Below are 576,716 nucleotides of genomic sequence, written 5' to 3' on the forward strand. Positions count from 1 at the left end.
AAAATACACCGCCAGATGAAGAATGAAACATATTCAACATTTCTTGGTTTGATTGGGCAGTAATTGTGCTTTAAATTATATTTTATATTTTATTACGTTACGTTTCTTATATGCTTAATGTCCTATTGTACTTTGAATATCTGGGAAGTAAAAGCTTACAAACTCTAATGTTAGCTTTCAAAATAGCGTTTTTAGTAGCCTGTTAGTTCTACATTTCAGATACCAAATATACATTTTGGAGACTAGTCTAGAGTGGATACGAGTAACTGACACCGAAGAAGACTGCAAGTGGTAGTCGAAATATGCGTATCTGTCAAAGATAAGCATTTAGGAGCGGAATTAAAAGGTACACGGTACTCCATCTACTTTTAAGTTTCTCTATGATAATATTAATAATTACAGAGACTTTCAGGGGGACTGTCTGAGGCCTTCCTTAGCTGAATGGTTAGAGTCCGTGGCTACAAAGCAAAGCCATGCTGAAGGTGTCTGAGTTTGATTCCCGGTCGGGCCAGGATCTTTTCATAAAGGAAATTTTCTTGATTTCGCTGGGCATACAATATCATCGTACCTGCCACACGAAATGCAAATGCGGAAATGGCAACTGTGACAAAGAAAGTTCTCAGTTAATAACTGTTGAAGTGCTCATGAGAACACCAAGATGAGAAGCAGAATACTTGCGATAATCGTACGTGGAGTTGCCAAGATAAACAAATTTAAATCGTTTAACAATACGTTAAACAAATGGTACCCATCATGCTTCATATTGTTTTCGGATACGGTAGAAACAATAGAAAGCCAATTTCGATATACGGATTTTTTCGATCTGATTTTATTCTAAAATTTCTACATAATTTTAATAATTTTAATAATAATAATAATAATATAATAGCAATAATAATAATAGTATATAATAATGTATATATAGTTATGTACAAATTGTTCTGATGTTTCCCTTCAATTATTCCTTCCCTAAATTGCATTCTTTATCTCGTAGTTTCCATAGGTTAGTATCGTCTAGTTTGAATTAAACCCCACCCCTTCCCCCTCCCATTCTATCGATTCCCCTGCATTTTAGCGCGCCTGACTGTCTCATAGCAGTGACCGTAGTTTACCGCGTTAGAACCGATCTCAATTCTCTTCAGCACAATTGCCTGAACTTAGCTAGGACCTTCATTTACCGCGAATCCGATCCCTCGTGATTCGATTTGTTGTTTGCTTTTTTCACTACAACACTAGGCGTAGTTTTTGCTGTTGTTTTGGGGGAAAGTACCTATCGCACCTAAGACCTACGGTGTATATATATATATAGTATTCTGATTTACAGCATTTATGTACTGCTTTGTTTCAATCATTAGGATTAATCGAGTAGCAATTGCGGCTCCTTGTTCCGGCATATCGCGGGCAGCGATAGTTTAGAACTATCATGGCCGCGAAATACAACCAGGTATTCCATTCTTGCGACTTGTTCTAATAGTACTTATCTATTTGTTTCGCTTAGCTTATCATGGTTCGACACCATGGTTTTTAGTTTTTCATTTAGACTTTTGTGTTGGGTGAGTGTTTGAGCCGATGCGAAAAATCACATTCGAATCATTGACTTTTTTCTCGATTCTTACATGCTATTAGTGTGTGTTTATTTGTTTCAATTTGTGTATGTGTGTGTAAATTGTTTAAATAGTGTTCTTTGTTGCTCGCTGTTCCTCTTGGTATTTGTCTTACGATCGAGCTGCACGCTCTATCACTTGCGTTGCAAAACCTTCTCCAATCTTTCTCTAGCTTTTCCCTAATATGATTCCGTTCATAATCTCCTTCCAATCTGGACAATGAGAATCCATGAGCTCAAAAGATGAGTTATTTTTCAGTTTTAAAGTTGTCAGTTTGTGATATGAAACCGTTTAGGAGAGTAGTAGTTCTAAACATAAATTTGATATAAGTTATTTCTAGAAATAATAACATATAGAAAAACAGATTTTTCTCGATTCAACATATAAATTTAACCAGGGCTAAGGACAAACATAAAACAAACGGAAAACGCAGAAATAAATGTTAACGAAAAGGAAAAATTAAACAAAAATGAACTTAATTGCAGCGAATGAGGGAAACCGTGTCGATTGACCTAGTCTCATAGATTGAGCATTTTTGTCACTTCTTTTTTTTAGTAGCGTTGAGTGTCATTTCATTTCTGGTTGTGCTACATGAATTTTCTGATGATGTTGTCGAATGGAATCTCCCCTAAAACCCTTAGCTACTATCGATATAATTTATAATCATAGATTAAGTTACCTAAAACTAAACAAAAACCTAAAGCTTTCAATTAAATATAGATCCCAATGGTGTCATTGGAAGCTACTAAAAATTAACAATAATAAGGTGCGATGCCCGCGAAGAGGCATTCGTGTGGTAAAGGAAATAATTTAAACAAGATTGGGTGTGATTGCGCTATCTGATTTTTTTCATTTATTTGCTTCATTCATTTACCTAATCTTTGATGTGAGTTTGGAAGCTTTTAGTGGACTTTTAGTTTCAGCTTGTCATCAAATTTATTGAACTAATTTAACTTATTCAAACGAGGGGGGACTTACAAGGTGAAAGACGCATTTTATAAATTTTATCGCGAATGGAATTTGGTGCTCAGCTTAGCGGAAAACATGGTTATACATAAGTTGTAGATTGACTCACCATTGGTTAGTAGCCTTAGTAGATGGTTCCCAATAGACGCACTAGTTGATGTTTTACGATAAAGCACTAGGAAATATGTTCTCTATGCAGGAGAGGAGGTATTCATTCGAATATGCTTGATTAACTGCTCGATTACAGCCATAAATAATCGAAATAATCGTTAATTTATTTTACCGAACTGTTCAACTGTTGTGATTTCACAAGAATCCGTAAAATAATTTAAGTGTGTATTCATCAAAAAGTTTATCCATACCCTGCTGCATATGCTGGCGAGGTGAATAAACAAGTTGACAAGCTTCTTCAAGATGATATTATAAGACCATCACGATCAGCCTGGACATCACCAGTGTGGATAGTCTCAAAATAAATCAGATGCTTCCGGAGAGAAAAAAAATCGAATGGTAGTGGCCTACCGTACGAGAAAACAATTTCAGACAGGTATCCAATGCCTGAAATAAATTACGTAATTGACCAACTAAAAGGTCTACAATATTTTATCACCCTGGGGATTTAGCCTCTGGTTTTCACCAGATAAAAATGAAGGAAACCGCATTCTCGATTAACAACGGCAAGTACGAATTCACTCGCAGGCCGTTTGGCCTTAAAAATGCTCCCGCAATTTTCCAGCGAGCAATCGATGACGTATTGAGGGAACATATTGGCAGAATAGGTTACGTTTATATTGATGACGTAATAATATTCGGAAAAACACTAATTTAAAGATACAACTAGACAAGTCAGAATTTCTCCATAAAGAGATTGAATTTCTTGGCTACGTTATTACTTCCGGTGGTATCGAGCCAAACATAAAGAAAATAGAGGCAATCGGAAAGTATCCAGAACCCTCAACTATCAAAGAGCTGAGATCATTTCAAGGAATTATGGGCTATTACAGACGGTTCGTAAAAGATTTTGCGAAAATCGCAAAACCCCTTACAAACATTCTGAGAGGTAAGGGATGTACTTCGAACAAAAAAAAAAATTGAACGAACTAGAAAACTCATGCTTTAGTATCTTGTCTTTCTCAGACATTTTAATTCACCCAGATTATAGTAAGCCATTTCTCCTTACAACAGACGCTTCTGACTACGCTATCGGAGCCGTCTTGTCGCAAGGCGAAACAGGTAAAGAAAAACCTATTCACTTTGCTTCGAGAACTCTTTCGAAATCAGAAGAAGGTTTCTCTGTTCCAGAAAAGGAAATGTTGGCTATCTACTGGGCTTTACAAACATTTAGGAACTATCTATATGGCACCAAATTTAAAATTCTCACCGATCACCAGCCTCTCACGTTTTCATTATCTGCAAAAAATACCAACGCAAAGCTGAAACGTTGGAAAGCGTACATGGAAGAGCATGACTATAGCATAGAATACAAACCTGGAAAGAGCAATGTAGTAGCCGATGCTCTCAGTCGTATAGTTTGTTCTATGGCCGGCACGCAACATTCAGCGGGGGATAGCGATTATTTTTACATCAAATCAACAGAATCACCTATTAATGTTTTTAGACATCAATTGATTTTGGAACAAGGACCTAGCAAGGTCACTACGGAAAAACCTTTCGAAAAATTTACCAGAATAACAGTATCTTTACCGGAAATTAATGAAGCTTCTCTTTTACAGGTACTAAAGAACCATCTTGATATAAGCAAAATAAACGGAATTTTAACGACAGAACAAATTATGGGTATACTACAAATTTTGAAAACCAAAAATCTTTAAAGGTCCGTTTTGCACAAAACACACTACAGAATATCCAACAGGAGGATGAACAATGGGAAGTCATTCGTAAAAAGCATCATCGCGCCCATAGAGGTGCAGAAGAAAATAAATTGCAGCTTTTAAGGAAGTTTTACTTTCCAAAACATTCTCAAAAATTGCACGATTTCGTTACGAATTGCCAACTCTGTCATGAAAACAAATACGACAGAAACTCTATTCATTTCCTCATTCAAAAAACTCCCATACCTATTCAAACATTTCAAATCGCTCACATTGACATACTTTTTATAGACAACCTCCAATATTTGACATATGTCGATAAATTTATGCTCAGGTTAATTTAATCGAGTCCAGAGCCGCTGTTGACCTCATTCCGGCAGTCAAAGAAGTGTTGTCAAAATTCAAATTCACAGAAACATTGGTAATGGACCAATAGAAGTCATTCATGACAGGAGAATTTATGAATTTTTACAACATGAATAAAATTACTCCCTATATCGTGGCTACGAGTTGAAGCGAAATGAATGGCATTGTAGAACGATTCCATTCAACCGTCTTGGAAAGCTATCGAATATCTAAAGCAGAAAACCCCGGAAAAAAGCCCGGAACAAATAATGGAGATTTCTGTCATAAAATATAACAACACCATACACTCTTCCACTAAATATACCCCATACGAGGTAGTAATCGCCAGTTCCAAAACTTCCCATATAATAGAGACAGTACACAAAAACCTACTCAGTTCGATTCTAACCACTGTTGAGAACAGAAGCATTACGCGATCGTGATCGACTGTCTTTGCATAAATCGAAAATATCGAAGTGAAGTGTCGTAGGGCAAACGCTCCCTTAGTGGAGGTAGCTCCAATAATGGAGGTAGTGTGTTTTGGCGTGTTTCGCGCTAATAAATGATTATGTGATATTTTTGTATTATGTACGATGCGAAAATGATACAAGTAATCGAATAATATTCATGAAATTTAACCGTAAAACTATTTAAAACAATTATTTTGCTTAATTTTTTTGCTCCTTTGCACCTATAGTGGTGCATCAGTACCCATAGTGGAGGGTCCCATAAGAAATCAATGGTTTGCGCCACTAAAGGAACCATCCTTAAAATATACCTCCACTAAAGGAACAGTGTTCCTATTATTGGTGCAAGGCTTTTTGCAGGGAAATTTCAAATGAATCGTGATTTTTATACATTTGAATGATAGAAGGATTTGAGATCTATCGAATGATACGTTAAAATCATATATTTCATGATCTTAACACCGTGTTTTAGCAGTTTTCCCTTAGGTGCACCACTAATGGTACACTTGCCCTATTACCACTCGAGTGCTCCAGTAAAATTTGACTCGTCAAAAACCGCTTCAGTGTAATAACCTCGGGTAAGACTCAACCAAAACTGCCAATTCACACGTAGCAAAACTACGTGATGGCGGTGGCTCCGCCGGGAAAGTGATGGCGATGGAAAGGAAGGATGAAGGTAAAGACTTCCATGGAGTTTCTCCCGGCCTAGTGGAGAAATTCATCCAAAGTTACTGTGGGGAAGTCCAAAGTGCTAAAAAACCCGTGACGGAAGATCCTCGTCACGGTGAAAAACGAAAGCCAGGCAAAAAATCTGGCCAAAATAGAAAAAATGACGAACGAAATAACGGTCAGTGTTTACGAATACAAAACACTTAATTCATGCAAAGTGGTAGTGTTTTGCCATGACGCAAAACGAGACAGCGATGACGACATACTGAAAACCGTTTCGCATCAAGGAATTACGGAGGTGCATCAAATTACGAAAGGTGAAAATAAAATCCCCACGGGGATATTTGTGCTGACAGTCAAGAACTCCAAACCGCCAAAAGAAGTGAAGTTAGGCTACACTATACTGGAAACTCGACCATGGTATCCAAATCCACTGAGGTGTTTAAAATGCCTCAAATTTGGTCACACTGGTAAGAACTGTACCAGTGAGAAAAAATGTAGCAAGTGCGGAGAATCTTTTCACGAAGAATGCGCCATTCTCCAAAGAATTTCCCACCCTGAAAAGAGAGAAAGCCATTACAAAAATCAAGGTCGATAAAAATATCTCCTTCTGGGAATCAAGGCAGATAGTAGAAAACGAGGGTAAATCCTCCTACTCAAATACTCTAAAAGCATCGTTAAACGAACAACATGATGAAAACATCAAAAAACTTACGGAGCAAAACAACAGGTACCTCGAAAAAATCAACCAACTTGAAGAAAAAACAATACTAGCAGAATCGATCAAAACGAACTCGGACACACAACTTGAATCCATGCTGAAACAGTACAAGGACGAAAGCGAGAAAAAGTTTGAAAAAATGGAAGAACAATACGAAGCCATGGAGAACAAATGCGATCAGCTAGTCTCAGCATATCATGAAGAAAAGCAAAGAAGGAAACGAGCAGAGAAAGATCTTGAAAAGCTCCAAGAAAATTACACGAAACTAGAAAACCTGCTGAAGCTATATGGACACAAACATACATCAAAGCACAGGAACCAAGAAAATTTACCCTCTCCGCCTAGAAAAAAGAAAGCTGACCACAAGATGAAACCTGCCAACGAAGTGGAGTACATCGATTCGGAATCAAAAAATTCTGATGAGCAGATTGACAATAACATGGACCAACAATCTTGAGAGCTGACCAAACCGAAACACAGAATACTTATAAAATCAACAACAACCACAACAACAGAAATACTACAATGCAACTGTAATGAAGTTAGAAGCCAATACGAGGACCTACAGCTATTAGTCAGCAAATTCAAACCGAAAATAATTACGCTACAGGAAACAAGAACCCACACCTCACAAAACTTCCGCCTCAATGGGTACGAAATTCTTTCCACCCACCGATCATCAGGCCAAGGTGGAACAGCTATAGCAATTCGAACAGGAATGAATTTCAAAAAAAAAAATACAAATAAACTCAACCCTTGAAGCGATAGCCGCTGAAGTAAACATACCACGTAAAACACAACACTCGACATACAAAACTTGCGTCAGCAGATCCACCAAATATATACAAGACCACCAGTACACTTCAATCAATCACTAGTAAACCTACTCGCCCCGAAGCCAACATGGGAAACAAGGACTCGAAGGATACAACCCAAAACGGAGATCACGACGTGACGATAATCCAAATACAGGAAGTCCATATCAGCATACTGGCAGACCACGACGCCAAGCTGACCCTCCTTATTATCAGGGTCGGAATACAACTCCTTGCATCGATACTGATGGTCATCAAGAAACAACTGAAGAAACAAGCCGCCAATGCAGCAAGGGAAAAATATTTACCTGTAATTTTCCAGAAAGAAAGCCAAAAATCTCTCTTGACACTTTGATTTCCAAATCACACTCTATGTGTCGCCCTTATTCTAGCACACGCTTGATATGTATATTTCGTGCTATTTGTGTTTGAACAGCCGACCCTGCCTTAAATTTCTTTATAATCAGATCACAAAAATAGTGACTTTAGTAAGCCTTTTCCTAAGAAGAGTGTCTTCTTGTTGCAAATAGTCACCCTCATTCTTGTTTACGGCGTATCCAACTTTCGATCGAATCCTATTCGTTCGTATCCGCGGCCCACTTGATTTTGCTGGCGTAAACGAGAATGCAAAACGGTTTTCGATCGAAAGAGCATTCGAACGTAAACAAGAATAGGGGTGAGTGACTTTTTAGTGATCAGGACGAAAAAAGTGACTCACTACTAGGCCTGTGAAAATGTTTGCAGCCTTTTTTTCAGTCAACTTGCCTGCAAGTTTATCAACTTGTATGCAACTTTTGTGGTAACTAGTTTTTAGGTCCTTAAGTATACACATCAACATAGTTTGTAATACTTTCAGGAGTACCTTCTTGTACTTTTTGATTATTTGAAAAAGTATTGTATTAAGTCATAAAAAAGAAACGACGAGTTTTGTATAAAAGCAGCAAGCATGTCCGAAAATTCGATTTAATATACATAAAACTTAGCAATTTCGATCAAATTACTGCCCTGCTACACCTACTTGTTTATGAACCACTTCTATTCTTGTTTACGTTCGAATGCACATTGTGTGTGTGTGTGTGTGTGTGTGTGTGTGTGTGTTTACAATCCACCGCCCACTGACCGGCAGTGCTTTTATGGAAGAAATTTGTGTGCACCTATTTATCGAGACACTTAGATGTCTATATAGATGCAGACAACTTTAGCCCTGGAGATGGAAGGTGATAGCTCTACTGCAATTCCAACGACCCATTTCTAGAATGGCTGTTCATACACACACATTCTGAGGTCGTTTTCATCACAGCAAGCCCCGCACGAAAGCACCCAGATATCAATTGGATATCTGAAATGATTTCATACTTCCCGAATCGAAAATTAGATTTTCGACCCTGGCACGTATTTAGTGGTTACAAACAGTCATATAATTTTGAACGATCTCACCAGTTTGTTGTTCTTTCCATTGCTGCTTTAAACCACTCATAAAACATCTATAAGCATTTTTTTTCACATCACAAGTAACTTTTTTCACATTGTTTTCCGAGTGGCATAGCACCATCAGTCGATTCAATTTTTCATCGGTCGAACTTTAAAATGACGCGTAATCGAAATAATTTTCTGCTGAATCAACACATTCTTCTCACAATTTAATACTTTTCTTCTTAATAGCTTCGGGTGGCATAGCACCACTCTTCGTTTTAATATTTTCACCGGCCGAATATATGAAGAATCAAGATGAAACGTGGCAGCAAATACAAAACACGTCATCCCGCGCGCACAGCCTGCTGCGATCTCTCGTTTACGTTCGAATGCACATTCGATCGAAAGTCGCTTCGCATTCCCATTTACGCCAGCAAAATCAAGTGGGCCATGGATTCGAACGAATAGGATTCGATCGAAAATTGGATTCGCCGTAAACGAGAATGAGGGTGCTTATACAACCGAACAAACATGCGTAGAACGGCAGATTATGTTTCATACAAAAGTTTAACTCCTACTGTACAAGCTCGGTTTTTTTTATTAAATAAGGAATAATAATAATAAAATTCAATAAAACCAATATTTTATAAATAAACCAATATTTTATAACTTTGACGACCTGTAGCACAAAATTGTGACGTGCTGAAACATTTCTGATGGCAACAAAGGATTCGGCAGCCAAAAGACTACTATTGTGATATCAGCACAAGCGTTTACCGTGTTCAGTGAAAAATATAATATATTACCGAAAAATCAGTATGTTTACCAAGAAATGCTGGAATCTCAGTATTTTTTGTGATTTACTGACCAAAACCGTAAAATAATTTACCGAACACCGATATCGTTTTTAAGTGTGTAGAGACACATATGGGTTTGTGGCGTGAGGTAAGAATTGTAGGTCTCGCAAAGCGAGGTGACAATTCTCGGCTCGAGTGAAGTGACTCTCAATTTGATTTACACGGCGAGTCACTTCACTCGAGTCGAGGATTGTCACCTCGCTATACGAGACCGACAATTGTCACCTCACGCCACTCGTAGAATAAACTCAATAATTTGATCTTTGAAACAAACGAAAAAGTTATATTGTTCCGCTGCGTTATCATTGAAGGGGCCCAAATAATCAACAAAATTAAGCCGAAGGTCGTGGATACAATTCCTGCCATTCGAGGATCTTTTCGGTTTGACAATTTTCTCGACTTCGTGCCTTGGGAAGTATTGTCGCACTTGTCACATGGTCTCTCAGATAATAACAATGGAAGAACTCATAAAAACACTAGGCTCAGAAGCAGTCTCTGTCCCAGTTGGAAGGTAACACTAGAAATAAGAAGAAGCCAACAATAAATCGGGAATTGATCCACCCAAACTTCGGATATGGAAAGATTGAACATGAATCTTGAAACATTGACCACGAAACCTCAAGTGAACGATATGTTAAGCAATTGTAATATGTGATAAGTACGCATATATAAAAAGGGTAAAAAGAATGAAAATCAATAATCGGAAAATTGAAGCTGTTCCTGTGAATCATGCTGCTCAAAAGTGGGCACCTGCATCAATAAAAAAAATCATTTCATCAGCACATCCCGCATAGACAGCACCAAATTCCGCAAAACAAACAACTGTTAAATTAGCCTAAATCCCCACCTTCTGCAATCTCAAAACCAAGAGTAAGTCGAAGAAAAAAAAAAATCCCCCGCGAAAATCTCTATCCAATGATCCTTTCTGCTAGTAGTTGCTAACACTTTAGTTATCATTCCATCGCGGCAATCACCGCCATTGGTCCGTCTGTCTGTCCTAGCGCTTCTTCAGATTCAAACTACCATTTCTACTCAAATCACAGCTTCTTCCGTTGCAAACAACTAAAACTAGTGTTTGACCGTCGTCCTTCTCCGGAAACCACCTTATTCCCCCATATACACACACCCACCCACTCCCCGGATTGGGCGACGGTGGGACGATACCCTCCCCTCCGGGGGATACGTTTTATTGTCAGTCACTGACGACGGCGGCGCCCGCGTCCAGCCTACGAGTTGTACCATTCTACCCTACTAGAAGGTGTATTAGGTAGTTGGTTTGTTGATTTGTTGGTTGTTGTTCTATCAGTCCTTTGGATTTTGCGCGCACAAACGAGCGCGTTAGGATGAGCCCCACCGACGACGACGAACTGTGGCCGGTCGGAGCAGTACCTTGATTGATTACGGTTTGCGGTCCTTTTTCGCGTGCTTAGTCAGCCTTTTACTTTGCTTCACGGAGTGGCGAATTACATCCGCCGCAGCTTCTGGATACCCGCCTGAACGTACTTGACCACATTGTACAACGAGCTGTGCAGCGTCATCGGGCCGTTTTCATGGTCCAGGTCGATGAAGAAGTCTGGAAAAGAAGGGTGAATGGGATGAAATGGGAGCGATTGGCTCTGACGGTCAGAGTCCTAACCTGTGTGGTTCCCCCGTATCACCAGGTTGTCTGCTTGTTCCCACAGATCCTGGCAGTTCAGCAGGTGGCTGCAGAGCGTTGCTTGCTTTTGGAATGCCATGTGTACCTGGATGGGGAAGGAAAAGAATCGACATGGTTAATTAAACTAGGGTTTCAATGCTAGTAATGGACCCCTTAGTAGCTGAAATTCATTCTAGATGCTTTTCCGCAATGATATCTCAGACGCATATACGTTTTGTGGAGTCTAACAACAAATTCAATGTCTTTACTTCATAGTTCGTCTATGAAACATACAAAATCATTCGATTTTTCCAGCGAAATATGCATTTGAAAAACTGTTGTCCGAATGCCTATTATGGACCCTCCCGGGGTCCATAATAGGATTGTTTACAAATTTGACGTTGCGTATTATGGACCCTCTATTTGATTCCCATGTAATCCGGCTCGCTGCCGACGAGCCTATTATGGACCCACCTGGAAATGCGTATTATGGACCCTCTTGTGTGGTTTCATTTACAAAACTGTTCAAATATCTGTATTTATGCGTCTCAAACCAAATATTTTGCCTGAAACTGCTGACTAACAATGTAATCGAAGTTCCCCCGGTGGATTTTCATAGGAATAAGGTTGCTTTGAGTGTTAATTTTATGTTTTTCTGTAGGGGGTCCATAATACGCAAAGGGTCCATAACCGGCATCGACTCCCTAGATTCTACGATACAGTGACCAGACGTCCCGCATTTTTAACATTTATCTCACGCTTTAAAGTGTTCCGCGAAGGGTACCGCATTTCAACCAAATCATGAAAATGTCACTTATATAAATGGAAACTTTGTAGTTATCGTTTTAAAGATGTATGTTTTGAGTTCATCTTCATTCTTCAGTTTGAAATAGTAATTATAATTTCATATATAGTTACCAAGCAGTTGATTTGGCAACAGAAGAGAAACAATCTTGTCGGGTGGTCCATGATCCCAAAATAAACCTTTGATCACGTCGTTTGCTCTTCAGGGGGCGAGCGATGCACGCTTGTTCGGCGTACAATGCGGTTATTGAATAATACCGAGATTCCGTTTAGGCGTAAATATGGGTCTACCACAAAAGGCCGAATCACAAAAGGCCGAATCACAGAAGGCCGAATCACAAAAGGCCGAATCACAGAAGGCCGAATCACAGAAGGCCGAATCACAGAAGGCCGAATCACAGAAGGCCGAATTACAAAAGGCCGAATCACAAAAGGCCGAATCACAAAAGGCCGAATCACAAAAGGCCGAATCACAAAAGGCCGAATCACAAAAGGCCGAATCACAAAAGGCCGAATCACAAAAGGCCGAATCACAAAAGGCCGAATCACAAAAGGCCGAATCACAAAAGGCCGAATCACAAAAGGCCGAATCACAGAAGGCCGAATCACAAAAGGCCGAATCACAAAAGGCCGAATCACAGAAGGCCGAATCACAAAAAGTCGAATCACGGAAGGCCGAAATTTTAAAACAAATTTTAGTGAGAGCCACAAACATTCAGCACATTTTTCTACAATATTATGAGCATTTTTATAGTAGGGTAAGACGGGACAAGATGCACAAGTAACATTACTAGCTGAATAACAGTTTGTCCAGCAAAAATATGGTTAGTGTTTTTTGGGTTTGTCAGCTGGTCTATTCTTAGCTCACACACCCAAAAAAAATTCTAGAATTGGAGCTGTTGTACTTTGTACAACATAAGTGTAGAAACCTCGCGAAAACTGGAAGGCTATACAGTGCCTGTTCGATTTTGGAAACATGCCAAAAAAATTCATGTTGCCTAAATTGAACCGTTCCAAAATTTAACGGTTGTTTTTATTGTATCTTTTATCACCGTAATAATGACCACGAATTAAATTTACCTATTTTGAATATGTTAAGATCTGTTAGGTAACTCCTATAGAACTCCCGAAGTACACTCTCTAAAAACTCTAGACTAAATTGTCATAAACATTTCTGTAAGATATTTCTTCATTAATTCCAAGCGCTTGACAGAAACTCCTCTACGAAGGAAAAATGAAGCGATTTTGAGGTTTTTCTGAGAAGTAAAACTTGAATTTAAAATTCACAGCACGAATCCTCAAACGAATCGAGTGAGAGTGCATTGAAATGCGAGGTTTTTTTATGGCACTCTTTCTTTCTTGCTACTATGCTCACACTTCAAAAGAACTCTTGAAAGACCAACCCGAACCGAACAGGCCCCGCGGAATTGTGATGGCACCTAGGATAGTAGTCTTTTTTTATACAATTTTCCTCCATTGTGTTTTTTGGCGCAAGTCCTATGCCCGGACACTTTTTGTTTTTTGGTAATATTTCAAAATCTACATTAGTTTTACCGTTAATTTTTGTACAGTATAAAAAAATCACATTCTTCTTCATTCTGGCGTTACGTCCCAACTGGGACAAAGCCTGCTTCTCAGATTAGTGTTCTTATGAGCACTTCCACAGTTATTAACTGAGAGATTTCTTTGCCGATTGACCATTTTTGCATATGTAGATCGTGTGGCAGGTACGAAGATACTCTATGCCCTGGGAATCGAGAAAATTTCCTTTACGAAAAGATCCTCGACCAGCGGGATTCGAACTCACGACCTTCAGCATGGTCATGCTGAATAGCTGCGCGTTTACCGCTACGGCTATCTGGGCCCCCATAAAATAATTCACATTATTTTAAGTAAAAACTCATATGAAAAAAAAATAATAAACTTTTATAATTCATTTTCATGGTTGATTATGGGTGATATGAATAAAAAACGTTGAACTTTAGTACATGTAGCATCTACTCAAAAATAAAATCCACAAAGTTTACTACACTTTTGGTATGAATAAAAACCTTTTCGAACATGTAGTACTTACTACTTTCGAATATGAGCAGTGACTGAAGCTGCACGTTAATAAATTTCCATTCAGAGTGCAGAATGATTCTGCACGTAAAGAACAATCTATTCAGAGTGACGCTTAAAATTAATACAATCATGCATATGAAGGAAATGCATAGAATCTAATCGATTACGTGACAATTTACACAAAATCATGAAGGTGCTGTAATTTGACAATATTTGTAGTGTAATTTTGCGATTAGTCTGGTATTCTCTTTATGTCTATGATTTTATGATGTGGTACATCAAAGAATTTTCTTGGTGGTTTTCGGTCTTCGCCAATGCCAGTGATTGATGATTTTTTAATATTAGCTTAACATCTATGAAGAGATCTTGAGATTACATTAGGAACCACATATTTTCTAGCACCAGTACTGAGATTCTGGTGAAATTGCGGTAGAGTGTTGATGCTCCCCGCGTGTTTTCTTAACAGCATGTTGAATTCCGGAAGTTCTAAGTGTTTCTGTGATATTCTCGTTATTTTGGTGGGGTTTCTGATAGTATCCTTGGAATTTATAGAACTTAGAATGTAGAAATTTTTATGGGAATTGTAGTGATTCCATTGGTAGTCGTTAGAATTCAATGAAGAACTCCCCTAAAACACCAGGGTTCCCTTTGAAATTATTAAAATTCTTATCGATTTCACAAAAAATCCCATTGAAATCTATAAAATATTTACCGACATTCAAAAGGTTTATATTGAAGCTTTGCTTTTAAATTCCAACGGAACCGGAGATCAACGGAATCTTAAAGGTTTTAATTGAATTATTTATTAACTATTGAATTACAAAGATTGATTTTCAGAATTACAAATATTTGCACAATAATTCGCAGGAATCAAACCGCAATCTCATAGATTCTTACAGATATACCGTCTCAAAGATACCCACAGAATTCCAAAAATTAATATCCGGAATCCCATTCCACCCCCAAATCTAGAGTTTTTACCAGATTTCTAATATTTCCGCAATATTCCTAGAATGGTATTTAAACTTCCAGAATTATCATAAAATATCCGACATCCCTATCGAAATCCCAAAGTTCCTACAGGAATTCTGAGAATCTGAGATGTCAGAATTTACACGTAAAATTCAGAATTACATTATAAATATCTGAATTCCTACCGACATCCTATAATTCCTAGAAAATAACCTCAGGATTCCTAAGCAAAACTCAAAATACCTTCCGAAATATCAAAACTCATATCGTTTTCCCATGATTTTTACTCAAAAGTAAATTATTCCATTCAATTTCGCAATCTCAAAGCATGTGTAGCAACCTCTGAAGCTAACTACCAGTAGCATTGTAGTAAATGCTACCTTTATTCATAGCAATGCATTGTTTGTAGTATGTTCGAAAGGTGTAGAAAGGAAAATGACACAAACAGGTTCCACTCGTGTTTCACATATAGCGTTTACTACCGAGAATGCAGTAAACTCAACTTTACTACATTTTATTCATACGGCCCATGTGTGCACTGAAATGTGTCCTCTATGCTCGGACACTATGATTTTCACCATGAAAGGTTTACACCGAACCCACAGAAAAGCCAAGGGGTGCTTCGTATGTCAGCACATGCCTTGTGGGTTCAATCTTTGCATGATGTACAGCGTATGAAGAATATTAGCGAGACCATAGGTCAGGTCCATAAACTCCTTCTTGATCAGCGCCATAGATCGATTCGCCATATGGCGCCGTCTATGTTGCAGCGGTTGCTCGGATGCAGATGAAAATGTCTTTGGGAATTCAACGCGTTTATAGTTCTTCACAATTTCTTTGTCAGCTCGTTAGGTACAGTCAATTCTCCCTTACTCGACATTCGTATCTCGATATCTAATTAGAGAACCACCTCCATGGTCCCTTGAATCGCATATTTGCACAGGTTTAGTATTTATTATGTAACTGTAATTCTGTAAATGTAATTTTCTAACAAATCTCTACTCATTAGATGGAAATTTGTTGCTGAAGTTCAAGATTTTCTAATCGTGGAACAGGTAGATATGAGGTTAGAGAATCGCCACTGAATGACACAGTGCAACTTTTCTGTTTCTCAGTGCATTTTCTCAATGACTACTTTTCACATATAGAACTGACTTATTAGTTCTTATTAGTTTGAATTCTGTGAAGAATTCAAAGAAAAAAAAATAGACAATTTCACAGCATTTTGATGTTTAACAAGGAATTTATAGAACAATACCACTGGCCGTTAAGTTTCGCAGTTTGCTCTAGTTTTAGTCAATTCTGTCCAAGTGAAGTGTTCCAAAAAAAGAATATCAATTTTGATCAAGTAATAAATCACTTGTTCGGAACGGTAACGGGGAACGAGGTTGTTGGAGGACTGTAAATCCGGCGACGGGAACGAATGCAGCGATCACGCACTGTGATCCTGCTACCATACGAATTCGGGAGGGAACACTGGTTCACTGTGGCATCTACGACGGAACGGACACTACCGGGATTACGACGGTCCCCCACTGTGACACTGCGGAACTTGAGAACGGACCAACTAAAACTCAGTGCTACGATTAACTACTTTTATTCTTAACTAATAACAAGTAGTCTGAACTCGATCGCTGTATTGCGAGAACTGAAGCTGGTTGGGTTTTTCTCGTCAAGCTGCACTGGAGCTTTTTCCATCGCATCAACCGAGGGGCGGTTGGATGGTGACAGAACACACTAATGAAGTTGATCTTGAAGCTTTCTCACAAAGTCGCATTCAATTTGTTGTGTACGTTTCCATAAATTTGAATTTTTTTCTGGACTTTTCACACTAAGCTCTTATGGTGAATTTCACCGTAATCTCAACAGCTGAACAGTTCGGAGAAATAAAACACCGTAATTCCGTCGAAATTTAACGGATTCCGGTGATTTTTCACCGAATACTGTAAAAATTTACCGTACTCCGTTAATTTATTTCACCGAACTGTTCAGCTGTTGAAATTTTACTGGAATCCGTAAAATTATTTAAGTGTGTTGTAAACAATTTAGTTCGAAAAGGGAGCGTTTGTCTTTTACGCAATAACCAGGAGAATTATTCCTGTTGGAATAGGTTGTTAACAAGTGTTTAAGTGCTCATAAGAACACTAAACTTATACTTTCATCGTATCTTTGCTTATTCAGTTGCGAGGTTTTTCCACCTGTGTTGTACAAAATACAACAGCGCGACTACTGAAGCACAGACAAACTGGCGTAACGCTTAGAACAAATCGAGATCAAAATCATAGTCGAGAGTACGTCCAATGTTAAAATCGGTGTGTAGTCAAACGCGAACAAAAATGATGCTATAGCGCTGTGGGTGGTAGATTAACCACCAACAATATATTTGAACCGACCGTTAAAAAGATGGTCAATGGACATTGATGAGTAGTGACGTCTGTCTGTCTGTGACTGAAGTATTGGATTGAGTTGAAAAAAGTTCCATTTAAAGAAAATTACAGGTGCCACACCCAAAATCACTAAGTACACGCTGCGAACTAGACTATCGAAGTTCATACATTTTCCCTTATGAAAGGTGGAACGATTATTGCGATACGAACGCTTTATGTATCGTTTTAGCATCACTCCACATCAAGGCGTTGATAGGCGCGTGGTGTACGCACGGCCCTGTCGATCGCAAGTTTCTTGGTTCTATTCCAGGTTGCCGCGGAACATTTTTTTTTGTTTTAAAATTTTGGTTTCATAAGGCAAAGCCGATTTATGTTCTTATGTATTTCGATAATCTATTTGCCTGAGTATATATTTCAGCTTGGCTTGGACTGACTACACATATCAATAGTTTCTATTCCATGATTGACCGAAGTCAGTGAAGATGCACAAAGAATCAACTGGAAGTTTGGCTGGAATTGGCCATAACATTCTTCAGTGCGCATAATGCAATGCTTTGATTTATCCAGGTCAATAACGGTGCCAATCTCCACAAAGGTTACTGGGAGGGATGTTTGTTAATGACAAGGATCGTTGGGTCACAGGATTCACTTCTATAAGCAACTAGACCATAATAAACATATATTTGTGAGATATAAACATGCCTTTAAATATAATATTTTCAATTGATATAAAAAAATTCCAAGTAGAAGAAAATAATGTAGACACTTGAAGTGACGAACCATTCAAAGTTTGTTGAGCATATAGCTAAACGCACCATTCATATTGCTGTCAGGACGAAAGCATATGTTATCATATTTTACTCATATGAAAAGAAAAAAACTCGATTGGCTGGACCACTCTTATTCCGACACTTACAGAGACAAACCATACAATGCTTGTAGAATAAAGTAAAACTTTTGCAAATCTACACTCATAGTGTCGAATCATTCAAAGTCTTTCTTTACTTTCAAAACAAAGATAAAAAGGGGTGTTTTTTAAAAAAAAAGTGGAAAATATAGATGGTTTGTACAACAGCGCGACGACTGAAGTGTTAAAGCGAAATGTTGTCCCGCGTTGGAGCAAAATGCATCTGGTCACTGTAATCTAATATTAAGAACTGCTACTGATAACTTACGTGCACTGGCATCAGCAAGCACGGCGAGGGGGAAGAACTGATGGACGAACCCGGAATGGGACCCGTTTGGCCGGTTTGACCCGAACAGTAACCGGAGCTCTGGAAGGAGGGCAATGGGAGAAAATTAAAACCCAAAATAGCATGTCGTCTTTCGGCTTAGCGAAACTAACCTGTGAACCTACCGACGTGGGCGACAGCGGCGATGGCGTGTTCCCGTTGACGATATCGGCCGAGACCGGCTGGTTCGGTTTCTGATTGTACTCCGTGATGGTTCGCTGCACGTCCTTGAAATCGTGCCGACGAATTTTGTACAATTTCAGATAGATCAACGATTGACACCGCAAGCTGTATGAATTACAGTGGAGTTATAAAAATGCTTTTTCATCTACAGAAGAAGCTGTCGAGCTAGATACTAACCTTAGAATCGCCACTTTACTGTGGATGTTGCCCTGCACGGTATGGTGCTGCTGCTGACTGCGAAACTTCGATGAAATGTACCTGTGGTAAGGAAAAGGAAACCGTCGTTCAGTAAAATAGTTCAAATCGTGAATGAAGGACTTAAGTGCTGTAAAAACCATCAATCTGCACCTTCGTAAACTACTAATTCTCAAACGGCACTTACTTGATCAAACTGAGCGTGTCCTTGTACATGGTGAAGGCCGCTTTCTCAGTGATCGGGTCTCGTTCCATCGTGTCGCCGGTGAGCAGAAAGAACAGCACCGCCTCCAGGTAGAGCATGGCTTGCGCCAGATGGTCCCCCTCACGGTCGGCGGCATGCTTCAGCCGTTTCGCCTCCGAGAGGTACCGGTTTTGGTCCCGAACCTCCAGTTCGTCCTCGTTGGAGCGTTCAAAGTACGATACGTAGATTTTCTTGATCACAGGTGCCGGCGGCGGTACAGTTCCGACGGATCCACTGCCCGCCGTTTCCGCCAAATTGGTTACACCGCCGGATTCTCCGACGGTTGATTTTGACGGGGCGGCAGTTGCACCGGAAGCAGCAACGGCAGGTGGCAGATTATGGGCTTGTTGTGGTTGTTGGTCCACCTCTAACCGGTCGTGATTGGTTGGAGGCATTTGGTCGAAGGCGTCAGTCTGAAGGGGGAGAAGATACCATGATAGAAAACGAGTTTTGCGATGGTTTAGATTTGAAAATTTTGAAACAACAAGAATGAATCATTCGTGAATTCCACAGGATCAGCTAACAATATCTTAAGGGTCCTACCGTATCTTTTATTTCGCTCGGTAGGAATAGTATTGTGAAGTCGGAGGGAAACACAGCGCGAAAAGAGACAAGCAATTGGATTTCCATTCAGTTGTACTTGGCATCGGAACGGTATCTCGCGGAATATCGAGATCCGCTACGGCCCCGAGAATCAACCGGATGGCGCGAGCAGTGACACTTTTGTTGCAACACAAGCTGCTTAAAGTAGTCGGCTCGTCGTTTATAGATGCGCACCATTTCGTGGGCTTGTTCGAGCTTTCTGCGAAGATGTTTGATTTCGTTCCGATGATCCGTAAAGTCCGGTTCCGAGCGCCCATCCGTTTCCTGATCAGAATGCAAATGTGAAATCTATAACCGAAAAACAAAAATCATGTGCGATTGATGCATTTGTGCTTGCGGATGTTAGAGACCGTTGGTTATGGTAGTTGAAATGAGTGGTTAGTTACGTTTACCCTGCGAAAGAAGCAGCCCGCGTATATGGAACATGTGTAATGTTTTAGGTGATGAAAACAGAATAGTATTAACCCTTTCTTTCCCACGACTCTGATCGATTATTTCTTTACAGGAGAAGCGTTTTGATAATAAATGCTTGAACAAACAATAGGGCTGGAGTTAATCTCAACTGATTGTTTCTTTGCGATGTCGCGCTACACTATAAGTTGTTCATCTGCAACAATCAAACAGCTCACCAACCCATCCCGAGGTGAATTGTGCTCAGTTATTGAGCAGGGTTGCCACATTAAAATCAGTATTTTTTCTTTGGTTTATCTGTATTTCTGTATCCTGGAGCAAAATATCTGTATTTTGGATCTGTATCCCTGAACATTTAAGTAACAATAAAAAATTCTAAGAAATATTAATCATTTGTAACTACAATGTAGAACTAACTGGCACATCTCAGTTTTAATTTTAAGGTTTTTAAAATGTATATTTCAAATTTTGTTTAAAAATCTGTATAAATCTATATAGTTTTGACAAAATTCTGTATACCGTGTACGCACCTAACTTTGCGCAGCTCCAAACTTAGCGCATTTTAAAAAAGCACGAAAAAATGATAATTAATCATTGATTTTTTTAACAATTCAGTTTCAGCAACATGTTCGTTTATGTGAAATAAGTATTTGACAAACATTTGTTTACTAAGAAACCCTCGTTAATGTTAGTAAATAAACAAAAAACCTTATCGTCATACGCATAAACGTGTACTTTTACACCGTCTTAGAACAAGCGCTAAGGAGTGGATCTGCAAAAAATCAACATTTTTATGAACAAAACTGTGTTTTGAAAAGTATATTTGCTGTGTATTTGCAAGAAAGGTAATATTCTAGTAATTCCATTTATTTTCCATATAATATGTTGATTTTTTTTTTTTGAAAAAAGCGATGCGCAATGTTAGGACCCATTTTTTACACGAGGGTCTTAATTTTTGCGCACTTCCAGCAATTCGGAATGGCACGTAAATACATGTACGTCCTTGCAAATGACAAAATTTGTCGATCTTTCCAGGAATGGTCACTCAATCCATAAGGCAGCGGCTACATGTAATATTCTTGAAAGTACCTTTTGTATGAAGCTGAAGGCAAGGTGTGCATTGAAAAATCTCGGAAAATCCACTGTATTAACACAGGAGAATATTACTGTAAACTTGGATAATTGATAGCGCAAAGGTTGGCTTCCCAGTTGAAGGACAATGATTCAAGCTCCAGTTGTCTAGCAAAAAGCGTTCAATTATGGAATATCCGTACTGGCGGCAAATAGAATAATTAATCGCGAGAGATCAACGATACATCCCTCAGTTTAAGAATTAAAAAAACAAGAGAATAAGTTATATAGAGCAACGTACGATAACAAATAGGCATAAGCTGCGGCTGTAAACTATATTGCTCAGATTGTAATCTTGTGAATATATGTATTACCTATAAAAAAATAAGAACAGAGTAAATTACTATTCGTGGGCACTCTATGTTTGAGGTGATTGAATAAATTAAATTGAAATTCACGTGAAAAACTCTTGATGAAACTCATATTAGATGTAACCTTTTTATTTAATACAAAACCAGTAAAAAAGTAAAATTATTTAGAGTAAACGAGCAATTTAAGGCATGCGCAAAGTTAGGCACATCATGCGCAAAGTTAGGAACAATTCAGATTTTGTGCGCAATGTTAGGCACAAGATGTTGCATCACCTTTTGCATTTTTTTTATTTTTTTGTGAATCATTTTTATTTTTTTTAAATCACGCGTTCTACTGAAGGGTTAAAAGCCTATCGTTGGCAGAAGTTTGAATAAAAAGATACATATTTTAGCTTTATTTGAAGCAAAAATACGATGATAATTTCTTAACTGCGCAAAGTTTGGTACGTACACGGTACATAATCTGTAAACCTTTTTTTCCAAAAAATCTGCTGTCTGTATATACATATTCTTGGTCACAAAATATTTGATAAAATCTTTAAAATACAGATAAATCTGTATAAATGTGACAATCCTGTAGTTGAGTTGTGAAGAAGGCGCACAAAAGTCTGTTGAGTTTGACGACTCCGCAGAAAGACAACAAAACTAATTTAATAGAAATGATTTGAAATTCTAATTAGTACATACATAAACAAAACGGAGAGAAAGTTTATGCTGATTGTGCAGTACAAAAAATATCATAGTTTAAGCCTAAGAAGTACTGGTTCAGAAAAGTATCATTACTTGCGCTTACATGCAGAAAGTATGCTGATACCTTTTCAGTAATGTCAATACAAAACCAAGTGATTTTCTTTAATTCGCAATCGTGAGGCGAATCAACCACTATCATCGATGCCCAGTACAAAATCACGACCTACTTAGCCTTGAAGCACGAGTATATTGTTGGTTCATGTTGGACTTAACAAATTTTATTTGAAATATCAAATAACTAGACATGCAGTTCAACAAGTATTGGATTACAGAAGACTTAATATTTTCAATTCTAACCCAGGTAACATTGGTAGCTGAATAACAGCTTATTCAGCTGAAAAGAGGCTGCATAAACAGCATTTTAGCTGAGTAGGGTAATATTCAGCTATCAATGTTGCTTGGGAATTTACTGCGAATACATATTAAATTATTACTTTTAGAGAATCAAAGTTCTCCGGAAATCAATCATTCGAACCAACCAAATCATCCCTATGTGGAGGAGGCTCATTCTACTTAAAATTGTCGTCCAATAATGGGGAGAAATTAAAATTGTTAGTTTCCATACATACATATTTTTATAATTATTATTTTCTAATTTTAATTGTTAATTATTGATACAATATAATTCAAGTATTTATCATCAAATAAAAAATTGATGTATTTGTTATTTAATTAGGATGTCCAAAATTTACCCTAATAAAGATTTTTAGATGTAATGCAATATTGATGTTACGAGTTGCTTCTACAGTGGAATCCGATGCTGTACAAAAATTGATTTGAATCATAATATTGTTATACGACTATTCTTGAAGAAATTGCTCAAGAACCCTTTGGGAAATTCCCCTGGGATTCTTCCAGTTTTATAGAACCCTTCCGGTATTACTTTCAGTATTCTCCTAGATATCCCTCTGTGATTCTTCTGAACATATTTTTGAGATTCTTGCTGAAATCTCTCTGTGATTTTTGCGTATATCTCCTCGGGATTTATTTTAAAATCCTGGAAAATAAAAAGTTAGATTTTTTTCGGAAATATTACGGAAATTACTACCGAAAATCCTGATGTAATACTGGATATTCTTCTCTTCCCAAGATTTTCTAGGGCTCTAATAGAAATTCTTCTGGAATTCCTCCGAACTCTGAGATTCTTCCGAAAAATTTTGTAGGATTATTCCGATAATACTCCTTGTATTTCTACGAGAATACCTCTGGATTCTAACGAAAATCATCTGAGACGTTTCCGGAAATCCTTTTGGAATACTTTTGGATATATTTCGAGGACACTTTAGAAAATCCTTCTGGAATTCTTCTGAAATGGTTCTGTATTTTTCTCGTCAATATCCTTATAATACTTCTGGGACTCTTCCGAAAATCCTGTTGGAATTCTTCCGAATGTCTTTGGATGAATCTTTCGGAAAACCTTATGGGATTTTTTCGGAAATCTTTCTGAAGATCCTCTGAATACTTTCTACTTTTTTTTAAGATTCTTCCGGAATTACTTCTAGGATGATTCTGGACATTTCTTCTGGATTTTTCAATAAATCTCCGTTTATTTATTCTATAGAGTATCTCTCTAGGACTCTTTCGGAAATTCTTCTGGAATCCTCCTGGATTTCTTCCCAAAAACTTCCTGGTAGGCTTCGAAATATCTTTCAAAGATTTTTTTTCCGGGAATTATGTCTGCTCTTCCGTAAAGCTTCTGAGATTCATCTGGAAATATCATATATCATCCAGATATCATTCAAGGATGCTAACGGAAGTTTTCCTGGGATTGTACCGTGTATCGTTCTGGTATTCTTCCTGAAATACAATTGGAATTCCTCAGACAATAATTCTAGGGCTATAACTATCCGGATTTTTTCTGAAAATACTGCTGGGATTTTTCATGGTATTGTAGAAGGATTTCCGGGAGAATCCTGGGATAATTTGCAAATGAATCACAGATAGATTTCTGAATGAATTTTGGGGGATTTCTGGAAGAATTACTTGAGGAATTCCGTAAAAATCTGGAAGAGTCCCATGGGTATTCGTAAAGCACTGGGCAAGCAAACGAAGCCAGCCAAAAAAACACTCCGAGCGCGCGGAAATGAATCGGACTGCCTCCGAAAGAATTACTGATGGATTTGTGGAAAAAGAGGGTTCAATAATTTCGGATGGATTTCCGTAAGAAATCCTGAGATATTTATGTAAGAAAATCCGAAAGATTTCTGGAAAAATCTTCAAAAGATAGTCAGAAGAATCCAAGATCTTTTAAAAGAATTTCATCCCTCAGGAAAGCAATCATTGAAACATTTTCGGCAGAATTCCAGGGAATTTCGAAAAAAAAACCGGATGGATTTCCATAAAAATCCAAGAGGCATTTCCGAGATAGTCCAAAAGAAGGGAGATTTTCGGGAGAACCACAAAGCGATCAGAGAGATAACTATAATAAATTTCCGAGAGACTTTTGGATGAATCCCAGAAGGGGTTTTCGGAAGAATCTCACAGGGATTCTAAGAAGACTATCTGAAAGAATGTCTGTAGTGTCATAAAAATGCAAGAATAATTGCAGAAGCATTTCCGGAATAATCCAAAAAAGTATTTTTGGACGGAACAGCTCGAGATAGCTTTATGAAAAAAAAACTACAGAGAGCTTTCCTTATTAATTTCAGAATTATTTCAAATAAAGGATTTCATGAGGATTACCGGAAGTGCTTCAGATAGATGTTTGGGAAATCTCAGAAAAATTTACGGAAGAATTGATGAGGGATTCCAGGAATAATCTCAGTGAGATTTTCCGAAGAATCTCAGGAGGATTTTCGAAAGAATCCCAGAGAGCTGTGGTATTTCTTGCAGAATTATAAAGTGATTCAATCTATAATCCTTGATGAACTTCCGAAATAATCCAAGAATGAATGAAAGAAGAATAGAAAATAGTAATTAATGCATAAACATTAGTTATTCTTTGTCTTTTTTTTTTTGTTAATTGAGACTTGAGTTGTTTTCATCCTCACTTATTACCGTCACGGTAACCGGCATGTCACGGTATACCCTGGAAGAAATGTCGTAAAGTTCCTAGATAAATCTTCATTTCTGGAGGAGCTTCATAAGGAAACTCTCGAAAGAATTTATTGAGGCGTTCTGCAAAAACTCCTGGAAAAAAAACTGAAGGAATTGGCTGAAAAATTCCTGGTATGGTACTAAGGAATTTTTCGATACAATATCTGGAGAAATTTATGCAGCAACTTATGGGTTAATTTTGAAAGGAAGCATGATGAATTAATGAAAGTTTGCGAAGAAACTTCTGGAGGAATTTTCAAAGGATTTCCTGAAGGTAATTCTGTAGGAATCAATCGGAGAAATCGATGGAATAATTACCGATAGAATCTTTACACGAAAGCTTAGTAGAATTTCTTAGGGTAATTTCGTAATAATGCATGTGAAATTACTTGAAATATTGGCGTTGGACTGCTGAAGTATTTTCTGATGGAAAATGTTTAGAAGAATTACACTAAGTATTCCTTGAGAAATCTCTAGGGAAATTTTAAAAAATCCTGCGGTTCTTCCTTTGTAAATCTGTGAAATTCCTGCATAGCGATTGCAAGAGCCATGTACTTATGATTTGAGAGAAGAATTCTTCCACGAGTTATCGAAATTTGATTTTTTTACTCAAATTACTTCCTCATTATCATCCATGATTTCTATATGGGGATTTCTCATATATTCCACGTAATAATTTTCGTAGGAATTTCTACAGTTCTTCCTTTGTCGCAAGGAACAATGGTCGTTTTAGTTGAAAAAGGTTTCACCCCGTAAGGCCGAAAACCCAACATAAAAAATAGGAGGCAACGTATGTCTAAAGTTAAAAAAAATCAAAAGACGGAAAAGATCGAAAAGCAAAAATGAAAAAGGTAGAAAGAATCTCAAAAGGTGGGAAACATTAGTAGGGGAAACAATGAAAAGGCGGAATGTACCGTAAGAAAGAAAGACTAGAAAAACAAGTATTGAAAGGCATAAAAAAGAAGAACAAAAGAAGAAAGGCATAATGCATTACAATACAGCTATGCGTACAATTAAATAAAATTCCAATATATTCTGGTTTTTTGGTATTTTACGGCTTTTGGTACAATCGTCCTTTTGATCTATTGCATCTGCTCTAATTCCGTGTGTTCCCCAATAGCATATATTTGAAAATTAGGGGAATTTGGGTATTTTCGGTCGTTTAGGCAAGTGCCACGCTTCTCTCGCAATTATCTGTGATATAGGAAGATTCAGGACTTTTACGACTTATATTCATTCTTCTTTTCGATCTTTTATGCATTTTGGTCTTTTCCATCACGTTTTTGTGATTAATATTTACATTATAAAAGCTGGTATGGTTAAGAACATGTTGTAGTAAAGCAATATACATTATGGAAAATGACAGAAACGGATCTCACTTACTCAGAACCGTTCAATTTACCGAGAAGGCTTTTTATCGCCGCTGTGTTTCCCAACATTCATCTAGTGTGTATTCCCAAAAAAAAACATTTGTAAAGCACCCACGCAGAAGGCTCCCCCAAAGATTACAAAGAACGACATACAAAAAAAGGCAAACTCACCTGAGCATTACTACCACCACCACCACCCTTATCCTTTTTCCGTCGCTTTTCCTTGTAGGAACTGCTGCTGGAACTGGATGTGCGTTTCCGTCGGTTACTGCTGCCTTCCGGTTGCTGCTGTGCCGAAGCGGACACCGAAGGCGGCTGCTGCTGCTGTTGAAGTTTCGATAGGGTAGCAGCCGATAGTTTGCTATCTTCGCCGCCCTCCGGGAACTCCTGCTTGATAAGGTTTTCGTGCTTGATGTTGAGAGGTTTACTGCTGTTGCCGCTGCCTGCGCTGCCAGCACTATAGAGTATTGCTGATTTGTCTTCCTTGATTGGATAGTTGGTGCTATTGCTACTACTACTAGTACTATTACTACTGGCTCCATATTGGAGCTTTTCACTTTTGGCGGGTAACTTATCGTCATACGTGAGGTGCTGCTTGGCAGATGAGGGTTGCTTTTGCGCGGATCCCGAGCCCGAAGAGGACAGAGACGACCCAGACAGGTTGTGATTGTTGTGATGGTGATGAGGTGGTAACGAGGGAGAGACAATGTCCCGATAATCCCGGGATCGTTCTCGAGATTGGTGTTCACTAGCGTTGCTGTTGCTCCGATGGCGACCATTCTCCAACAGCAGAGGATCGTTGGATACCTTCGGATCGACACCTTCGGTCAGTCTATACGAGCCGCTGCTACTGAGATTGGACGTGGATTTATCCTCGTTCAACCTTCGCTGGGCCTGCGTTTCGAAGCAGTGTCCAGCAATCGAGTTGCGACGCTTCTTGTTAATTTCATAAGGACTTTTGCTCTTGTGTCGAGCCGAGGCACTACGCTGGGCACTGTAGCTTTCGTTTGCTTTGGCCAGCTGTTGTTTGGCTGGCGGCGGCGGTGGTATCTTCAACAGACGACTCAGGTCGATCCGACAGATGAGGGAAATGTTGTTCAAGGCAGTATTGGCGGGTGATAAAAGCACTTTTTCCGTCACGGTGGCAGTGGCGGCGGGGGCGGTGACACTAGAGGATACCGACGAAGGAGTGGAACGGTTCTCGGTCGTGGCGAGCGGAACCAGAGGTGGTGTTGTGATTGTGCGAGACACTTCCGATGGGGGAGGCACGCTCAGAAGATGGCTTTTGGAGTTGGGAGTCGTGTTCACCGTGGTTTGGATGGAGGAAGCCTTGGAGTGATGAACCTCTTCAATTACTACCTGTCCCTTGCCTTTGCCACCCTTACCACCTTTGGCGCCACCTTCCTTGCTGATGGAGAACAGCTTCCGAAGACATTTCTTCTTTTGGTCACTCTTATTTTTGTTAATTTTCTGAAATGAACAGAGGTAGGATTAGCAAACAATGTGTTCAGCATCACCACACTGCGTGGGCAGAAAGAGACCCAATTTCACCAAACACAATTTTAGGAAGCAACTGGTTTAAATGATGTCTTAATGACGATTCAATTGATGATTTTGTCTTGTGCAGTCTTTGAAAAAAGTCCCATTTTGCTCATTTTTATACATTTTGGATCAATAAAGCATACTGCAAGCAAATGGATATTGAGCAGCCATATTGGATCAAGTTGTTTCTGTACACAAAAGCCCCATTCTAATCAATTTAAAATTAACTAGTTTAGCCCATATGACTAGATATCACGGAAAATTATGTTTTGTTCTATGTTCCTAATTCACCTTATGTTTTATACCAACATTTATTATTATAGTGTTTTACCAGAAGCAGTTAAGTTTTGCTCTTCTACTAGCTTATCTTTTAATAACGCTCCAAAAGCCATTAGGGATGTTGTTAATCTCAACTGGCCGTTTCTTTGATGAGTTGCGATGCGATGTCGCGCTACACTCAAAATAATCCAAACGTCAAGGCTACGTGAAAACATACGTAGTTTTTTTCCATCGCACTTTCAACGTAGCACTTACGTGAATCATAGGTAGCACAGAATGAACACTCGAGCTGATGAACTTTTCTCGATTCACGGGAATTCCACGTAGCCGCTAAGTATTTTGTGAGTACCTTTTACGGAGCGTTTTATTGGATTCTAAGCAGTTATACCATCAATTTTATGGAAACTATGAATAAAAGAAATGTTTTAATTAGATTCCTTTCATTGTACCTAAATGTTTTATTATTATTATTTGGAAATATATCTGAATGGAAGATTACACTAAATACAGGGGAAATGATTAACGTAGGCAAAATTTTGCCGAAATTCAAATGCTTATAACTTAATGAAAAATAGATGAAATTGAATGCGACCGTAAGCAATCGACGGCAAATTTGGTCTAATTTCAAGAACTTGCTAAGTCATGCGTATTGGTCACCGGACACCGGAAATATTTCTGCAATCAGATGCGCATTACCGGAGTCAGTTCGAGGAATCTTACATCGCTGATAAATGGAGATAAGCCAGCTGCAATTGGCGGTGAAAGTACGTTGCTCAGCCCTATTCGAAAGAAAACACAAATCAAAAAAGGTAAAACTTTATCTTAAACAATATTTACTCACCAAAATCTTGTGAACATTTTTTGTAATGTCGAGACTTGGCGTTTGCTTCCAACGATGTTACTCGTTTTGCACTGGTGACAGTTCAAAACAGAAACTGAACTGTCAACATTTGAGTTCATTTACGCCTACGTGTTTTTTCACGTAAGAGTGATGGACACTAACAGTAAATATTATTGAAAGAACATTCAATGTATATCTACGTCTGGGTGATTGTTACCGTTGTCCGGTAAATTATAGAAAAGTTCATTTTCAAACGATCTACGTGATTTTTCACGTAGCCTTGACGTGTGGATTTTTTTGAGTGTACACGATAAGATGTTCATCTGCAACAAGGTTCTATCCCGCTATGCCAAAGGCTTTAGGCTGAATGTCGTTAGGCCGAAAGCCATTAGGCCGAAAGGGTCGTTAGGCCGATAGTTTTAATAAAATGTAAGGTCGGATGGGTAAGGTCAGGAAAATTTGCATTACCTAGAAGCCGCCGAATGAATTTTCGGTTCGAATGGATTGTTATATCAGTTGCATTACCTAGATGCCCACAATATCCGCTGTGAAATATAACTAAAAAGAACAGCCTTTGATTAAAAGAAGAAAAAAAAACACTGATGAGTGTGTTAACCATTTGAAAAAGTAGTAAATGATCAATTGTTATTTCGTCCTAACAACCCTTTCGGCCTAACGATATTCGGCCTAACGATCTGCACTCATCTGGAAATACCACACTCAAAATAATCCAAACGTCATTGTTACGTGAAAACATACGTGGTTTTTTTCCATCGCACTTTCCACGTAGCTACTACGTGAATCATAGGTAGCCCAGAATGAACTTTTGAGCTTCGTCCATTCCACCGGTGCTACACGTAAGAGCTACGTGGATTTTCCGGTAGCCTTCACGAAGCGTTTCAATAGGATCTAGATGGTTTTGCATTAAATTTAACTGTAATAAAGACCAACCTTATTTCTAATAGGCTTTGGAAGAAAACTAATTCCCAATTGGAAAATATAAACAAACTTTGAAGATTGTGCTATTATTATATTCAATCTGAGCATTTTGAATCCTGTTTCCCAATTTTTGTGATTTTGGTGAGTGCTGTTGTAGCCTTCGCGTGCTATAATTTATAGAGGCTATAAATCAGGTATAAAATATGAAGTAATGCAGGGATTCTTTGGTATTCAAAGCATATTTACCTTGAAATCAATCTTGCATAGGGTTTAAGATTCAGCAGCTTCTGAAGTTCTTCAAAAATCAAGCGGGCGCCATCTTAGGATTTGAGCTCAACACCGAATGTACGTACAATATGCAGATGTCAAAATGAACTTAGGCATCTACGTGAATTTAACGTAAGTGCGATAGGTAACCGCAGTAACAATTACCGAGTCACTGTTTGGTGGTTATGAATGGCTTAGTGATCTTTATCTTGGTCAGGTGAAGTGAAAGTAAAATGAATTTGGAATGATCTACGTGATTTTTCACGTAGCAATGACGTTTGGATTATTTTGAGTGCATGTCATCCAGATTTCATTCAAGGAAGCTACCGGAAGTTTTCCTGAGATTTTACTGTGAAACGTTCTGGTATTCTTGCGGAAATAACATTGGGATTCTTCAGACAATAATGCTAGGACTCTTACGAATATCTTTCTAGAATTCTTCTAAAATCCTTCTGGGAGTTTGTTTGGGATTGTAGAAGACTTCCGGAAGAGTTCTGGGATAATTTGCGAAAGAATCACAGAGAGATTTCTGAATGAATTTTTGGGAGGATTTCTAGAAAAATTACTTATGTATTTCCGTAAAAATCTAAAAGAGTCTCATGAGGATTTATGTAAGAATGACAAATAGGTTTTTGGATGTATTTCATAGTGATATCAAAAAGAATCCCCGGAGTTATTTCGCAGGAATACCTGTATGACTTTCAGGAAATTCCCAGGGTTTTTGGAAGAATTTACTAAGCCATCCGGAAGAATTCCTGAAAATTTTCAGGAATGATTCCAGAACGATGTTTGAACTCCAGAAAGATTTACGGAAGAACCAACGGAATTTCCGGAACTATTTCAGAGTAACTTTTATAAGAGTACTAGATAGATTTCCGTAAGAATCTCAGTGATATTTTTGAAGAGTTCCGGAGGGTTGTCCGGAAGTTTCCTTAAAGGATTTCCATGTGAACTCAAGAGGGATTTTCTGAATATTTCAAGAAGAATGTTAGTAAATTTTTAAGGAAATTCTGGTAAAGATAAAGTTTTCGTTTTTTTTTTTTTTATTTATCGGTGAAATCACAAAAAATCAAGAACTTTTTCCGAAGAATCGCAAATTGCATCAGAATTCCAAACGGATATTCGAGAATTTCCCAGAACCATTTCTGGAAAAATTAAAACAGGATTTCCGAACAATTTTTAAGGAGTTGTCGGAAGAATCTCCGCGATTTTTTTTTGAAAAAATCGGGATGGATATCCATAAAAATTATAGTTAAATAAATCCCCGAGAGATATCTGGAAGAATTCCCGGACAGGATTTTTGGAAGCATTCCATAGGGATTTTCGGAAGAATCCCAAGAATTTGAAAGAAATAATCTGTCAACGAATGAATAAATTTTTAACTATAGCGTCAGACGGATTTCCGGGAGAATCCCAGAAGAATCGGAATAATCCTGAGATAATCTAAGAGGCATATCCAAAAGAGGCTCACGGACATTCACAAAACAATTACTAATGGTTTTTTGGAAAAAAATTCAGATGGTTTAATGAAATAATTTTGGATGGATTTCCGGAAGAAATCCTGAGAAATTTTTGTAGGGAACCCCGAAAGATGTCTGGAAATATCTTCAAAAGATATTCAGAATAATCCCAGATCTTTTTAAAGAATTCCATCCCTCTGGTAAGCAATCGTAGAAAAAAATTTGGGCAGAATTCCAGGGAAATTCAGCGGATGAAACCCGGAAGATGTCCATAAAAATCCAAGTGGAATTTTTGGGATAATCCAAGGGAAAGTCCCAGGAAGATTTTCGAAAGAATCACAGAGCGATCATAGAGATAACTACCATAAGTGCACCAGTATCCGCTCATGTTCCAGTAGCCCGCTCACACTGAAAAAAGATAAGTTTTAACAAAGTAATTTTAAAAAGTATAGCTGCTAGACGTTTCAAATCGACAAACTGAATCATACTGTGGGCAATCTTTTGTGTATTTACTCAATTTACCTTACTTTCCAAACTCGTGAGCGGGCTACTGGAACATGAGCGGGTACTGATGCGTTGACGGTATAACAATTTCAGAAGGATTTCCGAAAGTAACTATGAGGACTTTCTGAGAGATTTTTGGAAAAATCCCAGAAGGGGTTTTCTGAAAAATCCCACAGATTCTCTGAAAGGTTTTCTATAGTAGGGAGTCGGATCCTATTATTGGCACTTTCGTTTCACTTCGGCAGTGAGGTTTTTTGAAAGCTATTGAGCTCGTATTTGACCACAATATTCGTCGTATTGAAGTGCTTCTTACTGCAAAGTATCAGACAATTTCAGCCGAGAAAAACCCCCCATGCCAAACTGAATCGTGGAAGTGCCCAAGTAGCTCTGCACCCTATCATAAAGAAATTGCAAGAGGAATCCCAGAAGCATTTTCAGAATAATCCAAAAAGGATTTTTGGATGCAACAGCTCAAGATAGGTTTATGAAGCTACTAATGGATTTCCTGATAAATTTCAGAAGGATTTCGTATAAAGGATTCTATAAGGATTACCGGAAGAACTTCAGAGAGATGTGTGGGATAATCTCAGAGAAATTTACGGAAGAATTAATGAGGGATCCGGGAAGAATCTCAGTGAGATTTTCCAAAAAAAAACAGTAAAATTTCTTGAAGCTCTACACCCAGGTGTTGACGAAACCACATTGCCTCGTTATGGTTGATGAGACGTATGTAAAAGCAGCCTTCAGGCAGCTTCCGGGGCTCCAGTTTTTCACTGCTCATCATAAATTCCATGTCTCTCAGCACGTTAGAAAGCAGAAGATGTCAAATTTCCAAAAAATATATAAGATTTGGCAAGCAATTTGCTCGTGTGGAGAGCGGAGTACCCCATTCGTGAAAACTGGAATGGTCAATGGGCAGGTGTTTCTAAAGTAATGCTTCCAAAAACGTCTACTTCCTCTTCTGAGATCACACGATGGTCCTACAATTTTCTGGCCGGATCTGAGCTCGTGCTATCACTCGAAAGAGGTTTTGGAGTGGAACAAGGCTAAGGAGGTCAATTTCGTGCCGAAGCATCTCAAGCCCCCCGAACGTAGCGGAACTGCGGCCAATTGAAAAGTACTGGGCCATCATGAAGTAGGCACTACGGAAGCATCCTAAGGAAGTGAAATCGGAGGAAGATATTAGCATTAGCATTAAGCGCCGTTAAGGGACCAACGCCATTACGGCCCCAATTATGTATTATGGCAGTTGTGACTGTAACAGAAGAGTATTTCCCATCCAGTAGGAGCAATGCCTCTCGGTGGTGGCCAATAAATTAGTAGAAGTCACGTCGTAGTTCGTTCATTCGTCTGCCCCTTCGGGATCAAAAAGTTAATCACAACGTAGGGCCTGCCTGGTCAACCCTGGATGAAACACCCTTAGACGTAATCATCATCAACGATTGCCTTGATCAGCAGAAATTGAACGCGCGTAAACGATCTTGCCCTGGAAGATTTGAATCTCAGCTGCTCTTGGAGTGAGATTTTTTGATGACTGATAAATGAATATCATCAGTCTAAAGTTAATCTGAATGTACAATACGATGATGACACTTCATGAGTAAGGAATCAATCCTGGGATTGAATCCCTGGCAAAGTTATGTTCACTGAGATTGAAAAATCAGGATTCAAAACGATCCCACTAATGGGAATTTACTCAAAGCATGCTTGTTTAAATCCTGGAGTAGAAGGATGCTCTTTGAAGACTGTCATTTATCGCCTGGGACATGCTGGCTACAAAGACACTGTGTATTGATATATGGTTGACTATGGCCTGATTGTAGCTATTAAAAATATGTTATCAGAGGTGCCAGTGTAAAAATGATTGTGTTTCGCTTTCCCAAAAAAGATGAGCTGGATTTTTTTTTGTGCTATATGCACTGGCCCCTCCCCGAAGAAATACCGTAAGGTGGTTCCAGGGAGATAAGGGTCTGTGGCCAAGGGTAATGTCGATGCACTGTACATCACTTGAGCGATTCAAAAAGAATTGCTCAAGTACAGTGCATGGGCTGGTTTCAGCGGGTCGTCGTTGGTGCGTCATCCCCGCACTCCTTGAGTTACCTTCTCAGGGTGTCTATTTGCAGATTTCCCCCTTGTAAAACAACAAAAAAAGTCTAATGGGGTAAAATGTTGCAGTATCGTTAAAAAAAAACACAGACATAATATGATCCTGTGACCGCTCAATATCAATTTTACTATTAAAAATGCAAACTTTGGCAATACAAGAGCAGCAGTAATCAAAATATGCATCATTACCTTGAATTTATATGAAAAAATGATTGAAATAGAACAAAATGGGGCTAAATGAGGCACTTTCCACAGTCTACATAAGATGAGACCGTCACCAATCGATTTGTCGTGATTTTTTACATGGAATAATGTATATGACATCGTTTTAAACAAGTGGCTTCTCAAAGTTGCAGTTTCGTGTCCATTTTTGCCCACTATTGTGCAGTGTTGTGTTTCATACCTTCTCCTTCTTCACAGCACCATCGCTAGCACTGCCGGAATCGCTATCCGACCGAACTCCCCCATTGCCGTCGTCATCGTCGTCATCATCATCGTCATCGTCGTCGATCGAGGCCGAAGTCGAAGTGGACGTCTTCCTCGGTACCACCTTGGAAATGGAAGATGGCTGAAATGGAGGCGATATGATTGTGGTCCTTCTCTGAGGGGATATCAATCTGAAAGAAACGGAAAAGTGATTTAGTTTGAATCGGAAGTATTACGTAAGTTTTCAGATGAGCGCACCGGCGCCTGACGTACTCTGGGTTGCTGTCGGACGACAGATCGTCAACTTCTCCCGGTGGTTTAGGCGGAACTAACATGTTAGTTGCCCCCTTTGTGGGACTCGATCTGATTCCTTTGGAGCTTACGGATGTGTCATCCTTTCGGTCCCGCATCGGTTCCGCGTCCGAATCGTCTGTCGTCGTGAGCACTTCTCGGCTGGGTTTTGGGTTGGCCTTGGAGGGTCGTCTTCGAGACGTAGTTTTCTTGGCAGGCGTACTGGGAGCGTCTTTTTTACTCGGCGTGGAAGCAACCGTTTTGGTAGAGGAAATTGATAGTCTTCGTTTGCTGTTGTTGCTGGTAACAGAATCGGCGTCCGACTGCCTAGCGCTGGAAGAGCCCACAATTGAGGATCCTCCGGTAGTAGGTGGATTCTTCCTAGGCCGACCTCGTCCTTTGCTAACTTTGTCCTTTTCGAAGGACTGAGATCGACTTCTTTGGGAACTTCCGATTCCATCGTCGTCACTACTACTGGATTGCTGATCCCGTTCCCTGTCCTGGTAGGTTTTGTTAACTTTCCGCTTCCGTTTAATCTTCTGAGGCACTCGACCGACGCTACCACTTCCCGCACTGAGCAACCCAAGAGTGCTCTGCTGAACATTATTGTCATCGATATCGGATATACCCGATAAGGGTTGTATATTCTGAAGCTCTTTCACCTTCAATAGCGCACTGCTAACTTCGTTCTCATCCACGCTATCCACTTGGTCGTTGGAATCTTTCTCCGGACTCTTTTCCGGGCTCTTGGCCGGACTAGACAGATCCAGATCGTTCTTAATATCACCTAGTTTATTGAAATCTGGCAAACTTTCACCGTTCAATCCCGGCAGTGCAGAACTTGGCGTCGCCGTTGGAATTCCAGCACCGCTGGGCGAAGACGTACTATTCTCACTCGGATACGGTTCCTGCTTGACAAAAACCGTTTCGTTATTACTACTACTGTTGGACAAATGGTCCTCTTCCATTGGCGGTGGTTCATTCTTAATCATCAGGGGCGATCCAGGCATCAGCGGCGAACACGAATTGTCATTCTCGTTCAGGTTCTGATTGGATCCCACTGAATCGGGATTATTCGAACCACCACCGGGTTGCGAGCTGACACAACCCGCCTCACTTGGCAGGAAGTTCACCAACGACCAAGCGGCCGTCGGTCGCGGGGGAGTGCTGTTCCCCGACTCAGTTGCATTTGTTCCTCCTGATCCTCCTCCTCCTCCTCCCCCTCCCCCAGGTCCACCACCCGGCCCGGGTCCACTGTTACCAGAAATGGTAACACCGGCACCACTCACGGCGGACGTTTTATTGCCGACGTTCGAATCCTCGCTGGACGACTCGTCCGCGCTGTCATTCGATGAGGTATCAGTAGAGTTGCGTTTCTTCTTGTAGGCACCGTCGTCGCTGTCCGAGGCGTTCGGTTCATCCTCAATAGCACTGAAAGCATGGATTCGAATTTTAATGATTAAATTCTCCTACTTGCTTTTTTAGACGTTGTTCATTGTGTTCCGTTAGACCGTTATTACGAAAAAATGTCGATCAACCCTTTTTTTCTATCTTTAATTACGAGATTTTTAGCCCTGGGCTAGTACATCTCGGGACCAACTTCCCATCCGAAGGAAGTCGTCACTATAACTCTTGCGTCATGAGTGACTATCTCGTCGATGGAATTCGATCCAAGGTCCTTGGCGTGAGAAGCATGTATTCTAACTCCTACACCAGGTCACCCCACACTAAGTACAAGGCTTGATTCCTGAGGTCACCCTGCACCACAGGGCCATTTTTTACAAATCCCTAGAAAGAATTTGAAGAAACTTCGACTAGGCGTTGCATAGAAAGTGTTGTGTTTGGATGAGCATCTAATTCTTCCGAAAAAGGTGCGCTTTGCGAAAGAGGACCACCTGATTATTGAGTTGAAATCGAATTCAGGTTAACTTCTGTGTCCAAGAGTCCTCTCGTGGTGTAGGGGCAGGGATGGGAAATGTACTGTCGCAAACATTTACCACCTCGACATTCACATTTTTCCACACGACCATCAAAATCCAAAGCAAACCATGACCGTTCAAAACAAAAAAAAGTCACGGCTCTTCAAAACTGTAATCTTCTTCTTCCCAACCTTTTTTCAAACCCGAATGCGAAATGACTCGAGCACAGTGGTGACACGATTTTTCCGGTTTTTGGGGTTTTGCATTTTTGCTCGATAAAGGCAACATAAAATTGAACTTGTTTATATGTATTGCAACGGAATGATTGTGCTCTTGCTATTGACGCTAATAAATTTCAATTAGTTGAAAACACAAGCGAAGTATTAGCGATTGACTTATTTAACATTTATTTCGATCATTCACCTCGGGATGGTTGCCCGAAAACGGTCAGCGTGGAGAGACAAAAACATTCAAGCAGTGTGTGAACCGTCGGCAGCGCAACGCCTGATGGTATTGATGCTGCTGCTGCTTTGTGGTTTGGTTGACTGGTAGAATCGATGAACTGTTATAAATAGTGGTCACAGTTCCCAAGCCTGTGTAGGGGTAACGCGCCCTATCTAGTAAACAGGGAATCGTGAGTTCGATTCTCACCGAGAAGACGTGTAACTTTTTCGCAAATTACACACTAATTTAACCATTTAACTTAATTGCCAAGTATATGTAAGGCTTAGTTTTTCGATAGCGGCTTAAGTAAGTTTTTGTATGATTTTGGTTTAGTTTAAATGATGCTCTCTATGTTTAGTGGAATAAGAAACGAAAAACTAATTTCAATTCGATGTTGATGTGACATGACATGAACAAACATCGATAAAAGTAAAACGTTCTCTGCTAAATACTTGTAACGTAAGACGATGATGCGTACTTAAACTTAGCCCTCTCTTTGTCATGGTAGCTCCAAAGCTCCATTGAGTTTCGAAGAACTTGAGACAAACTGAATCAGATAAATACTAGGCAATAGTTGAAATTTAAACTGGGCCAGAGGCGCAGAAAGACCTCCAGGACAATTTTCTTCAACAATAACGGTCTAGCGGGGCACCGTGGTTATGGGACACTTACCTTATCGGTTTCAACAACGAAGGAATTGCACCCACTGAGCAACAGATCCGGATGTAATCGGTATAGAAAGAAACAAATTCAGAACAAGAGAAAAAATCAATTAGAACAACATCATCAATAAACCACCGCAAGGCAAACGCCGGTTGTTGACTTTTACTTATATGTAACGATAGAACTCACATGGCGCCTTGAAGGAGGAGGAAGTCTTCATCAGCACCGGGTTCGGCGCGTACTTGTGTTTGTTTTGGCTGTTCAGGTTGTAAGGCTCCAGTTCCTTCCGGGGCGTGGCACCGATCTCCGTCAGGGGCGTCCCAATGAACAATTTGACTTCGCTCAGGATTTGCTCCACGTTGCCGGACGTTTTCGAGGGCGTCGATGGTTCCGTCTGTGCAGGGGGGGGGGGGGGGAGAAAAAGAAAATGAGACGGTTGTTAGATGGTGTTCAAAGGATCAGTTGTTTTAGGGAAAAGCACTACTTTTCGACCTACAAGAATTCTGTGCCAATTTTCGGATTTCCATACAAAGTAGGCCGTATGGATAGGTCGAAAATTAGTGCTGGGTCGAAAATTGATGCTTTTCCCCTGCGTATTTGTTAGTTGAGGTCTATTTGCAGGCAGAAACTAGAAAATTCTTCGAACATCACACGGATTTCGTAAAATAATCATGCCGTTCCATTCGTAGTTGAAATAAGAGAAAGTTGCATGCTTTCAAAATACTAATAACAAATCTAATTTAATAGCTTGATGTTGATAAAACGGTCAAAAATGAACGTAAACTTGAACTTCGAATTTTGATATAGTGGCTTCCTCAGCCTTAACGCTCGCGGCTAGATAGCTGAAGGCGTCCGGATACGATTCCCGGATGGTCCAGGATATTTTCATGATGGAAACATTTGAACATTTGAAGATACTTGTTGATAATGGCAAAAAATTTAAACATGATCAAACATAACATTTATTGATTAAATGCTTTGTATTTTTAGGAATTTCTCACATAATCATTAGATTATTGTATGGGAAAAGACCCCTTTGGAGGACCTTTTAAGGTGAAACAGCTTGGAATCAAAATTGAATAATGTACCAAAACTTTAAAGGCACAAATCTCGCGAAAGAAGCATCAAACTACACTGCCATTTCTATTTTAGCTTTGTGCACTAGCAGAAAGCTTAAAATAAGAAGATTGACTTTGTATTCTCATTATTTCAGAAGTTTAGTGCCTTTGAAATCGTGAGTAGGGGCACAAGCCGGCCATTGTGCCTGCCATGTTTGGATTCCGAGATGTGTCACCTTAATTGAACCCATTGGAGAATTCATAAATATCATCGAAGAAGGTTTTAATTTTTTTTTGAGAAATATTAAAAAAAACAATAACTGTACTGCCCATAAATGCATGTCAGTCCCATGTTTGCTGGGTTTCCTATTCACATGGGACAATTATGCGTTTATGGGCAGTGTATTTATTTTAAGAAAAGTCTGTAAGATAACACAGCGTTACAAAAATGACATTTTTGCGTGTCTCAAGGATCAAATTATGTGTCTCGAGTAGATTTGGGGTTGCTGAATCTGATGCCATTTTCAGAAATGTTCCACCACGTGACAATTTTTAGCTACAGGTCGCCAAAGTTGTATAAAACACTGGATTTATTGATGTTTGCATAAAATTTAAAGTATAATTTATCAAACTTTTTTGTGATCTAATCCACTAAGCATGCTATTTTGCACTTAAACTTTCATGTTGGATAAAATTTGATTGAAATTACGCGATTAAATTGGGATTAAACCGATTTTTCCGACAAGCTTGCTGTCTCCACACAAAATTCGTCGTTTCTCTTATATGGGAAAATACAATACTTTTTTAAACCATCAAAAATAACTTTTCCGCATCGAAAGTATAATAAACTTTGTCGATATGTATTGTTATACACATAAAGTTTGAATTCTGTAACAAATTAAGCAAATAAATTGTCTTACAAGCTGGCAAACTTGCATGCAAGTTGGCTAAAATAGTCAATTTTTGCATTTTCATTGGCCAATATCTCAAAAACTAGACGTGCTATGATATTTTTGAAAGCGGCAGTGGATTCAGCAACCCTTAATTGAGTGAATAGTGATATTTTGGTGCTTGAGACAAAAACGTGTTCCGCAGTGTAATTCTTGAGAGAATTCTACAGAATTGCGAGCATAAATTACATCATGGAAATAAAAAACACTGTTTTAGGGATCTCTAGACTGCCCATAAAGTCATAACTGTCCTATATGGAAAAAGTGGGCATTGAGAAAATAACGCACAAAGTTTGAAGTTAGCCTTCTCATACAAATGATTTTAATTTTCTAGTATATTTCCGCATGCAATATTCATATAGCATAACCGCACAGATTACTCATTTTCCTTCTATTGATCAGCAAAAAATATAAACTTGAACATAGTTCTAGTTTTACAGTTGAGATTAGGGTTTAAAGCTCATAAAGAGACTATTATGCCTTTATTTTTCGATATGGGAATACACTACACTACGCCATTCTCAAATAAAGGGTTGCAATATTTATATGCATAGTAATGTATATATTGAAACATGAATGTTGCAATGAAAAAATATGTTGGTTCGAAAATTAATATGGGACAGTTATGCTTTCATGGGCAGTAGAGGTGTCTTAAGAAGAATTCTCGAAAACATGTTCAAGCAGACTGATCTGTGAATTTTGATTCTCTCTTTCCCACGACTTGAAGCAACTATTTCTTTATCAAAATAGCGTTTCGATGAAAGTGCTGAAATATAGAATGTTACATAAGGGATGTTTTTTCGAAATCGTTGTATTTTTAAGTTGTTATCAATTATCTCTCAAACTATCGTTTTGTGCTATCTAAAGTCGATCTAAGCACGTTTTGGACAATGATTAATTTTTTTCGCATTTTATCAATTTTTGTTTTTGATTTTTTTTAAATCCCTATCTTTTTTCATTTTTTTAAGCTTCTTCTGATTACCGATTTTCGACAATGATAAAAAAATAGGATTTTACGTTACTTTTAAGAATATGAAAAAAGTCTGGCACATATTTTGTTTTGCGTGTAACTAATGGAAAACAGTTTTAAAATTATTTTAAATCTACAGGGCTCCTCTTCTGTGATAGGGTGATTGTTGAAAAATATAAAACATACATATTTTTGTTTTACGCTATATTTCAAGCATGTGCTAGAATAAGCGTTTTATGACCTTTATTCGCAGAAGAGAGGATCGATGAAGAGAAATTGACCATGCGACTTATGCCCTTATTTTAGCACAAGCTTGATTTGTCCGTCTGCTATGTATCTGTAGGCCAGGGCTGCCATATAAAAAGATTTCTGTGTATTAAAACGATTTTATTTGAAACAGATTCAATTTACTTGTTTTAAATAATTATGTGTGTCGTGGCTAATCAGCCCAGTGTAAATTTAACAGTTACCAAAAAACTCGGCTGGTTAGCCGTAAAACACGAATCATAATTAATTATAACAACTATTTATCGAGCAACGGACTCATGTTCCGTAACCCGTCGTTTGAGAACGTCGCGATCCATTGGAAGCCCGCGCTATAGAAATCTCAGCCAGCATGTCGTTGGCGAGTGGTGTATGGTACTTCAATACCTAATAAATAAACCGCTCTCGGGCTAGGCATTGGTTATAAATAGAAAGCGTTGTGTTTGGATGGACATCTCATTCTTCCAAAAGAGGTGCGCTTTGCGAAAGAGGACCACGTGATTATTGAGCTGAAATCGAATACAGGTTAACTTCTGCGCCTATAAGTCATCTCGTTGCGTAGGGGTAACGCACCCTATCTAGAGAACAGAGAGTCGTGAGTTCGATTCTCACCGAGAACTTTTTCGCAAATTCCACATCAATTTGTCCATTATTTCCAATTGAAAAGTATATGTAATGTTTAGTTTCTCGGTAGTTGTTAAAGATTCCATTTGTATGAAACATATTTTGTATGGACACAGATTTTTTAACCTGGTGGATACAGATTTTTCATCAAATTATCTGGCAGGTCTGTTGTAGGCAATGTTTTACAAACAATAAGGTTTAAATTCTTCTATTTTTCTCCCAAATCGTGTTGAAGTTATCAACGTTGATTTGCAAAAGTAATTCATGCATGCCAGAGGTGCGTCCACGTTCGAAACCATGGGTAGGGCAAACGTTGGCAAAAATTGTGTGCACAGTGAAGCTAAGAAAAATTTCAATCCTGTGGAAGCTACTAGGCTTTGTTGTCGTTATCACAAGACTATGAAAGTTTTTCGTCTTTACAAGGCTGGTAGTGACTGAGTGCCTTAAAAATAGGAAATTAGAAACCTGAAAAAAGAGACCTGAAAGGAACCAACAAGCGGCCGAAAAGAGACCAATCAGGAACAGGAAGATAACATTTTGATTCTTCCTTGCATCAGAACAGACATTTGTTTAAGATCTAAGACTTTTTTGAGAATTCTTTGTGACATTACGACAAGTAGGGTAATTCGCCAATTGCTGAATGGCTAAAACTCTCGTTAATTGTTGAACATGCCATAAGGAATACAAGGAGTGTTCAACAACAGGCGAGATTTTCAGCCGTTGAACAATAGGCGAATTACTGTATGTATTTTTCATGATTTTTTCTTATAATTTCTTCAACAATTTTTTCATTCTGAATTCATCCTGAAAACTAATTCATTCCAGAAATTCCTAACTCCTCAAAGATTTTTTCCAGTGATTTATCCATCGATTTCCCTGGCACATACTTCAAGATTCCCGGTCAAAACGTCATCTAAAATTTAATCTTTGACTTCTCTACAAATGTCCAGGGATTTCCTGTGAAATTTTCATCCAGGATGAATATAAGATTTAAACTGGGGATTTTTCTTGAGATACCTACAGCAATTGCTTTAGAGATTCTTTCTAAGATTTCTACAGAATATCCTCCAGTAATTTCTTGAGAGTTTTTCAAGTAAGCTTGAAAGTTTTTTTTTTTCAAGAATTCTTTCAGGGAAATGATAAGATTTTTTTTGAAAAATGAATCTGTGAAGAATTTTTAAAGAAAATCCTGAAGTAACCTCTGATAAAGTTTGTGTAGGTCACCCTTATTGAACGAGGATCTCTGAAATAACTCCTGCACTCTTTAGAAAGTTTCAGAAGATTTCCTACATATTATGGAATTTCGGGAAATTTCTCGAAAAACATTAGACAGAATCTTCATATATATTTTTGTAGGAATAATCGGAGGAATTATTGGAAAAATTGCTGTGTGTAGTAACTGGTGTAAAAACTTAAATAAACTTGAGAATTGCTTTAGATTTTTTTTTGAGAAACTTTTAAAGAAATGTTTGGAAAAAATTGCAGAAGTATTACTCGGATGAAATGTTGGAGAAATTTCTAGAAAAAAGAAGATTTGTTCGAAGAAACCCTTAAGGAATTTTAGATTTCTGAGAGGAAACTTCGCCCACGTTCAGTAGCTTCGGAGTGCTCAAGGATTTCCTAGAGTAAATTCTGTAGAAATTCTTCTAAGCATCCTTCGAAAAATCGCTGGAACAGATAACAAATGGATAAACAGCAAAAAATCTGTGAATTTCTGAAGTTTTTTTTTTCTTTGTACCGAAGTGACCCGGCTAATCGCAAAAAGTTTTCAGTGGATTCTGAAATTCTGAACCAGCCAAGAACTTCTAGTTCTAGTGGGAGTTATATAGAAATTGCTCTGAATTTCTATAGAAATTCAGCAATGCTTCGATAGATTATATCAGGTTGAGTTGTGATGTTATTAGATTAATCCATCGTTGCGACTGGTGTCAGATTAATCCATTACTTCACCCAAAGATTTTCCAATAATCTTCTGATATTTCTCTATGGATGTTCTAGAAACTTCTTAAAAAAAATCCCGGGAATGCTCGCGGCAATTCGGCCCAGGACATATACAAGGTTGGCCGCACATATTTTTGAGAAGTAATTCATTGATTGGTTCAGAAATTTCATAGAGATTTGTTCCATTTCTAACAGTTGAAAAAGTTTCTAGTAGAATTATTACAAATAATTTCTCAGAATATTTACAATAGATAATATTCTCAATCGTTCTGCTCAGCGATCCAGAACTTTTGGGGGTTATGCCCAAACCATGTCACGCTTTACAATGGCATGAGAATACCATGTAATACCTTATCGTGGCTTCCATCTTCCATAAGAATAAATATAAATACAATATTGATGGAGTTTGTATGTATATTGAAAAGATAATAATAATTTATTCTTCAAGCAATCTGCTGATCATGTTTTTTATGATTCGTGGGGTGTTTTTGTGCGTTGTACATGTCCTAACCTGTCCAACCCACTTCCCACGCCACTGATGCAAGTATGTTCACTTAAAAAAGTCTATAGATGATTTCAAAAAAAAAAAATAGAATTATTTCTAGACGAATGCAACAATAATTCCTGTAGGGATTGCTAAAAATAGCGAAAAAAAGGAATATACATTATCTGAATAAATTTTTGGGATGGTTCTTGCAGAAATCCAATAGAAAAATTTAGATCAACTGAAATAGTGAAAATTTTGAAATAATTCAGAAAAAGATTATTTGAAGGGACATTTATTTTTCTTCCTGAAGAACCTATAAGAATTACAGGAGTAATCCTTGTAATGTTTCCTGAGGAATCGGCAGATCAATAAGTACAAAAACCGCTGTTATTGAATTGTCTATACAGCTGTCACGGGAATCCTCAAGCTGTTAGTGGTTTTTACAAAAACATGCTAAATTTCATCAATCTGTTAATGAAATTAGAAAATTATAGCGTAACTTAAGAGTAAGGTGAGTGCGCTAAAGTATGAAAGAATAACAAAACAAAAACTAACTACTCTAGGAGGCATTTTTGCGTTTGACACCTGAGGAGGGACCCGTCCGTTCAGCAGCTGCGAGGGTAACTTGTCGCCGATGGGTCCGGGACCGGTCGGGCGGCCATTCATCAGCGAGGAAGGCACCGAAGAAGGTGGTCCTTTCGAGTGCACCTAAAACAGAAAAACGAGGGAAAACGAAAGAGAAAACACTATTAAAAACGGTGTTGAAACGAAGAATCAAAAAACTAAATTACAAACTACAACAAATTAAAAAGTGGATTTGTTATTATGGTGCGAAACGTTTTGCTGGACCACTCTCGGTGGACGATGCAGGCGGTGTAGCCTCTCCCTTTTATTATCTGTTGTGAAATATAATATTTGCTCCCCATTCTTCACATGTTGCTGATCACCCGTAAAGCTCTAAATCGGTTTCGATTACGAAATATGACTTTCTTACTACATAGCAACGGCCTTGGCAAAAGAAGAGTGCTATCTTCCAGACGCGTGGCGATCGTTGCCGATTGAAATATAACCCAGTTCGAGTTTTTCACCAACGGTTTGACCGCCACCAACCACCCGGCGTAGCTTTTGACAAGCGACCAAAGAGCAAACATAGCAGCATGGTTTGAGCAGGGTGGGGGTTAACCCTCTAATACCCAAATTTTTATTTTCGATTTAAGTATTATTTTTCGTTATCTAAAATCGTTCTAAACACGTTTTGGGCATTTATTTATTTACATTCGCAAATTTTTAAATTTTGGTTTTTGATTTTTATAATTTTTATTTTTGAACATCCCTAGCTTTTTTCATTTTTTCTTGAAGCCTTTTCAGTTGTTGATTTTTGGCAATAATAAAAATTTAAATTGTTACGGTATTTTTAAAAATATTAAATTTTTAATTTTTTTTCGGAGCGTATTTTATTTTCCGTGTAACTAACGGAAAAACAGGTTTGAAATGATTTTAATACCACCAGGCTCTTCGTTTGTGATAGGTCAATCGTAGAAAAATGTAAAAGGTACGATTTTTTATATTACACGTTAAATGAAGCCCAGGCATTTGTAGGTTATATAAGAATGCAATTTTTCAAACAATTTCTAAAAATACAAAAAAGTTTCAAAAGTTATAAAAAACTTTTCTTATATGCGTGTTATGAGTCAAGGTATAAACCAAAAATAAAATCATTTTGATTTCCGAGCTACGACAAAATACACAAAATTCCAAAGTGTACCCCGTCTAAAGGCGGGGTTGGGTATTAGAGGGTTAATCTCATCTTTATGTTTTTAACCGGTGCCGCCCCTACTCAGTCAACGAGATACGGGAAGAATGCAAACGGTACACCGAAAAGATATTAAAATGGTTAGCTTGGATAATGGTTGGCATGAATACATAGATATTAGCCTATCTTATTACATGACAAATAGTGGAAGAATCGTCAAAGAAAAGAAAGATACTTTTACCGACTATTGTACAGAGTTGAAAAGAATGTCTTCTGTTTTTTTTTTCTAAAGCTTTTGCACAGAATTAAAAGACTACTGTAGCCCCTCGGTTATATTAGAGAGGATTTTTATCAAATGATTGATTGTTCTAGTCTGCCAAGCGATTTCGTCACATCGCATGGTCTATACATCGGACAGATACAAAAAAACTGATATGCTCTTAGCTATATTCAGGAAAGCATTTTGGTTTGTCAAATTCTATGAAAAACTACCCGATCAAATTTTGAATTTTTATATATTTTGCGAAAACGTAGAACTTATCTGTACAACGAATTTAGCTTGCTGACGTATTCAGCAATCATTTAGCAACTCAATTTCTCAACTTTCTAAGGGCGCCACCCACCAGGGACACGTTCAAAACAGAAAACGTCCTCGATAAAACTTTGGGATTTATTGGAAAGGAAAAATAAAAATCGAAACATCGACCCATGCACAGAATTCCTCTTCCCAGTGGCAGCATCCTTTGTCTCAGTACAAGACCTGGACCATCAACGGAGGTGGATGCTTTTTTTCTCTGACATCGACCGGAAGGGACAACGTATATAAGAGTGAGATACGAAAAAGGATTTCATTTTTTGTTTTTATGCCAAGCGTCGAGAAGCAATTCGGATGAGCACGATTGCAGATCCTTGGTTACCGTTCGCAATATTGAGGGGGAAAGGCGGATCGAGAAGGGATTTAGTGATGTGATAAGAAACGATGTTTTAAATAAAAATCGAGGATTATACAAATTTCTTGTCCGGTTGAGTAGATTTGTGAGAAATTTATGATATTACGTATCATAAAAGTTCTACTTGTACTACTTGTTACGTGCATAACAAGTACTTGTTCGACTATCTACAAGTATTACGATGAGTCATAAAGTCCAGAACATCAAGGGCGGTTTTTAATTTCAAAAGTGCGGGGCTGATTGTTTTTTATATGCCTAATGCTTAAAAAATGAGACCAAAAAGAGATCGAGCAGAAGCCAAAAAGAGAACGAATGTTAAACAGAAGAGGCCATACAGCAATAAGCAAACCAGAAACAATCAAAATAGGAATAGGATTTTTTTACATGAAGATATATAAACATTTCTCAAAAAACTAGAATTTGACTAGAATCTGACGGTTTGCCACCGTCAGAACCACCACACTTCTGTTGTGAACGAAGGGTTTTTCAACAGTGTTGTACAAAATACACAGCGCAACGACTGAAGTTTTAAAATAAAAGATCTATTCCGCTGAGACCTACAGTGTGTGCCGATAAAAAATGACTGATTTTTTATTTTCAAAAATATATATTTCAAAAAATTAAAAAAAAACATACATCGCTAAAAATTTGACAGTAAACGTAAAATTTACTGAACTTCCAAGAAAAAATGAGAACAGCAATAGCCCCTTTGGTCCCGAGACCTTCAAAACATGAACAAAAACGGAAATTATTGATTTTTTTATGTAAAAAAACATTTTTTGTAAGATTTTATATATTTTTTGAAAATTCAAGATCTTTAGCTTTCATGCTGTCCAAGAAAATTGAAAATCGGTCAAGCGGTTCAAAAGTTATGATTTTTTTAGAAATAAATTTTTTGCAAAATCGCGATTTTTCTGGTCACCCTATTTTGGAAATAGTCACCCTACTAAATAAAAAATCCAAAAACACGTGTATCCTTATTTCGGATATGGAAGAAAATAGCAAATTTTCACGGAATTCTATTACCCACTAGATCGGTTTTCATGGAATGGCTGTATAAGAGAATTAAGGTTTGCATTAGGATTTTTCCAAAAACCTCTGAAATATCTCCTAGCGTAAGCACACAAAAATTCGGTTGAAGGATTAGTGGAAACATATTTGGAGGAAGTCCTTTTTAAATGTATTCCTGAGCAAATTACTGAAGATAGTAACGTTGAAGTACTCGAGAATTTCCTGGAAATTTTTCAATATATTCTTTGAAAAATCACATGAGAAATATCTGAGAGTATCGGTAAAGTAGTTTCTAAAAGATTGTTTGGAGAGATCAATGTAGGAGTCCCTGAAAGTATTCCAGATGAAATCTCTGGAGAAACCACAAGGGTAATTCCTGAAGGTTTTTCTCGAGAAATCTGAGATGGAATTATTGAGGAATTAGTTGAATAAATCATTACAGTCTCTAAAGGTTTCTCTGGCGCCTACACAATTTTGAATCAGAGTTCACTGCAAGCAAAATAAGAAATAAATATATTTTAGAGACCGTTCATCAAAATTAGGGACTTTTTAGAGACTTGCATTAAAATAAAGACCAAGTCTCCAAAAAAAAGCCTACTATCAGCCCGAACATTGATAAATTGATTGTTTCGACATGTTACATTTAAAGTTGTTTGAATTACAGATTACTTTCATGTTTTGGGAAGTCAATAAATCTTCATACCCGAAAATATCCTCACTGAACAGATCAAGGAGCGTTTTTGACGCGAAAATCCTTTGTCACGAACATATTCTACCATGAATTATTTCCGAAATTTTTCCTGATTGTCATCGAAATTCCCTAACAATTCCAGGTTTTTCCAGGCAGTAGACACCCTGCCTTTAGAAATTACTCAACGGATTCCTCCAATGATTTCTTGAGTCCAGCAGAAATTATTTGAGAAATTTTCCTAGGGAGTTCTCGAAGATGATTATGTTGTAGGAATGTCGCCAAAAAACTGTCAAGAACACGTTTAAAGAAGTTATAGAAGAAATCCCTGGAAATTCAGGAAAGTATTGTTAAACAAATCCTCTAGAAATCTCTGATGAAACTTCTGTTAAAAATTCACAATGAACTCTTGTGACGATCTCTGAAAAACTTCCTAACTTCTGAGGAAGTCTTGGAGGTATTTCAAGATGAATTGCTTGGAAAAGTTTCGAGCAGTTTCTGAGATAAACAGTAGCTGAATTAATGAAGAAATGGTTGGAGAAATAACTGAAAAAATCACCATATCATATCTATCACTTTGAAGATTTTCAGCATTTTTTCTTTCTATACAAATTGTATATGAGCCACAAACAAACAAGCCAAACTTCTACGATTTATTGTTTTTTTCTTCAGTTAGATGGAAAAATCAACTAAAAACACCTACTAAAAATTTAAAACAGTAGAATTTTACAGTTATTTAATTCAAACTCGCAAAAAGGTCACTTACACCCATTTGCGTTTGGAACGCTCAATTGGAATTGGTGAAAAAGAGCACTGAAATCCTGGAATAAAATTTTGAAAAAACATTCATAGTTTACCCCACTGAAATTGTTAGGTATTTCGAATCAGATTTCAAGGATAGGGAAAATGTAACTTTAAACATCATTTTGGTTAATAAAAAAGAGATACTTTAGAGGCTCGCATTGAAATAGAGACCAAGCCTCTAAAAAGGGCCTGCTACCAGCCCTGTAGTGCTATGAAGTAGAAAAGGAGTTCAGTACCCGAGCAGGAAAGCATAACTAGCAACTATCTACAGCACAGATTCAGCGCAAAGCCATCTCCTAGAATAGCAACTGGAAAATTCGGTTGAAAGAATAATGGAAAAATATCTAGAGGAGATCCTAAGACAGTGTTTGTGAAAAAATTCAAAGTAATTGCTGAACAAATAACGATACAGTGCATGACAATTTTCTGGAGCCAATTTTGGAGAATTTTTTCAATATATCGATGGAAGAATATCTGAGAGAACTGATAGAGGAGATCCTTGTAGAATTACCTAGAAGAATTCAAGATGAAATTTTTGGAGAAACCACTAGGTTAATTCCTGAAACTTTTCAACGAGAAATCTGAGATGATTTTTTTGCCTTTTAGTTGCAAAATCTCGTAACAGTCTCTAAAGGTTGCTCTAGAGCCTACATAATTTTACATCAGAATTCATTGCAAGCAAGATATGGGAAAAGAATAAAACTTTAGAGACCATTTTGGTTAAAAAATAAAGACTTCAGAGACCCATTTTCAGAGACTTGCATTAAAATAAAGACCTAATCTTTAAAAAAAGAGCTGCTACCAGCGCTAAAATTGATAAATTGATTGTTTCGATGTATTAAATTGAAAATTGTTTATATTACAGATTACTTTCCCAAAATCAGTTTTCCAGTTTTTCAAATATCGAATAATTTTGAAAATCTTGCATGAAGGGTTGGCGAATCCATTACTGATCAAATATTATTCCTAAAATAAAATCATGTCTTGGGAAACCGAACAGCTCAAGAAGCGTTTCGATAGCGGCGCAGCCCAAATTTTTCGTTGGTTTCGACGTGAAAATCCTTTGTTATAAACATATTCTACCATGAGTTACCGCCTCAAAAAAAATCCCTGATTGTTAGCGAAATTCCCTGAGAATTCCAGGTTTTATCCATGTTTAACCAAATTCCCTGGCAATTGCAAGTTTTCCAGGTTTTTCCAGGTAGTAGACATCCTGTTTGATGGATTTCTTTGGGCAACTTCAATAGATGTCTGGAGATGATTCTATCCCATTACCCCGAATTCTCTTTCCTCGAATTTACAATTATCTTGACATGATAACATTGCAATACATTGATCACATTCCCCATGATTACTCAGAAATAAAAATAGTCACAGAATTACTAAAGTTTATGCATTAATGACTATTTTCTATCTGCCTCTCTTTTATTCTGTTGGGAATTTCTACACTAAATGTCATTTCGCCTGGGTTGAAGCTTAGCGATGCTTCAACCCAGGCGAATTGACAAATAGGAATAAAATTCCCTGCAGAATGAAAGAGAGGCAGATAGAAAATAGTCATAAATTACTAAAATTTAGTCATTCTGTGACTACCGTAAAATGGGGCGAATAGAAACATTCTCCGACATGTTTGAATGTGTACAACTTAAACCGTGTAGATAAAAAACATTTTTATTACTCTCAAATATGGGTCCCGTCTTCCTTAGTTGAGACCCCAATTGCCGTTAAAAAAAAAATTATTTCCTACAAATATTTTTGAAAATGTGGTATGTTTCTATTCACCCCGCAATGGGGCGAATAGAAACACTGTTCAGTAAATATCAATACTTTTTTCATTTAAATAGAAATATCATAAAAAAAAAACACCTAGTGAAGAAAAAAATTGAAATTATTAAAAACAATTTCAATTTTTGATCATGTTGCAAATTGTAAAAAATGGCGGAAGTTTCAAGCTATCAAAAATTGTTGAGATTTCACTATTTTCTTCTTATTTTGTTTAAGCAAAATGTAGCAAAATTTATGATTTGAAAATAGTCTGTCGATACTCTGTTACTATTGATTTAATAGAAAAAATATATTTCAGTAGGTTTTTTAAGTTTATCTTTACATAATAGACCTATTTCTACCTGTAGGTCACTTTGTTTCTATTCGCCCCACTTTTTCTATTCACCCCGTTTTACGGTACCCGTGTTTCTGAGTGATACTGAAATTCGGGGTAAAGTAATTCGGGCTTTCAGGTCGTTCGGGGATATGAAATTCGGGGCAACGGCATTAGGGTTAATGACATTCGAGGTAATGGGGTAAAATCATAGTTCAGGATAATTCTTCGTTATTAAGGATATTATTTTCAAGAACAATTATTTTCCGGGGTCCGTGGAATGTTATAAAAATCTTAAGGGGTCGCAGTTTCAAAAAGGTTGGGAACCACTGGTCTATAGATACCATATTTTGACACCATAATTAGCTATTGTTTAGCAGTCCAGCTATTGTCCTTGTCCACAACTAAATTTGATATTATTATGTTATTAAAAAAATTGTTTAAACATTTTCAAAAATATCTCAGTGAGGTATTGGAAAGCACTGCTTGACTGTAAAATTTCACATAACTATAGAAAAATTCATCTGTATTATCTAGGTATCTAGGGGCCCAGATAGCCGTAGCGGTAAACGCGCAGCTATTCAGCAAGACCAAGCTGAAGGTCGTGGGTTCGAATCCCACAAGCCGAGGATCTTTCCAGGTTGGAAATTTTCTCGACTTCCCAGGGCATAGAGCATCTTCGTACCTGCCACACGATATACGCATACAAAAATGGTCATTGGCATAGTAAGCTCTCAGTTATAACTGTGGAAGTGCTCATAAGAACACTAAGCTGAGAAGCAGGCTTTGTCCCAGTGGGGACGTAACGCCAAAAAGAAGAAGAAGAAGGTATTGCAATCCCTGATCGTAATTCTTGATTTGGTACTCTTAGAATATACATGAGATATTATTTGGCTCTTTAAAACCTCATCCAGGTGGAAAGGATTGGAAATTATCTGGTATGGAATACCTTAGTTTAGTATTCTAGAGCAATTTTCTTTTGCTTTGGTAATACAATGAACTTTTTTGATCCTAAATCTGTTCTTAAATAAATCGTTAGACGTTTTTTTTGCACAAAACTGCTAGAAGCAAAACCAGTGACGGACCAGCATATCTAGAATCTACAGTTAAGAAGGTGTAACAACGACCGAAAAAGGAAACTGTCAGAGCTACTCAAATAGGTTGGCGGATGATGTGTGGTTTTCGTGCTATTTGCAGCTCACCAACAAAGACGTGAAAAGGTATGATAAGGCACGGTTGGTTCCGTCGTCTAATTTTATCTCTATCAGCAGCAACAGCAGCCCAAACCGCAATTGGATGCGATGATGGAATTGGATTATCCGCTTGCTTTCGATTCCGGTGCGGGAATATGTTGGACTGGAAATAGAACTTTCTACGGAGTGTGCGATTGAGGAATATGCTCGATGGGTGTGCAAATAGGCTGAGCTCTCGAATGATTTGAGCAAACAGCCCCGTGCTCAGAAGTAGGTACCTTATAGGATTCAAGAGAATGTTGAGTTACAATTCATAGTCATGTAAAAGTTAGATGAAACATAAAAATAATATTGTACAAATTTATACATACAGATAGTAAACCTGCTATCAAAAGTTGCAGTGTTTGATTATCTTTCTGACTTTCCGACTCATAATCATTATCAAAGGAAAATTCCCATCAAAACTTTAAACGTCAGATGGGTTATATACTTATTCTACACCTCTGGGCAAACATTGTATACCATAGTTTTGGACGTATACCGCAATTTTGAACATGCGAGTATATAAACTAGGAAGAGATCGATTACACATTTTAACCCAACTTATCATTGATTGTACATTTCAATTAACTCGATAAGACTTGTCTAGACTACCTTTATATCCCTTCTACCATTTGTCCATTCGGTCAAATGCCTTTCGACCATATCTCACTAGACCCATGCAGACTCAAGCAAACGACGGAACTCACCTCATGCTTGGAGAAGGCTCCCGGACCGGCCCCGATGGCCGACGACGAACCGTAGTGTCGCCCGGACGACGAGCGCCCATTGTAGATCGGCCGATTATCCGTGGGTTTCACAAAGTTTGCATTGCTACTGCTGTTGCTACCCCCGGTACTATTTACACTGGCACCAACGGCGGCACTGTTGCTACTATTACTACTACTGCTATTGCTATTGGTTTTTGGCGGAAGCGTTCGATAGTACTGTTGCTGTTGTTGTTGTTGCGAGGTCATCGACACGGTCGACGGCGCCGGAAAGCTCACGTTACTTCCACCGGCCAGAAGGCTGATACTGTTGGTGAGGCTATTTGGCATCGGCATCGGAGGAGCGTTGGACCGCGGGGTGGCCGGACTGGCCGCGATTCCGACCACGTTGTCCAGAATGTGCTTCCGGGCGTACTCGAAGTTTCCGAGCTTCGATTGGATCTGCATGTCCATGTCGGATGGACTGAGCTGTTGTTGGGGGGCGAGGAGAAAGAGAGAAACCAGAGATTAGTATTGCAAAAAGAAAATAAGATACAAGTTGCAAGTTTATCGCCGCAATAATCTGAGTAAGTCATCTGGTTTCACAGCTGGGTAAGCACGCTTTCTGCTGAAAGTCAATACACAAGTGAACAAACACAGACACGCTCTTATACGGATACCTTCACATCTAACACATCAGCAGCAGCGGTAGCCCATAGTGTGTGGGAATTACTCGGGTTTTCAAGATCAATTAAATTTTCAATCATCCGCCACCAATGCACTAAGGACTGTTTTGCGAATGTAGCTGGCCAAAAGCTATTTTTTTAAATTCGCTCAGATTTTGAAATGATGACACCTAAACAGTTCTGGAATAATGACTTATACTCAGTTTTTCTGTACTCAAATCTATGTAAACACTGCCTCACCTCAAAACCAGGGTTTTAAAAAATAGAATTTGAAAAATAATAATCTGATTTTTTATCTGTAGTGCATTCATTAGATTCCAACTTTTTCCAAAAAGTTTCAGATGTTCAAAGACAAATGTAAGTAATCGAGAGATTTTTTGTTTTATTTATGAAACTGTAAGCTTTTGTAGTTGGTGTGTTCTGCAAATTTGTGTAACTTCCAAAAGTGAAAAACTTGCTAACCAACATCAATATATCGTTTTTGAATTGAATTAAAGAACCTCTTGATTACTTTTTTGTATATGTAGTTTTATGAGATGTGAATACCAAGAAAAAATATCTCTTTCCATGATTATTTGTTCACTTTTAATTGATTGCAAATCAATAAAATGACCAATTCGCTAGAGCCATTTCAGAGTTATGATGTTTCATTTAAATTTTGTAATCACTTTAGTCGAATTTTCGGAAATCTTACATATTATTGTTAGTTTATCATATTTTTAGTCGACTGATCTAATTTGCGTTGTTTTTCTAAAAAGTTAGAAATTTTTACCTTCTCGAAACGAAGACTGGTAAAATATTATTTTTTTATGGATTGCGATTAGAATAAAATATGAAAAATATAATTTCAATACCCTCAAATATCTCATAAGAATCGCTAATACTAAACAAACGGAAATAGCATTACCATTTTTGTTTTAAAATGACAAATCGGAGTGCCACCGATATCAAAATGAAGACTTCAATTTTTATTTGCCAACTACAAACCAAGAAAATACATAAGATCCCGAATTTTGAAAATATCCATAGCAACAATTGTCTATAGTTGGTGTGACGGAATTTATGAACGACCACTGTTGTCTATGAACATAAATGGGTGCCAAAACTGTCTCGAAATACTTTTAGCCAGCTAACTTACCCAAATACCTCTTAGTGCGATGTGTTGTTGCTGCTCTTATGCCGGTAGGTAACTACTGCCGTTGCCATATTTTATTGCATTATCATTTTTATATGGCCAATTATAATCGCTACATGTGTGTACTCTCTCGTAATAAATTGAATAGGGATGAGAGCGGCACGATGCAGAGGCAGAGCAGAGCGAACCGACGAACGAAACTGGGGTGACGAGGGGTTTACCCCAGGGCTGATTGCGACTGAGTATCTTTAAAAAATGAACTTTGGAGACCTCATTTTGAAAGATAAAACTGCTTTTGAAAATTCCGAAATCAATTCCGATTTAGTATTGACTCGTTTATTCAGCTTCATTGAATTCTGAGATGATTGTGACTTTCACTTTCATCGGAATACGATGGCGCAGAATGGGCCAAAAGCATGTTAAAGCGAACCATATGTGTCTCCTAAATCGATTCACTAGTTGCGAACAGTACATTGGACATCTTGCTTGTCGCAGGGTTGGTAGCGACTGAGTGCCTAAAATGCAAGAGCTTAAGAAATTACATGCCCGATAAAAGTTTGATCTGTGATAGACTTAAGTGGAAAATACTATTTTTTTGATAATTTACCTGAAGATTCCTCAGAGAATCCAAATATACAATTCTCAAAAGCCAATCCTAATAATTTCTTTGAGTGATTTTAGTTATTTATTTCAATTAGTTATGTTCGATTTGTCCAGAAGTTTCATCAACATGATTTTAGACATCTACTTTCCTTTAGATATTACTTAAAAGATACCTTTACAGGGCTGGTAGCTGTCAGACAGCAAAATAATAGTAACTTTAGTGACTAAAATGATCAAATCAACTAACTATAAGTGAAAATACGTTCTATGTGGATATTGACCAATCTACATATTCAGCCATTCCATGAACAACCGATCTAGTGGATCACCGAATTCCGTGAAAATTTGCTACTTTGTTCCTTATCCGAAACAAGGATACACGTGTTTTTGGATTTTTTTTTTATTAGGGTGACCATTTCCGAAATAGGGTGACCAAAAAACGCGACTTTGCAAAGTTCCTCCCACCGAGATTTCTCGATGGTTTTCAGTAGGATTTTTTCAGTAGGTGATTTTTTGTTAATTGATGAGGCATACCATGAACCCATCATCTACAGAATTTCATCTGAATCGAATAGGCGATAGCTAAGAAATTGCGGTGGGCGAAAAGTGAGTGGCAGCGTTTTATAGGAGACCTACCCGTATATTACTCATGACCAGGGGTTGAACTCTGAGAATATTGAGAGTATCTCTCACTTATCGCTCTCTGTATCAATCATAAGAGTCTGTTTATCGTCTGCTACAGTTCTGAATATAAGGGGGATAAGAGTGCATGATGAAGCCCATCTAAATAAGCCCTAAACCTGAAGGCACTATCGCTATAGATGTTCAGGGATTGTTTATCATTCCAGTCAAGTAAAACACCTATCTTCAATGGAAAAAAGCGAAAAAAAAATGGTTTCTATCATCTCTCTCTTTGGGGCTCTCCTTCGCTGCTGCTATTTATCAAGCTTGTTGCAACTAGCGAAAGATTGCCGATCAGACAGATGCGATGTTTTTCTTCGCTTGCTTTGATCGCGCTTCGAAATCAATTGAGAACGAATTCTGCAATGCTTGCTCATTACATTACCAAAAGTATCATTACGTTGCGTTGCGTGGTAACAGAGTATTTCGTAGATTGCATATTGAAAACTGTCATGTTTTTTACTTTACACCTCTTATTCCTACTGCTTATGGAAAATTATTTGGGAAGGAATAGCTGACCATTCGAAAGTCAGAGATGAAAAGACATGACAATTGCCATTGCCGGCCACACCCATATTATCCGTTACGAGGAAAGGAAAGGATAATGATGAGAAGTATGACATCTACTTGAAGAGAAGCCAGCGACTAACCGACGCCCTCATAGATGTCAAGGACTTGGATTATGGGAAGGGTAATAGTCTAGGATTCACTATAAGCGAGTGATGCGACCGGATTTAAAATCAGTGTATGTATAATTAAGTGTGTACAGATATTTCCACCTTGTGTCCTGTCCTAGCTAATCAGCTTTGGTTTAAACGCCATTACTTACTCTTTGGAACGAGAAGATAAATGGAGCCTACCATATGATACACAAATAACCTAGATTACATTGAAAATAAGCAGTTTAATTGGAACAAACTCACCAAATCCGTTCAGGAGATCCAATCGTTTTTCTTGGAAAATAAAATGCACATCCTTCACAATTAACAGCACGGATCCATAAACCATCCTTTACGACAAAAAATATGTGCACTAAGCAGCGCCTAAAACAGATATGCGTCACCATTTTTTTTTCTGAAACACATTTTCACAAACGAAAAAATAAACAGCTTTCCGGGAGGCGTAGTACCGGATCAAACACCAAGAATAAATCTATCACGCATAACGCCACAAAGGCGTCAAAGAATTTTGAATCCTCGTAAAACCAAACCAACAGAAAAACCGAAACGCAGCTGCCCGCGCACACGGCTTGCTGCGATGCTTCGACATTACGACAAGTATTATTGCTCGATTTACTGTATGTAAACTGTAAGTAGCTGATTCAGGCGTTTGCCCAAAGTTTCCTTCAGACTTTACTACGAAGATATCATCGACGGTTCATTGAAACTAGTCAAAAAGACCATCAGAAATGTCTTCAGGAAAATCATCCAAAGATTCTTCCACAAACTTTTCAAGAAAATCAAAAGTCCAGGAATCCATCCAGTGATACTTCTATCGATTTTGCAAGGATGTTATACAAGATATTCGGTTAAGACATCCTAATATTGACTCGCTTATTAAGCTGAGTTCTGAAATGTTTGTGACTTTCACTTGTTTAGTGTTCTTTAAAAATGACACGCTTCAAAAATTTCATTTAAAACTACTTTTTTTTGACCTAAAAGTGCTATCACGATGCATGGCCGATTGGTAGTAAACAAAATTACCTTTTTGAGACAAAATTTCATTAAATTAAAAATGGCATTTTTAAATCAACTTTAAATTTTGCAAATCTTGATGATAATAAATCTTCGAGCTGTTTAGTAGAATACCTATAAGTAGTTGAAAAACCCGAATTTAGTACTATACCATTTAATTCCACTAGTATCCTTTGACAGATACGCGTATTTTGACCTCAACTGTAAGGCCGTCTTCAGTGTCGTGTACTAGACTCGACTTGAAGAAAACCATCATATGCACACATTATATATTAACACTAGGTATAAACGTATTTCCCTACCCATTTTTAAAACTTAAAATTTATGAGCTTTACATTCCCTCCCTCTTTTGTTGAAACTTTAAATGCTGAAAGGTACATCACGAGAACGATCAGTAGGTACCAAGTTGAATAGCCATGTATTGCCGTTGCCGTTGTCTCTGTTCAGTAGCGTCGTAGGTACCTGTTTGCAAATTTCCAGACTCTCCGCCACATCCAGTTTCCAAGTAGAAGAAACGTTTCTCAAAATTTTGATATCGGCCGTCGTAATTGTATGTCCTTCTGAAAAGATATGTTCTGCCACCTTAGATTTGAAATCGTATGTCATCCCCTTGTCGATCGTCTTCTGAGCTTTTCCTATTTCCGCTAAGTGTTCCTTGAATCTAACCTCGAGAGATCGCTTTGTTTGACCAACGTAGACCTTGCTGCAGTGGGAGTAGCTGATTTTGTAAACACGATCGAATCCGAAATTCCTTAGCTTTGGGCGGAGCTGTTTGCTGATGTGTACGTCGTATGGGATGGAGACTCTCTTCATGGGTTCGGTGAAGGAACTCCGACAAACTACCGGGCCCCTGAGAAAGCATTATCTAGACAAATTGTTGGAAAAACTATTACACGCTATTTTGGACAATATTCAACCGAATTATTTGGAAGAATTTCTGTAAAACATCGGGAGGAATACCTGTAAAAATTTGTATGAAATAAATGGAGAAATTACTGGAACAATTTCAATAGCATTTCCTGATAGCAAGCCAAAATAAACTTTTTGAACAATTCTTTGAGAATTTACTCGTGAAACATCTTGAGAAATTTTTGAAAGATTTTAATGGAGTGCTGAGCAGTAGTTTTTTTTCGAAACATTTAATTGAAAATTATTCTATGAATATCTTCTATCATTAAGTAGAAATGGCTGCAGAAAAATTCTGAAAATTTTCTTGTAGCCAACCCGGAAGGAATTTGTCAAAACTTCATTAGAATCCATGGAAAACTATTTGACAATTGGTCGATGGAATCGCTACAATTTTATTGCAATCGACAGATCCTACAAATAAAATATCTCGCTGAGAAATTGCACCGTTATGGACTTTATTTATTTATTACGCAAAACATTGAAGCGTTACATTGAATGTAAAATTCACAAAAACTGTTGATCAGTTAAGAAGGTGTCAAAAATTGATTTGATTGAAATTTTAGAAAAACTTCTTTGAGTTTATTTTTTCTACCAAATGTCATTTAAGAATTACAAAAAATGAGTTTAGAGACAGGTTTACTTAAAAAGAGGCTTTAATGACCTTCTATTGAAAATAGAGGGTAGTTAGAATCATGCGTTACAGTAGGGACTAAATCTGGAAAATATGACCTACCAGCCCTGGGGCCTTCCTTAGCCGAGTGGTTAGAGTCCGCGGCTACAAAGCAAAGCCATGTTGAAGGTATCTGGGTTCGACTCCAGGTCGATCCAGGATCTTTTCGTAATGGAAATTTCCTTGACTTCCCTGGGCATAGAGTATCATCGTACAAGCCACACGATACACGAATGCGAAAATGGCAACTTTGGCAAAGAAAGCTCTCAGTTAATCACTGTGGAAGTGCTCACAAGAACACTAAGCAGAGAAGCTCTGTCCCAGTGAGGACGTAATGCCAAGAAGAAGAAGAACCTACCAAGCCCTATTATAGAAATTAGAACCAGTAAAGTTCAATGAAGTTCCAAACACTAATTGATCGAAAACTAGATTTGAAGTTTGCCTTCAAACATTGTCGACTCTACCAGGTGGAGTGAATTTTAGCAAAAATCAACTCGAATTAATTGCCATAAATTCATCGGTCTCCTTCAGAGCACACGGAAGCCACCCCATATAGAGATCGGATCCACCTCGGAGGTTGCTTTCAACATAGACCAGTTTGGCACACGAGAAAAACATGAAGCACAAGCGCAACCAACGCGGCTATAAGATAGCCGGCATCTGGGCTCTGGTAGTTTTTCTGGCTTTTCCAGAGTATAAAAGGAAGTGTTTGTGGCTGTTTTTTGTTCATATTGATCTAATAAAACTGTCAGTCGCATCGTTCGTGTGAAAGGATATAATAGCTAGAGGTGCATCATAATATCACATCAAAGCCACTAGCAGGCTTTGCTAGCTGCAAAGTAGCGACCTAGAATACCACGCGAGAGAAAAGATGAACGGACCAATTAGTTGTTGTGATTTTTGTTAGTTCCATTATAAGTGTCATTTCAAAAATTAAATTCATTTCTTTTATCTAGGTGTTCGGTGTTGGGCAACACTATCATCCTAATTTGGTAAAACTTAAGCATTTATTAACATTTTGTTAAAAACATATTACATTTCATTTGCCGTAGCAGTTCAGAATTTTCACAGGTAAGTTGATTAAACCTGCTTATAAGAGAAAAACACGTTTTCAAATAACTTAACCTGATCAATATATAACGCAATTATCGTGACAATAATATATTTTTGTCCAAAATTATTTTTATTCTTTTTTTTTTTTCAACATTTGTTTAACTCATACCTAGTAGGGAGAAAGCTTCAGTTTCATTTTCAAAATTTTATTTTGAATCTTCTACAGAGCTTTCTTCTTGGTATTACAACAGCTAGTCCATATTGGTACTGCATACAATATGGCCTTCATGAAGATTTATTTGAGTATCAAATGCTTGTTCTTAAGACAAAGTTTTTATTTTCTGTTGATAGGTGGATACAGACATTTCATATATTTGTTGCATATGGTTTGAATGCCCCAAAAATGCTTTTGAAAGATAAATTTTTACCTCGCATGAGCACCAGATACTTAACTTCATAGGACCAATTTAATGGAACCTCTGTTATCGTGACAACATGTCTACTTGAAGCTTAAGGTTTATGTGGGAACATAATAAGTTGAGTTTTGGAAGCATTAAGAGGAATCTTCCATTTTTGCAAGTATGAAGAAAAATATCAAAACTTTTATGCAATCTACTACAGATGACACACAGGCTTCGTCCTTTGGCGGAGAGGCCTGTGTGATTTGCTAACAAGATTTTTGACATCCCTGAGGTAACACAGGTAAGTCAGGTGTGAATTTAGATGGTTCGATGTTTTTTTTTCTGTGCAGGAATTAAGGAATAAAAAAAGTTAAAAACTACTCCAGAGATTCCTGCAAGAAGTCCTCAATAATTATTTAAAAAATTTCTCGAGGGAGCCCTTAAGAAGTAATGCATTTTTTATTCAGAGATTTATTTAGAAACTATTGAACATTATATCACTGAAACCAGAATACGCTGGCCCTCCGCCAGACCAGCTTTTTCCGTGCAGATAAAGTAATTTCCCAACTGTTGCCCTCGTAACATTCATAACCGTCCACTTGTAGTTCTTATTATTTCATACAAAAGACCATCATCACCGCCGCCGTCTTCGTGGCCATTGTCATCACCATCATCACCTTCTCAGTGTGCTCCATCCACCAAAGGACAGCTCAATCTGCTACACTTGGCCAAACCCCAACACACATACATACACCACACATATAAACGAACGACAAACAGCAGCAGCATCCTTTTCAACCGATTCTGTCCTTTCCCATTATCGTCGTCGATTCAATACGTCAGCAATTTGTGAACTGACCGTGCAATATTGTGTACTGTTTGAAGAGCTTTCCTCCCCACAGTACAATGGAATGGATGCTGCACCCTATTCGGTTCCCGATGGGGACATAACGGAAAGGGGGACGAACGGTCAGTGTCCTTTCTGGAGATTTCCCATTCAGAAACACACAACATCATGCTGTGATTGTAATTTACCTCTTGAAAGATGGAAATACGTTTGGAGGGGGTCACGTTCAGTTGAGGCACCTGTTCAGGCCCACCCCTAGCAAACAACAAAAGGAAGTTTTTGGATTCTCAACCGGGTCATGTTGTCCGAAGAAGCCGAACAATCGTAATTGAATACATATTGGTGAGCTCGTTTCATTTTGTTTTTATATTTCCTAATTTTCAAGTAAAAATATGTTTATGCATATTTGTTCCTTTGGTAGTTTTGGAACAGAAAACAAATCAAAATAAATGTGTAGTCTTCTTCTTCTTCTTATTGGTATTATATAAATTATATCAATTAAGAATGATAAGCTACTCTCTGGAAGTTTCTTGATGAGGATGTAGAAAACTTCATCATCGCCAGGAGCTTTCAAATTAAGTCGGATCAAGAGTTAAAGATCATCACCTATAATCACGGATTCGAATTTTATTTCACATTTTGGTATAGCAGTGTCCCTCGCTTCAACAGTAGAATTAGTTAAAGTTTCGAAAGCAATGTCAACATCAAGTTTTATTTGCAAAGAAATGCTAATATTAAGATTACTATCGATGTATGTTTCATATATATTCCAGTTGGCTCGAAAATAATTGAAAATTGAGCTGATAGCTTTATGTGTTTTTTGAAATGTAACAGGGACGTGATCAGAATCAAAATCAGCATGGGTAATCAGTTGGCTACAAAGATGAGAGTCGGTTACAACCAAATCAATCGTAGATGGGTTTCTAGAAGAGGAAAAACATGTAGGGCTATCAGGGTATTGAATTGAGAAATATCTTGAAGAGCAATCATCAAATAAAATTCTGCCGTTGGAATTACTTTGCAAATTATTCCATGGACTATGTTTGGCATTTAAGTCACCAATGACAATTTTTTTGTCTTGTTACGAGTCAATTTCCGCAAGTGAGTTTGATGCAATTTACTTGCTGTCCAGTGCATTGAAAATTCAAAAAGGCAGCTATGTTTACCAAGCTGTATGTCAGCAGAAACACCCAAAGTTTAAAAAAAAAAATGTTTTTAATGACAAAAAAAATGTTGATGTTTGAATAATGACAGCAACTCCACCACATGCTCCATCTTGTCGATCATTACGATAAACAAAAAACTTTGGATCTTATTTGATTTTGAATCCTGGATTCAAATAAGTTTCAGTAATAACTACGATATGTATGTTATTAGCTGTTAGAAAATTAAGAAAAATATTAGGCGATTCTAATGCAAGCATTCCAATATGAAACTATGTTTTTTTTTTCATTAATTTCATTTATTATTTCCAATAACTATTTCATTCGAAAGTACATAATTATTTTCTGAAAAGTATAATCGTGCCAAAATCCAGCAACATTTTGTTTAACTCTGACTTCAAAATTTATTGTTGGGCTTGAAACATGTAAGATTTATTTCAAATCAAGAAAGTTTTGAACGTCACATAATTTTGGATTTCACCGAACTCTAGTCACAAAGGTGTTTTTACACTAAACGAAATGAAAACTCACAAATCGCATTTACTCGCACAATCACTTTATTCTGAGCATAGACTCATAACAATAGCTCGGCTTCTGGTCTAGGCGACCGACGACCACGATGACGACGACGACGAATGGCAGTAAATTTTCCTACTCCTACACGTCCATTTAGCACGTAAATCCATCCGGGGGTCCGCATTGTTGATCCTTTTGTGCCCTTGGCCATTTCTTCGGAGAACTACCGGCAACGTGTCCTTACCTAACGTGCAACATGCATTCTCGGCGCGTACTCTTTCGCATACAGTGTTGGACGAAATATTTGCATCTTTTTCAATTTTCTGTAGAAAAAGTTCAACTTTAGAGGATTAGATCTGAACTGTTTATGAATCGATTGGAATGAAATTTACACAGTTCTTCAGACATAACTTGAGTGTCAACATTTATTTTAAAGTTATTTTTTTAATCACGAATTCAAAAGCAATAAAGTGACTTAAGTGATTTTTTTTGACAAATTTCAATAATTGACATTACCTGAAATAAACAAAAGAATAGTTTTATGGTATCTTCAGTAAAATTGAACATTTTTACCAGATAAACAAGTTTGTCGAATTCATTTTTTTTGTATTTCGAAATAAGTTGTTCATCTGCCTGTTTCTGTTCGGGATGAACAAATGCGACCAGCTTTCTGTGATTTTTTGTGGTATACTCGTGTCCTTTGTTTAGTGCATATCGTTCTACTCCATTACTATTGAGAAATAATGAAGTAGTCGTTTTTTATACAATTATCATACTTTAGAAAAAGATACCGCTTTATATACCTTTTGGAGAAAACAGTTTGTCACCATTAAACTCTCAAAAACGCGCCCCTTAATCAGGTTCAGCCATTTTGTTGGTTGAATGATATCGATTTTGAACATGCATCGGTACTCTAGTGTATCAAATTATTGCTTCTACTTATAAGGTTCAAAGTCGTAAGTTGTAAGCAAAGTTGTAACTGCGAACAGGCTCCATCGCATTAGACATTTTGATTCCTTGAAATAAGAAGCTTATTTTAGAAGGTAGGAGGTCTGCTATTCCACTGATTCGGAATCGTTTACCTCCTAGATATCTAAAAATAATCACTTGATTTCGAAAAGAACTTGTCTCATGAATTGAAACCATCCTCAGATACTGATTGAGTCATTTTTACACTTCGACCTCCTCATCATCTAGGACAAATAGGTCGGTACAATATGGTGGATCTTACCTCGTAACGTACCTCGAAAAGGTGATCTACCCGCGTTACGGCATGAAATTGTTCATACTTTTCAATCCAAATATTAATTTCAGTCAAGTTGTTATTACTTTTGAACTTGTGATTGCAAACATTACTCAAAAATATATGTTAAAATTCAAGATGTGTAAGATGTGCTGTGAAAATTTCATTATAAATTGTCTGAGATCTAACCCAGTGCCGTAAACACTCGACATATTTCGCGACGTTCAGCTTCCATGGTCAGAAGACAATTGATTTTTCTACACTCATTTGCTACCGTCACCTCTCACACACAGCACGACCGGTAGAATGACAATCGCGAACACAAAAACGGTGGAATGAATATCATTTGACATGATGACATTTTCATAAACAACTAGGCTAGTTCAACCTTGGTTGTTATGTCGAATATTACAAACAGTAAAACCACGACCATCGTGGTCAGCTGCATTCATTTGACATTTTTTCGTACGTTCGTTTGATCGGTCGTGTTATGAATGCTGAAGGCAAAGGCCGTAGAATGTCAGCGGAAACGTGTCGACTACCATGATTGCTAACAACACTGATCTAGCCTACCAAAATAGACAAATTTGTATTAAAAAACGAAAAAGTTACAAATGTATTGTCCAATACTGTACACTGTCATCGAGGTCGGTCGACGACAACCGGGACTACAAAGAATCGAGGCGGCGAACGCGGAGGAAGGGAATCCAGGACTCAATGGGCTGGGGCAAATAGTTCATTGGAATAAGTGTAGAGAATGGCTTGCGGTTCTGCCTGGGCTGCTGCAAGAGATCACCTTCTTCGGAAAGTAAGTTCACTCTTTCGCTTCGGTTCATCAGGTTCTTACTAAACTACTTGCAGTATGGCTATTGTCGTGGCGAAATTGAGAATAACAGTGCCTGGGAAAGGACGATGAAAGGACCCGACCTGGCATGTTGACTACTACTTATATGGGAGCGAAGGACTGACTGCAGCGGAATTAGCATTTGGTTCTGGTTCCACAAAGGAGGGTATTTACGTGCATCGAATGGAATGGTAAGTCCCCGTCGGCCAAGGTGCAGAAGGATTTTAAACTTTCTGTTTGGGATATACGATTCGATTTTCCTTAGTGAAGGTTCTATGTAACAATAAGAGATTTTCTACTTTCTAACTCTCTTCCGATTTTAACAGTGCTTTTGAGAAGTTTTTCACTATAGATTAAAATATAATGTCCTTGGCTAACGTTTCATACAAAAACAGTTATTGAATAAAGAGAAAGTAAACAAAGAGAGCCTCTGAATGTTGGATAGGTCATTTTGAAAAGTTACGCGAGATTTCCAATACAAAACGTAAATAAAAATAGCATTTTCAGACCGTTTTTTACTCAATTTATTTCACACGTGTATTACTTTTTTAATTTTCTTAAACGAAATTTTGGAAAGGACCTGTCATAGAAAAGGATTTTTATAATTTGAAAGTTTGTAACTCCAAAACGACATATTTCATTGAAATTTAGAACTAGATTTAAGCTTTCCCATGGAAAAATATAAAAAATCGAACGGTATGATTTGAAAAAATCGGCTCTATATAAAATCGAAAATAGATTTACCATGACTTTTCCTTCCACTGTATTTTTTGTAAGAGTAGGTGCTTGGAATTTACTAAAGACACTGACACGTTAATGCTTCCAATGGGCATTATGCCCTTTGAAGGAAGCACCACACTAAGGCAACGCCCAGTAGCACAGTCCGAAAACATTCCTCACGAAAAGTTTTCCGGCTTGCGGCGGGAATCGAACCCACACACTCTAGCACGATGCAGCTAAATGCCTGGTGACACTAACCGCACGGCTACGAAGCCCACAAAAAAAACTAAAACTTTTAAGTAGCCATCATTTCAATTAAATTCAACTTTTTTTGTTTTAATTTTAAGCCCTTTCTAAAACGTATTGTAAGACATTTATGAAAGTTTCATTCTATTTAGAAATGATAGCATAAAACGATTTGCGCTTAGAACTGGAAATGCTATCCAACTAACTTTCATCTAAAATACATTTTCAATTAGCAACTGCCAGCAGAAACGCAGCTCTGTTGAAATTCAATCATTCTGCAAGATTGATGGGTTCTAGAGCGCGCTTGGAAATTATGATTATGTTCGACATATTTTGTCAGATTTGAGGCACGATGCCAATTTAATTAACATAAATTGACAGACTAATTACTGTCAAGCAGCCACAATTACAGTTGGAATGTGAATTTATGTTACCTTCTGACTCCATCCTTTAAATCCTCACTGACAACAGCATATCCATAAGTTGTCAGCTTTAATCGATATCTGTTGCATTCTTTGCACATGAACACACATTGTTCCACTCCAAGTCCCATAGGAAACAAACCAACTCAACTCGGAAAGCATTTATTCGCCCTAGGATAGAATGTTTTATTGTAAAGGACCCTATAAAAGGGCGTAACTCTCTTTCCACCCGATTCCCACCAATCTACACAACGTTCGTCAATGTCCCTATTATGGATTCTATTCACAGTTCTCCCGTGCCAAGTGCCTCTTCTTACAGCGCCTTAAAAGACATTCCGGAACGAGCTCTTCGACGGCGACAACGACGACCATGTCCGGATCTGAACGGCATCTCCCCCCGTCAAGAACGCCCATCTTCGCTTCGGTTCTTATATGGTAGTGTTTCCTAACTGGTGGTAGCGGACCCTTCTATTACCTCTCAAATAAAATATTTTGTCACACTAATTTGAAAATTACGTCAAACTATTTTGAGAAATCTTTGGGAATTCTCGAAGAAATTTTTGGCCGACATGGATTCTATTCATCGACGAATTCAATACATGTTTCTTAATTCTTAAAGCCTTCAGCACATAGAACATAAATTGCTTGACGAATTTGAGAGGAAAAAAAATATCATCGTTTGCCATATTTTCAAAACCAGTTTTTTTTGCTATGCAATGATAAATTTTCATGAGGAGTTCTTTAAATTTGAACGAAAAAACTAGTTTTTAATTTTGATGATTGCTGATTATTGAATGATGAATTCTTGAACCTTAAGTCTTCTTTGAACTTTAACTATTTTCGAATTCTTGGCAGAACCCTCAAAAATATATGTGGCCACAGTTCGATTGATTATTGACACCGTTATATATCGATTGGTTTCTAGTTGAATCTTTTGTGAATTTGTTTTGGAATCCATACTAATTCTTGAGCAAACCTTATCGCAACGATCTTTTACTGTGAGTTTTTGTGGTAAAAGCGTTCAGGAAATTGGTTCTCCGAAATACACAATGATAATTCGAAAACTGTCTCAAATAACAGTTACTGAATTTCTAATAAACATTTTTCTGAAAATCATCCTTAAAATAATACAGTTATCAAAATCAAAATGTAAGATTTGTCTGAAGTTCAGTTACAAAAAAGTGATACTTTATACATAAATTTCAGACAAATCTTTTATTTTCACAAAACTTACATTTTAATTTTGACTACTGTTAGAGACAAATGTTGCTAGGGATCGCGAAACATTTTAAGAACTTTAAAAGGGATCGCAATGCTGAAAATACTGGGAACTACTGCTCTATGACATGGCAAGCAGAATTGCTGGCAAGTAGCAACTAAAAAGCAGCATCTTCCAGCGCTCACATAATGACTGCACTAGGATGGTAGTGTCCCATCAAGCATTATACGATGCGATGCGATGAGATTGCACATGAGGAGTAGTAATGTGTCACGAGTACTACAAATTTCCGAAGCCTTTTCACCACTGCACCACAACTGTATGTATTGAAGAAACGGAGAAAGTGGACGGAAACTAGGCGATGATCCCCGCCGTAAGGAACTGTTGACAAAAGAGGTGAAAAATTGTCGTACGCTTTCGGTTATGGGGTGGAGATCTTGTGAGCTTGAGCGCTGGCAATGATGGATGGAGTTGATAGCCGCCGATGATGCAGACGGCGATCAGGAAAATTGGAGAGCAAATGTGATAAAATATTAAACGTGAAGACACACTTGTTTGTCTGAGGGCATATCTTTTGATTAATTAAATCAACCGACTGGAACTTGAAGGTTCGCTCTCTTAACTCTTTTTCTATCTGACAATAGAAGCTTCCTTAGCTTATTTAGCAAATGCATAGCTATAATGCAAGGTCTGTACAATACAATTGGCAAGAAAAGTTTCTTGGTGACAACTTTGAACTATTGAAGCTTTTGGAAGTTCAAAAGCCTTTATAAGATATTTTAGAATATGACTGGTTATGCAGAGTGTCTTAAGGTGCAGGTGTCTGGTACAATTTTATGCCATTCGGGAAGTATTTCGTAACATCAATTCGATAAATCTAGTCATAAAATCAGAAAGTCTGCAAAGTTGCACTAACTCAATCGTAAATCTTCACAATATAAAAGAAGTCTATACTGCTTGTTACTGTCTTCAACACTTTCCTTAACCCTTTACAAGTAGTTTTCAAGACAAGTTGAACTCACAATATCCTTCTACTAAAACTTTTGGAGCGTATGATTACTTGAATTTTGTTGGTGCCACGTCTTTCAAGACATGACCTGCGCCACAATGTTACGTCAGCAAACTCGGTCCATGACAACTTGCCTTCAGTTTATCGGTCGTTCTATACGTCCAAGATCCTGTGCCATTTGGTTGAACCACCTTGCTTGTTGCGCTCCTCGTCGTCATGTACCGGCCACCGCCCAGGTAACCAAAAAGCATTCCAATAGGCCACGCAATAGACTTCTTACAGCATTTGATCTGCCTGTTGCCCTGTTCAAGCAGTTGGATTGCTTACCTGCCTTGAATCAGCATAAGGTTTGCCATTTAAAATCTTTTAGTTGTTAACAGGCATTTCCACTGCAAATGATATTTTCGTCATTCAGCAATAGAAATGCTCTTTTGTTGCTGTTCGAATGTAATGAAAAAGTGGCGCAGGTAGTATGTTACATGTTTGACATTATATTTCGTCTCGCTCACACCCGTGCCTTGTTTTGGCATTTGGTGGAGTCGATTACGGGTGAGGGAAAACATGTTTAAAGCAAAAAAATATCTATCGAGGCAGAAATCAGCTAGCCTGAAGGCGCCAATTTTTTTTTCAGGAGCTAGCTGGTACCACGATCAAAAATGTCGCTGGCTGATGTGGTATCTTCTTTCTGGCGTTACGTCCCAACTGGGACAGAGCCTGCTTCTCAGCTTAGTGTTCTTATGAGCACTTCTACGGTTATTAACTTAGAGTTTTCTGTGCCAATTGACCATTTTTGCATGTGTATATCGTGTGGCAGGTACAGAGCTGCCACATATACAGATTTATCTGTATTACACAGATTTTCTTATTCTGACACAGATTCAATTTGTATGGAACACAGATTTTTTTTCAACAATTTTTGTATGGACACAGATTTTTTTGTATGGGACACAGAATTTCTAACCTAATGGATACAGAATTTCTATCAAATCATCTGGCAGCTCTGGGCAGGTACGAAGATACCCTATGCCCTGGGAAACGAGAAAATTTCCTTTACGAAAAGATCCTCGACCGGTGGGATTCGAACCCACGACCCTCAGCTTGGTCTTGCTGAATGGCTGCGCGTTTACCGCTACGGCTATCTGGGCCCCTGGTATCTGCTATCTGGGCTGATGTGGTATTAGGGAATAAATATGATTTGACTTAATCTTGATTGTACCACTTGGAACTTGTTCCCGCATTAGCACCTAATAATCACAACATCGCATATCGAATATCAAAGATATTCGTTATCTGCTCAATAATTGAATGAACCTTTGGTCAGAACGTATCTTAATGAATGTCTAAAATCTGTGCTCGGAACTGCATCGTCTGTAGCATACATTGCAGCGTGAGACACTTCTATCAGCATCAGCAATCACCGGATCAGCAGTTCAATTCGCAATCAGCAATGAGAGGCAAAAAACATGCACCGCAACATTGAAAAGTATCCAATAAATTCCAACAACAACAACAGCGAGATGAGAGATACAAGGAGGAGGAGGTGGAAAACTTTTTTGTTTTGGTTTGCCCTTTCGGAGGCGTTACGCTTTTTTGACAGTAAAATGAAACGTTCCTGAAGGTATAGCACTGAAGCAGCCCGTTATTTCGCCAAAACCTGCTTTTGGGTAGCACACCATGCAGCTATACGGTCCATGAGCATCATATGGTCGGGGTTCTGCTAAACCGCACCAAGTGCCATTTTTTCCCTAATTGACTTTTTTACACCAGAGGACTCAAATAATCATTATCTTTCTACCATATAAATATCAAGTAATTTGAACAGTCCCTTGTAATCTTAGATCAAAAATTTTCTTTGGATGGACAAGAAAAACTGTAATTTTGTTCAGCCAGAGCGAACCATAAACCAACGCACGTCATCAGGGGAAATTCAATTTTCAGATATAAAGCTATATTTTTTCAACTTCCTTCTATATTTATACAATTTATCCATTCCAAGCAACTCATAGAAATAGAGGCCAGTGAAATTGGGCAGCAATTGATTGATTAAAATTAAATATTGCTCCGGTGGCGTTGATCTATTTTCTTTCAAATATTATCCAGCCACACCGCACTAAGTACTGTTTATCTGAAAATCACATTTTGACATGAAGTAAAGGCATTTACATGCAATAAATACTTGCATTAGCTTGTTATATAATATGTTTATCGAATCACACAGAAGCCGTTATAAAAAAAAAACGAATTAATTTTATCTGATACTGTGTAAACAACTCAGGTGGACTTGGTGCGCTTTAGTTGTTCTGAAAATGGCATTATCGCCATAAAAACCCGTCAGAAAAACTGCACATTACTTGATTCAAGTTTATCACCATTCCTTCAAGAAGTGAAGATGACCTAGTGGTAGCACACTAGATTACCACTCAGAAGGCAAGAGCTAGAATCCCGATGAAACTTTTTTTTCTGATGTTCTATCCGATGGTGATGGAAATCAAACAATTTTTAGATTCTGTGATTATTTTTATATTGCACAAAAACATCAGCAGGTCAATGTACATCTGAAAAGATGGTAATTCCTGGTGAACACTTCACGCATTGAATTTCGAACTTGATCAGCAAAGGTGCACCAAATGGGAGCAACTTGGTGCGCTTTGGCAGAGCGAATTCATGGTTTTCTTCGATCATTAGGACCTATGTATGAACACGTGAGAACCTTGATTCAATACATACGAACCCTTCCCATAAACACTTGTGACATGGATTCCAACATGCACGGTGATCATTTGTCTCCAATTTTACTTGTGTTGTTGAAAACTGTGAAACACATCCAGCCATACCGAACCAAGAACCATATTTTTCAATTTTTGTTCAGCCAGAGTGAACTGAGTGCTTCATATTGTTTAATGAAATCCAATTACATCGTTAATTTTTGATGATTTACTAGTATATTTAATCTCGGTGTACTTATTGAACACTGTTAATCGCATGTGAGCGATAAAAAAAATTAAAATTATCATCCGCGATAGACTAGTACATGAAGAAACTTTAAAGTAAAATATCTCGGAATAAAGATTTTGGCACTTGGTGCGGTTTAGCAGAACCCCGACCATATACACTGCCGTGTAGGCGTATATAATGCAGAATGGATGCTGTTTCAAGTGCTTATTGGGCGGCATCGTAGTGAACACCATTTCTGCGGGGTTGTTGTCTGGCATTCACACAACGTATCTTTCCAGCTTTGGCGAACTTCTGGACCTTAAGGACTGTTCATTTTATAAAATGGACACTTTGTTTATGCTATATCTTTTTTGTTTATTGATAAAATCGTAATCGGTTTTCTGTGCATCTTTCAACTATTATTCAAAAATGCTATGAAAATATAAGATCTTAGAAAATGCTTTTGGTTGAAGAACTAAATAGTTTTTCCAAAAACTCCTAAGAAAAGCTGTTCATCAAAGTTTAACATTATTTTTCGCAAAACAAAAATCCTAATTTTTATGAACAAATTGTATGTTTGTATCCTTTACTATTCCACTAAAGGTATACCTCAAAATAAAAATCAATTATCTCCCACCATTCTCTGACATTAGGTTACTTCAGTGATTTACATATTTATGGCCAAATTTGCGGATGCACCATCCTTTCACTCTCAGCAAAAGAGAAAAAAAAATAGTTTGGTTTACTAAAGAAACTATATTTGTAAAAACGAGAGCTAAATCGTGCGTTTAAAACACAGTCTTGTGTATAAATTTCACTGTTTATGATGGTTTTACTAAACAGTCTCATACTTTTAAAATCGTGTACGCATATTTATCGATCTACAGCAAATTGTAAATGGTTTTCTCAGAATATTTCAATTGGTAATCTCAGAATAACATATTATGAAAATAATATTTGGAAAATAAAATCGATTCTATTACAGCAGTGTTGCCAATTTTGATGATTGTCAATGTACTTTGAAAGTTCTTCTAAGAATAAAGCAATTGTGTTTATATTGCGCTTTGAATGAGGCGTGGGGACTGAATAAGTATCTCTATGAAGGCGTAAGTTATTTTTCACATTAATACTTTGTTAGGGCTTCCGTCAGGACGAACTTTTAATTAACAAAATCTACTCATATCAGTTCCCTTCATATTTAAAATAGTTTTCTCTAAAAAATATAAAGGAAACATGGTTTTATTATATCTGTATAATTGTTGTTCCAAATATAACTTGGTTTTTTCCATCAGGCTTCTGATTGATGATGCTTCCGAATGAAAATAAAAAATATAAGTTGTTGAATTTTCCAGCCAATTTCTAACAATCATTGATTTTGATAACGTAAAAAAAAACGACCGTTTCAATCGTTGTTCATTATTCGTGTGAAAATTAATTATTTTGGAGATGTTTTATTAGCACAACATTGTTCAATACTAGTCGAACGATGTGCAGAAACCCGATTGAAATTTCATTGATAAATTAGAAAGATACAGCATGTACAAGGTGTCCACTTTATAAAATGAACAGTCCTTAGGTAACGCAACCCTACGCTCGTGGTTCATTCTAATGCGTCGTTTTCACATACTCCGCCACATATCGTTCTAAGTACACATCCTTCAGGAACTCCTTTTCGAGCATTGTTCACGTCTCATGCCTGTAGAGGATTACCGGTCTTATCAACGTCTTGTACATGGTATACTTAGTACGAGGGTGTAGTTTACCAAACCGCAAGGTCTTGTGGAGTCTGTAGTAAACACAACTTCCGGCAATAATATGTCTTCAAATTTCTCTGCTGCAGTTGTTGCCAATGCTCCCAGATACACAAATTCATGCATCACATCAAACTTATCTCCACGGATCGTCACACTTCTGCCATTGTGAGCTCTTTTGCGCTTGGTTGCTCCAGCCAACAGCTACTTGGCCTTCCACGTATTCACCCTCAACACAACTTTCCTGCTTCACGTTTCAGCATGGTATACTGCTCAGCAACCACCTTGAACGTTCTTCCGACACGTCAGCGAAACAAACGAATTAGCTACATTCTTTCGGTAGCTTTTCTGAATCCTAGATCTTAACTATCAAACGGTGCAGTTAAGTAGCCAACATGTTCGGGTCCATTTCAATAGGTTTCTTTCCCACCTGTTTTGTTGCTCTAGAGCTTTTAGGAGCATCCTTAACGTCACATAATGTAGAAGTTCTCATGCCTCTCTCATCCACTGTACCAATGAAGCTATTTCTTGTGATGCCTTGTTGTACCGCCTTTGTACCATTCAGGTGTTCATCGTAGTGCTGCTTCCACTTTACAATCATCTCACATTTATCAGTCAAGATACCTCCATCCTTATCCAGGAACATTTCGACTCGAGGCACAAAGCCTTCGTGGGATGCATTGAGTTTCTTGTAGAATATACGCGTTTATTGAGAACGATACAGCTGTTCCATCTCTTCGCACTCCAATTCTTCCAGGTGGCGTTTTTTCAACCCGGAATAGATGGGTTTGCTGTCTATGCTTCTGTTTGCGTCGTTTCACATTTTGACGGGCACTAGACAACAGTATCATCTTGTGATGCACTCTACACGTCCAAAACCGTTTGACACTCCTCGTCTTACTAACGATTCCGTCAATCTCTTTCCACGAACCCAATGGTACCTTCTAATGCGTTGTTAATGGCAACTTTGACACTACTCCAGTTGTCCTCAAGATGGGCTTCAGTGAGCTCTCCTTCATCCGGCAAAGTTTCTTCGTAGTTGCGACGGGTAGCTTGAGTCATTCTTAATTGTACCGTGGTGCGCATCGGTATCGAATGTTGTTCACAACGGAGTCGTTGGCGCACTTTAAGCATCACAAAGTATAGCTCAGAATCGATGTTTGCGCCATGATAGGTCCTGATCCTGACGCCATGATAATATCCGCGAAGTATCAATCATCGAACAAAATGTAGTCGATTTGTGATTCAGTCCGTTGGAAGTACCTGGAGAATTTGTGGTTCAGTCTGTTGAAAGTACCGATATATAGGGCTGTGTTTAATACCTACTACGTATGGCTATGATATTGCAGGCAGCGAATCTACTACGGCAGTTTCAATTCGTAAGCTGGTAAGCGCAATAACACCACGATCTCCTAAAAGGCTGAAATAGCCGTAGTGGCAGACGCGCAATTGTTCTTGTTTGAGGGTCATCTGGAGGGAGGAGTCTCTGGAAGAGAAGCTTTCCAGCCTCTTGAAGAGAAGCTTTCCAGCCTCTGGAAGAGGAGCTTACCAGCCTCTGGAGGAGAAGCTTTCCAACCCTTAGAAAAGAAGCTTTCCAGCTTGTGGAAGAGAAACATACAATATTCTGGAAGAGAAACTTTCCACGCTCCGGAAGAGAAACTTTCCAACTTCTGGAAGAGATGCTTTCCAGCCTCTGGAAGAGAAGCATTCCAGCCTCTAGAATAGAAGCTTTCCAGCCTCTGGAAGTGAAGCTTTCCATATTCTGGAAGAGAAGCATATCAGCCTTTGGAAAAGAAGTTTTCCAACTTCTGGAAGAGATGCTTTCCAGCCTCTTGAATAGAAGCTTCGCCGCCTCTGAAAGAGAAGTTTGCCAGCCTGTGAAAGAGAAGCTTTTGAACCTCTATCAGAGAATCTTTCCAGTCTCTGGGAGAGAAGTTTTCTAGCTTCTGGAAGAGAAGCTTTCCAGCTCCTGGAATAGAAGCTTTCCAGCCTCTGGAAGAGAAGTTTTCTGACTTCTGGAAGAGATGCTTTCTAGCCTCTGGAAGAAAAGCTTTCCAGCCTCTGGAAGAAAAGCTTTCTAGCCTCTGGATGAGAAGCTTTCCAACCCTTAGTAGAAAAGCTTTTCAGACTCTGAAAGAAAAACATTCCAGCTTCTGGAAGAGAAGCTTACCATATTCTGGAAAAGAAGCGTTCTATTCTCGGGAAGAGATACTTTCCAGCCTCTGGAAGAGAAGCGTACCAGAGCCGAGAAGCATTTCAACCTCTATAAGAGAATCTTTCCAACCTCTGGAAAAAAAAGCATTCTAGCCTCTGAAAGAGAAAGTTTGCATGTTCTAGAAAAGAAGCAAGCCTCTGGACGATAATCTTCCCAGCCTATGAAAGAGAACTAACTGAGATGTACATATTTTTGTTTGGTATAGAAACAAATCTGCAGATCGCAGTAAGCAGCGCGCACGAACGGATGTGCTGAAATTTGAACTGCCAAGTTATTATCGGTTGAGGCAGTTTTTGAAAAATGTGTCTATAGCTGAAATAAGTCGGTTTATTCTGCACGCGTTCTGCTGAAGCTCAAGCAGAATAATCGTTTTGTTCGCGAAATTTTTTTCTCGGTTTAGTTTGCACGCTTTCTGCGTGCAATCGAGTTCGGGTTGCCTTGCCGGAGTGATATTTTGCCTGTGTGAAATGAGCATGCTGATTAAAGTAGCTTACAGCTGCTCAGTCAAGGATAGATAATCAATTTGGTGAGCTCATTTCATGCTTTTATTTTGAATAGTTAATGTATAATAAAACGTATTTTTATCATGATACCGGTGCAAAGGTGCCGTTATCAACTTGTCAATGTTTAGAGTTCTCGAAGATGGAAAGCTACTTCCAAGGGTTATGCTACTTTTCCCCGAATGTCGGTTCCCCAAATGTCGTTTCCCCGAACGCCAGTTCCCCGAATGCCAGTTTCCCCGAATAACCCAGTTCCCCGAAAAGTTTTTGGAACTCATCATTGTCATATCTTTATACATTTCAGGGTGGTGAACGTACTGGTCATCTGATATGCACCTTTTTTTAATTTGCGATTCTTACGAGTTTTACCGTCTTCAGCATTTTTGGCAAAATGTGTATAGCCGAGAATGACCAAGTACCTCCTTCTTTTGATTGCTTATCGTTCTTCCCAATTCCTGCCACTGTAAACTATTATAGCACCTATTTGAACTGCGCCACTTTTCGGGGAAACGGGTCATTCGGGGAAACGGGTCATTTGGAGAACTGGCGTTCGGGGAACCGACATTCGGAGAAAAATAGCACAATCACTTCCAAGGTATATCCCTTGGTTCCTTGTGCAACTTCGCTTACTGTGGTCAATCACAACAGTAGCAACTACAAATTGCATGGTCATCAATGCTTATGCTTAACCCTTCTATCGGAAGCTTAATTTTTTACCGCAATAAACATATTCAAACCTAGATAACTTTTTTTTTGTCGCTATTTTTGAACCACTTTTTCAAAAGTTCTCAAAAAATTCTGTTAGTTTAAGAGTCTATGTCGATATCTGTCATTGATGATCTGGTTTTAAAGATATTCTGATGTTCCTTGGGGGACCAACATTCTCCATATAAAATGTCTTTGGCGGCCATATTGTGTTACGTCAATTTATCAAAAAAATGTAGGCTACACAAAGCTAGGTGATAAGGAGCTACTCCGAAAAAATATCATAAAAATCGGATAAGTATTCTAGAAGATATCTGAAAATCACGATGTGATGTTTTTGAAAGTTTCTAAGATTTTTAGTTGGCCAACGTGGTACCAGACACATGAATGCACATTACTCATAGACGGCTGCACCAAATTGCTTTATTGTTTCACAACATACTCTCATTAATGTATTGTTTCGAAAAGTGAATATCCGAATACGATAAAAATTCTATAGCCTGAAATATTTACGTGTGTTATAGCTTTGCGTCTGTCCCCAAAGTAATTTCGGAATATCTCAGGATCCAGTTGACCAATGAAAAATATTGACACAGATTCTAAAACTAAAAGAGTTTTTTTGAGAACTTGTGTAATAATGGTTGTTCCACAAATAAGTTATCGTTTAAATATTTTTATTGCGGTAAAATATGAAGCTACCGGTAGAGGGGTTAAGAGGGCAAGATCCGTCATTGATTTCGGAATTTTCAAAAGCAGTTTCTTCGTTCAATATCAAGAAAATTTACATGAAAATGTGTTCACCGTATTTTATTCTTTTTTTTTTTCGATAGCGATAGGGGTAGAACTGGCACTTTTAATCTGCCCTAAGCTCCTTCCCAGCATTTGCTTTTATAAGCCTCTATTGCGTTCATCACACAGACGTTCCTAAGCAATGTTGCTCAAATGGTCACTGTGTACCCTAGCAGCAATCAGCCCTTACCGTAGTTTTGTAGTCTAGTAGTTCAGACTACTATCAAACTATGATAAGGCCTGAAATGCTACTAGAGTGGTTAAAGTGAAGAACGAAATAGTTTTATTAAAAGGTCCCCATTCCCCATTTTATTTTATTATTCACTGTCACATAATTGCCTCACTTTTGCTGTCGTCACCTTTGTTTTTGACAATAGCACTTCTATATCCGATTTTCATGTATGAACTTTCGTTATCACTTTCCACTATCACAGCTAAAAGTTTCACCAATATTACATCACGTCACTTTCATACCAATTTATTTTATTACCAATAATTGAAGGATGTTATTTTTTTTACTATTTAATTGAACTGTGAATTATACCAACGACCGTAACAAAAAAAAAAAAAAACTTCGATCACTTCTATTGTACTCGCTGTTATTATGAACACTGTCATTGTTAAAGTGTAAAGAACTAGGCAATAGTGTTGTTGTTTAAAGAAATAAGTGCATACTGTTATTATTATGTCTGTGGTATTAACGTAACCCTCACAATCACTTCAAATGCAATTTCAACAGTTTATCATCACAATGCAATTCATCAAGTATCATTATTACCCTCACAATCATTAATTTTATAACGACGAATGTCACACAGAAACTCACCGAATACTCACTTTTAAGTCACATAACAAAAAGTTGGATCATGCGTTAGCTTCGAAACCTATCCACCATTACCGATTAGTACAAAAGATGCTGCAATTCATCTAACAAACTGCAACAACAAGTAGTGGTGCATAAGTAACTACTGAGCCCTGGCGGTCCCTCCATTCGAAGAGTACCTGATAATATGCAGAAACATATTAACAGATCCTCAGCCTGCAAGCAGCCGTTTCATGATAAATCATGATCCGTTAGAGGTGTGCCAAAGTATTGGGAAGGTGATATTTTATACAAACGGATATTATTTTACGGTGCACCTTCACTTTGGCACCGTCAATCCCCATGATCCAGGCCAGGAGTGTTTACCGTATTTTATTCTCCAACCAAAACATAGTGAACACATTTTCATCGAATAATTTTTAGATTTGTACAGAAAAACTGCTTTTGAAGTTTCGATGATGACGATGATTACGATGACGGAGCGTTGAGCGTTAATACAGCTTTTAAGCCTTACAAGAGGCCTTCCTTAGCCGAGCGGTTAGAGTCCGCGGCTACAAAGCAAAGCCATGCTGAAGGTGTCTGGGTTCGATTCCCGGTCGGTCTAGGAACTTTTCGTAAGGGAAATTTCCTTGACTTCCATAGACATAGAGTATTATCGTACGTGCCACACGATATACGAATGCGAAAAATGGCAACTTTGGCAAAGAAAGCTCTCAATTTAAAACTGTGGAAGTGCTCTAGGAACACTAAGCTGAGAAGCAGGCTCTGTCCCAGTGAGGACGTCATGACAAGAATAAGAAGAAGAAGGTTCACCATTATTGAGTTCTACCTTATCATCCGTCTTTTGCCACTCGTGCACGCATACAATTTCATATCCCCTGTTGATAATAGCCCGAAACCATCCTTTCTCTGTCGAAACGAAGATAGAGACGAATTCAATTTCCAGAACGGACATCTGCTTGCATGATGCACTACTTATGAACGCACGGAACAAAGATGACTCTCTCGTTCTGACTGGCAAGAAGCGAAGGACGAACAACAGGTGTTTTGTGTGGCGAGTTAGATCAGCAGAAGGGTTCAAACCGATGGCAGATGTTTGAACTTTGAAAGCACTTGTCAGTTCACAAAAAAAAACGAGTCATGATTCGAAAAGTTTGCTATTCCGATAAGATTTTCCTGTGTCAAGTTGGATGTCGGGCAAACAAAAAAAAAGTGAATCGAAACTACGAAACCAGAAAGTGCAAAATCGATTTGCTGCATAAATCACGTGTTGCCTGTCGTCCTTGCAAGATTTATATCGTCCATGGTGTTTGCTGCTGCTCAGAGTGGAAAGTGTACGTACGTACATATACAGTATTGGACAATAATTTTGTAAAATAATCAACTTTGATAGTCCTACACTTTTTATATTAAATTTAGGGGACTTTGATAGGCTAGATCTCAGTTATTTATGGATCGATTAGAATAAAATTTCCACATCACGTTTTATATAACTTGAATTTCATATGTTTTTGAGTATTATTTGTAATCACGAGTTCAAATATAATAACAATTAGAATAAAATGAAATTTTGAACAACAAATATGTAGAATTTATTTCCAGATTTAGAATTTCTAAACAAAAACGTCTTTAGCAAACATGTTCATTTCACACAACTTTACTGGAGGTATATTACATGAAGTAATTCCTTCGTTTTTTTAAAGTTTAATTATTAAAATTTTTCAAAAACCGCTTTAGTCATATATTTTTGAAACTCGTAATAGAAAAAATATTCAAAAATATAGGTATGTTGAATTTTTTTGAAAACTATAGAAACTCAGATCTAACCCTTCAAAGTTTACTATTTTGTATGAAAAATCTAAAAAGTTGCAAAAGTATTATCCAATACTGTAGCAGCTTCGGAGGCACCATCAAACGATTGAGATTGTCGAGTCGTGGGGTACACAAAGACAACCGGACATAAAAACATCAACAGCTAGTCCCAGCTAGCAGCAGTAGGATAAATGAATTGCACCGAACAGAAGACGAACGATGACGATTCGGTTCGGTTAGGTCGGTGCTCTTCGAGCATGATGAAGACAAACACACCAATATACGAAGGCGAACGATTCACCTTTTTTTGTGGGGAGGCAAACAAATTAATCAAATGATTCCACAGATAGTAAATTATGCTCGTGCTTGGAGTCGTGGCTTTGGCAGCACTTGTTCGACGAAGATTAGATGAATCTATTAGTTAGACAGCATATGGCTGGCTATCATTGTAGCATATCGTTCAATATCTTTATATGTTTATAAACAATATTATCATTGTTCTAAAGTGATTTTTTTTACTGAGTCGATTATCCAAACGGTTTAGATAGACGTCCATTTAATCAAAATAAACCATAACCGTTCGGTTAGACAAAGTGCCCTCTGTAGTTTGGCTTGAGCTTGATTGGCCGTCCGTGGTTGTTACTCCAGTATCGCCAGATCACCTGCACTTACACAAGGAAACAATCAGATGATTGCTTGGTACTAACAGACACCCTCAGTGTATAATGGCTGGTGATCTTCTATTTTTAGGCAACAATGGCGCCTGCCACGTCAGAATACAGACCAATGAGGGAAAGGAGGAGGAATTGATGATGCATTAAACTGGCAGCTACAGTAGACTGGATATACCCCTAAATCTACGCCAGTTCATGCGGGAAGTAGGGGTGGTAATTTTATGGCAGAGAGGCTTGATGTTTGGTTAGCAGACTGCCTACATATCAGGCGTAAGGAAAGACGTGCTATAGTGAAGAATGGAAGCGTAGGGAAACGGTTTTTTGTCCGTCTCTGGTTCTAGCAAATGCTATGAACTGTGCAAACGTCAAAAGTGACAAAGCAGTTTTCGTCGTTAAAATCGAAAAATCGATAAAAATAAAAACACGGCTGTTTTATTTTCAAAATAAAAAGGCTACATGTTTTTATTTTTATCGATTTGTTGATTTCAAGGGCGAAAACTGCTTTTTCATTTTTGACATTTGCTTCATTTTTACTTGCACCTTAAAAGAGGACGATAGAAGCAAGCGGAAGATACAACTACCAAGTACGAGGAAAGGGAGCGGTAGCCATTGGACCACCAATCCCGTCTACGAACAGCTCATTCAAAACATACTTAGAAAAGTCGAATCATTAATTGAACCATCAAGATTTTAGAGACACGTCAACGGCAGTTGGACATTATAAATGTTCATAGATATCTGGAAAATGTTTATGAAAACGAGCATCCAAAGTAGGAGCTATTGACCGGTTAAATTTGAAACATTGAACTTGAAGCTATCAGGAATTCGAATCAGAACGGTAGTCCTACATACAGCTACGATCTGTCCCTTATAATTGACAAATTGCAAAAGTTACACACTGGTAAACTCGATTTCCTCCTACTAAAAATCATAATTCACCATAAACGAACGTACGTACGAAACCCCGACCAAGGCACAGAGAGAAACAGCGTAAACCGCATAACATTATTACACGATAATGATAACGCTGCTGCTCACTGACTGGTTCGGTTTACTCTTTGTTGGTGTGTCGGTGGAGTCCGATATCGAGATGCCGTTAAATCGTTGAATAGTAAGTATAGAAGGTTACCGACCGACGACCGTCTATGGATCGGGAAGGACGGAACACACAGAAAAACCGCAAAAAAGAGGTACAGTACATAAACAGCGTAATCGACGACGACGACAACCACTACTCGACATTGGAGGGTTTGACGTTTTTTTTTTTTATCTAGTTCATTTATTTGTGGCTCAATCGCGTTTAACGCTTTACGGAGCCGAAATTCATCTTTTGTATTTTTTACAATGTATTGACTTTTTGAGTGCCAAAATTAGTACGGGATGGTGCCAGGGTACTCGTGGCAACTCGAGGTTAGTGGTCACAATTGTTGAAGGAAGGACATGGTAAGGATTGGGTTTAGGGTTCTCTGCAGCTCATCCGGGAGGTATATCGTAACTTTCGTCTCATGGCGTTGGTACCAATTTCTTGTCGGTATTCGTCTGCCGGATGGCCAGGATCCTCAATCCAACACAAAGGGGACAACACAGAGAAAAAAAAAACTGGGGAAGAAAATACAAGAGAATTAAACTTTTATACCACACAAGCGAAGGAAATCGTAAATTGCGACCATATACATGTAATCACGGGTTCCCAACACATCTCTAACTGAAACATAGGGTTGTCTACCTCGGGCCGCGAGGGTATCCAAAAGTTGCGCTCTGGAGGCGTCCATATCCGGGCACTGCCAAACTACGTGATCGATGTCATCATAACCGGAACCACACCTATTACAAATATTGCTCACCGCGAGGTTAATCCTGTGCAAATGTGCATCTAGCGAGTAATGGTTGGACATAAGTCTTGACATCACGCGAATGAAATCTCGACTTACCTCCAAACCTTTCCACCACGCTCGCAAGGAAACTCTAGGAATTATGGAATGTAACCACCGTCCCAGTTGGCCATTTAGCCAATCGCTTTGCCAACCGCGAAGAGAACTTTGACGTACTAAATGAAAAAATTCATCGTGTGAAATTCGTCTATCATAAATCTCACCTTCCTCAGCGCCCACCTTTGCGAGAGAGTCCGCCTTCTCATTGCCATAAATTAGGCAATGTGAGGGGACCCATACAAAGGTAATCTTATGTGATCTTTCGACCAGTGCACACATCTGCTCTCTTATTTTTGTAAGAAAGTAAGATGCATGCTTAACAGGTTTCATCGATCGGAGTGCCTCAATAGAACTGAGACTATCCGAGAAGATGAAGAAGTGGTCTGCGGGCATGTTTGAGATCATCCCCAAAGCGAAGTTGATTGCTGCCAGCTCAGCAACATAAACCGTGCAAGGTTCCTGAAGTTTTCGGAAGGCGGAATAGTTTTCATTGAAGACACCGAAGCCAGTGGATCCATTTATACGGGACCCGTCAGTGAAATATCTCCTGTAGGAATCGACATTCTGGTACTTTGCGTTAAAAACACGTGGGATAGTTATACATCGAAGTTGATCTGGAATTCCATGAATAGCTTGTTTCATGGACAGATCATATTCAACAGAGGAACTGTCATTGGTGAAGCGTACACGTGGAGGGTTATAACATGGAAGGCTAATGTCAGATGACATGTAGTAGAGATAAACTCTCATGAATTTCGACTGAGTATTCAGTTTGAGCATTTCTTCGAAGTTTTCGATAACGAGTGTGTTGCTCACTCCACACTTAATAAGTATTCTTAGCGAGAGCTCCCAGAATCGGTTCTGTAGCGGTAAAACCCCTGCCAGAACCTCTAGGCTCGCATTATGTGTTGAGTGCATACACCCTAAGGCGATACGCAAACAACGATATTGAATTCGTTCCAATTTAATCAGGTGGCAGTTTGCTGCTGAGAGAAAACAGAAAGAGCCATACTCTAGAACAGATAGAATGGTTGTTTTATAGAGTTTTATGAGGTCTTCCGGGTGAGCACCCCACCATGTTCCGGTAATTGTTCGTAGAAAATTGATCCTTTGTTGGCATTTTTCCGTTAAATATCTAATATGGGTTCGCCAAGTGCCTTTTGAATCAAACCAGACCCCAAGGTATTTTGAAGTCAAAGACTGATCGATGTCTGTTCCCAATAGCTTAAGCTTTAGTTGGGCTGGATTCCGCTTCCTTGAAAATACGACCAGTTGAGTTTTTTGCGGAGCAAACTCGATCCCTAAATTTCTAGCCCATGTGGATAGATTATCAAGGGAATTTTGCAATGGTCTTTGCAAGATTTCCGCTCGTGGGCCCTTCATAGAGACCACAGCATCATCTGCAAGTTGTCTAAGCGTGCATGGTTCTTCCAAACAGTTGTCAATATCTTTAACATAAAAATTATAAAGCAAGGGACTTAGACATGAGCCTTGGGGCAGACCCATATAGCTAATTCTGGAAGTTGTCAGTTGACCGAGAGTGAAGCTCATGTGTTTTTCTGACAACAGATTGTACAAAAAATTATTCAATATTCCAGGTAGTCCACTATTGTGCAAGTTTTCTGACAATATTTCTATGGAAACTGAATCAAAAGCGCCCTTGATATCCAAGAAAACTGAAGCCAATTGCTCCTTGTCCGCAAAGGCTAGTTGAATATCTGATGAAAGCAACGCTAGACAATCGTTTGTTCCTTTACCCTTGCGAAAGCCAAATTGAGTACTGGAAAGCATATTGTTTGATTCGACCCAGTGGTCAAGTCGCAAAAGGATCATTTTTTCTAACAATTTCCTTAAACATGATAACATAGCAATCGGGCGGTATGAATTGTGATCGGACGCTGGTTTCCCAGGCTTTTGAATAGCTATTACTTTGACCTGTCTCCATTCAAGTGGAACAATGTTATGCTCTATGAATGAGTTGAACAGGTCAAGCAACCGTCTTTTAGCGATATCAGGGAGATTTTTAAGAAGATTAAACTTAATCATATCGCGTCCCGGAGAGGAATTGTTTGATGAAAGAAGAGCCATAGAAAAATCCAGCATAGTGAATGGTCTGTCCAACGCATCGTCACTCTGGGTTTCCCAGAATGGCGGTTGAGCTGGAACTGAGTCTGGACAGACCTTTTTTGCGAAGTTGAATATCCAACGATTATTCGTCACTCTCATTTGAGGATGAGCGGTTTCGCATGTTGCGAGCCACTCTCCAAAGCGTCGTCATTGAAGTTTCTCGTGAGAGACCATCGATGAAACGTCGCCAATAGCTACGCTTCTTCGCTTTTACAAGATTCTTCAGTCTTTTTTCGAGCTTCGAGTACTCTAAATAAAGTTCTGAGGTACCATATCTGCGAAAAGTTTTAAAGGCATTAGATTTTTCTCGATGCAACAGAGTGCATTCATCATCCCAACCAGGTGTGGCTGGTCGTCTTTTGAAGGATGCACTTGGAACTCGTTGCTTTTGGGATTCTAATGCACTTTTATAAATCAATTCTGTTAGGAATCGATACTCGTCCAACGGAGGGAGAGTGTTGAATGATTCGATACCAAAAGTTACCGCTGATGCAAATTTTTGCCAATCGATATTCCTAGTGAGGTCAAAAGGAACCTGAATTGACTGTTCTGACCTTTCACAATTATTTCTGATAGAGGTTATTATGGGCAAGTGATCACTACCATGGGGATCATCGATCACCTTCCACATGCAATCGAATGATAGTGAACTTGATCCCAAAGACAGGTCAAGACGGCTTTCTTTGCCGTCGGATGAAATACGTGTCACTTCACCTGTGTTTAAAATATTCAAGTTGAAATCGTCGCATAAGTCATAGAAAATAGCCGCTCTATAATCGTCATAAGATTCGCCCCATCCAGTACCATGGGAGTTCATATCACCCAGTATTAAAACCGGGAATGAGAGCATAGAGACTGCATTCCAAAGATGACGGCGGTTTATTGAAACTCTTGGAGGAATATAAACAGAAGCTACGCAAAGATCTTTACCCTTTACGTTTATTTGGCAAGCAACGATTTCTATGCCTGGATGAGTCGGGATGGGGATTCTGTAGAATGAATGGCACTTTTTGATCCCTAAAAGCACACCCCCGTAATTATCATCTCGATCCTGGCGTATAATGTTAAAATCGTAGAAGTTAAGATCATCTTCAGAAGAAAGCCATGTTTCACAGAGTGCAAATATATCACAATCGGAATTGTGAAGTAAAAACTTAAATGTGTCTAATTTAGGTTTTAGACTATGACAGTTCCACTGTAGCACAGTGATCATATCTTGTACCTCACTTGATGAATTAGCCATCGAAAGATATGATCGAAGCTAGGAGGGGCCATGAAATAGTCAATTCCTTGAGATACTCTTCTATTGCGGGGAGAAAAAGGTCGAGTATGCCTCTGAATGAGTCTGAAACTCCGAGAGCATTACATATGCGATCCACAAGGGCCGTAAAAGTTATCAGACCTCGCTTGGCCCTGGGGGTTTTTGAGGAAGAGCGAGGAGCTTCAGTAGCATTTCTTTTGCTTTCTTGTCTAGAGCTTCTTTTCGAAGTGTATTTTATCTGTGGAGGCGGGGGCGGCAGATCTTTGCTGCAGCACGGAACGGAAGCATCAAAGACCTGTTTCTTCGGGATTTTCAAATTTGCCCCACCACCTTTGGAATTAGGCAAACTTCTGAGGGAAGATTTTAATACCTTACGGCGCAATCCCGGAGAAGATGGAGACTTTCTTTTACCGGGTGCGTGTACCTCCGAAGAATCTCCCCCATCGGTTTCGTCGTCGTTCGCTTCATCGGAAGACAACTCTTGAAAAGAGTTACCAACTGGGATGGCTGATGAAGACTCTTTTGCAGGCGGATTTAGAGCTTTCACCATCTCCGCATACGTCTTCTTGGAGCGCTTCACAATTGAGCGACTCTCATTTCGAATGCGTCTTTTGTATGCCGGGCATTTCTGCAAGTCATGCAGATCCTTGCTACAGTAGCTGCATTTTTCAGCTTCCTGTGTGCAGGCATCTTCTAAATGAGCTTGGTTGCATTTGCCACAACGGGGCTTGTTTTTTTTTTTTTTTTTTTTTTTTTTTTTTTTTTTTTTTTTTTTTTTTTTTTTTTTTTTTTTTTTTTTTTTTTTTTTTTTTTTTTTTTTGTGGTATTCAGTTGGAGCTGCCTGACAGCTTAACTTGTCAAGGCTGAACCCTCGGTCTGGCTTTTGCCAAGTTTCCCCTCTACCAGGACCAATACTCAGACGGACTAGGCAATGGCGCCCACATGAACACTGTTTTTTTATTAGTATTGTGACGTGGTAGTTTTTGAAAAGTACCCATATTCCCTTGCTTCTGAGAAAAGAAAGCATTGTGAAAATCAGCAGCTCCATCAGAATTTGTTTGAAATAGTAGTGTAGTAGTGTCATTACTAATACTGTCTAGTCGAAATGGTTTTGAATAATTTGTCATTCAAGTGCTACTCTGATTACTCCTGTCTTTTACGTAAGAGTAGAGTCTTAAATGTCAATTGTCGTCAAGTCTCAACAAAATTAGACTGTTTAGTAGTAGTTCAAGTTAATTTCATTGTTGTTGTTAAAAGTATTTATTGGTCATTACGTTCATATATCCTTGAAAAAAAGTCGCTTTCCTTGTCTGTTTAACAACTTTTCGAAACTAGCAAGTGTACCCTAATGATCGATCTCAGCGTCTTATTTTCCATAGTAATTTTTATAGTGAATATTGAAGAGTAAAGTTACCTTAGGCTTTTACTACAGTCTCCTACAAGATTCACTTTTCGGTGGCAAATGCAATGCTTCACAACGCCTACTTTCTACTTATAAATTTTGCGAAAATGAAGCTGGAATTAGATTATTTATACCGCTGTTACAAAAGAGGTATTTCTTATTATGGCAATGTAAAAACCATATCAAAATAAGATTGTCGCCACTTATTTCTACTCAGTGAATCTACTAGTCATTTTCCTTAGAATTCCTAAGTACAGGTAGGACTCGTTTATCCGGAGTGTCGATTTTTTTTTTCACTCCGGATAATCGAATCCTCCGGATAATCGAATCACAAAGAAAAAAAATTATATCTTTGATAAAAGAACTTAAATGTTATCTGTTTTCGTTATTTTATTTATATGATGCGGTGACGTAGCCAGAATTTTTTTTTCTAGGAACAGTAGGGGTCTTTACAAGAAAACAAAAATTTTGACCGGCATACGCAAAAAATCACTTTTTTGAACACCCTTTTTCTTTAATACATTCTTAACTGCAAAACCATTCATATTGTATATTGCAATATTGAATTATCTCAGATTTGTGCATAAAAATTGAAAAACAAGAACATCAAAAAACGAATTCCGGATAATCGAGTCTAAAATTCCGGATAATCGAATCCCGGATAATCGAGTCCCCGGATAATCGAGTCTCCGGATAATCGAGTCCGACCTGTATTCTCTACGTCGTATATGATAACGATGTATCTAGCTAGCTAATAGTAAGAGTGGCTACGGATCATTCTGGTTAGCAAAAGGCAAACTGAACGTCACCAATAGTATTAATGTCCACTTCGAATAGATTAATTATTTGAAATGGGCATCAATTCTATCAATGACGCAGAATGTCCGTTGGATCACATCCGAGATATTATTGCGTCTATGCCATATGAATTATGACGCGGCTTTAAGCAAAAAATGCCAAAATGTGATACCACCACTACAGGTTACGCCTTTGGTTTCCATCATATGGGCTAATGGATTATGCCCTCCCATCGCGGCAAGGTCGCATAACCAAGGGGAAGGACATTTGCCACAACGGGGCTTGTTGTCGCAAAAGCTAGCACTGTGGCCAAGCTGCTTGCAGTTGGTACAATTGAATACCTTCGGCACGTAAAGACGCACTGGGTAAAAAACACTATCAATGCAAACAAATTTCGGGAGGACGGAACCAGGAAAAGTCACTCGAAACGAGGCGGACGGCGAAAAAACTTTCTTATTTCCTTCCATGGAAACTGATTGCAACTGTTTGCAATCCAGTATAGCCACATCAGGAATTGACCGGTTCTCAAAAACGCCTTTGCCAGTCTTTATGTCTTCACATGTCAGACTCGCGTCGATGATTTTCCCTTCCACCTCGACTTCTCGTGCAGGAATGTAGATAAAGTATTCCACAGTAAAAGCCTCATGCTGAGCAATTTCGTTCGCTGCTTTGTAACTAGGTGCAGTTACACGCAGCTTGGATTGCTTCACTTGGTGAATAACGGTCCCAGGATATTTACGCGTCAGCTCTCTGGAAATCGAGAGCACATTCAAAATCTTATTTTTGCGCCGGAAATAGACAACCCAAGGCCCAGCCGAAGACGGTTGATAAAACCGCGTTCGAGCAACGAGATCTTTAGGAGGCGTATCGCCTCCATCCGATTCGTCCATGCGGGAAAAATCCAACCGCAACCGAATCAACAAAAATTAAAAAAAAATGCGGAGAAAAAAAAAATGAGCAGAAAAACTAATCAATTAGTGAGCTATTTTGTACACACCTCCCCTATAAGGGCAAAAAAAAATAAAAATAATTAAAAAAAAAAAAAAAAACTTTCGAAGAGAAAAAAAAAAGTCAGTGGACTATTTTGTACACACTTCCCCTAACAGAGCCAGCAAAATAGCTCCGGGAGAGAGACAGAGGCGAAGCGAAAAACAACTTTGAACTCAACACTGTTTGTTCTGGGAGATGCGAAAGCAGTTCAATAGAGTATGGATAGGTATAGAAATTTGCTACTTATCCGTTCCCGTTCGATGACCGCAAAGCAGCTAGCCTTCCACGTCGTAGGTAGGCAAAAAATCGTATCGCCGTCTTCGCTGTTGATTTGCACGGGGGGAACCAATCACCGGGGGATGAAGGTGACAATGTTTTATTGTGGCACGATACCAGTTGACCCTTGTCAATCTGGTTCGCTTCCTTCACGATGCGCGGTTTAAAGCACTACGGTACAATACTGCACTGGTAAAAACCACACGGGCGGTGGAAGAAAAAACCAAAACACTACCGACTGCCAAAAACTGAACTGGCTTGTTCAAGCGCACAGCAAGGAATGAGGGTTTGACGTTTAACGGGTGGTACATTATTGGTTATGTGCACATATGGTGGTCGTCGTCGTCATTGCTGGCTGGGTCCTTCAAACAGCTGATTGAGGAGCCCCGTTGGCTTGTCTCGTGTTGACGATGTTCGACATACAAATAATCACATAGTTAGGATATCTTTAGAAGTCGAATACTGTAGTGATGATGAATGGAAAATTCAAAATACTTCTTTACAGGTTGGGCAAAGTTGATTCTAAGTGTCAGGAATTGCAGAATTTGCTATCATTTGATGAAAAAGCACTGCCAGGAAGTGCACATAGAATACTGAGAAGCATGCTCTGTCCCAGTGGGTTCGTAATGCCAAGAAGAAGCAGAGAGTATAGACTATAAAAACTTAAAAAAAATGAAATTTACGTCATATGTGCCCGACATTCTAAAGCAAGTAAAACTACGTAAATTTAAGTTACAGATGGCGTAATAATCCGTCACATTGAACTGAATATTGTTCGTATCACAACAATTTTCGGTTACATCGGACGTAATTTTACAAGAACGTCATGTTTTTTAATTTAATTAACATCAAATATATGTCATTTCATGTTTCACATCGAGTATTTTGATTACCGTGAAATTTACGTTGTATGTAATATCAGTTTTTTCTTACTGTATAGAGTTAAGGGATACTCAGAGGAGATAGAGTGAAATGAAAAAACAGTTACAAATTTCCGACTTTGCAACGCTAACCCAGTCCATTTTGTTTGCGAATTCTGGTGAAACCCTTCAACACTCCTCAACTCATCAGTTCATTTTTATACCGCCTATCAATTACCATCCAAGTGTCATCACTTAGGCTTATTTCCCTTTTTTTTTTCTTCCCCCGACTGCGGCAATAAATCATAATACTCACCGACAGCCATCGACGTTAAAGTAAATACACGCGCAATACATCCAGAGCAGTTGCAAATAAATCATGATACCTTACTTCATTTAAATCAGATTTGCACACCGAGAGCGCATCAACAGGTTGCGATATACGCGGTGCATCGTTGATATGAAATATTAAATAAATTTTAATTTTATTTCATTTAACCCAACCGCGCGCCCCAATTCACCACGTGACTGTGTGACATTTCGCCCACAAGGATTCCGCAGGGATAGGGCGAGGCGCAACCACCCACCGGTCTGATGTCCCTGTAGGACTTGTTATGTTTACCGAACAGCGTATCCTTTTGCGCGCTACAATCGGACAGCTTAACCCGGTCTGAATCACATAACAAGATTGCGGCGCATTTCTATCAACAGTGGTTAAAAAGAACAGAAACTGATATAAATTTGTTATCAAAACGGCTTTGTTCTAAACTTGATATATGTTTCGCAACATATTTATGACAACATTTGTTATATTTTTGACATTTCATTTGCAGGGCTAGTAGCGGTGATACTGCAAAATAATAGTGACTTTAGTTACTAAAAACAACAAAAAAGTGACAAGAGAGTGACTTCTTAACTATAAACATTAGTTCAAAACATGTGTTCGGAAACAATAATATGGTCCTATACTCATTATCAGGAATATGTATTACCAAATAAATACATTATGTACAATATCTATATAAATAAAAATGGAATGGTGTTTGTATGTCACGAAATGGCTCACGAACGGGTTAATGGATTTGAATGATGCTTTTATTGTTGTATTCGTAAAGGGCTCTGACGCCTTCCTTCTGAGAAAAGTTTGGAAAATCTCCGAAATAGTCAAAAAACGAGAGAAAACCAGTTTATCATTTTGTATGGAAATTTCAAATGCCTACTTGATGACAAGTAGAAGTTTGCCGGGCACAAGTTTAAAATAAATTTTGCTTTGGTAATATAAAAAATTTCAGTAATTTCCTTCAACGGATAAAAATCTTTTCGTCGAATAACGAAAAATGTGAAACATCGCTAGAGGCGGAGTGAGCCCCAATCCTTTCAGGACGACGATTTATGCCAGTCACGATGCCATATGACGAATTCCATCCAGTCGAAAAAAATAAAAATCGTGCTCGATAGCCTTCGATTTGGATTAAATTTTGCACATGCTTTTGGTATGATAGAATAAGTGTTTTTCATAGAAAAATCGATCATTTTGGCTTAGAAATAACCTTTGAAAATGACGTATAATTTTTTGCATGCAATTTGTTTGAAAAATCCAACTCCGAAAATGTTGATTTTAGAGAAAAATGATCTATGAAGAAGTTGAAGTGAACCATTTGAGCTACAAGGAAAAAAATATACACTGAAAAAGTATTTTTCTTATTTTCATGAAAAATTCAAAAATAAACCCAGTTTTTAATATATTTTAAATGTTTACCATAGAATCTTGATAGGAAACATATGTTTCATGATGGAGAAATTTGTAACAAAAAAGTTTTTCTAAGAACAACTTTAGGTCGATTTCCAAAAATTTTGATTTTTGTGAAAGTAAATACGTTCTGATGATATAAAGAGAATCTTATAGTCATACTAAACCATAATAATTATCATGATCACTTCTCTAGAAGTAGCCATTTTCGAATTATATCAAGTTTGATGCAAAAAAAATAATAAAATAGGCAATTTTCATTAGTTATTCGCGATTCTACATCAAGAAAAAAGAGTAATTAGAGATAAATATGGCCTAGATATTGTTCTAGATGGAGAATTGCGAATAACTAATGAAAATGGCACATTTTATTATTTAAACAATCATTTTTTGCATTGAACTTGATATAATTAAAAAATGGAAACTTCTAGAGAGGTGATCATGATAATCATTATAGTTTAGAATGATTTCAAGATTCTTATTGTTTAAATCTCGTTAATAAAGATAGAAAAAAATTCTTATTGTTTATTATTTATTTTTTTACTGTGTATTTTTCTTGTAGTCCAAATGGTTCACTACAACTTCTTCATAGACCATTTTTCTCTGAAATAAACAGTTTCGGAGTTAGTAGTTTCCAAAAATATTGAATGTAAAAACTTATAGGCCATTTTCAAAAGTTGTTCTTGAGTCAAAACGATCTATTTTTCTATGGAAAACACTTATTCTACCATAACGAAAACATGTGCAAAATTTACTACAAATTGAAGAACTACAAATTGAAGATCTCAGAAGAAAGAAATACGTGAACAAATGTGTGGCAAAATTGCCAATTGTTAATTGTTAAAGCAAACTTATCCGTCAAAAATTCTTTTTTTTTTCATATGCTCTACGCATTTTCAGATAAATTACAGGAAGTGTGCAAGAGTAAATTAATTTAATTTTTTGACGGTTTCCCTAAAATATTTCTCGTTGGAAAGATTCTTGTGGAATTCCTTAAATATTCTACAATTCAAAAGAAGAAGTACTGAATTACGTGCATACCGTACCATAAAAATAAGGAACTGTTAGAAAATCTAGATCAGTACTAGAAGTACCCAACACAATCATATAGAGCAATTCTCGCTGAAACCAGGCCGCCATCGGCACCCATTGTTAGAATTCCAATTTTAAGTCACTGATCGCTAGTTTTCGATAAAACTTAAGGGTGGTCCTTTCGGTTTTCTCAAATTGGTGGACCCCTCGTACACCAGCCAGCTAAACAGTTCACAAAAAAGCCCATTTTTTTATAAATATTGGGTATTTCTTCACGTGATATGCCTCATATTTCGCTTGGAAGCAACAAACTTAGTGGCATAGTATAGAGAAAGGATAAAGCTTTCATTTGAAGTTGAAAAAATGGCCGACAAATTTTGAATTTGGCCGCCATCTTGAATTTTGTTAGAAAAATCGTTTTTTCACTATTAGCGCACCGCTCGTTCTGAATTCTGAGATCACCATCAGAGAGCTGAGGAAAAATTGCGTAAGATAGGCTACAGAAACTAGGTGAGCAATGGTATTTACCCTATGAAATGAACGATTTTCTAAACCATATTCTACGATTTTGACGTATATGGTGAGTGCTATCAATGCAAACATTATTATTTGTACAACAAAGAAACAAGTTATCAATCGTTGGTGTTTCATTCGAGTCGAGTGAAGAATAAGAGTATTATTTTGAGTGATAAAATCTGGCGGCTATCTTGGATTTTGACGCTATCTTGATTTTAAGTAGTAGAAAGAAATTTTTCACCTTGTTAGCACTCAACATGTTGAATTTTAATGCTACCGTTACACTTACTCTCTTTCTTGTTCTTCATTTTCCTGACCTTACCGCCAAAATTTTTTCAACTTCAAATGAAAGCTATATCCTTTCTCTATACGATGCCACTAAGTTTGCTATGTGTTTCAAGCGAAATATGAGGCATATCACGTGAAGAAATACACAATATTTATCAAAAAATAGTCTTTTTCGCAAACTGTTTAGCTAGCTGGCGTACGAGGGGTCCACCAATTGGAGAAAACCGAAAGGACCACCCTTAAGTTTTATCGAAAACTAGCGATCAGTGACATAAAATTGAAATTCTAACGATGGGTGCCGATGGCGGCCTGGTTTCAGCGAGAACTGCTCATAGCTAAAAATTAACAATTAATATTTATTTTAAATTGATTTCGAATACTTTTACTAATTCACCTGGCGCATTTGTTGAAAATTATAGTAAAATTAATGAATACATTCAATTTCTGTACGTGTTTCTTGGGAAACTACTAAGTTTAATTCCTGAACAAAAAATCTGACAAATTAAATGAATAACTTTTATTTCGAGGCTTCTTCCTTGAAAGACTTTGGTTTAGATTCCATGAAAAGGTAAGTTAGGAATTGTTTTCTTTCACGAAGAGGTTTGTAAACCCCTTCGTCAGTAAATTCAGCCGATAATAGAATTTCACAAGGACTGTTATCACAAATTCCTTTTACCAACCAATAAGTGGAAATGCTGTAGGAAATACCTGCGTATTATTCACCTCAATTCTTCCAGAAAGTACGCAATGAATCTCTTCTTGAATCGATAGTTTGATGATCAAAGCGAAAAATGTATTTCGTAAAACTTCAATGTTTTGCTATCTTAGTTTTGAGTGGCTGTTCCAGATTATCTTTGCTCTATCATCGAATCACGAAAATAGTGACTTTAGTAATCATTTTTTGATAAAAGTGAATTTAGTGAATTTTTGTTGCAAATAGTGACTTTTCAGTGACCTGATCGAAAATAGTGACCAAGCCACTAAAATGTGACGCGCTACCAGCCCTGCGTTTGGCAGTTTGTTGTAAATAACTTCCGAAGTTAAGAGGGAAATAACCATCATCTTTTTTCAAATTTTCAAAATTGAAGCAGTGCTCAACAGAATCATCTATCACTGCATTGCAATTGCCATCTGTAATGCAATGATAGATTTTCATGAGGATTCCATCGAATTTGAACGAAAAAACTGGTTTTTCATTCTTGATGGTTGCTAATGATTGAATGATGGATTCTTGAGCCTTAAGAACAGTAACATAATTTGCAGGACTGGTATCGTCTGAATACCTTTTACATAGGGACTTTAGAGACCATATGCTTGACAATTGAGGCCAAAAAAGGCGACCAGGAACAAATAAGGGACGGGAACCAAAAACGATAATACAGTATACAAAAAAACACTCCAATCAGGAATCAGAATAGAAAAGTTTCAATGATAATTTTTAGAAAATCCACAAAACTGGATTTTTTTAAGAAACCAAGAAATTGGTCCAGCGACATTATTTTCATCAGGAATTGCTCCAAAAATTCTTTCACAAACTTCCCAAGAAAACCCTGAAATTCCCCGAATTCTTTGAGAAATTAAAGAAATTACCCAGGATTTTTCCAAGAGATTTTTTGATTTCCATTTTTGTTAACAAGATTTTGAACTACTAACGGGACATGTTATATTACAACTGTTAATATAAAACAATCATCTCAGGGCATCATTTTTTGTTTCGTCCGTCTGGTCGGGTCTCCTGTGTAGGTGTGGGTGGGGTTTCAGCGGGGGTAATATTTATGGCTAAACCAGCCACAAGGCTTCGCCGTTACCGCATATGTTAGTATGGTACCGATACATTGTGCACAATGGCGCGCAAAAATCCAATTTTTACGCTTCTCTAGAGGAAACGCGGTTAGAGAAAGAAAGTTTTGGATAAATCCAACCTTTTTTTGAGTCACGTTTCCCAGTGAGATTGTGCAGTCAATTCTGAAACGCAGAATGTGGTCAAGCCTGGGGAAGCTTCTGGGAAGCAATCAATTTAATGGATCTTGCGTTGAATATGCATGGAAAGTTGCCCCGAGGGCGATTCAATGCAAACACTTCGTTGACCGAAGCATACGAGCTGTCTCCTTTGAGTGCGACCGATGAGAGTGAGTGAATTGTGTGTTCTATGTAGATATGTGTGTACTGTCGTCCCACTGGTCTGATGGTAGAGGATGGACAGTTAATTTAACATTAAAACTTTTACGATACGAATACTTTGGTACAATATCAAGCTCAATTAAACACGTCTTCTCAGAAAATCACAAATTTCTCTATCCTGAAAATGGGATTTGCAGTAGTTTAAAGTTTAAAAAGAAATTATCTAATTTGTGCAATTTTGAGAAGATGTTGATTTGTTGAGCTTTATGTGAAAACAACCTTTTTCATTCTTGTAAGTAACTTTACTCTGTGCTTTTTGGCATTTGGCGTCATTTCATGTCTTCTTATGGTAGTGGCTACGATTAGGATAGGTAAAATCAACCTCTAGCCCAAAAGATCAGAAACGGTCAATATTTACACACTCATGTGAAGCCTAACTGGTTTAAGTTCAAGACCATCACTTACGTAATGAGAAGTTCTATCTAGGTAACTATATGGACCCAGTTTTTTCTTTTATGAGCAAACATTAAATGAAAAAATCTCGTGTCTACCTTGTGCATTATAACTTTTAACAACGCTTTGCACGAACAGAATCAGTGACGTGTTAGCGAAATTACATGCATCAGATTGGGAATCCTTATCTGACTTTGTGATTTAGGGATCACCAGTCAACTAACTGAATTTTCTACCAAATCTAAACCAATCTGGACAAAATTCCATGCATCGATATTCTAAGTGCACAGAATACCGAATCTCGGCTAATTTTAACCGATATCTGCACCAAAGACGGAATAAAAGCATAGTAGTCGAACTCAGAATGGGTACGATAGTACAAATATCCCAAATGACGATTGAACTTGACTTGATTGAAAACCGTATTATATTGTCAGTGAACCACTACAAAATCAAAATACCATAACTATAACCTGTTGTCATACTCAGTCGCAATCAAGTGCCATTTAAACCAATATCGATGAATTCTCCTTTACCGGTTGTTCACACTGAACTGCTGCAGCACCTATCAGAACATTGAAACAGGTGACGAAGAAGGCTTTCATAATACTATAATACAGCTACCAAGGCAGCTACTGTATCGTATCTGGCACTCATAACGAAAGGCTAAAAATATCTACTCCTGAGGCTCGACTAAAAGGTCTACTATTTATAGTACGCTCCCTCCACTACTAATGCAACTCGGAACTTGTAGGTGGTTTCAGATAACGTCTTATCTCGGTTTAGTTGTTGCTCTACGAATCAATGCGAAGAAATCCATAGCTTGGTTGCTATCAGAGCCTCGCTCATTGCTGGTGGTTGATATGACATCTCAATACTGATAACACACGCGTTCCGATCCACCTCGCTTGTCGAAAATATTGCTGGAAAATCAAATTTGGATACCTTTACTCTCAAGCCATTCTCTGTTCCGATTGACAGACAGTCAGTGTCGGAGCCGAGTACCTGCACAATTCAAATCGAGTTAGCCCCTAATGAAGCGAAATCAATCACGTTCTGTTTGCGTATCAATCGGATCTGTTTTCTCGCAATTTCCAATCATGATCCGTGTCAAAATCATTACCGAATCGTAACACGAGTGTGCGGCCTTTCGCGAGATTTGTTGATTATAGGCAATCAATGCACAGATGAGTCGAACAATCCTGCAGCTATCATACATGTTATCAATACAGTTTATTACTAGTAGAGTGTAACATTGTTTCAATATTGAATCGATAATTTACATCAGCAAACAGCACAATTCGCAATTGAGTTACGTGGCACGTAGCGTCTACACGGAGGAAATTTCGACTTAAACTGGCGTTTCCCTGCCCCAGGGCTGATTGCGAATGAGTGTCTAGACTTCAGAGACTACATGCCTAAAATATGTCATGTAAACTTCAATTATATGTCATGTAATCTAGCAGGATCCTGAGTGATTACATGACATATAACACATTTTTACATGATTTCAAACTGAAATTTACATGACATCATGTTTACATCGCATAAATGAAGTTTACATGACGTGTAATTTTCATTATTTTTAACTGTGTTGACTGAAACGAAATAAAAAAAACAATAGGGGCCAAGAATAATTATAAGGATTTCTGCCATAATTCGGCAGAAATCTTTAAAATATTATTTTCAAGATTTTTTTTGGGAATTCCTTGCAAAATTTCGACATGTATTATCCATGATGTTCTACATAAATTTCAAAAAAAAAGTAATTCAGGTATTTCCTCCATCAGGTATTATTACTAAAATTTCTTCAGTAGATGTTGAACTTGTTGTTGTTGAACTTCTCTAGGTATTCTTCCAATGTTTACATTCAGAATAACTCCATGAATCACATTGGAAATTTTTCTAAGGATACCTTCAGAAATTGCAACCGAAATTTTTCCAGAGAGATTTATTCAAAAGTTTATCTAAAAATTTTTCTATAAATTTCACAAAGGTGTCCTGGGGAATTCATACTAGAACTTCTGGAATTCATCCTAGGACTCGTTTCAAGATATTAGTTTAGAACTTTTTCAAGAAGTCAACCATTAATTTTCCTAAGGATATCTTTGGAAATTACTCCAGGGATTCCACATTCAATTTCTTAGGATTTTTTCGGTTATTCAAATTCGTCTGAGGATACCTTAAAAAAAACTTCAGAGATTCTTCCCAAGATTTCTTCAGGAATTGTTCAACAGATTTTCCAGAAATTTTCAAAAGTACTTAAGAACTTCTCATCCGGAATGTTTGAATACAAGAAAATCCTAAAGTAATCACAGGCACTTCGTGGTGAAATACATGACTAGATTATGCAGGAAAGAACTTTCACAAATATTCTTGAAGGAGCCTCCGGATCTTCTGAATGATTCTCCAGAAAGATTGATAGAATAATTATTGTAAAAATTAATCAACAAAACCCTATCCTGTTCCTGTAGTATTTTCCGGAGGAATCCTTTTAAAAACTTCGGACGGATTTCTTAGAAATAATTTGTTGCATTTATCAGAGGAATTACAAGCAAATTTTTATAGAAACTACATCAGCAATTCATGGTCGAATTCATCGAAGAATTCGAGGAAAAGTTTTTAATATATTTCGTGAAATACCGTTTTGTTTCGAATTGCCTGGACGCTTCGCATCCCGAGCACCGGCATCAAGCCAACCAAAAATTACTATTTCATCAACTTTTTTCAATGCAGCACATAGAAGACAGTTTCGAAGAGTTCGGCAATTCGAAGCAGCACGGTAACCTCTAGAGGAATTCATAGAGCAATTTTTGTGAGGACCCACGGAGTCATTCTTTAAGAAATCCTTACGAACATGGCTAAAAGAACTACTCCTTGAGTAAATCCTTGATAGATTCAAAAGTTCTCGTAGAATTACCTGACATAAATCTTAAACGAAATTCTCGACTTCAGTGACCAAAACGGTCAAAATACTGACCAATGAGTGAACTAAAAGTGACTTCAAAGTATTAGTCATAAAACTGACAAAAACTGAGAATACAAACTCCATTAACGGTTCCGGGTCATTAGGGAAAATGTACCAGTTATGGCCGTATTGGTTTCCTATTTGGCCATATAAAAAATGAAAAACTTTCACATTTTTAATAGTTTTTTAATGCTTTAATATCAAGATATATCCTACAATTACTGCTAGAAAACACAAAACCATTCAAATTGTCATGTATGGCGAATTCGGGAATCGCTATGGCCATAACAGGTACACTGGAACCCCAAGAATTTGAATAACGACTGTAGCAAGAAAACGAAAAAAAGTGACTTTAGACCATTTCGCTAGGAAAAGCGACTTTGAAGACCTTCCATTAAAAATAGAGAATTTTTAGAGACTTGCATTAAAATGGCGACCAAGTCTCCAAAAAGAGATTTGCTACCAGCCCTGTTCCCCCCTCGGTTGGATTGGACATGTGTCGTCGCTGTCGTCGAGGGGGGCAAGCCAATTTTGGGCAATTATTCGCTACGCACACCTGATGATGGTTTGTGTTGCGGCTGCTGTTTGAATCTTGGAGAGGACGGGTCGAAGTGGCAGCAGCTTGGCAACCAACCATCACCAGATTCGTGGTTTCGACTGTGTGTTCTGCAATCTGGCGTCGTCGGTCGGTCGGTATTAATTTATGTAAGTGGAATTTATACGTCGTTTTTTTTTTCTGGTGGTTTGTTCGGCGAAGCATTTCTGTGCACATATACTCAGGTATATTACACGTTGTATGCGTTTTCACGGATGAATTGGACAAACTTGGCCACGAGAGCTTTACGATGTTGCGGCTGTCTCATCACTTCCGATTTTCTGAATCTGGCATGTTCAACTGTCGATTGTTGTAATTGTTGAAATATATGTTCGGAATAGGTATATGAAATATGGTTTTGTTTCTCTCATTCGAAATGATTGCTTCATTCAGGGAATGATTGTTGATTCAATGTTGAATCATATTGAATCTCTGTCAAACAGGCTGTTTCTCTGTTGTTCAATGAGCATTTTCACAGTTATTAACTGAGAACTTTCTATGCCATAGTTGTGACAGGTACGATGATACTCTATGCTCAGAGAAGTCAAGGAAATCGCCTTCACAAAAAGATCCTAGATCGACAGGGAATCGAACGCAGACACCTTCAGCATGGCTTTTCTTCGTAGCCGTGGACCCTAACCACTCGGCTAAAGAAGGCCCCTAACAGGCTGTTTATTATTTCGAATATTTTTGAATCCAAACGAACTAAACGCAGTGAAAGGATCATTCGGTTGCACAATCAAGTATGTCAAAACTTGGTATTCAATACCTAATTCGGCTAATCATCAATTCGAACAAGCGATATTATGCCAAATGTCCAAACGGGGCAACATCATTTTCAGATTTCAAATATTAACCTGTTCTATTTTGTGACAGAACTATCTTTTTGAAATATTGAATTCATTAGGTTTAAAAAAACAAATTCCAAATATTTGCCTCAAACAGAATTTGATACGGTTGGGGCAAATGTTGACTTATAAGCAGTGAATCAAATTATCATCAGAATAGACGAAAAACAAACAACAAAGCAAGCTCGCTCACAAGCGTTTGTCACAACTGTTGCGGATAAGCACACAATAAAAAGCAGAATTGTCATGACAATCACAGAGCGCAATATTGTTGCAACCTTTTCAACTCGCGATTAATCAGTAATTTTAAACACAAAACCAAATTTGTTTTATGGATGCTGTTTGATAATGTGTCAATGTTTACCAACACGGAGAAAGTTCTCGAAAATTACAATGCGAAGCCCAGAAAATCGCCGCGCACGTGGTGATCGATCTTTGTCATATTCTGTTCAGGTGATGACAAACTCATGTTGCGGAATAAAATTGTTGCAACAAGAATAGGAGGTGACAATGTCTTTGTTGCTGCGTGTTGGGTGACAATTTATTCACTGCTTATAAGCGGTTTCTTCACCACCGCTTAGGTCTTCGGCTCTTAGGTAAATAGTTGATTAGATCTTCCCGAAAAACTATAATTAGTAAGGCGACATAGAGTCGATAAATAGGATACTAAACAAACGTTTAGGCAAACAAGCTGGTTGGTAGCTACTAAGCATCTAAAACTGTAGTAACCTTATTTCTAGAAAAGAGACTACCAGGAGTTAAAAACAGACTAACAAATTTCTTTGAACATAACTTCGTGATGTTACGCCAAATTTAACTCTACGTATTTCATGGAAGAGTTGCTAATAGATTTCGTGAAGAAGAATTCATTAAACATTTCAAAGGTACAATACCTATGGAAAAAACTCTTGAAGGAATTTTGAAGAAAGGCTGGACGGCTGGATCCTTGAAATAATCTTGTATGATTCCCTGTTATAAAGGTCAGACAATTAGTTTCACCTTTGAATATAACTTGTGGCCCAGATATCCGTAGCGGTAAACGCAAAGCTATTTAGCAAGACCAAGTTAAGGGTCGTTGGCTCGAATCAAATTAGGGCGAATGGTACATGATCGATTGCTCTTCATCGATACTCTCTTATGTTAATAAAGGTGACAAGATGCGAGTTCGTTGGCATGTTCGATGAAGAGGAATCGATCACGTTACATTCGCCCTTATTGTTGCACACGCTTGAACTAAATCACTACCACGCCTAGAGCTTCCTTCCTTCAATAGTTTCAGGGCACTTTAGTAACATACTTTACTCTGCCATATAACGATAACGTAAAATTGAATTTGAAAGTTTTTTTGTCCTTAATAAGTTTGCTAATTTTTAAACATGTTTTCTTCTGTTCAATTGATTAAATAAATCCCAAATTGACCTGAGCAAAAAGCCATATCGCTATTTGAGTAGCTATTCAGCAAGACCATGCTGAGGGTAGCGGGTTCAAATAATGTTGGTCGAAGATCCTCCCGAATTAAAAATTTTCTCATTTTCGTAGCGCATAGAGTAGCTTTGTGCTTGTCATACGTGTATAAAGTTGTCAACTAATAACAAATGAAAGCTCCAGTTGATCACTGTGCAAGTGCTCACAGATATGCATTGTGAAACAAGCTGTTACCCAGTTGGAACGTAAGATAAGAAAGAAAGTAAAAGAAGAATAAGAGTATCACACTCACACACTAAACGAAACGACAGCTCTGTGCTCCGTAACAAAACGCAATAAGTAAAAGTTTCTGTAATTACGTTGCTGGTTGACTGAAGCCGGCACATCGCTAATAAAAGTACATACATACTTAGATACTACTAAGGTACCTAACCTACGTATATATTTTTGGGTTCCCCAGTTGTGGATCCGAAAAGCACCATCTTTTGGGCTCCGGAACAGTGCCCAAGTAGCAAGCAACCAACAAACGCTCTGTAAACTGTATGCGCGCTTCGTGCTGTGTACGACAAAAGTTTTCGCACTCGTTGCCCAACCTGGCCTTAGAGTTTTGGAAGCGCGAGCCCGATCAGTGGATGACGACAAAATTGTGTCTCAATTACATCATTTATCAGTTATTTGTAACAATTTTTATTTCATTTTTTGTTAATATTCTTCTGAGTTGGAATGAGAATCATAACACAATTGAAATAAAACCTGTTGTAACAAAAAAGTTTGTTACAAATTGTTTTGATCATAAACACAATTATAACACATTTGGTTATAATGAACCATAGAGCATTTCATTGAACAGGTGCAGCGACCATTTGTGAATTGTGACGCCTATGTTAAGTTGAACAATCAATATTAAATTGTGCTCAAGTACTTACTATTTAAACTTTCTCCCGTATATCTAATCTTTGAAATATGGACACTCATATAAGATACTCATCGTCGTACTTCATTGATCATCTTCTTCTTCTTGTTGCGTTACTTCCCAACTGCTGCTCAGCTTAGTGTTCTTATGAGCACTTCCGCAGTTGTTATCTGAGAGCTTTCTTTGCCAATTCATAATGTTTGCATATGTATATCGTATGCAAGCATGAAGATATTATAATATTTTTAAAGTCGAGTAAAGTCGAGTGGGATTCGAACCCACGACCCGCAGCAAGAACAACTGCGCGTTTACCACAACGGCTATGTGGATCCATGATTCCCCTTCATCAGTTAAAATGTTATTCTAAACATAGCTCATTTTGTTGAAAGTAGAGAGTGTTATAATTTTTGTTAAAAACTAACGAGCCAAAGTTAATCATTTCGTTAGAAACAATTCTTTAGTAACACAATGCGTTATGATTCTGTTGCCTTTCGCTAATCGGGAAGCTATACTACATAGACATCAAAACAGCTGCTGCCGCGCTCTGCGGCTGACATGCTGCAAAAGTTATTGATAAAAGTAAACTGTAAGCTTTCAAATTTGATGAAAAATGTTTCCCATTCTACAGTGGGGCATCGCAGGTACCTTCGTCGTCGGCTCGCCAGTTTTGTGCGTTTCCTTCATTAGCATTTAGACCAAATGATAGAAGTTCAGAAAAAGCGGTTTGTTTTCCGCAATCATCGGAAAAATTATGCAACCCCAATTGAATGTCAACTATTCCATATTGTCTGTATTTTCGAAGGCGATAATCAACCACCGAAGCCCACTTCGAGCAACGAAGCACCAGCTTATGTTGCACTTAATTCGCACAATTACCAGCGATTATCTCTCGCGGAAAGCAGCGTATAATTTGAAAACACTTGCCGTCGCCAAAAAAAAGCAAACACAGTTGAAGCAATCGAGTTTTTGCGATGGGGTAGATTTTCCTGTCGATGGGATGGGTCAGTGAGAGAGTATTTTTTTTTTCAATCTTGAACTGCAATTTTTCGTCTGTCAGTTGCGATGGGTTTTTAGTCTTGAAAGTTCAAACTTCAGTACTCGTTTTCTCGCAACGTACTATATCGTCGACACTGTGTAATAACTTTTTATTTAGATGGAAAGTACATGAGTAATACTCATTGAGTACTCCCAAATCGTTTTACAATTTAGTTTGGTATGATTTGTTCTATTAAGTGTGGCAAATCTTGAAAAAGGCAAGTGTACTATTAAAAAAAATGTGTTTCAGTGATGTTAGTAATTTGTATACTGCGTATAGACTGACAAAAGATTTAATCAGCTGTGAAACCTTTTAACTTACTAGTGTAGCCGTACATTATGCAGTATTCGATTTGATCACAGAAACATACCTGAAAGTAGAGAAAAAACAAAAGTTAGTTGAAATACATTTAAGAAATACTTAAACAATTTGAAAAATATTAGAAAAAGCATTCTATATTAAATAACTAAGAAAGCATTATGTTTTAAACTATTCAATGTCGAGATATACCTGTCAAGGTGATTGAAAATAACATTATCGCTCCAAACCGCTCATCCGATTCTAGTTCAGACTATAAAGTCCTCCAAAAATTTCAGCTTATTTGGATGAAAACTGAGACTGCACAAGCTCTTCAAAGTTTGTATCCTGGTTTGAACATGATGTCAATAAATGCTAAAAGGTTTTTCTTCCCCTAAAAGTTTGTTTTGATTGTTTACTAAATGTTTCAATAGTTCAAATTTTTTAAATTATAAAATTTCACTATAAAATACCTTGCCATTATGTAGGTGTTCATAATATTGAAACATTTTGTATAGAAAATAAATAAAAGTACAGTCAGTGATGAAAGTTAGTTATAAAATCCCGTTTATCCTTACAAAATGTATTTGGGGCTCTGTACTTCCTCTTCTGGTAGCCTGAATTGGCTGACATTTGAATGACGGAACACAAAAAAAACTTAGAATGTTGTGCGTCGTGAGTTCATTATATTGCATTAAATTTTCAACGAGTTTTTTTTAAATTAATTAAATTCAGTAGCCCTTGAGCTATCTACCAACCAGCTCCTTAGTTATCTACCAACCAAAAGTTTCATGCTTACTAGCGCCACCTGGTGGCAAAACTGTGAATCAACTAGTTAAAACAATGGTACTGAAGCTGCTGAACAACTTTGCCGAAGACGCCATCCTTCTAAATGGTTAGGATCCTGAAATATCCGTAAAACAAAAGGTTCATGCTCACTAAAGTCCCTGGTGACAAAATCTCGATTTTTTTGGCTTTAATATTGAAAGATCTGAACAACTTTTCCGAAGACGCTATCTTTCAAAGTGGTCAGGCTTCTGAGATATCTGCAAAACAAAACTTTGATGCTCACTACCATCGTCTGAAGGCAAAATTTTGAATGACAAGCTCCTGAGATACACAGAAAGAAAAATCTATGTAAATTTCAGCATAAAATCATGCACATGAAGGGAATGTCAAAAATGTCGCAAGTTTACACGTCACATCGTGTAAAATTACAATTACATCATGTAATTTTCCGCTATGCATTGTGTAATCTAGCATGGACTCTAACCGATTACGCGACAATTGGCATTACTTCACATGATGTTGATGTAAATTCACACTATGTGTCATGTAAATTTGCAACAAATCTGGCATTCCTTTTATGTGCACGATTTTACGCTGAAATTTACATGAATTTTTCTTTCTGTGTACCTGCAAAACAAAAGTACAAATGTCATACCTACTAGTGCCATCTAGCGGTCAAATTCCGAATTATCCGCTATCCACCTCCAGAACAACTTTACTGAAGACTCCAAGTTTCAAAATTATTTGAGTTTTGAGATATACCAATTCCAAATTTTGGTTTACTCGAACCGTATATAGTCCGTTCATTTTTGACTTCCTATGTACATTTGTCGATCGATTTTACCGGGCCATACTAACACAAACTGTCGAATATTGTTCATAAGAAGATTCTTGAGGAATACATTTTGGTTTGTTATCGACAGATATCTTTGTTGTAGAATGATCTCACATAATTCACAATATTTCAGTCAATTTGGCCAACTACAAGCTGAAATACAGAGCTCCAAATTTGAGCATTTTTTATGGAAAAAAGGTATTGGAATACTAACTTTTGTCACTAACGTTATATACCAAAAGCGCTTTGACTTTGCACAATCTTGGATGAAAGTGAATAATTGAATAGAAATAAATATATTTGGAACGGAATTTTCAACAATATCACAATAACAATATCTGTTAATCAGATTACCAGGGCTGGTAGCGACTAATTTAAATAAAATAAAATCTGTAGAAACCAAACAAGAACCAGAAGTATATAAAATTTGATTCAACAAAACGAAAAGAAACAAACGGAACCAAAGATAAGTTGTCATAAAAATTTATTAGAATCCCAAACCAAGCATTTCATCTATTTCATTAAACACTGAAGGATGTTTGTATGTCACGAGTTGGCTTGAGAACGGGTCAATCGATTTGAACAACTCTTTCACTCAAGGGCTTCAACCGGGAAATGCAAATTTGACTCATTTAGAGAATTTTTAAATCCTACTGTACGACCTACTTGGCAGTACAACGTTTGCCGGGAAAACTAGGTTAAGGGTTGCTTAAGAGACAATTTTGAAAAGCACAAATTTTCGACCTACAACAATGGTGGCAATTTTCAAACAAATAAGGCCTAATCATACGAATGGTTCGAAAATTATTGCTCCTCCCTTACTGAACGTATTACGTTATGTTTCATGTCTTTTTACAAGAATTTCAAGAGAAACTAATTTAGGTATTTGCCCAAAGTTTACTTCACATATTTATCCGAAGATTCCTTCGGGAGTGTTTATTTAGTGGTTCTTTTACGAACTTCCCAACAAATTTCTTCCAGGATTTTTTAAACAAATTTGGAACAGAAATATTACCGAGGATAACCTCAGAAGTTACTCAAAAGATTTCATCTCTGGACGACTTCAAGGAACCCACCAATAATTTCTCCAAAGGTGTTTCCAGATATTTCTACAACAATTTACCCAGGATATATTCAGGGATGTCTCTATGAAATTCCACAGGAACAAATAGCGTATTAATTTGCACGACACCATTATACCATGAATAAACAAAGGAACGAATTTTGCAATTAATTGCCAACGTTTGTTTTTCACGCTAATCCAGTTAGGATGAAATGCTTTAATTGCATTAAAATAATGACGACAATTGACTGACACTTAAACGACTCCGGTGAAAGTAAATAATGTCCACAATGCATTAGTGATTTCAGCTACCTATTCAAAATCACGTCCATCATTCTGCTTGTCCCAAAAATTTCACCAATTAAATCCAATTATTTCTACACGGCTCTATGTCTCCGGTTTCGCTTCGACCTGGCTACTTGTTGATTAGCGTTTTATTTTCCTTGTGCCAACTCGCAATCGGCAAACACGTAGCTAGTTGATACAACCTTGACACACAATCCATTACTGGGTTCTCAGACGAGAAGCCGTCCGTGCACTGTGCTGATGGTAGTAATATACCAGCATTTTTTTTTTTTATTACTAGAGAACAAAAAAAACAAACGAGTTCAAAGCCGATGGAATGGGGACAGACTGACATAATTAATCGAAAGCTCAACGATGGCACTATGGGCAGTTTCCATATAGTATGGTGGCCAACATTATTTTTGTCGTCTTATGTCATGTTTAGGAGTTTCGGGTACAAGTTTTCGCGACAGCATTCTAAATAGGGCTTATGAACAGTTTTGTAACTTATGATGCACATAGGCCACTTGTACAATTGAAGTCTCAAAACCAGTAGAAATGTTAGTTATGACGATATTAATCATTTTGTCAAACTCAAATACCCCCTTAAACAATCTTAAGCTTTTAATAATTTCATCTAAAGTTTTAATACAAAATTGTTGTAAATAATAAAAAAAATCATTAACCCTCTAATACCCAGCTCCGGCTTTAGACGGGGTACCATTTGGAATTTTGTGTACCTATTTTTTCTGAGCTCAGAAACCAAAATGATTTTATTTTTGGCTTAAACCTTGGGCCATAATACTCATATTAGGATAGTTTTATACGACTTTGCCTAGGTCAAATTTATCATGTAATACAAAATTGTGTGCATTTTATAATTTTCTACAATCAATCTATCACAGAAGAAGAGCCTGGTGAAATTGAAACAATTTCAAATCGAATTTTCCTTTAGCAACACGGAAAATAAAATGTTTTCCAGAAAGAAAAATAGAAAAAAATGAAAAAGGACAGGGATGTTCAAAACTAAAAATTAGGAACATCAAAATGTTAAGATCGACTTTAGATAGCAAAAAATTATACTTAGAATGAAAATAAAAATGTGGGTATCAGAGGGTTAAGCCCGAAATGGAAAAAAGTACTAGCATTGTAATAGAATTTAAGCCTAGGACAATTTGGGACAAAAAGTATGTAATGTGTAATGTTTCGATTAAAAAAAAAAAAAAAAAAAAAAAAAAAAACAAATATATTATTTGAGTGTCGTTTTAGTGTCGCACTACAATAAAAAATATTATTTCTTTTTCTTTTTTTTTTGTAAAATAGCTTACTTCAAAGCTTTTGAACAGTGTATAAATATCTGTCTAAAATATGACGATGATCCAGTATATTTCACCCAACAAATACCTGGTGTTTGCATTGAAATATTTATTTCTTAAAAACTCTACCTTGTGCATGGAAAGGTGTTTTTATGTTACGAAATGGTTTGAGAACCGGCTGTTACAAACAGCGAAAGACACCGTTCTTTCAGCAGGGCAATAATGTTGAACACACTAGTATCTATTGCCACATGCTATAAAGCTAAAATTATTTATTAATACACTTAATTACAATTATAAATTACATCACTACTTACAGCTTCGGTGTTTTCGTCCCAGAACAAATTGGTTCTTTTGCTGTTGTTTGTGATCAAGCGATCAACAACAGCGCAGAGCCGAAAACACCGAAGATTGACAATCGTACGTAGTCCGACAAATGCCCAGGGGTTCGTATCACCATTCTCACGTAACAACCGGCTATCCCGTTTTTGAAATTCTTCCGTAGTTTTATTTTTGAAGTGTGCTGATGGTTTTGTGTATATAAAAACACAGGATATTGAATGGGATAGTCGAAAAAACGGGAGTAAATTGAACTGTCATTTTATACGGGACGTTTCACGGCGATTTTTAACAGCCTACTTGATGACGAGACAAAGTTTGCCGGGACTACTAGTGTATCAACAAAACTACAAAAGATATTACTCTTATATTGCAGAGATATCCTAATAGAATTGTTGTTTTACGGAACGATGGACAACAATCATCAGAACGAGTCATTTTATCGATTTTTGGGCACCTAGTTCCCCATAGTGCGTTGAGCACGTGCAGTAGCAGTGCCCCTTGTTGCTGAAGACTGATGGATCCACCACCGGAAAGAGGGGAAAACTTAATACCGGCTGCTCTTCCAGTAACGTTGTCGACAGTGTCCGTCGCCGGTTTGATGTAATGCACAACCCGACTAGACGGACGAAACAATATTCTATATCAAAATGGATATCTCTGATATGAATTTTGATATTACTAGTCGTCAAAGCACATGTACAGTTAGTAATAAAAATAACAAAACAATCTAGCAAAATTTCCACACATAAAACAAGAATATAACAAATTCTGTTTCGAGGATGTTTGAAAATAATAAATTTATAACAAATTATGTTACTGCTCATAACTTTGTCCAATATTTGCAACAAACGTTCAAAGGCAATGCCAAACATATTACAAATCTGTTTCAAACATGTAGCAAAAACCCGAACAAGATAAGAAGTCCTCCTGATAGAAAAATAATACCAACCTCTGCAGGGCTGGTAGGGACTGAGTGTCATAAAAATAGGAACTTATAGGATAGACCTAGGCCTCACATGAATCTGAAGAAAAGATATATAATTCGGTTAGACTAGGGTTTTTGTACCGGGAGTACCGGTACCGAAAGTACCGGTACTACCGACCAATTTTTGGTACCGAAATACCGGTACTGGAAAGCATTGAGTACCGGTATTTTCGGTACTGATGAAAAATCTAATAATCTTTTGAATCAATATTTTTTTCACAATAAATGGTTGACGACGAGCTTCTCAGGTCGATCAAGGCACGTATTATATGAAGGCTTATTCTAAGAATCATTAGCGTTTAGGATGTTCTTTTTATACATAGAAACTTTAGAAGCATGCTCATTGTTAATATCTTGTTAAAAACATGTTTTGAAACATTTGAAAAACACTAAGGGCTTCACCCTTAACTTATTGAACGGAAATTATTCAGCAGATCCTTTGGTTACCAACAGGATTATCGAATGATTGATTATCGAAATACAAATGATGAAGGTACTGATGATGAATATCAAGCTTTCTGACAATTAATTACAAACATCTCAGAATATTGAAACATTTGAAGGTGCTTCAGTGATAGCACAAGGGTTGATAGAAATTGTTCGGAATAATTCGTATATTACGAGTCTATTCAAAGCGAAATATTTGTTGATACTTCACGATGCATGGGCAAAAATTCTATCAAGATCCAAATGGCTTTTTCCGTGTCTAAAAGTTTTATTTTTTTGCAAAATTTAGCACATTTAAGGCAGTTAAAGATTAAACTTTGAACATATTTTGTATTTTAAAATCAATGAAAAGCAAAGTGATATCACGAAAATAGCTAATAAATAATTCATTTTGAACGATTCTTGGCGCAATATATAAAGTACAAAATAGATCTGAAACTTTTTCGCATTTCCTATAAAATGGTCAACTGTGGATGATTAAAGAATATATTTGAATGAATTCAATACATATTTTCGAGTAGGTATTTCATAAGTTATAAAGTTAGAACGGTTTACTCATTATTATTTTAAGACAATATTTTGCTAGTATTATTATTCCCTGGCCACGATCACAGGGTTTGACGGTGCCAAAGTAGAAGGTGCACCATAATAATACCCGTCTGTGAAACATATCACCTTCCCAATACTTTGGCACACCTCCAACGGTTCATGATTTATCATGAAACGGCTGCATTCAGGCGGAGGATCTGTTAATATGTTTCGGCATATTATCAGGTCCTCTTCGAACGGAGGGACCGCCAGGGCTCATTAGTTACTTATAAACCAGTGCTGTTTGTTGATGTTTCAGTTCGTTTACACGAGCTGTAGCATCCTTTGTACTAATCAGCAATGGTGGTTAAGTTTCGAAGCCAACGTGTGATCAATCGTTTTATAATGCAACAAAGGAATGGGTGTTTGGTGGAACTGTGCGTTACACTCGTCGTTATTAAATTTAGTGATTGTGAAGGTGCTAATAGTGATTTTATAATAAAATTTATGGTGATGAAAATTTGAAAATGAAAGTGTAAGTGATTCTGATAGTTTTGTAAAAATATAATAATAATGATGTGAACTCTACTAATTTAATAATGGCCATAATACATTGTGCAATCATTTTTTTGAATATAAACTTAATTGCCTAGTTCTTCAAACGTGCATGATAAAAGTGTTAATGTAATGACAGCGAGTGCAGAAGAATGGATCGAAGTGATTTTTTTTTTTTAATGTAACTTTCTTGATCATAGTGATAAATCGTAGTTTGAATAGTAATGACTCTACAGCAACAAAAATAATGATACATTTAAATTGAATATCTTTAAATTACTTAGTAATGCTAACAGATGGTAATGCTAACAGATTTATATGAAAATGGTGTGATGTGAAAAGTGATATAATAGAAAGTATATCTGAAGTGTATTACGAAAGTTGATGAGTGATAATCGGTGATATACGTGATAGTGTCGAAAATAAAAGTGACGATAGTGAGTGATGAAATGAAATGGGGAATGAGGACCTTTTAATAAAACTATTTCGTTCTTCACTTTAACCACTCTAGTAGCATTTCAGGCCTTATCATAGTTTGATAGTAGTCTGAACTACTAGACTGCAAAACTACGGCAAGGGCTGATTGCTGCTAGCGTACACAGTGACCATTTGAGCAACATTGCTTAGGAACGTCTGTGTGATGAACGCAATAGAGGCTTATAAAAGCAAATGCTGGGAAGGAGCTTAGGGCAGATTAAGAGTGCCAGTACTACCCCTATCGCTACCGACAAAAAAAAAAAAAAAAAAATATTTTGCTAGTATTATTATTCATAAAAATAAAGAGTAAGCATCAGCAAACTTGTGTTTATTGACGAACTTGAAAAAAATGCAAACTTTTTATCCAATTACACAATGTTTATATTTATTGAAAAAAAATCTACCAGTACCGGTATTTTACCGGTACTACCGGTACTGAGAGTTACAGTACCGTAGAACCGGTACTCGTCAAAAGGGGTCGGTACTAGGAACCCTAGGTTAGACAGACTTTTTGTTTGCAACAAGTATTATTTGTAAAATTATGACAAATATTATTCTATTTTTTCCATAAATTTCAACAGAAACTGATTTAGGCATATTTTTGTAGTATAGTTCTGCTGTTACGCCGAAAAGCTCTTCAAGAATTCATATTGATTGTTAGATGGAATGTTATGGTAATCCTTCATGAATTTCGTTAAAATACTTTTAAGAACCTATTTTTTTTTTATTTAACTTCAGAAGTTACTTCAGAGATGTTACCATTTTTTTCCTGCAAAGATTTTCTACTAGTTTCTCAAGAAAAATAGAAGGCTTATGAAGGCTTATTTTGTCTAAGATGTTCGATTAGGACATTTTCCTGAATTCAACCAACATTTTTTCCAGCGTTGCCTCCACTGATTTCTTAAGATTTCCTACGAAATTGTCGTTCAAGATTTCCTTAAGATTTTAACCAGAAATTTCCCTAAGTACACCTTCAGAAGTTACTCCTGAGATTCCTTTCAATATTCTTTCAGGAATTTCTTCAGAAATTTTTTGAGAAATTTGCCAAAAAAGTACTCATGGAATTTATCCAGAAAAGTCTCCAAGGAATTGCCAATGCTTTCTAATGGGAAGTTGTTGATGAAATTCCTAAAAAAAATCCGGAAGGCATTCTCCGATGAAACTTCTGAAGAAATTCCAGATGAACCTTGAAAGCATCTTTTAAAAAATGCCTTAAATCCCGAAGAAGACATAGTAGATTTTCTAGATTAATTTCTGTGTGTGTGTGTGTGTGTGTGTGTGTGTGTGTGTGTGTATACAATCCACCTCCCACTGACCGGCAGTGCTTTTATGGAAGAAAATTGTATGCATGTATTTATTGATACCCTTCGATATCTTTATATCTGCAGACAATTTTAGCCCAGGAGATGAAAGGTGATAGCTCTACTGAAATTCCAACGACCCATTTCAAGAATGGCAGTAAATACACACACATTCTGAGGTCATTTTCATATACAGTAAGCCCCGCATAAAAACACCCATATATCAAATGGATATCTGAAATGTTTTTATACTTCCCGAATCGAAAATTAAATTTTCGACCCTGGCACGTATTTAGTTTCATAGGGTAATAGGTGAGTAAATAATAATAAAGAATGAATTTACCAGGATGTAACGCTGTTTCTCCTGTCGCAGCACTGTGCTTACCGCAAAATACTACACACTTTCACTACACTACACACGTAACATGATCGATTCTGACCGCATCACCTGCCCCGGCAGGAGCAAGCGTCACGGTCAAAGGATCACACACTACTAAATAAGCCCGCGAATCACGCCACTCTTCTCCCCCCAACTGCACTGCGCGCTTAACACGTTAAATCCTGCTTGACCGCTTCACCCGCCCCCGCAGGAGCAAGCGTCACGGTCAAAGGATCACAGACTACTAAATAAGCCCGCGAATCACGCCACTCTTCTTCCCCCCAACTGCACTGCGCGCTTAACACGTTTAATCCTGCTTGACCGCTTCACCCGCCCCCGCAGGAGCAAGCGTCACGGTCAAAGGATCACACACTACTCTAGATTTTCTAGATTAATTTCTAAGACAAAAAATAAACAATCGGATCCCTGGATCCTGGGGATTTTTTGGAAGGAATTGCAGTCCCAAAATAAATTTGTATAGAATTGATCGGTATAAATGCTGTCATATTTTCTAATGTGAAACATTAAATAAAATTGGAAGGATCCATGGAGATTTAATTTGGAAAATACTCAAGTAATGTTTGGAAGAATTGCAAGAGTAATGCATGGACAAAATGTTGGCGAAATTCCTAGAAAAAAATATGAAGGAACATAATGAGGAATCTGTGATCGTATTTATTCAGACATTCCTGGGACAAGACGTTAATGATTTCGAGAAAAAAAATATGAAAAATCTAGGAATTCTTGTTCGGTTTCTTGAAAAAATCCCCTAAAAAAATTTCTATTAAAAGTCTTGAATGAACCTTTAACAATTAAGAGAAAATATAGACTATCCATCAAAGATAGATACTTTTTAGAGACCTGCTACCAGCCCTTCTCTGCTATTTTCAACTGCTGTTGCTAGAAACGTGTTATAATCTTGTTATGTGATTCTGGTCGGGAAACTCTCGCACTGCTGCAGCTCAAGGTGGTAAGATTTAAAAGCTTTTAGAAATTAAACTGTCGGGTTGTCGTGAGTTGTAGCCAGTGTGCAACGATGCGACGACAGCAATAACGACGTCGACGATGCAAAGATGTCCTTCTGTAGAAGCTTGTCGGTATACAACTTCGGACAGCGCTGGGGATTTTTTTTTATTATCGTACAAATTGGGCCGAAGGGTCTCAGATTTTCATGAAACTTTTTCCACAGGCAGGGCTCATGGATATATGAATAAAAAAAAATTGAGAAAAATTCAGGGTTGCCTATTTTTCCGGAAAACTCAGGTGGAAATTTTTTGTTTTCCCTTGACACTACTTACTTTGAAAAATCATAACCCAAGAACGAAGCATCGTAGAAACAAAGTTTTTATATGAAAATTTAAGCAAATTTTCTCAAAAATCCAAAAAAAAAATATGAACTGGAAAAAGTTCAAAAAAATATTTTCGAGAAGGGAATTTAATAAGCTTTAATCACTGAAAATTTTGGAATGCACTTTTTTTCGTTTTTGAGTTATGGCCAATTTTGTGAAAAATGTCCAGATGTGCCATATAAGACTTTTCTTTGAAAAATCATAACTCAAGAACAAAACATTGTAGAAACAAAGTTTTTATATGATAATTTAAGCAAATTTTCTCAGAAATCAAAAAAAAAATATGAACTGGAAAAAGTTTTCCACAAAATTTTCCACCGTTATGGAAATTCATAAAGAAAAGCTGGAAAATCTATGCCCGAACTCGCGGAAAATTTTTATTAAAATATTTTTGAGAAGGAAACTTTATAAACTTCAATTCTAGTAACTTTAAGGATGTAGTAATTTTTAGGCTGATACAAATATTAAATTTCTTTTATGTCCGAGACCACTTGGAAGGTACGAGGGGGGTGGGATAAAAATAAATAAGGAACAAAAAAATAAAAATGAAAAAAAAAGTTATTTTTACGAATTTTTATTTTTAACGATAATTGTTAAACTTTTTTCAAACGTCCTCTGGATCATTATTTTACTTGTTTTTTGCTTTAAAAATTGAAAAAACCTAACTGATGTCAAAAAAATGATAAATCTTTTTTTTCTCCCCTTCAAAATTTTCGGATTTTTGAAGGGAGGGGGGGTGACATAAAAGAAAATTAATATTTGTATCAGCCTTATGGTCAATTTTGTGAAGAATGACCATATTAGCCTTTTCTTTGAAAACCCATATTTCAATCGAAGCATCAGAAAAACAAGTTTTTTTTTATCAAAGCAATTGCAAATTTTCTAAAAGATCTGAAAGAAACGATTTGGGATTGGTTTTAATGAAGTATAAGTCGGATTGGATTATATTTTTCAGTAAACATTACACCGTTAAGCAAAGCTGAAAAAACTGTTTCTTTTCCATTCCAAGGGATTCTTTCTTTTCTATGGAACAAATAAGATTCTTTTTATATTTTTCTTCAATTTTATTTATTCAATTATTCAGTACATAACTTACATTTTATCTTAAAACTATCTATTTTTTCAACCGGGAAGATTGCCTTTGGTTGCTACCACCAGAAGATTTTCGTTTCTTTGTAGTATTAAGAACAAAGCATGCTGTATTTTCTTGGTTTTCATGTGCATCTGAGAATTCACTCGCAAAAATGCTTCGTTCGTCTTTTGGAATAAATGAATGATATTTTTTTGTTCCAGGAATTGGAACAAGGTTAGAAAATCTCTCCTGAAGTAATTTTTCAGCCTCTGAATAGTCATTTTCAGTTGCATAGATGAATTCCCAATCTTTTTTAAATTGGTCTTTCACCTTTTGCGACACAGCCCAGTCAAAAAATTGTTTGTCGTTATTAATTTCCGCTGACTTTCTAATACTAGCATCTCTAGCCATTCGCTTAATATTGCCACCAATACCATCACATGGACCTTTTCCATGTGAGGTTGGGAAAAAGTGCCATTCTGCTCTAATTTTAAAATCATGGTCGCATACATTTTTTGAAATTTGATTTATTTTCGTACTGCTCTCCGCAACCATCAGAAAGATAAATGATTTTTTCAAGCTCAGGAAATTTATTTTTCAATCTTGAAATTAGTTTTGTTTGAAAAGCATAAACTGATGTCGTGTTATGCTTTTTTATGTCAGCAATTACAACAAAATTTAAGACTTTGATCGAAGATTTGTCTTTGTAATAAATTACAAATTGATGTATTGTTACTTGAGGTCGTACAAAATAATGGCTTTGAATGGAATCTTGTATCACGCACGAATAATTTTCCGCGAAATCCATCTGGCACATTATTTCTTTGTTTTCAACTAGTGATTCCTTTTTAGCTCTTATAAATTTATTTTGTTTATCTACTTTGAATTGATGCACAAGAAACTTCTCTGTGAGATTTTTCAAGTTTTCTATAAAATCATTTGCATTTTCCTCTTTGTTGATAATTTCACAACGAGGAGAAATACTCCAAAAACAATACTTAACTTCTTCAACGTTGTTTTCATCTAAGCGATTGGCAACAAAATCTAATTTCTTTAATTTACAATCCTCACAGGATTTCAAGTAACAATCATCTGTACTATCTGGACATATCATTTGACTAGTCAAAAAGGTGTTAAGTTTTTTTTTCTGTATTATGAACTTCAAAGCAATTAGTTTTTTTCAATGCATCAACCATGAATTTCATATTCTCATGTATCATGCAAACACAAACATTCATGGCCGATGAATCCTTTGTATAAACACATTGTTTCGGTTTAAGTTTCCAGAACGATGTGAATGAGACAGATTCCTGTTCACTCTTACAGGTTTCCAAATATTGTTTATATAAAGTATCGAAAGGGTCAAGCAAAAGGCGTTTTTGAACATTTTGGCGCACTCCATTGGGTAACTTAATAGATATGGTATCTTTCAAGCCAGGAAATGGCCGACTGATATCATCCCTTATGTAAAAATTTGAAACTATGTCTTGGTCATCTGATCCATGCGAGGGTCGTCCTACTTTTGAAAGTGGTTGAATCCCTAAATTGTATTTTTTTTTTTTGATTCAGTTATAACGTGTTGAGTTTTCAGATAGCCAAGCGGCGCTGAAAGCTTTAAAATCATTCACAAGCCAATCAAAACTGGTATGGGAATGCATAACACTGCTAAGGCAATTGTCCGTTAAGAACCAGGTTAATTTATACTGGGTACCAGGCCATTGTGGAATTGAAGGTAATGAAAAAGCGGATTTACTTGCAAGGAGAGGGTCAAGTGTCTAGTTCATAGGATCAGAACCCTTCTGCGGTGTATCCAAATGTTTAATACAAATGGAATTGAAACAATGGGAGGATCAAATGATACAGTCAAACTGGATTGCAACAGAAACCTTAAGGCAATTAAAACTGTTCATAACTCCAAATAAAAACGTTACGGAAAAACTTTAAGGTTTAAACAAAAAATCTTTAAGCATACTTATTGGACTTCTCACAGGACATTGTCCGACAAGATATCATTTGAATAAAATCAATCGATGTCAAACTGGTGTCTGTCTGTTTTGTGACTGTGAAATAGAGACCTCACAACATTTGCTATGTGACTGTCCAGCGTTATATGTACGTAGAAGACAATATTTCAATAAGGGCATTTTAAGCCCTTTTGAAATTTGGTTAGAAAATCCCAATCTGGTTATTGGTTTCATTCTAAGAATCATACCGGATTGGAGTACTTCGCATCATCAGTCAACGGCATTTACCCCAAATGGTAATTCGTCGTCCTGAAAGAATGCAAATTAAACAGGGGTATACCACAATAGATCAAATTCATGGTCGCAGTGGTTTAAATCCCAACACAGAAAAAAAACGTGTTGAGACACGTCAAAATGAGCTTTAACTTTGGCATATGACCAATTCCTAGGAAGTAATTTTAGAAGTTCAATTTGCTTGTCAGGTTCGGCTTTTGTAACAGCTGAGTTCAAATTTAATAAAACGGAATTAAAATCCTCTGTAACATCGACAATATTAGGCGGAAACCAAGTCTTTTTTTACTCCAAATTTGATTGAACATTTCGTCCATAGAAGCATTGCGATAGTTACTACTAGAAGCATCCAAACGTGAAGATTTTACTTGAAAAGAAATTTCCAAGAATTTAGCAAGCTCTTGAATTTTTTGTACATTATTTATAGAACCAACTGACTCACCCGAGGAAGGAGTTTCCTTTGGCGACGCCAACGAAGATAGTGGTGAAACTTGTTCCTCAAACGCCATTGCTTCTGGAAGATCCGTTACGAGAGCCTTCTGGTCACCGGTAATGGAGCACTTCACGCAAATTTTAATCTTTTCCGTAATCCACCGAACTCCATTCGAATGAAGCTTACTGATGAGGCCTTGGCTGATCGATCGTAGATTTGTCCTTACTGATTTGTGGCCGTCCAGTCCGAAGGGGTTACAGCATAAAGAGTTTTTTTTTTTTTTTTTTTTTTTTATGTTGCTAGCCGTACAGTGAATACTGTTCAAAGCTCTAAACTAGACTTTAGATAGTAAAGAGGACGTAATCCTTCTGAAGCAGTTCACCAGACGTGCACGGAAAGATGGCTTCCAAGAAGACACTGTTGCGATCTGTCTCAGAAGGTTACGGTAGAAGGTGGGAAACGTTCTTTTCACACTATCACTTCACTTGATAACTATAAGATTACTTCATAGCACTATTCACTGGTATTGATATCACCATCTTCATTATCAACAGAATTTCAACTAACAACGTCACCATTATCCATATTAATTTTATTATTAACATCACATCTATAACCCAGCCACAACACAATACTACTGCTTCATCAAGTTTAAAGTATAAAACTTCTCATTAAAAATAATCACTGTGAGCAATTCTCGCTGAAACCAGGCCGCCATCGGCACCCATCGTTAGAATTCCAATTTTATGTCACTGATCGCTAGCTTTCGATAAAACTTAAGGGTGGTCCTTTTTGTTTTCTCAAATTGGTGGACCCCTCGTACGCCAGCTAGCTAAACAGTTTGCAAAAAAGCCCATTTTTTGATAAATCTTGGGTATTTCTTCACGTGATATGTCTTATATTTCCCTTGGAACACATACCAAACATAATGGCATCGTATAGAGAAAGGATATAGCTTTCATTTGAAGTTAAAAAAAATCCGGCGGCCATTTTGAATTTGGCCGCCATCTTGAATTTTATTAGAAAAATCGTTTTTTCACCATTAGCGCACCCCTCGTTTTGAATTCTGAGATCACCATCAGAAAGCTGAGGAAAAATTGCGTAAGATAGGCTACAGAAACTAGGTGTGCAATGGTATTTATTCTATGAAATGAACGATTTTCTAAAACATGTTGCACGATTTTGACGTATATGGCGAGTGCAATCAATGCAAACATCATTTTTTGTACAACAAAGATACAAGTTTTCAATAGTTGGTGTATTTTTCGAGTCAGATGAAGAATAGGAGTATTATTTAGAGTGATAAAATCTGGCGGCCATCTTGGATTTTGACGCCATCTTGATTTTGACTAGTAGAATGAATTTTTCACCTTGATAGCACTCAGCATGTCTAATTTAGAGGTTACCAATAAAAACAAGGTTACGTATACTCTTCTTCTTATTATTCTTCATTTTCCTGACGTTACGTCCCTAGTGGAACCGAGCCTGATACTCAGCTTTGTTAGTTATAAATACAGGTTATTAAATAGGAATTTTCTGTTATAATACGATTTTTAATAACAGAATAATTCTCGACATATCTTTGAATTCAGTTATTATGAATAAATAAATTTAATGAATAAAAACCGTCCAAAAACATTGATTGAAATAAACAAATATTTTTTTTTACCATATGCTTTTTTTTGTCATCGAATGAAGTTTATAAATTGTTGCGACATTAGTAAGTTTTGTGGTAATATCTGTAGTTTTAACGTAAAACATTTCCGAAAGTGCATTAATTTAGAATGGAAATCTTAAATTTTTTTTTTTTTTTGTCTTTATTTAAGAGGCTTTCAGCCGAACGCTGGTTCACCTCTGTAATCTTCTTAAATTTTTAAGCAAAAAAATCCTTGATTTTCTGAATCATAAAGTATTGTTTTCACTAACACCCAACATGCATGTGAAAAATAGCGAAATTGAAAGGTGAGAAGCAGGCTTTGTTCTAATGTGGACGTAATGCCGAAACGCAGGTGAATCATTTTGAGTTTGGAAAATCTGGTGGCCATCTTGGATTTCGACGCCATCTTAGTTTTTAGCAGTAGAATGATTTTTTACCATCTCAGCGCTCTTCATGTTTAATTAATTAAAGATCTCCGTTAAAAAACAAACAGATTCTTTATTTCTTATCTTATTTTAGCTGTTCAACAGATTGTTCATTTCTTTCAATGGTTTTAGACCAAATAAATGAAAGAATTAATGCTATTTTTCAACTCGCAGATATGCAGAACAATCATTCAGGTGGCAAATAAGCGTTAAAAAAAATCTACTTGTTAATTTATTTTTGAAGCTTAGGGGCTGGCTCTATTCCAGTAGGTACGTAACGTCAGGAAAAAAAAGAACAAGAAGAATAGTAAGTGCAACGGTGGCATTAAAATTCAACATGTTGAGTGTTATCAAGGTGAAAACTCATTCTACTACTTAAAACCAAGATGGCGTCAAAATCCAAGATGGCCGCCAGATTTTTTCACTCAAAATAATACTCCTATTCTTCATCTGACTCGAAAAATACACCAACTATTGAAAACTTGTATCTTTGTTGTACAAAAAATGATGTTTGCATTGATTGCACTCGCCATATACGTCAAAATCGTGGAACATGTTTTAGAAAATCGTTCATTTCATAGGGTAAATACCATTGCACACCTTGTTTCTGTAGCCTATCTTACGCAATTTTTCCTCAGCTTTCTGATGGTGATCTCAGAATTCAAAACGAGCGGTGCGCTAATGGTGAAAAAACGATTTTTCTAACAAAATTCAAGATGGCGGCCAAATTCAAAATGGCCGCCGGATTTTTTTTAACTTCAAATGAAAGCTATATCCTTTCTCTATACGATGCCATTAAGTTTGGTATGTGTTCCAAGGGAAATATGAGACATATCACGTGAAGAAATACCCAAGATTTATCAAAAAATGGGCTTTTTTGCAAACTGTTTAGCTAGCTGGCGTACGAGGGGTCCACCAATTTGAGAAAACAAAAAGGACCACCCTTAAGTTTTATCGAAAGCTAGCGATCAGTGACATAAAATTGGAACTCTAACGATGGGTGCCGATGGCGGCCTGGTTTCAGCGAGAATTGCTCTGTAATAAATAAATCACATCAACACCAATATCATTATCTTCATTAAAATAAAAGTAGGATTCTCGTTTCTTATATCACTAATATTCAAAATATCACAAACTATCATCACTCTAATTATCACAACCTTAGTAGCTTACTACCATTAACCACACAAAATTATTCGACACAATAACGTCATCTCACTATATTATCACATTATCACTATTTTGTTAGTAACATGATCAAAACCAGCTACGGAATTATTCATATATCTTCTTAAGGTGATCCCGCCGAGGGCTGAAGGCCGTATAATAATGAGAACAATGTCCTGCAACAATGAAGCGCATCGCACAGCAATCACAAGTACAGACTATACTATAATCACTTACACTTACAAAAATTCAACCTCAGCGAATAAACTGTTTCTATTTTTTACCGCGCTGATAATATGTCATTACTAGGATCTGTTATAAGAAAAAAATTGTTCTTTACGTTGTTTGAAAACTCTAACCGACACTATCAGATTATTAAAATTGTAGTAATCTCTGATAATTTGGTATTATAAATAATATGTGAATATAATATGTGCTTACCTTTTCAGTGTTGGGGGTGTTAGTGATTAGTTCGTACTCACATATATCCTAGTATTTTTCTCATGAGTTACTATTCCTATTCACGGTTACGGGTACCTATAAATAGAGATAGCGATTAGTCACACGTTTTTTTAGTCTGACGGCATATTTATAGTATATTCAATACTATAATGAAAACTTTAATCCTGAAATGACGCTTGTTGACGAGAAGAGAATGATATAATTAGTAAATTAGTAAACAGTGGTATTATTAGTAAAAGAAACGGGTTTGATAAGATTCTGTTGTATCCTTGTACGTCGATGCGTGTTCCTGTTCAGCACGATTTCTTCAATGTTAGGAGGTTTTGATTAAACTGTTACCGGATGAGTGTCTGGAAGCATAAATAAAAAAAACGTATAGAAAAAACAAACAAGGACCGCTTCATCATAGACCACGTAAAGTATCGGTTCTCGGTGATGCTAATCAATAGTGTTCATTAGAAAACACTCTTGATTATTATCACCATTGGCACCACTAGTGTGCATCTTTCTCTTCAGAGTAAAGATACATTTAAGCCCCGAGACCTGACAGCAGTCAAGCTGATCACAAGGTTGTGCCTTTGCCCAACCTTGTGATTGTGGGTTACAGCATAAAGAGTTGTATTCGTAATATTGAACTTTGTCCATTTCAACAGCTTCGGGAAAACTTTTTTCACTTTACAAAAAATAATAACGAGGAATATACAGCTGATAGACAACACTTGCACTTTCTCACTGCTCTTTGTTAGTTTTTGGTAAACTTATGATTCTCAAGCCATTTCAACGTTTTAAACTTGAATTGGTAAATACCTATTTGTCATATTGTCTACCCATTTATTTAACTGTCAATTTTGTAGTTACCTAACAGCAAATAATTGCCTACATTCTGATTGAAGAAAACTTTGTTTCTATGTAGTTTCGTTCTTAAGAAATTTTGTTTATGAACTTATAAATTTGTAAATATATGGTTCAAACAGCTCATCCTAGCAATATTTGATAATGTTTTAGGAACGAAAAATGAGCGTATTGAAAAATATTGTAGGATTGGACCTTATAGATCGCTCTTTTCAAATATACTTTGTTTGAAAGCTGGAATAGCTAATCGGGTTTTCATTATTTGTTTTCATAAACAGTGAAAAATGTCCTGGGAAACTGATTCCATTTCAAAAATTTCATATTTTTGAGATAATTTGAATCCGGTTCGACAAGTCATGATGAGCCTTGAGTCATGATTTTTAAACGAAAAGGCATGAATGGCAAATCTTTGCATTTTTTACAAAATTGACCATAGATCAGGAACTAAAGAAAAGTACATCCTAAAAATTACCAGAATTGAAGTTTATAAAGTTTCTTTCTTAAAAATATTTTATTAAAAAATTTCCGCGAGTTCGGGCATAGATTTTCCAGCTTTTTTTTATGAATTTCTTCAACGGTGGAAAATTTTGTGGAAAACTTTTTCCAGTTCATTTTTTTTTATTTCTGAGAAAATTTGCTTAATATTTCATATAAAAACTTTGTTTCTAAAATGTTTCGTTCTTGAGTTATGATTTTTCAAAGAAAAGACTTATATGGCACATCTGGACATTTTTCACAAAATTGGCCATAACTCAAAAACGAAAAAAAAAGTGCATTCCAAAAATTTCAGTGATTAAAGCTTATAAAATTACCTTCTCGAAAATTTTTTTTTGAAAATTTTACACGAGTTCGGGCATAGTTTTTCCGGCTTTTCTTTACAAATTTTCCCAACGGTGGAAAATTTTGTGGAAAACTTTTTCCAGTTCATATTTTTTTTTGGATTTTTGAGAAAATTTGCTTAAATTTTCATATAAAAACTTTGTTTCTACGATGCTTCGTTCTTGGGTTATGATTTTTCAAAGTAAGTAGTGTCAAGGGAAAACAAAAAATTTCCACCTGAGTTTTCCGGAAAAATAGGCGACCATGAATTTTTCTCAATTTTTTTTTATTCATATATCCATGAGCCCTGCCTGTGGAAAAAGTTTCATGAAAATCTGAGACCCTTCGGCCCAAACCCGTACGGTAAAAAAAAAATCCCCCGGTGTGAACGGTTCGGAAATGTCCGAATATTGCATCACTAATCCGAGGGCATTAATTACAGTAAAACAGAAATACTGGACAGCGTTATTGGCTTTTCACGATCCATTCGATATTGTTGTTGTCGTAGTAATCAGACTTGTTCAATGCACAAGTAGTATCAAGAAGGGCCAACAATAACACGACGCTCAATCAGGAATGGTGATATAATCGGGTCAGGAGCGTGAACAGTAGCCGATGTCTTGGTGGGCTCGTTTCATGCTATTTTTATTTTATTCAATGAGTTCATTAGTGACTGGAGGTCGGTTGGATCGAATCTGTACCAGTTGGGAGGCAACGACAGGAAAAGGAAGATTCAAAAATACGGCGTTCTGATCTACTGTTTGTAATCTCTGAACTTTGGGTGAGAATGTTTCGAATTTTGAAACCTTATAAATTCATTACGATGCTCATGGTTGGTAACAATCGAAAAATGAAAAATAGAAACTATCTGCGGAGGATCTCATAACAACACTAAGCTGAAAAGCAGGCTTTGTCCCAGTTGCGACGTAACGCCACCTTAGGTATCAGGCATATTATTGCATGAAATATCTTCCTAACCTAACTACGCCAATGCCCCTTTCCCGCCCCTAACCCGAGGCACATACACATGGAAAATCAAGTTCAAACGCCTCACAGTGAATCCAAAGTGGTGAATTCATTAGAGTAGCTTCGAGGAGTTATTTAACCGGTAGCAAACAGGACTAGGTACCCCCACTCCACTCTACGGTATGCTCAGCAAATGGTGCTAACAACCATGGCTGATGCTCTCCTGTACGGATTCGACAATACCAACATATATGAACGTGTGTTTGCTTTTGTGAACTTTGTCACGTCTGGCCAGACAATTTCGGAAACCGTCAACAACACCGGCGAGCTGGATGTCCAGACCAGAGACCCTGTCTGCTTTCTCTACTCCAGCGTGTATGCTAATCCGTCCCGAAAATGCAAACAAGCTCACCAACAGGGCTTAGAGCTAACCTTTCGATATGTGTCCTGACTGGCTCTACCGGTAACTACCAAGCCGTAGCCTACAGTATTGGACAATCCATTTGCCTTTTTTCGATTTTCCATACGAAATTATAAAATTTGTTGCGCTAGATCTCAGTTATTTATGGACCGATTTGAAGGAAATTTTTAAGCACATCAAATATAACATGAATTACAACATATATTTTTCAGTCATTTTTCCTGTCAAGATAAATAACTGTTTGAATTAAGTGAAGTTTTTACCATAAATTCTAAAAGCTCTACACAAAAATTGAATTCAGCAAACTTCTTCGACTCGAAATAATCCACATACAGTTTTTTTTTTGTACGGAAAATCGAAAAAGTAGCAACTGTATTGTCAAATACTGTCGCTGATGACAGTGCGGACAAGGTCGTTTGTTCCGTCCATTCTCGGCTGCGCCTTTGTTGGTTTGTCATCATCGTGTTTAAGCCAACCTACCGGCCGGCATCATCATCGTAGTCGTCGACACCGTTGTTTAACCCATCTACCGGCAGGATTATTTTATAGTATACTTAAATCCATTTCAAACTTTTGTTTTTCGATATAACTTTTCAACCTTTTAAACAAAATTTACCAAAAGCACTTCTATTTCAAGAATTTATGTCGATCTTGACCATTGGTCATCTGGTTCCGAAAATATTCCGTAACTCATTGTGGGACCGACGATACGTTGTCATAACCCACATAAATAGCTCAGGGTACAGAATTCTTCTCCTGTCAGGTTAGTTGCTTCTTAAAACCAAACTTTTTGTGAGAGTCTGTTGTGAAAATTATGGAGTAAACTGGTGCAACCGTTTTTAGGTTATGAGAATGTATTGGCCGTATGAAGAAATTTTATACTTTTCAAAATTTCTGGTGACAACTCATCCGATTTGTATGATTTTTTAAGAGAAGCTTCTTTTTTTACCTGGCATTGTATAGCCTTTTTTATTTTTTGATAAATTTTCAAAAAAAAACTAAATGGCGATCAAAGAACATGGAAATATTGCAATTTTAGGGATAACTTTCCGTTCTACGGTTGAACAGAAAGCTACCGCAGCAATTATATTACTGATTTGCACAAAGCATCATCGATCGGCTGCGATGATACCTTGGAAACCACGCTAATGACTGTTCTTTTTTGCTGTTTTCAAAGCTTTGCACTCTACTAGCACACTTCGATTAGATGGATCCGTTCAATGATACAATGATTTTCAAGCCTGCGGTAGAACTTTGACAGCTGCGGTAGAACTTGGCGGCTACCGCAGAACGGAACATTTTCGAAAGAACCGTAATACATGTAAAGCACCCAAGGAACATCGGAATATCTTTAAAACTAAGGGACCAGCTTTAATGATCAATATCAACACAAATTTCAAAACTATAAGAGGGTTTAGAGAACTTTGAAAGAATTTATGATTTGCAGACTTTAATCCTTAATTTAAACAGTCTTTTTCTACTATGCCGAAACGTCGAATAGTAGAAAAAGACTGTTTTAATTAAGGATTAAATACTGCAAGCCATAAATTCCTTCAATAATCAAGTTACAGTCGATCTGTTACTAATGTTTTAGAGAACTTTTGAAAATAAATGTACAAAAAAATATCGGAAAACAAGAATGTTTTGCCATTTACATATTTTTTTATAGATAAAAACGATACTGGCTATACATAGGTTAATAGGATGACATTGGGGGCAGGGCAGCCAAGGAAGACAAGATAATGACTCAGCACAAAATCACGGGAAAACAAAAGTCATCTAAAGACAAAAGAGGCCTCGGCGGTCCCGTCAGACAGTGAAGGTTCGCGCAACCATAGTTAATCATCTGGGGGGCTGGGGCAATACTGACTTCGTCACGGGACGTTTAGCGGAGATTTGCGAGGCTGGACACTGCATGGCATTAATGGGCAACTCATTTCATTTTACATTCCCATAAAATTCCAATTTGACGTCTTGCAGTGGCTTCAGATAAAACTGCGCTTAACCATACTTTCACAAACAGTGTTGCCATTCATCTTTTTTTGTACTTTATAAATCTTTGATTTGTAGTTCACACCCTGTTGTGGTTCCGATTTAATTTGATAAACATAACTCGCGAATGCCTTTATCCCGAATTCCATATCCCTGAATGACCCATTACCCCGAATCACAATATCAAGGGGCAATTTCATTCAAAGTATTTGTGCATACGGGGTAGTGACATTCGGGGTAATGGATTTCGGGGTAATTGGTTAGAATCCTTCAAGTTTCTCTGTTCAAGTTAACATTATGTTGTGGGTTTAATTTATTAAGATTTATTTGAATATAATGGAACAGTTTTGTCATCTAACGACAGAAATGTGTATAATTTATAATAGCCTCACTAAGGTGAATCGCAAGTCAGTCCTATCTGTATAAAGTTGGCATTGAGAAAATGGGCTATGAAGTTTCCAAACTCGTTTTCCATACGAATATTAAAAAAAATTCAGCGGATTGGAACATGTTTAAATCTTAATGAAACTTTCACGATTATCCCTGCACTACGATATATATCCGAGAAAAATATAAAGATGATCAAAACACGATTCTGTTTTGTGTTACACGGAAATCTGTAGTGGTTCATTATGGGACAATTTGACTTGCTGGCTTTCCTATTTTTTCCAAACAAATCATATTAACTTATTAGTGCAGCTGAAAGTGCATTGGAATATATGTTGAAAACTGAACTTAACTCAATTTTGGCGGAAATGCAGATGGGATTCACGGCAGTTGAGAAGCTCTTCAAATCTTTCTACAACTTGGCAGAACATCATGACCGTCTAATTTGATAATTCGCCTTGATTTTGATTATTTTTTAAACCGGTCGTTAATCTGATTTTCGGCCAAAAAGGGGTCTAAAACGAATCACAGTGAAAAGATCGATCGTAAAAAGACTTTGAAATGTTACACAATCGAATCGTTGTAGTAATAGTAGTTTACGGAACAAGTTGCAGAATGATGATTTTCACAGCACGAGTCGTAAATTTATAATTGCGACGAATGCTATAAAAATCGAGTTCTGCATCGAGTTATGTACAACATTTTTTGCTATTTCGTAGAAGACTACTTGAGGGTATCAGAAATTATATCGGAATGCATTCACCATTATTATACAATTTCTGAAAAATTGTTGTGTTATGATTCATTACGCAACTCAAAACAGTTTCGTAATGAGAAAGCGTTGCGTAATGAACCATCACAGCACTGGTTTCAGTTGCGTAATGACTGTTCCCGCACTGCATAGTTCAGTGCAGGAAAGTAGGCTGTTTCATGACAGATTGGCGTGATGAAAAACAGCCTATTACGATGAGAAATTGCAAAAAAGCTATTTAACAGACCATGCTGAGGATCGTGGAGTCGAATCCCTCCACCGATCGAGAATCTTTCCGCATTGCAAAAATGGTCAGTTTGCAAAAAAAAGCGTTTGGTCAATAACTGTGTATAAAGCTGAGAAGTAGGCTCTGTCTTGACATGTAACGCCCGAAAGAAGAATAAGAGTACTTTCATTAGCGGAGGGATTCCTTTCTTCAATTTTCATATAATAAAAGCTGAGTTTCATCTTCCGGACGAAATGACGAACGCAACATGTACAGTGGTTCACAAGATGAACATAAAAAATGTTGTTAACGCGGGAATGACATAATTTAATGTACTTTTCACTTTTACACTTTTCAGCATTCGTCCCAGCCAGAGATTTCTATACATCATCTCCGGAAGGCGTTTCCGACGGTAGGTGCTGCAGCTAAACGATATCATGTCGCAAAGCTAGAGAGCATTACACACAGTCAGTGTCCTCACAGGAAAAGAAAAAAAGAACGCAAGAATAAAATAAAAGTTAGTAACTTAAAATTCTTTGCGCTCATTCCATGCCGCTCTTCGTTTTATGTGCGGCCATAATTTATGAGCGCTAATGCCGAAGGTGAGACCGGTCGACCGCTTCATTTTCTCTTTCTGGAGTTTCGTCCCTAACGGGACGGAGCCTTTTTCTCAGATAAGTGTTTTTATAAGCACTTTCACAGTTATTAAATGAGAGCTTTCTTTCCAGTTCCCCTTTTTTTGCATGTGTGTGGCAGGTACAGTATTGGACAAAACATTTGCAACTTTTTCGATTTTCCATACAAAATGACCAACTTTGGTAAGCTAGATCTCAGTTATTTACGGACCGATTCGAATGAAACTTTCACAGAACATCAGATATAACTTGAATTTTAACATATATTTTTGAATAATTTTTCCAATCACGAGTTTATAAGTAATAACGGTTTGACTGAAGAGTAATTTTCGACGAAAAATTCAAAACTTTTTATCTCAAAATCTGCTAGCCCTACACAAAAACTGTCTTCAGCAAACTTATTCATCTCGTCAAAATCTACAACTTTGCTGAAGATACCATGAAGCTATTCCTTCAATATGTTCAGTTATGTCAATTATAAAAAATCGTCAAAAAATTCACTTTAGTCAAACCGTTACTGCTTTTCAACTTGTGCTTGGAAAAATCACTCAAAAATATATGTTAAAATTCAAGTTATGTCTGATATTCTGTGAAAATTTCATTCAAATCGGTCCATAAATAACTGAGATATAGTTTATCAAAGTTGGTCATTTTGTATGGAAAATCGAAAAAGTTGCAAATGTTTTGTCCAATACTGTATGTCGTGAATATTTCCTTTACGAAAAGAAACTCAACCGGTGGGATTCGAACCCACGACGCACAGTTTTGTCTTGTTGAATAGCTGCACGTTTACCGCTACGACTATCTGGGCACCCGTTGGTGGCTGCTGTTACACTTCGGGAAACGCTAGGATGCTACACACTACCAACAAACTCCTTCCGGAGGAGCGTTGAGCTTTTCCCGCCTTCCTTTTTCCTCCTCGGATAGGGGCACCGAATATTACAGTTACTGCAATTACCGCTTGGTAGTATTATGAAAGTTGAGTGCTGCACTACATCGTTTAGCATAGTTGCTTTTCGCTATTGGTGTGGTTCCGTTGGGGACAGTGTGGAAACATTTGGAGCGGATGTTTGAATGTGGTAGGTTTAGGACTTTTGGACTCACGTCGGGCCAGGGAATACTTGGCTTGGCTTTGAGTTGAATATGCTTTTTTTGGAAATGTTTGTAGGATTGCGCCAAAGCGTGTTGAAAGAATAAGTTTGTTTCGTTTTTATTTTAAATGGACTATACTTCTTAGGACAGCATGTTGTATTTTCGGCAGCTTTATTCTCTTCGTCATGTGGCTTTTCGAAATTTGCAAAAAATCAAAATTTGCTTTTTTTATTCCCATGGAACTTTTAAAAAATGTCATGACCGATTAAACTGCTTCACATTACTTAATGCTATTGTAAGCAACGGTAGAGTTATCCCCCTTCATCTGCAAGTTGTACCCATGAAATCAAGATATCTATAGAAGTACTAGTACAGTGCCTCTTCAGTGCAGAAGTATATTGATCCGGCTAACCGAGCCACTACATCGCTTGACTGCATCACAACAAAGCGCGCAAAAGTTTCATTTGTTTTCGCTTGGTTGTTTCATGAATTGAAAATTTTATTTCTTGCACCGCTTGGTCAGAGCCATTGCGATGAGACCCGACCCCCCGGTCCCCGATCGGAAAGGCATAACAGAAAAAAATCTAAATAATATCAAACATTTGTTATTTATATCAACTTTAGATATTTTGCACAATATTGACCGAAGTGCACTTCAAAATTATATTAGAATTATATTTTTTATGGGGAATGAATGCAACGTAATTCCATATCTAAATAACTTCTTCTTCTTGGCATTAACGTCCCCACTGGGACAGAGCCTGCGTCTCAGGTTAGTGTTCTTATGAGCACTTCTACAGTTATTAACTGAGAGCTTTCTATGCCAAAGTTGCCATTTTCGCATTCGTATATCGTGTGGCAGGTACGATGATACTCTATGCCCAGGGAAGTCAAGGAAATTTCCATTACGAAAAGATCCTGGACCGACCGGGAATTGAACCCAGACACCTTCAGCATGGCTTTGCTTTGTAGCCGCGGACTCTAACCACTCGGCTAAGGAAGGCCCCTAACGTGTTATCTAAATAACATATTCTATAATTTGTAACAACATTTGTTATAATTGTCAATTCATCTCAATATATTATATATGATATTGTTACAATTTAGGTAAAACTTTACCAGAGCATGTTATAACTGTGATATGATTTCACAAATTTTGATTGCATTTTTTTTAATTAAATCGGTTGTAGGTTATAGCACATTCTATAGTTTATTTTTTTATATTTTCTAATCGATATCTCTGCTTGTCATGATTGTGATATGATCGGGTCATTGCAGACGTCGTCGTTTTAGTTGTAGTCTTAGTCTTTGTTGTCGTCTTCGTTTTCATAGTCCATAGCTTTCCACTCTCAACTGCGATATAAGTTGGGAAAATTGTGTAGACTACAGTTGAGTGGCGGGCGTTCCAGTCGGAGTCAGGTAAGAACGCTAGCCATCCAATGCAATGCTATGAGTCCGGTAGTTGGTTGGATGGTTTAGCCCCTCTCTATCTTGGTCAAACGGTGCAATGGGACTCAGGGAAGCTTCTGAGAATTTTCAACCGTGTTAGAATCGCTGACTGAAGAGCATGAGCTGGAATATAACTGTGAAATACAATGCTTCAGCATTTTTAGATGATTAGAAGTAGTTTCATTTTTTTCGATAAATTGGAAATCGAGAAACTTTCGTTTTGTTAAGCGGATATTGCAAACCATCGGTGGAAGTGGCGTTAGTTTTTGTTTATTTATTCAAATAACGCTAAACAGCGCCAGTTGGATGAATCTATTTTTAATTATCGACTGTATCGTCACTTGAGAACGGGTAAAAATGTACAGGTTTATTGTCAGTGTGTATTTACCTTTGTCTACGCTACTTCTATAGCTAGCCATCGTCAGCTTGCACGATTGACAATTCAGTGACACAGTGACTGACTTGCCGATTAAAATTGAAATATAAATTATTCAATCTATCAAAAAACTATATTATTGAAAGCAGCATTGATACGATATATTTTGTACAAGTAAACAAGGAAATGAAATATAAATGAAAACCACAAATTTAACAAGGATGGTTAGGATTAGTGGGTTAAATGAAAAAAATAAAATGCTTATAGCACCCTTCCATGTCAAATACGGCATGAACAAATAATGCCAACCTATAGTACTTCGGAAAAGGTCACCGAGAAAAACATTTTCCGATGACTTTTTCCACGAGGAAGAATGATATTAGCAATATTCAAATGTCAAAGTCACGTGAAATTCATGACATTTAACAGCCCTGGTTAGGATACATAACGCTTCAATACATTTTCAAATTGTTTGGACTGATTTTTCATCGGAACTTCCCAACCTACATTTTCGCAAGATCCAGCTAATTTGTTCGCTTCGCGGATGGTATGGATATTATCGGCAGAACATTTGAAACGATGACAGACCTGTGAACATGATTTAGTGTTACCGTCCTTATTTTGGGCATAGTCAAATAATATTGATTTAGGCAACCGAAATCTTCCTTAAGGCCAAAAATATTAAGATTTAGAAATGGATCAAGCGACATGAAGGTACATTTTCATGTTATAAAATATGGCCTTCACATAACTTTGTTGTTTTTCAACCATTTGTAAATCTTTATATTATGAAAACTTTGTAGAGCATCTAATATGTCTGAACCTACTAGTTATCTTTTTTGCCTTATTGAACCAATTTCACAATGCTTGAAAATAATAATGCAAAAATTAATAAAACAAAGCTCGTCAAATTCAATTAGACCGCCGGCAACCCGCACATTTTTGTTATCTCCCGCATCAATCGCAAAATCCACACCCGGGTTATTGATTCGCTGATTGTTTCCATTCCGCGACGCTATTATTATCGCGAACGTAATCCATCTCGCACACTCGGTTCGTCTCTGTTTCCGCATCCGTAGTTTGGCGGTATGCTTTCGTTCCCATAGGCCACAACATCGAAGTTTGCCTATTTTTTGCAAACATTTGAATATTTCTGCCTAAAGAATGCATGCCAACGGGCATACGTACATACGTAGGGGTTTCATTGTTTGCGTTTATCCCCTATAGTTGCGCACAATACATACATTGTTTTCGGGGGAGGACTACGTCCGCTTTAATTGACAACGTAACGAATTTTCGTGCGATTTTGAAAGCTTTTTTTACGTGATAACACAGTTGTCTACTGATGTTTTTTTTTCGGAATATATAGCAAGAAGTATTGACGCGTATGATTGTTTAAAGTATCGAAATATTGAAGGAAGAACAAGGTTTTCTATTTTCCAACAAATTTTCAAATCGGCTTTGTTATATACTGTATTAATATGAGCTAATTGCTGTATTACCAAGAATAGAGATTGAATTTTGAGAAAATTGAGATTATCTCTCACTTATCGCTATCTGAAACAATCATGATCATCATGCACATCATTCTGTTTTTCTGAGATTCTGTTTATGATCTTCTGACACAGCTCTGATTATAGGTATCAGGGGGAAAACAGTGCATGATAAAACCCATCTGAAAAATCTTCAAACCAGGGGGATGCTATCGGATGTTTTGGTATTGTTTGTCACGCCTGGACAATCAAACACCTATCTACAATGGTAAATAAACGATATAAATCATTTTTATCATCTCTCTTTTAGGGGCTCTCGTTCGCTGCTCTTATTTATCACGTTTATTATAACTTGCGATATATTGCTGATCATGGGCCGATACAGATGTGATGGTTTTCTTTACTTGCTTTGGTTTTGCTTCAAAATCGAATGAGAACGAATCCTGTAATGCCGGACCAAGAAGAAAGCTGTACAGAAGATTTGAGTAAAATTCTGAAGCTAAATATATGCAATTTACCTTGATATAAGCACGTTATTCAACAATAAACGGTTTTATGACCAAAAACTATTCTTATAATGCTGTACAAATTCAAAAATGAGTTCGTTGGTTCACACTCAAGCTTACACAACATTTTGGCACTTAATGTTTACATGCAGGCTTAGCACTAGCGGATTGTTTATTTCCGACATTTTCAACAGTATTGCATACACCTTCAAAAACAGTGAATATTTCTATGCAAAACTGATTCAAATAAAAATGAAATAGTTTTAAATCCTCATTAGACATCTATAAACAAGAAAACATGGAATGTCTGAGATGCCAACGAAGTATTAAGCGTCATTGAAATGAAATGCCACCGACTTGGTCAAATTCACCCCTGTGATCAATTTGCCCCCGGATTACGGTACCAAAACAACTAACAAGAACTCGGATATAAGAATAACATCAGAAAATCTTACGAGACATTTCTCAAATTTTGATTGAATAAATGAACTTTTACGTTGAAATATTTGATTTTAGAAAATCTTTTCTTATCTATCCAGCACAGTCCCTACTTTTGTGTTTTGTTGGAACTTAACTAGTAATGAATATTTTTTTCAAAATCCTTCGATGTGGTGAGTTCAAATACATTGTATCTAAGACGTTCCACAAGATTTTTTGTTTAAAATTTTATTTGGTTTTCCTAGAAGACATTTGACAAAATGGAAAAATTTTTAAAAATATCTAGTTTTTCTCTCCACATACGATAACTTCACGAAATCATAGCTTTTCAGGTATTTTCAATATAAACTATTTAAAATTTACTTATATCAAATGTCTATAGTTTTGGATAGGCAACAAAAATTTTAAATTTTTATATGTTTTATTGGATACACACGGACTTCGTTCAAAAATCGATCACAGCTGAAATCGGATTTCTAGTTTCTATTCATATTTCATACATTAAGTTTAGAATTTGAAATAATATAAGCGACAGTCTGATTATTTATCATAGCGGCAATGATAAATATATTTTGTCAGATGTTTATTTTACGTACTTTATGACCCGGCAGTCGGTCAGAAATAACGCGATTTGTGAAAAACTGGTAATAAGAGCTTCCAGAAATGTAACACTATCAGGTTGCGAAAATAACGCTCAAAATTCGAAATCTACTCCTCATAATTAAAAGAATAAAATGTGTGAAAATCAGATTTTTAGTCTCTAAGCATTAGTCTCAAAATGGTAGTATGGCAAAGTCGTACCCATACTTTCTGGGAAGAAGTTATCTTAAAGATTGCATCAGGAATTACTCCAAAACAGAGCTTTGAACAACAATAAAATTCATACTACAGTAGCCAACCAAAACAAATCACAGTCAGCGAAGTCAGTGAAACGCCTATCGCTGCTGTAGGAAAAATGCCTTGAATATAGCAAAACACCCGTTCCTAAGGGCTTTAGAAAAATGCTCTATTTTCCTCTATAATTACCGCATTTTAAGCCTTCGATAACACTAATGATTTAGAAAATTCATGCATCCAACATAAGCTACTTGAAAAGATTCACGTTATTAGGCTACTGTAGTTAGAAGAGCCACGTGAGTTTCGCCTACTACTATTGCCATTTCCAGCATTGCTCCACAGATTCGTTCAGATTTTTTTCAAGAAAGTCCTAAGTCCACCAGGATATTATCCAATGATGCTGTCATCGTTTTTTTAAGACTATCGATTATAACATCTTTCATAAGTAAACCATTATCTGACGAGGTTAGTGGTCTAATGGCTACCACTTCTGCCTCATAAACAGAAGGCCAATGGTTCAATCCCAGCCTCGTCCCTTTCCTCGTACTTTGTAGTTGTATCTTTCATTTGCTTCTATCTTTCACAGTTGATCTATCACAGTTCATAGCATTTGCTAGAACCCGAGACGGACAAAAAAAAAACGCTTCTATGCGCTTCCATTCTTCCGTCATTATAGCACGCCTTTCCTTACGCCTGACCCACAGGCAATCTGCTAACCAAACAGCAATCATCTCTGCTACAAAAATTACCATCCCTACACCCTTTCCGTATGAATTGGCATAGACGCAGTGGTAAATAGGGTTTACTGTGGGTGCCATTTTAATGCATCATCTATTGCCCTCTCCCTTCAATTCATTGGTCTGCATTCTGACGTGGCAGGCGCCATTGTTGCCTAAAAATAAAACTACCGGCCTTCAATTCAACCTACCAAGGATGTCTCCAAGAAAATGTCAGGGATTTTTTCAGAAATTTTTAGGGCTTTTGATTATATCCTGGAGATATTTTAGCAGAAAGCCCTAAAGTAACATCTGATGAAACTTGATTAAGTTCTAAAGTAATCCTTGATAAACTCCCATGAGGTTCTCAAAATAATATCCTGTACTTCTAAGGAAATCTTACATGATTTCCTATACAAATTGCTAAGATAATTGAAAAAATAATCAATCAAATCTCTGGATAATATCCTGCCGGAATTCATTCAAAATATCGGACGAAATTCCCGAAGAAATTAGTGTAGAAATGAACGGAGAAACTACTGAAATGACTACTGTAGTATTAGCTAGTGTAAAACTGTCAAAGAACCCTTGAAGACTTCATCCGAGAAATTACTCGAACCTTTGATAACTATTTTTGGAAGTATTCCAGATAATAATAACTGGGGAAATCGGTGGAAGAATTGAATATAAGCATAAGCATTAGAGTGATGCAAATTTTGAAATGTTTGCTCCCCTATGCTTAAACGATTTTAATTATGGTAAATAGCATCCTCCCAAAGTTTGAAGTGATTCGGAAGAAATTTGACTGTGCACACGCCATTTGAAGTTTATATGGAGATTACTATGGAAAACGCCAATCTTTTGTGTTCAGCTCTCTATCTCTTCGTCATAATATTTTATGGAAAAGTGAACAAATTCTTCTAATGTGAAATCCTCCCAGCTACAACTTTGCCGCAGACCACTTTTTGATTGAACGTCAGGATAAATTGTTGTTTATCATCATAAAGTTGGTTTGCATGTAACATGCTTCACCAACTGTACGGCAGGCAACAGTGGTGCTCCTGGCGGGAAGAATAGATCAAAGTAATCTAGGCTACTATGTTCTAACAGCAAAAAAGCAGTGTTGCTCTGAATGTAATTGAATGATCATCTCAGCATGATTTAGACTTTAATATCAATAATAACAAATTATCCTTATGTCCCATCGAAATGTGGTCTTCGGCAAAGTTGTAGCTGGAAAGTTTTCACATGAGATGAGTGTGTTCACTTTTCCATAGATTATTATGACGAGCAGCTAAAGGACTGAACACAAAAGGTTTGCCTCTCCCATAGTAATTTCCATATAAACTTCAAATAGCGTGTGCACAACCAAATTTCTTCCGAATCACTTCAAATTTTGGGAGGATCATTTTCATCATAATTGACATCGTTTAAGCATAGGGGAGCAAAAATTTCAAAATTTGCATCAGTCTAATAAGCATTGATGACCGTAAAATTCGTAGTTGCTGCTCTGCGATTGACCGGAGATGCAGCTTCGCAGCTATACATTTTCAATGTATAATTTCGAGAACTTCAAATATAATAACGTCAATACCGACGCCGGCCACGTCCTTGCGGTCATCGAGGAAGGAAAGGAATATTAGTGTGACGTCCATTGCTACTAGAGACCGCGACCACCTCTGCATCTCTATGGTTTTCACAGGAAGTAGATTTGTTAGTGAGAGGGTTCAATCAAAAGCTACATGATCAGGATTCATCTTGGTAAGTGATGCGATTCATGTAGCCTCAATTTAACTCAAGAGCGGTCGCACATTTAGCTATCGCCAGCTTGCTTGAGCTGTGTATGAAAAGTGAGCTTTCTTCAATACACGCATACCATCGGTTAAAAAGTTATCGATCATTGCGTCGACTTTTTTCAACGTCGATCTATCCATAGGAATATCTCTTGGAAATTACCGGAAGCTTTGGAAGAAATTCCTCTAAGCATCTCTTGAAACACCACTGGAAGAATTGGCTAAAAATCACTTGAAAATTTTCCGGAAAGAAAATCTGACAGAGTCTCTGAAAGTATGCCAGACTAAATATTTAAAGAAATCACTAGTAGAATTCTTGAATCTTATCTTCGAGGAAATAAAAAAAAAAGGTATGTGAAATGATTACGTAATACAATGACAATGCCGAACTAATACAGTAATTTCATCGATTTTCTGGCGCACAAGGTGGAGTCTTATGATACTATTGGCGTGTGTTGTTTTCAAGCGAACTGATCAAGAGGTTGGAGGTTTGCTTTTTTAGGTTTTGATCTGCATTTTTGGTAATGTAAACTTTTTATCACTTTAATGTTTATTCCTAGCAGGAACTAGAAATACTTCATAGTCCAAAGCTCATCACACATTTCTTATGTGACAAACAAAACTGAGTGATCTATGAGTATTGTTAGCGTTTAATTGAAAAAAAAAACAACAAATCTTGGAAAAGCTTCTAAAATGGTTTGCAACTTGTAGCAAATTCGTTGATACTTTCTTCTTCTGTGACTATTATTTGACCCTTATTCAATTTGGATTGAAAGAGATGCTCTTTCTTGAATTTTCAAAGACTTCCTCAGGACGTATAGCAATATCGAATAAGATTAGTTTATTTGACATTATTGTCCACTGGTTGGATTTTTTACAGCATGAGTTGTCTGAAGGGCAAATGCCGTCTTTCATAAGAACTTCTCACTAGTCTTGGAGATTACTAATGCTAGATACAAAGATACGAAATCGTCAACGTTCTTGATCGGTTAGTATAGTCTTTAAAAATTGTGTATCTCTCTCGTAAAGGAGAAAACCAGACAATTGCATTTGCGAATTTCGTCAAATTCACTGTTTGCGATTTAAGAATTCTCCGTGTTGGCCGACAAGTTTGAACAGCAGTAGTGTTCTGTTATAAGTTGGATTGTGCAATACCAAGCTACCCTTATAATTTTGCTTTCAAATATACCACTAGCCTCATTACTTCAAACATCCATTATACCAAGAATGATCAAGTACACTGACGAAGCGGTTTGAAGGGGGCGTCTACGAGTGCAGTTCCACCAGGACCCAAGTTAACAAGGATGGCGCCACTGACTGGCCTGCAAGGCCAGCTCTGCATGCTGAACGACGCGATGGTCGGTCATCCTAGGCCTTCGGTCCGAGGAAAATCCCTTTTCCCAGTCGCCATAAAATATCCCCAGCAAGCCCGGAAGGTGATGCTTACAATTTACAGCACTGTTACATTACGTCGCAATGGGCGGTTGACTTCACCGGGTACCGGCGGCTAACTAAAGGCTAACACCATCGTTCTGCTGCATTGAGGAAGGGCCTTCCCGGGAACAAAACTTCTTGCACCGGTGTTAACTTTGTTATGCTTTTCCGAAACTAACAAGGGCGCTACAACATGCGCAAGTGTCGTTCCCGTTACGACACCGCACCGCACCAGAGACAGCACAGGGCAAGTTTTAAAATTAAATAAATATTATTTTTCTACCACTTTCGGTCCAACAATGGTGCATCAGTTACGGCGAATGGGATGATCCCACAAAGGCGACAAAACCGCTTCGGATAGTCCGTTTCTTCTGCTTGGCATTACGTTCACACTATGATAAAGACTACTCATCAGCTCAAGGTTCTGAGAGCAATTCCAGAGTTATTACTGAGAGCTTTCGTTGCTTAAGTTGCTATTTTTTGTATTGGTATATCCTGTGGCAGGCATGATGATGTCTATGTCCAGGAATACATTACGAATAGATCTTGGACCGACCGGGAATCGAACCCAGCCACCTTCAGCATGGCTTTGCTTTCAAGTCGCGGACTTTACCACTAACACTAAAAAAGGTACCGTCTGTCCGGCTGGTAAAGATGCGTTTTATGGCTGGCTGCTAGATGCATTGTAGTTGCAGCTCTCTCTACGTGCTCTGATTAATGGACACGAGATAAATTTTTATGGGATTTTTATGTCTTTGCGGACGAGGATAGAATACCAGGAAAGAATGTTCTCATTCAGTAGTGGCTACTCACTTTTGCGGCACTCAACCTATCATTAAATCGAGCAGGATTGGCTTACCTGGAATAGAAGGAAACGAGAGTATGGTTAGCAAAGTGACATTAAACAGTAATCAGATTCTAGGGAACATTTGTAACTAATCATTGGTCCCGTCGTCGTCGTCAATCATGGTGGTAATGATGACGAGTCGCGGCCACAGATAGGCGACAACATCGCTAATGATGATGCTGGAGCAGTGCATCTCCTATTACGAAATGCGTCCACCGAGGACCCGAGAACCGAGGTTGACATCAATCAGAAGTGAGTGGATATGTAATCAACATGTACCATGTTTACACTTTGATATGTCATAAATTGAAAACGCTGTAACTGAGGATTGATATATTTAGTCGCCTTCGCTGGCCAGGTCTAGGTTGTAATTACTGTGTGTGAGAGACACGAGAATTTCCTTTGATTCAATGATGAACTTAGGTTACGAAGCTTTTGTCCACCATGATGAGGCGGGCTTTGATTAATTGTCGAGTGAATAGGGCGACACTGCAGATGCTAATAGTAAATAGCTCACAATGATTTTAGCTACCTATACATAGATCAATCGAATATTTTTACACATTATGGTGATAGATCTTGGAATTTCCTTGATTCGTGTTCCTAAGGAACAAGACATTTCCTTAGAAAGATAGTTAACATGTAAACATGTGAAGAGGAGTAAGCTCTACAAGTTAAAGGAGAAAGTATTCAATAATTGGTCAAAGCGCGTTTGCAATGGGTAAGCAGAAGAAGATCTACAAAGTATACATTAATATTTCAGCCAAAATTATTAGTTTTCATTAAAAAAAATATTGCTTTTACATCGATACATGTTACTTACATGTTATTTTTACGATCTGGCCCAAAGTGCATTGGTTTTCGATTTTCAAAAAAATAACGTAATATTTAAATTTTGTTAAATGATCTTCTTTTGAGTTATTATAAAAACTCTAACTTAAGCATCGATTTCCTCCGTTTAAAAATTTTGTTATATATAGTGCATTCAAATGTTGGTCTAACATTTCTCTCTCCTTCTAAAGAATCCTTAGCCAGTCACACTAATGTCAGTCATATACAAAATTCATAGGTCACGTTTCGTCCCTTACATTAATCGTCACCCTCAAAAGTGCATTGGTTTTCGATTTTCAAAAAAATAACGTAATATTTAAATTTTGTTAAATGATCTTCTTTTGAGTTATTATAAAAACTCTAACTTAAGCATCGATTTCCTCCGTTTAAAAATTTTGTTATATATAGTGCATTCAAATGTTGGTCTAACATTTCTTCTTCTTCTTCTTTCTGGCGTTACGTCCCTACTGGGACAGAGCCTGCTTCTCAGCTTAGTGTTCTTATGAGCACTTCCACAGTTATCAACTGAGAGCTTACTATGCCAATGACCATTTTTGCATGCGTATATCGTGTGGCAGGTACGAAGATACTTTATGCCCTGGGAAGTCGAGAAAATTTCCAACCCGAAAAGATCCTCGACCGGTGGGATTCGAACCCACGACCCTCAGCTTGGTCTTGCTGAATAGCTGCGCGTTTACCGCTACGGCTATCTGGGCCCCTTTTCTAACATTTCTCTCTCCTTCTAAAGAATCCTTAGCCAGTCACACTAATGTCAGTCATATACAAAATTCATAGGTCACGTTTCGTCCCTTACATTAATCGTCACCCTCAAAAAAGACTCGATCCAGGTCATAAATTCGTGATTCTTCTCAACAAGCGAGCAACGAGCAATGACTTGTCACTTGTAGTGCGCTGATAGCAAATTGAATGATTCATCAGTTTCCTTCCAGTGTCGCCCCATGTCTTGAAATTCCACTTCTCATAAGCACTTGCCTCCAATCGAGAAGCACCGAGGTGATGATGAACAACATACACAAATAAGTGTCGAAAAAATTCGATCCGCCGTTCGCCATCGGTATAAATCAATAACGAAACAGTAACTTCCAAAATCGACTAAACAAAACCAGCGACGAAATAGTAGCACATTTAGGACATCGCTCCCTTCTCTGGCTCTGTGGTACCGGTTAGTCTCAAATTCCATGTACTACCACTTGCAGCAAGACACCTTCATCCATCACCACCCCTACCGAGGAAAATCATCATCGAAACCCGCAGAAGCACAACGGGGAAGAAGTTTTTTCCTCCTGTGATAGGGACGTGAACGTGACTCCACCGCTATCGTTTACGGACATCAAACTCAACCTTCCCACCGTTATCCAGCCGGCCGGACGACGCGCAAGGACGAAGAAAAAGTGGGTGGCAACGGGCGGAAGCTCCTCTCCTTTCGCAGCTTTGCGTCTGCCGAGCTTTTCCTTCCCCGTTTCCGCACCATCCAGGAACATCATAGCGATGGTGAGCGATGTGAGCAAATTTATGTTTTATGGCAATATTCGTCGTATCCGTAAAACGACTGGGGCGAACAACGAGCGACGTCCAGTACCGGTGGACACGACGCCCCCCTGATCCGACGCGCCTTGCCATGTCGAATGCTTCATCCTATAACCCGGGTGCGTTGATCTAAACTTCCGAGCTGACTCGACCCATTCTCATTATCAGCGGAACGATGCGATGCACAATGGTCCGTATCGCCCATTCAGCAGGAAACAAACTTTAGCAGGAAACGCGGTTTCTCACGCTTAAAAAACCGCTAGAAAATCCGATCAGACATCTCTCAGAAGTAATTTTTATGGATTTGGGGATTCCTCGTGATGTACGTAGTATTATTCTGACAGTGAGTATTTTTCCTTTTTCTTTTTTGTTTCCTAAAAAAATATCTAAATATCGGTCAGGTTTGCTCAAAGTTTCCTTCAGGTATTACTATATATATATGACTTGAAAAATCTCATTTTTTATGGAACACCCGTTAGTTAGAGGAATCCACCACTAATTTCTCTGTGTCTCCATAAATTACTCCAGATCAAAAGGATTTCTTAGGAGTTCTGTAAATTTCGTTCAGAAGATCTTTAAGCTTTCAACTAGAAGAATCTTATCATGAATTACACCTGAGATTCCTCCTATGGAAATCGTCTACTGTACATTCTCAAAGAACTCTTCAAAGAATTTCTCCAAAAACTCTTACAGGAGTTTTTCCATGAAATTGTCAAGATCGATTCAGGGACAATATGTCGAAAGACAAAGACGTTGAATCCCAATACGCCAAAAGGGACAAAAAGTTGAATTATTTTTTCTTTCGGAAGAGAAACGAGTTCACCAATTGCTAATCCATCTTTGACGGAGCAGTCACAAACCAATTTCAACTGCGCCAACTCAAAACGCACAAGCTGATGTACAACACTGGTAATATAGCGTTAGCGTTAGCGTTAGCGTAGTTACGGTATACTTCGTAGATTGGATACTAGCAACATTCATGTTTCTTTTTAATAATCTCATCCTGACTACTTTCAAGAACAAGGCAGGGGAGTATACCTTGTTCAAATCATAAACAAGAATACTAAAAGCATGAATATCGCTATTCCCGGCCACGCCCATCTTTACCGTAACTTGGGATAGGGAAAGGAAATGTTGATGTAGCACTTACTTAATGAGAGGCCACCGAGTCAGCGACACCCTCATAAGTGCTACGGAGTTGGAGGTTGGGGAAGGTATATTGTCAGGATTCGCCTAGAAAGCTGGCGATAGACCATAAATATTTGTTGTTTAAGCGTTTTCAAATTAATCTTTTGAATGCCGGCAATCAAAAGAGAAAACAATAGCTTATTTATAGTATAAATAGTATTTCGCGAAATGCTTGTCGATTGTGCAGTAATATTTTTGCTCAATAACCAGTCAAAAGCAAAACCGATCCCTCCAGGGTCATCGGATTGTAAAAAAAATCTCCGGCGACAAAAACACGCGCGAAACCGTGAGCAAAATCTATCTGACGACGCAAAACCGAACTGTCCTGCTTGGGCTTCACGAAGCACTACCCAGCAAGACGCTCCAAAACAGAAAAAAAAATCTCCGGCGACGAAAACATGCGCGAAACCGTGAGCCAAATCTATCGGACGATGCAAAACCGAACTGTCCTGCCTGGGCTTCACGAAGCACTACCCAGCAAGACGCTCCAAAACAGGAAAAAAAAAACAATAACAAAAAAAAACTCTAGCGACGAAAACACGCGCGAAACCGTGAGCTAAATCTATCGGACGAAGCAAAACCGAACTGTTCTGCTTGGGCTTTACGAAGCACTCGATGTACAACACTGGTAATATACATGATAAACTTCTGCAAAAGAGAACTCTGAAAAAATCATTCAAAGAACTTCTGGGCCTTTGAGCTATATTATGTGCTACAGGAATTTCTGAAAGAGTCGCTGAAAAATCTCGGGCAGAATGTTTGGAGAAATTAAGATAGAAATAATAGGAGGAATTACAGGAATAATTGCGGTTGGACTTTTGAAGATTCTATAGACGATTTTCTTGTTAAATCTTTGGAAGTGATTGTAGGAGTAATCCCTGGATGAAATGTGAGTCTCTGGAGAAAATTTCCAAAGAAACTCACTAGAAATACCTACAATTTATTGTGAAATTGAGAATTTCTTATTCTGACAGATTTTGCGAATTTCTGGAATATATAGAGGAATTGAAGGATGAATCCTAATGAAAATGGTTGCCAGAATTACCGAAAAAGCTTCAGCTTTGGAAAAAACTTTTATGAATTTTTTCGGGAAAAATCCCGTATTAATATTGGTCTTTCCCGTTTCGGTGGCCATCCTGGGCAGTCTCTAAAAAACCGGCAACCAGCTCCATCATTACTTAGTGAGATTACTCCATGACGTATTGATGTTTTCAGATTTCATAGTTTTTCACCTTGCATTGGCTGTTAAAAGAACTGGTTCATTCCAGCTGAGAAGATACAGTGAGAGGAAAGTGGGCATATTAGGAGACCTGACGATAACTTTTAAATAATAAGAATAGAAACAAGCAATGATCAGCAAAAATGTGTATAGTTATAATATATAGGGGAACTTACGTATTATCGGCCGATTTGTTCTCTTCGTCATGGGGGGTTCGATCGACCAAAACTTCTGAAATTCGGTAGTAAGATGCACTTATTATATAGTGAAAGTATTGGTGCATAATTTGAGCCCAATATGTTTTAGAAAACCACCCTGAAAGATCGCAGTAGGCGTTGCCCGCGAACGGTCGTGTTTTGTTTTGCTCCACGCGTTTTTTTCGTGCTCTCGTTTTTTTCCGCGATGTTGCCGGTGAATTGGCTGGTGCTACGCCATCGAGATTTCAATTCGGAAGTGAATATTGGAAAAACGTCGATATTAAACAGTGATTAAAGTTTCAGACGCGTTTAGTGTGATATTCTTTGGCTGGTTCTAATTGGTTTTGATAAGATTTGTGCGCCCACGTGATATTTTTTTTTTTTTTTTGGAGCTGCGCTTGTTTTCCGGCCGACGCTACTACGACACCCGGACGAATGGTTCCGAGAGTATAAAAAAAATGTTTTTGTGAATATGCTAAGTGGTTACGTTATACAAAAGATTTTAAAGTAAGAATTAGAAATGATAGTGATAAAACATGCACGCAATGTGATCTAGCAATGACAAATGGCATGCGTCATATGGAGAAGCAATTGGATGGAGAAGAATAAGAAGAAGGAAATTGATTGCTGGTTGGATTAACAACGCCGCCTTAGATGGATTTTGGTGAGATTGTTCTGATTACATATTTATTTGTACCTAAACATCAAATACGTGCCAGTTTCAAAGTAAAAATCTTTGAAACAGGAAGTGTGTATGTATTATCGTTATCCATTTGATAACGGTAATGCATACATGCGGGGCTTGTTGTTAGTGAAAGTGACTTCTGAATGGACGTGTCTCTCCAGCCATTCTGAAATGGGTCACCGGATCTGCAATAGAGCTATCACCTTCTAGCTCCCGGACTGAAGCTTTTTGCAAAAATGTACATTTTTGCTAAAAACTTTTTTCCATAATACCACTGCCGGACAGTGGGGGTTAGATGGATCACACACACACACACACACAATATGTTTTAGAAAACCACCCTAGACGAAGAGAACAAAGCTGCCGAAAATACAACAAGTCACCCTATTTATACTTTCAGATGTCAATGAATTTTTTTTGATGTGTTGACCTTGACTAAGTAAGCCACTTTTTGCGTACTAAGTTTTTTGAAAGCGACAAACTTTTTCACCCAATATTTTTAAAATCAATGTAATCGAAAAATGACAACTGTTACGAAAAAAAAGTCGAATGTTTATAGATAATTGTTTAAATCTAGGATATGAATAAAAATGGAATGGTGTTTGTATGTCTCTAAGTAGCTTGAGAACGAGACAACGAACTACCTTCTTCCTTCAAAGATAGGTTCTTGAAGTGTACCGACGAGTTCGTGCGTAAAAAAAGTTCCGGAAAGTTTTTAGAATAGTGGAAAAAAACGGAAGAAAATAATCTGACATTTTGTATTGGAGATTGCATGGCATTATTCAACAGCCCACTTGATTGCAAGACGAAGTTTGCCCAGACCGCTAGTTTTTGAATAAAAATACTGAAAAAATATCATTCGAGGCCAACAATGAAGAAAAAAGATTTTCAAAACTTAAAATCGATTATGTTTACTTCAATTCAAATATGAAATATCACGTGTTTTTCTCTCACATACTAGGCAAAACAATAAAGGAATAATATTTTTGATAATGTCTCCATCCATTTTATTGTTTTCTAAACGAGTGCTACTAACTCCGAATATAATGTGGCGATAAAGGCGTCATGAGCTCTTTCTATATGTAATTCTCGATGATTTAGAGTAAACTGATTAGACAAAATTGACACGCATATTGTACTTCATGGAATTCTGATTGTGAGATGATTGCTACTTTCACTTGTTTGGTTTTGTTTGAAAATTACACGCTAAAAATGTAATTTGTTAGAACAATATTTTTTTCCATAAAAGTGCCCATCTCGCGATGGTTGGTAGTAAACAATGATATATCTTGAGAAAAAAAAATCCTTTTAAAAACTTAACACTTTTATTTTCTACACCTCGGTAAATTTTTTACCGAGAATCGTCAAATTATTACCGAGATATCAGCTGTTGGGTTCTCGGCAAATACGTTTAAGTGTGTAGATTTACTTTAAATTTTCAAAAATCATATATATTTTTCAGTGTAGGGCACAAATGAGACCTTTTTATATGAAATTCTTGATAATTTAAAATCAACTGATAAAACCAAATAGACTAGCTTATTGAGCTTAATTGATTTCTAAGATAATTGTGAATTTCACTTGTATAATTGTGTTTGAAAATAACGCGCTATTTTTTTTTTAATTTCAGCCAAGAAAAAGTATTTTTTACAAAAACTGTTTTCATTGAAAGTGTTCATCTCGCGGACGGTTGGTAGTAAACATAACTACAGTTGTGTGTTGAGTAGATGGGCAAAACGGCTCATTTCGGTTAACGCATCCGATCCGAATCACTTATTTTAGTGAACCGGATCTTTTGAATGGTTCAGTGGCTCAGCGGCTCGCAAGAGAAGAGCGAGCTGAATCGAGCGAACGAAAAATGAGCGGTTCACTCACTGTTCCGCGACATACGTCGTTGCTTTCGTATCTTTCGCTTTCTCATTCTTCGTACATTCTACAGAAACTCCTCTATTCCCCTACCCGAACCAAAAGGAAGAAGCAAAATGTCAAGTATGCACTTTTCTCTCTTTCTTATATTTGTCTGTTTGCAAGTGGGCGGGGCAAATTTGTCTGTCTATGCTGAGAGCACGGAGCAACAAAAATCTTTGCTTATCTGTGGCGTGGCGCGCAAAACGAGGCACGTGTCAAGCATTATAATGAAGCCGAAAAACGAACGAAGGAGAATAGGGGAAAATAATCGGTTCGTTCTTCTTTCGTGTCACTTTTAGTCTGATCCGTGCTGATCAAATGAACCGACTCTCACCAAAAAAAGAGCCACGGATCACTCGTTCTTTCAATTCAAATTTGATTTTTTTTAAATACCGGTTCAAAATGTAGGCACCTGGTGAAATCGCTCAAAAAATAGTAGTTTTATTTGTATTTTTTTGTTCAACAACAATTTAGTAGAAAAATGGGTTGCCTATACATTTATAGCTTGGGATGAAAATGTTGAAACGAATGAAATGTAATGAAAAAATAAAAATTCAAAATAATGCAGATACTTGAAATATCAAAACTACTATTATTTTGAGCGATTTCAACAGGTGCCTCATTTTTTAGCCGATACTGTGAACATTGTAAAAATAATGAATAAAAAATTTGTGATAATGAAATTGATGATATTTGTAGTCCTCCGCTAAAATGTCATGCCGATTGTTCATAGGGAAACGGAGTTACAGCATGTCAAACTTGAGCATTTTGTATGAAAATCAGTTTTCACTACTATTATTCTCAACACAACTGTACCTACCTTGAGATAAAATTCCATTAAAATATAAAATGACCACTTATTTTAAATTAAATATTTTAAGTTTAAATTTTGAAAGTCTTCTTATTTTCAGTGTAGGCCATAAACAAAAATTTCCATTGAAATATGAGAGGCGCAAAAAGCGTCATACGTCTACAATCAACGAGATCAGAGACAAAAGGTTTTTTCTTCTAACATTGTCGATTCGGACCATTGTGCGATGGTGGACACAATCGGCGACGGCTGAAACAGCACGTGGCAGCCATATATTTTTGTTGTTGTTGGGCGTCACAACCGGGGGCGTAGATGACTACGCAAGTCACGGTGCACCATTTATAAAAATAAAGTTGGAAATTGATTTTTTTTTTCAACTCAAATGGCGTTGATCGCTCGTAACACCTGTTCTGAAAAAAGCGCAATCCTTGCGCTCCTGGAGCCGCTCATGGTGAACTCACACATTGCCAAGGGTATGGTAGGGAAATCACCGGGTGTGGGTTTGGTTCACGTTGGACGAGAGACGAATAATTCTCCATTGCTCCTATAACCAAAGCTCTACATGCGAATGGTTTATGACCATCCATTTGAACTTGCCTTTGCAATGAGCGTGAAAAAAGCTGCCTGTACGGAGCTTCTGGTGGTGGAAATACGTAACCAGAACCTAGCCGATTTTGCTTTCGTGTCCTGTTCAGCAAAGTCCGCTCCTACTTCCCCACTCATTTCCTGTTCTCCATCTTTCGTTGGTCCAAACTCCGGAAGAAACCTAATTGGTCGGGCTCCTAAGTGCATAAAAGTTTCCTCTTCGCCGTCCCGCTCCACCATCGGAGACAATTTAAATAGAGTAAATTAGCTGATCAAATTGGTGGATGATGTCGCGGCGGTTGGTCGAAAACCCGGGAGATATCGATTTCCTTGCTGCTGTGAGTTCGCGCCCCGGGAAGATCCAAATGGATGCCGTATTACTTGCATTTTCCCCGGCACACCATAGACGACGATGTCGTCGTTCGAGCGTTTGTCATAAATATTATTGAGTCATAAAAGTGAACCCGATCCGAACACGTGCAAGCGTTCCGAGGAAGCAACCATTCGGCTTCAGAATAGTCTGCGGAAAGTTCGATGTGATAGGTTTAGCTTATGACGGTTAAACGAGATCCTAAATGGTTTGATGGCATGACTGAGAGCATTTTAGAGGAAATGGTTCGAACTTTCCGGAAAATAGAAACTTCTTAGGGTTAACTAATTTACTATTTATGGAAATTTGTAAAGAAAAAAAATCATTTTGCTAAATGTTAGGGCTTGAAGCGTACGTGATGGACTCATCTTTCAGAACACATTTTAACGTAATGTAATCATGTGTCATTCAGTCATAATGTTAATTACGTCCGCAGTGATTTTCATTATTTTAAGAGTGTATTGTATAATAAACGCAAATATTCCATGATTAGATTGATGGAAAGTACTTCTCGGACATCAGAAACTATCGTACACTCCACATCGATCCGGATCGTTTCCTTGTTATGGTTAAAGCGTGCCAAAGACTATCCGTTGTGAATAACACACGATACCGACGCCTGCTATCGAATTGGAACGACTCAGATTGCCTGATTCAATGCAGGAGAAACGTTAAAGCAGTGAAGGGAACTCTTCAAAAAGTGAAACGATACAATCGAGGAGTTAAAAACCCCATCCTTCCCGAGATGATAATTACCACTTTGAAGAGTTGTAATGTGAAGAAATGGAGCAGCTGTGTCGCTCTAAAAAACTCTATGAGAAATTCAACAACGCGTGTAATAAGGTCATCGAAAGGTGAAATCAGCACTATGATGAACACCTGAATGGCGTGCAGGTAGAACACCAAGGTGCAGTGCTACATCATTACGGAGAATGAAAAGAAAGAAACAGCTTGAGAACATTAAGGAAGCATGATCATGATTGACCACCCGCAGTTGCTACTCCGTTATTGCAAGAACAGCAGTACTTACACAGGGAATTAACATACGCTACTCAGGATCAGTAGCAATCTTCAAGTACTGGTGCTCTCATTATTATAACAATTAATAATGACACCGACTGCGCCTGAATGCAGGTCAATTTGGGGATGGGAAGAAAATGTTGACGTGTCTCTTTATGGAAGCCGAAGAGTCCGCTGCACTTCCACGAGAAAAAGCAGGGAGTTTAGATATGAAAAATGGTTGTTTGTTTACAGAATTCGCCTTGGTAAACGATATATTATATTCGAAATGACTAAATGAGAATGAGCATTAGACTGATGCAAATTTGGAAGTTTTTGCTCCCCTATGCTTAAACGGGGTCAATTATGATGAAAATCATTCTCCCAAAATTTGAAGTGATTTGGAAGAAATTTGGTTGTGCACACGCCATTTGAAGTTTATATGGAAATTACTATGGAAAAGCCAAACCTTTTGTGTTCAGTCCTCTATCTGCTCGTCATTATAATATATGAAAAAGCAAACACACTCTTCCCATGTAAAATCTTCCCAGCTACAACTTTGCCGAAATCCACATTTTGTTGGGACGTAAGGATAATTTGTTATTCTTGATTCCAAAGTCTAAACCATGCTGAGATGATCATTCAATTACTTTCAGAGCAACACTGCTTTTTTTGCTGTAGAACATAGTAGCCTGGATTACTTTGATCTATTCTTCCCGCCAGAAGCACCACTGTTGCCTGCCGAATAGTTGGTGAAGCTTACTGAAGGCAAACCCACTTTATGATGATGAATAACAATTTTTCCTGACGTCCAATCAAAATGTCGTCTTCGGCAAAGTTGTAGCTGGAAAAATTTCACATGAGAAGAGTGTGTTCACTTTTCTATAAAATATTATAACAAAGAGATAGAGGGCTTAACACAAAAGGTTGGCGATTTCCATAGTAATCTCCATATAAACTTCAAATGGCGTGTGCACAGTCAAATTTCTTTCAAATCATTTAAAATTTTGGGAGGATGCTTTTTACCATAATTTAAATCGTTTAAGCATAGGGGAGCAAGAATTTCGAAATTTGCATCACTCTAATGAGCATAGATAACCGATACTTTTTCGCAATAGAAAAAAAAATCGACAACGATTGATCCTAGTTCCTACAAGAATTATGTGTGTATTTATTGGCTCATAATAGTTATTATCGATTACTTCTGATAGTGCATGTCTCAGAATCCTCACTATTTTTGACTACATGATGTCCTAACGTGATGTGAATTTTATGTACTAAAGCCATAACGAAAACAAGAAACAAAGTCTACAAAGCGTACACACTTCGTTGACATCACAGGCTCATGATTTGAAAAAGTATTGTCATTATTGCTAATTACATCCCATCATGTTCATTTGCAAGTTTTGTTTTTCTTCAGCGAAAATCCGATGGAACCACACGACACGATACAAGACTTGATCCCATGCCAAAAGCTATCTTGATGATTGATAGCAGTTTCTGTTTGCTCTCTCTCTATCTCACCACCCATCATCGATTGTGTCCCACACGAAAGATGCCATTTAATTGCATCTCTGTCTTCATCTTTCTCTCACACTTTGGCATACACGCGCCACTCAACGACACTCGGTGACTGATCCATTTTTGGATTTTTGGCACACGCGAATCTTTTGGCCTCGTCCCGCCTCGAATACAAATGGCTGGGGCGATAAGATTTCCAGTTCGGTCTCGTCCGTATTCCCACCCACAAATAGAACTGCGACTGACTGACCCATCCTTGGTATTTCTTTTTTTTTTCGGGATGGTTCTGGCCATCCGGAGTTTGTAAAATTCCATGCCGAGCACATACACAACACACGATATACGGCTCGTTCAAAATCCGGAAAATGGAAAATTCTGAACAGCAGCAACCACTACGGGTGCAATAGGGTGCGGCTTATTTCAAGAAAATTTTCAGAACCAAAAGTTGATGTGCTCTTCTGAATGTGAATCACAATAAAAGAGAAACCTCAAAGTTACAAAAAAAATATTAAGAGGTGAGGAGGTGACGCAAGCGACTTGAAGGAGAATTTTCAAGTTGGAAAATATGACCTTCAGTGAATTTTACATAACTTTGTTATCTTTCAACCAATTTTTAACCTTATAGAATACCAAATTTGTTGCAAACTTTAACTAGTAATGACCGATAGTAGCTTTTTTTTAAATTTTTTCCTCATTTACCTGAAAAGTTGAAATTTGTGTCACTATAAAGTCATAAACATTCGACCGATATCATATTTCTTTACTTGCTCTTGGAGATAATTTGATTGTTTTTGAACATGGCGAATAGATTATATAATTTACAAACGTTTTGGTCTCGTTATTTGTCAAAAACTAACATTCAAATTCAGATTGATCTTTTTTTTTTTGCCCTCAATTACGTTATTAAAGTTATTAGTTTATAAAACATGTATTATACATACGAGTTGAATAATGAAAATAGTTTTTATCACTGCTAGAACTTTTTACACGATTGAACAAGGTTAATTACAAAGTTCGCCCTTAATAATAATAATAACTGACAATAGGATGAAAAGACGGATCTATCCCGTTAGTCCAAATGTCGAATTGTGCTACTTTTCCTCGAATGACCCGTTTCCCCGGAAGCCATTTTCCCGAAAAGAAATACATTTCCAAAAGATACAATAATAGTCTTCAGTGACAGGGAGCTGAACTATAAAGCACGATAAGCAATCAACAGAAGGGTATATTTGATCAATCTCGACTAAACACATTTTGACAAAAATGCAGTAACATTCCAAAGAACCGCCAATCAAATAAAGAAGGGTGCATATTCGATGACCGTTTCGTTCACCACCTTGAAATACAAAAAAAAGTTATTAGAATTTGGTTTGCGAAGAACTTTTCGGGGAACTGGAATATTCGGGGAAATGAGATATTCGTGGAGCTGGCATTCAGGGAAATAGCGTTCAGGGAAACGTTATTTGGGGAACCGACAATCGGGGAAACGTTACACAACCTGTTCTAATGAATCGTAAGATCGAATGGGCAACTGAGAATGGTAGGTCAGGATAATTTGCATTAACTAGAAGCGGCCGAATGAATTGTTCGTAGATAGATCATGATAATTTACATTACCTAGAAGCCCATTACATTACCTAGAAGATATCCGCAGTGAAATATGACTAGAAAGAACAGGACAAAAAAACACTGATGAATGTGTTAGCCATTTGAAACAGTAGTAAAATGTTATTTCGGCATAACGACCCATTTGGCCTAAAGACTCTTTCTGCCTAACGGCATTCGGCCTAACGACCTGCTCCCGAAAAAGCCGGGGCTGGTAGCTCTTTCCCTGAGAAAAAAGATCAAACAGGAACTATGAAAAAACATTTCGCTCGGAATATTTCTAAAACTTTTTTGGGAATTGCTTGTGTTATTGTTTGTTCGCATTATTGTATATATATTTTCATGATTTTTCTCTAGGAATTTCATCAGAAACTTATTCTGGTATGTGGCCAAAATTAGCTTCAGATATATTTCCGAAGATTTCATCAGGAGTTCATTTAGTGATTGTATTACGAACATTCTAAGGAACTCCTCCAATAAATTTGTTTTAGATACCTCCATAATTCAACCTGTATTTTTCTGAGAATGACAACAAAGATACCTTAGTTTCTATTAGAAATTTCTCAAAATTACTTTCAGATTTTTTTTTTCAAGAAGGTTTTAAGTCATGCAGGAGTTATGCTGTGTTTAGAACATCTTCAATGATTCAGTCAGTGATTTACTCTATTGACTACTTTTAAGACTCCTTCAGAAAATCGTTCAGAAGATCTTTGAGACATTTTCAGTCTCATTCAGAAATTCTTCGAGAAATTCCCCAAGAAAGTTTTCTTTTAGGGTGGGTAATGTTACAAAAACATTTCAAAAATAATTGCACACATTTTTCAAAAAAACGGTAGCAGAAGTATGTATTGGACAAAACATTTGCAACTTTTTTGATTATCCATAAAAGGCAACTTTAGTGAGTGGTTTATGATCTAATTTGAATGAAATTTTTTACAGTTCTTCAAACATATCTTTAATTGCAACATATACCTATACTTGAGTGATTTTTTCAAGAGTTCAAAAGCAACGGGTTAATTTTTGGTTTGACCAAATTGTTTTTTTTTTCCAATTTCAAAATTTATATGAAGAAAAATGGAATGATTTTAGTATGTCACGAGTTAGCTTGAAAACGGTTCAATGTATTAACCATGTTTTTTTTTCACTGTTACATTCGGCCAGGGCTCCGACGAGTTCGTGTGAAGTAATAGATTGGAAAGATTTCGGGAAAAGCAAAAAAACGATACAAAACAAAACTACCATTTAGTATGGGCGATCGCACAAAGAAAAACAAATCCGTTCTCGTATCCGTGAACAGAATACGTGAACTCGTCAACAATCAAAAATACACCATGAACTAGATCATGTTTACGTGAACAATGATGGTAGTTCATGCTGTATTTTTGACAGTTCACGTTTTCCAGAACTCTTTTTTTAACGTGCATGATGTTTTTCCTACTTGACTACAAGATCTACTAGTTTTTAATAATTGACACATTAAAAAAATAAATAAATAAAGGAAGTTGTAGATTTAGACGAGAAAAACAAGTTTTCTAAAACAGTTTTTGTATCCGGGTTCCATATTTTTAGATAAATCGTTTATAATTCATCGTTAAAAATTTTACATTGGTCATTAAATTTGTTATTACAGCCATTCCATGAAAACCCGATCTAGTGGGTCACCGAATTCCATGAAAATTTGCTATTTTGTTCCTAATCCGAAATAAGGATACACGTGTTTTTGTTTTTGATTAGGGTGACCATTTCCGAAATAGGGTGACCAGAAAAATCGCGATTTTGCAAAAAAAATATTAAAAAAAAATTATAACTTTTGAAACGTTCGACCGATTTTCAATATTTTTGGACAAAATGAAAGCTAAAGATTTTGACTTTTCAGGAAACATATAATATTTCACAAAAATTGTTTTTTTCACATGAAAAAAATCAATAATTTCCGTTTTTTCGTGTTTTGATGGCCTCGAGACCAAAGGGGCTATTATTGTTCACATTTTTTTCTTGAAAGTTCAGAACATTTTACGTTTACTGTCAAATTTTCAGCGATGTGTGTTGTTTAGTTTTTGAGATATATTTTTTTGAAAATCAAAAATCAGTCATTTTTCATCGGCACACACTGTAGGTCTCAGTGCATTAGATTTTTAATTAAAAAAAAAAACAAAACTTTCGAACAGCTCAACCGATTTCCAATTTTTTTTAATGGAATGACAGCTTAAGATTTCGACTTTTTAGACAAAATTGAAAAATCTGAAAAAATACTTAGCTTAGCTTAGCTTAGACTGACTACACATATCAATGGTTGCTATTCCGTGATTGACCGAAGTCAGTGAAAATGCACAAAGAATCAACTAGATCAGTGATTCCCAAAGTGGGCGAATTCGCCCCCCTGGGGGCGATTTTCGGGTTCAGGGGGGCGAAAATTTGCAAAATGGAATTTGGGGGGCGAAAAAAACTAGAAAGGGGGCGAAAGAGTGAGGAATTGAAAACAACGTTTTATAAAATTTGGAGATTTAATTGAGGGTTATACTCTAATAATCTGAATAGTAGTTGATTGCACATCAAACTTTTCTTTCTATTTGTACCTCTTAACAGACTCATTTGATAATAACGATGGCGAACAATGTCAATGACGAAATATGTTAGATAAGTATTGAGTTTTTTAAAGCTTTTGTGACCACCACCATGAATTATGAATCGGCAACTTAAATTTTCCTAAAAGATAATGAATTCAGATCTACGCTATTTATTTGTGGTTACAGATAACATTAAAGTGTTTTTAAAGTTAACAGTAGGTGAAAATTATTAGAAATTGGTTCAAAAATCTAAAAGAAATAATTCGATTTTTTTTGTAAAGAAACTTTCGAGTTGGACAGTTGATGTTAAAGTCAGGATTTTTATATAAAATACTTGTCCACGTTACACACAGTGAAATAGATAATAAAAACATTTTTGGAATTTCAAAGGTTTTTTGTTTTCTAAGTTATGGCATTTTAAAATTGACAAACATTTATATCTGAAAAATCATGAAAAATATTTCAGTGATTTAAAAAAAAAAAGATAATACAACAGAAAATAACTTCCAATCAATCAAATTAATAAGTTCCAAAACGAAGAAAGTGAGCCAACTCCATTTAATGTAGTGCAATCTGGTCCAGTAGTCTGTAATACACTTAGATTAGTATACAAGTACAACATTATAATAATTTTTAAAGTTAATAAAATATGGTAGAAAGACTTGTTGATACAAGAATAACAAAGAATATGAAGGTAATCGTTTGACTTTTTTTAATGTATAACATGCTTTAAATCCGCATATGTTCAACATATTACACTAGTATACTTGATTGCTTAACCAATATTATATACACTTATGGTAATAGATTGGTCAAAAGTTTAGCAACGTAAAACGTGTAAATATAATATATAATAAATATTTCAAAAACATATCAAGGGGGGCGATTTCAAAAATAGATTGTACCTAAGGGGGCGAAAGTCAAAAAAGTTTGGGAAACACTGAACTAGAAGTTCGGCTGGGATTGGCCATAATCTTCTTCAGTGTGCATAATTCAGTGCCTCTATTTATACAGGGTCAATAACGGCGCCGGCCACGTCCTTGCAGTCAGGTGGGATTGGGGGAAGGAATGTTAGTGTGTAACCTTTGCTTTTTGGAGACCGTGTTTGCCTCTGCATCTCCACAAGGTTACTGGGAGGGATGTTTGTTAATGGGGAGGATCGTTGGGTCATAGGATTCACTTTGATAAGCGATTAGACCATGATAAACAATGATTTGTGAGATATATACATGCTTATACGTAAATATAATATTTTCATTTGATATGAACAATTTCTATGTAGAGGAAAATTATGCCGACACTTGAGGTGACGAACCATTCAAAGTTTGTTGAACAAATACCTAAATGTAACATTCCTACAGATGTCAGGACGAAAGCATGTGTTATTATATTTTACTCATTTGAAAAGAAACAAAAAACTCGATTGGTTGGGACATCATAGAACACTCTTATTCTTATGCCGACACTTACAGTGGCGAACCATCCAAAGTTTGTTGAATAAAGTGAACCTTTCGCAAGTCTACACTTGTAGTGTCGAACCATTCAAAGTTTTTTTAATTACAAAAATAAAGGTATATAAGAGGTGTTCTAAAAAAAAAATGTTAAACATAAATAAATCATGAATCAGAGTTTGTGTCGACACTCACAGTGACGAACCATCCATAGTTTGATGAAAAATCATATTTACATCCCACCATTGTAACGATTGAATGTGCAGTCATACATATTTTATAGATTAGAAATAGTAGCATGAAACGAGCTCACCAATTGATCCGTTATCCTTGACTGAGCAGCCACAATCCACTTTCGGCTTCACTCGTTTGCTCGGTTATAAAAAAGCACTCAGGAAAAAAAAAATAAGCGCGCGACCCAAAAAGAATAAAAAAAAAACTGTTCGGGCTTTCTTGACGCACTGCCCAAGAGCAAGCGTCAAGGTCGAAGGATAAAACAGAACTAACCGATCGCGGCACTTTTTCAGTTACTCCAACCGAACTCACCGATCACGCCACTTTTTCACTTACTAGACCAACGCGCGACATGTTTGATCCTGCCCTCGTCGCTTGCCCCGGGAAAAGCAAGTGTCAAGGTCGAAAGATCAAACAGAACTCCAAAATTGAAAAATCTGAAAAAAATACATGAAAAAATAATCGCGATTTTTCTGGTCACCCTATTTCGGAAATGTTAAAAAAATCCAAAAACACGTGTATCTTTATTTTGGATTAGGAACAAAATAGCAAATTTTCACGGAGTTCGGTGACCCACTAGATCGGTTTTTCATGGAATGGCTGAATATATAGTTAATCAGCCATTCAATGAAAACCGATCTAGTGGATCACCGAATTCCGTGAAAATTGGCTACAGTGAAACCTCCATGAGTCGATATTGAAGGGACCATCGACTCATGGAAATATCGAGCAATGGAACAGCAATCATTTGGAAAGCTGCTTCTAGGGACCATCATAGTAACCATGAAATTTTGTTTTTAGTATAGTTCCATGAGTCGATATCGAGTCATGGAACATCGACTCATGGAGGTATCACTGTATTTTGTTCCTTATCCGAAAAAAGGATACACGTTTTTTTAGATTTTTTTTATTAGGGTGACCATTTCCAAAATAGGGTGACCAGGAAAATCGCGATTTTGCATTTTTTTTTTTAAACAAAACATTTGAACCGCTTGACCGATTTTCAATTTTCTTGGACGAAATGGAAGCTAAAGATTTTGACTTTTCAAGAAAAATATAAAATTTCACAAAAAAATGTTTTTTTTTTTAAATTAAAAATTAATAATTGGGTTGTACCCAAACTTTTGCACGATACACCATACTGAGGGGTGAACCCAAACTTTTGCATGATGACTTTCATTGATTTTGAATAGTTTTCAGGTGTTTCCGCAAAAATTTCGTGAGCGCTCTTCAGAGAATATAAGATTACGATTCTAATGACACCTAGTTTTGAAATTTTGGTCGATCCAATGCTGAGGAATATACAAATCTTTTTTCAGTGCGTTTTTGATAAATGTCACAACTTTAAGAAAAATTTAGTATACAAAATTCAAAAAATGTTTTTGGAAAAATACATACGAAGTAAGAATAACTTTTTGCCTTTCGAATGCGGCTTGAAAAAATTCAATTGGACGTGTAATCGCAGAGATATGGACTGAACACTTTTGTATGTTTTTTTAGGGGGTGAACCCAAACTTATGCACGGGAGTGTAACTTCAAATTAGATTTGTGAAGAATATTATATATCAAATCATGGAATTTATATTTTTCTTCTGTAAATGGCAATATTTTGATTTTAGATATTTTGAAAACGAACAATTTAGGATGAATATTATATTCCACAGAGTTTTAGATTTCATCTAAGTCGACCAACTTGCAGAAGCATACATTCCTCCAAATATTCACATTTCAAAAATAATTAGATTCGAAAATTTTGAAATGTTTTTTTTTATAATCTCAAATTTTTTTATAGAACTCAATTAATTTCTCACTGATCAAAGTTCAAATTGAAACGCAGTCTAAATCTCAGATCAATCGGATTGCTATAATCTGTGATATATGTCTCGGAACTTGAGCAATTTGTATGAGAATTGGCCTTTATTCTTGCCATTACTGTATGTGATTTGAATTCAAAAGAGCATACGCACTTAACTTAAAAAAAAAACTTATAAAAAATATACTTCACCCTAATGTGCAACTGTCGATGCTATTAGTATTCCAGTCTCAACCCGTTCGAGGGGGCTTGGGGTTGAAGTGAGTGCCGGCCACACGAGTGCTGTAAAAACACAAACACATTTCGATCCAGTGGCGTAGAGCGGTGCCTGTAGTAATAATAATAATGATGCTAAAAAAAATGAACAAAATCAAAAACAAAAATTGAACATGCAAAACAAAGCATTGCCCAAAACGTGATTAGATCTACTTTATTGACCCAAAATCAAGTTAGAATCGAAAACAGAAAAGGGTATATTAGGGGGTTAATTTTTCCAAATATGGTTAATCTATCAGGATCTCAATTTGGAAGTTAGGATGTTCCTGAAAAAATAATGCATATTTGGAAAACTTTTAACAAAACTCGATATTTGGATCTAATCAAGAACTACTTACACCCACGTTCCTGCGTCTTCCACAAGAAATGTCCGAACGTTGTGGACCTCCAAATGGTGTCGCAGACGATGTAGGAATCATGCGAAAAATGGAAAACCACGTAAATTATCCCTCCCACCACTTGCACACTTTCCTCGTCATGACTACGTCTACGATTCGCATCCAAAGAACCGCTTCTGAATCCTAAAGCATACAAAACATGAATCGTGCCAGCTAGGACCAAAAAAAAATTATGGCGATAGCCGGATGAAGAACAATAAAAATTCCGTTAGCAAAATTCTGCGATGGCATGTTGTAGTAGCAGGGATCCGTCGTCGTTTCGTGCGTGGTTCAGAGGAAAAACGCTAATTCTTTCCCCCCGAGTTATGGCCATTACGGTTCAACCCGGACGACTAAGACGGGCAGGGCCCAGATAGCCGTAGTAGTAATCGTGCAGCTCTGTTCAGCAAGACTTGAGCTGAGGATCGTGGGTTTGAATCCTACTTTTCACGACTTCCCAGAGCATAGAGTATCTTCGTACCTGCCACACGATACACATATGCATAAAGGGTTAATTGACAAAGAAAGCTCTCAGTTAATAACAGTGGAAGTGCAAGAACGCTATACTGAAGACAGGCTCTGTCCCAATAGGGACGTAATGCCAGAAATAAGAAGAAGAACGAAGGGCAGGCAGGGATTTTAAAACCGATGGGGGTGACCTCGCAAAACTGGTGGTGGAGGAGAGACGATGATGTGAAGGAGTGAGGGATATTAATTTATTTCCACATCCTAGAACGAGGATTTTCGCATTCGTATATCGTGTGGCAAGTACGATGGTACTCTATGCGCAGCGCAGGTATGTTAAGAAAATTTCCATTACGAAAAAATCCTGGACCGACCGGGGATCGAACCCAGGCACCTTCAGCATTACTTTGCGGACTCTTACCACTCGGCTAAGGAAGGCCCCAAGAACTACGAAATCAATCAATAGAGGTCAATATGATATTACATTGAACATTTGGATTTTGATGGTTTAAGAAACTATGCAAAAACAAGGAGTGTCGTCGAATTGCTAACAACAATCTTACTATGTTAATAAATACATAACATACAGATATCGCTCCAGTAACCGCAATGTTCCCAAGAACCAAACGGAAAGAATAAGCTCAAAACAGCGAAAGAGAGCAACGATACACATATCAAAAGAAAGAGAAAATTACTGGAAAAGCCAACTCGCTGTAATGTCATTAGAGACTTGCCAATCCGTGGTTAACCAGCCTGACTTGGTCGCTCCAGAATCACCGAGTGATTCCAGTAAGGACCTCTTCTCATTGCCGGTAGGTAGCCAGTGGATCCTGATACGGAACAGAACAGCAGAGGGGAATTCAATTTTACCGACCGCACTAAAAGCTTTCGATAAGAACATCCTGCTTATAGGGATCTCCCCTTCTCTTCCGCGCGCGTCTAGGTCCATCAGAGTAGCGTGCCTTATCACAATGCCGTTTCGTTCCGGGAAGGATCAACGACATCGTTGTTCTTTGGTGTGTCTATTTTGGGCGCTCTGGTCGGAAGGCTCCTAGCAGTGCACTGTGGTTCAAGAAGTAGATTTACGCGGGAAGAAGAATTTGGAACTTTGGACAAAAATTGTCTTCTACAAAGTTGTAGGCCTTTTGGTTGGTGTTATTCAAAATTAACATGGTCACATTTTCACAAAAATGAGAGCGCCAATTTTTTTATTTGTATAAATTGTTGAAAATGTTTTAAATCGATCAGCTGTGAGCTACAGCAAAGTTGATTGAAATTTGAGGTTCTATGATCCAAATCTTTCATCTACTTTAGTTCTAAATAACACCAAATAAAGGACCTAATTATTACAAACAACTTTGTAGAAGACAGTTTTTGTTTAAATTTTCATTTTAAAACTCTATTAGCATCTTCCACGTATTTCTGCTTTCTGGACCACTGTCCATTTTTCTGGAATCGGTTTTCGGCGCTATTGTATGGAGGGGGGTGAGGACTTCATGTTGTAATGGGCGATTCGTTCGTTCGCGTTTTTCCAGCCAGCCACCAAACGACGATGTTTCACGATATACTCTTTGGCTTTGGCTCTTCCGTTCGGAAAGCGTTGGTTGGCTGCCAGGCTGCTGTTGGGCCACTCATGGTTACGATGTTTATTTTGATCAACGTCGCAGTGGAAGTTTTTATGTGTCTCGTGTGAATCACGTGTTTCGGGAGATTTTCCGTCCCGGAAAATGGGATGTCGTGATGGTAGCCCGTATCCTAGTTTCAGGGCTGGTAGTAACTGAGTGTTTTGAAAATAGAAACTTTAGAGCCTGAAAAAAGAAAAAGAGTTCAAACAAGGACGAAAAGACGACCAAACAGGAACTAAGGAAACAAAAATAAACCAAACAGAGATAAGATCCAAAAAGAGACCAAACAGGAGCAATAAGGAGACAAAACAGTAACTACGAAAACAAATCAGAAATCGAACTAGGAGACAGAGATTGGATGTCCGAAATGACACAAAACAGAGACAAAACAGAGACCAAACAGTAACTAAAAAAACAAAAATAAATCAAACAGGAGAGATGATAATATTCCTCTTCCTCGAGCAATGTGAAAAAATAGAAGGTTGCATTGCAACAGTGACCAAGTCTTTAAAAAGAGACCTGCTACCAACCCTGGAGTTTCCACATTCAGAAAGTGAATAGCTCATGTAATTTGTACATCAGTCATGATCATGTCGTACTTCAAACTATCATAACCTACAAATATTGTTTGACCGGCTCCAAGCCGCACAATACATTCATTTGGCAAGAGTAAAACCACTTTCATCTGCTCCTGTACTATTACACTGCCTCAACCCACCTCGATTCCTTTTTCCCGGGGAGTCACCCATTTCATAAATGGAACGCAAACCATTCTTTCATCCTCCAGTATTGTCTGTATCTACAATCATTGTTAGTATGCTGGAGATGCGCACTCCCAGTCCCCACCTCTAACACAGACAAGCAACAACTTTTTGATGGATCTAAGAACAAAACATTGGAAAAGTTTTTCATCTGTTCCGATTTCTCCTGTCGTATAAATCCTTCTGGCAGCAGCACAACGGGGATGAAATAGGGGGTCTCTGTTTGTTGGAGCACCTAGACCAATGCTCTGTTACTGTGCACCATATATTCTACAACAGCCAGAGATTGCACTGCAAATTCCTTTTATATCGAATATTTTAAAATGTGAAATGCGCATACATCTCGGTTCACACTCCCAGATAGCAGGGGTCTGGAACGCTCCAGAAAAGATGTGTAACAACATGAAGCGGTGTATATTTCTCGATCATCAAAGACGACGAGCTTCTTTTATGCAGCAACTTGCTCTTACAGTTATTTGAAATATTTCTGCTCATTCGCAGCAACGGTTTATTTGGTTTTGAATATGAAATTTCTATCATAGAGCATTTATTGTTAGATGGTGAATACTGATCTGAAGATTCAATCGTTTTAGAAAGTGTTTGATTTGGGTTTTCTAAATCCACTCAAAATGCAATGCAACTCGAATCTAAATCCTTGAATTCTAATTCAATCCAAAACCCGAATTCAAACCCATGACTCTGCATTGGTTTTGAATTGAATTGGAATTGGATTGGGATTGGATTTGGATTTGAATTGGGTTTTGATTAGATTGAATTTTGATTGGATTTGGATTGTGATTGGATAGGATTTGGATTCGATTTGACTTGATTTGGATTGGATTTGGATTTGGATTGGATTTGGATTGGATTTGGATTGGTTTTGGATTGGTTTTGGATTGGTTTTGGATTGAATTTGGATTGGATTTGGATTGGATTTGATTGATTGAATTGGATTTGAATTGGATTTGAATTGGATTGGATTGGATTGGATGGATTTGGATTGGATTTGGATTGGATTTGGATTGGATTTGGATTGGATTTGGATTGGATTTGGATTGGATTTGGATTGGATTTGGATTGGATTTGGATTGGATTTGGATTGGATTTGGATTGGATTTGGATTGGATTTGGATTGGATTTGGATTGGATTTGGATTGGATTTGGATTGGATTTGGATTGGATTTGATTGGATTTGGATTGGATTTGGATTGGATTTGAATTGGATTTGGATTGGATTGGATTGATTGGATTGGATTTGGATTGGAATTTGGATTGGATTTGGATTGGATTTGGATTGGATTTGGATTGGATTTGGATTGGATTTGGATTGGATTTGGATTGGATTGGATTTGGATTGGATTTGGATTGGATTTGGATTGGATTGGATTGGATTTGGATTGGATTTGGATTGGATTTGGATTGGATTTGGATTTGGATTGGATTTGGATTGGATTTGGATTGGATTTGGATTGGATTTGGATTGGATTTGGATTGGATTGGGATTTGGATTGGATTTGGATTGGATTTGGATTGGATTTGGATTGGATTTGGATTGGATTTGGATTGGATTTGGATTGGATTTGGATTGGATTTGGATTGGATTTGGATTGGATTTGGATGGATTTGGATTGGATTTGGATTGGATTTGGATTGGATTTGGATTGGATTTGGATTGGATTTGGATTGGATTTGGATTGGATTTGGATTGGATTTGGATTGGATTGGATTGGATTTGGATTGGATTTGGATTGGATTTGGATTGGATTTGGATTGGATTTGGATTGGATTTGGATTGGATTTGGATTGGATTTGGATTGGATTTGGATTGGATTTGGATTGGATTTGGATTGGATTGGATTGGATTGGATGGATTTGGATTGGATTGGATTGGATTTGGATTGGATTTGGATTGGATTGGATTGGATTTGGATTGGATTTGGATTGGATTTGGATTGGATTTGGATTGGATTTTGGATTGGATTTGGATTGGATTGATTGGATTTGGATTGGATTTGATTGGATTTGGATTGGATTTGGATTGGATTTGGATTGGATTTGGATTGGATTTTGGATTGGATTTGGATTGGATTGGATTGGATGTTGGATTGATTTGGATTGATTTGGATTTGGTTTAGATTTGGATTTGGATTTGATTTGATTGGATTTGGATTGGATTTGGATTTGAAATTGGATTTAGATTGGATTTGGATTGGATTTGCATTGGATTTGGATTGGATTTGGATGGATTTGGATTGGATTTGGATTGGATTTGGATTGGATTTGGATTGGATTTGGATTGGATTTGGATTGGATTTGGATTAGATTTTTGATTTGATTTGATTTGGATTGGATTTTTGATTGAATTTGGATTGGATTTTGAATGGAAATGTATTGGATTAATTTGGATTGTTTTTTAATTGGATCTGTATTTTGATTGGATTTGAATTGGGTTTGGAATAAACGTATTACACTGAAGACATTATTACAGTGATACCTCCATGAGTCGATGTTCCATGACTCGATATCGACTCATGGAATCATACTAAAAACATAATTTCATGGTTACTATGATGGTCCCTAGAAGCAGCCTTCCAATGGATTGCTGTTCCATGACTCGATATTTCTATGAGTCGATGGTCCCTTCAATATCGACTCATGGAGGATTCACTGTACTATGTTTGGTCCTTAAAAAATCATCAAACTTGAAGTTAATTGATTACAGCTCCTTTGCCCAAGAAGTCTTCTTCGAAGACATCAAACGCACAAAACTAATTTTTCAGCGGTAAAATAATTTGGATCACGCTTCTGCTGTGCCTCATCCGTGACTCGAGCAGCGAAAAGTGTAAACTTTGCGCTGCAGTATGCTCAACACGGGGGGCCAATCAACGCTGTATCTTAATTGGCATGACAATCTGCCGACGAGAGATCCAGTATAACCTAACCACCTGTCTGTCCGTCAGTGCAGCAAAGGCATAAAGCGACGACGCGAAGGTCGTGGAAATTATATTAGCGATTCAGCTACAGTTCCATCGCTGCCCTATACCTTCTAACAAGCATGCCATTTCTTATCACCTCGTTGCCAAGAGTAAGCGATGATGACGAAAAATAAAAATAAAAACAAGAAGTTTTTAATTAAAGTCTCTTTCCAAACGGTGAACAATTACCTCGGCAATCCCATTGGCCACCATCTTGGCAGCGCCTTATCGACGTGTACAGTACGTCCCAAAAAAAAATGCGGAAAATGTTATTTCAATTGCTTTAGTATTACTGTAGTACATTCCAACATAATTTCGCTATATAGGAAAATTTTTGTCATTTTTTTACTACCGCAAATGAAGTTCTAGAGCAAAAATAGTTCGAAGGTTTTGTTCTCTAAATGTCAGAAAAAGCGTTTGATCGTCGCATACTTTGGTGATAAACTTTCCACCTTCGGAAATCATACTTAAGGCTAAGTATCTCGTCATTCGATTTGGCAACAATGATGACTTTTCAGCTTGCATTTCAAAGTGATAAAACTCAGCCTTGATAGATTATATTGACTTGAAAAGGTATCACTGTACGCGCTAACATGCATAAAGTATGCTGATACTTTTTCCAGCTTTGTCTGTGCAGAACCAACTGATTTTCTTTGATTCGAAATCGTGAGATGAATTAGCAACAATCATCAACCACGCGTACAAATTTTAATGACGGCCTACTTTGCCTTAATAGTTGAAAACATTAGTTTGTTTGGTATCAGAGGATGGAGAAGGCAATGTCGTATATAACAGGTCCGGCTCTTAGTCTGTGTTTGCTTGTATTAGTCACGGAAAAGATGAACACAAAACGATCACCTGCTGGTGACGGCAAGCCTACCAAATATTTTGTTCGCAGCTCGCCAAACATGACGTCATCTTCGGCAACTTCGTGAACTTTCGGCTCGCCGAAGTTGGTATTGCACAACTACCACTTCAAAACGAAAGTTATTACAAATACTGTTTGATGCTTCGATCGAATCTATTACAAAATGTCAAAAGACAAAAGATCGAAAGGACAAGGTCGAAGGACAAAAAAGAAGGGACAAAAAGTCGAAAGTCTTTTTTCAAAGAAGGAAACATTTTCCACCATTTCCATCAAACAAATCGCTTTCGACTTTTTGTCCTTTCGATCTTTTATCTTTTGACCTTTTTCCTTTCGACGTTTTGTCTTTCGACCTTTTGTCCATAAACCGTTTTACATGGTCGCAATAAAATATTTTACTATGGTCATGGGTTTTGAGAGCATTTGAGTCTTACGAATTTGATGCGCCATTATTTTTTGTTAAAGTTAATTGAAAATTATTACTTTTTGAAAGAGAGAAGTTTGTCCCTTTGGTTAGAGACAACTATGATCATTACTGGCTCATAGGGTTTTAGTAAAACAGAGCCGCTCATCACACTTACATGAAGGTTCAACCACGGCCACCCAGAATGGGCCGTTCATTCCAAAATACATTTAAGTCTCCAGCGCTCCAAATGTAAATATATTCTATCATTTGGTATGGGCGAATGTCCGAAATAAGTTGTATAAGCTTTCATCACAAAGATTTGAACTCGATGGCTGCATGATTAAATTTGAATATATGTTTCTAATAACTCTCCAGTAAGAATAAAGCAACAGATAAAAATCATGCCCAAAGCAAAAAAAAAGTCTAAATAGATTAAACAATACAAATTATGAATAACATTCCTGTTTCGTTTTAATTTTCCATATGAAAACTACCTTATGACGATTTTCGCATTTTTTTCATGGGCCATACTGTAGTCATCAGTATGCGTAGCTGTTGCTAAAGAGAAAAATGAAAATGCGTACTACTTTTCATACCCTAATTGGGATATAACCTTTACAGCTCAGTGTTCTAAGAGTATTTTCGTTATTATTAATTTCATGAAGAGCTTTCTTCTTCAATTGTTGTATTTGAATATCGGGGTCAATTGGGAATGGAAAGAAATAGAAAAATGTTGTTCGCTTTATGGAAGCCGGTGAGTCCTCTGCATTTCCATGAAAAAATAAGCGACGTAGATATCATGATTATCTTCTCAACACTCTTTCTGTTCTATGATGAACAATTCTATTAGTGTTCTATGATGAATAATTCCACAGTTAGTAACTGAGAGCTTTCTTTGTCAATTGACCGTTCTTGAATACGTATATTTCGTGTGGCGAACACGACAATACTTAATGCCCAAAGCAGTGAGGCAAGTTTTCATAACAAAAAGTTCCTGTACAGCCCGGGATTCGAACTTAGGCACTTTGCCCAGATACAAGGTTTTTAAGCAGTAATTAGATAAAACGGGTTGAAAGAGTAAAATGATCGTAAGATAATAATCACTCTGGTCTTTGATGATAAATCCTCTACAAGTTTCTTAATAAACTACTAAAAGAATTACTTAAGGGATTTCCTCAATAATTCTTCAAAGACATTTTCAGGGGATAATTGAGGCTAAAAATTGCTCAATAAAATTTTCCAGGGAAACCTTAACAAATTCCTTCAGAATCTTATCAACGAATTCTTATGGTATTAAATAAGGCCCAGGTAACCATAAGCCGTATATCGGGCCCAATCCCCCATATACGGCTAATATAGTGCTATTTAACGGCTTATTAGCATTATATCAGCCGTAAATCATCATTTTGGCCCAATATACGACTTACTGGTTACCTGGAGGCATTCTCTAGAGATTTTTCTGTGAATTGCTTAAAACTTATCTCATTGATTATTTAAGTTATTTTTCGGACGAGTCTTCAAGGCGTATAGAAGTTGGAACTTCATTAATTCTTCCAGGTATCAGGAATTCCAAAAACAAATTATTTCAAAATATGATTGATCAAGTTTCTTCAGTAATCCGTTTCGGCCCATGTTACAAAAATGAGCACGATAACGCCGAATAATGCAGTGATGTAATGTTATTAGAATTCGAAAAATCATGTAATACCGAGTTACTATAATGGATTGTGTTTCCCCGAATGTCATTTCCCCTAATGCCAGTTCCCCGAATGATCCATTCCCCTAAAAAGTGATGTAGGTCGAAAAAGTGTAAGAACAGTTTTTAGTGACAGGGTGCTTAGTTGAGCAGTTCTAGTTAGAAAGAACGATAAGAAATCAAAAGAAGAAGATATTTGGCCAATCTCGATCAAACACGTTTTGCTAAAAATGCAAAACGACATCCGGGGAACCGACATTCGGAGAAAAATAGCACAACCACTATAATGCAGATACGGGCATCTCTAAAAAAATGTCAACAGCTTTTAAACATTCAAGTTAAAAAACAACCTGTGTTTGGAAATGTGAAAAATCTTTGCTGCGAAAATAGCAGTTTAAATGCCAATTATCAATGCAAATACCCTCAACTCTAAATTGGAAAAATGAGCCCATTTCTTCTGTCAGCACAATAATCCTTAATCCTTAATCGGTTAAACCAGTAACCGTACAGTATAATTATAGTAGCTATAGTGACTAAACCCCAGGAAGTTCAATTTCCTTTTCTCATATTCTATTTTTAAATCAAAAGCAATGGTGAAGGTTTTGAAAAAAAGTATTGCTTTTTGAGTTCCAGCCATCCATTTATACAAAATAACTTAAAAATGACTCGTTATCAGATCTTCTAACGGCATTTTGTTTTATTGTTTTAGTCTTTTGATCCATTTCATCCTAACGACCCTTTCGGTCTTATAGCCCTCTTGAAAACAAACAGCTCAAAGATATTTAAACCTAACAGCTTCAGGCTGATATCACTTTCAGCCTAACGGACTTATTATCCATAGCGTAAAATTTAAAATATCTTTCACAGTGACTGCTCTTTCATCTTGATGTTTTTTTTGGGCTTAACTACATTCATTCGACATAGCTAACCCCTTAGGCTTGATAGGATTTAATGTTAATGTGTTACAAAATATGTTAAAACTTTTGATATTGTGCAATGGAAACATTTAGTTATTTCAACTCCTGCATCAAATTTATAGCAACTGATAAAAAAAATAAGAACTAAATAGCACATCGAGTTTAATGTAATCCTGTTGATTTCTGCTTATTGCTTTTTCAAACCGACGTAAATCACTTTTAAACGGTTTTAAGAAAATTAATTGAGAAGAACGGAAACCTTTGTTTTAAAATAAATCCCCTTTTCAAAATTAAGGCATTTTCTTTAATTTTCCCACAAACATTTAATTACAAAATAAAACACTATATCATTCAATTACTTATGAAGCTCTTGTCCAAGTATAAGAATGACTCAAGAAGTGTTATGCTTTTGAAAGTCCAGAAAGTGGAATCTGAAGAATTTTTCTCGCGGAATACGATGGATCGATAATGTAAGTTCGCTTACTACTCGGAGATAAGACTGTTTGAATACTTTTTCGAGAATTGGGACAAAAAACACTGACCGGGGACTGCAATGTCCGCGTGTGAACTTTGTTAGCCTCCACCTAGTCATGACGACGATGCAGGACTAGTAGAGACAAAGTACCTTTACACTTTAGTTGATGTCTCTTGAGAAAAAGACCAAAAGACTATAGCTATGTAAAGTAATAACAGGAGGAATATCTGAAGGATTTTTTAGGAAATTCCCAAAGGAATTACCCAACGAAGTTCTCAAAGAATTAATCTAGGATGTTTCCAGGGATGTCTCCAGGGAATCGTCAAGAGCAATTTTTGAACCATTTTATCTAAAAATCCCAGAGAAAACTGAAATTATCTCTGAATTTAGGTGAAACAGTTTGGGATCTAATTTCTAGGATTGCACTAAAACTTCAAAGGCACTAATCTCGCGGAGGAAGCATCCAACAACAGTGCACTTTTTATTTTGCCTTTGTGCGCTAGCAGAAAGCTTAAAATAAGAAGGGGATCGATTCTGCTTTTCGTAGAATTTTGAGCAGAAAAACCTACTGTGTTATCCAAGGGTGTTTAGTTCAAACGCGCTTCCTTTCGTTTTTCGATTGTCTAAAAATACAGTACCACCGGGGTTTTTTTTTATACGCATTTTGTTATTATGACCCTGGAGGGATCGGTTTTGCTTTTTACTGGCTATTGAGCAAAAATAATACTGCACAATCGACAAGCATTTCGCGAAATACTATTTATACTATAAATAAACTATTGTTTTCTCTTTTAATTGCCGACATTCAAAAGATTAAATTGAAAACACTTAAACAACAAATAAACATTTCCAGCTTTCTAGGCGAATCCTGACAATATACCTTCCCCAACCTCCAACTCCGTAGCACTTATGAGGGTGACGCTGAGTCGGTGGCCTCTCATTAAGTAAGTGCTACATCAACATTTCCTTCCCCTATACCAAGTTACGGTAAAGATGGGCGTGGCCGGGAATAGTGATATTCATGCTTTTAGTATTCTTGTTCATGATTTGAACAAGGTATACTCCCCTGCCTTGTTCCTGAAAGTAGTCAGGATGAGATTATTAAAAAGAAACATGAATGTTGCTAGTATCCAATCTACGAAGTATACCGTAACTACGCTAACGCTAACGCTAGCAGAAAGCTTAAAATAAGACGATCAGGAACGTTTACCAACTATTTCCCCAGTGAGGTGACTTTGAAAACGCGAGTAGGGTATCAAGTCGACCATTGAGACGGCCATCTTTGGATTTCGAGGTGTTTCACATTAAGTCCTATACATCAGTTATTGATGAAACCTTTTCTAATTTTTAATTAATTGTTTAAGAAATCCCAGAAAAAAAACACGGAAAGTATTGCTAAAACAAGTACAATAGTATTTTTTAACAAAACTTATGTAGGAATTTTCGATGAAAAACTCACTTACTTCTGAGGCATTCTTGGCGATTTCTCTAGATGATTTGCTAGCATCATTATTGAAACAAATAATGAATTGACCCTTGAATAAAATTCTGCATGATTTACTGGAGACATTCCTTGAATAACATTAAACAGAATCCCTACGAGAAAATAGATTTGTTTTCACTAGAATTCTTACCGTCGAAAAACACGAAATTTACAAAGTTTCCAACTCGTCATCAACAGAGTCAGTGAGAGAGCCAGGTATGCAAATTTTTGGCAGGTCGACTGGAAATATAGCGACCATCAAGATGAGAAATTACCACAGGTCGGGGGCACGCTCGATTCCATCGAAACTGAACTTTTCGCACAGGGATGGGATTCGACAAATTTATGTATTCATAACTTTGCGCTTAGAAGTTTTGCGCATTCGAGCGGAATTCACTCGGACTGAATGAATGAAGCATTGGGACAACAACCTGGGGTCCTACGGGGTGTACGTCAAGCTTTTTAATGATGGGGAGGATCCTCGTCCATCCCGACGTTGCTATAAGAGCGGCGACAATATGAGAAATCCACGCGCGGGGGAGTGATAATTTTCACATGCAAATAGAATCATACTTGTGGGGATGAATATTTATCATGCCATCTCGGAGTGCACTCTGGTGGCTGCTGCTGCTGCGGTTGTCAACTCCGTTCGTCGCATGAGCCGGCTGTCAGGTTTGAGAGCACTGGCTCTGGCTGCTGCTGCTGCTGCTGCTAGGGGAGTTTGAGGCAAATAAGCTACTTTTTACCATAATAAGCAAGCGTTTTTACTCTTTGAGTTCAACGATGAGTTCCCTTAGGAGTCTGAGTATAAGCTTGAGTTTGATTGGCCGCCCGTGGTTGCCACTCCAATATCGCCAAATCAGCTGCACTTACACAAGGAATCAACCAGATGACTGTTGGGACTAACAGACACCCTCAGTGTAAAAGTGCTGGTGATCTTCTATTTTAGGCAACAATGGCGCCTGTCACGTCAGTATGCAGGCCAATGAGGAAAAGGGGAGGAATTAATGTTGAATTTTCAAAACTAGTTCATAGTAGACCGGATATACCCCTGCCCCTACGCCAGTTCATGCGGGAAGGTATAGGGGTAAGGAATTTTTTGAAGAAAGGCTTGCCTTTGATTTGCGAATGCCTATGGTGTACGGGGAGCATAATTTTCTCAAAATTTGAGTTAAAATCTAGGAACGTGGTGAAAACTATAAAGAAAAAACGAAATAATTTGTTTTTTGGACATCAATATGAAAAGAAAGAAAATTTTGACGTAAGCTCAAGCGTTTGGTATAAAAATTGAGATAGAACTTCAGGACCCAATTTTGTCCAAAACTTGCCCCAATTTGCGCTACTGCTATACTGCTGCACTTCTTGCACTACTGCGGTGGAGTGTGATGGATGGTTGGAAAAGCTCTGTAGGAGGACGGATGACTTCTGCCTGCCGGTCCATGGTCCGGTCCGCGGAGCTTGGAGGCGCATATTGCAGGGCATGCCAGTGACAAATGTCTGAAATATTTGCTACAACAAAGCAAAGCGAATACCGATTCGGGCCGGCGGAAAGGTGACAACTTGTCGCGCTCCTGGCAGGGATATAAATTGGAATGCGCGTCTTCCGGAAAATGGGTAACAGAATGATTCACGAGATGGTGGTTTTACCATTTATTCATTCTTCTTTAAATAAGTGTACATTCAAAATAAGTTTTCCAATTCACAGATTTCTCCCGGATGCTTAAAAATTTAAAAAATCATCTGGTCATAGCTGACTTTTGGAAAACTTATATCTGGTGACAGAAACGATATCTCGCCAAGCCTGTTCTCCTATGAATCCTGTCAAAATATTTGACATACATCTAAGATGCATCTTCTTAGAAATCCATGGATGGTTTTCCGTCAAGAACTGAACAAAACACTGCTCAACAAATCTTAAAGGACCTCGGATTTACTCATCCAATGAAGCCATGATCTCATTAAGGATCTGACAAAAAATTCACTGAGAATGACTGGAAGAATTTGCTATGAGTCTGCAGAAATCCATACAAAGCCTCCTCAGGGACCTGATAAGGACCTTATCATATATCGAGGACTACTCAAGCTGGTAACCCAGACAATTAGAATGTACGTATAATAAAATCACCATTCGCGCTATACGATGCTTATATGTGCCAATTTTCCGTATAAGGTGTCGTCAGAAGGCCTTATACGTACAAAAGGTACAAGTAGGCGATATAAGTGCATATTTTATATGATGAAAATTGGCGTGCAATGCGAGTGTAAGACTCGCGTTGTACGCCACTTATGACTCTTTAAGGTGGATCATTATGGACCACCCAAAAATGCAAAATAAATCCTTTCGTAAAGATTTACTTCGAAATTAATAATTCAAAGGCTCACTTCAGCGCCACTTGCATCCAGAGGTGGAGGCGAGAGCTTCGATAACTGGGTTACGCATGACAAAGCAAACACTAATTATCATAATTAGTTGGTTGGAAATTTCACCGCGGTGCCCTTACAATCCCGGCACAGGCAGGTCTCAAAGGCACGATGCGCGCATTGTCCGGCACGGTATTATCTTTTGTCGAAAAAAGGAGATCCAAGGACGAATGGGTGTGGTGGGAGGAACGAACACAGGGTGGTAAAGTGGCAGCGAATAATAAATGCTTGGTCGGCGGCAGTGGAATTTGAGTTTTGCATGCCTGCTGTTCGGACGAACTGGTATCCGAGTAAAGTTAAATAACGTTCGCATAACGTAGGTACCAATAACTGGGGTTATCATCATGAGTATATTTTTTAATTTGTTTGTGACTGCTGAGGAAAACTCTTATCAACGAATTTTAAGATGTCAGATCGAGGATCCAGACCAGAATCACATTTTTATATTATTGTTTTATTTTGTGCAAATTTTGTAAGAGTTTTTGTTATTTTGACTACTAACGGCACATTTTTTATAAAACTGGTGATATGAAAAAAAAACATGAGAGAAATACATTCTGTTACAATCTTATTTCTTCTGTATGATCTACCATCACTTCTGGAATATAAAATGAGAGAATTTTGAAAATCCGACAGCCTGTTCTTGAGCCAATTTATGACATACAAACACCATTCCATTTCTATTAATGTAGATAGATTGACAACATAATGAGATATCAATGGGAGAAATTGAAGCTTGTTATCAACCTGTTTCAAATGAAAACACAATGAGATCTTTTGATGAATTAAATCCTTCTTATCGGATAACTAGACGTGTTATCGTTTTGTTATTCAGCTTCACTCGGGTACTCAGTTCGGTCACCACACCGCATTGGCTCCGAACGTGGCAGTAGTAGTGGTTGAGTGGAGTGGAAAATGAGCCGGTGTGTGATGATGGTTTTACGATTTCACGATGAGCGATTGTAAACAATAGGCTCCACTGGAACAGAACTTCAGGGCAATGAGAGGAAAATGGGTCTACCGTCAAGGTGGGTGGGGGTTTTTTGGGTGATGCTGCGGTTCGCGGAATTCTAGATTTGATTGCGTTTTTGTCGTGATGGTAATAATGGTCTGCGGCGGTTCCGGGGGATTTGTGATGCAGAAGTGGCTTCTTAAGACAGATATTATAAGTTGCCATAAACGTGGTGAGATGAATTAGCGTTGGGCAAATGTACGTTGTCGAAAATTGAGCGCCTTGGGAAACCCGGAAAATATAGCGGATATTTTCAATTAATTGCAACAGGAAATAGATGTGAAGAAGATCACCTCTAGAGGCACGTTTCCCTGCATTTTAAAAATTAAGATAGGGAAATAGACAGGGATGTGTTGTATCTATCAAGTGAGTGGAACTTTTTGCAGCACTATCTCACGAAAGTATACACTACGGCGATTCATATTTCAAAAATGTTTGAAAGTTCAGTCTCCCATATGCTCCCTACCATGGTGATTTAAAGGTGGCCCAAAAACAATATAGGCTTATAAGGAAATTACTATGGAGAAATTTTGAGAAATGTTCCAAACACGCTTGTACTGTAATGTAAGTAGAAACTGTGTTTGGAACATTTCTCAAAATTTCTCCACAGTTATTTCCATATAAACCTACATTGTCTTTGGGCCACCTTCAAATCACCACCTAGAAAGCTGCAAATTTCACAGAACTTTATTTTCATGGAAGGGATGGTAAGAAACATACGGGAAATTGGATTCCCAAACATTTTTAAATTTTGAACCGCCCTAGTATACACCTGTACCAGCTTTATCTTGAAACTCAAAGCCACAATATGTGGTAGTTTAGCGATACTATTTGATATACAGTTAAATCTCCATTTATGGTTACTATGATGGTCGATAGTCCCTTCAATATCGACTCATGGAGATATTCTTTTAAAAACACCTTCACTGTAGTTCTCTTCAGATATCCGGATGTTCATTCTTCCCGTGAAGGGAATCGCGCGGAAAATTTCCTGTAAGGAAAGTTCCAAGGAATTGTGAAAACACTTGGAAAAGGACAACCCGAGCAGGTGAAAAAAGCTCGGAAATAGCTAATTTTGATATGGACATCTAAAAGTGATATTAACTTGATAGATATAAGAGATAAAAGATCTGAAAATGATATCTAAAATTTACTCCTAGAATATCATTAGCATATCATATTTAGCTTTTGTAAGATCTAACCAATATCAGCGAGCTATTCATTTGATCTGCAAACATCAAATTTTGATATGGCTTAGAAGTTCCAGGAATAAAATTTAGATATTATCTTCAGATCTTTTATCTCTTATGTCAATCAAATCAAAATCTCGATTTGATGGTCAGATCTTCGCTTCTGCTCGGGAATTTTGTCCAACCAGTAGCGCAACCAGGATTTGGCTCTAGCGGGGGTTTTGTGAACATGAAGATAATGTGTTTTTGGGAAAATGAAACGAATGTAAAAAAACTCGAAGAGAAAAATTGCAAAATATTGCTAGATTAACATTAAACAAAACTTAACACCATTTGCAAAATTAGGCTATTCTCTTGTACCTCGAACATACATTTTTAAATAGAGTTACAACGCTACTCAAAGGGAATCTGTTTTATCTAGTGAAAGTTTTCCGAAGTACTTTTGTTAGTCACGGAAAAACCTTCGGGTTCCAAAGAACATTTCGTTCTTTACAAATATTATCTTAGATTCTACTTTTTAAATAGGGATGACAAAACTGGATTAAAATATTCTTATATCATTCAGATCTTCATTTTTCGTAGCTTGTTCTGAAGTTTTTCCAGGCTACATTTGGAGGCACGCACATACATTGGCTTTGAAAATCACCCTTCGTTTGTTCTGTTCCTTACATACGTTTTCAAGTTTTTCAACGAACAGAATGATCTTTCAGCGCAAGTCGCAGTAAACGCATTGCGACTATCATTAGCAGTTTGCCGAAGGTAAAATAGCATTGCAGATATTGAAGCATTTCCAGATTGCAGACGAAAATTTGTGATTTTTCAGCAACGGAACCATGAAGAGGAAAATAACCATCATCGTTTTACAAATATTCAAAACCAGTTTTTTTGCTCAAAATTTATGCGATGCTCAAGAAAATCTATCATTACATTACACTTGCTATCTGGATTGCAATGATAGATTTTCATGAAGATTTCTTTAAATTTGAACGAAAAAACTGCTTTTTCGTTTTTGATGATTGCTGATGATTGAATGATGGATTCTTGAGCCTTTCCTAGGATTTTTATTTGTAATCATTATAAACTAATGAATTGCTTATCCGGAAATTCACGTGCTCTCTGGAAGTCATAAAATTCGGCTAAATGCTGAGCCAACTGATTTTTTTTTTCAAGATCGAATTTTGATGAAAAATGCATATTTTAAATCGGTTTCGTTATGTTTGTTTGACAAACTTCTCTTCAAAAGCCTGTAGCTTATTTATCAGAAAAAGCGAGAAAATTTAGTCCTCCTCGAAGGTCTTCAAATAAGAAAGCCACAACTTAGAACAATATAATTGTTAACACAACTTACTGCTCCAGTTTTGTGGATTTTAGTATTAAATTTCAAAAATATATTTGATAATTCTTATGAAAAAAAAATCTGCTCTGGGGGGGGGGGTGGCCACCCCCCCCCCCCCTTGGTTGCGCCACTGTGTCCAACACATAGTTCGTAGCCAGAGTGTCTACTCGTTTACCGGAATGAAATTCCCTGATATTTCCAGGGTTTTTACAGATCTTAAGAAATAATTCCAGGCTCAAGAAAAACTCTTAAATACTAATGATTATCGAATTATAAATTTGGAATGAATTTGAATTCTTTCTATCAATAAGTCTTAAATGGCTTCAAAACATTTGAACAAAAAACAAAGATTTCTTTAGTTCTTCAGTGGTTATTTCCAAAGCAATTCTCCCTACAATTTCATTTTAGAAGCCTCAAGAATACAATATGGATTTTTCGAAGGAGAACAACAGAAAACACCTAAGAGATTTCATTAGGAATTCCTCCAAAGATTATCCAACAAAGTCTTAAGTCGTCCAGACTTTTATGCAGTGATTCTTTCATCGCTTCCTTTTGGACACTCAAAAATATCCGTTTAAATCCGTCTAAAACAGTATCTTCTCTAGAAAGCACCTCTGGGTCTTTCTTAGAATCCCCTACAACATTGTTTTGCAGGATATCCTTGACATTTCAACTTGAAATTTCTCTATGGATACTTTCTCGAACCCCTTTACTTTCGAATGGTGCGTGAAGATTTCGATTCCGAAACATGAATAATTTTAAATAAATAGAAATGTGTGTACTTTACATGATTTTTATTCCGGACGCTTTCTTACTTTCGCCTCATATTCCGGACACTTCGATTCGAATTACGGACAGGTCGAACAAATCCTAAATTGAAAAGTCGAATCATCAAATGAAATCGTTAAACCACTAGAAAGGCGCCTAAGGCCGATGACATATTGTACTCTTGTTGTATCTGTTCTTGTGAATACTTATAAGTTACGGTCGGAAGAGTATAAGAGAGTAACAAGCCACTAAGACCCACCTATTTGTCCTAGATGATGAGGAGGTCGAAGTGGAAAAATGGCTCAATCAGCAACTGAGGTTGGTTTCAACTCATGAGACAATTTCTTTCCGAGTTCAAGAGTTTATCTTTCGATATCTAGGAGGGAAACGATTCCGAATCAGTGGAGTAGCAGACCTCTTAACTTCTAAAATAAGCTTTTTGTTTCAAGGAATCTAAATGTCTAATGCGATGAAACCTGTTCACAGTTTCAAAAAACGACTTTGAATCTTATAAGTAGAAGCAATAATTTGATACGCTAGAGTACCGATGCATGGTCAAAATCAGTATCATTCAACCAGCTTAGTGGCCGAACCTGATTAAGGGGCGCGCTTTTGAGAGTTTAATGGTGACAAACTGTTTTCCCCAAAAGGTATAAATAGCGGTATCTTTTTCTAAAGAGGCTCTATGCAAAATGGTAAAGAATGATATTTGTATAAAAAACGACTACTTCATTATTTCTCAATAGTAATGGAGTAGAACGACATGCACTAAACAAAGGACACGGGTATACCACAAAAGATCAAAGAAAACTGGTCGCAGTGGTTCATCCCGAACAGAAACAGAAAGGCCGATGACATACCGAAAGAGAAGAGAAGTGAAGTGAAGTGTTGGCGAAAAGAGAAGAGAAGAGGTAAAAATGGTATGGCATATTGGGAGAGGTTTCGAAAGAGTTTCAATGCGCTCCGTGTTTTCATTGATTTTGTGCTTCGGCAGCAGCATGCTGCCCGCGACCAGAGAGAGAGCGCGCACGGCTGCTTTATTCGGTTTCTTCTCCTTTCCCATGTCCCATTCGCATCAACAGAGGCCTGTAAAGGCAACTCTGTAGAATGTAGCAAGTTTGTTAAAATCATTTCTCATCAAGCAGGAAGACTGCTTCTCGATGGCGTGCGAAGAAAACCATTTAAATCACTAAGCATGTTTATTTTTCGTCATCATCCGCACTCAAGTCCGCTAGAAATTACAATGTAGGGCCGATACAACTTGGATGAAACAAGCAGAAATAGCAATCATAGGCTATCATTCAGAGTATATACCATGACCCCACAGTTATGGATCAAATAGTGTGGAGTCCAACCTATAAAATTCAATAAAACTACATGGTAAACGTAATTTAAAATCACGAATTGAATCGTTTCAAATTGGATCTTCATATAGTAAACTGTTTTGAATGTAATATTTACATAGGATTGCATAAAAATTAAAAATTGTATCGGTTTCTGAAAACCATATTATGGATCAATTTTCATATTATGGATCAAATTGTGACATATTACGGATCAGTGTGCAAAATCAAGAGATTTTCAACTCAATGCATCTGTTTTGCTTGATTTGGCGAAAGTTAACAATGTGTCACATATTACTGCAAAAAAATAGCAGTATTAGTGCTGGAAACAAGGGTAAAATGCCCTTTTTTGTGATACTGCATTGTAGTAACTGAGACATGAACTGTTTTCGCTCCATACCAAGTTTTCCACCCATTTTTGTCTGCTAAAAAACGAAATTGACAAACCTTGATGTTTTATTAGTTTTATCCTTAGTGCTTTTGTCTAAAAATGTCGAATCCAATGCTTAAAATGGCAGAAATCTACATTCTTTGGATGTGATCCATAACCGTGGTAAACAATCATTTCCTGGTCCATATTACGGATCACTAGTTAGAAGTGCTAATATTTGGTATTTAGAATCAACAATCAAGAAAAATGTTTTCCAATTATGAATTCATACTGAATCGAAGCGAACAAGCATGTTTTATGCTATAACATTTGAATTTTACTACCTGTGGGAGCTTTTGAATGCTGACGGCACTTCTTACAGAAAACGACCATATAATGATAGCTGTGTGGTACCAACTAAACATTTGTCAAATACACCGTTATTTAGTGGTTGAATGTTGTGCTTAACATTAAAAATGGTAGAAGACAAATAGTATAACATGGGAAAAATATGTTTTACGTCAACGTTTATGTTTAAGGCAAGTTATTCGATGTTGAACGCCAAAGTGATCCGTCACTGTGGGTGATTCGTAACTGTGTGGGCATGGTACAACATAAAAATTGGAAAAAATATAACAGAATAAATAAGTTGTTGTTAATCTGATTGAATACACGATTGACTACATTAATTAAATAACCAATGAATAGATTTTCGTGACATAGTTTTTAAATATGAATCACTATCACATATTATCAAAACAACTACTAAAAAGTTAAATTAATTAATTCAAGAGAACAAAAATAAATCAAAACATATATGGTACTGGTTGTGTATAATGATGATAGCTATCAAGCCGACTGGTATATATATGGAACATAAATTGACTCTAATCTGTTTACATTTCTTTCGAACAAAACTTGATATAAACAATACTCTTGAAACTTTAACGAATTCCATTGTTGAAGCCAGGAGCATTGCAGTTCCAAAATGTGAAGAAAAATTTGAATACGTGATTATAGACTATGATGATAAACCGTCTTAAAAAACGTGAGGAGAAGGCAATTTCAACGCACTCGCGATACTGCTATGAAAATTATATGGCCGGATTTGCAGGAAGGAATCAAGAAACGTTTTTCTCAATTAAGAAACAAAAATTTTTGAAAATAAAATTTCTCAATTGTACCTTGGCTCTAAGCCCTTTTGGAAATTATCTAAAATTTTGAAAAAAAAACCTCAGAAGCCAATACCGGCATTGGAAGAAGAAAACATTATTATTATTAACTTTATTTACGAGACTTTCAGCCCGTGACGAAGAAAACAAATTACTACTAACTAATTGCGAAAAAGCTCAAAAACTTGCTGTGCGCGCACAATTTTAATTAAGGACTTACTAATCCAATAGAAAATCAAGTTCTTCAAAATAGACTTCGAAAATATTCTCAATCAAGAGAAGGTTTTGGAAAATTCCTGGGATACTGATATGGAAGAACTATTATTTTAAAATTCCAAAATATTAAAGCTCCTGGCGATGATGGAATTTTTTACATCCTCATCAAGAAAATTCCCGAAAGTAGCTTATCATTCTTAGTTGATATTTTTAACAAATGTTTTCAATTAGCATATTTTCCTGACAAATGAAAAAATGCTAGGGTTGTACCAATTTAAAAATAAGACACAAATCTTGCAGAAGCTTCTAGCTATCGTCCAATCAGTTTGCTTTCCTTCATCAGTAAACATTTTGAAAAAGTCATTTTGAACAGAATGATGGCCCACATCAACGAATTTTTTGCCAATGAACAGTTTGGATTCCACCATGGACATTCGACCACTCATAAACTTTTACGTGTAACAAATTTGATTCATTCCAACAAATCTTAAGGCTATTCTACTGGTCTTGCTTATCTAGGTATAGAAAAAGCATTCGACAGTGTTTGGTACTGAAGGCTTGATCGTAAAATTAAAAAAAAAAAATCCAACATACATTGTTAGAATAATTCAAAGTTATCTGTCAAACCGTACACTTAAGGTTAATTATCAGAACTCCAGGTCTGAAAGACTTCCTGTAAGATCTGGTGTTCTCCAAGGCAGCATTTTGGGACCAATATTATACAATATTTTCACATCTGACTTACCTGAGTTAACTCAGGGATGTCAAAAATCTTTGTTTGCGGATGACACAGGCCTCTCCGCCAAAAGACGAAGCCTGCGTGTCATCTGTAGTCGATTGCAAAAAAGTTTGGATATTTTTTCTTCATACTTGCAAAAATGGGAAATTTCTCCTAATGCTTCCAAAACTCAACTAATAATATTCCCACATAAACCAAAAGCTCTTTATTTAAAACCTTCAAGTAGACATGTTGTCACGATGAGAGGGGTTCCAATAAATTGGTCAGATGAAGTTGGGTATCTAGGGCTCATGCTAGATAAGAATTTAACTTTCAAAAATCACATTGAGGGCATTCAAGTCAAATGTAACAAATATGTAAAATGTCTCTATCCCATTATTAATAGAAAATCAAAACTTTGTCTTAAGAACAAGCTTTTGATATGCAAACAAATTTTCAGGCCAACCATGTTGTATGCTGTACCAATATGGACTAGCTGTTATAATTGTAACCAGGAAAAAAGATATTCAGAGAATTCAAAATAAAATATTGAACATGATTCTGAAGCTTCCTCCCTTGTACATATAGTACTAATGAGTTACATAAAATATCCAGTGTTGAAATATTGGAACAAATGTCAAATAAAATAATTAATAATTTCAGGCAAAAAAGTTACAATCTTCTATTGCCACGATTAATGCATTATATATTAAGGTTAAGTTAAGTTAAGTAAATTGAAAACATGTTTTTTTTTCTTCTATAAGCAGGTGAAATCAACTCACCTGTAAAAATCTGAACTGCTACGGCAAATGAAATGTAATATGTTGTTAATAAAATGTTAATAAAATCTTAAATTTGTTTTACCAAGTAAGGATGATAGTGTTGTCTAATAACACAGAACACACAGAAGAAATGAATGTAATGTTTGAAATGATACTTATAAAGAAATTAAAAAAATGTTTTCTATCAAGCCTACCGAATAGATTTTCAAAAATGGTTATAATTTTCGAGAATTTTGAAATTGAATGCCTTTTTCCACACAAAATTAAATTATTAAATTTCTGCTGTTATGAACGAATAATTTCTTTAAATTCACTTAACACTTCGGTCGTCGCGATGTTGTATGTTGCACAACACTTTTGAAAAAAAAACTCGCTTTTCGTCCTCAACAGCAGTGTGGTGGTTTTGACGGTGGTGAACCGCGCGACGACTGGAAGTTTAAACAATACACTAGTTATAGATATAATATCATGTTGGTATCTATGGAATGAAATAGTATGTTAGTTGCATACCTTTTCTTCGAGTACTGTAAATGTTTTATGGGAATCTTTTCTAAGCTTGAATCATCGATATTACAAACAAGATCACGAATGGTTCCAATTGCAGTTAATTTTTAAGTAAATATTGATTTTCCGAACGGGTAAGATCAAATTTGAGAGCAATTTCCCGCTTTATTAAAGTAAAAGCTATGGTTTTAATGATTGATAACAAATCGACTCTTTTATTTATAAGTCAAGGAACATTGTACACAACCAGAAAACCATGGTTTTCTTTTTTTTTTCTACGGAATGGCCGAGTGATAATTTTGAGTTGGGGAATTTTATTGTATAAGATCAGTTCAGTGGTACAAAGCACACATTTTTTTTTCAAATATAAAAAAGAACTTTTTTTTGTGTTTGTTAATTTAGTTTACTCCCAACTGTTTTCATCAGTTCGAAATTCACGCGCAATATTAGTGCTGCCAATAATAGTTCAAATTATCTTCAAGCGTTTTCGCGCGTCGAAGCACCACACGAACTGCTTTCACGCTTGACCACACTTTCCATCCCTCTTCGCATCGCTTCAGTATGCCAGGTAAGCGCGATTTTCATACAACATGCATGGAGAGACCTTCAACGCGTCGCTCCTCTTTCACATCCTCGCTTTCTGTCTGTACTAAGTAATATAGTTTGAGATTTTATCAAACATGCCTTGTCGATTTTTTATATACCGCATTGACAAGTGATCCACAAGGAGCAAGTTTGTTTTACGTAAGCCATAGTGTTGCACAAAATATCTAGATATTTCAAAATTTTTTATTGAACTGGTGCTTGATATTGAATCGTAATCAAGAACTCTAGGAAGATTTCTTGTTTCTTGAGGCGTTTTACAAACAGTTACTTATCCGATCGAATTGCCCGGAACCCATAATGGCGTTGTTTTGTTTCACATTGGGCTGGATAGGTTATTTGGGAGGTGAGGTTGGGACGGAGAATTTTGCTTTTACCTTGAATTTCAATTTTCGATGGAAAATCCATCTGAATATTTTTTTTTTTCAAATTCAGATGTCAGTATTATCATTCTGTACTTCTGTTTATTTGCTGTAAAATCATCTAACAGCAAACAATCTGCTCTTCAAATCAGCAAAATGGAGTCACATAAAGCCAAGAGTACTCTGAAAATTACACAAGAGTGAATGTTCAAACTGATGAAAGTTTAAATCAAAGCCTGAGCTTACATGATCAACTGATCATATTCTTCGACATCTTTTTATCTCGATTTATGAGGAAAATGTATACAGGAAACAAGACAAATAGAAATAAGGAATAGATGATTGACGAATTATAATTATTCATGATTGTAATAAAATTGTTGAAAAATCTAAATATTTAAAAGAGAGATTAGTGCTGAACAAGCAAAATATTAGTCACCCCTGTTCTTGTTTATATTCAAATGCCATTTCGATCGAAAACAGTTTTTCATTTTCGCCAACAATACCAAGTAGGGATTCTTCCACCACATTTAATGATAAAAGATGTTTTGAAGTAGTTATCAACTGGAGAAAGCAATAAAATAATATAGAAAACAAAAATACTGATTACTGTGATGCATCAAAACCCGGACACCTAAGATGATACACATATTCAAATGCTTGCATACGATTGGTTAATCGTTATTTTATTATGTATTACTTTGAGATGATAGCTTTTAGGTTAGAACTTGATAATTTTCACCAAATTTACAATGAATTGAATGAAAATTGAGTTAATTCTGGATCATGTCGTATCCATAAATCCGGACACATGAATCAAAATCCGGACATCGATGCATCAAATTCCGGACATTCAAAAAATCGCAGTAGTTCTTTAAAAAAATAAAAATCATTAAACCTTGATATCACGATACAAAGATTCATGGATTTGTAAAATTAATGTTGTTCTTCTGTTGGATTATACAGAAACATCATAAAACGTAGGTTTTGAAGTCTTCAAAAAATACTTGTGATATGTGCATCGTTCCCCCAATAATTATACATAATTTACAAACATTTTCAGTTAATACTATTTAAAATCACAACGGTACAACATTCAACGAGTTTTCCAGGTTTTCGAACAATTATGATGTTGTATTTCTTTTTGAACTTTGAAAAATTGTATGCTAACACACTGTGTCAGGATTCGAAACCACACATATAAGTATCCGGACAGTCTTCTTCTGGCAAAGAATTACATGCATTTCATAAATTTCTTCGAAACTATTGACTTTACCGAGAACAAAACACAAACAAATCATTACAGAACATGAATCACATATGATAAGCACGGAACAAACGCGTGATGAATCGCCGAAACGCGATGGCGCATTGAGTAGAATTTCTTTGGTTATCGTTAATTTTGAAAGCAAACGCGTCCTAGCGGAACCGACTTTTGTTTTTGTCTTTAATTATGTTTTACAAGGCTAACTTGATGTCAATTCATGTTACAATGGTCAACAATGGTTAACATTAATAGTAGGAATAATATTCTCACACTAGGAAGGATATTTAACATTGAAATGATTGAATTTCACCAGAGTGTCCGGATATTGGTCCTGTCCGGATTTTGATTTATCACGGTAACAGTTTATCAATAAATCAGTTGTAATTATGATAAGTTACTAAACTTAATTCATTTAATTATAAAATTCCCTATTTGTGGATTTAATTTACTAGCAAACGTTCTGATCCGTGCTCCATTTACGCCAAAAACGAGCGCAGTCATATCATATTTCTCTAGCGTTCACTAGCGTTCTTGCGCGTCGAAGCAGCAAATGATTTCCACAGATCTCTTTGAACCTCTTTGCTTCGCCTTCAGTATACCAGGTAAGCGCGTTTCCCATATAGTTTGCATTGAGAGAGCTTTGACTCTTTTCTCTTCTCTCCTTTTATCCCTTCTCTACTCCTGCAATATGTCATCGCCCTAAGGAAGTTGGGCATTGTACATTTGATTAGATATATAGATATCTGATATGTCCATAGGGAAAATGCTCATTAAAACGAGCCTTGAAAGTGAGAACTTTTAAACGGCTAAAATTGAAGCATTTCGTGTGAAATGTTTCCCATACAAAGTAGAATGTCCGGAATTTGAAGCTGTCCGTAATATGAATCAAAACGGTAGCGAACACTGCCATAAACCGGAAGGTTTTACCCAACAGTTGGAAAAGTTTTACTCATATATTTGGCCGATCTTCTTCATACAAACTTCAAACTTGTTTACCCCTTTTAGAGTTGACGGATTCCACTCAAACTTTTACAGTAGCGTCTGGGGTGAACACATTTAGGGAGTGTAACTTATAAGTTTTGTTGTTTGATCATTATGGGTTACCCTACTTAACAGTGTTGCAGGGTTTCTTTCTCGTGTGCTGATCCACTGCAAACTTTTGCCTCGACCGATCTTTTTCTGTTTTTCTCTAATGTTTAATGCTTTTAATAACTGCTTCCACGGATTTAGTTGCCAGCTTGTCTTGAATATTCTAGTTTCCTGGTATAAAACTAGAGCACAGAAAAGTGAATTCTAATAAATAAACCATCGAATTCCAAAAAACGCTTTGAAGTGTAACCTTTACAAATTGCCCCTTATAAAGCATCAGCATGTATTCTCACGTATTCTTCATTATACAAGTCGAATTACGTATGTTATGCAATCAATCAATAAGGATACATTCGTTTTGACCTGATAATCTGCCAATGATGGTATGAAAGTAATAAACATCAACCCAACAAAATGCTACATGATTCATGTTGTGTGCAGACCACAATAGATAGACATATCAGGTGCTGTAATGTGACATTGTTTACGTGATATAACCGTTGTAACGAAACCACCTTCATCGATCAAATTCGGAAATTAGCTCATCGTTACTAAAACAAAAGCCAGCCTCAAATGAAATAAAGCTCCATTGCAAAAGTCACGAATCACAACATGGACATCATCAAGTTGAACCCATTTTCCCATGCATATGTTCTTCCCAAATTTCGTGCCAATACTCCGTACAACCCGGCAAGCAAACCAAACAGCCAGTCATCCCTTACCACGCGCAGCTTCCAACTTCCTTTTTCCGCTCGGTCAGACGAACCCCGCCATGGAGGCAAGCCTCCACGCGAGCTGGGTATGGTTGCCTTAATACAGGGTATCCCAACCGATCTTTCAATTCTTGTCAAAACCTGTGTAATGATTCTCGAGGAAATTTTCATCAAACCACTGATATCTCTTAAAAATTTCTGGTAGGAGTTGGAATTTTTTTCTCCTGACCTGCAAAATTTTTTGTTGGATTGGTATAGAATCTGTTTTTGAAAAGTCGTCACGGACTTTAGGAAAGATATTTGGTAGACTTTTGCTTGCATTCTAAGTGAGTTCAGAGGATCGTTGCATAATACATTGCATGATCTGTAGATGATTACAGGCCTTTCTTTTGGGATATGCTCAGTGCTGGGAATGGTAATAGTAGTAGGCGAAAATCACGTGGCTCTCCCAGTACAGTAGTTCAAAAACGTGAATCTCATAAAGTAGCCTATGTTGGGTGCACGAATTTTCTAAATCATGAGTGTCATTGAAGGCTCAAAATGCGGGAAATGCAGCGGGAAATGAAACATTTTTCTACAGTAATGCTGGGTTGCCCTTAGCAACGGGTGTTTTGCTATTTTCAAGGCTTTTGCCTACAGCAACAACGATGGGCGTGAGTTTCACTGGCTTCGCTGACTGTGATTGGCTTTGCTTGGCTACTGTAGAGTGAATTTCAGATTTTTTCCCAACCCTGGATATGCTTGCCAACGATATCTGTTGATGCATTATAAGATTTTCCATAAACTTTTATTTAGATAACATTCATTTGAGGGTCCCGTGGGATGTCTGTAGAACTTCTGCACAATCAAAAAGGTTGGACATCACTGTCCTAATAGAAGGACTAACGAATACCCAAACCCAAAAACTGGAGAGCAAGCGAGTGAGTGAGTGAGTGAGTGAATCCGAGCATATTGCTGTTTTGGCTTTGATTGCTATGTGCTGCTGCTAGTGCCAAAAGCGTTTGCATGGGATGAAACGTGAAGCCAGCAGCTGGATCTGAAATACTGCCAGAGCAATACATATTTGTGGATGAGTTCATACCGACCGGCGGGAACAGCAGAGCGCAGACGATATCGTATGAAAATGATTGCGGCAGGAGAAAGAGTTGTCAGATGGTGGTTTCTATTGTTCCGTTGGAGTTTACCACAGCCCTTCGCGCTTCCTCTTCCGTCTGGATCGAAAACACATTTTTGTGCACATCCACTTCGCCATATGGAGTTTACGTCTGTCAGTTTAATATTCCTTTACTAACTAGAGGAGGACCCCGTTTACGGATCGCTGCCTGCGTGTAATTTTCCAACGAAAAGCATCGTCCTCCTAGTGCACATAGGAGTTAGTGGGCCAAATTCCTGGTTATCAGGCGAATTTTGATTGGAGATTTTGGAGGTGTTGATAAATGATTGATGTTGCTAAAAATCTTGATGTAATCCCTGAACAAATGCTGAACAAGACTTTGAAAAATGCTGAAGAAATCACACAAATCCGAAGACATTTCTGATCGAATAATCGTGTTCAACTCCTGTTAAAAAAGATCTTTACTTGAAACCTTCAATTAGACATGTTGTCACGTTGAGAGGGGTTCCAATAAATTGGTCAGATGAAGTTAAGTATCTAGGGCTCATGCTAGATAAAAATTGACTTTAAATATTCACATTGAGGGCATTTAAGACATATGTAACAAATATCCTTTTGATCTTCAAAAAAAATTTCAGGCCAGCCATGCTGTATACTGTACCAATATGGACTAGCTGTTGTAATACCAGAAAGAAAGCTCTGCAGAGGATTCAAAAAATTTTTTGAAGAGGATTCTGAAGCTTTCTTCCTGGTATAGTACTAATAAGTTACAAAGAATATCCAATGTTGAAACATTGGAACAAATGTCAAGTAAAATAATTAATAATTTTAGACAAAAATCGTTGCAATCTTCTATAGCCACGATTAATGCGTTATATATTTAGGTTAAGTTTGGTTAATCAAATTGAGAGCGTTATTTTTCTCTTATAAGCAGGTGAAATCAACTCACCTGTAAAAAATCTGAACTGCCACGGCAAATGCAATGTAAGTTGTTAACATTGTTGAAATGTGGTTAACAAAATTTCAATAAAAGCTTGGAATGATACAAATAAAGACGGTTAGTTTGGAATTCGGTAAATTATTTCCAAATGGCAATGGATTATTTTTTGCTTTTACAGTCTATACCTAAATGTAGAACCGTCTAATTTAGCCATGAAATAGGTCCTGTTACTCCTATGTGAACCGCCGGCAGTGGCAAGGACCTGCCACGGTGCAGTAGTTCCGAACGATATCTCGGAATCCTGATGGGATTCCCTGTTGTTTTCCGATTATTTGCTATCCATTCATTCGTGTTCTGTTTGGAGCGTAGATACAACACATGTAGAACGGCACGGTTTTCGTCGGGAATGCATGATAAGTGTCACGTATAGGTAGATAGATACGATACAAAGCACACAACAATTCAGAAATTCAGATACCGCACAGAGAACGAGACGAGTGTCACGGCACCAGAGTATATCGTTAGAGCGTGAATCCGTGGGACAGCTACACAACAGTGTCAGCGAAAAACTTCGGTTGCCTCCTCGGTTTCGTTATCGGACGTGTTGTACCCGAGAACGACAAGAGATTACAATATATTGTAAACCGGTTCGCTTCGTTCGCACTAATCTCTTCCGTAAACACGGAACAAGGCGGGCACACTACGTCCTCCTTAGCCCTCAATTTGTTTGTGCCTTCATGTAGTCGAACTGCAGCGGAAACACATTCCAAGAAGTTCCTCCTGAGCACGATGGTCGTACAAGCAAGGCATGGAGGGGCAGAAGATTTCGTTGGAAGAAAACTTTCCGCGCGAAAAAGTGCTGAATCAGTAAGTGGTGTGTTTGGCGGAAGAGAATTTCAGTTTTCACTTGTCAACTGCTGCAAAAAAATGGGAAGTGAAATTTTTCAAGGAAATCGATACGTCGGTAGTCTATCAATAGCAAATAGTATATAATGAACGGAGACATTCCAAGAACATCTTAAATTACAGTTTGCTTGTTGCGTCATATGTCTATGTTTGCTTATAAAATGTGGATTTATCAAAATTGTATTCTGCAACTGTGTGCAAAAATATACAAAGTTTCAGAAAACTTTGGGTTGTTGAAAACATTGAAATGAATTCGATGCTTTATTCAAATTTTCCCAGCATCGAAAAACTAAGGGACTGTTCCAAGTTCTCCGATGCTAGTCAGGAAGCAAAGGGTTTCGCCAATCGCAGTCAGTATATTTGGTGTATTTGAGCAGGAGATCTTAAGCTTCATTAGCGAAATCAATGTTTCATTTCAAACTACGAAGCAAACATACAATACTATTTAAAACTCGTGACGGGTCTGGTGGAAGATCTTTTCGGAATAATAATTTCCTTCACATCCCAGAACATAGAGTATCTTTGAGCTTGTTGCGATAAACATATCTGAAATCAATAAATTGGCAAAGAAAGTTCGCAGTTATTAATAAATGAAACGCTTATAGAATATTTCTTTGCAGATCAAGCGCTGTCCTAATTTGGACGTAACATTTGATGAAATAATATAATATAAAAGAAGGGAAAATTTATTTGCAAACTATTGAAAGCTCTAATCCAAAGATCTATTACCGCAGCATAAAGCAAAAAAAGCCTATATACGAGAGCAGATTATTTTTCGTTTAAAATATTTAAGGCTCTAACGCAAGAAACAAAATTCTCACATTATAACTCAAATGAACAACACATTTTTGAAAGAAAATATTTGTGGCAAAATTTTGGAACGAATCAATATAAATTTTGATTTTGGAAGTGTACATCAAAAACACTGTCTATTATCAAAAGAAGGGAAATATTGTGATCGAAATAATATTTTTTCCAGCATATCTCGAAAGAAAATCATGTGTTTGCAAAAAAAATATGTTGAATATTGGCAGGTTCTAAAGTAATTATCATTCTAACAGCACGACTTGCAAGAATTGATAAAACAGTAAAATATAAAAATGGTTAACATTTAGCTTAACACTGAATAATAAAATTTAAAACAGTATGAATATTAAGAACAGCCTATTTCTGAAACAAGGCAAAATTTATGGTTGAACCAATAGAAGATTGGACGCCAAAAATTATTGCGGCATAATAAAACGAAAAGACATCAAAAATTACGTTGAGAATCATCGAAGTGATTGTGCTACTTATCCGAATGTCGTTTCTCCGAAGGTCGGTTCCCAGAATGCCAGTTCCCCGAATGCCATTTCCCCGAATGACCCTTTTCCCCGAATGATCCGATTCCCCGAAAAGCGGAGCAGTTTAAATAGATGTTATAATAGTCTTCAGTGGCTGGATGGTGAACGAGAAAGAACGATAAGCTATCATAAGAAGGAGATATTCTGTCATTCTCAGCTGTTGGCAAAAATGCTGAGGACGGTAAAACTCGAAAGAACTGCAATTAAATAAAAAAGGGTACATATCAGATGACCAGTTCATTCACCACCCTGCAACGTATAAAGTTACGACAATTAAGAAAGCCAAAAACTTTTCGGGGAAGTGGACTATTCGGGGTAGCGGGTTATTCGGAGAACTGGCGTTCGGGGTAACGATATTCGTGGAAAAGTAGCACAACCCATCGAAGTAACTGCAGTAATCGATTTATTTTTTCGCTGATAACTCGAGCAGATCAATGTTATCGATTGTCACCCTTTTGTCAAAGAAATATCAAATAAATATAGTTCCAAAGAACAACAAGAGAAGGTGAAATTTATTTAAATTTGAAATCAACAATTTTTATACCTATAATTATCGTTCCATCATATTGAGAAATAAAATAAAATGTTTGAAAGAAGGGTAAATTTGTGAAAAAATGTATTCCAATAGCGGAGCTCAAAAGAAGAATTAATATTAGAAAGAAGGGTAATTTCTGGATAAATAATAAAATACTATTGGCAATACCTTTCCTAATATGCTTTACTTTATTCAAGAGCATATGATTGTTGACATTTTGTATCAGTTGACTCCACAACAAGCCTGTTATCACCAGAAAGAGTCAATAGAAATGTAAAAACGAATGTCATCTTAAGAAATTCTTGATTTCAGACTCATCATGCCAAACGACTATTAACGACCCCTAAAATGGGATTTAGATTTATGGACATAAGAAACGTACTCGTGCCATTAAAACTGACAGTTTTGCTGGTGATTTTATTCACATATAACTCCGAAGATCTTTCCAGGAGTATGATTTGTGGTTTTCCACGAACTCTCTAATTTTTCCAAGGATTTCGGTTTAGACCCCGTCATGAATTCGATCTGGATTTTTTTTCTAAGGATCAGGAGTCCCTCCAAAATCGTTTCATGTTTTGAAGAATATTGATTTGGAACATATTCAAGAATTCAAACCTCCATTCCTCAAAGTTTTCCAATTCCTCAAAGTTTTCCAATGAAGTCTTTAAAGATTTTTTCCAATCATTCATCAAGGGATGTCTCTAGGAAAATATCAAGGAAATTGATCAGATTTTTCATTTTAGATTTTTTTTTAGAAATTCACTAGCAATGCCAAAAGAAACATTTTGGATTTATCTCTGTTAAAACTTGTGTAAATAAGTGCTTAGTATGGCTTGATGAATTTCAGTGTTGGAGCGCTTTCTAGGATTTTCTTAGCAAATTGCTAATATAAGGTACACCGGGGCAAGTTGAAACGAGTGGGGCAAGGTGAAATGCAAAGTTTTGAACATGATGCCAATAAAAGTTATCAGTTTTTTCTTCCCTAAAAGTTTGCATCAATTGTCAACTTTATGTTTCTGTTACTGAATTTTTGATCATTATAAAAAATCGCGATGATACCTTGCTATTTTATCTTACCCCAGCCGTTTCAACTTGCCCCGGTGTACCTCAATTGAAAAAAATAAACATTCAAATCTCTGAATAAAGTCTTACAAGACTTTTTGGAGAAATTCGTAAAGAAAATAATTGTAATAGTTATTATAGTATCAACTGGTGTAGAACTTCGAATGAAGTTGTAAAGAATCAATTGAGACTTGGAAAGTTTATTTAAAAAAATATTCGGAATGTTTGAAACACAGGAATAATATTCTAATGAAATTACGGAGAAATGCCGAGAGAATTTCTGAAGAATTTCCAAGTCAAATTTATTGAGAAATTCTTGAAAAAGTTTTAAGTAGATTTTATCAAACAATTCCTGGATTTTTGTAGCAATTGCTGAGAGTAATTGTGCATAAATTTTTAAAAAGCGTTCTTATGAAAATGCCTAGAATAAATGAAAAAATGGTGTAGGAATTATTGTAAGGTTTCTTACAAAAATGTGAAAGGATTTTTCCAAAAACTCTGGAATAAACCTTTGTAGAAGAGCTCCTGTAGGATCTGTGGGACATTTTGTGGAAGTAACAACTGTAGAAATCGGTGAAAGAATTGGTGAGATAAAATCCGGAGGAAATCGTGGGATAATTGCTAGGATTTTTTTTCAGAATAATCTCTGTAAAAAATACTGCAGGTTTTTTTTTACTCTGGAAAAAACTTTTGTTGAAGCGGTGGAGTGCTCTAGGATTTTCTGGACCAAATTCTGAAGAAGTTTTTATAAGCATCCACTAAAAAACGCTGGTAGCATTCCTAGAAGTAGTCCGTAAGAAATTACTGGAAAAATTACTAGAATTCCTCGAGATCTGAGAAAAATATCATTAAGAACTTGTGGAATAAAATTACACTCTGAAGGTTTCTCTAGAATATCTAGAATTTTGCATCAGGATTCACTGCAAGAAGATTAAAAATGTGACTTAGCGACCATTTTGATTAAATTAGGGACTTTAGAGACCTTAACAAAAAATAGACTTGCATTAAAATAGTGACCACGGCTATAAAAAAAATCTGCTAACCTCTGCTATACTATTTTTGTACCTTCGTATTTTTCTTTCTTTTTTCCTACAAAGTTCATTATTTTTGTATAACAAACGAAAAAAAATAGAATGTTTTCAACTATTTTTCATATGCTCATCAAAGACATTCAACTGGAACTGTACTTGCCTTTACCAACTTGGCAATCTTAAGTTCTGCTTCCTTGTCTAAACATGTTTAATCTATATAAATAAAAATTGGTGTTTGTATGTCACGAAATGACTAACGAACGGGTCAACGGATTTCGATGATTCTTCATCCGTTTTGTTCGTCAAGGGTTCCGACGTGTTTGTGTTTATAAAAATCCCAGGATATTCACCGGGAAAGTCGGGAAAACGAAAGTGAACGGAGCTACCATTTTGTATGAGACGATCCATAGCGTTTTTCAACAGCCTACTTGATGGCAAGACGAAGTTTGCCGGGACCACTAGTGCTGAATAAATAAAAATCGTTAAAAGGACTAAACATGTTAAGTCGCGTTTTGACAGCGGCGAAGCCGAAATTTTTTTGATTAAAACGACTTTGTTCTTAAAAATTGCCTGGATGGATCATGTAGTGGAGTTGGTATCATCACTCTTAAGTTATAAAACATTATTTTTTATCGTCATTCAAATCCAAAGTTTTTGAAACTTTTGGCATTTCTGTTAAAACCCGGATTGTAAAATTTACCTTCATATGTAGATTTTCGATTCACTGAGCAGTAAAATTATCTTCAAGAATCGAACTGACGTTCAGAAATTGATTCGTAATAAGTCTATTGTTTGTCATAGGAGACTTCAATTTAAGGCGAATCATCACTCTTGGAACAATTCTCAAACCAATGTCAACGATACAATGCACTTCATGGCATTTCTAAATTCATTAACGAATCCTACCTTCCTTATCTAGTCAGTTTTAAGGTGAATATGAATCGAAGCCAAAAATCAAATTTTCAAAAACACAAATCTGGGGAACCGAACGACCGTTTGAGCTGAAAACTTAATCGATTGGTCACTAGCTGGTGGTGACAAATCGATTAAGTTTTCAGCTTAAAAGGATGCTTGGTTCTCCAGATTTGTGCTCTTGAAAATTTGAGGTTTGACTTCACTTTATCTTCGCCTTAAGCGTATTGGTAAAATATTGGCATATGTTAATAATAGTTTGATTCAGTTTTACAAAACTAGTCTATTAACGAGTGAAGCCAAAATATGAAACGTATTCTATGATCTAAACCGCACACGATAAACTTTCTTCTCCGATAGTTCTTCATTACAATACGATCAACCACAAGACTTCTTCTAATGAACTCTGCTAACCGATATATCCCTATCCGTCTCACAAACTTCCTCGGCTTCCTACAGAAAGTAGCAAACTTTCAAATTCAAATATAATTCCCGCCACTTTCCTGGCCTGGTCGTCTTGAAACTTTCATCAAACAACTATAATCACTCTATTCCTGTGACCAACTGCAGCACGTTCGCTGCAGAGCGCCACTGCCTCCGGACACTGACTTCCATCAATCGATAAATCCGACAATGTCACCCGCATATCCTTCGTGTCGATTCCGTTGGCGCTGAAGAACAGTGGTCTGGATTTAAAAAATCATGGCAAAATTATGCATTCTCATTATTTGAAAAGTTTTGATCATGACAAGTGTTGTGGAACATGTTTCAGGGTTGCAGACTCGGACTGTTTTGGGCATAGTCGCCAATTTTAGTTTTCATACCTAAAAATTCAACAAAATTGCTGTTTTCCAAACTGTTTGAGGCATTCAACTTCTTCCTGTTGTTAGACATACCTACTATCAGTTGTTAATTCAATGGAATTAACGACAGATAAAAAAAATAAAAAAAAAAAAAAAAATTTGCATCCGGGTAAATTCGAATCTAGGTAAATATGAGTTACCAGCCAATAAAACATGATGATGATATTAATTACTTTCATCTATTGTAGCAAGGCATCTACCTATAGCACTGGAATAATCTGAAAAGCGATTGGATCAAGATTGTGCTGTTATTTGTTTGCAGTCAGTCTCCTGTATGGAGGGCCAAACACGGATGGGCGAATCCGCAAGATATTTGCACGAAACCTTATGCTGAAAACTAAATTTGCACGAGTTATAAGTTTTTTTTACATGTGCTACTATTTTGGATCAAAACACGAAGAAAAACAATTTTCTTTTAAAATTAACTGCCTGATATTGTAGTACATCAATGTTTGACTCTGTTTCTCAATTAAAATTTGTTTGGAAATTGGGTTTTTGCCAGCTTTTGAGAAAACTGGACCTCTGTATGACGACTCGATGGAGCGCAATACCTCTAACCCTACGTAAAGTACACACCATCTATTCAAGTTGCGCTGCATGTAATCTTTCCCCCTTCAAACCCCCCTCAAACAAGTCGAAGAAAAATAACTATCAAAAGATGCAAGAAACATGAATCCACCCTAGAATCCACCTCACCCCCCTTAGGGAAAACTACTGCAACTACCGCCATCCGAGCGGATCCAACAAGTGGGTTTCATACTTTCTTCTGGATGTTCTTGCTGTGTACTGTAGTGACAGTGGAAGGATGCGAAGCTCTAAGGGCAAAGGAAGGGAGCAGTCACTCGAGCCGAACGATGAACAAAACTCTTGCATTTGGTAATTTCCTTCGCTTTTGCTTGGTCGTGCCACTTCTTTTGGATCCATGTCGTCGTCTTCGCCGTCATCGTTAGAAGTTGTGCATTTTTACGGGGTATGCGATGTAGATAAAGGTGGAATCGATCCATCGACGATGACACCAGGAACTATTTCCTTCCTCAACTCGAAAAATACGTACAATTGAACTAAGACTTGTTAGTTGTTAAATATTTTATCATTATTGGTGGATGAATACTATTTCATTATTTCCGACGTTTCGGTAATTGGAAATCTGCCTCCTAGCGCGATTTAAGTAACAGTTCTTTCGTTTTCAAAAGGTTTGCGCTCAGTTGTCCTATTTCTGTTCTGGAAAGGACAGAAAAAGACTTGAAAGGTGAAAGCAGCACTACAACGAACACCTGATTGACGCGAAGAGCACAGATAATGAAAGTCAAAACAGTGAAGATATTCATCGAGAAATTTTGTCAGGTATTCAATGGAGTTCTTAAAATTGCTACACTCGAAATTCTTCAAGGGATTAGCTCAGAAATAGTATTAAGAATTGTTCAAAAATCGCTTCAATCAATCATCCAAGGAATGGATACCAAAATTCTCTCAACATTAGGGCTTTTTCAACAAAAAATAAGGATATCTTGAGGAGTTCTTCCATGAATTAGTTTCAAATATACCCAGGACCGCATTTACGGGGGAAAGGGGAGGTGTCCATGGCACCCGGGAACCCACATTTTAGAGGGCCTCTAATTTTCGACAACCATATTTATAATTAAACTTTTACGAATAATTATAATCAATGCAATAGTACATACTTTTTGGAATCCTATCATGTGATTTGAAAGATTAATGTGTTTACAACTCAAACAAAATTACTGAAACAAAAAAAAAGAGATGGTCTGAAAATCTTCTAAATTTTGATGGAATTTTGATAATTTCACGAGAAATGAGAAGATTGAGAAAGGTTAAGAAACGATTTGGATAAACAAGTAGAGTATCATCCTTTCGCTTTAATCCCTAATAATTTTCTAATGAGACTTTTTCCACTGTAACGAAAGCTTTCCATACAGAAAACAGAAATACAAAACGTAACCTTATAGGAGTCAGAAGATAAGATTTGATTCTTCATCATAGAAACAGGCTAGACATTTCTCTCTTTTTTGCGATTCATCGTAGCCTGATTCTATGATGAAGCATCAGTATCTTATCTTCTGATTTCATTTTTGGTCTTTTTTTGATTCCTATCTGGTCTCTTCTTTTTGTTCTATTTTTTTTTCAAGCAAGAGATCTCTGAAGTTCCCCGATAGAGTCATTTCAAAATACATATTTAATTAATTAAGTCCTGTTACTTGATCTGCAGACATTACGACAGTATAACTGCTTGTATTGTACTGCTTACTATTGTATGTATTTCTTTAGGAATTCCGTGAGAATTTAGATATTTTCCTAGATTCATAGATTATTTCGAAGATTTCTCCATGAGTTCCATAAACGAATATTTCTTGTTGAATTCCTCCAATATATTTTTTTCCCAATATCTCAAGAGAATACATAAACTGATTTTTTTTTTCAAGGATAACCATAGAAATTACCTTAAAGATTCTAAAAAAAATCTTTTAAATATTTTTCAAGGAACTCCTAAGATCTAACGGATTTAATTCTTCCATATATTTCTTTAGTAAGTATATCCTTCAAAAATTTACATTTATATTATAGAGTAACAACTGGAGCGTTCGGTTGAAGGATTAATGGAAAAATACCTGATAGAACTATATTTTTTGAAAAAAAAAAACGGATCCCTGAGGAAATTACTGAAATTTATTTTAATTTCTCTTAAAGATTTTTTTTAACTATTCCAGAAAATATTTTTCATGAATGTTTCGAGTGTTTTTCTAGAAATTCCTAAAAGGATAGCTGATTTTCTCTAGGAATTACACCAAAAACCAATTAAATAGTTTTTTCAGTAGTTTCCTCAAAATTAACCTAAAGTTCTTCAAGAATTCTCTAGCGATTTCATCGAAAATCTTCCTATGAATCGTCCCAAGATTTTTTTTTGATGGCTAAATTTCTTTGACTAAACTTCTCTAAATTATTTTAGTTTTTTTTAAGCAAATGTAAAAAAAACATCCTGAAGATTCATCAAAGACTCATATAGAATCTTCTGAAGAAATCGCTTTTTGTATGATTTAAAGATTCTACAATAAGTTGCCTTAGAAATTACTATTAGATTTACTTTATTATATTTTTTTTTTCAAACTTCCTCAAAGAATCGTTTTAAGATTTTTTTTCTGAAATTTCTAAATATTCCCATGAGATTTTCTGACAGATTCCACGCACCGATTTTTCTAAAGAAATGTCCTAAGAAATAACTAAAGAGATTATTTCAGATATTTTTCTGCCGGGAAGCAAAAATTTGATATAGACTTTCATCAGACTTTTGCGAAAAAGTTTGTGGTAGAAACTTCTCTAAAGAGTTTTTTAAAGAAACTTCTCTTAAATATCAACATTAATTCCTGTAGGAATCCCTTCAATACCACCATGGATCACTGCAAAATGTCATCTATCAATGCTTTTCTTAAGAATTACTCGAACACTTCTATAACTGAGTCTGCAAGAATTTCTTATAGAATTATTCTTAGGATTTCTCTAACGTTATCTTCAGGAATTTCCTTAAAAATACGAACAAGAAGAAGAGTGTCCCCAATAATTTTCTTAGAAATCCTGGTTAATCTTTCGAGAATTTTTTAGCAGTGTTGCTGAAATAATTTCTAGAGAGATTCTGGGCGTAATTCCTGAAGAAATTCAATCCTGAATATCTAGAAAAAATTAAGAGTTTCTAGAGAAATCAATAATGGAACTTATACAAAGTAAAATCTTAGGAAAAAAAATCTTGGAAAATAAATGTAATAACTCGTTCTTTTAAAGCAAAAAAAAATCGTCGGAATTTCGTAGAAGATATTCCAGATTAAATCTAAAAGAAGTATTGGAAGGATTCTGGTGAGAAGTGAGACATCGCACATATATACGTTAAACATAAGGACGTTTTGCGTGAGGATGTTAGGCATAATGGACATTTGATTTAATGAGAATGATATGCCTTCTTTGAAAACGTCCGTCATGTCAAACATTCGTATGCGAAACGTCCTTTTGTAAAACGATGTTATGCAAAATGGGCTACCTCTTCTTGTAAGACTCCATCAAAAATCTTCAATGACATTGTGTGGAAAATTATATTTTTTCTCGCAAGTGTTAAATTAAAAATTAAATCTGAAAGAAATGGATTCACTTCTCCTAATCCAAACTGTCCCGAATTGAAACGCAGCCAAGAAACTTAGCTATAATGCGATTTTCAGGAAGAGGGAGGTGGATGGCCTTCACATTCTGTTCACTTATATCCGACATTTCAATCAATGGAATTTCCTTCCCTTAGGTAAACTTATTAAGGCTCAAAGAGTTGCAGCGAAAAACGCGCAGCTATTCAGCAAGATGGCATGGGTTCGAATCTCGGTCTGTTCGAGGTTGTTTAGGGACTTGATTTTTTTGGATTTCACAAGGTATACATTATCTTCATGTTTGCACAAAACGACACACAAATACAAAAGTGGCCCAATGACAAAGAAAGCTCTTAGCAAACAACTGCGGAGGTGCCAGTTTAGACGTAATTCTAAAACAAAAAAAGAACGAACTTGTGCTCTCTTCTATGTGTGAAAACTTTCCATTCGACTGCCCTATCTTCATTTTTAGTAAGTACTTAAGTCTCTGAAGATGACAGAGGTACTACGACGAACATCTCAACGGTGCGATGTGCGCAGGCAGCGAATGAGGTTGTAGGGCTACTATTCAACAGTTCCAGAACAATTCAGCTAAGGACGGTATCGAAGATTATTTCAACTAAATGTATTCGGAAAAGCTGAGCATTGTGCATCACTTCAGTTTTCAAAAGTGCGGCAAATGATTTTTGCAGTATTCTGCAGTACCAGAACAGTAAAAGTCCCAAACTGTAGCTTCTTACAGTAGATAAAAGTAGAATTAAGTTGAATAGTAGAAAAAAGTAGAAAAATTGTGTCATTCACGATACGCTGCAAAACGCGGTTGATGTTTCTCCCATAATTCGCTCGAAAACAGAAAAGTAATGTTAATAAAATTTCAATGAATTTCCAAGACTGTACTTTTTCAAGGATAACTAAAATTCTTATTTCAGCTTCAACGACCATTTGAAAATGTTACAAAAAACGTCAAAACTTACCACTTTGACGGGAGCGGCGAATATCGGTAGTGCTGGTTCGACGTCACGTTCGGCTTGCATTTGCCGTTCTCGTGCCTGCTTGTCGCGTTCTCTGCGGTCCATTCTGCTATCTTGCTCATCGTGCCTGTAAGAAGAACAAAACGGAAAACTGTGAGCACTCTTGTTACGAAACTGGTGTGCGAAAAAAAACCTGTCATTCTAGAGAGATTCCCATTACGAATTGTGTTGCGCCAATATTCAACTATCCTGTATTCCCATTCGACATTTGATTGGTCCCACATGAGCATCAATCATTCACAATTGCTTCATTCTTCGTTCCCCCAACCGAACCCCGAGGCATAAGTTATGCATTAGCTAGCGATAGCTAACTTCGTAACAACTGGTTACAACGCTGCAAAAATTACCCATTTTCCATATTGCAAAGCATTACGGGGTGCTCCAGAAGAGTAGAACCTCTAATGATATGCTATTGACGTTAACAGAGGGCAAACATCTGCAGCTCAACGGCGGCGGTGGACTTGTTTGTGATACACATATTGTAGGAACCCACAGGTTGCAATTTTTGTAAAGGCTCAATCAACGTTCTTGCGAGGTTGTCCTGAACGCCGCCCGCGGCAACAAACACTGTAGCAAACTCCCACCCTCTGCGGCAATCAGCTAAAGCGCAACAGTCCATCTAAGTCTTCTACCCTCATCTACCATCACCGTTGCGTTCTGCGCCTTCATGCAGTCGATCGGGTTTTAGATGTTTGTGTTACCCGAGCGATGTAAATTGATATCCATTACGATTGCGATTGTTGCTAGCACTGCTGGCCGCTTCGCTGGACGGCTGACAGTGACGGACGGCCAAGGCAGTTCCGAGTTCGACGAGAAACCAGAGTGGTAACCAAATTCGATAGCTAGTGACCATAAACAAAAAGTTGCTTAAATAAAATTGTTCAGAGTAAAAATCGAATAAATCAACTAAATAAGAGTGACACGAATTTTAAGTTAAATATCTCACCAATTTTTCAAAAATCTTTGCAATCAAGTTCGTAAAAGTACCGATGGAGCTATGAGAGGTGGAAGCAGCACTACGACGAACAGCACAGACAATTTAGTTCTCAAAACAGTACCGAGAGGACCTTGAAAGGTGAAAACAGCACTACGTCGAACATTACATACAATAAGCTTTCAAAACAAGGGAATGCGCGTAAATGTGCGTAAATAGAGCGGATGATGATATTCAACAAAATCTCACTTTTAAATAAGTTAGAAACATTGTTTTCTAAACATAATAGGTTGAGTATTTGTCATCACATAGTTGAATCTTTTCTTGTAGACTCCAATAATTATATTCCTCCAGGAATTCCCCAAGTAAGTAAGAGACATCGTCCATGAATATTTCGATTGAATACTATTTGAATTCTTTCAGAAATTACTCCGAACAAATTGCACAGGAATTCTCTAGGGATGTCTTTGAAATTTGTATTCAGCAACACTTCCTGAAAATCCACAAATATTTTTTGTGGTGAATCATCCAATTTTTTTCACCATTGTCACAGAAATTCATCAAAGAAATACTTCAAGAAAGCTTTCAGAATATCTTTCAACGATTCCTATAGGAAGCAACAGATAATTTTTCCAGAAATTACTGAATAATTTGAAGATTTTTTATTCTAGTTGAAATGTTGCGTCTCTGGTGTTTTCATTCGGATAAATTTATGAAGGATGAAGGATCCCAGAAGTTTTTTTTTATTCCTAAAGGAAACAGCAGAAGAAAATTTTACGGGAGCATCTCAGAAACCGTTTTTGGAAATAATTATTTGATAGATTCTATAAATAATTATTTGATAGATTCTATAAATAATCTTTGGAGGATTTCTTTAGTGAATCTCTGGAGGAATGCTTGAAGGAATGTATGAAATAATGTCTGTGTAAAATTTATGGAAATAGTAGAAAATCATTAAAAAAAATAATGATGACAATGATGAATTTCTGGAATTTGAGGCAAATACTTGACGGAATTTCAAGAAGAGTCATTGAAGGAATTTCAACGGCCCGTAGGACGTCGGATTTCTCCTAGGCACAATATTTAGATTGTTAGGTCAACCGAAGCTTTGGGCGTAGAAATTCATTCCGATTGGTACGAGGATCGAAAGACGAACAAATTTTCCTGGTGTTAACTTTAAATCGTCGAAAGCGTTTAAGTGAAAAGGAATTTTTGGATAAGCCCGTCACTAAATTCCAGAAAAATATACAAAGGAATTCACCAAGGTTCAGGAAAAATCCTAATTTTTTGTGAGGATTTCTGATAAAAAAATTAGAAATTCTTGCAAAAGTTCTTAAGTTCAAAAGTTCAAAAAATACTCGAATAAAATCTATCACGTAAAGATCTCACCGGCTTTTCCTCGTGTACGGTACAATCATTTCGTCGATTCACCATCAAAACCGTGGATGAACTCAACAATTAATTAACCCACATGTTCGCTGCACACCCATTCATCAACAGACCGACGAAATAATATTGGGATTATGCACTAAACCCAAAGTACCTAAAATGGCAATCAAATCAGATGATCCATTTATCGTATTTATCACTAGAACGTTCTCATGGATTTTTGACCAAAAATTAAGTGTCATTAAGTTTAAGGGGAAAATAACTCTCATTGCTATGTGCAAATTAAATGATTTTAGTTGGTGAGCTCGTTTTATTATTTTTCATTTAAATATACAGGGCCGGTTGCAGGTTTTTTAGAGAGTTGGTAACTATTTTTGCAACGATTGAGCATCGCGAAGTTCCGCCTATAGCTTTTTCTGCAGACATTTTCATATGGATTCTTTCAAGAATTGGTCCACGGGGTCTTACAAGTTTTCCAGAGATTTTCCAGGTCTTGTTGGAACTCGTCCGCGAATCACTCAATAAATTCGACCAAAAAATCCGCATGAAGTTCCTCTACAAATTTCACTAGGAATTCCATCCAAGATTCCATCGAAAAATGATTCCTGGGTTCATCTAAATATTGCTCATGTAATCTTATTTTCGGTTCTACATCTGCAAAGAACTACTTCAAGGATCCCGTTCGATGTATTTCAAGCAGTTCCTTCAGCAAATTCTGCTCTTAAACATTAGTGTAACTTGTAAATTACCTAACGCTTTTTTAAATCCCAAGGTAAATAAAGGTAAAAATTTAAATTTCACAACTTTTGTATGTAAAGGACTTGTATTATAGAAGGAGTGATGATCATGTGAAGAAATATGAGTGATTTTCTGGCAAAATCGGTAAAAAACCGTTTGGAATTTGAGACAAAACGGTATAAGTATCTTGGAAAACATATGCCAAAAATGACATTAAGAATCCATAAGGTAATTCGTCATTGATATCGCAAGAAGTTAGCCATAATTGATCTCGTCAAAGATCTTTTCGTAATGGAAATTGCCTTGACTTCCCTGGGTATAGAGAGTATTATCGTACTTGCCACACGATATACGGTTGCGAAAATGGCTACTTTGACAAAGAACGTTTTTAGTTAATAACTGTGGAAGTGCTCATAAGAACACTTACCTGAGAAGCAGGCTCTGTTCCAGTGAGACGTAATGGCAAGTAGAAGTAGAAGAGTCTGTCATAAGTTATGTATCGTTCGTAAATTTTCATTGTCCTAAAATGTTAATGAATTTACCCAATAATCAGATAATTATCCATCTCCACTCGGGTTAACGCTGATATCAGTAGGTACCTATATTTCGTGCTCCACTAACCCCTTACCCACTGCAACGTACACAGTGAAGGAGCTTACCCCATCTAGCGAAGAGAACGCGCAACTAAATGGTGCATAAAATATAAATCAAAAGACGAAGGCTGTCTCATCCACTACTAGAGTACTGTGTTTGTGTTCAGAACTGAAGTCTCAAACCCGGCTGAAGGTTTTCCGATTGTATGTACCCTCGGTGTAACCTCTCCTTATTAGAGTAAGTGCAGCACCACTCCGACAATTTTCTAGTGCTTCTTCTTTTTGGCGTTACGTCTGCACTGGAACAAAGCCTGTTTCTCAGCATAGTGTTCTTATGAGCACTTCCACAGTTATTAACTGAGAGCTTTCTTTACCGATTGATCATTTTTGAAAGTGTACAGTGTACGTACGAAGATAATTTATGTCCAAGAAAGTCGACCCAAAGCTTCTCCACCAGTAGGATTCGAACCCACGACCCCCAGCTTGGTCTTGCTGAAAAGCTGCGCGTTTACCGCTTCCGCTATCAGGTCCCCCGAATTCTAGTACCTAGTCAATAGATGTGAACTGCGCTTGCATTGTTCGCCGTCGGCTGCGGCAAATTGGCTTGCGGTGACCTCTGACAGTGTATGCTGCGCTCAATAACTTTTTTGTTGGACTTTTTTGTCTGTACCTACTACACATTACCCTTGCGAGCTTCCACTTCCCAATCAGTCAGTATCCGTCGATGGTGTCCTAGTTCGAAGCGACAGTGTGCCGGTGGCAATGGTCATAAATTTATGCATAATTGATTTCCCAGGTTGCTTCCCGTATCTTTCCGAAGCCAGGCGACACTGTTGGTTGAACAGCTATCGTCCAGAAGAGGGCAAAAGAACGATGGAGGACTCTGTGTAGTGGGTGAGTGGCTCCGGCTGTTTGAATATTGAATGCAGGTATTCTCCGCCAACCTTACCACACCGGCAAGGAACAGCCATAACCCGGGTAGAGGTGAATAACAAAATAATGGTAAAATAAGAACAAATTTTGCAATCATATCTACTTTAACCTTTATTATGTTATTAATATATGACATTAAATATCTCATCAATAGCAAAACATACAATCATAGCAAAATTTATCATTGATATGTTATTCTTGAAAGTCATGTAATAACTAATCAATATCAAAATATAGGGGGAGATCCCCCAGTACAGGACACTTAAGCCACTAAATTCATAATTCGAAAAATATTGATTTTATGGGCTCGTGTTGCCCATTCATGATAAATATTATCATTTTTATAGTGTACAAAAATAAATTTGAAAATATAAATATGAATTTTGACATTGCATTTTGATGATGTATTTTAGTACCAAATTGATCGATCTTGAAAGGGTGCACCCAATACCGGACACGATCTAGAAATGCCTCGAATTCTGTAAATTTGAACATCATTGAATGTGTACACTGTAGGAATATTTTTTAATTACTAATTCAATGCCTTTGCAACATTTACAAGAATAATTTGAGTTTTTCTTAGTTTGCAAGATGCCTATCAAAAAACTCTTTCATATATGATGAAAAAAAGGTCATTTTACGATGTTGTTCTGAATGTTCATTCTTCTTAATTTTATTACAGATTTGATACCATGATCGACGGAACCCATGAAAGATGAAAGTATTTTGAGACACTGATGCAATAGTTACAAAGATATCATATAACAAATCAAGCTGTCCGAAACTGAGAGACAGGAGGTGCTTAACCAAAATTATAATTTGTCCATATTTAGTTCAATGATGGTACAAAATACATTCATATTATCAAATTAGGATTATGTTCGATCATACTTGCGGAATCCAAAGTATTTTTTCATATTCAAAATAATTACTAAATAGGCCCAAAACTAAGAGGATACGTCAATTTTTGAAAGATTTTTAAACTTTTCTACTTTTTTTAAAAGGCTTGCATATTTCAAGGATGTGTTATTCTAAGCAAACATTAGTCTACATAATAGCTTTCTTTTCTACTAATAGACCATCTTGATTGGACCATGATTTCTTAATGTTCCGACTTTGTCCGGTATTGGGTGCTGTCCGGCACTGGGGGATCTCCCCCTACTATCATGGTAAAATTTGTTATTTGTGCAAAAAATACTAAAAAAACATTAAATATCTAAAGAATAACAAACATCGCCATCACAGTAAAATATGTCATTATTTTGATATTTGAAAACTTTATTTAAATAATTCATGAGAACAAACCAATATCAAATTTTACCATAATAGCTTATTTTACTTTTCGTATGATATTCATTGAAGAGTTTTTTAGCAGGAAAGCAAAATGTTCATTTTTCAATCATGCTGAATTAAGATATTAAAGTCAAAGAACTAAAATTACCATTATATTGATCTACTTGTGAATAGCTTATTTAGTTATTATTTTGTTATCAATATCTAAATAATAACATATTTTGTTATTTACGGTTGCCTATATGTTTGCTATTATTTTGTTATTACAATGGCAAAATATGTTATTATTTAGTTTTTATGCCATACAAACCTAGTTATTATTTTTGTTATTTTATCTCTTATTTCAAACAAACAAAGAACAAATTTTGCTATTCAAACATTCTATTTTAATAGTAAATTTTGTTATTCTTTTGCTATTTACCTCTACCCGGGAAGCAACTACCTATGGTGAAGTTAGGTGTTCCCTTTTCGTTCCCTGTAGTTCGTCGTTGCTTTTATCTAGCAGCCTGACTGGCATACAAATATTTCCTTCCTACCACTTGCAAGTTTGCTTCGATTCTTTCTGGTATGAGGCAGCGGCAGGTGACAGTGAAACGCGCAACCACTTCGCTTGAAGAAGAGACATTTCCCAGCAAGGTGCTTCAACGTAAGGAAGTAGTTCTGGCTGAAGTAAATCAGTGTAGGAGATGGATGATTTGATCGGATGTAAATTAAGATCGCTTGAAGTTGTCAAGTAATTCCATGAATTGATTGATTCAATATGTATCACGTGTTTGGCAATACTGACGCCTGATATTTTAATCGATTTTAGTTGCGAATTTTTGCAACTAGCTGTACAGCTCGAGTATTTTTTTGTTTGAATTCATTAGAACAGAACGCAGACAAACGTAGCGGAACGTCAATAATCTCCCAGTTTCACCAGCGTAAATCCATCCGCGATGGATTTGAACCCTACATGTTAACTGGTTCTACCCCCATCCTTGCCGTCTCGCCTAAGCCGTTTATAAAGATATACAATCCAGGCGCGATGCATAACATCGAAATCAATCAAAAACCCATCGGCTGCGCCCCTTCCCACCCGGGTCCAAATTGAGAGGGGTGCGCATTTTGCGTATCTGTATTGGTGATTCGTCTAGGTATGGCCCCAGCTTGGCAGCGCAGATAGCTATATGTGTACTCAAAGCGTAGATATAGCGGCGACCAAAGTGCACGAACCGGAACATAAACACAGCAGCAGCGGGTAGTCGCGGTTTTGCTGCTTAGCGCTTCATAAACGTTATGCCGCGCGCGTCCACCATCTGAATACACCTTGATTGCCCAACCCTTACTTCTCCTCCTCCCGGCCATCGTAATCCGTTCAGTTCAGAAAATTCAGTTGTTTGCTAACTAACAAGCGTGAAACGCTCCGCTATATATTCATCGACTCGGACTATACGGCCGACGCACTGTGTTTTAAGTCATAGATTCTAGGGTCGAAAAACGAATCGAAACCTAAAAACCATTGCTTTTTATTTGGTATCTTGAAAAAGGTTTATTGATATACAGAGATCAGTTATACATTTATTATATTTTGAATCACGATCGAAGCAAGCGAAGAAAAGCATCACCTCTGTATTGGTCCATGATCAGCAATCTTTCGCAAGTTGTAACAGGCTTGATAAATAACGGCAGCGAGCGAAAACCCCAAAGAAGAGAGAGAGCGATGATAAAACCCATTTCTCTCGCTGTTCCCCTGGTTTGGAGCTTGATTTGATGGGTTTTATCATGCACTGTCAGCCCTTTGATCTAATCAGAGCTGTAGCAGAAGACGAGAAACAGACGCTCATGATGTGCTGTGGATCATGATTGTTACAGAGAGCGATAAGTGAGAGCTACTCTCAATTTACTCACCATTCAATCCCTGCGTTGGAAAATATTATAAACAACGAGTTGATATGAATAAAAGTTGCACTTACTACAAGCTAGTGGTAGTTAGCTTCAGAGGATGCAACTCTTGCTTTGAGAATGTCGGAGTCGTGTGGAATAATTTACATTTGAATATAAATTATGGAAATGCGATGTGAGTTTTGAGAATTGAAAAGGTATTTTAACAAGATATCCATAGAGAATGCTTAGACTCCAGTGAGACAATGTGGATTTTTGTAAGAATAAGCTATTTTTGTGGAAATTCTGGCATCATAATAATTTTTGTATAATATTTTATGTGAATTCTAGCGTTTTGGTTTGAGGATATTTACTTGTTGGATTCCGGGGAAATCTTGTGTAATTTTTTGGGAATCTCCGATATAAATCTTCGACATTTCGTAAAATATAATCAACATTTCAATAGGATCATTGCCTTCTGTTATAAATATTTGCAATTCTGATGACAATCTTGGAATTCTTGTACGAACCTTTTCAACTTCGATAATCTTTGGGATTCAGAGAATCTTTTAAATACTAGAATGAGTATTCAAGATTTTGATGGGAATCTTTGGATTATCAGTAGGAATATTTTGAGTTCCAGTCAGAATCCTGCAGATTCAGTGGGGATCTTCACGGAATTCCAACGATTACCATCAGGAGTTACTACAATTCCCATAAAAATCTGAACATTCCAGGAATATCACCAAATTGTCAGGATGTTCACCAGCACCTCAAAGCTTCTCACAAACATTCGAAAAATTCTCGTTGAAAGATAAGGAAATACAAGAGTTCTACAAAATAAAACAGGAATTTTACTAAAATCTTAAGTTTTTTTACACCAAAATTATAGAAAATACCACTGAATTCCTAAGGATTCCGACCGGAAACTAAGGGTTCCTACCACAATTCCAAGGAATCATACCAAAATCCAAAGCTATTTTCGTTTGAGTTAGAAAACATTTGGGGCTTAAAGCTGAAATATTAAATACTGATTACATTTTAGCATTTTTGAAACAATTACAAAAAAAAATGTTCTTCGATCCCTATTTGATGAAGTTTCAAAGAGTTTGACAATTTTTTGACAGCCTAGATAAAGTGGAACTTGAAAAGCATTTTTACAAATTGGGTCCCTTTTTTGAAATCAAAATAAAGAAAATCCATGTATAATATTAAACGCCTAGAGATATGTAACTTTAGATGTACTTAACGTTATTTAATAGTTAATGTACTTAACGTAACGTAATAATTAATATTATTAAGAAGTATTAAGAAGTATTAATAGGTATTAAGAATATGATTGATGTTGAATACCGGCATGTCGTAACATGAGAATTAATCGATAGCTTTTCTGAAATATGTATATATAAATATATATATACACTTATGATGGTGCAAATAGTTGCTTATGATGAAAAGAAGGAAGAATCTCTTGTGAAGTCTTTCAAACCATATTTCCCTGTACGTCTTATATTAAAAAGCCCTTTTTATCCGTCAAGCTGAAAATCAAATCTTTACATCAGTAAGCAGTATCTCTCATACATAATGGAGCAGCTTTTAATGAATGAAATTGTTATTGTATAGTGTGCTCTTCTTCCTTATAGTTCTACGCTCCCTCCACTGTCTGTTCAATTCATATCGATAAAAATATAAATGTTGCTGTTGATCATTTTCCAGCCCGAGAAATCGATTTTTTTTAACCGCAATGAATTCATTTGTACCTAGCACAATAACACTGCGGAACACGGTTTTGTCTCAAGCACCAAAATACCGCTATTGACTTAAGTAAAGATTGCTGAATCCATTGCCATTTTCAGAAATATCATTACACGTCTAGATTTTGAGATATTAGCTGATGAAAATGCTAAATTTAACTATTTCAGCCAACTTGCATGCAAGTTGGCCAGCTTGTATGGCGATTTATTTGCTTAATTTGCCTCAGAACTGAAACTTTATGTGTATAACAATACTTATAAACAAAGTTCATAATACTTCCGATGTTAAAAAGTTATTTTTTGATGGTTTAGAAAAAAATTGTATTTTGCCATAGAAGAGAAAGGAAGTATTTTGTATGGAGACTGCAAGCATGTTGAAAAAGTCGATTTATTCTAAATTTTATCGTGAAATTTCAACCAAAATATATCTGAAATGAAAGCGAAAGTCCTATTTTGCATGCTTGGTGGATTGGATCCCAAAATTTTTTGATAAATCATTGTTTATTTTTTATGTAAACATCAATAAAACCAGTGTTTTATGCAACTTTGACGACCTGTAGCTAAAAATTGTGACGTGCTGGAAATTTCTCAGAACGGCATCAGATTCAGCAGCCCAAATTCTACTAGAGACACATAATTTGATCCTTGAGGCACGCAAAAATGTCATTTTTGTTACGCTGTGTAATTGGAATTAGAAAAGCACTACCCAAAATGGTTGAATATCCATAGCTTGTGAGATTATAGTCAAGGAATTTCATCAAAGATCCAGATAAAACTACGACGATTTCTTCAGATTAGATAGATGGGTAGATATTTTAATTTGAGAGATTTACGTTTTTCTCCAGGAGTTCATTTAGTGATTATTTCCCATAAAATCACTTCATGAATTTTCATAAGGAATTCATCCAAAGATTTTGTTTTGTGTATCTTAAAATACAACCTAGATTTTTCCGAAAATAACCACAGAAATTACCTCAAAGATTCCATCAGGAATTACTTCATATATAATTTCAGATATTTTTCAAGAAAACCTCTAGTCCTCAAGGATTTTTTACTCAGTGATTCCCATCGGTTTCCTAGAACATCCTCCAAAGCTCCTGTTTTAAATATGTTGCAATATTCAACCTGAAATATCTCCAGGGATTTCTCAGGATTTCTTACATAATTTTCCTTCCGAATTTATTTAAGATTTTGACTAGGAATTTCTCTAAGAATATCTTCAAAAATTACTCCCGAGATTGCTCCAAAGATTTCTTTGGAAATTCCAGTAAGAGCGAATTCCAGTAAGAGTAACTCCTCCAGTAACTTTATGAGATTTTTCAAGGAAGTCTTCACATATTTTTCCAAACACTCTTCCAAGAGTTTTTCATGACGAATTTCTAAATCAAATCTCAGAGTAACCTCTAAAAACATTTGTGTGAATTCTTCAGTCATTCTTGATAAATAAGGATTTTTAGAGAAACTCTTGACAAAACTTTAGATTAATTGCTCAGATTATAGAAAAAAAAAAACAAATCAATAATGATATCTGTGAAGCAACTCCTTGAAAAAACAAAATCTCTAAGAAATTTGTAGGAATGGTCGAGATTCATTGAGGATGATTAGAACAACTGCAGTAATCCTTGGATGAAATTCCAAGGAAATTCCAAAAATATGAAATTCCAGAGGAAATTCCAAAAATAAATTCTAGAGAAACTGAATCACGAAATACAGGTCGAATATGAACTGTTCCTAATATATTTACTAAATAATTACTCGAAGATTTTTTGTAAAAAATCCTTGGAGTGAATGTCATAGACAAAATGGCGTAGAAATTCTTTTACAAAATCCATGAACTTATATCATTAAAAGCTTATGAATTGACCTCTGTGGGCTTCTTGGAAGATATTTTGTGGAAATCCTTGGATGATCTGATACAGTTACAGCTGGATAATTCGATTGAAGAGTTGGTGAAAACATATCTCGAGGAAGTCCTAGAATAGTTTTTGGAAAAATTTTCAAAGTAATTCCCGAGTAAATGACTAGAGGTAGCGACGTTGAAGTGCTAAAGGGTGTCCTGAAGCAAACTCTGGAGACATTTCCTTAAGTATCTTTTGAAAAATTGCAAGAAGAATTGGCAGAGAAATTTTTTGAACAATTTCTGGAGAGGATCCTGTATTAGTCCCTGAAAGTATTCCAGATGAAATATCTGGAGAAAACACAAGGAAAATTCTTGAAACTTTTTTTCTAGAAATATGTTAAGAATTTCTGGAAGAATTAGTATAATAGTCTCGTAATAGGCTCTGAAAGCTTCCCGAGGCCTTGTAGAATTTTGCATCAGAATTCACTGCAAGCAAAATAGGGAAAGGAGATCCTTTAGAGATCATTTGGTTAAAAAAAATAGAGATTTGCTTAAAAATATAAACCAAGTCTCTAAAAAGAAACCTGCTACCAGCTCTAGATATGTGAATCCTTTAAGTTCCATACCCGAGAAGATCCTCACTGAATAGCTTAAGTAAGGTTATAATAGCGGCGCAGACGGATTTTTTTATTGAAGAGTTTTTGGGTAAACAATGGTAATCTCTAGATTTTGACGTAAAAATCCTATGTAGTGAACATATTCTACCATAATTACTGCCTCAAAATATGTCGCCTACTTGTAATTCAAATTACCAGAGAATTCCAGGGTTTTTCCAGGTTGAATAAAATTTCCTGACAATTCCAGGTTTTTCCAGGTAGCAGACACCCTGGTCCAACTAATCCCAAGTAGCAACCGTTGGTTCCTTGTGCAAGTATAGTTGTTCTCGCAAAAAATGGACCCACAGTATCATGCTCAAGCTCATGCTCAGTGAGATATAAAATATATTTTTATAAAAAAAATTGAGATTTTATGTCTTTAACAAAGTTATAGAATAAGTAATTGCAAACAATATTGTAAACAGTGTGTCAATGACAAGGAATTTGTAAATATTTGTGGTACTGAACTATGGAGCGTTTACGCTTTAACATTTTTTGCTCATATTTATAGTAATATTTTTTAGCGTTTTCAAAACAGTTTATTAGAATCATAGAATACACTTTATTTTCGAACACAAAATAGTTCAATAGTTATCCCTCTAATACCCAACCCAGCCTTTAGACGGGGTACACTTTGGAATTTTGTGTATTTTTTCGTAGCTCGGAAATCAAAATGATTTAATTTTTGGCTATAACCTTGACTCATAACATGCATACACTGCGGCTAATTTCTATAGCCGCACCTTTTTTTCGTACCCCTTGCGATGCCTATGGTGTAATCAAAGTCCTTAACGGCGTGTGTCTACTAGTGTGAGTGAAACATTTGTTTTCCATATGTTGTGTTGATCATGTGCTCGATGTATACGTTGAATACTAGTGTTTTCAATAATTTGGCCGTCTATATTCTATAGCCGCGCGTGGAGTTTTCTTCGTTCAGTTAGATTTTTTCTAAACAAACTCGATCCGATTGTTCAAAAATGCCGAAAGGAAGTGTTTTGAGTGAGAAAGAAAAGGGAATGATTGAAGCTTTCAATCGGGAAGGTGTTTCATATCGTGAAATTGGAAGGAGACTCGGAAGATCAGATAAAGTGGTGCGAAATTATTTGAAGGATCCGGAAAAATACGCAACAACTAAACGTAAGCCGAAAAAGTCGAAGCTGACGTCTAGGGATAGACGAAGTATTGTGAAACTGGCGTCTAATTCCACCATATCACTGTCTAAAATTAAATCTACCTTGAATCTTCCTGTTTGCAAGGAAACAGTTCGTAAAGTTTTGCATACCAGTCCCGATATAATTCGGGCAAAAATGAGTAAGGCACCAAATCTAACACCAATGCACAAGGAAAAACGTCTGGAGTTTGCCAAACTCAACATGGCACGGCAATGGGACACGGTAAAAACATTTGAATTTTTTATTTCTTGAACAGATTGATGTAATTATATTTTGATCAACTGATAATCATTTTGTAATTTGTTTTTCAACTGTAGGTGATCTTTTCTGATGAAAAGAAGTTCAACTTGGATGGTCCCGATGGATTTACTGGTTATTGGCGAGATTTGCGGAAGGAACCACAGTACTTTTCCAGACGTAATTTTGGAGGAGGATCTCTGATGGTTTGGCTCGGCTTTTGTGCTACCGGAAAATTGAATTTAGCATTCACATCTTGTAAGATGAACTCGGCCGATTACATGGAAGTACTGAACAGCTGTTTGCTCCCGTTCAAGGCAAAGTACCGTCGCAAAAAGTTCGTGTTTCAGCAAGATAATGCTAGTATTCACACTAGTTCGGCTACAAAAGCCTGGTTTGACAGCCGGAAAATCGAATTATTGTGGTGGCCAGCTCGTAGCCCGGACCTTAATCCAGTTGAAAATATCTGGGGAATCCTGGTTCGACGGATCTATGCAGACGGGAAGCAGTACAATAGCGTTGCAGAGCTCAAAGTGGCAGTTTCGGAGGCGTGGGAGAATTTTGAAATGGGAATTATAAAGAACTTGGTCGGAAGTATGCCCAACAGGATTTTCCAGGTTATCGAGCGTGCTGGAGGGCCAACCGACTATTGAAGTGCTGGAAACATTCCGATTTTAACCTGTATCCATATAAGAAACAGGTGCGGCTATAGGAAATAGCCTCTAAGTTTAATATTTTTTTGCCATAAGTGGTACTATAATGACATAATTTGAATTTTGTTATGATTTTTTTTGTTGAATACATTTATTTCTAAACATGCTACAGTATGATGTTTCATTTTATATCCAGTTCATGAGTTACGCCGAAAATGAGTGTGCGGCTATAGAAAGTAGTCGCAGTGTATAAAGAAAGTTCTTAATGACTTTTGAAACTTTTTTGTATTTTAGAAAATTGTTTGAAAAATTGTATTCCTATATAACCTACAAATGCCCGGGGTTCATTTAACGTGTAATATAAAAAATCGAACCTTTTATATTTTTCTACGATCAACCTATCACAGAAGAAGAGCTTGGTGATATTAAAATAATTTCAAACATGTTTTTTCCGTTAATTACACGGAAAATAAAAATAATCCCAGAAAAAAATATAAAATTTAATATTTTAAAAAGTACCGTGAAAACTTAAATTTTTATTATTGCCAAAAATCAGTACCCAGAAAAGGCTTCAAGAAAAAATGAAAAAGGATGGGGATGTTCAAAAATAAAGATTATAAAAATCAAAAACCAAAATTAACAAATTTGCGAATAAAAATAAATTATTGCACAAAACGTGTTTAGAACGATTTTAGATAACAAAAAATGTTATTTAGATCGAAATAAGAGTATTATATATGAATTTATGATAAATTTTGAGTCCACTTTCCATGGATCCATTCTACACAAAATGATGCAGCTAGTTTTGCGACTTCCAGTTCTAACTTTGTTCCATAGCCCACAAATTTAGTAAACAAAGGGTTTTTGCAGTGTTTGTTGAAGGCACAAAATCTCTAACTTAATTTAAAACAAAAATCAATTTTAAATGGATTGATAATCAAGCTCACAATATAACAAGAAGCGTTTTTTTACTCCTTATGTTTTCTTTGAAAGGCACTCTGTGCTCATGGCCGCCACAGTGCCGGAGACATAGTTCTTCTTTATCGATACAGATTCTATTTTTAACTATTCTATATTTACATCACTCTCTTCTACTATTTTACTCTCACACTGAGCATTTAGGAGAGTGCTCTGCTGTTGGTCCAATCAATTTCCATATAATCCATAGTCCATTGCTCTTGCGGTGGTTCATTTTGCCGTGTTCCTGAGTCGTTTGAGGCTAGCCGCCATCGAAGAGGGTCAGTTTGTCTCAGTCACCATCTGATACTGACTGAGGATGGATGTGCTCCCCAAAGCACGGTCCTCCGTGCGGCGTCTTCTGGTGGCTGGACGGTTTTTTTTTGTGAAGGAGCTGGGGAAAAGCGTTTTTTTATATCAAGAAATTTATTCCAAAACAATAAATATCAAAAAGCAGTAGTTTTAAGTTATTCTATTTTGATCATGAAATCGATGAAATAAAACACAGTGCGACGATTTGTTCATTCGTCCGTCCACTAGCAGCAGCAGCGGTAGCACTTAAAGCCAGCGTATAGGTTTAGGAAGGTGGTGGGTAGTACCGGCAATAGTGCACCCGAGTGCGAGGTCTAGGGAAGTATTTTACCGGGAATTACAGCAAAAAAAAAACCAACACCGAGGCAAACAAGATCAATCAAGCTGCCGGGATTCAAGTTTGAACTGACCAACGACCGGCTCTGGCCCACCGAGAGCTACTATAGCTCTTGTTGTGTACTCACGACGAACGAGTTGTTGTTTTCAATGTCGTTCACGGAGTTTAGGGTTGCGAGAGTGGCGTGGTTCTCTAGTAAGGGGAAGCATTTGATAACATAATCTAATAAACTGATTCCGGAACTCGATTTCAGCTGATGAAAGCGAACCGAAAAATGAATGTTTCCGTTGATTTTAGTATTTTTTCGGTACTTGGAACTGATTCTACATGAGAATTGGGTAGAATTTGTTTGTATGAAGTTAGTAAATTACTTGGTGTTAAAAAGTTTTACCCAAGCTTTCATTTGATTGATTTATTCTACATCAAAACGTATTAGGATTGTACAATGTCACATAAAACACCTTGGACTTTTGTGTGTTTTAGACATTTTGAAGTTTTTTGACTGCCAAAATTGATACAAACATTGATACATTGATACCAAAAATGATTGCTGCTGTTCCAACTCTTATTGTACATACTCAAAAAAAAAAACACTAATGTCTGCCGTGAAGCGACTCTAAGTTAAAGCATAATAAAAAAAAGTCTGATGAACGGAAGTTTGGACAATTTTTACGAGCTGAGAGAACCAAATTCATTCATTGCCTAGAACTAATAACCATTTGGTCAAAACCCCAAACACAGACAGAATCGTCATCAATTAAACATTAAGTCATGAAACATCTTCATCGTTTGTCCGTTCGATGGTCTCTAAACGAAAAACCGTCTATGATCATGTGTCTCGGAATTAACAGTTAATATAAACGACCGCAATAAAATGAAACATTCGTCTTTGATCGTTTCCACCACCCACACAAAACCGGTCGAAGTCGTCGTCGTCCAGCTCTAGGACAGCGAACCAATCGCGTTTTCGTCTTTTTCCGTCCACCGAAAAAAAACGAAAACTGCTAACCGACTATGTAAATAGTATGTCCCGTCCGCCCCATTCCCGAATCCGTGCTCCGTACCCGTCACTCGAACGACCTTGTTTCCCAGTGAATGTCCTCTGTGGCGCACACCTCCCTCCGAATCCCATGCATAATTTAGACGCAATTGGTTCGGTGGTACGTTTACCTCAATCGTATGCCATCGTAGTCGTCGTCGCATACAGGAGTAATTTGGTTCAATCTTATGCCCTATTGTTGACTAAAAATTATTATAGCTCAATTAGGATTAATTTTGAGCCGTTACATGACACCTACCCACATTTAAAAAAGAATTGTTTCGAAGAGCATAACATTTTAGACAAACAGGCTTTGATTTAATTTTAACTTTTGCAGTACTGAATGCCGATATCAAAGTTTCAGTATTCTGTTACTTTGATGAAATTTTCAGGAAAATTCAGTAGGTTCAACAACCCTAGGGTATTTATAAATTGAAATGATGGGGAGATGCAAAAAGGTTTATAAAAATTTTGAAGAACAATTGTTAATTGATCTATTTAGGACAATATATCACCTGTTGCATTTGGATACTATTACATGCAAATGCAAATAATGGTATTTTTAAGACAGTTCTCAGGTCAATATAGGAAAGTGTTTGTGAAATAGAAAGCTGAGAAACAGGTTCTATTTGGTTGAGACGTAACGCCAGAAAAAGAGGAAGGATGGTGTCAATTCACTTCTGGGTAAAAAATCATGAAAATCAAGCCTTCTTACAACAACGGCAGAAAAAGTTCCAAAATTGGCCACAAGGCCCTATCGGCATCTGTCACCAAGTTCCGAAAATAGTCAAAACCATTTTATAATTTCTGACACGACATTCTATCACTTCTGGGTAAAAATCATGAATTTTGAATCGTCGAAATGTATCAGTGCATGATATTCTGGAAGTGTCCCTTTCAGGTCCCTACCGGAATCGATATACGGTGACCATGTTCCCGAAATGACCACAATAGTGACCAAAAAGAAACATGGCACCTACCAAATAGCAGTCAGACAGCAACATAATAGTGACTTTAGTGACCAAAATGATCCAAATAGTGACCAAGAAGCGATCTAGAAGTGTCTTCAAAACTAGAAGTATTAGTCTTAAAAAATACGTTGTACATCGATATTTAGGAATGCACATATTGGGTAAATTTAGAATGTATAGAACAGCAGTAATTATTGGAAATGTTTGTCCAGGATAAGACATGATTGTTAAAAAGATGGTGCATTTCAGATTTAACTTCTTTCTAAAAAAGGATGAATTTCAGAAAATTCTGAAAAAACAAGCCAAAAAAATACAAACTCAGGTATAATTTGTGGCAGAATTTCTGTAAAACTAAAACCCTTTCTTCTAAATAAACACTTATTACACTAATATCTACATTTGAACTGAACGTTCCAATAAATAAATTTCTGAAAACAATCATATCGTAAAACTCGTGAGGCTACGGGTTTTATCTGTTCTACGACCCTGAAAATGATCAATTTTGCATACCGTACACCCCTGCTAATTTGAACGGTACCTCATGCAAACCATCGGGGTTTGTTTTGAATCTGAACTTAAAAACTTAAAACCGTGTTTCTGGTTAGCCTTTTGGCTGTTTTGTTTGTATTCAGCGTTTCGTTTCACAACGTTCCATTTGATTTCATGAGTTAAATGACTTTTTAACCATTTTTTTAAAAGTGATCAGTTCAAAAGTGGTCAAATCAAGGGGGGTATCCGGTACTAAGTTTATGAAAAAGAGTCGACCAAAGTCGAGTAAAAACAATAACAAGGGTTAATGAATGGAAAAATGTATAGTTTATTGATTGGAATGTGTAATGTAATTCCTCAAAGGATTTCTAGGGAAATTAGTACTTACATATGAAGTTCTGGACGAGTTTTTGACAAACTCTTTGATTTTTTTTGGTTGTTTTCCAAACCGGCTCTGGATGTAATCTTCCAAAGGAGTTTGAGGATCTTTCAAAAAGCAGATTTAACATTCCTCCTATAAATGCTGATTACTACAGAAGGTTTGCTAGTAATTTATACAGTAAGTGTGTCGGGTATTGGTCCTGATTTTCGCTTAAGTTTATTAAAATAGTTTGATCGGCAAATTAAGTTTAAATTCGCTTTCTTCTGGAAAAAATCTCCAGAGGAATTCCTGGACGAAATCCCCGGAGATAATCGTGGTGCAAATCTCCAGAGAAGGATTTTATAAAGAAAATCCTCGGAGGAATTCCTGGAAAAAATCTGCGGAGAAGTTGATGGTAGGTATCCCGGAGGATTCCTTAAAGTCCCCTGAGCAATCTCTGGATGAAATTCATTGAGGAATTCCTGAAGAAAATCTCCGGTGGAGTTCCTGAAGGAAGTTCTCGGAAAAAATCTCCAGAGATATTCCTGGTGCAAATCCCCAGAGAAACTCCGAGAGGATATCCTAGAGAAAATCCCCGAAGGAATTTCGAGAGAAAATGCCTGGAGGATTTTCATAATGAAATCCTCAGTGAAATTCCTGGAAGGAAGTCTTGGAGTAAAACCCCGAAAGAATTCATGAAGCAAATCTCTGAAGAAATTTCTTGAGGAATTCCTGGAGCAAACCCCCGCAGGAATTTCTAAAGGAATTCCTGGCGGAAATCCTTAAGGGATTATCTGAAGGTAATCCCCGGAGGAATTTCTGGACGAAATCCACGGAGAAATTTCTGATGGAAATGCCCAATGATTCCTGAAGGCAATCCTCGTAGGTATTCTTGTAGTAAATTCCCGGATGTATTCATGAACGAACTCCCCGTAGGAAATCCAAGGGGGAATTGCTGGTTGGAGAATGCATGGAGTAGTTCCTGGTGTAAATTTTGTTGGACTCATCGGATCAACGAACGAATTTCTGGAGGACTCTGTTGAAGGACTTCGTTGAGGAATCTTCTCGTAGAAATTCTTGGTGAAATCTTTGGACGAATTCCTGCAGGAATTCCTAAAGGATTTCCCGGAGAAACATCATGATGTTCGCTTTCCTTCTTAAATCATTCAACTTTTGCACCCTCAGTTCCTAGACTACACAACTATTTCAGGGACAAAAATCCGAACTTGTAAAAAAAAAACAGATTTTGGAACAGCTCAAATATAGATTCAAATCCGACCAAAAATGGACCAGGCAGGCAGTTAGCCTGTTCCAAAAAAATAGACCAGAAAATAAAATTGGAATTGCGACAACGGTGCAAGCTTCATTTTTTACTATGGTCCACAAATTTGGACCAAACTTATGGTTTGGAACACCGGTGAAGTTGCCCTAAGTTTTGTCAAAATCTCCTACATAAATTTTCTCAGAAAAATTTTGACATTTTTCATGGGAAATGTCTACGAAAAAATTACCTGAATTCATCCGGAAAGCTAGCCTGTTTTTCTTGCCACTTTGATTTCCAAATCACACTATATTTGTTACAAATACCTTTTTCTTGTTGATGGAGTTTGAAAAGCTCAACCAGTCTTAAATTTTATTTTCATCAGATAACGAAATTAGGGACTTTAGTGACCATTTTTCTGAAAAAAAGTGACTTTAGTGACATTTTGTTGGAAATAGTGACTTTTATGTGACCACACAGCTAAAATTATGTTGTAAATTTAAGTTTGTTTTCATGCACATATTTGGAGCATCAAAATAAACCTAAATTCCAACGGCCAATCAATTATTTTTCAATTGAATTCACTTCACATTTCGATCAACAATTTTTAGTTGAAAATTGAATGTATATTAATTTAAATTTACATGATGCTTTAATAACAAACGAATTTGATTTAATTTTACAGTGAATTTCAGTTTACATCACATTGAAAATTAAATATTTTTTTCTGTGCAGGTCGAACAATGTGATCAAGCCACTAAGAAGTGACTTGCTACCAGCCCTACAAATAGATCAATTTCCTTTGAGTTTTTAATGTTATTGATGAGGTTTCTTGCATTTTCCTCATAATTTCCATTTCGAAATATCTAATAAATTTGGACCTAAATCCGGAATCACCGACTAATACGCTTTTTTAATGCATGAACGAAATCTCATTTGTGATTTGTCCTGAAAATCTCATCAAAATTTATCGAAAGATGGCGAAACTAGAGAATTTAGTAACTTTGATGTCGACACCCAGTACTGTAAAGGTTGATGACTAATCGTTAAAATACTGTCTCAAATTATAAATATAGTTTTGTTTGGAACAAATTGCCATGAGCCAATGGACATCAAAGTGCTAAACAATTGAAGAGAATCAAAACTTTTATTACTTCTTGGAAATTAAGCTCAAACTGGTATGGAGACTTATCTTTCATTTAGGATGAACACAAATATTTAGTCTGCTACTGCTACTAGAGTGAGTTTTCAATGATTCTGGTAGCGACTTAAGAGAGGCTCATCCCTTAAACAGAGGCACAACCAACAACCAAAACGAGACCTAACAGGATTGAAGAAAGCCAAGATTTACCAATAATTTTTCTGCACATGCTTCTACAAAAAATCTCAAGAATATCATAAGTTCGCCAGTGATTTTTGTTTCGATTTCCCTACACACTAAACTCATTCATCAATATTTGGCTGAATTTTTCTGACCTGAAGGTATCTACTAAACAAATGGCTGAAAATTTCAGTAAAACATCACCAATGATCAACAGAATGGTGTGTAGAATTACGTTTTCGTATATAAATTGCATAACAAATTCAATATTTTCTTCAGATTGTTGCTCAGGATTTCTTTGAAACTTAAACCAGAAATTTATCTAAGAATATCTTCAGGAATTGCTCCAAAATTTTTCAAGGGAGCTATCGGATAATTTATCTAGATTTTTTCTAGAGTTTTCATGGGCATTTTTTTGGAAAATACTGGAAAATGTCTGAAAACTCCGGATAAAATTCTTGTTGGGTTTCCTGGAAGAATTCCTAAGCAAATTTCTCAAAAATAAACCTTAGAAGACTTCTTTGAAAGACCTCCTGTAGAAATTGTTGGAATATCTAATACAGCAAGCAGCATCTCTTGAAAAATCGCTAGTATGAATTTCTGGACGAATTCCTCGGAGAATTGGTGGGGAAACTGTAAAAAAAATGATGGAGGTATGTCTGGAGGATTCCTTGAATCTATTCCATTAACTAAACGAATTCCTGAAGTTTTTTCTCGAGCAATAAGAGTAGAAATTTCTGAAGAACCTGTGAAATAATCACGTGAGTCTTTGAAGATTTCTTTGGGGTCGCTAGAATTTTGCACCAGGAAGAAAAAGAAAATGAAATAATGACATCCTGAAAAATCGATGCTTAGTATAACGGAAATTCATATTTTTAGTTTTTACTTTACAAAAAAGAAGAAATCATCCCAGGATCATGTTTTTCAGCATGTGTCAAAATTACACACCTGGAGCAAACTAGTGGAATTAAATGGTGTAGTACTAAATTCCGTTTTTCATTTACCTGCAGAAACAAATTTTCAACGATTTAACAAAATTCATAATAGAAAAATAATAGTTACAAACATATAATGAAAAGAGAAAATAATCATTGAAAAATCCACATTTTTGCAATCTTATCACATTTTTTTTAAATGTTTTTTTACCGTCTCCACAAAGTAGTGCGGCATACTATTGAGTATGCTTTTTAAAAAGCAGATTCGGTATTCTCAATTTTCAAATTATGGCCAAAAATTTGTTCTGATAACTCCTCTGTGCATTGTCGTTGTCGCCGCCGTGGTTGGCGTCTTCCAATATGAGTATGGTCAACACACGCGATTGGGGTCAGATAAGTTAATCTACTCAGTGTCACCACTCTTCTTGTTGTCGCTCGCCAACCAAGCAACCGTCACGCACCGATATGACGAACTGTCCGTCCTTCCGTCGTCAATTTTGTTCGATGTTCCTTTCCTGCTGCCGCCATCATCATTGGTCGTCGGTGTCCCTACAGTATTAGATAATACATTTGCATTTTTTGTCGATTTTCCACAACAAATTACCAATTTTCAAAAAGCATCAGTATTGTAATAATCCAAAGAAAGCGAGAGAGGAGAGATTCTCTCATTGTTACATAGGTCCTTTAGTACAGTTCAAAAGCAATAACGGATTGACTAAAGTAAATTTGTTGACCAATTTTAGTAATTGACATAGCTAAAAAAATTGAAGAAGTAGCTTCACTGTGTCTGCATATAGTTTTTGTGTAGAGATTTCATATTTTAAGTATATTGTCAATAAGTAAGGTAAGCATAGCATAGCATAGCATAGACTGACTGTACATGTCAATGGTTGCTACTCCGTGATTGATCGGAACTGGTAAGAATTGCACTACGATCCAAATGAATAAGGGATGGGAGTTTCCGCTTACTCTCTAAGTGCAATTTTAGCAGATCTAATATTATTGATCAATAACGGCGCCGGCCAAGTCCTTACAGTCAGTTGGGATGGGGAAGGAATGTTAGGGTGTAATGATTGTTGCTTCTAGAGACCGAGAATACCTCTGCATCTCCACAATCACCACGGGAAGGGTGTTTATTAGTGAGGGAGGAAAAGATCTGGGAGTCACCTCTGGTCGGTGATGCGATCCATGGACAAGGGGGAAATATACGACTTATATTTAAAGCTAGTTTTGTATTTTTGTCTCGAGAAGTTTTTGGTAGAAGCTTTAAAAAATAGGTCAACATCTATAATGTCGAACAATTCAAAAGATGTTTTTATTAATGTCGAAAACTGAAAATTACATGTATATATTTTAAATTATATGAAACAGGAATAATGCCGACACTTGTAGTGACGAACCATACATAGTTTGTTTGAAAATGACATATGAGTATTACTGTGCATTTTGTCTCGATATGGTAGAAGTTTTAAAAAATACGTCAACATTCACAATGTCGAACAATTCAAAAGATAATTTTTAATAATGTCAAAAAGAGAAAAATATATGTATATTGAAATTGTATAAGAAAATAGCATAATGCCGACACTTATAGTGACGAACCATACAAAGTTTGTTTTAATATTACATAAAAGTTACGCTTTCAAGAAAAAATGTGTTATCATAAGCATGAAACGAACTCACCAGTTGGTAATCCATTCTCGACTGAACACAAAACTGACACTGACAGCAAAACTTCTTGGCGTTCCTAAAACAAACCGTCTTGCTTGGGCCTTCCCAAATACCTACCCAGCAAGACGCTCCAGAAAAGGGAAAAAAAAATTCTCCGGAGACGAAAACACGCGCGAAACCGTGAGCAAAATCTATCGGACGACGCAAAACCGAACTGTCCTGCTTGGGCTTCACGAAGCACTACCCAGCAAGACGCTCCAAACAGGAAAAAAAAATCTCCGGCGACGAAAACGCGCGAAATTGTGAGCAAAATCTAACGGACGACGCAAAACCTATATTGTCAATAAGTAAGGTAAATCATAAAAACATTTTTCGTCAAAAAAATCAAAATATCACTTTAGTCAAATTGTTACTATCTTTGAATTCGTGAATAGAAAAAAATACTCAAAAATATATGTTGAAACTTAAGTTATGTCTGACGTGCGGTGAAAATTTCTTTCAAATTGATCCATAAATAACTGAGAACTCAAAAATTAACTATTTTGTATGTGAAATCGAAAACGTTGCAAATTTTTGTCCAATACTGTATGAGCAAGTTACTCGGCAGCGCTTTTACGATGAATGTGCGCGCATGATATTTAGTCGGGTGTCCACCAGTGCGCTTGGTTTTTGTACTAAACAATGTTTTGTTCGGCACGTTGCCGTTCGTTTCGACCATTTGTTATCTCTGTACGTGTGCGAACTCCCGAAGTCTAGCGTGCGAAGGACGGATGGGGATGGGTTCGACGAGTAGAGAGAGTTATTTGTGGTTTATTTATATTTATGTTCTGGTTCACTGTAAAATGGAAGTTGGAACGAACAGTGGTCAGGTTGTCCATGGGCTGGTAGGGGTGGAAATATTTTTATTTTTTCGACGTGAAAAGTTGATGAATTCCGATTGAAGTCGAAGTTGTATCCACAAAGCTTGGATGGTTTGCGATGCTCAAATTCCAGGTTTTATTGTGGTTTTATTGAAGTTTTCTACATCAAACACATGTCCCATTCCACCCTTAGTTCATATTCTTCGTTTAGTACCTTTTCGGCGAAATTAAAACAGCAAAACCAGTAGTATCAGAAATGACATTTACCGAGATTTAATTGCTTGGAAAAAGGATGACAACAGATTTTGCAGAACTTCGGTTGTTCCAATTTCGTTGAAATGTTACCGAAATCGACCACCACATACAGTATTGGATATTACATTTGTAACTTTTTCGATTTTCCATACAATATGATCATTTTTTGTATGCTAGATCTCAGTGATTTATAAACCGATTTGGTTGAAATTTCCACTGCACACATATTTAACACATATTTTTGAGCAATTTTTCAAAACACGAATTCAAAAGCTTAAACGATTTGACTGTGAAATTTTGAATTTGTTCGATGTGAAGAACTCACACAATCAATCTGTTAATGGGTTTTTGAACTAACGAAAAAAAAAAAAATAAAAAAAAATGGTATTGGAACACAGTACAGTTGATTCTGCATATGTCGATATTGTATATGTTGAATTGCGATGTTTATAAAATAAGTGTGAAATTTGTTCTGTTTGTATCTCGATGGTCTCATCAATATCGAGAATTGTATTCTGCTACGGTCGCCATATCTTTCAGTATCATGGTCGCCAAGTTAAATTAGAATACAATAAGATTGTTCATATCACAGTCTACAATGGATGGTTTGATTATTCTGAGCATTTCGAGAAGAATTTTTATTCGCGACTAGTGGTCCCGGCAAACTTCGTCTTGCCATCAAGTAGGCTGTTGAAAAACGCTATGGATTGTCCCATACAGAATGACAGTTCCGATCACGCTCGTTTTTCGGACTTTCCCGATGAAAATCTTGGGATTTTTATACACACAAACACGTCGGAACACTTGACGAACAAAACGGAAAAATAATCATTCAAATCTGTTGACCCGTTCGGAAGCCATTTCGTGACATACAAACAACTTTCCATTTTTATTAATATAGATAGATGATCTGACACACTTTCGTTAACATTCCCCGACAGCTACCAATACATCTATGTTGCCAATTTATCGAGAAATATCAACATAAAATTTTCAATGGAACGTTGTACTCAAATCGTACAAGCTTCACCCGGTCAACTATTCTGCACAACTTATCTAGAGATTCACAGCACACCTGCTAATTTATTTACGACTGCTCCGCCGATCCTCATTTATGACTTCATATGTTTCGTTTTGGCATTGTTCCGGTACCACGAAGCATACCTATGCAAACAATTGCTGTTGCATTTCCGAACGCACACACACGCAAACCCAACACATTATGCATACATATGACGCACATCTGCACAATCATTGCGAGACAGCGACATCGACATTGTCGCTTTCATATCTTTCTACCTACTACACACAGTATTGGACAATACATTTGCAACTTTGAATATTTTTCATGCAACTTTGCTAGATCTCAGTGAATAGATGGAATTTTCATATCTCTACAGACATAGCTTGAATTTAAACATATATTTTTGACTTATATTTCTAATCACAGGTTCAAAAGTAATAACCGTTTGACTAAAGTATTTTTTTACGAAAAACGATTTATCTGAAAATATAAAATCTTCTCACAAAAACTGTCTTTGTCAAACTTATTTATCAAATTTAACCGTACAACATTGTTGAAGGTATAATGAAACCATCCCTTAAATTTTGTGATTTATGCCAATTTTACTTTTGATCTCGCGATTGAAAAAATCACTCATTGATATATGTTGAAATTCAGGTAACTGTTATAATTGTGGAAATTATATTCGAATCGGTCCATAAATAACTCAGGTCTAGCCCCGCAAAGACCATTTCGCATAAAAATCTAAACAATTGCTAGAATATTATCCAATACTGTAAATGTGCTCCATCGATTGCTGTTGGCTTAGCACTGCTCGGTATCCACAGGATATTCTGGTTGGAACTGACAGGGTCTTCCTCTGGTCCATTCCAGCTTGCCCCTTCCGTTCCGTTCGGCACATATTATATAATTAATTTCTGTCTCTGTCATTTCCCATGGCAGCAGTGCTTACGGTTTTACGATAGCACCATCAGCTCCACACCATCCATTCTCTGTCGGTTAGAACATCTGTCTCTGCAAGGCAGCTTCCATCCTCACTGAGTTTTGCCAGGCGAACCTCTCCGTACCCATAATCATCCATAATATATGAATTGCTTATTTTAATTTGTATACTCTCGATGTTTTGTGGATCCTCGTATGCACAAATACAGAGCTCCCCTCAATCTCGCCTCCTAGTGCCTTCCATTTTCTTAATGCCAATCAAAGTCTGCGCTCGTTTTATACGAGCACCCTCTTTCTTCTTATAGGGGTCCCCTAATGGACAATCAAAAAACGTGCAGGAATCCTCATTCCGGGGAAAAAATGGGGCTCATCCCCTGAATTCCATCCTCATCTTCAAATTGACGATAAGAGATGCAGTAAAATGAGGAGGTATGTACAGTATGAGAAATTCTTCCAGCAGTCTGTCAGGGGATATGGACCCCGAACTCTGAATTTTGTCACACAGGACTTCGTGTTGAAACCCTTTCCCCTACCTAATACGGCGCAAAAAAGTGCGGTTTTGATCCCTATTGTTGGATTCTTACCATCCATGCTTCCAGGGGTGGTAGCCACTAAGCGTCTGTCAAACAGGGTCCATAAGCTCTTAATTAAGAATCCTCAGATAATAGAGATTTTTTGGTGATTGTATTTTTCATTTTCTTCAAACATTCCATCAGCCTAAAATTCAGATACTTGTTCAAAGTATTTCGGAGATCTCTTCGGATGTTGATCCAGTGATTCTTTCACGGTTTTTTTTTTCTAGAATTTGAATCAGGATAACATTCAATATTTATCTAGTATATCGGCAGATATTTGTTCAGATGTTCGTTCAGAAATCCCTCTAAAGAATCTTCCAGAAATTTCTAAACGAAATGTTAAACCCCCAGTGGATGGAATCCTAATATATACTTCAAATTTTATGTTGAACGCTTATTCTATCAGGAGTCTCTTAACAGAATCGTTCAGATGGTTCACGAAGAAGTCATAAAAGATGTTATTTAGAATTTTATCAGGATAATCAATTTAAATTCTTTAGGAAACTTCCAAGGAAATTTTTCTGAATTTTTGAGAGTCTGATATGTGGTTTGGGAGGTTTTTCCTAAAAAAAATCTTAAGGTTTTAATGAGACTCCTGATGAAATACATGGTAAACATTCAAATACAGGAAAATAAATTCTACAAAGATACTTAGAAGAACCTCAGGACCTTTGAGAAAGTTAGTAGGTTGTAGCTAGAAATCCTTTATAAGAGAGATTCGCGGAAGCTGACGTTTCTGTCAAAGTGTGAGCCAATCGAGCAGCGAGAGCTGTCAAAGTGTGAGCCAAACGAACATGCGTTATGTTTGTTTTGAAATTTTCTTGAGGAGTGATGTAATCCGCTTGAAATTATTTCGGTAAAAGTAATTTTGCATGAAGCAAAAAAATGAAATGTTTTACTTTTTTGAATTTTTGTCAATGCGATTTTTAGTTTTTGATTTTTTCGGCTGTTTATTAGTTTTGATATGTAGCTCAAAGATCTATAACGAAACAAAATACACTTGCAGCAATGAGGAAGTCATGCCCGTGTTACAATATTATTCTCGACGCCGAGCAAAATCAGCACTGCTGGTCTGTTGCCAAATCATTCCATTTTACTTCCGCTTATCTCTCTATAAAGGATCACTAGTTGTAGCATTTCTAGCATAGTATAGACCTGAGGGGTGCGGTCTCGAACGTTTTGGTCATTCAATTTGAACACAATTTTTCCTACCAGTGCTAACCGTTGTTTGTTAGGTTGTCTCGCAGAAAACCATTTTCAAGATGCACACTTAAAATATTTCACACAAAGCTTCTGCAATTTGATGCAGGTAAGGCGGCATCCACAAATTACGTAACGCTCGAAGGAGGGGAGGGGGTAGGCTCGAGCGTTACGACTCATGCACATTTTTTAAAAATTTCCATACAAAAAGCGTTACGGATGGGGGGAGGGGCTCGAAAATTTTCAATTTAGGCGTTACGTAATAAAAGAATGCCGCCTAATAAGTCCAATTAATTAGCTGAATCCGATAGTTTCTGACGGTATGTTAGTTAAAAATATAATTTACAAAAGTTCTGAAAAACTTGCGCAACAAAAAGACCAAGTAAATGTTTTTTAACAGTTGATAGTTTTTTTTGTCACATAAAATGCATACCAGATTTTTAGCGTGACGAAGTAGTGGCTACACATTCCTAGGCATACTCGGATCATTTTGATGAAAATTTTAGCTTGAGAGTAGCCTGGCTGCTTGTTGATATCCAGTTCGCACCCCCTAGGTATAGACTGACTGTACATGCCAATGGTTGCTATTCCGTGATTGATCGGAACTGATAAGAATTTCACTTCAATCCAAATGAATACGGGATGGGACGAATAATCTCGAAGAACACATTTTAGTAGTTCTCATATTATTGATGTATAAAGACACTGGCCAAGCCCTTACAGTCAGTTGGGATGGGTAAGGAATGTTAATGTGCAGTGATTGTTGCTGCTAGAGACCGAGAATACCTCTGCATCTCCACGATCATCACGGGAAGAGTGTTGATCAATGAAGGAGGAAAAAGATCTTATAGTGATGCGATCCATGGATTGGGAGGAAAAGTACGACTCTTACTTAATACTAGGTGATGTATTTGTCATGATCTTCCCCAAACATTTCATCAGAATAAAATCCAAATAATTATTCACATTTACTATCAGGTATTACTCCGAGGAGTTTTTAATTCTTCCAGATATTTCATCAGGATCTCATCGAAAAATTCTCCCAGAAACTTTCCCAAGAAATGTTCGGACGTAGCGGAATTTGTCCTAGTATTTCTTCTGCAATGTTCGGTGAGCACTCATTCAAGAGTTCCACCAGAAGTTTTTCTAAGGATGTCTTCAGAAACTATACAGAGATTCTTCCGGTGATTTCGTAGAAATTCATTTAAGATATTCGTTTAGAATTTCCTTAAATAATTACTCCAAATGTTTTACCAGCAATCTCTCAATAGAATCGTTCAGAAGTGTACCAAAGAAGTCCTCAAATAATTGATGAATGAATTGAATATTTTTTGTGATAAAAATTGAAGCTGCCGTTAGAGGAGTTAATATTGGCATTCACCCAAAGATTCCTTCCGGTCTTCGACGATTTCTTTGGAATATATCCTTTACGAATTCAACCGAAAGGAATCCGCAAGGTTTGATTCAAAATTTATCCCAGAAATTTCTCAAGGAAATCTTCAGTTGTATAGAAATTTATCTACGCTATTTCCAGAGATTTCCTTCCAAATTGTTATTCAGAGATTTTTCAAGGATTCTACTATCCTCCTAAGAACCCCTTCAAAAGATTCTTCCGAAATGTTTCTATAGTTTTTTTTATGGTATACTTGTTCATATGGAGTTCGTACAGTGCATTTTTTACGTTTTTTTGTGATTGCCTTTAAAGCTATCATTGAGAAATTCTTGAAGATTTTGATCATGAATTTATCTAAGATAATCAGAAACTACTATAGGGCTCTTGAAATTCTTTCAGAAATTTTTCAAAGAAGTCCTCTAGGATTTTATCCAGAAATTCTTCTTGAAATAGCTTCTGGCATTGTCTAGGAAACTTCCCCGAAATATATTCAGAAATTATTGGGAGCAGGGACGAAAAATATCATGCTCACTATACTAGATCCACCATCAAAGTAATCGCACCACCACCAATATGATAGTCCGAATGCAGATGACACAAAAGTAGATGAAGAAGAAAAACAGCAATGTCCGTTTGTCGTTGGGGCTTTTGATCTTCCCTAGCAGAATGTCAGATTCAAATAACTGAGGATCAATGAAATTCATGTAATTAAAAAATATGCTGTGATACGAGAAATGAACGATCCAATGCACTGAATCGATAATATTGACGTCGCTTTGTGCGAAAATACAATTTCCCTGAGCAAAATGCAAGGAAAGTAAAGCTGGCTCCAATAAACTTCATCATTTTGTTTGCGAGTTTCACAGCCGATTGAGAATCAGCAGGTTAAAAGGAAACTGGTAATCTTATGGCATGCGTTTTGCCGTTCTTTGTTGTGGTGTAAAATCAACGATAATTAGACCCAGAGTGTAGTGATATAGGTGTGGGTAGATTGATAATTTCATCCCTGATTGGGAGAATAACTGAAATAAAAAACTTTTGGGAGTATTTCAAATGGAAAACCTTAAATAATCTCTAATAATGTTGATTATAAGTATCTGACGAACTCTGGTGGACTAAGGAACTTATGGAACCATAGAGTATGTACCTAAAAATAGTGGAAAATCCATGGAAAAGTGTTTGGAGCAATTGCCAGAACGAGTCATTGAAGTGATAACTATCTCTGGAAAAATTCTTCAAGAATTTCTCGATAGTTTCCTTGTGTAATCCAAGAATTGCAGACAATGCTGAACTTAAATTAATCACGGGTTTTCCACTGCACAGATACGTCACAATGTGACCGCCAGAAATCCATAAATTTCTAAAAGATATTCAAGTCTAACAACTGGAACAATCAGTAGAAGAAATATTGGAAGAAAAGCTGAAAGAAAATTCTAGGAAAATTTGAGAAATAGTGAAAATTACTGAGGGTATCTGTTTAATTTCTGAAGGATTTCCCAAAGCAAATTTTGAATGAATTTATTTAGCCCCCCTTATGAAACGACTGGAGCAGTTTTAGGACAAATACCCTGAAGAATTTCTGGATGAATCTTTAGGGTAATTTCTGGACGGAACTCTGGATACGTCTATGAATATATCCCGCAGCGAAGTACTGGCAATCAAAACGTGATGTTGACTTGATTGGAATAAGAGATAAAAAATCTGAAGATAATATCAACATTTTGTTCCTAGTACTTATGGATTACATCAAAATTTATAAATGAATAGCAACGCAATGAATAGCACGCAGCTTTTTGTCAGATCTTACAAAAGCTAAATATGATATTCCAATGTTGTTCTAGGAGTATCAAGATCTATCACGATCTATTAGGTTTAGCTATCCATGTCAAAATTTGCTATTACTTAGCTTTTTTCGCCTGCTCGGGATTTCCGAAAAAAAATATTTGGACAATTTCTGAAGTTTTCCCAAAACTATATGTGAAGGAATTCATGTCTGAAAAGGATCTCTGGAATCCAAAGACACAAAGTGACTTTAGAGACCATTTTGTTTAAATAGGAAAAATAATGACTGTCTCTAGAAAAGACCTGCTACCAGCCCTGTTGCTTCTGAAAGCCAATGAGCATCTTCGGCGAAGCGGGAAGCAATATGCAGTGCAGATACCCTTCAAGGGGAAGACCGGAGGTAACCCGAACTGAAGAGGGCTCCGGGGAGCCTGTTGAGGTTAAATATTTATCCATCCCCGGCCCAGGATAACTTTCGCAACAATCAAACATTGCATGCTCTGTGTATGATTTGGTATCTGTGCGAAAGGGACGGATGTCCGAGGGGAGCTTTTTGCACTGTCTCTTTCGGTTGGAAATGAATAGAGCCAAGCCAAAGGACACGTGTATTGGACGGTTCAGTCAGGAGCATTGCTAAATAGGACAAATGCTGGGATGCATAATTTACCATGGATGTTTCGGGGCGAGCATTGCTGGAGAATGTCAGTTGTCTCTTGCTTCGGATGGTTTTGTGGTGTTTATGACGTTTGCTACGACGAAACAATCTTTTCCATTAGTTGGAAGTTTTGATGGTGTGGGAAATGTTTCAAGCCTTCTGCCGTCTAAGTAGTGGCTTATGCTTCCCAAGCAGAAGGTCGTGGTTTCAACCACAGGCCCGTCCCTTTCTCATATTTGTAACATTCTTCCTAAAAGCTGTATTTCTCTATCCCCCTGAATCATCCTTCATAATGATATCGAAACATCATCAATTCCATCTATCGCCAACCAATCGATTAAGTTTTCAGCTTGAACGAATGTCTGTTCCCCACATTTGTGCTCTTAAAGATTCTGAAGATTGTTTTCGATTCATCTTTACTTTTAGAAAAAGCTTTCAATTCTCTTGATGCCTCCTTCTAGGCATAACAGGGTAACAGTTTTTGGTTTGAAGGTTTGGCAAGAAAATTTTAAGAAAATATTATGTTCAACATGGAACGATAGTGGATTGAGATCGTAACTTGTAACTTAAGTCTTTGATAATTACCCTTTTTGCTACGCTACATAGACTGTTTATCGCCAGTGACTAAATGATGTAAACTACGTTGAACTAAATTTTCCCGGTCTATGATTTCATTACACTACTGTCGTCGTCATCGCCAGTAGCAGTAATTATTACACTACCATTAAATTTTACTGCTCGAATCAATTGGGTGCAACTACTTTGCGACGATTCGAACTCGTCGATTGTTGGCCACACGGTTTGCGATAGTCAATCTGTAGTAGCGTAACTACTGTGCGTCAAACCACACAGCTACTGCACTGTATTAGACTATCAGACCTTGGACCACTATTAGTGTGGTGATGCTCTCGATGTTGACGTCGTCTTCATTTGATTCGACTGATGGCGGCCAATGACGACAATGATTATGATGATGATGATGGCGTTATAACGAGATGTGTACAACAACGTTGTTGTACGGACGCGAGTTTCTCTGAGGGATTGTTCATAAACCACGTGGATGAAGTTTTGGACAACTTATGCATATTTCCACTATCCCAGACTATGATCTGAAGTTTTTAGCAAATTTGTATACAGCCTGGCTTCAATAACGTTGTCTATGAAAGATCCCTAGCCTGAATCGAAGCGAATAGTTTAGATTGTATTTGTTCGAACGGATACACAGGCAATGGTCAGACACGAATGCCATGACAAATGGTAAAGTGTCTTAAATAAAACATAATAATAACAGGCAATGGTCGATCAGAATTTTATGTCAGTCAGTACCAATGCGGAATGGTTACTAGTAATACGACAAACGGAGGCATCCCATGAGGAACGGCGAATTGATGTTACTGCAGAGTGTTAATTTGGTGTATTAATTCATTGGAACTCATGGCAATCGTCAATAGTTCAAGCAAGCAGTAGGTAGCGACGATTAGTTTCAGTACTGTAGCAGTATACCAAAGGAATACACGGCTATAGTCCACAGTTCATTAGGAAGTCATACAATGAGTTGAAGTGTTACGAGCACAAAAAAATCTAGTTCGTTTATTCTCAGTTTTTCTTATAAAAAGAGCATAAACTAACTGAATACTACTTTGTGTAAACTTCCACTGACAACTATAGAGTGTCCCAGAAAGTATGGGCACGACTGTGATAACAAATATCACAATGTTTTTTCAAACATTTCAAATGCTGCTTGTGAAAATTTTGTTTGATAACATAACCTTTCAAATTAAAATTTTTGACATTAGAAAATCAATTCTTATCTAGCCAGTACAGATCCTACTTATGTGTTTTGTAGGAACTTAACTATTAATAAATGTTTTTTTTTTATCAAAATCCTTCGATGTGGTCAGTTCAAGTACATTGTATCCAAGATGATCCACAAGAATTTCTGTTTAAATTTTGTTTCGGCTTTGCTAGGAAACATTTCACAAAATAGTAAAATTAAAAAAAAACGCTAGTTTTTCTCTCCACTTTACAGGTATTTTCAATATAAATAAAAATTCATTTCATATTTACTTATGTCAAATATCAATACTTTTGGATAGGCAACAAAAAATACTGGATATTTACATGTTTTAGGGGATATACAAGGACTTGGTTTAGACCCATTTAAAAACGACCACAGCTGAAATCGATTTTTTGGTTTCTATTCATATTTCATAACTTTATAATTTACTATAAAATAAGTGATGATCTATTCATTTATCGTATCGGCAATGATCAATATTTTTTCAGATTTTTATTGTACGTACTTTACCACAACCTAGCACAAATTTTGAACAACAAAGTCGCTTAGAAATAACGCGATTTGTACAAAATTGATGAGAGGAGTTTCCAGCAATGTTACACCATTCAGAAACAAGTAGCGAAAAAACACACTCAAAATTCAAAATCTGCTCTTAATAAGTGCGAGTATTAAGTGTATGAAAATCCGATGTTTATCTGTAATAATCTCGAAATGGCAGTATGGTAAAGTCGTTCCCATACTTTCTGGGACACCCTATACTATGTTGACGTCTACGCGCGGTTGGAGTTAACTGTCAATACGTCAACCGAATTCGTCTCATGTTTGCCAGGTTTGCGACAGTACAGCTCTATAAAATAGCGAGCAATTCAAACAGTCGAGAAGATTTATGCATCCATGCAAATTGGATAAAGAGCCTCAACCGAAAGAGATGTTCATCTCTGGTGCCAGTAGCAGGATCAAGAGCACGAGACCCAACCAAGCGAGAATAGTATTTTAATTAATTTGTGTCATTTTCTTTGCTACAGTGCTCACGCGTGAATCTCGTTCTAATTTTTCGTTTCATGCTTTATGCTTGTGGAAGATATACAGAAGTAGAATTTGTTGGCAATTGTGAACTATTCTTTTAATGAGAACAATTGAACAGCATTTGAGATATATTCCTTATCTTTGATAAAAAAGAAGGCTGCTTGAACAACGACAAATACCCTGAAAGTAAAACATACGAGCTTCTCCAAATTATTTCTACAATTATCAGCTTACTTTTTTCATTGGAAGGGTCAGTGTACCAATAACCGCATAGCTCAAAAAACTAAAAATAAAGCCATTCATACTTTATATGAAAGCTTTATATCTTGGTTTTGTGCAGAGTTATATTTTACATTTACTATCGCTTGTGCCATTATAGGAACATATCTACCTATAGTACCACTATTTCTAATATCTGTTACTATAGTAGCACTAGCTTTACGGCGTAGCAAATTCGCATTTTTACAAAACTTTTTACATTTTTCCTTTAAATAGTGGATCAAATCCTTTAAAGAGTGGATTCAGACATCATGTATACGCGCTTCATATCAAGAGCTTGAGATCAGCTTGCCATGAGCGCGCAAAAATAATCGCGCGCTTGAGCACGTGCTATGGTGAGACACATTTTTTCAGATCTCGTGTAGCAATGTACTAGCTCAAACGATCACATCTGCACTGGCTCATGCGCCGTCTCATGAGAAAATCTCAATGTGACAGTGCATTTGAGCCTCACAGGCGAAGGTTTCAGAAGCAAGGAAAAGGGATTAAACCATGGATTAAACTGCCCGTAGGCAGTTTGAAAGGACTGACACGGTTCAACGCGGATGAGGTTTAGCATTCGAATTGAAAAACTTGTACTGGCCCCCGAAGAATCATAGGCATAGACCGGAGCCGTATGCTTCCGTGGGGCTATTGTACTAGGCAAACATAACTGCATAAAAGTACTCCTAGTAAGCGCATGTGACGAGCCTCACGAGATGTCTCATGAGACTCGCTGACTAAGATATATTTATACGATAAGATATACGTATCCGCATCTCGTGTCTCACATAATCTGTGAGCTGCGATATGAAACATCGCATGGCACACTAGCTCATTTGGGTATACATGAGAAACACGACACTCTGCAGTGGATTGATGTAATTCATGAATTATTTTGTTTAACAAAAATAGTTAGTTGTCCTGCTATAGGAACAATAGGTTAACTATAGGTGCAAGAGAGCTTACATTTTAAGCAAAACTTTTTTTTTAACAATATGGAGGTGTGCATCAGTGGTACTTAGATAAGATCCTGACCTCCATGTTAAAAAATATTTTGCAACGATTTATAGCAAAAACGGCCGCCAAAAGCCACTAGTGCGGCTATAGGGGACTGTCTACTAAGGGAACACCGACTCTAATGAGATTTTAAACCTTTAGATATCATGCAGTTTTTCGTTCTACAAACTGGTCAACTGATAAACTTAGCCCAACAGATGCATTTTGGACCATTATGGTCCTCCCGGAAGGGGACACCGGTGAATCCGGATCTACATCTACTACAGTGGTCACCAAACTGCGGCCCTCGAGAAGGTTTGGTGCGGCCCGCGAATGGATTTTGATTATTAATGTGATGCGGCCCGCATGTTATAATTTTTATTCATGCTGATGTTTAATCCTTTACTCTTGCAACTTTGCTCCTGGAAAGTCTGTCATTGAAATCATGTAAAATGTGTCTGCGTTCATCAATCTTCCTGGCATAGGAATATGGAATAATAGGAATTTGCTTTGACTCATTCGAAGGTTCAAAGTTTCTGAAAACCCCGATTTTTTAGAATTTTAAAAGGAAGGCTGAAAGCCTGCAATAAATCTTCAAATCTCTAAAAATATCTCTGCTGTACATATTTCAGTTTTTTGAACCAGTATCTTCGTCTTGCAGAGGTGTCCCCTGAAAGGTGATATTTTTACAAAGATTTTTTTTAGTTTGACTTCAAAAATGTCTCCTATTTCTGTAAAACTTTGAAGATTATGTTATTTGAAATATTTGAATATGGATTGCTTTTTGAATGGTTGAGGAGCCCAAATGCAAAGAGATGTACAATATTGGACAATACATTTGCAACTTTTTCGACCTTCCATAAAAAAATGGTCAACTTTTGTGGGATAAATCTCAGTTATTTATAGTCCGATATGTATAACATTTACACAGCATTTCTGAAATTGCTTAGGTGTAAACATTTTCAAAATATCAAAAATCAAGAGATTAAAAATAATATTAATCCAATGGAGTGAATTTGCGAAAATAATTTAAACGATTTATCTCGAAATATAAGAGACCTATGCATGTGTCTTCAACATAATTGTCAATTTCAATTAAATGTACAACTTTGATTGATACAAATTTGATTGAAGATACTATCAATATGTTCCATTTTTTTTTTGGTTTGTGTAAATTTTGAAATTTGTCGAAGAATTTACCGTTACTGTTTTTAACTCGTAAAAGTAAAAAATGTAACGAATACATAGTAAAATTCAAGTTATGTTAAAATTTAATAAAAATCGATCCTTTAAAAATATTAGATAAAACCTCTAGAGTAGACTATTTTGCATTATTAATCGAAAATTTGAAAACACATTGTCCACAATAGTGTAAGTGAAATGTTGATCGAATTTTAGTAAAGTGTAATAATAAAGCTAGGTTCCTAGCTTTTAAAAAGTATTTCAAGGAGAGAATTTCCGTCATGAATTATTTTATATTAGCTATCATAATAAATCGAAAACTTGGCATTGTTTCTCGTTTACTTATATCTTTGCTTTCAAACCCCTACTGCTTTGATCGTAAAGTTCCCAGAAATGTATAATCCGTTTGCATAGAAATAGTGATTTTTGCAATCCCATTGAAAGCTGCTAAAATTAATCCTCATAAATCTTGCGGCCCGCGACTTATTTTGAAATCGTTGAGATGGCCCTTGTAATCGGTTAGGCTGAGGACCACTGATCAGTCGTACATGGATCATTGTATGTTTTCTAAGCCGAACTATAGAAGCCGAACTATACCACAGCAAAGAAGATGTTTTTAATGCAGTTTATATCTTCAACATATATCAAAATGATAAAAAAAAAATCATCCTGGCTTACAATTACCTGTCTGGTCCTGTGCGGCTATGAATACAGATCTTTTAGAAGTGCTTATATAAATGGCTATATATTGATCATAAGTCATCTGAATACAGTTATCCAAAAAGCATTCGGCACCTGTCGAATATCTTCTTTTGGAAGAGCACGAGTCAATAGGAAGCACCGTAATCCGGGTAACATTGATCAGCGGGGTAACTTTGATCGCAATGACCCTCCTTGTAAAAAGTTCGAATCAACATTTATCGATGAAATATTTTCAATGCATGAATGGTGATTCTCCCCCTTCTATTCATGAGCTAATAAACGTTGAGGTTTTTGCGAAAATTGAGTTGTGCTAATGAGTAAATTTTTCAACTTTTGGAAACATTAATTTTCATGATCATGGATGACACGATTAAAGAAACATGTCTCACATGAGTTCTGAAAACGATATGAGCAAAAGAAATGCGATTGTTACTGAAAATGACATCTCCGAAAACGATTCCGTTGTCAAAACTTTTATGAATATGTTTAGTTATGCATAATTCACAAATTACTATAAAGACTGCAGAATTTCCTTAGGAAATTGCCTACCTTTAGGCGTATTCCACAATTCAAGATGTTTTTAATTTTGAAATAACTCAAGAAGTAATTGACTTGTAAGAGTTTGGCCTTCATATTCGGCTTCAGGGACCATGATTTTAGTAAGTAATGATATTTTTAATATTACCAAACGTCATTGTCATAAGTGATCAATGTTACCCCATATCAGCTAAATTAAAAAATCATTTAAAACATTTTTTTAAACATACTTCAAAGTTTCGGAAAACAAAATACGGTATATATACACGGGCAATGAGTGTCAGTACTTGTTTTTAAAATATAAAACTTGCAAGAATCACTAGTTGCGATAAACCCTCAGATATATTGAAGAGAATCTACGATTCTGGAAGATATTATGGAAGGCAATTTTGAGGTTCTGGCTGAAATCCCTGATTTCAATGAAAATTCACCGGGGATTTCGGTTAGGTTTGCTGGAACTCTGGTTGACATTTTATGATTCTGTTGGTGGGAGTTCATATATCCTGAAAGGAATTCTGAGATTTCGTTGTGTGGGGATTCCCAGATGTTGGAAGGATTGTGGGAGGATTTCTGCAAATCATGTAGGAATTGACAGGGCCACCAATAAGTTTTATTTAATTGCGTTAAAATGGAGGGATATGGAGCATGCGTTACAAAACAACTTGATATTTATTTCAAGTTGCCTAGACCTTGATTTTGACAAAGAACAACCACATCTGTCAAGGATCTTGCATTTTGAATCATCCTAGGAATGCTTTAGAGATTACTACAAGTATCCTTCAAGAATGATCCAAGCAATCCACCAAAAGCCTAACAAGGAAATATAACGCACTTCAGGGAAATTACCGGGCAACTGTTGAAAAGAGAGAAATATGCCAAAAGAATTCTATAAATTATTTCGTTAGAAAAATGAGAGTCTGAACGAGTTTTTCAAACTCCAGATATCTAGCAAGTATCTTGCCGAAACATAGTATCTTGTGTAGAATGCGTTAAAGTCTCGAAAAAAAAACCGGCCAAGAAGCCCATCAAGATTTTTTATTTAAATACACATCTATTTTGTATGATTTTTATATATAACAACTATACTTACAAAATGGGACATTGGGATATTGATTATTACCTGCAATGAGATAGGAAAATAATATAATTAGTATGGATTTTTGAATATTCAAATTTTACTATGAAACGCTATTTTATTCAACATGTTAAATACAGAGAACAATCAATAGAAGACAAGCTTTCGTTACTTGTCGTTACAATGAGCGAAGGAAGACTTCTGGTTACCGTTACGTGACAAAGCTACACTATTGAAAATATGAAAAGTCCACACCTAAGAAGAAAATGCGTTTGCCAGACGAGTAGAGGAGATATTTATTTATGACAAAACCTTTTTTTATTCGTTTGTTTGTTAGTGAATTTTAATAATAAAAGGTTAACTTTCTTAGAGATACAACTGTTATGTTGATGTTTGAGGTTATGGCTGTCAGTCTTAATTAAAACTCGAAAACGGATTTTCGCTTACACCCGACGTTTCGGACACATGTATTGTGTCTTTTTCAAGGGATTAGCTATATTCCGTTTTTTTGTGGACAAACTATAAAACGGAACACAGCTAATGCCTTGAAAAAGGCACAATACATGTGTCCGAAACGTCGAATGTAAGCGAAAATACGTTTTTGAGTTTTATTTAAGACTGAAAGCCATAACCTCAAACATAAAAGGTTAAGGTTAGAAAGGATTTAGTTGTTAGACAGCAGTTGTTATTAAAAAGTCGAATATACCTCTGCATATTTACAGAAGCATTGGACAATAGTTTTAGTAGGTGATGGATGACTGGGAGACCACTTGTGGTAAATGGCTTTACGGCTCATACAAAAATTTTAATTTTTTTTTTTAAAAAGCGTTACAGAGGGGGGGATCTGGTCAAAAATTTCCAATTTTAGCGTTACGTAATAAATGGACGCTGCCTAATGTCACGAGAGTTATGTAATGGAACTTTCCTTGATTTTCCAGAGCATATAGAATCATCGCACCTGCAACGCAATATACAAATGCAAAAATGGTGAAATCGACTAAACAAGTTTTTTTTCAGTGAGAACGTGATGACAAGAAGAAAGAAGAATTATCGCTCATTAATACGAATGTCATATCCTTGATAACAAAACGTGTGTAGAGACAGAAGATTAATAAAAAAAAAAATTAGAAAGGGGCAGGCCTGGCTCTGAAACATAACCTCCTGATTCAGAAACTAAAATGATGGCCACGTACTAAAACCATTATCGGAATGATCGAAAACACTTCTTATCGGCTTCGTGAACAAGTTTAAAATTAACACTCGAATCCTTGTTACGCGGACAGCAGTTCTACAATTCCTTGAATCTTCCGCAATCTATTAAAAACACCAAATTATGGCACTAAATAATACAGCTTAACTTTTACTGCCAGAATGAATAACGGTGAAGTGAACGTCCTAACAATCTTACCATTTTTAAAAAACAAATGCACTGACAAATACAAGGCATATTCTACACATCAAACTCTGATTGATTGAAGTACCAAGTTTCAGAAGAACTGTAGAAAACTGTGTCAATCAGACAAATATAATTTCTCGAACAAAAGACGCGATTGCTTTAATCTAATTGATATACAGTTGTGTTCAGAATAATAGTAGTGAAAGTCGATTTTCATACAAAATGCTCAACTTTGGCATGCTGTAACTCTGTTTCCATATGAGCAATCGGCATGAAATTTTGGCAGTGAACTACAAATATGCTCAATTTCATTATCACAAAATTTGAAAATTTTCACACTACCGGGCAAAAAGTTAAGCACCAGGTGAAATCGCTCAAAATAATAGTAGTTTTTCTTTTGTAAATTTTTGTTCAGCAACAATTTAGTAAAAAATTGTATTGTCTATATATTTAAAGCTAGGGTGGAAATGGTTGAAACGATGTGTAAAGAAAAATTCGTAACCTCAAAATACAGCAGATATTAAAATTATTAAAACTACTATTATTTTGAGCGATTTCACCTAGTGCTTAACTTTTGAGCCGGCAGTGTGAAAATTTTCAAATTTTGTGATAATGAAATTGGCATATTTGTAGTTCACTGCCAAAATTTCATGCCGATTGCTCATATGGAAACAAAGTTACAGCATGCCAAAGTTGAGCATTTTGTATGAAAATCGGCTTTCACTACTATTATTCTGAACACAACTGTAGTTAAGAATATTACCTTAAATTACAAAACTTAATCAAGTTAGTACTAGCCACCTTCTGACTACACCTATAAAACCACGAACAAACAAGTAAAGCTTCCAGTACACCCCCGCCGACAAACTGACTTTAATCACCCACATTACTTCGCCATTATGACATTGATTGGAGGCCTGTTGCTTCATTCCGTACGTTTTTTTTTTTCTCTTCTCATCAACATGACTTTGATCGTTCAACCGAACAGAGCCAGCAGCAAAACAGGTAAGAAAATGATGAAGCAAGAAAGAGACCACATTTATCAATGCAGACGACAGTGATGGCTACCACCCACGCTAAGGATCACTCTCACAAAGGCTCGATAGATTCGTTGAACGATTTGTGTCTTGAAAAGTTTTTGAACTTTTGAATACGTGTATGATATTTTATTTTTAATATCAATTTTAAGGATTTATTTTCCTAGCAATGTTATGTGAATGTTGAAGAAGTAGCACAATGAGAGACATTCTAAATCAAATAAACTTTAATTATCTAATAAACTCAAACGCTGACAAATGTCAAGGACTGGAATACATTTGCAATTCTTCTTCTTCTCTTTTATCTGGCATTACGACCCAACTAAGACATGACCTGCTTCTCAGTTTCACGTTCTCATGAGAACTTCCACAGTCATTAACTGAAAGCATTCTTTGCCAAATAACCATTTCTGCATTCGAATATCGTGTGGCATGTACGATAATACTCTATGTCGTGGAAAGTCCAACCCAAAAAGATCCTCAACCGGTAGGATTCGAACCCACGACTCTCAGCTTGGTCTTGCTGAATAGCTGCGCGTTTACCGCAACGGCTATCTGGGCCCCCGCAAATTACAGTGAATTAATTTCCGAAAACACAAGCTACCAACTTCGCTGAAATGACACAGTCACACATTGGGGTTTCTTGGAATTGTCCTACTTTTAATTCTCTCACGTCGACTTGCTCGTCGGAAACTTCTTAACTGCTTGTGTCGGGTCTACTCGTGTCGCGGCTCTCACTCGGCGGGCGATGGAATTTGATGACGTAAAACTGAGATTTCTCCGCGTTTTTTTTTCTGCCGGAATCGCCTTTCACTGGAACCGGGTGTTTACCTTGCTCTAGCGCAGTCATAGCTTATATTTGTGTCTGGAAATTTGTGCCGGTCGTCATGATGATGGTAGTTTGCAAATGATTCATGGTTTTACCATTTTCGTTTAGCAGTCGACAATGATCTAAATAGCAATACTATCACCTCATAAAAACAAAAAATTGATACATTCGATTACCCAAGCTCATTTTTCTCTGAAATAGATCAGAAAATTCAAAGAGACTGTTTCTGCCGGAATAGTTTTTTGTCGTGATTATACATAAATATTGGATAAATAGTGGATTTTTTCCTTCCTTCTGAGGTATTGAGAAAAAAAATGCGTTAAAGATTCGGAAATTGCGATCACAATGAATTTATTTTATGAAAATTTGTCACCGTGGTGGCACAATTATGATTAACCTGTTACCAAAAAACACGTTTATGGTAAAGTGGTAATTAGTATTTATTTTTGATATTTTGAAACCAATTTTTGACAGAACTTCAGGATTGGTTACCTGGTTCCGAAGTTATTCCGGAATCAAGTGATGTGCATGGCTAAAAATAATATTGTCACTCCATCCAATGCTGGCCTCTCTGCCATAGGACACGAATACTTCCATCTGTTCGGGCTATTAAGCCTAGGTTTAAGCGCCATTGTACGCAATGTCTTTCGTATAGACAAAGTATTGCACAAAATAACAAGGAATCAAACTGTTTCAGATTATGATAGAAATGGTGGGATCAAATTTCCCGGTGAAACATATGACATTATTACTGAACGTCAAGTGAGATCAAGCTCACCTAAATGTCACCCTATTTAGAGATTCATCAAAATTATTATGAAGTCGGCCTTCCTTAGCCGAGTGGTAAGGGTCCGCAGCTACAAAGCAAAGCCATGCTGAAGGTGTCTGGGTTCGAATCCCGGTCGGTCCAGGATCTTTTCGTAATAGAAATTTCCTTGACTTCCCTGGGCATAGAGTATAATCGTACCTGCCTCACGACATACGAATGCGAAAATGGCTACTTTGGCAAAGAAAGCTCTCAGTTAATAACTGTGGAAGTGCTCATAGGAACACTAAGCTGAGAAGCAGGCTTTGTCCCAGTGAGGACGTTAATGCCAAGAAGAAGAAGAACATCAATGAACTTGTAAAACCTTTACATCACGGAAACGATTAGTAGGTATCAATTTGAAAAGCCATGTATTACCGTTGCCTTGGTCTCTGTTGAGTATTTAAATCATGAATTTAAACCCCAGACCTTTCATATACTTGTATCTATATCTTTTCTTGATCTGTTCATGAAATTTCCTAAAAAAAACTCATAAAAATGCTGCTAATTATGACACACTGAACTTATGTGCACCTTAACGAATGTCTAAATAAAAAATGACATTTGATGTGCTTTTGTCCTTGTTTTTCGTTCAGTGTAAGTGTTGTATATCAGCAATTCATGAAAGGATATTAGTTATTAGCTTTCGGTTTTCCGACATTTATAAAAATAGAACGCTGCCATTTTCTCCAAAACAGGTAATACATTGATCGTTGTCTTTGATGTTAATACTTATTTTCAGTTTCAAAAATAATCTGCCAAACATATTGAAAAAGTTTCGAATTATTCGTATCCAATAGCTTCTTTTCATGTTCGTGCTATTCGTTCACTAACCGATCGCAAACAAATTCAATGAAGCACATGATTACAACCACCAAAAAAATATCCTAAAAACACACCAAAAAGAAACCGAAGCTCAACCACAGAAGCACCAAGGCAGCCCCAGCAGCTTGAGAAAAATGCAAATATTGTTGTTTTCTTTGGATGAGAGTCGAAAAACAATTCCTCCTCGTCTGCACATGCCTTCCTTCGCGTTGGTATGGTCGTGTGTCGTCAATTGCCCATGTGTAACGGACCAAGTAACGAATGGTGACGGACCAATGGTGAGGCAAATCTAGAGTAAGTATTCAAACAGACTTATTTCTGAAAATTGATTAAACTTTGATTATCGATTATTATTGATCGTATTCCGCCGACAAAATTCTACATATTCCACTTAGAACCGACACGGTTTTCACTTTTTTAACGTTTTATTTCCGGATTTACAAAACGTCGTAAGTGAGATTGTCAAGCTAAGGGAGAAGCAAAGCGACGTAAGTACGAATCAAAACAAAACACTTCTTTTGTTGATTCTACACTGGTTAAAGAACGTCGTAATCAAATTTTTGTGTAATTAGAAATGGAATAATAGAACATCCACATGTTGGTACGCGAGCATGCAAAGTTTACTCAAAAAAATGTTAAAAAGAGCATTTACATGTACTCTAAAACCGTTTCAGAAGAAAAGTATTGATTCTTCTAAATTGTTTAAACCATATAAATGTTATATACACCCTTTTGAAAAAGTAATCGAGAAATGCCGATGCAGCTGATCTTTCCGTCCTCCAGCATGAACCACACCCTTCGTTACGTCTATCGGTCGTTCGGTTGTGCAAAATAGAAACAACCGAATAACAACAACAAAAAAAACAACAACTCACTGCAAATCTCGTCCGCTGAATGATTACTGACTGAGAGCGAGCGAGAGGGAGTGTGTGTGTGACAGAGAGGGAGAGCTCGAAATCGCAAGGGGCAATTTGAGTGAGTGACGCAAACTTGCACGCTGCAAATTGCTATGGCGAGTAGCGTATAGAGACACCAACGGTAACGAGGAGAAATGTGCCGCGATTTATGTAGCTTTGTTATTCGTATGGTGTTGCTTCTAGAAGTCTCATCAAGTATTGGAACAACGAACGAGCGACCGTTCCAACGAGTGCCGAAGCGATTGAAAGTTAACAGTAGTGAAGTCGGTAGATGCCAATAATCGGAAATGACTCGCTCAATCAAGGTCCAATCGGTAACGAATCTCGTGGAGTGGTTTTTATTCGTTTTACTTAAGGAGACACAGTTGCCAAATCTGTGCAGGTTGATCGATTACTGCGCACGAAACAGATATCGCAGTACTGACGCCTGCTATCTGTGAGGAAATTTATGATTCACGATGACCAATTTTGATCATTTCTTATTTACATAAATTTGTTAATGTTTGTTTATTTATTTGATGTGCTCAAGCTTCATATGATATAACAGAGCCGCAGTCATCGGACCTTTTCATAAAATTTAAATCTAAAGAAAATTTTCATGTACAATTCGACACTGTACTACTGGTACATAAGTCTAGATTAATCCTTCTTTGAATGCTTATAATCGTAGCCGATTTCCAGACTTCTCCATGTATGTTTTGCTTTGAAAATGAAGCAATAAATACGAAGAATCGTAGATTTTATACAGACAAGTTTTATAACACAAGCAACGACCTAACGTTGACAGAACACTGATGAGTCAAAAACAAGCATTGCAGAATTCGTTCTCAATTGAATTCGAAGCACGATCAAGCGAAGAAAAACATCGTATCGGTTCATGATAGGCAATGTTTCACGTGTTGTAACAAGCTTGATAAATAGCAGCAGCGAAGGAACGCCCCAAAGAAAGAGCGATATTAAAACTTATTTTTCTCGCTTATTTACCACTGTACGTAAGTGTTTTACTTTACTGGCATGATAAACAATCCCCAAAGATGATCAACAAGCTCTCATGATGTGTTGCGGATCATGATTGTTAGAGAGTAAGAGATACTCTCAATTTTCTCAGAATTCAACTCCTGGTCAAATATTAAACTGTATTAGAGTGATTGTCCTCTAAACGACATTTCATGTTCTCGGAGCTTCAGCTCCATTAACTATTCGTTCAGTGAAACTGAAAAAGCTTTTCCCGCATTTGCTCTGTGAAATACGATTCTCTTTGAGTTGTTAGTCGAAACGTACCTTGATCTGGGTTCTTTCGCATTGCTTGATTCCGGGTAAAGAGAAAGCGGGTTGACAATACTCTGGACTACTCAGTGCACTTCGGGTTTTCCACACGATATACAAATGCAAAAATGGTCAACTGACAATGAGAGCTTTTACTTCATAATTGTGGAAAAAGGAATCCTTGTAGGATTTCAACGATGTTTCAATTATTTTGGTTTTGGCTTACTTTCAGATAATCATTCTTGCATTCCTTCAGAAATTCTCACAGAATTTACTTCCAAAATTGCTTCACGATGTCTTTGATTATTAATTTGATAGATTTAATCAAACATTTTTAGTGTTTTTTCATGAATAACACAGCGTAACAAAAATGACCTTTTTGCGTGTCTCAAGGATCAAATTTTGTGTCTCTAGTAGATTTTGGGTCGCTGAATCTGATGCCGTTCTCAGAAATGTCCCTGCACGTCACAATTTTTAGCTACAGGTCGCCAAAGTTGTATAAACACTAGTTTAATTGATGTTTACATGAAATTTAAAATATGATTCATCAAACTTTTTTGTGATCTAATCCAGCAAGCATGCAAAATAAGACTTCAACTTTCATTTCAGATAAAATTTCATTGAAATTGAACGTTAAAATTTAGGTTAAATCGATTTTTTCAACATGCTTGCAATCTCCATACTAAACTCTCCGTTTCTCTTATATGGCAAAATACAATACTTTTCTAAAACACCAAAAAATAACTTTTAAACATCGATAGTATTATGAACTGTGCTAATAAGTATTGTTATACATATAAAGTTTGAAATTTGTAACAAATTAAGCAAATAAATTGCCTTACAAGTTGGCAAACTTGCATGCAAGTTGGCTAATATAGTCAAATTTTGCATTTTGAACAACCAATATCTTAAAAACTAGACGTGCTATGATATTTTTGAAAACGATAATGGATTCAACAACCCTTAATCGACTAAATAGCGGTATTTTGATGCTTGAGACAAAAACGTGTTCCGCAGTGTAATTTCTGGCATTAATTGACAATTGCTTTCAACAATTTATCAGAATAATGCATGTGTAACCTCCAAAAAATCTTTCAAAACGAATTTCCTTAAAATTCTTTCAAAAATTGTGTCAGAAATTTCTTTGGAAGGAAGATTCAGAGAAGTCCGCATGCTTATTTGTTTACATTAGTGACTAAAATGATCGTAATAGTGTCCAAAAAGTAACCCCAAAATAAATAAAAAAAATACCTAGAAACGAGAGCACGCTGTTTATAATTAATATACATACTTTGTGCAGTTTTGATTGTGGAAAACTGTAATGATTTAGAATATGTTTTAACAATTTTCTGCACAGAAGAACACCTCATGGTTTTAATGGCTCCTTAGACATCAAGTCACTCTATTCTATTGCAATAGATATAAAACATTATGCCAAGAAAAGTGTGCATAAAAACTGTGCACAATAGAGATCTCATTCCTTATCTTTCGATTAAAAGTTAGGCCTACGCTACAGTATTTAATGAAGATTAAAAAATCTTAGTTAGAAAAGAATGTCTGCAAATTCTTAATCCATTAACCCTTTCAATTCTACATTTTCATGAGAAAAAAATGTGGATTAACCTACTGGTGAAATTGTGTGTAATAATAACTGAGTGTACCTACATTTTATCTGCAATTTTTTTAACCCAAATTTTTATTTTCGATCTAATTATCATTTTTTTGCTATCTAAAATCGATCTAAGCATGTTATGGGCAATCAGCTATTTTTATCGGCAAATTATTTTTTTATTATTCTAATTTTTGTTTTTGTACATCCCTATCCTTTTTCATATTTTCTAGAAGCCTCTTCTAGTTACCGATTTTCAAAAATAATAAAAATTAGAGGTTTACGGTACTTTTGGAAACATGAAACTTGATTTTTTTCTGGAGTATATTTTATTTATCGTGTAGCTACGAAAAAAACAGGGTTGAAATTAATTCAATTCCACCAGGCTTTTTTTGTGATAGGGTGATTGTAGAAAAATATAAGATGTACACATTTTTGTATTACACGAAATTCGAGCTAGAAAAAATACACAAAATTTTAAAAGGTACCCTGTCTAAATTTGAATTTGGGTATTAGAAATGGCAAGCTAAGTTGTGACAATTTATTGAATTTTCTCAGATGACATAGAGGTGCGAAAGAGATTCCTGAGAAAAAAAAAAACTTTTTACGGACTTTTTAAACAGAAACCTGAAGCAGTTTGAGGGAAAGTTTTCAACGAAAATTGTGCATCAATCTTTGGTGGAATTCATAGAAAAATCATGGACTGAAATCTTTAAGTCGAGTTTTTATTAGAATTCAGAATTTAAAAATATGGAAAAATAAGAAAAGGAATTCTTGAAGAAATGTCTGAAATTTCTGAAAAACTTTCCAACGGAAATGCTGAACGAATTTTTAACTAGATACTCAGAGAAAACATAGACGTAACACTCTAATTATTTTCATCGAACAGCAGAATAGCGCCCAGTTCTAATATTTGGTAGTTGGCCGACGGGCCACTCGTGGCGCTCGCATCGCTTTTGTTCGAGTTTGACGTTTGCTCACTACCGCCACCTAGTTCGCGCTTGGCCAAATGAAGTATTTTTAGCATTGGGCGTAAAGGTTCACGTGACTATGCTTTAAATTGATGATTGTTCTAGCTGTTACGTCTGTTAATCTGTGGATAAAATGTGGACATAATTCATAATTCTTAGTAGTTACTGGCTAATTTCTTGAATGATTTCCATATCAAGTGCTGGATCTTGTGAAGCAGATTTGTTTAGATTCTTTCAGAAGGTAAGACGAAAAAATTTCTTCTGGTTTACTGTCGAAGAGTGCTAGCAATCCATTTAGGAGGTATGTCAAAATACGTGTAGGATTTTGACCAATCATTAATGTTTTCCATGCAAAATGGCCAAGTTTGGAAACTTGGATCTTGACTCCTAGAGCTCCGATTGACCTGAAATTTCTACCGCCACTAGGAAAGAACTTGAAATTTATGGTAAAATTATCTATTTTTCCTCGCTGGTCAGTGTAAGTGTGGGTTTCTTTGCCGTGAAGCTAGCAACTTTATTTATTGAAGTATATTATGATTACCACAGAGTATCGCTGCCTTTCCAGGAATTGCGTTACATTCTTCCAACTTTCCGGAAATCTGGAGGAATTCTAAGTTATTTATATATGAGCAAAAATTTCTAAAAGAGTCCATGAGAAAACACGCAGAGGAACCCTTGGAAAATTCCTGAAAGAAATCATGGAAAAATTCGTAAAAAAACTGTTGGAGATTTTTTTTAATTTAGAACATTTCTAGGTGGAATGTTCTTCGTAGGACTTGAAGATGATACTAATATATTTTTGAAGACATTTTTTATGGAGGGGTTTTCCCTATGAGATCTTCCAGAATTTCGATCAAATCAACTTGAATGATATATTTGCGATGTTCTTCAATCCATTTCATGGTTTCAATCTTTGTGGAAATTCCCGGACCATCAAGAAGACCTCGTGTTTAATGGATGTACCCTAGACCTACATCTTTTCCTGTTCTACAACTTCCTGTTTATTATTTTTCACATTTATGAAGTGAATACGGTATCTACAATTGCTGTTTTGCTATTGTTATTGTTTGCTCAACATAGTCTATAATACATCTGACAATTGCACCCAAAGCCCTCCCTCTGCCTAGTAATCAAACAATGTCGGCCCGACGTCGGAAAATCGCACAAATTGTGTATTGCAAACCGCAGCACAAATAGTTTCCAATAAAACGGAACCTATTGAATAGGGTTGCAACGCAAAAATCTGGCTCCAATCACAGAACGATATCGTTTCCAGTAATTGAGCATTAATTATTCACCACCACAAGTACTACCACTGCGCCTGAAAAGTGGCCCCCACAAAAATTCCAACATCAATGTTTGCCCAGAAATCCCACATTCCACTTGTAGCCCGGACCGGAGCTTCGGTATAAACAGCAAAAACAGCAGCATCAAGGGGCCCAGTGGAAAAGTTTTCCAATTGATCCTTCATTTACCGCATCACTCCATCAAATCAACTTCCGGCCCTCCTGATGCCGTTTCAGAGAGATGTAGGAAGCGTAAATCTTATCGGGGTCGGAATATTTATTCCCATTAGGGCGGTACGAATAACGAAAAAGTGTGACAATCCAATTTCCCATCATCTTCCTTATGATTATTATTATGAAAAAAAAGTTCTGTGCGAATTCCAGCATTTTCGGTGACCTGAAGACGATTTAGGTTTATAAGAAAATGACTATGAAGAAATTTTGGAAAATGATTTCAACATATTAGTATTTCAATATGATCACAAATTTATTATCTCAAAGTGAAAACTTGTCCTTCAAACCATAATAAACAAAGTTGCTGAAAAAAGTAATTAAATTTGAAGAAAGAAGAGAGAGATTTCAATCAATTTGTTTTCTATTTTAGTTCTATGTTCAAATATAATCAGCTAAAACTTATGTAAAAATTGAAAACAAAATAAGCTCAAAACACTTTGTTTCTTTAACAATCCCCTTCAGTGAAGCTTGAGTAATAAGTTTCAATAATGCAAACTAGCAACACCACGGATATGATTTCTACCAGTCTTAGAAGTATTGTTTCAAGTTTCTTCATGTAAATTCTCATATGAACCTTCAACGTCTTTGGGCACCCTTCAAATCCTTACTAAAACGGCTGAACATTTTACAGAGCACTATTTCCATCATAAGGATTGTAAGAAAGATGTGGGACATTAAATTTTAAAACTTTTTTGCTATTTGAACCACCCTAATCCCCACTCGATCCCACACCCACTCATTCACAAGCTGAACGAAGAAGATACGTCGAGATAAATAGGTTTACTTTTCCTGTTTTCTCGAATGCCACTTTTCGGTTGCTGGTCTCTTGGCTATTGACTACAATGTACCTGCGGTGATATTAATCGATACAGAGCAGGCCAAGGAAGCTTTTGCCACAGAAAAGTCGAAGCCCGAAGAGCAGCGTGAAGGGACCTGAAACTTTGTATATCTCTATCGTTGGGTCGTTTCTTATCGCAGTCTTTTGGATGGAGGAAGAAGCTTCGTTGTCGTTCACTAACTACCCCTTCGTCGAACGCGATAAAACTATACGGGAAAAGATGCGATATAAGAAGAAACTGTTTGCTTGGTGTACAGAGGGAAACAGTGGTTCCCAATTGATTGAATGAAGTAGCTTTAAAAATCCAACACAATTTTTCTATTTGAAAGGAACAACCTTTCTAAGGAATTTGCTCTAACAGAAAATAATATTTGAGAACCACTACACGAAAGGGATGTGGCAAGTAACGAAGTTCCGAGACCGAGATAAAACTGCTTTACATACCGTATAGTAAACTCGGTGGGCTCGGCTTTGGTTCAGTCTGTCTGTCTGCTCTGCTAAGCCGAATCACTCGATTGGAGGAGTAAAGTTCGTGTATTCATCTGTCGGAGAACCCAGGAATGAAAGGAAACGGGGTGGCTCGTCCTTTTTGCGGAATTAATACTGTGTTCAGCAATGAATAAATTAGCATTCGAAATTGATGCGTCGTTCCGCTTCCGATGTATTGAATAACGATGTGAAATGGCAGACCGACCCCCGGTCCTGGTCCCGGTGCAAGGTTGTGGCAAAGGGGCCTGTCGGAGCTGTCGCCTCTCGTTTGTTTCCGGTAGAGCTTTGTCCGGTGTGTGTGTGTGTGTGTGTGTGTGTGGGATAAGTGGGTTGATTTTTATTTTTTGTATTCGAGTTAGGGGTCGTGTTTTATCTACATTCGGTCGACAAGGTTGAAAAAAAAACAGGACGATGGTTAAATGGACGGGTTTTTGGTATGATTATTCACACATTGATAATGGAACAATCAATTGATTACTTGTGTAGAACATTTTAGAAGTCTTCTTTATGCTATGTTTCTGCGTACATAGAGAGAAGCTGTAAATATCAGACATAACTACAGAATCAATTTCAGAAACAATTCAGGAGGACATTTCAAACGAAGTTTATCATACAAATAATGAGTTTCAAGCAGTAAGTTCTGAAAGAATTGAAAAATACTTCCATAGAAAGAGTTCAATACAGTCACTGGAAAAATTAATCCCAGGATGTACTGATAGAAGAAACTATTGCATTACGGAAGGAGATGTCCTTGAAGATTGTATAACGAATCTCTAAAATAATCTGAATTAATATCCTGTGCAAATAATGTTCATGGTGGTTTAAATTATCGAGTTCTCAATATAAAAATTGTCTCATTTATAGTTTTCACTGGAAAAAGATTTTCAAAGTCGAATTAAAATGATATGACCATTTTTTATTTCTTTGGTGAAAAAAGCTTTTTTTTTTCAAAAAAATTTCTTGTCTTCAATGAAATTTTTAGCGTGTCATTTTTCAAACAAAACAAGTGAATATCACAATTACTTCAGAGTTATCGACTTTGAGTTTTGAAAATCTTTTTTTAGTGCAAGCCACAAATGACATTTTCCAGTAATTTTATTCAAAAATTTAGACAATTACTTCAAAGTGATCCAGCACTTTTCTGTAAGAGTTGAAATTTTTCGATTACATTGTTTTCAAAAAAAAAAATCGGTATAAAAGGTTTGGCCCTTTTCAAATGATAGTTCAGAAAAATTTTGGAAGGTCAAGGTCTACACATCCAGAAAATTTTATTGAAATCAGAGAGGGTGCTGCCAGCTCGGAATACGATTTAGTGTGAAATGTGTGAGTGTGAGTCTATATCACAACGAACCGTTGGTTGTGAGACGAATCAAAAATTATTGTGACTGATATAAAAATGGGTACAACTGATATAGGCGACGGAAAGCGATAATTTTTTTGCATTTTTTCCAATCAAAATCTTATTTCACAACGCAAAAGCCGTCTTGGAAAAGAACTGATTAGCATTGGTTTGTATCGGCATCATTCATTGCAAAATTTGGAAAATAACAGGCTCTCACTGATCAAAGCTTAATACGACGGGAATTAGAACAACACTTTACGTAGACTTACGGGCAAATAGGGACAAGTTGGTAAACATCTAGAAAAATAACAAAATATTTTTTAAAACCCTATAAAATTGAACAATAAACGCTAATCCATATTTTGACAAATAGTTAAACTTATGTAACACCGATTGTGTAAATTTAATTCAGCAAGAGCTCTAGCTATCTTTACAGCAAAGAATCTTTGAATCTATGATCGCTGACAATTACACAAAATGATAGTCATTCACCTACGGATGGGACAAACTTCTCTATCATACCATGCCATTATGTAAGCGACACCAGAAATGCAACAAAGACCAAATTGATTTTGGAATCAATTACCGCCATGCTCAACAACACAAAGATCTTTCAACGGTATTTACCCCATATCCCTCCCCAAAATTTTCCACCTGTCTTCACCACCAATGATGATGCTCTGCCTCCTTTTTGTATTAATTAAATTTCTCCCTTTAATCGACTACATGCCGATAAGGGTATTTCGTTGCACAACAGCAACAGCAACAGCACTGTGCTACCTTATGCTTAGCCGTACCCAGTTCCCTCCGAAATGACTCCCCCAAACCCGGCACTGGAAAAGCTCATTTAAATACAGAACGACCACCGACGACAACCGGGACTACGATGAAAGCTACGACCTAACCTCTCTACGAGGACTTTGCCATGCGACTTGGGACGCCGGAAAGCAGTTCATACACAGGCAAAAATAAATTAAATTCGACCGACGTACCAAAAACTTGACGTAGTTGCAATCGATCACATTTTTTTTTATTGTCCGTTTGATACGTAAACAGAGCCAGTCGATAAGTATGGCAAGGAATCCTATTCTACCAGCAATCCAAAACTTGAAAATTCCAAATTGAACACTCTTTCCTTGAAGTGGTGAGATGACCTTGAGGCAACGGTCATGGCTCTCACTCTCCAGACCAGAGTTCGGATCTCACACAAATTTTTACTTTTTTTTGTTTTTTTCAGGCGTTGCAGAATTCGCTCTCATTTGAGAATGAAGCACGATCAAAGCAAGCAAAGAAAAACATCCCATCTGTTGCGGTCCACGATCGTCATTGTATCGCAAGGTGTAACAAGTCTGATAAATGGAAGCAGCGAGCGAGAGCCCCAACGAGAGAGCGATGATAAAATCCATTTTTCTCGCTTGTTTACCGTTGGGGATAGGTGTTTTTTTTACTGGCACGATAAACAATCCACGAACTTCGAATAACAACAGTGTCCCCCAGGCTTGGAGTATGTTTTGAGGGGTTTTATCATGCACTACTATCCCCCCAATCTGATCAAACTTGTAGCAGTATACGATAAACAGTCTCTCATAATGTGCAGCATGTTATGATAGTTACAGAGAGTGATACGTGAGAGATTCTCTCAATTTTCTCAGGATTCAATCCCTGTTGCTAGATCGTTTGTCGTTTAAAAAATGTGAATGTTCGCCTTAATAGCGACGAGACTGATGTACAAATAAAATTACGTAATATCACAACTTATTTTTTGCTGTGTGCCTAAACATAGCCGAACTACACAAACACGCACCATAACCGGCCAGGGAGAATCGAATTTTCCCAGAAGCAGAGAGATAGGAAGTATTTCGCTTGATTCAGCAAAATGGATTAACCTCTATAGCATCGAACCGAAACCGGAGAAGACTCCGAACCTTTCGCAACCGCAGGGCTGATAGCGAAAAGTGGTGACTAAAATTGAGAAAATAGTGATCAAATAGTGACAAAGATTCTCAAAAAGATGACTAAAAGTAACTTAAATATAAAAACCCTACTGTTTAATTTTGATTCAACCACGCTATGAAATAGAGACTTCAAAGTGATTGATTTAAAAAAAAGTGATAAAAAATCCCTAAAAGTGATCAGCCCTGCAACCCGACGGGGTTGGCATCGAGTAGCAGCAAAGGCTACCGGAAGCATCAGGGAGGTGGAGCTGCTGTGGGAGCTTCCAGCGAGGAGCGGAGGGTTTGACGTATTCAAGGAGGAAACCGGAAAAAGAAAATCGCAAAGGGAATGTCGAAATCCTTAGTGGAAAACAAGTCAACTGTGAGGGAAATTGAATTTTAAATATTGCTAGCCGTCCCATCCGCAAGGCTGCAGGCTGTTGCTCTCTCCCGCATTTGGCGTATAGTTCAACTCGCGTACAAAGTGACTGTGTGGATTTAGCTTTTCCGATGGGCTGTGAGAGTGGGGAAGGTTAGAAGTCCTTCTTTGGATGATGAGAATCTTCTTCGGAAGGATGAAGGGTCGGGGAGGGCGATCAAGTTTTTTATGGCACTTTAGGCTGATTCAACGTTTTGCGGAATTTCAAGTCTAATCAGTGTTATTGCTGCCTCCTTCCGATCGGGAAGTCAATGCCGATGATGTAAGACGGTGAGGTTCTCGAGTTGTTCTATTTTTACAAGGAAGAAAGTAATCCTTGGAAGAAAATACATAACATGCAGATCAATCACTTATTTCAATAATAATGATAGAAATAACTTCCAAAAAAATAGGTAAAAAGTACTCCAGATATTCCACCATATATTCCTCCGAAATTTTCTTGTTGTTTTAATTCTTTTGGCGGTTCCTCGTATATCCGTCATCAGAAATCAATTGAGGCCAAAATTTACCGAAGTTATTATTCCAAAGAATTATTCAGTGATTCTTTAGCGAAAGTTTTTTACAGAAAGTTCTACAGAGATTCCACTAAACATTCTTCCAGGATTTTTTCAATAAAATCCTCGGGCATCCAACTCAAATTTTTCCCAAGTTTTTTTCTATAAGATATCTCTTGAGTTGCCTATATCGTATTTCTCAAGGAACCTCTATTGCATTGTAAAATACTTGACGAATTACTGTAAGGATTATGAACAAACTTTTGGACTTTTCTCTAAGGATACTCACAGGAATTATTTAGAATCTTTGGAATTCCTCCCAAGAAAACCCTAAACTTTCAAAGAATTTATCTAGCATTTCTTCATCGATTTCCTTAGGACATCTCTCAAGATGCAATCAGTAATTTTTCCTAACATTCCTCCATGGATTTATAGGACATCTCACAGAATTGTCGTTAAGGATGTCTTGAAGATTTCAATGAGAATGACTCTTAGGATATCATTAAGAAATAATCTGGGGATTTCTCGTGAGATTCTTTCAAGAATCTTCTATAAATTAAATACTGGAGAAATTCGTAGATAAATGGGGGGAGGGTGATTTGATTACTTTAATTGGAATCCCAGGTCAAATTTATAGCGGAATTCCTGGAAGAGTTCCTGAAAGATTTTCTCGAAAAATCTTTGGAGGAAATTTCTACAAGCAACTGTGGATTAAATTAAAGAAATCTATATTAAAATGTCTGGAAGAATAATTGAAAAAAAAAAACAGCCAAGCAATTCCAAGGGTTTCTTCGAAAAAACTTTTGTTAATTTTCTTAAATAAAATAAAAAATATCTGGGAGAAATCCGGAATTTTCAGAATAATTCATAAGAAAATTACTGCACGTATTAACGCTAGAGTGCTCAAGAATTTCATACAGTATCTCTTGAAAGATCGTTGAAAGAATTTCTGGCAAAATTGGTGGAGTGATTTGAAGAGAAATTCTTGGCGGAATCCCTGCAGGAGTCCTTGAAAGTATTTCAGAGGAAAAACTCTTAAGAAATCACTAGAGGAATTCCTGAAACTTTTATTCGAGGAATCTGAGAAGAAATTGTTGAAGAACCTGTGGAATGGTCGTGTAATACTACCTGAAGGTGTCTCTGAAGCCTTAAGATCTTTGCGCCAGGATCCAATGCAGTATGAGAAAAAAAGTGACTCTAGTGATCATTTTGGTTGAAATAGAGACTTTAAAGACCTGTCATTGAAAATTGAGACTTTTTAGATATTGGCATTCCAAAAAGGGTTGTGCTACTTTTCCCCGAATATCGGTTCCCCGAACGCCAGTTCCCCGAATATCCCATTTCTCCGAATGGACCACTTCCCCGAAAAGTTTTTGGCACTCGTATTTGACATAACTGTATACATTTCAAGGGGGTGAATGTATTGGTCATCTGATATGCACCCTTCTTTATTTGGTTGGCGGTTCTTACGAGGTAAAACTCGTCCTCAGCATTTTTGGCATACACATGAGAACGACTAAATATCTCCTTCTTTTGATTGCTTACCATTCTTTATAATTCACCATCCTGCCACTGAAAACTAGTATTGCACCTATTTGAACGGCTACACTTTTCGGGGAAACGGGTCATTCGGGAAAATGGCATTCGGGAAAACGAGGCATTCGGAGAACTGGCGTTCGGGGAACCGACATTTGGGGAAAAGTAGCACAATCTTCGAAAAGTGGTCAAGTCTATAAAAAAATACTTGCTACCAGCTCTGCAAAGCCGAACAGTTTATTTGTTCATATGAGTCATAAGTCATATAATGATAAAAACACCGAATACAAATATCTTTGAACTTGATTTTGAAGCGTCTAACGAGTTATTGAATGTAGAATCAATAACATATGCAAAACCAGTGACAAATTTTGTTTAATACATTTACAGCTCTTAAAATGTCTCTTGTCACACATTTTTTTTTAAATTTTTGCTTCAAACATGAATTGAAGCTATACATTGAATACTAAAGATTAAACTGAAATTTATACTGAAAACAATCTTTGGTGACTCTCTGGTTTAGTTTTCTTTATCTCAATATTTCATGAGCTCTGGAAAACATATTTCTTAAAGAATGTATAACAAATATCCTGTCCATGAATGGCATAAATTAATTGAAGATTTTGAAGTAGAGATACAAGCTAAACGAATTTCTTGAAACATTTCTTAACAAATCTGTGAAATAAATCGAAGGTTTATTGGTTGTATGCCAAATTGTTGCGAAAATCTTGAACGAATTATACTGAAAAAAATCCTGACGGAATTCTAAATCTAACAAAAAAATATAAATTCATGCTAAATTTGTGGCAGAATTTCTGTTAAGAAGAGTTTATTTTCTTCCAAAATAAACAACACAATTGATTATTGACGAACACGAGACAAACGGGCCCAGATAGCCGTAGCGGTAAACGCGCAGCTATTCAGCAAGACCAAGCTGAGGGTTGTGGGTTCGAATCCCACCGGTCGAGGATCTTTTCGGGTTGGAAATTTTCTCGACTTCCCAGGGCATAGAGTATCTTCGTACCTGCCACACGATATACACATGCAAAAAATGGTCATTGGCATAGTAAGCTCTCAGTTAATAACTGTGGAAGTGCTCATAAGAACACTAAGCTGAGAAGCAGGCTCTGTCCTGGTAGGGACGTAACGCCAGAAAGAAGAAGAAGACGAGACAAACGAGAATGTTGGGCATAAGGAATTAAAAAAAATTCCATGCGTTCTCAAAATATCTATATTTCAACTGACCGTTTCAATAAATGAATTATTGAAAAGAATGATAGAACTCAATGGCGACTCGTAGCCTCACTTTTTATCTGATATACAACCCTGAAAATGACTAATTTTGCATACATAGATTATTACGCAAACAGTAGACGATTGAAATCACATATTTGTTGCTTAATTTCATGAACAGGGAGATTTAATGTTAAGGAGCAAGCATTCATTATAGAAACGTGTTTTTTGTATAGAAATAGTTGACCAAACAGCTAAAAAAATGTTGTAAACTTAAGTTTATTTTCATGCACATATTTGGAGCATCAAAAAAAAACCTAAATTTCAACGACCATTATTTTTCCATCGAATTCACTTTGAATTTACACGATCATGTAATAATCAAGCATTTTTAGTTGAAAATTGGATGTATATTCATTTAAGTTTACATGATGCTGTAACAACACACGAATTTGATTTATTTTTACAGTTATATAGTTATATAGTTATTATAGTTTATTTGTTGGAATTTCATAAGTAATTTCTGAAATTACTTATATCAAAAGTAGCACTTCTCGTTCTTGGACGTTCTAGACGAGTTTCTGACAAACCCTTTTTTTTTTGTTATCCTAATGCTTGTCTTCCGGAGGAGTTTTGATTATGTTTTTTCAGAAGGTAGAATCTGTAGATTACTGAAAAAAGTACACTAGTAATTTATCCCGCAGGCTTGTTAGATATTGATTTTTATTAAAATATTTCAGTCAAAAATTCATCCCAAATTCACTTTTCAAGTTATGCCAGAATCTTGTCCAAAACTGGTCCCAGACAATTTTCACATTTTCCGTTGGAAATTCCTACGGAATATTCATCTAAATTCTTCCAGAATGTTAGCCAGATGTAACAATTTTACTTGAGTGAATAATCTCGAAACTGAAAGAGATATGTGTGTTATTTATAGGGGTTTCAAAAATAGTTTTATGAAATGTGATTTTGATTAATAAGATTTAAGTATGAGGATACAATCTTAAATTAGGATTACAAATTGTAGTTGCAAATATCATTCGTTTTTTTTTTCGAATTGTTATTGATTTGTCAGTTAAGCCCTAATCAATAATCTCTCTCGATATAGATCTTGGCATCGTAACTTACGATCCGTAAGTTGTCCACTATTACTATAAACAACAGTTCGCAACTAATCACAACTGATTCTCGTCTGAAGACATTTTATGGCAATGCACATGAGCACAAACCAAGTGAGGCGTTAAAAGAGAAGCGCCATCCCGTAGTAGCAGTAGCAGTCCGTGTGTCGTGTGATCATTTAAGCACAAAATGTGTGCATTCACAAACCATTCACACAGAAGTAACATGTTCATTTCACTCTCCCTCTATCTAATACACTCGTTTCTGCCAGCCAAATGACAGACACTTGAAGATCGCACTGCTGACGCGGCGCTCTCGGTGGTTGATGTTCACTTTCATTTTTGTTTCTTTTGCACCCGCCCGCATCCGCGGGTGGATCGGGTGAAACAATTTCACCAAGACAATGATACCTTTGGCACGGTTGATGCCAGTAACTGATCCCATATGGGCCGATGTGTTGCCGCACGTCCGACGCCACCAGCGCATAGTGTAAGCGCCCATTGGTCAACATTTGAAAAAATCTCGTCTTATTATTTATTCATGGGTCAATTATGAACTTGAGAATGCAGAGGTATACAGTCAGTTGGGATTGGGAAAGAATGTTAGTGTGTAATGATTGTTGCTTTTTAAGACCGAGAATACCTCTGCATCTCTACAATCACCACAAGAAGGGTGTTGATTAGTGACGACTAAATTTCCATTACGAGAAGATCCTGGACCAACCGGGAATCGAACCCAGACACCTTCAGCATGGCTTTGCGTTGCAGCCACGGACTCTAACCACTCGGCTAAGGAAGGCCCCAAAGTTATACTTAACGTTTATTTATTTCAGTTAGAGCGCAGAGAAAATAAAATTAGTTCTGGTACAACAGCAACTCTAGTAAAGTCGACATGACGTCCAAATGTTAGAGTTGGATGATATGCTAATTTTCTTGTATTTATTATTGGACTAAAAAATTGTCAAAATAAAAACAAATCAGGCGTCCAAACGCAAAGGATGACATTTTGGTCCGTTTTAAGCTCCCGTGTGTTTCTTCACCAGACATTCTATAAAATGATTTATGACCACTTCTTAGAACAAATGGAGTCACTGTGCAGTGCAGTGGTCGGTCGATCGGTCCATTATGGAGCACAATGGAATGCGCTCAGTGGCGGCGGCCGTCAGTCAGTTAGCCAGCCAGTCGCGGGGCAAAATTATTTTATTGCTTGTGAAATAGCGCCCGGCTGCTGCTTCTGCTGGGGACTTACTGCGGTCAAAAAAGAAAGAAAGAGGGGTTGAAATGGCGGAAGCTGGTCGGAATCGCAACTGGAAAATCTTCACAGTAGTGAGGGCGTAAAATTGTCTGCTAAGTTGTTCTTTGGTCGACTGGTCAATGAAGCGTTTAATTTACGGGCACTTTCCGAGAATTGTAGTCATATTTTGCATGGGTCGGTGATTACTTAGCTTTAATGCAATAAAGGACAAAATTATCCATGAGTGACAAAGTTTTCCTCTGGTAAAATAATTAAGAATTCAATTGTTATTTGTCATTACACACACTAATGCGCCTTTAGAGTAACATATTATCTCCGGTATCAAACTATGTTTCTCCTCCGGAATCCGGTTACTTGAAATGATTCGAGCATAAATGTTAGACTCTAGTCTTTTCTTTGAACACTTCAACGGATCATGAAAGAATCGGTCATAAAGAGAAATTGAAGAAAAATTATCGATTTTGAACGGGAGAGCGAAACATAGATGTTTTTCATGCTGCCACTACTGCTTAAACGGAATAAGTAAACCATAAGTATAAGTACCAAACCATAAGTATCACTTATTCACTTATTATTGTTTTGAGCTGTACTGGTATTCAATTTTATCTAATGTTCCATATATAATACAACATTATTAGTAAGCTGGCAACACTGCATATGTAAAATCAAAGAAAGTTGAATATATCAAATCTCATGCAAAACAACCAATTTAAATCTCCACATACGTTAAATGCTATTCTATACAACATATAACGATGCTAAAACTTTTTTTTAACTATCAAAATAGCTTAAATAAAACCAAAAGTAATTGAATATCTCAAACCTATAGGAAGACGGCAACTTTCATTGCTTAGAACAAATGGAGTGAATGTCAATTGCCAATCATTTTTTCTTGTAAGATAGATTTTTTTCTGCTAACCATTTCTCGTAAAATCTCAAGTATATTAGCTCTTTTTACTGTATGTGTTTTTATGATATTCTCCAGAAATTTCATCAGAAATTGATACAGGTATTTGCCCCCAAAACTTTCTTCAGATATTACGCTTAAAGATTTCTTCAGAAATTTATTTAGTGATGTTTTCCTAAGAAACTCCTCCAAGAATTTCTCCAGAAATTTTGTTTCTTTTTAATGCCGTCAAGGATAAGTGATTTTATAAAGACAACCACAGAAATAAAAACACAGAAATATTACAACGGTTTGCTTACGATTTCCTTCAAGATTCGCGTTCAGAATATCTTGCAGAATAAACCAAATATTTTCTCCAAAGATTTCTTAGATGCGACACCTGGATTCTTGCTAGTTTCCTTTTCCTCTTATATGATCTATGTATTGTCAGAAAATTGGTGCAATTCAATGAAAATTGAAAAGGAGGGGGAAATAAGATGTGCACATAAGGTTTGGAAGTCACCGTACAATAATTATTCCTGGAAACACTGTTTGGTGAACTAATCAGGGGCTGGACCGTTTTGGCTCCAAATTCAAATGTGTATTGTCGAGTCTTTGTCTCAGGTATTACCTACAAAATTGTTATTTATGATTTCTTTTAAATTTCAACTAAAACTTTTTCTAAGGATACCTTCAGGAATTACTCAAGAGATTCTTTCTACGATACCTTCAGTAATTCATTGAGAAATTTCCCAAGGAAACCTTCGCAGATTTCTTCCATTCATTCTTTCAGGGATATCTCCGTTAGGTATTTATTTCAAAGTTGATCTTTGATAGAGTTCTTGGGCTCTTTGATGAAGTTTTAGTATGTGATATTTTATAAATTGCTAAAATAATTCAATCGAATCCCTGAATAGGATCCTACAGGATTTTTTGAGGGAATTCTTGAAAAACAGCGGACGAAATCCCTGATGGAATTTGTATAGGAAGGATCGGAGGAATTATTGTGGACTGGTGTGAAACCTAAAATAAACATTTGGAATAACTATACACGAGTAATCTTCGGAAGAAATGTTTGGGGAAATTCGTTGAGCAATTTATTGAGGAAATCCGAAGGTTTTATCTATTAAGGATTTCCTGGAAGAGTTTTGATTTCCTCTCGATGAATTTTTGGACCAATTTCTGGGAGTAGCCGTGGGTGAATTTGGGAAAGAAGGAATTCGTAAATGTACTTATCAGAATTCTTAAATTGTTTTGTGGATATTGTTGATTTTTTTATAATAATCTTTGGAAGGTCTCCTAGAGTAACAACTTAAGAAATCGGTGGAAGAATTAGTGGAAAAATATTTGGAGTAAATCCTAGGATGGTCTCTAGTAATTCCTCAAACCCCTCTAGAAGTCCCTGGGTCCCTGAAGTATTCCAGAAAAAATCTCTCGAGCAATCACCTGAAGCTGTTCTACGAGAAATCTGAGAATAAATTCTTGAAGAACCAGTGGAATAGTCTTTGAAGATTTCTCTGGAGTCTGTAGAAATTTGCATCAAGATTCACTACAAGTAGAATATACTTCAAAAACCTGCCACTATCCACTAAAAATATAAACTTTTTAGAGACTTCAATTAAATCAAATACCATGTCTCTAGAAAGAGACATGTTCAAATCTACCTGTACAGTGTTGCCAGTCACTATTTTGACATTAGAGAGCATCCATTTATTACCTAACGCTAAAATTGTCAATTTTCGACCCCCTCCCCCCTCCGTAACGTTTTTTGTATGAAAAATGTATAATTTTTGTATGAGCCGTAACGCTTGAGAACACTCCCCCCTCCCCCTAGAGCGTGACGTAAATTGTGGACAGCGCCTTACACCCTAGGAATGCGTTAGACAACCTCCCCCATAAGAAACACTCCCACAAAATCTTTGTATTTTTAACTTTCTATGAAATTAACCCTGCTTCATATATCTTTTAGTTTTTGCAAAAATTCGAATTTGCCGTCTTGCAAATGTGTCAGATCGAATTGGGTTAATTACGTTAAACTCGTCAATTAGGTTTTTCTGTACGCTGTACAATTTTGATTTAGTTGTTGTTTTCCATTTCACTTTCATCGTAGGTATATTCACGTTTGTTATCTAAAATTTGTTACAATTTACTGACTTTCATTTGAATATAGTGGAACAATGGAAATATGTATAATTTATTTCAGCATTAAAAAGATCTTTAGGTTTCTCCACAACTTTGCGGCACATCATGTCCGTCAAATTAGATACCTTGTAGATATTAACTACGTATTAAAACAATCAATGATCTGAATTTCGACCATAAAAAGAGGATGAAAAGTGTAAAAATCTACAGAAGAGTCGATGCAGGCGGAACATAATCCTCGAATGCAGCTTATTAAGCAATACCTACCCCTACCACTCCTACACAATTACATCCCAACTGTAATCTATATCTCATCCTTCAAATCCATCCACCCCCAAGTAAATCCCTCTCAGTATCCCATGCCACCTACCTTGGTTTCTGCGATTTTTTCATATCCAAATCACCCCCTCCGCTCCCCGCCGACAGCAGCGACGAGGAGGACAAGGATGACAGCGACGAGGAAGATAACAACCCCGATCCCGCTGAGGCCGAACTTAGTCCTGCGAATCCAAATCCGCCCGCTGCAGAAGCCGCCAGCGAGCTGAATGAATGCAGATTCCGGCTGCTGCTGCTGCTACTGCTACTCTTTTTGTGGCCGCTACTTTTCATTGCTCATCTTGCACTACATATTACGATGGCGGAAAGTGAGCCTTCCCGTACTTGATTACCAACATGCTTTTTTCTTTTTGCTACCTTCACTATTTCACTCTTTCTCCTTATTCACTATATATATGCACTTGCACTTACACTAGGGCTGCATCTGCACAGCACAGCTTGTTTCCCACTGGAAGTTTGATTGTTTGCTCTGTAACTTAACAAAACTTGCAGTGGATCTTCTGCGCGCCAACCACCTATCTATGTATCCTATCTATATACGCTTCACCGACAAGGGATTACGAACCCCTTCGTCCGGGTCGATATTTCCCAACGACCGAGGGAATTGAAGAACCAGTTTGGCATAAATTTCCCGGTGCACACAATTTATCTTCTTCTTTTTCTTCGTATTCTTCACTGCCCAAACAGATTGCCACGTGATTCCCTCACTCACTACCCGGGGTAAAATCTGATCTAGTTTCGAAACTAATAAAACTGCCCGTGAACGAAAAATAAAACACAAATAATCACAACTGCAAGCACGTTTCACCCGCGCCCCCGCCGCAGCACAGGTAGGAGTAATTGTCGCAGAACGATGGCGCTACCAATTGTTGCCGCACTGTGGATAGTGATTGCTGTAGCTCGCTGTCGTGGTGAGTCGTTGGTGCGCTGGTTTGCGTTGTTCCACTACTAGTACTAGCACCCGAACTGTCGTACAAGACGGGTGCATCTTGTTGCATCTTGTGGAGCGCGCGAAAAGTCGCGGCAGGGTTAAATGTGGGCAGCAGACAGCACTGACTGGGGTTGCACTCTCTGAAATGGAAAGAAAGAAGTGAAAATAACGAGGTGAGAAGTGAGTACGTCCTAGTTTGTGCACAGTGCGTAGGTGATGGTGCTGATGTTGATGACGATAGCCAAGTGTTCGTTTTCGAGGGCTTTTGAGCGACAAGTGTGCGGCGTCGTCGCCACCGCCGCCGCCGGAACAGTTGGGATTGGGGTATTAGGGCAGCTCAAAAAAGTTTGAAAAATGAAAACATTTAGATGATTCTTTGTTCTGCCCGCTTCCTGCTGACGAGATTTCCGAGACTGAACGAACAATATTTCCAGAGATGTCATCAATTCAAATGAACATTCAGGCGTGTGTGACTGATTTGGATCTGCCGAAGAGATTCACCAGCAGTTCTTACGGGAATGTTGCCGAAGAGAATGGGGCTGCCGACAATAGTCACACTGACAAGAGATGTTCGCAGCGTTGTAAAAACGTACCCAAAAGCTTTTTGAAAAGTCTGTCGGTGTGAATCGATAGAGGATTGAGCAACGCATGAATGCAAATAGACAAACACGGAATTTGTGTGCTAATGTTCGACAAAATTACATAAGAAGCGCGGCATCGGCTTAGACTGCCGAGAATACGAGAATGAATAAGTTTATGTTTGCATTGCAGTACTTACGGGTTTGAAAAATATTTCAGAATTTCCCCATAGTGATTTCGAGTTAACCATTTCACATTTCACAGAACACTGGTTTGAACCGCCCTAATGGGTCATAGATGTGGAAAAATCATCGCTTAGTTGAGTGGCGGCAGAAGTACCTACTTTTCCGGAACGAGACTGATCTCTGAATAATAGCATAACAGGGGACGGGTAATTTCATCCTTCCTCAATAGCAGTTTGCGAATGGTTACATTACAATAGGAAACCTCGGATTTTAAGGTGCTTTCCCGTTGATGATTTTATCAGGAATGAATCAAACTTTAGGAACTCCATTTGGGTGAATACAACTTTAGGATTATCTTTAAGTCTCTTATATCTAACCCCGCCTTCAAACGGAGTACCATTTAAATTTTTTGTAGCTCTGCATTATATCACTTTATTTTAAACTAAAAGATAGGGCCTAGGAGAGAGAACCCGATTTGATTTTCTGAATGCAATTAATCAATAACCACTCCATACGTGCCTCTAGGGATTCATTCATAAATCAAACGAAGGAGTCCTTAACCCTCTAATACCCAACCCCGCCTTTAGACGGGGTACACTTTGGAATTTTGTGTATTTTTTCGTAGCTCGGAAAACAAAATTATTTTATTTTTGGCTTAAACCTTGACTCATAACACGCATATAAGAAAAGTTTTTTATGACTTTTGAAACTTCGTTGTATTTTTGAAAATTGTTTGAAAAATTGTATTCTTATATAACCTATAAATGCCCGTGGCTAATTTAACGTTTAATATTAAAAATCATACCTTAATATTTTTCTACGATCGACCTATCACAAAAGAAGAGTCTGGTGGTATCAAAATAATTTCAAACCTGTTTTTTTCCGTTAGTTACACGGAAAATAAAATACGCTCCGAAAAAAATTGAAAATTTAATATTTTTAAAAGTACCGCAAAAATTTAAATTTTTATTATTGCCAAAAATCAACAACCAGAAAAGGCTTCAAGAAAAAATGAAAAAAGCTAGGGATGTTCAAAAATAAAAATTATAAAAATCAAAAACCAAAATTCAATAATTCTCGAATAAAAATAAATAATTGCCCAGAACGTGTTAAGAACGATTTTAGATAACGAAAAATAATATTTAAATCGAAAATAAAAATTTGGGTATTAGAGGGTTAAAGAATTCAAAGAAATATTTGTAGAATTTCTTCACTGCCCATAAGTGCAAAACCGTCACATTTGACATTTATGACAAATTGGAGTTTATACCATGGAGAGTCATCAAATGACAAATACTTACTGATTGACTGATTGATTGACTGATCGATTGATGATTAAGTTGATCGAAAGATTTCTCCAGGAATTCTGCCTAAGATTCCTTTTCCACCCCCACCATGTGTTCACCCTTTTCCAAGGAAGTCTGTGGTTGATTTCCCATGTATTCATGTTAGAATGTTCAAAGTTTTTCTTGAATTATTTAAGGGTTTCATCTGTTTTTTTTTCGAACAATAATCATACAAGAATTTCTACAGGGATTCCTGCAAAAAAAGGTTATTTTAGCTATTATTTATCGCATCTGTAATCACGCTGTTGTATTTTGTACAACTAGCAAAATCTCACTTTTCGTACACAACAGCAGCGTTGTGATTTTGACTATGAAAAACTGCGTGACAACTGTAATACAGTACATAATTTAAAGATTTCTTTAAAGATTCTTCCATATACTCTATCAAGGTTTTCTTCAGGATTTTCAATTTATTATTACATGATTTTATTCTAGACTTTATTAAAATAAAGGAGGAAAAGACTTTATTAAAATAATGCAGGAATTCTTTAAACAAATTTGACAGATATTCCTCTAAAGCAAACTTCAGGTAACTTGCCATACATTTGTCTCAGTGTCTTGCTCACAGTTTTTTTTTTTAATATCTCCATAATGTTCTTCCATTCTTTTTCTTGGGATTACGTCCCCAATGGAACAAAGCCTGTTTCTCAGCTCAGTGTTCTAAGTACAATTCTACAGTTTTTAATTGAGATAGTGTTTTGTCGAAGTTGACATTTTCGCATTCTTATATCGTGTGGCAATCTATGTTCAGGGATGTCTGGGAAATTTATATTACATTGGACTAACAAAGAATTTAACCTATACTAGAATTAACCAGCATTTACCTTGTCGCCGTGGACGTTACCACTAGACCTCACCGTAAGTGCCTTGCATGGAAACTTCTTCAAAAATTCCCACATAAATTTCACCAGCAATCTCTCCTAACCTTCAGGAATTCGTTCTGGGACTTTACTAGGAATCTTAGTAAAAATACATACGGGAATTCTCAGAGTACTAACGAATTTCTTAAAGGTTTATTACTGATAAGGTTACAATAGAATTTTGTACATCTTTTACGTTCGCAGTAAATAAAACTTCAACGATATTTCTCGTAGCTGTGATGCATAACTGTGAAGCATATATAATATTGAGAAATTCCAGTAAAATTCTACCAAACTTCTAACATAATTTGCACAACCTAAAGCTTAAGTGATAAACTTCGGTAATGTACTATAGCATGAACGTGGATGTTTACCAGTGTCGGAAGTATAATATTAGTTATAAATTTGTATAACATAAAAAACCTTCATCGTCTTTAGACCACCTTTGATTTTTTACCAAAATGTCTATAAATTTGACCCCCTCCCTCCCTTCGTAACGCTTTTTGTATGAAAAATTCCAAATGTTTGTATGAGCCGTAACGCTTGAGCCTACTCCCCATTCCCCCTAGAGTGTTACGTAATTTGTGGATGCCGCCATATATGTTTGAGAATCTTGGTGAGAACTTCTAGACTAGATGAATCGTTGGACGAATTACTTTGCTTCATTCATCCTGGAGGAAACATTTTTATATTTTTCTCGAGGAATTCATGTTCAATATTTACTGAAGAAAGCGGTGGAGCATTTCTAATACAATACCTGAAGGTATTCAAGGACATTTATCTGGAGGAATTTTGGAGAATCTTTGCAGCAATTTCTATGGAAAATTCTGATGTATTTTTTCTTTCTGAAGGTTTTCTGGATGAAATGACAGATAAAAATTCTGTAGTATTTTCTGAATTTTGCACTCCACGAAACCCATCAAAAAATTAAAGAAATTCCAGATGTCTGCTTCTAGTGTTTCTCTAAGTAAAAGCTTATCAGTGGTTTATCTGACAGATTATACAGTCGAGTCATCATATTTATATAACTCGATATCTCTACTAGTCGATGTCACGTGAGAGGTAAATTTCTCTCCATAACTCGATATCTATTTGAAAATGCTTCTTATTTGGGGAAATTTGGTTTAATTCTAATCTGGATGTCATTAAGTACTTGCAATTTGTAATAAGAATTGATAAACATGAAATAAAAAAAAATACTCTCACCAAATATAACGTGATTTCGAAAAAAAGTTTTCAAACAATAGTTTGTAAAATACTATGAACTAAATAATATTGCTCTTTTACAGAAGTGATCATACATATAAGGGGCTCTCCATTAATCACGAGGACAGTTTTTTGGGATTAGAGACCACCCCCCTCCCCCATCGTGCTCATTTGTCCATACAAAAATTTTGAAATTTGTATGAACCGTGGTCTTTGATCAGACGCACCCCCCCCCCCTCCCTCCCTCCATGAATGATCACGTATATCAGTGGTCACCAAACTGCAGCCAGCGGGCCGCATGCGGCCCTCGAGAGCGTTTTGTGCGGCCCGCGAACAAATTTGGGTAGCAATGTGAAGTGGCCCGCAAGTAGTGAATTATTTATGACAACGGTTAAATTCTTATGTTCATGCAATCGACTGCTAAAATTACGGGCCATTCGTTTGCTTTTCTACATGGCCAACAATTGATTAACGAGCAGGAAATAATGAGGAATGGACTGTGTTTATTTGCTCATGAATAGCTTGAATTTTGTATAACATCCCAAGATTCCTCAAATCTTATAGTTATTTCGAGTCAAAAAAATGTATCGGCAGACTAAGGGCCTCAAACTTACAAAAATTTCTTCACTTCCCAGTAACGTTCAGCGTTTATGGCTTTACAATGTATCCTAGTATTCAAAAAAAGACAGGACACCTCAGAAATTTCTCATAAATGTATTAGGTAGGTTTTGAATTTTGGCTTGTTTGAAAATATTTAAAGATTTACAAAATTGAAGTTATTATTGAAATTTATGTGAATTAAGATATTTCATGTCATCGACTTTTCCTGAAATTCCACAAATCTTCCTGTTTATTAAAACAGAAAAGTCGTTCAAATGAATCCTCACCAGTGTTGGCAATCGTGATGAAATAAATAAAACATTATCATCCAGAATAATCACTCCTACTTTTGTTCGGTCGAAAACCTTTTTTCATTCCCGATTACGCCAGAAAAATAAAATGGGCCATGGAATCGAACGAATAGGATTCAATCTAAAGTTGGATCCGCCGCAAATAAGAATAAGGGTGTTCAACTCTGCCCGAATGGTCGGTGTTTCATCATCGACGAAAGTTTTCATGACTAACTTCAATCCAAAATAGTTAATAACAATGTTAGTTCCTTCTAATACCCTTTCATAAAGAAGGAGGCGTTTGTTGTATATTCGCTAGCTACGCACCAAATAACGAATTGCATGACAGAATTGCTTGTATTGGCAATTGAACCCGCTTTCCTCATTGTTCTACAATAGCCCTGTTAGTAAACGCGTGGACTTGACAATTCAGAGATCGCTTGTCGATTCCGTATGCGTTTTTTTGTACTTTATTTTTTTTTTCAACAAAGCTTGTAATCTGTCGACAACAAGAATGATATTTTTGTTAGCAAAGAGCTCCCGAACGAAGATTCTACCATAGCGAAGGAAGCTTATTTGTTCGTCATGACGCAAAGCCTATGTGACGGATCACTGCAGCAAATAGTGATCCAACGCTTGAATGACTAAGACGATTCTTTCTTCAGCTTCGTCGCCGACTTTTTCCATTTGACGGCAAATATTGTCTACCCTGATCCTCACATAACTTGCGGCCCGTGTCATGTTTTGAAACCATTGAAGTGGCCCGTCCAAGCAGTTAGGCTGAGGACCACTGACGTATATGGTATATGGACGACCCCTATGTATTGGAAATACAAGAAATTGTCCCTTCGATTTTGTGATTTTTTGTGTTGAAATATTCTATAAGTCGATGGTCCCTTGAATATCGAGTTATGGAGAGTCGACTGTATATCAAAAAAATCTTCAGAAATCCCACTCTTTTCTTCTATATTTGGCACTTTGATTCCCAGGCAAAAAAATATATTTACGAAAACGAAGGTCTGTGAAACAGTGTATTGTTTCTTGTGTTGAAAACATACTGTTGTGTAATTTTTATAGAGTTAAAGACAACTTCGTTATATATGTTGATGAAAAAAAAGGTAAAGAAATCTTTTTTTGCAATGTTGATTCCTCAGTGCCCCTGCTTCTATCAGCAATCTTCCTTACTCACCTGCCCTCATATCCTTCAGGAAAGTTAAGTTGATACTAGTGTATGAAAACACATCGAATAAATGTTTCTAGAACTCTTGCATTATGTTTGTAGAGGTTAGTTATTGAACAATGACGAAATTTATGCACAAACTTCTGGTAGTTTACCAATATTATGACTTAAAAAATTTCCAACTCTCCTTTGTGCCTTCAAGAGGATGTAAATCGCCAAACTTTGCCAAAGGACCTATGTAACAATGATATATTCTCTCCGCTCTCGCTTATACTGCAATACTTAAAGCTTCTGGGAAGTCTTTCATTATAGATCGAAAGGCAACGTCTTTGACTAGCATTGCATACAAAAAACGCAAAATAAAAGATAAATGTGACTCTGTTATTGATTTAAGAGAAAGTAAACAATGGACCCTCTAAATGTTAGATAGGTCTTTTTGTAAAGTTACGCGAGAACTGTTTCCTCAAACCCCATTTAGATTCATAATATTCTTCTTCGAATTCGGAATAGATTTTCAAATATTATTTTTCAATCATATACCTATATGATCATTTTTTCAAGCACTATCAACACCGTTGACCAGCCGCAAGTCAACTTTATTGGTGTTTGCTCCCAAAGTGACAGGATCACACAAATTTATTTTTTAGGTGGCATCTCGCTCGATGCTTCTTTTTTCGGTTCTCTTCGTACCCTCGCCGTAAACACAAACGTCAGTCACCCGTAGCTCCTTCATGTGACCTGCTGATGATGCTCGAACTCTGAAGCCGAGACCACGCCGTCATCATTACTGGTCTAATGAGTAAGCGCAAGCAAACAGGTCAAAATGGGAAATAATATAAACGAACAAGACGTGCTCAAGTTGGAAATGAGTAGATGTCCCCGAAAAAAAAAACAGAACCCAACGACGGAGGATGCAAATTGAAAACTGAGTACATATCATAGATAGATAAGAATCCCGGGTGGCCGTGGCACTGATGGCGGTTGTCGTTCCGTTGTTGGCTCCGGCTGTTCATGCCCGGAATAAAAATTGGAACTTGCTGGTCTTGGCCCTTTCAACGAAGAAAGCAGCAAAACCTCAAGCACAAGCATGGCAAGTGTGTGGTGTGGCGGTGCGGAAGCAAATAAATGAAAATCAACATCACCTTTCACGATCCAACCCTCGTTCTATCTGGAGCACCTTTCCCGGAAAAACCGCTCAAAATATGTAAGCCAAAGATATAAGTAGCAGCAGTATGCGCTTGGAAGAAAAGAAAAAAAGACAAAATACGGATCCTGACTGCTGCGGTAAACTAGAGTGAAAAGTTAAGGCAAGGAGTAAATGGAGAAGTGAAACAGAAACAGTTCTCAGGAATCGTAAAGAGAATAAGAAGACACATGGACATGACCATTCTTTAATTCCAGATAAGGTTCAAGAATCTTACAAAGGCTGTACTTGGTGCAACGAATGGCACATTGCAAAACTAGGTAGAGATCATCATACCTAATCCAATAATGGAATCTCAGTTTCAGATTACAACTGTAAGATAAACAAATTCTTCCTATAAGTGAATTAATCATTTTTTTCGCAAATTCACCTTCCAGCCGGCACACCGAGAGACGAAGTACTTGGAAACAAATGGAAAATGAAGTGCAATGAAACGTGAACTGATGATGGCGAAATTTTATCGCTACCAGGCAGAAGCACCAGCAGCAGCAGAAGCCAAGCAAGTGCAAATATTTATCCGAGAGAATGCCGATGCCGAAAGGGTATTGCACCGCGGAGCGGCGGGCAGTCAGTCAATCTTACATGCCGGCGTCGTCGAGGACGAGTCTTCCGATCGTGGTAAAAGTTTGCCATAACCAACGCTGGAAGAAGCCGACGACCGAGGGTAAAGGCGTTAATCAGGTCCCGCAATCGGTGCCGAAAACGGAGCGATTTTGCGATGCAGATACCCGACGGTTGAGCGCAGGGCAACGATTGATGCAATCACCCTTACTCAAGTGGAATGAAAATGAGATGTGCTGTGTGCAGTGTGCAACTGGAGAGTGGAGATTCTTCAAGTTCGACAAAACTCTTGACAGAGCAGTCGCAGCTGCAGGGCTGGTAACAGGTCTTTTTTTTAGATACATGGTCTCTTATTCAATGCAAGTCTCTAAAAATATTATATTTTTACGGAAAGGTCTCTAATGTCTCTATTTAACTAAAATGGTCTCTAAAGTCTCCCTTTTTAACTTATTCTGCTTACAGCGAAGTCTGCTGATGAATTCTAGAGGTTCCAAACAAACCTTCAGAGGCTATTACGCGACTATTTCACAAGTTCTTTAGATATCTCTTTCCAGATTCCTCGAGGCAATGCTTCAGGATTTTTTTTCTTTCCTACATAAAATTCTCCTCAGAAGCCCAACGCATCCCGAGATGTGCAGGGATTAGGATGGGAGCATCTTGACGGACGAGCGTGAGGTGATCGAAAGGTTGAAGCAGTACTTCGACGAACACTTGAATGGCCCTGAGAGCACAGGCAATGAAGGTCGAGACAACGGAGGAAATGTCTTCTTCAGCACTGCGGACGATGGAAACCAACCAGCCCCCACTTTAAGGGAGGTTAAGGATGCCATTCACCAGCTAAAGCTGTTGGTAATGATGGTATCGGAGCTGAACCCATAAAGATGGGCCCGAAGTGGCTGGCCATTTGTCTACACCGGAGCAGTGGAAAGAAGGGGTACTAAGCCCCAACTACAAGAAAGGCGACAAGTTAGATTGTGAAAACTTTAAAATATATTTAAAATATTCTTAGAAAAAAATTAACTAGTAATAAGTATTCTCTGAGGAATAAAACCCTTATTTTCTGAGTTCTGTTAGGGTTTTGTTTCTTTAGTCTCCATTCGATTTCTTTTCGGTCTCTTTTTGGCCTTTGTTTGGATTAATTTCAGGCAATAGGACTCTGAAGTGCCCATTTTTAAGTCACTTAGTCGCTACCAGCCCTGCAGCGGACGGTAGGACAAAGCGCGGTTCGACGCAGTCGGCACGGGAGTGAAATTAAAAGCGAAGAGATTTCAATTTGGCGTAATGAACTGGGATTGCGGTGATGTAACCGGTCGGGTGTATGTACCGACCGGGAATGTTGAGGGGAAGCACGGTGTGGGATGAGAGGTATATGCCTTTCTTCCATCCGCGGCCGCAGAACGGAATTCTAGATTAACATTCGAAAACACGGTATGTCGCAAATGAAACAAAACGCAATTTTCCCAGAAAGTTGAGCTAATTCAAAATTCAAAAAAGGTTAAAAACTTAAGCTCTTCTATCTTTCTTACCAACCTTACAACAAAAATAGCGTTCTGTGAAATTTTCAGCTCTTTCGGTGGTGATTAAAAGGCAATGTAGATTTATATGGAAATTACTATGGAGAATTTTTTTAAAATGTTCCTAACACGTTAGTACTGTAATATGTGTACAAACTTGTCATTCCATAGTGAAAACTCATTTTTGAAGCCATATTCAATGAATATTCGAAAAGTGCAATTCAATCCGAAGGATGGCAGAAGAGGTATTCATAAATTGGTTTGCTATAATTTAGCTACATATACGGTTATAGCCCGGCAAACATCTGCAAAAATCGCACAAAATATTAGTTCAAGAAGGGTTTTCTACTTCAGCAGCTTCCTTCATTATAGTTTAAATAATGAATTTTGAGTATGGGATTATAAATGTGTATATACGTTACAGTACTAACGAGTTTAGAACATTTTTAATATTCCTCCAGAGTAATTTCCATATGGGACCTTCCTTATCCGAGTATTTAGAGTGCACGGCCATAAAGCAAATCCATGCTGAAGGTTTCTGGATGGTGGTAGGTCATTTGGCATAAAGTCGTTTGGCATAAAGCCGTTTGGCATAAAGTCGTTTGGCATAATGGTCATTTGGCATAAAGTCGTTTGGCATAACGGTCGTTTGGCATAATGAGAATTTCTTAAGATGACATTCGTTTTTACGTTTCTATTGAATCTTTCTGATGACATCAGGCTTATTTTGAAGCCGATTAATACAATACGACACTTTATTCAACAATCATTTGCTCTTGTAAGAGACGAACCAGCCAAGGGCTGAAAGTCTCGTTAATAAAGACAATTCATTCATTCATTCATTTGCTCTTCAACTCAAAGCATATTAGGAAACTAAAGCATATTAGGAATGTTATTGCCAATAATGTTTTATTATTTGTCCAGAAATTACTCTTCTTTCAAATATTATTCTTTTGAGTTTCGCTATTGGAATATATTTTTGCACTGAAATTTTTGATATATTTAGCACAAATTTACCCTTTTTTTAAACGTTCTATGTTATTTATTCAAAATATGATGTAACCATAATTGAAGGTACAAATACTGTTGATTTAAAATTTAAATAAATATCACCTTCTTTTATACGTAGGCTGTTTTTTTGGAGCTATATTTTTTTAAATATTTTTTGTCTCCAACTGACAAAAGCGCGGCAATCGATAGCATTGATCAGCTCGTTTGCCGAAAAATACGCACTAAATTTTCATCAAAAAATTGCCCAAAACTGGGTTTATTGAAATATACCCGAAAATAGTAGTTTTTTGCAGAACTAAGTTAAAATGTGAAATTTTGGTGAACTTTTTCGCACGATCAGACAAATTTTGCTAAATTTGACGATAGTATGGTGATTTCGGGCAATTTGCAATTTTTTTTCGTGAGTTTATACATGAGTCGAACTTTTGCCCCGCTGATTCGAACTTTTGCCCCACTATGTGCCAAAAATCGTTTCCAGGCATTTATGCAAAAACTAATACACCTAAAAGCATCCTTATGATAGGTCTAGAAACGCCCTTACATAAAATATTGAAAAATATGTTATCTTCATTTGGTGCCATACATCGAAATGTTGACCAAAAATAACAATATTCACGTCGAAAAACAACAAATAGCCATAACTTTCCGAATCTCAATCGATTTTTATGATATTTGGAGTGGAAGCCTCTTATTTGAATAGCATTTGAACCACCATGACATTTATAAATTTTGTTTTGAATTGTGCTAGAAATCTTAAAAATAAACTCTTGCCCCACTCTACTGTACTGCAGTTACTTCGATGGATTGTGCTATTTTTCCCCGAATGTCGTTTCCCCGAACGTCAGTTCCCCAAATACCCCGTAGTCCACTTCAACGAAATGTTTTTAGCACTCATAATTGTCGTAACTTTATACATTTCAGGGTGGGGAACGAACTGGCCATTTCATATGCGCCCTTCTTTATTTAATTGGCGGTTCTTTCGAGTTTTACCATTCTCTGCATTTTTGCCAACATGTGTAGAACCGAGAATGACAGAATACCTCCTTATTTTGGTTGCTTATCGTCCTTTCTCATTCACTATCCAGCCGCTGAAGATTATTATAGCACCCATTCAAACTGCTCCACTTTTCGGGGAAATCGGTCATTCGGGGGAATGGCATTCGGGGAAAAAGGTCATTCAAGGAACTGGCATTCGGGGAACCGACTTTCAGAGAAACGACATTTGGGGAAAAGTAGCACAATCACTTCGATGATTCTGAACGCAATCTTTTCGTTCTTTTATGAAGCAATAATTTTTGGCGTCTAATCTTCTATTGGTTTAATCATAAATTTTGCCTTCTTTTCAAAATAGGCTGTTCTTTATATTTATACTGTTTTAAATATTATTATTTAGTAAAGCTAAATGTAAACCATTTTTATATTTCGCCGTTCTATAAATTCTTGCAAGACGTGCTGTTATGATGAAAATTACTTTAGAAGCTTTCAATATTCAACATATTTTATTTTTGGAAACGCATGATCCCCTTTCGAGATATGCTGGAAAAATATAATTTCTATCACAAAGTTTCCCTTCTTTCGATAATAGACAGTGTTTTTGATGTACAATTCCAATATTAAAAAATATATAGAATCGTTGAAAAGCTTTGAAATTTTAAACGAAAAATAATCTGCTCTTGTATACAGGCCATTTTTGCATTATGCTGCATTAATAGATCTTTGGATTAGAGTTCTCAATATTTTGCAAATTAATTTTCCCTTCATTTGTCAACAATTTTTTGACATTCATAGCTTGGAAAATCCCTGAACGAACACCACGCTTGTTAAGAACCTTCCAAAAATTTTTGCTATGGGCTCGGTAGTGTTGATCTCGGTGAAAGATTCAAAAATGCCGATATTCATTCTAAGTCAATCATTATGTCAAACGGCCATTATGCCAAATGACCATTATGCCAAACGGTCATTATGCCAAATGACTTTATGCCAAACGGCTTTATGCCAAACGACCTTATGCCAAACGACTTTATGCCAAACGGGGTACAATCTTTCTGGATTTGATTCCTGATCGGTCCCGGGTCTATTCGTAATGGGGATTTCCTTCACTTCCCTGGGCATAGAGTATCATCTGGCGGGTATGATACGATATACGAATGCGAAAATGGCAACTTTGGCTAAGAAAGCTCCAAATTATAATAACTGTGGAAGTGGTCATAGAACACTAAACTGAGAACCAGGCTCTGTCCCAGTGAGGACGTAATGCCAATAAGAAAAAATTCTATAAAAACCTACATTGTCTTTGGGCCACCTTTAAATGATTACCGTATAAGCTGAAAAGTTCACAGAACACAATTTTTAACGCAAGAATGGTAAGGAAGACATAGGAAATTGGTTTTTCAAACTATTTTGAAATTTGGAACCGCCCTAATGTTACAATTGAGGCATATCAACGGATATATGACCAGTTATTGTCATATGATTGTTAATTTGCCTCAATTATAACATGTGTGCTCTTTGGGCTTTGTATGAGTTGCTATGAAAACTAGGGAGCGTGCCATTTGGGATAAAGCCATTTGACATAAAGTCGTTTGGCATAAGGTAATTTAGCATAATCAGAATGATATCCTTTCTTTCAAAAGAAGCCTATTCTCCACGTTATGTCAAATGATCATTATGTCAAATGATCGTCATGCCAAATATCCTTATGCTCAATGACTTTATGCCATGCTAACTTCAACATCGATTTTCGTCATTCGTAAATTTTGTTATACAGAATGTTATCAAACGTTGTTCTAGATTTAGTATGAAACTACGAGCGGCAAAGCAAAGGACGTCGGCGATGAGAATATGAACGAACAACGATGGGAACTATTTGGGAGAAATTCAGAAGAAGGTATTGCTGTTCGAGTTTGAATCGGTGTTCCATTTTGGTGCCAAGAACTGCGCGCGGAGCCGATGAGTGAGCGCGCACCTATTACTATATTCAAAAGTATCCCCAATGGAAGTTTGGTCGGCGCGTAAACCGTACCAAAGCGAAAAAGGAAGTTCTGCTTCGTCGTTGATGGATGATGATGAAGTATGGGAAAAGTTTTATGAGCTGTTTGATGCTGGAAGCGTATTACATATGGGTGACGCGATGAACAGGAACGGCGGAGGAAAATTTCGCTGCTACTGTTTTACAGCTTTGATTGCACCATATCATCATAGTCGTCAAGAGACTAAAGTTTGATTGGCTTGTCAGCGAATTGCACATGTGTGCATAAGCAGAAGAGCCGATGGAAGATTGTTATGCGGAGTAGCTACCACTTCTTGCTGTTTGCATAGCATCGCTTGGAATAAAGGTGATTAAATCTGATTCATGCTTTTATTTAATATGAATTTTGTAATGAGAATATGAAACGGTGCCAAATAATAGGCGACGGTGGGGAGTTGATGACCATCTCAATAACGCCAATGCCATGAATGAAATAAAGTATACGTCTACTGTCTTATTTTTGCGTCTTCATACTCTCCTACAGAAAATTGTTAAATCAGCATGTTTTTGTACGACTCGGACGGAAGTCAAGTATCATCACTTACATTGCGAACAGCAAATTCAACATGTTAACCCTCTAATACCCAACGGGGTACACTTAGGAATTTTGTGTATTTCTTCGTGGCTCGGAAATCAAAATAATTTTATTTTTGGCTTAAACCTTGACTCATAACACGCATAAAAGAAGTTTTTTTATGACTTTTGAAATTTTTTTTTTTTTTTACTATCAACCTATCACAGTAGAACGGTGGTATTAGCATAATTTCAAACTTGTTTTTCCGTTAATTACACGGAAAACAAAAAAAAAATATTTCCAGAAAACATGAATTTTCATTATTGCCAAAAATCAATAACTAGAAGAGACTTCAAGAAAAAATGAAAAAGGATAGGGATTTAAAAATAAAAATTATAAAAATCATAAATCCAAAATTCATAGATTTGCGGATAAAAACAAAAGATTGTCCAAACGTGTTTAGAATGATTTTAGATAACTAAAAATATTTAGATCGAAAATAAAAATTTGGGTTTTAGAGGGTTAAACATCTACCACCAAGGAAGATACATCCCTTAAGGAAGACACACCCACGAAACGCACAAGACAAACAATGGGCATTATCCGACTTATGTGCTGAGTCCGTGCCGCCAGCACATAATACATTTATCCGGTAATTATGTGCGGCATTACATCTTGATGGACTGCTTTCACCAGCCAGGTCATTTTTCATGCTCCCCATATCGTTCTGCTGCCTTCGTCCGCCCGGAAATCAATCTTGGAGGAAGAGCATATCTAATCTCAAATTACATTAACCATGGCCGACCGAAGGGAGACAAGGTTATCAGATACGGATCCGATAGCATCGAGATACTCTACAAAACGAACTTCGATTGACTCAGTAAAAAATACGCAACCCGAGAGTCTCGAATCCTTTAAATAATTATCGGGGACTCATGGGGGATAAATCACTTCCACAGCGATGGCGCTTTCTGCCTAGCAAAAAAACCCGGAATCGTGAATGAGTTAAATGGTGGCGTCAAAGTCGATATTGGAATCCATTAATCAAGGAATAAATCATTCCGACGGCTACCGTCATCGTTGAAGTTAGGCGAGCGTCCAATTGTGACGACAATGACTGTATAAGGGCAGCCGGCAAAAAGCAGATGACAAATGAAATCCCTGTAAAAGGAGTAAGTGCGTGCCTTTTTGCAGGAGGTCGATGTCAACTTACTGTTCTAATATTGAAGCGTCAAAAAAAAACAACTCTACCAGTGAAACAGATTATTTCTAATGGATGACTGGAACTCATTCAATGTTACATTTATATGGCCCATTGAAACTTATGCATACAAAACTGCCACATATGGTAACTCTGTCGCAACTAGTAGTGAATAAGTGTCTTAAAAATAAGAACTTTAGAGAAATTATGCTTGACAAAACAAACCAAATAGAAACTTTACGAAATCAAAAAAAGACCGAACAAGAACCTAGAAAATAAAAAAAACGAACTCAATCAGTAGATAGGAGTTTTCATAAGAATTTAACAGAAAATTAAAACAGGCATTTGACTAAGGATATCCAAGAGAGTTTTTTTTTTCATTCCTTGTGACATTACGAGAAGTATTAATTATCGTAGCCGTAGGTATTCTCAGGTAAAAGTGCATCAGTTCTGGCATTGCGATCAATACCCCTTACACACAGCTTTAGCATAAAAGAAGAACATCTAGCTGATGGGATCAAGCGTTGTTTTTCGGGTATCTACCTCTACCAATTCCTTGGAAAACGTTTATATGTCAAATTATGATAATTGACCATAAATTTCCGGAGCAAAAAACAAGCAGGGAAGCGGAAGAGGCGAAACCCTTAACGTTTCGCTCACACGCCTGAATGTTTTGAGCATCCAGTGGGGAAGAACTTCGACACACCACCCGACCGGATGGCAGCAAGAAAGCAAGCACGGGCTCGGCTCAAGCCGTAGGCTATGCCTACTTCAACGAACGTGTTTCATCTTTGCTGCCTGGATTGGGCGTCTGCCTGCTTATATCTGCTTGTTTGAGTTGTCTGTCTACCCAATGACAGTGTTGTCACAGGAGCGGGAGGGCCGCTTAGCGTTTATGAATCACCAATTGTATTCGGGTTTAGCTTTTTTTCTCTGTGTGTAATGAGGATTTTGTGCGGGTGATGAAGTTAACTAAATCACCTATTGACACAGGGTGGGTGTCAATGATTACATGAATATTACGCAGGTAGATAACATCAAAGCAATTTTAGAAGCTTTTTTATGTCGATATTTTGTAAACAAATATGACTACTAACACTTATAGTAAGAACAAACGTCACACTACCTGAGTGTTATAAGTCATTTAACGGTGAAGTTCTCTTTTTCAATCCTCGAGAAAATTAGAAAACAACGGTACAATAACTGTCAAATTTGACAGGGACTTGTCCTGTTGTTTTATAATTTTCCATAGAAGAGAGAAAATAGTAACTGTGAGTAGATAGAATATGATTAACCCTGTAGGTAGCGAATTCTAAGAACAGGCGAAAATACTATAAGAGTTTCAAAGGCTTCATCTAAGAACATAACCAAACATTTTTTAAGGGTATTCTGAAAAATTCTTCATCAACTTCTCGTGACATTGCTAAAGGTATTACACTAAGCATTTTTTTAATGTTTCTCCTAAATAAATTTTCCTCAGCATATTTTCAAGTATTCAGCCAAGAATTTTTCAAAAGGATACCTCCAAAAAACTTCTCCAGAGGGCCTCCATGGATTTCTTCAGGCATTTCTCCAAAAAATCAAGGAAGTCTTCAGTGTTCCACGAATTTATTCATTTTCTGTTATACTTCTTAATACTTTAATTCCAAGCATTTCGTTTAAAAACATTTTTTAAGAATGCTATGAATTTTATGAATTCTTCCAACATTTTGTTCATTATTTGTTTAATATTTCAACCAGAAATTTCTCTCTTACTTCTCTGATTTCTTCAACTATTTAAGACTTCTCCGGGAATTTCTCCAAATTTTTTTCTAAGAATTTAACAATATTTTCATGTAGATAAAGATATATCCAGAATTAACAACACATTTTTTCCAGGGATTTAATGAGAACATGCTCCAGAAACTAATCCAAAAAATCTCGATGTATCGTTTGTATAAAATCAAATCGTTTCCGAACATGACGCATATTCCGAGCAGTGGCGCTTTTAATTATTAAAACTAATATTTTGAATATTGCAAATATGGAGGGCTTGAATTATAAAAGAATTAATCATCTTGTGCAGAAATTTCAAAGATTTATTTGAAAAATCAATGTTCGAAGTCGAGTGTTCGGAATATGAGTCTTGTTCAAAATTTGAGACAAAACGATACTTTTTCAATATATATATATAATTTTTTTTTTTTTTAATTACCCCGTTAATTTGTCCAGTGTATTTATACTGAATTCCTTACGATTTCATGCATTTTTTTTTCAGTGTTTCTTGACTTCAACTAGAAAATCTTCTGATCATACTCTAGGAATTACTCCATTGACTACTTCTGGAATTCCTCCAAGAATTTACAAGGAATTCATTGAGAAATTAAGATCATACCAAAAAGTTCACCGAAATCAGAAGCGACTCGTAATCTCACTTTTCACCTGTTCTACGAATCTAAAAATGGCTAATTCGGCAAATTTAGAGTATAAAGCACACTGTTAATGGTTTGAATCTTCTTTCCTAACAAAGCTCTGCTTATTAAATGCAAATTTGTTACTTTAGGTCAAGAATTTGTAACCGTGGAACAGGTAGATTTGAGGTTAGGGAATCGTCACCGACCAAAATACAAAAGGTATGAAGCTGATCATGATATAAGGGAAAAAATGTGCCCGAAGTATATTGCACAAATCGTTGCACGCTTGACATAACCTCAAAATTTCATATAAAAATGCGAAAAAAAATCCTGCGGTGAACATCAAAGAGCAAGCCAGTTAATTGGTCCAGGCGAGGGAGTGACAGAAGTAGATCCCAATTTATAGACGCCTTGTGAAAATTGTGAAAGCAACAAAAACTGATCCCAGGAGGAATTATTTGTAAAGTTTCTTTATTCTATTTTGACTCTTTGATTTCGAGATCAGTAAAAAATGTTTGTCTTTAAAATAACCAAAATCTTTAAAGCGTCACAGTCTTCCTCACGCATCACAGTTTGAAAAGATAACCTAAAATATTATTAATGTTTTATCACCATCACTCCAAAAAACGGCTTTACTGACCATTTTTGTGAAAACGTCTAAATTATTAAACAAGGTAACAAAAAAGTTATTCGCAATCAAACCAGTATTTGTTGAAAGATCTCTCGGTGGAAACCGCATTAAATTTTGAAGGAACCTGAGAAAGTAAAAGAAAATCTTTAAAAGAGACTGCAGGTTAAACCCCAAGGTGAAATGCTGGAGAAATTTTCAAAGTATATACAGAAAAATATACTTCATGGGGAATCTTTCTCTTTCCAGGTATTATGTCCCAATTAGAAACAGTGCCTGCTTCTCAGCATATTAAGGACTGTTCATTTAAGAAAGTGGACACCTAAATATTAGCATTTTGGTGTAAAAATTCCATAAATACAAATAAAATTTTGTTTCAGTGTGATCTCAAGTGTTTATTTTGACAGCAGACAAAAGTTGACATAAAAAAATTATAAATTCTAAACGATGGGTCGAATTGACATGGCGACTCTCAATTTTTTTCTGCACAAATGGTGTATAGAAAAACTGCCGAGATTTGGCTTAAATCGCGAAGTGTCCAAATTGAATTTTTTCAACGCTGTGGCCAAAACAGATATTCCTGACGACGTACGATACATCCCAACAGAAAAATTTGGGAAAAATGATCTGGTATGGCAAGCAATTTGCTCCTGCGGTATGAAAGTACTACATATTTCACGACGGGTTCAATCAACGGCGAAAATTACAGAACTGAATGCATTAAAAAATGGCTTCTGCCCATCTACTGAAAGCATACCATGCCTCCATTGTTTTTGCCAGACCTAGCATTGGCTCACTATGCTTCAGCTACTTTGGAGATGCTCAAGGAATAAGTCGAATTTGTAGAAAAATGATCGAATCCATCAAATTGCTCAGAACTACGCCTCATTGAAACATATTGGGCAATAATCAAACGGCATCTTAAGAAGGATGGAAGAGAAGCAAGCTCCATCGATTTTTTTCAAGAAAATGTGGTCAGCAGTTCAAAAAGCAGTTCGAAAAGTTCCGAAAAAAGTTGTGCAGAATTTTATGGGAGGTATCAAAAGAAAAGTAAGAGCATTCTCCAGCAATCCTCAATAAATGTTCAAATTTATGTGAATTCGATCGAAATTACGTTGATTTCCATATATTTTAGGTAAACTCATGAATTTGTTCGAAAATAAACAGTTTACTGTAAAAAACACGTGTCCACTTTCTTAAATGAACAGTCCTTATTCCAAGAGTACTTTCCCAGATATTGACTGAGAGCTTTAGCAATTATACTCTAAGTAACAACTGGGAAACCCGGTGGAAATGTTACTGAAAGAAAAACTGGCAGAAATGTCTCGAGAATCCCTGGGAAAAGTTTTGGAGCAATACCTGTGGAAATTATTGGAGATATCAGCAAAGGTCTGCTGAACGATTTTCTGGAAAAATTAGTTTCTGAATTACTGGAAGAAATCTTTCTAAGAATATTTGGACGAGTCCCTGAATATATTTCTTATGAAATCACTACAGAACGCTCAAAGCTCTTTCTTTAGAAATCTGTGAATGAATTACTAAAGGACCTTTAGAAATCTATAGGAACTTCTAGAACTTCAAGGATTTACACCAAGTTGCATGCAGAAATTCCTTTATAATAACTCAAAGGATTTTTCTGACAAGTGCCATGATTGTAGAATTCCTCTGGGATTTGGCGTAGTAGTAGTAGGAGGTAGTAGTAGTTACCAGGCATTTCAGTATTTGATCTCATTTGATTTCGAACAACTGCTTACGAGAGCCCCAAGGAGAGAGCGATGATAAACCCCATTTTGCTCGTTCATTTTACCGTTGGGGGTGGGTGTTTTATTTCACTGGCATGACAAATAATCCCCTAAAATCTGATAGCAATAGTGTCCCCCATGTTTAGAGCTAGTTTATCTAGGTTTTATCATTCAAAATTAGCCACCCATTTCAATCATTGCTGTAGCAGTAGATGAACAGGCTCTCATGATGTGCTGCGAATCATGATTAGCACAGAGAGCGATAAGTGAGAGATACTCTCATTTTTTTCAGAATTCGATCTTTGGTAGTTAAGGTAGTTCTGAAAAAAATCTCCGAAAATTCTAGCGGAATTTTCTTTAGCTACCCTTGCTACCAAAAATTACGTAAGGAGTTCATTTAATGTTTTTAAAATAATTGTTGCATTTACTTTTTCCAGGGATTTCTCTGTAGTTCTGAAAAAAATCTCCGAAAATTCTAGCGGAATTTTCTTTAGCTACCCTTGCTACCAAAAATTACGTAAGGAGTTCATTTAATGTTTTTAAAATAATTGTTGCATTTACTTTTTCCAGGGATTTCTCTGCAAATTTGAATAAATAAAACAATATTATTAAACTTATCAGTTTCCCTTTGGAATCCCGATAATGATACCAGAAGTTTATAAAGAAATTTCTCTAGATATTTTGATAAGGATTCTCCAAAAAATCGTAAAAATTGTAGGAAAAATAGTTTTGTTTGACTAAACAATATCAGACGACATTTTTTTTATGGTATTCAGTTGGAGCTGCCTGGGGGCGGTCCATTAATTACGTAAGACTTTTTTGGCAGTTTTTAGACCCTCCCTCCCCCCATAGTAAGATTTTTTGTATGAAAACTAAAAATTATTTATATGGCGCGTAAGAAATATCAAACCCCCCCTCCCACCATAATCCCTTACATAATTAATGGACAGCCCCCTGACAGCTTAACTTGTCAAGGCTGAACCCTCGGTCTGGCTTTTGCCAAGTTTTCCCTCTACCAGGACCAATACTCAGACGGACTAGGCAATGGTGCCCACATGAACACTGCTTTTTTATTAGTATTGTGACGTGGTAGTTTTTGAAAAGTACCCATATTCCCTTGCTTCTGAGAAAAGGAAGCATTGTGAAAATCAGCAGCTCCATCAGAATTTGTTTGAAATAGTAGCGTAGTAGTGTCATTACTAATACTGTCTAGTCGAAATGGTTTAGAATAATTTGTCATTCAAGGGCTATTCTGATTACTCCTGTCTTCCACGTAAGATTAGAATCTTAAATGTCAATTGTCGTCAAGTCTTAACAAAATTAGGCTGTTTAGTAGTAGTTCTAGTTAATTTCATTTTTTGTAGTTAAAAGTATTTATTGGTCATTACGTTTATATATCCTTAAAGGTGGAGACGAACCAGCCACAGGCTGAAAGTCTCGATAATAAAGATAATAATAATAATAATAATATCCTTAAAGAAAAAAGTCGCTTTCTTTGTCTGTTCAGCAATTTTTCGAAACTAACAAGTGTGCCCTAATCGATCTCAGCGTCTTACTTTCCATAGTCATTTTTATAGTGAATATTGAAGAGTAAAGTTACCTTAGGCTTCTATTACAGTCTCCTACAAGATTCACTTTTCGGTGGCAAATGCAATGCTTCACAACGCCTACTTTCTACTTGTAAATTTTGCGAAAATGAAGCTGGAATTAGATTATTTATACCGCTGTTACAAAAGAGGTATTTCTTATTATGGCAATGTAAAAACCATATTAAAATAAGATTGTCGCCACTTATTTCTACTCAATGAATCTACTAGTCATTTTTCTAAGAGTTCCTAAGTATTCCCTACGTCGTATATGATAACGATGTGTCTAGCTAGCTAATAGTAAGAGTGGCTACGGATCATTCTGGTTAGCAAAAGGCAAACTGAACGTCACCAATAGTATTAATGTCCACTTCGAATAGATTAATTATTTGAAATGTGCATCAATTCTATCAATGACGCAGTATGTCCGTTGGATCACATCCGACATATTATTGCGTCTATACCATATGAATTATGACGCGGCTTTAAGCAAAAATGCCAAAATGTGATACCACCACTACAGGTTACGCCTTTGGTTTCCATCATATGGGCTAATGAATTATGCCCTATATCGCGGCAAGGTCGCATAACCAAGGGGAGGGACTAAAGAATATCAGACGACAATTGCATCGAAAATTGTAAAATCAATTTTCGTAAGGCGAAGTAGCCCGTCATTCGTTTTGGCAGCAGAGATGACTATGCTGTGTGCACTTTCAAAGTGATAAAACTCATTCTTGATAGTTTATATTGATTTGAAAAAGTATCACTGTACGCGCCAACATACATAAAGTATGCTGATACTTTTTCAGCTGTGTTAGTGCAAAACCAACTGATTTTCTTTGATTCGAAATCGTGTGATGAATTAGCAACAATCATCAACGATGCGTACAAATTTCAATGACGGCCTACTTTGCCTTAATAAGAAACTAAAGGAGCCTCCCATGGAAAATACAGAATTTTTATAAAATTACAATGAGATAGTATGTATGATTAATAACTACTTGGGCACTTCTATGATTCACTTTAGTATCTTGGTCGAATCGTCTGAAACTTTGCAATGAATAGCACTTCAAAATGTGACCAAATATAAGTTCGGTAAAGTAAAAAGAGAAACTCCGCTGTCGAAGTGAATCAAAAGTGCCAAGAATCGGTTCCGGCTAGATGTAAATTTGAGTTTGTATGAAAAAGTGGACATTTGCGTATGGATTTTAACGCAAAACTGGAGTGAGCTTTCCGGCGTTATGTAATTTGAGTGCGATCTCATATTATTGCATATTATTGAATCGAATACAACATACCAAAATCACCCCTGACGTCAAATCAAACGTAATGGCTGCACACTGCAACCGAACCATACCAATATTTATAATGAATACCCTGTGGATCCCAATTCCAAGCCATGGAGCGAACGGGTGAGGGCAGGTCACTCTCCTCTCTACGGAACAGACTCGAACTAGACCGGCAACTACGGCAGACCCAAGAAGACAAGGGGTAAGCCGAAGGGGAAATTAGCGTTTTATTTCACCATTCGCTTCTCGTCTTCAGATGTGTTTTTGCTTACCTTTTTTTCACTCTCCACTGTTGCGCCTCCAATTTGGTTCTCCGTCGTCTTTGTCGTTGTCGTCGTGGGTCGATTCGAACCACGAAACTGTTAAATAAGAACAACAACAACAACAATAATGTGTGTGACGATTTGTTATTACTCTGCGCTCGTCGTTCGTTCCACTGCTTTGTGTTTTTCAATGTACTTGAGTAAGTTTCTTCTTCATCGTCGCCGTCTCACGCATACTTCTGTGATTCCACAGATGGAAAAATGTCTGTATGGGTACAAGTAAGCGGCAGATATAGATACTTCCAACAATCACCAAATGGAGAAAATGCGAGAGCTTACTCAAAACATTAGTCACGAATCGTGCGAATCAATTGCCGTAAATTTCACTACTTTTCTTTGATTTTACAGAATTATTCTTCGTTTTCTTCCAAACACACCAATGTTCTTCGCTTACTGATTTCTTTGTATTCTATAAAGCACAAAAACAAGCACACACTATTGCAGCTCTAGGGCGCTTCTCCTATCTTGGCCACTAGATACGCGTGAATAATTCATCGAAACTCAATGTTACACCTAATTGCCACTGTGTGACGCCAAATCAACCTCAATATCATAAGATAGCTTATTTTTCCCACTAAATACAGGTATTAGCTAATATACATACGAGATTTTCACCTCAATTGAAACAGATATGCACAGAGGAGCGCAGCAAAAAAAAAACTTTCTACTTTTGAGACTGATTTTGCCGACTGCTGGCTGCTCTTATCTGGTTTGTTCATTTCACGGGTCCATTCGCACACACGATGAAGGTGGTTTCTTTTCGCCGTCGTGCGGCGTTTATTTGGCGATGATGATGATTAATTCACGGTCACGCGGCCGTCCGAAAGCACCGCGCGCATTGCCGACAGGACTTGACGCATTCGGAAGAACCGCCGAACTGCACAACCGACCGATTAACAAGGAGAGGGGTCCCAATATCAAGTTGACTTCATTCCTAAAATGCTGCCTCTGACTTTTTGCTTTTAATGGGTGTATTTTCCCTCGCAGAGTAGTTCTTGGTTGGCTAAGTTGGTTGTTTCCGTCGTTACATCTGTCGCTGGAAGGGACACTCTTCTTGGTGTTCTTCCACGGTTTTGCTTGAGAACGCGCGCACGATCACTCCTCCCGGTGCTTCTCGGTTTTTTCCTTGTTCACATTACACATTCGGCACTTCGGCAGTAGATGAGCTGTCTACGCTTTTTTTTTCTGGACATGGAAATACAAAGAATCGGAAAGAGAGAAAAAGGGGTCAGTCAGTGATGGAAGATTAATACGCTGTTAGTTCATGCGATTTTGGATGTGATTATAGGCGGGAACGAGATTAGCGTTGATTCTTCTACTGTGATGATTTAACCCCACTCAGTTATTAATAAAGTCTAATTATTAAGGCTTTAATTAGTAAATAGGGTAGGTGCATCGGTGTTGGCCACTTTAAAGAATTTCATTCGAAGAATAATCCCAGAAATTAATCCAAATGTTCCGCCAGAAATTTCTTCAATAATTTCTCCAAAGATTCTTTCACATATTTTCAAGGAAGCTAATTTCTCCAGAAGTTCATCCAATTATGCTTCCATTGAGTTCCTCAGGATTGTTCAGGATTTCTGTAAGATTTCAACCAGGACATTTTTTAAGTATTCCTTTTGCAATTGCTTCAACAGATATTTCTCCTAATATTCCTTAAGGAAGTATTCTAAAATTTCCAAGGAAGTTTTTAACTACAGTGGAATTCTCAGATTCTGGCATGCTCCATTTTGAGTAGAGGATCTTGTCCGGGATTTACCTGGACTAAATTTCCGGGATTTCCTTTCCGAAAATCCGGGTTCCCGAGATGTTTGTCGAAAATCCAGGGAATTCCCGAAATTTTAATGGAAGCACTTTTCGCCTTGAGAAAGTCACTATATTTTTAGATCGCACACTTTTAAACGATAGTTAAGGGGTGCCTACTCCCGTTCCTTACCCGAAGCAGCAATTTGAAACATCTATTTTGTTCAAACACTATATTTATGCATTCATTATAAGTTGAGAACTACTTTGCCCAAGTTTTTGTAATTAGGAGATGACTAGTTGAATGGTATCTTGAAAGAGTTGCAGAGACCTTTGCATCTTCTGTAATTAATCATGGAGAGTTGGGTTTTATCGTGTGAAAGTAGTGGCCATATGACTAGAAATGTATATACACACTCAATCTGTTCGGTAAAAATAACTGGGTTTTTGAACTATTGAAAAAGTGAGTAAAGTAAAATAAATGTCAGAAATCGAAAAACAGAGATTTTTCACTGAAATTTTGCAGAGAGCTTTCTTTTTATATCATACATCGATAAAAAATAAAACATGGTGAAATTTGCTTTTCAATTACGCGTGGCGACAGTTTTCATTTTACTGACTTTTTCGGTAGTTCCAAAACCCAGTAAAATTTTACCCAGTAATTTAATCTAAGTGTGCAAACAATCTCGTACAGTGTATAGTGTGATGACTGTTATCAAGTTTAAATAAGAACACCTACAATAGATTAAAAGTGTTTCTTTGATATATTTTCTCATAGTAGTTTTTTTTTGCTTACGAAGACTATAGTAATAGATGGCTGATAGCAAAAAGGGTGCTGGATAATCAATAACATGACAACTAGTAATGTTTCAGTTTTTGTCATAGTTTCATAAGTTACATGAAATCAATAATTGGCCTATAAAATTGCTTCAAACCCCATAATGTTTTTGAGGCAAGCATACGGAAAAATTCTCAAACATAGTGCGTTATTTCTATTACATATTGCGGTAGCGTGTAAAACTCAGGATGGGGTATAGCTAATGTAATAGTCATGTATATGTTGAATCAAGTGAAATTTATTTGAATAATGCCATGTGTGTCGTGAAAATTCCATAAAAAGAAAATGACAACTTCCTTGAAACATTTGATTATGCTGACCTATTATTGCGGTAGTACTAAAAACCTGTTTATTGCGGCACGCCTCTCCATAAGAAATGCTCGTAATACTGCAATAATAAGAAAGACAAGTTGTAAATACCTCAATAACAGGTTGTGCGTCCAATACATCATATATATGAGCTTGCTATACTACCAATGTTTACAAGGTCGACGTAAGCGTCATTGACAATTTCAGCATTGTAACTAAATTATTTAACGTATGATTGTAAACAATATTATTTGATATATAGGTATAGGGCGTTTGTTCAATCCGAAATTTAAATATTTGCGTGGAAAATGTTTAAAGCATTCGTTATTTGCTATTCAAATGACAAAAATGTGTCGGAAATGTCAGAGGCGCTTACGTCATTCTTGCGCCTATATAGAAAAGTGTGGAAATGTAATATATTTTATTTTCATACAAATTGACAAGATTATGTTATATACAGTCAACCCTCCATGAGTCGATATTGAAGGGACCATCGACTCATGGAAATATCGAGTCATGGAACAGCAATGCTATGGAAAGCTGTTTGAGGGGACCATCATAGTAACCATGAAATTTGATTTTTAGTATGGTTCCATGAGTCGATATCGAGTAATGGAACATCGACTCATGGAGGTTTAACTGTATATGAGTATAAATTATATGAGTATAAATATATTTTCCTAAACCTCAAAGCATTTTCAAACCAGTATGATCATTCAAAGCTTTAAAATTGTATACTTCTGTAACGCCCCGACCGTTTAACGCTTATTTCAAACCAATTTTGTGGAATCCCGAGATTTTTTCCAGTCTGGGGAACAAGACCCTCTAATTTTGGCAACGATGATCCATTTTTGGTAACTTTTTTGATTACACTGCGGAACAAAAGTTATTTTATGATGATTTCAAAAAGGAGACGACAAAAATGTTGAAAAACTCGATTTAATCTTGATTTTATCGTGCAATTTCAACCAAATTTTATCTCAAACGAAAGTTGAAGTGCTATTTACATGCTTGGTGGTTTAGATCAATTAAAAGTTTTGCAAATCATACTTCAAATTTCATATAAACATCAATTAAAACAGTGTTTTATACAACTTAAGCGACCTATAGCTAGAAATTGTGACGTGCTGAAACATTTCTGAGGACGGCATCAGATAGAGCAACCCCAAATCTACTAGAGACACATAATTTGATCCTTGAGACCCGCAAAAATTTCTGTTTTGTTACGCTGTGTTATCAATAAAATTTATATATTTTATAATGAACATCATTGTGTTTTTGTTATAATTATTTAAACAGCAGCTCAGCTTCACACCTAACGTGTTTCAGAGCCTCATCATCGCCGTTAGTCTCCAAACCCTTTTTTGCAACATCCATGCTAAGTGACTAGCCGAATTAAGTAAAGTAAAGTAATCAAAGGTAAAGGGAGTCTATAGAAGATTTTTACAAATGATTGAAATGAATATGTGGACAGGCGTCGCAAGGGAGCGACAAAATTGAACCAAACTACAGTGTTTGTAACTGAATCATAAGCCATTAGTAAGTGTATTCCGACTGTTTCAACTCATTTGGAATCATTCTGGCCGATTCCGGATTCCCTGGAATCGGATCCTGCGGCATCCGTTGGGGACCAAAATTTGATTGTTTGCAAAATAAGGCCATCCACAAGTACTTCCGGGATATCCTAGAGCCGATTCCGGGACCCTGTAAAAGGACATCGATCCGATGATTTCAAACTCTCTCATGCGACACATCAAGCTTCAAGATTTTTCGCTGAATGTCAAGCATTGCAGAATTCGCTCTCATTTGAGTCACGATCAAAGCAAGCAAAGAAAAACATCCCATCTGTTGCGGTCCACGATCGTCGAAGAAAAAATTGTAAATGATTGTAAATTGTAAATGATTGTAAATTGTAAATGATTGTAAATTGTAAATGATTGAAATTTTATCTCCGACACGAATGCACCAAACGGTGTAAAGTGTCGTTAATAAAAAAAAAAAATAGATCGTCATTCTATCGCAAGGTGTAACAACTCTGATAAATGGAAGCAGCGAGCGAGAGCCCCAAAGAGAGAGCGATGATAAAATTCATTTTTCTCGCTTGTTTACCGTTGGGGATAGGTGTCTTTCTTTACTGGCACGATAAACAATCCACGAACTTCCAATAGCAATAGTGTCCCCCAGGCTTGGAGCATGTTTAGAGGGGTTTTATCATGCACTACTATCCCCCCAATCTGATCAAACTTGTAGCAGTATACGATAAACAGTCTCTCATAATGTGCAGCATGTTATGATAGTTACAGAGAGCGATACGTGAGCGATTCTCTCAAATTTCTCAGGATTCAATCCCTGCTGAATGTATAAAATGATGCATACTCAATAATTCATTGCAACATAGGCACAATTACACGCGGATGTTCTACACTTTTTTTTCTCGGAATCAAATTCGAGGCTTGGTTGTTGCTCATGACGCTGATGGTGAAGTAAATTCCGGACTCGTTCTTCATCTGTGAAACAGGAGCTCTCAAAGTGTCTTGATACAAAGGAATAGTTTCCCAACTGAACTGCGTTGTATTTGTAGAAGAAAGAATGATCCATAAAAAAAAACTTTCCGCGATCTAGGTAATTTTCTTGCCATTTTTTTTTTGTAAATTGGAAATATTATTGTAGCATTATGAGTGACACCAATGGATTAAAATGCCTACTGTAGTCATTATGTATTCTGAACAACAATATAAATATCGAAAATTTAATTCATCCAGAAATAGCTGAAGTTCTATTTATCCTGTCAATCAGGATTCCATATACAACGAGTCAAAATACTATTGTGGTATTTTTTACATTACCGCTTCAATATCATCTTTCCATTTTCTAATGGATGGTAAATGATTAGCAACTATACTGCCCATAACTGCATATTTGTAACATTCGACAAAAGTAGGCAATGAGTAAATTCTTTAAATTAATGGCTGCTAGGGCACGTCAGGAGTTAATCATCAATATTAACCTCCTTTTCCCGAGCAGCCTAGATAGCCGCGTAGTGTCGGTAGCGGTTGTTTCAACTGGCTAAGAATTAACACTACGGACTGCCTGTTCCGGTGGTAAAAGTCCACCTCACAGGTGACCCCTAATTTATGGTGTGATGCGTACCGTGCCTAGGAATGAATGGTTAGGGGGGTCTAAATAAAACCTAAACGCAAACGGAGCCTGTGGGGTACCAGGGCGCCCTCCACAGTATTGAGTCCTTCCTGTGCTACCCGGAGCAATGGTGCAGGTGACCTTGTGTTTCTCCGAGATAATCGGCTGCCCTTCTTCAGCCTCTATCCTGAGGCTTAATAAGGGTGGGATTATGAATATGTTGACATTTAATTTAAATTATCACCTATATGGATTCGCATTATGCGTTTTACACAGTGTATTCTGTGCTCTTCCGCCTTTGGCGACTTTAAATAGATACCGATCTGGTTTTTTCGTTGCTGGTCTTTTTCGTGCTGAGATTGCAAAAAGCTTAATCCTGCCTAGTTTGGGTAGTGGCTACGGTTAGGTTAGCTCAGATCAATCTTCAGCATAAAAGAACAGCAACGATCAATCTTTGCAGACTCATGCAAAATGGTGCAGCCCAAGTGGCGCTAGTTCAAGAACCCTACTTTCGTAGAGGAAACTTCTATCTAGGTAACCTTGTGGACCCAGTTTTTGCTACTTTCAGCAAACTTGAAATGGCAAACTCGCGCTCCATGCCCCGCGCATGCGTGCTCGTTAATAAAGCAATCGTTGCTACACTCATTTCTGAGTTGACGACCAGAGATGTATGTGCTGTCACAATTGATGTTTCTGTTGGTGACCTCAACAGGAAATACGTCTATTGTTCGGTATATTTACCACATGATGAACCATCCCCAACGGATGACTTCAAACGAGTTGTCGTACACTGCGTAACAAAAGGCCTTCCGCTGATTGTAGGCAGTGATGCCAATGCTCATCACATCATCTGGGGCAGCTCAGATATCAATTTGAGAGGCTCCAGTCTGATGGAATACTTAAGTAGTACAGACCTTGGATTACTTAACATAGGCAATCGCCCAACCTTCATGGTTTCTAATAGAGAAGAAGTGTTAGACATAACGCTCTGCTCGAATAGAATCAGTCACGAGTTGACGAATTGGCATGTATCAGATGAGGAATCATTATCTGATCATCGCTACATCTTCTTTGAACATTCAAATGTAACTGCGCAGACTTTGCGTTTTAGGAATCCCCGATCAACAAACTGGGAACTCTATATTGAATTGGTTGCGACCAAATTTCATGGATATTCTCCATCCATTGAAAATCCGAGTGATCTGGATGATGCCGTTGATACTACAACATCCTACATTATGGAAGCTTTTGAAGAAGCATGTCCTCTGCGGTCTGTAAAGACTACAAGAGGGACCCCATGGTGGAATTCCGATCTGACTAGACTCAGGAAACAATGTAGAAGGAGTTGGAACAGACGCCGTTCAGCTGGATCAGAGTCGTTCAAGTCGGCTCGCAAGGCTTACAAGAAGGCTCTTCGTTCTGCTGAACGATCCGGCTGGAAAAACCTTTGTACAAATGTTTCCAGTTTGAGTGAAGTCAGTCGGCTGAACAAAATCCTTGCAAAATCTAAGGATTTCCAAGTGAACGAAATTCGCTTACCTAATGGTGATTTTACTTCTTCCGATGAAGAAGTTTTAGAATGTTTATTCAATACACACTTCCCCGGATGTGTGGACATAGCATCTACGGATGAACCAAATGTCTTTTCATGTAGTTACGAGTCTCTGGCCTCGGCTCGCAGTATCGTAACTACTGAATCGATTCAATGGGCACTTAATAGTTTTGCTCCTTTCAAATCTCCAGGAGCGGATGGGATTTATCCTGTTCTGCTCCAAAAGGGGTTTGAGTTTATCAAACATGTTTTGAAAAAGCTACTTGTAAGCAGTTTTGCTACCGGGTATATTCCCAAATCCTGGCGTGATATTACTGTAAAGTTTATCCCGAAAGGAGGACGTGCGTCGTATGAAGAAGCGAAGAGTTTTAGACCAATCAGTCTGACCTCTTTTCTTCTGAAATGTCTGGAACGCATTATCGATCATCACATCCGTGATGTTTATTTGGCAAACATGCCTCTTCATGTGAATCAACATGCTTACCAATCTGGAAAGTCCACTGTGACTCTTTTACACAAAGTTGTATACGATATCGAGAAAGCATTCGCTCAGAAGCAATCCTGCTTGGGTGTTTTCTTGGATATTGAGGGTGCCTTTGATAACGTGTCTTTCGATGCCATATTGGAAGCAGCACGAAACCATGGGCTACCTACAATGATTACCAATTGGATTCATCAAATGCTCAAAAACCGACATCTCTTCTCGACATTGCGTCAAGCAGCGATTCGAAAATTGAGTATTTGCGGATGCCCCCAAGGGGGAGTCTTGTCACCACTTTTGTGGAATCTCGTAGCAGATACGCTATTGAGGCAACTCAATAATAGCGGTTTTCCAACATATGGATTTGCCGACGACTATCTAGCTCTGATAGTTGGTATGTGCATAAGCACCCTATTCGACCTGATGCAAAGTGCTCTTCAGGTAGTCGAGAGTTGGTGTCGCCAATATGGCCTTTCGGTTAACCCGAATAAAACATCTATTGTTCTATTTACGGAAAGACGAAACCGCGATGGAATTCGACCTTTACGTCTTTTTGGCACTGAGATTAATGTGACTGATCAAGTAAAGTATGTCGGAGTCATTCTAGATTCCAAACTTTCATGGACACCTCACATTGATTTCAGAGTCAAAAAAGCTTGCATGGCCTTCGGTCAATGCCGGCGAACCTTTGGTAAAACTTGGGGCCTCAAACCCAAATATATCAAATGGATTTACACAACAGTTGTTCGACCAATATTGGCATATGGATGTCTTGTGTGGTGGCAAAAGGGCGAAGTGAGAATAATCCAATCAAAATTGGGCCATCTCCAAAGGATGTGCTTGATGGCGATGTCTGGTGCGTTCTCTACAACTCCCACAGCAGCGCTCGAGGCCCTTTTCGACGTTGCGCCACTACACATATATCTTAAACAAGAAGCACTTTCTTGCTCTTACCGTTTATGGGTACTGGATCTACTGGAGAAAAATCCAGTGAATCGTAGATCTACACACACTTCGTTGTTTCCACTTTTGGTGAATTGGGACAAAATTGTCCTTGCTCCAAGTGATCTCACAATTGCTTGTCACTTTCCTTACAGGACATTTATCACACAATTCCCTTCACGGGAAGAGTGGACGTCTGGCTATTTGGAAAGAAGTATATCAAACAATATAGTATGTTACACTGATGGCTCCCTTCTTGAAGGTAGAGCTGGTGCAGGAGTATATTCTCGTGAGCTAAGGCTGAATCAGTTTTACTCACTTGGTAGAAACTGCACCGTTTTTCAGGCGGAAATATTTGCTCTTATGTGTGGAGTGCAATCAGCACTTCAACAGCGCGTAATGGGTAAAGTCATATACTTCTGTTCAGATAGTCAAGCTGCTATAAAAGCTCTCGCTTCGGCCAACTCAAGGTCGAAGCTTGTTATCGCATGTCGAACTCAAATTGAGGAACTGAATTCAGTCAACTCTGTAAACCTTGTATGGGTACCTGGCCACTCTTCCATCGTTGGAAATGAATTGGCTGATGAGCTAGCTCGCGATGGAGCATCGCATGACTTCATTGGCCCTGAGCCGGCTATTCCAATTTCTAAGTGCTGGGTGAAGCTTCAGATAAACTCTTGGGCGGCAACTCAGCACAAGCAATATTGGAATAGTTTGGAGTCATGTCGTCAAACAAAATTGTACATTACTGAGCCATCTCCAAGGGTGGCGAAGTATTTAACAAATCTGTCAAAGCAGAATTGCAGTCTCTTGGTCAGAGCGTTGACAGGCCACTGCCGACTCAACTATCACATGGCAAATATTCAGCGTGCTGACTCATTTGTGTGTGATAGTTGTGACTCCGATTATGGAACTTCGTATCACCTGATATGTAACTGTCCAGTTTTTGCGCAAATGCGATTCCAATTACTTGGTAAACACTTATTAAGTGAAACTGAATTCAGAAGCCTGAATCTTCAGGACATTCTGTTATTCTTAACCCGCTGTGGTAATGAGCTATAGGCTCTCTTTACGCTCATGCGTTTTGCAGTGCCCTTTTTAGGGCGCTGTTCGAACCCATTGTGGTATGGAGCTACATGCTCTCATTTCGCTTATGCGATCTTCCCTCTTCAAGGGACCCCACTCCTATTTCCTCCCATCTTTCCCTTCCCTTTCCTCTCCCATCGGGTAGATGATGAAATAGGCTCAAATATGGCGATGGCACAAATCTCCCAACTGGTGGGGAACGTGCCTTTGGAGCCGGCCTTCTGATACCTGATACTGCCCATAACTGCATATTTGTAACATTCGACAAAAGTAGGCAATGAGTAAATGGAATACCAAGTGTGAATTTTATGGCAGTATGGGAGGAAACTAAAATTTCTAAAAATTACCAGGAACTCAAAAGTGCTTATTTGAGACTGAAATTGTGTACAACTCATATCATGTAGTAGGTTAATAGTCAGAAAATAATTCTGATAGAAATTTCATTGCTACTGCATTACAAGGCTCAATTATAATCTCAATGTTACTGTTATGCGGTTATAATTACCAATGTGACAAAACTTGGTATTTTTTTCGAATTTTCTAGAACAATCTCACAGATTTCAGTAAGTTGATCGAAAGTATTTATCATTTGATGACTCTCCACGGTATTAACTTCAATTTGTCAAAAATGTCGAATGTGACTGTTATGCAGTTATGGGCAGTATAGTGGCTTTTATAATGCCATGAATGACTACTTTTTAATATGGAAAAATATGACATGCAGTGCTCAGAAGCATCCATGAAGTTGCTCTAATGTGGCCTTCCTGACTGATTTTTACCTTTGCTTGCATCGCTAGCGAAGAGTTTGATATGAATTTAAAATTTTCAGCATAGATTAGACAGATATACTACCCAGCTTTCATTTGAGACTAATTTTGTTCATATCGGTCTACTCTTGCGAACGCACCAACCATTTATGTCGAAAAAGAGCCAAAAAGGTTGGGCAGGCCTGTTATAAAGCAATCTCACAAAGCTGATTTCTAATCAAATTAAAGCTATGATATATGCATTGGCGTAAATACGGGGGGGGGGGGGTCTAGGGGGGGCTTAGGCCCCTCTAGAAAAGTTCAAACCCCTCCTAGAAAATTTTAACTCTCATGCTAAGTATACGCTTTTCTTAAGGGATTTTTTCGATCAGAAGGGTCAGGCCTCCTCTAGATTTGAGTTCAAGTTACGCTAATGGATATATGAATATAATGCATTCGAAAATGATGCAAACTAAGTAACTTCTTGCAACAAAGAGTCGTCTACAAGTACTTCCGGGATGCTCTGGAGCCAATTCCGGGACCCTGAACAAGGATACCATGCGACACATAAATCTTCAAGCTTTTTTGCTTGAAAACTGTAAAAATTACCGAAAAGTCCGTAGTCCAAAAACCCAGTAAAGTTTTACCAGAGTCGGTAATCTAAATTAGCTGTGTATGCATCATATTATACTCCCAGCGAAAAACAAACTCGACGACTGATGTCTCCCATGAAAGGGATTGCAATCATAGCATTGATGTCCTTTTGCAGGGTCCAATCAGCTCCAGAACATCCAGACATCCAGGAAGTAATTTAAAATTACCCTTGTTTGTTAGCAGGGGTGAATAAAAACGCTCGAGTTTCGTATTAACTTTTGAACATGTATACGCTTTGAAGGTTTGGACAATAATGAGCTTTAGTACAAAAGAGAGCAGTATTTATAGCAAAATTGGTAGCTATAATCCTAATGAAGAAAATTTAAAGATTGATGTGTCGTATGATATTGATTGCTATCATCGGATCGATCTTTTTCTCCAGGGTCGGGAATCGACTCTAGAACATTCCGGAAGTACTTGTAATTGTTCATATGTTACAATGAATTATATTGAGTGTGTATACTCCCAGCGAAAAATCTTGAAGATTAGTGTATCGCGTGATAGGGGTTTCAAATCATTGGTTTAATGCCGAAACATTTAGGTATTACTTAAGGAATTACCTCAGGGATTGTTACAGGAATTCGTCAAGGCATTTCTCCAGTAGTTCCTCCAGCAATTGCTTTACGGATTCCATGGAAAATTCTTTTGAAGTTGTCTCTTGACATTTCTCACGGGATTCCTCCAACAACCCTGGAACAGTGGAACATCTATGAGGGTTTCCTCACGAACACCTTAATGGTTTCCCGCAAGAATACTTTCAGAAAATCTATAAAATTACTTTCATTACTTGCTCCAGGATTATTCCATGACTATCTCTAAGGATTCAGCAAGAGCTATTCAGAACGTCACAAGTGATTTCGCTTGGAATTTCATTAGGGATTTACAGTATTACCATTTTTAACTTCGACGAATTTCTCCCAGAATACCTACATGGTTCCCAAAGGGATTCTTCGAGGAATACCATAAAAAATTTCTACAGCAGTTCCTCCAAGACTGTCTTTAAATAGTCGTTCAGGAATTCCACCAGGGCTTATTCCAAGAATTTCATTAGGTTTATGTAACAAACTTTTTCAGAGGTTTTCATCAAATTATTAATTCATGAATTGCATCACATGTATCTACCAATTAATCTGAAGGACAACATGGAATTTCTCCTGCAATTAAAAATTCCATCCAAGATTTCTTGAAAACTTTTCCCGTGATAACAACAGGATATATTGTTCCAGGGATACCTTGGTGAATTACTTCAGTTATCTCTTGAATTTCTCCTGGAAAGGTTTTTAAAATTTTGCAGAAATTATTCCCAAAATCTTAAAATAAAATCTTCCAGGGATTACTCTACTAATGTTTTGTTAGGAACTTATATAGGAATTTCTCCAAGGATTTAAAGTAGAGCCACTCTATTAATTCCTCCAGAGATTAATCCTTACTTCTTCTTCTTGTCATTACGTCCTCACTGGGACAGAGCCTGCTTCTCACCTTAGTGTTCTTATAAGCACTTCCACAGTTATTAACTGAGAGCTTTCTTTGCTAAAGTTGCCATTTTCGCATTCGTATATCGCGTGGCAGGTACTCTATGCCCAGGGAAGTCAAGGAAATTTCCATTACGAAAAGATCCTGGACTGACCGGGAATTGGACCCAGACACCTTCAGCATGGCTTTGCTTTGAAGCCGCGGACTCTAACCACTCGGCTAAGGAAGGCCCTTACTTCCCCTAGAAATTGTTTTGATAAGTTTCTCTATACAATCAAGGATTCCTCCTGGAAGAAAAGATTAAAAAAAATAAAACAATGTTTTTTTTTTAATTTAATTTAAGCCTTTTCAGTGTTTTAAAACGATTTTCAAGGTATTTCTCTAGCGATTATACTAATATCATTTGTCTTCAGGGAAACAACGACTGTATCCTCATCGAGTTGTATTAGTTGCATTACTCATTAAGAAAATCGTCCAAGGAAATTCTTCAGAGATCGTTCCTGAATTTCTTTCCAGCGAATTATCCATGAATTCTCTTGAAGACATGTCTGAGCAATAAATCACGATTGTTTTACTAATTCTTTCATCAAAGTTGTCGACAATTCTGAAAGAAAGAAAATTCGCCTAAATAGTGCACTGTTTTTGGGTGCTTTTTACGCGAGATTTGTGCCTTTGAAGTTCTTAGAAGTTGATTCCAAACTGTTTCACCTTAAGTAATACATGCAGCCAATTTTCGCGTTTTCTCTGCACTTTCCAAATGCATTATCCCTTTCGGGACGGACGATATTTCGCATTTATGATCAAATTTCTCTTGCTGAGTCCTAACGCTCCAGACTGAATTGTACTATTTGTGAAATGTTAGTGTGACTCATTGGTTATGGAGAATTGCAGATGGAAAGAAAGTAAATACAGTACCAGAATAACGGCCTAAATGTAAACAAATTGAGTTTTATTCATCTAACAATTTATTTGATAAATTACAATCATATAATGCACACCTGTTCCTTAACAATAACGTTTTTCACGAAATAAATGAATAAAACATAAAGGCGCATTTGATATTCTCTTTCGATGCGAACTTCGATGTCAATTTTCCCCATCTTCCCCCCTGCGGTAACCGGGCGCATTTGAGATTGAGTGTGGCAGAAGGGCGATAGTGATGAAGGATCGTTTGAAGGAGCGTAGCGAAACGGCGAAGCTGATGATAGTCAAACCAGAAGGACGAGGTCAAAAGGCGCAATCGCTGCTGTCAAACTGAAAGAGACGAAAAATCTAGGGGCACAACAGCTCTACATTTTGATGAATGGCGCATTTAGTATTTTTATTTATTTTAACATGATGTTCATAAAATGAACATAATTTAAATGTTTTGTTACAAAATTAATATCGTAATGGATCCTACGAAAATGCATCATGCAATTAAATCGATCGGAAACATAATATAAAATTGAACTTCAACCCGATTTTACTGAGAATGTATTAGTTTTCATATTCGCCCTAATTCTGACTCTGTATTGAAGTATTTGTGAATCTGACTCTGAATGAGCCGTTTCAAAAAGATATGTCTAGTAGTGTGGGACAGAATTTAGATTCTCGCTCTAATCCACTTTTTGAATTGCATTTGCAGGGTGTCCATTCAAAATTAGTTTTTAAATTACCGAATTTTTCCCGGAAGCTCAGAATATTAAAAAGTATAACAAATTGATCCAGCGATTTGTAGGTTTTTTTTTCATGCAAAATGAACAAATTTGAAAGACTTTTTCATGAATTAATAAATTTATAATACTGTGAGACCAAAAAGGTTTGAATTTCAAAAAAGTTTTGCTCAACACGATTTATAATATTTGTTGCAGTATCTAAAAGACCATCCACCCCCTAGAATTAGAAGGAAGTTCAAAAAGAGTTTAGAATTATATAAACAAATTTCAGCTCTGCTTATTTCCACAAAATTTGTATATTTTAACTTAGACTATATTTTTACAAAAGGGTAAAGTTCAATAACCATCTATCTAAGAATGTCTTCGGAATGATACATAATACATAACCCATGGCTGGTTTCTGGAGAAATTTTGTATCTGGTGAATATCATGTTGGATCCAAGGAGAGTTTGTTTTTAACAGAAACGATATCTCCAAACATGTATTCTCCTATGAAGCTGACTGACCATGCATCCAAGATTACATCTTCCAAGCAAAGATTTAGCGTTGGATTTTTTGAATCAACTTCCAAGAAACTGGGAATGTTTATGATGATTGGAAGAATTTGTTGTAAATTGCAGAAATCCACACAAAATTTCATCATGGGCCTCAAGGACTAGTCAAACTAGTAATACAGAAACCGAATCATCAATAAACCCAGAAACTCATAAAACAATTAAGCCATCTAGGATTTCTGTAGATTTCCAAAGAAATATGCAAAATATATTATTTGGCTTAGCTTTTTTCCAGTCTCGACGAATCTACTAAGAATTTCAAGCATTATTAGCCAAGGACTTTTTCTAGAATCTACTAAACACCTTATTAGAAATCTACTAATAACCATTTTAGTGATCTTAAAAAAAAAACTTTCAGGAAACTTATCAATGATCAGTTCGATTCCCGTTATCATTCCAGCTAAGATCTCAATAAAAATTTGTTATGAATCTAAACGGAAATCTAACAAGCATTCCGCAAAGAACTTTATCAGGAATCCTTTAATACCCTTTTAGAATTGTGTCAAGGATTTGGAACGTTAACTATCTCCACAGAAACTCATCAAAAGTCATGATGCAAAGAAACATTTTCTAGCTTCGCCCATAGAAATTGAAATAAAACGGTAGTCTGATGCTTGAAATACATACAGTTAACTCTCCCTTACTCGATATTGAAGGGACCATCGAGTAAGGGAGGTATCGAGATACAGAACACATATTTTTCAAATTTTAAACTTTTTATTATTTTGACAAAATACATTCAGAATAGTTATTTTAACATGAAAAACAATACAATTTTTCCACATTTACCTATGCGACACTTTTTAACCGATCTGCAAAAATTAAAAATTTTAGCACCCAGAAATTGGCAGTAAATTTTAATTTTACTGTCAATTTAACCATAATAATCGAATTCATGAAATTTATTATCGTTTGGAGGACATTTGAAACTTTTCATTAAAATATCGAGTTAGAGAGGTAAACTTACTTGGGAAACTCAAACAGATAGCATCGAGTTAGGGAACATCGAGTTAGAGAGGTATCGACTTACAGAGGTATCAAAGCATGCTAGATTGAAGGGACCGCGCATTCCATCGAGTTAGGGGAAATATCGAGATACAGAATATCGAGTAAGGGAGAGATGACTGTATTTTCCAGGTGTGTTCTCCAGATTTCCGGGTATTTCCCGTATTTTTCCCGATCATTTCAAGCATAATTCTTCATTCCGACGTAACTGCAAAAATAAACAAATCGAGATTTGCTTTGCATGGGCTTGACAAACGCATAATCTACATATTGAGTCCAAAAAAGTAATCCTAAAACATTTTTTTGATTTTTTGAAATAAATTTCAATTCTGCCCTATGTGCACTTTACTCAGTGTTTTTAATTTGGCTACATACACCCTACCATTGCAAAGCGACTCAACTGTCAACATTTTTCATGCTAGCACATACACCGTACATATGCTCATAGCAAAGCGACCTATATGCAGAATCAAAACATAAAATTTTAATCAGCAGATACGTCATACTGTTTTCGAATTACTAAACATGTTGGAAATCGAGAGATTCGGATTTTCACAGCTGCAGTAAGCTGACGGGTCGGCAAACTGATGTGGAACATCATCAGTATTCGGTTTTAGACAAATTTCTCACCAAATTTTTCACAAGAACTGTTCTCCATTTACTTTTGTTACTCACGGCTCCGTCCGGTGCTCCTGTTAGTCGAGTTGAAATTGGAAACATTCAATATTCGTGTAGTTGAACGTAGAAACTGACGAATAGAACAAACTTTATTATGTTTTATGGGAATTTGCAAACCGGTGTATGTGCAACTTCAAAACAATACTGGTGTATATGACGTGACGCATGTGATAAATGAACTGTCAAACCGACGCATCAAGCAAGGTGTATGTATCAAGCAAGGTATGATATCGACGAATCATCATGGTGTATGTGAGCAGCACAAAGCAAAAGGGTTTATTCGATAATTTCACCAGTTTTTCAATCTAATTCAAAACAAATCGGAATTGTTTAATAGTGGTTAGAAACGGTGTTCTTTTTTTCAACTTATAGAAGACACAGCAATAGAAAAAATGCAAAACATTTTAAACAGGATTTAAAATGCTTTACAATATATTGCATCGCATTTTTCTCGAATCCTTCCAAATGTTAGATACGCCGATTTGAAAAATTAGGCTTGATTTGTAATTCTCGGGTTTTTTCCCGCTTTTTCCGGATTTCCCGGATGGATGGATTTGGATCCCATAATAACTGTGCAAAATTTCAGCTCGATCGGTGAAACTATATTTTAGCGCCATCCGTTCAAAGTGTGTCTGGGATTTACTATGGGAAAACTTACTTTTGCAAAGAAAAATAGCCAGAGGTCGCCCATTGTCCTCTATAAAAATTCTGAACACAGACTTCGATAGGATTTTACGATGAAGCATATTGCCGAAGACCGCGAAACAATCCGACACTTGTGAAAAACTTTTGAGACCTTCTACAGAAAACACGAATTTTTAGAATTTTACAGGTTTTGCTGCTGAAGTTTATGAAGAGATTTTTTCAGGGATCTCATGAAGCATGTTTCAGAAATTCTTATAGGGATATTTCCACGGATCCTCAAGAAATTATTCCATTTAAACGAATGTAGGGCAACAAATTTAATCACCGGAAAATTCTAAAAATATTATAATTGAAAAGTGTGGTATTTAATGACGCCAACGACGCCGCCGCCGATTAAAAATAATTCTGAGCACAGGTCTACTCAATATACAATGTATTATACATCAGTTGTAAATTCTTTAAGATCGATGTCGATGTGAAATTGGTTTCAGGGAATCCGGAACCGACCAGAATAATTGCAATTGAGTTGAAAGAATCGGAATATACTAATGGTTTATGATTCAGTTGCAAACATTGAAGATCCGTGCAAAATAATTATGGAATTGTCTCAATTGACCATCAGACAGGTCCCATGGGGCCCAGATAGCCGTAGCGGTAAACGCACAGCTACTCAGCAAGACCAAGCTGAGAGTCGTGGGTTCGAATCCCACCGGTCGAGGATCTTTTCGGGTTGGCAATTTTCTCGACTTCCCTGGGCATAGAGTATCATCGTACCTGCCACACGATATACGCATGCAAAAATGGTCAATCGTCATAGAAAGCTCTCAGTTAATAACTGTGGAAGTGCTCATAAGAACACTAAGCTGATGAGTAGCCTGTGTTCCAGTTGGGATGCAACGCCAAAAAGAAGAAGAAGAAGAACTTACTTAATGGAAAGCGTTTTTCAACTCACCTGTAGAAATTCTAAACTACTACGGCAAATGAAATAAAATATGATGTTCTCAAAATGTTATTAAACGTTTAATTTAGTTTTACCAAATTAGGATGCTAGTGTTACCCAACACAGAATACCTAGATAGATATAAGAAATTAATGTATTTTTTCCAGTATCATTTTAAACATATGATACAGGCAAAACTAAGTACCATTTTGACGAAAAACGCATTAGATTTTATATATGAAATTCACTTCAATAGAGATCTGTATTTGTTTGGGCAAGTGTGCCACCTGTTTATAAATAGAAAACGCATTAAAGTAAATCTTATGAAAACCCGGAAACAGCATTCCAATTTTGTGAATTTCAAAATACCTAATTCAAAATATATATAATCAAGTTTTTGCCGTTGTTTGGTGCTTATCAAGTAGGTATTACATTACATAAGCCGTAATTTAAAATAGACCAATCGTATAGAAAATGGAGGTACAATTTCAGTAATCGATTTTTTTTAGATATTGTCGAATTGACAAGGTGGTTCCACAGGAATGATCCCCCAGTGCCAATCTTGACGAGATTAGATTACAACAGGGAGATGATTAATCACGCATTTGCTTGTCAATCGCAGGAATTCATGTTCCCCAAAACATCCGATGAAACAATCGCGATTGTTTTTGTTTCCACTTCCAAAAAGTCCAAAACAATCCACACTTTGGAATTCTGTCTTTTTCCGATTGGTGTGAAATGCTACACACACAAACACCACCTTTCGCTTCCTCGCTCACTCCCTTCGTACGTGACGATTAAAAAATACACCTTACCCTGACTGAACGTTTTTTATAGGTTCCGGAAAGCGGTTTCGGCTGTCACCGAACGGAACAAAAACGTCCTAAGAAAACGGAACTACCGTCTTTAACAGTGGTACTCCACTTGCACCAGTGTCATTAATTTTGACACCGTCTTGCACATCAGAACATTCCTTTCAGCACTTGAATGTTTGTGTGTGCCGATTTTAATTCGCGACGATTTTCACTAGAAAATAAAAATCCGGCCACTCTCTCAAGGCCTGCTTCGTCCGTCGCAACCCATTTAGCACCCTTTTCGTTGCCGGACTCTCGGATTGATCATCCGTCTGTGATGTGCACTTCTTCTTCTTCTCACTCGCGCCCCCTTGTTCTTCTATTTGGGGGGGGTCATTCGTTTGTTCACTCACTCGCCAAAAAAAATATATCACTCTGCTGTCTTCTCCCCCATCGTCAGCAAAAATCTCTAATCGAAACACTTTCCCACTAGGAATTCGCCAATGGCCACATCCGGTTCCGCTTCCCGGGGGTCGATATTCACGAAACTAACAGTCGCTTCGGCAGCAACTGGCCGGATTGCACCCGTACAAACCGTAAAATTGGCGCTCCCGGAGCTTCTTCTAGTAGAAAATTCCATTCACAGTCGCACCGATCGAAAATGTACAACACGCAAAGATCGCCATTTTATTTTCTTATTTTTTTTTTGTTTCTTGCGCTCTCCTCTCCCTCTGGCCCGTTTTTGTCCATCTCCTCGCACTCGCACGAACACCGCTTTTCTAATGGGGGGCCTTCTTTACCCCTGCGCTCCGCCCTTCGGACCCACAAGCGAACTGTCAACGCGAGCAGCGCGGATGGCGTTTGTGTTTGGAACATGTGGGACGTCTTGTAAAATGACAGTTATTGATGCGTTTGACATATCAGACGTTAGAGTCCACACGGAATTACTAAAGAGACTGAAATACAAAGAGACAAAGAGCGTTTAAACACAGTCTGAGCGAGAGGAGACAGCTGGCTTAGATTGCGAGCTACCAAAAGTTCAGCCCGCATACCCGTGAACTATACCTCTACTGTTTCCTGTACTATTCACAACCATATGCGACAATACCATAACAGTTTCATTTTACATTAATATTAACAATAAACCCACCGTACCGGGAACGGTTTTGACTAGTAATCCTTTATAAGAGAGATTCGCGGAAGCTGACATTTCTGTCAAAGTGTGAGCCAATCGAGCAGCGAGAGCTGTCAAATTGTGAGCCAAACGAACATGCGTTATGTTTGTTTTGAGCTTTTCTTGAAGAGTAATATAATCCGCTTGAAAATATTTCGGTAAAAGTAATTGTGCATGAAGCAAAAAAATTAAATATTTTTCTTTTTTAATTTTTTGTCAATACGATTTTTAGTTGTTGATTTTTGCGGCTGTTTATTAGTTTGGATATGTACCTCAAAGATCTATAACGAAACAAAATACACTTTTTAGCAATGAGGAAGTCATGTCTGTGTTACAATATTATTCTCGACGCCGACCAGCACTGCTGGTCTGTTGCCAAATCATTCCATTTTACTTCCGCTTATCTCTCTATAAAGGATCACTAGTTTTGACCGTTCTGTAGTGACTAGACCTTTTTAAGTAGCCGAATTCAGACACTTTCCCGATCACGCTTCCCTTAGAATTTCAATCGAGTTAGACTAAATAATTAACACTTTCTTCATCATTATAAGAGCACGTTTATTCTTCCCAAAACACATCAACAAACTGATTCCTCTTTTTCTTTCGTAAACCTATGCCTACTATGATCTGCATTGATTTCATTTTCAGTACTAGTTAAACAGTTCGTTGGTTCACGAACATATTTTGTTTTAACTATACTCTGCTGCTAACCTCTCATAATCCCTACACGTTCCATAAATTGTATTTTGGAAAATAACTATGTGGGGAATAGGCGGTTAAGTTATGTAACCATAAAAAAGCTCTGATTTTTTCGAACAATATTTTTCGTTTACAATTTACAAAACAGTTGACATACTTGTAGTATTAGTAAGTAATTAAATAAAATATATACATTTGTATATCTATTACATGTAATGCATCGTAAAAATTACAAACTGCTTAAACTTGTCGCAAAAAAAGAAGAACCAACGTTACATATTATAACCGCTAGGGAATTTCCATCAGTGTAATTGGCTTGTTTAGGGGTATCCTGTTTTTTACATATTCTGATTCTACGTTACAAACTGAGTCAGAATCCAAAGTTTCATAATTTTCCGTGCCCTGGAACTATTTTTAAAATACGTTTGAATTTAGTATGGAAATCGCGTTTGAATCACCCCTCGGCAAATTTTACTTCGGGACGAGCTGTCATTATGTAAATTGAAATGTCATTGAGTCGACGTAATGAAATCTTTTTTAATCATTTGTTATATCAAAATAAAGATATTGAAGCGCAATAAAATCGTGTTACACTTAGAAAAATGTGCTTTTTCGATCAAGCTACAAAGAACTGTGAATTGCTCATCACTAAACAACCCAATTGTAATTGCCAAACCCAAGTTTTGCGACGGCAGAGGCGTTGAGCTGAATGGATGCAGAAGAGAAATACGTCAGTGCGCATCGTACCTTCGTGCTGTGCGTACACGAATTCTCTCTGCTCTTGGAAGTTTTCTTAAAAACTACCTAAAGCAATAAAACAGTACTTTTCAGTGCTACAAAAACAGTACTTTTCAGTGCTACAAAAACAGTACTTTTCAGTGCTAAAATTAAAAACGGTACTTTTCAGTGCTACTAAAACAGTACTTTTCAGTACTATTTTTTCTACTATTGATCCCTTTACGATCCTTGTTTGGACCCGTGCCTTCGATTTTTCGTTGGACCCGTTGGCGAAAGCTAGCGGTGGTAATCCTTCTTGGACACCGTCTTGGGAAAAAACCTTTCGAAGGTCACGTCTTCTTTCGTTTATTAATTAAACATGGTATCAACAACAAACAAAATGAAGGGTGAATCTCTGAATTCACTACTTCCTTCCAAAAAAGTGGGTTTTAAAACTGTCATTACACGTGGCAAGAATGGAAGAAAGGACGCTTCCCTGGAATGCGAACTTTCTTCCAAGGGTGAAATGAATAATTGTATCGAAATGAGCAATCAGTTCGATGCTCTAGACAAATTTTCCGAACACCAAATCGAAGCAGCCTCTAGTCCAGGCTCTTTGATTCAAGTGAGGAAGCAAAGAGTGCCGCCTATCGTGGTCAGTTGTTCCGAATTTGGGGGATTTAGGCAGAAGATCTTGAACTCCATTAGGGGAATCAAGGTTTCCTTCCAAATCGCAAAGAAAGAAGACTGTCGCGTTTTGCCGGAAACTCTTAAAGATCGTGAGCTTCTTCTCAGACATCTTGAAGAGAAGAAGCACAAATTTTTTACTTATGACGACAAAACTGAACGTTTGTTCAAAGTTGTCTTGAAAGGTCTCTCAAGTGACTATAAATCACCTGAAGAGATCAAAAATGGAATAAATGATTTACTTGGATTTTCCCCAGTCCAAGTAATCATTATGAAAAAGAGAACCCAATCTGGCATTGTTCGGAAAGGGCTTTCTCAAGAATTTTATTTAGTTCACTTTAACAAAAAAGAACTAAATAATATTAAAGCTTTAGAAAAAGCAAAACTTTTGTTTGATGTCCGTGTGACATGGGAACATTTCCAGAAACCTGGAGGAAATTACCAGAACCCCACTCAGTGCCGTCGGTGGCAAAAGTGGGGTCATGGTACAAAAAATTGTCGCATGGATGCTAAATGCATGATTTGCGGAGGTTCTTCTCACGCCAAAGACGTCTGTCCAGTGAAGGAAGATACCACCAAATTAATATGTTGTAATTGCGGGGCTAACCATAAGTCCAATTTTTGGAATTGTCCTTCACGCAAAAAGGCAGGGGGTGGGAAACTCGGCACATTGTGCCCGGCACAGTATTCGGCACAGTTCAGCACATCTGGGCACCCTTCTAATCGACAGTTTATTTTTCTTTCCGCTGATTGGATTTGACAGCTGAAACTTTGTTTTTACTAACCACATCAAATGGTCGTGCGGCTCAACCAGATTGTTGTTATCCCGAATTTGTTTGGTAAGTACAAAATGAAGAATACGGTGCAGGAGACCTTTCTGTGCCACCGTCCGACGATGGCCAATCTAATGAATGCGTCTCTGCTATGCAGGTATACATAATCGCACCTCGTGGTAACCCGCTCAAACATATCCACGACGGGAACCGAAACATCGTGATCACCGAGATTCCAAACGGAGGTACATATTTCAAAGTGGTCCTACCCAACATCTTGTCGGATTTGATTGTGACCAACTACTGAAGAGGACCTGGAAGAGGAACAAGTTTCGAAATCTCTGCCAAGGAATGCTGGGAATATACCTGATCGAAATGGTCAAGTGGTACTCGCATGGAATCCAGTACATGGCCGTAAAAGGCAAACATCAAAAAGATTAAAGATAGATCGTTGACATCAACTCTTCGAGACTGAAGCGGGAAGGTAAATTGATCACCCTTGGCAGAGATTCCGACCAAGGTAGGACAGCTGAAGAAAATGAAGAGGAACCTGTGAAGGATTTCAATGATGAAAATAAAACTAAAAATAAAGATGAATAATTTATAAACTATGTGTCTTGGTTTGCTTCCAATATAGCTTCTTTATTACTTTGCAACCAATAGCAAGTCATTGGCGTACCATCGATAATATGAGTCTGCATTGACACTGTACTGAAGGTAGTTTCCAGTGAGAAGTATCATCAGCCCCGTCTCCCATGGATTCCAAATGCTTTCCGGTCGCTCCACATCGCACGTATCTTCTCCCTCTCCGGAAAGTCTGCTAAATTGGTTCTGGCAGCACGATTCCTGGCTAAACTGCCCCAACTCCTTGGCATTGTTGATCAGAACCACAGCGGAAATGTGAAGACCACCTTGGCTGCGCAGTTGGAATATATTCTCCCGCAAAGACAGGTGCGGCGCCAGAGCAAGAGCGTAATGAGAAGCAGGATGCTTTCGCACTACAAAATCAATGTCCACCTTTAAACGAATAAATTGCAGAACACCCACGGATTCGCCTAGCTTGAAACTGCACCCGATTACGTGCGTTTCGTTCAATCGCCGCTGATCGGGGTGTACAAAGTAACATGTTGACCTTGAGTCGTTGAGAATGCACTGCAAGTATGGATGGAGAATTTGAGTCATTCCAGTTTCTCTCCTGGGGGATAAGCCGAAAGAGACTTACCATTATCTGATCCTAACAACACTACCAGCAGCACAACAAACGCCCCTCGAAGTTCGTATTTTCACCATCACGGTCATCCACTAAATTTCGGAAACTGTTTAGAAAACTCCGCTATCTTTCATCGGATCCTTAGCGCCCTGGTGGGTATCCAATATTACGATCATTATCCGTTTGATTTCTTTACCGCTGGACTGCAAAATTATATGAATGTAATATTTATTAAAGGGTTCATTCACATATTTCATAACGCTGAAAATGGCAATTTTTGACACCCATCCACCCGCTCGTAACGCTTTTTGTATGAATATTCTACAAATTTTGTATGAGCCATAACACCAGCAGAACACCCACCCTCCCATCAGCGTTATGAAATTTGTGAACAAGCCCAAAGGCTAATTTTACTTAAAACTTACCATAATTATGCTCATAAATCTTAATAGCGGCCTTCGTCATTCAAAAATTTTAGATTTGATGCTGTTCAATCGAATTCGATCAATCGGTGATATTGAAAATAAACAAAAACAATCTGCCATAGAACGAACAGAGTTGCCAGTTATTGCAGTGCAGTGAACAAATATGACATATCGATACGGTCGCTCACTTTCGGCACAGTCGGCACAAATCGGCACAATTTTAGGTGAGCCGAGTTTCCCACCCCCTGGGTCAGATGAAGTTAAGTATCTAGGGCTCATGCTAGATAAGAATTTAACTTTCAAAAATCACATTGAGGGCATTCAAGCCAAATGTAATAAATATGTAAAATGTCTCTATCCCCTTATTAATAGAAAATCAAAACTTTATCTTAAGAACAAGCTGTTGATATTCAAACAAATATGGACTAGCTGTTGTAATACCAGGAAGAAAGCTCTGCAGAGAATTCAAAATAAAATTTTGAAAATGATTCTGAAGCTTCCTCCCTGGTATAATACCAATGAGTTACATAGAATATCCAATGTTGAAACATTGGAACAAATGTCAAATACAATCATTAATAATTTCAGGCAAAAATCGTTACAATCTTCTATTGCCACGATTAATGCGTTATATGTTTAGGTTAAGTTAGGTTAAGTATATTAAAAACTTTTTTTTTTCTCTTATAAGCAGGTGAAATCAACTCACCTGTAAAAAAACTGAACTGCTACGGCAAATGAAATGTAATATGTTGTTAACAAAATGTTAATAAAATCTTAAATTTGTTTTACCAAATTAGGATGATAGTGTTGTCAAATAACACAGAACACCTAGATATAAGAAATGAATGTAATGTTTAGAATGATACTAATAAAGAAATAAAAAAAAAAAAAAAAAAAAAAAAAGGGAAATACGTCGATTGAGTCGTAGCCGCTGATGCTGAATGGAACGAAGCGAAGCGAAGGAAGAAAAGAGAGAGGATGTTTTTCGGTGTCGGAGTCGGTATCGGTGCGCATCCTCCTCAGTTCTAGAACGATTTTTGACACGGACGGTTCAGTTGGTGCGTGTTCGACGCGGTTTTGTTCAGTTTATGAAAATGGTGAAAAAAGAAAAGAAAGTAACGGTTGGTGATGCCATTGAAGAATAAATTGTTTTTTTTTTGTGTGAAAGAATACGACAATACTATCCAGTTATTACCTAATTCACAATAAAAGAAAAGGTCCAAAAATAGTTGAACTATAAAATTACAAAGAGGACAAATAATGTTTGTAGAATTGTTGATTTACGGTGCAGTATGGTATTCTAATCCTATATTGTACAGTTCTTTTCTTTTATTAGAAACAAAAAAAAAACAATAGACCATTTCCGTGAAATTTTTTTAATTGCTCATAAGCTTTCTTTTAATTTACTGAACAAACTTTCCCAAGGAACCCATATGTTTTCAAGCCTCTAACTATTCAAAAACAACGAAAAACTGGCGGCACACTAGTTCACCCCACGGTCCCCTACAATTTATATCTCTCCGAAGGTTTTGGGAACCCCTTTTTCTCCTATGAATTTATCTCCACGTTGTAATGAATATTGATCAGCTGTTCCTCCGCCGTCACCACTTTGTTGCCTGGTGACGGAGAATTTGCTATCTCTGTTGCTCTCTCATCATATTCAATTGACGGACCTGCTCTTTGACATTTCGTGCAGGAATTGTTTTCATTTTTATATGGAGTTGACCTTCACTGCAGGACTCGTTGACATTATTTGTATTTTGCTACTAAAAGAAAACAAATACTAGCTACTTAAAATAATCCTTTAACCTTCTTCCAAACGTCCACGCCGTCCCTGCCCACCCCAACACTTCGGAGGTGCCCAGCAGGGATGCGTTATTGCGTCCATCTTGGTCCATCCTCGCGCTCTTATATGCATTCCTTCTTCGTCGTTGCCGTTTAATTCTTCAAGCTCACATCTCCTCCTTTCAGCGCTAGACCGAGTCGCTGTTAAAACCTTGCCCGCACGTAAACTGCGCTGGAATCGTGGGAACCGTAGCCGAGGCGTTTCGCGTGCTTGTACACCTCGTTGGAGGCGGCCGTGATGGGCAGGGGGTGCTCCAGACCTTCGGCCATGTTCAGCGCCAGCTTGAGGTCCTTCTGCATGTGCTTCAGTTCCTGCTGGGGCGGGAATTCGCCCTTGATGATTGCATTTCCCTTCTGCATGACCAGCTCTGACGACATGCTTGTCAGTTCCAGCACTTCCAGGACATCCTTCTGTTGAAGACCCGCTTGATCGGCCAGCGCCAGCCCCTCGGCAATACCGGCCAGCATCACGCCGGAGATCATCTGCAGGACCAGATTCATCTTGGTGGCATTGCCCACGTCGCCCATGTAGAACGAGTTGCGCGAAATGGCTTCAAAGCAGGTCTGGCATTCCTCGAACAGCAACCGTTCGCCGGCGGCCAGAATTATTAACGTTCCTTCCTCCGCTTGGTTCTTGGATCCCTGAATTTGTGCTTCTAGATATCGTCCTCCGAGTCCGAGGAACCCAAACTTCAGATTCGAGGCCTGAATTTTGCGCGACAGAATTAGTTTAAAATATTTACAGTTAACTCTCCCTTACTCGATATTCCGTATCTCAATATTGAGTTAGCTGGCCGACTTGCACGACGAGAGCAGCTTCTCTTTGAACTGCTGGTATGGCTTGATTTGTGTTTCCTCGATCCATGCATAGTTGTTGGAACCTAGGTTGGAACCAAAGAAGATAATGCATCGAACGGGAATGTTTTTCTTGACGGTAATACGGCGGAGCTCTGCCGGGGGCTCCGAGATACGACCTGACCAGGGCGAGAAGCCTTTGATTTGATGATTCCGGTGAGGGTTTGAGCACGGAGTTTGAGGCCATAAATACCTAGCAGTTTTATCAAGCAAACGAAAATTGTTGATCACTTTTTAAATGTGCGAGCGAGCCAATTTTGTTGTGAGCTGGGATTTGACATTTCATTATGTCACAAACTGCATTGGGGTGTTATTGGACATTGTGGAAAAATCTCCACTTTGTATACCCATAGGGTTGAAACAACTGTGCCGCACGACGATTTTCAGCTCAAAATGTGGTGAATTCTCAAGTTTTTAAAAAATTGTAAGAAAATCAGGACTGCATATAAATAAAATCTAAAAGCGTCAATAATCATTAAAAATTACCGTCTTTCGAAGAAAAATATAAAAATTGGGGGTAAGTTCTGACGGAAATGGTCTATTTTTGTTTTCAAATGTTGGTTTCAAAAGGCAAAGTTATGAATAGACCATTTCCGTCAGATCTATCCCCCAGTTTTTGTATTTTTCTTCGAAAGACAATCATGTTTAATTAATATTAACGCTTTCAGATTTTGTTTATATGCACTCCTGATTTTCTTACAAATATTTGAAAACATGGATACTCACCACATTTTGAAAAATAATTCGAGATGCGGCATACCCAACTAACATTTAGTGCAAATGTAAACATTCTCTAGGCCCTCTTTATACGGCTTTATGCTGAGTAAAGGCGCTGTACATACGAATGAAAGCTTCTATGCGATCCTTTTACCAACAAATCTGGCGAATCTACTCAGCTACTTTTAAGCTGTATTGGCAGCTCTTATTCATATCGGTCATTGCTCTATCTCGACAGTTATACGACAAGTAGCTGTGTAACATCTTCGGAAGGCGCTTTCTCAAGCATTTCGCAACTGTTGAATAATTATTATACAGCTTCGCTGTATTATCGATTAAATATTATTTTCAAGCTGTTTCACAGCTTCCGGAATTCATATCATAAGTATCTGAATTTAATGTTCCCAACGTTACCTGCCACCACTTGGAATCGAACTCACGATCTCTGCATCCACAAGTCTCGACGCTGTCCTTGTTGCCACAACAGTCTATATCGAAAGGCAAAGAAAACACATCGTTTTGTTCTACATCGAAAACGGTTCACACAATATTTTATAATGATCGTAAAAGATGCCATAGCCACGCTTACACCACTTCATCAGGCTGTAAAAGGGTGCGAAACGTCAAACGCAATGTTTACATCCAACAAGCTGAGTAAGATGCGCCACAAGTTGTTGTTTTACAGCATACTGCTGTATGCTCGCTGTATAACTAACGACAAAGCGCTTCTTAAATATATATTGAGCAGCACAACAAATCATATTGTATAGAAGCAGCCGGATTGATGATGGCGAGTTTTATTCCACATCATTAGGTTCCTATCTTTTACGGTGTTGAGTTACAGCTTAGTGAAAGCAGTAAAAGCGATATCTGACGAAATTTATTCAGTTAAGATTTGTTGCTGCAAAACGTTTGCGTTACAGCTGTATTAACGCTAATCGTTCTATTTTTGACAGCTTTCATTTTTTGCTGTGTTCGCTGCTTCAATTCAACTGTTATATAGCTCAAAGCAAATAATCTTGGCTTATAGCGCTAAAATTGTTAGTTGGGTAGTTTGTTCAACCAACCGCCAACGAAACTAACCTGAAATTACTCAAACAAACGATTTTGAACCAGGTTGAAACTTGCGCAACCCGTTCTGAATCACAGTTTCAACCCCAACCCGATTCAGGCCTTCCTTTAGGGAAATATATTTTCCTCCACAGATTCAAAATTCAAACATCAACATCCACCCAACAGTTACGGTACTGCTAGTTCTATTAGAGACTATTTTTTACTTTTCATGCCGACAAATGCCAAGACTAAAGTGTATTCACTCGATTCTGTTTTCGCAAGGGGAATGCGTACCGTGCAAAAGTTTTCAGTTCAAATTTTCGAAAACCGTGTAAAAAGTAACATAATTTCTCGAAGTTTCATGCAAACATAAGGTTTTGGTGATAAAAAATGTATAGAAACTTTTTTTTCCACGGCCGTGTAAAAAAAAATCCGTGCAAAAACAGAATCGGGTGTACTGATAACTTTACTGTTGGTATTAAATTGTTGGTTCCGTGTGTGCTTTATATTGCGTTTCTTTTGAAAATTTTCCGTTCTGCGGTAGCCGCCAAGTTCTACCGCAGGTGTCAAAGTTCTACCGCAGACTTGAGAATCATTGCATCATTGAACGAAACCATCTAATCAAAGTATGCTAGTAGAGTCCACAGCTTTGAAAAACAGCCGAAAACAACAATCATCAGCATGGTTTCCAAGGTATCATAGCAGCCGATCGATGATGCTTTGTGAAAATCAGTAATGTGACAGCTGCGGTAGCTTTCTGCTCAACCGCAGAACGGAAAGTTATCTCTGAAATTGCAATATTTCATTCGTCTGATTGTACCCAGCCGCTCAGACGAATCAACTGTCACCACAAATCGATATTTTCAGTACCGGGGACCACTGCTCCCCACCGCGCGCGACGACACATCGAAAATCATAACAACCGAAGTCCGCCATTTTTTATTATCCCTCTGTTCGGTCGTTTAGCTTTTCATTCCGTAAGCGCGTCGTTCACTGTGTGGCTTCTTTTCCCAGTTTATCGCCAGGGAAAAAACGCAAATTTCGGCACAAAAACGTAGCGGTTCCCCGTGGGAACCAGCCAGAAGTGAAGATTATCCGATCGAGCGGAGAAAGGAAGTGAAAATTCCGTGAAGTGGAACCGATTGACAGTGATTGGAAGCAAAAACCGGACACGGCGAATTTTAGCGCGGCTGGATCTCCCGGACGGTGTTTTCTTATCGAAAGTTTTATTTTCGTAGCGGTCACTTGAGGGCGTAGGAATTGCCAACGGCAGCAAATTGCCACCACTGGGAAGTGTTTCGTCGTGTTATCAAATCAGGAGAAGCATCAGCTATTTTCATCAATAACTTTTGGGCGGAAAATCAAGGAAGCGTCACCCGGGAAGGAAAATGACCGATAGCAAAGGTTATGCTGTTAACGATCTGGTCTGGTAAGTTCCGAGAAAGGGGGGGGGGAGATGGTTCCGGTCGTGGGAGGGATGTTTGTTACCTGGGCAATTTCGGGATTGGAAATAACACTGGAGGGGATGCTCATCCGTAGGTTGCGGTGTAGGAAAAAAGAAGCGGGAGAAGTCTTAGGTGAACCTAACCTCAATTTCGATAGCTACTTTTAGGCGGAAGATATCGGATTTAGCTTCTTCCTATGCATCCTTAGACATTGGAAGATTCCGTTTTGAGTCGTTAAGGTAAAGAGAAGTAGACGGTGGTCGGGTCGAATACGACAATCCAAAGAAAAAAAAGACGGCGGTCGTCAATATCAATAATATCTATGTAAATGAGCCGTATACATTTCGACATCAGTAATGAATGACGTCACAAGTGTTTGTTTTTGTTGCTTGATGCTCGGAAGTAGTATTACCTATTATGATGCAGATCCTTCTGTATGGCTTTTCGTCCTTATGGCTTAATTGCCAGCTCTTAAGAAGGCGTTCAATTAAGCTTTCCTTCCCATTCCTCAGCATTTGCAAGGACGTGGCCAGAACAGCTCTCTAGAGTGTTAGGAGGATGATGTTTCAATCTCGTATAAGAAGCAGGGATTAGTCACAGTTAGGTGCTTTTCTTAGCCTAGTGGTAAGATCCGCGACTACAAAGCAATGCTATGCCGAAAGTCTCAGGGTTCGATTTCCATGTCGGTCCAATATCTTCGTTATTCCAACTCCTTATGATCAATCGCTATAACTTTTTTTGTTATCCAATATTTTTGCACCATTTCTTCACAATTTCTCAAAAAAAACTTCTATTTTGGAATCTGCGTCGATATTGATCATTAGTCACTTGGTTTTGAAGATTTTTCGATGTTCCTTGAGGGACCATAGTTCCCCATATACCTACAATTTATTTGGTCGTCATTTTGTGCTTTGTTAATTTATCAAAAAAAAAAAAAAAAAAAAAAATATGGGCTATACATTATTGGGTAATAAAAAGCTTCCCTGTAGGAATTCCTAGAAGAAGATTTTTTGGAGGTCCAGAACGAATATCTGGAGAAATTTCAAGAGGATTACCTGCACAAAAAAACTAAGGTTCATCAATAATTCATGCTGCCATTTTCCTGGGGGTATCCCTGGGAGAATTTATGAAAGGAATCTTGAGGAATCCCTATAGGAATTCATGAAGTTATTGTAGAATCCCTAGATAAATCTCTGGATCTATGGAAGAATTCCTGATAAAATTCCTGGAGCGATCCCTGGAAGAAATTTCATAAATAATTCCTAGAGGAATCTCAAGAGAACTACCTGAGAAATTTCTGGAGTGATTTCCGAGAAATATCAGAAGTAATCCTCGAAGAAAGCCTTGAAGATATCTCTGCAAAAAATCCTGTACAAATTTTCCTAGAGACGAATTCCATGCAGAATGAGTCGAAAAAAATAAAAATCGTGCTCGATAGTCTTCGATTTGGATTAAATTTTGCACATGCTTTTGGTATGGTAGAATAAGTGTTTTCCATAGAAAAATTGATCATTTTGACTCAAGTGGAACTTTTGAAAATGGCCTATGAATTTTTGTATGCAACTTATTTGAAAAATTCTAACTCCGAAACTGTTTATTTTAGAGAAAAATGTTCTATGAAGAAGTTGTAGTGAACCGTTTGGACTATACACGGAGAAATATTTTTACCTAATTTTTTAGTTTACTTTACCCAAAATTAAGTATATCGATTATAGTTTCAACCCAAAATCTCTCGGTTTTCTCTTTCTCCCACACGAATGTTGTCAAAAATAGAGAGAGCTGCATCTACCCAATGGGGGTACTTTGGCCCAATAAGCCAAATTTGGGTAAATGCAACTTTTCTTATGTTTGGGTCGAAAGAACTCAATTTTGCGTTAAATCAACCCAAAATTGAGTATATTTTTCTAATGGAATTAAAGCCAAACTACCTAGTGGGGACCTTGGAAATTTAGCCACAATTGAGTTATTGGGCTCAACAACGGAATTGCGTTGAAACAACCCAAAATTGAGTTGAATTCCGTCTCCGTGTAAGAAAAAAATATACACTGAAAAAATATTTTATTAATTTTCATAAAAAAATTTAAAAAAAAACTTAAATTTTAAATTACACAAAAACCCCATTTTTAATATTTTTTAAATTTTCACCATATAATCTTGATAGTAAAAAGAGTTTTGGGACAAAGTTTCATGATGGAAAAATTTTTAATAAAAAAGTTTTTCTAAGAACAACTTTTGGACGATTTTCAAAATTTTGATTTTTTGTCAAAATAAATACGTTCTGATGATCCAGTAAGCATCTTGAAATGATTCTAAGCCAAAATGATTATATAAATAATTTCTCTAGAAGTAGCCATTTTTGAATTATTTCGAGTTTAATGCAAAAAATATTATTTAAATATTAAAATAGGCCATTTTCATTAGTTATTCGTGATTCTCCATCAAGGAAAATAAGTAAATGTAAAGAAATATGGTCTTTACTCTCGAAAACGAATTATTATTAATGGAGAAACGCGAATAACTAATGAAAATGGCCTATTTTAATATTTAAACAATATTTTTTGCATTAAACTCGAAATAATTCAAAAATGGCTACTTCTAGAGAAATTATTTATATAATCATTTTGGCTTAGAATCATTTCAAGATGCTTACTGTATCATCAGAACGTATTTATTTTGACAAAAAATCAAAATTTTGAAAATCGTCCAAAAGTTGTTCTTAGAAAAACTTTTTTATTAAAAATTTCTCCATCATGAAACTTTGTCCCAAACCTGTTTTTACTATCAAGATTATATGGTGAAAATTTGAAAAATATTAAAAATGGGGTTTTTGTGTAATTTAAAATTCAAGTTTAATATTTCAATTTTGTATGAAAATAAATGAAATATTTTTCCAGTGTATATTTTTTTCTTATAGTCCAAACGGTTCACTACAACTTCTTCATAGAACATTTTTCTCTAAAATCAACAGTTTCGGAGTTAGAATTTTTCAAATAAGTTGCATGCAAACATTTATAGGCCATTTTCAAAAGTTACGCTTGAGTCAAAATGATCAATTTTTCTATGGAAAACACTTATTCTACCATACCAAAAACATGTGCAAAATTTAATCCAAATCGAAGATGGTCGAGTTCTGTGACTGACCGATTTGACATGGAATCCGTCTAGAGTCTCTGGAATAATTTGCAAAACTATATCAGGAGACATCGCTTGAAGAATCTTTGTAGGAATCTCCGGATGAGTCCTTGAAATAATCTCTACAATAAATGAACCTGACGTATCCTTAGAGAAATTTCTGGAGAAAAACCGGTAAAAATTTCACTGGAGGAATCACTGTAGGCTATTCTATTTGGAAGGTAGGTGTTGTATTTGAAAAAAAAGCATTTTTCAAGGCTTGAAAAATACGTGATTTCTTATCACGATTATTGTTAGCAGACGCGACCACCAAGATTTTTGTACACAATTATGCGAAAAACTAAATTTCAGTTTCCTATTCTATTCTAAGCGCTTGCACATATTGAAAAGCATCCTGGAAATACCGAAATTTCTTCCAGTATTTTCTTGTCAGCATTTCAATGATTTGATATGATTTTAAAATGGCCAGGTCCACTGTGCAGTCTTGGGGTTTGAAGGTATTTCAAAAATTCAGAGCGATCGGATTATTCACGAATGCTAGACGAAAAAAAAACAAGTATTTATCGAGCAACGGACTCATGTTCCGTAACCGGTCGTTTGAGAACGTCGCGACCCATTGGAAGCCCACACAATAGAAACCTCAGCCAGTACAGTTGCTGGCTAGTGTTGTGTGCTATTTCATTACCTAAAAAATAATGCGCTCTCGGGCTAGTCATTGGATATAAATAGAAAGCGTTGTGTTTGGATGGGCATCTAATTCTTCCGAAAGAGGTGCACTTTGCGAAAAAAGGACCACGTGATTATTGAGCTGAAATCGAATTCAGGTTAATTTCTGCGTTTGTGAGTCCTCTCATGGCGTAGGGGTAACGCGCCCGCAAATCTTCATATCAATTTGTCCATCTAATCCAATTGCAAATTATATGTAATGTTTAGCTTTTCGGTAGTTGTTAAACTTCCACTCGGCTGGTTAGCCGTAAACCACGATTCATAATTAAAAAAAAAGTATGAGGTATTTAGATTTTCTCGGCCAGATTTTTGTCAAGTTCTCGACAATATTCTTGGCAGAATTTTTGATAGGTTGCTTGGAAGAGGCAATTTTAGATTTATGTCAAACATTTTAACCAGTTACATAAGCAAACAATAAATTGTTCTTGGAGATGTCGTTCTTGTTAAAAACATCTCTCCTTGGAGCCAACATAAATTTCATATAACATATCTTCATAACATATCTAATGCATACCTTGGAAGACAATATTAGGCATTTACCTTTTTGTGCAAATATAAGACCAAACTTGTATCACAGCCTAATCCCTCTCAACTTCCTTTAAATTATAGGAAGTGGACGATAGGTTAGATGTTTCAACAAATAGTTTCCATTTTTTGTCCACAACTTTTTCGAAGTTCAAACCGTTTTTAACTCACACTGTTTTATAAATAAAAGCAAAAATAGTTAATAAATAAGCAAGATCAAGTCCTTCAACTTTGACCATTTTGTATAAAAACAAACAAAAATATCAAGTTGCAGGATTATTTTCATCCAGTCTAATTTGTAGCATATTTAAAATTACTATTTCTAACCCATCCGCTTTTTGACTAGCTTTATACAGTCAACTCTCCATAACTCGGGACCATCGAATTAGGGAGGTATCGAGTTACAGAACACAAAACTAGTTCAACTGCAATCCAAAGAATGCTCAGAATTAATTAAACATCATAAAATTAAACATGAAATTTGAATGTGCATAACATCAAAGTAAAATGTCCATAAAATCGAGGGTCCACTAAAACAAGGTCTGTATTCGCAACAAAAAGTCACTAAAAAAAAGTAACTTTTTCACAAAAATGGTCACCAAAGTCACTGTTTCCTCAATCAATGTTGACTCAGACTTCTTTGAGCAATGACTGGAAGAATATGTTGAAAAGGAGGAAGGAATCTCTGGAGCAATTCATGAAGGAATCCTTAGATAAGTTTTAAAATCTGAAAATTTTATAGGAAATCCCAGCTGAAAATATTTGGTTGAATTCTTGTAGATGTCCTAACTGAAAAATCTTCGAAACAATCCTAATAGATGAATTCTGGGAGGAAAGAAGACTTATTTGACAAACTTCTTGTAGAACTTTTACATGAATTCCTCAACGAACCTGTGACGAAATATCCAGAGGGATCTCTTTAGTAATTACTGGAGAAATTCTTGGAAAAAATCCTGGTTTGATTGTTGGATAATTCTCTATTTATCATCAACTAATTGATCCATTACTTCACCACCTTCCTTCGCAGGGCCAAGATGAAAGGCTTCTCGCCCTGGCCAGGTCGTATCTCGGAGCCCCCGGCAGAGCTTCGCCGTATTACCGTCAAGAAAAACATTCCCGTTCGATGCATTTTCTTCTTTGGTTCCAACAACTAGTAAGTATCCTTTGGACTTTCGTTCCACTGTAGACTACAACTTTATTCCGCTTTCTCCTCACAGTGCATGGATCGAGGAAACACAAATCAAGCCATACCAGGAGTTCAAAGAGAAGCTGCTCTCGTCGTGCAAGTCGGCCGGCTTCAAGGAGGCCGTCCAGCAGATCGAAGAGTTCATCGCCTCGCCGGAAAACTTCCAGCATCTGTTCGCCTCGGAGCAGGACAACCGCCCCGATCCGGACGTCGAGTTCAACAAACTGCGCGAAGGTGGCACCGAAAGCGGCGAGGAAACGACCGTCAACAACACGTCCACCCCGGCAGCGCTGGAATCGGTCGAAACGACACCCGTAACGGCCAAGAAATCCGCCGCCAAAAAGAAAGTACGTGCTTCACTGCCCATCAAGTTGCATGTGGATAAGGTTGTTGTTTTCCGATCTGTTGTATATTCTAGCGTGATATTTGAAGAGGGCCTAACTTTAAAATGCAAAGAAACTCGTTTATTCACTTTTCTTATCAATGCCTACGTAAATTATCTTTGCACATTCTCATGAATATTAGGCTCACATTTTTATGGATGATTTCGAGACGGTAAATCATAAAAGGGCCTATCTGATCACGGTTAATGCCATCAAATTTCCATCAATCATTCTTTTTCCCTTATTTCTATATCTATTTCACAATAAATCTACATTTTGACACATTTCATGTGTAACCTAAAAACTTTACGCACATCCGTTTTTGGCCCTTCATACAGGAAACTGACTGATCACAAACAACAGTACAGTCTTGATCAAATCGCTTTTCAGATTATTCCACTGCTATATGCAGATGCCTGGCTAAAACAGATGGCAGTACCTCATCATCATTATTTGATACCTTTGCACGTGGGTTTCGCAATGTTTACGTTTTGTAATTGGGCCCTTTTCCATGTCCTGAGAAAACTGCTCTTATCCTCCGTTACTAATAAAAGATTTTCGCTTCCATTAGGCTGCTTCCACAACCAAAGCCCGCGCGATAGGCAACAAAGCGAAAGCGGCAGCGGCCCTGAACGACACTTCATCGCCCAAACGCAAACGGAAAATCCTCAACGATACCGCCGGCGATGTGTCCTCACTTGATCTCGACACTTTCTCCCCGGTGCGGCGCAATGTACCTGTATCACATCTGTTGAACCGACCAACGGTTGCCCGCCCGGCAACGCCGGAAATCGATATGACCAGCGTGTCGAACGCGCTCCAGTCGCGCAACATTCAGGCCTCGAATCTGAAGTTCGGCTTCCTCGGACTCGGCATCATGGGCTGCGGCATGGTCAAGAATCTACTCAATTCCGGCCACTCGGTCGTGGTTTGGAACCGGACGGCCACCAAGTGTCGGAAGTTCCAGGAAGCGGGCGCCGAAGTCGCCGACACCCCGTCGGACGTGATCGAAATGACCGATGTGACGTTCTCGTGCGTTGCCGATCCCCAGGTTGCCAAAGAGGTATGTCCCGGAGGCGTTGGATCCCGTTGTTGTTTACTCATAATGTCGTCCGTTTTCTTTTTGTTCTAGTTGGTATTCGGAAATTGTGGCGTCATGTCGGCCAATCTGGTCGGCAAAGGCTACGTTGAGATGACCGGCGTCGATCCCGAAACGTCACATGACATTGCAGAGCAAATTATCGCCAAGGGAGGACGATATCTAGAAGCACAAGTAAGATCTTAAACCTAAATCTTAGTTTGGCAGCATAAATCTCAATCAACCACCTCGCTCAACAGATTCAGGGATCCAAGAACCAAGCGGAAGAGGGAACGTTAATAATTCTGGCCGCCGGCGAACGGTTGCTGTTCGAGGAATGCCAGACCTGCTTCGAGGCCATCTCGCGCAACTCGTTCTACATGGGCGACGTGGGCAATGCCACCAAGATGAATCTGGTCCTGCAGATGATCTCCGGCGTGATGCTGGCCGGTATTGCCGAAGGGCTGGCGCTGGGTAAGATGAACGTGTTGAGTAGGTTTGACCAGATGTTCTCATTATGTGTTTTTGTAGCCGATCGAGCGGGTCTTCAACAGAAGGATGTCCTGGAAGTGCTGGAACTGACAAGCATGTCGTCAGAGCTGGTCATGCAGAAGGGAAATGGTAAGTTGATGGAATTAGCTATCTATACTAGACACATATGAGCGAAATTTTGAAACGTCTGCTCTGCAGTATCGATTTCTGCAGATTTACAGTGAATTCTTTCAATCATTCTTGACAAATTAGGAAGATCTTTAAAGGATAACCGAATATATTAATGAATGTTTGCCCTTTACTGGCATAAACCAGATTTGCTGGTATGTCTGAAACATAGTATTTGGAAACTTGCAATCAGAAGACACAGTGTGTTTGTTTGACAAATTGAGACATGAATTTGCGAAAAAATACGCGTTCTAGTGAGACTCGAACTCACGGAGTACTTGGATTCAGTTTGGCTTTCTATTCCGCAGAATCATAAGGTGTTCTGTAGCTTAGTTGGTTAAAGCGCCGGTCTAGCGTACACGGAGTCGTGAGTTCGAGTCTCACTAGAACGCGTATTTTTTCGCAAATTCATGTCTCAATTTGTCAAACAAACACACTGGGTGATATGAATAAAAAACTTTGAACTTTACTACATGTAGCATCTACTCAAAAACAAATCCACAAAGTTTACTACACTTTTGGTATGAATAAAAAACTTTTCGAACATGTAGTACTTACTACTTTCGAACATGAGCAGTGACTGAAGCTGCACGTTAAGAAATTTCCATTCAGAGTGCAGAGTGATTCTGCACGTAAAGAACAGTCTATTCAGAGTGACGCCTAAAATGAATACAATCATGCATATGAAGAAAATGCATGGAATCTAATCGATTACGCGACAATTTGCACAAATCATGAAGGTGCTGTTATTTGACAAAATTTGTAGTGTAATTTTGCGATTAGTCTGGTATTCTCTTTATGTCTATGATTTTATGATGATGGTACATCAAAGAATTTTTTGGGTTTTCGGCCTTCGCCAACGCCAGTGATTGATGATTTTTTAAATACTAGCACATCTATGACGAGATCTTGAGATTACAGCTATCAAATTTGGAATCACATATTTTCTAGCACCAGTACTGAGATTCTGGTGAAATTGCGGTAGAATTTTGATGCTCCCTGTGTGTTTTCTTAACAGCATGTTGAATTCCGGAAGTTCTAAGTGTTTCTGCGATATTCTCGTTATTTTGGTGGGGTTTCTGATAGTATCCTTGGAATGTCTAGAACTTAGAATGTCGAGATTTTTATGGGAATTGTAGTGATTCCATTGGTAGTCGTTAGAATTCAATGAGGATCTCCCCTAAAACACCAGGGCTCCCTTTGAAATTATCAAAATTCTTGTCGATTTTACAAAATATCCCATTGAAATCTATAAAATATTTACCGACATTCAAATCGTTTATATTAAAGCTTTGCTTTGAAATTTCAACGGAACTGGACATCAACGGAATCTTAAAGGTTTTTACAATAATTACGAAGATTGATTTTCAGAATTACAAATATTCACACAATAATTCGCAGTAACCCCACCGCAATCTCATAGATTCTTACAGAAATACCGTCTCAAAGATACCCACAGAATTCCAAGAGATTAATATTCGGAGTCCCATTCCCACCCCAATTCTAGAGTTTTTACCAGATTCCTAATATTTCCGCAATATTCCTAGAATGGTATTTAAACTTCCAGAATTATCATAAAAAATCCGACATCCCTATCGGAATCCCAAAGTTCTTACAGAAATTCCGGAATTCAAAAGGAAATCTGAGATGTCAGAGTTTACAAGTAAAATTCCAAATTACATTATAAATATCTGAATTCCTACCGACATCCTAAAATTCCTAGAAAATAACATAATTATCGTAATGCCAGAATTCACACGGATATTACACATTGCTACTGCCGGTAATCTTACCGGAATCTCAGCATTGGCGGGGCGAATGTTTTCGTAACCTCAGAATTCCTAAGCAAAACTCAAAATACTTTCCGAAATATCAAAACTCATATCGTTTTCCCATGATTTTTACTCAAAAGTAAATTATTCCATTCAATTCCGCAATCTCAAAGCATGTGTAGCAACCTCTGAAGCTAACTACCAGTAGCTTTGTAGTAAATGCTACCTTTATTCATAGCAATGCGTTGTTTGTAGTATGTTCGAAAGGTGTAGAAAGGAAAATGACACAAACATGTTCCACTCGTGTTCCACATATAGCGTTTACTACCGAGAATGTAGTAAACTCAACTTTACTACATTTTATTCATACGGCCCACTGTGTCTTCTGATTGCAAGTTTCCAAATACTATAACCGAATATGTTTGATATATTGTATGGAAGATGCTTCTTCGAATCTATGTCAATTGTATGAAAATCGCTAGAAATTTCTTCGAAGCCTTCCATCTTAGTGGAGTACGAATCAATTCTAGAGTCAAGTATTTAAAAAAATCTGAATATTGGGTGATATGAATAAAAAACGTTGAACTTTACTACATGTAGCATCTACTCAAAAACAAAATCCACAAAGTTTACTACACTTTGGTATGAATAAAAAACTTTTCGAACATGAGCAGTGACTGAAGCTGCACGTTAAGAAATTTCCATTCAGAGTGCAGAATGTTTCTGCACGTAAAGAACAATCTATTCAGAGTGACGGCTAAAATTAATACAATCATGCATATGAAGAAAATGCATGGAATCTAATCGATTACGCGACAATTGTAATTGTAATTGCTCAATCCACACCCTGGCAGACAATTATCCGCCCATCTAGACACGGGCTGGGTGAGGACCTACCAAGCCTCCCCCGTTAACATGTCCTATACCGTTTAGCACACCGGGATCTTCCACAAGCAGGCGCCGGAATTAAAGCAGTCCCACAAGCTTCAGATACATTAAATAGATATAGTCCCTCTGGCACTAAACCGAATGGCGCCCTCCGCTTCACCACTAGTACTGCTTCCCCACACGCCAAGCACAATATCGAAAGTAGCGCGTTGTATCGCAAATACAGTACACCACCTCCGACACTATGCCAAATGTACAGGAAAAACAGCACCAGTAAGAAAGCGGAAGGCGCACCACTCGGTTCAGTGCCAGAAGGACTATAAGTATAACGAAGAAGAAATGAAAAGATAGTAGAGTTGGTTCGGTTATTTGATTGCTGAAACGAAAAAACAGAAAAAATAGAAACAAAGTGTTAACATTAAAACGGGGTTTTATAATTGATAAATGTATCGATAGTTTCTCATCTGTTACGTTTCCTTATCGTAGCGCTGTCGATTTTTTCCATCTCCAGGGTATTCGTCTCCGCTCGAGCAATGAGGACCATGATGAAATGAGAATATAAAAATGTGAGCATTAGTGTTGATCTAGAAATAGATTAATTTAAACTGCTTTTCATGTGCTATGTAACTTGTAAACTCCTACTCAATTATGTTTTATTGGCCTACACGTTTTATTTAGACACAATTTTTATTTAGAAAACTATTTGGATCCGAGATTTTAGGTGCAGATTGAGCATGTTTGATAAAACAAGCATCCTGTTTTCAGTTAAAGAATGTTCAAGAAGTTGATGATTCTGTTATTTATACTGGCTACATACAAGAATTCACTATTGATGTAATATATGGATATTGAAAGTTCCAACGCGCGATTATAATACTTCAGTTTTCGTGCTGTTGTATTGGTGTAAGTAGTGGGAAACCAATCAGTTTGGTGATTCTAACGGTAACAAATAGCAAGACGAAAGGAAAGTTGATAATCTATCATCATTATGATTTCAGTCCTAATTTCATGATCCGTTTAATAAATTCCGCGTATGATTCGGCAATTTTAACAATTTATACATGTGTAGGGGAATGTGGGGCAAGATGAGCACCCGGGGCAAGATGGGCACCCCTAGTTTGTGTCGTTCCTACCGATTTTTTTTCAATACATTATTTGGGGTTCTGATGAATATAATTAAAGTGATATGATGGCCACAAATTTCAGCTAAAAAATCAACAGCACAACGTAAATATTGTCCAAAATACATAGAAGTCCAAAAATTTACCTTTTCATATAAGATTTGTTAATTTAAAAGTGATATTTTTGTTGCGTAAACAAATTAATTCATTCATTTGTGACCGTATAGTTATAGAATAATCTTCTGTTGATAATCAGGAGCAAAACTTTTTATCAAATTTAAAAAATATTTCAATTGTTTTGATTATATTAATAAATTTACACCCTTGGGGCAAGATGAGCACCATGTTCAAAATTAAGTAAAAGTGTGAAATTATAGAACCACATTTAGCTGTGGGCTTGACTTACGGTATCTTCTTTGCACAAAACAATTTTTCTGAAAAATATACAAACGAACAACAAATTTAATCGTTTTTTTGAAGTAAAATCTTAGCAATTTATGAAAAGTTATTTATTTTCTGATAAAAGTTTTGAAAAATAAGCTAGTTGAAGATAAATATTATCAGATATTAAAGAAAATATCTCGGGATATTGCAAACATTGAAAAATAACAGTTTTCTTTAGTAAACTGCATCTTTTTATGGGGGTGCCCATCTTGCCCCGCAGTTTTTTTGACCGATGATAAAAAGCTATTTTTTAACGTGTTATTTGGAAAACTATTTATCACTTTTTAAAACTTTTAATGGTTGGAGGTCAAAGTAATAATGTAAAATCCTTATGGTTACCAATTTTACCAAAATAATAACGTTTAAGTAGGCTTAAATCGCGCTTATCCTTAGGGTGCTCATCTTGCCCCGCCTGACCCTATTCGAAGAAAACAGACTACGAGCATTTATTACCTGTTGCAAGGTTCCTAAGTGATCAGATATTTATCATTTTCTACAGCCTAATTTAATAATACCTACATTGGGTTGTAACAAAAATTTGATCTTGGGATGTTGATTTGCCTCCTAATCATAGTTTCGACAATAGTCACATGCTTACTATCCCTTATGGCAGTGTTGTTGATTCTATTGTCTATCGCTCATCAGTTTCGCGCCACCCGGCAGGGACTTGGTCCTATGTACCCAATACTCTGCTGTGTCTTAACTTCACGCAATACATTCTGTAGATGTGTGATACAGTTTGCGGAATATTATGATTTATCACTTCGTTCAGATGGAAAATTCTGTTATGGTACCATATTCACATATCAGATAACTCCCACCTGGAACGATGTAATACATCGGAGACATGTAGATTCAGATGTATGTATACGATCTATGCCTAGTTCGGCTCTGATCGACAGGCAATCAGTGTATTCAGTTTTTCAACTAGCTTGAAGCGATGAACGTTTCAAGACAAGCTCTCCACTATATCTGCTAGCAATCACCGGTCGTCGATAGACATTTCGGTTCTTTTCTGCTAAAGATAGATCCGATTGTATGCCAAAGACTATGGCTCATGCTTTTCAATACAGCTGGAAAAACAAGAACTACACCCAGCACCAAATAGTACGTAACTATGAGGCGGACCGGAAGGTTTGATGAGCAATCCCCACCATGGAATCTAATCGATTACGCGACAATTTGCACAAAATCATGAAGGTGCTGTAATTTGACAAGATTTGTAGTGTAATTTTGCGATTAGTCTGGTACTCTCTTTATGTCTATGATTTTATGATGATGGTACATCAAAGAATTTTCTGAATGGTTTTCGGTCTTCGCCAACGCCAGTGATTGATGATTTTTTTTTAAATATTAGCTTAACATCTATGAAGAGATCTTAAGACTACAGCTATCAAATTATGAATCACTTTTTTTTCCAGCACCAGTACTGAGATTCTGCTAAAATTGCGGTAGAATTTTGATGCTCCCCGTGTGTTTTCTTAACAGCATGTTGAATTCCGAAAGTTCTAAGTGTTTATGTGATATTCTCGTTATTTTGGTGGGGTTTCTGATAGTATCCTTGGAATTTCTAGACCTTAGAATGTAGAGATTTTTATGGGAATTGTAGTGATTCAATAGGGTCCTAAAGCCCTGTCCCAATTTTAGTGCCAAACGCTTATGTTTAGGCCAATAACACATGTTTACTCAATTTTCTAATGTTTTCCTTTAGTTTGAGTTCAAAAAACATTGTTTTATGTTATTTTTGGATTTTGTCACACCCCTTGGCTTAAACTCAAATTATGGGTGTATTTTGTTTTCCGTGTCCCTTTCGAAATGTAAGATAGGAACAACCCCATGGGTTGCAGTGTTAAAACTAAAACCCCTGTGGTGTTTTTGTCGACTAACCGAACGTCAAACATGATCAAAAGTGTCAAGGTTCATTTATGGACCCAATTTTTAAATTAAAGTTTAAACATAATATAGCCGTATAGTTATTTGAGCGGGAAAAAATTGCTAAAGTAATTGCAATAACATGCTCTTTCGTGTTATTGAACAAAAACAAGATTTCATTAAACATTTTAGGACCCAATTGGTAGTCGTTAGAATTCAATGAGGATCTCTCCTAAAACTCCAGGGTTCTCTTTGAAATTTTTAAAATTCTTATCGATTTCCCAAAAAATCCCATTGAAATCTATAAAATATGTACCGACATTCAAAAGGTTTATGTTCTTACAGAAATACCGTCTCAAAGATACCCACAGAATTCCAAGAGATTAATATTCGGAATCCCATTCCCACCCCAATTCTAGAGTTTTTACCAAATTCCTAATATTCCCGCAATATTCCTAGAATGGTATTTAAACCTCAAGAATTATCATAAAAAATCCAACATCCCTATCGGAATCTCAAAGTTCGTACAGGAATTCCGGAATTCAAAAGGAAATCTGAGATGTCAGAATTTACACGTAAAATTCAGAATTACATTATCTGAATTCCTACCGACATCCTAAAATTCCTAGAAAATAACATAATTATCGTAATGGCAGAATTCACACGGATATTACAAATTTGCCACTGCCGGTAATCTTACCGGAATCTCAGCATTGGCGGGGCGAATGTTTTCGTAACCTCAGAATTCCTAAGCAAAACTCAAAATACCTTCCGAAATATCAAAACTCATATCGTTTTCCCATGATTTGTACTCAAAAGTAAATTATTCCATTCAATTCCGCAATCTCAAAGCATGTGTAGCAACCTCTGAAGCTAACTACCAGTAGCTTTGTAGTAAATGCTACCTTTCTTCATAGCAATGCGTTGTTTGTACACTGAACGGAATCTCCCGCCATGAATTGAATGATTTGCAATTCACTTGACTGCAAATCTTCATAATCCTTATTTTGAATGATTTTTAGAGGGTATGATGCATCCACCGACTACTGAACTAAAATCATCCAATGTTTTGATGGTTTTTAGTGCGCATCCGTATGACATTAAGCAAATAATTGAATTACGTAAGAACAAATGAAAAACATGTAATTTATGACGGGTTTTCTTTTCTTCGATGCCCCAAATCAAAAATCATTCAATTACAGTCCAAAATGTCATCTGGAAAGTGAATGATCCTAGATTTCAAATCATCCTTGTCAATCTTATAAAAAAACATGGCAGAGACAACGAGGTTTAGAGTTTCTTCGTGGTGTTTAAAGGTAATTTTTCATTCTATGATGTAATTATCGAGAAGCAACTATAACTGTGGTGTCTGTTAATTACTTTTGAAGGGATCAAGAACTATTCATCGCACGAGTCATCGCGTGTACCAAAGGAGCAGTCACTTCATGTCAACCAGGTATGTTAGAGGCATCCAAAATACCTCCTGGTTGTGATTATGAAGATCCAAGTATGGTGTGTCATCTTCAGAAAGGACTATATGGATTGAAGCAAGCTTCAAATTTTTGGAACAAGAAGCTCGATTCAGTTTTACGAAAACTTGGATTCAAACCCTCTGAAAGCGATCCGTGTTTGTATTCGAAGCACAACGATGATGGTACGATGTCTTTCATTGCTGTATATGTGGGTGACCTAATTATTGTTTGCAAGTCCGAGAAGGAGCATGAGGCCATTTTCAAGAAACTGAATAGTCACTTCAAAGTAACATCATTGGGAGATATAACACATTTTCTTGGCATCCATGTAATACGTTCGCAAGATCGTGTGTCATTGAACCAGAAGGCGTACAACCAAAAACTTTCGACAAGATTTGAACTACAAAATGCAAAATCTTCGAAGATTACACTTGATCCCGGCTATATACAGGCAAAACAGGAGGAAACAGAAAGATTACCAAACAATCATCAGTTCACCAGTCTGATCCGAAGATTGCTGTACATAGCCATGAATACCAGACCAGATATAGCTGTGGCAATCATAGGCTATTATTGGGCATCGATTCATCACAACTACACGGAAACAAATTCCGCGCTAAAACGACAAATTAGTGAACTCGTGCATGGACCAATGCACGAGTTTACTATTTGACGCTTGAGCGGTGCCGTGCTATTTACGTGACCATGGTAACGAGTGAATACGGCACCGCTAAAACGTCAAACCGATGCACGAGTTCATTATCTGAGGTTTGAGCGGTGCCGTGTAATTTATGTGACCATGGCAACGAGTGACCAATGGACCAATGCACGTGTTCACTAATTTGACGTTTGAGCGGTGCCGAATTCACTCGTTGACATGGTCACGTGAATAACACGGCACCGCTCAAACATCAAATTAGTGAACCCGTGCATAGGTCCATTGGTCCATCAGCAATGCGTCAAATTAGTGTCACCAACTGTCACTGGAAACCAACACATTCGAAAAGTAGAACGGGAAAAAGCGTCGAAATTCAAGTAAATGTATTTTGTATTTCTTTCACTACTGGACTGCGAAGTGCGGTCTAATAAGTGCGAAAGTGTAAATGAAAGTGCGGGATTGCAGTCTTCAGAGCACTTATTCTTTGATTTGTGAAGAACAAGTCCCCCGAAGACGTCTACCCGATTTGATAAAATTGCGCACTTTATTACTGTTTCCGCACTTGTAAAAACTTCTGCGATAGTCCAATGGTGAAAAAAATGCGCAATAATTAAAATTTCTATGTGTTTTTCGATGATTTCACATTTTAAAAAGTAGAGTACCTAAATATAGTTGTAAGTTGGCGAACTGCTATTGATTTTTTGTATTCATTGGCCCATGGACCTATACACGGATTCTCTATTTGACGTTTTAGCGGTGCCGTGTTATTTATGTGACCAGTGAATTCGGCACCGCTCAAACGTCAGATTAGTGAACTCGTGCATCGGTCCATACGGTAACGCTCAAACGCCAAATTAGTGAACTCGTGCATTGGTCCATGTCATGTATGGGTATAAATAGAGTGGAGCTAAATAAGGTTATTCATTCGTTGTTTGAACAGTTAACAAGTTGTTTCAATTCGATCTACGACATCTTAACTTATCAAGCGTTATGTATCCTAAAGGGGTCATTACAAAATGACATCCATCATTTGGGAGAGGGGGGTCTACGAAAGTGTGACAGTACATGTATAAGGTATATTTGAATCTTCCAAAAGTAAGAAATCACAAGGCGTATATCTGATCATCACGCTATGTTTAGATTGATAGTAAAGTCAGCCTTTCTGGCCAGAACTAAGACGTTATGCTCATCAATCAAAGACCATTCCTTACCATCTGATTTTGCTCATCTCTTCTGTTTCTCTCCTCGTAGCAATCATCAAGGGTGAATTCCCGCCCCAGCAGGCACTGAAGCACATGCAGAAGGACCTCAAGCTGGCGCTGAACATGGCCGAAGGTCTGGAGCAGCCCCTGCCCATCACGGCCGCCTCCAACGAGGTGTACAAGCACGCGAAACGCCTCGGCTACGGTTCCCACGATTCCAGCGCAGTTTACGTGCGGGCAAGGTTTTAACAGCGACTCGGTCTAGCGCTGAAAGGAGGAGATGTGAGCTTGAAGAGTTGAACGGCGACGATGAAGAAGGAATGCATATAACAGCGTGGGGATGGACCAAGATGGATGGAATAACGCATCCCTGTTGGGCACCCCCGAAATGTTGGGGTGTGTAGGGACGGCGTGGACGTTTGAAAAAAGGTTGAAGGATTATTTTTAGTAGCTATTTTTTTGTTTTCTTTTAGTAGCAAAAACGAATCCCTTTTCAGGAGGTTTAAACGTGACTACGCAAGTAGATGGTGAATAAGAAGAAATCTGGTAATTTATATTTTACCTGTTTAAGCAATAAGACTACAATTTCGGAAAGTAAACTGATAAATTCTATGGTAAAAAAACACATTTCTTTTGATGTAAATGATTTTTGTGCACCTCCCATGCGAAGAAAATAGATCCCGCACTAAATAGCCAGCAGCAGCACATTTGACTGTACTATTTCCCCAAAAAAAAAGCAACACAAAAACCGTGGGAATTATGTGCAAACCTCGATTTCCTTGAGTCAGGAAGGAAACAAGTCGCCTCTATTAAAAAAAACTACTTTTGCCTATATTATAGTTTTACATTGTAAGTTTTATTAATGAAAGAATAAGATGCACGAAAAAAAAGAAGAGGGTGGATTATAATTTTCTGTTTCGTAGTTGATTTATTTTATAACGAAATTAAAGTGGATCATTTACAACAGTTCATTAGGGGGGATAATCCGAATCGAATCCGGTTGGGGGGTTCGCCATTAAGAGGCCGGACGAGAAAAGTATCTATAGAGAACGAACAGAATATTTGTCGTACGCCCACTTACGCACTGGAAGAAAAAAAAAACGAACAGATATATTTTATTTTTATTGTTTCCTAAGTTTGACTAGCTTTTCCAAATCATCAATACCAGACAAGAGCATAGAAATAAAAAACAAACAAATCATAATGGATTTCTATTTTCGTGAAACAAGTGGATCGTAAAATAAATGAAAAGTGTTTAAAACAATCAGTTTGGAATTGTTCTTGTGACAAAAACGTATCCTATAACTCCAATGTAAACTTTGTAGTCTGTTTCATGGCTCTGAATATCTTGAAAGTGTAATGGAATGTTAAGGTTTTCAACCGTTTCGAGTTCTAGAAATCGGCAATCATTGCGTTTCAATATCCAACGCCTGTCCGCAGATGGTGTAGCAGCGGACTACCATCAAAAGCTCGACGAGCGGATTGGTGAAATCAACGAGAGTATGAGCCTCGCAGCTATTCAGCATGACCATGCTGAGGGTCGTGGGTTCGAATCCCGCTGATCGAGGATCTTTTCGTAAAGGAAATTTTCTCGATTCCCAGGGCATAGAGTATCTTCGTACCTGCCACACGATATACATATGCAAAAATAATCAATCGGCAAAGAAAGCTCTCAGTTAATAACTGTGGAAGTGCTCATAAGAACACTAATCTGAGAAGCAGGCTTTGTCCCAGTTGGGACGTAACGCCAGAAAGAAGAAGAAGATAAGCCTCAGCGATCTGTGGGAGTCAGCGCACGGAGTGGTGAGCACAGTAGCGCAAGGAGTGGTAGGTACTACTCAACGAAGACCAAGGAACGGTTGGTTCGACGAAGAGTGCCCGAGAATGACGGACGAGAAGAACGTGGCTAGACGCCGGATGCTGGTATCTGGTACCCGTCAGAGCAGAGAACGATTCAAAGAAGCGAGAGGAGCCGAACAACGGATCCTTCGCAGAAAGAAAAAGGAGCATGAAGAAAAACCAAATGTAAAACTATGATTTCCAACACTTTTTCACTATGATAATCCTTATACATTGAACTATTGGAAGACAATGTTGCATGACGCAAAAACATCAAAGTAAACGTTCACGAACAGCAAAAAGGAATCGGTTGGTCAAAATGATTCGATACATAGGAACGTCCCTAGAATACCAAGCTGGTTTACGAGAAGGTCGATCAACGACGGATCAAATGTTTACCCTGCGTCAGATCCCAGCTAAATTCCGGGAGTACAATTTGCAGACTCATCATCAGTTTGTAGATTTTAAAGCAGCTTATGATTCAGTGAAGAGAAACGAGTTGTAGCAAATAATCACCCCTATTCTTGTTTACGTTCGAATACTCTTTCGATCGAAAACCGTTTTGCATTCTCGTTTACGCCAGCCGTGGATTCGAACGAACAGGATTCGATCGATAGTTTGATACGCCGTAAACAAGAATGAGGGTGAATGTCCGAACATGGCTTTCCGGCGAAGCTAATTAGACTGATTCGTGCAACGCTTGATGGATCGAAATCATGTGTGCGAGTGGTGGACGAGATTTCGTCATCGTTCGTAACCTTGGATGGATTGAAACAGGGTGATGCTCTTTCTAACTTGCTGTTTAACTTAGCGCTCGAAGGTGCTATCAGGAGAGCCGGTGTGCAGAGAAGCGGTACCATTATCACACGTTCTCATATGCTTCTTGGCTTTGCGTACGATATCGACATCATCGGGATTGACCGTCGGGCAGTTGAAGAGGTGTTCGTGCCTTTCAAGAGGGAGACAGCGAGGATTGGGCTCACGATTAACACCACAAAAACGAAGTACATGATAGCTGGTGGTCAACGTGGGTCCGGACGTGTTAGTGGTAGCGAAATGGTGCTAGGTGGTGAAAAGTTTGAAGTGGTGGAAGAATTTGTGTATCTTGGAACACTAGTGACGTGCGATAATGATGTTACTCGCGAGGTAAAAAGACGTATTGCAGCTGCGAGTCGGGATTTCTAAGGGCTCCGTAACCAGCTGATGTCACGTAGCCTACAAACGAAAACAAAACTCGCGTTATACAAGACACAGATCCTTCCGGTTGTCCTATATAGCCATGAATCATGGACATGAAAGGAAGTCGACCAGATAGCTTTCGAGGTGTTTGAGCGTATTGTGCTGCGAATAACACTCGACGATAAATTAGAAAGCGGCATCTGGCGGCGTTGCATGAATCACGAGTTGTACGGCCGCGCACTCGAGTTTTGCTATGTAGATCAAATTGCTGCACTAAAAGATTATTCTCGAAGTCATTCTCATTGTTGAAAAAAAAAAAAAAGTAAGAGGTTGTTTCCGAGATACGACCGCCAAGTTGACGTTGGATAACGTTAGCTTCTTCTATTTCCTGATTTAGGACCGTCACGAACTTATGAAAGATTTACCTAGAAATCTAAAAATCTAATCAATTTTCAAACTATTTGTTGCATGTCAATTCTGATCTATTATGGATATTGAGTGTTATTATTTGGTTGGTTCGGTTAACACTTCAACACCGATAGAACCGGTCGATGGAAGAAGAAGCATGGGCGGTAACTTTTGCTCTCCAAATAAACAGAGAAAGAGTTTTGGGTGATCTGTTTGTAGTATGAAAATGATGTCCGTAATAGGGAATGCATCACCAAACTCGCAACTAATCAATGATCATGACTGCGATAATTGACAAGAAAATTATGAATGAAATGGATCACTTGGGAAATGCGACCGTTCCTTATGAATAATCCCAAAGATAATCATATTCTTTAGTCCTTACATTTAATAGATGGAAATAATATCCTTAGGGGCCATCCATTTATTACATAAAGGTTCATGGGGGGAGGGGGTTTCAGATTTCTCACGCGCCATACAATTTATATTTTAATTTATTTTTATTTCTATACAAAAATCAAAGGGGGCTGTGTAACAGCCTCAAATTGCCGTATTGTCAATTAATCAATTATTGTATGATGGAATGAGATGAATTAAGAGATTATAGCAAGTATGTGGTAAACACATTAGGGAATATTATACAAATAACTCTTTAAAACACATTTGTTGGCTCTGAAAAGGGCCGATTGAATTGTTGAATTTGCGTAACACGGACACATTTTGACGGCGCACTGGTTTCAATCCTCCTCGCCCGATGAGATTTGCGATGCGCATGACGATGTGCGCATCAACAAGCGGCTTTGGTCGATTTTCTTCAGCCATCTCGTACAACAGCTTGCCTCTGGTAGCGAGGAGCTGAGCAGGTTTGGAGAAGCTCTTACCAGCTCGAAAGCGAAAACAGAATGAAACCAGATTCAACGAAGGAGGGATGCTTTGTACCCTTAGAATAGCAGATGATGCTCCTCCTTTCATATTCTTCGTTTTCTTATCTGGGAAATAGGCTATATGAAACTGATGTCTGGGTAAGGGATGTACAGATTAGCATTATGCTGTTATTGCAACCCGACGGCACTGCAGCAGCATCCTCGGAAACAGCTCCAAATTGCCGTATTGTCAATTATTCGTAATAAATCAATTATTGTACGATGCTATGAGATGAATTAAGAGATTATAGCAAGTATGTGGTAAACACATTAGGGAATATTATACAAATAACTCTTTAAAACACATTTGTTGGCTCCGGAAAGGGCCGATTGAATTGTTGAATTTGCGTAACACGGACACATTTTGGCGGCTTTGGTCGATTTTCTTCAGCCATCTCGAACAAATTAAAGAATATTACACAATCAACTCTTTAAAACACATTTGTTGGCTCTGAAAAGTGCCGATTGAATTGTTGAATTTGCGTAACACAGACACACTTTGACGGCGCATTGGTTGCAATCCTCCTCGCCCGATGAGATTTGCGGTGCGGATGACGATGTGCGCTTCAACAAGCGGCTTTGGTCGATTTTCTTCAGCCATCTCGTACAAATTAGGGAATATTACACGGACGGTGACGGCTGTGCCGCTCGATCTAATGAACCAGAATGACCACGCTAGCTTCCCGCATGGCAATGACAGCGGAGCACTGGCTGGTAGCGACGATTTCTGGCCGAAAACGATTATGCTGGCTGGTGCACTCAAATGAGCGGCTTCAGTTGCTGCGGCTCCGAAATGCGTGGTTCTTCGGTTCTAATGCGTGTTGTATTCGCGTCCTATTGAAAACTGAACTGAGGACGCGAATGACTCTCGAAATTTGCTTGCCGACCGTGTTCACAGTCTGACGGCAAAAAGAAAAATGAGGGAAGAAGCAGGGTGCGGTGCGCTTTTATAGTGGGAAGCGGGACCGAAAAATGTGCTTGAACGTGATTGGTTAGATAAGAGAGGGGTCAACGTTTTACGATATTTCAATAGTTTGTTGCTAATAATCAATAGTGTCCTCCATTTGAATCGACGCGTAGATAAATTTCCAATCGATTCATGGATAAATATTGAAAATCTATCGATAAATGACTGAGTTATTAGCGGTCAAAACCTGACCATTTTTCGTTACATGCTCAACTTTTCGTTTTTCTGAATTGTACCCCCATATGTTGCCGTAAGACGTTATCCAACGTCAAAACTCAAAACCATATTTAACCATCCAGTCGTCGCGTGGTTCGTCACCGTCAGGAAAACCACGTTTCTGTTGTGAGTGAAAAGCGAGTTTTTTTCACCAGTGTTGTACATAATACAACTGCGCGACGACTGAAGTGTTAAGAAACACGCTAATTTATTGTTATCTTATTTCGTTTACTATGCAAAACATAAAACACTTAAATTCTTCAACTTAATTTTAGGGGGCAACGTGGCGTAGTTGGCTTTATAAGCGGATGATCATGGGTTTGATTCCCGGCCCCCTCGACAAAAATCTTCGTCAGTCCGCTCAAGTACAGCACGAGCCCATCCGTTCAACATCACGGTCGTCTGAAAGCGGACTGATACCTGACCCTTCTCTGAGCGAACGCTCAACTGCACCCGGATTTAATAACAATCGACAAAAAAACGGTAATGAACAAATGGACCACTCTTAGGACTGAGAAACCATCCCTGCGTGCTCTTCCATCTACCTGCGAAAAGAAGAGAACGCAAAGAGACAGCGTTATTGCATCAGATCCAAAAATAGATTAGGTAATAGAATAGTGTTAATCTAGGCGTTGAGCTGTAGTACAATATTTCAGTCGATCCTCGCTCAAGTGATGCCCAATGATGAACTACCAAATAGAATATAAGTAAATAGAGAATTAAAAAATTCTCAACTTTGTTTATCGAAAAATATCTTCTCAAAAAATATTTTAAAATTTACCCTTGAGCCAAATCTTGGTTGCGCTACTGTTACGTTTACATCTTCAAAAAATCTTTGTGAGGTGTTCTAGAGTAACAACTGTTGAATTCGGATGAATTGAAAAAATAACTATACTCCTAGCCTTTGGAAAAATAGGGATAATCCGAGAGGAAATTACTGGAGGTAATACCGTTGTTGGATTGCTCAATGGATTCACTAGAGAAAATCTTCTAAAAGCGTCCTTTCAAAAATCGATGGAAGAATTTCTAGGGGAATTGATAGAGAAATATCTATAAGAATTTCTAGAGAGATCCCTGTCCCTGAAATCGCTTGACAAATCACTAGAAGATTTCTTGAAGTTTTTCCTTGAGACATCCCAAGTAACATTTTAAGTTTTTTTTTTCATTTACTAGGGGCCTTCCTTAGCCGAGTGGTTAGAGTCCGCGGCTACAAAGCAAAGCCATGCTGAAGGTGTCTGGGTTCGATTCCCGGTCGGTCCATGATTTTTTCGTCATGGAAATTTCCTTGACTTCCCTGGGCATGGAGTATCATCGTACCTGCCACACGATATACGAATGCAAAAATGGCATTTTTAGGAAAAGAAAGCTCTCAGTTAATAACTGTGGAAAAGCTCATTGAACACTAAGCTGAGAAGCAGGCTCTGTCACATGGGTTTATTCTACGAATGGCGTGAGATGAGAATTGTTGGTCTCGTATAGCGAGGTGACAATTCTCAACTCGAGTGAAGTGACTCGCGGTGTAAATCAAATGGAGAGTCACTTCACTCGAGGCGAGAATTGTCACCTCGTTATGCGACACCGACAATTCTCACCTCACGCCACTCGTAGAATAAACCCAACACTGAGGACGTATGCCAAGAAGAAGTAGAAGGTGCATAATGGCCTCAGGATTCGAGCCTTGTACTCAGGTTTGATGGACTTTTTTTATAACAACGGCCTGGCGGGGACGTGAAGAGACTTCACTCTGTATAATATGCACGACAATGCACACTGGTCCAGGAAGCAAATTTAGGCGGACATGAGGTTTTCGTCAAGATTTATTGATTTTAGAGCCATAGCTTCTTCTGAGAATATGTTCAGAATTGTCAGTACTACAAAATGTACGGATCAAAAAATTTTTTACGGTGATCGCAAAAGTGACGTATACGCCAACTTTTTTTTATTTGAACGAATCGTAAGTTGGTATGTTCAGCAAAGTTGTAGCAAATAATCATAGAAACAACTTTGCCGAACAAACTTTTTCTTGGTTTTGCTTAAGAGCCGAAATAATGAAGTATTTTTACTAAAAAATCGTTTTTTGCTCGTAAGTGTTTTATTTTTTAGATTTATTGGCCTACTATGTTCTACAAAGTTTTTATACTTATCATTTTCTACAACTTTGCTGAACATACCAAAGTTGTATTTCTTATGGTTTTCATGTTATTTGAGTTTTTCATCTTAAAATTAGCTATTTTGTATGCCTTGTATCTCAACTATAAGCACCTCAAAAAAATATGTCTTTCCACCAAATGATTTTTCAGTCTTTCTAGTACATTTGAGCAAAATTTGGAGAAGATGATATTTTTCTATCTCGTTTAAAATCGATTTTACTAATAGACGATATGAGATAAATCCATATTTATTGAATACTAGTGGTCCCGGCAAACTTCGTCTTGCCATCAAGTAGGCTATTGAAAAACGCTATGAATCGTCCCATACAAAATGAAAGTTTCGTGCATTCTCGTTTTTCCGACCTTCCCGGTGAATATCCTAGGATTTGTATACACACAAACACGTCGGAACCCGTGCCAAACAAAACGGAGAAAGAGTCATTCAGATCCGCTGACCCGTTCGTAAGTCATTTCATGACATACAAACACCATTCCATTTTTATTTATATAGATTCATACATGTTCAACTCACAAAAGTCATGGCTACCTAAGCACATCAAACCAAAGGTAACACGTGTATTTATGTAGAAAGATAAAGTACATCGTTTTTCAGTTGTTTTAGACTAACTTGGAAGCTTCTGCAAGAAATTCATCGTCTTTTCCTCTACCAGAATTTAATCTATTCCTAAGCAAGATCATCCGGTTGGAAGTCAACATAAGCCGAATAAAATACATATACAAAATTCACAGTCCGATTGAATTCTGTGGCATGATTTTCCCAGAATCTACTGATAGATTTATTCCGCATTTCATATGCTTCTTCGGCGGCATGCCGGACAACATCGCTCCATGCGAAAGTAGTTTTTGCACCATTGGAGAGAGTACGTATCAATCGTGGAACTGGTGATACTAACAAATGCCTCCGCGTTAATCTCCCGATTAAAGTTGGCTACTTTTAAAATGATTGTGATCCGTAAAATGAGGTGTTTGTCAAGTCCCATTGTTTCTGCTACTGTATTGCGCATTTTTTTCACCAGTGGACTATTGCAGAAGTTTTTAACAAGTGCGAAAACGCTAACAAAAGTGCGCAATTGAATCAAATCGGGAAGGTGCCTTCGGGGGACTTATTCTTCGTAATTCGAAAAATAAGTGCTCCGAAGACACCAAGAGTCAATGCAATCCTGCACTTTTATTCACACTTTCGCACTTATGAGGCCGCACTTCGCAGTCCAGTAGTTAAAGAAATACACAATATCTACTTCCCGTAAAAAGCGGCGTGTCGTGTTAAGACCATTTGAGTTCCTACCAGCTGGAAGAGGTTCGTTCAGTCTTAGCCCCAACCCTTTTTTGAGGGGTTTTCGTGGCGATCCTTTAGAATGCTGTTACACTTACTGATACGCCTACAACTATTGCACGCAAGTGGTGTTGTCCGGCATGCCGCATTACCAAAGAAAAACATGAAACATGGAATCCATCAGAATATTCTGGGAAAATCATGCCACAGAATTCAATCGGACTGTGAATTTTGTATATGTATTTTATACGGCTTATGTTGACTTCCAACCGGATGATCTTGCTTAGGAATAGATTAAATACTGGTAGAGGAAAAGACGATAAATTTCATGCAGAAGCTTCCAAGTTAGTCGAAATCAACTGAAAAACGATGTACTTTATCTTTCCACATAAATACACGTGTTACCTTTGGTTTGATGTGCTTAAGTAGCCATGACTTTTGTGAGTTGAACATGTATGAATATTCAATAAATATGGATTTATCTCATATCGTCTATTAGTAAAATCGATTTTTAACGAGATAGAATAATATCATCTTCTCCAAATTTTGCTCACATGTACTCGAAAGACTGCAAAATCATTTGGTGGAAAGACATATACTTTTTGAGGTGCTCATAGTTGAGATAGAAGGCATACAAAGTAGCTAATTTTAAGATAAAAACTCAAATAACATGAAAACCATAAGAAATACAACTTTGATAAATATGAAAACTTTGTAGAACATAGTAGGCCAATAAAACTAAAAAATAAAACACTTACGAGCAAAAAACGATTTTTTAGTAAAAAATACTTCATTATTTCGGCTCTTAAGCAAAACCGAGAAAAAGTTTGTTCGGCAAAGTTGTTTCTATGATTATTTGCTACAACTTTGCTGAACATACCAACTTACGATTCGTTAAAATAAAAAAAAAGTTGGCGTATACGTCACTTTTGCGATCACCGTAAAAAAATTTTTGATCCGTACATTTTGTAGTACTGAAAATTCTGAACATATTCTCAGAAGAAACTATGGCTCTAAAATCAATAAATCTTGACGAAAACCTCATGTCCGCCTAAATTAGCTTCCTGGACCAGTGTGCAATGGCCTCACGCTATGACAAAATAGGTATGATCTCATCTAAATCTAGTGTATATGTTCCGTTCACCGAGTCAAAGGCTGGCTTCTCCAGGTACCTCCTTCGAAAAACTGATAGATGAATTATATGTATGTGATATTTTGACTAAATAAGCGCGTGAACGTGTCCGATTTTGCATTTTTATCACATCTCTTGCAAAAATAAAGGTGATTAATCTTTTTTATTATGTTAAAAAATACAACATAAATAACTTTTACCTTCGAAGGTGCTTCACAAGTTGCTAAAACAGATTACGTAGTGTTCCAACTCGACGGAGCCGGCACCGTTGAGTTGTGCCTTATACTTGGTTCCTATGATCTAAATCTAAACAACGAACTGAAATGGTTTTTAAGGAAAGGACAGATGATATTAGTGTTCGTATAAAAGTGGATTTTTGGTGACTAAGTCCCGCTTAATGCGCTAAATACTGTTGGAAGGAAGTGTCTACACTTCCTCCATTTGAAGTTCAATGTCATCGTCATCGTCTTTGCTCATCAAGGTTTTTCGACTTTCGTCCTTCTCCCGGCTGCTGCCCCCTGTTTTGCTAGCCAGATTAACTACGGGGTTCAGAGAGTACAGATATATCGCGTAGGACACAACGAATATCGCCAGAGCGGTGTTCACGTAGATGGGTATCGAGAACAGGAGATAGCTGAGCAGGGCAGTGAACATCAGTTCCAACGCACTGGCGAACGTTTTAAGGATCGAGTTCATGTACTTCAGGAAGAAGCTGGTGATTATGCCAATGGCTGCATTGTTGATCATGATCACGAGCACTTCGAAGCGGAACACCTCCAGTAGGTGCTCCTTGGTGACTACAGCGGCCAGTTCTCCGCGGAACATCAATATCAATAGATTGCAAACGATCGAGTCCAAATACATGAACACGTTTTGGACGTAGATATTGATGTCAGATCCTTTGCCCTTCAGCAGGTATTCGTTGTAGACTCCAGCGAGACAGGAACAAACTGTCTGTACCAAAATCAGAATGGCGCTGAAGCTGAGATCAAATCCGGATATGTTCTTCCCTCGAAAGGTACCGTCGATTGACTGCTTATCCACGTCTTCGGTGGCCGTTGGCGAAATAGAAAAGTTCCATTGCTTCAGCATACATCCAACCGTTAGCAAGCACAGTGAGAACCATTGCTTCCGACTTAGAGATTTCTTGAAGATCACCTGGAACAGCACTCCGGTTATGACGACGCGGAGCTGTAGGAGCAGATAGTACGTCGTCGGGTCGAAGGTGGACAGATTCACGAAAGCTAGGTTGTTGTACAGACAGTACAGGAATGCCGGCACAAAGTACAGTAGTAGAACATCGCGGCCCTCGATGACCTTCACCACCAGCGATTTGATTGAATGCCTGGAAGAATATGAACATTCATTGAAACTTGTCTAACTATTCAAAATTTACTATCTATACTTACTCTCGACAGTAAAGCACTGTGGAAATAACTAGCTTCAGCACTTCGGTCAACAGCACAACCAGTACTGTGTTGTAGCTGTAGCTGTTATCAGCCCGTTGGGAAGCAGTCACAAGAATTCCTACGGATAAGACATGGACATAACATTGAGTTCAATCGCCCACTAAAGAAAGATCTCGTTTAACTTACCCTGCCCCACGAACAGCGACATATAGGTGATGAAAATAAAAACGCTCTTCTTGCTGGGAAACAGCTCCCCCCAATTTATCCGCGAGTTCGTCATCTTTGTCGGATGTATTTCTCTTCCAATGCTTCGTCTATATTTAAACTAGGTCTTGATAAACGCTTCTCTCGCCAGTCGCAATCAGGAAGCGAGTATCAAAAGCAATAACGAGTGATGTCTTTGCTTCATACGGTTTGACGATGCTGATGTAGATCAGTTTCTGGATTCCGCTTCTCAAACATGTTCCTTCTGAGAATCCCGCGAATTACGAGGCAATTTGTGGCTGCGTTGTAATCTTATCTTCCGCTATCTGCACTTCCTGAGATGATCAACACTGGCGTTTCGCCCAAAGAATCATTAGCATAAATCGCACTAAATTGGATCCTCTATCACAGCATATTGGTCGAAGCTACTAAAAACGGCCACAACGCAGGATCTGCAACGAATAATGATCAACAATATTTGAGCAAAGCTATTGAAAAACAGATTATTGAACTCGTCCTACATTTTCTTTTGGGATCAGCCAGCGTATCTTCTTCTTCTTCTTCTTCTGTTTGAGCTGTCATCAAACAGCTCGGTAGGGAGGGCTGAGTGGCAGAGACTATATTGCCCTGTTATTGATTTTATCGTCACATGGACAGTTCGTTGGGAGCTAGCATTTAACAGTTCATGCGTTTCACATTAATAATTATTTTGCTTCAGGTTATTATAAATCTAATTTGATTTCTTTCAAGAATTTCACTACCTCTTTAAATGTTGCAATATTTTTAGATTTGAACAGATCAAGCAAAGATCTATATTTACATTCAAAGGAATATTTTGATCGGATTCTTCCAAATCTACTACAGACTAATATGACGTGCTCTGCTGTTTCAGGCTCTTGACAAATTTCACAGTTTGAATCATCAGCTAATTTCATCTTAAACAGCCAAAACTTCGAGTAGTCGTGACCAGAAAGTAATCTATTCATCAGCCTTATCTCGGTTGCAGACAGATCCACACCAAAGAACCACGGTTCTTTTCCGATTGAATTTTGGAAATTATAGAACTTAATCCCTTTCCCTTCAACCTCAGCATAATCGCGATACCACAGGTTTACATTTGTCAATTTATTGTTTTTGAGAATCATAAATGCGTCTTTAATCAATATAACGTTGGACATGGTCATAGTTCCCGTTGTAGCTTTTTTCGCTAAAGCATCAGCTATTTCATTTCCACTAATGTCCACATGGCTGGGTATCCATTGTATGGTAACCCCCCATTGTGCAATTTTATACAGCATATCGTTTAATAATTTTGCATTTTTAGTCTGCTTACACGCCGTGCTTAATATCGTACATGCTGATTTAGAATCTGTGTATATTATAGCGTTACTTATGTTGTTTTCTCTCACACTATTAAGAGCAATATCTATTGCAATTAATTCTGCCGTAGTAATACACGTTTCTTTTTGTAGCTTAAATGATTGTCTCGTCTTAAGGTATTCGTTAAACACTCCTATACCACACACGTTGCCGATCTTAGATGCATCTGTGAATATTCTTGCCTTGTCTTTATATTTGCCATTCATCATACATAGCGAAGCCTGCTTTAGTTGAATTGGGTTTAAATTTGATTTTTTAACAGTTATTAGCTTTATATCAGATTCTATAACTAAATTTAGTGGTTTCTGTGTTAATATTTCTAAGGGGGATATACTATTGATAAGTTCTCTATTTTCAAAGTAAACAGTTTCTAAATAAGATAATTTTTCTGTGGATGTTGTCTCAAAATCTATTGATTTAAGTTGTTCGCAGATAATATTATTGCAGTGAAAGTTCCTGGCTATTTCTTTTGCTGTACAATAGCTATGGCGTATTTCTACTGGTTCTTGGCCTGATAATGCTATTAAGGTATTTATAGGAGTTGAACGTGTACAACCGGTTATCCTTCTAAGAGCAGCGTTTGTAGCAGTTTGCAAATATTTTTTGTTGCTTTTTTTTTGAATTATTGAAAACTGAGGCACCATATTCAGCAGTACTTCTTATTAAGGCTTGGTATATATTTATTAATGTTTGCGGATGGCTACCCTTCTTAATGCCACTAATAACTTTAATCATATTAATTCTTTCATTTATATTATTTTTAATTTGTTTAATGTGGGCACCAAAACTAAGAAACCTGTCTAATGTTATCCCTAGGTAAGTGTGATGTCGTTCCGTTTCAATTAATTGATCATTTATTTTTATGTTTAGGGTCTTATTACTGTTTTGAAATAGTATTGCTTTCGTCTTTTCAGGGTTCACCGTAAATTTTAGTTTTTCCATTTCGGTATTCAACGTATCTACAGCTACTTGTGCCTTTTCATTTAATTCATTTAGACATTTTGCTTTTATAATAAGTCCAAAATCATCGGCAAATTGTACTAATACTATGTCATTATTTGATATTTGGTGAAGCTGTGAGGTGTAAATGTTAAATAATGTTGGCGATAATACATCCCCTTGAGGTAAACCGTTTGACACAATTCTTTCTAAAGTTTCACTTTTAGTTTTAAAAATTATTTTTCTATTCTTCAAAAAGTTTGTTACCCAGTTTACTATTTCGAATGGTATTGAGTATGTATTCATAATTTGTTCTAATATGCGTGTATCTATTTTGTTAAATGCATTAGAGAGATCCAGAAATATTACTGCTGTTAGGAATCCTTCCCGTTTATTATTTTTAACTGTATTTATTACGAAGTTTGTACAAGTGATAGTAGAATTATTCTTCCTAAAACCGAAAGAGGTGTTAGGAATTATTTTATTGGTTTCTGCAAATTGTTGAAGTTTATCCAAAACGGCTGAATTTATTATTTTAGTTATTGTAGGTACTAGCGATATTGGACGTTTTCCGTCTATGTTACACTGGTCTTTACCAGTTTTGGGTATAGCTACTACTTTTATCGTTTTAAGTGAAAGTGGAAGTGTGCAGTTTTTCCAGTTTTTATTTATTTCTCTGATGATTATTAATTTTGAATCTATGCTTAGTGCACGGAGCATGTCATATGAGATTTTGTCTTCCCCTGGAGAGGATTTTGGATTTTTGCTTGCGAGTATGCTATTGAACTTTGTCAAATCCATCAAATTATAGTCTACACTACCATAATATCCTTCTACTGATACAAAGTTGCTTTTTCCGAAGTGTTTATCCAAGAACTGATTTGCTAGATTTTTGTCTTCTACTATTATGTTATTATTTATTTTTTTCTTATTTTTCCCAGTTAATTTATTAATTTTGTTCCAGAGTTGGGAAGAATTTAGTGATGGGTCAATGCCAGCTACAAATTCCATAAATTTATTACATTTTTCCTCTTTCTTGGTTTTATCAAAAATTGCTTGTGCTTTCTTGAATTTAAGGAGATTTTCAAGCGATGATTGTTTATTATAGTCTGCTCTACTTTGATTTTTGTTCTTCCATGCCTCTTCAACTCTCTCCGACCACCAAAATTTTGGACAGTGTTTGTTTTTAGTTTTACTATTTTTATATATTTGTTCTACTTTATGTTGAAAATCATTTAAATCTGTGATACCTGTTAAATCTAGTTCACTGATTTTTTGTTTTATTTTCTTGTGATTGTAAATGTATTTTTTTTTTTCAATATGTTTATCTGTTGTAAGTGCTATTTCTATTGCTATATGATGACTTCCAATGTTATAATTCAAAGTTTGCCATGAAATGTTGTTGTAGAGATCTGGAGAGCTAAGAGAAATGTCTATAGATGTAGGTTTTTTGTTTAGTTCTATTGGAAAGTATGTTTTTGATCCATCGTTAAGAAGAATCACATTATATTCATTAATTTTGTCCATTATAATTTCCCCTTTACTATCACTGTAATTATTACCCCAGGCGAAATGGTGCCCATTTACATCACCCCCAATTATAACCTTTTTGAATTGTTTTATTGTTTCAAATATTTTAGTTAGATCTTCTTCTAAGTTTTGGTTTGTTATGGAAGGAGCTATGTATATGGAAGCTATGACCATGTCCAGACGTATTATTTTTATTCCTACTACCTGTGTTTCTCTTGACAAAAGCGGGAACTCTATAATAGAGTATCCCCAATCCTGTCTCAAATAAATCCCAGTCCCTCCGTAGTTATCTTCTCTAGACTTGAAAAACTTGTGATATCGCGATATGTTGTACTTACTGGATTGTTCCTGGTTTGAATCTGTCCACGTCTCCGATAATAAGGCCGCCGAATAGTCCCCTCCAATCAGCGACCTCTGAAGTTCCTCTTTGTGTTTCGATAAGCTTTGTATATTTATCTGTAGCAATCTGAAAGAAGCCATTTTAAAGGAAAGAAAGAGAATAATTAGAATATTGCATTATCTAGCTTGAAATGTTGTTTGGAAATTTGTTTTATGCTTTCGTGTAAATCTTGAGGTAGATCGTTCTTCTGTACTAGATCGGTGTAGAAATTCATTAATGCTCCGCGCATGTTCCGTTCTGCTGTTTCGTTTGCTGCCTGCTTAGCTTCTTCGGCTATCTTTTCCCATCGCTCTTTGTCGGTTACGGCGTATTTGTTGTTCAATGCTGTTCCTTGTTCAGATGACATCTCCATTCGGTGTTCTTGGAGAATACGGTTGCGTTCTTTTTCGATTCTCACTCGTTTCTCGTTCGCAATTTCGGCTTGCTGTACTGTTCCTTGTGGCTTCGGTGCTTGCGGCTCTGCTCTTCGTTTGGGTAGTGCTCCTGTGTTCTGCGTTGTCTTTTTCGTGTATTTCCCTGCTGTCATCTTCGCAAAAGTCTCCGTTGGTGTTGGGTATTCTGCGGCATCTGCCAGCAGATCATACATGTTGCTATCCAGGCGAGGTTTCAACATCTCTCGAGCTTCGATGTAGGTTAGGTTACGTTTTGCCATCAACCCTTTGATTCGTTCTTGTTTCTCTCTTTCCGGACAGTTTTTGTCCGTGGTGCTGTGCGAGGATTTGCAGTAAAAGCATTTGGTTGGATTTTTGCATACTGTGTAGTTGTCATCGTCCTCATCGTGTATCTCCGAGCATCTTGAACATCGTCGTCGTCCTTTGCAGTTTTCAGTTTTGTGGTTGAAGCGATGACATTTGCCACAAAACAACACCCTTTGTATGTATGGTCGTACTCGATTCGTACAACAGAAAAGTTTTACCTTTTCCGGTAGCCGACTGGCTCTGAAGGTTACACTTACTCTGTTTGATGGTCTCGCTCTTCCATCAACGAATCTGTTGAGGCGGTAAACGTCGATCACCTGGCATTCGCTCTCAATCTCCATCATGATTTCCTCTTCGGTGATGTCGGTTGGGATTCCGACCAGCACTCCTCTCACGCTGATGAGATGGCGGGGTACGTAGGCTTTGTATCCTTTTTCCTTCAAGCGTTCATCTCCGACAAACAGGTTGGCTTTGATGTAGCTGTTGAAGAATGCTACGATTTTGTTACGTCCAAGATATCGTAGATCCGTCACATGGTTTCGGTACTTTTCCAACTTCCTTATCATCGATCCTACTGCAAACTTGTTGATGCGTCCCTCTCCTGTGCTTTCAACGAAAACACGATATGGTGCCTCGTCGCGAATCGTGTACAGATATGATTCCTGTTCCGGTACTTTCTGCGTATTTTTCATGTCCTTTGCCGCTTCGTCCGCCATTTTTGATTCCCCACGTGCTCCTGGGTCCGGCGGTTCTGAGCCGCCGCCACCTTCCGCCATTTTGTATCCTTCTGCTGCCTTCAAGAAAAACTGGTTTTTCGCAAAACTCTTGTTTATTTCAACTTTTTCACTGTTGTTTTCAACTACTACACCGCGTTTCTTTTTCACAAACAAAACCTCCTTTTTTCACCGTCGCTCAAAAAACCCGGAAATTTCACTTTAGCTACACTCCGATTATAGGACCGTTCGCCTTGGCGTTAACTTTCCGAATGAGCCAGCGTATCACCCAGAAACTCGTTGCAAACAAAATAAACAGTCCGGCTCGGTTCGTGTCAGGTTGACTGAGGGGAAGGAATGTGATCAAAATTGACTAATCCTAGACAAACATTTAAAAAGGGCCCAAGGTATATTTCTTAATCAAATTACTGACATTAAACATTAGCAGCCTACACGCTAAGAAAATAAAATACCACGCTAAGAAAATAAAATACTGGATAAGTTAAATACCATTCTAAAACCATATTTGGTCTATTCACTCATTGGAATGAATATAAAAGCAATATGCATTGCTAGTATAAACGCTCATTATATTTGAGCATGCTTATATCAAGAATAATCCTTCTGGCTGATAAAGATGAAAAAAACTATGAATTTGATAAAAACTGTTTTTATATCATTTTGGAAATATGAAAACAAAATAACAAAAATGAAAGTGAAAGAAAACGATAATTTTATTCATAATTATGATGTAAAGCACCTCTTGCTGACACGAACATTTAATTATTACACATTGAACTATGCCAGTGAAGGCGTTAAGGACGACCCAACTTGTTCCACTCGTCTACTCTTGCTCAATAAAGTAGTTCGGTAGTTCCGCACCATTCTTATTATCTGCTTAATTCTGCCAGGCAAAATCCTGTCGGCAACGTTTCCGCTGGTGGTGTCCGTCGTTGCACTCCAGATCCAATAGCCGGAACTTTTGGGTAGAATTCTGAATGAACAAAAATGTTTCCTAATGATGCAATTACGGAGCCGCTGAATCAAAGAACTTACCTATAGCAACACATGCTAGTTCCATATGAACAATTTATTATACTTTTCACTTTTTTAAGGGAAACAATTATTAATTTAGTAACGCACGATCACCTGGCTTGAGGACAAGCGAAAACAAAATGTCTGAATCGAATTGGGCGATGTCGGTTATTTCATTAAGTCCCCAGACTAAAATTAGCCGCATAATACGCATTGAAAATAATAAATTATCAAAATGTTTACAAATGCATAAAAGATATTACTGCAAAGCATATCCTTTATTCGTTACAATGAATAAAGATGTGTAAAGATTATAAAGTAATATATATTACACTAATTAGCATTTTCCATTTTATCCGTGTGGATAAGTTAAATACCATTCTAAAACCATATTTGGTCTATTCACTCATTGGAATGAATATAAAAGCAATATGCATTGCTAGTATAAACGCTCATTATATTTGAGCATGCTTATATCAAGAATAATCCTTCTGGCTGATAAAGATGAAAAAAACTATGAATTTGATAAAAACTGTTTTTATATCATTTTGGAAATATGAAAACAAAATAACAAAAATGAAAGTGAAAGAAAACGATAATTTTATTCATAATTATGATGTAAAGCACCTCTTGCTGACACGAACATTTAATTATTACACATTGAACTATGCCAGTGAAGGCGTTAAGGACGACCCAACTTGTTCCACTCGTCTACTCTTGCTCAATAAAGTAGTTCGGTAGTTCCGCACCATTCTTATTATCTGCTTAATTCTGCCAGGCAAAATCCTGTCGGCAACGTTTCCGCTGGTGGTGTCCGTCGTTGCACTCCAGATCCAATAGCCGGAACTTTTGGGTAGAATTCTGAATGAACAAAAATGTTTCCTAATGATGCAATTACGGAGCCGCTGAATCAAAGAACTTACCTATAGCAACACATGCTAGTTCCATATGAACAATTTATTATACTTTTCACTTTTTTAAGGGAAACAATTATTAATTTAGTAACGCACGATCACCTGGCTTGAGGACAAGCGAAAACAAAATGTCTGAATCGAATTGGGCGATGTCGGTTATTTCATTAAGTCCCCAGACTAAAATTAGCCGCATAATACGCATTGAAAATAATAAATTATCAAAATGTTTACAAATGCATAAAAGATATTACTGCAAAGCATATCCTTTATTCGTTACAATGAATAAAGATGTGTAAAGATTATAAAGTAATATATATTACACTAATTAGCATTTTCCATTTTATCCGTGTGGATAAGTTAAATACCATTCTAAAACCATATTTGGTCTATTCACTCATTGGAATGAATATAAAAGCAATATGCATTGCTAGTATAAACGCTCATTATATTTGAGCATGCTTATATCAAGAATAATCCTTCTGGCTGATAAAGATGAAAAAAACTATGAATTTGATAAAAACTGTTTTTATATCATTTTGGAAATATGAAAACAAAATAACAAAAATGAAAGTGAAAGAAAACGATAATTTTATTCATAATTATGATGTAAAGCACCTCTTGCTGACACGAACATTTAATTATTACACATTGAACTATGCCAGTGAAGGCGTTAAGGACGACCCAACTTGTTCCACTCGTCTACTCTTGCTCAATAAAGTAGTTCGGTAGTTCCGCACCATTCTTATTATCTGCTTAATTCTGCCAGGCAAAATCCTGTCGGCAACGTTTCCGCTGGTGGTGTCCGTCGTTGCACTCCAGATCCAATGGCCGGAACTTTTGGGTAGAATTCTGAATGAACAAAAATGTTTCCTAATGATGCAATTACGAAGCCGCTGAATCAAAGAACTTACCTATAGCAACACATGCTAGTTCCATATGAACAATTTATTATACTTTTCACTTTTTTAAGGGAAACAATTATTAATTTAGTAACGCACGATCACCTGGCTTGAGGACAAGCGAAAACAAAATGTCTGAATCGAATTGGGCGATGTCGGTTATTTCATTAAGTCCCCAGACTAAAATTAGCCGCATAATACGCATTGAAAATAATAAATTATCAAAATGTTTACAAATGCATAAAAGATATTACTGCAAAGCATATCCTTTATTCGTTACAATGAATAAAGATGTGTAAAGATTATAAAGTAATATATATTACACTAATTAGCATTTTCCATTTTATCCGTGTACTCTGACCTGAGAGAGACTCGCGAAGAGGAAAAATATCAACGTCATATGCAGCCCAGATTCCCCTCTCACGAAACGTCAAATGCAGCCCACCGTTTTTAGGGCTGAAAAAGTGAAAAGTATTGTGTTCAAAGTAAACTGTTATTAAAAATCTCAGACGGCGGAGCAGTTTTTTCCAAAGTTACAGATAAATCTAAGCAGAAGCTTAATTATTTCTAATGTCTGCTACATTTGCTGGCGTAAAATTTCACTCAAACGGCTATTTATGATTCGATGTCATGCAAGCTCAATCATTTTTTGCTGAGAGGTTCATGTGAGGTTTCGAACAGCATGCGCATAATTAGTATAAACCAGGGGGTGGGAAACTCGACACACTGTGCCCGGCACAGTATTCGGCACAGTTCAGCACATCTGGGCACCCTTCTAATCGACAGTTTGTTTTTCTTTCCGCTGATTGGATTTGACAGCTGAAACTTTGTTTTTACTAATCACATCAAATGGTCGTGCGGCTCAACCAGATTGTTGTTATCCCGAATTTGTTTGGTAAGTACAAAATGAAGAATACGGTGCAGGAGACCTTTCTGTGCCACCGTCCGACGATGGCCAATCTAATGAATGCGTCTCTGCTATGCAGGTATACATAATCGCACCTCGTGGTAACCCGCACAAACGTATCCACGACGGGAACCGAAACATCGTGATCACCGAGATTCCAAACGGAGGTACATATTTCAAAGTGGTCCTACCCAACATCTTGTCGGATTTGATTGTGACCAACTACTGAAGAGGACCTGGAAGAGGAACAAGTTTCGAAATCTCTGCCAAGGAATGCTGGGAATATACCTGATCGAAATGGTCAAGTGGTACTCGCATGGAATCCAGTACATGGCCGTAAAAGGCAAACATCAAAAAGATTAAAGATAGATCGTTGACATCAACTCTTCGAGACTGAAGCGGGAAGGTAAATTGATCACCCTTGGCAGAGATTCCGACCAAGGTAAGACAGCTGAAGAAAATGAAGAGGAACCTGTGAAGGATTTCAATGATGAAAAAAAAAACTAAAAATAAAGATGAATAATTTATAAACTATGTGTCTTGGTTTGCTTCCAATATAGCTTCTTTATTACTTTGCAACCAATAGCAAGTCATTGGCGTACCATCGATAATATGAGTCTGCATTGACACTGTACTGAAGGTAGTTTCCAGTGAGAAGCAGTGCTGGGAATGGTAATAGTAGTAGGCTTGAATTTTCGCGAAAATCACGTGGCTCTCCCAGTACAGTAGTTCAAAAACGTGAATCTCATCAAGTAGCCTATGTTGGGTGCACGAATTTTCTAAATCATGAGTGTCATTGAAGGCTCTAAATGCGGGAAATAGAACATTTTTCTACAGTAATTCAGGGTTGCCCTTAGCAACGGGTGTTTTGCTATTTTCAAGGCATTTTGCCTACAGCAGCGATGGGCGTGAGTTTCACTGGCTTCGCTGACTGTGATTGGCTTTGCTTGGCTACTGTAGAGTGAATTTCAGATTTTTTCCCAACCCTGGTGAGAAGTATCATCAGCCCCGTCTCCCATGGATTCCAAATGCTTTCCGGTCGCTCCACATCGCACGTATCTTCTCCCTCTCCGGAAAGTCTGCTAAATTGGTTCTGGCAGCACGATTCCTGGCTAAACTGCCCCAACTCCTTGGCATTGTTGATCAGAACCACAGCGGAAATGTGAAGACCACCTTGGCTGCGCAGTTGGAATATATTCTCCCGCAAAGACAGGTGCGGCGCCAGAGCTAGAGCGTGATGAGAAGCAGGATGCTTTCGCACTACAAAATCAATGTTCACCTTTAAACGAATAAATTGCAGAACACCCACGGATTCGCCTAGCTTGAAACTGCACCCGATTACGTGCGTTCCGTTCAATCGCCGCTGATCGGGGTGTACAAAGTAACATGTTGGCCTTGAGTCGTTGAGAATGCACTGCAAGTATGGATGGAGAATTTGAGTCAAAGACAAATTAAAGACCTCGATGTCCCTTGCAGTTGCCCAAAAATTTATGGCTCATAAGGTAATCTAGAATGCCGTGAAAAGTGTACTGCGATCTGTCAAACTTGGGTACCTTTTGTACTACCGAGGGACGAAATGCAGTACTAGAAGTGGTACACAATCTGAGCCCGAGTGTGACGGACCTGTTTGAGTCATTCCAGTTTCTCTCCTGGAGGATAAGCCGAAAGAGACTTACCATTATCTGATCCTAACAACACTACCAGCAGCACAACAAACGCCCCTCGAAGTTCGTATTTTCACCATCACGGTCATCCACTACATTTCGGAAACTGTTTAGAAAACTCCGCTATCATTCATCGGATCCTTAGCGCCCTGGTGGGCATCCAATATTACGATCATTATCCGTTTGATTTCTTTACCGTTGGACTGCAAAATTATATGAATGTAATATTTATTAAAGGGTTCATTCACATATTTCATAACGCTGAAAATGGCAATTTTTGACACCCACCCACCCGCTCGTAACGCTTTTTGTATGAATATTCTACAAATTTTGTATGAGCCATAACACCAGCAGAACACCCACCCTCCCATCAGCGTTATGAAATTTGTGAACAAGCCCAAAGGCTAATTTTACTTAAAACTTACCATAATTATGCTCATAAATCTTAATAGCGGCCTCCGTCATTCAAAAATTTTAGATTTGATGCTGTTCAATCGAATTCGATCAATCGGTGATATTGAAAATAAACAAAAACAATCTGTCATAGAACGAACAGAGTTGCCAGTTATTGCAGTGCAACCAGACAAATATGACATATCGATACGGTCGCTCACTTTCGGCACAGTCGGCACAAATCGGCACAATTTTAGGTGAGCCGAGTTTCCCACCCTCTGGATACCCGGATAAAAAATACAATACAAAAACAATATAGCGTATTGCAACAGTACCATTCAATATATTGGAAATACAATACAGTATATTGTACAATGACAATACAATTACAGTACAATATATTGTTTTGAACAGTTCACTGTATTGAGATTTTGGCAATATAATGTATGGGTGGTTAAGTATCGTAACAATACAAATATAGATATTTTCTCATACAAACATTTTGAAAATACAATACGATATATTGTTCATGTATCGTCTTGATTAGCAATTCGTGTATTGTTGTACAATACAAAAACAATTCAACGAATTGTATCATGATTGCATTCGTCGTTACAGCTAATGTCAAGTGACTTCTAAAAAACTACTTATTTTTACTTTTTGAATATTTTTCACCCAACATTTCTTGCTTTCTGAACTTGTTTTGTTTATTTCTTTCAGCAAAGCTACATAGAAAAAAGCAACAGTTGTTTTACTCGAAAATAGAAATTTGACCAAAATTGTAAGGTATAAAACCAATTATAAACAATACAATGTTCTGTTACAATATATTATATTGTTTTTGAATTGTTTATCCAAACAAGAATAATATTGCTTCGACATTCAATTACAATACGCTGTATTGTATCCAATACGTTATATTGTACATTAATGGTTTATTCCATTCACTGAATGATACGTTTTTATCCGGGTACATTTGACAGAAACAATTTACAACAATCTGATTTCTTTCTGGAGGGGGTTGATTCTGTGCATGCTTCCCCTGTTTAATATATATCTGTTTCATATCCCTCACTTCCCGACATTAAAGTTTTGACAGTTACACACACTGCAGTTTTACAACGTACTGTTGATGGTTCCGTTCGCGTTCGCAATCAGCTTGTCTTGGGTGATTTTGCAAAATTTTTGTGATTTTTCATTGAAATATCGTTTTTTTGGTGAAGAAATTTACTGGAAGTAAGAGGTAATTATTCTCCTTTCCATTACCACCATATTTTTATGATAACAAAAGTTGAAACAATCTTCGTTGTATCAAAAATAGTTCCATCTCCTGCTGCACCCATCAAAACAAAGAGCGATGGTCAAGATTGAGGATTTTAAACTGTCCAGCGAGCTGGCCGGCCACAAACTGGATGTTCGCTCGGTGGCCGAAGGTAAAGGCTTCATCGTTTCCGGTTCCCGAGATAAAACGGCCAAAGTGTGGACCCTGCTGGATGGCCATTACACCGAAACGGAAACACTGACCCATCACACAAATTACATTGGGGCCGTTTTGGTAGTCGAGGAAAAAGACTGGATTTGCACGGCAAGCAACGACGGAACGATTTGCGTGTACAAGTATCCGTCCGGGATTGAACCGTTGGTGGTGCTCAAAGGCCACACGTCGACGGTTTGTGCGCTTGCCAAAGGAAACGCGCCGAATGTGTTGATCTCCGGAAGTTGGGACAAGAGCGCCAAGATTTGGACCGATGTCGGATCTTCGCTGAGCAGTTTGACTTTGGTGGGACACGAAGCTGCCGTGTGGGCCGTAGCTCGATTATCTTCGGGGAAGTATGTCACGGGATCGGCGGATAAGTCTATCTTCGTGTGGAACGAGAAAGGCGAGAAGCTGGTGGTCTTGAAGGGCCATAAGGATTGCGTCAGAGGCTTGTGTCCTTTGCCTGGGGGTGGATTCTTGAGTTGTTCTAACGATGCCACTATCCGACATTGGAATGATATGAACGACTGTGTGAAGGAATTCCACGGCCATACCAATTACATCTACAGCATATCGAGAAGCGATTTCTGGGGAGATGACGTGTTCTTCACCGGAGGAGAGGACAGCTCGATTCGAATGTGGAGCTTGAAGGAAGGGGCTTTGGGTGAAGCGTTGCAATTGCCAGCCCAATCCGTATGGTCCGTGACGGCCCTTAGGAATGGCGACATTGTGGCTGGATCTAGTGACGCAATGGTGCGAGTTTTCACTTCCTGTAAGGACCGAGAAGCTTCCCAAGACATGCAGGATGCTTTCAAGCTGAGTGTAGAAGTAAGAGTCCAGGAATCTTCCAAACAGCTTGGCGGTATGAACGTGAATGACCTTCCCGGGCCGGAATCGTTACTCTCGGAGGGTCGAGATGGCCAAACGCGAATCGTACGCCACGCTGATGGGAAAATTTTGTGCTATCAATGGAGCAACAATAAATGGGAATGCGTTGGGGATGTAATGGGAGCTACTGGAGGCGAAACAGGGAAAAGGCTCTACGAAGGACGTGAATACGATTATGTGTTCTCCGTGAACCTTTCGGATGATGCACCCAATCTGCAGTTGCCGTACAACAGAGGCGAAGATCCGTGGTTCGTTGCTCAGCGGTTCATCCACAAGCATAGTCTCCCGCAAGCTTATCTGGACCAGGTGGCCAATTTCATCATCAAGAACTCGGATAATGCTCCGGTTCAGCAGTCGGCTGCCTCCAACAGCATGTACGATCCGTTCACGGGAGGAGCTCGCTATGTTCCGGGATCTGGATCCAGCTATCAACCTACGGTGGCCAATACGGATCCCTTCACAGGGGGTTCCAGCTACACTACCCAAACGCCAAATGCTGGAGTGGCAAACAACGGCACTGCCGGAGCGGGAAATGCTGATCCCTTTACGGGCGGCTCCAGCTACTCTACCGGTTCCACCGAAGTTAAGAAGACCAACACGCACTTTCCCAACAGGCATTTTGTAACGATGGAAAGTGCTGACCTTTCGAAGGTGTTGGTGAAATTGAAGTAAGTATAAACTTCTTTTAGGGAATTTTATCCGGGGGGACTTGTTCTAACCCTATTTCTCTGCATGCTGGCCAAAGAGGATCCCACCAATTTAAGTTACCCAAAATGCTTTTCCTCTTGTTTTGATATAGATCTAATAAAAGGCTCAAAATAATGGTGGCTCATTCCACCCCGTATGGTCATACTGCCCCCATCAACCCTATTCTAGTGACCAGCTTTCAATAATTTGTATTCTCTCGATATGTGCCGATGGGGATCAAGTTTCAGCGAGAATAACTCTATTGCTTCTTAAGACATGTGATTAAATAAACCAATGAAGGAAGCAGGCCATTTGGCATAATTATGCCTTAAGGCCGTTTGGCATAATATCATTTGGCATAACCGAATTATATCCCTTCTTCATGATTCATGTTCTTCATGAAAACATATTATGGCAAATGACCATAATGGTCGTTATGCCAAGCGACGTTATTCCAAGTGACCTTATGCCAAACGACCCAGAAATTTGTTCAGTTAGAGTTACAGCTGCTTCGAGAAAAGGGAATCATGCCTTCCCAGTCTCCCCTAACGTTTTCAATATTGCTAATTACTGTATGCAACCCATTTTCAGAGAATTCAATGGAAAAATCGAAGACAAGAGCCTGCAAATGTCTGACGACACTTTGGACGACATAATTCGATATGTCGGGGAATTGAGCACAATGTCGGAACAAAACTCGGTTTGTCTGACTGCCCTCAAGTATCTCTACAACTGGCCAACGGAGAATCTCTTCCCCGTGTTGGACATCACCCGATTGGTCGTGCGGGATCCCAAGGCTTGCCAGGAACTGTTCGAGGGTGACTTCATGAAGACCTTGCTTCAACACATCAATCATCTTCCGGCGAATCAAATGATGGGAACGCGTTGTTTCGTCAATATGATCTCCCACCCGGTCGGACGGAACATCGTTACGGAGAACATCCGACCAATCGTCGAGAAGCTGTCACCGATCAAGAAGGGCAGCGCCAACCTGCAGATCGCACTGGCCAGTTTCTACTTGAACCTTTCGATGACTCAACTGGATAAGCCTTCGTTGGATTTCTGCAAGGTGTTCTCGGATGCGGTGAGCGAATTCCTGGACTGGGCCACCGATTACGAGGCCACATACCGTGGCTATCAGGCGTTGGGCAATTTGATGTCCACCCCGCAAGGCACGCTGGTTGTGAACCATTTACGAAGCAATAGTGAACTGATCGACAAGATTCTGGTTAGCATTAGCAACGAGGTGAATGGGTTCGCGAAGCTGAACGAGTGTGCCAGCTATCTGTACGAGATGCTGGCATAGGTGGATGGGCTACTAAGGTTGGAGGACATTCTAGGATCGTAACCTATAATACTTTTGAAACTAGCTTTTTTTTTTTTGAAATGTAAAACATTTAGTTTAATCTCACGATTGAAAATAAAATGCGCTTTGAAGTGTTTGACCTGATCCTTGTTTCCTCACTTTTTTGCGGTATAAAATACCGTATTTCTAGACCAAAATAAAAAAAAAATACTTTTAATAAAAAGATCTAGTATAGTATTGGCTCTTTGGTGAAGTCCACCAAAAGTGTTTAGGTTTGAAACACTTCTGACTCACATCACCAATAGCATCACTAGTGTGCATCTCTCTCTGAAAAAGTAAAGGTACATGTAAGCCCCAGGACATGAATACAATCAAGCTGATCACAAAGAAGTGCATTTGCCCAGGGAAAATATGCCGAAGAATCATTCCGGTAGGGTCGGTGTTCCCTTAGTGGACAGTCCCCTCACGCAGAGAAAATAATTTTAATATCAAATATATTCTGTATCATTACAACAATATATCTGTATTATTTGCCGGCTTATAATTGGCTTTTATTGTTTCAATAACAACTCCTAATTTATTTCAAAAATAAAAATGGTTGAATTTGACAGCTGCGTTAAACGGGATACAACAAAATATTTTTTTGTTTCAACTATTTTTTCTTTTGAAACAACAAACTTTTGCATTGAAATAAAACCTTCCATTTTTTAAATTAAATTACACTGTTTTTTTGATGTGACAATGTTCTTGTTTGAAATAAAAACACTGTTTTGTTGGTCCCAGTCCCTTTATTATTAATTTTTTTTTAGGAATTAAACAATAAACAACGAAAACAAAACGTCTACTTTACTTTTATTTTGTGAAAGTAGAAGTATTGGAACATGTACCAAAATCCATTTAACTGGAGAATGTTCTTTATCCGCTTCGCGACAAAGTGACGGGATGAAATAACCGGCTCGTGTAAGAGTTGACTGCAATACTGGAGAATGCATTAGTGGAATTAAAATTTTAGAAAAGATGGTTAATACTCACCAGAAATAAATTTGATTCTGGTTTTCCTTACTCCAAAACTGATACAAAAATCTATGACCTGAACTTCTCGCACGAACATTTTAACAACGCCATGTACTTCAATTTAATATAATGTATCGGAAACATTCGCTTTTTGACCGGTTCTACTAAGCAACAAAATGGCGAGACAGTTTTTATGCTACGTGCATAATTATTAGCATCAATAATGATGTAAATTGAAACAAATAAACTTTCATTTGACGTAAAGTTTTTCTTTTGTTGTTTCAAAAATAAATCTAGTTAAAAATGTACTCAGTAAATCCAACAATACTGTTGCTTTATTCTGATAAAAATGATTGTTGTTCCAACGCATTTTTTGTATAACAACAAATTCAACAAGTTTATTGAGAACAACAAAGTTATTTATTGTTTTGAATAGCTGGTATTTCTCTGCGTGATATAGTCGCACTAGTGGCCTTTTACGCTACACTCAAAAAAATCCACACGTCAAGGCTACGTGAAAACATACGTGGTTTTTTCCATCGTACTTTTCACGTAGCAGCTACGTGAATCATAAGTGGCACTGAATGAACTCACGAGCTAATGAACTTTTTTCGATCCACCGGAATTTCACGTAGCAGTTATTAGGGATGTGCGTACCTTTTACAGAGCGTTTCATTGGATTCTAAACATTTTTTCCAGTATGTTTTACGGGAACTTCAGATAGGAAAGACATATATTTCAGGTTCTTTTTCTCTGTTCTAATGTTTTTTTTTAATTGTAGGAAAGGAATTAAAATAAAACTAACAAGCAATTACATTTAAACATTCATTCAACCACAAATAAAAAAACACTTAAGCTCCACATTGAGAAAACTGGCGGATTTCTCCTGCCATCGTGGTTTCATTCTGGTTCCAACCCGTTTGTAGGCCACTAGATCCGCTTCCAACGTTGAGTCCGGTGCATGGATTTGCAACAAATAGATCTTTGCGTGTCGACGATACTGCCTTTCGTCCGAAACGGGATACTTTGCAGGTGATTCACTTTTTGATGCCGTTAAAAGCACTGCACTCTCCACTCAGCTATATTAGAAGAAACAAAAAACAAATCAATAAAGAATTAAAGTTTATTTAAACAAAGTTTACTTACCATCATCTTTTAAATATTGTATGCGGTTTTGAAGGTCTTGGAGTCAAACTTGCAATTTTTCCCAACGACCGGCCATTTTTAAACCCACCATAACAAAGAATGAACTAGAAGTTGAACTTCAAACTCAAAATTTCGGTTCATTCACCCGTACGGTCTTTTCACGTAAGAGTGATGTTGTCCAACAGTAAATGTTATTAAGGGTTCATTTCATACATATTTACGTCTAGGTGGTTGTTACCGTCGTTAGATAAACTGGAGAAATTCATCTTTTTGGAATCTACGTGATTTTCCACGTAGCCTTGACGTGTGGATTATTTTGAGTGTATAAACCTTTTCAAAACATTTTTTGACATGAAGGTCAGGAGCTATTTGTCTAAGTACCATTGATACACAGCTTGATTTTGTTCAAAAAATGATCAAAATAATTAGTTTTGCTTGAAATTTGAGCTCCTTTGCGCCTATTGTTCCCGAAATCGGCAACAAACCGCTCAAGCTCAAATGGTTTAATCAAGGCTGGTAGCGAGTCACTTTTTAGTGACTTGGTCACTTATTTTAAGCCAGTCACTTTTAAGTCTCTTTTTTGAAGCCATTTCTACTAAAGTCACTTTTTTCGTCAAAAAGTCACTTTTCTCAACTATTTTGAGCTAAATTTTCGAGAGAAAATTACGAATCGGCTTTCTTTCTATTTAGGCTAAGTTTTAATTTATTTTCCTGTCAGTTCAAAACTTTAGTTCATGGTTTTCTTGTGAAAAAGCTTATTTTTCATAGAACTCCACGTAATTTATAAGAGTATCTAAGTTATCATTAGTATGGTGTTAGTTCATTGTTGTAAAACTAAAGGTTGAAATGTTAAGTATTCTTTTTAAAAATCTCTGAAAAACTCTTGTTGTGTATTATTAGATATTTGTCTTCTATTATCGAACACTATACTTTAAAATATGTATCCAAATTATTCTCTTTTTCTTTGAAATTCGTCTTTTTTTACCAAACCATATTATCTTTTAAAAATTTTACAAAATCAATTATATAGGTATTTTTTATTTTATTTTATTTTATTTTATTGATGTACAAGGGGGTCAGGGGCCAAGTCTCCAGCATAAGATTGAAAACTCACACCGTCCATAATACACCGGGGGGTTTTGGAGTTTGGGAAGTAGGCAACGCAACATCTTTGACCAGAAGGTTCTTTAAGTTTTGCTTCTACTCTTGACTTCCAATACACGTATGAATGATGCAAGGTCAAAAGAACATGAATCAGTCATACATATAGCGGTAGTGAAGTGTTTTGCCTAAGGATATGGGAAAGGAGGGATTTTGGGTGGTGTTTTGTAAATAGCTCTGTGGAACAAGTTTGTTATTAGTTTAAAATTTAGTTAATCTGATTCACCTTGCAATCAGTAATAAGAATATTTACAAAAACATGATACTTAACTTTTCTCGGCCAATACGCCGCCATGTCTTTCCTCTCCAATAGATTTTTCCTCGTTGTAATGGCGGGTTAGATATGAAAACAAGGATAAAGAGAGAAGAAAAGTTAGTGATTGTTACATGCTTTATTGCTGTATTGGCCTACAATGAAATCATAGAAAATTCGCTCTTTGGATTCCCATGATAACAATCCCCATGCAGCTTACGAGAAACTCCATGGCAATGATCACTGTACGCCATGTGCGGCATTCAGGACATCGCAAAAATACTGAGGACGAACAACAAAAAATGAATCCAAAAGAGCGAAAACCTCAATGTTTCAACGTAGGACAATTCAGCTTTAATGCATGTGAGAAATTCTTGGTGATATTCTCACAACGGCCATTCAGAATGGTTCGACGGATGTAGATAAAAGATCATTATGATAAAATTAACGCGACGACATGTTAGTGAACTCAGAACGATTATTGTATTTGCAACTGTTAATTTCGATAGTTAAACTTAGGGTCGGTTATGGTATATAACTTTTAAGATAAGCAGGAGTAAAGCACGAACGCGAAGTAATGACCTAGCATCCCATCTTCAAGTGCTCCCCACAAGCACAACACTTCATTCTGGCACTTTAGAACGTCCATGTTGTAACTTGTTCACACAAGAAATCTGCCTCGACCGAGTTGGCAGAACGCGCCCATACCCCTTTCTGAACCAAAGGACAGGGGGTACAAAATCAATTATATAGGTATTTAACACTAAAACACAAAACAAAGAATAATTATTTAATGTTCTATTTGGGATTAGAAACTTATCCATACTTCTAGGAAAGTCTTTATTTACAAACCAAACCTTTGAAACTGGCCGGATAGACCTTCGGTAGAGTATAAGCATTTTTCTTCCTCTGTTTTTCTTATGCATGTATTTAAGCATCTTTCAGGAAAGTATATTATCAATTCTTTCTAGGAATAAATTTTGAAAGAACCTCTTTCGAAGCTGTTTGAGAATGGATTAATACATAATACACAAATGCTTCTGAGAATTTATCGTTTTCATTGAATCGCTCATGAAATCATGCATGTTTTCTTCAAAGAAATGTGGGGAGTCGGATCTTATTCTTGGTACTTTTGATTCACTTCGGCGGGAGGTTTTTAGAATGCCACGTAGTTTATGTTTGACAATAATATGCGCGGTATTAAAGTATTTTTAATTATATAGTTTATGACAATTCGACCAACTATAACCACCAATACCAAGTGAATAATGAACGTGTCTTAGTATTTTTAATTAAAATATCAGAAGCTTTGTGCTAATAACTTTTTTTAAAGGCATAACCCAGATTAACGCCCTATCAAACCTATCGTCTTTATGCTAAATGTCATTTCGGCCAAACGTACCTCCCATCAAACATGCTGATGGAAAATTTCAATTTCGCTCGGCGTTCGTAGGACGCATCTATGATACATTGGTCTTAAGAATCATAGTCGATCTTTTATCATCGTTTTTATTGAAATATTGATTGATGGCCAAATATTATATTTTCCGTAATCTTGATCTAGTTACACAAAATAAAGCTAATAGAAAGTATCCTCACGCGCATTTTATATTTGATCCAACTTCATCTATGCGCTTATATTTTTTCTAAACAAAATCTTAAATTATTATAGACTTGGAGTAATGAAAAAAATTGAGATCTATACAGTTTACAATGAATTCAATTTTAGCGGTTTTCAAAGAAGTCATTTTTTGGGAGTATGAATGTAAATGTAAAATGACAAAAAATTTGATTTCACAAATAGGTATGCCAAGTTGTTTTTAAAATTTATATTATTAAATAAAATATGTTGGTGATATAAAAGACACAAACGGTGATCTTCTTCTAAACATCTTTCTTAAATTTTGAAAAGTTTGGAAATCTGCTAAAAAAGGATTATTTGTGTAAATGCTAATTTCTCTTTTTAAACAAATTGGTGTCAATGTCTTGAAATTTTGGAAATAACCAAATTTGGTATCTACTCTACTAGACCTACTACCTACAGTAGATCATATTGGGTATTCCCTTCTTCATCGTAAAACAGTGTAATATAACTGAAAAAAAAAATTACGTTTTGATTCTCAAGTCACTTTTGATCACTTTTTCGAGAATCGGAAGTCACTATATAGTCACTTATTTCTCAAATTTGGTCACTAAAATAACTTTTTTCGGCATCACTTTTTGCTACCAGCCCTGGGTTTAATGCGATGTGAAACATTTCCTATTGGATCATATAATAGTTAAATTTCATTATATAAATATTTGTTTGCCTTAACCTATTACTCACGTTTAGTGTCTTGCGTTATTTCGTTACGTCCGGAAAGCGTTACCGTACGGTAGTTATGATTCCTAGTTTATATTCATGTTGGTGATTTTACTAGAGTTACTAGAGTACATTTAAAGAAATTTACCTTGAATCGCTCTTGTTGTGGAGGCATTTTTAGTGAAACTGGCAACACTGTACAATAGAGATATCAGTAGTGAAATGTGTACTCGAAATGTTGGGAGACCGTATCTTGGAAGCTTGAAATAAAAACCAAATTCTGCTATCACGAAGGCTGCTCTCAATAATTGGTTTATTGCGCCAACGATGACGATTCCCAACAAACTCCAAAGAATTTGAGGTAAAATTCAATGCGACGAGGGCAATATGGAGTCCACTATACGAAGGCTCAAAGATCGAAGAGGAAAGTAAGTTATGGCAGAAATATTGCGAGGAGGAGGAAAAACGTATCGTGGAAGAATACGCCAGAGGACTTGCCGAGATCGAGGCGAAGTACAAGGAAGCGGCGAGAAAAATTCAGTTGGAATTTCACGCCAGAAAAGAAGCGTTGAAAAATGAATATTGTGGTATAGATGTATCGCCGCAAACAGCATCTCATTCTAAGTCTCAATTGTGTCTATCCGACGTTCCAGTAGAACCAAGAGAAAGAGGTACGAAACAAATGAAATGTATTCGAAATCGCAACCAAGAAAAAGATGTTATCGTTCTTTCGTCGACACGAATATTCCTAGAGATATCATCATTCGCTCATCACAAAATGATCAGCGTTTATGACTGTGTGCTGGAGAGAGAAGCTAATCAGAAGATACATAAATCCAAAGGGATGTAATCTTGGATGCAATGTCATATATAACAGGTCCGGCTCTTAGTATGTGTTTGCTTGTATTAGTCACGAAAAAGATGTAAACAAACGATCAGCTGATGGTGACGACAAGGCTGCGAAAAATTTTGTTCGCAGTTTCCTCAACGTGACGTCATCTTCGGCTGCTTCGTGAACTTTCGGCTCGCCGAAGTTGGCATTGCACAACTACCACTTCAAAACTGATGTTATCACAAATACTGATTTGATGTTCGCCCGCACCTCTTAATACCCCACATCGCCTTGGATGTAATGTATTCCAACAAAGCGAAGAATTATTAGATCTGTACTTCACGGAATGTACAACAAGTGTCGATTAAAATATGCTAAAATTTCAACAGTAGCCGTCGTGTGCGTTGTATTCGATCCCGGTGGCAATTGTATGAGCAAGCGGACGGAGAAAGAACAATAACGGCAGTGCTGTTGTGTTGTTTCCAGATGATCGCTATTCCATGTGAATACAGCAACCACTGTTCAGACCGGTTACCAGTTTCACGGGTGGGGGTATGTTGTGGAGGCATTTTTAGTGAAACTGGCAACTCTGTACAATAGAGATATCAGTAGTGAAATGTGTACTCGAAATGTTGGGAGGTCGTATCTTGGAAGTTTGAAATAAAAACCAAATTGTATGTATAATCTTAAATTCGAAATTAGTTTAATAATAAAAAATGAATTACAGCATTGAAGCTGCTATCACAAAGGCTGCTCTCAATAATTGGTTTATTGCGCCAACGATGACGATTCCCAACAGCTCTAATAGAATAACAGATCGTCTTGAATCGGTCTTCCCTAGATTTGCCTTGAACTCTCCCGTTGTGATTCTCCGATCTGTGGCATAGTTATTTCTCGCATACTATGAGATAACGCCCTAAAAGCCATTGGTAGCCACGTGTGTAGCTTGTTGTTTCTGAGCAAAAGAAAGAATAAGCATCCAAACCAACTTCACGGGCAGGTAGATAATGATCCTTTCTTCCCCATACGTTGTTAAATAGCATGAAAATCCATTCAAATGCTCAGAAACAACGAGCTACACACATGGTTACCAATGGCTTTTAGGGCGAGATCAGAAGTTATGCGAGAATTGATGTATTAAGAACTTTTTTTTACATCAAACGAACGCTTTTGATCCACACTTTGTAGGGAAAATATAAAAATTTTGTAAACATACGGTTTTGATAAATATTTTGCCAACGCCGTGTTGCTAGTGCTACTATAGGAACAGAAATTAGAAATAGTGCTCCTATAGGCACATGTATTCCTATAGTGGCACACGCGATAATAAATGCAAACATTTGAGTTTTCGTAGTTTTCATATTTTTCCCACAAAACCAAGATAAAAAGCTTTCAGATGATGAAACATAATGACGATAGCGTTATTTTTCGATTGTTTACGAATTTTTGTTCTTAGCTATGCGGCTATTGGTACATCGACCCTATTAAATAAAATAACCATCATAAAAATCCTTTTAATAACCTGTTTTTATTACTAATTAAGCTGAGAAGCTTGCTCCATCTAGTAAGGTAAGCGGTTTTTATCCTATTTTGCACTTTTATCATTGGTTTAATTTTAATTAGATGAAAGTTAGGTATACATTGAAAGACATTGTAAAGTGCTTACAAATTGTATTTGTGTTTCCAAAATAGAACGAATAACACTGCAATTCGTGGTAGGTTAATTCAACGATACGAATTTTCAGTATAAAAATCAAGACAAAAATATAATATTTAAAGTCACTTACCTGTATGGTCTATTTCGTACATTCATGTTGAAATCAGATCAATAAGTTTTGAAAACTAAAGAAAAAAGAAAATCGGATTCCAGTCCAGATAAAAAAATATTGTCATTTCAAAACCGACCCTTCTCGGTTTCATTCTCCCTGGGGCTTCAAATGCTTGACGAAACGATCAACCGCTCTGCGGTTTGCATCACTCAACCGATCGTACTCCGGGTGCCGCATGATGAGATGCTCCCTAAAAGCAATATAACACAAATCATTTAGCAGGATTACAACACCAATTCGAACAATGTCCACTTACAGTGCCAGTCGCTCTTCGATGGGAACGTCGGGCAAAAGTGGTTCGACCAGCTTGAACATACGCTTCGCTTCCACCGTCGGTTCCGGATCGGACAAGATGTGCATCAGATTGTTCAGAATCTTCTCCACCACTTTGGCCATCACCGTGTAGTACTCCTCTTTGTTGTCGGTGGTCAGTCTTGCCAGGGCGAACGATTGGAATTTTTTGAAGAAACTCTATGGAATACGAAAACGTGATAACTTTGGGGGTAACGTGACTTCAGGGTTCATAAAGCTGAACAAACCTTCACACTGGCTTCCGATTTGTATCCTTGCAGCAGCTGGAAAGCGGCCTGGGCAATGACCTCGCAGAACTGCGCTGGATCAGCCCGGTGCAGGATCTTCATCAGATCTTTCAGCTGTTTGTCGAAGACGGTGTCGATCGCGAAGTTCACCACAATGTAGTGCGCGTCGGTGATGCGCGGAAGCGACTTGTGTAGATCGTAAAGTTGCGCATACTTGGTCAGCATTTGCTTCTGCTTCAGAACCGGAGCTTCGTGCCAATCTGAATAGGGGTAGAAAATAATGCATCTTAGGTTACAATAATATGCCATGTGTCGTCCTTTAGCCTGTGCCAAATAACTACTAGAGTTGCTGTGCACGTGCTGTAATATGCATGAGCCTCATTGCTTGTGTGCTGTACGTTGTAAGACCTTGCTGCGCCTCATTTTTCTTAAAATGTTCCTCAATGCGCTGTTTAAATGTTAGTGCAATAATTTATTTATTTATTTATTTTAACTTTGAATTTAGAAAGAGGGAAAAGCCCCTTTGAGTGATTATCTTTACAAATCGTTCTCAAAAAGGCATAAAACCCTTTTTATCTTTTCAAATAACGTTATAAAATAAAACTATGCTGAAGGCTCAAACGGAATAAATCCATGGCAGAGCCAAAATCTTCAATGAGGACCAGGAAGGATGATTTACTTCAGATCATCAAAACGAGAGTCGGTCAAGGAAATTAGGGGAAGTGGTGGTAAAATGAACAGGGGTGGTAAAATGAACACCGTGCTTTTTACCGAGAAAAAACTAATTTCGATGAATTTTTATCACGCACGGACGATTTAGAGTATAAATCTGAGTGTTCGAGTTGATACGTACCACGTTTGAAAATTAGAACTGACGTAACTTTTAGCTCGGAAGACTTGAGGTTTTTCAGTGAGGTGAATATCGTTATGATATGATGTCAAATCTGATACCTTTAGAATTCTTTTCGAATGGGTTACAATCATAAATGGATGTATTTTCGGTGGGACAATGCAAATTTTCAGAAATATTTGCTTTGCTTACGTTTTTTGCATGGTGTTCGTTTTACCACCAACCGCTGTTCATTTTACCCACATGGTGCAGGTAAAATGAACATTTGCATCACATTTTGATAGCGATAAAAATATGTGAAAATTTATCTATTTTAGTCTGAATCTATGTCGCTGCTATAGATTACATCCCTATTTTTGATGTTGTGTGATAGAACTATACAAATTTCTCGTTTTTCTATCAGTAACAAGATGATTTTCTTAAGGTGTTCATTTTACCACCCCTTCCCCTATGTCTTCAATTTCATTAAAACAGTCAAGGAAATTATGTCTTCGATTTCATTAAAACAGTGTTCCCAGTTTTGATGGTTGTCATTGTGCTTTGAAAGTTCTTATGAACATGAAACATTTGTTCTTCTATTTTGCATAAAATATGACGTGGGGACTAAATAAGCAACTCTATAAAGGCGTAGGTTATTTTTCATTTTAATACTGTATTAGTGCTTCCGTCAGGACGTACTTTAAATCTTAAAATTCTACTCATGTCAGTTTCATTTCATTGATGATACTACTCTCATTTGATTAACATTAGTCGTCTCACGTCAATCGAGGTGCGAGCGACTCGTCCGACTCACACGCCGCGCAGAATAAGCACAATACTCTCCGCATATCGATATGATCAATTGGGTCCTAAAATTTTCAATGAAATCTTGTTTTTATTTAATAACACGAAAGAGCATGTTACTGTAACTACTTTAGCAATTTTTCCCGCTCAAATAATGGCTATATCATGTTTAAACTTTAATTTAAAAATTTGGTCCATTAATGAACTTTGACACTTTTGATCATATTTGACGTTCGCTTAGTCGAAAAAAACACCACAGGGGTTTTAGTTCGACCACTGGGGTTGTTCCTATCTGACATTTCGTAAGGAACACGGAAAACAAAATACACCCAATATTTGAGTTTAAGCCAAAGGATGTGACAAAATCTAAAATCTAAAAGAATGTTTTTTGAGCTTAAACCAACGGAAAACATTAGAAAATTGAGTAAACATGTGTTTTTGGCCTAAACTTAAGCGTTTGGCACTAAAATTGGGACAGGGCTTTAGGACCCTATTGGGCTTATTCAACGAGCGGTGTGAGGTGAGAATTGTCGGTCTCGTATGGACCAATGCACGAGTTCACTATTTGACGTTTGAGCGGTGCCGTGTTGTTCAAGGACTGTTCATTTTATAAAGTAGACCTTGTACATGGTATATATTTTTTAATTTATTAATTAAATCGCAATCAGTTTTTTGTACATCGTACAACTAATATTGTATAGTGTTGTGATAATTAAAAAGCCATCAAAATAATTAAATTTTTAGTGTGAAGGCACAACGTTTAGAACGGTCGATTTTTGGAGGTTATCAAAATCAATGATTATTAGAAATCGGTTGCAATACTTGACAATCTATATTTTTTATTTTCAAAAAACGCTTGTTTTCCCAAAGCATCATAAAACAGAAGCCCGTGAAAAATATCAAGTTATTTTTGGAGAAACACTTTTCCAGATATCATAAAATCATTCTTCACCGATTTTTTTAGAGAAAAATATTTTAAAATGAAATGAAACTGACATGAGTAGAATTTTAAGATTTAAAGTACGTCCTGATGGAAGCACTAATACAGTATTAAAATGAAAAATAACCTACGCCTTTATAGAGTTGCTTATTTAGTCCCCACGTCATATTTTATGCGAAATAGAAGAACAAATGTTTCATTTTCATAAGAACTTTCAAAGCACAATGACAATCATCAAAACTGGGAACACTGTTTTAATGAAATCGAATTATTTTCCATAATGTGTTATACTGAGATTACCTATCAAAATATTCAGAGAAAAACGCTTACAATTTGCTGTAGATCGATTAATATGTGTACATAATTTTAAAAGTATGGGATTTTTCAATAAAACGTCCATAAACAGTAACAACTGTACCTAAAAATGCGGTCAAAATTCAAGATTTAGCTCTCTTTTGTAAAAATATAGCTTCTTTAGTAATCTAGACTAAATTTTAATACGGTTTTTACTTTACTTTTTTGCTAATAGTAAAATGATGGTGTAACAGTAAATTACGCCATAAAGAATAAACCACTAAAGTGACCTAGTGTCAGAGAATAGTAGAATATTATTGATTTTTTTGAAGCTCTACCTCCAGTAGAATAGTAAAGGATACCAACATACAATTTGTTCATAATAATGAGGATTTTTGTTATGTGAAAAAATAATGCTTAGCTTTGACGACCAGTTTTTCTTATGAATTTTTGGAAAAACCTGGGAGGGAGAAACCGATACGAAATTTATGTGCGTCAAGCTGAGCCGAGATTTTGCTGTCACGAATTGTCACTGTGAGCCCAGATTTAAAACAATGGACAAACATGATAAAAGCGCGTAATTGATTAAAACATATTTTTGCACTTTATCAAATGTGACAAAAAATCGTTTGAAAAGCTATTCATGCTTTTTCGAAAGTAATGTCACAATAGCACCTTTTATTCTGATTGAATATTGCGTTTCTTTTGAAAATTTTCCGTTCTGCGGTAGCCGCCAAGTTCTACCGCAGGTGTCAAAGTTCTACCGCAGACTTGAGAATCATTGCATCATTGAACGAAACCATCTAATCAAAGTATGCTAGTAGAGTCCACAGCTTTGAAAAACAGCCGAAAACAACAATCATCAGCATGGTTTCCAAGGTATCATAGCAGCCGATCGATGATGCTTTGTGAAAATCAGTAATGTGACAGCTGCGGTAGCTTTCTGCTCAACCGCAGAACGGAAAGTTATCTCTGAAATTGCAATATAAAGTATTCAAATATGCATCATTTTACTTTTTCCAATAAAAACGAAAATGAAATGCATAGAAAACTTTGGCCCTTTTTCCATGTTTATCCAAAACGATCGAAGGAACACAACAAAAAAAAAACTAGCGATTTTCATCAAGTCTGCCTTGATTGTCGTTGGCAAGCAGGAGTTTTCTTGCAGTTCGAAATAACTTTGTGTCATATTTCGTGTGTAATATCAGTGCCTCCCTCCCAGGGAAAAACTATTCAGTTCTTCAACCAAAAGCATTTTGTGACCGATTACGATTTTATCAATAAATAAAAAAGATACATCATAAACAAGGTGTCCACTTTATAAAATGAACAGTCCTTAAGTGGCCATGGTAATAAGTGAATTTGGCACCGCTCAAACGTCAAATTAGTTCACGAATTTGACGTTTGAGCGGTGCCAAATTCACTCGTTTCCATGGTCACATGAATAACACGGCACCGCTAAAACGTCAAATAGTGAATCCGTGCATAGGTCCATAGCAAGGTGACAATTCTCGACTCGAGTGAAGTGACTCACCTTTTGATTTACACGGCAAGTCTTCCGAGACGAGAATTTTTTTTTTCGCTCCAAATTAGGAAAGCTAAATAACAACTGCTTGTTTATTATTCACCCTCATTCTTATTTACGGCGGATCCAACTTTCGATGGAATCCATGACCCACTTGATTTTGCTGGCGTAAACGGCTGCTGGCGTGATGAAAATCAGCCTATTACGATGAGAAATTGCAAAATAGTCATAACGCAACTGAAACCAGTGCTGTAATGATTCATTACGCAACGCTTTCTTATTACGCAACTGTTTTGAGTTGCGTAATGAATCATCACACAACAATTTTTCAGAAATTTTGAACTAATGGTGAATGCATTCCGATATAATTTCGGATACCCTCAAGTGGTCTGCTACGAAATTGCATGTTGTACGTAACTCGTTGCAGAACTCGATTTTTACAGCGCTCGTCGTAATTATCCTACTCGGCAAGCCTCGTGGATAAATTTACGACGCGTGCTGTAAAAATCATCATTCTGCAACTTGTTCCGTAAACAACTAGTACGTAACTCGTTGCAAAACTAGATTTTTACAGCATGCACACTAAGCTCTTACGGTGAATTTCACCGTAATCTCAACAGCTGAACAGTTCGGTGAAATAAAACACCGTAATTCCGTCGAAATTTTACGGATTCCGGTGATTTTTCACAGAATACTGTAAAAATTTACCGAACTCCGTTAATTTATTTCACCGAACTGTTCAGCTGTTGAGATTTTACAGGAATCCGTAAAATAATTTAAGTGTGTGAGTCGTACTTTTATCTAGCGAGGCTTGCCAATGGACCAATGGACCAATGCACGAGTTCACCTGTTGACGTTTGAGCGGTGCCGTGTTATTTATGTGGCCATGGCAACGAATGAATTCGGCACCGCTCAAACGTCAAACTAGTGAACTCGTGCATTGGTCCATGCACGAGTTCACTCGTTGACGTTTTAGCGGTGCCGTGTTATTTATGTGACCATGGCAACGAGTGAACGCGGCACCGCTTGAACGTCAAATTCGTGAACACGTGCATTGATCCATTCCTAATCGTTCATTCTTCGACATTGTAGCGGTGCCGTGCAATTTATGTTGCCATGGAAACAAGTGAATTCGGCACCGCTCAAACGTCCAAATGGACCAATGCACGAGTTCACTAATTTGACGTTTGAGCGGTGCCGAATTCACTCGTAGCCATGGTCACGTAAATAGCACGGCACCGCTCAAACGTCAAATAGTGAACTCGTGCATCGCTTCATAGTGAATTCGTGCATCGGTCCATTTGACGTTTGAGCGGTGCCGTGTTATTTATACTTAACAACCTACTTTCCTGCACAGATGTATGCAATGTCGTAATAGTCATTACGAAACTAATTTCAGTTACGTAATGATCACTACGAAACGCTTTTTCATTACGAAATCGTTTTCAGTTGCACAATAAGGCTGATACAAATATTAAATTTCTTTTATGTCCGAGACCACTTGGAAGGTACGAAGGGGGGGGGGGGGGGGGGGTGGATAAAAATAAATAAGGAAAAAAAAATAAAAAGGAAAAAAAGTTATTTTTTCGAATTTTTATTTTAAACGATAATTGTTAAACTTTTATCAAACGTCCTCTGGTTAATTATTTTAGTTGTTTTTAAATTTAAAAATTGAAAAAAACCTAACTGATGTCAAAAAAATGATGAATCTTTTTTTTTCTCCCCTTCAAAATTTTCGGTTTTTTGAAGGGGGGGGGGGGGGGGGGGTGACATAAAAGAAAATTTGTATCAGCCTAAGTCATAACACAACATTTTTGAAATTGCGAAATAATAGTTTCGCAATCACTCTTACGACACTGCATACTTCTGTGCAGGAAAGTAAAATTTTCATGACTGATTGACGTGATGAAAAACAGAAATTGCAAAAATAATACAGATACAAATTAGGAAACAAGATTTTATTTCAGCAATTACAACAATAGGATCTTCAATTCACAGTATGATAACGGATAATTTCAGCCATTTTTATTCCTTCTCTATTCCTCGCCACCCTCCTCTTCTTCGTCGAATTCTCCTTCCTCGTCGGCCGTCGCTTCCTGGTACTGCTGGTACTCCGACACCAGATCATTCATATTGCTCTCGGCTTCGGTGAACTCCATCTCGTCCATGCCTTCGCCCGTGTACCAATGCAGGAAAGCTTTCCTTCGGAACATAGCGGTAAATTGTTCAGCAATACGTTTGAAAATCTCCTGAATGGCCGTCGAGTTACCGATAAAGGTTGACGACATTTTCAAACCACGCGGCGGAATGTCGCAGACGGCCGTCTTCACATTGTTCGGGATCCATTCGACGAAGTAGCTACTATTTTTGCTTTGAATGTTCAACATCTGCTCGTCGACCTCCTTCATGGACATCCGTCCGCGGAATATAGCGGCCACCGTTAGGTATCGACCGTGTCGTGGATCACATGCGGCCATCATGTTCTTCGCATCGAACATCTGTTGGGTCAGCTCCGGAACAGTAAGGGCACGGTATTGCTGCGATCCTCGGGAAGTCAGCGGTGCGAAGCCGGTCATGAAAAAGTGCAGCCGCGGGAATGGAACCATATTGACTGCCAATTTACGGAGATCTGCATTCAACTGACCAGGAAAACGCAAACACGTGGTAACGCCGGACATCGTTGCCGAAACAAGATGGTTCAAATCGCCGTAAGTTGGGGTTGTTAGTTTTAACGTTCGGAAGCAAATGTCGTACAGGGCCTCATTGTCGATGCAGTAGGATTCGTCCGTGTTCTCAACCAACTGGTGAACACTTAACGTTGCGTTGTACGGCTCAACCACGGTGTCAGACACCTTCGGCGAAGGAACGACAGAAAATGTGTTCATAATACGATCTGGATACTCTTCTCGAATCTTCGAAATCAGCAGCGTTCCCATTCCTGAATAAGGAACAACCGTTAATACAAAGATAACCTAATACCTGCCCAAAATCTTACCAGAACCGGTTCCTCCACCCAGCGAATGTGTCAACTGGAAGCCCTGCAGACAATCGCAGCCTTCGGATTCTTTACGGACCACATCGAGTACCGAATCGACCAGTTCGGCCCCTTCGGTATAATGTCCCTTGGCCCAATTGTTGCCGGCGCCAGATTGACCGAACACAAAATTATCCGGCCGGAACAGCTGTCCAAACGGTCCCGCTCGGACCGAATCCATAGTGCCAGGTTCCAAATCGACCAGCACGGCACGTGGGACGTATTTTCCTCCGGTAGCCTCGTTGTAGTACACGTTGATCCGCTCCAGCTGCAAATCGCTGTCTCCGCAATACGCCCCGGTGGCATCGATTCCGTGCTCGTCGGATATTACCTCCCAGAACTTGGCTCCTATCTGGTTGCCACATTGGCCGGCTTGAATGTGAACGATTTCACGCATCCTGGAGCACTTCTAGCGGTTCCAAAATTGGGCTTCAAAATATGCTTCTTCCGATGCTTGAAGATGGAAGCAGAATGGTTCCAAATCACGTCCGCGTTCCTCGGTGGTGAAAATCGAAGTGAAAATTTTTCCAACTGTCGTCCTCCGGGTCGTCAAGAAGAAGGATGGCCTTCCATGACACACTGTGATTGATTTACATTGTGGCGGCAGTATGGGCCCCCAAAACGGGAGCGACGCGTTCAACATGTGCTACTGGATGCATTCGCTTCGAAGTCTGTTGTCACGTTGGGGGCTGTCCATATGCCACGTGGTCGTTATGGGGTGGAGAAGGGTACTGCTTAAGCATCACGGTGCATACAAAATTTGAAAATTTTTGTGTGGACGAAAGATCATAAGGAGAAGCGTGAAAATTCATAAAAAATGACCACGTGGTTTATGGACGAAACAAAAGCGATATATGAGCCACAAGAACATAGCGTGATTCACCCCCACATTAGGGGAAACATGCAAGTCCTTTGCATAAACTATCAAAATTTGGCGGAAAATAATAGTGTTGAAATGAATAATAACAGTTACAACTAGGTATTAGTTCTTCCTCTTTTCGGCATTACGTCTCCTTTGTGGCAGAGCATGTTTCTGAGTTTAAAAACCATCATTTATTTTTTGTTGATTGCTGATGATTGAAGATTGAATGATAGATTTTTGAACCTTAAAACAAAAAAGTTAACGCGATTTAAACTATTATGAGGGGTTTAAAAATTCTAACGTTCAGAGTGTCTACTAATTTACAGAAATGAAATTCCCTGATATTTCTAGGTTTTCCAGGCTTGGAAAAAAATCCAGGTTTAAGAAAGTTTACAACATACACAAATTATTGATGAATTTTTCATTTTAGATAAGTAGTAATCATTTTCAAAGCTAGGAGTTTTGCTTCGAAATACTTAAACAAAAAATCTAAAGATAAATTTCAAAATATTTTTACCTAATGAAAAAAAATATGTTAGTTCTAAATGTGTAAACAACTATAGAAAAAGAAAATTAAGATTTTGATTAAATTCCCACTAAAACCAAGAATGATCTTCGTACTTGCCACACGATATACACATGCAAAAATGGTCATTGGCATAGAAAGCTCTCAGTTAATAACTGTGGAAGTGCTCATAAGAACACTAATCTGAGAAGCAGGCACTGTGGGGACGTAATGCCAGAAAAGAAGAAGAAGTGTTTTCGAACCTAAAAAAATAGCTTTTCTCTCAAAATGGGATTCAGATTTAAAGACATCAGCGACGTATCCACACAGTAACCATGACATGTTTATTCACTCATTTGGGCAGACATTTCTTTAAGAATATATCTAAGACTTTATGACAAGTATAACTGCTTGTTTTGCTGTAGATTTCTTTCACGTATTACTCCGGATCTTCGGAGTAATATGTGAAAGAAATCTAGCAGAACAAGCAATTGCCACAATATGAAATCGCTCTAACTTTTTAACCGTAGGGTAGAATTTAATGAAAATTTGGGTGGATTTAGTTCATAGTGCATTGTTTACATCCTGCAAGTTTTTAAGTCCTGTGATCAAAACTCGCGGAAAAGGAGTCGAAAGAACAGCTCGTGCGTGATAAAATCTTGCGCATTCATAACGAGAACAAGGATCTCTCGCATCGTTCCATCGCTAAAACGTTGGGAATCGCGAATTCCACGGAGTGGAATCTTAATCGCGAGTGATTAAGCGGTTCGAGGAACGACTGACCACCGATCGGAAGCCCAGAAGTGAAGGAAAAAGTATTCCGTACAACACCAAAAATCAAAACCGCGTAGTTGGGGCCTTCAACCGAAACCCGAACGCCTTCGTTCGGGATGTGGCTAAGAACCTGCACCTAAGCCGAAGTTTTGTCTAGAAGGCCAAAACTAAGGCTGGGCTTCGAACGTTCAAGGTACAAAAGGCCCCTAATCGCGACGAGAAGCAGAACAAGTCCGCCAAAACCCGTGCCAGGAAATTGTACCTCAACATGCTGACGCAAGTTGAATGCTGCATCATGGGCGACGAAACATATGTGAAACAGATCCCCGGCAACCTGTTTTTCACGGCCAAGGATAAGTTCAGCGTTCCGGAGCATGTCCGCACTCAGAAGATGTCCAAATTTGCGAAGAAATTCCTGGTTTGGCAAGCCATCTGCACGTGCAGGAAGCGGAGTGCACCTTTCGTGACCCAGGACACGATGAACGGACAGGTGTAAATGAAAGAGTGCCTCCAGAAGCGGCTGCTTCCTCTCCTGAAGGCTCACAACGTCCCAACAATCTTCTGGCCGGATTTGGCCTTATGCCACTACTCCAAGGACGTGCTGAAGTGGTATGCGGACAATAAGGTAAATTTCGTGCCGAAAATGTTCAACCCTCCCAACACTCCCGAGCTCCGCCCCATCGAGAAGTACTGGGCGATTATGAAGCAGCACCTTCTTAAACGACATAAGGCAGTGAAGACAGACGAGGAACTGAAGAAAGTATGGGTTTACATGCAAAAAACGGTTGTGCAGAATCTTATGGCCGGGGTTAAAGCCAAGGTGCGGGCATTTGCGTATGAAATGTAAATAAAATACGAGTAAAATGATAAAATGAAGTTTAATAGTTATTTTTTTTCAATCCTTGAAAATTTGATGGCAATCGGATGAAAACTCGAATATTGCGAATCAATTTTGTGTGTGGCAATTTCATCGTGGACACCCTTTATACAGTTCAGGGGTTTGTATGGTGATCTTTTACGAACTTTCTGAACAATTCTTCCAGAAATTTCGTTTTTGATATCTTTATGAATTTAATCTGGATTTTTTCACATGATTATTTCCCTCCAATGATCGTTACATTTTTCAAGGAAGTTCCAAGTTTTCCAGAAATTTATCCATTGATTCTTCCATTGATTTCCTAGGACTTTCTCCAACATTTCCGTTTGAAGCATCTTCAAGAATTAATCTTACTTTTTTACTTTTACTTAAATTCCTAAGGAAGTCTTCAAAGTTTGTTTTCCAATCATTCATCAAGGAATGTTTTCAGGAAAATGTCAAGGAAATTTATCTGATCTTTTTGGAGAAAATTTTTGAAAAATCCGCGTGGGATATCTAAAGAAAATCCTACAGTAATACTGTCGAAACTTGTGTGAATAGACTGGCCCTTAAACAAAAAAGTTGTAAAACTCAACGGGGCACCCCCTAGATATTAGGGTAAGAAAAACGCTCTCTCAAAATTTCAACTCAATTGGTTGCTTCACCAGCTGGCACATTCGATTTGAAGTTTGTATGGGATATTCGTATCAAATAAATTGAAAATTGATCCTATGTTACTGTTTCGTTACGTATACTAATTGTTCGCGTTCAAATAAGCTCAGAATGACAAATACACTAGTTGATACCCTAATGAACATAATTGCAGAAGGTTGTATCTGGATTTAATCTCATTTTGATTACTCTTTCAGTTGTTGAAAGTTATGCTTAGATCAGCACTCCCGTACAGTCACTTATATGCATGCGACATGTGCCTCAGCTCGCCCAGCGTTATAGATGGCTATGATGCGCTTAGTGGCTACCTCCAAGCTATGTTGAAGAAATACAAGCAGTGTTGCATGATATACTTCAGATAGTTAAAACACCAACTTTATTAATTTTGATCATGGTACAATCTTCTACTATATTCTTCGCTATTACATCAAGTAGTGCTTTTGACATTCTGGGTCCAATTGAACGCGATCATCAATTTTCCTGAACCAAACAGTACATGATGTGCTGTTGCTCATATGTTTGAGCTAAAAATCCCATATTAACTTCAATTCAAATGCGCCAGCTCATGGAACGACTAAATGAGCTGAATTTTCCAGAAAGGCTTCGTCCAACCCCAAGAAATAATCCTGGGGGGTGCCCCGTGGAATCATACAACTTTATTTTTCTCCCATACTGAGCTGGGCCAGTCTATTGTGTGAATTCTAAGTATGCCTTGATGAATTCCTACGATGATCCCTGAAAGAACTCCTAGATTCTTGATGAAATTATTTCTAAGATTCTCTAAATAAATTGCTAAATTAACTAAAAAGAGACATTATAATCTCTGGTTAATGTCCTACAAGAGTTTTTGGACGAAATTCAGAAACAATCCTTGTAGAAATTTATGTACGTATGACTGTAATAATTGCTGTGGTATTAACTGGTGTGAAGCCTTCAATGAAATTATGAGAAATTCATGAGAATTTGGAAATTTCATTAAAAAAAATATTCGTAGCAATAACATTTTGATAAAATGCTGGAGAAATGCCGAGAGAAATTTGTGGAGAAACTTATGAGGAATACCAGGTAAAATTCTTAAAATAATATGGATTTGGAGCAATTCTTGAGAGTAAAACCGAAATTCATGAAATAATTGAAATTTGGCTTAGGAATTGTTGTAGGGTTTCTTGGGAAAATATTGAAACTTGTTTTTTAAAAGCTTTGTAGTATACGTTTGTGAAAGAACTCCTATAGGAACCGTGGAAAATCTCCTAGAGGTAACAACTGGAAAATCGGCGAAAGTACCAGGGAAAGAAACATATGGAGGAAATCCTGGGCTATTAGGACTTTTGCAGAGTAATCTCTGTGAAAGTTATTAGAGGTAGTAACATATGAGTGCTCAAGGAATTTCTAGACCAAATTCTGAAGAAATTCCTCTAAGCATCCCTTGAGAAATCTCTGGTAGCATCTCTGAAGGAGTAGCTGAAAGTATCTCAGAAGGAATCTCTGGAGAAATCACTAGAATTCCTGAACCATTCCTCGGGATCTGAAAAATATCATTGAGAACTTTGGAATATTCGCGTAAAAGTCTCTGAAGGTATCTCTTTTTTAGAATTTAGCATCAGCATTTAGCATTTAGCAATTTCGTGTGTGTTACACATTCAATTCTTTAGTTTTGCTTCATGGACTGATTCATCAACCGAGAACATGAATTCCATAGTTTTCCACATAAGTTCCTGAAGCTTTCCTTGCCAAATTCGTGTGCGTCAACCTATGGGTGCACGGATTCAGTGTGTTTAACTTATGGCTATCTTGTGTCATGATCATCATGTTCAAGTTGATCGATTTGAAATCGATGAGCTTGCTGTCGATTTCTGTGTTCCCAATTTCTAAATTGTTAGTGATCAACCCATAGCGAACTAAATTGCAATCGGCCCTCGTGTCGAATGACAGCCATCATCATGTTACAAAGAGAAGAAGCAAATTATGGACCTGAAAGTGTTAGAGGAAAATATGCGGATTCGCTTTTCTTTCTATTAGTGAAGATGTCCGAGTGAAGATGAGGAGTTCATTCTAGTTTTCTGTAAATAAAATGCATTACTTCCAGCATTGGATATGATGTATGGTGTAAGAGGAAAATCGGATTCCACTAACAGATTTTTCTAGCTTTCAGCTTCGAATAAAAAGAATGATATATGTATCTCCTGGGCTTCCCAAATGTTGGATTTGCGGAGCCCCGCTTTTTGCTGACTCACTTGTTTAAATAAACAACATTCAAGTGAGCTTGCGACAAGCAGAGGAGCCTCGATTCCATATTTTGGGGAGCAAGAGTTCTTCTATCAAATTTCTTCCTACAGTCTCATAACATTCATGTTCTATCACACATGACTACCGAAAGCCACTACATTTCGAATTCAATAAGCAAATCAGATGGTTTTCATGATTTAATATTTAGACATTCATGTTTGTTTCACATGACAACCTAATGTTGATACACATGTTATTATACCGTGAAGTCAATGACGAAATCCATATGGCTACCACACTCAAGACAAGTGGTTTTCCTCATGGCGCAAATCTATAAGTAAAACACACGACCTTGACGTGTAGATTTTTCTCAGTGTTTGACGAAATATGTTTGACATGAACCATGTTTCATATGCTCATGAACCCAACTGGAACTAGGAACTGTATCTGCCTTTACCAACTTGGCAATATTAAGTTCTGCTTCGTTGACTAAACATAATTATTAAAAATGAGTGAATAAAATAATAAAAAAAGGACTGAACGTTGCAAGTATAGCGTTTTGATAGCGGCGCAGCCGAAATTTTTTTTATTGAAGAAATTTTGTGTCACAGAAGATCATATTCTACCATGTAACCAATTCAAAAAGTTTCCCTGAGTGTGCCCAAAATTCCCTGAGAATTCCAGGTTGAGTAAAATTCCCTGATAAGGTTTTTCCAGGTAGTAGACAACCTGACGTTCTTTTCAAAGGGATGGTTTATAGCCCAATGGACGTTTGGTAGAATATTCCATTCATAAAATAATAGGTTATTCTTTTGAGTTATACTGTTAAAATAATTTTGACTTTAATCTGATCATAATTCAACCATAATTTTCCCTTTTTTAATGATAGGCTGTTCTTTTGCGTTATTTCGTACCATCAGTGCACCAGTATCCGCTCATGACCCTATTTCCGCCCACTAGTGTAAAAATTGATTTTTCGTGTCAAAAACCAACATTTTTTTACACGGGTATATTCTAGCAATATAAACAACTTTCTAATGAAGGCGTTTGACATTATTTTCATTTGATAAAATAATTCTTTATATTGAAAACACAAGGCCTCATGAGCGGTTATTGGGTCACTAGGTATTTTTGTGTGTTCCAATAACCGCTCATGCAAAAAATTAAACACAATTTTGAAGAAATGTCGATTTTAGTATACAGCCATTTTTATAGCTGTAGTAGCAATGGGTTGAACATAAAAAATATCAATAAATAACGAAATTCGAAATAATTCATTTTTTTAGTAAGTTCGTCACAAATGCAATTATTTTTTTTATGAAAGTTTTTCAAATTCTTTTTTATTTTGTCGCTGATTACCTATACTTGGAGCTACATTGTGACCTAAAAATTGTATTGATCGACACAATAGTTATTTTATAATAAACATTTGAACACATACATTCCCTTAAAAGAGCGGAATCTGGTGCACTGATGGTATAATAGGCTGTTCTTTTGAGTTCTGTTAAAATATTGTTGGCGTAAAGCTGATCATCAGGCTTCCGAATTCGCACTCACTCTCACGATAATGGATTTATCCCCCACAGCAATTTTCAGCGATTAGCTGGCTTGCGATTTTATCCGTCCACAAAACAAAGCGAAAATAGATTGGGCAAAATGGTCCAAAATGCCACTTTAAGGATTTGTGTCGTTTTCTCCTAATGAGATCCACATTTTAACGCCATTTGAAGTCCTAACAGTAACTTTACAATATTTGCTAGCTGAGTGATTCCAAGCAACAGCACCAAAATTTGGTAAATTTTTTAATTCATTTTTTTCTATTGAGCTGAAACTTTGCACAGTTTTCCAGTTCCATCTAAATCGTCATTTTCCGATATCAAATCTTCAAGTTGAGTCACGACTAACTTTTCAAAAGGGTGTATGTGAAAATGGTTCAAAAATATTCAAAAAGCTGCACAGCAAAAACGGTTCGTTCGATTGTTAGACAACTATAGAAACAAAGTTAGACAACTAAATAAAGATTCCAAAAAAAATACACACAGTAAAAAAAATTTTTTTTGCATTAAAAAACATAATTTTTGACACAAAAACTCAAATACAGTGAGATTCCGTTTTTGGCAACAAAGTTGAAATTTTCAGTTGCCAAAAACGGAACCGTGCCAAAATCGGAACCCATATTTCAAATTTCATTTTTCAACTATTGGTTTTGAAAGCATCATTACAATGTTAATACATCATTTTTATGGAATCATAAGGCGTTGAGAGTCAACTTGAGACTTCGAAAAGGTTCACTTCGAAGCATTTTCCCGAAGGGTTATACTATGCTATGAATCTATAGCTCCATAATATTAAATCTGGCAAACGATTTTCTGGTCGTGTTTTTACGCCTCAACGTCTTCAATTATTTTTTAGAAGCTTTATGCATAATTTTTGTATAAGAGGACCTTGTAAAACCAATAATCGCATAAGTGACTTTTATTGAAGAACTGTACATTTTCTTAAAACTATGAGAGAAAACGAAAACAAAAATATTTTCTTTTAAAGACGTATTTGCGAATCAAAAGCGCTGGGTATTGCAAAACGGCATGACCTTTTTTTCTAATTAAATGAACATTTAAAATCAGTTCAACTTTTGGACTTTAGCATAAAATCTGAAAAATTCGGTAAGTTTAGAATTGCTACTTCAATTTATGTTTCTGATAAAGTACAGCATTTTATGATGAATGGTTGACTGTATCAAAAGGGCAAACATAAACATGAGAAGATGCATAAATGTCCTGTTATTGTGTAGAATTGATTTTTACTTGAAATCAAGCATGGGAAACATTCACTCGAATATTGCGTTTCTCTCGCTCACTTCCACAAGCGGTCAAGAGCGAGATTGCCGTTTTTTCCAACTAAGCTGAGTGTATAAATTTCCAATGCACTTTCTTATTATTCGCCGAGCGACGAGTTAGACAAAAACGGCAGAAGAATGATTCACTACCGACTCCTTGTGCCGATTGCTGAGGCGAATGATTCTTTACATTCCGATTCCGCACGAGTGGCATTCGTTTTCGAGAGCTGAAGAGCGTTCACTGACTGGGAATACACAAGGCGAAAAGACTCAGTGAACGCAAAATTCTCTCCACTCCGTATATCTATTCATTTTTAGTTTATCTCAATCGTTTGCGTTTCGTGGGGATTGCGCTCACCCTAGTAGCGTTCGGCAGTCACTGAAAATTCGGTGGCAGCAGATACTTTGCAGATAGTTTATCGGTAGCGTTCGGGTGAGTGAGTGAATTTTCCCATGCTTGCTTCAAATAATTTTTAATTCAGCTTGATATATGTTTTACACCTGCCTTATGAAATCAACTGAAATTTACAGGATCCTGTTATGAAACCTCAAGAACCTTATAGGAATCTACAGGTTCTCATAAGAAATCTACAGAAAAAACGCTTGAGCTCTGAAGCATCTTGCCAACCATAGAGTTCTCAGGATCTTGCTAAGGATTTTGCTGTGAGTTAACATCTTGGAATTCCGCTGCAATGTTGCCGTAAATTCTCAAGTCTCCGATGAAAAAAATTAAAAGTTTATTATTATTAGGCTACCACTAGCACACCTCAAATTCCTCTGGGAACCTTTTCAAAACCCTCAAGCGTTCGCCGAAAATATTAAAAATACGACTAGAAATTCACATTATCCTGCTTAAAATTTACAAGACGCCCTAGAGTTTATTAGGAATCACCAGATTTTGGACATAATCCTCCACAACCAGCTATACACTCCCTCAAGAAGCTCTCAATGTCCACTTGGAATCTGCAGATATCCTCATGAATTCGTTAAAATTTCTGAAAAGTCCCACAAGAACGAAGAATCCCTTAAGGATTCTCCAGGGTACAGTTAGGAAACTCATAGACTCAGCTCGTAAGGAACATTTTGATGATGTTGAGACCCTTGATTAACAATCTTGTACAGAATTCTGGATCGTCTCTTAACAAATCTAACGCCTTATAGAGTATATAGAAAAGAGAGAACATAGCTTTAAATAGTTGACGCAGAAAGATCAATATACACACCAATACCACAGACAAAAAGTAAAAACACTCTCAGTCGTATTTATCGTACGCTTCAATGGTATTATTGAAAATAAATTGTAGTTTGGACTGTATTCGCATTTGTCATGTTATTTAATGAAGTTTAAAAAAAAAGCTATGATACACGACATTTTGCTGTACATATTTGTATCTATTATTGCGGTGTGTTTTTAAATACGCAATGTATACAAATCCATAATAATAAAGACAGTGAGACAAAATTTATGATTGTAACTCTGTGTGAGTCATAGATTTTTCGTTGCTCTTATGTCGGTGCTGGTGCTTTGTTTGAACAAGCTGTTCCAAATTTGAAGAACAGTGTTTTTTTTATTGTATCACCTACTGGCAGACTCAAGTGGGCTGGTCACTCAATATGAATGCCTATGAAAAAAGAATGGTCTTAAGTTGAGATACTGGTGGAGATTATTGGTCTCATGAAACGTTGCCTATGTATGATTGAAGTAAATAAGCGCGTACGCGAGTCCTTAGTAGTTGGTGAGATTTGGGGAAACATCGACGATAATGGAAATCTGGAATGTAATCGGTGTGGAGTTGACACGCTATTCAAGTGACTAAAGCAACAGACACGATAATATTTACAAAAATTTATAATTTTAATGGTATTGAAAAATGTTGCCAAAAACGGATCCATTTTGTTGCCAAAATCGGGGGGTGCCAAAATCGGAGCATGCCAAAAACGGAGCATGCCAAAAACGGAATCCCACTGTATCTCAAAACCCTATCGGAATACCAACGTAATTTTTTGAGGGAATTACACGAAAATATTTTTTTTTTTTACCAGGATATTTTTTTTAGAGTATGATCGATGAGTTTCTAAATGTTATATATGAACTTTAAGGTGAAACAGTTTGGAATCATCTTCTAAGATTGCACTGCAACTTCAAAGGCACAAATCTCGCGAAGAACACATCCAATTACAGTGAACTTTTTATTTTGACTTTGTGCACTAGCAGAAAGCTTAAAATAAGAAGATCAGAAACGTTTGCCAACTATTTAGTTTAGTTTAGTGCCTTTGAAAACGTGAGTAGGGGCACAAGTCGGCCATTGTGACGGCCATCTTTGGATTCCGAGATGTTTCACCTTAAAAGTTTTGGATTTGGGTATGCGTTATGAGATCATGAAAACATTTTATTAATACTTACCTATTTATTTATTTTTGATTTTTCCATTTTTTTACAATATCGAACACTTTTGCATCATTATCAGTACAGTTCGAGTATAGTTTTGCTTTAATTTTATTTTCTGACAATGGAATGAAACAGTGAAATTTTTGGGTTCCTTGGATCGTTTTCGCGTTATTATATTGCTCGCTGAGCTCTGATGCCGTTAATTCGTACTCTTCAGTAGTAGTAAAACAAAATGATAATTTTGTTAAATCTTCTTCTTTTCTGCGATTCGCCCAATCAAATAGTTCTTTTGCAGTTTTAATTGGATGCTCACGTTCTTTGGCTAAACTTGCTCTTGTGGCCATGCGCTTTATGGTTCCTCCAATAGCATCACAAGGACCTTTGCCATGTGACGTAGCAAAGAAATGCCATTCTGCATCAATTCCGTACTTTGATTTAAATTGACATAGGCTCGAAAAATTCTTACGGTTTTTGTACTGCGATGCTGCTCCATCAGACATGAAATATATCTTTCTGATTTCTTTATCCTTATCAACGCGTAAAAAGTTAATCATTTTGGCAATTGACATTGGAGCATAACCAGCCGCTTTCAGTTTATCTATGGTGCTTTCGGTGAGATTTCGTAGCTCTTTCGAACTTTTTTTTTCTGCAAACGGCCTGCAACAGTTGAGAAAGCGACTACTCATGTTGCTCGTTAGATTTTAATAAACAAAATCACTTTTAAGTTTTTACTGACTAGTTTGGTGTCGTTTGCTTGACTAAAGAAAAATTTTACAATTAAATCTTTTATAACCATAGTGGTAGTATATTTTTAGCTTTTTCGTGAGTATGTTCATGGTATGTACCTATCATGTTTTTGATGTTGTTGAAGTTACTCGCTTTCTCCCAAATATGATTAACAAAGTCTATTCTCTACCAAGGCGGGTCTATACCCAGGTGTAATCAGATTTTAACTTTGTGGAGAAAACCAGCGCCGAGAAAACCGACCTGCTTTACGTATACTAGATCACCTGGGTATAGACCCGCCTTGTTCTCTACGAGGTAAACTTTTTGCAGGTAAACTAGTCGTATACCTGTATAGAAAACTTTTTTTGTAGCTTTTGTCTTCAATATTAGATTTCTTATAGGTTTCTTTTATCAAAAGGTTTCAACACTATTGAGAGAATTTTTCTTCAGTTACGTACAATAAAAAATATGACACTATCAAGACTTTAGATCACAACACTGGATCGCGTCTAACTTTCTAATAGATGCTATAATAGTTATGAATAATTAAATAAAATATCATGAAAACAACTTGTTAACCTCATGTGGTACCCTTAACAAAAAATTCAGCAACAAACTGCGGTCCTAAAAAAAATTAACAATGAAAAAAAAAAAATTCACTAAGTGTCAAATTTGTGAAATATTTGAAATGTCATAACTTTTTTGTTTATTGGCTTACCATCACCAAATTTTTATGGTAGATAGCTAATATAATGGACCGTTTTCCCTCAAAAAATTACGTTGGTATTCCGATAGGGTTTTGAGATATTTGAGTTTTTGTGACAAAAATGATGTTTTTTAATGCAAAAATTTTTTTTTTACTGTGTGTATTTTTTTTGGAATCTTTATTTAGTTGTCTAACTTTGTTTCTTTAGTTGTCTAACAATCGAACGAACCTTTTTTGCTGTGCAGCTTTTTGAATATTTTTGAACCATTTTCACATACACCCTTTTGAAAAGTTAGTCGTGACTCAACTTGAAGATTTGATATCGGAAAATGACGATTTAGATGGAACTGAAAAACTGTGCAAAGTTTCAGATATTTTTGAAATGGTTGATCAGAATCGACTTGCATGCCTCCGTGGAATCCCTCTAGAAAAAAAATGACGTATCCTCTTAATTTTCAGCCTATTTGATCGAACATAATCCTAAATTGATAGTATGAATGTATTTCGTACCATAATTGAACTAAATATGAACAAATTACAATTTTGGTTAAGCACCTCCTGTCCCTCAGTTTCGGACAGCTTGATTTGTTATATGATGTCTTTGTAATTATTGCATCAGTGTCTCAACATACTTTCATTATTCATGGGTTCCGTCGATCATGGTATCAAACATGCAATAAAATAAGAATGAACATTCAGAACAACATCGTAAAATGTGCTATTTTTCGTCATACATGTAAGAGGTTTTTGATAGACATCTTGCAAACTAAGGAAAACTCAAATTATTCTTGTAAATGTTAAAAATGCATTGAATTGGTAATTATAAACTATTCCTATAGTGTACACATTCAATGATGTTCAAATTTACAGAATTCGAGGCATTTTCAGATCGTGTCCGGTATTGGGTGCCTCCTTTCATCGATCAATTTGGTACTAAAATTCATCATCAAAATGCAATGTCAAAATTCATATTTATGTTTTCAAATTTAGTTTTGTACACTATAAAAATGATAATATTTATCATAAATGAGTAACACGAGCCCATAAAATCAATATTTTTCGATTTATGAATTTAGTGACTTAAGTGTCCGGTACTGGGGGATCTCCCTTCTTCTTCTTCTTTCTGGCGTTACGTCCCTACTGGGACAGAGCCTGCTTCTCAGCTTAGTGTTCTTATGAGCACTTCCACAGTTATTAACTGAGAGCTTACTATGCCAATGACCATTTTTGCATGCGTATATCGTGTGGCAGGTACGAAGATACTCTATGCCCTGGGAAGTCGAGAAAATTTCCAACCCGAAAAGATCCTCGACCGGTGGGATTCGAACCCACGACCCTCAGTTTGGTCTTGCTGAATAGCTGCGCGTTTACCGCTACGGCTATCTGGGGGATCTCCCTTATGTACCTTGAAAACATGAATAGTGTCACAAGTCGGCCATCCAGAGTTTCCCTGGAGGTCCAATACTGCAAGGCTGGCACTTAAATATCCATCTCGCCCAGCCGATATATGTATGGTTTGCCAATCCCTATTTTAAAAAGTAAAACCAACTTTCGCCAATCGCGGTGCATAATCAGTCAATGCCAGTCACGATCTACCTACTATCGTCATAAAAGGATACCTACCAGCAACAACGGTTGCATGTGGAATAGAAAAATTATACACAGTCATCACGCGATGAGTCGACCAGCCATCAACAAACACATTTACGGTTAAGATGGCAAGAGCGTAATAAAAATCCTATGAGAGTAAACAGTATCCTACACGTACACAAACAGTTTCAGGACTGGTAGCGACTGAGTGGAACCTCATGTCTAGATAAAAGAGACCAAACAGGAACCAAACAAAAAAAATACCTAACAGAAATCAGGATGTAAGAGTTTTATTCCTCGTATAATCTGACCAGACATTTCTCCAAGAGTACCTGCAAGACTACTTTTGGATTTTGTTCATGAAAATATGACAAGCTTTACTGCTATGTACATTCTTCATGATTTTGTTCAGGAATTTCATCAGAAATTAATTCAGGTATTTGCCCAATGCTTCATTTCGATATTACTCAGAAGATTTTTCCAATAAATTATTTAGACTTCCTAAGAAATTTCGTTTTAAATACATACAAGAATACAATCTGTTTTTTTTCCTTAGGATAACCACAGAAATTACCTAAGAGATTAGATTAGGAATTACTCCAAGGTTTTTTTGTAATTTTCTATGAAAGTCCCAAGTACTTCGGGAATTTATTCATCGCTCAATGACTTACCTAGGACTTTAACTCAGATTCCCCTTTGAATCATCTTCAAGAATTTAACCAGTATTCATTTCTTCAAGGATGCCTCCAGAGATTTTTCAAAATTTCCTACAAAATTGTTGTTTAGAATTTCTTGGAGATTTCAACCAGGAGTTTCTTTAAAGAAACCTTCGCGAACTCCAGAGATTTCTCATAAGGTTCCTTCAGGATTCCTTCAGATTTTTTTTTTTGAGAAATTTTCCGAGTCACCAAATATGTTTCCAACAATTTTTAGTAATTTATGTGATAGGATTTTTGGCTCTTCGGGTCAAGGAAGTCCTATAGCAAATGAAAAAGCATCCCTTGATAGCCGCTGAAAGATGTTTTGGGAGAATTGGCGGAGGAATCGCGAAGGATTCATAGAAAAGTTTCTGGAAAAATTCTGGAGATTTTCTTCAGAAATTTTTCGAGTCGCCCAATATTTTTTCCAACAATTCTTCCAGGGAAATGTCAAGGAAATTTTTCAAACATTTTTGAAGAAATGGTTTGATAAAAACTAGCAAGTATCTATATTTCTAAAAAAAAATATCTAAAGTAATCTCTGATGAAACTTGTATACATTCTTAAGTAACCCTTGTCTAACTCCTACGATAATCTATACACTTGAGGAAATTTTGCAGGATTTCCTACTTAAATTACAATCAACTCTCCTACAGGATTTTCCTGCAACAATAATATCCTACAGTATTTTCTGAAGGAATTCCATGAAAAACATCGGATAAACGCATTTTGGTTTTACTTGAGAAATGATTGAGAGAACTGCAGGAGTAAATGCTGCATAATTATCTGAAGAAACTTCATGAGAAATTCCTGTAGAGTTTCTAATAGATCTTCTTCTAGAGCAATCCCTGGAAGAAATTGTGGAGCAATGCCTGAATGGCTGTGGCTGAGCTCTTGAAGAAATCCATATGAAATTGCCTAGAAGCATAACTCTAAATATATGAGTTGGAATTCTAGTAGGGTTTCTTGGAAATCCTTAATAAATCTTCAAAAACTTTGAAAAAAAAACGTTGTAGATTTTTTTAGAAGAACTTTTTGATTTGCACGTCGTTCAAATGAAAAATGGTTCAAACGTCATTTAGCGCATGGGACGCAAAGAAGTTAAATGGAACGTTGTAAAACGGGACCCAGAATCAAAACGAACCAACCAATGAGGTAACCAGAAACACGTTGTTTCGTTGTGCGCAGGGTAACTAGAAGGTCATATTAAAAGTAAACCCCGATGATTTGCATGAGGTATCGTTCAAACTAGCGAGGGTGCACGGTACCAATAAGACATCTTTTTAGAGTAATTTATGTGATAGGATTTGTAGCTTATGTGATATGATTTTTGTCAAGGAAGTCCTATATAGCAAATGAAAAAATCCTTTAAGCATCCCTTGATAGCCGCTGATAGATGTTTTGGGAGAATTGGTAGAGGAGTCTCGAGGGAATCATAGAAAAGTTTCTGGAGAAATCACTAGAAGAAATTTCGAAGCTTTTCAATTATGGTTAAGATGGAGACTTTTAGAGACCTTCCATTAAAAATAGAGTCTGTTAGGATATCCTCATTAAAATAGTGACTAAGTCTCTAAAAAGTGACCTGCTACCAGCCCTGCATTTCGCACTTACCGTACTTTTTGGAGAAGAGATAGTTCAGCAGAAATTTCACCATCCGATGAAGCAGCGTCGGTTCGACGGTATAAGTGATGAATTCCAGTTCGACTATACCGAGATCGGCTGTGGCTTCTTGCGTCAGGAGCAGCATATCGCAAAGGCTGAAAAACGTGTGCACGCTGGTGTCGAGCGATTCGTCGTACTTCTGCAACTGTTTGATCAATACACGAAGCAATTCCAGCACCCGCTTGTTCAAGTGCTGCCTGGTTTTGCGGGGAGTGGCATCGATCGCATCCAGCGAACGATTCCCCGGAAGTTCGGCATGCAAGGCTTTGACTATGATCTGGAACAGGCACTTGTACAAACGGTAGAAAATGCTCGTTTGCTCGCTGGTCAGTTGCATTTTCTCCAAGAGACGGCAATCGTTGAAGACGATGTTCCTTAAACTGGACAGGTGTCCCTTGATGTCGAGGTCCAGCTCCAGGAAGGCGGTCAACCGGGTGATGCAGTCGCAGTATTGTTCGGTCAACTCGCGACATTTTCCCTGGAAATACATAGTAAACCGAGGGGAAAATTGGTCACTATTTTACAACTTTTTGTTATATTATCCATAAGAGATTAAAGCATTGTCGGGATAACATAAATCAGTTTTTTGAAGAGTTCTTAAAAATTTTACTCAAAAAACCAAATATTGCAGGTTTTATATTTTCAAAACAAGTTCTGGAACCCAAAGCTCGTGGCTATACATTGTATTTAGTTTTCTGAAAGTTTTAAGTACACGCAGAGAAAACAGACCTTTTTGTTTCAAAAATAAATATTATTGTAATATTTTTTAAAAATTACAATTATTTTTGTTGAATACAAATATTAAATTTTGTTGTTCCAAAAATTTTAATTGTTGTTTTTACACCAAACTGATGGGAACATAAGTTGCGTAGATTCAATAAAATATTTTTTTGATTGTTGGCATAATCTGTTTCGTTTTCAAAAAAAGTTTTTTGGTTTCAAAAAATCCAATTACCTACACACATACATATTTATTATATGAGAGTGTGTACTGTGTATGCTTTGTTTTCGCTATTATTCGCTATTATTTCAAACAAAACTCAAAATGGATTCAACAGAAGAAGTTTTGGTTATGGACTTGAGTTTTGGACTCTCTGAAAAAAATATCAATCGTCTTCTGGGTAAGAAATTGTCTTGTTTCCATGTAATTATCTGATATACGAACTTATACGCATTGTTCGATTGTTTATCTCTAGAAAATCAATACTATCTTGAAATTCTGAAAATCCTGGAACGGAAGGAAATTGAAGAATTTATATCGCCGCCATTTCTGGTTGACCGGACGAATTGCATGCATAGATTGAATGCTTGGAGAATTTCACCAGGTATAAATAAACGGATGAAGTGTTTTAACAAATAATTGTATTTTTCTATGTATCATAAGATTTCCACAGATTGTTATTCAACCGCATCACCGGTAGTAGGAGAAAGTAATCTGAATCCATCACTCGTGAACGGTGCACTGCAAATTACTTGCTGACTGCGTCTACAAAATGCATAAATGGCTAAAGTATTTTTATTAATCAGAGTTTATAGGAAGGCAATAACTCATCTGGTGATTATTTCTAAATCAGATGTAAATAAAATCCAAATGGAGAGAAAATAGTCTTTTTATTTATGATCATTTCAAATGAAATAGAAAATAATGAAAATACATCCTACATAAATAAAAAATTAAATATTGAATCAAAAACGTACTTTTTTGTTTTTAAAAAATACTTTTTTTGGTTCAAAAAATATAAATTTTTAAAGCAACACAGTTATTTTTTGTTTCAACATAAGGTATTGTATTAACAAATATATTTATTATGAATTTAAAAAAATAATTTTTGTTCGTGTTGACGACTGATTCTAGAAACAAAAAAATATTTTTTTTGAAACAACAAGGTTTTGTTGTTGAATTCAAAAAAATATATATTATTAGCCGAGAAATGATAATTTTTTCTGTTGATTTCAATACAGAATATTATTGATTTTAAAAATCATTTCTCTGCGTGTATGTTTATCAAACTGATTTTTTGATCTCTATGATTTGACCATGCTCGGTAGCATTTAAAATGCCGTTGCTGACTAAATGCCTGGCCTCTAAAGCCGAATATGAAAGTTAAACTTTTATAGGACGATTACTTTTTGAGTTATTTTAAAATAAGCATTGGCAACTTTGGCAAAGAAAGCTCTAAGTTATAGTTACTAGTGCTCATTGAACAGGCTGAGAAGCAGACTCTGTCCCAGTGAGGACGTAATGCCAAGAAGAAGAAAAAGATGTTAAGTCAATGAAACATTCACCATCCTTGGAAGGAAATGCGACCTAATCCAATTCACCCAGTGATCAATTTGATCCCGGATTACGGTAATCAATTTAGTGACGTATGTATATTTTTATAACTTACAATGTTACGACTGTTGATCTTGGTTCTGGTTTCATACAGTTCATCGGTATAATGCTGCAGCAGTTCGGACCACATCTGCTCGACGTCCATGATGATGTTCCAGTAGCCACGAATGACCGCGAGGTTCTTGTTCAGCACGTAGAAATTGCGACCCGAGTGGGCCACTTCTTCCAGCACAGCAAAAAGATCTTCGTAGTACTGGTCAATGTTCACCTTGTACTGTTTGATCCGTTCGTGGAACGAGGCTTCCGCCGATTGCAGTAGCATCATGTACGCATGTTCATAGCTGGTACATTTTTGCAACATCGTTGGATAACCCTGCATGAAATCCTTGAGCAATCCCAACAATCGCGAGTGCGGGCTAGTCGGCTGCTCCAAATCTTTCATCAGCAGTGCGAAACACTGATTAATCACGTGCACCACGGAGTACATCATGAAGTGGTTATCCTGGCGTGTAGATTCTTCGTCCAGCAAGTTGAACACCATTTGCCAGTCGTCGAAGAATTCCAGCTGCCAAAGGTCGGCGATCAGGGTGCTCAAAGACTCGGTACGGTGCTCGTAGCGGACGTACAGCTTTAGGATGTGTTGTAGAATTTCCAAATTCTTGCCATTATCGGTTTCGTCCGGGCTGCACAAGGTACCCACGTGAAAATCTATGGCGTATCCGCGGATCACTTCGTCGGAGTGAAACATCTGCTGGCGCAATTTCTCCACGACGGCCTCGTCGAACACTGCCTTGCCGTAGTTTTGTCTGAGGGATAAAGATAATAGTGTTCAGGGGAAATTATTTCAAACAATCTGAATTCATTATTTGTATATCCTGCAAATAATGAATAAAATAATATGTTAATCTGGTCGGTAAATGCTGGGGCATGGCGTACCATTGGTACTTCGCGTCACTGAAGGAATAAAATAGACCCCTTTGTGTGGTCTTTACCCTTACTGACTCCGACCACTACCTGGCGATGGTGAAACTGCGCCCAAAACTATCTGTCATCACTCATCAACGATGTGTCGATGTACGGTACCGGCGCCCGCCTCGGTACAATCTAGGGCGAATGAAACAATCGGATGTCGCCAATGCGTACGCGCAGCATCTTGAGGCAGCATTGCCGGATGAGGGCGAGCTCGATGGAGCCTCCTCAAGAAGGGGAGGGCTGGAGAACAGTTAAAGTTAAAGCAGTCATTAACGACGCTGCCGAAAGCATTATCAGATACGTGGAACGGAGTTCAAGAAACGATTGCTTCGACGAGGAGTGCCAGGAGGTTTTGGAGAAGAATGCAGCGCGAGCTGCAATGCTGCAGCATGGTACACGGCAGAACTTGGAACGATACATTCTGAAGCAGAAACATCAAACCCGCCTATTCCGGGACAAAAGGCGCCGCCTGGAAGAGGTGAAATGGCAAGAGATGGAGTTGCTGTACCGTTCTGAAGAAACGCAGAAATTCTATCAGAAGCTCAACGCATCCCGCAAGGGCTTAATGCCGCGCGCGGAAATGTGCAGGGATAAGGATGGGAGCATCTTGAAGGACGGACGCGTGGTGGTCGAAAGTTGGAAGCAGCACAACGATGAACACCTGAATGGCGCAGAGGACACAAACATAGAAGATCAGGACAGCGAAGGTGATGGCTACGTCAGCCAAGTTATTATTTCTAAGTTTAACAAAATTATAGTCTGAATTTCTTCTGAAGGCCATTCGACCTTGCCCTGAGTTTTCCAATAGAACTTACCTCTGAATCGACACGATCACCTCCATGCACACCTTCTCGCTCGATTTGTACGTGAACATGGACTGGGTGAACCGTTTCTCGGGCGACCCCAAGAAGTACTTGGCAACCCGATCGGCAACTTCGATCTCCTGAACATCCGTATTCAGCAGATTGCGCAAACAGACGGCCACGGTTTGGAACATTTTACAGTGCCGGTGCTGCAGAAAGGTGGTCAATACGTCCAGCATGCAGTTCTCGACGATGCATTCCTTCGGATAGGTTTCCAACATTCGACAGACCAGTTCGCTGATGAGCGGTAGGGTGATGTTGTAACCGCAGCTGCCCTCCACGTTCCGCAGCATCATGCGGGACACTTTCTGCACATAGCGCTGGTGCTGTTCCGAATCTCCGACTGAGGAGGAATCATCATCTTCCGATGGTCTGCGGTTGTCCAATTGACTTCGCACATAGGTCATATTGACCAGTACCAAGGTGCTCAGGTAACCGCCGACCATTTTGCACTCGTCTTCGTTTGATTCGCAGAATGCGATCAGCATCCGGACCAGGTAGTTTAGCCAGATATTGTCCAACAGAAGTTCCCGGTGGTTTCGGGCGATCATGAGCTCCAGCAGCTGGAAGATTCGCTTGTGGGTTGTCATCTTACTGAACACTCCCGTCTCGTGGTAGGCCTAGAGGGGGGAATGAAATTGGATTTAGTGATAAGGCGGCATCTACAAATTACGTAACAATCTAGGGTGAGAGAGTTTGAGTCCTCCGAAAATTTTGTAAGGCTTGTAACGCTTGGCACGACCTCCCCCCCCCCCCCTTAGAGCGTGACGTAATTTGTGCATGACCCATAAGTTGTGCAGTTTTGGCATGATAAGGCCCCCTTGGCATAACAAGATTTTTTGGTATGACAAATAAAAATAATTTGGCGGGTAAAAAATTCCAATCATCTGTTTTTCTATTTCTCCAAATGGAATTCCTTCATTCTTCTTTTTTTTCAGATTTCATGAACTTTGTTCACTGACTTTTATCAGTCTTATGTGAATATTTGTGCATTTAAAATGTGGCAAGCCACACCAAATTGATTCTGCGATTGCCCGCGGTACAAGAACGTTGGGCATGCCTGCCTTACGTAATGAATGGATGACGCCTTAGTATATAGTGACTTAAACTCATATTCATACAGGGCGGGGCGGGACGTTTCGCATAATGGACGTTTCACATAAGGGGAAGTCCTCTATGCCCGGACACTTTATGTTTTTTTTTTGGTGATATTTCAAAATCTTTTTTCAAAATTACTTTTACCGTTTATTTTTTTACAGTCTAAAGAATTAAAAATACAAGTAAAAAATAACGAGAGACACAAAATAAACCTTTACAATTCATTTTGATGGTGGGTTACATTCTGTATCGAAAATCTTATGCATTGAAATGTGTCTTCTATAGCCGGACACTATACACTGAAATAAATCTAGGAGGATATTTTATCAGGAATTTCATATAAGTCGAACTCCTCGTTTGGCACTTACATCTTATGCGCATACCGATACTTGTTATTCATATTCTTATTCGAAATCATGTTCAAATAGAAATATAAGACGTTAGGTCACGCTGAAATTATATGCTCATAACATGAGCGTTACTAGCTCCGCATATACATTTCATCAACCGGCTTGACTATATCTTTCATATGTACCTATGCGTGTCATATTGAAGGAATCATTTCGGCTGTTACTGTTAAAGAGGAGAAAAGTTTAATGGGTTGCTGAACCCGATGATTTTAATTAAGTTCTAGAGCATTAATCATATTAGTATCCGAGCATAGAGGACATACACTGAGCCAACTTTGCTGGTCGTTAGCATATGAAAGACATATTATAATTTCGCACTATTTGAATATCCAATAAGATTTACCATAGGCTAAAATTGACTGCGATGAGTTATATGCAAAACATATAAATTGGGCCCTAAAATTTTTAATGATATCTTGTTTTTATTCAATAACACAAAAGAGCATCTTACTGCAACTACTTTAGCAATTTTTCCCGTCCAAATAACGGCTATATCATGTTTAAACTTTAATTTAAAAATTGGGTCCATAAATGAACCTTGACACTTAAGGTCATGTTTGACGTTCGCTTAGTCGACAAAAACACCACAGGGGTTTTAGTTTTAACACTGGGGTTGTTCCTGTCTGACATTTCGGAAGGGACACGGAAAACAAAATACACCCAAAATTTGAGTTAAAGCCAAGGTGTGTGACAAAATCTAAAATAAACATAGAAAATGTTTTTTTGTACTTAAACTACCGGAAAACATTAAAAAATTGAGTAAACATGGGTTCTTGGCCTAAACTTAAGCGTTTGGCACTAAAATTGGGACAGGGCTTTGAGACCATATTTTGCTAAAGCTATCTCTAGGAGAATTTCTGGAAAAATCTCTTGAGGAATCCCTTTAGGAATTCGTGAAGAATCCCAGGAAAAAATCCCTACAGGAATTCCTGGTAGAATCTCTTACACAATCCGTTGAGAATGCCTGTAGAAATCTCCGGGATAATTTCGGTAGGAATTTTGAGAGGACTTCTTGTGGAATACACTGAATCCTCGAAGGAATCTCTGGAGAAATTCCTGGGGAAATCCTTGGAAATATTTTTCTGGAGGAGTCTCTGAAATAATTTCTGGAGGAATCTCTGAAGAAACATCATGAGGCATCGCTTGAAGAATCTCTGGACCAATACCTGGGCCAATCCTTGAAAAAGTTCAGGGAGGAATTCTTGGAGATAATCCTGGAGGAATCTTATTAAAAATATTAACGAAGGATTCTATTCGGATTCTTGTATCCTGTTACAACTCTGTAAAAACCCGCTGTGAAATCACTAGAGGAATCCCTAGAATACTCCTTTGAGAAATCCATTGAAGAATCCCATAGATAGCAGAATTTCTAGAGGAATTACTGAAGGTGCTCCTGGAGCCATATCTGATCCGGTCTCAAACAATCTAGTTACGATCAAAACTTCTTCGTGTATGAATCTCTGTCGAAATCGTTGTATGGATCACTGGAGGAATCTTCAAAATAAATCCTGGAGAAATCTCTGGGAGAGCCATTGAAGGAATTTTCTTCCAACACCAATGTTTTCGTTGTCAATCTGACCAGAACGAATGAATAATTTGATTTCTTTCCTACTACACAGCTTCAAGTTTGACGAACCAACATGTTTGAATGCACGAATATGTTCCTACAACATATTTGCTAGTAGTTCAGGCACATATTACACAGTTCGCGCAAACATTCGTGTGTGTAATCACAGCTTAAGTACTCATATGAACACTAAGCTGAGAAGTAGGCTCTGTCCCAGTTGGGACGTATCGCCAGAAAGAATACCAGATCTATCAAATAAATTCAAAATTCCTTACCGGAATCTCAAAACTCTTTTCGAAATATTTTCCTTGTCCTGATAGAGTTTACACTGATAGGATACCGTGATCGTGATCAATAAAATTACAATTACAATTACAAAAAAAAAAAAAAAACAAAATTTATAATCTTTCGAAATATCAAAGCTGACATTTATTTCAACAATCTCAAAGCATGAGTAGCAACCTCTGAAGCTAACCACCAGTAGCTTTGTAGTAAATGCTACATTTATTCATATCAACGCGTACTACTCGTGTTCAACATATAGCGTTTACTCCCGCAATGTAGTAAACTTAAATTTTCTACATTTTACACATTTTATTAATTCTGCCCATTATCGAGTTTTTTTACCAACTTGATGTGAAAACATTGCCACGTACGAATATGAAATTGAGTCACTGTGGATTCAACTTACCGATTTGACCAGCTTCAAGCGAACAAATTCCCGTAAGTTAGCAGTGTTTCCCACATCCTCCAGCTGTAGCTCGTAGCAGTACCCGGTCAAATCCAGTGCCAACTGCAGAATTTCCAAGGTCCCCTGATCGGTGTCGGAACGGTAACCCGTTCTCCAGGTTCCGTAAAGTTCCTTAAATATTGAGAAGTGAAATTTTTAAAGAGAATTCAAACAGTGGAATACAACCGACTTACCTCCACCGATTGCTCTCCCTCCATCAAAGAACTTATCAGTTTCGAAGCCATTCCCAGCCAATCATAAATTATATCTGTAAAGGATGTTTTATTATTACAGGCTGCAAAGGCAAACGTTTTTCATCAAAGAAAAGCGGAAGTTATGCTAATCCACGCACTCGAACAATGTTTTTGCGCTCGGTAACTGTCGTTCCAATTCCAATTGGATTCATTGATGTGAAGGAAAGTGTGAACACGAGATAATGAGCCAAAAGTGACTTTTCTCACGTTGTTTTTGTGCGACTTCCTCTTTCACTTCGTTCTCGCTTGCTTTTGCTTTGTGATTCTTTGGTAAGAACGCGAGTGGCGAGTCGCGCGTATTGCAGAAGTTTTTAGTTCAATAGTTTAATTTCTTGGCGTTTATGAAGTTTAAAAGTTAAATCTATACAGACTTGCGTTAAGAATATAGTTAGTCAATAGCAAATTACAAAGAAACGTGCAATATTCAACTATTCAAGGTAATTTCAAAACTGCATGGATTCTTATTTACAGCTTAACATTTCAAAGTGTCACACTAGAATATTGGTTTCAAACTGGGTTAGACTGGTTTATTTTATATAAATTTGGTTAGGATCTCTAAGTTCAAAACTACACTTCCAGCATTTTGTTCGTTAATTTTGTGAATCTTCTAATAAGTTTGTTAACGGATCCGTACATGAATTGCTTCAATTATCTATGGAGTTATGTTTCAAGTTTGAGATTTTCTACAGACTTTCGTCAGATATTGTTTACTCTGATTGTTCCTCCAGGAAAATCTTAAAGAATTCTTGTGATCTTTTTCTTGGCATTAACGTCCCCACTGGGACAGAGCCGGCTTCTCACCTTAGTGTGGAGCACTTCCACAATTATTAACAGGCTTGATAGAAACTCCTCGGCGATGCTAAGAGGAGGCGATTTTGCCGTTTTTTCTGAGGAGAAAAAAATAAACTCAAAATTTTCAACACAGATCCTCAAACGATTCGAGTGAGAGTGCAGACAAATGCGGCACTCTCTCTCTCTCGTTGCGATGCTCACCATCACTCACACTTCAAACAAACTCTCGAGTCTGCCGCCCGAACAGACAGTCCTCGGGGAGTTGTGAGAGCACCTTGATGGAATTTTACTCGGTTTTTTTTTGTGCTGCATCTTCCTCGCTCATTTTTCGTTGCCTCTCTGCTTAGCATTTTTTCGCTCCCTCGCAAACAGGCAAAGGCAGCACGCTGCTCTAGAGTATGTCACCGAACTCTGATGATGTTGAGGGGAATTATCAAGCCTGGTTATTAACTGAGAGCTTTCTTTGCATAAGTTACCATTTTCACATTCGTATATCGTGTGGCAAGTACGATGATACTCTATGCCCAGGGAAGACAAGGAAATTTCCATTACGATAAGATCCTGGACCGACCGGGAATCGAACCCAGACACCTTTAGCATTGCTTTGCATTGTAGCCGCGGACTCTAACCACTCTGCTTAGGAAGGCACCCAATTCTTGTGGTGATTCATTCGGATTTGCGATTCCTTCAAAAATGTTGCCATATGTTCATAGAGATTTCAAAAATTGTTTTGAACATAAAATATCTACACACTTAAATTATTTTACGGATTCCTGTGAAATCTCAACAGCTGAACGGTTCGGTAAAATAAATTAACGTAGTACGGTAAATTTTCACAGTATTCGGTAAAAATTCACCGGAATCCGTAAAATTGCCACAAAATTACGGTGTTTTATTTCACCGAACTGTTCAGCTGGTGAGATTACGGTAAAATTCACCGTAGGAGCTTAGTGTGTAACGCATTTTTTTTCGAGGATTACTCTCAATTACTCAAGGAGTGCCTTCATGATTTTCCAATGATTTATTCAGGAATTATTTTGAAGTTCTAGCAGAGATATCTCCAGGGTTGTCTTAGCAAGGTCATCAAGAGATTCGTGCTGGAATTTCTCATGTTTCCAGAGATTCCTTTAAACTTTTACAGATGTTTCTTTAGGAGAACTTACAGAAATTTCTCCAGAAATTTCTGCAAATTCTTTGATCGCAGTACACAATTGAAAAGAAATGTCAATTCAAATGGCTCACTGTAGAAAATTTCTTGACCATTTCTTTCCGCAGATTTTTTACTTGAGCTGAACTTTCTGAGCAGTGACGGCATATTTCCAGGACAGGCTCTTGGGATATTTATAAAACAAAAGATTCATGCACATTAGCACCACCTGCTTGCGGAATTCCGTATCTCAATAATCACCGCATGTTAGCCCTTGATTTCCTAAACAACTTTGTCGAAGATGGTTTTTCTATACTAAATTAGGTTAGACATGAAAAACCAAGTGTGTTGTATATACTTTACGCGACTACTCTTGTTACAAAAATTCGCACGACAGCCGAAAGGTTAAATAATATTTATCATTTCTTTATTCCGTAGCTTCCATCGCCACAAATACCAAATCGAACCCTCCCGAGAAAAAAAAAACATGGACGACGAGTTGGTAACCTGCCCGTACAACAAGGAACACCGGATCATCCGGTACCGGTTGCCGTACCACATCATCAAGTGCAAGAAGCAATACGTCGGCAAGCAGCTGGAACCGTGTCCTTTCAACGCGATGCACCTGGTGGACAAAAACGAAATGACCGCTCACATCAAAGACTGCCCGGACTATCTGATCACGGTGGAGAACGACATGATCAAGGAGTACGCTCCGTCCCGAAGTGGGGTTGGGAGTGAACGATTTTCTCGGGCGTCGTCGACCGCCTTACAGAAGCGCAGCCAACAGATGTGATAGGCACCGTCCGTGTCGTTGTATCATGCGGAGAGAACTAGCTTTTATAACAATTCCCTAGAACTGTAAGTTCACATATATGACTCGATTTCGATTGAAATGGTATAAACGTATGAAAAATGTTCAAATACATAAATGACAAAAAGGTCATTAAGCAATTCAGACATCATTTCATTAATTTTGATTTCCGAAATTTGTATCCCATTGATTAAAATAATCATTCAATCCATTCCTTGCTTAGCGCTTGCACGAGTCGGTCGACAGGATCCCGGTCTCATCGTACGGCACTTTTTGCAGAGTTTATTCAGGCCTTTTTCCCCACCGCCCGCGTGGGTTTTTGGTTTAATTCGTGAGTTAAACAAGTTGCAGTTTTGTGCAAAGTGAGTGCTTAGACGATTGCGCTTTGCGAAGGAAGCGAACTAGTGAAACTAGTATCGTTCCACCGCAATAAAATCATCGCCCATCATAAATTATCGGTGATTGATTTTCTCCCGCACCGAGAACAACAACAAGGCAGAAGGCCGACCCGGTCGGTCTGCTACCTACGGCGCGTGGACGTTCTCCTGCTGCAGAACGGATAAGTATCCATTATCTATTGAATTGCTTTCGCATCTCCGAACAACAGTGTTGAGTTCAAGGTTGTTTTTCGCTTCTCTGTCTCTCTCCCGGTGCAATTTTGCCCGTATAGGGGAGTTGGGTACAGAATAGCCCACTGATTGGTTAAGTTTTTTTTCTCGAATTTTTTTTTGTGAATTTGTTTTACTTATTTAGGGGAGGTGTGTACAAAATAGTCCACTGATTAATAATTTTTTTACACATTTTTTTTGTTTTTATTATTATTATTATTATTATTTTTTTCTTCGTTTGGTTGCGGTTGAGCTTTTTTCCGCATGGACGAATCGGATGGAGGCGATACGCCTCCTAAAGATCTCTTTGCTCGAACGCGGTTTTATCAACCGTCTTCGGCTGGGCCTTGGGTTGTCTATTTCCGGCGCAAAAATAAGATTTTGAATGTGCTCTCGATCTCAAGAGAGCTGACGCGTAAATATCCTGGGACCGTTATTCACCAAGTGAAGCAATCCAAGCTGCGTGTAACTGCACCTAGTTACAAAGCAGCGAATGAGATTGCTCAGCATGAGGCTTTTACTGCGGAGTATTTTATCTACATACCTGCCAGAGAGGTCGAGGTGGAAGGGAAAATCATCGACGCAAGTCTGACATGCGAAGACATTAAGACTGGCAATTGTTTTCGCCGTCAGCCTCGTTTCGTGTAACTTTTCCTGGTTCCGTTCTCCCGAAATTTGTTTGCATTGATAGTGTTTTTTACCCAGTGCGCCTTTACGTGCCGAAGGTATTCAATTGTACCAACTGCAAACAGCTTGGTCATAGTGCTAGCTTTTGCGACAACAAGCCCCGTTGTGGCAAATGCAACCAAGCTCATTTAGAAGATGCTTGCACACAGGAAGCTGAAAAATGCAGCTACTGTAGCAAGGATCTGCATGACTTGCAGAAATGCCCGGCATACAAAAGGCGCATTCGAAATGAGAGTCGCTCAATTGTGAAGCGCTCCAAGAAGACGTATGCGGAAATGGTGAAAGCTTTGAATCCGCCTGCAAAAGAGTCTTCATCAGCCATCCCAGTTGGTAACTCTTTTCAAGAGTTGTCTTCCGATGAAGCAAACGACGACGAAACCGATGGGGGAGATTCTTCGGAGGTACACGCACCCGGTAAAAGAAAGTCTCCATCTTCTCCGGGACTGCGCCGTAAGGTATTGAAATCTTCCCTCAGAAGTTTGCCTAATTCCAAAGGAGGTGGGGCAAATTTGAAAATCCCGAAGAAACAGGTCTTTGATGCTTCCGTTCCGTGCTGCAGCAAAGATCTGCCGCCCCCGCCTCCACAGATAAAATACACTTCGAAAAGAAGCTCTAGACAAGAAAGCAAAAGAAATGCTACTGAAGTCCCTCGCTCTTCCTCGAAAACACCCCGGGCTAGACGAGGAATGATAACTTTTACGGCCCTTGTGGATCGCATATGTAATACTCTCGGAGTTTCAGACTCATTCAGAGGCATACTCGACCTTTTTCTCCCCGCAATAGAAGGATATCTCAGGGAATTGACTATCTCGTGGCCCTTCCTAGCTTCGATCATATCTTTCAATGGCTAATTCATCAAGTGAGGTACAAGATATGATCACTGTGCTACAATGGAACTGTCATAGTCTAAAACCTAAATTAGACACATTTAAATTTTTGCTTCACAACTCCGATTGTGATATATTTGCACTCTGTGAAACATGGCTTTCTTCTGAAGATGATCTTAACTTCTACGATTTTAACATTATACGCCAGGATCGAGATGATAATTACGGGGGGGTGCTTTTAGGGATCAAAAAGTGCCATTCATTCTACAGAATCCCCATCCCGACTCATCCAGGCATAAAAATCGTTGCTTGCCAAATAAACGTAAAGGGTAAAGATCTTTGCGTAGCTTCTGTTTATATTCCTCCAAGAGTTTCAATAAACCGCCGTCATCTTTGGAATGCAGTCTCCATGCTCTCATCTCCAGTTTTAATACTGGGTGATATGAACTCACATGGTACTGGATGGGGCGAATCTTATGACGATTATAGAGCGGCTATTTTCTATGACTTATGCGACGATTTCAACTTGAACATTTTGAACACAGGTGAAGTGACACGTGTTTCATCCGACGGCAAAGAAAGCCGTCTCGACCTGTCTTTAGGATCAAGTTCACTATCATTCGATTGCATGTGGAAGGTTATCGATGATCCCCATGGTAGTGATCACTTGCCCATAATAACCTCTATCAGAACTAATTGTGAAAGGTCAGAACAGTCAATTCAGGTTCCTTTTGACCTCACTAGGAATATCGATTGGCAAAAATTTGCATCAGCGGTAACTTTTGGTATCGAATCATTCAACACTCTCCCACCGTTGGATGAGTATCGATTCCTAACAGAATTGATTTATAAAAGTGCATTAGAATCCCAAAAGCAACGAGTTCCAAGTGCATCTTTCAAAAGACGACCAGCCACACCTGGTTGGGATGATGAATGCACTCAGTTGTATCGAGAAAAATCTAATGCCTTTAAAGCTTTTCGTAGATATGGTACCTCAGAACTTTATTTAGAGTACTCGAAGCTCGAAAAAAGACTGAAGAATCTTATTAAAGCGAAGAAGCGTAGCTATTGGCGACGTTTCCTCGATGGCCTCTCACGAGAAACTTCAATGACGACGCTTTGGAGAGTGGCTCGCAACATGCGAAACCGCTCATCCTCAAATGAGAGTGACGAATACTCCAATCGTTGGATATTCAACTTCGCAAAAAAGATCTGTCCAGACTCAGTTCCAGCTCATCCGCCTTTTTGGGAAACTCCAAGAGACGACTCTTTGGACAGACCATTCAATATGCTGGAATTTTCTATGGCTCTTCTTTCATCAAACAACTCCTCGCCGGGACGCGATATGATTAAGTTCAATCTTCTTAAAAACCTCCCTGATATCGCTAAAAGACGGTTGCTTGACCTGTTCAACTCATTCATGGAACACAACATTGTTCCACCTGAATGGAGACAGGTCAAAGTAATAGTTATTCGAAAGCCTGGGAAACCAGCGTCTGATCATAATTCGTACCGCCCGATCGCTATGTTATCATGTTTAAGGAAATTGTTAGAAAAAATGATCCTATCGCGACTCGATCACTGGGTCGAATCAAACAATATGCTCTCCAGTACTCAATTTGGCTTTCGCAAGGGCAAAGGAACAAACGATTGTCTAGCGTTGCTTTCATCAGATATTCAACTAGCCTTTGCTGACAAGGAGCAATTGGCTTCAGTTTTCTTGGACATTAAGGGCGCTTTTGATTCAGTTTCCATAGAAATATTGTCAGAAAGTCTGCACAATAGTGGACTACCTGGTATGTTGAATAATTTCTTGTACAATTTGTTGTCAGAAAAACACATGAGTTTCACTCTCGGTCAACTGACAACTTCCAGAATTAGCTATATGGGTCTTCCCCAAGGCTCATGTCTAAGTCCCTTGCTTTATAATTTTTATGTTAAAGATATTGACAACTGTTTGGAAGAACCTCTCTATGAAGGGCCCACGAGCAGAAATTCTGCAAAGACCATTGCAAAATTCCCTTGATAATCTATCCATTTGGGCTAGAAACTTAGGGATCGAGTTTGCTCCGCAAAAAACTCAACTGGTTGTATTTTCTAGGAAGCGGAATCCTGCCCAACTAAAGCTTAAGCTTTTGGGAACAGACATCGACCAGTCTTTGACTTCAAAATACCTTGGGGTCTGGTTTGATTCAAAAGGCACTTGGCGAACTCATATTAGGCATTTAACGGAAAAATGCCAACAAAGGATCAATTTTCTACGAACAATTACCGGAACATGGTGGGGTGCTCACCCGGAAGACCTCATAAAACTCTATAAAACAACTATTTTATCTGTTCTAGAATATGGCTCTTTCTGTTTTCTCTCAGCAGCAAACTGCCACCTGATTAAACTGGAACGAATTCAATATCGTTGTTTGCGTATCGCCTTAGGGTGTATGCACTCAACACATAATGCGAGCCTAGAGGTTCTGGCAGGGGTTTTACCGCTACAGAACCGATTCTGGGAGCTCTCGCTAAGAATACTTATTAAGTGTGGAGTGAGCAACACACTCGTTATCGAAAATTTCGAAGAATTGCTCAAACTGAATGCTCAGTCAAAATTCATGAGAGTTTATCTCTACTACATGTCATCTGACATTAGCCTTCCATGTTATAACCCTCCACGTGTACGCTTCACCCAACCCGGGAGCATCATGACAGCTGCAGTACAACGTCAATGTACCGAAAAATTTTGGTCCGTGGTACTGTCAAACTCAATAAAATCATGGAGTGTGCTCAAAATAGGGCGTAAACTAGAATTATGCTTGATGTACATAAAAAAGTTTTACATTTTTTATTTGGCATTTGTAACATCATTATAAACGAGTGATCACCAAATAGCGATTGTCTAAAAGGATTTGTACGGTCATCGGGATGATTTTGTATGGCCCACGAGCGAGTTTTGAATAGTGGTGTGATGTGGTCCGCATGCTGTAAGTTGCTTATAGTAATCGTTCCTTTGTTTACGAAATTATTTTTTGACCACTTGGCAATCCAAAGCAAGACAAATTTGTGAGGGATCGTTCAAATATTACGTAACATAACAAGAGGAGGTAAGGGATATTTTGTAGTGTTTCGGTCCATACAATAAATTGAAATTTTCAGAGTGCTTCGTAAAACCCAAGCAGGACAGTTCGGTTTTGCGTCGTCCGATAGATTTAGCTCACGGTTTCGCGCGTGTTTTCGTCGCAGGAGATTTTTTTTGTTTTTTTTTCTGTTTTGGAGCGTCTTGCTGGGTAGTGCTTTGTGAAGCCCAAGCAGGACAGTTTTTACATTCAGAAATGGAATAGTGCAAAGTGAAAATGAAAAAGTGATTTGTTTGATTTGTGTCCTCAGTACTGTTGGTTTTTGGCTGCCCTAAGTTCACCGAAGCATCCGGAAGTGACAGGCAGCACATAAATTTAGAGAATCAATCCGGTGAGTTTGTTCCAGTATGATACTTTTTCTTTTGTGAGCCTTCCGGATCGTTTTTGTCCGCGTCGAGGAACTTCTGATCGTTTCTTGAACGGAAAATGTTATTTTCGGAGTTTGATAATTATATTCAGATTGCGCATTCTGTCCGGGCGGGTGTTACGCAACTAACAATCGGTTGTGGATGCTTTTTAACCGTTCGATGACCCTGGAGGGATCGATTCTGCTTTTCGTATAATTTTGAGCAGAAAAATGGACTGTGTTATCCTAGGGTGTTTAGTTCGAACGCGCTTCCTTTCGTTTTTCGATTATCTAAAAATACAGTACCACCCAGAACAGTTTTTCAATGGGCACAGTACAGTTTTTCAATAGACGTGATTTTTTTACGCGTATCGTTATTTTATACAATCCGATGACCCTGGAGAGATCGGTTTTGCTTTTTACTGGTTATTGAGCAAAAATATTACTGCATAATCGACAAGCATTTCGCGAAATACTATTTATACTATAAATAAGCTATTGTTTTCTCTTTTGATTGCCGGCATTCAAAAGATTAATTTGAAAACGCTTAAACAACAAATATACCTTCCCCAACCTCCAACTCCGTAGCACTTATGAGGGTGTCGCTGAGTCGGTGGCCTCTCATTAAGTAAGTGCTACATCAACATTTTCTTCCCCTTTCTCAAGTTACGGTAAAGATGGGCGTGGCCGGGAATAGCGATATTCATGCTTTTAGTATTCTTGTTTATGATTTGAACAAGGTATACTCCCCTGCCTTGTTCTTGAAAGTAGTCATAATGAGATTATTAAAAAGAAACATGAATGTTGCTAGTATCCAATCTACGAAGTATACCGTAACTACGCTAACGCTATACAATAAATTGAAATTTTCCATATAAAACCTGTTACTTCAGGGAGAGAGGGGGTTTAAATTGGCAAATTTCTTCGTTACGTAATATTTGAATCATCCCTTAGATATTTACGATAATCATTAATTAATGGGAAATTGACTGTTATAAGCTTGAAATCAATCTGAGATCATATCAACTCGCAGTACATTTTCTTTTGCGGATTTGTACACTTTTTTTCTCATATTCACCACCAGATGTCTAAGTTTCAATCATATAAGCTTATTGGATGAAGTATCCCGCTTTTACGAATGCTAATATCACCAAAAATTAGCCCACTTTTACAAAAAGGGATCTAGTGATCTGGCGTTTGACTTGGGTCGCTTGATATGGACTTGTCCACCGGTGCACTCAGTCCAAGAATTTTTACACTTGACCGAAACACGTGGGAAGCATCTACGTGACCCACTAAAGTGTCAAAATTCTTTAACCGAATGAATTTATCACACCGGTGGACAAGTCAATTGACCGAACCAAAGCCAAACGTCAATATGTTGGAACCCTACCAGAAAGTAAGCTAACTTTTGGCGGCCATTACCGCACGGCCACGAGGCCCACAATATTTTATTTTATTTTATTTTATGTTACGGCCAGCGCTTTCTTTTGAGGGCATAAAAGCAATCCACAAATCAGTTAGGCTGTATTGTAAGTTATTTCTTATGGATTACTTTCCCGCAAAACAAAGCACTAACACGTCATTTAATCTGTTCACCGAACGAATTGGTACGCTCTTAAGTTCATTTGGTGCTTAAACTTGGTGATTTTATTAAATTTATTTCCATTGGCAGACGAAAATATCAGACTCGCCCTTATTTCATTTCATTCCATTCGTTGTTTTGCACCCGTCAACAACGAAACAAAATTCCGATCTGCCATAGTGAAAAATTGTGCCGGCAGCGGTGGATGGCCCCATTGTTTACGTTGAAAGTAGGTACGTGAAAATTGCGTTATCTGTCACTTCGCGGGGGGGTTGGCTTCACCAATGACAGTTCCTCTGTTGAATATGATCTCTCCATGAAACAAGCTATTCATGGAATTCCAGATCAACTTTGATGTATTACTATCCCACGTATTTTTAACGCAAAGTACCAGAATGTCGATTCCTACAGGAGATATTTCACTGACGGGTCCCGTATAAATGGATCCACTGGCTTCGGTGTCTTCAATGAAAACTCTTCCGCCTTCCGAAAACTTCAGGAACCTTGCACGGTTTATGTTGCTGAGCTGGCAGCAATCAACTTCGCTTTGGGGATGATCTCAAACATGCCCGCAGACCACTTCTTCATCTTCTCGGATAGCCTCAGTTCTATTGAGGCACTCCGATCGATGAAACCTGCAAAGCATGCATCTTACTTTCTTACAAAAATAAGAGAGCAGATGTGTGTACTGGTCGAAAGATCATATAAGATTACCTTTGTATGGGTCCCCTCACATTGCTTAATTTATGGCAATGAGAAGGCGGACTCTCTCGCAAAGGTGGGCGCTGAGGAAGGTGAGATTTATGATAGACGAATTTCACACGATGATTTTTTTCATTTAGTACGTCAAAGTTCTCTTCACGGTTGGCAAAGCGATTGGCTAAATGGCCAACTGGGACGGTGGTTACATTCCATAATTCCTAGAGTTTCCTTGCGAGCCTGGTGGAAAGGTTTGGACGTAAGTCGAGATTTCATTCGCGTGATGTCAAGACTTATGTCCAACCATTACTCGCTAGATGCACATCTACACAGGATTAACCACGCGCTGAGCAATATTTGTAATAGGTGTGGTTCCGGTTATGATGACATCGATCACGTAGTTTGGCAGTGCACGGATATGGACGCCTCCAGAGCGCAACTTTTGGATACCCTTGCGGCCCGAGGTATACAACCCTATGTTCCAGTTAGAGATGTGTTGGGCACCCGCGATTTCATTTATATGGTCGCAATTTACGATTTCCTTCGCTTGTCTTGTATAAAAGTTTAATTCTCTTGTGTTCTCTTCTCCAGTTTTTTTTTTCTCTGTGTTGTCCCTTTTGTGTTGGATTGAGGATCCTGGCCATCCGGCAGACGAATACCGGCAAGAAATTGGTATCAACGCCATGACACGATAATAGAGCTACCACGCTATACCTCCCGGATGAGCTGCAGAGAACCCTAAACCCAATCCTTACCATGTCCTTCCCTTTCAAAATTGTGACCATTAACCTCGAGTTGCCACGAGTACCCTGGCTCCATCCCATACTAACTTTGGAAATGAAAAAGTAAATGAATTGTAAATAGTACAAAAAACGAACTTCGGCTCCGTAAAGCGTTACACGCATTTGAGCCCCAAATAAACGAACTAGTAAAAAAAAAATCATTCAATCCGACATTCTAATCGTTCTGACCGCATTTTTTTGCTGAAATTTTCCGAGCTAACATTTTTAGTGAACCGAATGACAGATACGCATCTTTCGACTACCACTTGCAGCTTCTCTATTGAGATTCTGCTCAGAGGATTCGAATATGTACATTAAGCTAAGTATGCTGTTCCGCTCAAGAAAAGTAAAAAATTCTGCCCAAGAAATGGTCAAGAAATGTACTACAGTGAGCTCCATTTGAAATGACATTTCTTTCCAACTGCGTACTGCGATCAAAGAAAAATGCTTTTCTTAACCATTTCTTGCAAGAAATTTTCCACGCATCGAGATAGGCGATTACTTTTCTGTTGAAGTGCATACTTCGCTTATTATATTTTATAGCTATACACGCTATAGAGGTCTCCAATCAAACTGCCACGAATACCTATGCACGATCAATCTAACACAAGTCGATTTCCTCAGAATTAAAACGTATCGATGTTTGTTTGACGTCATTTGAGCTTTCGGTCAACGTCAGTCCAACAAGGAATAGGCCGTTTCATGTGACAGATCCGTCTATGCATTTGTTTACACCGGTGGAGGACTGGTGAAAACACGAGGCTGTCATTTCCATAGAAGAAATGTCAAAGAGCTTCCCGATCAGCTGATTTGGAACGTCTTGTGAATAGGCCTATTGAATGCTCGGCAGCATGTCTGTTTATGTTTGCTTTCTCACACCAAACAAAAGCAATGTTGTGACAGTTCTCACAGCAAACAAAAGAAATTTTGTCAACATTGCACTACTACGCCGGCAGTTGGATTGGTCTATGTCATCGCGCTATGTCATCAGCCTTTAAAGTTAAAATTTAAAGAAGAATAAAAGAAATGCAGAATAATTATATTAAAGCTAAGTATGCTGTTCCGCTCCAGAAAAGTAAAAATTTCTGCTCAAGAAATGGTCAAGAAATTTCCTACAGTGAGCTCCATTTGAAATGACATTTCTTTTGAACTGCGTACTGCGATCAAAGAAAAATGCTTTTCTCGAGCATTTCTTGCAAGAAATTTCCCACGCTTCGAGATAGACGATTACTTTTCTGTCGAAGTGCATACTTCGCTTAATGCATAAACTTTACCTTAGTAAATATTTAATTCGGTGACTATTCTTTTTTCTGAGTGTTGGTCAAGACACCCAAACCCCACCCTGTCTGTTTTTGGCTCACGTGGCAAAGCTTCACATTTTGCTTCACACAAATACCACCAAGTCGGGGGAAGAAGCGAAAATAAACAACACAACATAACGTCAAACTACACACATCCACCAGTCTGTTTCGTGATCGGGATCGAGGAGGAAGAACGCCCGCATCGCACGGGTCAGGTCATAAAAAAGTGCTCGCCCGTTCCGTCGTGCGGTCCTCTTACATCTTCGCATCGCATTAAAATTTCGTTTAGATGACGTAGTTTTATTTTCATAAAATTCGTTATGTCTTCGCTTTTATCAAATCGCTTGTGTTGTGCTCTCTCGGATCTCGTTGCGATTAGTGTGCAGTGAAGTGATTGCAAGAACGCTATCCTTGGAAGGAAAGGAATGATGAAGAAGCTTGATGAAGCATACCACCAGCGTTTCTCGATGGGGCTGCCGCTTCTTGGGTGGTCCGTTTAGTTGATATTAGTGCAGATCTGGCAGAAAGAAGAAAAAGTGGATATTGTCGATCCTAGTTCGACCGGATGTGTTGTGGATGTCCCAGGGACGAAGTGAATTTGCCATTTCGAGAATAAGCCATCTCCAGTGAATCCCTGCAAGTTCCAAGAAATGCATCCATTTTCCTGCACTGGTGGACCATAAAGTGAATGAATGTGCCATTGAGGGTGAAAGACTTCCTCTGAGAATGTGCCACCAGTGCGAATTACGATTGTCTGTTTGCCAGTTGTTGATTGATCCGAATGAGCAAAATTATAATTGGCGTGGGCGATTCACGAATTAAACAATGCTCACTCTCGATGCGCTGCTCATAGCCTTAAACGAGCGCTCGTGTTCCGGTAATTAGTCAATTAATATGCACATCAGGAGCTCTGTGTGGTGGAAATAGTTACCGTGCCGTAATAGAATTAGCAGCTGTCGTATATCACCAGCACCACCGGATCGGAATCGCAGTTGTGGAACGTTAGGAGCAAAACTATTAGATTTGACTATGCATTTGGTGATCAGTTCGTTTTGTAGTGCATTTTAAAGGAAAGATCGGACGAATCTCTGTATTGTTCAAGTGTCTCTAGTTGAACTGAGTGCATAACCCGGGAGGAGTCAGGGATAATCTGCTGGAAGGAATTACCAGATCTGGAAAAGACACGATCATTCATGGTAAGTAAAAAACATTCAAAACTACTTAGAAACTGTAACTGTAAACTATGGTAACTTATACTTCAAATAATACCTAAATTGGGATATCAAGCATATCAGTATTTCAAAAAATTGAAGGCATAGAGCAGCACAAGAACGATTTTTCAGGATTTGTAAAAATTATACACATAATATATTGATTCAGAAAAGCACAGCTGGCTTTTGCGTTTTTTAGATAGTTATTTCTAAAAAGTCTGTTTTTTTTAATGGAAGGTCTCTACAGTTCAATATGGTCTCAAAAGTCACACTTTTTCTCTTAATACAGTGAAACCTCCATGAGTCGATGTTCCATTACTCCATATCGACTCATGGAACCATTCTGAAAACAAAATTTCATGGTTACTATGATAGTCCCCTCAAACAGCTTTCCAAGGATTTTGTTTACACGACTCGATATTTCCATGAGTCGATGGTCCCTTCAGATATCGACTCATGGAGGTTTGATTGTACATGCCTCCAAAAAACCTTCAGTGATGTGATTTGATTTGGAGGATTTCCTGATGGAAATCCCAGAGAATTACCTGGGCGAATTCTCGATAAAATCCATGGAGGAACCTCTGGTGGAATCCTTAGATGAATCCCTCTAGGATTTATGTGGGAGATTTTAGTCGGTATCCTTAGAGGAAATTCTAGAAGAATTTTCGAATGTATTCCTGGTGGAATTACTGAAGAAATTCTTGGAGGAATCCCTGGGTCTGAAGGAATTCCTTTTTCGAATCCCAAGAGGAAGTCTTGATACTAGAGGATTCCCAAATTACGAGTGAAATCTTTATAACAAATTTCTGAATAAATCTCTGGAGAATTTCTAAAAAATCCAAGAATCCCTGGAGATATTCCTAGAGAAATTCCTTGAAAAAATCCGGAAGAAATCTCTTGAGGATTTCCGGTGATGAAATCCTTACAAGAAATTTCTGGTATAAAAAATCCCCTCAAGAATCCTTTGAGATAATCCGAGAGGAATTCCTTAAGGCATTCTGAGATTAATTCTTCGAGGAATTTCGGGAGTCATCCCTTGATTGATTTCGAGAGAAATCCCTTAAGGAATTCCTGTAAGAATCTCTTGAAGAATTTCCTAGCGAAACCCCTGGAAGAAAATACTGGTTGGACCCCTAATGAATGTTTGGAGGAGTCCTGATGGAACCTAGAATAACCCTAGAGAATCCATGAAGGAACCTTCAGAAGAATTCCTGATAGAATCCTTGACAGAACTTCTAACAGTATCCCAGAAGGATTTTATACTGAAATCTTAGAAGTATTTCTAATGGAATCCATGGGAGAACTTCTGATGAAATCCCTGCAAAAACTCCTAATGAAATCTATAGAAATTTTTTTGATGAAATCCCTGGAGAAACTTCTGAAAGAATCCTTGGAAGAACTTGTGATGTAATCCCTGGAGGAATTCCCAATCGAATTCCTAGGGAAACTCTTAATAGAATTCCTGTATGAATTCCAAATAGAATCTCTGAACGAACTCCTAATGGAAACCCTAGAGGAAGTTCTTGTAAAATCCCTGGAGAAACTTCTGACGGGATATTTATATGAACTTTTAATGAAATCACTGAATGGAACTCCTTAAGAAGCAATATCTGAAAGTCCTGGGAAACTTCTGGAAGAACTTCTGTAAGAATTCCAGATGGAATCTCTGAAGAAACTCCTGATGGAATCCCTGAAGGAATACCTAATTCAATTCCTATAGGAATTCCTGATGGAATCCCTGAGAAACTTCAGGTAGAATCATAGGAGGATTTCCAGGTGGAACTGCTAATGAAATCCCTAGAGGAACTCCTGATGAAATCCCTTAAAAAAAATCCTTAAAAGCTGCTAATGTAACCCCCGGAAGAACTTCTGACGTAATCCCTGGAGGATTTCCAGGTAGTATCTCTGAAGGAACTTCTGATGTAATATCTATTTAGAAAAACTCCTGATGGTATCCCAATAGAAAATCCCTAAGTAACCATTTTAATTAAGCCATTTTAGGACAAGTTCAAGTTAAGCAACTAAAATGAACTTTATGTGATCTGAAGTTCGGTGTATTACTTAAACAAGTGAGTTTCTTAAGCCAAAACATGCCCTTTTATCTGAACTTTTGGTCGCGAGTCCTGTTCAAATTTCTAGAGGAATACCTGATGAGATTCCTGATGGAATCCCTGGAGGAACTCCTTATAAAACTTTTAAATGAAATCCTGATGCATTTCATTGAGGAATTCCTGATATAATCTCTATAGAAATTCCATTATATCATCTCTGGAGGAACTCCGCATATAATCTCTGGAGGCATTCCAGGTGAAATCCCTGAAGGAACTCTTGATGGAACCTGTGGTGCTTGTTCAGTTTACAGATCGAACGATAATGATGATGTTTAATAGCATGGCCTACTCAGAGATTTGCATAACTAGCACATCTCCTTTTCTATAACGAGAGATGGTCTTGCTTCACATTTACTATTTTTTTCTATCCCTCTAATGGTACGTCTTTTCTCTTTGGTCAAATTTTCATCTGCGTTTCCTCCCATGAGGCAAACATTGGTCTTTTCTTCAAGGTGTCCATTCTGGTGTACTGGGAGGATATTTTTCTCCTTTTCTTGAGTTTGAGGTGTTCATTTTTGCCTTGGTTGGATTTTCACCCTCCGTCAAGGCGTTTCTCTCTATTAAGGCGAAACATCTTGTCTTCTCCGGATGTATTTTCATCCACCGTTAAGGCGTCTCTCTCCTATGAGGTGAGACTTTCTTGCCTTCTCTGGGCGGCTTTTCATCCACAGCTAAGGTATCTCCCTCAGTTGAGGCAAGAATTTTCGCTTTCCCTTGAGTATGTTCCGAGAAGATACTATCTTTCGAAAACTGACAACTTTTAGTTACCCTTGATAGATGACTTGATATTCATTCATATCCAACTTCCGACTGATTTTTCCGCTGTCCTTGGGTTCTTGCTCGTCGCCTATGTGGTACTTGTTCAGTTGACAGATTGAATGATTATGATGATGTTTGATAGCATGGCATACTCAGAGATTTGCATAACTACTACAGAATCCCTGGAGGAACTCCTGATGAAATCCCCAGAAGAACTCTGATGGAAGCCCTAAAGGTACTCCTGATAGAATCCTTATAGGAACTCATGATGGAATCTCTAGAGGAATTCCTAAAGTTATTTTTGAAGGAACTCCTTATGAAATCTAGGGAACTCCTGATGATATATTTAAAGGAATTTCTGATAGAATCCCTGAAGCAATTTAAGGTGGAAGCCCTAGAAGAACTTCTGATGAAATCCTCAGAAGAACTCTTGATGGAATCTCTAGGGATACTTCCAATGGAAACCCTAGAAGAATTTCCTATAAAATATCTAGAGGGACTTCTGATGGAATACCTGCATTTAAATGCCTGCTGCCTTCTTAGGTCGGATTTTTTAGAGGAATCCTTGTAAAAACTCTTCCTATATATAAATAATATTATATATTTCCTGTTTTCGGTTTGTTGTCTTTTTGGTTTCGTTTTGGTTCAAGTTTGATGTCTTTTTAATCTTATTTTTTTAAGTACATATGAAGTCTCAAAAGATCATATTTTCCACACACTTAGTCGCATCCAGCTCTGTTCGGTAATTCTCGCACCTCAACCTATTGCTTCTTCTTCTTCAATATTAAACCAGAAGAGTTGCAGGGTAGTGGTTCTATAACAATTCACAGAAAACCATTCTCCCGAATGAACCGTTCCCCAGAATCTCATTCTCCAGAAAATTGCAATCATTTTTTTTAATTTTTCTTTTGCGTGTGTCTCTGATGTGACGGGCTAAAATCTGATGTGACAAACGATGTTCAAAGGGACCATCGACTCATGGAACAGAAATGCTTTTGAAAGCTGTTTGAGCGGATCATCATAGTAATCATGAAATTTTGTTTCTAGTATGGTTCCTTGAGTCGATATCGAGTCATGGATCATCGAATCATGAAGGTTTCACTGTATAATTGATGTCCGTTTACTTCGGTATATTTCAGTGAATCACTACTATTTCTGAGAGACCGAAAGCAGTGCTAGAAGTGGTTCCCATTCTGAGCTCGATTACTTTGTCTTTGGGGTCTATTTTATAAGTCGAGTCGATCGAAATGACTCGACTGGAGTCACTGTCGACCAAAAAAAATCGCTCGACTCGGCTCTGTCACTCGAGTTTCTCGACAGTTGTCACTCAATGTGACTGGATTACTATGGGAGTCGACGGGTGACATCTGAAATATGCATGCTTACTTTGATCGGCAGTGATTACAGACGAGTCACATGAATCCGCTCGATTTACAAAATAGGCCCCTTTATACCGTCTTTGATGTGACTGTTATGCGAATACTTTTAAAGTGGGGTTTTTTTGTACAAATAAGCTTATTGAGCTTCTGACGAAGTTGAGTTGATTTATACAAAAAACGCAAATCTGTCATGAGGTAACATGGGACTCTTATGCGATTATGGGTATGCTGCTGTTGAGATTCTGATCTACATATTATCATAAGTGTAACAAAAATTGATCAAATTATAAAATTCTCTGGTAGAGTACCTAAAATGTGATCAAAATTTTGATTTGAAAGCATATATAATCGGCATTTAAACAGACTGGCGTAGGGGATATTTTGGCCTTGTAAAGATGAGTCAAGGACTCCATCAATTCTGATCTTTTTGATGCTAATTTGATACAGACGTTTTATCAAATAGGTACATTTATGATCAGAATAATACATTTTCATACAAAATGTTCAACTTTGGCCGTTTCCCCTTAAAAGTTCAGCACTCAAAATAATAGTAGTTTATGTTTTGTTCAGCAACGGTTTTGTTGTTGTTGTTACATTCGTAACTTGGGTGGACAAAAATAAAAGTTCAAAACTCAAAATAAAGCTGAAATTCCAATTATCGAAACTACTTTTATTTTGAGCGATTTCACCTGATGCTTCATATTTTCTATCATATTCATTAACTTTCTGGTCTGATAAAATGTATCGTTTTTATTTTATTTCTATCATCAACAATACCTACTCTCTGAAATATCTCTTTATATTACTGAGCAATTTTCGCTGAAACCAGGCCGCTATTGGCACCCATCGTTAGAATTCCAATTTTATGTCACTGATCTCTAGTTTTCGATAAAACTTAAGGGTGGTCCTTTCTGTTTGCTCAAATTGGTGGACCCCTCGTATGCCAGCTAGCTGAACAGTTTGCGAAAAAGCCAATTTTTAGATAAATCTTGGGTATTTCTTCACGGGATATGTCTCATATTTCGCTTGGAACACATAGCAAACTTAGTGGCATCGTATAGAGAAAGGATATTGCTTTCATTTAAACTTGAAAAAAAAAATTGGGGGCCATTTTGAATTTGGCCGCCATCTTGAATTTTGTTGGAAAAATCGATTTTTCACCATTAGCGCACCGCTAGTTTTGAATTCTGAGATCACCATCAGAAAGCTGAGGAAAAATTGCGTAAGATATGCTACAGAAACTAGGTGAGCAAAGGTATTTACCCTATCAAATGAACGATTTTCTAAATCATGTTATACGATTTTGACGTATTTGGCGAGTGCAATCAATACAAACATCATTTTTTGTACAACAAAGAAACAAGTTTTCAACCTTTGGTGTTTTATTCGAGTCGAGTAAAGAATAAGGATATTATTTTTAGTGAAAAAATCTGGCGGCCATCTTGGATTTTGACGCCATCTTGATTTTAGGTAGTAGAATTAATTTTTCACCATGATAGCACTCAGCATGTCGAATTTAGAGGCTACCAATAAAAAAGGTTACGTATACTCTTCTTCTTATTATTCTTCATTTTACTGACGTTACGTCCCTACTGGAACCGAGCCTGATACTCAGCTTTATTAGTTATAAATCCAGGTTATTAAACAGGAATTTTCTTTTTTAATGCAATTCCGACAACAGAATAATTCTTCGACATATCTTTGAATTCAGTAATAGCATAGCATAGACTGACTGTACATGTCAATGGTTGCTACTCCGTGATTGATTGGAACTGGTAAGAATTACACTACGATCCAAATGAATAAGGGATGGGATTTGTCGCTTACTCTCGAAGTGCAATTTTAGCAGATCTAATATTATTGATCAATAACGGCGCCGGCCAAGTCGTCACAGTCAGTTGGGATGGGGAAGGAATGTTAGGGTGTAATGATTGTTGCTTCTAGAGACCGAGAATACCTCTGCATCTCCATAATCACTACGGGAAGGGTGTTTATTAGTGATGGAGGAAAAGATCTGGGAGTCACCTTTGGTCGATGATGCGATCCATGGACTAGGGGAAAATATACGACTTATATTTAAAGCTAGTTTTGTATTCTTGTCTCGAGAAGTTTTTGGTAGAAGATTTAAAAATTACGTCAACATCTATAATGTCTAACAATTCAAAAGAAGTTTTTATTAATAGAGATCTCTTCGACATATCTTTGAATTCAGTAATAATGAATAAATAAATTCAATAAATGAAAACCGTCAAAAAACATTGATTGTATTAACCCTCTAATACCCACATTTTTATTTTCGATCTTAATATCATTTTTCGTTATCTAAAATCGTTCTAAACACGTTTTGGGCAATGATTTATTTTTATTCACGAATTTGTGAATTTTGGTTTTTGATTTTTATAATTTTTATTTTTGAACATCCCTATCCTTTTTCATTTTTTCTTGAAGCCTCTTCTGGTTACTGATTTTTATTATTGCCAAAAAATTAAGTTTTCAGAATACTTTTAAAAATATGAAATTTTTAATTTTTTTTCTGTGATATTTTTTATTTTCCGTGTAATTTACGGAAAAACAGGTTTAAATTTTTTTAAATACCACCAAGCTCTTTTTCTTTACTAGGTTGATCGTAGAAAAATATAAAAGGTTCGCATTTTTATATTACACGTTAAATGAACCCCAGGCATTTGTAGGTTATATAGGAATACAATTTTTCAAACAATTTTCAAAAATAGAAAAAAGTTTCAAAAGTCCTAAAAAACTTGTCTTATATGCAGGTTATGAGTCAAGGTTAAAGCCACAAATAAAATCATTTTGATTTCTGAGCTACGAAAAAATACACAAAATTCCAAAGTGTACCCCGTCTAAAGGCGGGGTTGGGTATTAGAGGGTTAAACAAACATTTTTTTTACCCTATGCATTGTTGTTCATTGTATGAAGTTTATAGATTGCGTGTCGGGACATTAGTAAGCCTTGTGGTAATATCTGTAGCTCTAACGTAAAACATTGACAAACTGGCGGTCATCTTGACTTTCGACGCCATCTTGGTTTTTAGCAGTTGCATGATTTTTTACCATCTCAGTGCTCATAATGTTGAATTATAAGGCCTCCGTTAAAAAAAAACAATCAGGTTCTATCTTTCTTATCTTATCTCAGCTGTTCAACTGATTGTTCATTTGTATCAATGGTTTTAGACCAAATAATTGAAAGAAATAATGCTATTTTACAACTCGAAGATATACAGAAGAATCATTCAGGTAGCAAATAAGTGTTAAAAAAATCCTATTTGAGAATTTGTTTTCAAAACTAGTTAAGCTGAAGGGCTGGCTCTGTTCCAGTAGGGACGTAACGTGAGGAAAAAGAAGAACAAGAAGAAGAATAAGTGTAACGGTAGCATTAAAATTCAACATGTTGAGTGCTAACAAGGTGAAAACTCATTCTACTACTCAAGATGGCGTCAAAATCCAAGATGACCGCCAGATTTTTTCACTCAAATTAATACTCCCATTCTTCATCTGTCTCAAATAATACACCAACGATTGAAAACTTGTTTCTTTGTTGTACAAAAAATTATGTTTGCATTGATTGCACTCGCCATATACGTCAAAATAGTAGAACATGATTTAGAAAATCGTTCATATCATAGGGTAAATACCTTTGCTCACCTAGTTTTTGTAGCCTATCTTACGCAATTTTTCCTCAGCTTTCTGATGGTGATCTCAGAATTCAAAACTAGCGGTGCGCTAATGGTGAAAAATCGATTTTTCCAACAAAATTCAAAATGGCGGCCAAATTCAAAATGGCCACCAATTTTTTTTTTCAAGTTTAAATGAAAGCAATATTCTTTCTCTATACGATGCCACTAAGTTTGCTATGTGTTCCAAGCGAAATATGAGACAGATCCCGTGAAGAAATACCCAAGATTTATCTAAAAATTGGCTTTTTCGCAAACTGTTCAGCTAGCTGGCGTACGAGGGGTCCACCAATTTGAGAAAACAGAAAGGACCACCCTTAAGTTTTATCGAAAACTAGCGATCAGTGACATAAAATTGGAATTCTAACGATGGGTGCCGATGGCGGCCTGGTTTCAGCGAGAATTGCTCACTATAATATATAATTATTAAAATGAATAACTGGTTAGTAATTTATAAAGCCAAAGGTTCAATTATCTTGCGTTTTGCAACTATCGATCCAGTCTGGCTTCACTTCTTGTTTTTCAAATCTTTTATAGATTCGTTAATGTTCTATTTTAATTCTTCTGTTATTCACTAAATTTTTGAAAAAGGTTTCAGAAATTTTAAATTAATGTTTGACAATCTTGAAGACACATTTTCAAAATTGTGCGTGAAAAACCGGATTCCAACAATAGAAGCACAAGCTGTCCAATCGATAAATTTCCCTATGAGAAAGTCATCAACATTTTTTTACGATTTTTGTTGTGCATATATTGCCGTTCTACGCATATTTGTCTCGCGGTTTATAAGGTTATTGACTGGTCTGCTGGATATGATACACCTCGCGGCTGTTGTAAGGTTTCCAAAAACGCGCATTTGCTCAGGGGAAGGCGTGTTTTATGAAATGCCGCAATGTTATCTCCCATAAGAATGAAGTAAAAAGTGAGTAAACTCGTGGTTGTTCCTTTTCTCCGGGGAACGTCGCGTGTCCTTTTGAGCAAACGCGCCATTGGTTTTACTTGAAAAACTGTGACAACAGATTATTCAGATCTACGTAATCTTTTAGGAAACTCTTAGTTGCTGATTTATGTTTTATATTCCATACCAGGCTAAAAAAAATGAATGCAAGTTCTGCCTGACACCATTTAAAAATGAGCTTGCTTTGAAGAATAAACAAAGAGAAATGTGGATTTTTTAATTATGCATAAGAAAAAACAAATGCATAAGAATATAATCTTGAAATTAATGTCTTCTACAAATACTACGAGTCGTTGTTTTCAATTTTTCTTATACAAGCACTTTTACCCCCTTTCTGGATTTATCGTTCGCAAATTCAGTTTTACAAATTGCTCCCCCAGGGCTTAAAAATTGCGGGAGTCGGATTCTTTCACTTTGGGAATCACTAGGCTAAATGGTCGGTGTTTAGTCAGACTGGACCAAGTCCTTTTTAAAGATGTCAGTCAAACGTTCCCCAAGTATTCGTAATAGCAAAATATTTGCATTGTTTGTCGTAATATTGCAACTTATCCATTTGATGGATGATGGTGTACTAACATTGCATTGGAAAGATCACTATTACACTGCGTAACAAAAATGAAATGTTTGCGTGTCTCAAGGATCAAATTATGTGTCTCTAGTAGATTTGAGAACACTGGTTTTATTGATGTTTACATAAAAATTAAGATATATTTTATCAAACTTTTTGGTGATCTAAACCACCAAGGATGCAATATAAAACTTATACTTTCATTTTAGATATAATTTGGTTGAAATTGCGCGATTAAATAAACCCCTCTACCGGCAGCTTCATTTTTTACCGCAAAATTCAAACTCAAATCGTTATAACTTTTTTGTTTTTCAATATTTTTGCACCATTTTTTCACAAGCTCTCAAAAAACTCTTCTTGTTTTAGGATCTGTGTCGATATTGATCATTGGTCATCTGGTTTTGAATATATTCCAAAATTCCTTGGGGGACCGACCCGTAACTAGAACCCCCCATTAATTTCTCAGACTACAGAATTTTAATCGTATTCGGATGTTCACTCTTCGGAACAATACATTAATAAGAGTATGTTGAGAAAAAATGAAGCAATTTGGTGCAGCCGTCTTTAAGTAATGACCATTTAGGTTTCTGGAACCACGCTGGTTAAATAAAGATCTTAAAAACTTCAAAAACATCATATCGTAATTTTCAGATATCTCTTTAATAATACTGAATCGATATGCATGATTTTTTCAGAGAAGCTCCTTATTATCTGGAATTATATAGCCCATATTTTATTTTGTTAATAAATCGATCAGAAAAAAAAAATGGCCGCCAAAGGCATTTTGTATTAAAAAAGTCGTTCCCCCAAGGAACATCGGAATATCTTGTAAACCAGATCACCAATAATTAATATCGACACGGATTCTTAAACTAGAAGAGTTGTTTGAGAACTTGTGAAAGAATGGTGCAAAAATATTGAAAAACAGAAAAGTTATCGCGATTTGAATATTTATTTTGCGGTAAAAAATGAAGCTGCCGGTAGAGGGGTTAAGATTGAACCGATCTTTTCAACATGCTTGCAGTCTTCACACAACATTCTTCGTTTCTCTTATATGACAAAATACAATACTTTTTTGAATCATCAAAAAATAACTTTTCCGCATCGAAAGTATGATAAACTTTGATGATAAGTATTGTTTTACACGTGAAGTTTAAATTGTGTGGCAATTTAGGCAAAACAATTGCCTTACAAGCTGTCAAACTTGTATGCAAGTTGTCTGAAATACTCAATTCTTGCATTTTCAGCAGTCAATGTCTCAAAAACTGGACGTGCTATAATATTTTTGAAAACGGCAATGGATTCAGCAACTCTTAATTAAATGAATAGCAGTATTTTGGTGCCCTTGATTATTCAATTAATTATGCTAAACTACTTCTTGCCATATCCATGGACTCCCTACGGAAAATGTTGTCTATATCGTCGATAGAACAAAACCGAAAGAAGGGTACATCACTATGTTGTGCAAGATTAAACAAGTTATTTGTACATTTTTTTTTCGATTTGACGTAAAGAAAGGATTGAATAGTGATTTTGCCGACACTGGCAGCACTGAAAGCGTACATATCGAATCAGAGGGTAAAATCCCCGATCAAACTCTGAGCGCACTAGAATGATTAAAATTACAGTAACAGGAAATGTCATGGATCAAGGGATCTGTTGTTCTTGGAACTTTTAAAATCGTCACGGAAATGAATGAAATACGTGATTCGATGAATATGAGAATATAATTTTCCTATGAACGGTATTAAATGCATATAATCTATTAGTTTGGCATTTTTATAATTATTTTCTTATACAGTGCACCGCAAAGCCGGTGATGAAAACCCCTGTTCGAACTGATTCCCCATAATTGCCTAGGCTGTAGTTATATTTCTTAATAGGGAATATCGCTTCTACTTCTACATGTTTAGTTCCTTTCGTGGGTGGGTTTCAACTCGTATTTGGGTGCTGCTGGTATGTAAATGAGTAGTTAGTTTAAGCAATCTATAGGTTTAGCAAATTCACTTCTCTCCAATGCTCTTACGTAGGTAATTCAAGTAGGTTCATCAATGTTTTTTCTTCTTTGGAATGATCTGGTTTGAATTGCAATCTAATACAAATCCAATAATAAGATCATAATTCAATTAATCCTTCATATTACGTCTTTTTACCGGTACAATGGGATAATATAATAATAATTATTGCAATTATTGTCTATTATTTTAGCAAATGCGAAGACCTGGCTTAAAAAACACAATTTTAGTTGATGTAGGGTTGGTTTGAGAACATTCTGCTTACCTAATATATGAATTTTAACACACTCTTTTTTTGGCACTTAAATACCTAAACTAGAACTTCTTGTTTTACTACAAACTTTATATTTCAGCAACAGATTTCACGCTGCTATTAACTTACCTATGAAGATTTATCAATTCTTCCTTTCTATTACTATAATCATCTTCATGGTTTTGTTTAGTGTTTACATCTAGTTCGTAACTCACTGGGTGATAGTGAACACCCTTATCAGCATCCACTCACCGATTGATGAGTTTCAAAGATTAAGGTCTGGACGGAAGGTGCGTGAATGCTGCATCAGCTAACAGGATTAGTTTTGAGCACAAGTGTGTTAAACTGAACTATAATATCTACTTCACTATAGCTAAACCTAAACGGTTCTCATAGAATTGTAAACCCCTAAACTAAAGCGCTGCGTAGAATAAGATTTGTTGGACGAGATTGGAACTTGAAAGACCAGATTCTTCAATAAATCGGCACACTAAATCATCGTGCGGTTCTCTATCGAAGTCCGAAATATCTACCCAACAGTGATGAATACCTATTTATTTGCTGAATTTACATAATATAAAAGTTAATCAGTCGAAGATGTATAACATGATACTATGAATGGATTTATTGTACTTAATAATAACTTCTGAAATTTGTATGGAGTTTCAAATAAATATTTTAAACTAGATTTTCTAAACTTTGAAATAGGACATAGTGTTTCAGGGAATGGTTTTCTAGGTAATGTTGTAGAATCGTATTTGATCCTAAGATCTTGTCACTTGTTCCAGCGGGGGTAGGCGACTAACACTTGTTCGGAGTACAATACGTTTATCGAGTAATATCGCGAATCCGGTTAGGCGTGAATAAATCATGGATTGGTAACTCCCAGATCCATACCCTATCCCACTAACCCAATTTTTTTCCATGACAACTGTGGAGATGTAGAAGATTCTTCGGTCTCTAGTAACAATTGTTGTCTAACTAACATTCCTACCCTTCTCGATGACCGTAGGACGTGGACGGTGCCGTTATTGACTTTTTTAATGTTGAGCTCTCGATTTGTGCACATTGAGAATTGTAAGCTGATTCCAAGCCCCATGCATTCAATATCTGTGCAAATTCGATTGTTATGGTCAACCATGCAGTAGCAATTACGCATTGTACGGTTATCTATGCTCATGCTCAATATTTAACCAGTAGACTTCTATTGCAACGCCCACCTATGTTTTTAAAAGTATCAGGTTGATGGGCTGCTTGTTTCCTGATCGACTGAAATGTCATCCTTCTCAGCAACCTTTAAGTTTTCGGCACACTTCTTCTAGATGCTCCGAACGTCTTAGCTGGACTCTACTTGATTCTCTGCTGAATACTATTTTTGCATTTTTTTTTGCGTTCCGACTAGGTGACCAGCCTACCAGCCCCACCATTCATTTCCAATTAGGGTAGAAGCACCGGTTTTGGCCATACGCCAGTTGTGGCCATAGTGGATTATACACCGTTTCACATAGCCAATCAGTTTGAAACCTTTCGTGTTAAGTAGATCACAACCATTTGAAAGAGCTGCATTCATTTACTCGTGCGATTTGATTCAAAACATAAGAAAAACAATTCATTTTCCTTATTATTTTAACTCCCATACACCTATTCTGGCCAGGGTATTCCTAATTTGGCCGCTCTCATAAGAAATCAATGCGATTGGCCAATTTAGGAACCGAAGTTAAATCTCTGGCCAAAAATGGTTCTGGTAGCCTTTATTGACCAACGATATTTTCAAAGCGAAACAATGGTTTTAGCTCAGTTTCGATATTTTACAAACATAATATGGATTGATGGCTTGCATTTGACATATTTGTAGTATAAATACGGCTTCTTATATAATTTTTATCAACATTATTTCTTAACCTGGCCAAAACCAGTGCTTTTACCCTAGTGGCTTTTAATGAGATTCAACTACAATCTATCCTTTTTTTATTCCAGCTTGCTGTAAAATGGGAGCCCAATCACTGTTGTCGTCGGTGACCCTGCTGGTTCTGTTTGGAATCACTGCCAACGCGAAAGAATTCACCCCGTCCACGAATCTCATCACACCTGTGGACTCGCCCCGACTCGAGGCCATCAATGGAACCCGAAATTTCCGCATGCACGGTAAGAAAGGCAAGGATGACAAAACCTGGTTCGATGGCCGCGAGATGCGTTACATCTACTGCGTGCGACCGGCCAAGTGCGAACCGATTCGGCACAAGTCCTGTCTGGGCTCCTCACTGCCGTACTCCTCCATCAGTCTGGATCTGACCGATTCCTTCAGCCAGGAGCAAACCCACGATAAACTGTACCAGTACAATGCGTTGCGTCACGTCCCGAAGTGCTGGGCCGTTATTCAGCCATTTTTGTGCGCCGTGTTCACACCCAAGTGCGAAAAGATCAACGGTCGCGACATGGTCTACCTTCCGTCGCTGGAGATGTGCAAGATCACGCTGGAACCGTGTCGGATACTGTACAACACCAGCTACTTTCCGGAGTTCCTGAAGTGTAACGAAACGCTGTATCCCTCGAAGTGCAACAACGACGTACGGGAGGAGATGAAGTTCAACGCTACCGGGCAGTGTCTCAAACCGCTGGTCGCGGCGGAGTCGCCGGCGAATTACTATAAAGGTATGTAGCGGATAGGTCTTCTAGACTACATGTTGCTTGAAAAAAATATTTAAAGCATCGCTGATTGCTCATTTCGATGCAATTATCAACATTATCCAACAGCAGAAAGAGTTAAGGCCGGAGCACAATGGATCCGGTTGACAATCCGTTTTTTTTACAGCTATTTTAAATTAACGGGATCATATGCGAAAACGCACAATGCGTCCGGATTACCCCCTTTCATATTTGAAAAAAATGTCTGGAAATCTTCCGGTCAAGCAGTATTCCGAATTCTCATGCTAAGAACAATGTCTGGTCAAATTTTCAGCTCATTTGATAGAGATTTTACTATGTTTCATGTTAAAAATGTGTTTTTAGGCTTATTTTAAGGCTTAAAAAATCATAACTCAATACTCATATATCATAATCACTTGCTATTACTACCTATTGAAAGCTTATTCTATTCTGTTAAAGTTTGTCGAACACGCCAATAAGATTAAATTAAGTTTAAACGTCGTTTGATCGAGATTTGTTCTCCACAGTACCCATAAATTACGGTTTTCTGAATATGCATGCTATAAAAACACACATTGGCATCATTTTTCCAGGCCCTAGTAAACGGGAAAAAACATAGTAAATCTTTGAAATCATTAACCATTAACAGCTTACCAACAGCTTGAGGAGTACGGGTTAAATTGGCAATACAAGCATTTCTGGGATGTCATTCGCCGTTTTGTGCATAGCAAGCGAAAATACAATAAACGCCTGCTTCGTTTGAGAAAGGGGAGCGAACGGAATGAAGACAATGTGGTTCGTTGACGATTTCGGATTGACGGAGTTCCTCTGTGATTTCTTTTGGATATTTTTCTAAAATTTGTGGAAGAGTTTTCCTAGGAATTGTTTTAATAATTCATCAATAAATGACTTCTTATTTTATTTCAGAAGTTCCTCCAGGATGTCCTTCTGAAAATTTATCTTATTTGTAATGAAAATCTTCTAGGAGTTTCTTCTAGAATTCTTTCTGTGGCTGCTTCAGGAAATGCTTCAAGTATTTCTTCTAAAATGCTTCTAAGGATTTTTTTTCTAGAATTCAACATTGATTTTTTTTTCTAAATTTTCGCCAGAATTTTCTTCTGTAATTCCTAGAATTTCTCTGGAAGTTGCCTCGGAAATTTCTCAGCTTGATGCTTCTTGAATTCCTCAAAGAGTTATATCCGAAATATCATCAAAAAATGCTCTGGAATTCCTACGAGAATTGCTACAGAAAATCTCCAAAGAGGCAATCCTGGGTGTCCTTCATGAGTACCTCTGGAATTCTTCCACGAGTCGCTTTAAGATTATTTCATAAATGGGATTGGGATTCCTCCTAAATTTTTGCCTGGAATTCCGCCAAGGATTGCTGCTATGAATTCTCATGGAGATGTTCTTGGAATTCTATCAATAGGTGCTACTGGATTTCCTTAAAAAAAAAGACACGGACACCGTCTTCAGCCATTTAGCTGCACAGACTGTAACTTAACACTAGACAATGGACAAGCATGCTCCAGTAGCACAGCCGAGAAACATTCCTGACGAAAAGTTTCAATGGCTGAAGCGGGATCGAACCCACACCTAATGACACGATGCGCTTAAATGTCTGACAACACTAACCGCACGGCCACGAGGCCCACAAAGGAAATGCTTCTGGAACTCTTTTAAGAGTTCCCATTGGAAATCCTTCGGAAGTTGCTTCTAGGATTTCTCGAAGAGTTGCTTGTAAAACATTTCAAGAGTTCCTACTGAAGTTTTTCCGAGATTTGTTTTGGAATTCCTACACGAGTTCCAACTGGAATTTCTCCGGTAGTTACATCTGAAATTCCTGTAGAAAAGGCTTTTGAAAAATCGCAACAAGTTGATTCTGGAGTTTTTTCAAGAGTTGCTACTGAAGTTTTTACCGGAAGTGCTCTTGCATTTCCTTCAAAAATTAGTCCTTTAATTTCCCTAAAAATTCTTCTGAAGTATATGTTTTACGATTTTGATCCAGAAATTCCTTCAAGTGTCTCCTGGAATTCCTTTGAGGCGTCCTTGGGTATTTCTCGAGAAATTTCTTCTGAAATTTCTTCAAGAGTTTCTTCTGGAATTGTTCTAGAAATTCGTCCTCAAATTCCTCCAAGAGCTGCTTCTAAAATTATGTAAAAATTGCCTCTTGGATTCTTTTATCAAACTCTTTTGTAATTGTTTTAGAAGTTGCTTCTGAAATTCTTTCTAGAGGTCCTTCTGGAACCCTTGAAGAGTTCTTTTAAAAAATGAAATTTCTCTAATTGAGTTTTATTTAGAATTTTCCCAGAAGATCCTTTCAAAATTACTCCATAAACCGCTTCTGAAATTCTTCAAGTTGTAGATTCTGGAATTAATTTAGTGGAAATTTCACAGGAAGTTGCATCTGGCCGTCTTTCTTGATTGAAACTGTTCTTAAATTTCCTTCGAAAATTGCTTCTGAAATTCTGTCTGGAGTTCCTCTTGGAGTACTTCTAGGAGTTGCTTCAGGGATTTCTCAAGGAGTTGTTTTGGGAATTCCTTCAAAAGTTCCTTCTGGAACTCCCTCTGGATGTTTTCAATTTCCTAAGGAATTACTTCTTGGATTTTTTTAGAAAATCCTCCTGGTATTTCTAATGCTCTTCGAATTCTACCATGCTTCTGGAATTACTCATAATGCTGTTGTTATTGTATTGGAATTCCTTCAAGAATTTCTTCTCGAAATCCTCAGTGAATGGTTCCTGGAATTTCCAAGGAGTGGCTTTTTTTACACAGCACAAGAGTTCAATCCTGTACTGAAATTTATTCTTTTCATTTCCAGACATCGACGGATGCGGTCTGCAGTGCAAGGATCCGCTCTACACCGATCACGAGCATCGACAGATCCACAAGCTGATTGCGTGGGGTGCCGGCGTGTGCTTGACGTTCAACTTGTTCACGATCGCCACGTTTGTGATCGATTGGCACAATGCGAACAAGTACCCGGCGTTGGTGATTTTCTACATTAACTTTTGCTTCATGGTTTCGTGCATGGGGTGAGTTGGTTTGGATGGTTCGTAGGTTGTGTTTTCTAAAGGTATGGTTTTTAATTGCAGTTGGCTAGCTCAATTCACGCCCGGAGGTCGAGAGGATATCGTCTGCCGAAAGGATGGAACCTTGCGCATTTCGGAACCCAGTGCCGGTGAGAATCTGTCATGTATTGTCGTGTTTATTCTGGTGTACTATTTCTTGATTGCGGCCATGGTTTGGTTCGTCATTTTTACGTACGTATGGCATATGAGTTTCAAAGCTATTGGTAAAATTCAGGATCGAATAGATAAGAAAGGATCTTATTTCCATTTAATTGCTTGGTCACTGCCTCTAGTGTTGACGATAACGATCATGGCTCTGAGCGAGATCGATGGTAACAGCACGGTGGGAATATGCTTCGTGGGGTATTTGAATCACCCGATCAGGGCGGGATTCCTTTTGGGTCCGGTGGTATGTGTACTTTTCATCGGAGGTTATTTTCTGGGACGAGGATTGCTAACACTGATAAAGCTAAAGATTTCCAGTAAAGAAATAATTTCGGCTCGTGCAAGTAAGAAAATCAGACAGACGATCGTACGAATGGGAATTTGTACGATGTTCACGTTCGTCTTCATTGTTTCGACTATCTTCTGTCATATCCACGAGTTCAAAAACACTGAAAGTTGGACGATTGCATTGAAGAACTACATAATTTGTCAGATATCGTCGACTTATACGGATGTGACGAGCACTTGTAAGCTTCATAGCCGCCCAAGTGTGGCCGTGCTTCAGATTCATCTTATTTGCTTGTTTGCGTCCGGAATCGTGATGTCCTCGTGGGTCTGGACCAACTCCACTCTGGAAACGTGGGGTCGGTATTTTCGGAGGCGCTTCCGACCAGACGTCGAGGAACCCGTGAAGCTGCAGAAGCATAAGGTTATTGCTCAGGCGTTTGCGAAGCGGAAGGAGTTTCAGAACCAGGGACGACTCTCGATTTCCTTCCACAACTCCCACACCGATCCCGTTGGCTTGAAGTTCGATATCAATTCGGCCATCGGGAGTCACGATTTCAGCTCGACATGGGCGAATAACCTGCCCAGGTTTGTTAACAGGCGTTATGCATTGACGGGAGCTGCTACGAGTTCGAGTCATGATCCGAGAAAGAATTCTGTAGACTCGGAGATAAGCTTCAGCGTGCGTCATGTTTCGGTGGAGTCCAGAAGGAACTCGATAGATTCTCAGGTTTCGGTAAAGATAGCCGAGATGAAGACCAAGGTCGCAAGCAGGAGTCGCAGTGGAGTTAGTAGCAGCAAGCATCATCATAAGAATCGCCAACAGAGGCGGCGAGACTTCACTGCTTCCGGCAGAAGATACAGTCGAAAAGAAAGTAGCACTTCGGTAGAATCTCAAATAATAACGGCAATCCAGAAGGGCAGACATTCCTCTAGTGGAAACAGTCAATTTTTCGGGGCTAACAATATGCAACGGAGAACTGGTATCGGTGGTATGGATGCTGACCAACTCAACGATTTTATTTCCAACGGAAAACTATTGCTTCCATTCCTGCATCAGCCCGGCTTGACGACTTCAGAAGACGATAACGTCTCAAATGCATCATTCAAGGTTCAGGATTCAAAGTTCGATGTAATTCTGAAGCATATCGGAAGTGCGGGGACATCGAGCCGGGTTGATTCACATAACGCAGGCTGCCAAATCGAAGAATACCATTCCAGTGACGACGATGAAAAGCTAAGCTTGAAGCAAGCCAGCAGAGACGAATTCTCCACGATGAAAGATGGCATGAAGAGCAGTAAGGAAGGTGGACGAGGCAGTAAAAACAGTTCCAAAAGTGTTCGCAGTAAGAAATCATCATCCCGCCAGGGTACCATTAGAAAGTCCCAAAAGCATTCACGAGCCAGTCAGAAAAGCCAGCGGAATGAAAAGAAGGAAAAAGCTCGGGAACGAGAACGCGAAAAGGAACGAGAGAAAGAGCGGGAAAAAGAGCTGCAACTCATCGAGCGAAACAACATTACCGATTTCAACGATTCCTCCTTCACTTCATACTGCTCGGAACTGTCCCCTCTCAATGTGAACAGTTCCTACTCGGGAATCTCACTCGCCAAAACGAACTCTCGTAATTCCAAACGTAGCTGCGATGTTGGAATTCAGGCGAATGCTTACGAAATCGCCACCCAAACCATGTCTTCGTTCGAGTTCAACGAAAAAGCGCTGAAAAATGAAGAGAACGAAGACATCTACACAGAAAACCACCAGCTGCTAGGGCCCAAATTGGTACCCCAAGTAGTGCAAGCCCCACGCAAGCGTGACCTCGCGGACGTAAGCTTAACCGAGGCGGAGAAACTCAAACAGTTGCTACTTCCCTCAAAGTGATACAATCACGTTCGCCTGAAATACTCATCCATAATCGAATACTGTCCTAAAATAATGTGTCATTTTAACTACTATGTATACAAACTTAGAAACTAGGACTATTACCAGAGTGGATATAACAGTTTTCTGTCTTTTAGTATATAGATATTAAGTTCCGGGATCTCTGCGAGATTCTCGAATCAACACAATTTTACAAACAAAACGATAGGTGCCTTTTTGCATGATCAAAATTAAAGCACTGCAACGAAAATCAAAGAGCAGCATTTATAACCGATTGATGGAAACCCCACCAACAGTGTGTCTTCTAAGCAAATGTCAGGACACAAACGCAGAGACAATCTTCGAACAATAAAGGTTAAGACTGATTTTAACGCAAAACAATGAACATAGTACAGTACTCAAACACCGGAGAATCGGACCAAACCGAATTATACACTCGATTAGAATAGAGAATGCGATGCTATTTTTGTACGCAAACGTTTTACTTTGTCCATATGAGCCATTTTGGGCTCAACAAAACTGCTTAACCATAAAAGCGCGCATTTATCGAAAATCATGAATATTTATGGATACTCTAATAACGATGGTAGTTTAACGTGTGTAAAAATCTAACATGCTGTAGAGTAGAATATATGTCGGATTTTATATGTAGTTTCGTTGTTTTTTTTACATGCAATGATGACATCCTATCGGTATGCCCTCAATTTAAAAGATTTGTGCCAATTCATCATTTTATTTGAGGAAAAAAATGGAAGGGGTCTCTGCCAAGATGGTAAACGCATAAGTGTTACATTTTACAATTTTGGTTTGACGACATGTCTTCAAACTATTTCAGTTTTGTGTTGTCGCCCTATAATTGATCCGAAACTTTACCCAGCACTATAACATAGCTGAGGACATGCAACATTTCTGTTGCCCCATATGGTGTAGTAGGTAAGGACAAAACCTTAAAAAATCTCCGGTATCCCAAAGGAGGTATCTTTTGCCGAGGCGACTACTATCATCACAAAAGTAGATGCAGCGGTTGAAGTTATTGATAGAAGATTGCATATCAAAAAATCATATATCATAATTCGTTACCATAGAAAATTTCGACCAAAAGCACCATGGATAGATGAAATAGTCTTAAGAGAAATACGGTACAAGGATCAATTATATCGAAGAATGGTTCAATGGCCACAAAACACTACTACCGTGTTGATTCGAATTGCACGGACGCTTCGAATCCCGGACACCGGCTTTATTTCACCCAAAAATATTATTTCAACTAGTTTTATGCATGGAGATTGGAGAATGTAGAAAACGCCACAATTATGGATCCTAGACGAAAAAATTCGATATATAGTTCAAAAGCACCATGAAAAAAGCCACTGTTTGAAGTGCATTTTGAATGACATTGTATTTCGAAAACCACTCATTAATTCAACTATGTAGGTATCTCAAAAATACTTATAAACGGTAGGATATTGAGAGATAAATCAGAAATATGTGAATCATTCGTTTAACTATTGTTCAAAAACACAGACACCGCCTTAAGCCATTTAGCTGCACCGCCGTTACTTAACAGTAAGCAACGGAGTAGCATGCTCCAGTGGCAAAGCTGAGAAACATTCCTTACGAAAAGTTTCAATGGCTGAAGCGGGAATCGAACCCACACCCCATGACACGATGCGTTTAAATGCCTGACGACACTAACCGCACGGCCACGAGGCCCACTTTCAAAAGCATACCTAATGCGCTGTTTTCAAATTTAACCGGGAAATTCAACAATGTAATTCGATATTTCACTTTTGATAGATCTGTTACTATTTAAAATTCTATTGTAATGTTGCTCGCTTCGAATAATAAAATAATTACATTGGTAATTTCAGTAATTCAAGTGCAGTAGGATACCATTCCATCAAAAATTTTAAAACAATATCAGGAAATTGCTGCTCCTAAATTCCCTCCCCTTGGTTATGCGACTTTGCCGCGATGGGAGGGCACAATCCATTAGACCATTAGATGGACACCAAAGGCGTAACCTGTAGTGGTGGCATCACATTTTGGCATTTTTGCTTAACCCTCTAATACCCAAATTTTTATTTTCGATTTAAATATTATTTTTCGTTATCTAAAATCGTTCTAAACACGTTCTGGGCAATTTTTTTTTTTATTCGTGAATTTTAGAATTTTGGTTTTTGATTTTTATAATTTTTATTTTTGAACATCCCTAGCTTTTTTAATTTCTTCTTGAAGCCTTTTCTGGTTGTTGATTTTTGGCAATAATAAAAATTTAAATTTTTGCGGTACTTTTAAAAATATTAAATTTTCAATTTTTTTTCGGAGCGTATTTTATTTTCCGTGTAACTAACGGAAAAACAGGTTTGAAATTATTTTGATACCACCAGGCTCTTCTTTTGTGATAGGTCGATCGTAGAAAAATATAAAAGGTATGATTTTTTATATTACACGTTAAATTAACCCCGGGCATTTATAGGTTATATAAGAATACAATTTTTCAAACAATTTTCAAAAATACAAAAAAGTTTCAAAAGTCACAAAAAACTTTTCTTACATGCGTGTTATGAGTCAAGGTTTAAGCCAAAAATAAAATGATTTTGATTTCCGAGCTACGAAAAAATACACAAAATTCCAAAGTGTACCCCGTCTAAAGGCGGGGTTGGGTATTAGAGGGTTAAAGTCGCGTCATAATTTATATGGCACAGACGCACTAATATCTCGGATGTGATCCAACGGACGTTCTGCGTCGTTGATAGCATTGATGCCCATTTCAAATAATTAATCTATTCTAAGTGGACATTAATACTATACGCGACGATCAGTTTGCCTTTTGCTAACCAGAATAATCCGTAGCCACTCTTACTATTAGCTAGCTAGATACATCGTTATCATATATAACTCTGAGGAAAATGACTAGTAGATTCACTGAGTAGAAATAAGTGGCGACAATCATATTTTAATATGGTTTTTACATTACCATAACAAGGAATACCTCTTTTGTAACAATGGTATAAATAATCTAATTCCAGCTTCATCCCTGTCCTTTGGTTCAGAAAGGGGTATGGGCGCGTTCTGCCAACTCGGTCGAGGCAGATTTCTTGTGTGAACAAGTTACAACATGGACGTTCTAAAGTGCCAGAATGAAGTGTTGTGCTTGTGAGGAGCACATGAAGATGGGATGGAAGGTTATTACTTCGCGTTCAAGGTGCTTTACTTCTGCTTATCTAAAAAGTTATATACAATAACCGATTCTTAGCTTAACTATCTAAATTAACAGTTGCAAATACAATAATAGTTCTGACCTAACTAACATGTCGTCGCGTTAATTTCATCATAATGAAATTTATCTACATCCGTCGAACCATTCTGAATAGCCGTTGTGAGAATATCACCAAGAACTTCTCACATGCAATAAAGCTGGATTGTCCTACATTGAAACTTCAAGGTTTTCGCTCTTTCGGATTCATTTTTTGTTGTTTATCATTAGTTTCAGGGATTGTTATCGTGGGAATCCAAAGAACGAATTTTGTATGACTTCAATGTAGGCCAATACTGCAATAAAGCATGTAACAATCACTAACATTCCTTCTCTCTTTATCCTTGTTTCCATATCTAACCCGCCATATTATGAGCAACAATTTAACGGAGAGGACGAACATCCCTTATCATGACAGCGTAATGGCCGAAAAAAAAGATGAGTATAAAGTTTTTATAATCTTTCTTATTACTAATTGAAAGGTAAATCAGATTATCTTATTATTTAACTAATAACACATTTGTTCTACAGAGCGATTTACAAAACACCACACAAAATCCCTCCATTCCAAAATCCTTAGGGAAAACACTTCACTACCGCTATATGTATGACTGATACATTTTCTTTTGATCTTGCATCATTCATACGTGTAGTGCAGTAGTCCTCAACTGATTTGCTTAGGCGGGCCACTTAGGTGTTTTCAAAACATAGCGCGGGCCACATCGTATTTGAGATTTTTTTTATTTTCAATGAGAATGCAAAAAATATGAATTTTCTATTAATATGAGTTTTGTGCTTCTTCGGTTATCTCTTTTAGAAGAAGGTCTTGACCAAAACAATACAGATGGTATTATCCCATAAAAACAAAATCAGACTCATAATTAATACGGGTTGGAAATATATCTGGGCTCCCTGAAATCCTTCCTTAAATTGGGATGTTTATGAATCTTGAAGATTACACTACTTTAAAGGAACTAAAATTTTATCAATAAATAGATGGGAAGATTTTTTGCGAAGTGAAGAAATTTATGGACACTTGAAGCTAATTTTAATTAATTTGGCTTATCTAAGATTTTTTGATTCAAGGTATGTTCAAGAGATACGGTCTCAGACAGATTTCTAGTTATTCCCAGGCTTGATAATACTCCGCAGCATCACCAGAGTTCGAAAGCATGCTCTAGACTAGCGTGCTGCCTTTGCCTCTTTGTAAGAGATAGAAACTATACTGAGCATAGTGGCAATAAAAAATGAGCGAAGAAGACGCGACACAAAACACAACGGAGGAAAATTCCATAAAAAAAGAATGAATTCACAACTCCGCGAGGCCTGTTTTGTTTGGACGAGTCACTTAAGTTAAAGTGTCAGTAAGGGTGAGCCTTAGCAAGAGAGAAAGAGTATCAGCAAGAATCCTTGCATTTCGATGCACTCTCATTCGAAAGGCTTGAGGATTCGTGTTGTGAATTTGAGTTAATTTTTTACTTCTCAGAAAAACCTCGAAACCGCCTCATTTTTTGCATCGAATAAGAGCTTCTGTTACTTAACTGGTTATTCCTGAGCTGATAAATACAGCCGATATTCCATAAATTTCTAAAGAAATCCTACAGGAAAATTTTTCATTTAATAATGATCAACTTTTCAAAACATAGTTGCAAGGGTAAAATAATACAAGCCTCGTTATTTCTTTTATGTAACACGCGGGCCACTTCACATTAACATTCAAAATGTGTTTGCGGCCTGCACAACACCTTTACGAGGGCCGCATGCGGCCCGCGGGCCGCGGTTTGGTGACCACTGGTGTAGTGGAAGTCTAGAGTAGAAGCAAAACTTAAAGAACCTTCTGGTCAAAGATGTTGCGTTGCCTACTTCCCATACTCCAAAATCCCCGGTGTATTATGGAAGGTGTGAGTTTTTAAACTTATGCTGGAGACTTGGCCCCTGACCCCCTTGTACATCAATAAAATAAAATAAAAATAATCTAATTCCAGCTTCATTTTCGCAAAATTTACAAGTAGAAAGTAGGCGTTGTGAAGCATTGCATTTGCCACCGAAAAGTGAATCTTGTAGGAGACTTTAATAGAAGCCTAAGGTAACTTTACTCTTAAATATTCACTATAAAAATGACTATTGAAAGTAAGACGCTGAGATCGATCATTAGGGTACACTTGCTAGTTTCGAGAAATTGTTGAACAGGCAAGGAAAGTGACTTTTTCTTTAAGGATATATGAACGTAATGACCAACAATAATTTGACTACACATAATGAAATTAACTAGAACTACTATTAAACAGCCAATTTTGCTAAGAATTGACGAAAATTGACTCTTTCAAAATTCGTAAGTTAAAATAAATAAATAAATAAATAAATAAGTTTCTAATCTTACGTAAAAGACAGGAGTAATCAAAATAGCACTTAAATGACAAATTATTCAAAACCATTTCGACTATAGGGGAAGACGGGGTAAGAGCGCCCGCCGGGGTAAGACGGACCACCTCCAGTTTGGCATGAAAACGGCGGTTTTCTTAAAAGTTCATCAAGCACTTTGCATAAACACAAGATTTTTGTCATTCCGAGGCATTTAGGGTGATATTTTAATGGAATTTCCCATAACAAATATCGAAAACAAAGTTAGTGCTCGTCGATATTGAATTTGATCTAAATTTGACAGATACTCATTTAAGGATTTCGGAAGGGATTTTTTGGTAAAAACATTACAAGTTAGCCGTCCATGCTTGAACAGCAATGTGAAATATGCATTAGTGAAGTGAAAAATTAATTGTAAATATTTTAGCTTTGAAATAAGGCCATAGTTCTGAAAATTGCGCTAGTGGGGTAAAACCGACCACTGTTAGTGGGACCCCTAATTTATACCAAATAAAATTCCTGAACCATATTTAAAGTTGTAACTAAGTTGTACATTACAATTCAAGTAAAATGAAATCAATTTTGATAAAAATACATGCCAAATTCGCATATTTTTCCACAATAAGGGTGTTTTAAGGGGATGATTAGTATGTATCTAAATTTTTTTGAATTAATAAACCCTAAAAAGGATTCAATATCTACGTTAATCAATGTAGAATTCATAAAACATTATTCTTTTCAGAATCACAGGGAACTGATATGTTTTATCGTGAAATTGTGTACGAAAATCGTGGTGGTCGCTCTTACCCCGTGGGTGGGCGGTTTTACCCCGTCGCTAAAAATAATCGTTATAAGACATCACTTTTTCAAGCTTCAAGAAATAAATATTTTTTTGCAAATACAACACCTGTGATATTTTTTGATCATACCCAAGGCTTCAAAAAACTACATGCTGCGCAGAAAAATGATTTATTGTTTCTTGATTTTGACATATGAATTAAATTGCTTAGGCGGGCGGTCTTACCCCGTCTTCCCCTACAGTATTAGTAATGACACTACTACACTACTATTTCAAACAAATTCTAATGGAGCTGCTGATTTTCACAATGCTTCCTTTTCTCAGAAGCAAGGTAATATGGGTATTTTTCAAAAACTAGTTCACTGCCAAAGTTTCATGGAAATAAAGTTACAGCATGCCAAAGTTGAGCATTTTGTATGAAAATTGGCTTTCACTACTATTATTCTGAACACAACTGTATTTTTTGACGGATTTCACGCCAACTCGACAAAGGGATTGGCAGCACCCCTTCAGAATTCAATGAAACTTTCTGGGTGTGAAGACTATGTGAAACTAAGATACTTTGCATACTTTGTTTTTTCAAAATAGATCTAGACTTACATTTGGAAAGGGTCAAAGTTTTTTTTAACTTTTTTATAAACCCGTATAACTCGGAAACGTTAAGACCTACAAAAAAGTGTTGTATGAGGGACTGTCGTGAAATTTCCTGACGTTTTAGTAAAAAATATTAAAAAAATAAAAACACATTTTCTACACTGAAAAAAAAATTATTCAAAACTTCAAAGTCGATTTAAAAAAAAAAAGCCACTTCAGAATTTGATCATCCTTAAGCAAAAAGTTTCGTAATTAAATTTACTAAAAGTCGTCCATACATTGCAAATTGGGCATATTTTAGAGAAAAAAAGTTTTTCTAACATCGAATTTTTCAAGTCCCAAAGTTTTTTTTTTTTTACTTTTTTTATAAATCCGAAAACGGCAAGACCTACAAAAAAGTGTTGTATGGGGGACTGTCGTAAAATTTCCTGACGTTTTAGAAAAAAATATTAAAAAAATAAAAACACATTTTCTACACTGAAAAAAAATATTCAAAACTTTAAAGTCGATTAAAAAAAACGACCATTTCAGATTTTGATTATCCTTAAGCAAAAAGTTACGTAATTAAATTTACTAAAAGTCGTCCATACTTTGCAAATTGGGCATATTTTAGGGAAAAAAGTTTTTCTAACATCGAAATTTTCAAGTCCCAAAGTTTTTTTTTTACTTCTTTTTATAAATCCGTATAACTCGAAAACGGCAAGACTTAAAAAAAAGTGTTGTATGGGGGACTGTCGTAAAATTTCCTGACGTTTTAGAAAAAAATATTAAAAAAATAAAAATACATTTTCTACACTTAAAAAAAATATTCAAAACTTTAAAGTCGATTAAAAAAAAAACGGCCATTTCAGATTTTGTTTATCCTTAAGCAAAAAGTTACGTAATTAAATTTACTAAAAGTCGTCTATACTTTGCAAATTGGGCATATTTTAGGGAAAAAAGTTTTTTTAACATCGAATTTTTTAAGTCTCAAAGTTTTTTTTTACTTTTTTTATAAACCCGTATAACTCGAAAGTGGTAAGACCTACAAAAAAGTGTTGTATGGGGGACTGTCGTGAAATTTCCTGAAGTTTGAGAAAAAAATACTGAAAAAATAAAAACACATTTTCTACACTGAAAAAAAAATATTCAAAACTTTAAAGTCGATTTAAAAAAAACGGCCACTTCTGATTGTGATCATCCTTAAGCAAAAAGTTTCGTAATTAAATTTACTAAAAGTCGTCCATACTTTGCATATTGGGCATATTTTAGAGAAAAAAGTTTTTCTAACATCGAATTTTTTAAGTCCAAAATGAACTTTTTATTCAATTTTTATTTCGCTTCAAATCGTCTAGTATGATCATATTTTCAAGTGATAAATGAGTTTTAATCACAAAATAGATTATATTTGTTTTATTGGGAGTAGTTGGAAGAAATAAAACGGAATTATACAGTTTTTTTTAAAATTAAATTCAATTGATCTCGCACCATACCGCTTATGAGAAAATCAACTCCTTCTAACAATCCGATGGGTTTTTTTTATGGTTGGAAAGATATCACAATAATATTTAATCTCTTAATTGGTCAAAGCCAATCTTAACAGGTGTCTGGAAAGGGTCAATATTATGCTTATGAAAAAAGTCGTGATTTGTTTTTATTTTTATTATTGCTATATATCCTAAAACGTAGTATCTGCACATGAATATTTACATTATTTTTGGGCTTTACTGAATAAATTGAATATGTTTGGTTCATCCTCTGAATTGGTATTCCGTTTGGCTGTAATTTGTGTATCACTAGTAGGCATAAAACAATGATATTTTTGGGTACCAGGGACAGTTTTAACCTTATCAAACAATTCCACCAATTCCTCTGACATTTTAACATATTGTTCATTAGATATATAACAGAAATTTAATTTGGTGATACATGTATCAGTTTGTTTCACTGCCCAGTCGAATAGTTCTCGCGGAGTTGCGATTGTGTTTCCATAGTATTTTGCAAGACTTGCTTTTTTTGCCATTCGCTTGAGAGTGCCACCAATAGCGTCACAGGGGCCTTTGCCGTGGGATGTGGCAAAAAAGTGCCACTCTGCTACCAATCCATGTATTTTCTTGAAATTACATAAGCTTGCAATTTTTTTTCTATTTTTATAATGAGCTGCAGCTCCATCTGACTTGAAAATAACTTTTGATTTGTTTAACAAAATTTATCAATTTTGAAATAAATAGCTGAACTGCTACTGTGTCATGGGTCTGATATTATAATAAAACTAACATTTTCCAACTTATTATCTTTTTTATGATAAATTTAGAATTGGGAATTATTCCAGTGATATCCTTGAGCAGCGTTATAATTTTCAGAAAAGTCGCTAATTACCAGTATTTAACCTTGTTTTAAGGAGTCTTTTTTGTTTCGTGAAAAAGAAGACTGTTATTTGCAAATAAAATCATGAGTTATGAGCTTATCAACTTTTTTTAGGTAGATAACAATACAAACATATTCATTATTTCTTATTCATCTGGCGTTTAACGCAGGTACGTTTAGTAAGTTATTTTTCACAAAACTTTTTCTAGAAGAGAATTTAATGGGTTGTAACTTTTCAATGTTTGCAATACTGTTGTGATACCTTTAGAACCATAAAAATCCGTCGGATTGTTAGACGGAGTTGATTTCCTCATAGGCAGAGGCGAAGTCCATTGATTGCCTTCATTTAAAAAACATAATCACTGTATAATTCCGTTTTTTAACTATTCTCAATAAAAAATACAATCTATTTTCTGATTCAAACTCATTTATCACTTGAAAACACGATCATATTTGACGGTTTAAAACAAAATCTTTGAAAAAAAATTTCAGTTTTGGACTTAAAAAATTCGAAGTTAGAAAAACTTTTTTCCCTAAAATTTGCCTAATTTGCAATGTATGGACGACTTTTAGTAAATTTATTTACGAAACTTTTTGCTTAAGGATAATCAAAATCTGAAATGGCAGTTTTTTTTAAATCGACTTTAAAGTTTTGAATATTTTTTTTCAGTGTAGAAAATGTGTTTTTATTTTTTCAATATTTTTTTCTCAAACTTCAGGAAATTTCACGACAGTCCCCCATACAACACTTTTTTGTAGGTCTTGCCATTTTCGAGTTATACGAGTTTATAAAAAAAAAGTAAAAAAAAAACTTTGGGACTTGAAAAATTCGATGTTAGAAAAACTTTTTTCTCTAAAATATGCCCAATTTGCAATGTATGGGCGACTTTTAGTAAATTTAATTACGAAACTTTTTGCTTAAGGATGATTAAAATCTGAAGTGGTCGTTTTTTTAAATCGACTTTAAAGTTTTGAATAATTGTTTTTTCAGTGTAGAAAATGTGTTTTTATTTTTTTAATATTTTTCTCTAAAACGTCAGGAAATTTCACGACAGTCCCCCATACAACACTTTTTTGTAGGTCTTACCGTTTTTGAGTTATACGGGTTTATAAAAAAAGTAAAAAAAACTTTGACCCTTTCGAAATGTTAGTCTAGATCGATTTTGAAAAAACAAAGTATGCAAAGTATCTTAGTTTCACATACTTTTGACATCCAGAAAGTTTCATTGAATTCTGAAGGGGTGCTGCCAATCGCGTGTCGAGTTGGCGTGAAATCCGTCTTTTGCTTTTTTTTTCACGCACGCGATGACAGTTCCTTACGAGGTTTTCCGTTGGTGCGAGTGCGTTGTGGAATCTCTTTTTGCTTCGTAGTCGCGAATTCGACTGTGCTTTTCACAGAGTAGTGCTTCGTGAAGCCCAAGCAGGACAGTTCGGTTTTGCGTCGTCCGATACATTTTGCTCACGGTTTCGCGCGTGTTTTCATCGCCGGAGATTTTTTTTCCTGTTTCGGAGCGTCTTGCTGGGTAGTGCTTCGTGAAGCCAAAGTAGGACGGTTCGGTTTTGCGTCGTCAGATAGGTTTTGCTCACGGTTTCGCGCGAGGTTTCGTCACCGGAGAATTTTTTTTCTGTTTTGGAGCGTCTTGCTGGGTATATATTTGGGAAGGCACAAGCAAGACGGTTTGTTTTCGGGACGCCAGTGCTGTCAGTGTCAGTTTTGTGTTCAGTCGAGGATGGATTACCAACTGGTTAGTTCGTTTCATGCTATCACACCTTTTTTCTTGAAAGCGTAACTTTTAAGTAATATTAAAACAAACTTCGTATGGTTCGTCACCATAAGTGTCGGCATTATGCTTTTTTCTTATACAATTTCAATATACATATATTTTTTTCTTTTTGACATTATTAAAAATTATATTTTGAATTGTTCGACATTTGGGTTTATTCTACGACTGGCGTGAGGTGAGGTGACAATTCTCGACTCGAGTGAAGTGACTCGCCGTGCAAATCAAATGGAGAGTCACTTCACTCGAGTCGAGAATTGTCACCTCGCCGAACGACACCGACAATTGTCACCTCACGCCAGTCGTAGAATAAACCCAATTGTGAATGTTGACGTATTTTTTGAAACTTCTACCATATCGAAAATGCACAGTAATACTCATATGTAATTTTCAAACAAACTATGTATAGTTCGTCACTACAAGTGTCGGCATTATTCCTGTTTCATATAATTTAAAATATATACATGTAATTTTCAGTTTTCGTCATTAATAAAAACATCTTTTGAATTGTTCGACATTATGGATGTTGACGTATTTTTAAAGCTTCTACCAAAAACTTCTCGAGACAAAAATACAAAACTAGCTTTAAATATAAGTCGTATATTTCCCCCCTTGTCGATGAATCGCATCATCGACCAGAGATGACTCCCAGATCTTTTCCTCCCTCACTAATAAAAACCCTACCCGTGGTGATTGTGGAGATGCAGAGGTATTCTCGGTCTCTAGAAGCAACAATCATTACACCCTAACATTCCTTCCCCATCCCAACTGACTGTAAGGACTTGGCCGGCGCCGTTATTGATCAATAATATTAGATCTGCTAAAATTGCACTTCGAGAGTAAGCGGAAACTCCCATCCCTTATTCATTTGGATCGTAGTGCAATTCTTGCCAGTTCCGATCAATCACGGAGTAGCAACCATTGACATGTACAGTCAGTCTATGCTATGCTATGCTATGCATAGCATGCACTATGCGAATTCGACTGTGCTTTTCACACTATACAGGGTGTTTGGTTCCGGACTTTAAGAATTTTGAGGGCAGATAGATCTCCACGAGTTATGAAAAAGTGCCCAATGAACATAGGGTCGCAAGTCACTGCTAAGTGAGTTATTCACAATTGAAAGTTTTTCAATTGTCTCATCTTTGAAGCTCTATATCTAAATAACTATGAGTCGTACATTCAATCTCTGCGCATGAATCGAAAGGTTATGGACTCATCTTTCTGAGCTTATTTAACGTGAATTTTGTAGAAAATGGTCTACAGGCATACATGATGAAAAGTTTGCAAAAGTGACGAAAAAATCAGCATTTTTTCAGGTATTTTCATAAAATTTAATATGATAATGGAAGTTCATTTAAAAAAGTTCTTCTACAAAATATACATTATCTTGTTTGCTGTCAAAGTTTTTTTGAGTGCAACATTGTATGTTTTGTAGATTTGTCACAGTTGCCCTATTCGTTCGAATGAAGTGGACGGTGATTTCAGATATTGGTCGTGTTGAAGCGGAGGGAAAATGAATTCGCTTTGCAATGTGCGCCATTACAGTCGCGCAAACAGATTTAATGTGCGCGCCGCATAACCGCATGACTACCGTTTTGACTAGAAATCCGGACACCTAAGCACAATGGTGTATTGAAAATAATATTTTACTAACAAGTATACCGATTGGAATGAAATGATTTGAAGTGATTTAAAGATTCTCTATCCCCATTGATGATTTGTTACATGAAATAGTAATTTATGACATAAAAACCGATAAAATTAGCTAAATTTGACAATGTCTCTTGCTTCGAAATCCGGACACCGTTTTCAGTTTGCTTCAATATTGCTTCAATTTCCGGACACCTGGATTTTCATAAATTTAACATTATTTTGTATCAAATATGCGCAAAAGTTACAGAATTTGAGTATTATAATGTTCTATTAGGTAATATAACTCTTACCTAAAGGCTTAAACTCCCCAATGCTAAACAAACAAGCATGAACATTTTTACGCACCCATACTTATCAAGCACTTCGTAACACAAACCGGTTTCCGTTTCGTTGCAATAGACTATCAGACCCAACATACTTCAAACCCGTGATAATGTTTTTTTTTTTTTTTTGAGGGACCCAAATAGCCGTAGCGGTAAACGCGCAGCTATTCAGCAAGACCAAGCTGAGGGTCGTTGGTTCGAATCCCACCGGTCGAGGATCTTTTCGGGTTGGGAATTTTCTCGACTTCCCAGGGCATAGAGTATCTTCGTACCTGCCACACGATATACACATGCAAAAATGGTCATTGGCATAGTAAGCTCTCAGTTAATAACTGTGGAAGTGCTCATAAGAACACTAAGCTGAGAAGCAGGCTCTGTCACAGTTGGGGACGTAACGCCAGAAAAGAAGAGAATAGTGTTTATAAAAAATAATAGTCTGATTTAGTTGATAATCAAACAATTTGTTGATTTAGAAACCGCAAAGTATTGATTCTCTTTTTATTTTGCGGATGGTTTCTACAGGTTGGTGGTAGACGCACAGATTCGTCTTAAGGTGATTATAAAATGAAGCCAAACTTGAAATTTTCAAGTGGACAAGACTGGAGCATCTGACAACAGTTCACGTTAAAAACCAAGCGCATTACTTGCTTGCTGGTGGTGACCAATGGGATAGATTTTCAACGCTGAGTGCTGTTTGGTTCTCAAGTCTTGTGAATTCCGGCCATACCTACCATCTGAAGTTTCTCCAAAAGATATATTTGAAATACCTCCAAGAAATTTTCTTGGATATCTCCAAAAATATTGTTTTAAGGAGTGTATCGAAAAGTAGTCGCAAACATTCAAAACGGTATATCGCAGAGCATAGTTCATCTTTTTGAAAGCTTTTTTCACGCAAATCTTCATTATGTCATCAAATAAATATTGAAGCAGCTTGAAAAATATTGAATAATATGCAGTCTTAATATAAATACAACAAGGTTTATAAAGCATGAAAAAAAAAAAAATCTTGCACAAAATTACATTTTTTAAGTGTCTTCTGAAGATTCGATGATTTGTATTGAACAAAATGTATATCAAACAAAATAGGATGGAAAGCTTATTCTATCGGAAAATATGTTTACTTCATACAGCACGTAAAAAGAAATTCAAAAAAATAAATTATTGCTCTAAAAAAGCTCAATTATTGGAACAAGGTCGGGTTTAGAAAGTCACTTTTGTTTAATCAACTTTTGAAGCTCTGTCCTATACAGCGGCAATTATATAGAATAACATTTTTTGCTTACATTACTTCATAAATATGCAAAGAAACTTTTCCAACCAAAAAAAACAATTTTTTATTCATAACAATCGTTCGATATTACCATTAACGTGTAGAAAGAAAAAAATCAAAAAACGAGGTCCTTAAAAATCGACTTTTTTCGATTTTTGTATTTGCTCTCAAATGCTTGTTAATGAATTTTTCAAAATATTTTTTACACTATGTCATGAGAGTTGTGGCACAGAATATAATAGCATATACAAATATCATTTTTTCTAAAAATTTTACACATTGATTAACATATCAATTTTTTCACAGGTGTGCAAGATTTTCATCGACATCTGTTAGTAATTTGCCAAATTATCATGCAAAATGCCACTTTATTAAAACAATATCACCACATCATCATTTTTAAATACATTGTAAAGCATTTCTGATCAAAAAAATAATTGTAGGTTCAACCCATTATTTTATTTTTCATTATTAGATTGTTTTGAAAGTTTGCGACTACTTTTCGATACACTCCTTATTTCTCAAGAACACACTCTTGAATTTTTCCAAGGACTTGTTTAGGTATTTCCACATAAAGTGCTTCTGAAATTAATTCAAAAGTAGTTTTGTGAATTTTACAAGTTGTTCCTTTTGGAATTCTCAAAGGATTACAGTATTATTTTTATGAACTCTCCAATGCATAGCTGAGAAGAGTTGCCAGGCAGCTTTCAATGTATCGCATTAATTTTGGCTGAACAGAGAGACAAGTGAAGCAAACATTCGCCTTTCAAAAGATGTTTTAGCTTCATTTCCGATTTTAATCGCTTGAGATTTATAATTCTGATGAAATAAAATTTAAGGTGAATTGAGGTCGGCGTCCGGGATTTGAAGCTTCTGGGCGAACCAATTCGGTGGATGCATTTGGAACGACAAAAAAACTAAATGAAACGAAATATATTTTTTCCTTTTTTCGATAGTGTTTAAAAATAATTCTGGGGATGCCCTATTCTGGGAAATGAACTTCTGGGGAATGTGCCTTTCAGAGGAATGGAATTCTGGGGAATGTCGTTCTGGGGTTCGACTTTCTGGGAAATGTCCTACAACCATTGAAAGGAATAAAGCGAATGAACAACCTGAAAAAAAAAATGCAGAATCAAAACAAACCCTGAGGTGGAACCCTAAAAGGGAACCTTGGAGGGTGAGCAGGGATACTTCGAGGTATTACTATAGGAATGTTGGATGTATTCGACGGAGTCCATGGAGCTATTCTTGAATAAACGCGTCATCACGGGTGCTTCGGATCAATGGCAGGTAACGTGTTATCATTCAAACACTTCGTTGGCAAAAACTTCAAATGACCTAACATGACCATGATTGTACTTTATTTTGGAATTAATCGTTTTGTGCCTGTTGCTGCAACTGGGAGCTTAGCAGAAAATGTTATGGAAAATATGAAATCTATGTGTTATTTCGCAAAACAATCTCAACTGACCCAGTCTCTAACCATGGGTAGTAAAAAAACAATTGATCATTAAAATAACCAAAACGGCCGCTATAGAAAGCATAGATAGCGCCACCGTAGCCTTGTGTGCTTGACAGAACAGCAATGCTGTCACAATGTTAAATCCAGAGGACTGACAAGGCTGTTATTCTGCATACATTTCGTCTCTTCCTCACATCGTTTTTGGTACTTCGCGTTTTGGTACCCACTTTCTGGTCGGTTTGCCCTAACTTGCTTCTGATTTTCGAGTATACGGCTCATGTGCTGCTAGTGCTAGTTTTTGGCAATTAAATGTATTGCGTTGATTCGTCGTATTTGATGACGCTTTTCATCTTTTCGACATTTTGTTGAATGTTTTACGCATCAGCGAGGTATCATTGATGTATCCAATCCAAACAATCATATGTTTTGTCAGTCTCAAAAAATCAAAACAAAGACACTGGACGCCATGTTGAATCAATGTTGGGTAGCTAATTATTGGCTCATTTCACCCCCCTGGTCAAATCCCATATACAGTGGCGCCTTTGTTTTGATGCGGTGAGCACTGACAAAAACTACCTTCAATGATCCATTCATTACTTTCAAAATAACAAGTGAAATCCTCGGGAGAGTTACACCAAAACCGTACTTTTCGAATTTATTATTCTATCTCCCTGCTTAGTTTTTCAAAAGGTATTAAATTCTCAAGGTGTCGACAATTTGCAACGTTTCATCAATCTGCGTAGTGTCACTCAAAACTTGTTCATTTAAATTGATAGTGTGCGTTTTGTCCCGACAGTGCATTTTACCCCAGCCCTACCATGCTGAGAGTCGTGGTTTCGAATCCTACCTGTGGAGGATCCTTTCGGGTTTGATTTTTTTCGATTTCTCAGAACATAATTTTCCGTGTTGAGGACTGGTGAGTCAATAAAAACAATTCTCGTCTATAGATTTTCACCATACATTCTATCGTGAGTTCAATGCTATCATTCTTGAGGCATGTAATATATGTAGCTCTTACGATGACGCACTTTATTCTTGTATCTAATATGTTTGTCACAGTGTGTAATCATTTTTTTTTCATCTGGAGGTTTCTCAATAAATGAATGATCAAACGAGTGGTATTTTTTTTAATTTTTATATTTGAATGCAACTGCATTTGACATTGATAGATTTTACTTTAAAAGAATTTTTAGATACTTTGCTCTCTATATTTGTTTCACTAGCTTGGCTTCCTTATTCCTATATCAGTGTTGAACATTCATTCAAACCATACTCACCTTGCCTCAGGATTATGCGTAATGCAATTTTCTATTAAAAAAGGGTAAATACAATGCACACTAGTTATATTTCCTATCGTTTTTTTATTCCTTTTTTCTATATTAATTTGACTGCTTGCAGATTTCACGACACCTAAATTTGTTTATAATCATCTCGACAACTGAGCTTCCGAAAAAAGTTCGTTCCATCCTTCTAATATACGGTCATTAATGTTTTTGATTGGCATTTTCCGATGTTTCACTGGTGTGTTTGTTTGAATTTTTGGTCGTTCCGAATTTAAACTATAGGTAAATTTGCTTGCTACTGCTATCTAACGCCGAGAATTGCCTAAATGCGAATGTGTTGTATGTAAGCTTATATAATTGCACATCTAAATTTCACTCATTCCATATATCCTGAATAATTCGAAGACATCTAAATGCTTTTGGGGGGATGGATCGATATACTTACAACTAACATGCGGTGCTTCGTGTTGTAGGAGGGGACGATTTTAGCTTTGATCTAACGACTAACCTGGGATGACGAACTGGTTGGTGCTGGACTTTTTGGGATCTATTATTACGACTATGTAGGTGTGTGTTTGCGTTACTTTCACTACACTTAACAATTAAGTAAATATCTCTTCGCTAAAGAATTGGTTTACCTCGTGGATTATAGTTTTGTTCTCATCTTTGAATAAGGTTTTAACACCTGATTTGTTGTATAAGTTTTGCACATCCGATGAAGACTGCCAACTTCCAATTCAGATTTCTTAGTAATTCCTTTAGAAACTCCTCCACAGGTTCTTAATGAGATTCCTGGAGAAAGACCTTCAACAATTCCTCCAGTGGAAATCTTTGAGATTCCGTCAGCGATTTTTTAAAGGAATTAATTAATTAATTATAATTTTGTAACGTCTAAAAATACCACTAGGAGTTCGTTGAATCCTCCAGTATTTTACAAAGATTTTTTAGAAGCATCGCTCGCGGTGAACTTCCAAAGAGGTTTCTACAGGCATCGCTCTAAGAATTCAAACCAGAGGTAACTTCCGCAGCTCATTACAGAGATTTTTGAAATAATTGTTTCAATAATTTCTCTAGTGATACCTCCAGAAATTCCTTTGGATCTTCCTGCAGGTTTTTTAAGGGATTATTTTAGTAATTCTTCAGAGATCCCTTCCGTAATTGTACAGTAATTTTTAAGGGATAACACCAAAACTTGTAGAAAGAATCCTTAAAGTTACTCAAATATACTTGCAGTAATTCTCTGGAACATTTCTGTAAAGTTCTCTTCGGTATCCCTACATTTTTTCTGCGAGAACTATGTCAGGGTTTCAACCAGTAATTCGTCTGAATCCCTAACGATATTTCTGTAGTTAATCGACTAGCGTTTTTTACCAGGATCTACAAACGTTATCTCAGAAATTCCAACAATCTTGAGATTCAGGTTCACTTCCAAGAATTCTTTCAAAGATTCAGTAATTACTCCTGGAATTTCTCCACGAATTACTACAAGAACTACTGCCGAAAATTATGTTGATAGTATCAGATTTGCAGAAAAAATACTACAAATACTATCACGGATCATTATGAAGCCGGGATTCTTTCTAGGAATAGTTTGCTGAAATTTTTTGTCCAATCATTCTTTTAGTAATTCTTCCAAGGAAGCCCTTAAGTTTTCTTCTAAGATGTATTAGTTCCCTTCAAAGTTTTCTGAAGTAATCATTCCACTAAGATCTTAAGTGATTCCTACAGGAGTTCTTTGAGAACTTCCTGCGAAACATTTGGTATGCATTCCTTCATTAGTTGCTCTGATGGCTCTTTTAGGGATCTTTCCCCCTCCCTTATAGCAATTTCTCGAGGACATCTTCCAAAATAGGTTCCCAAACCAAAGTTTCGTACAAGACATCTTCTTGGTTCATTAGTTTTTTTCATTTTTTTCCCTTTGAGAGATTTTTGAGAGATTTATTCAGGAATTTCACCAAGGATTCATTATATATTCTTCCGTTAAATCCTCCAGAGGTTATTCAAGAAATTCTTTCAACGAATCGATCAGTAACTATTTCTCCACGCATTTCTACAGAACCTTCTTGAGTAATTCTTGCAGGAATTGTACCACCGGTTCATGATGAAAAATGTTCAAGGATTCTTCTGAGAATACGTTCAATAAATTATCAGAATATTATCCACACTTTTTTTTTTCAGTACTTTTCGTCTGTATTCCTACGATTTCTCCAAGATTTCCTCAAGGGTCTTCTCAGGTTTTTTTAGGTAATTGTTAAAGCGGCTCCAAACGAGATCGGGTGAAGAATCGGTAGTATTAATATTCACAAAAATGAAGAATTAAAAAAAATACTCAAGTAATTCCACCAGCGGTATGTGGCATGTGGTCGTGTGGCATTAACTTGTTTGGCATAATAGTCTTTCGCATAACGGTCGTTTTAGCATAATGATCGTACGTTTGGTATAATAGTCGTTTGGCATAATGAGACAGATACCAAGGATTTCTTCAGCCATTCCATGAAAAAACGATCTATTGGGTCACAAAATACCGTGAAAATTTACTATTTTGTTCCTTATCCGAAATAGGGATACAAGTGTTTTTGGATTTTTTTTATTAGGGTGACCATTTCCAAAATAGGGTGACCAAAAAAAAAAATGCGACCTTGCAACATTTTTATTAATTTTTTAAATCATAACTTTTGAAGCGCTTTACCGATTTTAAATTTTCTTGGATGAAATAAAAGCTAAAGATTTTGACTTTTCAAGAAAAATATAAAATTTCACAAACATTGTTTTTTTACATGAAAAAAATCAATTCCGTTTTTTCGTGTTTTGAAGGCCTCGGGACAAAAGGGGCTATTGCTGTCTTCATTTTTCCTTGAAGTATCAGAAAATTTTACGTTTACTGTCAAATTTTCAGCGATGTAAGTTTTTTAGTTTTTTTTTTTTGAAGATACTGTAGGTCTCAGCGCATTAGATTTTTTATATAAAACAATCATAACTTTTGAACCGCTCAACCTATGTCCAATATTTTTCTTATAAAATGAAAGCTTAAGATTTCAACTTTTCAGATAAAATATAAAACTTTTTATTACATAAAAAATATATAATTTTTTAGTTTTTAGGAAATTTTTATATATTTTCATGTAAAACATTTTATTTAGAGTTTTATATTTTTTTTTCTGAAAAGTTGAAATCTTAAGGTTTCATTCCATAAAAAAAGATTGGAAATCGGTTGAGCTGTTCAAAAGTAATGATTTTTTTTAATAAAAAGTGTGTGCCGATAAAAATGACTGATTTTTTAAAAACATATCTCAAAAACTTAAAAGCATACATCGCTGAAAATTTGACAGTAAACGTAAAATTTTCTGAACTTTCAATAAAAAATGAGAACAGCAATAGCCCCTCTTGTCCCAAGGCTTTCAAAACACAAAAAAACGTATTTTTTTTTCCATGTAAAAAACAATTTTTGCTAAATTTTATTTTTCTTGAAAAAATCTTTAGCTTTCATTTCGTCCAAGAAAATTGAAAATCGGTCAAGCGATTCAAAAGTTATGATTTCAAAAATAAATAAAAATTTTGCAAAGTCGCGATTTTTCAGGTCACCCTACTCAAAAAATCCAAAAACACGTGTATCCTTATTTCGGATAAGGAACAAAATAGCAAATTTTCACGGAATTCGGTGACCCACTTACCACTAGATCGGTTTTTCATGGAATAGCTGTCTTAAGGTGACATTCGTTTTTACGTTTCTTTTGAATCTCACTGACAACATCAGACTTATTTTGGAATTAATTGGTACAAAACAAAAGTACGCTTTATTCAACAATCCTATGCTCTTGAATAAACTCATCGGCTACCGACAGTGGAGAAATTTTGGAAATAGTATATTATTATTTACCTAATTTTTTTGAAGTAGCGCTATCGGAATAAATTTTGGCATACTGTCTCGAATTTACCCTTCTTTTATTTATTTTATTTTGAATTTTATATATTTATTTTAAATTTGCTTAAATTACTATTTTTTTAAATATTGATTGTTCTTTTGAAGTTATAGTTAACAATTATAGTTATTACAAGAAGTAATTTCAAGGTTAAATGAATTTTGCCCTATTTTAAACATAGGGTGTTCTGTGGAGCCACATTGTTCCGATAATTATTGATTTTGAAGCTAATATTGAACTTCCTACTGAAATAAGGGTGACAAACGAATACATTAATTTGCCCAAGTTCTCAGCAATAAGTAAAATCAATGTAGATAAACCGATTGCTGTCGTTACTCCGATGATACTAAACGCAAGTTTTACTATTCTTCCATTTTCTTTAGTTGTAATTGTTTTTGGTGTCCAATCTCTTATTAGTCTATAAATTATTTTTGCCTTCTCTTAAAAATAGGTTGTTCTTTAGAGTTATATTGTTATAAGACAACATTTTGTAAAGCTTTATTTGTTATGTTTTGCTTTTTCTTTTTAAATGGCTGTTTGATTCATTCCTTCAAGCTTTTAAAATAATCATTGCATTGAATCCGGCTAATATTTACATAAATTTCATTTTAACAAACACTAAATCTTATTTCGAGATATGCTCGAAAAATGCTTATTTCAATTACCGTAGAACTTATTTTAGGAACCCAGGACTCGGTAGCTTAGCTGGTGAAGCGCTCGTCTACCTTATAAGAGTCCTGGGTTCGAATCCCAGCCTTGAACGTAGCCTTTTTCATAATTTTACACATAATTATAATTTAACCCATAATTATAATTTTACCCATAATTATAATTTTACCCATAATTATAATTTTACCCATAATTATAATTTTACCCATGATTATAATTTTACCCATAATTATAATTTTACCCATAATAGCCATCTTTACCACGCGTAATGAGTTAATTATTTTTATATTTGATATGTTGTGTTAGAATCAGCTTCTTTTAAATCACTCATTATGGCAAACGGCCATTCGATCGAAAACGTTCTATCACCTCCTCAAGAGAATCCTCAAGAAGTTCCCCCAGTGACGCTTTTAGTAGTTTTCTCACACAGCAAAAAAAAAGTGATAATGTGTCGTTTTTTTGAGGGAATTCCTTGACGAAATTCCGGGAGAAATTCTTGCTGCAAATCCCCAGACAAAAATTTAGGAGGAAATCCCCGGATGAATTCTCTTAAAAAACTCCCTAAGGAATTTCGGGAGAAAATGCTTGACATCGCCGGAGAAATTCCTGGAGCAAATCCCCGGAGGGAATCCTTGGAGGTATCCTTTCTGGAGAAAATCATAAGAGGATTTCGTGGATGAAATCTTCGGAGGAATTTCTGGACGAAATCCACGAAGAAATTTATCCAGAAAATATAAACCCGAAGGGATTCTTGAGGCAAATCCACGGACGAATGTCTGAAAAAAATCCACAGAGGAATTCTTGGAGGAAATCGAAGGAGGAATTTCTGGTGAAAATCCTGTTGGGCACATCGAAGGAACTTCGGTAGAATTCCTGTAAGAGCTCCCATCTAAACATGCTCGAAAACCTGCGGGACAGTATTGCTATTAGATGTTCGGGGATTGTTTATCATGCCAGTAGAGTAAAACACCTACTCTCAATGGTAAATAAGGGTTTTATCATCGTCCTCTCTTTGGGCTCTCCTTCGCTGTTTTTGTGTATCAAGCTTGTTACAACTTGGGAAACATTTCCGATCATAGATCGATAAATTCTTGGTGTTTCTTAACCCCTCAATCCATTCCTGATTGATCATTCTAAGAATTGAAATTACCAAGGTTTTCTTAGAGACACTTTTTCAATAATTACCAAAGTCATTTCTCACGAACCCCTGAATTGACTTATGCAGGAATCGTATCCCATGAATTCAGAAAGTTGAATGATGTTTGACCCTTTCTTTCCCACAGCTTTGTTCGACAATTTAACTATCAAAATGGCGTTTCTAAAAAAAGTGCTTGAACAAAAGTTGTTCCAAATAAGCTATATTATTCAAAACCACAATCAAATTTTTTGATTGTTTTTCAATAGTTAGTTGTTTTTCAATAGTTTGACCCTTAGGTCACTTATTTCGATGTTTGATAAGACAAATGAGCGTATAATTTTTTTCCAATTATTATTGAGCTACTCGTACCAATTCGGTTTAGCTCGCGTTCGTTGAAAATCGGTGGATCACCTGTGCTACCATGGGAAAGAGAGAGAGTTAATGAGTTCTTTGGCACAAGTCTGAATCTCATACAAAACTTGTCCAAAGTGTTTTAGAGATTTGGACAAAAAATCATGTTCATTTATCCTTACTTCCTTAGAATATACTTCGAAGAAGTAGTCAATTCGGTTGAAGAACTACGAATCGAAAGGTTTTTCATGTACCTTTATGTTTTGTAGCCTCTGTTTTTATTGAGAAAATCAGTCTTGAACTCAAGCTTAGTCGTTTTCTCTTGTAGTTGTTACCCCAAGTAACACAACATGTCTCATATAAATCACAATGACTTCAATATGACTAATGAGAATGTTCTGTTTCATAGCGAAAAAACTGGAATTCATACTTATATATGACTGGAAAAGCGCAGAAGGTGGAGCTTGTGCAACATATTTTTGTTGTCAAAACTATGTATCATATGGGTTTAGGTATACATAATTATGTATTATACTTTGTCCAACAAACCATTAACGCAACAAAATACTGAGAGCATTTGGTAGTGGAAATGCATTGGATGGTCGACAATGAAAAATGGAAAAGTGCAAACATTGACAAGCGTTCATTTTTGATTGCATAACTGTTATTGATTGATAACTGTTATTTAACACTAAATTAATATGCGAATCAAAAATTATGGTGAAATATGCACTTTTGCTTCGAAAAAATCAATTCGCCCTTATAAATCGTTCAATATACATTATTCGACATCAAGCCAAGTAAATATTCCCAAAAAGGAATCATCACATTTTGCAAATTAGTTCATTATTTTGTTTTCTACTAATACACTGAACTTTTATTGAACTATTATTACTTTTTTAAAAGCTTCAGAACAAAAATCCCATTGTTATGGTAAATATTCAAAATTCAATTCAAAAATTAAAGATGGTCCCCTTAGACACACTGCATGACGAGTGTTTTGGGAAAAGACAAAAATTTCATTGCCAATCATTTGCAATTGTTTCATTCAAGGCAGAGAAAAGTTTTCAGGGACAACTAGTGTGATCATAAATTTACAGTGTGATATAAGTTTGATAAATCACTTGACTATGACAGCATAAATGGAAGCTGTAGCATGGAAGTTGCTTCTCAAATCTCACGAACCGTTGATGATTTGTACCCAAAATAAAATAGTCTAATCAGGTTATTACCAAAAACTATTCCGGCAAACTTTATGTTACAATTTTGTTGACGGAAAACTCCTATACCAAATGACTATGAATTGTTTTCTAAGTATTTATATGTTTTCCCACATTTTTTCACAAAACACGTGAGCCCTGCATGAGCACAACTGTAAGCGAGTTAGGTAATTCCATTGAACCTTTTTCGTACTAAACAGTGGCAAACAACCACCACACTCTACTCATTCATATAAATTGATAAATCGGCATTTAGAGCATACTTTAAAAATAATAATTTACTCAAAACATTTGCTTAGAGGTATTCAGTGAACACCATATGGCAAATTTCTTAGCCGGCAGTGTATCATCCATGCCATCAAAAGTATTAAATGCCACTTTTGTTGCATTTGTTTTATAGACAACTAGAAAAACTTATATTTGACTGAAAATAAACATTATTTGTTTATTCAGAACATGTTTGAAAAGAGTATATATTATGACATACATGTAACATGAATATAACATATTGAGACTGTTTATTTGTTGTACATGTCTAAAACAACCGAAATAAGACCAAACACATGTTTTAATAAACATAAGAAGACAAATATAAAACATAATATGGTTGAAACATAGTAAACATAATTAGAACATTCTCAGCAAAATGGTAGATTTGTATTGGAAAACAAATTATATGCCTTAGTAGGACATCTCCATTCAAGTTCAATATTGAAAGGTTTAACAAAACAAAATAGCGACATACGTGAGACATGACATGTTTCAAAAACTTTCTAGCAACCATTGTAGGACAAACTGTGTATTTTTAAATTTGGATTTATGTTTTCGGTGTTACTTGGGACCTTTTCGAAACTGAATTCATCTCATTATTAAGCATTTCTTAGTTATTGTAAACTAAAATTCTATCCGCTTCTTCGATATTTGTCAAAGTTGGTTACTTAGCTACATTTCAACGAAGTTACCAGTCTCTTTCGAATGTACTTTTTTCTGCAACATCACTTCTCATCAATTTCGGATGTAGAACAGATATCTGTCCCTCGATATACACACAACAAATTTTATACCGCGCCACGGAAAACAAGCAACACTGGTTATTCGGCCCCATCCGGCAGGCTTGCCAATTCATAATTTTCTAAAGAGGAAATCAAAGTAAAAGCATAAATAATCAAAACCAAAAACAGTACAGATAATAATTGTATTTATTGCAACTATTAGTTGGACAAATCACAGATGTTGGGTTAATCTAATGTTTCAAAAACATGCGAAATCATACACAACTAATACGAATCAGTAATGTTTCTCAGACGATGTTGGGGAAAAATGAATGTAACAGGTCCCTATTTGAAATCTATTTAACGAAAAATGAATAAAAAAAATCAATCGATCGAGAGAGTGAAGGCGCTGCTTCAGTCGCGTCCATGCATCAACAATAACTACACACGCTTGCACAAAGTTTTCAGCGAAAAAAAACCGCTCTATTTGGTCTTCTTACTGGGACCGGTGGCCGCCTTGAGCTGTTTCAACTCCTTGGTCCAGATCAGATTGTTGAAAAACTCCCCGAAGAGATACAGCCCGACCGAGAAGCCCAAGCTGACGACGAAGAACACGATACGCTGCGGCAGGTTCAGAACGTCCAGCACCGGATAGACCCAGATTCCGCCGTAGTGGCGGATGATGTGCAGCCACGTCAGGTAGCACGCCATGAAGATGCTCAGTCCGGCCAGGCCGGCCTTGCGCGATGGATACTTCCGGAAGCTGGTGCAGATCTCCAGGATCATGAAGATCACGATGTTGGTGTGCATCACATGGTTCAGCCAACTGTAGACAAGAATAGACGAATTCTGATTAGGATCCTGCTCAAAACTAAAAAAAGTTACTAAACTTACCCCGGGAACACGGCATCTAGTGCTTTGGGGAAGACCAGTTCACGGTCGATGGCCATCAGCGTCCAGAAGGTGACTCCCACGTTGAGGGCTACCGGGAAGGCAAACGCGGCCAGCATGTAGTCTTTGAGCTTTCGGATGAGGGGGGTCTTGCGTGGGGCCACTTCATTGGTACCGACGAAATCGTTGATCAGGCAAACGGTGAAGTAGATGGCTTGGAGGATCTGAAATCAAGGAATGAAAGGTTTTCGATTGATTTTTGTTTGCTGGACCTACAGTGACCCCACGCAGTTGAATCACCCACAATTTATGAATCAGCTGATTTCGAAAGACAAAATTATTATCAAACTTGTCACAAAACATCACAGAACTTTTTTTTACACATAGTTTCTTATCAGTAAAAATAATTCTGTGATGTTTTGTGACAAGTTTGATAATAATTTTGTCTCTTGAAGTCAGCTGATTCATAAATTGTGGGTGATTCAACTGCGTGGGGTGACTGTACTTCAAACACTGTTCTCGTTAATAAATCTTCGAGCTGTTTAGTAAAATACCTATAAGTAGATGAAAAACCCGAATTTAGTACTATACCATTTAATTCCACTAGAGTTTGTATCCTTTGACAGATACACGTATTTCGACCTCAACAGTAAGGCCTTGTCGTGTAGTCGAGTCTAGTACACGACACTAAAGACGGCCTTACAGTTGAGGTCGAAATACGCGTATCTGTCAAAAGGTACAAACTCTAATGGAATTAAATGGTATAGTACTAAATTAGGTTTTTTCATCTACTTACTGTTTTCGTTACCAAAATCTTTATTTTCTTTGTAACACAGCGGATTTTTTTTTGCCTCAAGCACCACAATACCGCTATTTATTTATTCATTATTAATTTTTTACTGCTAAATCCATTGCCGTTTTCAGAAGTATTATGACACGTCTAAGTTTTGAGATGTTGGCTGTTGAAAATAAATTATTTAATTATTTCAGACAACTGACATGCAAGTTTATTAGCTTGTGTGGCGTAATTTACTACAGAAGTCAAACTTTATTTGTTTAGGAATACTTATTAACAAAGTTCATAATTCTTTCGATGCTCAAACGTTATTTTATAATGTTTTAGAAAAGTTATGTTTTTTGTCATATAGAAGAAATGATGAAAATGATGATGAATGACTGAACTGCCGTGAATCGTAAAAACTGACATCTGTAAAAAGTAGGCATTGAGAAAATGGGCTGTGAAGTTTCCAAACTCGCTTTCCTTCCACACGAATATTTAAAAAATTGCAGAGGATTGGAACATGTTCCAATCCTAAGGCTGTGAACCGTTTCACCAGTTTGTTTAACTATTAGTTAAAATTTGACATTTCGATAGTTATTTTCCCCTCAAATGGTTAAATTGACGTCACGGTCGACCAATTTGAGCTTTGACAGTCGAGTAGTTATTTAAGAACACAGTTGACAGATGGTTAGTTATTCTCAAAATCACGGGAGCAGAAAATAACTTTCGAACTGTCAAGTTTAACCATGCTCCAGAGCAGGGTTATTTCTAACCGGAGGGGAAATAACTATCGAGCTGTAAAATTTTAACTAAAAGTTAAACGAACTGGTGAAACGGTTCACAGCCTAATAAAACTTTCACAATTTGCATTTCACTACTATATCTTTCCGAAAAGAAATGATCAAAACACGGTTCATTTTTGTGTTACACTGTGCGGAAAACTGTAGTGGGACTGATATGCGGTTATTTTTCATTATAGAACAATTTGACTTGCTATTTTTTGCTAATTTTTCCGAACAAATCTTGTTATCTCATTAGGGCAACTAAAAGAGCATTGGAAGATATGTTGAAAACTGAACTCAACTCAATTTTGACGAAAATGCAGATGGGACTGACTTACGATTCACCAGTGAAAGCATAATGAAAACATTGTTTTAAGGCTCAAGAATCCGTCATTCAATCATCAGAAATCTTCGAAAACTACCGGTTTTTTCGTTCAAATCCTCATGAAAATATATTATTTAAATTTAGATAGCAAGTTTAATGTAATGATAGATTTTCATGAATAGTGCTTCAATTGTGCGCGAAAAAATTGGTTTTGAAAATTTGAAAGATGATGATGGTTATTTTCCTCTTAATAAAAATGTAATCACGCCTTTTAAACCAAACTATATCCTATATAGTTTGTAGATAGATTATATAGGTATATATAGCTTACTCAGTAGCGCAACCAGGATTTGGCTGTAGGGGGGGTTTTGTGAACATGAAGATAATATGTTTTTGGGAAAATGAAACGAGTGTAAAAAAATTCGAAGAGAAAAATTGCAAAATAATGCTAGATTAACATTAAACAAAAAACTTAACACTATTTGCAAAATTAGGCTATTCTCTTGTACCTCGAACATACATTTTTAAATAGAGTTACAACGCTACTCAAAGGGAATCTGTTTTATCTAGTAAAAGTTTTCCGAAATACGTTTGTTAGTTACGGAAAAACCTTCTGGTTCCAAAGAACATTTCGTTCTTTACAAACATTATCTTAGATTCTACTTTTTAAATAGGGATGACAAAACTGGATTAAAATATTCTTATATCATTCAGATCTTCATTTTTCGTAGCTTGTTCGGAAGTTTTTCCAGGCTACATTTGGAGGCACGCACATACATTGCATTTGAAAATCACCCTTCGTCTGTTCTGTTCCTTACATACGTTTTCAAGTTTTTCAACGAACAGAATGATCTTTCAGCGCAAGTCGCAGTAAAAGCATTGCGACAATCATTAGCAGTTTGCCGAAGGTAAAATAGCATTCCAGATATTGAAGCATTTCCAGATTGTAGACGAATTTTTTTGGTTTTTAGCAACGGAACCATGAAGAGGAAAATAACCATCATCGTTTTACAAATATTCAAAACCAGTTTTTTTGCTCAAAATTTATGCGATGCTCGAGAAAATCTATCATTGCATTACACTGGATTGCAATGATAGATTTTCATGAAGATTTCTTTAAATTTAAACGAAAAAACAGCTTTTTCGTTTTTGATGATTGCTGATGATTGAATGATGGATTCTTGAGCCTTAATCTTCCCTAGGATTTTTATTTGTAATCATTAAAAACTAATGAATAGCTTATCCGGAAATTCACGTGCTCTTTGGAAGTCATAAAATTCGGCTAAATGCTGAGCCAACTGTTTTTTTTTCAAGATCGAATTTTGATGAAAAATGCATATTTTAAATCGGTTTCGATATGTTTGTTTGACAAACTTCACTTTAAAAACCTGTAGCTTATTTATCAGAAAAAGCGAGAAAATTTAGTCCTCCTCGAAGGTCTTCAAATAAGAAAGCCACAACTTAGAACAATATAATTGTTAACACAACTTACTGCTCCAGTTTTGTGGATTTTAGTATTAAATTTCATTAAACCCCCCCTTGGTTGCGCCACTGAGCTTACTCAATAATCGCATTGCTCGTTGAACAAGTGTATTCTAAATTCTATCGCTGATAAATATAGCAATTTGCACATGCAGTGTTGCGAAAGTTCTCTCAGGGATTCTCCGAAAATTTACCCAAGAGATTCTACTTATAATTCTTCTATCGATTTCTTCATTTGACACCTGTATTTTAGAACTCCAACCAATTTTGAAGAAGTTTAAAGAGTTACTGAGAATTCTTTCAGAAATTCTACGCAGTAACTCTTCCTACTTTTTTCCACGGGGTTTTCTTCCAAAATTACCCCAAATTTTTACAGGAATCGCTCCAGACATCACCCCAGGACTTTTTAGCTAATTTATTTAGTAGATATTCCAATAGATATTCCTCAAGGATTCTCAATAAATTCGTTCCGTATCTCTTAATGAAATTCCTCCAGTAATTTCTTACAGAGGTTTATCTTCATTTCAACCAATACTACAGCAGCAGACTCCTTCAAACATTTCGAGACCGGATTCTTTTAAAAGTTCTTCCAAGGTTTCCTCCAGTAATATCTCCAATTAAACCTAAAAATGACTTTTCAGAACAGTTCGAGAGATTCTGTTTCAGGGCTTTCTCCATAATATTATCCCAGGTTCGTTTGTTTATTTTTTCCAATAATTACCTATGCCAGAAATTTATCAAAAGAATCCTCCAAGACTTTCTCAACGGTTTATAAGTTTCTCAACAGATCCTTGCCAGAATTCATCAGGTGGAGTTACTTGTTGTTCGAAAGCTTTGTTTTCTTCGTCATGCACAGTTCGAACGAAACGTGTATATTTCTGAGACATTTAATGCACATAATTGGAGCGTGGAATATCATGGACGTTTACATGATATGTCATGTAATCTTCAATTATATCTCATAGAATCCAGCAGGGTCCTGTGTGATTACATGACATATAAAACATGTTAACATTATTTCAGACTTAAATTTACATGACGTCATGTTTACAGCGCATAAATGAAGTTTACATTACGTATAATCTTCATTATTTTTAGCTGTGTGAGTGCACACTTAAACGGTTTCGCCGAGAACCCAACAGCTGATATCTTTGATGATTCTCGGTAAAACTTTTACCGAAATCTCGGTAAACGTTTACCGAATCTCGGTAACGTTCGCCGGGATTTCGGCAAAAAATTCGGATTGCCGAAATCTCGTTAAAATAAGTACCGAGATTCGGCGTTGAAAATTACCGAATTCTCAGCTGTTGGGTTTTCGGCGAAAAATTTAACTGAGTTCGGTGAAATAAATTAAGTGTGTGGATTTCCAAAAAAGCCAATTGGGCACAAATTTGCATCAAAATTATGAATAATTTCCGACAAAAATCTTAGAAGTGTTATTATAGCCAAATCTGCCCGAATTTTCTTAGGCATCTTTATAAAACCTTATAAAATTACGCTTAAAGTATTCCCTGTTTTGACTCGTTTTCTTATTTGAGTGATCTTTTCACTTCTGCATGGGTCTTTTTTTTATCTCAAAAGTTGTAGGTAGTAAGGCACCGTTTTGTTTTTTTTTAAATAGTTCTATTTTTTCCATAAATTTTAGATAAACAGAACTTTTTGCATCAAAAGATGCGCTTCAATATACCAAGAAACTTCTACGAAGAAAAAATAAAATAGTGTGCAGACCCGATATTCCTTTAGAAATTTATCCAAGGATTCTCCTTCAATCCAGTAATAATTTATTTACGAAATTATGTTAGCTCATAACTGCAGCAGAAATTACTACAACCATTTTGTAGCTAGTTTTATTGAAATATCTCACAAAACTTCTGTTAAAATTCCATACAAAATATGCAGGTCTTTTTCGAGAGTAGTCAAGTATTTCACTAATAATTTTCTGAATTTCTGAGACTTTTCTTTTAAAATTCTGGTAGACTTGTCTCGAATAATTCAGGATAACGCTCAAAAAGCTATTGATAATCAGTTGGTGTAGCAGTTCGCGTCTACCAACAGTTATGACTTGGATTTATATTCATTGATTTCTCGCTTAACTCATGATTTCTCCCTAAAAGTCTTTGGTTCCCAAGTGGGTAGCTTGATTTTACTGTGCAAACGAATGGATTTACACGTGATTTAAAAAAGCCAACATGAAGCAAAGATGCTCCTCTATATCTCTTTCGGGACAGACCATATTTGAAGGATTATTTCAAAATTCACCTTATAAACATATCATCGGGAACTGAACCCACACTTCTTTGGTCAATGTAGCTAGTTGCTTTGCAACAATATACTCACGGTAATGAAGTCCAGATTATAGTTTTTAGTGTATCAACTTATGTAAGTCTCAAAATTCAAGACTTGGACAGTATTTTTTCAGTTAAAAGAAAGAAACAATATTTTTTGTATATGAGTGGCTAATCTAGATTCCAGAACTTCGTACATTGCTTAATAGTTTAGTAAAGTATTTCATAGTACTGAAAAAGGTTAAAGTTTCCCTGATTAAAACGCATTTCGTACATCAACATCATAAACAATATGTTGGCGAGTAATATCATGGGCTGGATACATCAATAATATGCCATTTAAAAGACTCTGCAGTTCAGAAGCAAACAGTAAGGTTTTCAGCTCTAGTTGTACAACTTCATAGATATTACAACAGATATTGAACCAGCATGCATTGTAGAACACCAAAATAGATTATCTCGTCAACATGGTATTGACAGATTATCAAATCAAGTAGAGATTAAAAAATAATGTCCATTGTTTTTAAGTCTATCTAAGCTTAAAAAAGCTTAAAATAAGAAGATCAGGAAAGTTTGCCTATTATTTCTCCAGTTTTGTGCCTTTGAAAACGCGAGTAGGGTCACAAGTCGGCCATTGTGACGGCCATCTTTGGATTTCGAGATGTTTCACCTTAAATGATTGACGTAATTTTTGAACGTTCCCCAAAAATTTTACTTAATCTTTGCTATAGGATGTTTAAAACATTAAATGTGATTCTCAATATATTTCAAATATGGACGTACAAAAAATAAAACGTTTTCAACCATGCTATGAGTTCTCTTTTTTATCACTTAACTTGATCAAAATACTAACAAAAAAAATTGGTAGTCCACAAAAAACATGCCGACACCAGCACAGTGTGCTGGTCCCACTATGTCCCTCCAGAAATCTTTGCTGTATGAATCAATTCACATTTGGTCTTCTTCATTTCAATGAATGAGTCTTTCACTTTCGATACGTATTTGTACATACCTAGAAAAAATCGAATAGTTGAAAAGTTGCTACAGATAAAACTTTTTCAATTCTTACAGTTTTTGTTTACATATTGTTTACCCTGAGCTGGTGTCTTCAAAACACGATGTAAACAAAAGCTGTTGTGCTTAATTACAAGAAGCAATGATAATTCAATAATTGAAATCAAAAAAGTTTAGTGATTCAATCATTTATTGCCTAAAAGAATCAACCAATGTCATGGGTGCCGAACAGCCCAATTCCCAAGCAACACACATGTTATAATTGATGCATATTACCTCTTATATGACAAAATATAGTCACTTAGTTAATATGCATCAATTATAACATGTGTGTTCCTTGGGTTGAGCTGGTTCGTCTCGAAAGATGCATTTAGAATGAAACATTAGACGAAAACGGTTTTCCACAAAGTTGTTTGTATTGCACAATGGTCGAAAAAAAACGAAGTTTGGCCAAAACTCGTTTTATCGCCTTAATCGATGAAATATGTAATCTGAATATGTTATTTGTCGTTTTTATTGTTTCAGAAGGAGTTATTCACATATTACGTAACTTTTTTTAAGTTTTTTTTTATTAGAAATGCAATAAAATTTGGCTGAAAGCACAAATTTTGTTGGTATTTTAACGAGTTTGATCAAAATATGTATGAAGAGTGGTTAAATATATTTTATATCAACTTTGTATGAAAAATATCGTCAAAATGTATGAAAATATTGAATTATTCAAAAAGCTCCAATTTGCAAATCAGCAAATTTCTGCAAAAAATTTAAACGTTTTTTGTAAGATCTAAGGATGCATTTTAAAGTGCAATATTCGAAATGGCGGCGACATGACGCGACAAGAGTTGTTTTTCATGTTCAAAATCATCAAAATTACTAAAGTGTAATATTGAACAGTATTAAAGCTTCAACCAAATATTTTTTTCCATCTTCATGCTCGATACAAGTGTTGAACCATAAGCTTTCAGATAGCGCGTAACTTTGGGAAAATATGGCATTACTTAAATATGCATTTTGTACTTTATTTTATTGTTACATTTTTCAATTTTTTGACTTCAGTCAGTTTGACGTCATAAAAGTCAAAGAAATTTAAATTTTAGTTAAATTTCAATTATGAATCATAATACTATAATACATAAGGCATATTTTAAAATGATAACAACCATAAAAATCTCAAAAAAGTGTTTGGGTAGTTTTGGCCGCTCCTTTATATGGAGCCCGACCATTGTGTATTGGTTAGGCCCATTGTTTGGTGTTATTGAAAATTAGGGTGGTCCACATTTTCATAGAAATGGGGTAACTAACATTCTTTTTTGTAGAAATTATAGTATACATGCTTCGGCAAAGTTGTAAACCATTTCATTTCAAGCAACTTTGCAAAAAAAAAAAATTGTATCTCTCAAATCGACCGATTTAGAGTTTTTTTTTCCTACGGTGACTTAGGGTGGTCCAGACAAAAGTGGTTTTCTGGCTCTAATGTTTTCAATTCAAAATGAGATAAGTAGTCTATGAAACACTTTTAGAGCTTTGAAATAATCGTAATTTGGTGAGTGTAGAAACTCGCTATATCCTTCTGTTTGGAGGTTATTGTTGTTTTCTTCAGAAAAACATGCCTACTTTGATCGTGAATATCTCTGATTTAGGCAAACATAAAAAAAATATTTTGACGGCATTCAAAAGACAAAATAAAATTGAACATTAAATTAAAAAAATCAGATGTGTTATTCCTGTAACTCCAATAAAATGCCTTGAAAAACAAAGGATTTTTATCACAACTTCAATAACTTTTGAATTAAAAAAGATACAGTCAACCCTCTATGAGTCGATATTGAAGGGACCATCGACTCATGGAAATATCGAATCATGCTATTGAAAGCCGTTTGAGGGGACCATCGTAGTAACCATGAAATTTGATTTTTAATATGGTTCCATGAGTCGATAACGAGTAATGGAACATCGACTCATGGAGGTTTAACTGTATCAACAATCTTTTTGCATGTAACTTTGCGTTTTCCTAAGTTTTAAAGGTCGTTCATAGACTACTTTAAGGAGAAGTTAATATTAGAAAAAACTAGAGTTGAAAAACTTTTTTTTCTTGGACCACCCTACGATAATTGGGGAAAAATGCTCTAGATTGGTCAAATTATCAGCTATAGAAAAACTTTTTTGGCAAAGTTGATCAAAATTTGACGTTCTACAACTTTGCCTGCGAGTATATACCATTATTTTTGCAAGTAAGAAAGTTGATTATATTATTTATGTAATATTGTGGACCCTAGTCTTAGATAACACCGAATAAAAGCTTACATTTTTATTAACAATTTTGTAGAAGATCGTTTTTGTCTAAAATTTTATTTTCATGCTCAAAATGCAAAATAATAAAAAAAAATACATACGATGATAATCTTTAAAATAGTTTTATTGCCCTATCTTTTTCATTCCAAATTTTTAGTAGGCTATGAACGACTTTTAGAACTGAAGAAAACGCAACAAAAAGATTGTAGATATCTATTTTAGTTCAAAAGTTATTGAAGTTTTTGTAATAAAAATCTTTGTTTTTCAAGACATTATTGTAGTTACAGGAATAACACATCTGTAATTTTTTGATATAATATACAATTTTATTTTGTCTTTTGAATGCCGTTAAGAGATATTTTTTATATTTGCCCCAATCTGAGATATTCACAATCAAAGTAGGTATGTTTTTTTTTCGAGAAAAACAACAATAATTTCCAAACGGAAGGATATAGCTCACTCACCAAATTACGCATTTTTCAAAGCTCTAAAAGTGATTCATGGACTATTTTGATTGGATATTTGAGCTTGAGCTTGAGCTTGAGCTTGATTGGCCGCCCGTGGATGCTACTCCAGTATCGCCAGATCAGCTGCAAGGAACACAAGGAACCAACCGAATAACTGCTTGGGACTAACAGGCTGGTGATCTTCTATTTTTAGCGACAATGGTGCCTGCCACGTCAGAATGCAGACCAATGTGGGGAAGGGGGAGAAATTGATGATGCATTATACTGGCACCCACGTAGACCGTATATACCACTGCATCTACGCCAGTTCATGTGGGAGTGTATGGATTGGGGCAAAGGCATGGCGGAGAGGTTTGCTTTTGTGGTTAGCAGACTGCCTATGTATCAGGCGTAAGGAAAGGCATGCGCGTGGAAGAATGGAAGCGTTAGGGAAACGGTTTCTTGTCCGTCTCTGGTTCTAGCGTTTGCTATGAACGAATAGTTTGAGTGTGATAGATTTAGAATGGAAGATAGAAGCAAGTGAGAGATATACAACTACAAAGTACGAGGAAAGGGACGGGCCTGGGATTGAACCCATGACCAACCCCGTCTCTATTTTGATGGGATATTTGAATTAAAAACACTAGAGCCAAAATACCAGTTTTCTCTGGACTTGCTGGGGTTGCTTGAAATCAAATGGTCTACCTACAACTTTGCTGAAGCATACTTACTTTACTTTTGCTGGCTCTATGTCTTTCAAGACATGACCTGCGCCACAATATTACGCCAACTAACTCGGTCCATGGCTGCTAACCTCCAATTTCTCGATCGCCCCACACTTCCAAGATCCTGCTCCACTTGGTCAAACCACCTGCTCGTTGCGCTTCCCTTCGTCTTGTACCGGCCGGATTTCAGGTGAACACCATTTTTGCGGGATTGTTGTCCGGCGTTGTCACAACGTGTCCCGTCATCGTACCCTTCCAGCTTTGGCGACTTTCTGGATACTGGGTTCACCATACAGTTGCGCAAGCTAGTGGTTCATTCTTCTCCTCCATACGCCGTTCTCACATACTCCGCCGAAGATCGTCCTAAGCACACGTCGTTCAAAAACTCCTAGCGGTTGCAGGTCCTCTTCGAGCATTGTCCACGTCTCATGCCCGTAGAGGACTACCGGTCTTATCAGCGTCTTGTAAATGGTACATTTAGTACGGATGTGAAATTTACCAGACCGCATGGTCTTGTGGAGTCCTTAGTAAGCATGACTTACGGCAATGATACGTCTTCGAATTTCTCTGCTGCAGTTGTTATCCGACGTTATCAAGTAGACAAATTCGTCCACCACCTCGAACTCGTCCCCGTCGATCATCATGCTTCGACCAATGCGAGCTATATCGCGCTCGGTTCCTCCAGCCGGCAGATATTTCGTCTTCGACGTATTTACCTTCAATCCAACCCGATCTGCTTCATGTTTCAGCCTGATATACTGTTCAGAAACCACCTGAAACGTTCTTCCGACAATGTCCACGTCGTCAGCAAAGCAGATGAACTGGCTGAATTTATTGAAGATCGTGCCCCGCATGTTGAAGCCCGCCAGTTTCATAACACCTTTTAGAGCAATATTGAACAGGAGGCAGGAAAGACCATCGGCTTGTAGATTCCTTTGCGTGTTTCAAACGGGTCCGATAATGCACCCGATATCTTCACACAGCACTATACATTATCCATCGTTGCTTTGATTAGTCTAGTCAGTTTCCCGGGAAAACCATTCTCGGCCATAATCTTCCATAGCTCTTCGCGGTCGATGGTATCATAGGCCGCTTTGAAATCGATGAATAGGTGGTGCGTAGGGACTTGATATTCGTGACCATTTTGGAGGATCTACCGCAACATAAAGATTTTGTCTGTCGTCGATCGCCCGTCCACAAAACCGGCTAGATTACTTCCCACAAATCTGCTTGCTAGTAGCGATAGACGGCGGAAGATGATATGAGAAAGCACTTTATAGGCTGCGTTAAGAATGGTGATCGCTCGATACTTCTCACATTCTAACTTGTCACCCTTTTTGTATATTGGGTATATTATTCCCTCCTTCCACTCCTCCGGTAGCTGTTCTGTATCCCAGATCCTGGCTATCAATCGGTGCAGACAAGTGGCCAACATGTCCAGGCCCATTTTAATAAGTTCCGCTCCAATACCATCCTTTCCAGCTGGTTTGTTGTTCTTGAACTGTTTGATAGCATCCTTAACTTCACCTATTGTGTAAGTTGGCACGTCTCCCTTATCCGCCGTACTGATGAAGTCATTCCTCCTGCTGTCTTGATCTTCCTTCTCTGCGCCGTTTAGGTGTTCATCGTAGTGCTGCTTCCACCTTTCAATCACCTCACGTTCGTCCGTCAAGATACCTCCATCCTTATCCCGGCACATTTCGGCTCGCGGCACAAAGACTTTGCTGGATGCATTGAGTTTCTTGTACAACTTACGTGTTTCTTGAGAACGATACAGCTGCTCCATCTCTTCGCACTCCAACTCTTCCAGGCGGCGGTTTTATCCCGGAATAGATGGGTTTGCTGTCTTCGCTTCTGTTTGTATCGTTCCACGTTTTGACGGGTGCCTTGCAGCAGCATCATCGCCCGCGCTGCATTCTTCTCGTCCAAAACCGTCTGACACTCCTCGTCGAACCAACCGTTCCGTCGATTTCCTTACACGAACCCAATGGCACCTTCCGCTGCGTTGGTCATGGCTGCTTTGAGACTACTCCAGCAGTGCTCAAGAGGGGCTTCGGTGAGCTCTCCCTCTTCCGACAACGTTGCTTCAAGGCTTTGCGCGTAATCAGTTGTGACTTCGGGTAGCTTTAGTAGTTCCAGATTGTACCGTGGCGGGCGTCGGTACCGAATGTTGTTGCTGAAGCATGTATACTATAATTTCTGCAAATAAGAATGTTAGTCACACTATTTCTAACCAATACAAACAACTTTGTGGAAAACCGTTTTCGTTTTATGTTTCATTCCAAATCTCAAAATGCATCTTTCCGCGTAACACCTTTGGTCCCAAAGCCATCTAGGAAGACAAAAATGATAGTGCCTAAACCGTCAATATTAGATACATGGTGTCTTCGGCAAAGTTTCTCCATATTTTTTAGTGATGTGAAATTAGACTAAGGGCCGATTTCTTCACCTTCGCTTAAGCCGTAAACCACGTTTACCCATCGGATTAAACCAGGTTTAAGGCCTAAGCGGTGGTGAAGAAACCGCTTATAATACGAATACAGTAATTAGACTTATACGAATACAGGCGAATACAGATACGACGTGCTACACACGTAGATACCAATTACTATTAAGACGTTATCATAAGTTAAGCGAGATTTGTACTGTAATTAAAAAAAATCCATTAGAATTTCCTACTGGAGTACAAACTGTTTGTTTTGTCTTGGTGTTTCGTCAGACAGATTTTAGTGGATGACTGTATTACTCAATCTTACGATCATCGGCTACATATTAACAACGTTCGGGCAGGTGGTTCTTAGGGTTAATTAATGTCAATGGTTGTTGAAGTGATTAGCAATGTTTGTGGATTGTTTAATCTCAAGCACTCATCATTGCTTTAAAAAGCTAACGTCTATGGTTCAAAACTTATGAATAATTATTCTATCATCTCAAGAAAAAAAACTTGAATGCCCAAGATGACTTTCAAAAATTCTCATTCATGCAATGATTCCGATAAATCTCCGAAAATATACCTTACATTGACATCATCCAATGTTATTTAATTTCTGCTCCGGCATCGAAAGGGTTTGTTTGTGTTTTCCCATGTAGCGCCCGTTGTTATGCAACGCCGCTTTTCCAACATACACGCGTCCCTTTTACCTATATCCACACTGACTGGTGGCACCAACCAACAACGATGAATGATGCAAATTTCACTCCGATTTCTAACTCAAGCTGACCTATTTTTTCGCACACCATATCGGCTATACTTACCGCATCCCAGACGGTAAGATATTTCAATTTTCCACCAAATTCGCCACCGGGTCGTTTCATCTCCGGAGGGAAGTGCACATAGGTGAAATCGTAATAGATCCCGTAGGAGAATTGTACCACCAAGATGAAGTGCATCAGGGTTCGCAGGGCGCCGTAGATGCCCTGGTTGTATCCGTCATTGCTCTTCTGCTTGGCCATTACTTCGAGTATTGACAGCGAATTGATAGACAGAACTCCTAGATTAATCGACTATTGACACCGATACAGCACTTCAATCTACAATGCACTCTCGAGACTATACAACCGCTCTGGCTGATATCAAACCAGGATTTGAACTCGCGACGTGAACTTTACGGAGATGATAGTAGCGAACGCGCACTAACTGTTATTAATGTTTAATGAGATACCAGTTAGTGTTGCTCGGTGGAACACTTTTTTTTGCGTTATTTGTACTTTGGAACCTCTTGACGAGAGAGGAGGTATTTGATAGCGAAGCGAGATATAGAACTGAGGTGGTACAATAAAAATGAAACACACATCAGCGATAGGAGGCACAAGCACAGCGTACGCAAGCAGACAACAAACCGGAATGATATACGAGAAAGAGGACGCTAGTACCAACACTATACCATAAGGTAGTTCTATGGTGACAGTTCTCTTGTTGATGTCGCTCACATGAACTGAAGGAGCAAAATAAAACATAGGAGAATTGTCTAGGGTGGTTGAGCGATGGACGGAGTATTGGAAGTTGGATTTTAAAGGAGAATTGTATTCCAAAGTTAGTAAAATTAATTTTAAAAATCATTTTTTTTTCTGAATACGTTTGTCAGTTTTTATGCGAAAATTATTTTAACCAAATAACAATCATACAGCCTCTTCAGCAATATTCCATCACTTTCATTTAAATTTAAGTGAAATTTCAATATAGAATTTAGGAAGTTCGACTTAACGGGGGTTTGGGTTCAAATTAACGGGAGTGCATGGTATATTATTAAAACATGTTGTTTTTTAATATATCCGTCATTATTCAAACAACTCCGTTGCTTAACAAGATTTAAAGAATCTACTGGTATTGCTTCGTAATAGTTTTCAATATTTGATTTCACAGAGTCTCTGAACACATTTGCAGAAGAGTTAAAATATTATCCCCATCTGTTCCTGTTCGAGATGAACCTCTGTGACCAGTTTTCTTTGATCTTTTCCTGTGTCCTTGCATTTCATTCTACTCCATTACTATTCAGAATTAATGAAGTAGTTGTTATTTATAGAATTATCATTCTTTACCATGTTGCATAGAGCCTCCTTAGAGGAATAAACCGCTATTTAGAACTTTTGGAGAAAACAGTTTGTCACCATTAAACTCTCAGCGCACCAGATCGGCCACTAAGCTGGTTGAATGATACTGATTTCGACCATGCATCGGTATTCTAGCGTATCAAATGTATCAATGGACGTGAAAAAAAATCCGTTGAATTCAAGAATTTACAGTTTTTTTTAATAAGTAGTAAATTGCATATTTGCTGCATTAATTACGTGCTGTCTTTACTGACCACCGAAAAGCTCTCGTCGATTGCTTCAAGCCCAACATGCAATCATTGACGGTAACAGTAGGATCCACAATCAAGGAGTACGAAAACATCAAACGTTGGTACACTACTGAAAGCTGGTGAGATCGTTTTTTATACTCAATATTATAATTTTTATTTTTATTTTTGTATCGACCTTATATACTTTTATTTCAAAAATCATGTTTATTTTTTACCCAAGTGTGTTTAAATTTTTGTGAAATAGTATGTGGTCCCTATAGAGCGAGAAAAGTCTGCACGGTGGGCCAGGACATTTTAATTTTGGTATTATATCGCTGATATTCGGCAAATATTAATGCTGACAAGAAAATACCTGAATAAATTTAATTGCTTCCAAGATGCTTTTCAATATTGGCTGTTGAAGCGCTTAGATTAGATTAGATTACTCATAGGACCATAACTTATAACTATTAACAAGAACAGATACACCAAGACTACAACATGGTAGATCTTTTAGACATATCGTATATTATTCACATATTCAAGGATATTTACTTCTTCATGTGGAGGTTCTGGACATCGGAATGCTGGATTCATAGTAATATGGAGTATTTTTTACAGTCGGTCTTATGATAAATTCAATAATTACGATGTGGAGGTTTCCCGATATGAGCGCAGTGGTCACAGAATAATTAAACCGATGTACAGGTCGGACTCGATTATCCGGAATTTTGGACTCGATTATCCGGAATATGTTTTTTGATATTCTTGCTTTGCAGTTTTTTTCGCATAAATTTGAGACAATTTAGTATTGCAATGTATAATATGAATGGCTTAGCAATTTTGGACGTATGTAGGAAAATGGGGTTTGAAAAAGGGTTTTTTTCATGTCTTCTTCTTTCTGGCGTTACGTCCCAACTGGGACAGAGCCTGCTTCTCAGCTTAGTGTTCTTATGAGCACTTCCACAGTTATTAACAGAGAGCTTACTGTGCCAAGGACCATTTTGCATGCGTATATCGTGTGGCAAGTACGAAGATACTCTATACCCTGGGAAGTCGAGAAAATTTCCAACCCGAAAAGATCCTCGACCGGTGGGATTCTAACCCACGACCCTCAGCTTGGTCTTGCTGAAAAGCTGCGCGTTTACCGCTACGGCTATCTGGGCCCCCAGATTCATGTATGCTGGTCAAAAAACATTTTTTCTTCTAAATACTCCTACTGCTCTTAGAAATATTTTCTGGCTACGCCACTGCATCATATAAATTTACATTTAACATTTTAGTTATTTTATCGCAAATTCTAAATTTTCACTAAATTTTCACTTAGTGATTCGATTATCCGGAGGATTCGATTATCCGGAGTGAAAAAAAATCGATACTCCGGATAATCAAGTCCGACCTGTATTCAAAATATGTTGGTTGAACCAAGGTTTGAACAATAAATCATGATGCGCATAGAAATTTATGAGCACATATGTTATGAATACCTCAAAATTTAAAATATTCGTAAGTAAACTTTCCGATAAATAACTAGACTGTAAAGATTTGCACGAAAGTGTAGAAAAATTGCATAAGTATAGACCGTAATTCATCGTTACTTGTCATAAATCACGAATCTATTAACTTTTTGTACGAACATATTTCGTTTCCAAATATTTTCTTTACCATTAATGTGATTTTTACCCTAATTGACCCAGAGATGCTCAGGAATAACTTTGTCCACAATGCTCCAAATCTATGATGTCCCATCACTCATGAAATTTACAATTTGAAATTTATATGTCAGCTCCGTAGTCTACGGATTAATAACTGTGAAAGAGCTCGTAGAACACTAAGCTACAAAGCATACTAGGTCTTATTAGGGGCATAATGCCAAGAGAAAGAAAAGGATTGCTTCATAAGCACAAAAAAATCTTCTGCTGGGAGGAGCCACTGCGACAAGTATTTCAACACTATTGAAAATAATGAAAATTACTGCTGACGTGATTCACAGTATGACTGTATGGCATATGATGTAAAATTGTAAAAGATAAAACGACACAAAAAGGTGTACTTGTGTATCGAACAAAAATGTAATTTTAAATGCTATAGGACACGAAAACGATGATACTATGATAGACATTTTCCGAATCAGGCGCTACGGTATTTAAAATGTGGCACAAATTTACGTCATTTGACTCGCTTCTTCTATGTGCATCCAAAAGACATAAAATTACATGTTTTTTAGGAGTGTGTAGCCTACGGGTTAATAACTGTGAAAGAGCTCGTAGAACACTCAGCTGAGATGCAAGCTTGGAGTCATTAGAGACGTGAAAGTTTAAGGTTGCTTCATAAAAAAACTTCTGTTCGGAAGAACCACTGCGACGAGTATTTCTATATCTACTGCTAGGTTGAAAATTGAAGCTCTTTCCCTATACGGGGGAACGGAAAAGTCTGGCCAAAGACCACGGTCCATACAAATTGTCTGGTCGGAAAACCTCAAAGGAAGGGATAGGGAGTGGTGTATTGATGCAAAAAAAAATACCCAGTGGTTTATGGTCAGCCCCTAAAATGTTATCAGATGTTCTGCTTATTATTTGCTTACAAATTATTCACACGATTCCTTCAGAATTTATTCAAGGATTCTTCCAAATAGTCATCAAAGAATAATACCTACACGATTTTCTTCTAAGATTCTTCAAAAAAATCCTTCTCATATTCCATTATGTTCACTTCCGAAATATCACTTGGAATTTATCTAGCGATAGTTCAAGATTTTTTTTTTCGATTTTTTAACAACGACTACCAAATGCCACTGCAAACAGCTCAAACATGTTTTAAAGGATTCCTCAAGCATTTCTTTTGGAATTCATTCTACACTAGGAAACAATACAGGAATTCTTCCAAATTGATTGCTTCAACAATTGCACTAGATTTTTTTTTTCAAGATTGTTTAAATTGTGAAATCAAACTCGAGCGATAAACCGCCATAATAAAGCTAGTTATATTATAAACTTGCATGACTTCATCTAAAAGCAAGTTTTCGATACGTCAAGTTTTTTTTAAGGGAATCATTCGTACATTCCTGAAATTTCTCCAAAAATTTCACGTGGAATTATTTTAAGGATTCCTGCAAAACTATGCTAGTCTTGTTTTACTACTTCAACCAAGAATCCCTGACAATACCTCTAAGCATTGCTTCAAAGATTCCCTTAAACATTTCTATTGTATTTCTTCTTCAATTCCTGTACAACAATATTTTGTGATTATACTACAAGTTCACATCAGAAGTTTTTTTGTTTGGATTTCTTCAGTGAATTTACAAGGAATTCATCATCAAAGTAATTTTAATTGATAAATATATATTTTTATTCGATTCTTTCAGGGCTTATACCAGCCATTATTTTCAGGAATTGTTTCTACGATTTATGCTGAAAACTTTCTAGGAATTTTTCTATTAGCTTTACTAAGTTCTTCTCAATTAGTTTTTTTTAATCCCGGAAGCATTAAAAAGAAATATTCGCAAAAAAATCTTCGAAAATTATTAGAACAGGTGAAGTTAGGGTTTGTTCGCAAATTTCATAACGCAAAAAATGGCTATTTTTGACACTCAATTTATCCCGCGTAACGTTTTTTGCATGATTTCTTTTTAAATTTTTTGTGAGCCGTAACATTACGAGGACACACACCCACCCCCTTCAGCATTATGAGATTTGTGAATAAGCCCTAAGTCGTTAGTAAAATTTCCTTTGAACATTCCAGGAAGGATTCCAGGAATCATTAAAAGACTTCCAGGTGAAGTATTCAAAGTAATTCTCGAAATCGTTAAAGGAACTTACTTAAAATCTCTCAACATTTTCAAAAGTTGTCGTTTTCATGGTTATATCGATGTTCCTTTGGATCGCAATTGTATTGGTTTTATGTTCGGTAACTCGATGCCTTCCTAACTCGATGGTCCCTTCAAAATCGGGTTAGGGAGGTTCGACGGTAAGTGGATACAAATTATACATTTGTATTGAGATTATTTTTTTGCAAGCATTAAAAAAAAAACAATGTCTAGAAACATTTAATGGAATCTATTACATATAACAACCTTGTGGTAACTCATGTAACTCAGATGAGAAAATATCGTACAAAATACTTGCACTTAGGAAGTCTGTCACATATGGAGTCCTCTGATAATTAACTCGAAGTATACGATTTGACAGATAACTTTGAATTATTCAAACAATCTATGTTGGGAATCAAAATCAAACTTTCTTGCCGAACACTATTGATTACTTTATCTGTGTCTGATACAGCAGAACCGGTTGTACTACTTTTCCCCGAATGTAGGTTCCCCGAACGCGAATTCCCCGAAAAGTTTATGTCACTCATAATGATCATAACTTCATACATTTCAAGGTGGTCAACTAAACGGTCATGTGATATGTACCCTTCTGTATTTGATTAGCAGTTCTTTAGAGTTTCACTGACCTCGACATTTTTGGCAATATGAGTTTAGTCGATAATGAGCAATATCTCCTTCTTTTGATAGCTCATCATGCTTCCCTGTTGCTGAAAACTATTCTTACACATTTGGAACTGTATCTCTTCTTGGGAAAATGGATCATTCGGAGAACTGGCATTCGGGGAAAAGTAGCGCAATCAGCCAAACCACTTGAGTAGCCCTCAGATTGGAACGACTTAAATGATGAGTGGTCAATCAAATGATTTTGATTGATGTGAATTACCTGATGTTTTGTTTTGTAATGGATCATTAAAATAACCAAAACGGCCGCTATGGAAAGCATAGATAGCGCCACCGTAGCCTTGTGTGTTTGACAGAACAGCAATGCTGTCATAATGTTAAATCCCATATACAGTGGCGCCTTTGTTTTGATGCGTTGAGCACTGACAAAAACTACATTCAATGATCAATTGTCCAATGCACGGTGACGGCACAGTGCTGGAACCGTGAAATTGCAAGGTACTATGCCACTTACTCAAATTGAGCTAACATGCTAAGGTTTGATTTTTGGGTTGTTTTGCTCTTTGCTCTCTGAAAAAAATAGAAGGAGCAAATGAATTAGGGAGAGAAAAATAATTCAAAATGAGTTAAACAATATTCAAATATGGGTTTTGGGGAAGCCGAAAAAATTTTCAATCCGAAAAGATTTTCGACAGGTGTATTTCTAACCCACAACCCTCAGCATGATCTTGCTGAATGGTTGCGTGTTTACCGCTACGGCTATCTGGGCCCCGAACGATAAGCTATAAATAGCTATTGTGTAACCGGTTCCGCATTCCGTTGCCGTTCCGCTATCATTGCGTTTGGCCTTAACGCTTTCAAACCGCTCAGCAATTTTTTTGGGCTTTTCAATATTTTGCTTTCCTAGAGCTGTGTTGCGTGTAATCAATGCACGATGGGTCTTTTCTTAGGTGAAGTATGTAAATGCTTTTCTAGGAGCTGTCCATAAAATACATAGGCAAAATTTGGAACATCCCTAATCTCCCTACTTGACTTTTGCACATACAAAATTTTAATATTTTTATTCTGTGCTTACAACAATTTTATTTTATTTTTAGGCCGCGAACTTGGGCGAGATTCCTAAACAAATCAACTGGTTCTGATTTTCAGATACAAGAAAACAATCAGCTGTGGAAGAGCTAGTTGCATATGTTAATACTCGTACATCAGTGCCCCACAGTAGAACTGACCGATTGGTACGTCAATCACTTTCCTGTGCAGAAGCAGAGAGGGGCTTCGATCGCTGCCTGAAAGTGGTTTTGCTAGTGGGAAGAACTGGTTGAAAGTTACGGTTTGTAGATCTAAAAATTGGGCTAATGGAATTTAAATTTTAAATTTTGTGTGTTTACTGGACAGCTTTTTTTGGAAATATTGTAACATCAAAAGTTTATCGAAACATAGATATGCGCCCAAGTGACAATTGGACCAAAACTAATGACCCTGTCTATGCCTAAATTTCTTGTTTCATTGCCGATTAAATCATGAAGCTGGCCCGTTTTAATTAAATCGAATTATTTGAGGAAAATTATTTTGATTTTGCATGAACTAGCACTTCCAGAAAACATGTTCACATCACCCCCGAGGAAAAACAAATCATCCAGACTGATCCAGCCAGCTTCTCACTTTGCGATTGGCATAAACAAACCATAACTCGCTTGATGATAACCACACGCTTTGGAATTTGCTATTTTCGTGGATTGACTACAAGCTTCGTTTGCAGATTGTTTTTATTATTGTTTGCATTTGAGTGTTTGTTTGCAATAACTACCACAGATTGCACTTCGTTCTTTCGTACACTCGATAGGATAGATAAATTCCCAGCTGGTTATGAATGAACGACTTGATCCGGGGCGAATTCGATTCTACGCTTGGATTGATTTGCTTAACTTGGTTGATGTTGATCTTTCTCGTTTGCATAGGTTTACTACAAATTCCACTGGTTTTAGGAGCACGTAAAGAAAATTTTATCTAAATGGAAAAATTACGTAAATGAAATTATCTTTACGGTCATAGAATTATCATTCACGAAACGCGACGCGAGACATAGAATTATCGTCTTCGAAATTTAGTTTGCATGAGATTTCGTAAATTGATATCTTCTTCTTCTTATTCTTCTTCTTGGCATTAACGTTCTCACTGGGACAGAGCCTGCGTCTCAGCTCAATGTTCTTATAAGCACATCCACAGTTATTAACTGAGAGCTTTTTTTTTGCCAAAGTTGCCATTTTTGCATTCGTATATCGTGTGGCAGGTACGATGATACTCTATGCCCAGGGAAGTCAAGGAAATTTCCATCACGAAAAGATGCTGGACCAACCGGAAATCGAACCCAGACACCATCAGCATGGCTTTGTTTTGTAGCCGCGGACTCTAAACACTTGGTTAAGGCCGCACGGGACGTCATCATAATCACCCTATCCATTTCAAGAAGCAAATCCCAAGAACCACCCCATATATCGATGCGAAAATGTATCATTATGATTCTATATATGTAGTGCACAACCTGATAAATTTTCAGCTTCATCGGTTCACTAAAACTCGAGATTTGCTTCCACAAAGTTTTGATGATTATTGTTAGAGTGAGACGAAAGATAGGGAAAATAACACGGTCTCCCGTGTCCCCTTAAGGAAGGCCCAGATTGGTATCGAAATAACTACAAACAACCTTGAAGTCAAGAAGTCTTGTTTTAAGTTTACTTGAAGACAAGACATTAACTGTGTTTTACGTCAGCTACGAACTCCATGGGACACAGGCCTCCATGCCGTAATCAGTGATCTCTCGAAGACATGTTCATACAAAGTGAAAATATATTCGGTCAACTCTTGAGTTCAACGACTGTCTTAAGTTATACAAGAACTTCTTTGAATATATGCCTTTTGGATCATTAATAACAAAGTTGGTACCTATACGGTTTTATTCAATCATACATTATCACTATTCAGACTTCAGACTTACAAGATATACAAGCGTAACCAGTGATCTTTTTGAAGGTTTTAACAAGATTGACACCTATACGGGCTTATCCAATTAAAATCTAAAAGTTTGTTATCTCCCAGATGTTTCCATGATTTAGGTTTAAGTATAATTCTAAAACAGTCACAAGAACAAAACGTACTGCGTTTCCTTAAGATGAATTGAGTTACGGTCTCTACACACGAAGCTCCTGTATGTCATGAACTAAGCAAGAGCAAGGTGGTCTGTTTCAATGTTCACAGCTCGTTTCAGTTTCCGTCGTATGACGCACATATTGCCCGTCTTCCGGTCGCACTCATGTAGCAATCGTTTCACGCTATATCCTTACTTTAAATAGGTCAGCATAATATAATGCCATCTTGAAACCATAATGTATATATTTTCCACCTCACGTGCTATGCTTCACATGACAATACTGGCGGAACTATGCGAAGGGGTGAAACAAACTGACTGACTCCGGATGAAGGACACTTTAATTGTATCTATATTGGAGCTGGTCGATGTGGCGCCTTCTTTCGATTTCATGTCGACGGTTTATCCTCTAGATTCTCTAGAGTAGCTCTAGTCACCATCCGTATAGTTTTTGGACCATTCATTTCTGTTGAGCCTGATACAGTACTATAATAAACGAAAGTGATAAAACATCGATTCTTGATTCGTATTACAAGATGATACACAAACATATCGGATTCAATTAGTAGGGACATAACATAAATTGTATTGCGAACAAAGGAAGCACGACAGGAGGCCAATGTCACTCGAATTTTTCCGTACGCAAGCGGTCACATAGTTACAGTCGGTGAGAAATTGTGTTGCATGAGACGTAAAACAAGCCTGCAGTAGGCTATAGAGTCATAAAATATTAATGGAAAACACATTAAACAGACGCATCTGTTGTATTTCCAAAAAATGTTGGTGAAAAGGCTAAACATTCTTTTGTGATACAAACGTAGCTACATTCCCCCTATATTATGAATGGGTTTATGGACAAAAGGTCGAAAGACAAAAGGACGAAAGGACAAAAGGTCGAAAATGATTTGCTTGGTGGGAAATCTTTTCCTTCTTTGAAAAAAGATTTTCGACATTTTGTCGCTTCATTTTTGTTCTTCGACCTTTTGTCTTTCGACCTTTTGTCATATGGCATAGTAAGTTTTTTCACACTTTGGAGATGATATAGGAAGTCGATGTTAGTTATGGTTTCTTTGCGTAATATGGACCTGCGAGAAAAAACCGAAAAAATAATAAATCGTACTCTCGATCTGTGCTTTTTCCTGCTGACGAAAGGTCTGAGACTTCGATCCTTATTAGGACACGTGTATTCGATTTGTCGTTGGACCCGTTGACGGAAGTAAAATTTCTTCAGTGGTAATAATGCTTCTTGCGCACCGCCTTGGAAGAAAATCTCTAAGAAAGTAACTTTTTTTATTATGGTTTCTATCACGAACAAACGGAAACATAAAAATCTTTGGATTCACAACCCATCGGAAAAAGTAGGTTTTGAAACTGTCGCTAGACGTAACAAAAATTAAAAAATAGGGCGTTACTTCGGAACGCGCGCATTTTTCCATAACAAAAATTGAAAATTCTATCGAATCTTCGAAATGTGTTTTTCTGTCTGAAACAACTACACACATGGGTGAAGCTGCACATGTTGGCGTGAAACCATTATAATTGAAATAACATTTAATTTCCCTAATGGCTTCAAATAATCATTTAAATATTCTAAATTAGAATGCTGGTTAAGAAGATGGTGAAGAGGATGAGTTGTTGCTAAAGGAGGTGGGACATTTAGCATAAAGACGTTCTGCATAAGGACGTTTGGCATAATGGACATTTGGCATAATAAGAATTGTTTGCCTTATTTTAAATGCTACCTGTTCTTGTATGAAACTGTTTTATGCGAAACGTCCATTATGCCAAACGTCCTTATGCGAAGCGTCATTGTTCAAACGTCCTTAAGCGAAACGTCTTTATGCGAAATGGGTCACCCCCTCGAATCCCATCCCCAAGATCACCAAGATGTGAAAAGTTATAGTGACCTTCGGAACGGAAGTTAAGCCGTTGGTCTCGAAAGGAACTTAGCTCTAGGGTGTCCCAGAAAGTATGGGTACGACCTAGGGTACGACTTTACCATACTGCCATTTCAAGACTAATGCAGATAAAAATCTGATTTTCGCACATTTTATTCTTTTACTTATTAAGAATAGATTTTGAATTTTGAGTGAATTTTTTTCGCTACCTGTTTGTTGATGGTGTTACATTTATAGAAGCTCTTCTTATCAGTTTTGCACAAAACGCGTTATTTCTGAGCGAGTTTATTGCACGAAATTTGAAAGCTTACAAAGACATATTCAGTTTGATGAGATTCAATCCAGCATATGGTGGACCAGCACAATAACTACTATGTCACAGAACAATTAACAATTTTTCGGAAACCTCAACAGTAAGTTGCACATAACTTTGTTTTTATCATATTATAGACGATCAATCTTGAATATTTTTCCAATTTCTAGCGATAATCTATAAATATTTCCAATTTATAGCTTTAATCTATGAGTTTAGCTATCACAAGACGTTTCAATTTTGTGATTGTTAAACTAATTAAGCATGAAAAATAAAACTCAGCAAAAACCGTATTGAATTAAAAGAAAAAAAGTATTGGTATATCTCTTCTTTCAAGTTTTGCTAACTTCTTTTTATTAAATTTTCGTTCACACAAGCCTTACACTTAAAATTAATCGATTAAGATTGTTCAATGCAACTCGGTGAAAAAGATCGATATCAGAAAGAAAGATGCAGCAAAGAAAAACGGACAGCAGCATACAATCGTAAGCTGAATATTTAATGTGAGTGTTTAATTTTATCTAGTTATCCACATTATTCTGTTGTAAAAGTTATTTCACGATTCATAATAATATAAAGTTGGCTTCGTTATGTTTATAGCAGGGGTTTCAGCCTTATAGACTCGTGGAGCACTTTTTGAAATAAAATTGTTGCGCAGAGCACCTGTTCTTCATCAACACTCCGTTTGATTTTTTTTTTAAGTTTAAATTGACCCTACAATTTTTATTATTTAATATAGGAGAAGGTTTCGACCGTGATTGTTTTAAATTATTATTGTTTTATGGCTATATGCGACTCAAAGGTAAAGGGAGTCTATAGAAGCAAATGATGGAAACGAATAGGTGCTACTATGGTGGGGCCTATTTACAAAAATCTTTCGTAGCCAGGATTTACAAAGTGGAAAATGATCATCGGTCCCAAAATAATATCCTGTGAAAAAATGAGAATTTTTGGTGAAGGTTTAGAGGTGGCGCAAAGGGCGTATGTGCAGTTTTCCCATTTTAGTGAACTCTGAAAAATTTTGGTATGCTTTTTAGCTTGTTATGGTGATTTTAGGACCCTTAAGGGCAAAAAATTACCCTAAAATTGCGATATCTCCACTCCTTTAGATGATATTTGACGAAATATATTTTATGCATGCGATTTTTGGCCTTTGAATAGGTTACAATGACTGATTACTATGAACCCGAGTAAGAATACCTGGGGAGGATTCCTATGCTTGTAGAATGGAACAAAGAGCAAAGAAGAATGATAGAAAGAACAAAGAACACAGAAGAATGTAAGGTGGGGTGGGTTAAAAAGGGGAGGGTGTAACTGATAATATTATATTAGAATCAACTATGGAGCCGTGAAAATATCTCGGTTGGATGTATTTTTTTTTTTTTTTTTCTTCTAAGCAATGGGGGGATAATCTGCTCAACAGACGCCGTGTGGGGTTAGGGACCATTTACTACATGCAAGCAGTAAACAGGACTACACCCCCGACCCACTAAACCATTTCCATTGCCGCCAAACCCTTCGTCTCTCCGGGACCACCAAGAAGGCATTGCTTCGAAGAGGGGCTATTGCACATCGCATCCTCCAGGTTAGCTGCGTAGCCATGCAGCAACGAACATCGATGACACGCTTAGGGGGGTCCACCAAGGTAGCATGCTGGCGCTTTGCCAGCTTCCCAAGTGGTCCTCACCTCCCGTTGTCCGCTGAAAGCGGGCAGGGTCGACCACTACGCCCGCGCCCAGCTGCACCGCAGGTATCAAGAACTGATACTGCGGGCTTCGCAATTTGACCTACTGAAGGCTCAGGCCCTATCAGCTAGCACCAGCTGGGATTGCTGACGAAGGGGCCTCCACCTGCCCCGAACAACCAGAGGCTCGTATCCACCCAGTAGGCCGGCGCCACGACAGCAGCGCTACCAGGATGTTCTCCCCGCGGCCACTTAATCGCTGTAAGGGTCGATTTCGACCGTAGGGCACCGGTATGACCTACGTGGCCGACTGCGAACCCTTGGACCACCTGTTGTTTAGCGTCTGCACTAGCCACTCCTCGAGTCCACTCGCCACCTCCTTTGCAGTTCCGAGACGATGTGGGTGATAGCCGATGAAACGGCATTCCAGCCAAACTCGTCTTCACACATCCTCTGGACCAAATTGTCCGGAGTCGTGTCCCGACCGCATGTGGCTAACATGCGGTCACGCATTGTGCGGAAACGCGGGCACACGAACAAAACGTGTTCCGCCGTTTCCTCTAAACCTGCACAAACTGGACATTCGGGAGAACCCGCATGACCGAAACGGTGTAGATACTGTCTAAAGCAACCATGGCCCGAAAGGACCTGTGTCAGGTGGAATGTTAGTTCCCCATGGCGCCTATTGACCCAGATATCTAACCTCGGAATCAACCTGTGAGTCCACACTCCCTTGGTGGAACTGTCCCACGCACGCTGCCATTTGACCATGGAGGCCAGTCTGGCAGTCCTGCGTATGCCTCTTGTGCCGCGCATTTCGAAGCACTCTATGTCTTCCATGATAAGGATACCAATAGGCACCATACCGGTGATGACGCAGAGTGCATCGTGTGACACGGTACGGTACGCGCTCGCAACCCTCAGGCACATTAGCCTATAAGTACTCTCTAGCTTGCTACGGTAGCTCTTGGTACTTAAGGCCGTGCCCCAAGCCGGGCCACCATACCTCAGTATGGACGAGGCGACACTGGCCAGAAGCTTTCGCTTGCTGGCGTACACCGCAGAGCTATTGGACATCATCCGGGACAGTGCCACAATAGCTGTGGAGGCTCTCTTGCAGGCATAATCGACGTGGCTACCGAAGGTAAGCTTATCGTCGATCATCACCCCCAAGTGTTTGACGGAGCGCTTCGAAGTGATCGTGCAGTCGCCTACACTGATCACCGCTTGCTGCACCGACTTTCGGTTGTTGACAACAACCGCCTCAGTTTTGTGGTGAGCCAATTCCAGTTTCCTGGAGCTCATCCACTCCTCCACAATTGCGATCGAGTGGGCTGCAGTCAATTCCACTTCTTCGATCGATTCACCGTAGACCTCCAGCGTAATATCGTCGGCAAAGCCAACGATGACCACACCCGCCGGGAATTTTAATCTCAACACCTCGTCGTACATGACATTCCATAACACCGGACCCAGGATGGAACCTTGCGGGACTCCTGAGGTTATGTAAAAGCACTTCCGACCCACCTCTGTGTCATAGACTAATACCCGATTCTGGAAGTAACTTCCGAGAATCTTGTACAGGTACTCGGGTATCCCCAGACGCAGGAGCGCATCGGCAATAGCCGCCCAACTGGCACTATTAAATGCGTTCCTTACATCCAGAGTCACTACTGCGCAGTAGCGAATCCCCCTCCTCTTACGCTGGAGTGCTATCTCAGCGGTTTTCTTAACCGTCAGAATAGCGTCTACGGTGGACTTCCCTTTCCGGAAGCCGAACTGGTTGCTTGAGAGACCATTTACACTCTCAGTGTACCTCAACAGTCTGTTGAGGATGATCTTCTCGAGCACCTTCCCCGCCGTGTCAATCAAGCATATTGGTCTATACGCCGACGGGTCACCAGGTGGTTTCCCCGCCTTTGGCAATAGTACCAGGCTCTGCCTCTTCCACGCATCTGGAAATACTCCCTCGTCCAGGCATATCTGCATAGCAGATCTGAACATACCGGGAGCCTCCAAGATTGCGACTTTGAGGGCCAGGTTTGGAACTCCGTCCGGACCTGGTGCCTTCCCCATGCTTAGGGATTTTGCAATCCCTACAAGTTCCTCATCGGTTACTCTATCCTCATCGCCAGCCCCAATCCCCGGCTGTCCTACAAAAGGAGGCCATGGGCTAGGGTTGTGGCGCGGAAAGAGCCCCTCGATGATCCCCTCCAGCATCTGTGGAGATTGCTCCGTAGGAGCAATTGCACCTCTTGTCTTCGCCATAACGATCCTGTAGGCATCACCCCACGGGTTCACGTTGGCACTCTGACAGAGTCTCTCAAAGCAGGCCTTTTTGCTTGCCCTTATCTCGAACTTCAGCGCGACTTTGGCAGCGGTGAACACCGCCCGTCGTTCTTCACGCTCCTGCTCGGTACGTGCTCGCTGCATCCGCCTCCTGGCCCGTAGGCAGGCACGGCGCAGGTTCGCAATTGCTTGAGTCCACCAGTACGTCGGTGGTCTCCCATTTCTAGGGTGGACTTTCCTAGGCATGGTCGCATCGCACGCACGCGAAAGCACCGCTACCAGTTCGTCCCCGCTTAGGCCGAGTAGGTTACGCTCACGACGGAGCGCCTCCCTAAGTACTTCGTCATTGAAGTACGATGTCTTCCACCTACGAGGGCTTGGCCGTGACCTAGCCGCTTCCTCTACGCGCTGCCTGCTGTTGTTGTAGTCGATACTGTAGCGAACCGCCAGGTGGTCGCTGTGAGTGTAGGCATTGTCTACCCTCCAGTTCGAACTACTCGTTAGGCCAGGACTACAAAAAGTAACGTCGATAATCGACTCCGCTCCGTTTCGGCTGAAGGTACTTTTGGTACCAACATTAGCCAGATCGACATCTAGCACGGCCAGTGCCTCTAGCAGGATTTGACCTCGCTGGTTCGTGATGCGGCTTCCCCATTCCACGGCCCAGGCATTGAAGTCACCCGCTATTACTACTGGCCTTCGCCCTGTCAACACGGTCGTCATGCAGTCCAGCATCTGCGTGAACCGCTCGGTCGACCAACTCGGAGGCGCATAGCAGCTACAAAAGAGGACCCCGTTTACCTTGGCGATCACGAAGCCCTCGTAGGTAGTAGACACCAACTCCTGGACGGGGTATTTACCCGTCGTCCATATCGCCGCCATTTTTCCGGATCCATCCACGACCCAGTTGCCGTTGCCGGCGGGTACTCGGTATGGGTCCGATATGATGGCGATGTCCGTCCCCCACTCAGCAACTGCCTGGTACAGCAGTTGCTGAGCTGCGTCACAGTGGTTCAGGTTCAGCTGCGTTACCTGCACTGTGACTTTTCGTTAATGGCTCGTTTGAAGGTCGGGCACCTTGAGCCTCCCGTTGGATGATTGTTGTTCACGGACTTGCCGGAACAAATCAAGCACTTGGGAGGGTTCTTGCAGCCTAGTGCCTTATGACCTTCCTCACCACAACGCCTACACAACTTGGTCCTATCAGGGCCTTTACAGCCCCAGGACTTGTGTCCTGGTTCCCTACACCTAAAGCAGATCACCGGTTGCTCATGTATGTTCAGTGAGCATACTGACCAACCAACCTTGATCTTGCCTACCTTAGCGGACTTATTTGCGTCCGCCACAGGTAGGTGTACTAAGGCCACCTGAGTACCTGCCGGACCTTTCCGTAGCTGAACGGCAGCGGTGGGCACCTGAATCTCGCACTGTTGCCGCAGTGCTGTGACGAGCTCTTCTGCGTTGGTGATCTCGTCAAGGTTCATCACCTTCAGAGTCACTGACTGCGTCAGAGCCCTCACTTCGACACCCTCGCCAAGGACCAATTCCGCCAAACTTTTGTAGGCGGCGCCCTTGCGCTCCTTGTCGCGCTTAAGCTCGAGAATCATTTCACCTGTACGAGTGCGTCTGACACTGCGTACGTCGGCTCCAAGATCTGCGAGCTTCGCGTCACTGCGCATCGCCTTCAGGACTTCCGAGTACTTGGACTCTTCCGTCTTGATGATGATCGCATCACCCTTTTCGCGCTTGGCACCTACCCTCCTACTTTTCTTAGGCCTGGTATCCCTGCGCTCCTGAACTTCCTGCTTCTCCTTCTTCTTCTTTCTCACTACGGTTGTCCAGGGGGCGTCCCCCCCCTGATCCGCCCTAACCTGTGGTGATTGAGGACCTCTCAAAGGTCGCAACCCCCTGTTCCCATCACTCCGTGAGGGGCCAGCCTTTTCGGGCCCACCCTTCTCGGCTTTCCGGGACGCCTGGCTGGGGTCCGATTTTCCGGCACTTCTGCCGGTTTTCGGGGTTAATATCCGCCTGGCCTTGCGAGCGCCGCCGGATAGCTCCTCCCCTGACGGCTGCCTCGCGCGCTTCTGCGATTGCTTGTTGTAAGCATTCGCTTCCGCACTTTTGGGGCTACCCGCGAAGACGAAGGGCTCCGTCTGGGTAGACTTCGGCACCTTCAATTTCACGGGTTCTGCCGCAGCCACAGTCGCCATGGGTTCAGCATGGTTCTGCTTGGCCGCGAACATCGACTTACGAAGTCTGAACAGGGCCTGCTTGAGGTCCTTGCTGATGTTAGACTTCGAGGACGCAAAGTCAATTATGGAGTCGAGCTGCTGTGCAGCCACTTCCATCGCAGAGAGCCCATCTCTACTTTTATTGATGGCCCTCATCAACCACGCTCCATCCATAACCTCACCCGATGCGTTAGCCGGGGATGAAATATGGTTTCCAGCACTGGCACTACGTGCACTGCTGCCTCCTCCTGCTTCCGCTCTCCTCAACGGAGACCTAGCTAACCCACTTCTTGCGAAGGGGTTCGCTTCCCTACTACTGCTACTACCTGCACTACTACTATTATTTTGATTTTGGTTTAAGTTTGTATTCATGATTGGATCCCACGAGTAGCACGGGAAAAGAGGTCCACCACGCCAGAGCCCTGCATTAACGCGGTAAGGGACAAAATACTGTGAGGGGTGCCCAGGTGCCCCACAGGCTCCGTTAACGGCCGAACATCTTTTTCACCCCTTCGACCATTCATTCCTCAGCACGGTTTTTCGCATCACACCTTGAATTGGGGTTACCCCGTTTGGTGGACTCTTACCACCGGAACAGGTCGTCCGTAGTTCTATTCTATACGCCGGAACTACACGGCTAAATACATCGGTTGGATGTATGAGATGTGATTATATGCAAGTTTAACACTCATTTAGTATTTTAGAATGTCCGTTTGATATAACTCCAGCAATAGGGTCCTAAAGCCCTGTCCCAATTTTAGTGCCAAACGCTTAAGTTTAGGCCAAAAACACATGTTTACTAAATTTTCTAATGTTTTCCGTTGGCTTAAGTCCAGAAAAACATTTTTTTAGATTTTGGCACATCTTTTGGCTTAAACTCAAATTTTGGGTGTATTTTGTTTTCCGTGTCCCTTACGAAATGTCAGATAGGAACAACCCCAGTGGTCGAACTAAAACCCCTGTGGTGTTTTTGTCGACTAAGCGAACGTCAAACATGATCAAAAGTGTCAAGGTTCATTTATGGACCAAATTTTTAAATTAAAATTTAAACAAGATATAGCCATTATTTGAGCGGGAAAAATTGCTAAAGTAGTTACAGTAACATGCTTTTTCGTGTTATTAAATAAAAACAAGATTTCATTAAAAATTTTAGGACCCAATTGCTTTTATAATCTGAAAGAGATTACAGAGGGGCCCAAATCCATACAGGCTCAAAATCCGGACAAACAAAAATGCAGATGAAGTTCAATACATCGTTCAACATCTGTATTTGAAATCGATGTGTATAAAGAACAGCAAAAGGAAAAAAATCGGTAGTCAAAATTCAAATTAGTGCACGAGCTTCTATAGGGTGCAAGAGATAAAGCACTTCAGGTTGAAAACCTCTCAAATAAAACCAAAATTAAGTCGTCACAATTCTGAAACATATTTTTTAGGACAGAGCTACATGAAGGAATTTTCACAGGATGTCCTATGTAGGGTCGATGTACCAATAGCCGCATAGCTAAGAACAAATATTCGTATAAAATCGAAAAATAAAGCCTGCGGAATTATTTTTAGATCATCTGAAAGCTTTTAATCTTGGCTTTGTGGAAAAATTATGAAACATAAGAAAACTCATTTTTTTGTATTTATTATCGCTTGTGCCACTATAGGAACACATGTGCCTATAGTAGCACTATTCCTAATTTCTGTTCCTATAGTAGCACTAGCCTCACGGAATAGGCAAAACACAAATCAAAACCGTATTTTTACAAAACTTTTATATTTTTCCTTTGAAGTGTGGATCAAAAGCGTTCGATTTATGTAAAAAAGTTCCTAATTTATCAACTATTTTGTTTAATAACAAAATAGTTTGTCTTAGTAGTGCTACTATAGGAACAATAGGTTAACTATAGGTGCAAGGGAGCTAAAATTTTAAGCAAAACTATTTATTTCGATCCTTTTTTTAACAAAATCGAGCTGTGTGTCAATGGTACTTAGATAAATAGCTACTGATCTTCATGTCAAAAATTATTTTGCTATGATTACCAGCGAAACGGCCGTAAAAAGCCACTAGTGCGACTATAGGGGACCGTCCACTAAGGGAACACCGACCCTATATATAAATAATTATATAATTTTTTTATGAATTTAATAGATACTGCGTGAGGCTGAATTTCCAGGATGTAAATTTTGCAACGGTCCCTTTCGATATATTGCTATCATCATTCAGAAAAAAAAACAACCAAACGATTATTGAACTAAAGCAGTAAAGTAACGTGCATTTATCTATATCTAACAGGAGAATAATAATGAAACTTCGCATGGAATTAAGGAAATTTTAGCCGTTATTGAAATTTTTCCATATAATCCAATAAAGTTGCAATAAGTTCCAATAAAATCGTATACATGGGTCGAAAACTAGAGATGGTTTAAAAATTGGTGATCTTCCCCTACTTGAAGATAAATTGCTCGAAATATTTCTGAAGTATTTATTTCTTCTTTTTTTTTTGGAGCAGGGAAAAGCCCATTGGAGGTAAGCTTCTTTTAAGCATCTTCCTTCAATAGGCATAAAACCTTCTCATCTTTTCGTTTATATAGTTCACATTTCCATTTTTCATACAATATGATCCAGTGAGCATAGTCGCTCTTTTAAGGAAGTGAAATTTGATGGTTTATGTTAACCTAGTAGGTAATATTAAATAGAAGTCAAGGGGTCGGACCTGGTGTAGTGGTTAGAACACACACTTTTCACGCTGAGGATCTGGGATCAAATCCCATCCCCGAGAAAAAAAAAATGAAAAAAAATGAAGTCAATAAATATAATCATCGTTTTCCTAGATTCCTCAGTTACGCTCAAGACATCACTAGTTTCACCCTCCCACCTGTTTAACCCACCCCACCTTACATTCTTCTGTGTTCTTTGTTCTTTCTCTCATTCTTCTTTGCTCTTTATTCCATTCTACTAGCATAGGAATTCTCCCCAGCTATTCATATGCTAATTCGGGTTCATATTAATCAGCCAGCGTAACCTATTCAAGGGCCAAAAATCGCATGCATAATATATATTTCATCAAATATCATCTAAAGGAGTGGAGATATCGCAATTTTGAGGTGATTTTTTGCCCTTAAGGGTTTTAATATCACCAAAACAAGCTGAAAAGCATATCAAAATTTTTCAGAGTTCACTAAAATGGTAAAACTGCATTTACGCCCTTTGCGCCACCTCTAAACCTTCACCAAAAATTCTCATTTTTTCACAGGATGTTATTTTGGGACCGATGATCATTTTCCACTTTATAAATCCTGACTACGGAAGATTTTTGGAAATAAGCCCCACCCTAGTGCATAGGCGTCGCAAGGGAGCGACAAGATTGAAATTTAATTAGGTGGTGAAAATTGAGCAAGCCATTTTAAAGTCAGTAAGCATCGAAGCGTCCTGTATTTTGCCTAGCTTCTCTAATGGAAAAGGGTTGGCTCAAAGCTTTGAACGACGTTTCAATCTTGTGATTGCTAAACTAATTAAGCAAAGGATACAAACTCTAGTGGAATTAAATGGTATAGTACTAAATTCGGTTTTTTTCATCTACTTAATTAAGCATGAAAAATAAAACTCTGAAAAAACCGCAGTTTTGAATTAAAAGAAAAAAAAGTATTGGTATATCCCTTCTTTCAAGTTTCAGGTTCATGCCTACGCTTGGAGGCCTACGTGCTTGTGTGTTTCTAATTTCCAATTCTACAACTTTGCCGAAGATACCATATATCGTGGTGAATCAAAATCCGGACGGTACCAATATCCGGATACTCTGATTATATTAATAATTTAAAGTTAAAATTAAGTGATTATACATTTGATTGTTATTCTCTTCCTTTATTTTAAAAAATGCTGGTCATTTTACATTCATTTTCAATCTAGTAACCACTGTCAAATAATTAATAAAAATCAAAACAAATAATTTGTTCATGTTGGACGTCATTTCGTCGCGGTCAAACCCCAATTCAAGTTCAACGATCTATGAGCGCGCGAACAATGTTTGGGTCAATAGAATGTGTGTGAAATATATTATACAGAAAATTTTAAGCACAAGTGTGAAAGAAGATTTATTTTGAATGCTCTGTGACACGACTGTTGTTAAATATGTGGGAAATATGTTTTTATTGGTGTCTAAAGCGACTGTCCGGGATTTCGAGCCAGTGTTTTAAGATCCGGACATCGTCTAAAAGATCCACGTTTGACTAGTATAAGTGAGTTTTAAGGAAGAAAAACAAGAGAAATGTGAAAAATGACTATGAAAAGTGTAGTGAGTTATCAGAATTCAAAGAATGTAATATAAATTGAGTATATCTTCCTTGATAACAGTTCGAGCAGCATCGACTCTGTAGTTCAAGCCACATGAATTTCAGCTCAGGTAATCCACCCAACAACATCACAAACGTGCCAATCTTTTTGATATTGTACGGCAAACACAGACATCTTTTGAATTAAGATTGATATTTAATTATGTATTGATATGATTTTCATTGAAATTAAACGAAAATTATATGTTTTAAAACAGTTGTCTTGATTTTCAAGTTAAAATCATGGTTTTTACCAAAAAGTTCATCACTCTCGTGTAGATCTGGATTGTAACAATATTCAAAACACAATAACATTAAGGGTTTTCTAAAACAACACATTCATATTAGAATTTAAATATTTGTGTCGCCTTAAGTGTCCGGGTATTGATGCATCACGGTATCTATCTAAATGCAGTCACCTCTCCACATCTCGATATCGAAGGCACCATCGAGATAGGGAGAGATCGAGACCTAGAACAAATTTTTAATGAAAACTAGATTGAAAATCACTCCGTTACTAGGAAAATCAAAAACAAACAGATGTCATTTCATCGTCGCAAATTGTTTTGAATCCCTTAAATTTAGTCTAGTAACCTTTGATAATGGGCATATCGACATACGGAGAGAAAATCTGGAACGATAATCACATCGAGATAGGGAGATATCGAGATAAGGAGGATATCGAGATATGGAGAGTGAAAATGTATGCAGAATGAAGGGACCGGAAGAAACATCGACATATGGAGAGATATCGAGATGTAGAACATCGAGATGTGGAGAGTCGACTGTGTTAGAAGATGCGCTTTAATATATCAAGAAACTTCTCCGAACAAACTATATCGCTAAAATCAACGGTTTGGGCGCTATTCAAAAAGCGCATGAAATCGACAAAATAAAACACAGTGCAGCGATAACCTTTTGAGTAAATCAGCATTTTCATCGCTTACATCATTTGTAGAACTCAAATGAAGTATGACTTTTTAGCAGTGTCATCCGTAATCAAGGAAAGTTAAAAAATACACGCATGAACGAAATTTATTTCTGCAAATTTAACTTTTATAAGCCCATTAATAAAGAAAGGAGAAACGCTATTTATAGATTGACAATTTTTCAAAGAAAAATGTTGATTCGAACTTTTTGAGAGGAAGGTCATTCCGATCAATGCTATCCTGTTTTACGGTACCTCAGATTTTTTTTCAATGAGGATAAGTATCTAGACAATACTTCCACACCCTGAAAGTTTCAAAATATTTTGTGGGGGATAATTGGATTTCTTCAACTATAAGGGTTGTGGTTTTTCACAAATGAGTGATTCCAAGCAACAGCACCAAAATTTGGTAAATTTTTTAATTCATTTTTTTTCTATTGAGCTGAAACTTTGCACAGTTTTCCAGTTCCATCTAAATCGTCATTTTCCGATATCAAATCTTCAAGTTGAGTCACGACTAACTTTTCAATGGTATGTGAAAATGGTTCAAAAATATTCAAAAAGCTGCACAGCAAAAACGGTTCGTTCGATTGTTAGACAACTAAAGAAACAAAGTTAGACAACTAAATAAAGATTCAAAAAAAAAAATACACACAGTAAAAAAAATTTTTTTTCATTAAAAAACATAATTTTTGACACAAAAACTCAAATATCTCAAAACCCTGTCGGAATACCAACGTAATTTTTTGAGGGAAAACGGTCCATTATATTAGCTATCTACCATAAAAATTTGGTGATGGTAAACCAATAAACAAAAAAGTTATGACATTTCAAACATGTCACAATTTTCATATTTAGTAGAAAAAAAAAATTTTTTTTTCGGTGTAAATTATTACGGGAACCGCAGTTTGTTGCTGATTTTATTGTTAAGGGCCTTGCGTGAATTGAACAAGTCGTTTTCATGTATTCATTAGTATTATGTATATTATGTGTATAAATATTTTGTATATGTATAAATATTATATGTATATGTATATATGTATAAATTAAAATGAATTAACAGATTACACGAAAATAAACTTTTTTTTTTACCAGGATATTTTTTTTAGAGTATGATCGATGAGTTTCTAAATGTTATATATAAACTTTAAAAGTTTTGGATTTGGGTATGCGTTATGAGATCATAAAAACATTTTATTAATACTTATTTATTTATTTATTGTTATTCATTTTTTTTACAATATCGAACACTTTTGCATCATTATCAGTACAGTTCGAGTATAGTTTTGCTTTAATTTTATTTTCTGACAATGGAATGAAACAGAGAAATTTTTGGGTTCCTTGGATCGTTTTCGCGTTATTATATTGCTCGCTGAGCTCTGATGCCGTTAATTCGTACTCTTCAGTAGTAGTAAAACAAAATGATAATTTTGTTAAATCTTCTTCTTTTCTGCGATTCGCCCAATCAAATAGTTCTTTTGCAGTTTTAATTGGATGCTCACGTTCTTTGGCTAAACTTGCTCTTGTGGCCATGCGCTTTATGGTTCCTCCAATAGCATCACAAGGACCTTTGCCATGTGACGTAGCAAAGAAATGCCATTCTGCATCAATTCCGTACTTTGATTTAAATTGACATAGGCTCGAAAAATTCTTACGGTTTTTGTACTGCGATGCTGCTCCATCAGACATGAAATATATCTTTCTGATTTCTTTATCCTTATCAACGCGTAAAAAGTTAATCATTTTGGCAATGAACAAATTTACAGATACTGAGTCGTGTCTTAAATCTTCGGAAATTACAATAAAACTAAAATGTTCAATTTGCGTACTTCCATTGAAATAAATAACGAATGGATGAATTGTAGCTTGTTGTACGTTCCAGTGCACTATGGTCCAGGAATCAGTTTTACGCGGAAAGATGCATTTTGAGCTTTAGAATGAAACATTAGACAAAAACGGTCTTCTACAAAGTTGTTTGTATTAGTTGAGCCCTTTGATTGGTTTCATTGAAAATTAGGGTGGACCACATTTTCATAGAAATGATAAAACTAACTTTCTTATTTGTAGAAATTATATTATACATGCTTCAGCGAAGTTGTAGACCATTCAATTTCAAGCAACATTGCCAAAAAAAAATGTTTTGTATCTCTTAAATTGACCGATTTAGAGCATTTTTCCTACGGTGACATAGGGTGGTCCGAACAAAACTGGTTTTCTGGCTCTAGAGTTTTCAATTCAAATTTCTCATAAAAGTAGTCTATGAAACACTTTTAGAGCTTTAAAAAATGCGTAATTTGGTGAGTGAAGAAACTCGCTATCTCTTTCCGTTTAGGAGTTATTGTTGTTTTTCTCTCAAAAACATGCCTACTTTGATTGTGAATTTCTCTGATTGGGGCAAACATAAAAAATATCTTTTGACGGCGTTCAAAAGACAAATCAAAATTGTATATTATATCAAAAAATTACAGATGTGTTATTTTTGTAACTCTAATAAAACGTCTTGAAAGTCAAACATTTTTTTTTTACAAAAACTTTAATAACTTTTGAACTAAAATAGATATTATCAATCTTTTTGCATGAAACTTTGCGTTTTGTTAAGTTCTAAAAGTCGTTCATAGACGACTTTGACGAGAAAATAATATTAAAAAAACTAGAGTTAAAAAACTTATTTTTGTTGGACCACCCTGCGACGATTAGGAAAAAATGCTCTAGATTGGTCAAATTTAGAGCTACAGAAAAACTTTTTTTGGCAAAGTTGATCAAAATTTCAAGTTCTACCACTTTGCCTAAGAGAATATACCAGTATTTTTGCAAACAAAAAAGTTTATTCTATGATATGTGTGTTATTGTGGACCACCCTAGTTTCAAATGACACAGTATGAAAGCTTACATTTTTAAAAACAATTTTGTAGAAGATCATTTTTGTCTAAAATTTCATTTTCATGCTCAAAATGCAAAATAATAAAGAAATACATACCATGAAAATCTTCAAAATAGTTTTAGAGCCCTATCTTTCTTATTTCAGATTTCTCGTCAAAGCGGTCTATGAACGACTTTAAGAACTTAACAAAACGCAAATTTTTATGCAAAAATATTGATGATATCTATTTTAGTTCAAAAGTTATTAAAGTTTTTCTGATTAAAATCCTTTGTTTTTCAAAAGATTTTATTAGAGTTACAAAAATAACACATCTGTAATTTTTTGACATAATATACAATTTTATTTTGTCTTTTGAATGCCGTCAAAAGATATTTTTTATGTTTGCCCCAATCGGAGATATTCACAATCAAAGTAGGCATGTTTTTGAGAGAAAAACAACAATAACTACTAAACGGAAGGAGATAGCGAGCTTCTTCACTCACCAAATTACGCATTTTTTAAAGCTCTAAAAGTGTTTCATAGACTACTTTGATGAGAAATTTGAATTGAAAACTCTAGAGCCAGAAAACCAGTTTTGTTCGGACCACCCTATGTCACTGCAGGAAAAAAGCTCTAAATCGGTCAATTTAAGAGATACAAAAAAACTTTTTTTGGCAAAGTTGCTTGAAATTGAATGGTCTATAACTTTGCTGAAGCATGTATAATATAATTTCTACAAATAAGAAAGTTAGCTACACAATTTCTATGAAAATGTGGTCCACCCTAATTTTCAATAACACCAAACAAAGGGCTTAACTAATACAAACAATTTTGTAGAAGACCGTTTTTGTCTAATGTTTCATTCTAAAGCTCAAAATGCATCTTTCCGCGTAAAACTGATTCCTGGACCACTGTGCAGTGATGGGACTGCACTTCATCTTGCAATACAAAGCTATAGTTTTCAGAAAAATCACAAATGACTAAAAATTCACCATCTTGTAATGTATTTTTCGTATTTTTTAAAAAGCGGGATTGCTCTGTTTTAATAAAGTCGTGAGGAATTAAACTTTCTAATTTCAAGCAAAAAAATGACACAAACTCATCTACAGGTTTTACAATAGTTTCTAGGTCACACCTATCCGTGGTCACCCATTGCTCAAATGATAACTGATCAATATAATTTTCTTCAAACTCAGCGAATAAAGTATTTTCCAATGATGAAGAATCTGGACAATCCGAACAAGATCGTAGATAGCAATTTGATGTTGTATTTTCACACAAAAGACTACCAGTTAACATTTTAATATCCTTTGATAAATTGATTCTTTTCAAACTATGTAAGATTAGGATAATATTTTCGTGTGTTGTGCACACACAAACATTATGTGTTCCTGAATTGGATAGAAGCTTGCATTGCCTTGGACGAAGGCTTGCAAATGAGGAAAAACCTACCTTAATATTTTCGTTAATTTCCTTGAAGCGTGTATACGCTTCTTTCAAAGTAGTCATCATTAATCGTTTTTGGATTGCTTGACGCTTTCCATCTTTTTTTTACAGATACATAATCTTTTTGGCCAGGCATAGCTCTACTTACTTCATCGTCTTCAAAATATTGAATTATTTTTTCTTTTGTCTCATCTGTTAATGAAGTACTCGACCTAGCATTTTTGGTTGCAAGACAGTTATTTTTGAATTGTTTTGCCTCTTTTGCTGTATTTCTATTGGTTTTGAACTCATCAATGGCGTCTTGAATAGACCACGAGCTTGGCAGCATCGACAAAATCAATAATTTTTCTTTCCTTGTCGTGGCTAGATTCGAGAACTTTTCCTTCATATTCATAATTACCTCATCGTAGTCTGTATTTTCCACATCCTCAGGTCCTAATTTGAAGAGGTTTCTTCGTACAGCTTCGTTGATTTCACGGTATTTTTTCTCGGGATAATTGACGTAACCCATCTTCGCCCATTTAATCGGAGTCACTTTTATTCCAGCTATCACTTCGTTGAAGCGTTCGACCTTCTGGATGCACTCATCTTCTGATTGATTTGTTGAAACAGATGTCGCTGATGGTACCGTGGCAAGACTATCTGCACTTGGTACTTCTGGTAACTCCTCAGTTGTTGTCGGTGCATCTAGTAATTCCTCAGTTGTTGTTGTTTTCGAACTTCCTGCAACCTGATCCACCGATGATGTACAGATTGCCCGTTTGTCAACGTTTAAACGGCAGGACGTACAAATGCGTAAATTTGTATTCAATGTAGACATTGGAGCATAACCAGCCGCTTTCAGTTTATCTATGGTGGTTTCGGTGAGATTTCGTAGCTCTTTCGAACACTTTTTTCTGCAAACGGTCTGCAACAGTTGAGAAAGCGACTACTCATGTTGCTCGTTAGATTTTAATAAACAAAATCACTTTTAAGTTTTTACTGACTAGTTTGGTGTCGTTTGCTTGACTAAAGAAAAATTTTACAATTAAATCTTTTATAACCATAGTGGTAGTATATTTTTAGCTTTTTCGTGAATATGTTCATGGTATGTACCTATCATGTTTTTGATGTTGTTGAAGTTACTCGCTTTCTCCCAAATATGATTAACAAAGTCTATTCTCTACCAAGGCGGGTCTATACCCAGATTTTAACTTTGTGGAGAAAACCAGCGCCGAGAAAACCGACCTGCTTTACGTATACTAGATCACCTGGGTATAGACCCGCCTTGTTCTCTACGAGGTAAACTTTTTGCAGGTAAACTAGTCGTATACCTGTATAGAAAACTTTTTTTGTAGCCTTTGTCTTCAATATTAGATTTCTTATAGGTTTCTTTTATCAAAAGGTTTCAACACTATCGAGAGAATTTTTCTTCAGTTACGTACAATAAAAAATATGACACTATCAAGACTTTAGATCACAACACTGGATCGCGTCTAACTTTATAATAGATGCTATAATAGTTATGAATAATTAAATAAAATATCATGAAAACAACTTGTTAACCTCATGTGGTACCCTTAACAAAAAATTCAGCAACAAACTGCGGTCCTAAAAAAATTAACAATGAAAAAAAAAAGAAAATTTTTTTCACTAGGTGTCAAATTTGTGAAATATTTGAAATGTCATAACTTTTTTGTTTATTGGCTTACCATCACCAAATTTTTATGGTAGATAGCTAATATAATGGACCGTTTTCCCTCAAAAAATTACGTTGGTATTCCGATACGGTTTTGAGATATTTGAGTTTTTTTGACAAAAATGATGTTTTCTAATGCAAAAAAAAAATTTTTACTGTGTGTATTTTTTTTGGAATCTTTATTTAGTTGTCTAACTTTGTTTCTTTAGTTGTCGAACGAACCGAGTTGCTCGCTGCCCGTCGTAAACAACGTACGCGTCTGCAGGTCAGCTCTACTGGATTTGTTATACAACCGGATTACTGTTTTCGGTGCTATTGTTCTCTTGAGTTGACTGTTCTCCTCCGGTTCGCGATTTGCTGTCTTGCTGTGCAAATAGATACACAACATCGTTCAGCATGTGCGAGATTTTTATCAACACGGTCGAGTTTCGTTTCTCGATCGATGCCCCACGACCGTCATGGAATGAGATTGCCGAGTTCGTAAGGCAGATACACGCTGATGTATTAGATGTAGAAACCGTCTACAAGCTAACGGAAAATCGCAGCATATGCATCAAATATAAGTCAGAGTCTGCAATGCTAGAAGCCCTGCGGAAAAACTCGGAACCGCAACATTTCAAATATGCATCCGGGAATTCAGTGCAAGTTTCCATGGTGGTTGCAGGTCGCAATATTGAATACGTTCGTGTATTCGACCTGCCACCGGAGATCTCCGATGACGACTTGCTATTGGCATTTCAACCGTATGGAAAGGTGGAACGAGTAGATAGAGAGAAGTTTCCCGGGAACCTGGGCTTGGATCATGTGTATAATGGTGTGCGGGGTGTACACATCGAAGTGGAAAATGAAATCCCATCAATGATTTCAATAAGGAATCGAAAAGCAAAAGTATTTTATGATGGTCTAAAGGATAAGTGCTTCCTGTGCCAATCTCGAGGACATCGGATGAACTCCTGTCCAAAAAGGAAAAACACGTATGCTGCAATCACCAAAGCGGCGGAAACGTTATCTTTGGTAGAGGACTTAAACGCAACTGTGGATGAAATCGAGGAAGTCATAGAGGAGGAAGTTCTCGAAGAACCTCCGGAACTCGAGAAGGAACTAACCGGAAAGAAACAGCGAGTAGATAAGCAAAAACCGGAGATCGAAGATGACTACATCCAGCGAACATATGGCATTCCAAACGCCACGCAATTGGTGAACAATTTTAACGCCGTGATGGAGGAGCAGAAGAAAAAGCTGGTGGCAAGCCAGCGACGGGCCCAGTTTGCGTCTTCAGGATCAGTTGACCCCGCCCCGCCGAGGAAAAGTTCTCGAAAGGGCAATAGATAGTTGAGTAAAATTGATGTTTTTTTTTAATAATTCTCATGTATTATTCCATTGATGATCGGCTCCGTAAAGGTTTTAGAAACCGCATGAGCCCAATAAATAAAAGAATGGTAATCGAACGAACCGTTTTTGCTGTGCAGCTTTTTGAATATTTTTGAACCATTTTCACATACACCCTTTTGAAAAGTTAGTCGTGACTCAACTTGAAGATTTGATATCGGAAAATGACGATTTAGATGGAACTGAAAAACTGTGCAAAGTTTCAGATATTTTTGAAATGGTCGATCAGAATCGACTTGCATGCCTCCGTGGAATCCCTCAAATACAAAATGCTGAAAGTTTTCGTAAAAGTTCGCAAGTTCGATAATATCGACATTATGGCACCGTGTAAACTGTGTGTTGTCCAGTGTTGTAAGCAATCACGGTAGTCGACACGTTTTCGCTGATATTCGGCAGCGTTTCCCTCAAACATTCTCAACACGAGCGATCAAACGAATGTCGAAATGAAAAATGTCAATTGAATGCCACTGACCACGATAGCTTCGATAGCAAACGTTGCGGTTTTGTTTGTTTTTGTTCTGCTTTCACTTTATGTGTGTCACAATCGACATAACAGGCAAGATCAAACTATTCGTGTTGTTTATGATTCGATGTCTGAAATATATGCAAAACTTATGATTTATGCAAATTGCATCGTGTCAAATGACATTCATTAAACACTTTTTTGTGTTTGTCGACGTCCATTCGAAAGCTCGTGTTGTGACTGCCGACCATGGCAACGAAACGAACGTCGCGCGAAGTGTCGAATGTTTACAGCACTGGTGTTGTCATCCACCATAACGTTCTCAATAAAAAAATCGCAACCAACAAGTTATTAATCGATAAAGTTTACAGCATTATAGATTGTTTTGTTCTCGATATTTGTACTCATGTAAATTCTAACAATGGCTTGGTTTGGTATAATTAAAAGCGTATTTCAAAATAAAAAAGTTGAGATATTTCAAGGCATTGCTTCAAATTAAAAAAAGACGGTCGCGGAGACGAAGCACGGTCTGAAAACCGCTGGTTTACAGCACTTGAGCCAACGAAATATGAATTTATTGTGGATAACTTCGGCAAATTGTAATAGCAGTTTATCGTTAACAACTTCAGAATATGGTTAACGATATTAGAATGCCTATTTCAGCAATTTACAATTATTACTTATTTCGGTTATGCCTCAAAAGGGTCATAACTTATATTTTAATCGAGCTTGTGATTCAAAACTGCGCCTAGAGTTTGGAAATCATTAGACACACTAACTGTGAATCAAGTTTCTATAGTATATTTCTTCTGATAACCACGGTGAAGAACAATTTGATAGGGGCCTTCCTTAGCAGAGTGGTTAGAGTTTGCGGCTACAAAGCAAAGCCATGCTGAAAGTGTCTGGGTTCGATTCCCGGTCACGGTCGGTCCAGGATCTCTTCGTAATGGAAATTTCCTTATTTCCCTGGGCATATGATCTGTATGATACTAAACGTGACGGTATAGATTGTACTGTAAAAATGAATATCGCCTCTATAAAGCGTTCAACGCAATCGAGACTTAGCTCAATTAAGTGCTTAAACATACATACAGATTCCCTTCAAAGTACAAGTTGCACATTAACTTGGGACACGATTATATGAAAAATATAAATGCTCGCTCCAGTACACATTTTGGGTGTATTTTCGGTCCCAAAACAATTGTGTAATGTTTCAGTTTTCAGCTTGATCGGTAAAAATAACAATTTAGTGCCAGCAGTTCAAAGTTTATGTGGGGTTTATTATAGGAAAACTTATTTTATCGAATATAAATCATCATAGATCGCCTCTTTACCTCAAAAAAAAAAAAAAAATGTGAACTCAGAACTCGATAGCTGATTTTACGATAAAGAACATTTCCGAAGACCGCAAAACAATCCTATGCTTGTGAAAAAAAGTTATTAAGCATAAGCCCAATTTTGTTATATTTTTTCACATGTGCCAGATTGTTTCACAGTCTTCGAAAATGTTGTTCATTATAAAATTACCTATCGATTTCTGCGTTTATATATATTTTTAATGATCAATCGGCGACCTTTGGCGATTTTTCTTTCTCATAGTAAATCACATACAAACTTTGAACGGCAGGCGCTAAATCTGAGACATAGACTCGACAATACGTAGGAGCCGGATCCAATTCTTGGCACTTGTGGTTCACTTCAGCAGTGGTTTTTTTAAAAGCTTTTTCTTCTTTCTGGCGTTACGTCCCGACTGGGACAGAGCCTGCTTCTCAGCTTAGTGTTCTTATGAGCTCTTCCACAGTTATTAACTGAGAGCTTACTATGCCAATAACCATTTTTGCATGTGTATATCGTGTGGTACGATCAGAGTTGGGAATGGTAATAGTAGTAAGCTTGAGTTTTTGCGAAAATCACGTGGCTCTTCTGTACAGTAGTTTCAAATTGTGAATCTCATCAAGTAGCCTATGTTGGGTACATGAATTTTCTAAATCAGTAGTGTCATTGAAAGCTGTAAATGCGGGAAATGCAGCGGGAAATAGAACATTTTTCTACAGTAGTTTTGGGTTGCCCTTAGTGTTTTGCTATTTTCAAGGCATTTTGCCTATAGCAGCAATAGGCGTGAGTTTCACTGGCTCTGCTGACTGTGATTTGCTGCGCTTGCCTACTGTAGTGTGAATTTCAGAACTTTTCCCAGCTCTGGGTACGATGCTGGGAGGGAAGCACATATACCAGGTCCGTCGCACTCGGGCTCATGTTGGGTACCACTTCTAGAACTGCATTCGGTCCCTCGGTAGTGCAAAAGGTACCCAAGTTTGACAGATCGCAGTACACTTTTCACAGCATTCTAGATTACCTTATGAGCCATGAAATTTTGGGCAACTGCAAGGGACATGGAGGTCTTTAATTTGTCTTTGCAGATACTACACACGAAATATGACACAAAGTTATTCCAAACTGCAAGAAAATTTCAGCATGCCAACGACAATCAAGGCAGGCTTGATGACAATCGCTAGTTTTCTTTTGTTGTGTACCTTCGATCGTTCTGGACAAACATGTAAAAAGGGCCAAAGTTTTCTATGTATTTCATTTTCGTTTCTGTTGGAAAAAGTGTAATGATGCGTATTTGAATACTTTATATTCAATCAGAAAAAAAGGTGCTATCGTGACATTACTTTTGAATAAGCATGAATAGCGTTTCAATCGATTTTTGTCACATTTCACAATGGTCGGAAAAAAACGAAGTTTGGCCAAAACTTTTATTATTATTCACACATTATGTAACTTATTTTTAAAAAGTTTTTTTTTTATTAGAAATGCAATCAAGTTTGGCTGAAGTCACACATTTGTATTTTTAAGAGTTTGATCAAAATATGTATGAAGAGTGGTTAAATATATTTTTTATCAACTTTGTATGAAAAGTATCGTCAAGATGTATGAAAATATTGAATTATTCAAATAGTTCTAACTTGCAAATCAGCAAATTTCTGCAAAAAATTTTTGTAAGCAACGTTTTTTGTAAGATCTAAGGATGCATTTTAAAGTGCAATATTCGAAATGGCGGCGACATGACGCGACAAGAGTTGTTTTTCATGTTCAAAATCATCAAATTTACTAAAGTGTAATGTTGAACAGTATTAAAGCTTCAACAAAATATTTTTTTCCATCCTTATGCTCGATAAAAGTGTTGAACTATAAGCTTTCAGATAGTGCGTAGATTTGGGAAAATATTGCATTCCTTAAATATGAATTTTGTACTTTATTTTATTGATACATTTTTCAATTTTTTGACTTCACTCAGTCTGACGTCATGAAAGTCAAAGAAATTCAAATTTTAGATCAATTTCAATTAGGAATCATAATAATATAATACATGAGGTATATTTTAAAATGATAAACACCATAAAAATCTCAAAAAAGTGTTTTGGTAGTTTTGGCCGCTCCTTTATATGGAGCCCGACCATTGTGCATTTGATAAAATGGAAAAATAAGTTTTGATCTATTACGCGCTTTTATCATGTTTGTCCATTGTTTAAGATCTGGGCTCACAGTGCAGTGACAGTTCATGACAGCAGAATCTCGGCATACCTTGACGTATATAAATTTCGTATCGGTTTCTCCCTCCCAGGTACGATAATACTCTATGTCCTGGGAAGTCGAGACAATTTCCAACCCGAAAAGATCCTCGACCGGTGGGATTCGAACCCACGACCCTCAGCTTGGTCTTGCTGAATAGCTGTGCGTTTACCGCTACGGCTATCTGGGCCCCGCAAAGCTACTGAGCTCATATTTGGCCAGAATATTCGTCGTACTGAAGGGCTTCTTATTGTAAAGTTCCGGCCGAAAAAAAAACAATGCCGAAGTGAATCATGGAAGTGCCCAAGTAGCTCTGCACCCTATTTGAATTTGGTGTCAGAATGGACTAGCCTCTGATTGGTCAGCCAAATAGCGTTTCCAGGAATAATTATTGTACGGTAACATCAGCACTTTCTGTACACTGCCTTTTTATTTCTCCTTTTCAATTTCAATCGATGCCAACCATATTTCTGGCAACATAAATGTTCTATAAGAGGAGAAGAAAACTAAAAAGAAGCCAGTTATCACATCTTGTCTTAACGCTATTCCTGTATTGCTCTGTGAATGTGCATTTTGACAAGAACTAATGTTTTTAGAAATCGATATCCATACCAGAAATCCATCAAAATTTCGTCAGGAATCAATCAAAGATCTTGATATATATGCTTCATGAAAGAAGCTCGATGATTGTGTTTTCGAAAATGTTCGTCTTAAACAAACTTTTTGGCATAATAGCTTTCTTACTAAATTTCAAATCTATTGATGATCAGAAATTCAAAAGATCTCAAGGGATAGGACTTTGTATTTCTCGTATAATGTTGTTTTTTCATGTATAATGCTGGGACTTCTTGATCTGCCCACATACGAAAAATCAAAGATCTTTCCTCTCATGTTTAGTTTTTTCCAGATTCTTCTTAATTTGATATCAATCTCCACGAAACGTACGCATTCATGATGTGTCAAACAAAAACCAACAAAAGGTTGTTAGATGAAAATGTCCCGATTCTAGCAGAAACAAGTATAAATCTCGAATAAGACTAGGAGTACTGAAGTAGAAACCAAACAGGGAGATTATACCTTCATATGATAAGACAAGCCTGTTTTACGATTCGGATATAACGGACTCTGTTATCGTTGGAGATACAAATCCTCCTGCACAGTGCAACTTGTTGACAAGATAAGCGTTAGACATTATTTAAGCTTTCTTCTGCATTTCTCCTTACATAAGATATGACAATTTTGCAACAAAGTCAGAATCACAATACGTTTGTTTGGTATAAATTAGTTGGCCCTTAATACAGAACTATAGTAAACATGGGATCGATAAAAAAGCATCCAAACATTGTCATGTCTAATTCACATTTAGTAATCTAACAAGATCTGGGCATTCGGGTAGGCAACAGTATTCGATCAAAAAACTGAACATATCAATCTCTCAAACCAAATTTTCACAAGAACATAATCTGTTTATAATCTAACACCGCTGAAGTGAATCCATCACCGGGCTTTTTGATAGATCGAAGGCAGATAAGATTTTTTGTTCACAGATTGGTTTGATCATATCACGTGCGGCATATATCCATATATCCACAAGATAGCGGCAATATTGGAAGCCGTAAATCATTCTCTTATTGATCTGACGGTTCGTAAACGTTGGCCGAAGCGCGACCGGGACAAAAATAAAACAGAAGTCCAATTCACAAATTGCATTAGTAGCTTGCCGGTGCTTTCATTTTTTTTTCTCGAGGCTGTTCCCTCCGTTTGTAGTTCTATGCGGTGAAATGCGGTAGACCAAACAGACGGAAGCAGTCGGTAGTTTTTTTGTTGTTAATATTGTCGTTGAAAGATTATACGGATGTATCGATTTCGATTTTTCGGTCGCAGCAATAACCGGTCCGAGTTGGAAAACTCCACCTTAAAGCATATTTTAACATATTTAACATATAAAATGTAGTGTTTTGGTTTTTCGATATTTTTGAACCATTTTATTACAAGTTATCTCATCATCATCTGTTTTAATAATCTGAGTCGATTTTGGTCATAGGTTATCTGCTCCGATATTGTGAAATTCCTTGGAGACCGGCTCGTAGCCATAGCCCACGTTAATATCTCAGATACATTATTTTTATCATGTTCGGATAATTGTTTTTTAATACTATACTTTGATAAGAGTCTGTAATGGAAAAACGAACCAAATTGGTGTTGTTGAGTTGAGAGTTTTTGGCTATTGAGAATTCATGTTTCTAGTACCACACTGACCGTACAAAGATCTTGAATACATCTTTTTGTAATTTTCAGATTTCTTGGAGACAACTTTTCTGGTTTCCTTGATTTATATTATAGAAGTTCTCTTATACCTTACACCAAGGCTGTCCAACGTAAGGCTCTCGAGGAGCTTGAAGACTAATTATTCAACTCTAGATTCTTCTTTTTAAGCTATTTTATATTGAAAACTTGTTACATCATTGTTTGTTTTTGAACAATACACTTCAACAGAAAAGTAAACGCCTATTCCGATGCGTGAGAAATTTCTTTCAAGACATGCTTCACCATTTCTTCCGCTGAAATGTTTACTTTTCTTGAGCGGAACAGAGTACTTAGCTTAAATGAAAACGTTTCATTTTCAAACAATAAGCCTAATTTTATGTGGACAAAATACAATAAAAAGTCTCTCCCATAACATTCTTCAATTGAATTTATATCAAGTTATCACATAATATTCACGAATAACTTGGAAAGAAATCTCACACAAAGTTGAGCAAGATTGTCACAGAATTCTTGGTGAGATTCCTATCCTTGCCATGATTATCACCGAATACGCTACATCATCCTGGACAAGATTCCCACAAAATCCTATAAGAATTTTTGACTGAGTTCTTAGCAGGATTAACTTCTTCAGATTCTAGGAACAGGAGTATTGGAAGGGATTCTAACGAAATGCTAGGAAAAATTTTCACTGTATTCTGTGAATGATTCTCACAAAATTCGGGGTGGACGTCACACTCAGAAAACCATGGGCTACATTTCCATAATATATTAAATTCTGACAACATTAAGTTAAAAAAAATACAGAATTTGGAGTAGAATTTTTATAAAAACCTGGTGGTTAGTCTGGCAGACTTCAAAGTTAGATTTTTAAAAGAATGCTGTGCTGAGTTCTGATGCAATTCTAGGTGCAATTTTGACAGAATCTTCGGCAACATTATTATATCTATTCTGATTTTTATCATTAAAAATTCTTAAAAAATGAAACTTCTTCTGCACTAAACAAAATTTGGCTCGCTGCTTCTGACATATGGCCAACGATCTAGAAAAGTTATGCAGGCCTGAGTGTCAGTCTCCCAAAGCAGATCTGAATATCTTCAAAACTATTTTCATTCAGCAATGATCAAAATCTATACAGATCCTAAAAATAGAAAGTTTTGTTCAGGAAATCATACAGGATATTAACCATGTATTAGATTATCTTAACGATTTATCTAAAATATCCTCGAAGGCTTCCTCACGAGCTTGGAAGTTTTTTCAGAGATGATCGTAAGAGTTTATCAGAAACTTCTACGGATGTTTCTACAGAGATTTATATGGGTAGGCTTACCATAAGCTTATCGGATATAAACGGGACAAGTGATGATCAAAAACGGGACAATCTCAAAAAACGAAAATAATGCTCTCCTAGAATCTTTACGTGATTTATTGAAAAAAAAAATACTTCGAAAACTGCCTAGGCATGTATTCAATGATTTTTTGTGGATTATCTATCTTTAGAAGAATGATTTAAAAAATCGTTACAATTTTCAATGCAAAAAATTTGATTTTGGATTAGTAGAATTTGCCCTTGAGAAAAGTTAGGGAAATGTTTTCGCTGATCAAATCATAAACGTAAGTTGTTCTAATACTTCATGATTTGATTAGAAAATACACTCTTTTCAAATCAATTGCGTGTCTATCTGGACTATCGATAGTCTAGTTCACAGCGTGTAGGTATTCCACTAAGAAGCTCGAAGATTTTCACTGCTAACAATTTGATTCAGGATTGCTAGAATTTGATCATAGGAAAAGTAAAACGAACATATTTCCGTTATGATGATAAAACATAATCACCTATCTCGTCGAAATTTCTTGCCAGAAATGCTTCTTTGAGTGGAGTCGCTGGAGTAATTTCTCTGGATATCATTAAAAACATTTAAGTTAAATTATTGAAGGCATTTTGAATTAATTTAATGGGGGAATTCCCTAAGAAGACCGACCTGAAAAAATATTATTTGGGCCTATCATAAGAAACTAATTCTAAATTAGTTGGTTATCATATTTCTGAATAAAAAACTTAAACTTGAATAATGCATGCAGTAATACTAGCAGTAAATGTAATCCCAAAGATTTTAAAAACACAATAAAAAAAATGTCTAGCATGATTTTCTGAAAAAGTCTTATGAAACTTTAATTCTCTGAGTTATGTTTCGAATATATTTGTATTCCAGATTATCGTATTTTTTTTGGCTCAAGTTCGGTTTCTTCTTGGCATCTTGTTTGTTCCTGTTAGGTCATTTTTGGTCTCTATTTTTTCATTTATAAAGTCTCTAAAGTCCCTATTTTCGAGGCACTCAGTCGCTACCAGCCGTGAACATGGGAGGGGGGGTTCGATTTTTACCAGGTTTTGTCAAATTCGGACCTTCTGAAGTATTTTGTTCAAACGTGTTTAGTAATGTCCTGATTTCATGGACAAATGAAACTTTTCAAGCCGTTTATCGTGCTTAAAAGATATGACCTAAAAACTGTTACTAGGTCCGAATTGGAACATGTTCCCTTACTCTAAGCTATGTTTACGAGTTTCACCTGAACATTTTGTATATGTTACTCTGGCGTTCTGTTATGAATTAATCCAGATATCAATTAAGCTTCAGGTTAATTGGCCGCCCCGTGATTTCTACTCCAGTATCGCCAGATCAGCTGCATTTACATGCGGTATGGGAAACTCTTAAATCCTCCATACTATCAAAGGCTTTCCCTATGATAATCATGGAGATGCAAAGGTAGACTCTATGACACTACCCCGAACGCCACTACCCTGAATGCCATTACCCCGAACGCCTTTACCCCGAATGGATCACTACCCCGAACGCCATTACCCCGAATGCATAACATTTTGAGACTAATTATAATTAGAAGGTAGGAAGATAATTGTACCATTCCATATGGGAATTAAACAAGTTTGGCTTAACAATGTATTTTTCAAATACAAGAAGATAAAAAATGAGCTAAATTTTCAGCAAGTAAATTATATACACAGTTTGGATTTGTCCTCTAATTTTGTTGAAATTTACACAGCCACACTGCAATTCTCTGAAGAACAGCCTTTTTTAAAAAGAAGTCTGAATTTATTATGAAAAGGAGAGCTATAATATGCACAAAATTATGATGTATTAAAATCTCCTTATGGACGCTGCTACCCACTTCTTTCAATCAGTTTCTTTAGATGCAGGTCTTCTAGCATTAAGATCTTCTAAAAGATTTTGTTTCGCAATCGATGGCAATAGAAGATCACCCTGATATTATCGCTGCAAGTGGTGTGCTATGGAATCCGCAAAGACCAATATGAAAGACAAATGTTCCGTTGTGGCATATAAACGCTATTACACATGTACACGTTAGAAAAACGGTGACTTCTGATCACCGCTACAGTAAAAACTTTCGTTGGTTTGTCGGATCACTCAGCTGAATTTCGATAAAATAATCACCAAAAATAGTTGTGTTTGATTCTAGACAATGAACAACAATGACAAACAAGACAATGAAATATGAACGCCACCAAGAAGTACAGGAGAGTACGCAGCTATCTAGCAAGACCATGTTGAGGGTATGGGTTTGAATTACTCCAGGGGCAAAAATGTTGTGGGTTGTTTTCTCAAAATGTTACACCTCATACAAAATTTGTAGAATTTCCATACAAAATGTGTTACGAGGGGTTAGGTAGGTTTCAAAAATGGCAAGTTTTGGCGTTATTAAATCTGTGAATGATCCATTGAACTACGAAAGTGTCCACTGAGCTGAGAAACAGGCACTGTACCAGTAAGAAAAAAAAGAAGATAGTTGCCAACCAAATATTTTGAAAGAATTGCTGACATATGATAGAAGGGAAAATATATGATGAATATTTTAACGATGAATTGAATGCACCGTTAGTTACCAGTTTACATTAGAAACGAATACATGAATGTTCAATCCTTTATAAAAGTATGATCAACATTTTTGCACGCAAAACAAGATACGGCACAGTATCTCATACGTTTCGAGGTAAAGGCCCATTCGGGGTAGTGGCGTTCGGGGTAACGGGATGGAGCCGCAGAGGTATATTGGGTGTCTAATAATAACGGATATCAGACGTATATTTCTTACATTGCTTAAAAACTGTAACATGAAAACACGGTAGTGCTTCGTGAAGCCCAAGCAGGACAGTTCGGTTTTGCGTCGTCCGATAGATTTGGCTCACGGTTTCGCGCGTGTTTTCGTCTCCAAAGATTTTTTTTCTGTTTAGGAGCGTCTTGCTGGGTAGGTATTTGGAAGGCACAAGCAAGACGGTTTATTTTCGGGACGCCAAGAAGTTTTGCTGTCAGTATCAGTTTTGTGTTCAGTCGAGGATGGATTACCAACTGGTGAGTTCGTTTCATGCTTGTGATAACACATATTTTCTTGAAAGCGTAGCTTTTAAGTAATTTTAAAACAAACTTTGTATGGTTCGTCACTATAAGTGTCGGCATTATGCTTTTTTCTTATACAATTTCATTATACATATATTTGTCTCTTGTAGACATTATCAAAAATTATCTTTTGAATTGTTCGACATTGTGAATGTTGACGTATTTTTTAAAACTTCTACCATATCGAGACAAAATGCACAGTAATACTCATATGTAATTTTCAAACAAACTATGTATAGTTCGTCACTACAAGTGTCGGCATTATTCCTGTTTCATATAATTTAAAATATATACATGTAATTTTCAGTTTTCGTCATTAATAAAAACATCTTTTGAATTGTTCGACATTGTAGATGTTGACGTATTTTTTAAAGCTTCTACCAAAAACTTCTCGAGACAAAAATACAACACTAGCTTTAAATATGGGTCGTATATTCCCCCCCTGTCCATGGATCGCATCATCGACCAGAGGTGACTCCCAGATCTTTTCCTCCCTCAATAATAAACACCCTTCCCGTGGTTGTAGCAAAGTGAAAATACATCTTCCGTCTTCAGAGTGATGAATTACAATGTTTTATTATGAACCTTCCTGTCATCATGCTCAAGCATGACCTACTCTGATCTAATCCAATAGCACATTACTACATCTCTCCTTTTTTCCATAAATGTGAATCAATAGTTTAATCTAGCTTAAAAACTACTGAACAGTCAATACTGATTTTCTTTCAATAATGTATGAATGGTCTTCATAAATGTTTCATTGCTTGAAATATTGTTGATCTCTGCCGGAAAGCATACAGCGCGACATCCTCGAGTTTTTCCTCCTTGTACTGATGAGTTTAATACTGTGCGTATCTCGTCACACCACCAATGGTCTCTAAACGCAAATGGAATTAATTATTAAACATATAGCATCAATAAGTTAAAACTGAAAGTATACTTAGCTGCATTGAGTTACTTCTTTCTTTTCTTGTATTGCTAAATTAATTATTTTACATTACCGTTTCAATTCATGCAACTATGCAAGCATGCTTGATCTTGTTCATTATCCGTTCTTGATTGTTGTAAAAGAGGTTCGCTTAAAATGCTTAAAACAATCCATGCCGCACTATACTTTTGAAACTACGAAAAATGTAACGAAAAAAGATAAATGAACATTTTTTATATGAATTAGTACTGCTAGATATACAATATGAATAAACTTCATTTGTGTAGTACCAAACTGTACTTTTATTTCCATTGCATGTCCCTTTATCATAGATGTACTGAAAAAAATATTTCCTACATCTCATAATAGACCCGGACTGCCAAAAGGACTGAGAAGGATCTCCTACATCCAATCTTCTCAATTTCAGGCTGAAATCTTGCGTTTATTTGGTGTTTAACACACGTTACTATTATTTTTATCGTTTTCTTTATAAAGAAACGGGTCGGATGATACGTTTCATTTTTACTATTCTCCTTCGAACAGTGCCGAATTTTCACGACCGCCCTGCGTTCTTTTACCGGAAATGGATCAGGACTATTTCATCCTCTTCATTTCTTATGGAGAAGTAGACCAGAATCATGCAAAATGTTCTCTTTACTCTCTTCTTTTTCTCTAAGAGCGGACCAGACGATTTGTTTTATTCCTTCATTTCTTTTCAGAAATGGGCCGAATTTCAACAAACTCCCTACGTTCTTGTTTCAGAAATGGACCAGGATTATTTCATCCTCTTCATTTCTTATGGAGAAGTAGACCAGAATCATGAAAAATGTTCTCTTTACTCTCTTCTTTTTCTCCAAGAGCGGACCGGACGATTTGTTTTATTCCTTCATTACTTTTCAGAAATGGGCCGAATTTCAACAAACTCCCTACGTTCTTGTTACAGAAACGGACCAGGTTTATCCTCTTCGTTTCATAAGGAGACGTAGACCGGAATTACTTACTGTATTCCCTTTACTCTCTGCTCATCAACATAAATAACTTGCTAGTGTATTATATTCCTTCATGTTATTCTTGGAATGGAACGAATATTTTTTTCCAATCTTTCATTTCGTTTGCAAAAATGGACTGAGTTCCTAATATATATGTAGCCTTGAACTACATTACAAATCATATATGTAGCAGTAATCTCTTAATTCTCAGCAATTTATTGTTGTTTGACCATAGACAGCATAATTATTCCGTTGTCAAGCTATTTTACATTTGTCTTGTCATGCTCTGTATTCGCAGGCTGATTCACTTTTTTTTTAACGCCAGTCGGCGAGTCAAATTTATTTTAAATTCAACTCTCTTTAAATTCTTAATTTCTTTAAATTTGTACTTGGTAGCCTTATGCACCTTCTTAACGTATTCACGAGTTTACGAATTATTTATAATCACATGATTGAGTCATGTACATTTCTGATAATTTCTTTTAAGTTGATTTCACTTATGGTCCAAATTAATACCTTCAGCAGGTTTGATAAAAATTGTAGGCTTTTTTTTAAATTAAACTTTCTTTCTTTGAATAACGCAAGAGTAATATTATGAAAGCTGTTGAGGATTTTGCCCTCCAACAGACTCACACCTAAATAAGTTTGTCACATCAAAATATTATCACACCATGCCCATATATTGGATGGCACCGTAGCTACCAAAACAAACATTTAACGCATTTGTAACGCACACTGTTGGATTGTGCATTGAATGCAAGGTGCGTGCTTCTGCTAAACTGCCATATAAACAGACGTGTGTATATTTTTTTTTTCTCCACGTTGCAAATTTTCTCGAAAATCTATTCGTAAACAAAACGTACAATACATTGAAATATGACACCACTACTACTATACATTGAATGTTTTCTAACTTTAGAATTAAACAATTTGAAAAAGATTTCAAACGTTAGAAAGTCGCTATTTAGTTTTAGAACGTTAAATAAATATATTGTCCATTATAAAAGAAACAGTGTTGAACTAGTCGTTTTGGTGTCTTTCTTATTTTGATATTTTCCTTAGTCGACAGATTTTTTTCAGAAATGCTGTTACTGGCAATCAGCCTATTTGTTTTTTTTTTTTCAACTGCTTCATTTGCTTTTAAATGCAATTGTTAAATGTTTCAATAAACTAAGTTCCGTTGTTTTTTTTATTCTGATGTAATTCTAGATGCATATTTCTATAACAACTAAAATTTTCTTCGGAATACATAATAATTTGAATGAAATAATAATAAAGCTCATGATTGAAATGTAAATTATATTGCTTTAAATTAATAAAATAAATAAATACTCCTTTTCTGCCTTCGTTGTAAAAATCAAATAAGTGACGCCAAAACACGCAATAATGGATACTTAGCTTAGCTTAGCTTAGACTGACTACACATATCAATGGTTGTTATTCCGTGATTGACCGAAGTCAGTGAAAATGCACAAAGAATCAACTAGAAGTTCGGCTGGGATTGGCCATAATCTTCTCCAGTGTGCATAATTCAGTGCCTCTATTTATACAGGGTCAATAACGGCGCCGGCCACGTCCTTGCAGTCAGGTGGGATTGGGGGAAGGAATGTTAGTGTGTAACCTTTGCTTTTTGGAGACCGTGTTTGCCTCTGCATCTCCACAAAGGTTACTGGGAGGGATGTTTGTTAATGGGGAGGATCGTTGGGTCATAGGATTCACTTTGATATGCGATTAGACCATGATAAACAATGATTTGTGAGATATATACATTCTTATACGTAAATATAATATTTTCATTTGATATGAACAATTTCTATGTAGAGGAAAATTATGCCGACACTTGAGGTGACGAACCATTCAAAGTTTGTTGAACAAATACCTAAATGTAACATTCCTACAGCTGTCAGGACGAAAGCATGTGTTATTATATTTTACTCATTTGAAAAGAAACAAAAAACTCGATTGGTTGGGACATCATAGAACACTCTTATTCTTATGCCGACACTTACAGTGGCGAACCATCCAAAGTTTGTTGAATAAAGTGAACCTTTCGCAAGTCTACACTTGTAGTGTCGAACCATTCAAAGTTTTTTTTAATTACAAAAATAAAGGTATATAAGAGGTGTTCTGAAAAAAAAAATGTTAAACATAAATAAATCATGAATCAGAGTTTGTGTCGACACTCACAGTGACGAACCATCCATAGTTTGTTGAAAAATCATATTTACATCCCACCATTGTAACGATTGAATGTGCAGTCATACATATTTTATAGATTAGAAATAGTAGCATGAAACGAGCTCACCAATTGATCCGTTATCCTTGACTGAGCAGCCACAATCCACTTTCGGCTTCACTCGTTTGCTCGGCTATAAAAAAGCACTCAGGAAAAAAAATAAGCGCGCGACCCAAAAAGAATAAAAAAAAACTGTTCGGGCTTTCTTGACGCACTGCCCACTGCCCAGGAGCAAGCGTCAAGGTCGAAGGATCAAACAAACTCCCAAAACACGCAATAATGGATACTATGCAAAAACTGTGTTTCATGAACAACTTCCATGAGGAATGCTTTAAATTGTCAGGACATCTATCCTATGATGCAAAATCATAAATCGCACAATAGAAATGTTCTTTCGTTATTTCATGAGTTTATCGTCGCAGAAGAAGTAACGTTTAAATGAAACTGGTGCCTTTTCATAACATTTATGTTCATAACAAAACCATTGAAGTGTTTCCAACGTTTCATACTACAGAAACCCCCTTCTTTGTTTATTTGATTGATTCATTTTACATTTTTAATTGAATTGAATTGATTCATTTTACATTTTTAATTTATCAATGAACACATCGAGTATTTGATTTTATCACTATGATTGATGGCTATTATACGCCATTCTCCATGGCGGCAAAATTTTCGGATTTTTGAAGGGGGGGTGACATAAAAGAAAATTAATATTTGTATCAGCCTAAGAAACCCAACAATGAGGAATAATCAAGAAACTTTCCATAAAAATTAGAACTAGAAATTGCTTGGCAAATTGTACATTTTGATAATATTCTTTTCTCTCTCCCTTCACTTTTTAAAATCGTAAATTTTGAATTGGATAACATCGTGATACATTGAATAAAACTTCGTTAAACAAACCTGGACTATTTTTTTTAGTTCAATTGACGAAATTATCTGTAATTGGGATCGCGAATCACAACAGGAAAATCATTCAAAATAAAATTTCTGAATGTTTTTAAATTTGACATACCGCCGGCTGTCAAAACAACTCAAAAGTTAACATGTAATAAATAAAACTGTGTTTACCTACATGTATTTCCGATTCCAGATACGTTCCGATCATACGCAGCACAAAATCTGTATCGCAATAATTTTCCTGTTACCCTTATCCGTCATTTCGCCAGGCGTTCCTTCAAACAGCATACAGCCAATTTTAAAGATTCTTGTGCACAAATCTATGAACCGCACACTCGAATCAAAATGGGATCCGTTCCAACAATCGTCGCCAATGTAGCAAAGTGAAAATACATCTTCCGTCTTCAGAGTGATGAATTACAATGTTTTATTATGAACCTTCCTGTCACCATGCTCAAGCATGATCTACTCTGATCTAATCCAATAGCACATTACTACAGTGGTGATTGTGGAGATGCAGAGGTATTCTCGGTCTCTAGAAGCAACAATCATTACACCCTTACATTCCTTCCCCTTCCCAACTGACTGTAAGGACTTGGCCGGCGCCGTTATTGATCAATAATATTAGATCTGCTAAAATTGCACTTCGAGAGTAAGCGGAAACTCCCATCCCTTATTCATTTGGATCGTAGTGCAATTCTTACCAGTTCCGATCAATCACGGAGCAGCAACCATTGACATGTACAGTCAGTCTATGCTATGCTATGCTATGCTATGCTATGCATTGCTTAAAGACTGTAACATGAAAACACAACAAACATGTCTTATTTTAAACCTACATATTATTTGAATCAACCGCATCACTTACCAAGGTGAATCCAGATTGTGTAGCTTTTGAATCCAAATTTGAATCTGAGAGAGAGAGGAGACAACTGGCTTAGATTGTGAGCTCCCAAAAGTCAAGGGAATCTGTCATCAACTGTCACTGGAAACCCGCACATTCGAAGGGCAGAGCGTAAAAAATTGTCAAAATTCAAGTAAACGTAATTAAAATGTCTAGGTGTTTTTCGATGATTTCACATTATAAAAAGGATACTTTAATATAGTTGTGTGTTATCGATTTTTTTTTTAAATATATTTATATCCTTTTCATAGTGAACAACAATAAGTGAATATAATTTTGACCTAAATAAGATCATCTGACCGTGCTGCAGCACCCAAAAATTAAAGAAAGAAGTCATAGAAAGCGAAAAAACATGCCAAATGTCAGTGAGCTGTCTCCTCTCTCTCAGATTTGAACTAACAAAAACTCTTTCCCGTGCCAACCATGAAGATACAGAGGTATACTCGGTAACAAAGGATGTCACACTTACATCCTCTCCTTTCCCCGATGACTGTAAGGACGTGACCGGCGTCGTTATTGACTTTATAATGATTTTAATTCTCTGAATTGTACACTGAATACTGTAAGCTTTTCATAAGCTCGGTCTGTTGATTCCTTATGCAATTTTGCTTATTCTGGTCAATCACGGAGTAGCAACTACGAATTGTACGGTGCTTATGCTTATGCTCATGCTCTCAAAACCAGGTCGAATTTTCACAAAGGTTGAGCAGTTTATTTTATCTTGAGCTAAGTTCTCGATTCTAGACATTCTAGACATAATTTTCATTGAAAACTTCTGTAAAATTCTAACAACAGCTCATAAGAACACTAAGGGCCTTATTTTTTAAGTCGAGTCGAACAAAAACGACTTGACTGGAGTCACTGTCGACCAAAAATTCGCTCAACTTGGCTCTGTCACTCGAGTTTATCGACAGCTGTCACTCTATGTGACTGGATTACTCACGGTGAAAAGAAGCAAGGTATTATACTCCGAAAAATGACATTTGGCAGTGACGTCATTCCTGTCGCAAACTTGAACTAGTGCAAAAGAAAACAAGGCCTGCTCTCCTTTACTATCCTCAAGGCCTCATGCTTGACGATAGGAATGACGACACATGTTTTGATGGAAAATCGTTGTTTACACGTAGAAATAGCCTACCTTGTTGTGTCTACACGGTAAAAAATCAGCACGTTCGATTGAATAGATTGATAACTTGACTCAATTCAAACACCAATCACCATGATTTGAAGAGTTCTAACTTTGGATTTGCTCTACTGTCTCTAGAACAAGACTCTGAAGTGAAAAGTCGTTGATTTTGAACATCATGTCTTTTGTGTAAAATCAATCATTGACAGCTCGTTGTAGAAAGTGATTGAGATCAATTCAACCCCTTTCAACAGATGCGAGTTGGTGTCGAGGTAAGACACTAGACTTGCACTCCGAAGATTGGTGGTTCGAATCTGGGTCAGGCGGACATGTTTATTATAACTTTTTTTTTTATTTCAAATCAAAACATACAACGTTGAATTCAAGTGCTGTTACCTTGATTTTGTCAAGATTCAACAGTAGTGCAAATCCAAGTGCAGAACTATTGATAGCATGGTGCTTATTTTTTACCGTGTATGCATGCTTAGGCTGTGAACCGTTTCACCAGTTCGTTTAACTTTTAGTTAAAATTTGACAGCTCGATAGTTATTTCCCCTCTGGTTAGAAATAACCCTGCTCTGGAGCATGGTTAAACTTGACAGTCCGAAAGTTATTTTTTGCTCCCGTGAATTTGAAAATAACTAACCATCTGTCAACATTGTTCTGAAATAACTACTCGACTGTCAAAGCTCAAATGGGTCGACTGCTATTGAAATGTCAAATTTTAACTAATAGTTAAACGAACTGGTGAAACGGTTCACAGCCTTACTTTGATCGACAATGACTACAGACGAATCACGTGGATTCGCTCGAATTACAAAATAGACTCAGCTGAGAATCAGTCTCTGTCCCAGTGAGGACGTTAATGCTAAGAAGGAGAAGAAGAATGCTAGGTATGTATAACAAAATTCTTGCCAGGATTGCCGTTGAAAGGAATTGAAAGTTAAACGTTTAAAGTTTCCAAGGAGGACTTGTGGGATTTTGATAAAATTATAGGTGATTTTCTGACAAAATTTTGAAAATGTTGGGCAGGATTCTCATAGATCCCGAGGGCAAATTTCTAAATGCATCTTGCATCACTCCCATATATTATTGGGAGAAAATTTGAAACGGTGGCAGATTTGTTCACCCGCCTAAAACGCGAAGCAACAAGAGTCGGGCTAATGGTGAATGCGTGGAAAACAAAGTACATGCTGGTTGGCGGAACTGAGCGCGACAGGACCCGCCTAGGAAGCAGTCTTACGATAGACGGAGATACCTTCGAGGTGGTGGACGAGTTCGTCTACCTCGGATCCTTGTTGACGGCTGACAACAATGTTAGTCGGGAAATACGAAGGCGCATCATCAGCGGAAGTCGTGCCTGCTATGGGCTCCAGAAGAAAATGCGGTCAAGAAAGATTCACCCCCGCACCAAATGTACGATGTACAAAACGCTCATAAGACCGGTAGTTCTCTACGGGCATGAGGCGTGGACTATGCTCGAGGAGGACTTGCAAGCTCTTGGGGTTTTCGAACGCCGAGTGCTAAGGACGATCTTCGGCGGCGTACATGAGAACGGCGTGTGGCGGCGAAGGATGAACCACGAGTTCGCTCAACTCTTCGGCGAACCCAGTATCGGGAAGGTAGCTAAAGCTGGAAGGATACGCTGGGCAGGGCATGTTGCAAGAATGCCGGACAACAACCCTGTAAAGATGGTGTTCGCTACGAATCCGGTCAGAACAAGAAGGCGTGGGGCGCAACGAGCTAGATGGATTGACCAGGTGCACCAGGACCTGGAGAGCGTGGGTCACAGTTGAGGATGGAGGGAAACGGCCATGAACCGAGTGAAATGGCGAATTATTGTTGGCGAGGCTTTATCAAGATAATTGATGTAAAGCCAAATAAGTAAGTAAGTAATCACTCCCATATCATTCGAGGCTGTCTTTTCAAAGAATCTGGGTTATGATTCTCACAAATTTTAAGCAGGATATTCAAACAGTTTTAGGAGAAATTGTGAAGAAATATTAAACAGATTTCTGACAGAATTCTGAGTATAATCCTCAACATTTTCACAAAGCCCATAGCAGGACTCCTCGGAAAATCCTGGACTAAATTCGGACATAAACTTGAGCATAAAAACTTGTGCAAAATTATCACAGAATACCAGGAGCGATTCTTACAATCTTTTCCGAGGGATTCTCACATAACTTTGAGGAGAATATTTGGCATCATTTGTCTTTCATCAATGTTACTGAAAGAATCTGACTGACTTTTGTTAAGTTTCACGAACTGTTTGGAATTTCTTGTCTCAAATGATATTGGATACAGTTTTTAAGACTTGGCCCGCTGGTCAGAAAGGTTGAGCAAGACTGTCCTAAACCAAAGACTAGAAGAGTTGATAGGAATCTATCTTAGAACCAGAAGTAAGAGAAAGAATCTTGTTTTACTTGGATGATGTCATGTGGTGTAATTGTAAAAGTTAGACTGAATCAAATATAAAACAAAAGTTATATCATTCATGTGAACTCATACAAAGACAATAAAAGCATCGTTTCAATGCAGTATACTGCGATACTTTTCAAGACGACATTTGACGCGTGTTGCTAATTAATGCATGAATTTCTTAAATATAGTCGACAAAGATAAATGCTTTCCGCCTCTACGTGGCTATAAACGACACTAAATGAATAATATGATAAGATCACACATTGCGCTGTCGCCATGTATACTAACCAAACACCAGTAGGTCAAAAACTTGGATCTTCCACCGTATTCCGAAGGTCGCATCATTTTCGGGATGTTCAGGTCTTCCGGTATTTTCACGAAATACCTATCGAAGTAGATCGCATAGTAGTACTGGCCGATGGCAATCAGATGCCATACCAGCACAAATGTGCGCGATTTGTAGAGCTGAACGCTGGTCATTGCTGCGACTGGAGTTGAGAAGCTGAATCCTCACAGAAGACAAATTATCCTTTTTAAATTGTTTCCACACTTCAGACGGTACCCAGAGGATTGTCTGCTAAAAGGACCTGCAGAACAGAAGCTCAACCTACTTAGTTTTCCCCAAAGGGACACTTTCACTTAGCACTCGACACAAACACACTCGAACGTTCAACAGGATGCAGCTTAGCGAGGATACGCGCACCTTCTCTATTGCTGTAGCCTTCGTTTTTTGCACTTCTTTGTCGGAGCTTAATGAGCACGGGTTTTCACATGTAGTATCGGCCCGAAAATGGCTCACGTGTTTCACTCTGCAGCTATTCGACAGCTATCGTAAATCACAGAATCACAATCACGCGTTCTTTGGTATTTTGTGACTTATGCCCATATCCGTGGAAAGGAAAATCGCCACCATTCAAAGTGAATGACTTCCACCCGATAGCACGAAGCACGAAAAGCGCCCAGCAGAATAAATCGCACCGTCACCAAGAAGCCCCACTCGGTAACTGACGAAATCGTGCGTTCACTCACGAACTTTGGCACGTAGACCTACTCCAGTCGGTCGGCAGCTCCAAAAAATAGCAAGGATATCCACAACCCGAATTCCTTCAGCGCTCACACAACGGCACCAGTTTTCCCCCCTGACTGGGAAATCGTGAGCACGGGGCCGACTGTTTACGCTATCGACCGACGGACTAACGAGCGTGCCAATCTGGAGAACGGGAGAATAGTCGCTTTCACAGTCGTTTACCTAACTTGCTCCAGTTACATTTCAGTTGCGTCCGTTCCGTAGTCTGGATGTCGAGAGCAAAGAGCAATCGCGCAGTTTCGCAGTGTTCTCTCAGGGAGGTGGGCCAGAGGTTTCCAATTCGCTTTTGGTGTGTTATCGTGATAGATTTTTTTACTTTCTTTATTAGTATATTTTTTACATTACTTTCATTTATTATATCTAGGTGTTCTGTGTTAAGTAACACTATCATCCTCATTTGGTAAAACTAAATTAAGCTTTTATTAACATTTTGTTAACATATTTCATTTGATGTAGTAGTTCACAATACATACATGTGAGTTGATTTCACCTGCAGCTTATAAGAGAAAAAAAAACGCTTTCAATGAACCTCACCTAAATATATAACGCATTATTCGTGGCAATAGAAGATTGTAGCGATTTTTGTCTTAAGTTATTAATAATTGTTTTCGACGTTTGGTCGAATGTTTCAACATTGGATATTCTATGTAACTCATTAGTGCTATACCAGAGAGGAAGCTTCAGAATCATTTTCAAAATTTTATTTTGAATCCTCTGCAAAGCTTTATTCCTGGTATTACAACCATATTGGTACAGCATACAACATGGCTGGCCTGAAAATTTGTTTGAAGATCCTAAGCTTGTTTTTAAGACAAAGTTTTGATTTTCTACTAATAAGTTGATAAAGACATTTTACATATTTGGTACATTCGGCTTGAATACCCTCAAGGTGATTGTTAATGTTAATTTTTTATCCAGCAAAAGCTCTAGATATTCACCTTCATCTGACCAATTTATTGGAACTCCTCTCATCGTGACAGCATGTCTACTTGAAGGTTTCAAATAAAGAGCTTTTGCTTTATGTGGGAGTATTATCAATTGAGTTTTGGAAGCATTAGGAGAAATCTTCCATTTTGCAAGTATGAAGAAAAAATATCCAAACTTTTTTGCAATTTGCTTCAGATGACACGCAGGCGGAGAGGCTTTTGTCATCCGCAAGCAAAGATTTTTGACATCCCTGAGGTAAATTAGGTAAATTAGGTAAGTCAGATGTGAAGATATTGTATAATATTCGTTCTAAAATGCTTCCTTGAGGAACATCAGCTCTTACATGAAGTGTTTCAGACTTGGAGGTCTTATAATTAATCTGAAGTGTACGATTTGACAGATAACTTTGGATTATTCTAACAGTGTATGTTGGAAAATTAATGTTTTTTTTTTTAATTTTACAATCAAGCCTTCATGCCAAACACTGTCGAATGGTTTTTCTATGTCTAGAAGAGCAAGACAAGTAGAATAGCCTTCAGATTTGTTGGAACGAATCAAATTTGTTACACGTAAAATTTGATGAAAGGACGAACAGACATTCGGAATATGAACTGTTCATTGGCAAAAAAAAAATAATTTTCGTTGATGTGAACTATCATTCTGTTAAAAACGACCTATTCAAAAAAGTGTACTGATGGAGGAAAGCAAGCTCAGTGGGCGATAGCTGAATGCTGGGGTAACTTTGGCATTTGTTAAATGAGGGATTCCACGGAGGCATGCAAGTCGATTCTGATCGACCATTTCAAAAATATCTGAAACTTTGCACAGTTTTTCAGTTCCATCTAAATCGTCATTTTCCGATATCAAATCTTCAAGTTGAGTCACGACTAACTTTTCAAAAGGGTGTATGTGAAAATGGTTCAAAAATATTCAAAAAGCTGCACAGCAAAAACGGTTCGTTCGATTGTTAGACAACTAAAGAAACAAAGTTAGACAACTAAATAAAGATTCCAACAAAAATACACACAGTAAAAAAAAAATTTTTTTTGCATTAAAAAACATCATTTTTGTCACAAAAACTCAAATATCTCAAAACCCTATCGGAATATCAACGTAATTTTTTGAGGGAAAACGGTCCATTATATTAGCTATCTACCATAAAAATTTGGTGATGGTAAGCCAATAAACAAAAAAGTTATGACATTTCAAATATTTCACAAATTTGACACTTAGTGAAAAAAAATTTTTTTTTCATTGTTAATTTTTTTTAGGACCGCAGTTTGTTGCTGAATTTTTTGTTAAGGGTACCACATGAGGTTAACAAGTTGTTTTCATGATATTTTATTTAATTATTCATAACTATTATAGCATCTATTAGAAAGTTAGACGCGATCCAGTGTTGTGATCTAAAGTCTTGATAGTGTCATATTTTTTATTGTACGTAACTGAAGAAAAATTCTCTCAATAGTGTTGAAACCTTTTGATAAAAGAAACCTATAAGAAATCTAATATTGAAGACAAAAGCTACAAACAAAGTTTTCTATACAGGTATACGACTAGTTTACCTGCAAAAAGTTTACCTCGTAGAGAACAAGGCGGGTCTATACCCAGGTGATCTAGTATACGTAAAGCAGGTCGGTTTTCTCGGCGCTGGTTTTCTCCACAAAGTTAAAATCTGATTACACCTGGGTATAGACCCGCCTTGGTAGAGAATAGACTTTGTTAATCATATTTGGGAGAAAGCGAGTAACTTCAACAACATCAAAAACATGATAGGTACATACCATGAACATACTCACGTTTATGAGATGAACCAGCCCAGGGCTAAAAATCTCAATAATAAAGAAAAAAAAACATACTCACGAAAAAGCTAAAAATATACTACCACTATGGTTATAAAAGATTTAATTGTAAAATTTTTCTTCAGTCAAGCAAACGACACCAAACTAGTCAGTAAAAACTTAAAAGTGATTTTGTTTATTAAAATCTAACGAGCAACATGAGTAGTCGCTTTCTCAACTGTTGCAGGCCGTTTGCAGAAAAAAAGTGTTCGAAAGAGCTACGAAATCTCACCGAAAGCACCATAGATAAACTGAAAGCGGCTGGTTATGCTCCAATGTCTACATTGAATACAAATTTACGCATTTGTACGTCCTGCCGACAAACGGGAAATCTGTACATCATCGGTGGATCAGGTTGCAGGAAGTTCGAAAACAACAACAACTGAGGAATTACTAGATGCACCGACAACAACTGAGGAGTTACCAGAAGTACCAAGTGCAGATAGTCTTGCCACGGTACCATCAGCGACATCTGTTTCAACAAATCAATCAGAAGATGAGTGCATCCAGAAGGTCAACATCGAACGCTTCAACGAAGGGATAGCTGGAATAAAAGTGACTCCGATTAAATGGACGAAGATGGGTTACGTCAATTATCCCGAGAAAAAATACCGTGAAATCAACGAAGCTGTACGAAGAAACCTCTTCAAATTAGGACCTGAGGATGTGGAAAATACAGACTACGATGAGGTAATTATGAATATGAAGGAAAAGTTCTCGAATCTAGCCACGACAAGGAAAGAAAAATTATTGATTTTGTCGATGCTGCCAAGCTCGTGGTCTATTCAAGACGCCATTGATGAGTTCAAAACCAATAGAAATACAGCAAAAGAGGCAAAACAATTCAAAAATAACTGTCTTGCAACCAAAAATGCTAGGTCGAGTACTTCATTAACAGATGAGACAAAAGAAAAAATAATTCAATATTTTGAAGACGATGAAGTAAGTAGAGCTATGCCTGGCCAAAAAGATTATGTATCTGTAAAAAAGATGGAAAGCGTCAAGCAATCCAAAAATGATTAATGATGACTACTTTGAAAGAAGCGTATACACGCTTCAAGGAAATTAACGAAAATATTAAGGTAGGTTTTTCCTCATTTGCAAGCCTTCGTCCAAGGCAATGCAAGCTTCTATCCAATTCAGGAACACATAATGTTTGTGTGTGCACAACACACGAAAATATTAACCTAATCTTACATAGTTTGAAAAGAATTAATTTATCAAAGGATATTAAAATGTTAACTGGTAGTCTTTTGTGTGAAAATACAACATCAAATTGCTATCTACGATCTTGTTCGGATTGTCCAGATTCTTCATCATTGGAAAATTCTTTATTCGCTGAGTTTGAAGAAAATTATATTGATCAGTTATCATTTGAGCAATGGGTGACCACGGATAGGTGTGACCTAGAAACTATTGTAAAACCTGTAGATGAGTTTGTGTCATTTTTTTGCTTGAAATTAGAAAGTTTAATTCCTCACGACTTTATTAAAACAGAGCAATCCCGCTTTTTTAAAAAATACGAAAAATATATTACAAGATGGTGAATTTTTAGTCATTTGTGATTTTTCTGAAAACTATAGCTTTGTATTGCAAGATGAAGTGCAGTCCCATCACTGGAACGTACAACAAGCTACAATTCATCCATTCGTTATTTATTTCAATGGAAGTACGCAAATTGAACATTTTAGTTTTATTGTAATTTCCGAAGATTTAAGACACGACTCAGTATCTGTAAATTTGTTCATTGCCAAAATGATTAACTTTTTACACGTTGATAAGGATAAAGAAATCAGAAAGATATATTTCATGTCTGATAGAGCAGCATTGCAGTACAAAAACCGTAAGAATTTTTCGAGCCTATGTCAATTTAAATCAAAGTACGGAATTGATGCAGAATGGCATTTCTTTGCTACGTCACATGGCAAAGGTCCTTGTGATGCTATTGGAGGAACCATAAAGCGCATGGCCACAAGAGCAAGTTTAGCCAAAGAACGTGAGCATCCAATTAAAACTGCAAAAGAACTATTTGATTGGGCGAATCGCAGAAAAGAAGAAGATTTAACAAAATTATCATTTTGTTTTACTACTACTGAAGAGTACGAATTAACGGCATCAGAGCTCAGCGAGCAATATAATAACGCGAAAACGATCCAAGGAACCCAAAAATTTCACTGTTTCATTCCATTGTCAGAAAATAAAATTAAAGCAAAACTATACTCGAACTGTACTGATAATGATGCAAAAGTGTTCGATATTGTAAAAAAATTGAATAACAATAAATAAATAAATAAGTTTTAATAAAATGTTTTCATGATCTCATAACGCATACCCAAATCCAAAACTTTTAAAGTTTATATATAACATTTAGAAACTCATCGATCATACTCTAAAAAAAAATATCCTAGTAAAAAAAAATATTTTCGTGTAATCTGTTAATTCATTTTAATTTATACATATATACATATACATATAATATTTATACATATACATAATATTTATACATATAATATACATAATACTAATGAATACATGAAAACGACTTGTTTAATTCACGCAAGGCCCTTAACAATAAAATCAGCAACAAACTGCGGTTCCCGTAATAATTTACACCGAAATTTTTTTTTTTTTCTACTAAATGTGAAAATTTTGACATGTTTGAAATGTCATAACTTTTTTTAACATAACAACATTTTTATGGTAGATAGCTAATATAATTCCCTCAAAAAATTACGTTGGTATTCCGATAGGGTTTTGAGATATTTGAGTTTTTGTGTCAAAAATTATGTTTTTTAACGCAAAAAAAATTTTTTTTTTACTGTGTGTATTTTTTTTTGGAATCTTTATTTAGTTGTCTAACTTTGTTTCTTTAGTTGTCTAACAATCGAACGAACCGTTTTTGCTGTGCAGCTTTTTGAATATTTTTGAACCATTTTCACATACACCCTTTTGAAAAGTTAGTCGTGACTCAACTTGAAGATTTGATATCGGAAAATGACGATTTAGATGGAACTGGAAAACTGTGCAAAGTTTCAGCTCAATAGAAAAAAATGAATTAAAAAATTTACCAAATTTTGGTGCTGTTGCTTGGAATCACTCAACTTATTTAAGTTTTGTTATTAGAAATCAATCAACGATGTTTTATCACATACAGACAAGGTAGGTGTAATGCATAAACTTGACTATTTTTCTAACTGAAAAAAAATTAGACAAAACACCCGTGTGACATTATTTGTTCTCCTTTATTAGTTTTCATCAATTGAAAATCAATTAAAAAAAACCTTTTTTTAAATAATGAACAAATAAACTTTCACTCACCAATCCCCAGTACGTCAAAATATCACTCTTCCCTTCAGGGGCAGTTTGTACTTCTCGTTGCTGGCTAATCCACCGAACAGTTCCTTGATCTCTCTCGGATATTCGTCTATCACGTACAGATCGAAGTACATCGCGTAGAAGTAGTGCAGCGCCGTCAGGCCGTGGAATAGTTTCCGAATCGCGGACATCACTGTTACTATATGCACCACCCAAACTGAACTACAGTGCAGCAGACTGCAGCTGAGATATCGACCCTTTAGTCGGTTGTGTTTTTCCCGTGTTGTAATACCTGTGTAGAACACGCTGAAAGTATCAACCGATTTGCGTAATATGTAGGCTCCGCACTTTGACCGATTCTGAGGAATGTTCCGTACGCTCGTTTGATAATAGCCGGAGTGGACGCGAAAGCTTTGATTGCGGCGATGTTTCACTTTCGCTAGTTCTACAGGGACTGACCAAAGTAGTCTAAAGTCTAACTGGACGACAGGGTTCTATGCCCTCGCATCAGCATGTAGTAGAAGCTTTTTTCCGCTTATTGCTCGTAAGTGCTTTAATCTCGTGACATCCACGCGTGATGCGCAAGAGAAAAAAAAAAATACTATAGAGATGTTTTTGTGCTATGATCATTTGAACCGGCAAAATCATAGGAAGTTCAGTAAGAACGAGTAGAATGTGTCGTAGTTTGCGACTCAGTAAAGATTACTTAGGTATATCTCACTCGCAGATCGAAGCGCGTAACCGAGTGAGAAACACGTGCTCGATTCGATGTCACCACAGCCTTTATCATCATCGTATCATTTTCGTTTGAATCTTAAATATCTGTAATTGAAAGATAATTGCCGGTGTATTCTAGAGAAAATATGTAAAACAACATTGTCTTGTTTTAAAGTATTGAGCCTGCAAAAAACATTCACAGAACGATCATACACAGACGCTTTTGATTACACTTCTACTGAGCAAGTTAGGGCTGGGCTGTATGAACTATTTTTTGCGTACAGTTGTTAAGTCGTTATTGCAAACCTTGCGTGATTTGTGCAATTTGTTTTACAGCCAATAAAATGATATTACGTAAAATGGTTAAACTTGACATATCGTGACTAACAACTTAAGTGATACGATGCGTTTTTTGTTTTAATTTTGCTAATTATTCATTATTAATATTAGTATTATTATTATCTTTATTAACGAGATTTGCAGTCCGAGGATGGCTCATCTTGGAGACTCATTATTCATATATTTTTGTATTTAACAAGTTTAATTAAATCAGACGGAAATTATTCCATTTTTTAACTCGTCGTTACATTTTACTGTAATACTAGTAAAATATCCGTAATCTTATAAGCAGTGAGTCCTGTCTGTCAAACGAACGAAATATGTATGTGACAAACACCTACTTTTAAGCATTAGCATAAGCATTGATGACCGTACAATTCGTAGTTGCTACTCCGTGATTGACCGGAATAATCAAAATTGTATGGGGTACCAACAGATGCAGCTTGGGATTAGCATACCATTTTCAATGTACAATTTCTAGAACTACAAACTTATTAAGCTTGTACTTGATTGGTCGCCCGTGGTTGCTATTCCAGTATCGTCAGATCAGCTGCACTTACACAAGGAACCAACAAGATGACTGCTTGGGACTAACAAACATTCTCAGTGTATGTAAGTGCTGGTGAGTTCTATGTTTGCGACGTCAGGTTGCAGACCAATAAGGGGAATGGGGAGGAAATAATGTTGTATTTACAACTGGTAAACAGTAGACCGGATCCTGTCAATAACGGTGCCGGCCACGTCCTTACGGTCGTCGGAGAAGGGAAGGAATGTTAATGTGATGGCCATTGCTACTAGAGACTGAGACCAGCTTTGCATCTCTCCATGGTTTTCACATGGAGAAGTTTTGTTAGTGAGAGGGAGGGTTCAAAAGCTACATGATCAAGATTCACCTTGATAAGTGATGCGATTCATGTACCCTCAATTTAAAAAGTTATCTAACAGTGCTTCGACATTTTTAATGTCGAAATATTCAAAGGTTGTATATTGACCATTGCACGAATTTTTAGATTCTAATGCAATTGTTCATTTGCTAGATACAATTTACACACTCACTAAAACCAGTAGGCGTGTGCTTAAAGAGCTATGACGTTTCAAACCTGATCAAAGTAATAAGATAGATTTTATCAAAACTTGTTTATTTTCTCGGACATTTTCACTTTAGCATGTTTTTTTTGGAAATGTATTAAGCTCATATTTAATCGCAATGTGATTCGTATTGAGATTGGTTAATGCTGGGCATGGCGTACCATTGGTACCTCGCGTATTTGCAGGAATTAAATAGACCCCTTCATGTGGTCCTTAGTCTTCTGCCCTGCAGCTCGTATTCTTACCTCCGCGCGGTAATGGCCGGGCTACGAGCAACCTTAGGGGAAGATCTGGTAGTCAACTCCGGTGGGAACTTTGGTCGTATGCTGACAGGGATGGGGGAAGACTTTGCATCTCCAAGCTGGAGCGTCTGACCACCATGTTAGGAGAGGCTCAAAAAAAAAGCGTATGTTCCCCATGTCTTAGCATTCTCCCGGCGGCGTTTCTGGCTAAGTTCATTTTGCATTCCAAATCTTGACGATGATGACTAAAACAAAATATGAGAGTAAGAAATCACTCAAAACACATCGAATTGCAAACGAAACACTTACCACTATAGCGATCATCAACCCAATAAAAAAAACAAAACAAAGACGGAAAACGTTGGTATCTTAGCAGCTGTCAACTGTTATGCAGGTGTATGTGTGAGGTGTGAAAATATTCACTGTGCAAAAATTTTCTGCACAGTAGTCTAATAAGGTGCAAAATGCTCAATAGGTACGTGTATCTCTTTTTTTATAAAACAAAAAGGGCTTATGCCTACAATTATAGTGACGAACCATCCATAGTTTGTTAAACGATTTAATAAATGTAACATTGCCACTGTACAAATTTGTATTATCACAAGCATGAAATGAGCTCACCAGTTGGTAATCTTCTTCTTCTTCTTTCTGGCGTTACGTCCCAACTGGGACAAAGCCTGCTTCTCAGCTTAGTGTCCTTATGAGCACTTCCACAGTTATTAACTGAGAGCTTTCTTTGCCGATTGACCATTTTTGCATGTGTATATCGTGTGGCAGGTACGATGATACTCTATGCCCTGGGAATCGAAAAAATTGCCTTTACGAAAAGATCCTCGACTAGTGGGATTCGAACGCACGACCCTCAGCATGGCCATGCTGAATAGCTGCGCGTTTACCGCTACGGCTAACTGGGCCCCATCAATTGGTAACACAGCATAACAAAAATGACATGTTTGCGTGTCTCAAGAACCAAATTATGTGTCTCTAGTAGATTTGGGGCTGCTGAATCTGATGCCGTTCTCAGAAATGTTCCAGCACGTCACAATTTTTAGCTACAGGTCGCCAAAGTTGTACAAAACACTGCTTTTATTAATGTTTACATGAAATTTAAAGTACAATTTATCATACTTTTTTGTAATCTAATCCACCAAACATGCAAAATAGAACTTGAACTTTCATTTCAGACATAATTTGATTGAAATTGCGCGATTAAATTTCGATTAAACCGATTTTTTCAACATGCTTGCAGTCTCCATACAAAATTGTTCGTTTCTTCTATACGGCAAAATACAACAATTCTCAAAACCATCAAAATATAACTTTTCCGTATCGAAAATAATACAAACTTCAATGATAAGTATTGTTATACACATAAAGTTTGAATTCAGTGGCAAATTAAGCCAATATATTACCTTACAAGCTGGGAAACTTGCATGCAAGTTGGCTGAAATAGTCATTTTTTGCATTTTCAACAGTTAATATCTCAAAAACTGGACGTGCTATGATATTTCTGAAAACGGCAATGGATTCAGCAACCCTTAATTAAGTGAATAGCGGTATTTTGGTGCTTGAGACAAAAACGTGTTCCGCAGTGTAATCTATCCTCGACTGAAGTCACAATATCGACATCAACACTCGAAAAATGGAATAGAAAAACAATCCGATGACGCGCGAAAACGAACTAATAGTTCACAATTCTACAGTACTGTTCACTTAGCCGTCAGCTGAGCCGTCTATGTGCGCTCTATAACAATATTGCGCAATTTTTCACCACTTAGACTTTAGTGATCTGAATTTCACCTTTCTCAGATTTCGCTTTCGATTTCGCTGCCCCTTTTTTCGATCACCGCCCCTTTTGAAAAGCCGCCAATCTAAGTCCAGAATTAGTTTTAAAGCTTAACGCGGAAAAGTTAAAACCATTATTCACAAAACTTGAGGCAGTCAATGCGCTTGAAAGATGTTGATTGCAAGCAGTTATTTGCTAAGCGCTACTGCAGTGCGCTTTTGGGAATTTGATCAGCAAATTCTTCACAATTTCCAAAATGGATGTTTTCGAGAAAATTGATTACCTATATAATAATAGTATGTCTTATGGGGCAAGAGGGACACCGCAATTTTCTCATATAAATTCAAATGAACTTTTATTCTTCTTGTTTGATATTGCATTAAATCAATGTTTCCTACTAAATAAAATCAAAATAAACCATCTTGGGCATTCAAAATGGTTTTTGAAAATTTTTACTATTATTGCCACAGTCAAATAAGATGAAAACTAAATTAATTTCGTATAATTACTTTTTAACTATAAGTCAACTTTTATCCCTCAGTTTTTATCTTTATTTACTCTACAATTTATCGTTTAGGTGGGGAAATAATAATATACAAAATTTGTGGCATTTTGCTCTGGTGGTCTTCTTGCCCCATACGAGTGGCACTCTTGCCCCGTGCCTCGTTTAAAAACCTCATAAGAAGGGACATTTTCAAAAATCTCAAATCATCATTCTAATATTTTTATAATAATCATCATTCTTATATTTTTGAAATCTATTGATAACATCATTCAGAACAAGAGGTGCGCTTGCCCCTACACTGGAATAATCATCAAAAATTGTGCTAATCAACCATGATTTGAACCTATATATCTTAAGGTGTCCTTCTTGCCCCCAGCCCCAAGGGGAGGAAGACCACTGGAACTGGTTGTTTGCGTTATTAGTAACTTGTGCGCCGTGAGTTCAACAACGACTTCCGTGAAGAACAGATCGAAAATCCCCGGATTTATAATAAATACTGCATTCAATAATGTACATATTAGTGCGTTGATTGATGGGGGTGAAATTTATTCTGCCCAGTGTTCTTACTCTCGTTCGAGCGCGTTCTTACAGATAAGTACGAGAGTTTCATAAAACTGTTACCATAGACTGTGCTGTTACCAAGGTCACTTGTTCTTACTAAAAATGAAGTTTTATGTGATGCATCCGAAGTGTTCTTGAAGAAGTATTTAAAACCAAAAACGGTTCAATATCATTTCTACTGGGTGAAAATCACTATAAAACTTTGAAGAATATGCAAATCTACGATAAAACTATCATAAAAACAAATAGAGCCAGTTAGAATCTAAATTTCTACTTGGGAATAGTAGTTATCACGCCCAATTGCCCATTGCACGGTGACATCATCAGAAAATCCCTCATTTTCCCTCTTTTGGGGAATCTGAAAACAACGGTGCCAGTACCTGTCAAAGTTGACAGGCACCATTGTTTTCAATTTTTATAGAAGAGCGAAAGAGAGAGAATTTCGCCGTGAAATGCCTAATGGTATGGGTGCCCTAATGTAGATGTAATTGTGAACCTTAGAGGAAAACCATATTCACTCTGTCTCGAAAAAACACCCAGAATCCGGGTGTAACTTTTTTCAAATTGGGAAATATTTCCATATGCGTTTTGATGAGCCTGGAAAGCGTGTGCAAGTTTCTTTGAGGAAAACAAATACAAACTGTGTATGACGAGCGTATGCTAGTCTTCGTGCGTTCAAATGCCACTAAGCTCTATAAAGAGCCGCGAGTAGCTCCCTTAGCTCCAGCTGAACGTGTTCTCGTGTCAAAACCAGCTGGTAGTGATTGAAATCAAGGATGAAAGGTGGTCAATAATATTCCGCCTTTCTCTGACACTACAAGGCAAAGGTTGTTTTTTATATTATTACTACATTAGTTCTTCCATCAGGACGTACTTTAAACCTAAAAATTCTACTCATATCAGTTCCATTTGAATTCAAAATATTTTCCTTAAAAAAATCGATGAAAAATAATTTAATGATATCTGGAAAATTGTAGCTCCAAAAATAACTTGATATTTATTGGCAGGTTTCTGATTAAAGATACTTTCGAAGAACAAGCCATTTTTGAAATTTAAAAAAATAGATTGTCGCGTTTTCCAGCCAATTCATAATGATATTTGATTTTGATAACCTCAAAAAATCGACCGTTCTATACTTTGTGCCTTATTGGTGAGAAATTTAATAATTTTAATGACTGTTTTATTATCACTACATTGTACACTATTTGTCGAACAATGTACAGAAAACCGATTGCGATTTCATTGATAAATTAAAAAAATATGGCATGTACAAGGTGTCCACTTTATAAAATGAACAGTCCTTACCATTTTCTATGTATGCAAATCATGTGCTCATAATTTAAAAGTCCTTAGGTAATCAGGAAGGGAAGGAATGTTAGTTAGACAACCACTAGACCGAAGAATCTTCTACATCTGCACTAGGGTGCCAATGAAAATCGATTTTTCGAATTTCAAAAAATGGTAGTGCTCAAAAGTTTTGTCTTCTCAAAAAAAGTCCCCATGCAAAATTTGAGCTCAATCGGACTTCATTAAGTGGACCCCCAAAGCGGTCAAATTTTGGCTTTTTTGACCCATGAAAAATCTCCAAAGGGGGGGTACATGAAATTTCCGAAATCGAATTTTTTTTTGATGCCAGATGTCTTAGAAATGCATGAAACGTCGAGATCTGGTGTTATTTGGAAATTTTTTTTTTTTGAAAAAATCGACCTTTTGGGACTGAGCATATTATATGTGATATTTCATTAGGGTGGTTCATTTACTTTCCATTAGGGTGGTCCTTTTTGTAAAAAAATAAAAAAAGAATTTTAATTGAATATTGAAGACAATAGTTTTGGAACATCTCTCACATTATCGTAAGCCATTTTCTACATTTAATATGTGGTATTTTATTAGGGTGGTTCACTTATTTTCCATTAGGGTGGGTATTTCTGTCGAAAAATCATAATTTGAATGGGATATTAAAAACAATAGTATTTTATCACCTCCTTCATCATCGTAGGGCATTTCCTTCATTAGATTCGTGATATTTTATTAGGGTGGCTCACTTATTTTCCATTGGTGTTTGCCGAAAATTAAAAAAATAACCAAGAAATTTTGAATTTGATCCTTCTAGTATTTTAAAACCTCTTTTATAATCATAGGCCATTGTCTTAATTTTTGTTTAGAGAGGCTTTAAATTCCTCTGAATTCATGCGCCTCTAGTTCCATTTGATATGCGACATCATCGTAGAACACTGTTAACATATTTCATTAGGGAGTTTTTCTCATTTTCCATTAGGGTGCATCATTTTTCGTACAGTTTGAAACCATGATTTCTCGAAAAAGTCTCGTCCACTTTCCTTAATTATGGTGTCATTGTAAAAATTTCAACCTTAATATCTACAGACCGAAAGATTATGGTGTGGACTACTACATAATATTTGCGTAATGTTCGACGAAAAATGTAAAGGTAATTTAGTTAACAACAAAAGAGTTTTCTAGAAAGCCTCTCATTGTTAGAAAGGTCCTTTTGAAAAGTTTTGCGTGATTTTCATTCGGCATGCAACACTTCACTAAGCTGAACCAGCTCGGAGTCCTCGTCTCATACAAAATCCGTTTGCTACTTCGTGATTTCAGATGCACTCATCTCAGAGATCAAGCATTGAGCCTCAGTGACCTTTCCAATTTAGTTTTGCAAATTCCGAAGGTAATTCCAGAGAAAATTCTGAAGGAAATACCGAAGGAAATTTCAAAGGAAATTCCAACGGAAATTCTAGAGGGAATTACGAAGGAAATTCCAGTGGAAATTCCGAAACAAATTCTAGAGAAAATTTCGAAGGAAATTCCAGACAAAATTTATCAGGAAATTCCAGAGGAAATTTCGCAGGAAATTCTAGAGGAAATTCCGAAGGAAATTCCAAAGGTAATTCCGAAGGAAATTCTAGAGAAAATTCTGAAGGAAATTCCATACGAAATTTATCAGGAAATTCCAGAGGAAATTTCGCAGGAAATTCTAGAGGAAATTCCAGAGGTAATTCCGAAGGAAATTCTAGAGAAAATTCTGAAGGAAATTCCAGAGAAAATACGGAAGGAAATTCCAGAGAAAATCCCGAAAGAAATTCCAGAGGAAATTCCAAAGGAAATTCCAGAGATAATTTCGAAGAAAATTCTAGGGGAAATACGGAAGGAAATTCCAAAGGAAATTCCGAATGAAATTCCAGAGGAAATTCCGAAGGAAATTCCAGAGGAAATTCCGAAGGAAATTCCAGAGGAAATTCCGAAGAAAATTCCAGAGGAAATTCCGAAGGTAATTCCAGAGGATATTCCGAAAGAAATTCCAGAGAAAATTCCGAAGGAAATACCGAAGGAAATTCCAGAGAATATTCCGAAGGAAATACCGAAGGAAATTCCAGAGGAAACGAAAATTATAGAGGTACTTCCGAAGAAAATTCCGAAATAATTTCAAAGATTCAAAAGAAATTCCAAATGAAATTCCGAATCAAATTTAGTATGAAGCTCCATAAGGAATTCTGAAGGAAACTCCAGAAGAAATTCCGAAACAAATTGCAAAGTAAATTTCGACGAAAATAACGTAGAAAATTCTAAATCAAATCCCGAAGGTAGCTCCAAAAGAAATTCCAAAGCAAATCCCGAAAGAAATTCCAAAGCAAATTCAAAAAGTAATTCCATAAAAATAAATCCGAATGGATTTTTGAAGGATGTTCCGAAGCAAATTCCAAAGAAAACTCGGACGAAAATTGCGCAGAAAATTCCAAATGAAATTCCGAAGCCAGCTCTAAAAGAAATTGCAAAGGAAATTCCATACGAAATTTCAAAGGAACTTCCGAAGCGAATTCCAAAGGAAATTCCGAAGGCAATTCCAGAAGAAAATCCGAAAGAAATTCCAAAGGAAACGCCGAAGAAAATTTTGAAGAACTGAAGAAGGAAATTCCGAAAGTAATTCCAATGAAATCCAAAATAACTTCCTGAAGCAACTTACTGAAAGAAATTCCAAAGGAAATTCTGAAGTAAATGAGAAATGAAGTTCCGAAGAATACAAAGGAATTTTAAAGGATACTTCTAAGAAAATTCCGAAAAAAACAATTCGAAGGAAATTCCAAAGTAAATTCCGAGAAAATTCAACGGAAATTCTGATGAAAATTCCGAAATCTCCATAGGAAATTCCAAAGGTTATTCCAAAAGAAATTCCGAGGAAACTCTATAACAAATTTGGAAGTAAACTTCAAACGAAATTCCGAAAGAAATTTCAAAGAGAATTTTGAAGGAAGTAAAAAAGGAATTCCAAAGGAAATTCTGAAGAAAATTTGATAAGTAGCCTCAAAGAAAACTGCAAAGGAATTTTAAAGGATACTCCTAAGGAAATTTCGACGGAAATTCCAAAGTTAATTCCTAAGGAAACTAAAAAAAAATCCAACAGAATTTCCGAAGCAAATTTCAGAGGAAATTCTGACGAAAATTGCGTAGAAAATTCCAAAGGAAATTCAGAAAAAAATCCAAACGAAATTCCGAAGAAAATTCCGTGGAAAATTCCAAAGGAAATTCCAAAAACTCCATAGGAAATTCCATAAAAAAAATCAAAGCAAATTCCGAATGAAATTCAAAAAGGAATTTCTAGGGAAATTTCGAAGAAAAAATCACAGCTCCAAAAGAAATTCCAAAGGAAACTTCGATGGAAACTTTCAAAATATAAGGGAAATCCCGAAAAAAAAATTAAAAAAAAAACTGAATAAAATTCTAAAATAAATTCTGAAGCACATTCCAAAGGACATTCCGACGACAATTCTGAAAAATATCCAAAGCATATTCAAAAGGGAATTTCTAAGGAAATTCCAAAGAAAATTCCAAAGCAAATCCCGAAGCAAATTGCAATGAAAAAAGGAAGATAAAAGGAAATTTCGTAGAAAATTTCTAAGGAATTTTCTATGGAATATCCAAAGCAAATTTGTAAGGAAATTCTCAAGAAAACTCTGTAGAAATTCCAAAGAAAATTGTGAAGGAAATTTCTAAAAATATTCCGCACTAAATTTCAAAGGTCCAAAAGAAATCCCAAATGAAATTCCGAAGAAAGCTCCAAGGAAAATTTCGAAGGAAATTCCAAAGTAAATTCCAATGCTTCGAAAGAAATTCCAAATAATATTTCGAACAAAATTCTGAAGGAAGCTCCAAAGATAATTACACAGGAAATTCCGAAACAAACTCTAGAAGAAATTCGGAAGGAAACTCCAAAGAAAATTCTAAAGCAAATTTCAAAGGAAACTCAAAAAGAAACTCCGAAGTAAATTTCGAAGAAAATTTCAATGAAAAGTTCAGAATGACATTCCGAAGGACACTCCATAGGAAATTTCGAAGGAAATACCACAGAATATTCAAAAGGGCACTTCTAAAGATACCGAAGAAAATTCCACAGGATATTCCGAAGCAATTTCAGGATAAATTTCCAATTTTAATGGAAATTCCGTAGAAAATTTCGAAGAAAAGTCCAATTAAAAATTTTAAAAAGAATTTCGAAGGAAATTCCGATTAAAATTCCAAAGGATACTCCGAAGAAAATTCCGTTTAAAACTCCAACGAAAAAATCCATATGAAATTCCGACGAAATTTCTATAAGAAACTTTGTTACATCTTTGAAGAATAAACGAAAACTGATTGGTAAAACTGGAATTACCTACGTTGTCACAACCGAATCGCGTGTACTATAGCAAGCAGAAGGCAACGTACTTTTGTTTCGGGAATGAAGGAGCCCAAGGCTGAGAATCTCTTTTGAAAATATAAACTAAACCCTTTCATTGCCCTTCATCGTCGCCCATCAAGCTATTGTCATAATTTGAATACGTCAAAAATTATTTCATTCCTTTTTTATCTGTATTTTGATTATGGCAGTTAGAGTTGTGCTTCACTGAATTCACTGATTATTGTTATTGGAACGTTTTATTTTAACTATTCAAAAGAAAACCTTAATGAAAATATCTTAACGAAGAGTTGCATGCCAATGAAGAATCATGATTCAAAACTATACAAACAAAGTTGATTTGTTAGATCTGTTGAGATTATTTTTTTTTTAATTTACAATTAAATGATCACCCTTATGCAAAACTGAGGACAATAGCCCCAATGAAATATCATTTATTATATGTTAACAATGGCCTACGATGACATAGGAGATGTTTAATTACTCTTGTATTTATTATTCCATTCAAATTCTCAATTTTTTTAAAGGATTACCGTAATGGAATATAAGTGAGCCTTCCCAATGAAATATCACGAATCTAATGAAGGAAATGGCCTACGATGATGAAAGAGGTGATAAAATACTATTGTTTTAATATCCCATTCAAATTATGATTTTTCGACAGAAAGGTCCACCGTAATGGAAAATAAGTGAACCACCCTAATAAAATACCACATATTAAATGTAGAAAATGGCTTACGATAATGTGAAAGATGTTCCAATACTATTGTCTTCAATATTCAATTAAAATTCTATTTTCTTATTTTTTATTTTTTAACAAAAAGGACCACCCTAATGGAAAGTAAATGAACCACCCTAATGAAATATCACATATAATATGCTTTCAGTGGCCAACAATGATATAGGATATGTTTCAATACTATTGCCTTGAATTTCTCAGCAATTGAATTCAAATCGGTCATTTCAAATTCAATTCACTCCCCCAACTCAAAAATTTACTAAGTCCCAAAAGGTCGATTTTTTCAAAAAAAAAATCTTTCCAAATAACACCAGATCTCGACGTTTCATGCATTTCTAAGACATCTGGCATCAAAAAAAAAAAATTCAATTTCGGAAATTTTTTGTAGATTTTTCATGGGTAAAAAAAGCCAAACTTTGACCGCTTTGGGGGTCCACTTAATGAAGTCCGATTGAGCTCAAATTTTGCATGGGGACTTTTTTCGAGGAGACAAAACTTTTGAGCACTACCATTTTTTTGAAATTCGATGGCAAAATTTTTCCCATACATTCCATTTTCACCCTAATCTGCACAGTTGTCATAGAGACGATATTGGATTAGTGGAATAAGGAATAGCTCTGAGAGTCTCCAATGTTTGGTGATGCGATCCATAATATAATTACGGCATGATCAATAGATCAAACACTGCTAACGAATTGCGGCACTTTTTCACTACGACGCGAACACGATGCGCGACATGTTTGATCCTGCCCTCGTCGCCCGCCCCCACAGGAGCAAGCGTCAAGGTCGAAGGATCAAACACTACTCAGACGGATAGAAAAAAAAACTCAAATCAAAGATTTTGTCAGAAACTCGTTCAGGACTTCGAAAGCAACTACTTATTTTGCTAGAAATCATTTCAGAAATTACATTAGAAATTCCTACAAATAAGCCATACTTTGTTTCCACTGATTAACACTGGATTCTGTTTTTTACACGACTTTGATCAACGTTCTCTAATAAATAATTGAATATACTTAAACACGTTTAACGTTCCTGTAATAAATACTTGAACATAGTTAAACAATAATAATTAATCAATAGTGATATCAGTGGCTAATAGACCTATTCAAATATCTGTAAGTTCCTCAGTCAACCAATATTTTGATTTTACATGTCAAAATGAACTTCTGGTCAAAATTTCAGTCAATTTGGAGAAAATTTAGATGTGCTTCAAATCAATTATGTGCTTTTGGACTACTTTCAAGCTTTGAAAATTCATAACTTCTGACTGGAACATTAAAACTTATCGGAAATATCTCTAAATAGTAGTTTATTCAAGTCTACGAACGTTTGTCGAACATGGTTTTATGATTGGAGCAAGTTTAAACATGGTTTGGTTGAGGTTTGTGCTTCAAGGTTCTTGATAATCACTATTTTTAGGGAGTGTTCTCTCTGAAAAACATACCTGTATGAAAATTTCGGATTTTGAATTTCCAGATCATGATGACTTTGTATTTCTAAAACTCAATCCCGTTTAAAGATACCTTTTATCTTACGAAAATAAATTGTGAAAAGATAGGTAATTAGGAAGCACATTCGTAAATCCGAGTAATTCCGCGTAAATCCGTCATGCACGATTTAACTATCCTCAGGTTGGGATGGTTTATTCGATCTTTGGGCATTTTTTGTAATTTATTTCCTAAAGCAACATGTTAGCTGTTAATGGTTAATGATTTCATAGTTTTGTTATGTTTGTTTCCCGTTGACTAGGGCCTGAAAAAATGATGCCAATGTGTGTTAATTACAGCATACATATTTAGAAAACAGTGATTTCTGGGTACTGTGGAAAACAAATCTCGATCAAACGATGTTTAAACTTAATTTAATCTTATTGGCGTGTTTGACAAACTTTAACAGAATAGAATTAGCTTTCAATAGGTGGTAATAGCAAGTGGTTTTGATTTATGAGTATTGAGTTATGATTTTTCAAACCTTAAAATAAGCCTAAAAACACATTTTCAACTTGAAGCATAGTGAAATCTCTATCAAATGAGCTGAAAATTTGACCAGACATTGTTCTTAGCATGGGAATTCAGAATACTGCTTGACCGGAAGATTTCAAGACATTTTTTCAAATAAGAATGCAAAACTAGTCATTTTCAGGGTCGTAGATCATAGAAAACGTGAAGCTACGAGTCGCCACAGAGTGATATGATAGTTTTCAATAATTCATTCATTGGAACGTTCGGTTGAAACGCATGGAATCACGTTCAAATTACTTATGCACAATATTCATCATCAATTCGATTTGTCAATAATCAGTTGTGTTTAATTTTATAGAAATGTTGTCACACATTTAGCCTGAGTTTCTATTTTTGCTTGTTTTTAAATTTTGAATTATGCCAGGATTTTTAGAATATTTAGAAATTTATTCACGATTCTCGCCTGTAATTATTATATTAACAGAAATTTCACTAAAAAATATCATGGAATTGTTTTCCGGAGTTCATGATTTGATAAATTACGAGTTTTTATCTAATCTAATCTAATCTAAGCGCTTGCACAGCCATCCTGGAAATCCTGGAAATACCTAGATATGTTAAGGTATTTTCTTGTCAGCATCCATATTTGCAGAATATATGTGATATTATACAAATATTAAAATGGCCCGGCCCACTGTGCAGACTTTGGGATTGGAGACAACTGAAAAATTACGACGATCAGGTTATTCACGAATGAATAACATGATAGGCGAAAAATTTTCATGTTTTAAAAGGAAGAAACGGGAACAACCGTACCAACCGTTTTTATCCGACTGAAATTAGAAATATTAAATAGTAACCTATCGTCTCGTTAAAAAATAAAAGTGAAATTTCCAATGCGTCGTCTCTTTGACCATTTATGACAATCAAGTCCTCCCAGACAGATAACTGTAAAAAAATATTTCAAATTACTACAACTCTCTACATTATCTTCTTCTTTCTGGCATTACGTCCCAACTAGGACAAAGCCTGCTTCTCAGATTAGTGTTCATATGAGCACTTCCACAGTTATTAACTGAGAGCTTTCTTTGCCGATTGACCATTTTTGCATGTGTATACCGTGTGGCAGGTACGAAGATACTTTATGCCCTGGGAATCGAGAAAATTTCCAACCCGAAAAAATCCTCGACCTCGGATTCGAACCCATGACCCTCAGCATGGTCATGACGAATAGCTGCGCGTTTACCGCTACGGCCATCTGGGCCTCTACATTATAAATTCACCCAATATGTAAATTGGTTGATACAATACATCATTTTGATGATCAATAATCGAAGTTTTGAAGTCACTTTTTCGTCACTATTTTCATCAGGTGTATAAGAATGTATCCGTATCATCTTAAAGCATTTTAACAAACACTAAACGATTGGCACCCATATGTGTCGCAAAACGGTATATAATCCGGGGTGCGAATACTGGTACACCCTACATAAAGATGTTGACAATTAAGAAAATAAAAATATTTGAGTAGATGGAAAACCGAATTTAGTACTATACCATTTAATTCCACTACAGTTTGTATCTGTCAATACGCGTATTTCGACCTCAACTGTAAGGTCGTCTTCAGTGTCGTATACTAGACTTGACTTTATAATTATGTATAATTATACAAATTTGGAAGACCACGAAAACGCTGACTCTTCGCAGTGGAAGAGGATCTGGCGACCCTAAACGTTCGGGCCAACTGGAGAAGTATCGCCTAAAGCAGACGAAGATGGTGCTCTACAATACGCCCGGCAATGGCGTGACGCTACGCTGTAGCCATCAAGGTTCAAGGTAGGTAAGACAAAATAAATTCACAAATATTAAAAAAAATGTTTCGGTGGTTACTTATGTTTTGCCCGTTACTGTATGCATGTGATGCAATTACATCTACAAATGCAAGCTTTTGTCATACAACTGCATTAACGCACAAATGTCGCGCAAACACGTGCGAAAAACTACATACGTATAAGCATACGATAGTTGACAGCAATCATGTCTAACCGTCTCGTGGAAATCTCCTCCGAAAATTGGCCCGAATTGCGCGATTTGTTCCGTTCAAATTGGCCTGAACATGTGTTTGCCTATGGAGTAGTTAACAATTATTGGAACTGGAAACAGCAACCTACTAAGAAGAATCACTACCCAACATCGGAAGTGCAAATTTTCTCCCTCAATGGATCGTGGCGAGAGAATGGTACATTTTTGTTGTTCGTAAGTATTTGGGTAAGCATGTGAATGGTGGACTGTGTAAGTGAAAGTTTGTTTTTCAAGGATCATTTTGAAATCTACTTCTACTCGTGTGATTCAACCTCTGGATATGCTAGTTTAACAGAAGCGCTACTACTAGTAGATTGGACTAAATATACCGAAGTTAGTATGGACTTTGTCGAGATGCATCGCATTGCACTGGATCGGGTTATCTCTGCGAAGAGATTAGCAATCGTGAACGATGAAGTAACTAACTTTTACTACATGCCGAAAGAGAACGCTTCTTCTTTGGAAGTAAATCTACCAGAAAGCTATCACATCGATCGAATATCCCTGGATCAACTGGACTACGTTTATCACCAGTGGCCACTAAAGGACAGTATCAGTGCTACCGCAGGTTACAATCTTCTGGAACGACTCATCTTGTTGAATGATAGTGTTGGGCTTTTTGATGAAAGGGATAATCTTATTTCCTGGTGCTTACGGTACGTTATGTGCAATGGATTTTATTTTGTAATCAATTGAAGTTTTTTTAGGGATCAAACAGGAGCGTTTTCGGATTTGCAGACATGTCAAGCACATCTACGGAAAGGATATGCCCGAATGGTGATTATGGAATTCGCGAGACGATTGGCAGCCAAAGAAGATGATTCGTATGCGTTTGTTCTTCGCAGTAACGTGAAATCCTCTCAGTTGTTTGAATCGATTGGATTTCAGAAAATTACACATCTGCATTGGGTTGTTATACGAAACGCAAATTAAAATTGTGAATTGCAGAGCTGGTATCAGGTTTTTATTTAAAGACTTGGTCATAGCTGAGCAGCTGAGATGCAGGGTCTGTCCCTGTGAGGACGTAATGCCAAAGAAGAAGAAGATGGATCAATCAAGTATAATAAAGTTTATTTACGCCAGCAAAAACTGCAGCAATTATTCCAGTAATTTCAAACACAAATTTCTGCTGATGTTTTTCAAGGAATTCTTTCATAAAATTCTGCAAGATTTTATCCAGGGATTATATTGATATTTTTTTTTCTATAAATTTCGTGACTAGAAAATCCTTCAAGGCTTCTCTAAGAGTTAAAATTTGTTTTTCAGAGATCCTTGCATGAGTTCCTCCTGAGTTTCGACAAAATCATCAGAGATTACTTCATGATTTCGTTTAGAGATATCTACCGGATTTTTAAAGAATCTCTTCAATTGTCTGAAAAATGTCCTTGACAACTACCTGGAGACATTCCTAGAAGAATCACTAGGTAAATTTTTCGAAGACTCCCTTGTTATTTCTAAAGAAATCTTTATAGATATTCTGGATTGAAAATTTAAAGAAATCTTAAACGGCGAATTTGGAGGAAATGCTAAGATATTTTTCGAGAAATAATTGTTTATATTCTTTAAGATGTCCTGAATGAAAATCTTTTAAGAAAATTATAGGGAAATCGACAAAAGAATCACTTTATAAATTCCTAATGGACTTGAATCTTTCCTTTGAAATTTCTGAAAGTATTTTGGTGGAATGTATTTGATTAATTTTTGGAGCTATTTTGAAACATTTCAAGTCATAACCTCAAAGGTATCTTGAACGAAATCGGGCATTGTAGAACTCGTTCTCAATTGATTTCCTCTACACACTTAATTTAGAATGACGAATCTCGGTTTATTTTTAATCGAGATTTGTACAGCTGAGTAGTCGGCAAACAAATTTCATGAGATCTCAGAAAACGAAAGCCGTGTGTCAGTGAATCATGCCTCGTTACTTAGCAAGAAAATGATAAACAAGCTCTCATGTGTGAGAGATATTCTCAATTTTCTCAGAATTCAACCCTTGTTCTGGCATGTTATAAGGTTTCTATTTTTGAGGTACTCATTTGCTACCAGTTCTGGAATTGTGAAAGTATTTGGTTTAAGTATAAGTGTCAATCGATATTCTTCGAAGAAAATAAAAATCTTAACTCTGGAGTCCGGACGTAAAATCGATGAGCTGTAAAGACATATTATTGCAAATCATACTCAAATTATAACATTATTTATAAATTATATGATAGAACAGTTTTGGCATTTATTATTTTATCCTAAAAAATCCGCTTGAACATTTCTAAAAAATGAAATTTGTTCGAAAATATTTGCTGCAAAACTTCTATCACAAGTTACGACTGTTTAACGGCCAAAGATCTCCACCAGGAAATCGTACCCCGAGCCCAACTGATTTCCCTGAAGCCAAAGCGTAACGTTTCGTTGTCCCAGGCCACCATTGTAGACGGATGCCAATCCGGTCTGGTTCTGGGAGCGGTCGTAGGCACGAATGGCGGTAATGTTGTACAATCCGATGTGGACAACGGTTCGGCTCACGATCTGGTTATTCACTCCAGGGGCAGCATAGCCTTGGGAATGCAGCACCCGATCACCGGGAAGAATGTTTCCCTGGCTCAAACCGTTTACGTAGATAGCTCCGAACAGAGCAATGGCCACCACGGCTAGAACGACGAACGATTTCACCATTTTTTTCGGTTGCTGTTTGGTTGATGTCTTTGGTTGAATTGATTTTCATTGATTTTAGTTTGCCAATTTATAGTAATCGGTTGCAGTTATCTATTGGTAGATACGGGCGTAGATATCAGAGGGGCTGGTAGCGGGTCTCTTTTCAGAGACTTGGTTTCTATTTTAAAGCAAACACAACGATTTTTTATAGAAATATATTTTTAAATTTAATGGGAACTGAAATGGAGCTCTGTTGAGTTGGGTGTGGTATGTAATTGTTGGATTATTTGAGGATATTACAACTCCAAATATTTTCCTGACAATTTGCATAGAGCTGCAATTCATTCTAATAGAATTATTCGTTGAAATTATCCCATGAATATATCCATTTCTTTCAATGTTTTCTACAAGATTTTTTTTTGTAAAGTATAGTTGAGCAAAAGATCAAGTGGGGCAAAAGTTTCTTATTAAATTCTCTAGCTTAAATCAAAACAAACGTGTTATATGTCATGGTGTTTTGAATGCTATTCAAGTAAGAGACTTTTGCTCTAAATATTATAAAAATCGACTGAGATTTGGAAAAGTTATGGCCATTTGTTGGTTTAGACGTGAAAATTGTAATATTCTGTCGAACTTTCGTTGCATAGATCAAAACAAATATTTTTTTTCTATTTTTTATGTAAGGGCTTTTCTATCATAAAGATGTTTTGAGGTGAATTATTTTTTGCATAAGTATGTGAACATGGGGAAAGCGTACCAGCGGGGTAAGTGGATTATTTGATCATGTGTAGTACAAATACCTGAATATTTGAATTGTTTTATTTAATTTGTTGTCAGCTTCGTTTTAAGTTGTATTCTCAAGTTCACACTGATACTACCGCAAAATTTGTACGTGCACTAACACGATCAAATTAGCAAACAGCAAAAATCAACTTAAGCCAAAATTGGTTACTGTCAATCAAAAATCCATTGTATCTCTACCTTAAATCGACTACTATTTATTTTTTCTACTCATGCTAAACATTTCAATTCTATTTGAGTGAACCACAGAGAAAACAGTCGGTTTATTTATTAATAATAACGATTTATTGGCCATAAATTATACCACAGAAAAATTAGCAAAATGCCTAAAATCTACATATCGTTCCAAAAAATAAAATACCTTCAAACGGGGATGACTTGCAACACTTTCCGACTTTGAAGCTCTATTGAAGTTCAATTTTTTTTTATTGGGTTTTAACCATTATGGCCATTTGCCCAAAGCGACAGTTCAATACTTTTAAATAAATTAAAAGCAATTGAGTGCCACATGTAGAATATGGTATGCAGAATTTTCTACCGATCTTTTGTTTTCTTGAGTTAGGGGGGGTCAAAATGTTGAGGATACTGGAGGAATGCATATAGATATCCCAGAAAACAAGTAATTTCTGCCAGGAAATATCTTAAAACACATTATTGGTTTAGTTCTGAAAAATTAAAAAAAAATAAAAAACAGAGCTTAAAAAAATTGACGGAAGAATTACTGAATGAATTCATGGATAAGTTCAATGATTGCCTTCAAATTTATTGCCTGGAGAAATTCAAGAAACTTCTTCTAGAGAAAGCCCATGGAAGAATCATTGAATACATTCCTGCAGATCTGAGGAATTCAGGGATGCGAACTGTGCAAAACAAGTTTTCAGTTCAAAATTTCAAAAACCGTGTAAAAATAGTAACACCATTTCTCGACGTTTCATGCAAAAATAAGGTTTTCTCGGAAAAAAAAATGTATGGAAACCCTTTTTGCACGGCCGTGTAGAACAAAATCGTTCAAAAACAGACACAGGTGTACATTCCTGGGTATCTGAGGGCTTTTTTGGGAAATTTCAGGAATAATCTCTGCAGAAATCTGAAGTGGCTTCTGGAGGCATCCCTAAAAAAATCTTGATTGTTATTTTAAACGAAAATTTCGGAATAATTTCTTACGAAATCCGTGAGAGATTCACTGAATGAGTTTCTGAGGAAGCTTCGGGCGACTGCCTAAATTTATTTCTGATGAAATTCCTGGAGAAAATTATGACAAAATGCCTAGAACGAAAATTGGCGTAATGTCACGAAGAATGTCTGGTTCCTGGTCAGATTAGTTTTTTTTGGTTCCTGTTTAGATTTTTTTTTTAAGTTTGTGGTCTCTTTAGTCCCTATTTTGTTGACAAGCAGGTGATACCAGCCCTAAGATATAAAAATCAAATCAAACGGAAGCAGAGTTCCCGATAACATAGAAATTGATTGCGAAATTTGATTTCCTTCCATCGCCATCAATGGACTGTGATAAGAAGATAAGAAATTTTGATCCACGCGTCCGGAAACAACGGTTTGGCATCGAATTGACTAATTTATTGCTATAATATGCGCGTTTTTCTTGTCGGATCTCTCCCGGTCATTTTTGATTGCTATGCGGTCCCCATCTAATCGTCACTCCATTGAAACGGGACCGTCGGATAGGTGCGCAACCAGTACGCAAAGTCCGTGTGTCGAAAGCCGAGCTTCTCGAACATACGTTTGGAGGGAATGTTGCTGTTGTTGACCAGTGCGAAGCAGTCCTGGTTGAGATTGGCTAGCTTTTTGGCCATCGCCGCTGTCACTATCGATCCGTAGCCTTTCTTTAGGTGTTTTTCGTCGACCTGGAGAGCACCCAGGGGTCCAGCTTGAAGTCTGAAAAGGTAAGCATAGTGTTAAATGTTACGATAGTACTATAATGTCTTGATCTAAAATAGTATCATTAGGAATGATAAGTTTATATTAACAGTTTATCTAGTGTCTAGCAAAGTAATTATTGTGTCGCCTGGAGGATGTGGAGTAGGGGAAGACGAGGTAAGAACGCCCGCCGGGGTAAGACGGACCACCTTCAGTTTGGCATAAAAATGGCGATTTTCCTAAAAGTTCACCAAGCACTTTCCATAAATACAATATTTTTGACATTCCGGATCATTTAGTGTGATGTTTACATCAAATTTTTCATAACAAATGTCAAAAACAAAGTTTCTGCTCGTAGATATTGAATTTGATCTGAATTTAACAGATGCTCATTTAAGGATTTCGGAAGGGATTTTTTTTGGAAAAACATAACAAATTACCCGTCCATGCTTTAACAGAAATGTGAAATATGCTTCAGTGAAGTGAAATATGAATTGTAAATATTAAGCTTAGAAATAAGGTCATAGTTGTGAAAATTGCGCATGCGGGGTAAGGCCGCCACCCCTAATTTATACCAAATAACTGAATGAACCATTTTAAAAGTTGTAACTACGTTGTACATTACTGTTCAAGTAAAATGAAATCAATTTTGTGAAAAATACAAGCCAAATCCGTATATTTTTTTTTCCAAAATATGGGTGTTTCAAGGTAATAATAAGTATATATTTAAGTTTTTTGAAATAATTAATCCTGAAAATGATTCAATATCCACGTTAATCAATGTAGAATTCGTAGAATTATTTTTCTGTTTAGAATCACAGGGAACTGATATATTTTTTCGCAAAATTGTGTACGAAAATCGTGTTGGTCGCTCTTACCCCGTGGGTGGGCGGTTTTACCCCGTCGCTAAAAATAATCGTGATAAGACATCACTTTTTTAAAGCTTCAAGAAATAAATATTTTTTAGAAATACAACACCTGTGATATTTTTTAATTATGCCTAAGGCTTCAAAAAACGACATGCTGCGTCGAAGAAGTATTTATTGATTCTTGATTTTGACATATGAATTAATTTGCTTAGGCGGGCGGTCTTACCCCGTCTTCCCCTAGCTGTTTTGGTCTCGAGAAATGCGTTTAGAGATTACCAAAGGATCTGTTTTCTCATCGCCTGCTAGGACTCCAAAATATAAAAAGATCAATTCTGTATTGTGTATTTCTTTCACTACTGGACTGCGAAGTGCGGCTACATAAACCGAAAGGTAGAACCGAAAGACCGAAAGGTAGAACCGAAAGACCGAAAGGTAAAAGTAGCACTTAGATGAACACATGAATGGTACTGAGAGCAGAGGCAATGTGAGAACAGCAGAGGAAATATCTAAGTTAGTTCAGCGAACAATGGAAGACAACTAGTCCCCACTCTGAAGGAAGTTAAGGTGAGAATGAATCAAACCCAAACCTCAAATTTTCAAGAGCCTAAAACTAGTGAACCAGACAACAGTTCAAGCTGATAACTTGATCGATCGGTAACCACCAGTCGGTGACTAATCGTTCAGCTTTTCAGCTTGGGAGTTTGGCTTCGATTGATCTTCACCTTCAGCATGTCATTCAATAATTCAAGAAAAATTGAGATTCTAGTAAGAGTGGGATCAGAGCTGAACCCATCAAATAGGGTCCTAAAATGTTTGATGAAATCTTGTTTTTATTTAATAATACGAAAGAGCTTGTTACTGGAACTACTTTAGCAATTTTTCCTGCTCAAAAAACGAATATATCATATTTAAACTTTAATTTGAAAATTGGGTCCATATATGAACCTTGACACTTTTGATCATGTTTGACGTTCGCTTAGTTGACAAAAACACCACAGGGGTTTTAATTTTAACACTGGGGTTGTTCCTATCTGACATTTCAGAAGAGACATGGTAAACGAAATTCACCCAAAATTTGAGTTGAAGCCAAGGGGTGCGGCAAAATCTAAAAAAAAAACATAGAAGAAATGTTTTTTGATTTTAACAAACGAAAAACATTTAAAAAAATGAGTAAACATGTGTTTTTGATCAAAACTAAAGTGTTTGGCACTAAAATTGGGGCAGGTCTTTAGGATCCTATTGGCTGGGAAATACAACAGTTATCGGGGAAGTGGAAGGAAGGGTCAACAGCTGGAATTTCCGAACGATTACCATTCTAAATGCGGCCTACAAAGTGTTAGATCATCTTTTTCGTAGTATAGAGCCACGTTTCTCAATGTAAAAAGTTCTGAGATCCCGATAATCTCGGTATTCTAGATTTGAACGTAAAAATTAATGAAAATTGTTGCGTTGTATTATAAGATAATGCCATTGTTGAGTTATAATATTGTTGTCAACTTTGTTAAAATGCAAAAATATGTTTTGATCAATTATGCGCTTTTATCATGTTTGTCCATTCTTTTAGATCCGAGATCACAGTGACAGTTCGTGACAGCAGAATCTCGGCTCACCTTGACGTACATAAATTTTGTATCGGTTTCTCCCTCTCAAGAATAATCGGCTACAGTACCTTAACGATTTTTAAACAATTCTACAATTATTCAGCATTTACCATTTTAATGATTGGGTTTTTTTCGGGCTCTTTCAATTTTTTTTTTGTGTTGGGTCGGATTCGGACTTGGTAATGGGGGGGCCGTGTCCGGGTTTTAAAAACTAATACATAAATCGGGTACGGGTCAGGTTCAGGTTTGTGAAATGTGAAACCCGACTTAAGTTTTTTACAGGTCTGTAATCTTAAAACAGTAACGATTTTGCAATTTTTCTCGTTCTTAGCAATCTTGTGAGTTTCCCTAACACCTGTACACCCAACCCCCCTCAGAGAGTCGGAAGTACAACTTTGACACGTAGAGTTTTTCCGGCATGAATTTACTTGTAGAAGTCAAGTGAACACATATGACCAGAAATATAAATTATGGATCCATTTGCTGGTAAATTGCAATTCAAACCTAGAAAATGTTATTTTTTAACATAATTTTGATTGTAGGAGTCAAGTGAACTACACTCTCTGACTACACTCAAAATTTCTTTTACCAAAACTACTGAGGCCCTATTTTTTTGGACTCGTTTTCTGTAACTCAAAATTCAAAACGACGACATATATTTTTTTGAACGTGAAATTGATTGTGAAAGTCAAATAAACATGTTGAAGTAAAAATTAAATTTTCAATTACACTCATAATTTATTTTACCCAGAAAATACACATCAAACGTATTTCCTGTGCTTATGTTTGTTTGTGAATCAAAATTGAAGCCTATGACATTGGTATTTTTAGCATTTATTCCCTTGTAGAAGTCAAGTGAATATTGTAGAGTAGAAAAAGAATTTTTTGACTACGGTCACAAATGCTTTTACTTATAAAACAACACAAAAAACTTCTATCCTGAGTTTGTTCGTTTGTGAATCAAAACTCAAGGTTACTCATGCATGCATGTAGTTTTCTCTGCATGAGTTTACTTGCAGAAGTCAAGTGAACATGTTTGAGCAGAAATTGCAATTTTTGATCACACTCCAAATTTCTCTTTTTTAATATACTACGAAAAACCCTATTTTCTGGATCCTTTTGCACTTCAAATGTAGGACATGTTTTTTGTGACATTGGGGTGGGGTATGTTTGAGAACAAATGTAACACTCTAATTTCTAGGTAAAACAAATTTTGAGTGTAATGGGAAATTTATTTTTTTACTCGAACATGTTCGCTTGACTGTAACAATCAATTTCATGTCGGAAAAACTATTGTCATCGCTTTGAATTATGAGTAACAGGCAAACGAATCCAAAAAAATATGTTTTTTTCAAATCACGAAAGCAAGTAAAAAAATGTTTTTGGGTGTGATCAAGAATTTCAGTTTCTGCTCAAAAGTTCTTCTTCTTCTTGGCATTAACGTCCCCACTGGGACAGAGCCGGCTACTCAGCTTTGTGTTCTTATGAGCACTTCCACAGTTATTAACTGAGAGCTTTCTTTGCCAAAGTTGCCATTTTCGCATTCGTATATCGTGTGGCAGGTACGATGATAGTCTATGCCCAGGGAAGTCAAGAAAATTTCCATTACGAAAAGATCCTGGACCGACTGGGAATCGAACCCAGACACCTTCAGCATGGCTTTGCTTTGTAGTCGCGGACTCTAACCACAAGGCTAAGGAAGGCCCCAAAAGTTATTTAAAGTTATTTCTCGTCGAAAAAAACTACACGTCAAGACCTTCAGTTTATATTTGCAGACGAACAAATTCGAGACATAAGTTTTTTATGTTGTTTTCTAGGATAAAAATAAATTTGAGAGTAGTCAATTTTTTGGCTCAAACATATTTCCTTGACTTCTACAAGTAAATTCATACATTACAAGTCATAGCCTTTAATTTTGATTAACAGACAAAAAAGCTAAAACAATACGTTTTTTGAGTAAAACAAGTTTTAAGTGTTACCGGTTTTTTTTATTCGAACATGTTCACTTGAGTTACAGGCACAAAACAGGAATATTCGTGATATTTTTAGTAAAACAAATTAAGTGTAAAGTTGAGGGTAAAATAAATTTTGAGTGTTATCGGAAATTCATGTTTCAATCGAACATGTTCACTTGACTGCAACAATCAATTCTATGTCGAAAAAAAAACTATGTCTTTGCATTGGATTTTGAATTACAGGTAAACGGGTTCAAAAAATAGGGGTTTTCGTTATATTTTAGGTAGAAGAAATTTAAGTGTAATCAAAAATTTCAATTTTACTCAAAAATATTTACAAAAAGAAATGTTTACAATATTCACTTGACCTCTGCAAGTAAATTCATGCCGAAAAAACTACATGTCATAGTCTTCAATTTTGATTCACAGACAAAAAAGTTCAGGAAATACGTGTTATCGGAAAATGTATCTTTTTACTCGAACATGTTGATTTGATTTTCATAATCAATTTTATGTAAAAAAAACTATATGTCATCGCTTTGAGTTTTAGGTTACAGGTAAACGAGTAAAAAATTTCGTAATATTTTAGGTAAAAGCAATTTTGAGTGTAATCAAAAATGTCAATTAATGCTCAAACATGTTCACTCCACTCAAACAAGCAGTTTTTGTCGGAAAAAAATACATGTCAACGCTTTAAATTTTGTTTTATTGTTGAATTTGTGAGAAATGCGTTTTTCAAAAAAACTAGGAAGTACCTTTTGCTGAATAATTTTAGGTAGACGCATCTATTTCAAAACCCCAAAAATGAACAACAATCTTAAATAGTGTCCGGTTCCTTTGCTGGATTTTTTTTTTCTGAAAATCGCTTCGAAAACGATAGAGATATGCATGTTTAAAGTTGTACTGGCGTTACGTCCCAACTGATGATGATAGAGCCAGCTCATAAGATTAGTGTTCTCATGAGCACTTTCAGCTTAGAGCTTTCTACACCATTTGATCATTTAATTTGTATATCATCGTATGAATTGAAGCGAACAGCTGATTACTTGATAGCCAGGGTATAAGCACAGACAAATAGTCGTAAATTTGACCAAATAGGGTAACCAATATAGTTTGGACCCCTATATATTTTGGACAAGCTGGGCCATTTCCAAACAAGTTCCTTGGTATAAACCGGAATGCCAACTCAGTTCGCATGTCATTTGGATGGATAGGACTGTTATACACTTCAACAGTGTGTGCATAGAAAATGTCTTTTATTCTTTGACTGAAATTAATTAACTTTCTATTTCACAACCCCGCTTTTAAACGGGGTACCTTTTGGAATTTTGTGTATTTTTTCTTAGCTCAGAAATCAACATGATTTTATTTTTGGTTTAAACGTTGAGAAATAACGCGCATATTAGGAAAACTTTATACGACTTTTGAAAATTTCTTGTATTTTCAAAATGTTTGGAAAATTGCATTATTCTGTAACATACAAATGTATGGGTCTAATTTAAAGTGTAATACAACAATTTTTACATTTGATGTTTTTCTACAATCAACCTATCACAGAAGAAGAGCCTGGTGGAATTGAAATAACTTCAAATGGATTTTTCCTTTAGTTCACGGAAAATAGAATATGTTCGAGAAAAAAATAGATATTTTCAAAGTACTGCAAAAATATTTGTTTTTATTATTGTCAAAAATTGGTAATCAAGGCTTCAATCTCAAGAAAAATCGAAAAAGGTTAGGGATGTTAAAAAATAATAATCAGAAAAATCAAAAACCAAATTTCATAAATTTGCGAAAAAAAATAAATCATTGTCCAAAACGTGTTAAGATCGATTTTAGCTAGCGAAAAATTAAACTTAGATCGAAAAGAAAAATGTGGGTATTGGAGAGTTAATGCATCGACGGTTAATTTATTGCGTTTTACAAAAATTTCCCTTCCGTAAACCTAAAGTTTAATTCGGATCCAATATCTAAATATTAAGAAAAACATTGTTTGTGATATTTGTTATGAAATATTTGATGTAAATATAACCAGAAATGCCTCAGAATGAAAAAAAATATGTGTAAGTAAAGTGCTTGGTGAAGTCTCAAGAAAACTGTCATTTTCATTCCAAACTAAAGGTAGTCCATCTTAACCCGACTGGCACTCTTACCCCGTCTTCCTCCTATTGAATTAGTTTTTGTTATTTTTGCATAAACTAAAACAGTTGAAAATTCAATAGAAATCTATTTATCGAATTTTCAAACTTTCTCGTAATTTGAATCGCTTTTATAGCAACCAATTGTTCTAAATGTAACGTCTGTTTGTCTATGCTTTTACCCTATGCCGAACCGATTTCCCTAGTTTCAAGTTTATTCACACCCTCTACAGGCATGATTCATCATCAAGTTCACAGGCCTTTGTAAAAACACACAACACTGCGACCTTGATTAATCACCATAAAATCACTTTCATTTACTCACCTAAAACACCATGCAACCAGTTCTCCGCTGGCATTGTACAGTCCCACGTTGGGATTCCACGCGGCAAGCCTCTGCAAGAAGAACAACGACCCCGTGTGCCTATTGGGCCACACGGCATCGGCCTTGGCAGCATCTTCAGCCGTCAGATCGCCCAGCCGGAATCCTTCGGGAAGCTCGACCTCCAGCTTGGTCGATTCCTCCCGGGGCAAGTAGTACAGATAGGTGCAGCTGTCGTATTCCTTGCGAAGGCCCTTGGCATCGATTACGTCTATCACGGCGTTCCGATGTCTCGCTAGGAACGAGCTCACTTTGAACCCTTGGCTCCAATCGAGCAGGTGCAGTGCCCGCTGCAGTACATCATTGCCGCCGGTTGCCGCAAGCGTGTACAGAAACAGCTGATAGCGATCCTGAAATATGGGTCAAAAACATTTGTTGGTTGCTCTGACTCTATCGTTCTTTGTCGTCGGTACAGTGCGAATAAGCTGCCATGGGCGGCTCTAGTGTTTTGCAGAATGAAGGGAAATATCAAATTTTTCTATACACCAACATGTATGCAAATCATTCAGTTTTAATTTGAAAATAAGGCACGGCGGGGTAAGTGGATACTGAAACATCAATAGTTGATCTTTTGATCTTTAGCTAACCTGAATAATGTGAATTTAACTTTTTTATATTAAAATCACACATGTAATTACAATAAGTTATAAGTTGTTATTCATGCTAATTTGATACAAGTAGGCCATGATTTGAAAATTGTAAAAATCAAAATGTGGTCGCTCATCATTGTGAGGATTGGTTTGTGTACCTTCTTAGTGATTTGTTAAGAAGAGTGAGAATAGTTTCCAACATATTAATAGTCAATTCAAACCTCCTCTGAACCAATTGTTGATCATGATGACTTCTAATAGTGAGTATTTGTAATTCCACAGGAGTAAATGCTATCTCTGAACTGTACAATAACTGTTTGGGAAAATTATTGTGCTGTACGGATTTTGATTCATAATTCCAAATTGAATCTTAATCCGTACAGTGCAAAACTTTGTCATATTTCTTCGCATTTTAGCCATTAAATATGATAGTATGATGCTGAAATATAACGCTGATGATTTGAGAAAAAGCGTTGAAATAGTGTACAATGGCCAGGAACACGTTTTTGTCTCAAGCGCCAAAATACCGCCGTTTTCAAAAATATCATAGCACGTCTAGTTTTTGAGATATTGGATGTTGAAAATGCAAAAAATGACTACCGTCAAGCTACCATTCACCGTGCATTTAAGAAAAATTTGCTCTTCAATAAATTGTATAACTTTGCCAAATAATTTGATGCGTACTAGAATACCACTACGTAGCGTGCAATTATATAATAATTCAGGAAAAAATATAAAACTAGTGTTGGATAACAAAAAATACTCTAAAAATATGTTTGAAAATGTAATGTTAAGGTCGCCTCGTACCGTGCTATGTCACCATTTACCGTGCACACTAGTGCACCATTAACCGTGCATATAGTTTTCGTCATGATTTGATTTTGTATCTTGAAGAAACGTTGGAAATGGAGCAACTATGTTGCTAGTAGTGTGCGCACTCATTTTTAAGAATATTAAAATCTTCATTTATAATAAAAACCATACAACGTTTAAAAATTTACTAAATAAATAATTTTCCATTAAAATCGTTATAGGAGGTTTGACTGTATTGTTCAAACCATTTCATATTCACTCAAACACTCAAAATGAAGTTTTTTAATCACGACATAACAATAAATCTAATATTACCGAATAATTTCAAGCTTTTTACAGTAATGCACGGTAATGGGAACCATACATATTGAAAAGGGTCCATTTACCGTGCATTTGGGTTTTGACTGAAACACAATGAAAAATTATAAATTGCATAAAATTTCATTGCTCATACTATGAAATACATCTAACTAGTGGTATACACAATGTAAACTTGTTGAAATTTTGAAAAATTTCTTACTCTAACGTTAAAATGAAAAATGGTAATTTTTGGAGTTTCTACTAAGAGTGTTGAAAAATCTCATTATCAAACAGAATTCACATGATTTTGACTACATAAACTAGGTTTTTCAAAATGCTTTGTGAGAAAAACTACTTCATTCTATTAGTTTTATCTTATTTTGCTGACAAAAGAATAATTTGTGAAAATTGTATGAATATTTTGTAGGAATTTGTAAATGTGCACGGTGAATGGAGCCCGCACGGTGACTGGTGACTTAACGGTATTTTAGTTAACTTGCATGCAAATTTGCCAGCTTGTATTGCAATTTATTCATTTAATTTGCCACATAATTCAAACGTTATCTTATCTTCGTTATACTTATCAATAAAGATTATAATACTTTCAATGTGGAAAAGTTATTTTTGGTGGTTTGAAAAAGTATTGTATTTTCCCATATAAGAGAAACGTAGAATTTTGTATGGAGACAGCAAGCATGTTGAAAAAATGAGTTTAATCTAAATTTAATCGGGCAATTTCAACCAAATTATATTTAAAATGAACGTTTTAATCCTATTTTGCATGCTTGGAGGATGAGATCACTAAAAAGTTCGATAAATTATACTTAAAATTTTATGTAAACATCAATAAAACCAGTGTTTTATGCATCTTAGGTGACCTGCAGCTGAGAGAGAGGAGACAGCTCACTGACAACTGGCTTGTTTTTTTGGCTTCTTTGATTTCTTCTTCTCATGTTTGGGTTGCGCACAATGGTTCGGAGAGCACAAACTGGGCCAAAACCTTTTTCATATACTATTTGTTATCAAAAAGATCATAAAATTAAACAATTTCGATAGCAATTTGAGTCCAATCGACAATATTTAAATAATCAACGACACTATATGCGAGAGCACAGAAAAACAACATGAATATTCAATCACATCCAGTTTAAGTTTGACCAAATTTTGTCGGTTTTACACGCTCTGCCCTTCGAATGTGCGGTTTTCCAGTGACAGTTAATGACAGGTTCCCTTGACTTTTCGGAGCTCGCAATCTAAGCCAGCTGTCTCCTCTCTCTCTCAGACCCGCAGCTAAAATATGTGACGTGCTGGAAAATTTCTGAGAATGGCATCAGATTCAGCAACCCCAAATCTACAAGAGACACATAATTTGATCCTTGTTACGCTGTGTAATTCTCGGAAGCTGCGAATGCTTTAGGTATTTTGAAAATCACCGTCAGAGAAGAGGTAATACAGGAGATATAAATAAAGATTGATGTAGGCAAAATTTTGGCTAATCTCAAATGCTTATAACTTTATGAAAAATTGATGAAATTGGATGCATCCAGAAGCAGTCGACGGCAAATTTCTAGTTTCAGGAACTTGCTTGGCTATGCAAATTGGCCTTCGGACACTGAAAATGTTCCGAATACTCCGAGATCGTGCCCAAATGACATTTTTTTCTGTCGTTTGTATTTTTGTGCGATGTGAAGATGTATAGATGTTTACAATTTTTTGGTGAAACTAGAACTAATTGGAAGTTGAATGTTGGTGAACGCATTGAGATTCGTCAAAAATGTTCAGATATATGACCATTTCCGTAAAACTGGTTCCGGAAAATATGGTCAGTCATGTTTGTGTTTCCAATCAAACACCATAAAACACCTGTATAGTAGGTTCCAGGTGCCCTGGGGGAAGTGGTCAATTAGGCGCATGTCTGGAACCATATCAATATGGGTGTCAAACTTTACAATCATGAAGGTAAAACTCCAGGGAGTATTTTCAGATCCAGCGGCTGCTAGACCACTGTATAGCGGGTTACAACTACCTTGAGAGATGTGGTCTTGTTCCGAATTGGTTACTTCTGTAGGGGTCCCTGGAATTTACTATAGAGTGGTTATTACTTCTTGTGATTCTAAAAAAGCTCCACATCCAACAAGGTACATGGAACCATGGTGGACGGTGATTCTAAAACTGCATTCGGAAGCATGAATTTTATAAATATTAAACTTTGTTACCCAAATTGGCCAACTTCATTGGGGTACCTCGAACCTACTATACAGCTGGTCATGGCAGCCGGTGGTTCTGAAAGTGCATCGCCTTTCGAAAATCTTATTATTTGATACCCATATTGAAGTAACTCCACATCCCCTCGGAGCACCTGGAACCTACTATAGAGTGGTCATGCGTCTAATGGTTCTGAATGTCATTTTGAAGTTTGATGCTCACTTGGATTAAAAAAGAAAACTAAGATAAAATTGACATCTTTAGCATTAATGTTTTGATTTTTGGGCAGCTGTACGGATTTCGAATCACGGGCAACCTTATTAGAGTGTACGGATTTCGAAGGTTTCTACTCAACTTTAGGCTCATTTGGGGATTAATTATGTATTAAAAGATGTGGAAGTCATAGAAGAAGAGTGATCAATTGCCTTTTACAAATCCAAATATATTTAACAGAGGTTTTTATTTGCTTAATGCTTAGGTGTACGGATTTCGGTCCCATATGGTATAGTTTTTTCATCATGCAAGTTTTTGTAGAAGTGCAGTGAAATCGTTTAACAGAAATAGAGTTTTTTGGTTACACTCAGATTTATTTTACTATACAATAATAATAAATATTGTTTATTTGAAACTGTTTGCTTGTAAAACAAAATTCAAAGCGATGACTTGTGATTTTATTGACATCAATTTGACTGAAGTAGTTCAGTGAACATTTTTGGGTAGAAATATAAATTATTGATTACACTCAAGTTTTGTTTTACTCTGAAAACTACGAGACCCTTTAGGTTTTCGATCTGTTTGCATGTAAATCAAAATGCATAGCGATGACATCGATCTTTTTCAGTATAAATTTGCTTGTGCATGTCTTACGATCAGATTTGAGCAGACATAGTTATTTTGGATTACACATAAAACATTTTTACCAAACATTACGAGAACCCCTATATGTACAGCCTCTTTGCATAAAAATCAATATATAAAGCAATGATATATATTTTTTGGCATGAACATACTTGTATTTGGTTAACATGTTTGGGGTAAAATGAAGATTTCAGAGTACACTCTAAATTTATTTTTCAAACAAAAATTTGAAATCCTTCATTGTGTTAAGGTGAAACATCTCGGAATCCAAAGATGGCCGGCACAATGGCCGACTTGTGCCTCTACTCACGTTTTAAAAGGCACTAAACTGGAGAAATAGTTGGAAAATGTTTCTGATCTTCTTATTTTTAGCTTTCTGTTAGTGCACAAAGCCAAAATAAAAATGCACGGTTGTTGGATGCTTTTTTGCTAGATTTGTGCGTTTAGAGTTTTATTGCAATCTTAGAAATTGATTCCAACCTGATTCACCTTAAACAATTTGCTTGTATATCTATACTTGAAGCGATGACATTCAATTTTATCGATATTTTATTCTAGAACTCTAGAAAATGTTTTTGAGCTGAAATAGAATTTTTGAAAAACACTCAAAATTTCTATTACCTAAATACAACTTAAAACTGTTTGCCTGTAAATCAAAATTCATGGTAATTATATGTATTTCTCCGTCAATGCATTGATTGTTGAAGTCTAGTCAACACGTTAGAGCAGAAATAAAGCTTTGTGTACACTTATTTATTTTATTATAAAGAGCTACTAAAACTCAAAATTTTAGCCTGTTAGTCTGTAAAGCAAGATGCAATTGATTTGTTGTTTTCTTGACAATAATTTGTTTTTAGTTGTCTGGTAAACATGTTTGAGCAATAATTAAATATTAGACTCAACATTTATTTTACTTTAAAAACTAGGATAATAGTATGTTTATATGAAAAATCTAAGAAAACTACTATCACTGATCGACGAATAATTTGAATTTAGTTAGTGACCAACAGATTTAATGCTGACATTTTACCTCCTCTTCAGAACCCCTTAGAGTCGCCTATGACCATCAAACGACGGACATACGCATAGCGATAAGTAGTTGCGCTCTGTTTCACTTACCACTATCACGTAAGTGCCGTCCTTTCGCCAATTGCCGTTCAGGCTGTAGAACGTGAGATTTTTGATGCTGGGATCTCTCCGGTGCCACTGGATGAAGTTATCCACGGTGTGGTAGGCCACCAAATTCGAGGGCCAATTGGCCACATACAGCTCACGTAACTCGGGCCAATCTTCCGGTGGTATCACAGTTAATGTATCGACAATGGCGGAGGCGGCGACGGCCTCGGTGGTGTTCATCGTACCGTGTAAACTAGACAACTGATGGTGTTATCCGTCGAATCCGACGAAGAACGACGACGACTTCGACGAGCATGATGGTGATGATGATGAGAGACCAGACCACTATCCCGCAGTAGAAGGCTGACCGCATGCGAACACAAAGTGGATATTTTGCTCTGTTGCGGAGAGTAGATTTGCTGTGCAAAATTACTTAGAGTAAGGTGGGGCAAACGTTTAAGTTTCAAGATTTCTAGCTCAACTTAAAACAAATGTTGTTAGTTTTATATTGGTTCGAATGCTATTCAAGTAAGAGACTATTATTCCAAATATTATAGATATCGATTATGATTAAGGAAGGTTATGGTCATTAAATGTTATTGAATGTGGAAATTGTAATTTTCAATCGAACTTGTGTTTGTTAGAACGTGATGAAAATAAAACGTTATCATTTTTTATATGGGAGCTTTGCTAGGCCTATCGTATAGGTGCATTAACATATATTTGTTTTTTTCTTCTTAAATGTTTGGAAGCCAATTTTGACCCATAGTGGGGCAAAAGCTCGAGCCCTATTTATCGTGACAAAGCTTGTAAATTACCTAGAATCTACTTAGTACCTTTAAATATAGATAAATATGACTGTTTGTGCAAAAAAGTAATCAAATTTAAAATTAGTTTTGAAAAAAAAAAATGCTTTTTTAGTATATTATAATTAACTTTGTTTTTCGAAAACTTCACACTAAATATATTGATACAAAAGTGTTCAGCAACATTGTAGTCAATATGTTGAAGATCCACTGTGGTGTGGTCTTTATTTCTCTTTAAGTGTTATAGCCTTCGCTAAGAGCGACCTTTTCCCCCACCATTCTCTATACCTGTGCACATGGATTGGTACTAAAATGCTCGATTAGTTGCTGCTGGGAGTGAGAGAGAATATTCAAAACGTGATATGGCATATGCTAGAGAGAAGAACACACTTGTTTACCCACGCGGCTTGCGGCGCACAATTTATGAGATAGTTGTCGCTCCCATAAATCATCTCTACGTACGTTATTATACTAGGTTAGTGCGATAACAACTAAGTAGAAGCTGGTAACTTTTTTACGAAAAACTTATTCAAATTTTTTAAAAATTGACCATATTTGTAGTTTTTTATCAAAATTTTATGCCGAACTTGAGCAATTTGTATAAAAATCGGTTTTCACTACTATTATTCTGAACACAACTGTAGGCCATTGACTTGAACCTGTTTCAGATTTATGCCCCCTTTAACAATTTTTAATTTTTGTGTTTTTCTTTATTCAAAATAGAACTACCGTCGATGGGGGTGACAATGGGTCTAGGAGGTGAGATTGGGTCAAAACGGAAAAAAATACGATTCATGAAATATTCCAGCCTCTTATTACTAAATTTTTTTTTTTTCATATATTA

At 37.2% G+C, this 576,716-nt stretch overlaps 13 protein-coding genes and 1 long non-coding RNA gene across 29 annotated transcripts; 6 read left to right on the forward strand and 8 right to left on the reverse strand.

The window, feature by feature from the left end:
- Positions 1–10,307: 10,307 nt before the first annotated feature.
- LOC5568244 (AF4/FMR2 family member 4) lies at positions 10,308–313,509 on the reverse strand. Of its 12 annotated transcripts, none has more exons than XM_021845886.1 (18): positions 312,752–313,507; positions 294,099–294,679; positions 293,444–293,530; positions 269,358–270,394; positions 204,078–204,201; positions 54,240–54,725; positions 45,549–45,701; positions 38,889–39,093; positions 38,709–38,742; positions 35,641–37,104; positions 35,360–35,573; positions 27,190–28,488; positions 19,350–19,819; positions 19,145–19,225; positions 18,898–19,072; positions 18,728–18,826; positions 11,326–11,431; positions 10,308–11,262 (listed from the first exon to the last, which is right to left on the reverse strand). In XM_021845886.1, exons 4-18 carry the CDS (start codon positions 269,594–269,596, stop codon positions 11,153–11,155), a joined length of 5,259 nt encoding a protein of 1,752 aa, XP_021701578.1. In that variant the 5' UTR covers positions 269,597–270,394; positions 293,444–293,530; positions 294,099–294,679; positions 312,752–313,507; the 3' UTR covers positions 10,308–11,152. The 12 variants fall into 12 exon arrangements, with proteins under 12 accessions (XP_021701578.1, XP_021701576.1, XP_021701582.1 ...); XM_021845884.1 differs by having other exon boundaries at positions 269,358–270,076; positions 270,187–270,394; positions 293,444–294,679; XM_021845890.1 differs by having other exon boundaries at positions 18,910–19,072; positions 293,444–294,679; positions 312,752–313,509.
- Positions 313,510–316,688: 3,179 nt separating this feature from the next.
- On the forward strand, positions 316,689–317,391 carry LOC110675793. The gene is made up of 2 exons (XR_002499803.1): positions 316,689–316,846; positions 316,938–317,391. It is a non-coding gene; the product is annotated as an uncharacterized LOC110675793 (long non-coding RNA).
- A 2,937-nt stretch (positions 317,392–320,328) lies between these two features.
- Positions 320,329–321,436, reverse strand: LOC110675196 (putative oxidoreductase GLYR1 homolog). The gene is made up of 2 exons (XM_021839607.1): positions 321,410–321,436; positions 320,329–320,965 (listed from the first exon to the last, which is right to left on the reverse strand). Exons 1-2 carry the CDS (start codon positions 321,434–321,436, stop codon positions 320,405–320,407), a joined length of 588 nt encoding a protein of 195 aa, XP_021695299.1. The 3' UTR covers positions 320,329–320,404.
- A 2,377-nt stretch (positions 321,437–323,813) lies between these two features.
- Positions 323,814–342,713, forward strand: LOC5568239 (putative oxidoreductase GLYR1 homolog). Of its 2 annotated transcripts, none has more exons than XM_021845895.1 (8): positions 323,814–324,314; positions 329,741–329,866; positions 329,931–330,285; positions 330,854–331,345; positions 331,415–331,555; positions 331,621–331,834; positions 331,892–331,981; positions 341,499–342,713. In XM_021845895.1, exons 1-8 carry the CDS (start codon positions 324,274–324,276, stop codon positions 341,696–341,698), a joined length of 1,659 nt encoding a protein of 552 aa, XP_021701587.1. In that variant the 5' UTR covers positions 323,814–324,273; the 3' UTR covers positions 341,699–342,713. The 2 variants fall into 2 exon arrangements, with proteins under 2 accessions (XP_021701587.1, XP_021701588.1); XM_021845896.1 differs by having other exon boundaries at positions 323,815–324,314; positions 329,931–330,246.
- An 8,952-nt stretch (positions 342,714–351,665) lies between these two features.
- Positions 351,666–353,723, reverse strand: LOC5568241 (CMP-sialic acid transporter 1). Its single transcript, XM_001657883.2, has 4 exons — positions 353,692–353,723; positions 353,153–353,622; positions 352,967–353,084; positions 351,666–352,902 (listed from the first exon to the last, which is right to left on the reverse strand). The coding sequence occupies exons 2-4, from the start codon at positions 353,244–353,246 to the stop codon at positions 351,984–351,986; spliced, it is 1,131 nt and encodes a 376-aa protein (XP_001657933.2). The 5' UTR covers positions 353,247–353,622; positions 353,692–353,723; the 3' UTR covers positions 351,666–351,983.
- A 12,023-nt stretch (positions 353,724–365,746) lies between these two features.
- On the forward strand, positions 365,747–369,144 carry LOC5568234 (phospholipase A-2-activating protein). The gene is made up of 3 exons (XM_001657881.2): positions 365,747–365,885; positions 365,964–367,675; positions 368,286–369,144. The coding sequence occupies exons 2-3, from the start codon at positions 366,000–366,002 to the stop codon at positions 368,998–369,000; spliced, it is 2,391 nt and encodes a 796-aa protein (XP_001657931.2). The 5' UTR covers positions 365,747–365,885; positions 365,964–365,999; the 3' UTR covers positions 369,001–369,144.
- An 8,220-nt stretch (positions 369,145–377,364) lies between these two features.
- On the reverse strand, positions 377,365–410,413 carry LOC5568235. 2 transcript variants are annotated; one of them, XM_021845898.1, is made up of 9 exons: positions 410,332–410,413; positions 410,174–410,247; positions 409,941–410,111; positions 406,127–406,794; positions 404,395–405,145; positions 401,954–402,482; positions 378,077–378,336; positions 377,794–378,008; positions 377,365–377,727 (listed from the first exon to the last, which is right to left on the reverse strand). In XM_021845898.1, exons 2-9 carry the CDS (start codon positions 410,222–410,224, stop codon positions 377,625–377,627), a joined length of 2,748 nt encoding a protein of 915 aa, XP_021701590.1. In that variant the 5' UTR covers positions 410,225–410,247; positions 410,332–410,413; the 3' UTR covers positions 377,365–377,624. The 2 variants fall into 2 exon arrangements, with proteins under 2 accessions (XP_021701590.1, XP_021701589.1); XM_021845897.1 differs by having other exon boundaries at positions 377,365–377,550; positions 377,614–377,727; positions 410,174–410,374.
- LOC110676765 (tubulin beta chain-like) lies at positions 384,412–386,092 on the reverse strand. The gene is made up of 2 exons (XM_021845899.1): positions 385,464–386,092; positions 384,412–385,406 (listed from the first exon to the last, which is right to left on the reverse strand). Exons 1-2 carry the CDS (start codon positions 385,897–385,899, stop codon positions 384,505–384,507), a joined length of 1,338 nt encoding a protein of 445 aa, XP_021701591.1. The 5' UTR covers positions 385,900–386,092; the 3' UTR covers positions 384,412–384,504.
- A 79-nt stretch (positions 410,414–410,492) lies between the features above and the next one.
- On the forward strand, positions 410,493–413,132 carry LOC5568237 (gametocyte-specific factor 1). The gene is made up of 2 exons (XM_001657878.2): positions 410,493–410,670; positions 412,611–413,132. Exon 2 carries the CDS (start codon positions 412,660–412,662, stop codon positions 412,966–412,968), a length of 309 nt encoding a protein of 102 aa, XP_001657928.1. The 5' UTR covers positions 410,493–410,670; positions 412,611–412,659; the 3' UTR covers positions 412,969–413,132.
- A 9,982-nt stretch (positions 413,133–423,114) lies between these two features.
- Positions 423,115–444,591, forward strand: LOC5568238 (protein smoothened). Its single transcript, XM_001657877.3, has 4 exons — positions 423,115–424,145; positions 437,872–438,546; positions 441,362–441,575; positions 441,636–444,591. Exons 2-4 carry the CDS (start codon positions 437,883–437,885, stop codon positions 443,938–443,940), a joined length of 3,183 nt encoding a protein of 1,060 aa, XP_001657927.2. The 5' UTR covers positions 423,115–424,145; positions 437,872–437,882; the 3' UTR covers positions 443,941–444,591.
- A 24,962-nt stretch (positions 444,592–469,553) lies between these two features.
- On the reverse strand, positions 469,554–535,239 carry LOC5568230 (androgen-induced gene 1 protein). 2 transcript variants are annotated; one of them, XM_021845901.1, is made up of 3 exons: positions 534,329–535,239; positions 470,259–470,479; positions 469,554–470,190 (listed from the first exon to the last, which is right to left on the reverse strand). In XM_021845901.1, exons 1-3 carry the CDS (start codon positions 534,518–534,520, stop codon positions 469,848–469,850), a joined length of 756 nt encoding a protein of 251 aa, XP_021701593.1. In that variant the 5' UTR covers positions 534,521–535,239; the 3' UTR covers positions 469,554–469,847. The 2 variants fall into 2 exon arrangements, with proteins under 2 accessions (XP_021701593.1, XP_001657926.1); XM_001657876.2 differs by lacking the exon at positions 534,329–535,239 and adding an exon at positions 483,643–484,238.
- A 21,595-nt stretch (positions 535,240–556,834) lies between these two features.
- Positions 556,835–558,012, forward strand: LOC5568232 (glycine N-acyltransferase-like protein 3). Of its 2 annotated transcripts, none has more exons than XM_021845902.1 (3): positions 556,835–557,097; positions 557,158–557,570; positions 557,631–558,012. In XM_021845902.1, the coding sequence occupies exons 1-3, from the start codon at positions 556,879–556,881 to the stop codon at positions 557,854–557,856; spliced, it is 858 nt and encodes a 285-aa protein (XP_021701594.1). In that variant the 5' UTR covers positions 556,835–556,878; the 3' UTR covers positions 557,857–558,012. The 2 variants fall into 2 exon arrangements, with proteins under 2 accessions (XP_021701594.1, XP_001657925.2); XM_001657875.2 differs by having other exon boundaries at positions 556,836–557,097; positions 557,158–557,579.
- Positions 558,013–559,046: 1,034 nt separating this feature from the next.
- On the reverse strand, positions 559,047–559,646 carry LOC110676766. The gene has a single exon (XM_021845904.1). It carries the CDS (start codon positions 559,588–559,590, stop codon positions 559,249–559,251), a length of 342 nt encoding a protein of 113 aa, XP_021701596.1. The 5' UTR covers positions 559,591–559,646; the 3' UTR covers positions 559,047–559,248.
- A 2,262-nt stretch (positions 559,647–561,908) lies between these two features.
- Positions 561,909–575,330, reverse strand: LOC5568231. Its single transcript, XM_001657874.2, has 3 exons — positions 575,070–575,330; positions 569,128–569,534; positions 561,909–562,260 (listed from the first exon to the last, which is right to left on the reverse strand). Exons 1-3 carry the CDS (start codon positions 575,304–575,306, stop codon positions 562,014–562,016), a joined length of 891 nt encoding a protein of 296 aa, XP_001657924.1. The 5' UTR covers positions 575,307–575,330; the 3' UTR covers positions 561,909–562,013.
- Between the last annotated feature and the right edge of the window lie 1,386 nt (positions 575,331–576,716).

This window comes from Aedes aegypti, chromosome 2 (genome assembly GCF_002204515.2).
Source record: "Aedes aegypti strain LVP_AGWG chromosome 2, AaegL5.0 Primary Assembly, whole genome shotgun sequence".
Taxonomy (NCBI): Eukaryota; Metazoa; Arthropoda; class Insecta; order Diptera; family Culicidae; genus Aedes; species Aedes aegypti.

What these genes read in the sequence shown, in the direction of transcription:
- LOC5568235 (XM_021845898.1), bottom strand. Translation starts at nt 410,224, where the DNA reads ATGGCTTCGAAACTGATAAGTTCTTTGATGGAGGGAGAGCAATCGGTG. An exon ending in AGGGAGAGCAATCGGTGGAG is followed by an intron (nt 410,112 to 410,173) that starts GTAAGTCGGTTG and finishes TCAATATTTAAG; the next exon opens with GAACTTTACGGAACCTGGAG. An exon ending in AATCGGAAGCCAGTGTGAAG is followed by an intron (nt 378,009 to 378,076) that starts GTTTGTTCAGCT and finishes CGTATTCCATAG; the next exon opens with AGTTTCTTCAAAAAATTCCA.
- LOC5568241 (XM_001657883.2), bottom strand. Translation starts at nt 353,246, where the DNA reads ATGACGAACTCGCGGATAAATTGGGGGGAGCTGTTTCCCAGCAAGAAG. An exon ending in GTCGCTGTTCGTGGGGCAGG is followed by an intron (nt 353,085 to 353,152) that starts GTAAGTTAAACG and finishes TCTTATCCGTAG; the next exon opens with GAATTCTTGTGACTGCTTCC. An exon ending in ACAGTGCTTTACTGTCGAGA is followed by an intron (nt 352,903 to 352,966) that starts GTAAGTATAGAT and finishes ATATTCTTCCAG; the next exon opens with GCATTCAATCAAATCGCTGG.
- LOC5568230 (XM_001657876.2), bottom strand. Translation starts at nt 483,840, where the DNA reads ATGGCCAAGCAGAAGAGCAATGACGGATACAACCAGGGCATCTACGGC. An exon ending in ATCTTACCGTCTGGGATGCG is followed by an intron (nt 470,480 to 483,642) that starts GTAAGTATAGCC and finishes CCTTGATTTCAG; the next exon opens with ATCCTCCAAGCCATCTACTT. An exon ending in CTAGATGCCGTGTTCCCGGG is followed by an intron (nt 470,191 to 470,258) that starts GTAAGTTTAGTA and finishes TCTTGTCTACAG; the next exon opens with TTGGCTGAACCATGTGATGC.
- LOC5568231 (XM_001657874.2), bottom strand. Translation starts at nt 575,306, where the DNA reads ATGAACACCACCGAGGCCGTCGCCGCCTCCGCCATTGTCGATACATTA. An exon ending in ACGGCACTTACGTGATAGTG is followed by an intron (nt 569,535 to 575,069) that starts GTAAGTGAAACA and finishes CCCATATTTCAG; the next exon opens with GATCGCTATCAGCTGTTTCT. An exon ending in CTGGTTGCATGGTGTTTTAG is followed by an intron (nt 562,261 to 569,127) that starts GTGAGTAAATGA and finishes TTACCTTTTCAG; the next exon opens with ACTTCAAGCTGGACCCCTGG.
- LOC110676765 (XM_021845899.1), bottom strand. Translation starts at nt 385,899, where the DNA reads ATGCGTGAAATCGTTCACATTCAAGCCGGCCAATGTGGCAACCAGATA. An exon ending in GGGTGGAGGAACCGGTTCTG is followed by an intron (nt 385,407 to 385,463) that starts GTAAGATTTTGG and finishes TTCCTTATTCAG; the next exon opens with GAATGGGAACGCTGCTGATT.
- LOC5568237 (XM_001657878.2), top strand. Translation starts at nt 412,660, where the DNA reads ATGGACGACGAGTTGGTAACCTGCCCGTACAACAAGGAACACCGGATC.
- LOC110675196 (XM_021839607.1), bottom strand. Translation starts at nt 321,436, where the DNA reads ATGTCCAATAACACCCCAATGCAGTTT. An exon ending in ATAACACCCCAATGCAGTTT is followed by an intron (nt 320,966 to 321,409) that starts GTGACATAATGA and finishes CGCAAAATTCAG; the next exon opens with GCCTCGAATCTGAAGTTTGG.
- LOC5568232 (XM_001657875.2), top strand. Translation starts at nt 556,879, where the DNA reads ATGTCTAACCGTCTCGTGGAAATCTCCTCCGAAAATTGGCCCGAATTG. An exon ending in ATGGTACATTTTTGTTGTTC is followed by an intron (nt 557,098 to 557,157) that starts GTAAGTATTTGG and finishes TTGTTTTTCAAG; the next exon opens with GATCATTTTGAAATCTACTT. An exon ending in CTTATTTCCTGGTGCTTACG is followed by an intron (nt 557,580 to 557,630) that starts GTACGTTATGTG and finishes AAGTTTTTTTAG; the next exon opens with GGATCAAACAGGAGCGTTTT.
- LOC5568239 (XM_021845895.1), top strand. Translation starts at nt 324,274, where the DNA reads ATGACCGATAGCAAAGGTTATGCTGTTAACGATCTGGTCTG. An exon ending in TTCTTTGGTTCCAACAACTA is followed by an intron (nt 329,867 to 329,930) that starts GTAAGTATCCTT and finishes TTCTCCTCACAG; the next exon opens with TGCATGGATCGAGGAAACAC. An exon ending in ATCCCCAGGTTGCCAAAGAG is followed by an intron (nt 331,346 to 331,414) that starts GTATGTCCCGGA and finishes TTTTTGTTCTAG; the next exon opens with TTGGTATTCGGAAATTGTGG.
- LOC110676766 (XM_021845904.1), bottom strand. Translation starts at nt 559,590, where the DNA reads ATGGTGAAATCGTTCGTCGTTCTAGCCGTGGTGGCCATTGCTCTGTTC.
- LOC5568244 (XM_021845889.1), bottom strand. Translation starts at nt 269,596, where the DNA reads ATGAAAAGTAGCGGCCACAAAAAGAGTAGCAGTAGCAGCAGCAGCAGC. An exon ending in AAAAAATCGCAGAAACCAAG is followed by an intron (nt 204,202 to 269,357) that starts GTAGGTGGCATG and finishes TTCTTCTTACAG; the next exon opens with GCACGATGAGCAAGATAGCA. An exon ending in GTGGTGGTAGTAATGCTCAG is followed by an intron (nt 19,820 to 27,189) that starts GTGAGTTTGCCT and finishes CTCCCCCTTCAG; the next exon opens with ACTGACGCCTTCGACCAAAT.
- LOC5568238 (XM_001657877.3), top strand. Translation starts at nt 437,883, where the DNA reads ATGGGAGCCCAATCACTGTTGTCGTCGGTGACCCTGCTGGTTCTGTTT. An exon ending in GCCGGCGAATTACTATAAAG is followed by an intron (nt 438,547 to 441,361) that starts GTATGTAGCGGA and finishes TTTCATTTCCAG; the next exon opens with ACATCGACGGATGCGGTCTG. An exon ending in TTCATGGTTTCGTGCATGGG is followed by an intron (nt 441,576 to 441,635) that starts GTGAGTTGGTTT and finishes TTTTAATTGCAG; the next exon opens with TTGGCTAGCTCAATTCACGC.
- LOC5568234 (XM_001657881.2), top strand. Translation starts at nt 366,000, where the DNA reads ATGGTCAAGATTGAGGATTTTAAACTGTCCAGCGAGCTGGCCGGCCAC. An exon ending in AAGGTGTTGGTGAAATTGAA is followed by an intron (nt 367,676 to 368,285) that starts GTAAGTATAAAC and finishes ACCCATTTTCAG; the next exon opens with AGAATTCAATGGAAAAATCG.